Source organism: Hesperophylax consimilis, chromosome 12 (genome assembly GCF_061612785.1).
Source record: "Hesperophylax consimilis isolate HC1 chromosome 12, BYU_Hcon_1.0, whole genome shotgun sequence".
NCBI classification, from domain to species: Eukaryota; Metazoa; Arthropoda; class Insecta; order Trichoptera; family Limnephilidae; genus Hesperophylax; species Hesperophylax consimilis.
In genome coordinates, this window is record NC_142847.1 from 3,132,017 (window position 1) to 3,708,732 (window position 576,716).

A 576,716-nucleotide genomic window follows, 5' to 3' on the forward strand; every position below is an offset into this window, starting at 1 on the left:
TGCAGTGAATTATTATGTCTACAATATGCTGCAAGTAAAACAAACATGGCCACATGGTGGGTTGAATCAAAGCTTCGCCTTGGAATGGGGTAATAATTCAAATTTCGTATCGGTAATTTCATTATTAAATTAATTGATGTACATCGGTGGTGATGAACAAGTCTGCAAATTTTCAACAATCTCGTATTGAAGTTTTTAAAGCTGGAAAAACTTGAAAAAAACTTAAACCTCGGAACAAACTTTATTTATTTTATAAGTTATGGATAAATGTATTTATTTACCGTTAACAAGTCATAATTAAGATATTTAAATACAAAATAACACCTGTGGTTATATGAATCACATAGATAGCCTTAACAGTTATTTAATTAAAGTTACTTAATATTTATGAAATAACTATTAAAAATGATTTTTATCTGAAAAAAAATAAGCAAATATCTATTTTGAGGAGAGTGAAAAAAAAATTGTTATCGAGTTCCAATATATAGGTACATAGCATATTAATAGCACTTGGAATCATTAGAGCACAGGCGTCTGGTAGGTATCTAAGTGTACTTGTTCTACCGCTATTAAAATGGAAGATGTTCCGAGATGATCCCTTCGCAACACGCCAAACGCGCACTTAACATACGTGCACGGTTGATATTTGTCACATGAGAACGGGTCACTTTTACGACTCGTTCTTGAGTTCAACAGCTCGATTGTGGAACGTTTTACCAGAGTCTCTTCAAAAGTCTCTTCAAGGCCCATGTTTACTCCTTTCTCTCCTTCAAAGACCCCCACATAGCATCCCCAAAGATGACATATGCCCTGAAGGTAATTATTTTCCTTTAGGCCTCCTGTTTAGAGTTAATGTTAAAATATATGTAGTATGCGTTCATACACGTTGCCCCAAAAAAATATATAGGCTCTGAAGGAACAGTCAGAGTTTCCTTAGTGCGGAATTAATGTAGAAAAATTAAATAAAATAGTGTAAGTTCAAAAATATACTGATGTTCGTACTGAAATACATACGAATAGAATGAATATTATTTGTTGTATAGGTTCTGATGATGTGCAGAACAAATAGGTTCAATCAGTCTTCTGGACTCAGTTTTCAATCAACAGTACGAGTTATTGGTATCCCTGGAGTAAAACCCTTGAATTATTTCTATGCGATATATTATTTATCTCTGCCCAGCGGCGTGGATATAAACTGTCTGAACCCCCACGCAAATGTCTTCCGAAATACGAATATAACTGAAAATGAGTACCTACTTCATTATATTCAATGACACTTAACACTCAATTATATAAAATTGCATACTCTGCTGTCATGTTTTACATTAGGAACATTTTTGAATTACTCGCACTTATATATTTACCTCGAAACTGTTTATATTAGTAGAGAAAAACAGTAAAAAATACACGCTAATTTCGACGAAGGTAGTTACCCATAAATGGAAATGATTCATAATGAAAATGTCATAATGGGGTATTTTCACTTAACTATGAAAACCGTTAAAATGTGGAAGATTTTTGAGTTTATTATTCTGATTATGATTATATACAAAACTGAAAAGATATTTTAAATTGGGTATTTGAATTTTTAAGAAAGATCCGGGATAGAAACTTTTAATTGTCACTATGCCGTTATGTATAAATATCGAAAACTCATAACTACCGTATTTGATAAAGGAAAGATGTTTAAATTTACTATATTATTACGCAAATAATAAAAATTGTACAAATAATGCTTATAACGGAAGACTAGAATACATCTTAAGGTATTAAACAATTGTAGATAAAAGGCATAAACTGTATGTTTAAATAATAAAAAATATGTCATTACAACTTGGACGTTGGACGTTTGCCCAGGCAGTCTCGCACTCGCTAAGCCACTGACTCAACCCGTAGAGTGCGTAAGGCAGACTCCGCCAGTAAATCAATAAAGTGATATCCTTTTATTCTTCCAATATCCTCCCGAAGTATGGGATAATTTCCTGGAACGGCGTGCGACCTACAGACTTGTAATTATTATTTATCATTTAGGGAAAGATAAAACTTTTCCGTAGCTCAACAGTATTATGTAACTAAACGAAATATTAGTCATTAGTCATCGTTCGAATACAACCCTAACATGTCAGTCTATATTAAATATTATTGAAATAAAATAATATAAATACATGTACCTAGCACGGACGATCGATCGATATGATATTGACGATATGTCAATACGAAATTGACGATATATCAATAAGACATTGAAGATATGTCAATACGATATTGACGAAATCCGTCATCCATGGTTAATTAGGGATATTTGCGAGCACGGCCGGAATATGAATCCGACAGTCGGTAGACAAAAACCACAAGGTGTCGGATAAACTGTCAATATACCTACACAACATTTTTGATAGTATATCGTCATGTAAAATAACTGACTTATTAATGAATGGAGGTGAATTAACTAAGATCTTAGAGTTGAAATAAATCGTATACACGATCCATAGACTTAGTTAAATAATATTTTTTTATATTAACCCCATACAGGAGGCCCTGAGGAAAATAATTTCCCTCGGGGCATATGTCATCTTTGGTGATTCTGTGTGGAGAGTTTTTTTTAAGGAAATGAATGAGAGGAAGTTCTGGAAAGGAAAAAGGGATGAGGTGTGGGTAAGAATTTAGGGATCTATCCCTCCCACCGCAGTGAGACCTGTGTCTTCCGGGATGCTGTGTGGAGGGTATTTTTTAAGTAAAGGAAGGAAAGAAAGTTCTGCGAAGGTAAAAAGTATGAGGGTTGGGTATGAATCTAGAATGAGATGAATTTATCACGTCAAAACGAGTGCAAATCACTTAACATAGAACAGAATATGTAACCCTTTTAACTACCCTCAATCAATTGTATCTCTTTACAATGCCTTAATTAGAAGTAAACTTGAATATTGAAAAACTATTTGGATTCCTCATTAATTCAATTAAATTAAAACATTGTTGCATCATTCAAATGTGGTCTACATAACCATCTTTGATCATATGACTACATCATGAATACTTCAAGATTAATACACTTAAAATTAGAAGACAACTGACTGATATTCATACACAAAATAATTCACGGCCATCTTGAAAATGCATTATGTCTTAGCAATATTTAAATAAATGTTCCCAATTCCCATTGTTTAAGACGCCATTGCATGTTTCACCTGAATAAATTCAAAAATAATATCTTTCGAAAAATAATATGTGTCGAATATATAATCAGAAAGAGTGTGCTGAAGTAGACATTTTCGTCGATATTTTATATGGATATGTTTGTATATTAACTGAGTTTTTTTTATAACTGAGATCGTCTGTAAAACCCAGTATAAATAAATAAATAAAACGCTGATGAACAGTAAAAAAACTAAACATTAATCACCATGGTACGTAATTGTTTCAATTCAAAATGTCAAGCTCTGGAACAAATTTCGTGGGGGTTAGCTTATGTCATATTTTACATAAAGATGTTCACTCCTCAAAACTAGCAAATATACCCGTAAAAAACGTACCCTGGTATTGTTGGTATTTAAGAATGATTTTGTGTTACTAAAAAGTTTAATCCATAAATAGGAAATCTTCCGAGCTTGACATTTTTGGTGAACATAGTTTGTGATTTTATTTGAATTCTACGAAGCTAGATTATATTCAACGACCATAAATAGGGGATAACCCAAATCAAACTTCGGTTCAACCATTTAAGGATTGATTATTTATTGATACATTGAGAAAGGTATAGGATTTAAGGTGAAGCATGACATACAAAGAAATCTGAAATTTTGACATATACCTAAAAAGGAACAAAAAACACAGGTAATAAAAAAGTTACTGTTTTCTAAAAAAAAAACAGTATTTTACGTGGTAGATTCGGCAAAACACGACTGGAACTCGGGATACGAAAAAAATCATCCACTTTATCAGAGAACTGCCGAAAACAATTTTCGGGAATAGCATCATAGAAGTTTCACTGAAATATCGACTGTTTGTGATATTTTCGGATAACCCATCTGTTTTTGACGTGCGGAATCCAAACAGTACGCGTTTTGTATTGAACACACTAAACACACGCTATTTATTAGGTGAGCAGAGATAAGAGGCGGTATCTACTAAAGTACCTATAGAGAATATCAATTTGTAATAATATAACCCCAATAAAGAGAAATGATTATAATGCAACATGGGTGTATGGGACGGGGATGTTTTTTGGTGTTTGAAAAGACCAAATAAAAATTAAATACAATTTTTTGAAAAGTACTGCTAATTGGGCAACTTCAGTATTTGAAAAGATAATCCCGAATGACCAACTTTCGGAAAATGGAAACCCAACAGATAATTACCACAAAATAATAATTATATTCCATATTATGTAAATGGGTAAAATTTATTATATCAAAAAGGAAATGGTTGTGTCTAAATTTCCTTTTCGGAATTAGTTTATTTTGAGTGACGTACTTGCATATTTGGTTCACTTTCTAATTGGGTAGAGCCTTTAAGGTTAAATAAAAGTTGTAATTTTAATATATCTCTCGTACATCTATTTATATATAAAAATTACTGACGACGAAATATTTTTTTTCTCCTAGGTTAAAAAATAATGACGTGATACGCAGCAAATTAAAAAGATATCTTATAAAATAGTGTCATGAAAAACACGTACGCGGGACGAGAATTGCAATCAAGGAATGTTTAGGGCGTGGTCTTGAGTGAACTTGGGCCCAGCGTTGACTCAGGAGTGGCGCTTGGTGCTGGTAGGTTGCGGTCACCGCCGTGTTGGTGGAGGCCATTAGCCTCATCCTGGCTCCAGTGACCCGGTGTCTCAAAGGACGGAAAATCCATTTAGTCCTAATACCGTGAACATTGTCGATGTATCTTCTTTATCCAAATATGTTTCTACAGGCGTCATGTCTCACACGGATGCAGTCATTGATTAGACACTATGCTTAGGCTTCTCCTTTGTCGTTCGATATCGCCATCGTCCGATAGGTCTTGATTAATAATGTGACCAAGTATTTTACGTTCATACATATATTTATTATTGACTCTTTAAGGTGTACGGGGAGCATCTTACGTGTATCTGGATTTTTCCATAGTGGAGCGCAATCATTTTCGTCTTCTTCGGGTTGTACATTATATTGTGCTGTTTTTCATATTCTTCACAAATCTTTAGCAGTAATCTCAATCCCTTGATCGACGGGACTAGGAGGATCATGTCGTCCGCGTAGCTTATGTGGTTTATGCATACATTGTTAATACGACAGCCCTCTCCGATGTCCAGGTAATTTGACAACTCGTCCATGTATACATTAAACAGGATGGGGGACATACATCCTCCTTGCCTTACTCCTGACCGCAAGTATATTGGCTGGGAGTATGTATTTGCCCACCGTACAACATTTTCCTGCTGGGAGTGCCATCTGGATGGTGTATTTATATATTTGTGGTAGGTATATTCCTAGCTTTTAATTTATCCCATAATGTTCTATGACAGATCCTGTCGAAGGCTTTACTTAGGTCTAAGAAGCACCCATGTACGGTAGTTTTTCGTTTCTTGTAGAATTCTATTATTAGTGATAAAATCACTTATAAAATACGAAGCTTTGTAACGGACCATGAAATTAGTTTGACCGATTAAAAATGTAAATAAGTGTATGGTTGAAGAAGAACATAATACTAATAAACCTAAACGAAACATCAAAAACGACAAGTCACAGAAAAATAAAAAGGTAACGATCTCAATTGGGAATCGAATCTGGGAGCTAATTAGTATACGTCATTTTTGTTGATCTTCTATTTCAAAATCAGAATAAACATTATTATCTTCTTTCCCATATTTTTGGCTTTTTAATGTTTATAAAGTTCTAATGTGTTTGTAACCTTGATAGTGTCTCGGATAAGCATATAAAATTTTTATTGTATCGGACATCTATTAACTTTTTCTAAAAGCCCAAATAAATACTTATTAATTTTTAAAAGCATAATAATTAGCTCACTATGGCCGAGTGGTAAGAGGCGTTGTCCCGGTAAGACAGAGATCTTTGCTTCGATACCCAGCTGAAACCTTTAGCTTATTTATTTTTCTGTGTCTTATTCTGTTTCATGTTTTGTTTACATTTATTTCGTTTGTGTTATCTTTTTCTTCAATGATATATTACATCGATGGGTAAAACCTTTAAACCTTTTCCAATAAAAAATAAAAAGAGTGTTTATGAGAAATCGTAAAATTATGTACGAAAGAGTCGAATATTTAAGCACAAATGCGATTTAAGATTTACAGATAAATTTAACACAACTTTTTATCAGACCATCAAAGAAAAAATATATACACACTTATAAGATACATGTTATATTTAGAGATTATGCATGTGATGCGTATGACGTCACGTGACCGCTTCAAACGGGTAGTTTGAAAACATATTGGAATTCTGATCTGCCTTGGGGCAATTAACAAAGGGCCCCGTTACACTAATTACAGGACTGTATCATAGGACTAACGTACATTAACTAACATTCTATCCCACTATGGGCACTAGAACCCATTTACGTACCATTTTCCCGTCAAGGACTTTTCATAATAGGTGCTTAAACAAACGTAATGTAATAACCAGAGCTTTTATTCAGAGTGTGTCATTTTGTACCCTTTAACGTAAAAAATTGTCATATATTATTTACATTTTCATTACAAACAGACATAATCTAGTGAGGTGAGGAACGTTGATATATTTCGTATGTTTAAAAGAATGAATACTTGAATACGTGAATGATGAACATTTGAAGCAGGTGGACGAGTTTGTGTATTTGGGAAGTATGATTACGAGAGATGGAAAGCCTGACGTAAATATCGAAATAAGGGTATTTGCAGGAAACTGAAGGAGGTTGGCGCTAGCAAAAAATGATCCAAAAAGCGAAGCTAACAGTCCACCATGGACGTTGAATGGTTTCGCTTAGATTATTTGTATTACCGTCTTCTTCAGTGACTTAATATTACATTGATGGGTGTAACCTTTCTACAATATGTAAGTATGAAAAAACCAAATGATTATGTATTATGTTTATTAAATTAAAGAAGTGAGTTTTTATTGAAAAAGCGACTGAAAATTTATTTTGCCAATCGGGCATTAAATTAATTTTTAATCTAAACATTAATTGCTTAATCTTAGTAAGCTCGTAATAATATCGTAACACGTGTTCATGCACTTGTGTTTGTATGAATTTCACTTTTGTTTTCAAAAGTTATTCCAATAAGAGTTAGTAATAAATGTTCACACACTTATTATTTTTTTTAAACCTATATGTTATTTGAAAACTCTTTCTAAATTATATTTATTGATCTATTTAACAACATAAATAACGTACAATCTATTTACATACTATCTACTTACTAAAATTTAACAATATTATAAATCTATTTACTCAAAGTTGTTAACAAAAATATTGTTATATAAATGTTTTATTATCTTCCTTTTTTGTCACAAATAGAGATAATTTTATCCTCTCTGAGATCTCATTTAGGTACTTATAGTTCATTTACTTTTATTAAAATTTATAAGTATCAATAAAATGAAGTAATTATAAATATATTCAAATACAGTGTTTTTTTATGAAATATTTGTGTATTTAGCACAGTTTGATAGTTTCAGTGACATAATTTTTATTTGAGAATTAAATTTTATAATATTTTTGTAATATACATAAATTTTTTAAATATTTTTTTTCTAATATTCCCGGTTACTAATAACCTGACAATATTTGAAAATCTCCCACTACCACAGTAAGCGGAAAATGTTGCTTGTATTGTGATGAAGGACTGAGGAATTGAGCACACGACGCCTGGGTGGGACCCAAACGCGATGCCAACTCAGCCACAAAATAAAGGCTATGACCTGACAACCTCTTTCATTCGTCTCATTGCCATATCCCCAAATAATTTTATTTTGTTATAATATGGTGACTTTTAAATAAGAGTGGGATTTTGCTGTACAGCTTAACACCATAGTATAACAAGATTTTTTGCCAATTTGTTGCATTTATTTTGTTTTTGACCGTGAGATCTAATGTTTCTAATATACGCGTTAGTTGTTATTTCTTGTGTTTTGTATTTATTAATATAAAGGAGAATTGTTTAAAAATAGAGTTGTTAAATTAACATGGTGCTAAAATTGTTGAAGATTTCGTCCGTGCTAGTTCTAGCGAGAACCTTCAGTATAAATTTATTTATGACTACTAGGGTTTCGCATTTTCATTGACACGCAAATTAATGTTTTTAGCAGTGAATAAATACCAGATTTATTATGTTCACCGGCTCAGTTATGATCTTATTTGCCAAATAAACAATTTCCAATATTGTTCAGCTACTCGCTCAGAGACCGGCGGAATGCGGTAATCTGCGTTCAGCTCCAGCGGCGCATTGTGTCTAAATATAACGCACCGCGCACATATAATGGTAAAGCAAACAGACTGCTTCCCGCAGACCGGATTCTGGAAACTTTTAAATAGTAGTGCGCGGAAATATCCAACCGGGCTGCAGTTTGCAGGTTAAAGAATGCCATGTTTAATTGCTAGCCATTGATTATGGGAATACCCGAACAAGAATTAGTTTAATTGATTTTTATCAGGTCCTCAATGTTCTCAAATATCATCTCAAAACGCAGAGATTATCAGTGAATAAAATATGCAATATGAAAATACGACAACAACTTAATAAATCATTGAAAAAACGATGTGCAATGCTTATTGCTTCAATTTCCAATTGCTTATTCAATTTGTTTTTAAATTAATTCCGCACAAGAGCTCCAACTGCTCCCAAACGTCTGGAGCCAGTGAGACTATGGTATCCCCAATTGGAGTATATTGTGAGGCTGAACCTAGTGGAGAACGGAAGGAGATGATGAAGAGGAACGTTGGGGAGTACCTGGCTATACACCAATCACGGCTAAAGCAATTTCAAGCAATGTTTATATTCTGATTGGTGGTCTTACCCCAGGGCGATAATGAAAGTATCTACCACTGTACATGACGCAAGTACTATGAGAGTGCTACTGTAATATTGATTAAATAAGTGACTTTAAAGCCGCGTTCTCGTGGGAGTAAGAATTCTCAGTCCCAAGTTTTTTCGAACTGGAAGTCGGAGCTCGATCATTCACACGAGCGTATAGTGGTTTTTTTACTTCAATCGGACTGTCAGTTTGACGTTAACGTTTTCACGAACGCCAACTTTTCAAAGAGACGAGCAACTGAAAGGCCAAATAATCAAATTTCGTTTCACACTTGAGTGTGAAAATACTATTGATAGTATGTTTTTACAAACAATCGTTGATTAGATATAAATAACACCATTCATTGGTTTCATACTCGTTCTTTTGAACTTCAGTAGCTAGTGTTTAAATTAGAGTAAAAATTCGGTCAAACAACGACCGTACAAAATCAATTCCATTCAAAAAGTTGATAACACTAAATGATTTCATTCGTAAGATGCTTTTCAAGGATTGAACTTTGAAATGTAAGGTCAAATATTTTATGATTCTTTCTTATAACAGAGAATATCAATAATGTTTCATATTTGTAATAATAACTCCGTTCAGATGTATAACAAAACCGTTAAACATTTTTAGACTATCTCATGGTCCGGTACATACGGTGAAAATGTGTTGTGCGGAAGCACCAAGCAAAATCAATCTATTAAATACAAATAAAAAATCTGGTTTACTTTTTCAAGCTGTTACTCTATGATCCTAATTGTGATTGGACACACAGGGCCCTCGGGAAAAATAATTTCCCTTGTGGCCAATATTAACTGTGGGGATGCTGTGTTGAAAGTCTTTTTAAAGAAATAAATAATAGAATGTTCCAAAACGAATGAGGCGTGAACTATGAACTCATCCCTCCCACTGCAGTGAAAGGCGATAGGTCGAGAAATTACAGCTGTAGAAGTCAAAGGGTCTACCTCATCAAGCCACTCACGATCCGGTCCGCCATGCAGTTGGCGCCGCACCCGACACCAAGGCCTGGACAAAAATCACCCGGGCACCCTTGCTAAGTTACCAAACTTAGTCAAACACTTGAGGTGACCTACAGCAGAGGTGTTGGTTATCCATTGTTTCAAATGGTTACAAAATACTGTTTTTTACACAAACGGGTGATATAAAATCAAAAGTTCTTTATCATTGCTGCTTATCCATACGTAATTGAAACCTGCGTGTATTGTGTTCATATATTTATAAACCCCTTTCTAACAAAATATATTTTTTATTGCAAAACGCCACATTTTTCCATTATCTGGAATCTTTTTGTAATGCTTTGAACTCTATCTACTGACTTGTCAAAAAAATTGAAAAGAACAAAGATAAACAGTAAAATAACAGGCGATTTCTCAGAACTAGATTTTCGTGGTTTGACGATGAGTATTAAGAGCTCTGCGTGAGAGAGAAAACTATTAAATAGATTGTTGAGGTTAAGAGAAGAATGTTGCAAAATGTGTGCATAAAGAATTGGTCAGACACCATGAAGCTATAAATAATGCAATATTTCATAACTTCCTGCCAGATGATTCTGCATTATTTGAAACACAACATATCCCTTCATATATTCGATTGAGGCAAATACTTTTACCAGCGTTCAAAGTAGAGAAAATGTATAATTGTATTGCCTTGTAATATTGTTGGTTTCCTATAAAAATTATAATTTATTCGAGAGTTTGTGCAAGAGTAGTGCAATGCAATACATTCCATGTAGCTAAATAATAATAAAATAAATTAGACACATACATGGAATGCAAAACAGAAAAGTAATAATATTAAATAAAAAAATTTACTCAAAATATTTCAATTGTTCCTAATATATACCTTTTGCATAATGTTATTCTATATTCCTTATAATTAGTGTAACTCGCTCACCAAGCGCGAGAAACAGTTTATTCTTTGGTGAGTTTGCGATTATAAATATATTTTTATCGATATGTTATTTATATGGCACACTGTACACACTTATATCTATATTAAATAATAAGAAATATAAATTTTAAAAAAATAAAAAAATTGTTTACATGGGATATTTGATCTTCTCTCGTCTCCAGAAGTCCATCAGGAGGGACTCAATAATGATATTTAAAAAATATGTGTGACACGTATACAGATATGCAATTAAATAAATATTCTTTCAATGCCTATCCTTTTCATAAACAGCGCTACACTTTTTGTTCGATTTATATGAATATAAAGTGTTTTGTATTATTATAATGTCATTGGATATATTTATTTTTCCTCCCACTATCGCCCTACCACCATTCAGAATTGAGACGTTGCTTGAAATATCTTTAGCCTATTTGGTGACCAGATCTGAATAGGCAGGTACTCCCTTACCTTCCCTTTCCCCATCTGCGGGCGCAACTGGAGCAATCCGAGTGCCGAATGTCAAGGCGCTGATAATCAACACCTAGCAGTCCTAACACATCGCCCTTGAGATTATTTTTCACAAAAACAACGCTACCCAAAAATACAAATCATCCTAATATGATTAATTATAGTAATTAATTAATGCAATGACGGGTTAATAGTTCCGAAATTTAATAACAAGTACGGACAAAGAACGTTTGAATACAACATACTGAAGATATTTAATTTATTACCTGACACTATTTAGCAATGTAAGTCTATGAATAAGGTTAAATACATGGTGAAACATCAGCTATCGGAAAAAAAATATTTATTTTAATGTTGTATGAAAAAATGTTGAATCTGTAGATATAAGATGTAAATTATAACTTCTAAAATGTATATGTAACTAAACTTTAAGCACCTGTTGACAAGCCAATTCAATTGGCTTGGCAGGACTTGTTTTATGATATGTATTAACGGTTCCATGAAAATTCAACACAGTGACAATTCAACACACTTTTCAAAAGTGATATAAAGTCTTTAGAAACGATGAAAATTTTTTTTTTAACCTAACCTAACCTACATAACCCAGTTAGTAAAGTTTTTGTTTCATCACTTTCCATAACTTTATATTACTTGATTTATCCGGTTACCGTATTAACTATTCATTCAATAAAAAATAAAAAAAAATCACCTACTTAGGATTCCATTGGTTTTGACAAGGGGCGTCAAAATTTTACTCGCACCACGCGCCGCGTTGTCTCAGGACCGGCCCTGTCTTTACGAACTTCCCAGCTACCTTCAGCTTTGCAACATACCCCAAATGGAGATACCATAGTCTCACTGGCTCCAAACGTTTGGGAGCAGTTGGGACTCTTGTGCGGTATTCACATTTAAAAAAAATCCTAATTCAAACGTTGTTCATGTGTGACAAAGAAATAAATTCAAAGAATATTTTTTATAAACATAATAAACAATAGCTGTTGGCAATATCGTATTTGCGTCAAATACTTTATTCTTCGTCACGGGTGTGACTGAAATAACAAGATACGCTTACTCGCTTACACTATAAGACGAACACGGCATACTGTATAAGAGAACATACTGCTATTAAGTTGCCCATCTTATACTCATGTGTAGCTACGATCGCTATCTCACTTTCTTTAATAGCGCTGAAAATCTTCGGAAAACAATTGTAGTATTCAAAATAATAAAATGATTTGTCTATATTTACGTATGCAATCGTATTTCTTGGCTATTACTAGTTTTTGCGGAGTAATGAAAATATTTTCTCATCACTGTTCTGTTCTGTTGAAAACCAAATTTCTTATTAAATTCATCAGAAGATAGACGTAAAATAAACGACTTATCCTTTTTATTTAAAAAAAAACTAAACTTTAATTTCGAAGTTTGCGAACTCCTGCAACTCACAAATCCAACATACAAACCCACTTATAACCCACTTCTGTTTCTAATATACATTAACTCGTTATGCAATTTGGATACTGGTGGCACTATAATATCTTTTGCCGATGATACGGTTATCATATTTGCAGATGAAAATTTGAATTCAACATTTGAAAAAGCAAATCATGGTATAAATGAAATAAAACACTGGTTAGATTCCAACCTCCTCACTCTAAATATTGAGAAAACTAAATACTTACTTTTTTCCATACGCAAACCTAATCTCCCTCAAAACTATCATAAACTTACCATACATTCATGTTCACAGAACTTCAACATGGCTACATCACCTCACAAAAATTGTTCATGCGATAACCTTATAATATCAAACGAAATTAAGTACTTGGGGGTCATTATAGACAATCAACTGCGATGGGAGGCCCATATAAATTCTACAACAAAAAGGCTTCGCAAATTATGCTACATTTTCTACTCTCTCAGATCTATCCTTAACCTACAAACACTAAGATGTGTATACTTTGCACTTTTTCAATCAATTACTACATATTGTATAGTGGGATGGGGAGGTTGTGCAAAAACGATTCTTCATCCCATGGTTTTAATTCAAAAACTGTTACTAAGGATAATATTCAAATGTAAGCCAACAAACCCATCAGAACCACTTTTTAGAAAACTCAGAATATTAGATATTCGACAATTATATGTTAAGACCATTCTCATATACATACGGAAAAATGACTTGGTGAATAAAACACAACAAAAAATTAACACCCGTTACTCGTCACACCTAAAATGTAAAATTCCCCAAACGAAAACAGCTTTCGCCCAGCGGCAGTTTTCTTATATTGCTCCCAAAATATTCAACTCGCTGAGTATTGATATCAGAAAATCAAAAACTCACAATTTGTTTGTCATAAGTGTTCAAAATTGGTTATTTATAAAGGGAAGGAACTTTTTCAAGGAATGCCTGCCATCATTAAATTAAGCTCATTTTCTTTATTAGTCATTTTTGTTTTTCATTCAATTCTGTAAAGAAAAAAGTTTAATAATTAATTAATTAATCTTTATTTTCATTATTTCAACAAGTTCATTTTCATAATTTCTACTTTATTTTCATTATTTTAACAAGTAAAGTAACCTATTTATTTGCTGATTGTGTTCATTTTATCTCATTAATATCAACAGTTTAAAATACGGTTGATGTACACTTGAGCAATCTACTGAACTGGGAACCAGTAAAAATGTCACCTATTATACACATACATTGCATGTAAGAAAAAAAATACTTAGATTAACAAGTTATCAAATATTACATTTATATAATTATATAAACCTATGTATATAAATTTCGACTACCATAATACGGGCGTGTGTCTAGTGTGGTAGTCTAAAAGCATGTAAAAACTGTACACATTAATATTTCATGAATAAAGAAAAAAAAAAAAAAAAAAAAAAAAAAAATAACAACAACACGACAAAATACACTATTCTATTGCAGCCAAACGTAAACTATATTGCCCATTCCCCTATAGAGCGGCTTCACACTATAGGAAACCAATACTTAGGTGATACTGACACATATTATTTAAAATAAGTTAACTTGGCAAATTGTGTGGATTACATAAAATATGTGTTCCAACAATACTCCATTTATTAGATACTAACAAATACAATTACAGACTGCCTAACTGGGAAGGTTTCTCGTTTCAGGATAATCAAATAGATAGGTTAAGTTCATATGCAGTAGGTTATGTAACATAACTACAAATTGTGGAAATTACTTTCATGTTTACAATATAAGAGATATACCAGTAATGTTGGCCTCACTGGGTGGCTTACCCGTGCTGAGGTCTCCATTTAATGCATGTTTGGTAAGCATCTTAATTTTTTTTCATTGTTTCTATGATGTGTAATAATATATGTGTAAGAATTATTATTTTAACTGATTTAAGACGAGATTAAAGTACATATTATTTGATTTTGTGAAATGTGGTGGGAATTCTAGTTATAGAGGCCAAAAACTTTATTATGTGAACATACTAAACATTTGTTGTTTATCCTCTATTAAGTCCAGAAGTAAATGATATATGAACACTGTATTTTTATTTATGATTGTTGTATTTTTTATCTATTGTAATTTTATTTTTATTATGTCTTCTTATGCTTCAAAATTATCTGTCATTTTAAATTTATACTCCCAACATGTAAAATACTTCTGGGTGTTAAATAAATAAATCAAACACAATCGGGGGCATTTTGGCACTTTTTAATGCAATTTACTCAGAGATAGCACAGGACCTCTGCTACCTCTGTTAGTTACATCTGGCGTGCCACAGCTATAATCTTGGGTCCGCTGTTATTTATACTTTTTATTAATACCATTACTAAATGTTTCATACACTGTTACTTTCTCTTTTTGTTTTCAACTTGAATACCTTCTCCCTATGGAATCATCTTTACGGTATTTATAATGACAAAATTGAAAGCATCCAAAAGAAATTTCTGCATTGTCTCAATTTTAGAATGAGCGCACCTAGACGGGGATACATAACACGCTATTGAATATAACGTCTCCACTCTCTCTAACCGGTGAACATACCTTGATCTCATGATCCTGTATAAAGTCTGCAATAATGCTTGACTGGCCTGACATACTCAAAGTACTACACATTAAAATACCACCCAGAACAACTAGGTTTAACGACTTATTCCACATTAGCCGGTCGCTCACAAATACTGGGGACAGGGATCCAATCAGAAGAATGTGTGAATTTTTTAATCAAAATAAAAAAAAGCCTCAAGGATTCCAACATATTTTTTGGTATATGCAGTACCTTTAATAAAAAAATCGAAAGCTGTTTTTCTATAAAAAAAAAAAAAAACAACAACTTTGACATATAACGTCATTGCTTGTAGTAATGTGACGAGCCCCAGTATAAATAAACGGCCATAAAAGAAATTGAATCTTCTGAAAGAACCATGCTATAGGATATAGGTTGCCACGCTTCAGTTCGACATTATGCACTGACTTCGAAGTGAATTACACCGCAAACGCGCTTGCTCAGCGTTTTCGAAATCATGGTTTCCATCGCTGCTAGGGGAGACATAAAATGTGTCAGTAAAGATCTGATCTGAGATAACTGAATATGGATTATTGGGTAAATCTGTGGAAAGAAGAAAACACGAGGAATTTTCGATTTATTCGAATAGTCACATTGTATGAACTGCTTGGAATAAATAATTTAAAATTTCTTTTTTAAGCCATTAAAATTATTATACTACCTTGCAAGCATATTATGTAGATCATGTTTAATTTTATTTTGTATTTCACCTCACGAGACCGCCCCTGTCTGCACAGTGGAAACCCAAATTTAATGAAGGAAAAACAGATGATGGTCGCTCGTGCCACATGCGAGTCGACGAAAAAATCGAGTCGGAGATATAACCCGTCCAAAGCCAACATCAACTTCTGCGAACGGGTGTACGAGTCACTCGAGTTACCCGTACGTGCACCGATACACAGGGGATCAATGCTGCTAGCTCTTTTAACAGGCTGCATTGAAATACCTGAATAACACACTCAGAATGCCAACATTGTATATGTGTATTAGAGACGGAAATCGGTATGTTAACAACAGATCGTCAATCGGACAAACCGCCATCCTTTGCACAGAATCAAGCTGTTTTGTCGGGTATTTTTGGGCTCTAGTCTCGAGCTGGCTCCAAAATTCAAAGTAGTCGTAAGTGGATTTTGTCATACTGTTAATTTCATTTCTTTTCGAATAATTGGTTTACTTTTTAGATATAAATTTGTTCTTAACGATGGTTTAAGGAACTGGTGACCTATTAGAAATAATATGAAATAATTTGTACTAGATTCATCCATAAATTACCTACATTATTGTAAAACCATCATGACATTTTATAACCAAATAACACATCGTAAGTGTTAGTGATGCCTATAGATTGTTTTTTTTTTTAATTATGAGTGTATCGTAATGTCGGAGGAGTTATACGTTTGCTAAGTATGTAAAGAACGAAAGTAGAAGAAAGTAAGATTGTTACACTAACAAACCCTTATACCTTTTACCTTCCCAGCACTTCCTCTCCATCCTTTCCAAAGATGACAAAGATCCTGTGAGAAATTGTTATCCTCAGGGTCTCCTATGTGGGGTAAATGTAAAAAAATCTCGGATTTAGTTAATTTAAAAATAAGCAGGTTTATAGGAATTATTCTGGGCATCGACCTTAATGTAGCAATCGTATTTATTAAAGTCTTGATAGCTGCAGTATTGTTACCAGAGCCGTCTACAAGTACCTAATCTGTAGGATATCACACCCTCAATAACGATAATACGGGGAATCAAGCTGAATGAAAATAATTTATTCATCGATAGAACTGTCGCCTAGCATTCATCTTTTGTTTCATTCAAAATACGTTTGAAGTCGCATTATAAATATAAAAGTACAGAAGTTATTGTATTCCCTGTATTAAAAATAGAAGTAAAGAGCAATAAATGATAAAAGTGAGAGATAAAAGCTTTTTTCAGCATCGTGCATAATAATCATATCGGTAGCGTAATCCTGCCTCATTAAAGTTATCTGTACTTAAACAACACGCTGAATAATAATAAAAAAAAACATTTTGTATCGGGCTGTGACGAACCTGCTTATCTGAGCATCGATGACGTCAGCACAAAAGAGTTCAAGTTTTTTCAGAGGCTAAAAAGCTCATGCAAATCGATTTCATTAACATTTTGATGTCCCGTTGTCGCCTATGCAAAGCTTAAAGCTTGTTTGGAATCTCGTAAAAATTTAACACCTTGACGAGAGCTTGAAAGTTAAAAGCAGGTTAGTCAGAATTAAGTAATACTGTTTTTTACTGCATTGTAATAGCAACGGTTTATTAACAAGCTTTCATATATATATTTGTAGTGGTACGCCACTACTTCATTTGAACGGAATTCCAGAAGTTTCGATTTTTTCCAAACAAGATTCTTGGATGTTCTTTTATTATTTTTCATTTTTGTTTGGCAAATTCTACATAGTAACCAAATTGTTCTAGAATCTTCTTTAACTTATAAAAGCGGCAGCGTGAAGGAACTCACCAGTCTCAGTCAGTGTCGAGCGTGAAGGAACTAACGAGCCACAGTCGAACTTCAGTGTAAAAAAAAAAACCAGCAAACCAGAACTCAGGCCAGCCGAGTCAGTCGGAGTCATGAACCTGACACAAAACCTCGAGTCGCTACTGAATGACCTCCGCACCAAAAACCCACCTCTGGCAGTCATTCAAGCTTTTATTACCACTCTCCCACCAGCCACCACAGCCACGACCTCGCTTTCGACCACCACACCACCACCCAGGCTCCCGACTACAAACTACACTCCTCAGCTCCTGTCTCCCATAGTGTCGCCCGTAAAGGCCCCCGCCCCGCCGCAAACCAAGCTTGCTCCCAAGACCCAGCTAAACCTCACCACCATACTCCAACCGACCACCACCGCACAAATCCACGCCCCCCAGCCTACGGAAGATTTCCCCCCGCTGAACGGTGAATGGAGTGCCCCTGCCCGGAAGAAAAGGAGGGCCCCCGCCTCTTCCCCCCGCCCCTCTTCACCGATACCGACCCATAACAGCTTCACCATCCTGACCACCCCGGACTCCGACCCAACTGAAACCATCATCACCGACGTACCCGCTACCGCTGGCCCCTTCACCACCCCCACCGCACACTCTCACCGCACGGCCAAAATTCCGCCCATTTTAATCAAATCTGCAACAAACTGGAACGCCCTCCGTACAAAACTGATGGCGGCGGGGGTAAACATCGCCCACGCAAAGGTCATCCCCCACGGCATCGCACTCACCACCTCCAACTCTTCCAGTTTCCGTCTTGCGACAAAGATGCTTGATGAGCAGCTGACCCCCTTCCACACTTTCGAGTTGTCCGAAGACAAAACGACAAAGGCAGTTCTCCGTGGCATCCCTACATCAATAACCACCGAAGAAATCAGAGTGGAGCTGGAAAACCAACAACTCCCGGTGATTTCAGTGACAAGAATGCGAGCTGGACCCGACCGCACCGACGTACCAATGGTGCTCGTCCAGCTCACCCACGGAGAAACAGGGAGGCAGATCTTCCAACTTACCTCCATATTCCACCTTATCATAAAGGTGGAATTCCTTGATCAGAAATCTGCCCCCTCCCAATGCCACCGATGCCAGTTCTTCGGACACTCCTCGAAGGGCTGCCACCTCCCCCCCCGCTGCGTCAAATGCGCGGGGCCTCACTTCACCGCTGAATGCCTGAAGCAGAGGGAAGACGGCCCCGGCAAATGCGCAAACTGCTCTGGACCCCACACCGCCAACTACTCTCTCTGCCCAAAGAGACCAGCACCATCCGCCCTCCGAACAAACTTACGTGCGCAGGTACCCTCCCAAACCACCTTCTCCTCCCGCCCATCTGACCCAACCATCTCCTACGCCAGGGCCTCAAACCCGAGCGCCCCCCCAACCCTTACCGCCCCCCTTAACATTAACGCCCCCCATACCGCCCCCCTCACAACCACCGCCCCCCTTATCGCCCCCCTTTATACCGCCCCCCTATCTACCGCCCCCCTCTCTACCGCCCCCCCCTTCAGTTTTTTCGATTTTATCGCCAAAATAAATTTCTCCAAGATCGGAGAACTCTTCTTCGATCTCCTCCCAAAGTTCATGTCGGCGGGCTCACCGTCCGACTACGTCACCATCCTTCTAGCAGCAGTCCCCCAAATCTTTGGTCTTTTCTCCAACTAAAATGGCTAGCTCGACTACCCTGCCCTCCGCGCTACGCATTGCATTCTGGAATTCAAACGGTATCGGAAACAAACTCCCAGAGCTCCGTCTGTTCACCAACACTCACAAATTGGACATCTTATTAATCAACGAAACTCACCTCACCCCCGCTCACACACCAAAAATCGCAAATTACACGATGTACCGGAATGACCGCACACACTCTCGCGGAGGCGGCACCGCCATCTACGTGAGAACTAAACTCGCACACTTACACAACCCCACACCCACATTAACAACGCTCGAATGCACCACCATAACCATATACACGAAACACTCCGGCCCGCTGAGACTTAGCTCGATTTACAACCCCCCCCAGCAGCGGCTACGGGAGTCGGATCTCGAGCTACTTCTTGGCGGCGACGTACCTACTATCCTAGCGGGAGACTTTAACGCAAAGCACCCCGCCTGGAATAGTAGAGTCACCAACCCCAACGGCATCTTTTTACACAAATTTCTCGATACCCATCCAGACACCATAGCCGTCGCCCCCGTGGACCCCACCCATTTCTCCGACCTGGGCTACACCCCCGACGTACTCGACATAGCTCTATTCTACAAATCATCCTGGAATTACTGTATTGAATCCATCACCGACCTCAGCTCTGACCACAACCCCGTGTTGTTAACCCTCCAACGTTTCGCCACCACGCCACCACCTACAATGAAAACCAAAACTGATTGGACATACTTTTCGCACAGAGTCGGCGAAAAAACCCAAATAAATTCATCCATCCAAAACACCGCGGACCTGGACCTCGCGGTTGACGAACTCACCGAAACCATCTCCTCAGCAATATCCGAAGCCTCAAAATCTCACCTCATGAAAAGCCCCCCCCCACTCCAAGATTCTCTCCCCTCTCCAATAAAATCACTCATCCAAACAAAAAACTCCCTTCGTCGCCAATGGCACAAATATCAAAACCCCAGAATCAAAACGGTCATCAACCGCCTTCAAGCCCAAATTAAAAAAGCACTAACAGAGCACTCCAATTCAACCTGGAACGACAAGCTACAAAGCATCAACCTACAAGATGGCTCCTTATGGAAACTTGCAAAAGCCCTTCAAACCACCTCCACACCAAACCACCCCATCCAAACCTCATCCGGGCTCGTCTTCGACGACCCGGACAAAGCTGAGGCGTTCGCAGACAGCCTAGAAAAACAATTTAGCCCCAGCCTCAAACACGCCGACCCCATACACATTACTAACGTCAACCGCAAAGTAAACTCAATCTTCAACAACCTCCCCTCCACCAACATTCATTTCACCACACCCGCAGAAGTTCGCCGAACTATAAAAAGTCGGAAGAACAAAAAAGCTCCAGGTCCCGACGGCATCACAAATTTCGCACTAAAAGCCCTCCCCCGCAAAACAATTCTGGCCCTAGTAAACCTCTTCAACACCGCCCTTCGACTGCGCCACTTCCCCAAAAGCTGGAAGCACGCCCACGTCATCGTTTTAGCCAAACCTGGCAAAGACCGGCTCCAGTGCGAAAACCACCGACCAATCAGCCTCCTCTCCAACATTGGAAAAATCTTCGAACAAATCCTCCTCACCAGGCTCCTCAAGCATTTACACGAAGTCTCTACACTTCCCGACGAGCAACACGGCTTCAGAGCTGAACATTCTACCCTTCATCAACTCCTAAGAGTCACCGAACTCATTCTCGGCGGCTTCAACTCCCAGCGGTCAACTGGCACCATATTCCTGGACATAGCCAAAGCTTTCGACAAAGTATGGCTCAACGGCCTACTTTTCAAACTCCACGACACAGGGATCGATCCCCAGCTACTCGGGACCCTAAAATCTTTCCTACATCGCCGCACCTTCCAAGTGAAGTACGGCAGTGCCCTCTCCACCACTCGCTTCATGACAGCAGGCGTCCCCCAAGGATCCCTGCTGTCCCCCACCCTCTTCAATATCTACACACACGATATTCCCCTTCCAGAAAATTCAACCCCCCACTCCAAAAAAGCAATTTACGCCGACGACACGGCCCTTCTGGCGCAATACAGTTCTCCCAGGATGATAACTTACCGACTCCAACAAGACATCAACAAACTCCAAGACTGGTATGACAAGTGGCGCATCGATGTGAACCCCTCCAAAAGTGTAGCGGTTTTCTTCTCCCATAGAAAGAACCGTTGCACCCCTTGGAGGGCTGTAACTCTTCACGGCGAAGTCATACCATGGCACAACACCGCCAAATATCTTGGAGTGACCCTTGACAAAAAACTTTCCTGGACCGCCCACATTTCAGAAACGCTTAACAAGGCCAGGAAAACCTCTAGTGCCCTCTACCCCCTCCTTCATGCAAACTCAAAAACCTCTCTTTACAATAAACTCACCATCTACCGCGCTAAAATCAGACCTATCATTACCTACGCCTCCCCCATCTGGGCCACGGGGAACACCAAACGTCTGGAACAATTCCAAAATGCAACGCTCAGACGATACACCAAAAGTCCATGGTTTGTCAGAAACTCGATAATAAATTCAGGCACGAAAATCCCCCCACTTAGGAAACACATAGTCGATCTGGCCAAAACTTTCTTCAGCAACCTAGCATCAAACCCCAACCCCAGCATCTCTAGCCTGGGTAAACCCAATCCAAGCGACACCCTCTCCAAATACCCATACCCCATCTCCATTCTACTCCCCCCCTAATGTGTGGGCTTAAAACAATATATTTTTAAAAATAAATAAATAAATCACACATACCAAAATAAAAAAAAACAATCTCACATCACTCAGTCGCCTAAAGGCAGCCCGCACATAGGGCACAAAACCCCCCCTTCAGGTACCTGCGCACTTCAGACCACGAGAAAAAAAGCTCCTAACAAGAGACTTTGCACCTCGGAAAAAAAAAAATCCATTAGATATCAACTCACCAGTATTCCGTCTCCAAACCGACAGCCAAGTTGACCTAAATATCGCCAGCATTTTATTGTGAATAATAAACGAGATTTTTATTTGTACACTAAGATAACTACATATTTATGCATATTTTTGTGTAAATTTTTATAATGTATATTCAAAAACATTTCGTTGAACATTGACAGAAAATATTTTACAATGCACAGTACCCATTTCACATAATGTTGTATTTAACAGGTTATCCGTGGGTAAAGTGAACAAGCTTCGGGAGGTGATTCTATATATGGTAAAAGCAAAAAAGATAAAGGACTTTTATCGAAATTTCAACGTTTTAAGGTAATTTAAGTTTAAAAAGTTTATTTTTTTGTATGGCAAAATAAATATTCTTCTATGAAAAAACATGTTTTTTCGAAAAATTTAAATTTTTTACTTCTAACAACATGTAGAATCACCTCACGAAGTTTGTCCATTTTACCCTCGGACGGCCTGCATACGATGTATCACCATAATACAGCTAGGCTTGTGTGTATGGGGGATGTGTTATTATGTTCTTAATTTCTTTATTTATACGTTTAAGTATTCACTTGATGTTTTATATCACAATAAATCATCCTTAAAAGGCGATAACGGATCATTTTAAAAGAAAATTAGGCCGCAGGCATTCTCTTAGTCGTGAATAAACAGTGATGATGATATCTTTGAGTGTTCGTTTAATGATGTTGATCCACTCGTTTAACATATCATTTAATTACTACCATTCCTCAAAATATTAACATGGAAATAAATTAAACTGCTTTTTGCGGTTAAAAGCCAATAAATCCACCGATATTTCACCGTTTATCCCATATTTTTAGGTTCTAAAAATTTGGCACATTATGGCAAGTTATCGCTCAAAACGTTTTCGCAAACTTGGTACATTATGGTAAGTTATCGCTCAAAACGTTTTCGCAAACTTGGCATAATATGCCAAAAATCGCTTTAGTGGTAAATGGAATGAAATGACTGAAATCTTTAAAAGATAGGTGGCTATATGGGTCAATAATGGGTCTAATGGGTATAATGGGTCAACAATATGAGATGTAATTGATAACGTCCAAGACTTTTGAAAGCTGTGGTCCATTATTTCAAAGCGTTTGGGGAGTTTGGAAGGCTATTGGTTATAGTTAAGCGATGAATAGACAATATTGAGGATTGTTCTATTCTAGTTGTAAGTTTTATCGGGTCAGTTAATCTCGGTTCTATTCAATTAGATGGGATAGTTAATGTTACTTCAAAGATAGTGATGTAATTCTCAGTAGTTTATATTAGTATAAGTTGGTATTTTATGTTCTTTTTGTAGTTTGCAGGTTTTCGTACCATAAAATTTTTTCAGAATTTGTTACAGTGAAGCTAATTTCAAACATTGATGAGAACCTACGGTGATGTGGTCTAACTCAAGATAATAAATTAAAACTAATAAAAAACTTATTAGTCGTATTCAAAAAAAAAAAAAAAATTGTTTATCCAAAATGGTGGTGAATTTGAATTTTTTTATTTAATTTAAAATGTATCAAAATAATGCGACTTTTCAAAATTGCAAAAATAATGGTTTCCTTTTGTCCAGACGAAATTCACTTCGTTTGTCGTTAGTAATAGTTCTACAATGCTTACATGATATCAACAATTGTATATATTTGTGTTGTCCTATTTTTTAAAAGATGTTTAGTGATACATAATTATTTGTCTACACACTTTAAAATGTTTTATTTTTAAAGAGAGCAAATTAAAGATTGTATTTCTTCTAATGTATACATGATCATGCATTATAAACTGTACGTGAAACAAATATTTAAAAAAAAAATCATTTAAGTAAATTTTTATTAATCAATCAAGTTAAAGAAAGAACTTCAGAACATTTTAAGTTGAAGAAATTGCACGTTGTGCAAAATAGTCACCAATAATTATTATTGCGTTTCACATTGTCTCTGATGATGGACAGTGAAAAACTGCGTGAAACTCTGGTTCAAGGATAAGGAGGAACCTACAGAATAAATTTGGCTTAGCGCCCTCAAAATTAGCTTACACAATTAATCATGCATTACGAGAAAAATCTTTGAAAGTTAATTAATTGGAAGTTTTGCTATAAATTATCAAACTTAGCCAATTAACCATGAAGGCTGAAGTTTTTTAAACTGATTATAAATCTAAAATATTCTTTACGTTCCAAGGCTTAAATACCATTAAAAAAAATTTACTCATATCCAAAACATAACTCAAGCAATATCCATTATTAAACATTTAAATAAATTATAAGCTTTGCTTACGTTCTTAAATTAATCTTTAATATAGGAGTTAAACGGAATTGGTGACGAAAGTTGGTGCTCATGACTCCAAATTACTTTACACATTGTAATATCGTGTAAGAGGTGCTCATGGCCCCGAATTACTTTACACATTGTAAAATGGTGTAAAGCTGCTCATGGCCCCTAATTACTTTTCGCATTGTAATATCGTGTAAGAGGTGCTCATGGTTCCGAATTACTTTACACATTGTAATATCGTGTAAGAGGTGCTCACTGCTCATGGCCCCGAATTACTTTTCACATTGTAATATCGTGTAAGAGGTGCTCTTGGCCCCGAATTACTTTACACATTGTAATATCGTGTAAGAGGTGCTCTTGGCCCCGCATTACTTTACGCATTGTAATATGGTGTAAAACATAATAATACAATGTGTAAAACATGATAACACAATATGTAAAACATGATAATACAATGGGGAAAACATGATAGTATGGAGTTCTTGACAAAAATTAGATAACTAAGGAGAATGTGTTACAAATGTCTAATACAAATATCTAATACATTGAAAATAAATTATTTATAGGAATACGAATGAATTCGGATGAATGAATGAATTCACACAAATTCCAACTGCTCCCATCCGTCTGGGGCCTGTGAAACTAAGGCATCCTTAATTGGAGTATTTTGTGAGGCTATAGGTAGTAGGGAAGGGGATGAGATGGTAAAGAGGAAGGTCGGGGAGTACCTGGCTTTTAAGATCTGGTGAGCAAACACGACTAAAGCCATTTGAAGCAACGTTTTAATTCTGAATGGCGGTGTTACACTCTTTGGAACGTGTCACATATACCTTGTGTTATTTTAATTTAATTAATTGTGAAATAACACAAATCAATCGAATACAATTTATTTTCGGACTCCGGGATTTGAAACCGCTACCTCCAAATTGCTAGTCGAGAGCCTTACCCCTCGACCACGGGGCCGTCGTCTATCTATTTTTGGTTGTATATCTTTCCAGCGATATGCCAGTGGTTCCAAATTATTTTGTTATATTTTTATAGTAAATCGTAGTCGATTTTTTCACACGATTCGTCGTTCTATACATTTAGAGCACAACCTACTCGCATGTAACCTTCCAAGTATCCCAGCTAAAGTTGACTTAAGCTCTACAATATTAAGCTCAGCAGGGCGTGCTTAATGGAATTAGCTTTATTTAACTTAGCTCCGGTGTGAGCTGCGAACTTAATTGAAAAATTGTTCAACAATAATAATTAACGCCGGGCGCCCTCCGAAGCCTTGAACCGGAAGGGACCCTTAGGATACCATTTCTCAATGCGTTAAATATAAATGGCTTTCAAATATTATAAAATTACAAAGCCTTAATACGTCAAACAGATGGGAATGGACAATAAGTGAAAGAAATAAATATTTTTTTTATATGAATTGATTTAACAATTTGAGGAAAATATTTTCAAAATTTTCACGATCGAATGAAAATCATGTATTATAAAATCACGTGTCGGCAATTCATTGAGTCGTCAAGAAAAACCTTCAGACCCGCTGCGTCTCTGATCTTCAAATGTACGTAGGTACCTACATACTAGCTGGTTAAGCACCATAATTTATTTTCATTTCGGTTAGTTTATAATTTTCTAGTCTTTTAAGTAAGTACCTCAAAGATTCTGGTTGATGCCTCTATGTATTTACAATGTGCACTAATCTGGTAGGTGCTTACCCGAATGCATAACAATGGCTTAGTCTATTTTGATAAAATATTTCAAAAATAGAACTAGTTGTCATCGTGCTTTTCTGTGTTCTATTGTCTCTTACTACTCTTATTTGGAAAATTTGGCATCTGCAAGAGTGAATAATTTTCGTATCTTCAGCACCGTGTGACAAATTGATTGATATGCGAACTGATAAGGTAATAATAATAAACGGTAAATATTCGGAATCGCTGGACAAGGATTATATGAAATATTTTTAAATAAAACCTTCTGATTTACCTTAATTACTATAATAAACATAGCCTTACTATTGCAGGAAGGAAGATGGAGATCTCATCAGATTAGTGCACGTTTTTATTATACGTTTAGGCAATTGAATAATAATAATAATAGAAAATATTAATAAGTTCAAAAATGAATTAAGAAAATATGTCTATCTCAATTATTAATGTTTCTTTTTTTGTGACTTTATTGAAATATTTAAAGAAAGATTATGTTTGCCAAACAATGTACATGTTTATATGTTTATAAAACTATTAGCACACACGAAGATGTGAGCTAACTTAAGATTAATAAATAAATAAATAAATAAATTCTTTACCATAATCTTCAGAGGTGAGAACGCTACGTAATAATTTCTCAGTTATACTTTCTAGGGTTTAAAGCCCGCCTTTGTTGGGACTATTTACACGCTCCAACACTCGCAATATTATATTTCGTATTTTATTTAATGCTACCCGAAGAAAAATGATCCTGTTAAAAAGATGGATAATTATTTACCTACAACTACCGTTTTTATACGCATTTCAAAAAAAACAATCATTTGATCAACTTAATGACAATAAACAACAACTTTTTGCATTTACGGTGTTGAAAAATATTGATATTTAATATTATTTACGTAAATAATAATTTACGAGAAAATTTGCCATACGTCACACCATTTTGACAGAACACCGAGATGAACATCGCGCATAATTCGCGTTTATTTGTAGGCAGTGTAGAAAACATGAATCACATAATCGGCATAATAGACAATTATTTGAGATCGCTGGTCACGCACCCGTTAATTACTAGGCGACCAAATTTGGTCCCAAACATCATATGAATTTAGTTTCTTAATATTTAAAGGATTATTACGATTTTTTTTAAATAAAACGTTTTGATTTTAGGTTAAATTGAGTTACTATAGGTTAGGTTATTATGGGTTATTACAGGTTAGGTTAGTTTAGGTTGCGTTATTATAGGTTAGGTTAGGTTAGGTTGGATTATTATAGATTAGATTAGGATAGGTTAGGTTAGGTTGGGTTATTATAGGTTAGGTTAGGTTGGGTTATTGCCAATAAAATAATAGTAATTCGAAAAGTATCGAAAAACGTGTTCTTTCCTAGTCAATATTATGACGGAATGCGAGAGCATCACTATGTGTGTATTATTGTACGAACACGTGATCCGCCGTCCTCATAAGACATTTGCTTTTAACTGATGCTTTATAAGAAACTCACAGTCCTGTTCTTAACAAGAAAATGAATAATTCGACCATATTTTTAATAAATTAACAGTATTTTATATCGGTAAGTTTTCTACTTGTATTAATTTTGTACTTTTTGAATAAATCTATAATTATTATCTCACAGTGTCATTTCTCAAAATATCAAGTCATTTTTTTATCATTGCAGTGGCTTAGTATAAAAATTGTAATGAGATACAAATATAGTACCCATACATAAAAATCTCTCGCAGATGATTCAGAGCGAAGCCTCAAAGCTGAAAAACGATTCTATATTTGTTTCTTAAATTCCAGGTATAAAAAAGAATACTCGGATGGCGAGAAAAATTTAAGGGGTCCTGAAGTTAAAGTGTTTATGTACCTAAATAAGTTTGTAAAAAAAACTTTAAAAAGCTTTCCGTGGAGAAAACGCAGTAGAAATTTCAGAACATGAGAGCTCGGCTTTATTGCTTCATATAGTAAAGAAAAAACTGCTTTTCATACAAATATGGAAACAAATGTGCCTCTGACTTAGTAGCTTTTGGTTCCAGATAATTTAGCACGCGGTATGTCTCTCATAAGCTTGCCCGAAAATGTTTGCCCATTTGAATTTCGTAATCATGGTAAAACACATTATATATGGATGGTTTCACATAAAACTAAAATATATTTTTTTAAACGCGTCTACTTCAAGCAAACTATTTTTTCAATATTTTCGATTCTGATTTTTGTTTTTTCCACAACGAGATACTCTGACTCGGGTGTAAATTTATTACAAGTTTTAAAACGCAATTTATATTATTTTTCATAACAGTTGTACCAAAAAATACATCACCACTCTTTCCATTCTATAGCATACAAATGTGTAGAACTAGCATATAACTTTGTGATATCTAATTATTAAAGAACAAGGTAATTTAGGTAATATTAGTAAATATAAACGAAACACGAAACAGAACAAGACACGTAAAATGAAAAGGTAACGGTCGCGGAATTAGTTGATTATTTGATATTGGTAATACTTAAATTGAGATAACATCAGTTCAACAAAAATGACGGATAATAATTAGGTCTCCATGAATAGGTGGTCAAAACTGATTTCCTGGTAAGACAGAGATTCTGACTTCGATTATTAGTTAAGACCCTATTTTTTTAAAACTTTCTGTCTCTTCTTCTGTTTCATGTTTAGTTTTGATTTATTAGTATAACCTACAAAAGCTATTCAAATAAATTGAATATGTACCTTGTTTACGATTTTCGACAGCTTAAATAGTTTTTGTCTTTTTTTTAAATCCAATTAAAAATATATATATTGCCAACATGGTTTTTTTAAAGTATTTTATGGAATTTTTTTGAATATCTGTACGACCTGGTCCATTCATGTTAATATTATTATTTGCTCTGTGTGAGAGTATATTGAGAATACCTTGGAACTAATTCACAAAAGCGCCCTTGGCTTGATTTTCTCACGAAACGGCGCTACAGAAATGATCCAAACATTAGTATAATTATCTAAGATTATGTTGTAATGACGCATCACATTGGAGAATAATACTATTAGAACTAGCATTAAAAACACGCTAGAAATCTTGCCACAAACTTTACATTCAAAAGAGGTTTAGCATGCAGCGCGGCGTCAGAGATCTACATGAAGTTTCAACATTAAAATATGTATGGCAATAAAAGCTTTAAATAATAGAGGGCGCCACTTCCGTTAACAACAATCCAAACTCTACAGTCATTAATATAATAAATACTATATTAGATATTAACCTAAACCAATTGCCGTAACTAAAATGGCCGCCAGCCAGTGCTGTTTACGAACCGAATATTTACATAATTAGGTTTAATGCGTATTCCTTTCACATGACTGTGTAAACCATTAAAACAATAATAATGTCACAATGCATGAAATGACATTACATTACATCAACCTAACTGCGCCAACGTCATAAAATTATGAAATATTGCAACAATAGATTTGTTTGATAGGCTATTTGGTCGATTATTGAACATCCAAAAGTATGATGGATTATTTAATAAATGGATAGTGAAGATGGTTTCAGTTTGACCGGTCAGTGGTTGAGTGGGCATAGCGCTTGGGTCTCACCCGAGCGTCGCGTGTTCGATTCCTCGGCTGGCTAAGTCCTCCATCACAACACAAGCAACATTTTCGGCTTTCTGTGGTGGTAGTAGGAGATTTTCAAACATTGTTGGGTTATTCGTAACCCGGGAATGTTTGTCTTTCTTTAAAAAAAAAAAAAAAAAATGTTTATTATATGAACGGGTTGGTTATCAGATTAATTTTGTTTGATATAGAATAATAAAGTAGGAAAAAATAGAAAAAAAACAAGCTAAGCTAAGCAGCATCACTCTGAAACGGTTAGCTCTGGTGTCTAAAATTTTCAGCTCAAAGGTAATTTATTTTTTGATTTTATAGAGCCATTAAAAGTGCATTTTACTTTCAAAAGAATTACACCTGATTCCATGTTGTCTGTTTCATTTTTTCATTACCCAACTTCACCAAATTGTGGTGGACTCGTTCCAGTTTGTAATACTTTAGTGTGGTACTTCTGGTAGAGATTTAGTGGCTTATCTTAGGATGAGTTGTTCCACAGAATTTGAACAATGCATCAAATTTAAACGTTCATTTTAGAGGTGAGGCGAGTTTATCGTATCCAGTAAAAATACCGGGTATTTGCATGCGATAGTACTTGAGACAAATCTCCAAAATACCTGGTTCCAAAATACTCACAAGTATTTTATACTGGGACTAAATATTTTTAATAGGTACTTTTACCAGGTATTTTTTATTTTATTTTTATTTTTTTATTTCTATATAATATTTACAGTGTTGTGATGGACTCGCCCTGGGATAAATTTTTTTATTGTTGATTTATTATGGTGGGAAAGAAATTTTCAGTTGGTCTCACGACATAGGAAATTACCAGATGTTGGACAACTGATTTTAAAACAAGTGTTTAGATTTATTATGGTACTAGAGAAAAAAATAGGAACATGCACTGTATCGCCAGAGACCTCCGTGTTGGTAATTGTAAGCCGAGCTAAAATGCTGGTGGGCCAACACGCCACTGGACTGAGGGGAGTCGTGTTTCACCCTTTGAACAAAGAATTGGACATTTTACTTGAGAAGTAACAATTTATTGGTTTTGAAACGATTTAAATTAATGTGACGGGTCCTAGGGCCGATAATTGATGTGTTCCTTTAGTGCATTTCTGTCTTTTGAATACAAAAAGCATTCAGAATTCAAAAGAACATAAATTAGAAATCGAATATGGCGATTTGGGGGGTTGGTTTGGGGAGGGGGAGTCTGGATTCGAAAGCGCGGGGAGACGGTCGGGACAGTCAGCATTGAAGAACGGAAGAAGAAAGTCGATAGTCGAGGGTGAAAAAAGCGGTTCAAGAGAGTCAGGTTTTGAAAACGTTGGGAGGCGGGAAATAGAGTCAAGGGGGTCAGAGTTTCAAGGTCTGGGAGACGGTCAGGAATAATCAGGATCGGTCAGCGTTTTAGGATAGTCGAGTCGGTAAAAACTAGGAAGCGCGTCAACAAGAGTTAATCGTCGGGACGCGAACGCAGCTAAAGTCATTTAGTGTAGAAGGTGTGGTTTTCTAACAGCATGAGTATTTTACTGCATGTGACTGTGTTTGTTCTTTATAATTATTTGGATTGTTGACACTAAGATGTATCGGTAAGTCTATTATAATCTAATTATTAACACTTATTTCCCTAATGTAAACCAAATAATTCAATTGTATTTTGAAGTAGGGGTATTTAACTTGAGTACTATAGGTAATTATGTTGAAGTCTTGAACGGAAGAACTTGGGACAATAGTCCGGACCTGTTAGCAAGGGAGGCCATAAATCACCTATTGCATTGAAGCAACCGGGTCTTGGCGATTAAAAAAAGGACGAAGAACGGTTACCCTGAAACCGCTTTAGATCATCCAATAATAGACATTGTTTATGAGTTAGACTATTTTATGCAATTTAAAATGATTTAATAATTTTCCAGTAGTTATATTTAGCGCCAAAATTTATAGAACACAAACCATTGTATTTATGCAGTGTTTTTATAGTCCGGCGAACGGTTATTAGTCGAAACAATCAGATACCTATGGGCGGAATAGTAACGGATAGAACGGTTATTAGTCGAAACAATCAGATACCTATGGGCGGAATAGTAACGGATAGAATGGTTAATTAAATGCTTCAATGCCTGTTATTTGACAATGAGTTGTCATCAATGAGAATTCATCTGTCTGGCATTCCTATTCTATCAAGTGAGACTTTCATTTTTCATAAGTTTGGCGGGGACGGAGTGTACGAATTTTCCGTAGGCTGTCCTATCTTACCAAAGCGACAAAAGCGAAGGGGACGAAATTTGTAATTGGCTTGCCTAATAGGGACTTTTGTGTTAGCAATGTCGATAACCCTGGATACCGAGATAAAGTCTATTTTCAGTAGAGTAGCGCCGGTTTTTACCCTGCTCAGGTGTGGTTGAGTTATTCCCGTAAAAAGCACCGGTTTCTGTCGAAGGTGTTGGCGGACCAGCCTTAGATAGTCACCCTGAATAGACCCCTGTTTCGAGTATTTTCAGCTGGTGAGAGGACGCTTTCACGGAGTTCAAATCGAAGGGAACGAAAATTGCTAATGGGCTTTCCTACTTGAGTTAGCTGGTAGACGAAGGAACGAAGCGGGTAATGGCTATGCTATTCTTGTCTGGCGTATGGGGAGGATTTTCTCGCTGACAGAACGAAGGGATCGTGACGAATATGAAGTTGTTTCGGCGCTTTCTGACGTCCTTCCTGTCAAATTCAATAAGTACTTACCCCACTATAGGAGGAGAAGTCATCCAGAATTAGGTTGGAAATTGACTCCGACTGAAACCGTTTGAGCTGACGGAGATCGGATGATTTCAGATTCACGACCTGATGATTCCAGTATCCCTGATCCTTAGCGCCGGAAGTCGAGGATATCAATTTCTACCATTCTTTGATATTTGAAACAAACGGAGGGTAACAAACGATAGAGCGAATGACCATGACTTTGAAGTGGGGTAAAATCTCCCGTCTAGGAAACATTCGTTATGTCGGATGGACGCCCTCATCCAAATTAAATATTGACATGACTATTTTGAGTGTGGACGAAAGACTTGAAGTATGTTCTGTATTGTACATATGATAAATATGTGTCATTACCTCTACTGGAACGAGAAGCTGTATAGACTGGAGCCAGGAGCTATTTGGAGTAGCGTGACTGCAGAGGCGAAGTCGAACAAACTGAAGCTGAATTCATCATTATCCTTACGAGCGTAAACCAGAGGGGTGTTCACGGGACTCCCGAACTCCTGACGTTGCTGATGCAAACCACTTCAGTATATGTTTATGTTTGAGGTTAGTAGAGTGGACTCCTAATTTTCGGCATACTGGCGAAGCTTAACTCATCATTGATTTGGGGGAGGTTGACGCGACCTAGACCTCGCGCTACCCACGTGACCCAAATGGTTCCCGACACCAGGCTATCATGCCACCGGACCGGAGCAGCCCCTTGTACCTAACGGTATAAGATGAATCTTCATCATTCATCATCAACATCAACATCAACAGTTACCACCAAGGACCCACATTCCACCTTCACCACCCTCCGGCAGGAGGCAAAACATGTCATTATTTCATCTGTCGCTGAGCGATATTCAATTCATTTCTGGAGGTGTTGGGATTGGACCATCAACTTGGCTGCTCTCGAGCTGGTCACGTTGATGGATGGGATTTGGACGGAGACCAATCGAAAGCAACACATGTTTTGTCTCTAGCTATTCCCAAAAATACCTATTCATAGAAATAACTCACAAAACTAACAATCCATAGTCAAATCATTAACTTAGAATTTTGTGCATCTTGAATTGAATTGTCTATAGCGAATTTCATGTACTTGTAATTAATTGTCTCATTATATTAGCACATTATCGACTGCAGCAACCGCAAACGTTTGGGCGAGCAAACAAGGTAGGAAAAGGTAGTTAAAATCAGGGTAGTCGGTCATTGTCTTATTTTCAAACCATACAGAATGTAACACGCCTCATCTAAAAAGAACCAAAGTTACCACAACCAATTAAAATCACTATTACCACCTTCCGATTACCCAACGGATCGATTATTTGAAGAATTTCAAGTGCCTTCATTTAAAGATCTTTATATTAAAAATGCACTAATTCAAATCATAAAAGAAAAAGACAAGTATCAATTTCTAACTGAAAACCGTACTAGACTTAAATATATTTTTCCATGCCCAAAATTAAACACTTCCTTTGCACAAAATTATTACACTTACCGGGCAAGAATTTTTTTCAATCGACTACCTGAAGAAATTAGAAACATTAATGATAACATCAAAATAATAAACACTGTAAAAAAATATTTTAAAGACAAACTCACAAAAAATAAAAATGTTTCCAATTGAATTAATCTTTAGAATAACTCACTTCATGAAAAATAACTCACTTCATTTAAATAAGTTTAAAATCATTTAATTTTTAATTACTTACTTATTGCAATAAAACAATGTACACTCCTCTTCCAGCCACAAGCTAATGCTTCTATGGAAGAGGGGTCCTGAAATATTTTATCTTATATTGTAACAAACAAACAAAAATGTACTTATATAATAAATGTAATAAATAAAAAAAATAAAAAAATAAAAAAAAGGATCCTTCAATGAATTAATCCCTGTCGAAACAAAAAATTGACACAACGTGACATATTAATTCGTTAAGATTGAAGGGTTGATAAACCGCGAGAAGTTGCAAATCAAACCTAACAAAATATTAATTCGTTAACAAGGAGATAGGGGAGGCGGGAAAAACATTACAGTGTTCACATAATTATTTATATTTGTACATGATATATTTCAAACATAACTATAATATGTTGTGTGTAAGGTAGGTTTGAGAAGGTGAAACTGTATGTGAGTAATATTGTATGTTTCGTGAACACCTCACTAGGAGAACCTGTGCTGAGGTGTTTACGTGGTTATGTATAGGTGTGACAAGTTTTTATGTGTTATAGAAGAAAGTTTTTATTTTTTATAAGTTTTGATTTAATTTTGGTTTGTTTTTTTTTGGTTTTTGTAAATTGAATATTCATAATAAATATGTAAAACAATAAATTAATATATATTATATATATTTTTTTTTACATATTTATTATGAATATTCAATATTTGTTAATATATATTATTAATATATCGCACCTTCGGTGCTAAACTGTCACTTATGCAAATAATGTAATTTTTCAGGAGAAGCGTTTGAAAATTCAACATCCTATTATAATGTATAGTTCTTCTTGTCTAAAAAATGAACTGGTAATTATTTAAACTACAACTTTAAACTTCATATCAAAGTAAAAGCAAACGTCTCACAACTTTGTAATAAAAAAATATAAACATTTTAAATTTACAACCCTCCCAGAAGTGACATTATAGCACTAGAAAACAATTTACCAGGCAATTATGTCATAACAATCAAAACACGATATCATACTTTTCTAAAGTTTTATTAATTAAAATATCAAAGCAGTATAACAAACTTTCTTAATTCTACATATATAGAACTTTACTATTGATCAGACTTTTTAATCTCAGTCTTCTTACCATTTTACGAACGGTTTTCAGCGACGTTTCATATTAAATCAGTCATTGGTCACGTATGGTTCCTATTTAAATACTATAATTACGCAATTAACAACAGTATCAAACAAATACAATTTCTTTTACTTATTATTATTATTTTAATTAGCATTAATTTTGTACTAATTGGGTACTCTTAAAAAATCAAAAAACCTTAAATTTATTTTCACATTCACAGGAAAATCAGGGAGTCTTTAACGATGTGGTTTCAATAAACTTGTTTTCCCTGCAAGTGGAAATGTGACTTTATAGAATGTTAGAAGCACAAAAAATTAAATGAGATCATTATAGAAACTTTCATAGTATCTTGGTATGATATTTGCCTCCACTAATTGCAATAAATCACGCTTTTTGCATTCTGCAATTGGTATTTTTGTAGTGTATGCTTGCTTGAAGGGAATGTCATCTATTCTTTGGGCGTTGCCTCTACTTCCGCATAATTTTTTTCCTCTTGGTTGAATTAAAGCTTTTGCTTCCTCCCAGTTTTCAGTTTTGTAAGTTGTTCGATATTGGTAATTTTCACAATTCTTTGTGAATTTAATGCATTTAATATCACCAGTTTTGATTACATCTCCGTTTAAATTTTTGCTATATTGAACTTCATGTTTTCCTCAAGTGACTTCAAATCAAAGAAATCATCGTAATTCTTTTCTTTTACCACAAATGGTTTACCAGTCTTCTTCGTCCCACGAATCAGGAACATTGTCACAATTGTTAATCGAACGAAAACTTTACACCATAAAACATAAGGGTTGGGGAAACAATGTCACTACGTACATAAGTATCTTTATTATTTCATGTCACAACCAACTTAAGTGTTGTTATTGCTCCAAAATCATAAAAATGAATTGTCACAATTACCTTAGTGGCGTTGTAGCTCCAGGAGACTGCTATTCGTGCGGGGTGCCGCGCACAACTAACCAATCAAACGTTGTTTCTCCCAGTGGAGGTTAGATTTGCACCAAAACCATAACGACATAACTACCCTCACGCGGAAATTATACGCACTACAAAAACGACGATGACACACCAAGTAAAGAGGTACATTAGTTATTTTTTCTCATACTTAGATTAATTTTGACAAAACTTGCATAAGTGACAGTTTAGCACCGGAGGTGCGATATATTAACATATATGTAAGTGCATATATTTGTATTGTAAGTGTGAGAATAGTTGGTAAAATCTCGAAAAACGTGTTTATTTACTATACACTTTTTATGGTTTAGTTATGTTTGGTTTGGAGTTATTATGTTTTGAAAAAATAAAATATCTTGATTTTTGATCCAGGCTGTGATATGTTTTTTGTGAATGTAAATTTTAAATAGGTACTTTTGATGGGTATTTTCTTGGTACTTCAATAGGTATTTTGAATTTGTATTTTTGACAAGTATTTTGACGGGTATTTTTACCAGATATTTTCACCAGGCATATTTGAAAGGTATTTGTAGTAGGTACTTTTTATTGGGTACTTGTGGGGATTTTTTTGACAGGGAATTTTGTAGCCACCCCCTTATGGATTTGAAAAATAACTGTGGGAAATCACAATTTTGAATTATTGATTTTTTTTATGGGAATAACCTTTCACTTGGGAATTATACACTTGAATTATACACAAAACCTCAGGTCGGTAAAAAATACTTTTGAGTATTTTGTATTTTTTCCGGTATTTTTTTTTGTACCTGAACTCATTGTACCCAGTAACGAAAAGTACTCATAGGACCCACCTCTAATTAATTTTCGGTTTCTGTGAAAGTCCTACTTAAGTTCTGTTTTTATATCATTATAGGTTAGTTGCTTGACAGAACTGAAATAATAACAGACCTTGAAAAAATCTTAATTAACTTTGAAAGAGTTCGAGTAATATTCAAGATGGGTACTTAATAATAACAGAGTGTGGATACACTATTTACACTATTTTATTGTTGCACTAATTGTTCAAGTTACATGAAGGAAGCTTACTGGTAAAAATACACAATACGAAAACAGACTTACCCATTTATACGTCAGCAAAATCATGCTATCTTTTTCATACAAGAATGTCTCTTTCATACATTTAGACATACGTTCATTACATTTTAACGGTAATAGTTTGGTTCCCTTCAGTAAATTGTTTATATAGATGTTTGTGACCAATTTTGTGAATCATATTAGTTTTACATCATTTTGTCAAAATACTTTAAAATTTCTTGTATTAATACTGCAACTAAAGCTTTCCTACTAAAGTTTTATCTTCCTGTTAAAAGTAATAACGGTATTTATGGGCCAAAGTTCTGGATTATCATACAATGTTGAAGCTTTCAGATTCTTTGGAAACTTACATATTGATCGCTGCGATGTAAATGGACTGCAAAAGACGCAAGCTTGCGATGTCAGTAAGAAAATGGATTTATATTAAAAGCGTTATCCTCTTTGCTCTAGAGAAAGGTGATTTAGGTGACATTTAACCAAAAAGGCACTTTTAAAATGATTAAAATGTTATTAATATCATAATGTCACCAAAACATATTCAATACCAACTTGGCAAGTTTTGTGGATCATTTAAAACATTTATTTCAGCAGTACTCCTAAACACACCATGTAAACCTACAAATAGCTGTAATTTTCTGTTTTTGTTTCCTGTGTATGACTTGTTGCATAGCTTTTATCAAGTGTAATTTTATTCTTATTTTTTATGTTTCAAAGTATCTGTCAAATTAAAATTATACTACCAACCATGTAAAAGCCCTCTGGGCGTTAAATGAATAAAAAAAAAATAAAAACAAATCTAAGATCTCATGGTAAGTAATAAAATGTGTGTTTTCAGAAACCACTCGAAAAATCGAAGAAATTAATAGTTTAAGACATTCAAAATTGTTGTAGTAAAAAATAATCTTTTACGCTTGTTTGTTATCAAACGTGTAACGTATTTACTCTTCTTTATGGCAGATTTCTTTATTTCAAGAATCCCTTTTTAAAATTTATCTTTATTAATTACATTTACATTTGTGATTTGCTGTCTCACTGGGAGCTCTTGTGTTGAAAGAGGGTGCAGATTATAACATGAATATACATTTAAAATAAAAGATAAGCAGCATTTAACCATAGAAATATAAACTTACAAATAGGTTTTAATACAATCGTTGAAGTTTGATCTGTCTTGGCCATCCAAAACATGATGTCTGATTTTTATTTCAAATAATTTGTGTCCTGTGTAATAGCCAGTGGGAGTGCACTTAATAACATTGTTGCAAAGTACTTTTAGCGAAAGGGACGGCCTCTTTGGTCGAGGGGTAAGGCTTTCGACTAGCAAGCCGAAGGTCACCGGTTCAAATATTATTTAACTAATTTGTGTTATTTCACAATTTATTCAAATAAATAATACATAGTATAATTCGACACGTTGCAGAGTAGAAGATACTCTCAGTATCGCCCAGGTATAAAACCACGATTCTGAATTGAATCATTCCTTAAAATGGCTTTAGCCGTGTTTGGCGACCAGATTTGAACAGCCAAGTACTCCCCATTTTCCTCTTCCCATCACCTTCCCTTCCTCACTACATTCAGCCCCACAATATAGCCCAATTGGGGATGTCATATTCTCATTCGCTCCAGACGGTTGGGAGTAGTTGGAAAAAAAGATAAGAAAGTGTATTCTTTGGTCTAGTATCACGATCAGTTTGGGTATTGTCGCAAATATTGAAGAGGTATGATAGTATATTTTTGGAATAAAATTGCCTAATGTCCAAAATACAGATTCTTCTAAAGATTTCATCCAAAATGCTGGTGATCTGTAATTATAGAATAATCTTAACAATTAGTTTTTGAGTTTTAAACATTGGATCAATTGCAATTTTTAGTCACCCTGGTGAAAGGACCGCCTTTCAGAATCGAAACCAGATCTGAATCGCAGCTTTTCCCTTACTCTTCCCGCACCCTTCTACACCATCATCACACTACGTTTAGAGATGCCATAGTCCCATTAAATTCGGGTAGTTGTGACTCTTTCACGGGTCGCGCTTTAAAAAACAAAGATTTGCGTCTATTTTAAACGCCTTACTAAATGAAAGAAATATAGTGTGTTGGAAAGGGTTACCGATAAATCATCAAAATAACAATTCAATACACCTTTAAAAAGTGATATGATATTAGTCATGAAAAGTGATGAAACAAAAACTAGGTTAAATAGGTTTCGTAGGTTAGGTTTATAAGTTAGTATTTTTCATCACTTCACGACTTTAATCACTTTTTAAAGGTGTGTTGAATTTAAATTGAGTTATCGCGGAACCCTTGGAAAGGCAAAGTTAAGATTCTGGGTTCATTTCCTAGATGCGACCGCATATTTTTCTATTTCAAATGTTTCGTTTGAGAATCGCTAATATTGTTTTCAATGCTTAAAAGCTTTAAATATTGTTTATATTATTTTTAGTTTGCCATCTTCATAAATAAGGTGGTAAATACGGGAAAAACCATTTAGAAAAAAAAAATCTTAGAACATTTGCAAGACGTCTGAGGGTTGGTTGCTAGCAACAAAAAAACGTTGTTTTTTTTAAGAACGTTCGTTTTATACCACCGTCAATAAAAGAAGATTGAAAAGAAACGAAGATTAGAAAGATGTGATCAGTATGTTAATAATATTAAAACTGAATTTTACTGTACGTTATATTTTTATACACAAAAACGATAAAGCTTTCAATATTCTTTCAAACCCTACATTCTAAAGCGTTGAAAGCTTTCGATTGGGTCAATCAATTAAATCCACGCGTTTATATTATGTTAAGCATAGTATCGACGGTATTGGAAGGTTAAAGGTATTTTAAAAATGCTTGTAGTTTTTTTGCAACTTTTTACAATTTCTGTATGAAAACGTTATTACCTTCCTCCAAAGTTATTTATATCTTCGTAGCATGGTTTTATTTCAGTTGAACAAATTATTGTAAAATTTACAGATAGCAAATATTGACATATTTTTTTAACAAATATGTTTGAAAATATAACATTATTTGTATCTGCGAGCAAATTTCGTTAGCTGTTATTTTGTGTTATTAACAGTTATGTATTTTAGTTTATAGCAATAGACTGTCTCCGTGGTTGAGGGGCAGAGCTCTCGAAGAGCGAGCCAGAAGTCGCGTGTTCAAATCCCGGCGTGCGCAGGTAAATTTGATAAACTTAATTTAATAAATAGTCTATATATATATATGCTGCACATTTCAAAGAGAAAGATACTATCAGTATCGCCGTGGTGTAAAAACGCCGTTCATAATTAAAACGATGCTTGAAATTACTTTGGCCGTGTTTGGTGACCAGATCTGAACAACCTCACAACATACCTCAATTGGGGATGCAATAGCCTCATTGGCTCCAGACGGTTGGGAGCAGTTGGGACTCCTGTGCGGTTTCAGAACCCTCTTTTCTTTTCAGGCACTTCATTTTGACCCTTGAAACTAAGTATTTACATTAAAAAATCCTTTTAAATTCCCAACGCTAAAATAATAAGCGGCAGGGTATTTTTTACATTGTTTTGTATTGAATTTCTCGTCATTCTGTTTGAAACGTTGTATAAATATTAGGTGTTTTTGCGTACCTAGTGTACGTTACATCCCAGTTCACTGGAATCTCTCGTTATTCCACAGATAATAATACGAAAACATCTGCGCGTGGGCCGCCGAAGTGTGGAACGTTCGCCATTTGCATCGCAGCTCGATTCATTCCGTATCGTTCGATTGTTTAACTCTTTCAACAGAAATAGACGGCCTCACCGGACCTAACTACACAAACCGAGCTTTTATATATTTCACGGCAACCTCATCCAAAAGCTCGATGAATCTAACCTCGATTCGAATGAACCAGGTCATATTCTTTGACCTTTTTGGCGATTCTTTCAATGAAATAGACAGCCTAACCCACCGAATATAACTACATAAACCGAACTTTTATACAAACCACAGGCAACCTCACCCAAAAGCTTAACCATCATTACGTCGATCAGAAGTAATCAAATGATATTCTTTTACCCTTTTGATGGTGTTTTCAATGCTTTTCTGATTTCTTGTGTGACAAGGGATGGAATATTATAGCCAGTTCAGATGGAGAGATTTACTAACTACGGGGAGGGTGCACAGAACGCTGACGGTGAACTCGTTGGATGTACAAAGCATAAATAAATTTAAAAACTTTTGTAAATAGTCGAATTCCAACTTGACTGATGATGAGTTATTGGTGTTATTATTAAATAGTTGCAAATCTGTGCGAAATGCTGAGAAAATAAAGCGAAGCTAATCCTGCAATGTTTGTTTATATCTTCCAGGTTATGTACTTATTTCATTAACTGATGTTTTATTTTTTGTTGTATTTTGCAAAAACAGTTGGGATATACAATGCAAAAGCGAAAATACATGGCAAAAGATTTGAAAAAAATGTGCATTGTTGTTTTCCTCACAGTGAAGAGTGGTATAAGTACACGTTGAAAAATGAGTATTGCGAATTCATTAAGAATCTCTTCAAATTATTTATAATATGGTTAATAACGGGATTGGAGGCCCTAAACAAATAAATGGGTTGATTTCCTGATAAGCTTTTAGTAAATTCCTAATATATTGGAACACGTGTTTATGCACCTTCATTTGGCTTGATAATATTGTAATGACGAAAATATTACATTATACATATAATATTACATATATATTTTTATGAACATGTGTTCCGACATCGTGATAATACATTCGTATTTTACTAAAATTTTTTCAGGAAATCTACTAATTTATACGAATAATAAACGGGTTTGGAGGCCCTTAACGATAAGGGCCTCCAAACCCGTATTAATCGGATTACAAATAATTTGAAGAGATTCTTAATTAATTAGCAATACTCGTTTTTCTCTGAGTGGATTAATATTATAAAATCTACTATGATGAAAAAATTTTATAATGGATAGTCTTGCATCATGAAATTTGTGATGCGTGAAACAATGAATCTAGTTTCAGCTTGCGAATTCATTTACACTACGGTATGAACCATTAACCTGAAAAAAAATCAACATTTTAAATTCATTTATTAATTTTTCAATTAGGATTTTTTTAATTTTTCAATAAGTCCGGAAGTAGCTACAGCTATAATGTATCTATCATCCATCCAAAAATTATGAGTGCATTTTTTTGTATTTTACTCGAAATTTCGAGACCAAAAATCCATGCAGAGAAAATGTCTAGATTCGCATTTTTCTCTGAGAAGAAAAAATCAATTACAAACAAAGAATCACTTGTGTTTAACGTTTATTGTCCATTAAGAGATGTTATTCGGAAAAAGTACTCATTATTTTGTTTGCATTTATAAAAAGTCCGATTTACAAAAAAAAACAATATTCTCCATGAAATGTTAACTGTCTATCAAGAGATTTAAGTCGAAAAAAGTATTCAGTACTTTGTAGATATCTGAAAATATCTGAAATACAAAATGGCAATCACCTGTATGAAGTGTTTATTGTCCATCAGGAGATGTTTATTCAGAAAATAACACTTAAATTGCAATAATTTCAACTCAATTTCAAGTGAAGTTATTTAATTCGTGTTTTCAGAAAGAAACAACAAATTTTATAAAATATTTATTGTGAGTGTCGTAATTCATAATATTTATGACATATTTTTTTTATTTACATAAATCTATACAGGAGGACTAGAGGAAAATATTTTCGCTTAGGGACTATGCATCTTTGGGGATGCTGTGTCTTTTGGGAGGGTTTTTTGAGGAGAGGAAGGAGTGAACATGGGTCTAGAATATTATAATATTGTGAAGCACAACTTGAAAAACGCGTAAATTAACAAAATAATAACACCATCATTTATTCACAATATAATTAATTACATATTTTTTTCTAAATGTTCCCAATCGTCTAGAGCCAGTGACACTATGGCATCCCCAATTTAGCCCTAATCGACGATCGTCCCTTTCCTTCTGACACGTCTTGTATGAAAACGAAAAAGACAGATGATACTAAAACGATTATTTCACATACGACCTCTCTCTGGGTCTACTTGTACAAAATGTATATTTTCTCGTATCTAAGCAGAGGTTTTGGGACAATGTATTTCCCGACTCTGAAAGTGTGTGGAAATTTTTCTTTTTTTGTTAAAATATTTCAATTCAGTTTACGTTCGACATGAGAATGTTAAAAGGAGCTGAAATGTATGAAAAATGCTGCGTTGGCGGAAAGCCATGAATAAAAAATAACAATCTCTCTGTACTTCATGACCTTATGTATCTCGTGGCGAACATGCTGAACTCGACGGATTTTGGGATCATAAAACTGTTGAGAATTGGGAAAAATTAACCAGATTTTTTAATTATTATTTTTAGAAAGCGTGGAAAGACTAGTCGGCGCTCGTACACGGAAAGATTCTTCACTCGGCCAGCTTCGTGACTCGTCGGCCCTTTCCGTCCGGCCGCCAAAACTCTGTGCGATATTTTGCTTATATTCCCACTAAAATTGGAAATGGATCTATTCTAACTCAACTGACGATGAATTTTTAAATTATAATATATTTCTTTGTGTATATTTTAATAATAAAAAAATTTCTTTATTATATAAAATATAAAAACTAGTTTATTTACATTTTCATTTCCTTCAATAAAAATCATTTTCGATGCCCCCTCTTCTCGTGATGGTTGTTTAAAAAATATTAATTTTCGATACAAACAGTACCTACATAAATAAAATAAGTGTAACAATTTACAAGGTTTTATAAATTATTAGGATTGGTACCTTGGACCTGTACTAATGGCATGTAAATTATTTTTATGTTGAAATAAAAAAAATCAAAACTATTATTGCCTGCTTACTACATCTTTCTACTCCGTAACGTGTGTAAATGAAATAATTCAGTTATATTGTTATCATTACAAAAGTAAGAATAACAGCCTACAACTAAGTTATGGTGCCAATTTCAATATGCGGTAGTGAGCGGTGGTGGCTCGTGATTTTTGGGTGTGCTAGAGTGCTAATATTACAAAAATGGTATTATTAATGTTGATGTAGCTAAAAACCTTTTTTTAAATTCGGTTTTTGGTATTAAGATTTTCACGAAATTTGTGTGTCCAAACTGAAGTTTAAAAAGAATAAAAAAAGAAGTGACGAGTCTCACTGGTAGTGAGATGTTAACATAACCAAGTAATAATGTGAGCAGACTAAATGCAGTTAGTTCAGATCCTTGAAGCGGGACGATAAAACCACATTTACAAATAAAATGTAAAATGATATTAACGATGTAAATGTTCAGGAAGATGTCAAAAATACAAAGTAAATGTTTCAAAAATTCAGAGTAAATGTTCGGGAAGATATCAAAAATACAGATTAAATGTTCAGGAAGATATCAAAAAATGATTGAGTGATTCAATTGTAGAGTCGGATTATGTCAAGAGTTGGAAAAAACATAAGAATTCAAATAAAACAAGTGGCGTGTGCTAATACAGATGTGTAAAGTGTTTCAACCTCTCTGCATATCCCTGAAGATTTAAAAAAATATGTTTATACCTCATAATTATTCCAACTTCTCCACACACGAAGAAAAATGTGTATTGCTGATTTAGTAAAAATCTCTTCAAATTATTCGTCATCCGGTTAAAAACGGGATTGCAGGTCGTTTCCTAAAATAATTTTAGTAAATTCCCATTGTAAAATGACAAAATGCGAAAATATTACGATTTTTATGAACACGTATTCCGACATTGCGATAATACATTCCTCTTTTACTAATAACAGGAAAACTTTTGATTATTCGTTAAGGGCCTTCAATACCATTTTTTAACGCATCACTAATTTACTAATTAGAAATACTAATTTAGTCAGTGAGACTATTATTGAAGTCCTAATTGGGGTTTTTTGTGAGGCTGAAGAAGAGAGATTAAGAAATGGGAGATCGGGAAGTAAATATCTATTCAGATCTGGTCAGTAAACACGGCTCAATCCATTTCGCATCGTTTGGGTTCTTTGGTCTTTCTCAACGGCGATATTAAGAATGTCTACCAATCTGTAAACGGCGAAAAATGGTTAAGAAATTGTGAGTCAGATTTTATTCAATTTTTTTAGGGATAACTTATAGAAGCTTATAAATCTCAGAATGATATTGAATCATTAAATGAAATCATATTATATAAAGATGGCCTACGTGGTCGAGTGGTGAAGCTCTCTACTTGCAAGGCGCAGGTCACGGATTCAAATCCCGGCGTGCGCAAGTAAATTTTATTTGATTAAAGTGTGTTATTTCACAAATCATTTTAAAATAATATAAAGAGTATTTTTGGCTCGTTTTATAGTGGATGATACTCTTAGTATCTCCCTGATGGAAGACCACAATTCAGAATTGCTTGTAATGGCTTTGGCAGTGTTTGGTGACCAGATCTGAAAAGCCAGGTACTTCCCACTTTCCTTTTCCCCATCTCCTTCCTTTCCCCACTACCTTCAGCCACACAGCACACCCCAATTAGGGATGCCATAGCCTTGCTGGCTCCAGACGGTCGGTAGTAGTTGGGACTTTTGTGCGGTACTCACACAAATAAACATTTATATTCTTCAATGATTAAGTAGTCAGATTTTACTCATATTACCCAAAGACTCAAGAAAACGTCGTTAAAATCTAACTTCGTAAACTTTTTGCATAAAATTGAACAAATCCTCCATAACTCTTCCACATTTAAATATGTTGAACTTAAGACTATGTAATACAACTCGCTTAATTATGTAGATACATGCCTTTCTGATTCTGTGCGGTGTGCCCTGCGCATGCGTCGCATTTACAAATTTAACACTGATACTAACCCGTTGACTAGCGCCACTTTCCGTTAAAATTAACACGTTTAATTCAAATGAAGTCACAGTGAGAACATTTCAAAGTAATGAGATTTTAAAACCAGAAGCTGTTTTCAGGCAAATCAGCAGATTCGTGCGGAAATGTCGCAACTGATTTTTGAATTATGAAGAATCGCCGTCTGACGTGCAGGACTAGTGATGGGTATAGTCGAAATGATTTTTAATCGATACTTTGACAATTGATGGTCGAAGATTTTTTGAAGCGTTTTTGATAATAAGTTGAGATATTTTGATAGTTGTTGGGAAGTAAGAGCTTTATAGACGCACGCACAGATGGCAGTGCATAGAGCTTGCGTGGAAGTTCGCAAGATGGAGCCAGTGGCCAGTTGTCGCCAGGGCCAGTGCAAAGGTTCTCAGAGAAACTCACTGTTTCAGATTCCAATTAGCAAGCTTCTAGTTAGGTTGACTATCAAGTCACCATTATAATACGTGGAGTATTAAAAAATCCCTGATTAATAATATATAAAAGAACCATTTTATTATTAAACTCCTTCCAAGACGAGTTGGAGACCTGTGTTGTACGAACAAAACAATAGTGAAAACATTTTTTTAACATGCCAATATTTATGTTTTTTTAATACACACTTAAACAACTTCAACACATTTTTAAGAAAACTTTGTTCCAATTGAAGAATTTAAAAAATGGAACAGGAATATTTCAATCTTCCAATTTGTAACCATGGATTTTGTCATTTTTTGGATTATTTTCTTTGAATCGGGTATAAATATTTCAAAGGCAATAACGAACATAATTTTGTTTTCTTTCAGACATAAAAAAATCACAAATTTTCGCATGAGAGGAAGAGAGATATCTAAGTTTTAATAATGTATGGTCGCTCTGGTACAATATTGGTTACCTGCATTCATAATGGCGTATGATGTTTGGGACCATATATGGTTTCCTAATAATTAACGGATTAGTGAATATGTCAAGCTCCATGTCTCAGGGTAAATATACAGTTAAAAGCTGAAAAATAAAGCAGAAATTGCTTAGTGATTTGACCTGAATAACCAAAGGTTTCACTTGCCGACCTTTCTTTTACCCACAGCTCAGCCTTACAATAATATACCGGAATTGATGATTCCATAGTCTCACTGGCTCCAGATGTTTGGGAGCGGTTGGGACTCTTGTGCCGTACTCGTGACGCCAGAGTTTATATGTAGAGCTTAGAATAGTTACTGCAGGTTGACAGTGTGGTGAACCGCATTCTTAGACGTCAGAAATTAGAAGTTGACAGCAGCAGTAGACCAGCAAGATTGGTTAAGTTTCACGCCTTTGACGAAAATAAATAAAAAGTACAAACATACTTAAATGGTACCAAGTTTTCTCACACACATCGTATCTTAGTATTGATATTCGTTAGATTAGTATTCCTAATAATTCGTTGATATCAATGAATAAAATGTTTTCTTTACTTCACCTGAAAATTGCTCTTTAAAATCTCATTAAGTTCATTATAGACCTAGCTTGTAGCACATGACATGTGTAAATATAACTTGTACGGGTTTAGCATATTTGAATTGAACTATTGAACTAGATTAACCCTTTTTGCGAGCATTGAAATATATAATTACACTTACTTACTTCTACATTACTTCAAACAAATTAAAATTATTACGAAATCGATATTTAATTATAAAAGAAGATTGGTTGTGTGTTTGACAAAATTTGTGATAAATGACTGCCGGGAGAGATATATTGACATTTACAGCCTTGTACATTGATTGATTGATTTCTTCCATCTTAATTGATTAATGTTATTAAAAACAGAGCTTAAGTTCCCGGCACTGAATTGGATCACGGGTTTTTTTATTCAACTTCATTAATGAAAAATCTTATGTAGAAAGATACCTTTAATATTTAAGGATTTTTTATTTATTTCATAAGCTACGCTTGTGGCACTTTCAATAGTGGAAGATATTCTCAATATCGCCAGTATAAAACTAACATTCAGAATTGAAACGTTGTAATTATAAAGCTGCTTTTAAATGGCTTTTAGCTGTGTTTGGTGACCAGATCTGTATACCCAGGTACTCATCCAACTTCCTCTTCCCCGTCTCTTTCCACTCCTCAATTCCTTCGGCCTCCCAACAAATCTCAATTGGGGATGCTATAGTTTCACTGACTTCAGACGGTTGGGAACAGTCGGGACTTTTGTGCGGTATTCACATGAAGAAATAAGAAGACTGTGAATAAATTTCTATACGTAGTATGTATTTAAAAAATTTTGATAATAAATTTTATTTTATTTAATAAGTCTTCTAAAGAAAAACCTGCGAAACAATATTAAAAATCATTTCTTTGAAATTTAATGACAGCAGTTAATATACGTAATGAATGTCGGTCCTACCAGATCGGCATTTGGCGAAGTTGGTAGAGTTGTAATTCCTGGGCAGGAAGGTTCAATCATCAGTCAAACTATTTTTCTTTAGTTTTAAAAGACATTTGAAAATAGATGTATTACAGCAAAAAAGTTTTTTTTACTAGTTGATTTTTGATTTTTATCCCCCAATCGACAAATAAGACTCCAAGTTGTTCGTTGTAACAATAATTCTCATTCAAAATCTCGGATGAAGCCGGGTATATTATGCACGTTATTTCCAGACCGACATTGTAAGTGAATAGCGCGCAAAATGCATCCGGCAAATTTGTGCAGAGCTACTACGTACTACAAGTATGCATCGTGTACTGTGAATGCAATGCAATGTGCAACGCAACTATTCTTCTTTTTGTAACCATAAAGATTCTATTCTGGACCTCCACTCGACTGCGTTTATCGACAGACAGCGCTCAGGAGGGAACGATATCGCTGCTGGCGCCTGCAGAACATTTTGATAACGATGCAGACGAAGTTCTGGAATTCTGTGGAGTATTTGGGTTGTGGAATAAATTGACAGAATGATTTTTATATTATACTATCGCAGACCCTTGCAAAATCACTGGATGTCATAATTAGGGGATTTTTAAAGCTGAAAGTATTTATAAAATATTTGCCACGCGATCATTGCTGATATAATATTGTTAATTTTCGTTATATATTTTTGAAGACAAATCATTAGGCATCTGTTTTTACTCCATCACATAATTTGGGCCGTAAATTAATAACTCCCTTCCTAGAGCCCCTACCTTAACCCACCTCACAACGCTGCCAAACCGGTTATGACATAGATCCCCTGCCTTTAAACTGTACAAACAGGGGCGCTCTTGTGAGGTGTCACATAAAAAAATAAAAAAACAGATATACGAACAAAATTACTTTTCTTATGAACACCTTCAGAACACTTTTGTGATTCAGTTATATGTCAATTTTTGACAGATTATTAGATAAGTCTTTAAAAAATTTGAAAACCTTAAATTTTCAAAAAAATTAAAACATAAGAAATATACATTTCAAAAATACAGAATCAATACTAAAATATTATAATTTTGGTACCTACTTCATTGCTTATCTGAATTGATCGTTCCAGTTTTGAATATACAGGAATATTTCACAGCACGCACGAAACCAGTAAATTTTTTTTATTTTTGAAATGCAGATTTGTTGAATACGCTGAAAATAAATGTTAATTTTTGATGTTTGCTACTTGTAATCCGCTCATTATTTTATTGTTTCGTATATCCTTTTACAAATTACTTTAGTAAACATATTTTAGTTGTTGTAATTTTTCTGTAATAATAATTAGAATATCATTTGAGATTTTCACAAACCAAAAGTATTATCGTGCTTGACATTTAGGTTATTATACCGGTTGTCCTGCTTCCTTATTTAAGTGCAAACGTTTACACACTTCACCACAATCTACACATATGCTCTGATGATGGACAGTGTAACGCTATCCAAAGCTGGATGAATAAAAATAATTCAAGTAGGTTTTTTGTCACACCCATTGTGAATATTTTAGAGAAACGTAAGAAAATGAGGCAAACGTAATGTTTAAAAATTCATTTTAAAGTGTAACCGCTACTTATGCTTAGTAAATTCTTTGGAATATTTGGAAATATCATACTAATTTTGAGATATTATTATGATATATCATAAATCATTGAGAAGTTATTAATAATGAATTATTTTGTGAAAAAAAAACATTTTTTTGCTATAGTAAATCTATTTAAAATATTTTTTAAAACTTAAAAAAATGGTTTGATGAGGATGTAACGTTCTGTATTCTGTTCTATGTAATCTTACCAAATGACGATCTGGCAGGACCGACAAAATTTAAAAAAAAATTCTTTCAAAATTAAAACGGATAATGTTCTTGTACAAATCAAAAAAACAATCTTGAAAAGTTCACATAAAAACTTGGGTACTTATTTAAGCAGTTTTCCGCAATCTCAACTTTTTACTAACAAGTTTTCGGAATCTCTCACCCCGGTTGTAAAATATTTTCAGTTTTCCGTTTAAGGATTTGAAAATTTCCACATATTGAAAAAGTTAGGGTAAACAACAAGGAGTTCTACACGCTTAACTGAGATTACCATCTCACCTTGGATTTAATGCGTGTAGAAACAGAATAGAACCTATTTCTTGGTACGTCTTCACTTAAGCCTTTCTCTCATGAGATTTTTTGTTCTAAAACTGTGAATATACAGTTCCACTGAAATAATGACTTCTGTCATGCTAGGATCCCGTAAATATGGGTATTTTAATGGAAAACGGAATTCATTCCACTGTTTCGTAACATAAAAAGCCTTTTTAGGGAAATAATGATCACATTGGGGACAGTAATTTATCTTTCTGGTTTCATTTACATACGAGGGCTGAGTATGTAAGAAAACTACGTTTTAAATAAGGTTAATAATAATTCAAATTATTTTCTTATATAGGGTTTTCCAATAAGAGGTGTTATTTTGATATTCAAAGTAACTTTTCCCGTAAAAAGATCAATGGTTTCGTTGCTTGTATGGCACGTAGCGCCGTCTTGTTGAAAGTAAACGTTGTCCAAATCAATATCATCCAATTCCGGCCATAAAAAATCATTAATCATCTCTCGATAGCGCAATCCATTCACCGTAACTGTTTCTCCAGCCTCATTTTCGAAAAATTTTTCGAAGTAAGGTCCCATGACTCCGCCGGACCATAAACCGCACCAAACAGTCACACGTTGAGGATAGAGAGGCTTTTCAACAATAACTTTTGGGTTTTCCGAGCCCCATATGCTTGATGAAGCCACCGAGGTGGAAATGGGCCTCATCACTCAGGATGATTTTTCGATGGAATTCTAATAATTAATAATAGTAAATTTTAATAATTTGAATGCGTTGTCGAAGCGTGTATCGTTCCATTTTTATTAATAGCGTAGTTTTTACTTGTCAAATGTCAAAAAATGACAGCTTCAAAAGTAACATCTACCGAAATAGCGGGCTATTCAAAATAGCACTTCTTATAGGAAAACCCTATATAATAAACTTTCAGAATTATAATAACTAATATTTTAAAATTCATAAAATTATTCCTTTTTTCAATTTCTTGAAGTATAAAAATACCCTTTTAAAGATTTTTTAAGTATTACAAACATGGGCGAAGCCGGGAAGTAGCTGCCAGTATTGCATAAAGCCTAAGACACACTACGCTATACGCATCAACATTTATTTGGGAGTGGCCTATGCAGATTATTTATTTATTTATACACGCACACGCGCACACTTCAACACACCATCTGTCATGTGTGTACGGCGATTTTATGGCAAGGGATATGGTATTATATAAATCGCTTTGATGCGTATAGTGCAATGTGTCGCCACCGTTATAAATAGTATAAAAAACACTCACACTCAACGTCATCGATCAACGGAAGTTCGAATAGAGATTTCAGTGAAAAATAATGATTCACATATTAAAATGTAGCAAAACTAGTTATATGTCACAGCGAAAACAATGTAACGACGCCCCCGACTGCAAAGATCATTTTGTAGGTCTGAATACTAAATTTCCAACAATCCATAAAACAGAATATACTGCTCAAAGTCATTGGATCTACGATACAGGATTCCCAGCTAGGGTATTTTGAAAATATGAATGGATATGGTGTAAAGGAATATTGGAAACCTGGCTACATATATAGATTTGATCACCAAATACGGCTAAAGCCATTTCAAGTAAAGTTTAGATTCTGAACGGTATTCTTTCACCAAGACGATATTGTTAGTTTCTACTATTATGGAACGAAAAGTTAACATTTATATTGTTTGACGAAATAACAGAGAAAAATGTATAAGACGATGTGTGTCAAGACCGAGTTATTTGGGATTCGTCCTCTCTGCCTACCCCTGCGGAGATACGGCGTGATGGTTAGTGCGATATCCTTGATATTAACGTAAGAGCTCACCCATGTATGGCATTCATAGTAGTATATTAGGTTACCCATAAATGGCGTTACTTTCGAGAATAATAGGATAATATATAAAGCGACAACCTCAAGGTTGGGGTCCTGATTATTCCAACCGCCTGCTAGTTAAGATCCCAACATATCTCAATGTGTTTTGTTCATAACAGTTACATAGTTAGTTTTATTTTTATCAATAAATCATTACGTGAAACGATCTGTGAGAATTCGCTCTAATTTAATCGTCTGTGTTTCGAACCCGCAGCATCTGGGCTCAGAGCCTAGAAGTTTACCGCTTTGCCGCAAAAGTCGTCAATGATGTGACAAGTAATCAGCTAACATTGGAGGTTAATTAAGCTTTTAAGTCACAAGACAAAGTTCACCAAATCGTGAGCATCTCCTGCGAGCTAAAGTCAGGGAGTTTCACGCGCAAATCTACTGAACAGGAAAACCGTTTGATCACCGGTTTAAAAGCCGAGGTCCGTGGCTTTAAGCTTAAGCGATGGTTCGCAAAACTTACGGAACTGAGACGAGTCAAGCTTAAAGTTGTTGCTACGAATCAATTATTTGGAGAGGACAACTCAATTATTAGGACAACTTTAAGGCAATACAAGACTCTAATAACAGGCTCATATTTTAATTAATTCCGACGAATATGTAACGATAATATGTTTATATTTTAGGAGCGATCCACGCGGATATAAGTTATTTATTTTGAGGATTAATAAAATAGTACCGTATCATTAAAATATTTTGTGTAAAACGGCCTGAAAATTTTAGAAAACATTTTACAACTATAAAATTAACGGTGAGCACCAGATTTAATTTTTCTAGACGATGAATTAGTAACTTTTCGAGGGATTCCTCTAGAAACATCTGAGATTTTAGTAATACGTTCATCGCGCGTTGAATATTGTGTTCACACTACTTCATTACTAAAGTCGTTAAGCCCCCGCATATCCAATTTCTACCGATTTATAAGTTTTTAAGTACCAAAAAAAGTTATTTTTTAAGATACCATACCTTTGTTATGCCGAAACGTTAATTATGTGAAATTCCCTCGATAGAAAAAAAATCGCAAAGTAAGCTACAAAAATAATAAAAAAAACGTTATGTTCTGTTCTTCAATATGTTATAGGCATGAAAAATTTACTGTGTATCTTTAAATGCAAATAAAGCATTTGTCGAGAGATTTTTGCTCTATTTCAAACGAGTCGTGTTTTATTAAATATTTTCACCATTTTTGCTTAATTATTATAGTTTTTTTAATATTAGCTCGCTCCCTCTAACATTCGTATTTACATATCTCCCTTTCAACCATCTTTGAACGCTTACTACGGGGCCTTGAGGTTGTCATTTTATTTTAAAAATTTACTATGTAAAATTCAACCATAGTTCTGTCCAATACAACAGAGCCACGCGTCACATTTTTTTTGCATGGTTTCTTCACTTACGTCGTTGTGATTCTGACTTTATTTTAGGGAATTGTCTCGTCTTAAGCTAATTTATCTGGTCTTGGGAAAACATCCATTACAGGTTGAGTTAATTTTTTCGTTTTTGAGAACAGCATATGGTCTCCCATATTATCCTACTGAAAAGTATGATTTAAACGACGTTAGAAAGAAAAAAAACACATTAAGTTTTGAGTTTTAACCTCAAAAGGATTTAAATGTACACCAAGGGTTTGATCAATTTAAGAAAAAATTACAAAACTTTATGAATTTTTATATATAAAGCAACAAAAAAGTGACAATACACTTGTCTAAAAAGATATGTGTTTTTTGTTTATTGTTATCAGTAATTTTGGTTTACAATTATTTTATAAGCAATAATTATTAGCCTGAAATACTCATCCACATTGAAAAATATCCTGATAAAAGATACATGACGCCAACGGGACATGAACTCGTGTCCTTTCAATTTCCGGTCGACAGCTCTGACCACTGAGCTATGGCGGCTTATCTCTTATCCGCGAAATAATTCAATATATACTAGTGTTTCATTCAACAATTACTGCTTGTTACATTTTTTCACCTGAAAACAACCAACTTTATTTTATATGAGAAAGGCATTGTAAGAGTTAACTCTCTCACTAGATGGCGTCGAGACAAATTGTCTACATTTTTTGGTGAAGATACTAGAACTTTAACGTTACCCTTTGTGCTATGCATAAAAAATCTTGTCTTAAACCTTAGTTTACCAAAAAAAAAAAAATATTATTTTGGTTTAGTTTACATTTTCCGACCATTCGACAGCGCTTTTAAGAAATATGACGGTCAATATGCCAGAGGCATGAGGAGTTAATATATTTTTGTAAAATAAAGTGGTAACAAATGAAAAGAAGTTTTAATTAACGTATTATGAACAATGCGATTTACATATTTGTTAGAAGTATCTTCTTAAATACCTACCTACTTAATTATAATCCATATAATATTTTACGTAGCATGTTTTTTTTTTCAAATTTTAATTCAAGTATGGAATTATACAATTTTTTAAAAGAAACATCAACATCTTAGAGTCAATTCTTTTTCAAACTTTTTTCAGTTACCATCATATTGAAAAGCTTAGTTTATGTCAGAAATCTAGGTAAAGAAAGGCTTGCTTGAACAATAAAGAAAATACAGCAGATTTCAGAAACCGACAACATACAAACAAATATACAGACTAATTAACTGATAACGGTCGAGTTTAAACAGGACTACGTTAGTCAATAATTTTCAGGGAGTAGGAGTATACTCAGATGAAACTAATGGGGTTTTAATTTTAAAAGTTTTATCAAAAAGTTATGTAGTAACTACTCTCAAAGGAAAATGTGAATTTCTAATATTGAAACTGTTAATTTATGCTGATATTTCAATTTAACACTAATTTATAACTACATTGAAGAAACCCTTTGAAACGTGAAACCCGTCCGGTCAAAAATAAACAGGTTAAAAATAGATGAAGACGTTTTTTTTTAATTAAAAAAAAATCATATTAAAACAACAACAAAAAATTTTGTTTGCTCCAGCAGGATTCTTTGTAATACAAGCATTTCTACAAAGACAATTATTATGTGTGAAAACATAAAAAACAGAGAAAGAATCGAAGGACCAACAACGTAAAGAAGTGTAAAAACAACAACAAAATGCTCCAGTTTAACAACGGCACAATACACGGGGCATAATGTAGAGAATCCATTACTTTCTTTTTACAGCGCTCTAATGAAACTTCATACGGAAAGTTTTTCATCCGCCCTTGCGATGGGCGGATATGAGAAATCTAGCGGTGGGCGGATCTAGGATCATAGAGAAGTAGGACAAGTATAAAACTAATATTAAATTAAATTAATAACTAAAACAATAAATTTGTTTATAAACAAGAAATTTGTTACCGTTATATTCCTTTGTTAAGTTTTAATATAATAAAAAAATTACGTATATATAAATAAAGTTGTTGTTTTATTTCATTATGTATTAAACCACTTTTGTTTCAAATACATTAAATCAATTCGCGTCTGGATTTTTCGATGGACAGTAGAAATATCTACAGACTAAGCTCGTGGGATTTAATTTTTTAGTCTGATACGTTTTTTTGTTAAACCTAAAATGGTGACCACCTTAGTCTAATAACTACGTTAACCTATTTAGTATTGTTTTATTTGCCGTTTTATGAGTTAATCTTTCAGTGACAAATATTATCCACTGCTTATATCGTTCGCTCTCTGCTCATCTGCACTACAACTTCCCGGTTGTAGCAGGAATCAACATCAAAATTGTATGCACATCGGTATCATTTTTCGATTTCGCGTGCAACCAAATTAAGTTTTTTTCCAATCCCATAATCCCACAAATCCCGCGAGTCCCTCAAACCTATGCAAACCTCGCAAATCCAAAGGAAAATTATGCTGTAATCCCGCGGGATTGGGGGTGCGGGATTGGGGGTGCGGGATTGGGGGTGCGGGATTGGGGGTGCGGGATTGGGGGTGCGGGATTGGGGGTGCGGGATTGGGGGTGCGGGATTGGGGGTGCGGGATTGGGGGTGCGGGATTGGGGGTGCGGGATTGGGGTATGCGGGATTTCAAACCATAATTGTAATATTCCTCGAGCGTACCCTGGCTTCTTTTTCCATTCACTTGAGCGGCAAATATATTATCCTGGCGTTCCTTCCTGGAGCACACCGTCTACAGGTCTATGCGTTCTTCATGTGAAGAACGCATAGACCAGAAGTAGGAACACCAGGAAAAAAATTGAAGAAGAAGATGCGCACATCCCAAGCTTTTTCAGTTATTATATCTTGGGTGGAAATTCTCGGAGGAGAAGAAATGCGCTAAGTTTCTTTATCACTGAATCACGGGAAATCAAAATGAATATTTTATGGCTTTTCTGGCTCAGAATGAGGCGAAAGCTATTAGAATTCATGAGTTTGGCTGCTTTTACATGATTCATATTTCATATGGTAAACATTCGGCTCCCTAATCTGCTTTTCCTCAATCTAATCGCTGCTCTGATTATTTTTAAGAACTGCTAGTCGTAAATCATAGTTTTTTTGCTTTTTTAAAGCGAAGATTTATTTATAATGGTAAACCAAAATATTCGTGGGTGTAGCAGCGCAGTTATGACTGGATTTGCGTTTACCTGATTTTTTTTAAATGTTCATACTGCACAAGTGTTCGGTAGTGTTTGTAAATGAATATGTAATTTCAATGCCGCTCAACAGATTTCGTTAGAGTGTGTAGTTTCATGTTGGAAAATACAGTATAATATGTAGTTTTAAGGTGCTCCATAGGTGTCAGAAGAAGAACCGCATGATACAGACAAATTTCGGACTATTGCAATGGTGCGCTGCAGAAATATCTAAAATTTTCACGAAGCTATTTAAAATGTCCTTTAAGTCTAGCTCTGTACCCTTTGGTTGGAAAAACAAGCGGTCATTCACTTTATTCCAAAGAAGGATGATTTCTCCAACCCGGCCAATTACGGCCCCATAGCGATCACATCTATTCTATCCAAGGTTATGGAACTTGTGACCAACGACAAACTGCTTAGAGTCACGTGGGGTAACCGTACGCGGAGTGTAAGTGTTCGCAGTGATGTTTCCGACAAGATTGTGCCTGTTAAGCGCCCGCGCGTTCCTTAATTCAGTAGTCTTCTGGATCGCACCGAAGCAGGACATGTGTACAGTGGATGCTGATTTGTCAATAAAAACTGGTAGGTAAATTACTTTTTTTCGTGCTTTTCTTAAATTTTTCATCTCTGTTACCAATGTGTGCTATTGTGTAACCAGCTGTGTCAGAGCGACGTGGTCTATGATAATTTTTAGTGAAATATTGTTGGTTAGATGGGTGCAACGTGATAATTCTAATAAAGATAACCACTAATCTGATCTTTAAAGTTTATTGAATTTTGGTGTGATGGGGTAAGTGTGATGGGGTAAGTGTGCTGGGGTAAGCGTTCGCAATTGGACGAGTGCGAACACTTATCCCGATAGATAAAATTGATTTTATAGCATAATATTTCAACTCTCGTTATTTTTTTTACAGTGAAATATGCCACGTGTGTACGTGAGAAAGTACCCGGAGAGGTCAGTTTGCACTCAAGAGCAAAAAGAAACTGCAAAAAGGCTTATGAAAGAGGTGAAGAGTCAGTGGGCTGCTGCAGATATTGTTGGGATCAGTGAAGCCACTCTGCGTAAACGCCTAAAACTAAAATTAATTGCAACTTCAATGGGGAGATATCGTCCGACATTTACACCAGATAAAGCGGTAGATTTTTAGATAAATAGATACTCAATTTATCGTGCATTATCGTTGATTATTGTAAAAAAACTGACGAAATGTTCTACGGCCTGACTATGCAGACAATGAGAAAAAATGTTTACGAGTATGCAGAAATCAACAAGATCGAGAACAGATTTGACAACATTACAAAAACGGCTGGCAAGGATTGGGTGTATGGATTTCTAAAACGTAACCCTGTTTTAGCTTTAAGACAGACTACTCCCACAAGTTTCAGGTAATCTTACTCCAAGTAAGCTTACCTGAAACAAACCGCTATAGATTCCCCTCTCTTAACAAACGGATTGCAGAGCACAGGCATCAGATAGGTATGCTGTCCCTGTTCTACCGGTATTAAAATGATGGAGGATGCTCCAAAAAAACCCTCTCGAGGTAACGGTGCATTCTCTGTTTCAAAACCTTCCGAGCTGTTGAAGTTTGTGTATCCTTTGGGGGCCTGTCAAACAAAAAACTATTATGGACTGTATTGTCATTCGCGTAACAATGAATTTGTACACATGCACATGACAAAATTCTGCACATGACAAAAAGTCACTAAAGTACAACAAAAACAAAAAAGTCGGAGACAGAACCGATCCTTGTGAGGCGTCAGCATTTATTGAATGTGAGAAAGAGGTGAAACCATCAAATCAAGACGGTTCTTAATCGACTTTTCATTTAAAAAGTCGCAAATCCACGCACACAAGTATGCAGGAAGTCCGTAAGTAGGCAGTTTGTTAACAAGCTGTTGGTGCCGAACCCGGTCAAAGGCCTTGGAAATGTCCCGTGCAACCTTTTGGGTCTCACTGTCTCACTTTGGGTCCTTTTGGGATAAATTAAATAATAATTCGTGCTTAAATTTGTTGTAAGAAATATAGAAAAATCCACATCTCCCGCAAGGCAGTTAAGTTAGCATGATAGATATATATAATCTGAGAAAAGCAGAAATACGTAATATTCACTTTTCTCTTGACCCACGTTTTTGATTTATTCCATCAATTTCTGCGTAAGATTCAATAATGTAGCCTCGAAGTTGAAAAAACCCGTTAATGATGATTTAGATTTACTTTTGGCAAATCCACCGTCTATCTGTGCAAATAAAGTTTACCAAGTCAAATAATTCGAAAAAGCATTTTTGGATAAATCGAACTGAGCTATGCCAGATACGAGTTTCAAATCCGTTACTTGCTAATTAAGCTGATTAATTATTTATATTGATTAATTAGCTGATTTTTTCTCTAGCAGATAACACAGTAATAATTATAGATTTAATTCACCGTACGTGTTAGCTTTTTGCGGCAGGTCTAAATGTTTTCTCGATAGTTAATTTCTTCAAATCAAATACTTGTAATTATTTATCTAACAGCCGTACTTTAAGTCAAAATTGTGAAAAAATAACACATAATTTCAACAATTACTTTTTTATGTGAATACCGCACGAGAGTCCCAACTGCTCGCAACCGTATGGAGCCAGTTATGGCATCCCGAAATGAAAGTACCTGGCTATTCAGACCTGGTCACCAAACATGGCTAATGCTATTTAAAGCAACGTTTCAATTCTGAATGGTGGTCTTACACCAGGGCGATTCTGAGAATATCTTTCATGATTTTAAATGAATAAATTGTGAAAAAAGAAAAATCATCAAATAAAATTTACTTGCGCACGCCAGGATTTTAACACGCGACCTTCGGATTGCTAGTCGAGAGCCTTACCCCTCGACCACGGAGGCCGTGGTTCTACAAAAAACAACTATGTATATGAACAAAATTTGTTTGTTTGGGTCAAATAAGTAATAAACGCGTTTTTGGTTGAAACGAAACTTTCACAAACGTTAATGCATATTTAAAAAAATTCAAATGATAAGAATAAGGGAAATTTTTAACTTTGATTAAATAAAAATCGAATTTTAATGCATCTTTTTCCATCTCTCCCAACGTAAATAGTTGTTTCTTGTAGTAATTAATTTGAAACAAAATAAAAATAATCTGTACCTATTGATTGTACACGGAGAAAAAAAATCTCGTTAAATAGTGATAGCATGCCAATTGTCTGATGAAATATTATTCATTCATAATATAATCCTATTCATAGTGCAAAAAATACATTTGCTATCAACTATTTTTAAATACAAACATATAGATAAACATTTGAAAAAAATATAAATTAAAATAAGTATTCTTAAACAAATATGTTATATCATTTACAAAAAAAAAATTACAATAATTTAAATTGAAATTAAATGGCAAAAATATTTTTTAAAGATGAATAAGCAATAAATTAGCTTATAATAGTATAGTAGCATCTCATTTAATTTATTTTTTTTAAAGAAAGTTGAACATTACCGGGTTACGAATAACCTGACAATATTTGAAAATCTCCTACTACCACCACAGTTAGCTGAAAATGTTGCTTGTGTTGTGATGGAGGACTTAGCCAGCCAAGGAATTGAATACACTACGCCTGGGTGGGACCCAAACGCGATGTCAACTCGGCCACCGACCGGTCAATTACTGCTTTAATATCCTTTTCTCGTGCAATCAAACAAAAATAAAGAAATTGCAAATAATTCAAAATAGAGGCATTCAAGTGGTATTGAATTCAGCAGTAGGTATTCTAAAATAATGAATATGCAGAAAAAAACTAGGTATGTTAAGACAGCGTAGAATTTACAATACCTTAAAATTAATATTTAAGCTAAAAAATAAGATGTTTCCGAAATACATGTTTAAGAATGTAAATTTTAATTTCGAAATACATGGCTTTCCGACGAGAAACTATGAAGATTTTAAACTATGTCGTAACAAATTTGTCGGGAGCCCAAAATAATCTCTATTTTAAAGGATTTAAGATTGTCAGTGAACTACCGACAGATGTTAAAGAAGCTAAAATCCTTGCTGCTTTTTGTGGGTTATGCCCGAATGCTACAAATAATACATTTTAGATGTAGTGTAAAGTGTACCTTAATGTCATAGAAATAATTTATTGAAATAAATACACACAAAAAAAAATAGTTATACGTTTTTTTTTTTTTTTTTTTTTTTAAATTTTTATTGAAACATATAAACAAGATTACAATTTTTTAACAATATAAACACCAATATTTTAAACCCCTCTCCTAATAAAGCAGCTGCTTGTGTTTAGGAGAGGACAACAAAAATATTTTTACATTTGTTAAATTAAACAAAAAATATTAGAAATAAAACAAAAAATAACAATAAAAGTAATAAAAATATAGGTTAGTTAATAAATGATTCAAAGAATTGAAAAGGCAAAAACATATTTCTTACCAATAAGTAAAGTTATGAGGTGGTACAAGAGTATTTTAATTTATTTATTTTTTTATATTTTTCGTTGTTTTCTTCCGATCGTATATCAAGGGGTAATTTATTAAATAATTTTACACCCTTGAATATATAGTGATGTTGTGCTGTTGTGGTTTGTGCTAGTGGCACGGTTAGTCCTCCAATATAGTAGTAGTAGTAATATTAGTAATGTAACGAACTAGCCATCACGCCGTTCTACAGGGGTAGGCAGAGAGGACGGACCGCTAAACAATACCATCTTGGCACACCTCCTTGACTCATTTACAATCATACATTGTCTCATATATACCCTTCTATTATTCTACATGGCCAGGCTCAAATATCTGATTTACTTGACCGTGCCATGTCTTCCTCAGGCGATCCCTACTTCTTCTACTGTTCACATTTGCGTCATATATTCTCCTTAGACTCCTTTCTACGTTCCTTCTCTCTTCATTCCCAAACCATTTGAGCGTCCCTTTCTTACTAATAAAGTTATAATTATATATCTTTACAACAAATGTGCAGAGCTTGTGTCGGCAACTTATATTTAAATTAACAATTCCAATGTGCAAACTGTGTATCTTCTTTATAAATAAAAATATTATTATAAGCAATAATTTGTCGAATCATTTGGTGGGTTGGAAATAAGCCAACATAGCTCAGTGGATACAGAGCACCTGACCGGACATCAGAAGGCACGGGTTCAATTCCCGTTGGCGGCATTTATTTTTACTCGGGAGATATTTTCAATTTGTATTAGTATTTCGGATGGCTAATTATTGCTTATAATTATTTTTATCCTTTATGCTATGCATAAAAAAAACCTTGTCTTATAAACGTTAGTTTATCATTAAAAAATAAAAATATAATTGCTTTGAAATTTTGACGCAACGTTGCATTCAAATACGCGTGTTTTTTTATATACCTGTATTAAATAGATGTCACCTGTGATAGGTGAAGTATGCTTTAAAAAAACAGCTCCATCTGTTGGACGTACAAGCAATTGGCACTATTATTTATTTATATACACAGACATACTGAACAGCAGCAAAGCATTGCGGGGTACAGCGAATTCAAAATAAATTAGCAATTACAAAGTTGATACTCTAATCAAAATTGCAAAAATATCATCCCCTTTATCTATTCTTAACAATGTTTTTATCCAAGACCTCTCCTTGAAAAATCTACCTTTATGAAACTAAAAATAATAACATGCATATCAAATAAAAATAAGAATAACGACAAAGGCATTTCTTGTAATAAATCAATAGGCAATTTTATATGACCTTGACTTACAAACTCGTTAATTTAGAGGTGAACGATTTTCATAGTGGTTGTATCATTTTTTTCAATTTTCTATGCGTGTTGGGTAACAGTCTGGTTAGTCATGTTTTAGTGAAAAATTACTATTATTAGTAAGCCTAATTAAATAATTCTACCCCAGCACTTTAGTGCCCTTACCTAAGATAAGTAATCTAATCATTTCATATTTCTAATTCAATTCGTTACTGTTCATATTTACATTTTTAATGCCTGGTTATGTTTTGGTGGAGAAAATTTGTCTCTTTTTATAGGCATTTGGAATTATTAGCGAGTACGTATATATTATTTATAGGTATTTGGAACTAGTGATGAGTACGTTTATATTATTTATAGGTATTTGGAATTAGTAGTGAGTACGTATATATTATTTATAGGCATTTGGAATTATAAGTGAGTTCGTATATATTATTGATAGGTATTTGGAACTAGTGGTGAGTACGTTTATATTATTTATTAATAGGCAATTGGAATTTGTAGTCAGTGCGTATAGATTATTCACTCTCGTCGGAAGGCATTTAGAGATATTAATTTATTTCATATTGTAATGTAACAGAAGGTTTTTGACGTGATTTTTTGAAACCTTAAAAACTATGGTATGCTAACACAAACAAAAGGTAAAATCATTATACATTGTGTTCCACGCTAATACCTAGAAAACTTTGGGGGGGGGAGATTATTCATGAAAAGAGAATAATATTTACTAAACCAATTCAAATTAGAAAAAAAAATCGTAGTAAAAATTGTCTAGTGTAATGTCTAGTAACAGCGGTTATCATTTGGAAAGATGTTTCAATTATCGTTTTATTGTTATAATAAAACAGTTTAAATTCAAAACCAATGTTATTTATGAAACAGCTGACCGAGCGCGGAGAAATAATATTCATAAAGCTGATTATACGAACGCTTTGTAAAAAGCAAAAAAAAAAGAATTTTTCAACAATTTTTATTTGGGCACCAATTAATAATTTTTCATGAATTCACCCTCCAAAGTTTAGGGGTGTATATATTTTATGAATCTGGAACCACACAAGAGTCCCAGCTACTTCCAACCATCTGGATGCAACGATACTATGGCATCCCCAATTGGGGTTTCTCTTACCCAAATAGGTAAGTTTGGCGTTCATGAAAAAAAATCAGAAATCAAATTGCTATGTTAGAATAAAATTATTCGTTTTGTTTACTTATTTAATAAATTGATGTAATATGTAAAATGGTTGATTTTTAAATAATAATATTTTGAGTGTTGTGTAGCATTAAAAGCTGCGGTACTTGTAAATATACCAAAACCACTTTCCTTTGCTTTAATAACTTGTTGTTAAGTGTTTTTAATGATCTACGGTATAATATAATATATATAATATAAACATACGCCACGTGAGCGATTGGTGTCATGGATTAGTTGAAAACATTCTAAAAATATTAATATCAAAACATATGAAACTGCTAACTGCGGTAGTCAATGAATCCACCTAGATTTCACCGTCTATCCAGGTTCATGTAGGTTCTATAAACAAGGCACATTATTGCAAGCGATCGCTAAAAACTTTTTGCAAACTTAGCATAATATACCAAAAAACACTGGAGTGGTTAATTAAATATAGCCAAGAATGCGTATTATCAAAATTAATTTCATAAATGGAATGATCACAACGTCATCGATTTCCAACGATACATGTGCGATTAAACCTATACACCACTGGGACCGTCCTATTCAAATACTCGATTGGTTCATGGTTAGTTAATTTGGTATTGTTGTCGCTAAGTAGCAAATATCATGCCGATATCAAAACCCAATTGCATACAAAATTTGGATTAAAAGCGATGTGATAAAATTGAATTGCAAATGATAATAATTTTGAATTATTAGACCTATCAGCAACTCATTTCAAAAGGTGGCCTTTTAGCATTTTGATAATAACATTTAATAAAAAAAACTATTTTCTTTGGAAACAACACATTTAAATTCATATTTCCATTCCTACTTGGATAACCTCACAATTATACCGTATCGTCAGATAGTTTCATGAAGATATTCAGATTTATAATTGAAACATAAAATGACAAGTCTTTATTTTTTCCACAAAATGGAAAAAAAAACTGTTCTCTTCTCTTTAGTATTTATACTTGATGTGATAAAAATCTGTCGCGTTTATATTTGTATTATTTTGGGCATACCGAGCACATGAAGATTAGTCCCAACTGCCCCCATCCGTCTGTAGTCAGTGACACTATGGCATCCCTAATTGGGATGTCATATGTTGTGAGGCTGAAGGTAGTTGGCAGGAGATGGAGATGGAGATGAGGAATGTAGGGAAGTACCTGGCTATTCACATCTATTCACCAAACACGGCTAAAGCCATCTTAAGTAACGTTTCAATTCTGAATGGTGGTCTTACACTGGTTCGATACTGAGAGTATCTTCCACTCGCCGAATGCCGAAAATATACCTTATATTATTTTGCGTGATTAAATTGTGAAGTAACACAAATAAATCAAATAAAATTTACTATGTATAATAATGGCGACAATCTTTTTTTATTTAAGAAAGTAATAACATCAGTAAGTGTTCATCAGACAAAGGGTTAATACTAAGAAAGTTTCAAAGTAGTAACAAAGTGTGGGACTACTTTAACTCATCCCACATACAATAACACTAAAATAATTACTCCGCCGCCTGAAGCCCCGGAGGAGCTAGGCGCGGACGGGAAGACGACTCTCCGTCATTCTAGTTTCAACTTTCGGCCAGACCACCACTCTCCGCTACCACCGTCTCTGCGTTCGCATAACTTGTAAATTCATTCTCGCAAATAAATTCAACTAAGATCGCAGACCTTCATATTTCAATCATCCAAATTCCTTGAACACAGATTTACGGTACCGGCAGCCACCGTAAATTACACTCCACACATCGCTATCATACTGGCGACCCCACGCTGCCATATATATAGCAACCAATGTCGAATGACGGTGAACAACGGTATGTTATTTCAAATGATCTGCATATTATTATTATTATATATTGGATAATTTGTATGGCACCGCTTTTGTGAGATATCACCTTAGGGACGCTTTACAGTTGATGCAGGTATTACAAAAAATATAAATATTACAAAAATAAAGTGAAGTTAAGTTAAGTAAAATGAAGTATAGGAACAGGTGACACGAAGATAGAAGATGGAGACTCTGCAACAAGAATCCTAAGTGGTGAAGAAACTGGACCAGCTGCTGCAGCGAAAGAGTCCACCGCGTCCATCAACAATGCCAGAACGAGGTTCATCATCCGTCCAGGTATGTGTCTGCTGCTAATAAAGCGCTGACATAATATCCCCTCACAGATACCAGACCTTGGAAGCACCGCTGTGACTTTCGACGAAGATGGAAGATGGAGACTCTGCAGCAAGAATCCTAGGTGGTGAAGAAACTGAACCAGCTGCTGCAGCGAAAGAGTCCACCGCGTCCATCAACAATGCCAGCACGAGGTTCGTCATCCGTCCAGGTATGTGTATGCTGCTAATAAAGCGCTGACACAATACTCTCTCACGGATATCAGACCTTGGCAGCACCGCTGTGACTTTCGACGAAGATAGAAGATGGAGACTCTGCAGCAAGAATCCTAGGTGGTGAAGAAACTGGACCAGCTGCTGCAGCGAAAGAGTCCACCGCGTCCATCAAAGATGCCAGCACGAGGTTCGTCATCCGTCCAGGTATATGTCTGCTGCTAATAAAGCGCTGACACAAAATCCTCTCACAGATACCAGACCTTGGCAGCACCGCTGTGACTTTCGACGAAGATAGAAGATGGAGACTCTGCAGCAAGAATCCTAGGTGGTGAAGAAACTGGTAAATATATAGTATATATTCCAAGCTGTTAATTAATACCTTCCTATTTAAGGATAAATCATGTTTAGAGAGGGATCATTTATTCTATTCCGATGGAAACAACGTTTCCACCAATAGTTATAATTTAGACCAAAAATAACGCGACTGCCTACCTGCAGTACAATTTCGGAGAGAAATGCACTCTCCAATGGATTAAATTTTAATATTGAATTATTATTTTGACTTCACTGACTATGTCTGTTTGTGCCTTGAAACCGTTGCTAAAGCCACAACCATCATAATTTAACAAATGTATTTTAGGCAGCAGAATTTGCCATTTGAGTATTTATAATAACAAAAATCATTGAAAGTTTTACACCATCATCGTTAAATTTACTCAAAAATATATAAATAACATTAAACAATCATAATGTAAAATATTCAGATATCATTACGTAATATAACTACATCCAGATTTTAAATACGTATAAACACATATTTAACGTAAAACCAAAATAAACTGAGTAAATAAAATAAGGCGTTGTAACGTAAATACAGTTCAGAAAAAAGCTTTCCGTGCGAGACCATTTGATTTGAGGCCAAAATACCCAACCAAACTGAATAATTATTTTCGATTTCAAAAGATATAGCAAATTTCTAGTACGAATGTGTGCTACTTTATTTATGTGTTGTTTAAAATATAAAATAGTAGTGAATCCCGCAATGCTTCGCTATTGCTAATGTCTTTCTCGGTCGTCTCTGACTTCTTCCATCATTCACTACTGTATACCACAATGTTACAGTTAAAAAACTACATTACATCGACTTTAATACTACTCTGTATCTCATTCCAGTGCAGAGATATTGCGTTAAGTATTCCTCGGGCGTCCCAGACTTCTTTTACCATTCAAACAACTCTTTAAACATCATATCGGTCGACTAATTTTCGAGTTTCGCAAGCACAAACACAAGCAAGCTGATTTTTTATACATACTAGCTGACGTGTACCCGGCATTTTCTCTGGTTGGTATTCCTGATACGAGTAGCAAGAATTTGAATCATTTCAGAATGCAAATTCTAGTTAGGTACTGTTTTGGCCAAACTCGAAAAATAAAATATTTTTATGTTACTTAAAAAACTTTAATTATTTATATTTCGGGATTATTATAATTATTGTTTTATTTAACCTAAACTTTAGTAACCTAACCTATAATAATCAAACCTAAACTAACCTAACCTAAATCCTAACCTAACCTAAATCCTAACCTAACCCATAATGATCCAACCTAACCTTACCTATCCTATATCCTAACCTAAACCAACACACCTAACTCAACCGATAATAATCCAACCTAACCTAACCTATAATAATCCAACCATACCTAACCTACATCCTAATAATAATCGAACCTAACCTATAATAATCGAACCTAACCTACAATAATCCAACGTAACCTAACCTAACCTGAATCCTAATAATAAACCAACCTAACCTATAATAATCCAACCTTACCTAACCTAACCTATATCCTAATAATAATCCTACCTAACCTATAATAATCCAACCTAACCTAACCTAACCTATATCCTAATAACAATCCTACCTAACCTATAATAATCCAACCTAACCTAACCTAACCTATAATAATCCAACCTAACCTAACCTAACCTATAATAATCCAACCTAACCTATATCCTAATAATAATCCAACCTAACCTATATCCTTATAATAATCCAACCTAACCTAACCTCACCTATATCCTAATAATAATCCAACCTAACCTTACCTCACCTATATCCTAATAATAATCCAACCTAACCTATAATAATCGAACCTAACCTACAATAATCCAACCTAACCTAACCTAACCTATAATAATCCAACCTAACCTAACCTAACCTATATCCTAATAATAATCCTACCTAACCTATAATAATCGAACCTAACCTATAATAATCCAACCTAACCTATAATAACCTCACCTTTATTAATTTTTCTATTTTATAAAACATACCTGAATATCTTTATTTTATTTTTCGAGTTTGGTAAAATAGTACCTACCTAGTATTTGCACATGGTAAAAAATATAGCCACTCGTATCAGAAATACCAACAAAAGAAAATTTTATCAACAGAAACCATTCCAGCTGTCATCCCATACAACGAGAGTGAATTTTCGATTTACGTAATTAAAAATTAAAATGCTAAAATTAAAAATATCCCAAATGCAGTCAGATTCCTTTTATAGTAATTAAGGTAAATCAGAAGGTTTTATTTAAAAATATTTCATATAATCCTTGTCCAGCGATTCCGAATAATTACCGAATTAAAATTTGCATCATATTAGAGGCAACTTTGACAGTAATTTTTTAATGATGAATATTTAAAAAAAAAATAATTTTGCTCTGTTTACTTTAAAAATATGATGAAATATAAAATTAAAGACGATTGAAAAAAGAATTTCGATGGACGTAAATTCATATTACATTCGACCGATTTAGGCTGGGACCCAAATTTCTCATACATAAATTAAAATTTCTACTTGAAAAAAGCCTTTTTGACAGTGTTTTATTGTATTTTTTGTTATATCAACACAGTAGGCTGGGCAAGATTATTTATTAATAATTGCAATAAACTCACAAAAAATTCCAAAGTCCAAAGATTTTTATAGGCCTATATTTTATAAATTATTACATAAATAATTGAAACAGCACTTGTTATTGATAATCCTTTTGAAAAAACAAAATAATTATTCAGTTCGGTTGGGTATTTTGGCTTCAAATCCAAAAAAAGGTCACGCTACAGTTCTTTCAGTGTCGGTATGAGATTTTGGTACTTCTAAGCTAAAGATGAATAAAGTCTTACTATTTATTCTGTCGCAGCCGGAAAATTTATTGTTTTCGATCAAAACTCTTGACTCATGCAGAGAAACGGACGTTTCGATTGATACAACTTCTACGACTTGTTCTTGAGTTCAACAGCTCGGCTGTGAAATGATTTGCCAGCCTTTGTGTTTCCTCCCTCCTACAACATAGGCCTCTTCAAGACCCCTGTTCACTACTTCCTCTCCTGAAAAAAAATACGCCACACACCATCCCCAAAGATGACATAAACCCTGAGGAAAATCATTTTCCTCAGAGCCTCCTTTATGTAGTCAATGTAAAAAATATATCTGAAGGACGCATTTAAATTCGAAAAATAAAAAATAATAATTTCAAACCTTTTTTCAGTTAAATAGCAAGCTGCCACAAAAGTACAGGACTACATACCATTCAGGACACGTATTCACATTACTGTTTGTGCTTTTAGAAATATTTCAACTTAAAGAAAAAGCTTTTAGGCCATTAACAAACACTAAATTGGTCGCATTTAGCTTTCTGTAATGGCGCAACCAACTTGAGCGATATAGCTTTATAATCAGTTTGGAAGTACAATTTCTTTAAAGCTTTAAACGATACTAAGCACATTTGGAATTCGTCAACTGTGGTAAAACAACCTTTATCGTTGAACAATATTCTTTTGAATCAAGCAAAATTATATTTTAAATAATTCATATTATTATTGAAAAAAAAAGAAATTATTTACTAAAAAAAGATAACGGTATCAACTGGGAATCAAACCCAGGATTACTGTCTTATTGAGACAACGTCTTTAACCTGGCGACCATTGGCTTTTTGTCGATCTCATATTTTAAATTAAGGCGATGCCATACGTTGTAATGCAAAATCATGTGTTTTTGGTTTGAAAATTTGGTCGCCTAGAAATGCATCAGATGCTTTAATTAAATACTGCGTGTAGAATACATCTTGGCCTTTTAAATAATCGAGGATTTTTTAGATAAGTCTTTTTATAAGCCCAGAAAAAATATAATGTATAAGGCCTATGAAGACTGCTTTTAAGTTCAAAATCTTCTACTTACAAACCCATTTTCGGTTATGATTTTATTGTATAATGTGGCAAATTAAGTTATTTATAAAATGATCGAAAAAAAATTAAATATTTATGCCTGAACATCCATAAAATAAAATAAAAGGCACTTTTTGGCCATGTTTTTTTCTTGAATAAATCAAAACAGGCGGATGGTGTTAAGCGGGAATTTAAACCTTATCGCCTTCTACGTAAGGGTGGTTATTGATAGCGGCTCAATTTAAAATACTACACAATGTAGTGCATCGCCTTAAGAATTAACAATATTTTCTTGCAACTATTTTTTTCTAATATTTTGGCATGTTTATCTTTTTGAGTGTTATCCAGTTGAGACCGTCATCAATTTATTTTTCTGTATTTTGTTCTGTTTAATTTTTTTTTTAGATTTATTTGTATTATCTTATTTTTCAATGACCGGTTAGTGGCTGAGTTGACATCGCGTTTGGGTCCCACCCAGGCGTAGCGTGTTCAATTCCTCGGCTGGCTAAGTCCTCCATCACAACACAAGCAACATTTTCCGCTTATTGTGGTGGTAGTAGGATATTTTTGGTCAGGTTTTCTTAATACGGGAATGTTTATCTTACATAAAAAAATATCTATTGCATTGCATTGGTGGGTATTACCTTCAAATAGAATTAAAGAAACTTTTCTAATTCCAATAAAAATTAATATTCTTGTGATAATTTGAAAAAAAAATTCTAAATTACTGATAAGTTCTTATTACGCGCGAGTGACAGTTATTCCGTCTTTCGAAGGCATTGTGAATTTGACAGTTTATCAATGTCTTCAAAAGGCGAAAAAGCTCTAATAACTACCAGCAAAGGAACCGGTTCCTTGTAATCGGGACAGAAATATCAGAATGACTAAAACCACGTTTAAAGAAGCTAAAAAATATTGATTAATTATTTTTAAAGTCATAAAAATTACAATGTTCATTTCAAAGTTAAGTTTATATATCAAACTGTTAGAGATCTTAACCAAACCTTTTTAATTTAATTAAGTTATTCACCATTTTGAACTTTCTTAATACCTTATCGAATTAGCTTCTTGAGAGGAGTCAAAAGTTTTCCTTGGGATAATAATATCATGGGTAAACTAATTATCAAGAGGTGTCCGCGGGGTATTGCGAGATCAATGGGAATTTACCTAAAAGGAATTGACTGGTTTTGGAGAATTGGGAAATTCCTTTAGTTCGGCCCATACTCACCGAAATGATAAACCGATAGTCATGTATTTTGGGCATGTGCCTAAATTAAGATCAAATTTGCTGAATTCGGGTGAAATTATATTATCAAAATTATTTAATGAATTTTGTAAATTATTGAAGAAGAAGATAATACTAATAAATCTAAGCGAAACATGAAACAGAGCAAGTCTAAACTGGGAATCGAACCCAGGATCTGTCTTACAGGGACAACATCTTTAACCACTCAACCATTGAAATCTAAACATAATACGTTATATTTGTCGTTCTCATATTTCAAATTCAGAATTATAAAATTGCAACTATTCTTTTTCCCATGTTTTTGGCATCTTTTTTAATGATTACAAAGTTTTTAGGAATTGATTTGTAACATAGATAGTGACTCGTGTAAACATATCCGATATTTTGTTTATATGGGATACGTATTGACTTTTTCTAAAACTCTAAATGAATATTTACATCATCGAAAAATATAAAAATTGTCTAATTTTCTTTAAATCGGTTTACTTCTATTCTTTCAAATGCTTTACTTCTTCTCTCTGTTCAATCCTTTTTTTATTTTAACATTATATATTTTTACAAAAGGATTAAACGAGTATTCTTGTAAAATAAGTATTTATTTATAAATAATAAAGTAACTTGGATTACAGCCCAACTGTACATCCCGGTAGCCAGAAGCCATGAACCTGAAACAAGCCTTTCTGCACAATATACATAATGACTATTTCATAATGATAAAGGCCCCCGGGGCAGAGTCTGCCTTGCGCCCTGGGCCCTGCGCTACCCGCGTCACATAAGTCTTGTTGTATATTTATATTAGAATGGATCAATTCCCCCGGGAGAGCTGGGATTCTATACAGGTAACTCCTCTGTAGGCAATAACCAAAGCGGAGATAATCCAGGATGAAGTAATACAACATGTGTTTTGGTTTTAGGGTTGTGTGATTGTTTCGAAAGCGGGTAAAAGTTTCGAATCGAATCTAAAAAAAACATGTTTTAACATTTACCCACGCAAAAATACGTTTTTTTTATCTTGTACGATAATATTACTATTCAAAGCGTTTTGATGCAAAAACCTTTTTTTCAATATTTCAAGTTTTTATACTGACAATTTGGGATGAAATTCCATTATTATGATATATTACAACAATTTTAAACATTTTTCCACTAATTTTATTATGATCGTTACGGGTTTCAGCCTATTGTGGTCATCTTCAGACTGCAAAAAATTTGTGAGGGGCTTCACATTTTCAACAGTGATTTTATTAAAATTGTATGGATTTTCCCATCTCCGTGTTTTACAGCTGAATTTCCAATTATTTATTTATTATCAGCAACCATAATTCTATTAGTGTATATAAACCACATTTTAAGTAATAATTATACCAGCCTGAAGATGGCCATAAAAGGCTTAAAACGGTAACGGTCAAAAACAAAAAAAAGGAAAAAAGTTTTATATTGTTTCAATATACGATTTTTTTCAAGTTTTAAAATATTCCTTCGTAACTTTAAGACGAATCTTTAAACATACTCATAATATCGTCACGCCATATTATTACACACATGAATTTTGATGTTATGAATTTTGATTTTGATTAGCTTGCATTCTTACCAAATTTCTTCATCATATTCAAATGAGATTACTTTTATCAGTGTGTGCCATAACTTTTTTTAGATTTTAAATGTTATATTTTTAAGCATACAACACAGTATTTTTTAGCTTTCAGCCAAATTATCTTGAACGTATTTATATACATACTGTAATAAAAATAGTATGATTCTTAAATTGACTTAAATCATTCAAATATACATCACTGAATGCATTAAAAAGAACTAAATACCTACCAAAAAACTAACTCTAATAACTTGCTCCACAAGATATGATTGCGTGTTTTGTTTCTGTGGATGAATTATAGCTTTTACAATGCAGTTTGAAAAGTGAATGCAAACCGTTCAATATAATGCCAATTTGCATGCTGTATTCGTTAAAATATTGATTTATCGTAACCTTTCATGTTTGTCGACGAACAAACACGATATTTTGTTACGTGCCGCGAGTCGTCATAGATTAACAATTCGAACGCAAACCATGGTTTATTGAATTTAATCTGTTTTGTTTGAAATTGAGTTAAAACATAAAACATCTGATACAACAAAGACTACCTACAGTTGTAAGATGTGGTGCCTAACCAAAAATAACCATGCTAAATGAACAGTCTTTGAACGCCTGATAATAAAATGGATCATTTAGATATAAAAAGGGAAAATGAAATCGACTAACTAGATAAACGTAAAAACATCGTTAGATTCGGTTTGTTTCAAATTATGCGATGGGCTAGCCATGTGAAAAGTCGTAAATGACAGGACATCGAAATTATGATCAAGTGAGCGAACTTACGAAGGAGGTGGACTGACTGTGTGCTAGAAGATTCTAGAAGTGTTCAAGAATGAGGAGTATGAACTTCAATTGAGCAAGAGCCCAAATCACATCCTGGAATTGTTTTGATTTTAACCGTTTTTGATAATTACCCAAAAAATAACTTCGTTTTTGTTTTAAACTATGAAAGATAAGATTCATCATACAAGGATGGAAAAAGTTGATGTAACATAAAGATATTTAAACAACGATTGAACAAGTTGATGTAACGTAAAGAGATTCAAACAACGATTGAACAAGTTGATGAAACATAAAGACATTCAAACAACGATAGATAAATTTGATAAAATATAAAGAGATTTAAACAACAATAGAACCAGTTGATGTAACATAAAGAGATTTAAATAACGATAAAACAAGTTGACGTAAAATAAACGGTTTCAAACAACGATAGAATAAGTTAATATAACATAAAGCGATTAAGGATATTCTTTGAGTTGAAAATAATACAACGTGTTTTTTTTTGGTTTGCGATTCGAATCCAAATTAAAGACTTGCAGCAAGTTGTTTCGAAACCTTTTTGGCATGACCCTGTACTAAACCTTCCTCTAAATTATACATTTGGCTGCATGAGTTAAAGTGGACGAATTGCTGTAGGGATATGAATAAATATTCACGAAAATATATTTTTGTTATTTATTGAATGGTGGATATTCGCCCGGAGGTATAATGGCAGTTATTTAGGAACATTACCAATATGTCTTGTATAATGGACGACCATACATTGTGGAAGAAATACAAGTAAGAAATACATCATATTTAATTGCGGTATCAACAAAAGTGAGACAGATTAGAATAATGTCTTAAAAAATTATCAAATTACAGAAATCGTAAGTAACAACAAAAAAAATCATTATAAAGAGTCATTAGCTAAAATAAAATACAAAATGATAAAAATATTATTATTTCTTTATGTCACGTTGTGGTGTGACAAAAAAAAATTATTGGTTATATAGCACAACTTAGAATTAGGTATTAAAAAATAATACCTGTCTACTGCCGCAGATGATGTTGATTTGTTTTCTTCAATTAGTTCCAGAATCGTTGAAGCACACACATAGTTTAAACTGCTTTTAAATATTCTACAATATTAATTTTGAAAGTTTATTTATGTAACTATGAACTATACATTATTCATAAACAAATAAGTTTTTTTTTAATGTTTAACACAACAAAAATTAACTGTTTTTAAATAACTTTTTTAAAAATTTTAACGTAGTTTTTTTATTGATTGTTTGGAATAAAATAAATTCGGAGTTCTGATCGATTTGAATTTGGAATTCGCAAAAAAGAATGTGGCGCGCGCTCTCTCGCGGCGCCGATTGCGGGATGAGGGTCGCCCGGCCGCAGCGCAGTTCGGCGGTCGACTGACGGGGCTGTCCTCGGGGGGGGCGGGGGGGCGGGGGGAGTAAAGGGGGACCGTTGGGCCTGTGGGGGGAAGCGGCAAGAACGGGGGGATGGGAGGCGAGCAACAGCCGGGAACAGGTGCCGGGCGGTTGAAAATGGAACGAGATCGATCGCGGAGCCACCTGTAAGGACGTCGATCCGATTGTGCAGAGATCGCGCGGGAAGGCGCGTCGGTATAGATGGAAACTGTACTTATTACCTGGGAAAATTGATATCGTGCTAATGGGACGATCGATCGAGCGATCTAGCGAGAAAACAGACGGTGATACAGGAAACTGCGCTACCTCCAGAGAATGTGTAGAAATCCAACAGATGTGTTTTCTTGAACAATGATAAGGAACTTACAATGTATTTTGCAGAACTATTGTAAAATTAAACGTGGTTTAGTAAATCAGGTATAAGTGTTTAAAACAAATTGTTTAAGTTATCATATATTTCTTTCCCAATATCCTGAAACAGATTAAGTTTAATGACCAAAATCAAATAGTATTTATATCAGAATTTGTAACTTAGGTGGTAAACTGTGATATTAAGACATTTTTAGTGTGTTCGTAAGTTAAGAAAGTGAAACGTGTATATTTCTTTTAACTCAATAAAGAAAAATATGTAAGTATAACGACTTCCGTGGCCGAGCAGTAAGATTCTTGACTCCAAAATTTGATTATTTAATTTATTTTAGGTACACTTGCAATTTCGCATTTCGGGGGGTAACTGCCAAAAGTAACTACATTATTTGATTTTTGAATTAGCAATGATTTTAATATTTAAGTGTTATAATCTATATCTGGAATAAGTTTGGGTCTCCTCTTTTTTGTGATAATAACACTTTTCTTATTAGATTTACATTATTCGAAATCTGTCTTATACCGAAGGACGAATCCCGTTTAGGGAGAGGAATTCTGATCAAAACCTTGTACTATAGTAGGAAACACGCAAAAATAAATATTAATAAAATAAATACCGGAAAGTCCAATTATGTCCTGTGCTTGCAAACCGTATCTAAATTTCTCTAATTAACAAAAAACAGTCTTAATCTTAGGTGACCTACCAGGTGAGTATGGTAGGTACTGTATATTATCTGCTTATACAAAATATATATAAATAAGAATAATAACATATTTACATTTGTAGAAATGTATTATATATTTGTACAACGCCTTTGAGGTGATTTTGAACAAAACCGGCGCTATACAAATCATCCAAATATTATTATTTTTATATTTCAATAAAGTAGGCACTTCCCAACCTTCCTTGCTCCCATCTCTTTCCCTTTCCCACTCCCTCCAGCTTCACAGCACCATTTATTAGCTCCGAGCAGATAGGCTTTCGCGTTATTAACATTATTCATTTATATGGTCCGCTTTATTCTCTCTATCTGTTGCATGCGGCTAAACGAAAAAGAGGCAGAGGTTACAGTGGAGCTATCAACGGCATGCCTCAAGCCATATAAACCTGAATTTTCGAACATAACTGAAACTTTTTAATGAGCCGGCAATTCGTGGGTATGAAATATAATATATACTTATTAATATTATAACGAAAAAGCTTCAAACCATAGTTAAAACTTTATTCTTATAAGGTGATAAAGAAACTTTACTTATTGCAGTAAAATGTTGGAGCTGTCGCTCGAGTACCTTACTAGAAAGATTCAGCGGGAAAACCAACGTCGGTATTACAGGAAACTGCTTTATCGATGTTGGGAAATCAAACGGATGGATAATCCAGTAAATAGATACCAAAGCAAGTCTAGTCGCAAAATTGGTATTTAAACCCTTAAATGCATGATTTATTTATTTTTCTGGAAAAAAATATATTTTGTAGATATTTACATGCATATGCAAGGAAATATAAAGAATTTTTTTTTTTTTGTAATTTTTTAATGATATTTGAGTAAAAAAAAATTGTTGCAGATTTACAACACCGTGTATTTAATAAAAATTAATATGAACAATTTACGTATGAAAAAAAAATAAAAAACCTAAAAAAATTTCTCAAAACTAATAAGTGTACCGGAAAAATACGAGTTATTATTTTTTTTTTTAACTTCCGATTTAGTTGTCCGGGTTAAATCTTCCCCAAAGGAAAAACTTAACCCTTCCACTCACTTTTCCACAAATGATCATCTAGTCAATCAACATTATGTAAGTGCATTATATAAGCAAAATAAATACAAAACAATACAAGAACAACAACACGTCAACTCACCAGAGATCAAATGGGAAAAAAAAATTCACCGTCTCCAGATATTTTCATATCAGAGGGTTTGGCTCGGTAGTACTTCTAACAGGGCCTATAAATCCTACTGATCCCTCAACATAAATATTTAAAAAATCTTTCGTTATCCTACATGTATTCAAAATGACCGACTTTTGCATCTTTATATATAAATTTTTTGATAGATCTAATACGCCTAAATTTTTAATGAGAGAGCTAGGTATAATGCCAGTAGCCGAAATAACCAATGGTAATATTTTTATAGTCTGAGAATGCCAAATTCTTTTTATTTCGTTTCCTAAATCTGTGTATTTTCTAATTTTTTCATTAACAGATTTTTGAATGTTACAGGAATTTGGAATAGCGACATCAATGATATAAGTTATTTTTTTAATTTTGTCATGTAAAACTATATCGGGTCTATTATGACTAATCGCTCGGTCTGTTAGTATAGTTTTATCATAATATATTTTATAAAATTCGTTTTCTAAAAATGAATTTGGTTCGTATTCATAGTATGGTACTATATTACGGCAGTCAATCAAGTTATGTTTAATTACCAAATTTTGGTGAATTATTTTTAAAACTTGATTGTGCATAAATGTATACTCGGACGGTGCTAATATAGAACATCCAGATATAATATGTTCTATAGTTTCCGGAAAAGCCAAACATTTTCTACACAAATCATCAATTTGATTTGTATCTTTGATTATATGCTTTCTATAATTTTTAGTATTAATGACTCTATCCTGAATGGCAAGCATAAATCCTTCTATTTCTGCGCTCAACTCTCCAATACTCAACCATTTGTTTGACGAAATTTTGTCAACATACGTTTGGTTGAGATAATTGAAGTGTTTTGCGTGTAAAATTTTATTTGACCAGGAATCTAATAATTCCTGGTTGGGATTTATAAAAATGTTGGCATTCTCATCGTATAAATTTAAAGGTGTAATATTTCTATCTGCCTTGCAAATTATTTTGTGCATTTCTGAGCTATGAGCTTTCCTATGGAAAAAAGTTCTTAGCATTTCTACCTGATTATGTTTCAAAGAAGTTATTTTGACTATACCTCTACCTCCTAAATTTCTAGGTAAATTAACTCGTTCTATAGCTGAATTTGGATGATGGCAATTAAACTTTGTTAGCGTAGTTCTAATTAATCTTTCTAAGTTATCTAAATCTGTATCAGACCATTTAATTATGCCAAATGAGTACGTTAATAGAGGTATTGCCCAAGTATTTATTGCTTTTACTAAATTTTTAGCAGATAGATTGCATTTTAAAATTTTCCTGATCCTATTGTGAAATTTAATCCTAATATCATTTTTAATCCTACTATGGTCTAATCTATTTGATTGTGGGTATCCTAAATACTTATAAACCTCATCCCTTTTCATACTAGTAATTTGGAAATTTCTAAATATACTCTCGTCCCCATCTACAATTTTGCCTTTCTCTATATGGATCGTTCTACATTTATCTAAACCAAAAGTCATTTTGATATCATCTGAAAAGTTTTTAACTACCTCGATCATTTTCTCTAAATTTTGTTCAGAATTCGAAAATAATTTTATGTCATCCATATATAATAAATGCGAAATTGTACTACTCTCCCTTGTATTACCCTTAACTTTTATTCCAAACTTGCTTTTAATTAACATTTTAGATAGAGGATTCAATGCTAAACAAAACCAAAGAGGACTCAATGAGTCTCCTTGAAAAATTCCTCTTTTAATTGAAATGCCCGGTATTACTATTTTCTTACCTTTTAAATTGATAAGTAAATTGGTATTCCAAAAGGACATAATATTTTCCAAAAAGCTAATAATAATGGGGTTAATTTTATATATATTTAATACTTTGATCAGCCACGAGTGCGGGACACTATCGAAAGTATTGATTATTATTGACACTATTCATATAAGTATTGTATTATTGTATCTACTTACCTAAGAAAATCAAAATAATAACAGCAAAACAAAACAGTAATTCTAATCTCTAACCAATTTTCACTTTGTTAAAGAAAAAGTGACATTTGACATTCGCGAAAGAAAAAAAGGTGACGCCACTCGATAAAATATATTACCGTGAACTTGATAATTCTAAAACGGCATGCATTAAGTATACACCAAAGAGTTAAAGGTGGTTTGAACGGTATGTTGCAGTTTTGCAACAGTATGCATTTAAGGGTTAAATTTAAATTTCTACCTTGAATTTTTTGAGTTTTGAAAATGCATATTTAAAACATTAATATTAAGTAGAATATTAGTACAAGTAATAATATAGGAGTAAAACTTAGGGCGGGTTGTTTCACAGAATTTGAACAATTCTTCAAATTTCAAAGTTGATTTTCAAGTTTCTAATTTTCTGCCGTGATTTCGCGGAGATGGTCCTCCGTGGTGTCTCTACCAATCACCCATTTTTAAGACGAGGCTACCGGTGGGTCGGGGTTAGACATGGCTGCAGGGCTGAAGATACGTCGGGCTGCAGATCACGTCGGGCTGCAGATCTTATCAGGGTCACCACTTTCGGGATTTGGTAGTGAGACAATGAAAGACGAGGGTTGTGAGGTCACAGCGTTTATTTTAGTCAGTTTAGTTGTGAGATGACTCCGGACCGATGACGATGACACCAGTTGTGAGCGGCGATTATTATGATTGCTATATAGGGATGTAGTGTGATATAAATATGATTGGAGATGTAGGGAGGAGGTAGGGATGTAGGTGGATAGGTATATAGGGATGTAGGGATGTAGGGAAGTAGAGATGTAGGGATGTAGGGATGTAGGGATGTAAAGATGTAGGGATGTAGACATGGGGATGTAGGGATGCAGGAATGAAGGGATGTAGTGATGTAGGGAGGTAGGGATGTAGGTGTATAAGTATATAGGGATGTAGGGATGTAGGGAAGTAGAGATGTAGGGATGTAGGGATGTAGGGATGTAGACATGAGGATGTAGGGATGCAGGAATGAAGGGATGTAGTGATGTAGGGAGGTAGGGATGTAGGGATGTAGGGATGTAGGGATGTAGGGATGTAGGGATGTAAACATGGGGATGTAGGGATGCAGGAATGAAGGGATGTAGTGATGTAGGGAGGTAGGGATGTAGGTGGATAGGTATATAGGGATGTAGGGATGTAGGGAAGTAGAGATGTAGGGATGTAGGGATTTAGGGATGTAGGGATGTAGGGATGTAGGGATGTAGGGATGTAGGGATGTAGACATGGGGATGAAGGGATGCAGGAATGAAGGGACGTAGTGATGTAGGGAGGTAGGGATGTAGGTGGATAGGTATATAGGGATGTAGGGATGTAGGGAAGTAGAGATGTAGAGATGTAGGGATGTAGGGATGTAGGGATGTAGGGATGTAGGGATGGAGATGTAGGGATGCAGGAATGAAGGGATGTAGTGATGTAGGGAGGTAGGGATGTAGGTGGATAGGTATATAGGGATATAGGAAAGTAGAGATGTAGGGATGTAGGGATGTAGGGATGTAGACATGGGGATGTAGGGATGCAGGAATGAAGGGATTTAGTGATGTAGGGAGGTAGGGATGTAGGTGGATAGGTATATAGGGATGTAGGGATGTAGGGAAGTAGAGATGTAGGGATGTAGAGATGTAGGGATGTAGGGATGTAGGGATGTAAACATGGGGATGTAGGGATGCAGGAATGAAGGGATGTAGTGATGTAGGGAGGTAGGGATGTAGGTGGATAGGTATATAGGGATGTAGGGATGTAGGGAAGTAGAGATGTAGGGATGTAGGGATGTAGGGATGTAAACATGGGGATGTAGGGATGCAGGAATGAAGGGATGTAGTGATGTAGGGAGGTAGAGATGTAGGTGGATAGGTATATAGGGATGTAGGGATGTTGGGAAGTAGAGATGTAGGGATATAGGGATGTAGGGATGTAGACATGGGGATGCAGGAATGAAGGGATGTAGGGATGTAGGGATGTAGGGATGTAGGGATGTAGGGATGCAGGAATGAAGGGATGTAGTGATGTAGGGATGTAGGGATGTAGGGATGTAAACATGGGGATGTAGGGATGCAGGAATGAAGGGATGTAGGGAGGTAGGGATGTAGGTGGATAGGTATATAGGGATGTAGGGAAGTAGAGATGTAGGGATGTAGGTATGTAGGGATGTAGGGATGTAGGGATGTAGGGATGTAGGGATGTAGGGATGTAGGGATGTAGGGATGTAGAAATGTAAGGATGTAGGGATGTAGGGAAGTTGAGATGTAGGGATGTAGGCATGTGGGGATGTAGGAATGAAGGGATGTAGGGATGTAGGGATGTAGAGATGCAGGGATGTAGGGATGTAGGGATGTAGGGATGTAAGGAAGTAGAGACACATGGATGTAGGGATGCAGGAATGAAGGGATGTAGTGATGTAGGGATGTAGTGATGTAGGGAGGTAGGGATGTAGGTGGGTAGGTATATAGGGATGTAGGGATGTAGGGAAGTTGAGATGTAGGGATGTAGGCATGTGGGGATGTAGGAATGAAGGGATGTAGGGATGTAGGGATGTAGAGATGCAGGGATGTAGGGATGTAGGGATGTAGGGATGTAGGGATGTAGGGATGTAGGGATGTAGGGATGTAGGGATGTAAGGAAGTAGAGACACATGGATGTAGGGATGCAGGAATGAAGGGATGTAGTGATGTAGGGAGGTAGGGATGTAGGTGGGTAGGTATATAGGGATGTAGGGATGTAGAGAAGTAGAGATGTAGGGATGTAGGGATGTAGGGATGCAGGAATGAAGGGATGTAGTGATGTAGGGAGGTAGGTATGTAGGTGGATAGGTATATAGGGATGTAGGGATGTAGGGAAGTAGAGATGTAGGGATGTAGGGATGTAGGGATGTAGGGATGTAGGGATGTAGGGATGTAGACATGGGGATGTAGGGATGCAGGAATGAAGGGATGTAGTGATGTAGGGAGGTAGGGATATAGGTGGATAGGTATATAGGGATGTAGGGATGTAGGGATGTAGGGATGTAGGGATGTAGGGATGTAGGGATGTAGGGAAGTAGAGATGTAGGGATGTAGGGATGTGGGGATGTAGGGATGTAGGGATGTAGGGATGTAGGGATGTAGGGAAGTAGAGATGTAGGGATGTAGGGATGTGGGGATGTAGGGATGTAGGGATGTAGAGATGCAGGGATGTAGGGATGTAGAGATGTAGGGATGTAGGGATGTGGGGATGTAGGGATGTAGGGATGTAGGGATGTAGAGATGCAGGGATGTAGGGATGTAGGGATGTAGGGATGTAGGGATGTAGGGATGTAGGGATGTAAGGAAGTAGAGACACATGGATGTTGGGATGTACGGATCTAGGGATCTGCGGATCTAGGGATCTGCCTCTATGTTATGGCATGTGAAGTTTTCAGATTGAAGATTTTCATAATTTGCATAATAATAGTTATTAAATTGTACAATTACGATTTAGTTCATATTTTATATGACAAATAATAAGTTAATAAATAATTAAACATTGATAAGTATAATTAGGGAATTAAATAGATTTGGGTACGGAGATTAGGAGGTTAGAGTGTAGAATGTGTATGTGTTGTGATGGAAATGTTTTGCAGATGTAATGATCCATAGACTTATATCTGTTTTGAAAGTGTGGAGTTGGGTTTCAGTTTTTAGGATATCAGGGAGAAGGTTAAAGGTGTTGGGAGTTAAGTTGGTGAATTTTATTTGTCCTCATGTAGCACGATGTTAAGGTACATTGTAGTTTCTTTTGGTTATATTTCTGGGTGTATTATAATTGTTAGAATATTTAATAAGATCTTTTGTGCTTGTTGTAGTAGAATATCAATAATAGTTGTAGCTCAGTCACCCCAAATGATGATGCAGTATGATTGACAGAGAGCATAGCATACCGATTTAAGTGTTGCAGGAGTAAGGATATGTCAAAGAGTTCGAAACACATACGAAAGCTTGTGAATGTGGGGAGTTATGCTGACTATGTTCTGATCCTAACGTAGATGTTGATCAAGCAAGACCCCAGATATTTTATTTTGGTGACTTGTACCAAGTTTACAGAGTACAGTACCAATTACAGGAAGGATCAGGTCTTGGACAGGAGTGAATTATCATTTTTTTAGTGTTAGTGGGTTGGGTAGCAAAGGACAGACTGAAGGTTAAATAATTAGTTTTTTCTGCATTGAGAGTAAGGAGATTATCATTTAACCTATTCTTTTCAAGGCCTGTGTCATTTTGATCTGTGTCAATTGTTGCTTTCCAATTTTTATGTCGAGCATTAGTACCGTGTCATCTGCAAAAGATATTAGTTTTCCGATTATGGGTAGGTTACAGATATTATTAGTATTTGAAGAATATAATAGGGCCTAAGACACTTCCTTGCGGGACTCTTGATTTGGAAGAGTGTTGCTTACATCTCTATTGTTAATTTTCATGGTTTACGATCTGCCAGTAAGAACCAGCCATGAGATAGCCTTTCGAGAAGTATAGACTGGGAAACCGTGTCGAATGCTTTGACTAAGTCTAGGAATATGGCTAGGCAGGAGTCACCTCCGTCCAAGTTGTTAGTGATATTCTCCGTCAGATCTAAGATATCCGATTCTGCGTTAATTGTTTTTTCGAAGCAAAACTGACTAAGCGAAAGAGTCTTCTCTGTTTCCAGATGGGAGACGAGTCTACTTTTAACCATTTTTTCAATTATTTTCGACAAGACACTTAGCAATGAAATGGGCCTTTAATTTCAAATATTTCTTTTAGCGACACTCTTATAAATTAGAATAACCGTTGCATGTTTTAGTTGGTTTGAGAAGGATCCGCCATTGAAGCCAAGATTAACAATATGCTTTAATGGTGCGGTAATAAAGTATTAGAAAGACTGTGTGTTTTAATATTTAACGTGAAATTTTATCATTAGAGTTGTCTTTTATTTTTCTTACTCTACACACTTTATCAGAAGATCCATATTAATAATGTTACGGGGAGACTTGCTGGGCTTAGAGGAAGAGGAATTTGAGTCGTGCCATTCTAAGATGGTTGAGTAATAATCTGTGACAGTGGATTCGAACACTATAGATTAAGCAGCTCACTTTGATCTAACCATGATGTGATCTATGCATGTCTTAGTAGTGAGGTGACTCGGGTAGGTACGTTAATGTATGGTATAAGGCCATTAGCTTTAGGTAGTCTGTAGTGTGAGGGTTGGTTTCGTTATTAGTATGTCTATGTTATTATCACGGATTATAATTAGATTTTTAGTTATATCATGAAGTCTTTTAGTATTTATATATTTCTTACATTTTTGAAAATGTGTATTGTTTTGATGAGTTTATTTGTGATTTATTTGATATGATGTGTCCGTCTGGGGTTATGGTCAAATATGATTCCTTTGTATTTTATTCGGTCTGTTTATTTTAAGTTAGGGTAAGATCTACATATAAAATAATAATATATCATTCCATGTGAGTTGTAAGTATTCGTATGTAAGTCATAGGAATAAGTTGAGAAAGTGCTGTTATGAGGTAGAATAAATATGTGGAAATCAAAAAAAGTTACATTTGCATAATCTAAACGTGAAAAAATAATGTTTAACAAATAACCTTCTCTGGAACAGGTGGAATACCGATGTTCAATAAAAATATTTAACATACTGTATCTGCCAACAGCGTCCAGAGGACTCTCTGGGATACGTTATAAGACAATTTACAAACAAAAAAATATTAAAGCCAAAAGAAGCGGAATCCGTGAAAGTTCCTAGCACGCCCTTTATAGCATGTAAAACGTGATACCCTGAATATAAAAATCTCAAAATATTCGTCCAATTGATAACGCCGAGCGGAATATTTTCATAATAACACTTTCAGCCCGGAATATGGTAAAGATTCCCAGGTCTAATAGCTCCCAGAGGAGTACTTTGGTTATTCAGTAAAGATCTGGCGCAGTCAGTTCAGTTCACCTATCCAACCCTTCATCAATCACCCCCCCCCTCCCCCTCCCCCTCCCCCTCCCCCTCCCCCTCCCCCGACAGTAGCCTTACTACTGATAAACCTGCAAACGGATAAAATTTAATTCCAGCAAACAGCTGTTTATTTAAGCAATGAAATGTTTAGAAAATGTTCTCCAGACAGAGACAAGGTGGCGTTTAAAACCCAAATTTAAACAGTTGAAACAAACATTGGATCCATATTTCAAAATAAATTAAATGGATCTCGCTTTAAGGTTGTAAATTATCTACAAAATATTTGTAGAATATTTATTCTGATTCATTAAATATAAATTTTCAATGAGAGAAGCATTACTTACAGAAAACCAAATCTTATTTACATCAATCAAGGAGATTTAAATTATCTTGAAGAAGGCCTCAAACAATTCAATTTTCAAATGATTAATTAAAAATGCATTTTATTCTCATGATTTTTAAAGTGACTTTTATTAGAAAACGTTACCGCGAGATGAATTTTAGTGAAATCCGTACAAAAACTATTGTGGAGCCCTGATATCTGAAGCTTTGTAAGTTATGTATGTCATAACAATACGATGATCAGTTCGCAATAATACTACATTAAAAGAATAAAAACACCTCAGCACAGCATTTTATAGTCAGGTGTTCACGACAAAACAATAATAAACCAGTGGTTCTGTAAAAATTAGACTTCGCATAATATTGATTACTCCATTAATCATTTTCGGCGAAGAGCCCCAAAGGAACTCATGCACCGTTTAATAAAGGTGAAAAAAATGGTCGATAAGTTTGCAAATAATTTACTGTTTTAATTTTTAACTTGAATATTTAACACATCAACTGCTTTCTGAAAGTAAAAAAAAACTAAACTTTATTTGGCATAATATTTAATTAAAAATATATATTGGTTTCCAAAAGAGTGGTGTTTGAGCCCATTTGTCATATAGAAAAATGAAAAAAATATGCCTCTGAATACTTTTTTTGTTTGCTTTAAGCTTCTGTGGCATTAACATTTATAAACTCAGATTATTTTTTTTAATTAATATTTTTTTGGATAACAATAAAAAAATATTTGGTATAAACAAATTTTATTATGCTAAATAAAACCAAGAAATCGTCAAATTTGTTGTAATTGTTACATGAGTTTGCTTAGCATAAAATTTTCCTGTTAAATGGTGGCATAAATAGAGTTTACATAAATGCCATAGAAGCCTGACTGTCACAAAATATTCATGCCAAACATGATTTTTTTTTTTAATTATAATTTTTCATAGTATTATGTCTATGGCAACAAAGAAACCATTGGTTTCGAAACATGCTGATTATTTTTTGGTTAAATAGTGGTGTGTACGAATTATTTATTTTAAAATCTATATAAACAAAAATGTTAAAGTTCGTTTGTTCAAAATCTTAAATCTCCAAAAGGTCTGCACCGATTGCTTTTAAAATTTTGACACTCCGTTGCATTCGAATACGCGTGTATTATATACCTATATTACATAGATGTAAACTGTGACTGGTAAAAATATTTTTTTTTTTATAACACAGCGCCATCCGTTTTTTTAAACAGTGCCATCTGAACGTAAAAGAAACACGCGCTATATTTTCTCTGTCTACACAGACATAGTGAGCCATAGAAACCTGTGGTGGGGTACAGTTGGTAAGAAATAAAAATTATATAAATCTATGAATATTCGCATAAAATGAAACACAAAAAAATATTTTCTTCTTGCCAAAATAACGTTTATCTTTTATGTATTCTTTTAATAATTTTTAGCGTACCTAGTTCCTCCATTATTGAAAAGCTTTGAAAGGTACAAACCAAGAGTATTTTTTCTAAATCTTCTTTATTAAGGTAACGATCCTATCTTTCTTCTTCCTTCGTACTTCGTGTTTCAGGCAGTTTTCACATTCTTACATCCTAGAACTTTTCTTATTAAAAGCGACAGGTAATTTTTGTGCTAGCTAAATAATTCAGTAGCTTTCCCGGGAAACTTACGTTGAAATGTACGAATTGTACGAAAATAAATATAACATAGTTTCTGTTTTCGTCATATTTAGGTACTGACAAAACTGTGAATACATATTTAGGTACTGACAGAATTTTGAATGTATATTTTTAACTCGCAGCCATCCAGGATGTTTTTGTTACGATTTTTTATTGCCATTGTTTTGAATATTATAACTTATTGATAAACTGGAAATTTTTCGTAAATCAGTTAACTGTATTAGTTCACCCGCAAGCAAAGTAATAACAAATTATTATAAGCAATAAAGCTCTCAGCCTTCTGCCAGCTGCTCTAAACCACTAAACCACTAAGGCTTATTCCAAACCCTTCTAATAATTCAATGTTTACTAGTATTTCCTTCAACAATAATTCCTTATAACAATTTTTTTCACCTGTAAGCAACCAACTTTAAAAAAATCTCGTCTTGTAAAGATAGTAATATATTTAATAATAATAAAAGTATTATTTGTTCATTACGTGTTTTAAAATACAGGGTATTTTTACTGTCTCAATTTTTTATGTATTTTTCAATTAACATGCAGAAATAAAAAAGATTTCTAAGCCAAAAAATGCGTTGGTTCGAATATTTGCAAATTGACTAAGCAACAAAGAAAATATTATATTACTAGCGCCATTTATTCATTGAATAAGTAGCGTAGACCCGTGAAAAATCACAAATTGAATAATAATTGAAGGATTTGTAAAGCCGAATAAATTTATAAAATATTTGCCTCAGGAACGTTGACTATCAAAAAATTAATTAGAGATGATTATAAATTTACCTTTCGAATGAACACCGTTGGAAAACTTTTAAACAAAAAATAGACATTTCAAATATAGAATTATTAAAAAAAACAGTATCTACTTTATCGCTTGTGTTTCCACAATCAGATCAAAATTTGAAAAAAAAAAGTTTATCGAACGTGAATAATTTTACGCATTACGCAGACATTTTCACATCACGCACATCATCACAGACAAGCGAAATTATTTTGTTTGATTATACTACTAATGCAGACTCGTGAAAAATCACGGCTTAGTCTACATTCTCGACACATGAGTCCCGAATTTAAAAATGGTAATTAAAATAATTTTCTAGTAAAATAACATAGAGGTAGGTACTTTATCGCTTCTCTGAATTTTTCGCACAATCAGTTCCAATTTTTAAAATGACATTTAAATTGTAAGCAAATATGAGTTCATTGAATCAGAGTTACAATTACAAATATAGACAACCGGTATTAGTATATTTCTAAAGGTGAGGATTTTTCCGATAGTAATAGCAATTTCCTCAATGAAAGTCTGAGGCATTACTGAGATATTATACTGCTCCGGTTTGTAACGGCAACAAACAGTATTTTCAGAATTAGATTTTATTACAAATCGTGTTGATTCCATTCACTACATTCCCGGCCAAATCCCCTTTACCATTCTGTGATGCGTGCGCAGGTATTTCTCAAAACCTCTCACTTCTCTACACTTAACAAAGCCAAATAACAACTTACATCGAAAGATACTCATTTATGATTACCTCCTTAGGCTAATTTGTGTATCTGTCAAAACCTCTCACTTTTCTACACTTAACAAAGCCAAATTATCACTTAAATCGAAAGATTATCATTTATGATTACCTCCTTAGGCTAATTTGTGCATCTGTCAAAACCTCTCACTTTTCTACACTTAACAAAGCCAAATAATCACTTTAATCAAAAGATTATCATTTATGATTACCTCCTTAAGCTTATTTGTGTATCTGTCAAAACCTCTAACTTTTATACACTTAACAAAGCCAAATAATCACTTAAATCGAAAGATACTCATTTATTATTAACTCCTCAGGCTAATTTGTTCGGTTTTGGGAACAAACAGCTATTACTCGTAGAGTCAATTTGTTCGCTTTTCGGAACAGCTCATATGGTCTCATATAAATCGTTGTGTCTCCATTAACGTCATAGTTAAAAACATGATCTAAATGGGTGTTAGAAAGAAAAAAAATAGCAAGCTTTATTATCAAATTTAGAAGATAACAGCATAATATTTAAAACGTCCGTATAAAACGCGAAATTCGCTAAAAAAAAAAAAAAAAATTAAGAATTTTTTAACAAATTATTTTTGTATCATAACACCAAAAAGTAAAAAGGAAATATCTTTATAATGTATTAATCTAATTAAATGTGTAGTTTTTTGTTATACGGTTATTTTACTTTAGTGTTTAGAAGAAAAAATTTAAAGTTTATTAAAGGTTATTCAACAAATTTTATGTTTCTAAATATAACATATTTATTTAAAATAATAAAATTTGAAATAATATTTTAACACCTTTCAAAAACGGTTTTTAGTTTTCGAATATGTCCAGAAATAATTAATTTATTTGGATTTTATTGAGGAGCATAAAAGCACACAAATTCTTCGACTTTCTGACAGCATATTTAAGAAATATAGCTGTCATTATGCCAGAGGCCTAAAGGATTAAAGAAAAAATATAATACCTCACAACATGTAAAATTTTAAATTTATTTTAATATCGTTTTTAATCCTATTTTCAGGAGTTCAAAATTTAATATAGGTTAAGAGGTATACCTAAGAGGTATTCTTGCTTTGCTATTTACTTACATACTTAATTTTATCTTTGATATTTTAAAAGTCATATTTTACACTAAGCACATCTAAAGCCACTTTTGTCAAAATATACTGCTTAAAAATTAAGAGATAATGCAAAGCTATTGCCCAAACTTGGGTCAGCAGCTGAGATCTCTGTTTCACGTCGAACGAGAGTCGGTAATTTCAAATTAACCAAATTATTATGTACGAATTCTGGAAATTTCGTTACTAGACGATCTGTCTCCCTTGGCTATTGCAATTGCTACTCTAAGATACTGTTATAAAATTCAGTACAAACATAATTCCTTACTCACGGAATTATCTAAATCGAGTGTATTTTCTGGGAAAACCTACAATATACATGTTTTTAATTTTTTCAGTAGCACTCTATGACGCAAAGAAAAAGGTCGAAAACAATCATACTGTATTTATTAACAGTAAATAACCTCACATTAAAAAATATTTATATTTCCAGATAGCTGTTAGGTGGGAAAGGTCCTTATCTTCACGTGTATCAACAGGTAAAATGGCCCCCGAATCCTTGTCCGGATATCCGGTTCATGGTGGACTTCCGGCAGTAGCAGGATGCGCCGCCATCTTGGGTAAAGCTGGAATGTGAAGATTATTCTCAATAAACAAAAACTGGTTTAGTTTATTTACGAATACAGATCTGAAGACGGTGTTTGAGTCTGTTGGTACATGCTATGTGTTGAATAATTGTAGTTTTCATATTATTATTTAAAATTTTACAAGTTTCAAATCGGAAGTTTATTATAAGGCTGGCCGCATACATACGTTTTCCGTATTCGATTTCCGAATTCGTTTTCCGTATTCGGAAATGCACGGAATCAGTAGAAAATACATTAACTGCCGCACACGTTCGTTTTAGTTCCGAACGGAACAAATTCCTTACGCACGTTCCGAATGCAAGCCGGCGCGTTCGGAGAAACCTAATGGAAAAAACTTAATGACGTCATGTGGAACGCAGCTATTGCATACATTTTGTTTGTGCCGACGCAAACGTTCGGAAATTTCCGTTCAGTAATTCAGTGTTGCCAACGGATCTTGACCTAATATCGCCGTTTCTCATACATAAGGTAGCGTAAAGTAGCCGAATTTGCTGTTAGGTGGGACATGTTTAAAATTGATGTTTTTACGTGAAAAATTTCGTGGGGGGGGGGGGTGGCTAGAGAATTTCAAAAAAATAAAATTTGTCCCCAGAAAAATAAATTTCATGGGGGTGGGGCTAGAAAATTTCGGGACATGTTTAAAATTGATGTTTTTGAAGTAGCTTAATTGGCGACCAGTCGCCTTTTAGATTTTTTCGGCACCGATTCTCGCTCTGAGAAGCCTAAATGAGTCAATTGGTATCAAAACTGGTCAACTCCACTTTAGGTGAATTTTCAGGAAACACCAAAACAAGTGCTGGATTTGACTATTTTTCATACCACAGCCGCTTTTTAAACCGGTTTCTCTTACAAAATATGCGGATATGACTGCTTTTGAAAAATAAGAACTGTTCTTTTGTTAATAATGAACACAGTTCAATACTTAGTTTATTTTTTTTAAATTTTGGATCTGACCAGTTTTGATACCAAACAACTCAAATGGCGATATATCACCCTCGTTGGCAACACTGGTTCTGACGTTTATACATTCCGAATGAAGAAAAACGAACGTTTGCGCTAGTCTCACGGAATTCCGAATACGGAAAACGAATTCGGAAATCGAATACGGAAAACGTATGTATGCTGTCAGCCTTATTAGGGAAATTACAATTTGAGAGGCGGAAATGGGTACCGCCACCCCGGGAACAATTATTTGATAACCATCACCCCTGTCATCTGTCACCCCAAGTGGTTAGCTACGTTTGGTCACTTAGCAGGGGTGCCCGGCTTTATGGGGTGAGGTTTTCCTAGGTCTTGGCAGCAGATGCGTTTGCCCACCTACTGCGTGGCAGGTCAGATCGGTAGAGATTGGTTAAAGGAAACCTTTTGACTTCTCCATCCGCACTAAAATTTCAGGGTGAAGCAACTCGTGTATAAGTCACATGTATCTTATTTCTACTAAATTCCATAAACGTTCTTCCTTTCTCAGCCAACTACAAGTCTCACTGCCTTTCATCAGAGTTGGATTCAGAACTCTTTTGCAAACTACTCATCTCGCTTAATCTCTCAACTCTTTTTTACTAACGAAAAGTTAGTACGGTGAGTCTTTATTTATATCTCCATTAATTAAATTTACTGCATTCACTCCTTGGTCAATGTCCTTATCAGCGTTCCGGTCTATCTCAAACACACTTCCAAAAACTCAAACTCGTAAACCTCTTTCATTTCAGTAAACTATTGTCATTCTTTCCCTATCAGTTCTATTACTCCAAATACTCGCACATAAAGATCTCCGTAACAACATATATTCAGAAATAAACAGCAGCAGACCAATATTTTGGTATAACGTATTTAATTATTCATTGATCTTCCTATAGAACAGAGATAAACTACGAAATATTTGAAAATATTTTAACTCCTAGCCGACTTCGTTGCTAGGAGTTCAAATGCATAATGTACTAGGTATGAGTGTAGTGCTATTTTTAGCTTGTATTTAACTAAACTATGCACGTATGATTTCTTTAAAGATTTTTTTAAATCTTATTTTAACCATTTATCCTGATATTATTTTGAGTAAAAAATGTGGACTAAATTTTAGTCTCCGGAACTTTTCAATATTTATATTTTTAAATTTTTCAAAAAGATTTTTTTTAAACTTACACATGTGACTGGTCACCCAGCCGGGAAACCGCCCATCCCCTCATGTCGACCCTAGGTGTCCGATTCCTACTGATTTTCTATGTTTTTGTTGAAAAAAAATCAATCAATTTTTTTTTTATTCTTAGTACCTTCCTTAGTTGATACATTTATTTGTTTTCACTTTACATTTTTAAAAAAATATTAACATTAACGAGCACTTCTTACCTTAGCACAAGCCCCAGCTTACATTAGAAAAGAAAATAATATTACGTAAAATTGTGTAAAAAATATTTTAAAAAATTACCTAATAAAATATATATAAATTGATACTTTACATTAGGATTGGTATTAGAACTCCTTTGTAGACTGATAGCCTCTTAATTGATTACAATTCCTGCATTCACCTTTCTATCAATGTCTTCATCACTATCATCAGCCTTCTAGTTTCGCAAATATACGCTTACCAATTTTCAAAACACATCCGTTCACTACAAGAATTCACGCATTAACAACAATAAATATTACTCAGTATTTTCATATCAGAACTCTAATAAATTATTTTATGAAAATTTAATCATTTTCTGTTCAGTAGATGTCTTTTTTCAAGTATTTTATTTTTCAGGCTAAATAAATAATGTTTTAGATCCTGAATAAATGAGTGAACACGTTCTCACTGAATGAAACGGCAAGTTGGGTATAGCTGAAGGAAGCGGCTCAATGAACCATCGATCGATTCTCCGACAGAGGGGTCTTTGAGCGATTTATAATTCATGCAGTCATAATACCGTCAGCAAGTCTATTGTTGCTTTCCTTCGCACGCCCATTGGGTTATATAACCAAAGGACTCAGGAAGATAGTTCATAATATTATGCAATTTTTTAAAATGTGAAACCGCACAAGAGTCCCTACTGCTCCCAGCCGTCTGGAGCCGGTTAGATAATGACATCCCTAATTGGGATTGTGAGGCTGAAGGTAGTAGGGATGGAAATAAGATGAATAAGAGGAAGGTGTGAAAGTACCTAGCTTTTCAGATCTGGTCATCAAATACGGCCAAAGCCATTTCAAGCAACGTTTTAATTGTAAATGGTGGTCTTACACCAAGGCTATACTGAGAGTATCTTCTATTGAAATTACACAATTTTTTTCTTGTGAAATAACACAATTTCATCAAATAAAATTTTCTTGGACACGCCGGGATTTGAACCGACGACCTCCAGTTTGCTAATCGAGAGCCTTATTCCTCGACCACGGAGGCCGGCATGCGTATTAAATATACTAAAAAACAATTGAAAAAACAATTTAGTAGAACGTTTATGAAATTTTAAAATCCTTTTTTTCTGAGAATTCCACACAGGACACCATGAAGGATACCAATTACATTATTGGGGATTCTGTATAAAGGATAAATTTATGGGAGGCAGATTATAGGATAGAGTAAACCATAAAACCCGAAAGTCATTCCACAGTGCGAGCGATTGAGCAGAAGAATAATAAGCAAGAATCTCTTATCTATCGGGTCAAGCACAGATAAAAGCGATATTTGACTAGTAAAATGTGCCTCAAATAAGTTATTAGTCAGTATTATAATTACTTATGCACAAAGATAACGTTGTTTTAATCTAACTGATCATTTCAAGTAAGCGTCTTAGCTGATAAATAATAATTTGTTTCTCAAAACAATATCAGTTTCAACAAGTCATTTCAGTAAATCAATCACGTCCATTTTAAAACATCAAAAAGGAATAAGAACTCATAATAACTGTTCCATCATAACAACAATTTCTTCGTGTTGGTAAAGCTCTTAAAAATCCTAATTTTATTATGATATATACGAAGTGAAAAAAAAAACAATACGATCTGATACTAGCCCAGAAAATTTCCAGCTTTTGACAAGAGTCCAAAAAGCATCATCTTGTTTTTTTATAAGAGATGCAGTTTTGCGATATTTCGGTTTCCATTATTGATTATAATATACAATTTCTATAGTAACGATTTCATCATAGATACAGAGATACCACGAGTACTTAAGTGGGGTCGCCGTAACTGTTCTTTGAGCATAGTATTAAGTTTTAAAGTTTGATTGATTGAAGTAGTGCCCGATTATTGTTTTGTTGAAAGTTTTTCGAGTGGCTGCCCTGCGATAGGTTGTACGGAGCGGGCGAGATAACGCGGGTAGAAAGGACCGGTGACAATACGGTGGGAAAACGAACGGACGCGCGGTTTTTTTTGGAGGACGATTGGCTTGACTATTTTATTAATTAAAATGTAGACTAGTTGAGACGAGTTCCAAACGCGCCATTGGGGCGATTGAGTGTGTACGTTGCGTTTTGCCAGACAAATTTATATTAAAAAATGAAAAAGAGCACGCGGATACCATCAACCGATCCTTCGGAGAATGAAGGATACAGACTTTTCGTGTAAACTAACTAAACATAAAACAAACGTTTTGACTCCTGCGCGAGATGTGCCTGTTCTTTGTTCGAGTGTTGTTGTTTGGTGAGATTAAAATATACAATCAGTTATTTGGATTATAAAAGAGTTTTATTTGTGAGTGTTTTTGAAGTATAATTCCTTGGAGACTACACTGGATTACCAAGCATGCTGTCGGGGTGACACAAAGATGAATCCTCATTGTCCCCGCGTAGCCTGCCAAACGTTCAATGGATGCTGGTTATTTGAGGATGGCCTCGCGCACTCCTTGCCACGAATCTCTACCTGGAGCTAACTCATTCGGATTTCGCGGGGACCTGTCGTCCTGCTCACCGCTGGCGGACTCTCCAGACACCCTCAGACAGGACAACATGATCAAGGTTCTTCAATGCTCTCATACATTCGGCCCTCCTTGCCTTAACCCCATCATAGCCCTGGTGATTGAAAAAGGTCCATGCTCTTCAGACATGACAATATTTACGAAGAAAAATACATATTTTATTTTTTATAAGTTTCTTAAAGCGGTCTGAATTCTAGTTTAATACATACATATTATAAAGGGTTTTCCAATAAGAGGTGTTATTTTGAATAGCTCGCTATTTCGGTAGATGTTACTTTTGAAGCTGTCATTTTTTGACATTTGACAAGTAGAAACTACGCCATTAATAAAAATGGAACGATACACGCTTCAAAAACGCATTAAAGTTATTAAAATTCACTATAAAAATGGTGAAAATTTGGCAGAGACGGTTCGTAAAACTCGAACATTTTTTGGTCGTCGTGAAGCACCTTGTCGGACCGCAATACAGAAATTGGTGGAAAAATTCGAGCTGTTGGGACAACTTAATGATGTGAAGAATAAAACTCGTGCACGTCGCTCAAGAACAGCCGAGAATATTGCTGCTGTAGCCGAAAGTGTTGAAGAAAACCCAGGGGTGTCCATTCCTCGTCGTTCTTTGGAATTAGGCATTCCACAAACGCCATTACACCGTATTTTGCATAAAGATTTGTGTCTTAAGGCTTATAAAGTTCAGTTAACACAAGAACGCAAGGCGGCCGATCATCAACAACGTCGTGTCTTTGCTGATTGGGTCCTTGAAATGCGTGAAAATGATCCGGGATTCCATCAAAAAATCATCTTGAGTGATGAGGCCCATTTCCACCTCGGTGGTTTCGTCAACAAGCAAAATTGTCGCATCTGGGGCTCGGAAAACCCAAGAGTTACTGTCGAAAAGCCTCTCTATCTTCAACGTGTGACTGTTTGGTGCGGTTTATGGTCCGGTGGAGTCATTGGACCTTACTTTTTGAAAATGAGGCTGGAGCAACAGTTACAGTAAATGGATTGCGCTATCGAGAGATTATTCATGATTTTTTATGGCCGGAATTAGATGGTATTGATCTGGACAACGTTTACTTTCAACAAGCCGACGCTACGTGCCACACAAACAACGAAACCATTGATCTTTTACGGTAAAAGTTTCCGGACCGTGTTATCTCTCGAAGAGGTGATTGGCCACCGAGATCTTGTGATTTAACACCTTGCAATTTCTTCCTTTGAGGCCACGTGAAAGAGAAGGTCTACGCCAACAGCCCAACGTCGATTAAAGACCTCGTAGATGGAGTTCGTGAGGCTATCGAAGACATAAGGCAGCCACTTTACGATTTAGTTATGGAAAATTTCATGAAAAGGATATTGTCCTGTAGGCGTGGTCCTGGTGGTCATTTGAATGATGTTATTTTTCACTATTAACGGCATACCTTCCTCTTTATAATGAAATAAACATTTGATAATTTATATTAAAAAATTGCATTTTTCTTTGAATATCAAAATAACACCTCTTATTGGAAAACTCTGTATTAGTTTAATCCAGTCTTTCTCAAAGTAGACGATATATGGGCTGGAGGCTTTCAGGGGGCAGTAGAATGTTCAAAGAGGGGCGTTAAGTAAATCTAGAGGGGCGATGGCAGACAAATTCTGTGTATAGAAACCTTATAGCTGAAATAAAAAAATAATTGTTTGTTTTACTTCCTTATTACAAAACATTTTTTTATAACAAAAGTTAGTTTTTTAAATTAAGTAAAACACTAATAATGGAATAATATCTTTTCTATCACCGTCATTGGTTCCTCAAAGTTTGTATGGAAAATTGTATCGGACTATCCACCTTCAGTTCGTGCCGTGCTTGTGGCAATCGAGTTCTAATAGGTTTTCGTTAAACAACGCGGTTTTTAAAACCGTGCATGAATTGAAATTATTATTTTACTTGTTCTAACTTGCTCAATCCAAATTCGGTTAGGTACTCTTATGAGGTAAATAAGTGGTTACAAGTTTACCTCGGTGCTGTCGGTGAAATGTAACTCCAATCTATATAAAGGCAGTGATTGTTTATTTTATTTTCATTTCTATTTTAGCGCATTAAATATATAGGGGGCACTAGATTTTTTTTTAAATCTCAAAGTGGGTGGTAGTCAAAATAATTTTGAGAACCTGTAGTTTAATCTTACAACATATTTCATTGAAAAATACTGATGGAATGCAAAAAGAATGAGCGAGTCGAAGTCATTTCGGTCTTAGAATAATCAGCATTATTTTGATTGTTTTCTGCCTCCGGTTCGAGAGTGAGGTTCTCGACTAGCAAGCTGGAGGTAGTGGGTTCAAGTTGTAAGTAAATTTTATTTGATTAAATTACTATATTTCACAATTTACATAGTATATTTGGGGCACGTTCAAGAGAGCAAGATACTCTAAATATCGCCCCGGTGTGAGACTACCATTCAAATTTGAAACGATGCTTGAAATAGCTATGTCCGTATTTGGTGACTAAATCTGAATAGCCGGGTACTTCTCCACCTTTCTCACTCCATCGCCTTACCCTCTCAACTGCCTTCAGCTTCACAACATACCCCAATTGGAGATGCCGCAGTCTCACCGACTCCAGACGGTTGAGAGCAGAAAGGACTTTTGTGAAATATTAACAATGTTTTAAAAATTGGGGATTTTGAAATTAGATAAGCTCGTCCGTTAAAATTGCTCACCGTCAGAGAATTTTTGCAGCGTCGGAATACAGAGTCTGCTTTATAGTTAGGAAAATAAATGACATGAGTGTGAGGGTTTGAAGACCTCGTGACATGCACTCTATGTAACTAGCCAAATAAAGTTGTATAATATCCGTTGTTTTATCGGGTCTCAAGTCTCAACTTTTCCCTTTACGAGACCTTGTCATGAAAGTTTCACGTTAGCATTCCCCTTACGTGGTCTGAACCATCTTATTTCGTAAACTCTACACGTTAACTATTTTTTACGTTACTTTAACGTTAAACAAAATAATTTTCTTCAAGGCCTATGTCATATGTAGGGATGCTGTGTGGGAGGTATTTTTGAGTAAATTAAGTATTGGAAGTTTTGGGAAAAAAAATATCAAAAGGGATGGGTGAGAATCTAGGCAGTTGGTGTGTCCAGGAGTGACATATGTATCCATACCTGCTACCATGGTGCAAGGCGTTGGGTCAAAAAGGCTGGAGATGTAGGCTAATCTCACCCCCATGACCCTGGCAACGCTACAAAGTCACCAAACGTAGCGAACCACTTGAGGTGATCTGTGGCAGAGATGTCGGTTATCTTATGAATGGATCTCGGGCGGCGGTACCCATACCCGCCTCCATAATTGCTTGCCTTGGTATATCAGAGCTTAGGGTTTATAATGGCATAGATTATGCATAAATACTATGTCAAATTAATCAGGTGAAATAGCTTAATAATTAATCCTACATAATGCTTCAGAGATTCAAAGACATATTTACAAGTTCAAAACAAACCCGATGTTTGGAATCGAGTTATGTGTTCTTGCACTGTTTTGCATACTTCGTGCTTTTAAATTATTTTCATTGTAAGCGTACAAAAGGGGTGTGTTGTCAGGAAAAGGTTAGTGCGGAGGTGAGGACTGTAGGAATGGGGAAAATGTGGGAAGTACTTGGCTATTCAATCTGATCACTAAACACGACTAAAACCATGTAAAATGTGATGTTTTATCACGAATTCATTGTTTCAGCAAAACCTCATGGGGTTTAAAAAAATCTTGCCAAAAGTATTATTGTAATTTATTTTTGGGTATTTGTGCTTCTTTCTTCTTTAGACAACGTTTCGGACGGTGTTACCGTGTCCATCTTCGGGGCAGATATTTTATTCCTAGATAGCTGAAATTTTACACAATTGACCTTCAGAAGAACTCTATCCACATGAATTTTCAAAAAAACTACCCCCACTTACTTTGCATATCCTTTAAAGTGGAATTTAGGTACTTCTTGATAAAATTTTGCACTCTAGAATTTAAAAATAAGATGAAAATATACTGTATCTCTGTGTAAATCCCGGGCAACGACGGAAACTTCAGCTATATCCAATATAATAGAAGTTCATATTTCCATGTTTCACATATCACAAGTAACTTGATGATTGAAAAGTTGTCTTATTTGGAAAGTTTTGCAGTAGAACAGGGGGAATAAGGAAGTATAACAATATGCGAAAGTTATCCCTCAGAATACTGTACTAGCAGTGGCGGGTTATGAACTTTTTCCACGATCAAACCAGAAGAAACCTTTCAAAAATTCTATTATTTTTTTTATACAGATATTTATTATTATAATTTTACAAGGAATAAAAAAAAATATATGATACAAAACCTAGTGTCATTATATTTACTCTGATTTATCAGCCATTACTTGCTAGGTCAAAGTTCCCATTTTCAAAATATATTAAAATTTTATTCTGCATTTAATAATCATCTGAAAAACTTGGTATATTAATTATCAATAAATTGCAACTCAATTTTAAACTATTAGATTTTATAAAACCAAAACCCGATACCACTCGAGCGTTTTTTGGCATGTTTTTCCTTGTTTGCAAAAACGTTTTAAGCGATCGCTTGCCATAATGTGCCAAATTTATAGAACCTAAAAATGTGGAATAAGTGGTGAAGTCTAGGTGGAATCATTGACTTTACCGCAGTACGCAGTTTCATATGTTTCCATATTCATATTTGGAGGAATGATATTAATTAAATAATATGGTAAACGTACACAGGATGTCCGGGAGCAAAGTGCGTTAATTTCGGTCGGTGACTATATGATCGTGCAAGTAAAAAATTCTAACGTTTCTAGGTAATTATTAGTCAAAAAATTGAATTTTTTATTTTCCCATACAAAAATATTTTTCCATAGAAGAAGAATAGATAAACATTGGAATTTCGTAAAAAGTTATTTATCTTTTTTACTTCCTCCATCATGTAGGTCAACTTCCGAAGTTAGCGCACTTTACCGCCGGATACCCTGTATATTTGACACCAATCGCTCGAGTGGATATATCAAGACTCCAATTCATTTCACTCAATGAAATAAATGATTTGTTGATAGTCTTTAATTAATAATTAAATTTTTTGTCACATATAAATTTTGGTACGAACAAATTAATGGACCTGCTCGGTTTCATAATAATAATTGCCAAAGATTTTCTTAACACATCTACTATAAAATTTTGTATATTTCATTAGTCCGGAGCCAAATACAGTATATCTCACCTATTTGGTCACCACATTATAAGTTTCACTCAGATTACAATTTTTTAAGACATATTATAAATTATAAACTTCATTCTTATGTTACAAATATAATTAATTAATGATTGGGTTATTTGTATAGCGCCGTTTTCGTGAGAAAATCACCTTATCAAAATTTAATTTATTCCTATCGCTTAGACTTATATCTTATCACATAGACTTATAAGTTATTACTTTTGGCTTATAACTAGGTTTCATAGCTGGAGACTATAACTGTCTAATAAAAATCCAACATTGATAAAGCGCTCTGTCAGAAGATTAGTATCTGATATCATTTTTCTTTTCTAAATCATAAATTCCCTTATAAATAGCCTTTCATTATTGCTATTGATTTTATTACACGATCTAAAAACATCTTTTACTGCAACAAAAATGTCAATTTCAATTCGTTTATAAACTCTCTTATACCAAGCATACACAGCACCAAAAGATCTTACAACAGAAGCAATCCACATATTTCTTGTAAATGGCCTGATTAAATAGGTATTTAGTCCATTAGTGTGTAGCTCGCTTATCAGGCCCACGAACTCCTCCCATGGCCCTCTGATAAGGTACCCATGTATGACCAAAATTCCCAGAAAAGAAATATTTTGAAATAACAAATAAATAAAATGGGACAATGTACAGAGACAAATAAGTAATGCTAATGCATTATAAAACCCTTTAAATTATTGGTATTCTATTGAAAACAGGACTGCAAGCCGCTTCCTGATAAAGTGTTCATAATAATATCGTAATAAGTAAATTCATAATAATATTGGAACACGTGTTCATTCACCTGCGAGTTAATCATATATCATGTCGAAATGCAAAAATGTTTTGCTACTTATGCACACGTGTTCAGACTTTATGGCAAAACATTGGTATTTATCAGGATACCTACCAATTCATTCGTTAATGGCCTACAATTCCGTTTTTAACAGGAATACGAATAATTTTAAGAGATTCTTAATAAATCAGTAAAAAAAATTATCAGGAAGTTTTCTTCTTGTAGCATTCGCAATAATATCGAGTGATTCCGAGTAGTGGAATATCACTAGGACAATGTTGAAAGTATCCATCGATTGAAGTCAAAACAGTAACTAAACAAAACAAAAGAAAACCATCCACGAGCCACCACTGCTTTTTAAGCATAAGAGAGCAAGTGGTACGTATAACCCCTCGTCTGTTTGTATAATGAGGGACCTTTTTGATAGGATAGGAGCATAGACCAAATACTACATCAATAGATAGGAGGCTTTGTTTGTAACCTCCGCGTGGAGGATCGCCTCAAAGGACTCTGCTTACGTTAAGGATGTTAAATTTCTATTGCTTCTTTGAAAAATATTGATATAGAGTATGAAAATTTATTTTACTAACCAGTACATTGAGTGCAAGCCTTCATACGTCTGTTTTTTAAAGTTCGAATGTATGTATTTTATTCGATAGCATTTTGAAAAGGACTGACTCCGTGTATTTCCAATTCAACCAATGAAACTCGAATAACATAATATAAATAATGGATAGTGGAAAGATATAAAATTGTACTGCTCTGACCCATAGACATTCAAATTAATAGACATGCCCTCCATCATTTCGACGAACTGGATGCAAACCACGTGACCATATTTTTCGCACCAGGATTACATTGACCACCAAAGGACGTACATCGATGTTCCGATACTCGGTAGGGAACCCGCTTGCACAGCGAGGGTGTAAACTGTGCACCCTTAATTTTAATTTGAGACAAACGGAATTCAATACTTGGTTTGTTTGAAAGCACTCATTTCAATGGTGAAAACCAGAGATTGAAATAACCGGACCATGCACAGAAAAGTAAATTTCGTTAAATTGAGGCAAAGGTTTGCAGCGCTGTCCATTGTGGAACTTTTCTGCGAAGGATCTGAATGTTCATTCTTAAACGAATTGCCTGGCGTAGCAACTTTTGTTTTCCCAATTTTGGATATGTAGTTAAGGACTAGATTTTATTTTCGAAGATCGAACAGTGATGTTACAATGCGAGTTGACTGTATACCGTCAGAATAATTTATTAACAAATCACCGAAAGTGGTACGCCGCCCCCCACGCTCATCGCATTTGGTTTGTTTCCCTTTTCCTGATTTGCCAGTCTATTAAATCGGATGTCTATGTTCTCATCAGTTCTATCAAGATTTTTTTAATTATCGTCATTTTTTAGTGAAGGGATCGAAAGCCAAAAAATGTCAGGCTGTTGTGCAAAGGAGCTAAGGCATTAAAACTAAAACAAATATCTCGTTCCTGGTGTATTAAATATTGTATAATAATAACCTGCTTTGCTTTAGCTCAGTGCGTAGCATTTTTGAGAGTGGATCTCAGTTATGGGAGCCTGAGGACATCGTCTCTTTAACAATGATCGAGATAATTCAAAAGAAATTTTTACGATACGTCTACCCAAAACTGTTCGGTTTTCAATCCTAAGAAATGTTAAGTAACTGCAGCCTTAGTTCTATGGGGATGTCACATGATGGCTTTTAAGCTTCTGAATAGTTTATAATCTATACCATACTTTATGGCCAAAATTATGTCGTGGATAATTTCACGCTAGGCCTTCAACATAGGCTTCTGAATACGAAGTATTATTTAATCGTGTATTCTTTTTTGTTTTTCTTGTAACTTTATTCTAATGCTAACTATATTTTGTGTAATTTGCTTTACCTTTTTTGTAATGTATTGGTTGTTACGCTGTTTTTTTTTCAAAATAAGTAGATAATTTATGCTCAAATATACCTTTTATATGTAATATAATGGGCTTAGGGGAGAATGTGAGAAGTCCATTTTGGTGTTTACGAAGGTAATTAGGAACACAAATAACCCACTTTAAGAGGCAAATTTAAGTAAGTTACTTTTATTTTTACACAAACAATAGCTTTAAATTTATTATCTTGATCATACAGAGTCGTGATAACATAAGAAAAGATTACTTGCGTTCGTACCCGGCCTCGACCAACATTCGGGATAAATAATAAGGAACAGTAAGGGGTGCAACCTTTTAAGCAGTCAAATGGTTATTTCAAAACTTCGTAACTCTTGATTGAAATGACGTTACAAGCTGAAAATATGCTTGATGACTAGCGTCATTGATCTCTTGGGCACCGATGCGTAGTCGGGATACACGCCAAACGCGCGCCCGACATTTGTACACAGTTGACATTTGTCACATGAGGACGGGTCGCTTCTACGATTCGTTCTTAAGTTCAACAGCTCGGCTGTGGAACGAACTGCCGGCCTCTGTGTTTCCTCCCACCTACAACATGGGACTCTTCAAGACCCATGTTCACTCCTTCCTCTCCACAAAAAGACTCTCCACACAGCATCCCCAAAGATCACATAGGCCCTGAGGGAAATTATTTTCTTCAGGTCCTCCTGTGTGGAGTTAATATAAAAAAAAAAATTAAAAAAAAAAATTCAGTCTCAAAAACTGTGCAAAACTCTGACGCCAAGTTCACTGTGATTGTTGTAAACAAGTTTAAAGTTTTTCTTTTATAATAGACTCAATAATTTTGTTACTCAATTTATAAAAGCTAATTTATAAGCAAGTTCTGCTGTGTTATTAATACTACTTGTGATTTTCGCCTTCTGAAAGGATCATCAAACCTTTTTTTCTGTGAAATTCAAGATCAACGGAACTATTTACATGTAATTTCCATCATAAGCTATGGAGTTTTTAAGTATCCATCTAAATGTCAAAAAAACAAGAAGAGACGCCATTTTGTTTGTTTCATATTCTTCGTAATGTTCAATAACTAAAAATGTGTTAAAAACCGGAATAATATAATCGGCTTCTCGACAATGTGCAATCACATGAACATATTCCAGGCTTTGTATTCAGACTACGTTCTCGCGGCAGAGCCTCCTTTATTCTTTTCACGCAGATGAAAGGCTACGGTACTAGAGACTAGAACCTTGAGTCCCGCAGTCCACACCCACAGTAAAAGAATACTGCTAGGGTCGCCTGTTGCATTCCGCGTTCCTTGTTCCCGGTTCCGTTCCTACTTTGTACGTGCCACACAGCTTTTTACAGAGATGCTCGGGATATGGATAACAAAGGAAATGTGGGGTCTCTCTTAGAATAAACCATTACTTTTGTGAACAGTAGACCTTGCGTCCAAAAAGTATGTTTCTAATTTTATCACAATAAATAAATCAATACCAAAATTTCCTCTAAAATCATAAAATTTTGAAGTAGGTACCTACCTACAATACCTACCTACTTCATTATAAGCAAAACGTTTTTTTTAAATTTTCAAATTTAGAATTGTGCAATTTGTTCAAAGAAACAGCAATATTGATAAACTTTTTTCAGGCAAGTAGATACCATGATATTTAAAAAATTCGAATAAAAGAGTCCAAATAAACACTATTTACCAAATAAGACTATTTCAAATTTGAAAATAGAATCTTTTCTGAACTAACACAACCAACCACCATCTTGAAACTGACAGTTAAAACTGGACTTTATGTCTAAAAATATAATATATAAATTATGCAATTATGAAGTACATGGCTAGCAGAGGATTAAACCTGAGACGCTGGTCAAAAAAATGCTTTAGTGATTACATGAAAGCTCGTTTGATTCAGCAAATATTTGTTTTGAATATAATATACTCAAAACCTATTATGCATAACGATGGTAAGTTGAATTTTTAAAACTGTAACGGCTCTATACGTGACCAACTAATGAAGTTGATTCCATTTAACCCCTCGGGCTAATCTGTTCGCTTTTAGGAATAGCTCATTTAGGTATTATAGAAATCGTTATCTCCCTTACTGTCATGGTGAGAAAGGTGATCTAAACAGTGATAAAAAGAGAAAATATCACGCTTTATAGTTAAATCAACTATAATTTATCCACATAATAATTAAAATGTGCACTTCTATGAAACCAACGTTTCCGGCTGCAATCTGAAAAAATTTTATGAAACTTTGTGAACTTTTTTATCAATTATTTGTGTATGAAACGACAAAAAAGTAAGATGATTATAATGTGCTTAATGTTTATAATACATTTGTCTAATAAAAAGTGTATGTTTTTTTTAACGTTATCAGTAATTGAAGATTATGTTTGCATTCAAAATTTTAATAATTAAAAATATTATATGTTTGTGTAAATGTATTTCGGATACATTCAGACATATTCGGTTTATTTGGATTTTATTGCAAAGCGGAAATATTCTGACCATCTGACAGATTATGCCAGAGGCCTTAGCGATTAATAAATCTGTAGACATGGAGGCCTACCCTCGGGTGGCTGGGTGGCATTGCGGCAAACAAGGTAGCCTTATTAATAAGGAACTGAAGGCAGGCAGCAAGAAAAGTGGAGAACAGAAATGAGTGGAGATGTTTGTAAAGACGGCAAAGGCTCTCCAAAAGTCGTAATGCTGATTGGCTGCATGTATGATCTAATACATTTTAAAGAAAGCATGTGTAAAATTGTGTGTGTTTTGGTTTGAACATTTCATAACCTATAAATATTAAGCTTTACTAAATATTGTGAGTACATAAAACACATCTTGGTCTTTGCTTTAGCCGGGTATTTTTTGTGACTCTTTTCATGAGCCTATAAAAAATGTTTTGAAGGGAATATCGAAACAGGTGACAAGCGTTTAGCGGGAATTCCAACTTTATCGGCACCTGCATAAGTATTATTTTCCTTTAGGGTGAGTTTTTGAAGTCCGCTACCACTTTAAATTAGGTATGAGATTACTTTTTGAATCTCACGGTTAATAGCGGAGAACAGATTGGTGTAAAGATTCACAACATTTGAATCTCGGGTAACGGCACATAACGGTATTGAATCAAATATTATAAAACTTCCAGAAGTTATTCAGTATGGTCACGAACGCCTAATTATTTTGCTAATCAAACATCTGTTCAAGTTTTAAAGATGGCCTAGTATTCAGTTGGATAAAGAAAGTATGGGCTTTTTCGCTGAAAATTATATTTTTTTAACATAAGACTAATTTTTATTTAAATTATGATGAACAATTACTCTTCATTTGGGGAACATTTTAAATTTTTTTCAAATAGTCTACTACCCTGAATTTGTATCTGTCACATCAACTTTAAATTTGTTGACAGAATAGCAAATAGTTTATTAAGATTATGAACAAAACATTTTACTTTGCTATCATAAAGATAAGCTTATGAAAAGTAATCAAAAAACCTGAGTTAACTAGTTTAGGTATATAAGTAAACTTCCTCACTTATTCAAATGAGAATTGGACGTTGTTCCGTTCCCTTTCACCTTTGTAAAAATCACGTGCTTGACTCCCCAGATTGTACTTTCTGTGGTCTAGAAGTGGGAACTTTAGATGACATATTTTTTGGTTGATCTGCTCTAAATAAACATCCTCTCTTCTATCAAGCTTTATCTAAAGTTTCTCCCCCTCCGTTCAAGATCTTATCACTTCTAAGTCACTCTACTTGAATCTTCCTGAAAATTATGAAAATTTGCCTATATAAATAAAATTAAAAATTACATTCGCCTTCTCTATTTCCATAATTCAAAAGGATGGCCTTACTAGACCATAGTTTTTGGGTTAGTTTCGTCATCACTGTCAACAAAACACACATCCCATGTGTGTTGTTTGGTCACGTCTAATTATTGTGGGACTTATAAATATGGATATGCAGAGAACGTTTTAAAAACATCATGTAAAAAGGAGGAAAGAAATGAAAAAAGAGAGAAGCTTACATTGTCTCCATTATTACATGAACGTATTAAATAATAAAAAAGTAAATGAATCCTTGACAACACTTTTGGTTTAGGATTTTATAAAATATCATATGAAAATCTTTCTCTTCTACCAAGTTTCCAAAAGATTCTGATATTAAAAGTCAGGAAAATAATATCACAATATCTTACAGACATCACCCACATCTGGCGGAAAATGAAATAAGAAATACTCTCGCAGCCCACGAATTCATATACAACTACTATACTTATAGAATACTGATTTTTTTATTGTCATATCTGGTAGCGGATTGTTGTGATTGCTTTGATTAATATATCATTAACACAATTCTAAAACATAGTGATAACTATCGAGGGACTTACAATCTTATTATTGATTGCCTCCGTTAACGATACTCAACTACGAATCCGGAGGTGGCGGGTTCTAATCGGAGGGAAGTTTAATTTATATATTAATTTTATTTAAATTGGGAAATTTCAGAATTTGATGGAAGATTGGAGTCAACTTCAGACAAGATGAAATGTTTAATGGAGGGGAGGAACATTTAGATAAAGTTTGATAAGAAAAGAGGATATTTTTTAGAGAAGGACAGCCAAGAAACATGTGATCTAAAATACCCACTTCTAGACCACAGATCACAGTCAAGCATGTGACTTTTAAAAACGTGAGAAGGAAGAATCATGTCCAATCCGCATTCAAATAAGTGAGAAAAATTATTTTTTTGGAGTAATGGGGGAATTGTTGAAACCATACTTTTTATGTGATAGTCCTTTGTATTTTATAATAATTATATTTTTTATAATTATATTTAATGGTTTTATTTAAAACATTGTATATTATTGGCGCGTTCCGAAGAGATTGTGGAATCGTTTTTGAAAGCTGTATTATTTGTAGAAAAAGTATCTTAGGTATAAAAAAAGATTTGCTTCAAAGTTCAAGTTCTGTGTTTGGATAATACTAAAAAGAAGAGGAAGAGAAAAGGTCAAATCATTATTTTTATCAAAAGAAATTAGTTCTTTAAACACGCAACCAAATAAGTAAGGCTCGTCGGGTCCTCTGAAATTCTAGTAAATAATCTAATTATATCGAAATATATCTACGTTGAATCAACAAAAACTTTTCAATTTTCGTAAATGACCAAAACGCGGACTTTTTGAATTAACATTAGATTGAATGGGGCATGTAAGAGAAATTTTCGTCGTTAAAAAACTTGCAGACGTGGAAACTTTTAATTTAAGATATGATGAAAGTTTTAATTCATAATGTGAAACATTTGAGAACGTAGCTGTAGAAAATGTATAAAATCTTAATTTTAAGGAAAGTTTCAAATAAAAAGTTTTTTTTATGTCCCCTGAAAGGTTTAAGGGTGCAATAAATAAAGAAAAAAAACGGTTTATGATTGTAATTGAAAATATTTTCTTATTATTTTCTATCACTTTTTAAACACGTACACTTTTTTTTGTTGGAGCAGAGACGACAATTTCATAGTATTAAGCGAAGCATTTACAGATGGGTTTGTTCGGCGGATTGGCTCGATTATCTAAAAACTAGTTGATCCCGCAATGCTTCGCTATTGCTAATGTCTTTCTCAGGCGTCTCCGACTTCTTCCACCATTCACTACTGTATATCAATAATGTATAGTTACTGTTAGACTACATTACATCCACTTTAATTCGACTCCGTATCTCATTACAATGCAGAGATATAGCGTATTCGACGGACGTTCTGGACTTCATTTACCATTAAAACCACTATCTAAACACTTCTGGCACTAAAAAAAAACAAGCTTTGAAATTTTCAAAGATATCGCTCGACTATTTTTTGTTTTTTACGACCGCAAACATACGCCGGCTAAATTTTTATACATAAATGAGATAATGGAGCTTAAAAAGGTTAGATCCGCCGGCTACATACGCCGGCTGAATTTTTATACATAAATGAGATAATGGAGCTTAAAAAGGTTAGATCCGCCGGCTACATACGCCGGCTGAATTTTTATACATAAATGAGATAATGGAGCTTAAAAAGGTTAGATCCGGGTTGGACTCCGAGGATCTTAACTGATCTTTCACGGAGGTAGTCAAATAATATTTTTTTATTTGAAGGAGAGGTGTCTGTGGCGGGCGGAAGGATTTTTTTGATTTTTTAAAATTAAATTTATAGTTTTATTCCGAGATTGATGTAATTCACACTTGACATTTAAAACATGAAGAAGGTCACTGTTGACATGAATTTTGGGAAAACTCGGGCAAAGCCGGGCACTTTTAAATATAAAATTACAATTTAATATTTAGGAACAACAGCTGTTAAAAACTTATTTTTTGAAACAATATTCGATAAATTTTGTCTCATCAAATCGTGAAAGCAGTTTTTACACACACCTTTAAGCCATTTTTACAAGTCGTCATGAAAAGACTTCACTTAAAGTAATCAAGTAAGAAAAAACTACCCTTATCGCCAGAAAGGGCAGACTTTATGAAGGTTGTTGTTTTTCAGTTCTGTAAAAAGATAATCTGGTTAGATCTTGTACCTAATGAGGGTATTAAAAATACTGCGTCAAAAAACTGCTGAATAAAACATGTGATGTGATTTTACTGGATGATTTCATTTATATTTTAAGCCAAGAACAAGGCGCCATCACTTTGTAACTAGGTAGGATTAGGTACAGATAAATATACCATCAGAAAAGGAATACATGGTCATGTATTTTTTTTACATTGATAATTCAAAGCTTGTGGTATCTTGACTCCCTTTCTAAATAAAATGAGTCATAACCCATATCTACAGCTGACAGCCGCATGATCACGGTAGTTCCCTAAATTGATCTGACCCCATATGATGATATGATGATATGGCGATGGCCCCATCCACGTTTATAGCACACATCTATCAGTGTTACAGGTCTGTACGGGATTGCATAGCGAGCGATTTGGTGACAGAGATTATAGTTAGAATGAGAACGATTGTGGAAGGAGTGCGCCTAGTTTATAGGCAATCTTACTAGCATCGAGAGATTTTATTAAATTTGTTGAAACTTAACAAATCTATGCGTGATCACTTTGTAGAGTACTTTGTGTTAGGATAATAAATAAAAGCAAGTTTCATGTTAAGTTAAGATGTCTTTAATTTTCATTCCCAAATAAAATTACAGTAAATTATTATTCTCAAGTAAACATATATTTGAGTTATTTAAATTACAAACATGCACCTAACTTGTTTTAATATAAGCATTTCATATTAATATTTACCTACTCATTGTGCTTATACTAATTATGCCAATGCTGCCGTCATATGCATAAACGCAGCTATGAATTTGCAGAAGTCACATTCTGATGTACTTCTATAAATAGTGTAAAACAAAGTCTCTATCCGCGACTGTCTGTATGTACGCTTAGTTCTTCTAAACTAGGCAACATATTCTGATAGAGTTTTCATTATCATTTAGAAAATTTCTTCCGAAAGGTTTGCAAATATAATACATAAATTTTATATTTGTAGAAAGTAGAGAAAAGTCTTCGAGCAACGCCGGATACCACGTCAACCAGTTTTATCATAAAAGGTGAAAGTTCTTTTATATCAGAATGTTACTTTTTCTAATTCCTAGCTGCCTTTTTGCATATGTCTTTAGAATACCTATTGAAATTCATCTACATATTTGGTAGAAGCGTGCATAAACAAATGAACATTAATTATTCATAAAAGTTTATAGAATTAATTTCGAACACATAAATACAAATATTAAAAATATAATTAATTAAAATAAAATTCATAAAACATTTTGCCTACAATTTTATATAAAACTAGTTTCATCGAAGTATACTAAACCTGACTGAGAACTTTTTATAATATATTTGATGTGTTCTATTAAAATACAATTTGATTCCTGTGGCCATTTTTTATAAAATAATACCAATGCCAAAACAAGACCTAATAACCTAATGTTAAAGAGAACATTTGAAAAATCTGTCATCATTACGAGTTTAAATGACTACTGCCTTGTTAAAGAAAGCTACGCAAGTTTTATCAGAGAGTCACACTAACAATTGTGTGAACATAACAGAAATGTATTAATTTATTAATTTAAAAAGTGTAAGGCTACGCGTACTACCCTGATTTTATTTTATTTAAAGTGACATTTTAAGTAAAAACGTATACTAGTTCTAAAGACTGTATCAGGACATACCCGAATATAATATAAACACAGATTCTGGAGCATATTTGAAGACCACAGGGGAAAAACAAGGAATGTCAGTAAAAATTCCGAATTGAAGTAACAGTGTCATTTAGTGGCATTATTGTGCATCATAGGCAAGAATCATGAACGTCTACGCACAAGCAGACAAAAAAGCATTAACCATGAATGTCAGTGACAAAAATATATTTTGACATTCAATTAGGATTTATACATTTTTTTCTTGACTTGTCATCCCATTTTTTTTCCCTGTGGTCTTCATTCGAAATAAAAAAAATGTAAATAGCGTATTTTGGTCTCCGATCATTCTTTTCAATTAAAATCTGACAATAACCTAATGTCAGCACGGTACAGTCTATCGGGAATGTCCTGATACACCATGTGTGCCAATATAGGTGTTATGGGACAAACCCATAATCTTAACTTTAACAAGCGATTCCAGACCATATTTGGAGTAAAAATGAATGATATTTTGGTCCAAGTAACATTTCTTTTTCAAATCCAAAAAACATCAAACTAATCACAAAACCCCTCACCCCATTTCTAACTGACCAATAAGTGCTATTTTTTAATGTTTTAGGTGAGTAAACAAATACACACGAAAAACCAAATTCATTCCATTTACATTTTCCATTCCAAATAAGCTCATGGGGTCTGGCACGATCAAATTGATAGCGTAACAATTTTGAATCGGCGATTTAATATCGATATCTTGAGCAAGGTTGTTCTATCGATATCCAAGCCGATATTGACACGAAATAAATAAGAAATCGTTTTAATATGGCAACACTATCGTTGGATTGACATTCCTTAACGTCAAATGTTAAACGGTTACGTAAAAAATAAATTGACAAAACCGAATTGAAATACTAACTTTATTATACATTGGCAGTCTACATTATACTTTTCACACAAAAGAGAGTTAATTAGTTATTGAGGTCTTTGGCCACAAATAGCAGTATTTGAAGAATTTTCGTTTCTCCAAGCCATAACCAATGTATCTTCATTGATCCAAAAGGATTCAATTGACTGCGTATACGACTTCTTTCAATTCTAAGAGCTTCGTTAGTTCACCTCCATCCATTGATGAGCCAATAATTTTGCATAACAAACGACATTATTATAAAATATGTGTATATTTATAGTTAACCGAAGCTTATCTTTGGAGGCAGCGCTAAAATTTGTCTATTGTCGGAACTTTTCGTATCAATTGTTGTCTCAAATCTATTATTTCAAATTGTGCTCTCAAATATCGCTAACTAACCATAGATACTAGATACTCAAGAATCGCTGGTTAAAATTAGTCAGGTACGTCTCTCAACGCCGTGTATAATGGATTCACACACATAATTGTTTGTTTTAACTTGATAACAAATCATTTCTATGAAGTTATAAATAATAACCATCCAATCTATTATTTCGTAAAGATTTATAAGTATTGTTTAAAAATATGGTTAAATAATATCAGATATTGGAAAAAGAGGTTAACCCCTCAAGCTGATTTATTCCGAATAATATATTTGTTCGCTTTTGGGAAAAGCTCATATGGTCTCAGAAATCGTTGAATATTCCTTACTGTCCACATTGAAAAATATGAACTAAACGAAGTTAGAGAGAGAAAGCACTACGCTTTGTATTCAAATCTCTAAGTTAGGCACAGTAGAAAATTAAATTAAAATGTCCGACCGCAAGTGGAGAAAAAAGTTAGAAGTTTTATGATTTTTTTATAAATTACTTTTATTTATATCATAAAAAAATTATGTAAGGTAATAATGTTTATAATACATTTGTCTAGTGAAATATGTATTTTTTCACTATGCATAATTTTAGTTAACTGTTTAGATGAAAAATCCTTAGATGAGCCATTTTTAAAACTTTTTTATGTTTGATCTTAAAATATTAATATATTAAAAGTTATATGTTCATTTCTAATGATAAAATTTTAAAGTTCATTACCTTTCAAAACCCGTTTTTAGTTTTGGGATACGTTCAGAAATATTCCGTTAATTTAGATTTTATTACGAAGCGGAAATACACACGAATCTCCAACTTTCTTTAAGAAATATAAAAGTCAATATGCCAGAGACCCGATGGGTTATTAATTAACAACAAGATATCAATAATATAATTTGTTGCTTTAGAGATGAAAACCAATGTTATCTTGCTAAACGAAATCTAGTATAGCTTGTAAAAATGGATAAATAACGCTTGTTAGAAATTTATCAGTGTCCATTAATAGCCGGACAAAGCGAAAAACAATAAAATAACGGTCGATATAAACCGTACATATGATTTACGACGGTTCCGGGAAATTAATTTTCCTTGTAAATACAATTGTTAGAGTTGGCTCGCATTTCCAAGCAGACGTTATTTACGAAAAAATACCTGAAAACTTTCAATAAAAATATTAATTACTGAATGTTAAATATTAATAGGCTGAAAGGGTAGGCTCGTGAATGGTTTCTCTATTAAAATAGAAAATTAACAATTTACACGAGAGTGAAGCAGATATTATGGGTCATCGTCGAGAAGTGATTAGACGATAGTTGACTGAGACATTGATTTATTCAAAAAGGCAAAAAGGGGGATGCTTTTTGCTTCATAAAAATTATAAGGATTATTTTTTTAATTATTATACTTTTTTATGTGAATACCGCACAAGAGTCCCAACTGCTCCCGAACCGTCTGAGACTATGGCATCTCCAATCGGGGTATGTTGTGAGACTAAAGGTAGTGGAGATGGGAAGGAGGAAGGTGGTGTAGTATCTGGCTATTCGGGTCTGGTCACCAAACACGGTTAAAGCCATTTCAAGCAACTTTTAAATTCTGAATGGTGGTTTTACACTAGGACGATGATGAGAGTATCTTCCGCTCTGGAACATGCTCACGATGAGATTTGAACCCGCGACCTTTGGATTGATAGTCGAGAGCCTTACCCCTTGAACACAGAGGACGTCACGGATAAGTAAAGTGTATGTATGTACAAGTGAATGCACGCAAACGTGAGAGAGGTTTATATGTTATAAAACGGTACGCTGGAAAAAACCTAAAAAACTTAAAATAAAAAAACTATTAATCATAGTATATTTGCGACGCATTTCATAGTGGCAGATACTTCCAGTATTGCCCTGGTGTAATACCACCATCCAGAATAGTGGCATGGCTGGATATGTCTAGCCATGTTTGATGACCAAATTCGAAACTCTAGGTAGATTCTCCCCAACCTTCCTTTTCCCCTTCTCCTTCCCCTCCCCACTACACCAGCCTCAGTACTTACCACAATTGGGGATGCCATAGTATCACTGGTTCTAGAAGGTTAGGACTAAAAAAAATTAAAAATATATGAAATTATTATGGATTGTGAATAGTAATAAAGGTCCATAAATAAAATAATAATATAAAATGGTAAAATTCATTTATTAAATCAAAAATCTGTTAGGAAAAAAGCAGTAGTGCTCTTTCAACAAATAAAAAGTCAGTGTTGTTCATTTAAATTTGCACTTATTTTATAAACAACTTTAAAAAACTATAAACATTTCAAAAGGATAGATTTAATTGCAAACATCTTTAACAGGTTACGATATTTTTAAATGGTTTTTATAATTGATTATTTGTGTTAAATTCTATTTATTTGATAAAAAAAATATTATAAATAAATAATTAAAATATTAGTTCAGAGATTTGTGACATTCCGTGTTGAATCCACTCAACAGATTGTAAATACATTTATCCCGGTTAATCCGGTAATATGTAGATTGCTGGTCATGCCTCATTTGGTTTGGAAAGTGATGTCCCACAAACTGTCCTACGCCCGCACACTGTATACTCAGTGATGAACCGTTAATGGTCTGTCAATATTGCAAACGTGACGAAGTGTGAATATTCGGGGATAATTATTCAAAGAGTGGTGTGATTCAAAGAATTTAAATTAATTTACAAAGTATTAAAAAATGTGATGTATATTTTTTGATTCAAACAGCTATGACGACGTATTTTTCAAAATAAGTTCAATAAAACTGTGTTTAAGTTACTGACAATTTTACGATAAACGCAGAATTGGCAATTCGTGACTACTTTAACAGTTGGTCAACTCGTCTTCATGAGTGCAAGAAGTACTTAGTTATTTATTAACTTTGTGATAAAAGATTTGTATTGAATACCAATAACTTTGTGAACATCACTTTCGATGTGATGAAAAAATTTAATAAATTTTAATTTTACAATTAATGCCATAACATGTATTTATTTTACATTTTTAAGATTAGAATAGAAGGGAATAATTTATTGACATTTAGAACGATACATTCAAAATAAATATGACTGACTCCATACAAAAATAACTACATTATATTTTACTACTTAAACAATTATTAATGGTTTTTCACTTTTCACGATCCTCATTTATCAGATACTTGACTTTTGCCTTGTAAATATAACCCATATACATAGTTAACCCAGTAGCCCAAAGTACTTAACAAACTCTAGCATGTGGCCCCAAAAGCTCATTATTTCAAACTGACAAGTTAAAAAAATATGTTTTTTCGTCAATTTTTGTTTTAGCAAAAACCAATATTTATCAATTATTTAATTTCAACCAAGAATTTAATAATAAGAATGTTAAGAGAAAATCAAGTGCAAAGTTCGCAAGTTATTTAAAATTATATGAGTTCAAAATAAAAGCATTTTTGGGTTCAAGGTAAAAAATGTACCAGTACATACGTAATATGAATTTGAATGAATGGTTTTTTCCATATAAAAACTATTTTTTTCTTCAAGAAAGGCATACAAATACAAGATTGGATTAAATCACCGACACAATATTGTATTTGTATACCTTTCTTGGAAGAATCGAGTTTTTATGTGGACAAAACCATTTATTTATTGCGCATGTACATTGTACGGGCGCAAACAAACAATTTGTCTTAATATTTAAAGTAAATTGCAAAAGGTGTAGGTATATTAATAAAATAATTAAAAGAATGAACGCTTAGATTATAATGTACTTTACGTTTAACCTAAATGTGGTGAGATTTGTGAGTTAAAACCAACCAATAAAAATAAATAATAAAATGCTATTCCTATATCAATTAATAAAACAATGAAAGCCTTGGAAACTAAAAAAATTAAACATACCATTTGAAAGAGAGAGTAAAACTTTGGCACATGTTTATTAAAATATTCACTGAAAGCTTTAAAAAAACTTCTCAGTGGTTAGTCCGTGCGAAGGCTTATAAAATTCATTTAAAAATCGTGAAACGGTTGGGAAAAACTTTCATGGCAAGAGCTTTGCATTTCATTAGATACGTTTTATTTAACTTCGAGAATAGCGTGTAAAATTAAAATTTTATATGAACAAAATAAAATAAACGTATACTTTCATAAGAATAATATTAATAATAAATCGTATACCTTCAGATACATTAAACACAGCAAATTTTTAATTAAAGCTAATATTATGTATTTAGTCCTCGTAAATTTAATTGCACTTATTTATTATATTTCCATTGACAATCTAATTATTGTATATTCTTTCACAAATTACTAAAACACACTATACTCACAAATTATTAGTTGAGACATTTAAATTGTAGAAGATGATTTATTTATTTGATAAAATTTATTTTCACGAGTATGTATAAAAGAAATATGAATATCTACTATAAAAATATATGATTAAGTAAAATCAGATAACTGTAATGTTAGATTCTTTATGTTTTAAAACTATAATAATGGTAACTAAAATATTTCAAACACAAAAAAATAATGATAAAATTTGATGACCTCATTAAAATTAATCTACCTCTTGTTTCGTCAAACTCACAATAAATTAATAAGAACAAAACAGTTTAAACATCTTACACATCTCCCTGCAATCGGGGGCGATTTAGGAAGAGTGGTGATGTGGGTAAAATTAGCTTCTTCTCTACACACCCGCCCCTGCCGCAGTGTGCGACTGATCGTGCAGCAAAGCGCTCGTCGAACGAGATGGCGTTAACTCTTTCCAAACACCAGAAAATATGAATGGCTTTGGCGCTATCTAGCCAACTTGATATCGTGGGGTCCCCAATCCAAATTTCGGAGTTAGGGCCGATTTGTCTCTTCACGCGGTGATCTATGGTGCTCCCTACCACTTCCCCGATATTGCCTCCGATTGCAGGGAGGCATGTAAGGCCTTTGAGAAAATTTAAAATAAAAGAGATATCTTCGTTGCCAGAAAAAGAGAAGTTAACTTTCACCAATCAACTGAGTCAAAATCGTGCTCAAACTTCACTGTACCTAACGCTTATAATTTTCGTTATAAGCGTTAGGTACACTTAAGTCTGTTTATCCACATGAACATACCTTTGCTGAGCGATAAGTATACTGTAAAAGTGACGTCAGTGTAGGAGTTAACGAGTCGACCTCACAGACAACTTAAAATGAACAGTAAAAAATATTGTTTTTTTTGCTTTCCTAGATCAAAATTCCAAATAATCAAAATAAGTAATATTCAAAATTTGACCGTTGGTTTAATATTTAGAACTATTATCATTGAGCAAACGCTCTGTGAAAAAAAATCGCTCGGTTATGATTTGTTAGAGCTGTAGTTCATTTCAAGTTCCAGAAAGCAGAAAATATATTCCATTGAAAAAAAACTTTTCTGGATAAAAAAAAAATCGTTCCAATTGAAAGATCTTTTTTTTTCAATGCTTAAAAAGTGTCAAATTCGATTTCATAACAAAGAAAAATTAATCATATTTGTTTCCGGAAAATGTTCTCCTACGGTTCCAGCTTACATCTTTCCGTCCAGTAAAGCCTCAAGCAAAAAAAGGTTTGTTCCAATTGTAAGGATCACTTTTTTGTATAACCTAATAAAGTCGATTCGATTTCACAATAAAGAAAAATGAATCATCTCCGGTTCCATTTAACGGTCTTCTCCGGTTCCAGAAAGTGGTCTTCAACGGTTCCAGCTTACATCTTTCCGTCCAGCAGAGCCTCCAGCTTCGAAGCATCCGTGACGGGCAGTGCGCATGTGTAGTGGCGGCACACGTAGGCTGCTGGGGCGCCCCCTAGCGGCCGGATGCGGGACAGAACTAGGGGATGAAAAAATAAATAAAATAAGTAAAAGTGGTGAGAAATTTACAATATACATACAACATCAAATATACACAGATATTGCCCAACTTTATTATACATTTTGACTCCTAGGCACAAACAAGGCCAATCATCGTTCCCCTGGAACAATAAGTTTCTCTCTGCCATTGTACAAAACTGAGATTTTAGATTTTCTTGGTCAAAAGTATTGTCGTGATTCCTCCTTCTTTAGCTAACGTTTCTCACGGCGTTATCCGCCCCGATAATGGACACTGTAACGTTGTCTGAAAAATTTCCTAAGGAAGGAGGAAGCGGAAATCGGCATAATAGTTCAAAAATAAATCAAAATATAAAATCATTAATGAGAAATTGAAATTCAAATATTGAATCCCAAATAAAATATTGCAAATAAACACTTGAAATTTATGAAAATGTTAATGTGCAGAACGTATTGTAACTGAATAATATTGATGTAAACAAGCGGTTTGACTATACGCTTAAAATACGCGATAAAAAAGAGTCACCGTTCAATTAAGCAGTGGTACGGTTTATCGGGAGTCGTATGAACATAGCTCATAAAAATGAGCTATCTCAATTGTACGGCTCGTTCATAATCTACCATAGAACCTACGTAGATTTATCTCTCCTCTGTGTGGAAGACATAGGTAGTATTAACATTTATCTCCCACATTAACAATATAACTACCACTAAAGCGATGCAAATGTTGGGTTTCATAAAGAACTTCAAAAGATTTCAAAAATTTAAAAATTTTAAAAATATTGTATTCATCCATTGTCAAAAGCCATTTAGAATTCAACTCAACCATTGGGAATCCATTTTACAATATTCATAAAAAATCTATAGAGCGAATCCAACATAAATTTTTACGAAACATAAATTATTATAGATTACGAATTCCTATTGAAATCATTAACACTGTTGAAAGTCATGGGCCTTGCCACATTAAAAGAAAGAAGAATATGTTCTGATCTATTTTTTCTTTATAAAATTGTTAATAACATGTTTTGACTCCCCTGAACTCCTTAGGCTGATTGACTTTCATGTGCCTAGTAGAACGGTTCGTCAGAAGGTACCTTACCATTGTAACATTGCAGATACCTAAGCAGAAATAAATTCAGTGATGAACCGACTGCACAGTGCAGGGAATAAATATCACATGAACACCAACGGTACTGAATATCTATTAGCCTATAAAAACATTGTTATTAAATCTCTATGTCTTTCTTGATAGCTTTTTAATGTTTTTAAAATTTTCAATGTATCTAAATTTATAGGAATTTGCATCCTATAGTTTACTCTGTTTGTTGCTTTTAAATTAATATTTCATACTTGGTACATATTTTAATTGCTATATCTCTTTTACTCTCTGATTAAATTAAATGTATTTTTAATTATATCATATGTAAAAGCCCTAACTGGGCGTGTACAAATAGATAAAAATGTATGTTGCTCTTAAACGCAACTGTTAAAAAAAGTTTTGATATGTTGAGACATATACAAAAAAAATTACAATGGATCTTAAAAGAGACATAAAATTTGAAGTATGCAGAGAAATAAATAAAATGAATTTTGATGATAAAATAGTTTTGTCTGTGACCCAATTCGATCCCGCGTAGGGCGGGCGCTAATTTGGCCGGCATTGTTTGAGATGCAATTAAACCAAGCTGATCCATGAATGCACACTGTACACATGTAACGAACGTATTATGGGATGAAATATATGTCGCTACAACCATGGTCGCGACACATACATATACATACATAGTATAGATTTGTTTACAAGGAATTATATAAATTATCCAAAGAAATGTCACTATCTCAAGGACAATTATTTTTTCTTCGGGCCGGTAGGTACCATAATATTCCGATTTGTTAGCACGTAGTAGTAACCACGTTCACGCGAACTTTGGTGGTATAAAAATGTAGTATCCAATACTGCAACCATCTTAAAACGGAACCGAAACGTTATTATTGTATATTGTTTATGCCGTAGGGGTCAAAGCATGATTAATATCAAAGCAGACTGTACACAGAACGTGCACAAGTCACGACTGAGAAGATTGTTATGGTCCCAAAAACATTTCTCCAACTCGTCGTGGAGGGAGATTATAAAAAAATTGTTCTTTGTGATAAATCAGGGATATATTATTACTTCGCGTATAACAATGGTGATTCGATAGTCGACACCTAACTAGAAGCTGACTAATTGAGATCTGGGAACAGTAAGTTTGTCTGGGAGCATTCTCACTGGCCCTGGCGGCTACTGGCTACTAGCTGCCATCTTACGGACTTCCAAGCAAGCTCTTTGCACTGCCCTCTATGAGTGCACCTATGAAGCTCTTAACTAACTCACTTCTCAAATTGATTACCCTTGCGCTGGGTAAGAGGTTGTACTGCAGGATGTCTCCCGTAGAGGCGACCGATGAAGGCTTATTATGCAATAAAATAATAATGAAATCACAAAGAGGAGTTGCATGTAAGTTATCTATGGCGATCACAATAATTACTGCCGAAAGGAGATTCTGCTGCAACTAGAACAAGGGAAACTTCCTTATGTCATAAACATTAAACATAATAATTTCGGCTGTCGGTGCATGCTTGTTTTTAAATTATATTCCAGCGTAATGCGCAATGTGGGTGGTAGGTATGGGTACCGCCAACCCGGTAACCATTTTTTAAATAACCTACACTTCTGCCATAGGTCACCTCGAGTGTTTTAATACGTTTGGTAATTTAGCAGGGGTCCCCAAGGGGTGATGTTTTTCCGGGTCTTTGAGGCAAAATTCTCTGCCCACCAGCTGAGTGGAAGGCCAGATTACGATAGACTGATTGACAGAGACCCTTTGACCTCACCCGCAGGACTCTCTCGGAATAACGCCTCGCACCCCAGTGGGAGGTATGGACTCACAGGTCCGTCACTCCTGGACACACTGACCCACAGATTTCTACTCAACACTTGTACCTTTTTCTTACCAGAACTTCCCATCCACATTTTTCTTAAAAATACCCTCCATAGAGCATCCCCAAAGAGTACACAGGCCCTGGGGGGAAATATTTTTCGTACGGCCTCCTAATGTAAAACCCTAGCTAAAATGCCAAAAATTATTGAATTTCAACGAATTTTTAATTTTTGAAATTGGAATTGATAAGTATAAATCACATCAGATAAGCGATGAAGTAGATTATAAATATAATAAAAATTTTATTATAAATATTTTGATAAAACCAAAATGATTTTATCAATAGGTAATTCTGTATTTTAAATGTGCATTTCTTTTGTTTAAATGTTTGAAAGACGCTGATAGATGTCGTGATTTTTCACGGATCCGCGCTAGTACCTACACACATAATTTGAAATTCCCTATATCAGTGATGCCAGACCACGCAAGTGGATCGAAGAACACACTCGCCCAAATCTATTTATATAAAGAAGGTTATTTGATTTTTATACAAATCTATTGTTTTATTCCGAGATTGACGAAATTTGGCGCAATTGACCTTCAAAACAAAAGGAAGGTCACTGTCTAAGATGTGATTTGAGATTTTCACGGCAAAAATTATTGTAGTGGTTTATTTATAGGGTATTATGCCGTGTTACGTTAGCCAACGATACCTACAGCATTACAGTGACCATCATAAGGGCAGATGTGAAAACATTGGCTAAAGAAAGTGGTAGCGTAACACGGCATAATACCCGAAAAAAATACTATAATGTCATAGTCTAAGTCTGTTTTCGAAAAACTAGTTTCGTGAAAAGCCCTAGCAACGCCGGGAACTTCCGCAATTCCCTAGATAAATTTTAAGACAAAAATTTTTTATTGTTATAAAAAAGGGATTTATTGTTATTTTTCAAATAAATGTTAACATATTTTTAAATCTATCTTTTATTAACTAATCTAAAGGTGGGTATCATACATAAATTACAACACAAATTGCAGTGAGTTTGTTGGACTTCGTCAACCCATCCCGGTTGCAGTAAGTTATGGGTTAAAGGACATTTTATGGGAGGGAAAAAAACTGAAAAGTTGGAAATTAGGTGACTCTTTAGATCTGACCACTTCACAAACCATAACACCTAGATACTGAAAGCGATATTCAGAGTGTGTGATCGACCGTGGAAAAATGTATAAATAAATTAATATTCATTAGGATAAATTAATATGTCGCTCTTTTTTAACACTGAATGACATTTTTCACAGTTTTTCACCATAAAGTTTGTCCAGTAAACACTTTACGTAAATCACCAAATTTAAAAAAAATTAAGCTTGTAGCTAAACATACAATTCAATATTCGGTGAGTACTTTCTGACAATGATCATTTAATTAGATTCTGGGAAACAATCTAACATTTTAATCATTAATATTCTGCTTTCACGCAAAATTTATAAAACAATATCGATTTTATCATTACGATGCAAAGAGGTCTTTCTTCATCTTCCCGCACAAAAATAAATTGGCGCGATCAAATAATATTACGGTCGAACACTTTTAATTTAAAACGTGCTCAATTTAATGGAAAAATAATATTTTTTACGACACAAAAAACAAACGGGGACATGCGAAAACTTTGGACAGGTTGTTTCGGAGAATTTGAACAATTCATCAAATTTCAACTTTCATTTACGGGTTCTGTGAAAGTCCTATTCAAATTCTGTTACTATATCATTATAGCAGTGGTTCTTAACCTGGGTTCGATCGAACCCCAGGGGTTCGGTGAGTCAGTCTCGGGGGTTCGGTGGAGGCCAAGACCCCCGACTTATATTTGATGAAATCATTAAAATTCAGCAGAGCCAGGTTCAACAGCAACTCTTCAGAACAACATCGCTCTCAACGTTTTGGTGCCAACAAATGGAAAGATACCCTGTTACTGCTAAGAAAGCTCTGGAGTTTTTTATACCGTTCGTTACAACATATCTTTGCGAGCAATCCTTTTCGAAGATGCTGGATATAAAAACGAAGAAGAGGAATAGACTTTGTTGTGAAAATGACATGAGAGTGGCACTTGCCAAGGTAAAGCCGCGAATTTCTGAATTGGTTTCTGAAAGGCAACAGCAGAAGTCACACTGATTTAAAGTAAATAATAATTAATATGTTTCATGTTTTGATTTAACCATTAAAATTTAAGGTTTTGATCTTTGTTTTTTATTTTGTACACCTATATATAAATATATACCATGTTTTGAATTTGTAAGAATCTAATTTTATTTTTCAAATTAGGAGGGGTTCGGTGAATGCGCACATGTAACTGGTGGGGTTCGGTACCTCCAAAAAGGTCAAGAACCACTGCATTATAGGCTAGTTGCTTGACCGAACTGAAATAAAACAGAACTTAAAAATATCTTTCACAGAACTTGAAAATTAACTTTGAAATTTGAAGAATTGTTCAAGTTCTCTGAAACAACCCGTCCTAAGTATTTATTTATGTGGTAGCCATCGGTATATTAAGTTGGTCAATGGTGATAGCGCATCACAGTCCCAACATTCAACAGTCCGCAACGTTGCAATCAAATAAGCGTGTGTTTTTTTAATACATCATATACATCTTTTTTTTAAGTCAGCGACATATTTTGAACATAATAGCAACATGCGCTATTGTTTCTCTATCTGCACAGATAGACTAAGCCACAGCAGAGCGTGGCGGGGTATAGCTAGTATAGGATAATTGAATTGAGGATTTAGGTAATCTTTTGAGGCTGAATATAGAGGTGGAAGGGAAAAGTATTTCTATTTCTATCTTGTAACCGATGGTGGACGTTCAATGTCACGATATAGAGAGTATCTTCGACACTGGAACGAGATTACACACTTATTCAAATTTAGTTCACGTCTCAAAATACTTTCTCTCTGTGGGTTTGGAACCCACGACAGATTCAAAGAGCTTAACGGAGTCATAGAAATCTATACCTATATCGTCTGGTTTTAGATATGTTATATTTTGAATAGGTGATAAATAAAGCTATTAAATGAAAAGAAAGGTACCAACGCAAATCATCAGAAAAAATCAAATCAGATTTTTAAGAATCTGTACATTTACCTGCAACATGTGTAATAGAAAATGATACATTAAAAGTGAAATAACTAGGTAGGTGTATGTCATGCAAAATAGTCATTATCTTATTTCAATGTACACGAGAAGGTCCCCAGTTACACGAAAAATAACTTTCATTATATTCTTATGGCTATTCCTTGTCAAAAATTTTGCTTTTTTTTTTCGAAAGTTTTAAAGTAAATCTTTAAAATAATTTACACATATTATCAACGGTACATAGGTGCTTTATTTATAAAATATTTTTTAGAATTTTTTGGTGGAAATAGATACTTTGAAAGATGAAGCAAACATATTTTTTTGTTTTTATAAAAAACAATAAAATTATAGTAGACCTAAAATGTATTATTATTGGGCTTTGCGACGATTTTTTTTTTCAAATACGCAAATTATTACTAGATAAAGGTGACTTTTCACAAATGTGTTGTGTTTTCTTATCATTATTCATGTTCAACAGTTAATTGAATTTGCATTTAAAAATTATCATAATATATTAACCCTGAGGGACTATTCAATTAAAGTTGTTGATATTTCTGTTTATGAAAGCTTTCCTCCATTAAGGATTTAATAGATTTTTTTGGTCATGATAAGAAAAATATAATTTTTTAGATTTCAATTTATTGCTGAAGCGTTCATTAAAAACACGGCATAGATGGCAATATTAAAAAAAAAGTTTTTACATTATATTACATAAAAGGAAGAAAGTGGTATGAAAAAACTATACAATACAAATAATAATTTGTGCCTTAAAAGGCACAAATCTACAAATACAATTTCAGGGTGACCTTAGCACGCAACATTCTACGCATAGAATAAATAACGAGGTGACTCAAAAAGAAAAAAAATATATTATACAAAGATTGTTGAAAAGCCGTCGACACACAGAACGTTTTAAATTACCTGACAGAAAGCTGCCGCGACATTCATAGTGAAAGCAAACTCGATTACAATAAAACCGAAGTAAACTTTCGCACTTGGTAGTAATAGGGAATTCTCGTGCATTTTGTAAATAATTTATTTCAATAAAGATAATTATTTTATTATGTGCCTCTTTTTTTTCTTTTTTTTTAAATGCATTTTCAATTTTTTGTAGTTGTTTTAAAAATTGCGTGCTATTTCGGCTCTGAAAACGGTCATGCGCCATTTTGACCGCTACGTCACAAGTGCTACGTCACACCTTTGCCGCCGCCGCCGCCATCGGTTTGCAGGATCTACTCGGGCCGGTCAACAGTGACGTCATCGTTCACCCTTGAACGCTTGATCAATCACCGGGCGTTTTTAGCTGCATTGAAATATTTCGTTCGCGCCTGTTTTTAAAGTCATTATAACTTTAATAAATGATTTTTGAAAATTATAAAAACTATGTATTCTTGTGTCTGAAGTGTTTCTACATGTGAATAATTAATAATAAGTGATTTTTTGGTGTGAAGAGAATTCCCTATTGACATCAGTGCTGGCTAGAAACCGGAAACTACACGGGTGAAGTACAGGATGCAACAAAATAGACAAAAAAAACGGCCTAACTTAGAGAAGTAAGGTTTATTTTATTTTATTCGCTGCATCATGCCGTTTTATGCATCAAGTCTTGGAGATGACATCAGGAAGATGGTGACCTCTAGCAGCGAAGCATTGATGTAAACGATTTCTGTAGTTTTCGGCCGCTTTTTACGACACATATCTACGGGTATAGCGGCGATTTCTTCCCGAATTAGATCCTTGAGTTCTTCCAGGTAGCTTCAAAGGAATTAATCGTAAATGACTAAATCAAATGAGCCCGCAATATTGAAGTGAGGCTGTAAGGCCCACTGGGTGGCGACGAAAGAACGGCCATTTTCAAGAGACGTGTAAACGGCAAAGCCCCGTTGTTGTACGGACCAAACTATGGTAATGACTGAAAACGGCACGACCCTCCCGACACAAAGCACCCTCCCTACCCCCATCACACGGGATGTATTGACCCTTCAAAACTGCACGGTCTGTTTTGTTGCACCCTGTATAGTTATCAAAATTGCCTGAAGGCTTTGTAGGTTAATTAAAAGAAGTAATATCATGGGAAATTGGCATTAATGACCGGTTTCTAGGACAAAGGGAGAAATTATAAGATGCATGCATTCAGTGGAAAATAACGGTTTAGAAAGAGAAAACACCAAGCTTTATATTCTTCATATCTAGAAGTTAACTTCAGAAGATTTCAAATGTACACATATATAAAAAAAAAACTAAAGGTCCCGACCGCAATTTGAAAAAAAAATTAAATTAAAAAATTAGCGATTTTTTTAAATACTTATTTTTAAATGAAACGACAAAAAGGTGAGGTGACAATAACGTCACCGTCATACATTTGTCTAATAAAGCATGTTTTTTTTCGTTATCAGTAGTTTTCGTTACAAAAAACGTAAAATCACTTTGTATTACAAACTAGACGAATAAAAAAAGAACAGTAAAAATAACTGAAACAACTTATGCAGAATCGAGTAAGTTCGAACAATAGACATAACGTGGCTTGTAAGGAAAACTCCTGGGCGTGGTGTAAGAGATTGTATGCACTTCCGCGGCAAATCTCCGGGGAAAATCTCCGCTCATACCTCGCTGTAATGCCACTTGCTTCATTAGCCGCGACAGAAATAACGACTCCAGCACCCCCCTGCAATTACAACTGCTTCGTGTTATAAGGTCTACGAATGTCTATCTCAACTAGCAGCTATTAAATGTAGAGGCGATTAGATTGGATACTCACGTAACTAAATCGCTAAGGATCGCTGTCGCTTCGTCTAACATCTCAATTCGCACGGAAAAAATGTTACTGTTATTAAGAATCTCTTCAAATCATTCGTAATCCGGTTAAAAACGGGATTGCAGGCCATTAAAGAATGAATCGATTGGTTTCCTTATTAACTTTTCGTAAAATACGAATGCATTATCACGATGTCGGAACACGTGTTCATAAAAATCCTAATATTTCCACATTTCGTCATTGAATATTATCAAGGCATATGCAGGTTCATGAACACGTGTTCCGATATAGAATTTACTAAAAGTTCAGCATCAGGACTGACTAACTAATTAACTAACTAACCATCACGCCGTTTCCCCGCAGGGGTAGGCAGAGAGAACGGATCTCCAAACAACTCGGTCTTGGCATACACTCCTTGCCTCATTCACATTCATACATCGTCTCATACATACTCTTCTATTGTTCTGACTCTTGACATGGCCCGACTCAAGTTTCTGATTCACTTGGTCGTGCCAAGTCTTCCTCGGGCGTCCCCGACTTCTGCTACCATTCACATTTGCATCGTAAATTCTCCTTACACTCCTTTCTTCGCTCATTCGCTCTACATTCCCAAACCATCTAAGCGTCCCTTTCTTGATCTTACTCATTACGCTTACATCAGCCTTGCACTCTTTGCGGATCTCCACATTCCTCACACGATCATACATGGTTTTACCACACATATTCAGCATCAGGAAATAGTCTGCAATCCCATTTTTAACCGGATTACCGAAAATTCGAAGAGAATTGTAATAAATTAGCAATACTCATTTTTCTCCGTCCGCTAGTCGCTCTCTCAAGTTGTTACCAGTGTAGACAGTAGGGCATTTCACTCGCTATTACGTACTCACAGTTCCAATAGCACTCGCCGCGGCAACGTAGCAGCGCAAACATTGCTCCGTGTGAGACCTTATTCTAAACTGCTAGGTACGGCCGCAAATAATACCTGACTGACTCGGTTACTCGGTTCTCTGAGCGCAAAGATGTTAATAAATATGTAGATGTTATCATTTAGCTTTAACTACAGGTATTCCTATCCAAACTATGTGCATATTATCATTGATATTTTCACATTCGTAATCATGTTCTCATTATGTCTACATCGTAAGATAAGTAAAAAAAACGGGATTGCACCGGTCTAGGGAACTATCTTACGCTGTTCCACGTAGGTAACCAACTGTAGGCGGGTTTTTTTTTATTAAATCTTCGATCCCCTTATTTATAAAACTGATAATAGAAAATACGTATAATGGTTACATAAATTATAGATGTTATACTTTTGAAAGTAGTTATATAAATAAATCAAAATATAACTTATTTTATTTAAATATGTTATGTTTATGTTAGCTATTTATTAGTTATATACAGAAGTAATCGAAGTTACCAACTACAGTATATAACTTAACAAATTATAAAAATTAAATCACTTCACATATTTTGCTACCCCTTTCTTAAATTTAAACACATTTTCTTGGAAGATCTTCACTAAGTATACCTGACATGGTGGCAATTTTTTTGTTTACTATTTATTGAGCAACGAACTAGCATTTAAAAATATAAATTAATAATGAGATTTTCACTGTTGTTATCAAAATACTCAACATTATAGATTTACAAAGATAATGTTCTAAATAATACTGCACCATTTAAAAATAATAGAAAACACGGAGAAACACTAATTCTCCCAACGACAAAATAATAAACTGAATTGATTTAAATTGGATACCTACAACATATTTATACAATTTATTTATTTAAGGAATAAATAGTCTTAATAATATAATGTATAGAAGAGGGTAACAAAAATACAGACTAATTATTAATATTTTTTTAAGAAATATAAAACTAAGTACTTAATTAACGTAAACTAAAATATGATACTAGGCTAAGTGTAAAAAATTAAAGCGATATCATAGGAGGCTGTGCAAGCAGACTTCAATGGACCAAGGTCACTGAAGTTACCTAGACGAATCAATAATGGCGACCACATTTACCAAATAAGACCATTTGAATAGGCATAATTTCTAATATAAGCCCTGCGATATATGGCTTAAGCCGGGTCTCTTGCGACAAAATGTCTCAGTTAATTTTTAGCGCAAACATTGAAACATGATACTCACTTGTTTTTTGTTTCCATCGGCCTCGGAAAGCAAATTTTTACTATGTATGTTCTATATACATGTTCAAAGTTTTAAGAGGAAGCTACAAGCCAAAAATGTGTATATTTTTGGTATACCTTATATTGTAGGTAATAGGCATTAAAATCGCTTGACAAACGAAGTCTAGAAACGTTCGATTCCTAGCACAAAACTGTTTTTTATTAATTTTGAAAATAATTTTATAAGAAAGCAAAAAAGTTAATCAAGTGAAACTGTCACATATAATCTTAGCTAACTGTATTTTTTAAAAGTTGTTAACTTTAAGCGTTCATACATTTCAATTAAAAAAATATATTTTTTAGTAGTTTACATTTATATCTTTTATTGGGTAATTTATTTTTTTATTTCAATTCTACTCAAGAGAAACTATAGGAAAACCTTCGATTTATCTAAAGTAATTTTTTTGGTATTAATAATGTACATCGATTCGTTATAAAGATTAACCAAAATAGGGATTTAGCACTAAGCTTCGCTTTAAAAATATTATGTCGCATAGGAGACCCGGCTTTATAGAAGCCTGCCTGTATGAAAGTTGGCCCACCATTGAGCCACGTCTTGATGTCGAGATCCTGCTCTGATAGCAAACTTCTCGCAAGTTGGGTAATGTTTGAACGGAATTACCGTACGGAATTCATAAACAGATTTGACGCGATGAGAGACAGTGATCAAAGGGAACTCTAGTTTTACTTTGGAGTTAATTCGGGAAGGTACTGTATACCCTCGCCCATTAGCCAGTAGCCAGGTAACTATATTATTTACTAAGCACGTACATACATAAACACCAGCGATGAAAGATTTTTATTTGATGGGTTTGCTGGTAAACACGTAACTTCGAAAAAAGAAAAAAAAACTATTACGTGAATATGAAAATAATTTATTTTACATGCGACTACATCGCCCCAGAAATGGTGAATAAATAATAATAATAATAATAATAGGTGATTTATTAAGTCCCTTTTCTGTAACAAATAGAGATAATGATATCTTCACTGGGATCTCGTGAGCAATAGAATAATGAATGCAAGAATAATGTAACCTTCCCTTGACATGACAATATGAGAACTCTCTGCAAAGTACGTGGAACGACGGCTAAGTAATAGGAGATCTTTTATTAACTTCAATGCCAATGCTTGAAATGTTCATAATTTTTAATTAATTTAGTAGCCGGGGGTTTTGAATTTGGGTTGAGAATTTCAGTCATGCAATACTTATTCATAAAATTACATTTACAACCATTTTTGCTTGTTTTTATTATCAACAAGGGCCCGAACGCATGAAAAATCACGGGGTATCATAATTCTAATTTATTTGATATCTATTGACTTTTTGAATTGTCAATTGTTCAATAATTTTTAGGTTATTTCAGGTTTTACGCATTAAGTTATATCAAAAATAAAACTTTTTTTTTTAAATTTAGCAAATAAAATAAACGTCATAAAAAATTTATATTTATTCCTACTTTATTTTTCGCGAGCCGAACTGCCCAACTGAACCTCAACTTATGGGAAAGAAACGAAGCAACCGAAAACGGCGCGAAACGCCGTAATAGCGTAATTCGTGGTACGATTCGCGTTTCGGTTCGCAAATGTATACGTACCCTTATGGAAATTATGAAAAAAATAGTCAATTCACACACCTAAAGGGTTAAAAAAAGTTCTTAATCTGATATCCTCGTGCTATTTGTATTTTTAGGCCTCCAAATCTAAACCACTTGTAACATTTATTGTTCTAGAATATGGTTTTTGTAGTTATTCAATTATGAACATTTATTGACTGTTTAATATGTTGCGTAATTCTTGAGAGTTTCAGAGGAGGAATTGTGTTTCTTCTCACTCCAAATATTTGAATTGTCTTCAGAGAGATCCGGAAGAGGTTACCCAAAATGATGCGACTGGTAAAATCATTTCTCTATTCTACTGCTAACTGATGTTTGTTAACTTTTAACCTGTACAAGCAGCTGTCACACATATGTGATCCATCGCCGGCTATCCCCATACCTGTATTTCGTTTTCGTATATGATAAATGAAGTTTCACTAATACACATGCATTGCCTCTAAACGCGAAAAGGTTACAATCTTATCAAGAGTGTAGTTTACTTTACATCACAAACACCAAATAAATAAGGCATCACACAGCTAACGCCTAGTTCACACAAGGACAGGACAGTATTGTACTGTCCCAGCTTCGGACCCATTATCCTAGTGTGAAGGAGGACAGGACAATAAACCAAAACATTTTCCTAGAAATTCTAAAGATTGTCAAAGACAATTAAAATAATTCTCTGTTCAAATAGTACATTACAGGTAGTTAATTTTATCGATTTATTAAAATCAGTTCCAATTTTGAAAACGAAACTTAATATCAAAGAAAATCCGAGTTGTAGAGTTTATTTAACCAGAGATACAAACAGACACGAAAATAAATAAAAGGCCAAAGTTCGTTGATGATTATCGATTAACGATAAATTCAACATTTTGGCCTTAGGTGCAACTGGGATTTTCAGAAATAAAATAGACATTTACTCGAAAATTTAAAAACACCGAACCGTTGCAAGTTTCCGTAAGAACGGAATACTATCGTGGACTGGCAATGCGTAGTGTGTCAGATGATAAGGTTGATTGATCAGCGTGAAAAATCAGTATAAAATCAGTTACGCCTATCAATCTCATATTGTACCCCTCGAAGATCGAATTCGAAGAATGAAACATTTGTGGAGGCCACATCCACTCTGGGATTTAGAATCGTGAAGATTGTTAATGAATATTAGGACATTAAGAAAAGAAATTTTAATTCATAAATAATGGCAGTTACGTAACTTACCAGTTAAGTTAATAATTCATGCAAATTGATGGAACAAAAAAAAATCATTAACTTGTATATTGACAAACAAATTCTATTATAAAATGCAAAGGTTCGTAAAAATATGAAATGATGGAATATCTATGTGGTGAAATAACTCGAATAACAAACTTTGTATCCGTAATTCGATTTCGATGTTCCATATTCCGAAATAAAGTTCGATGGCTGACGCAAATTAAACTTAAAGGAATCTTTCTCAGATTTTCTTGTGGTTTTACAGACAAATTCAGCGCCACAAAGGATTCGTCAAAATTCACTGAAGCAAACTAAAACAAGAAATACTTTGCAAACACGTAGATTTTCAATAAAAAGTATTTTAAGCGTCGAAAATTTGAATTCATAAAAGTGATAAACTGATTATAATTCAGTGAAAAGCAATTTTTCGGGGAATCTAAGCATTTCGTTCATAAAATCTAGGATTTTATATTAGGCATATTCTTTGATCAAACTTTTGATTATTAATAAACATTTCCGAGAATAAATTCTCATTTAGTCCCTATTTAGTTTATAATTTTCATCTATAATGGAAGTTTAATTGATTTAATAAATTTGAAGTAAAATCCATGGAATTCTTTTTTTTGTATATTTTATTTAGCTTTAAAATTATCTAGAACATAACTATTTTAAAACTACCATAATAATATTATATTACCTACGTAATAATATATATACTTTACAACATTGAGGCATAACAAACGAAAAGTTGCTGCTTTTTGCTTCTTTAACATTTATAGGGAGTTCCTTTAACGGTTTAAAACTTTTATAATCAATATTGTTTTGAGTCGCCGATAAATTTGTGTTAGGAAGCCTAAAATCATTGCAGATTCTCGTATGATAGCCATGAACTATTAATACTATAACTTTTCATCATATAATCTGGTAACATTTTAGTTTTTAACTTATATATTAATACTAGGGTAATATAGACTAGACGTTGCCACACACTTAGAAGATAGAAGTTTGCAAGATATTGTTTTTATCCTAGTAATAGCTGTACACTGTTGCTGTGACTCAGTCTGTCTGTGCAGATAGAGAAACGATAGCGCGTGTTGCTTTTACGTCCAACAGATGGCGCAGTCAATTACAAAAAAAATGTTTGTCCAACAGATGGCGCTTTTTTTCATAAAAATGATGTTTTTACCCGTCACATGTGACATCCATATAATGTATGTATATAAAAACGCACACGTATTCGAATGAAAAGTTGTGCCAAAATATCAAAGCAATCGGTGACGGATTTTCGGAGATTTAAGATTTTGAACGAACGAACATTTAGATAAATAGATTTTTTTTTAAGAAAAACATTTCCTTGTTATAAATAACCTGACACTGTGAAAATACCGCAGTAAGCGGAAAATTATGCTTGGGTTATACGATGTCAACTTTGCCACCGAACTACATATCTGCTACAGCTCTATAACCTCATTCCTGTGTTCTGAGTGATTTCCATTCCTGTAATATGTATACCAATTTCCTTATTTTAATGTCTAATTTTACCTTTATCCTACTTAAAGAAGTTAACTTTATTGCAATTTTTTTAGTTAAGATTTCAAAGTTGCTATTAAGTTAAAATCTATTATAATGCCCAAGTATTTAATTTCTTCTACTTCTTCAACTGTCGTATGTTTAGAGTATTAAGTTTGTTTAGTTTTTTTTACATAACACCGTGAATTTGCTTTTAGTTACATTTAATTTCAAATTATTTATACTTAACCATTTAGATATTTCATAGAGTTCACTTTGTATTTTTGACATTTCATCTTCAATATTATTTGCTTTATTGTATAGAAGTTTGTCATCTGCAAAAAGATTGATTGAACAGTTCTTTAGACACATCACTATATTATTAATGTATATAATAAAATTGAGTAGTACCAAAACAGATCCTTGAGGAAACCCAAGGTTTACTTCAATCTTCAGAGATATCATCGCCAATTTTGGTTCTCTGTTTTCTGTTTTTTAGGTAATCAATAAACCACTTCAGTTCATTGCCGTGAATTCCTATGTCCTTCAATTTTACTATTAGTTTTTCTCTGTCTATCGTTTCAAAAGCACGTTTAAAATCCAAGAACACTGCTATTGTGCTTTTATTGTGATCCAAACCTGTTTTTCATTAATAAATCACATAATGTATTGCAGTTTCACAGGAATATTTATTTCTTAATCCAGATTGTTGTTTTACAAGAATGTTATTTTTTTCAATAAATTTACTCATCTGTTATTTAACTATGTATTCTAGTAGTTTTTCATATTTTGGTACTCCATTTATTGGTCTGAAGTCTTCGAAATGTTTTGTATGAACTATTTGGGGTACGGGTATAGAATTTTTCCATTAATGAGGAAAAATTCCCTTTAACAAGGATTCATTTATCAATAAAACTTATCTGTCCCCTATAGCTGGCATTATCTATGTTTATGCCTATCGTAATTCCATCCGACGATGATTTTGATTCATCAAATAAGCCGTAGGTACACCACTACAAGAATCGTGCATATGAACCGTTCAATTACAAAATTTAAAACATAAAAACTCCGACGGTAAACACTACCTTTGGACAAAGACACCATAAATACCACGCTATTAAAGCATTCAACAGTCTTCCACTTGAAACAAAATTGAGGAAAATAAAAATAAATTCAAACACAAAATAAAAAAAATGGATTAAAGAACAAAAAGACAATATTAACAAAATTCTATAACATAAAAGAATAAAACATATACACGCAACACAAAAAAATATATAAAACACGCAACACGCACAAACACATAAATCATTATAAATGCCGATTTACATTCTCTTTTAATATTTTTCTTTTAGTGTGATAATTATATTTTAATTTTTAATCTTTATTTTTAGTTAAAATTTATCTTTATTTTAATGTTGTTTTTCTTTTTTTTTTAAATGTATAAATTCTTATATTATAAAATGGGGGCCTCAGCACGGGTAAACAACCCAGTGAGGCCAACATTACTGAATTAGAATATGAAATATTGTAAAATAATGTATCAACAATAAAAAAAAATAAAAATAAAAAAATAAAAAAATTGTGATAAGGTATTACGATGGATTAATAGTATTTTTGTTATAATTGTTAAAAAAAACTTTTTTAATTTAGAAAGCAATATTTCAGGGTTATAAATTTTTTATAAACTTCACCCATCATTATTAATGGAAAATGTGGCTTATGCAATGGTAGAGGATCGAACCCGCAATGTTCGTGTATTTCAAAATATGATATTTACACTAAAAAAATAATTTTATATAATTATAATTCTCATCCAGCAATCCTATAATTAAAAAGAGGCTTCAAACATGTTAATGTCTTTAAATTGTAATAATGATAAGCCACAGAGTAAATGCTTTCTTCAAATACGATCCAAAAGAATCCATTTATCACAAAACTACCATTCCCACCCAATGTGTATTTCCTTTGCCCACAAAAGCGATCAGTTCTTGGAAATATCCATCAGCCTTCAGTGTTTTTATATAGGATTTACTGGCCCTACTTTCCTGATAGGGACAAGCCACTTTTCCCGCCGGAAGCTCGTCGGTAAATACAACGGCGACGAAGCCTTCACAGTTTCCGGAAAAACGGACGAGTCACGGATGGGTAAATACAAAGTAGAAAACAAGGTTTTCTCCTAATTTTATACGGCCACAAGTTGGAATAGATGGAAACATCGGAAATAGCAAAAGCTTCAATCCTTCAACAGAAAACATGTATCTTTACTGTAAGTTTTTAGATTCTCACGGCCAAAAGCATTTTTATTGTTTGTTTTTGGGGTGTTCTGCCATGTTGCGCTAACTCCTTCTTTAGCCGACGTTTCGGACAGCGTTGCAGTGTCCATCTCAGGGCAGATCCGGTAGATGATCCATGTATCTTTATTATTTATCGCGATTTATTTTTTCCTTTAGCCTAGTAAACCAAAATTCCTTCATTAGCCTAACAACGAGATATAATCATCCAAAAATAAATCGCGATAATACTTCTGCGTCAAGTGGCGGCTAGTGACTTTCGGGTGTTGTAGAGTGCTAATATTACAAAAATGGCATTATTGATGTTGTTGTAGCTAAAAACGATTTTTTATATTTTTTCGTAAATTTCATTTTCAGGAAATCGGTGCGGCCAAACTGAAATTTCCTGAAAATCTGCATACAAAAAATCACATTTACGAAAAAAAATAGTTTTCAGCTACAACAACATCAATAATGTCACTTTTGTAATATTAGCTATCTAGAACACCCGAAAGTCACGAGCCGCCACTGCTTCTGAACATGAAAATCCAAATCATCAAATCCCACATAATTTACTTAAGTTAAAAATTATAAACACTTTTATTGTTTAAATACAACCGACATGTATCGTGAGCTGTGCTTACCTAATAATGGTTTACTTAAAACTAAATTACAAAAATTTACTAAAAGATGTTTTTTGTTACGATAAAAATAGCAAACAGGAGCAAAAAAATTAAATATTCCGTTTTAAAGTGAATGTGTTGTTGAAATCTATTCTGATATTATGATCAGAAAACTTAGAATACAAGGAGAATACTTTATTGACAAGAAATCACAAATCTTCGAAAGTAAAAAAAAAAATCTGTCTGTGACGATAACTTTATTATAATGTCGCCGTTTCTCAAAACGTCATAAACCTGATAAAGGAACTCAAAAATGTTATTAAAACTACGAAAATTCAATTAAACGCTGCTAGCCATATATTTAATACATTAATTTTCATAAATTATGTAGACAGTGTTAACGGACCTACTTGACTTATGTTTTGAAATTTTCACAGTCAAAAGTATTATAGTGATTTATTTTTGGGATAGTAGGCCTTGTTGCGCTACCTGCTTCTTTAGACAACGTTTCGGACAGCATTACAATATCCATCATCAGGGCACATGTCTAATCGGTGTAATCAATTGCACATCTGTCCGAAAAGTTGGCTAAATAAGAAGGTAGTATAACACGGCTTAATATCCCAAAAATAAATCAGTAAAGTACTTGATCTACTTAAACCAGTGATTCTAGACATTTTTTAAGTAAAAAAAATAAATTTGCACCCCGACCCTAACAACCACAAAAAACATAAATATCACCAGAGACTTAAATATAATTTACATTTTCTACTCCAAATAATGTCTAAAGTCCCTTAACACCCTGTGTACAAGTACAATGACATAGAATCAAAGGGTTCTTCTCATGAATCAGATATTTACAAAGTCGTGTCAAAAATAACTAATGACAAATTTAAGTTTCAAATTAAAATACGTGCGATATAAACTACGGTATCATTTTTCCGACAAAATAATCCTGCAATAGATTGCTGAAATGTGTTGTTCACAAAAACACAATCGAGAAGTTTATAAATGAAAAAAAACAACAAGGTGCTGAAAGTTTCTTAGTTAAACTGAACCTGGATATCAAACCTTTTTTGCAGTACCAAATTACAAACACAATTTGACCGTCACCTAAGCGACACTTCGTAAAAAGGACCATTATTTGTTTCTGAATACAAACCCGATATAAAAATTCTTGTATATTTTTCAACAGAATGCCTCTGAAACTTTGGCTGTGACCTAGAGGCCAGTTAGCTTTCTTTCTTTAGATCTTAAAAGCTTATTAAAAAGACTGTCCGTGGTCTGAATACGTGAGGCGATAGCTTTAAGCTGTCCAGGGTAAGTTTTAGCACTAAAGATTCCATATTAAAAAAAGAATCGAGTAGATTTTCCGAAGCTTTATCAATTTACTTTTCCTTTGTTCTTTGTAAAGAAATAACTTGAATAGTTCTCAGTTTAAAGTTCGTTACAAAGTTTTAATTAAAATATTAGCTGTTTAATAGTTGGGAAAAAAGTCATTTTACTAAGTAAGACTAAGTTTACTGGTAATATCTGAACGTTTTATTTTATTCGGTAAAGGGGTGGATTTTAATAAAACAAATAGCAAATTTACCTTAATTTCGATAGCATTTGTGAGTTGATTGTTTCAATAATGTTCATAATTTTAATGGTCGTCTTAGTTAACTCCCGGGTGAATATCTCGAACCTTGATTAGGTGCTTTTTGGCATGACCCATCAGTCTGCCTAGGTTATTTTATTATATAAAAATAAATTTTACTTGCAAAATGAGCTTAATTTTGTTCTTCAGTGTGATTCAAAGCAAAAACCTTCGATTCGGCGGTCATACTGAATTTCAAAAAAACAACTTGAAACTACAGTAAATTACTTCCATGATCGATGTCAAAGGGATGCAGAAAGGGGCCAGCCTTTTGGGATGAACGATTAAAAACAACAAAATTAAAAAGAAAAAAATTAACATTTGCCAAAAACGGCAATAAGAAAAATAACTGAAAATATATACTTTTTTACATTAACTCCACACAGGCGGCCCTTAGGAAAATAATAAGACCTATGTCATCTTTGGGGATTCTGTGGGGAGGGTCTTTTTAAGTAAGGGAAGGAGAGGAAGTTCTGGAAAGGAAGAAGGTATGAGGGGTGGGTAGGAATCTAGCGATCAGTGTGTCCAGGAGTTACGGACGAATGATCTAACCCTCCCACTACGATGGGTCAAGAGAGATCAGTTGGAGAGTTCAAAGGGTCTCTCCAAACCAACCTCTCCCGATCCGGCACGCCACGCAGCTGGTGGGCAGGCGAATCCTCTACAGATCTCATCCAAAGAACCGGGGCACCTTTGCTAAAGCACCGAGCATACAGAATCAATTGGGGTGACCTATGTCAGAGGTGTTGGTTACCCAAACCCGCCTCCCAAATGTTTATTTATTTATTTGATGATATGATATATTATTATGTTTTTGGTAATCATTAACATGATGCTCTCTTTTAACCTGTAATACTGTAATATTTTGAAAAGCACATTTCCTCACAGAATTGTTTCCCAATAATATACGTTCCACGATGAGTGCTGAGACAACAAACGAATACAAAACGTCAGTTCATTACTTCAACATGTCAACCTTCGTCAGTTTCCATTGTCGCCGATGATCCCCGGATTCGAAAGGGCCCGTAAGAAATGGGGCCATCTGTCAGCGGGGACCTTTATCAAGGATTAATATCCTTCCAAAGGTCACTTCATCCCCCGGTAATCTGCATAGAGCTTTCGTACATTGCCGAAGACATTCATCATACCTCGAGTCGTATAAAGAGAAAGGTCATGTGGTAAGTTCAAGCAAGAAAATCTCATCTTAAAAATGTTATATAAGGTTATTAATCCACGATTTGCGGTGATATTTTTATTTATTATTTTTTATAGCTTTGGTCAGAGAAGGTTAGTCTCAGAAAAAGAATACTGATTTGACGACGAAATTGCAAAAAAACCACTTTAATTCCCGTCTTTTCCCGTTTTGATACAATTATTTAAGTTTATGAAAAATGAAATCGAGAGATCTCGTAAGAGCCCGGGTTGCAGGTTTAAAGGAGAGGAGAAACAACTCCAAAAATGTACTTATCGTAACTAACTGGAGAGAGTGGTCGGCTCCGTCAATCTAACATTTATTGCTTTAACGTGTTTTTTGTCGTATATATACGTATATATAATAATATAAAATTATTCCTTACTTGTACATTCTTACTTTTTACGTGTATGTATATTATTGCATATGCTATATGGGATGTGTGGGATGATGATCGTACAAACCTCCCCACGTTCCAGAATAAACATTTTATTATTATTATAAACATATTTGAAAAAACGACAAACATACATATGGATATATCTAAACTCTATAACTCATCATGGATATGACCTAGAAATTTCAGAGAAAAAAACTGAGCGAATTTCATTTCGTCAGAGCTTACCTTTCGAGTGTTTCGCTGCTTCGCACAGTCAGAATTCTGCTAATAGTTCAGATACGTGGTAGTAAATTCGTAACTCATTGCACAGTCTTTACAAATCTAACGATATAACATTAAATCTAGCCTTACACTAAATGGATTAACTCTACGAGTTCATGGGCCAAAACTTTTGAACTTCAGAACTAGTTAATCTAGTTCGGCCACGGTACAGTACCTAATCTATAGTTATTTTAGTGAATAGCTTGGACCTAAAAAAATGTTTTTCGCAAAATACTCATATAATCTTTATTCGTGGAGATTCCAGAAACAAATAAGGTGAATTTCGAAAAATAAATGTAATAATAAATTAAAATCTTGATAAGTAATAAGTCTTTTGAGATTAAACCCGACATCAAAAGCGTGGCCCAGAATTCGCGGGTTTAAGGCTCAAAAGTAAAAATATATCTTTAATTGATACGGGTTTTTCCACGTGAAGAATTAAAATACAGAATGTCCCAAAAATTTATACACACTTTACCTTACTCTTTCTAATATTTTTTTCCAGGTATATTTAAAATAATGGATGATATTAGACTAAAACGTAAATTCCAAACTGATGAATTGGGCGAAGAAGTGCCATCGAATGACCCCCGCGCTATCCAGACCAAACGCCACTGTAGTTTTTGTGGGGACTCATCAAAGATAAGGTTTATCTGTCAAATCCGGTAACCGTCGATCAATTGAAGGCGAAAATTAAAAGAGAATGCAACGAAATGATTTGACACGATTATGATTCCATTGCTTCGCGTTATTTATTTATTTCCCTTATGTACGCCTTTCTTAGGGGTTTTTACATATGAATAGTAAAAATTATATAATAATACAGTACTTATTTATTATACGTAACTAAACTGCCTCAGTAACAATATTTCGTATTTGTTAAAAGGAAGCTACAAGCCAAAAATGTGTATATTCATGGTATACCTTATTTTGTAGGTAATAAGCATTAAAATCGCTTGACAAACGGAGTCTAGAAACGTTCGTTTTCAAGCAAAAAACTGTTTTTTATTTATTTTGTAAATACTTTTATAAGAAAGCAAAAAAGTGAATCAAGTTAAACTGTTACAGATAATCTTAGCTATAATACTGTATTTTTTTAAGTTGTTTTTTTTATGCGTTCATATATTTCTATTGAAAAAATGTTTTTTTTAATACTTTACATTTATATTTTTTACTGAGTAATTTATTTTTTTATTTGTATTCTACTCGAATTGATAGTAAAACCTTCAATTTATCTAAAGCATATTTTTTGGTATTCATAATGTACACCAATTCGTTTTAAAGATTAAGCTTCGCCTTAAGTGATAAATTAAAGACATCCACTGACTCGGTATAATTATTTCCTTCCACAAGTATTCAACGAATCAGCAATGTTTAGAAAAAAATGGGAATCAATTTCAAAATTTGGGCAGACTAAAAAAATTCGACATCTGTCTTTATAATATTATAATAATACATCTAAATATTTTACTGTTTTTATAATCACTCAAAGGGTCTATACATTTTTTGGGACATCCTTTATAACTGTAACAAAATAACGTTCGTTAGTTTCATTCCAAACTGAGAGATTCTTTCAGTATCGCTATGTTGAAGAGTACAGGATACAAAAATGAAACGTCGCATTTTCTACAGACCTGAAAAGCCATGTTCTCTTGAACTTCAACAGTATTCCTCCATTACCTCGTCATCCCAACTCCTTCAACCTTACAAAAATTCCCTATATTGAGCACGCGATGACTCCCGGCAGTTCGGGACGAAAAGTTAGAATACTTGTATTTCATTAGGGCCACACTAACGACTTTCATAAAGCAAACAGATCGACCGCTAAGTAAAATCTAAGCTCAAAGCATTAACTGGGTATTACTAAAAATCGCTCGGCTCCACACTTAAAGTCAACCCATTTATTTACGTGAATTAACTTCGTTAAGTAACCTTGTGAATGACGTTTGTATATGCGACGTTTTTCTGGTCGGCAGCACTGACAACAATAAAAATAACTAGAAGAGCGGTAAGTAGATGAGTGGACAAACGAGTCGGGTTCCCACCCGCGATTCATGGGTTCAATTCCGATAATGATAGTAGTGAAAGTTTTTGTCAGGTTATTCATAACCGGGGAATGTTTGTCTTTAAAAGAGACACAAAAAGGCTTTCCACACGCCTTCCTGCAATCGGAGGCAATATCGGACAAATCGGCCAAAACCCAGAAATCTGACTGATGGGTTTCATGGATTCAATTCCGATAATGATAGTAGTGAAAGTTTTTGTCAGGTTATTCATAACCGGGGAATGTTTGTCTTTAAAAGAGACAAAAAAGGATTTAAACACACCTTCCTGCAATCGGAGGCAATATCGGACAAATCGGCCAAAACCCAGAAATCGGGACTGATAGTAGGTTGACTAGCGTTGAATCACCCCCAGTGTGCTATTGTACCCAGTAACGTCATATTGATTGAAAAACGCTTCTCTGCACGATCACTTTCACGCTGCGGCAGGGGCAAGTGTGTAGAGAAGACGCCAATTTTACACCCACCACAAATATCCCTATATCGCTTCCGATTTCAGGGAGATGTATAAGGCCTTTATTACGAATTGCACGATTCATTTTTTTTTTAAATATTCAAAAAAGTACCAGATAATATTAAAAATAATCATTTTTATTTATAATGTAATTTTTTGGCACTGAGCGAACGCGGAGTTCAAACTTTAAGAAAAAAATATTGTTCATTTTTTAAACTTATTTTATTTAGCGTGGAACCAATTTTTTTTTCCAAGAAAAGCTTTTCACGTTCACGAAAGTACACTAGGATGGGTTGTTTCACAGAATTTTAACGATTCATCAAATTTCAACGTTCATCTTCGGGTTCTGTGAAAGTCTTATTTGAGTTCTGTTATTATATCATTATGGTCCAGTTGCTTGACAGAACTTTATTTAGTTATGTGAAAATTTTTCACATAACAAAAAAATTAACTTTGAAATTTGAAGAATTGTTCAAATTCTCTGAAACAACCGGTCCTAAATAAAATGAACGTCCTTCATTTACCGCGAGAACCCCGCCAATTAAACCGATTCAATTTAGCATTGCTTTAGCCGAGTAACATTGAGACTTACGAGCTCAGAACTCGAAGCAAGTTGGCGCGGACCACTTAAACTCATCTTCAAACGCTCTGACTTCAATTTAAATGCATTGTGATGCAACTGGTGTCGTGACCGGATTAACTACAAATTGCATTGCTGTTATAAATCTGCATCTAGATGACAGAAGAAATGTTTATCTTTTAATAAAAAGCTCTGAGACAGTGGTTTCGTATTGTAGTAAACATTATAAGTAGACATCGGATTATATATTCGGGGGTTTACGATCACATTGGCCTATCTACAAAAACACATTTTTTAGATAAACGCAAATAAAGATGCTCAAACGCACAACTGACATGCATCCCTTGAACGGCTGTATGTACGTTTTACAGCTTCGTGACACTAATAAATATGATTACGACATTACCGAAACCAAGCTTAACTCAAAACACCAGATTTTGTTGCTAGGCCCCTGTGATCCTAAACCCCGTATTATGCATTTGTAGATTATCATTAGGCGACATAAGACTCTAATAACGGGGGTTTCCTCGACGCTCACATTTTAATTAATTCTTATTTATTTATTTATTCTTATTACCAAAATCGACATTTTTTTGAAGACGAGAAGATTCCCTTCGAATGTTAGGTTTTTATATTTAGGATTAAAAAATAGGGACTTTTCGACTATCTGCAAATTCGTGTGTACGTCCCGTTTCCGTTTCGCTAATTAAGTGGATAGGTATTTAAGTACTTTTACAAATCTTATAATTTCAGGGGAAATTTTTTTTGTTTTAATTTATTTATTAATATAAACGCCTTGTTGGGCTTTTACATGTATGTGTACTTAACATGATATACTGCATAATACAGAGACACGAGAGTTTTTTAAAATTTGGATAATTAAAATTAAATACAAATCTTTAACAAATTAACACATCACATGGCTATGACATTGTAACCATCAAAGAACTTAACCATTCGGGCTTTTGCTGTTTCCGTAGTTTGTGTGCCTTAAGAATTTGTCACTTTAAAAAGAAAAAGGTTTTATTTCCGCTTTGCAATGAAATGCGAATGCATTATCTATTTCTACGAACAACTTAAGATAGGGATGTGCAGCGTTGTCTGTTCTTTATAATATGCTTTTTATTTTAGGGTTGTCAGATGCACAAATCCGGATTTTTATTTTAGGGTTGTCAGATGCACAAATCCGGATTTTTATTTTAGGGTTGTCAGATGCACAAATCCGGATTTTTAACGAAATTTGTGAGAACCCACCGGTTGCTTGAAAACAAGCTAATTAGGCTTGACGGCTATTGTTTTATATCATTGTAAACATGCTTATGAAGCCTGAGTGGTTAAATGTATAAAATATATAAGATAAAAAGAAAAAGAAAAAATCGTGTACGAGTTTTAAAATTGCAGATGGCATACAAATAATATAAAATAATGATATAGGTTCACAACATATTATAATCTACAAGAAAACAAAAAGAGAAAAATATACGCAATCAATCTTTAAATTTGCTACATAAAAATATCATTCAAGTATCTCTTGAACACAGGCAAACTTATATTAAATATTTCGATACTTGAGGTGAATTTGTTTCCAAGTGTGTGAAAGCGCGAAATAGGTGCATGTATGTTGTAGTTTGTACTGAAGTTATTGTTGCAAAATAATATTTTTCCTGGTAGCTCGAGTAGGTACTCTGAAATCAATGAGTTGCAGAAGTTCACAAAAGTATAATTTGGAGTGAACAATTTTAAATAAAAAAGTTAGGCGATTTATTTTTCTTATATTTTCTAGGGAATGTATTTTAAGTGTATTTAGTAAGAATGTACAGTTTATGTGTTGAATAGGTATGTGTAATTTGAAGTTAATAAAGTGTAAAAGTTTGTGCTGCACACGTTCAATATTTTTTATATGAATTTGTTAGTATGGGGACCACACTATTGAATTGTATTCTAAAAAGCTGCGTACTAGCGACAAATACACGATTTTATAACCTCTAAGGAGTCGAAGTCTTTGATGGTTCTGATTATAAATCCCAGTGTCTTCATACCTTCGTTAGTTATTTGTCGTATGTGATTTTACAAAATTTAATTCAGTGTCAAACATAACTCCAAGGTCCCGAATTTCGTTGATTTTTTCTAAGATTTCGCTTGCTATTGTGTATATGACTAATAGTGGGGTCTTTGTTTGACAAAATGTTAATGTATTACATTTATCGATATTGAGGAATAAGTTGTTAGCTATACGCCAATTATGTTATTTGTCGATCTTTGACTGTAAGATTAGGCATTTGATGTCATTGGAAAAAAGCAGAACTTCTACATCGTCAAACCAATTTATGATATCATTTACAAATATAAGAAAGAGAATGGTGCCGTGGTGACTCCCTTGCGGTAAGCCACTAGTTGCAGGAAATAACTTAGATTTGGAATACTTAATTATGACAAATAAAATTCTGTTAGACAAGTAACTCAAGAACCAATCCAACAACTTGCCTCTCAGTCCCAATGCATACAGTTTACTAAACAATAATTTATGGGAATATTACAAAGTATTGTCGAAAGCTTTTGAAAAGTCTGTATACTGTCCACTTGTTTTTTGTTGGAAAAAGATTCCGTAATATAGTTGTGGTAGAGTAGCAGGTTAGTAGAAGTAGCGAATCCATGTTGGTTTTTATCAATTATTTTGAGTATTGATGGATAAATTAAATCGAGAAAAAGGGATTCAAAAATTTTTGGAAGAGTTGATTGTATACATATAGGACGGTAGTTTTTTTTATGTCTGTGTGATCACCTTTTTTGAAAATAGGGTTAATAAAACTATATTTCCAACGGGTTGGAAAATGTCCAGAAGAAAGAAAGTGGTTAAAAAGTGCGGCGAGTGGACCTGATATTGCATGTGCGCATTGTTTGAGAAATATTGGCGGTATGTTATCTGGGCCCGCAGATTTGTTAGAGTCGAGGGAAAAGATTTTGTTGACATGATTCCCGTGTAATGCGGCAGTTCGGTAATTGTATTGTATTTTGATATACATACGATGTTACGTTGTTATCTGATATTTCGTCTTCGTATACGCTTTGGAAATGATCAGCAAACAAATTTACAATATCATGGTGCTATTTGCTATTTTGCCATCGTAATGCACTGTGAGGGGGTAGTCGGTACCTTCATTGTTTAATTTTTTAACAAATTTCCACAGGTTTTTTGTTCCTAGGGTTTTTCTCTCAGTGGAGGTGATGTGTGCTTTATAGCACAGTTTGGATAGTGTTTTACATTTTACTCTCGTTTCTGAAAAGTTTAAGTAGTCATCGGTTTGGTGATCACGTTTAAAAAATTTTTGTGACTGTTTTTTTTTGTTTGAGTAAAAGTATAAGGTCTTTGGAGAACCAAATTGGATATGTTCTGTGTTTTGGTATATACGAGGAGACATGAGATTTTATATTTTCGGAAAATGTATGGTAAAGTTTTTCTAGGGTTTGTTCGATGTCATCATCAGTCAAAAAGGTCTAATCTGTATTAGTGAGTTGATAGTTAATAGAATCGTAATCGGCGTTTTTGAAGTTCAGAGTTGTTTGTTTCAATGGGGGTTTATTTGTGTACAAATTTACTACAATGTGTAAGTGAGGATGATGATTTTCTACCGGTACGAGCTGATCGTTTGACATTTCAACACATAGTTTAGAGCAGTTTGAAAGGGCTACATCTAGAAGGCGATCACATTCATTGTATACAAAATGATATTGGTGCAGATTTAAATAGTTGATCATATCTATCACTTCACGTGCTGGGTCGTTTATTTATTTATTTATTGATACATTACTCTACAGTACTTTACATTTCAATTCAGCAACGTTGGCCTCACTGGGTTGTTCACCCGTGCTGAGGCCCCCATTTTAAAATATACGAATTTATACATTTAAACAAAAAACAACATTAAAATAAAGATAAATTTATATCAAAAATAAAGATTAGAAATCAAAATCCAATTCTCACACCAAAATAAAAACATTAGAAGAGAATGGAAATCGGCATTTACAATGATCTATGTGCTTGTGCGTGCTGCTTGCCTAATACATTTTTTGTGTTGCGTGTATATGTTTTATTCTCTTATGTTATAGAATTTTGGAAATATTGTCTTTTTTGTTCTTTAATCCATTTTTTTTATTTTGTGTTTGAATTTATTTTTATTTTCCTCAATTTTTGTTTCAAGTGGAAGACTGTTGAATGCTTTAATTGCGTGGTATTTATGGTGTCTTTGTCCAAAGGTAGTGTTTACCGTCGGAGTTTTTATGTTTTTTATACGCTTTTCTGACCGGTCTATTAGTGATATTTTGTGTTTGTTGGGGATTGTTTTTTTGGTCGAAAATGTAGTTTAGTAGAATTTTAACATATAATTGGCGTATATCAAGTATGTCACAGCTTTTAAATATTTGGTCTGTGTCGGTTAGTTGTTTTTTGAGTATTATCTTTAATATCGTTTTCTGTGCGATTTCTATTTGAGCGATGGCTGCGTTTGTTGCTCCTCCCCAAGCAATTATTCCATATTCTATTATTGATTGGCATAGTGCATAATATATTGTTTTCAATTGTTTTATTTTATATATGTTTCTTATATTTAGGAAAATGTGTATTGTTCTGAGGAGTCTATTTGTGATTTGTTTGATGTGATGTGTCCATCTAAAATTAGAACCTTCATTAGTAATATAGCCACTGTCACTGGAGTTCCATTTCAAATTGGGAAGATTATAATCGCCGGCGATATAATTATTTACGACGAAGGATTTTTTTACATAAGAAATTCAATTCTTCGCAATGTTTCTTGTAATAGGACGAGAGCCCACGACCAAAACCATGTCTCATAGCAATACGGCAAAAACCCTATAAAATCGTTAGATTGTATGATTCTGAACCCGACTAGGTGTGTAGTAACGGTCGAAAGTGTAGCAACTGCGTGGGAGGCCATTTCTGCTGTGTCAAAAAAAAGACAGTCGGTATTATAGCAATACGTCTGATAGTGAAAATGTACATAGATTTTATAATTGTATTACGAAAAAGTTTGTTTTCAGACATTTTGCGCGTAGCATATAGCCTGAGCGCATTTTTGAAAATATCAACAAATTTAGCCGACCTGTATCATAGCAATACGTATAATTTTTTTTTTCAACTTTTCGTATTGCTGCCATGATTACCAAAAACCTGTTTTCAGACACTTTTAAGTGTAGCATATACTCCAAAAAACGAAAATAACGTTTCGGAGTCGCCTGGCCGACGCCTCTGTTAAATGTTTTTTTTAAATTTACAGCCTTCATAGATATTCAAGAATCTCCCTTGTCTATTATATGTACTTTGACAGATGACAGATGTCATTACTTATTTCTTTTGTAAAAGTTACTCAAGTGTGCTTTAAATGAAACCAAAACTATCAAATTAATCTGTATTTAATTTCGAATCTCAGGACCGCAACAAGTTCGACCTTCCGATTTCGCTAAAGAATTGAAAAACATCAAATCCAAAGATGCTCTGGTCAAATTTATTATCAACAATTGGTCAGAACAAGACATGGCGCACATAATCGCAAACAAAATCATCAACATCAATCACGACATGTGTTATGAATATTCGGTGAAAGGTGGTTTTGTTATCCAAACAATCAACGAAGATTTAACTTGCCAAGAACACGAAGAAGCAGATACGAAGATCGTTTACCATGTCTGCCAAATGAAACAACGGGGTAAAGTAACGATTCGATGTTCAGACACCGATATATTAATAATAATGCTCGGAAATATGGAATTTGTAGAAAGTGTCGTCCAAATTTCTATGGATGTTGGTGTTGGCGATTCCCGGCGTTACATTGATGTTTCACGTTTATACGAGACATTGGGATCCACTCTGGCAAAATCTTTACCTGCTTTCCATGCAATGACCGGCTGCGATTATAATCCCGCGTTATATCGCAAGGGTAAAAAAAGACCATTGACGATGCTGAAAAATTCGAAACGCTATCAAGAAGCTTTCGGTGATTTGGGCAGCTATACTTCTGATAGTGACAAGGTATTCCCCGTTTTGGAAGAATTCACGTGCAGATTGTACAACGAAAAAAAAATTAATAACGTCGATTTAGCTCGACTCAACATTTTTTCGAAGACATATAAAATTAAAAACGACGAGGCTTCGACAACTCTGAATCTCCAGTTATCCAATTACGACGCCTGCAATCTGCCACCATGCAAAACGGAATTGGAGAAACATTTATTACGAACAAAATATATTGCACAAGTCTGGAGCAACGCTCATACCAAAACGCCAACCGAACTGAACCCTGCAGATTGCGGATGGTATGAAGACGAGGGACGATTTCAGTTTTCGTGGTTCTCTGGCAACCAACTACCTGAGTTGAGCAACGTTATTTTGGACGACAAATCATCATCCACAACAGGTACAGTTTACATGGCTTTTGCTGTTAATTTCATAAATAAGTTCGTGATTTTCACTAACGATGTTTATTTTACAGAAGAGGACGTTGAAGATCTCCCGAGCGACGTCGAGAGTGATTTCGAAGACGACGATTCCGAATCCGACAGCGATTGAATACGAGAATATTTTGTAACTTTGAATAAACCGTTTTTTTTTTCAAGTTCATCCCAGTTTCCTTTTGTGCGATTTATTTCAGTCCTTCAACTTCAATGTTACGGTTTCGGGTAAATTCTTTGTTAATTATCATCTAATAAATTCAGGGTCGCAACGTATTCATTGGTTTGTAACAGAAAATTCAAGATGCCTCAATACGATTTTTAAATGATATCTGAGTATCGAAAAGTTGTCTGATAGAGAAGGTGCTACACTTAATTTGTCTGATATAAATTTTTTGCACATGTGGACAACTTATTTTATCATGTCCAACAATTTTCAGACATATTGCTATGATACCGATCGGTAAAATTTGTTAACATTTTCAAAACGGTCTCAAAATTTAATGCGTTCACATTTCCGTCTGAAAATTGTTTTGTTCGCATCAAATAACCAAAATTTACTAATAAAAAAGATTTTCAGACGTATTGCTATGAGACATTTTTTTTGTCTCATTTTTAATTTTTTTAAGTGATTTTACGGGTTTGCGCTACACCACTAACGTCTGAAAAATATGTTTCCAGTATCTCAGAACTATCATTCAACTACAGTCTGCAAATCAGACATATTGCTATGATGCAGTTCGGTAAAATTCTTTGACAATTTTGAAAATTCGGTCAGATCAAACGCTACGCGGAAAATGTCTGATATTGGTATTTTCGAGTTCAGGATAATCGTATCTATCGATTTGATGCGGTTTTGGCCGTATTGCTATGAGACAAAAATTTTGGTCGTGGGCTCTCGTACTATAAGTTTGAATGTCGGAGTATGGCGGTATGTATATAGTTCCAATGATGATTTTTCCATGGGGGTAACAATTTGTACAAATGATTGTCACAATGAAGTATTTTGCGTGTTTAGTTTTTTCGCTGATAAATTTTTCTTTATTGCTATCAGAACTCCACCTCCTCTGGATTTAGAACTAGATTTTAAATTTCTGCCGAAATATCTTGTGGTTTGTTAAACCAAGTTCTGGAGATTTTGTTTCTATGACGAGCCATCTTTCGGTAAGGATAAATATATCGTGTCCATATAAAGGTACTGTAATTTTTAGTTCGTACAGTTTTTTACAAAGTCCGTAGATTTTAGTAACGTCTGGGCATTTGGTCCGGCATTTTCGGCTACTTAGGTCTTTTTTTTTTGGGACAATTTTTACTATTGATAGCTTATTGTTAATACATTTTATGGTGAGTCCGACTTCGCCCTCCTGGGTACGGTTTGTCTGAGATCTTTAAGATATTGCCTTTGTAGAGGAGTTTTGTGGGAGTAAATTTTATACTCAGTGTTTGTCAGGGTTATATTTTTTTTACGCAATATATATTTAAAACTTTTAAGGGATCATTAAGAATGACATTCATTGGCCGGATTTCGTTAGATTTTACAACACCGATGCGGAAAACGTCAACAGAGTTTTCATCAATCGTTTTATCGATTCTGTTGAGAATTTTTATTATTTCCATCTTGTCCTGTTTAATTTGGTCAATGTGGTTCATATTGACAATTTCGGGCACATTTGTGACGATTAAGTTTTTTGCTCTCACCTTTCGTTCTTCCAACTCTTCGACTGCTTCGCACATTTGGGCTTTTTTGCCCTAGTAGGCAGGGACTGAGGCGGAGGCTGGAATGGCTGGTTCTCCGAGATGCGTTCATGCGTCTTAAGTTCTTCTTCTATAAAGACCGTTCTGGCAGCAACTAGACATGACTTATAGTCATTTGTAATTAATTTATGATATTATTTGCTACAGTAATAAAAAAGTAGGCATTGCAGTTGTCCATGTTACTTCAAAGAGAGAAAAGATTTTGCGGCCCTGCTTTGTGCAGGCGGTGATAAATGATTTAAATGTCCGTAAACAAGGTACACACACACAACACACACTGACAGAATTTGGACTAGTGATCGGTGAATTTAAATATGGTTTTGACATCAACTCAGGTTTTCAAATTTATATTTAAGTTAACACAGAGATTTTGGAATTACTTTAACTATTTTATTGCACTGTTATTGTAATTCCGTATGTATTTTTATTGAGCATTCAATTTTTATTTAAAATGTGTTGAGGATGTTTACTTATTAAGTTTTAAACTGGGGCAAATTTAATAGCGTGTTACTGTACTGCAGTATTATTGTCGTAAGTAATTTTGATTAATTAAATAAGATAAAATTGGAAACATATTTTTTCGGACGCGATGTCTACTATTCACATAACTACTAGTTAATTATATGTAACAATTTTTTTTATTTATTTTATTTTATTAATACAAGATTTAGAGGGTACATATGGTTTTTGTGATATTTCACCCTCCATGCTAGGGATGACCCTGTGTTATGGCGGGTGAATTAAAATTAAATTACAAATGAAATAAAACAGTTTAAACTCCTCTTAGATCGATTTCGCTACTCCTTTTAGATTCGATGTTTTTTTACAACCACGTATATTTCCAAAATCGAAAATGTCAAGCTATATTATTGTCCGCTCAGTTTGATCGGTGAAAAAGGCCTAATTGACGATCCCCATTAAAATGGTCCATTGTTTTTCTTCCCGTACACTTAACATGTCAGGTTTACCTCCACTGTCTTCACAGCAACTATTCAAAATTTCCTTTCATCCTTTATGACCCGCCCTGAGCGTCACGACCAACCAATGGATTGAATTAGCAGCCTTTGTTTGGACTTATCGCATTGTCATAGCCTCGTCGAGCGAGAGCTTGGAATAATTCATTTTTGAATGGGTTTTGTCTTGAGATTACATGACACGAAGTTATATGAAGAACTCACGGAATTCTCGCGGCGCCGACGCTGAAAGAATTTTCTTCATTATTCTACCTTTTCAAGTACTGTTGCCTTTTGAACTTACCTTGTTATTTAAACTTTAAGGTAGTGAAATACCTCATCAAAAATGCTATACATAAGTATACTATATGGGTACGTCTGGTTAGGAAAAACTTTCCTACTGTTTATTTATAAGGTACACTTGTAAGTCATTATGGTGGTATTTTATTTATAAGGTCAACCTGTAAGTCATTATGGTGCTATTTTATTTATAAGGTCCACCTGTAAGTCATTATGGTGCTATTTTATTTATAAGTACACCTGTAAGTCATGATGGTGCTATTTTATTTATAAGGTCAACCTGTAAGTCATTATGGTGCTATTTTATTTATAAGTACATCTGTAAGTCATTATGGTGCTATTTTATTTACAAGTTACATCTGTAAGTCATTATGGTGCTATTTTATTTATAAGTACATCTGTAAGTCATAATGGTGCTATTTTATTTATAAGGTCCACCTGTAAGTCATTATGATGCTATTTTATTTATAAGTACATCTACAAGTCATTATGGTGCTATTTTATTTACAAGTTACATCTGTAAGTCATTATGGTGCTATTTTATTTACAAGTTACACCTGTAAGTAATTATGGTGCTATTTAAGAACTTAGAAGTTAATATGCATTTCATACTAGTAGTTCTGTAAACGGTAGACTTCACGACCAAAAATTTACTATTTTATTTGCAACGGCACAAAGGTCCCAACTGCTACCAGCCGTCTGGAGCCAGTGAGAATATGGAATCCCCAATCAGGATACGAGGGTGTGAAACTGAAGGTAGTGGGGAAGGGATGGGGAAGAGAAAGGTGAGAAGAAACTTGGCTATTCATAACTGGTCATCAAACACGTCCAAAACCATTTCAAGCAACGTTTCAATTCTGAATTGTGGCTTAACACCGGGGCGCTACTGAGAATATATGCCTCTCTGAAACGTGAGGGAAATCTACAATTCATAATTTTAAAAAAAGTTAATTGTGAAATAAATTAAATGATTGAAATAAAATTTACTTGCGCACGCCGGTATTCGAAACGCGACCTCCAGCTCACTAGTCGAAAGCCTTAACCCTCGACCACGGAGGCCGTTTGTTCTAATTTTCTCTTATTTAATAAATCAAAGCCAAAATATCCTCTAAAGTTGTAACATTTGTAAGTAGGTACTTAAATTCCTACTTACTTAAAATATAAAATATATTTTTCGTAAAAAAAAATATTTTAAATGTCAAAAACTCAATGCATTTTCAAACATTCGTCAGGCAGGTAGGTACCATACAATTTTAAATAGTGTAAAGGTAGTCACCGAACCTCGGTAGTGTGCAGTCGTGTTTACCAGTGCTCTGTGTTTGACGGCTTACTTTGACGGCGGCGCGGCGTACAGATAAGATTTATTTATTGTTACCTTTTCGTATTCATTATTTTTGTTTGTGTTATTGGTTTGCGACGAAGTTGCGTGTATTATTTCTATCATTTATTATTTTTAAAATAATAATTATTGTTTAATTTTTTTTTTAATTTGTTGAAATGGAGGAAGATGAAAATCGACCTCCGGACCCTGATCCCATTTCTAATATTGTAGACGACTACGATACTGATGATACCCAGACTTCTGTAACCCTTCCTTCACGAAAACGACGTCCTCCGCTTTGCCTTGATGTACCTCCTAAAATTAAATCTCTTTCACAATCAAACGAATCCCCAATCTCTCATGGAAGTTATAATGATACAATTCCTCCAGAAGCAAAAGCCATTGAGCTTATGTATTCTATTTCATCTTCAGCTCCATTTATTGTCAATGTCCAAAGGACTGAACAGGGGAAAATAATTCATCCCCTGGATTTTGGTAAATTTATTTTTAGCTCAAAACTCAATAACCTCGGTATTATAAATGGATCAATAAAACCGGAAGGTCGATACAAACTATCCATAGAATTTAAATCAGCCACATTAGCTAATGATTTTGTTAAAAAAATAGGTTCTCTTTCAAATAATAAATTTAAATCTTTCATACCTACATTCAATTTAACCAGAATGGGCAGAGTAAGAGGTATCCCAACCGATCTATCAGAAACAGAAATAGTAGATGCTCTTAATGACTCTCAATTAACTCCAAAAGTTTTAAAAGCACGTCGTTTGAATTTCAAGGATACTTCCACCGGCACCACTATATGGAAACCTTCACAATCCGTTGTTATTACTTTCGAAGGTCAAACATTACCATCCCGTGTATTTATTTATTATAACGCTCTTCCCGTTGAAATATACAGATTCCCGACTATCCAATGTTTCAACTGTTGCCGTTTTGGCCATTCAAAACCTATTTGTCGTTCCCCTCCTCGTTGTTTCCATTGCGGAGAGGATCATCCCTTTGAACAGTGTCAAAATACAATGAATAACCCTATTTGTATTAATTGTAAGGGCAACCATACTGCTGTTAGTGTGGCCTGTCCAGAGTTATCTAGACAGAGAAATATCAAACAGTCAATGGCTGCAGACAATATTTCTTACTTTCAGGCCTCTAAATTATTCGCTCCTACAAAAAAAACTTTTGCAGAGATAACGTCTAACGCTTCTCTCTTTCATTTTTCTCCCCCTAAATCCCCTCTATCATCTTCCCACAAAGAAACAATTTTCAAACCGATAAAATCTAATCCAAAATTTATTCCTTCTTTCGATAAAAAACTACATAATGAACTTTTACTTAACCCGAATGGGAATAATAAATCCCAGGCTCCCAATGGGACTGCCTTAAAAAACTGTTCCACTTCCGATATCTTCCCTAAAGTCACGATTGAAAATTCTTCTTTTATTCAAACTTTAATTACCCTATTAATTACGATCCTTTCAAATAACAATAAAGTACCGTCCAACGCTGCCGATTATATGAAATCTTTACTCTCTAGCCTTCCCGATGTATCCGCAACTGAGCAAAATACTTCAATGGAATAGTAGAAGTCTATTCGCCAACAAAATTGATCTTGTACAGTTACTTGATGAACATAATATTTCAGTTGCTGCCATCTCCGAAACGTGGTTAAAACCCTCATACCAATTTAATATTCCTGGATATCATTGTCTAAGACATGATAGACTGGATGGCAAAGGTGGCACTGCTCTTATTATACATAATTCTATCCCTTTTAAACAAATTATTTTCCACACTCTCTCCAATAATTTTCAGATAGTAGCTGCTGTTATATCTGATATTACATTACTATCAATATATATCCCTCCCTCTACAATTTTTGTTGAAAACGAATGGTCAAAATTTATATCCCAGATTCGTCCCCCGTATATGATACTTGGGGACTTCAATGCTCATTCTCCTTCTTGGGGCAGTGAGTTAACAAACCGTTCTGGCCATAATCTATTAGATTTTATGGATACCTATAATTTATGTATACTAAATGATGGATCTCCAACTCGTTTCACTGCCCCTCAACATCGGAAAAGTGCAGTCGATTTATCTCTTTGCTCATCTTCGGTGATTCCCATATGTTCTTGGAACATTCTTAAAGATCCCCTTTCCAGTGACCATTTTCCTATAATAATTACCTTCCACCATCTATCTTCCACGCATTCCTTTTCGATAAACAATAGTTTTAAATTTAAAACGAAAGACGCGAATTGGAGAAATTTTTCTTCAGAATTAGACTCCATTGTTCAAGAATCTAAGTCTTCCCTTGTTAACACTAGTTTACAATGTGAATTATTTCCTAACATGATAATAAAAGCTGCAGAAAAAACACTTAAAAAACGTAATATTAACATTAAGATAAAACATTCCACCCCATGGTGGGATGAAGAATGCACTAGTGTCGTTAAATCCAGAAGAGAAGCAATTTCCATTTTCCGTAAATGTATGTCTTTCGAAAATTACCTTTCTGTGAAACGCGCCCAGGCAGAAGCGAAACGCGTTTTGAAAAACAAAAAGCGGTCTGGATGGCGAAAATTCTGTGAACGCTTGTCTCCTGAATCTCCCCAGTCATCCGTATGGTCCAATTTTAAAAAAATCGGTTCGTCATATACTCCGCAGCGTTCTAAACATATTCCAGAAGAAATTATTATAGGTTTTGCTGATAAGATAGCTCCTCCGTCAGTTGCCAGATGTGAGGAAATGCCTTCCTTTATTTCTTATCCATCTCACTCTAGCTGGCTGGACTCTCCTTTCTCAATAAGTGAATTAAATCGAGTAATCAATTCTCTTCCAGACTCTTCTCCTGGCCCTGATGGAATCTTATATAGTTTCATTAAAGCATTCTCAGACATGTCGGTTGAATATTTTCTATCCCTAATTAATTACATGTTCGAAACGGGATTTATTCCGGAAGTCTGGAAAGTTCAAAAAATCCTTCCGATTTTAAAACCTGGCAAAAATCCATCTGAAATCTCATCCTATCGTCCTATTGCTCTTTCGTCATGTTTAATGAAAGTAGCAGAACACTTGATAAAGAACAGATTGGAATGGTTTGTTGAAAATCACAGAATTATCTCTCCTAATCAATATGGCTTCCGGAAAAAGAAATCAACCATAGATAATTTAAGTGTGTTAACAACAGACATCCGTATATCTCAGTCCCTTAATTCTTGCACTCTGGCCACATTTCTTGATCTTTCGTCAGCTTACGACGATGTATTAATTAACATTTTGAAAGAAAAATTAATTAAAATAAAAATTCCCTTAAAACTAGTTCAATTTATTATTAATTTACTAACAGACAGATCCATTATTATCCACTTTTCTTCAAAAACTATAAATCGCAAACTATGGAAGGGGTTACCTCAGGGGTCCGTAATCAGTCCATTATTATTTAATATATATATAAGTGATTTAGACAGTGTAATTCCTTCATCTATCAAGCGACTTTATTTTGCTGATGATTTCCTTATATATTTATCACACAAAAATCTATCGCGCGCTGCGAAGGAATTGAATTTGGCTTTACATAATATTAAAGTTTGGTTGTTGACAAATGGGATGAATTTAGCTACGTCTAAAACCAAAGTAGTGGCTTTTACGCGCAAAAGAAAAATACCCCCCTTTTCTGTCTGCTTTGATAATGTCCCTCTTCAAATCGTTAAGCAAATTAAATTTCTTGGACTACTTTTGGATCATAAACTTTCCTGGCTCCCGCATATTCAGAACATTTCGGCTAAGTGTGAAAAGGGTCTAAATATTATGCGAGCTGTTTCCAGAGTGTGGTGGGGATCTCATCCTACTACTCTTAAATTAATGTATGGTGCTCTAGTGCGAAGCCATTTGGATTATGGAACATTTCTTTTTGATCCTCTTCCTAAATATTTGGACAAAAAACTTGAAAGAATTCAGTCCAAAGCGCTCAGAATAATTATTGGAGCGATGAAATCTTCTCCAATTAATTCTCTCCAGGTAGAATGTGTTGATCCCCCCTTAATTTTAAGGAGACAATTCCTAGCTGATAAATATATTTTTAAATCTTTTTCTATATCGCGTCACCCTTTAGAACAAAGCCTTGATTATTTGTTCAATTACTTAAATAACGAAAAAAGATCGACAGATAAAAATCGACTTCCTCTCCTTCTAAAAAGTTTTCTTTCATTCAAATCTCTGTCTTCTTCCCTCCAAAATCTACAAAAAGATCCTATCCTTCCTATTTTCACCATCCCATTTGATTCTATCAATTATATCCCCAACGTTATAACTTCAGACTTCCGAACTGATATTTTAACCTCATCTAATCAAAATGTTGAGGAAAAATTTAAAAACATTACATCTTCTAAGTTTCCAGAATTTTCTCTCATTTACACAGATGGTTCTAAGTCTGATAACAAAGATTGTGGAGCTGCGGTACACATTCCCGAATTCGATTTAGATTTGTCTTATAAATTGCCTAAAGAAATTTCCATATTTACTGCAGAATGCTTCGCAATTGAACAAGCTTTGAGCCAAATCCAGCTTTTCAATATTCGACGAGCCTTACTGTGCACTGACTCACTAAGCGCAGTGTTGAAAATTTCCTCAAATATCCATAAACCAGAAGACTATATTATTTATAATATCAGAAACACCCTTAAATCTTTAAATGAATTAAATTTCGAGACAATATTGGTTTGGGTCCCTGGCCATTTGGGAATTGAGGGTAACGAGAAAGCCGATTCTCTAGCTAAACTTGGAACAATTTCTGGCTCTAATCCTTTAGATTTTAGAATTCCTATCTCTGACGTCATCCCAATTCTTAAATCCAACATGATCCGCTCCTGGGAAGAAAATTGGACCAATACGAAAACCCGAACTGGTGCTTTTTATGCTGGAATACAAAATCATATTCCAAGTAAACCTTGGTTCCACGGCAAGAAAAAATCCAAAAGATTTATATCCTGTATCTCGAGAATGAGAATTGGTCATTGCTCCATTGCATCCCATTTGTTTAAAATCCGGGTCCTAGATATTCCACTCTGCCAGTGCGGCATGGAAAATGAGACTCTTGATCACGTTTTCTTTAATTGTAAAAATCATTCATCCTTCAAAGGCATTTATCGTTTACTTATAAAAATCACCCACCAATCTCCCCTTAGTATTCCTTATTTACTTTCTCTCAACAATTCTCGCATTTTCTCAGTTCTATACAAGTTCATAGACTTGAATGACTTCAATATTTGAGATTTCCTATTCCCGTATAGATTTCCCATAAAATTATAACCATCTCCCTTAACTTTAACGGCACATAGCACTCTCTTTAGGGTGAATTGCCTAATACAAAAAAAAAAAAAAAATAGTGTAAATAAAAAGTACAAATAATAATAACGACGATTTCATATTTTAGCAACGAATATTTACAAAACCATGAAATCATCAATTTGGGTGGCGGGTGAGGGTACCGCCGCCCGGGAACTATTTATTGGATAACCATGGATAGTTTTTCACGACTTCATAACAACTTTTTTCAACTTGTTGACTAATCAACAAATCAAAAAACTATACATGGCTCGAACAAAGCCGAAATATATTTGCTTAAAATCACATGCAGCAGGCTACAAATACCCTATTGTATGTTCCTTATTGGCATGGTTAACTTACTGGCGTAGAATTATTCTTGGAATTTGAATACTGGAAGAATAGAGTTAGTTGTCTATTCCATTCCGCCTTACAATCACAGCGCATTGACGACATTCATGACAATACAAATTCCTTCCAAGAATTTCGAATCGTTGCCTCCCATTCCATGATTAACATTCCATTAAAATAAACAAGCTTGAATCGTAGATAGCGATGAGTCGCACAATTGATCTGGCTCTTTTTGAAGAGCCGTATTCTTACGACTCCCAGGAAAACGGCTCAACGGCTTATTTGAACAACTACTCTATTTTATCCGGAGTTATTTTAGAAAAATAGCACTATTAAAAGTATCCCAATTGTTATTACATTTTCAGAGAAGTGAACGGCGTCCGAAAGTCCGAATTTTAATTTCATCTGGGCTTGGACATATGTACCTACACCTACTAACTACCTAGCATCATATTGTTTTCGTGGTACGAGGCGGCACATCGTTACCAAGAGTCATACGATCATTCATATGCTGGGAGGTAGGAGCCGCATCGGGGGAGACGTACCTACCGGGTGAGTCGTATCGGACGAGCACAATATTCTCATTGCTCATACGCTCTCAGCTCACGGCTCCCATTCAAATGAACGGGAGTCGACTCTTTGAGCCCTACGAAAATATTGAGCTGGTACCGTGGCTCCAGTTCTTAATAAAAATGAGTCATGATGTCTCCATGAGTCCATCGCTAGTAGGATTGTATTTGAATGCTATCTCGCAGCTTCATTTTTAAATACACAATAAATGCTTTCAAACAAGAAAATATTTTATGTATTTTCAACGAACAATAACAATACCGATAATTTTAACTCTAGGGTGAAATTCACTGCCGTAAAAAAACGTGAAGCTACCGATAATCAAATATTTCGAGAAATAAAAATAAAATATTATTTAATTTAAATTATTCTTTAAACAACAACAGCATTGCAACAGTCTCAGATATTCGTGATCTCGGAATAACCCTTGATAGTAAACTACAATATAACCTTCATATACATCAAATCACAAATAAAGCTGCTAAAATGTTAGGCTTCATCATAAGAAACACAAAACGTTTAAATAGCATCGATATCATTAAGCAACTCTACTTTGCCTATGTACGAAGTCATTTAGATTTTGCATCAGTTGTTTGGTCTCCATTTTACAAAATCCACATAAACAAAATCGAAGCAATTCAAAACAAATTCCTAAAATATCTTTGTTAAAAGTCATTTGTAAGATTTAGTAATTATGCAGAGGCAGCTACATACTTTAAAATTGATTCACTGAGTGTGCGGAGGCATCATAAGGATGCACTATTCCTGCAACTACAATAATATTCAATGCCCAGAGTTGCTAAACAAGATTCCATTCAATGTACCTGCGCGTTCAACACGCTCTTGTGTCCTGTTCTGGGTTGATCAAAGTAAAACGAACTCTAAGCAGAATTCTTGCCTGAACAGACTATGCAATAATTACAATAGCGTATTATCTAAGGTTGATATTTTCAGTTGCGAACTTATCAAATACAAGAGGTCCATAAAAGAATATTTCTCCTCTAGGATTTGCGAATAATTTTTATGTCTCCATTGTTTATATTGTTTGAATCTCTATTATGATTTGATTTATATCTACAACCTCTCTCCATGGCTATAAATGTATTGTTTTGTAAATTTTTCGTTTCATATAATCTTTTGTTTTGTACAATTTTTTTAAAATTAATATTCCTTTCTCACAAATTGAAATTATGCTGTCTCAGTTAAAGTCACAAGGAGGAAATCCATATTTTTTTTTATTTTACTAAATAACACTTATGTACAAACTGATTAAATGTAAACTGTCGATTTCCCAAAAAATGAATAAATAAATAATGTTAATTTTTTCCTCTTTAATCAAAGTTTCGGACAGCGTTGCAAATTTAATCATTATGTCAGATGTCACACGTCAAATATATATATTTTTTCTTTTTTAAGACACAAATAAATATAATACAGTTATTAATTACATAAAACATAATATTTGAAGTACCCCCATAAACAAGCAGGGCTTGTGTGTATGGGCGACATATATATCCCTATGATGGACACTGTAACGCTGTCCGAAAAGTTGTCTAAAGAAGGAGAAAGCGCAACATGGCGTAATAACAAAAAAAACACGATAGCTAAAAAGGTTGTTTTTAAAATATGAACACGAAATAAATTAGCGGTTATCTTTTGTACTGAACGTATGTCAAAAAGTATGAGAGAAAAAAATCGTTAATATGAAAGAGATGATTATGCCGACAGTACAAAAGGGTATGTCTGCTTTTTTATTACGTCTGTTTACCATTTAGATACTTTTAGTGACTTCTACAAAAGTGCGACAGTAAACAGTATAAACATTATACCGACACAATTATTATATTCTAAACATCATTAATAATTCACTTGATCATCCAGTAACTCACGAAAAGAAAAAGTACCACAATACTTTATGTAAGTCTCTACTAACCAGAGCCAGTGGGACTGCGGTATCCCCAATAAGATATGTTGTGAGGCTAAAGGAAGTGGGGAAGGGCAGGATGTGGGGAGGACGGAGTTGAGAAGTACCTAGATGTTCAGATCTGGTCATCAAACAAGGCTAAAGCCATTTACATGAAAGGATAGAGCGAAATAAACAATTATTTGGATAAAAGAGACTGTTCTTGGAAAAAAATCAGAGTGATTATTCGTACAAGGAAATGTCCGTGTTATCGTTAAAGAATTGAGTGATAGGTTTTCTTTTAAATACGATCTCAAATAACTAAATACAGTGAGATTTTGACCCCATGAAAATTATTTATTAATAATTTGCTTGATTTATGTTATTTTACAATTAAATCATTAATAACAATGTACGGTATATTTGAGGAACGTTCCAGAGTGGAATATACTCTTAGTATTGCCCTGGTGAAATAACACTACTCTGAATTGAAATGTTGCTTGAAATAGCTTTATCCATGTTTGGTGACCAGATGTGAATAATTAGGTATTTGCCCGCTATCCTATTCCCTATATCCTTCCCCCTGTTAGTACCTTTAGCCTCACAACTTACCCCAATTATGGAAGGATGCTATAGTCTCAATGGCTACAAGCGGTTGGTAGCATTTGGCATTCTTATGTAGCATTCACATTTTTAAAAAACCTAAAAACTGAACCACGTACCACTTTGTACATCCAGCATCAAACATAAAAACCTGTTAGTTTTACAATATTCATACATCTAAATCGCCGATATCCTAAAATAATTACTTCATCTCCTTTTAGCATGACAAAAACAGCCCAATAAACCCAAGAAACCTCACTCGTGTTAATTCCTTCCAAGCGACTTAACCGAGAGAGCATAAACACTGGGTGTTATAGCATCCCGGGTCTTAAAATAGTATCGGTAAACAATTTAGGGATCATGTCTCCCGACAAACAGGGTGGTTCTTCTAACCCGGTACCTGTATATATCCCGGACGATTCTCACTTCAGCGTCCGATGGGTAATAAGCATTGCTTTTAGATATCTTTTTAAAACTCAGAATACAGATTATTATATTGTTCGGTACTTGGAAAAAGTATGTTTACCGTACAGCATTTTTATAAAAATTAGGAGACGGATTATTATATTGTTCGGTACTTGGAAAAAGTATGTTTACCGTACAGCATTTTTATAAAAATTAGGAGACGGATTATTATATTGTTCGGTACTTGGAAAAAGTATGTTTACCGTACAGCATTTTTATAAAAATTAGGAGACGGATTATTATATTGTTCGGTACTTGGAAAAAGTATGTTTACCGTACAGCATTTTTATAAAAATTAGGAGACGGATTATTATATTGTTCGGTACTCGGAAAAAGTATGTTTACCGTACAGCATTTTTATAAAAATTAGGAGACAGATTATTATATTGTTCGGTACTTGGAAAAAATAGGTTTACCATACGGCATTTTTATAAAAATAAAGTGGGACAAACAATTTATAGCTATAAATAGTCTTCTGCTTGATTATTTTGTGTTAATTTACGATACAAGTTTTTGATGTATACAGAAATGCGTTTAAATGCGAAATGAGTTTATAAAAGTTTTACTGTACATAAATGTAATATTAAAATTTTTACATTGGAATACAGTGAGATTACAATTAGATATCTTTGAAATTTTTGAAATGTGTTTATAGTCAACTATATAATATTATTAATCAATTAACCATTTGAATTAACCAGCTTTTTAAATATGTTCGCTATGATAATAATTTTAATTTTGTATTTTTAATTTTAATTTTCGTTTTTTATATATCTTAGTTACTCCTGACCCCTGTGAATTTGTTTTATACTATTTAAAGATACCAATGTATTGTCAGGATGAATTTACTAAAAGTTTATCAGGAATATGGCATGTAATTCCGTTTTTGTGATCTGGAATGTTCCGGCATGTTCCCGAACGTTCCAGACTATCCCCGAATATTTCACAACATTCCAGAATGTTCCGGAATGTTCTGGAATGTTGTGGAATGCTCTCGAACGTTCTGGACTGTTCAAGAAATTTCTAGAGAGCGAAACTTCCAGCACTTATATCTTCAAAAGCACGCCCTTCAGGTAAAAACGGGAACCTTCTTCGTGGATGGGGGATAAAGGGCTACCACACCATAAAACTCCCTTGATCGTACCGGGCCTCGTTTCTGAGTTTAAAAGGCAAGCACATTGTACACTTTATAATATATATTAAGGCGATGCACTACGTCGTGTAATATTTTATATTAGGCCGATATCAATAACAACCCTTACGTAGATAAGGTGTGAATTCTCGCTTAACACCATCCGCCTGTTTTGATTTATGCAAGAAAAAAACATTGCCAAAACGTGCCTTTTATTTTATTTTGTGGATGTTCAGGCATAAATATTTTTTTTTTTTCGATCATTTTATAATTAACTTAATTTGCCACATTATACAATAAAATCATAACCGAAAATGGGTTCGTAAGTAGGACATTTTGAACTTTAAAGCAGTTTTCATAGGCCTTAACATTATTTTTTTTTCTGGGCTTATAAAAAGACTTATCTAAAAAATACGCGATTATTTCAAAGGCCAAAATGTATTCTACTCGCAGTATTTAATTAAAGCATCTGAAACATTTCTAGGCGACAAAATTTTCAAACCAAAAACACATGATTTTGCATTACTACGTATGGCATCGCCTTAATTATATTTTTTCGGATTATACGTTAAATTAAATTAACTATTCTTGATAATTTAATTTATTTTATATACTTTTATTTTATTTTTTTATAATAATAACTAATTAAAACATATACACGCAACACAAAAAAAAATATAAAACACGCAACACGCACAAACACATATATCATTATAAATGCCGATTTACATTCTCTTTTGATATTTTTCTTTTAGTGTTATAATTATATTTTAATTTTTAATCTTTATTTTTTATTTTAAATTTATCTTTATTTTAATGTTGTTTTTCTTTTATTTTTTTTTTAAATGTATAAATTCTTAAATTATAAAATGGGGGCCTCAGCACGGGTAAACAACCCAGTGAGGCCAACATTACTAAATTGAAATATGAAATATTGTAAAAAAAATGTATCAACAATAAAAAAAATAAAAAAAATCACATCTCATACAATTTTTTTTCTATATGTAGATTTTTAAAATCGTTAATTTTAGTATTCATTATCCTGACAAAGGAGCCATTGGCTTTGAAAAATGTAGATGATTATAAATTAAAAGTGGTGTATACAAAGTGTTTCATTTTCATATATTTTATGATAATTTAATTAATTTTTTAATAATAATAACAAATTAATCACCTCTCCTTATAATATTTTTGTCTAGTCTAGGTACTTTATTGTCTATTTTTAAATTTGTTCATTTTCATTATACTTTGTTTATCCCGACGAAGAAACCATTGGTTACGAGACATGTCGGACATTTTGATTAAATTTATACAAAGAATTTTATTTTCATAAAATTAAAATGTCCCCCCAAGTAATTTCACATTTATTGAAGAAGATATTAATAAATTGAAAAATAAAGGTACATGATGCAAGTAGCCCATCGAAAGACGGTTCGACTGACAAACACCTCAGTTCTTATTTTCCGGCTGCGGAGAACCTCCCGGGATGTATACCGGGCACTTTTCACCGCTTTCCCGGATTCCCGCAATCAATCTTTTTACGGGCCGGGATTAGCCGGGATCGGACGAGTCAAATAAAAGTATTAGCCACAACTTAATTGGCTTCCGTTAGTTAACGGATTGCGCCCGGGGGAGGGAGCGGTGAACGGGGGCAGGTAAGGGGTGAACGGTGGGACCGAACGGTGAAAGGAAAGGGGGGAACTTACGTGAAAAGAAGTTTAGGGCAAAGCAGGGCGAAAATCGGTTAGGTAATTTGAGAATTTCTGATTCAACCCGGCTTTGAGCGAATAGCGTTTCCAGTGGATGACGTGTTATGATTGGGAAATAAAATACTAGGAATAAGGTTTCGTTTAATGTTCATAATGAAGTGGTGCTAAAGAAATTATTCAAAGTAGAATAATATTCAACAATAATTAAAACCTTTTTTTATTTATTATCAGTAGGTAGGTAGGACAAATACTGCATTAATTTTTTGTGCAAAAGTGTATTCCAGTTTAGCGAACAAATTCTTGAAAAAGTATTAAGATTCAAAGGTTCAATTAAAGATCGAAGCTATACTTGGCAAAATGTGTAAGATATATGCCGAATATATATTTGAAATTAATTTATGGAATTATGAAAACCACCGCCTACGTGGTCTAGGGGTAACACTATCGATTATTACAGAGGTCATTGGTTCAAATTCCGGCTTGGACAAATAGCATTTAATTTGACTAATTAGTGTAATTTCAAAATGTCTTCATTAAAAATAATATATGGTATATTTGCGGCACGTTCCACAGTAAAAGGTACTCTCAGTATCGCCCTAGTGTACGACCATCATTTGGAATTGTAACTTTTTGCTTGAAATGGCTATGACCGTGTTTGGTGACCAGATCAAAATAGCAAGGTATTTCCCCACTTTCTTCTTCCCCGTCATCTGCTCTTCCCCGCTAACTTCAGCCTCATAGCATACCCCAATTGAGGATGTCATAGTCCAGCTGGTTTGAGATGGTTGGGAGTTGTTGCGACTCTTGTGTGGTATTCACACAAAAAAATTAAAAGGTAGATATGTAATTTTAGTACAGAATAGCTATTCTGTACTAAACTTCTGCTGTGTCGATAAGATCTCCGATTTGCATTTATTCGTAATTAGCGCTCATGCAAAAATTTGGTCGCTTGTGTGGTAGACCGTAGATTGAATCTTACTAATTCTTTTTACGAAGCCTTATGAATTGACTTCTGCATGAGTACGAGTTTCTTTTGTATCGCGTGAAGAAAAGCAAAGGTTGGCATATAATCCAAGCAAATAAAAAGGGTAAGGTAATATTTTCGTAAGAGTAAGTGCTTACGTAAGTGCTTTCGTATAAGTGCTTACGATATGATCAAGCATTTGAACCATTGTGTCTCGGTCGTAACGATTGCGACATTTGGTAGGAGATTTCAAAAAACGGGGAAAATTAAATAAGATAACAATACAATCTTACTGTGAAACTTATAATTATTAATGTTTGATGTGCGAACGAAAACTTAACGCATTGGTTTAAATCTAGCAGATAAAAACCCGCTGCTGCGGTTTGAAAACATGAACAGTTTTTAAAAATAACAGAGGGCGTCACATCCATTTACAACAATCCTAAACTGTACAGTCATTAAAATGATAATACTTTCAGATTAGGTAGTTGTTGGTGTAAGCTAAAACAATAATATTTTTTTTAATGATAAACTAATAATATATAAAATAATATTTTTTATGTTGTAAAAGAAAAAAAAAGAAGCTTGTATAAAAATGTATCTGTATTTTCTTTGTAAAAATGTATTCATATTCTTATAATATGCCATGTTATCTTTTGTAATCGTTTTAGGCCAAGATGAAGAAAAAAAAATAGAAATTATTAACTATTTAGGTAGGCAAGAAAATTGCAAAATATTAAACCAATGATATATTTCTTGTAGAGACTAGAAAGTGTTTTGCGTTTTGTGGCTACAAACTATAAAAAGCTTTAAATAAATAAAAAAATATTGGTGAATTTTTTTTTTTTGTATTAGGCAATTCACCCTAAAAAGAGTGCTATGTGAATATTGATGAATCATGTCTGAACTTTTGAAGGATATCGGAATAAGTATTGTAGTGCCAATTCCATCAACATGTGTCAAAACCTGAACTTATGTAAGAAAAATGTTAAAAATTGGATAAGAAATAATTTCGAAGCGAGTAACTTTTTTCTATAATTTAAGCAATCTGTTTCTAAATAACTAAAATACCACATGTCTTTCTGTAAATTAAAGATTAATTTCTGTAAATCAAAGAAATATACATGCTGTTATGTTTGCACAAAGCTTGCAAGAGCTAACTGCAAAGTTAAGTATATGCTCACGCGTTGCCGGAATTCGATCATACACCCAGAGCGTGTAAACACACTAGTATATACGCATCTCGGCATGTCTACAATCGGGTGAACACCAATACATACACGTACATCCGCGATGTCTCCGACCTGATATTGGTCACGTAGGCCTATAAGTACCTACAACCAATCATATGGCTAAGATGCAAAACGTGTCCTTATAAGGGCATGGGGCACGCGCCAAAGAGTGGGACAAGCCCCCCCCGCGAGCGACCAACGCAGGTCAAGTACTCGCGGCCAGCTACCCACGCTTCAGTTCCCTGGGAAGCGCGTGGATTGCAACATGCTGTGTTGGTTCCGAGTTAACTTTTGCCGCTCAAATCTGTGACGCCGTAAAAATGGACCGGCGGAATTGTTTCACCTTGCGTGTCGCCTCTCGAGTACCAGTTCTCCACTTCAAAGGGATCCCCAGAATCACCAGCACCATTACATTATAGAGCTGTGTCCTGTCTCCATCGGCCGCTGGCCACCAGCCCCATACGTTGTAGAGCTGTGTCATGTCTCCCTCTGCCTGAGGCCCACCAGCACGTAACATTATATAATTGGGTCATGTCTCCTCCGTCCGGGCCACATGCTGTCTACGGCCCAGACACCTCTGCTCACCACAGCCGGGTCGTGAAGTACCCCTTTGGCGAACCGACCCGTGCTCCAGCTCTTCCTCGCCTGTTGATGCCGGCCGCCCTTCCTACCGTCCACGCCAGGCTGAGAACAGTGAACTCATAGACCCCTGCCTCAGTCCTGGGCGTCTGCCGCTCCAGCCTGTTTGTGTGGAGCCCCTTGGCCCTCCAATCAGTGCCCCCGCCCTGCTCCATCGTCTCTGCGCCTCCAGCCGCCGCTCTGGCGTCCTTTGTCGTCCAGCGTGGCGTGCCCACGTGGCAACCCTTCGGCTTCCATCCAGCACCCTGCCATGGCACCAGCCCTGGCACCTGCTGACCGTCTCACCGCATCCACCGTAAAGTACACGTGAGCTAATATTATACCTTTGTCAATCAGAGCCCTTAGAGTCAATAGATTGCTAGAAACAAGTCAGGCCTTAAAGAGCTATGTACCTTTTGTAGAACTGTTTGATAACCTGTATTACCTGTACAATAAAAACTCATATCAAGAGACTTGTTTCATTTGGGAAATTGACTATATATAATCCACACCCTGGAGATTGGAGTACAAGCTCAGCTTGTGTACTCACTCATAGCATATTACTTGGCTGGAATGCTAATGTAACAACTTATAACTATAAGTTACGTTAATAAGCTCTAATGTAACACTGGCGCCACAACTGGATAGTCAATTACCCGATGGAATGTGTCTTTTCTTATAATGTGTTACTGTAATATTCTTGTCTATTAATGTTTTTATCCACAGCTGTGTGTAATAATTCATTTCTGATCCGGGAGTGTTTGTTCCGTCGACCGGTACACATACGTAGTAATACGCGCTTTGTCCGCCGGGTTACGCATGTACGTAATGCGCAGTTCCAATTTCTAAATACGCAATAAACAAATACGAGAAATTACGGCGTAATAAACATTAAATGTGGTTGTTTCCAAGAGATAGAGGTGTTATTTCAATTTTGAAATGCAATTTAATTGTTTCATATAGAAATGATTCTTTTTGTCAGGTTAAGCTTTGCTTATCTGTTTCATTATAATAAGTTGAAATAATTCAAATACTATAAAGAACTTCCAAGTGTCAATTTGCGATAGGATTAAATTCAGTTATTGTTTTAATTCACGTTCTTTAATAAATATCGTATTGGTTGTTTTTAAATTAAGATCCATAGACTTTACCGGTCGTTCCCATTATTAAACCATGGATCCTCACAATATTGGTAGAATTTTAAATTTTGAAAAAGCGACGGCGTCATCAATAAAAAAATGGTTAATAGAAAGAGGGATTGTTCCAAAAAGAGCCGTGTCATCTCTAAGAGAACAATGTGTGGCATATAATGCATCTCTTAATTTGAACACAGAAACTCCAATTATTTCCTTAAGTTCGCCAGAAGTTAGTACGACACCTAAAACAAGCAGTTCCGGTTCCCACGATGTGATAAACCCGATTGTGGTGCACCATAACGTTGACAGAACCAATTTAAGATACGTCGAGAAGAAAATCAGTAATTTAACGAACTGGAAAATTTCTTTTGATGGCAATACGGACGTTCGTGTTTTTTTGGATAGAGTTACTGAGTTACAATATGCCAGAGGCGTGGATTGGGAAGACCTAGCTAGAGGGTTCATTGACTTGCTGACCGGTTCCGCTTTATTATTTTACAGGAAAATTTTTAAGACTAACCTGAAATGGGAAGAAATTAAGATAGCTTTTTTAAAAAGATTTGAAAACCCGTCATTCCAAATAACTGAGAAGTCGAAGTTATTTAATTTAAGTCAGAAAGTTCATGAGAGGGCGTCAGACTACATTCTGGAGGCATTAGCGATAAATTCTAAACTAAATATACCTCTTCCGGAATCGGAACTTCTATCATTAATCACAAAAGGTCTCCTGCCGGTATATGCGCAATTAAAAATCGGTCGTGAAATCTCTAATGTTACGGAATTGCAGTCGTTATGTGACGAGATGGACAAGATTAAATTCAATTCCGTCTCGAGTTATGTTGAGACCGATACTGCCTCGGGCTCTAAAATTCTCGAAGGTGATTCCAGAATTAAATCTAAATTACACCATTACAAACAGTTATATAATGTATCTGTTAGACAATATGTAAATTTAATGTCGTCTTTGAATAATAAATTAACATCTCCATTGTCCGAGGAAGACTTGGCTTTAACAGTTAAAAATGGTTTATTACACAAATATAATAAACTTTTCTCGTACAATGCACCTAGCTCTTGTAACGATTTAGTTAAAAGTTGTGAGCTCATGGATGAAACTCATCATGATAATTCTCAACTACGTAACAAAAATAGATTGTTTGGCCAGAATAAAAACTCTCAGTTAGCAATGATTACACAAAGGTCGACTGACTTAGCTAACCGTGCTTGTTTCAGATGCAATCAAAATGGCCATTTTGCAAAATATTGTAATGCAGTTAGCAATAGTAGTGTCCCGCGCCGTAGCCCGCGATGGAAAAAGCCGGATGACAACAGAGCAAATGTTATGCCGGATTTGTCAAAACCACCCCCGTTTCAATGTAATAGGAATCAAAAAAACTGGTAGACGGTCATTCTAATTCAAAGCCATCTTTAAACACTAGGAAAAAAGAATGGAATGACTGGCTAAATTATGTAAAATTATTTTCGTATACTGATTCCCTAGAAGCGTGGAATGTAACTTGCAGCGGTGATGGTCGCCCGCATGTAACATTTTATGTCAATAATCGGGTGTTATCAGGTTTATTAGATTCGGGAGCATCATTGTCTTGTATTGGAGGCGATTTACACAAACATTTCTCTTCTTATACGTTGTCACCCTGCAACTTGTTAATTACAACGGCAGATAACAAGAGACAGGAAGTGTTGGGAAAAATATCACTTCCAATAACTTATAATGGTATATCACAAACTATAGAGTTCGTAATAATTCCCTCACTGGGTCAAAAAATCATTTTAGGTATCGATTTCTGGAAGAAATTTAACATTGCTCCGAATTTATTCACGTCGGAACAAAATATTTCGTACACTTCTATCTCAGAGGTTAATGTTGTAAAATCTAAAAACGATATTACACCGGAACAAATGAAATCACTTAGTGATGTAATGGAGGAATTTCAATCCATATCTTTTGCTAAACGCGGTTTGGGTAAAACGAATTTAATCGAACATGTTATTGAAACCGAAGGTTTACCAATTAAACAACGCTATTACCCCTTATCTCCTGTGAGGTTGAAGCAGCTAGAAAACGAAGTTGACAAAATGTTAGAATTAGGCGTGATCGTAAAAAGTAAATCTCCTTGGTCAAATCCAGTGATACTGGTACCCAAGAAGGATGGAACTGCAAGGTTTTGCCTTGATAGTAGACGACTTAATATGGCTACCAAAGCCCAGGTTTACCCACTTCCAAATGTGCATCGTATTTTGGACAATCTTCGTCATGCAAATTTCATAACATCGCTAGACTTACTTAAAGCCTTCTGGCAGATTCCATTACACATGTCGTCACGCGAAAAAACCAGTTTTGTAGTACCAGGTAGAGGTACATTTATGTTTGTAAGACTTCCTTTTGGTTTACGAAATGCTCCAAGTGAGTTACAACGTCTGGTAGACACTCTTTTCGGTCCAGAATTTGAACCAAACCTTTTTGCATATTTAGATGACTTAATTATTATTTCGCAAACTTTTGAAGAACACATTGAACTTCTTAAAAAAGTATGTGGTATACTTAAGAATGCGGGATTAACATTAAATATAGAGAAATCTGAATTTTGTAAATCAAGACTAAAATACTTAGGTTTTGTTATAGACAGGGAAGGTCTCCGCACAGACCCGGCGAAAATTGAAACTATTAAGAATTTTCCCCGTCCTCAGAATACAAAACAGGTGAAATCATTCTTAGGTTTATGTAGTTATTACAGACGTTTTATTGACAATTTTTCAAACATTGCCGCACCTTTAACTCATATAACTGGGGGTAAGAAGAACCTACCTAATTATACATGGAATGATGAAGTAGAAAAGTCATTTACCACTTTGAAGAATGCATTGATCTCGGCACCGGTATTAAGTTGTCCTGATTTTAAATTACCTTTTATAATACAATGCGATAGCTCAAATTTTGCAATCGGAGCATGTCTCTCTCAACAGTTCGAAGACGCAGAACACCCTGTAGCATATTACTCGAGAGTATTATCAAAAGCGGAAAAAAATTATAGCACCACAGAGCGCGAATTATTAGCCATTCTTGACGCCGTGTACAACTTTCGTTCATACGTCGAAGGGTCGAAGTTCACAGTAGTCACAGACCACTCGAGTTTAAGGTGGTTGATGTCACTAGAAAATCCTTCAGGAAGACTTGCCAGATGGGCAACTCGTTTGTCTCAATTCGATTTTAATATTATTCACCGTAAAGGTTCTCTGCATATAGTACCGGACGCACTTTCACGTATAGAAATTACTCAGCTAGACTCATTATTAAGCGCGCCTAATACTAAAGACAAATGGTACACAGAACTTTATAAAAAATGCGTTGATACCCCACAAAATTGTCCTAACTTCCTGATAAAAGAAAATAAGTTGTTTAAACATTGCAAAGCTGATTTTTCTTTACAAGAAAATTACGAATGGAAATTAGTGTCCCCTGTAGAAGATCGGCAAGCTATAATATCGGATTGTCATGATTCTTCCACGTCAATACATCCAGGCGTGTTTAAGACCTTTAAAAAATTATCATTAAGAAATTTTTGGCCCGGTATGTATAATGATGTGAAGAAGTTAGTGTCTCGTTGTAATACTTGTAAGGCTTATAAACATTCAACGAAACCAGCTTTAGGGTACATGTCGCATCCCAAGAACGTCGACCGACCAATGCAGAGTTTAAGCATAGATTTGATAGGTCCATACCCGAAGGGTTATGACGGTAACTTTCACATTCTAAGTGTGGTAGACGTTTTCACTAAATACTGTTGGTTATTCCCACTACGCCATGCTACGGCTAAAGCCATAATAGAAGTTTTAGAATATAATATTTTCTTACCAATCTCTGTCCCTAGAACACTGATAATGGACAACGGTCGACAGTTCATATCAAACACCTTTAAAGCCTTCTTATCTCAGTACGGCGTCCCAGATATTTATTACAACACATTCTATACGCCTATGAATAATGTAGTGGAACGCTATAACCAAACAATCGGTACTACATTGGCTATTCTAGTAGGCAATGATCACCGTCAGTGGTCAAAACACGTCAAAACGGTTCAAGCGGCGATAAACAATACTGTCAATCTTACGACTGGTTTCACCCCATTTTTTCTTATGCACGGGTTCGAGAAGACAGTACACGGAACTTCACATTGGCGTATCTCGTCTGGTAGTCGAAATGACGAACAACCAGATACAGTAGCAGAATACGCGGAAAAATTACAAGAACTAATAGCTATTTATGACAAAGTGAGTGATTCTATGGCGGAAGCATATAAACAGAGTGCCGCTCGGTACAATACAAGACACAAGTTGGCTTCTTACGGAATTGGTGACATCGTATGGAGACGTAACTTTGCACAATCGAAAGCTGGGACGTACTTCTCAAATAAACTAGCGCCTCGTTTTGTAGAAAATCGGGTGAAACAAAAAATCTCTAGCACGGTGTACCAGCTAGAAGATTTAAACGGAAAAACTGTAGGAAGGTTTCACATTAAAGACATAATAAAACTAGGTAACAATGTCACTTAATACGTGTCACTAATCGGGTTGAATTTGTTGTTATATTACAAAAAATAAAATCATTGAACAGAATAAAAACTCGCAACAAAAAATATTACACAGAAAATAAATGTTTGGTCAAAAATAAAACACGCTACGAGCAGTAACTTGATATATCTTAATAATTCACGACTATTAAAATACCGACAAAGGATCCATTCCCGCGTCGCAACAGACAATATTTACGCATAATAATAATAAATATGAATTCGTCAAAGGTCGCCGCTTTCATGTTGATACGTATATTTCATTCTCGCACCCAGTTTAATGCGATATATTATGTAAACTATAATACATATTTCGTGCATTTTTAATAATATTATTTGAATAAACAAGGGGCTATGTGTCATTCAATGTTTATAACTCAAAGACGTCATGAATCTTTGAGTACATTTATTTTGGCTGACATAGTAGCCACTCTGTTTATTCTATTATGTTTCTGTGAGATTCTGACTAGCTAGCAGACATCTTATAGAAATACAATATAAATTTTTTTTCTCTCTCTCTTTTCACCTATCTCTTCCATAACTATAACTCGTTTTAAAGTGATAATAACAATAAATCGAAACTCAGACACCTTTATCACAGTAAGTGAGTATTGTGTTATAGAAGATATAAGTTGTAGTTATGAAGTAACTACATAAGTTATATAAAATTATATTTAAAAATATACATTTTTGTATATATTTCGTTACGAAACACGACACGTTACATTGATTGAGGGTTAAATTCAAGAACCTTAAGTTTTAGTGGAATTTTTTTTATTATAGTAAGGAAAAAACCGCCTTAAGCATTCAATATCCTGCCCGGGACCGAAAAATAAACTTAATTTATATTTCGTGGAATTATTGTACTAAGAATATATACCAATTTTTAGTACAAATTAAGGTTATATTTGTATATATAATCTTCTTTTCGTTGACAGGAAACGGCGTAAGAAATGTCCTGTACTTTTGAAGTGATGATTTCGTTCTTCATCACTTAAAGTTATCAGTGGTAGATTAGGAACCCATTTTGTAAATATAACTCAAATATCTTGTGTTATAAATTGTATAGTTCAAATGAGAAACCCCGTATGTGGTTTTTGTTCAGACATTCTCTTATATAGAAAATTATGTCAAATGTTTTTGTATTTAATTGGTTACATACCAATTATTTGTTTTTTTTTTCTGGAATTTTTTTTCTTTTCTCCTTCTTGCGCAGTGAATACGTGTCGTTATTTTTAAGGAAGTCAATCTCTAGAAATCGGATTATGTAGTTCTCGATTTTTAAATTAAAAAGACTCGAATAAGTCTTATATAACAGAAATTGAATTATCACACACAGTAGTTGTTGAGTGGTATGTAATATGTTTGTAAATTAAAATTGTGTAATTGTTCCCTAACTAATTATTAATTAGTTATGGGTTGTGTATTGTAATTTCTTGTAAACACGTAATTGATTGCCTCGGTATCAATATGGTAAAAAACCAGCGTGTAAAGTCCTTCATAAAGTTGAGACAAAATAAAATTGTGTAATTGTATTATATGTTATGCCATGTCAATTATGGTGTAAATTTTTTTTAATTGTAAACACGTATTTGATTGCCTCGGTATCAATAAAAAAAAACCAGCGTGTAAAGTCCTTCATAAAGTTGAGACGAAATAAAATTGTGTAATTGTAATATGTGTTACGCCATGTCAAGTGCGGTGTGTATGTTCTCATAGGAAGATGAATTATAATATATACCCGGTAAGAAGAAATAGTTTTTGTAAAGATAACGTAATTATGTCTTAGATTTGGAAATCTAAAATTGTTGGTCATTAAGGACAAATGGTGGTTGCATATTTATGTCATTTTGGGACATTATTGAATCTTAACCAATGAATTGGGTTAATAATTGCACTTAAGGTCATTTTGGGTTTTGTCTGGTCATTTGGTGAGAACACTTTATGAGTGTTCTGAAAATTTTGTCGAACGTTTTCGTTACGACGTGCTGGTGTTTCTTGTTAACACCTGGTACAGCGCTGTACGGTTTATAGGAAATAAATCGTTAAATGTCATAGGATAATATTAGCCTTATAATTAATTACATGGTAGGTCTTGGTAGCGTTGACCTGTATAATCAATATGCGATACGAGAGGATTGGTCTATATGCCTAAGAATTATTAGCAACCAGACAAACCATGACTAAATGAGAATATATTGTTAAAATCTTGAGTAGAATTTTTGTTGTTTTCCGTTTTTCAAAATTATCAATGGATAATAAGAAATAACATAACATGTGTATTGATACTTGTGTTGTATAGTGTCAAGAATTTCGTTGTTAAAGACGCAAATATGGGTTGATTTCGATCAATCGCATGATATAATCAGCGTACACATTCCATAACAGGAATTTTGTGTATAAAAAAAAAACATGTCTAGTTTAAGAATTTCATTGTAAAAAACGCGAAATATGGGTTGATTTTGGTCAATCGCATAAGCGTATAATATTCTCTAACCAGAATATCATTTTGTATAACATTGTACAATTGTGAACATTGTTAATTGTTCTTCTTTTGTGGTTTGATGGAAAGTGTAGGCCTGGTGGTAAATTGTGTACATCCATTCGGTAATACCACATTGTATGCTACATTTGTTGTTTTGGTATTGTCTTTTTTTTAAGAAAAAAAAAAGGAAGCCAGGTGTATTCTTTTTGTTTGGAAAGAAGGTGATGTGTAGTCTTTTCTGTTTGGAAAAATCGTATGTATTCTTTTCTGTTTGGGAAGAAGGCCATGTGTTTTCTTTTGTTTGGAAAAAAGTTGTGTATGTAAATCATAGCGTGTTTTGTATCGCGCCTTGGAGATCATTTCTGCAATTATTTTTGAAAGAGGTTTGGCAACCCTTGTTCAGTGTACTTGTTAGGATTGTTCAACTTGGCTCTCAGGTAGTTAAATTTTTGTTTTGGCTCGTTAGGGAGTGTTTAAATCTTTGTGAAATGAGGTAGCTTTGTACCTCTCGTACGGCAAACAAGAGGACGTTGCCCTGCTTCAGCCACGTTGCCTGGGATCTTGTTTCATCGACAAGGAGGGTAGTGTTATGTTTGCACAAAGCTTGCAAGAGCTAACTGCAAAGTTAAGTATATGCTCACGCGTTGCCGGAATTCGATCATACACCCAGAGCGTGTAAACACACTAGTATATACGCATCTCGGCATGTCTACAATCGGGTGAACACCAATACATACACGTACATCCGCGATGTCTCCGACCTGATATTGGTCACGTAGGCCTATAAGTACCTACAACCAATCATATGGCTAAGATGCAAAACGTGTCCTTATAAGGGCATGGGGCACGCGCCAAAGAGTGGGACAAGCCCCCCCCGCGAGCGACCAACGCAGGTCAAGTACTCGCGGCCAGCTACCCACGCTTCAGTTCCCTGGGAAGCGCGTGGATTGCAACATGCTGTGTTGGTTCCGAGTTAACTTTTGCCGCTCAAATCTGTGACGCCGTAAAAATGGACCGGCGGAATTGTTTCACCTTGCGTGTCGCCTCTCGAGTACCAGTTCTCCACTTCAAAGGGATCCCCAGAATCACCAGCACCATTACATTATAGAGCTGTGTCCTGTCTCCATCGGCCGCTGGCCACCAGCCCCATACGTTGTAGAGCTGTGTCATGTCTCCCTCTGCCTGAGGCCCACCAGCACGTAACATTATATAATTGGGTCATGTCTCCTCCGTCCGGGCCACATGCTGTCTACGGCCCAGACACCTCTGCTCACCACAGCCGGGTCGTGAAGTACCCCTTTGGCGAACCGACCCGTGCTCCAGCTCTTCCTCGCCTGTTGATGCCGGCCGCCCTTCCTACCGTCCACGCCAGGCTGAGAACAGTGAACTCATAGACCCCTGCCTCAGTCCTGGGCGTCTGCCGCTCCAGCCTGTTTGTGTGGAGCCCCTTGGCCCTCCAATCAGTGCCCCCGCCCTGCTCCATCGTCTCTGCGCCTCCAGCCGCCGCTCTGGCGTCCTTTGTCGTCCAGCGTGGCGTGCCCACGTGGCAACCCTTCGGCTTCCATCCAGCACCCTGCCATGGCACCAGCCCTGGCACCTGCTGACCGTCTCACCGCATCCACCGTAAAGTACACGTGAGCTAATATTATACCTTTGTCAATCAGAGCCCTTAGAGTCAATAGATTGCTAGAAACAAGTCAGGCCTTAAAGAGCTATGTACCTTTTGTAAAACTGTTTGATAACCTGTATTACCTGTACAATAAAAACTCATATCAAGAGACTTGTTTCATTTGGGAAATTGACTATATATAATCCACACCCTGGAGATTGGAGTACAAGCTCAGCTTGTGTACTCACTCATAGCATATTACTTGGCTGGAATGCTAATGTAACAACTTATAACTATAAGTTACGTTAATAAGCTCTAATGTAACAATGCATCTATGTTTTATGTGTGTGTGTGTGTGTATATATTTGTAAATTTAAAAAAAAATAGAAACTTCTGTAAAAAAAAAAACCAATCACATTGATCTCTATAGATACTTTTTACATGTTTGAAAATATATATTTTAAACACCACTGTTTTATCCTTACACTATAATACCCACGCTCAGGCTTCGCCTTTGTGGGATTTATTTGTTACTCTTTCATTCTATATTACAATGTATGTAGGTACCTGAATTGTATATGTATCATAAACTTTGTTAATAAAAAAAATAAAAACTAATGTTTATGAGACACGGTTTTTATGCATAGCACAAAGGATAATAAATTATTATAAGCAATAATTAGTCGCCTGTAATATCAAAACAAATTGAAAATATTTCCCGAATAAAAATAAATGCCGCCGACGGGAATTGAACCCGCACCTTCTGATGTCCGGTCAGACGCTCTGAACCACTGAGCCACGTCTGCTTATTTCCAACCCGCCAAATAATTCAATATGTAGGTACTAGTACTTCAATCAAAAAGTATGTCTCGACGCCATCTAATGGGAAATTTAGCACTAACAAAGCCTTTCCTACAAAAATAAAGTTGGTTGTTTACAGGTGGAAAAAATATAACAAGCAGTAATAAGCCGACAAGGCTCAGTGGTCGCGAAGGCGTGGGTTCAATTCCCGTCGGCGGCATTTATTTTTATTCGGAGATATTTTCAAATTGTATTGATATTAATTACAGGGGACTAATTATTGCTTTTAATAATTTACGAAAAAAATTATTTGGGTTATATCCGAAAATCTATAGAAAATGGATTCAGTAACAAAAATGAACGATTACTTTTTAAAAAAGCGGCCTCCTTGATTTAATACAATTTGATTCTGTAATTTATTATGAATTTCACCGTAGTCCTCCTGCAGGCAAAATAGAGTAATTTGTAGCCGGTGTTATCGAGCGCAGATATTAATATCGTCGTACAGTGCGGGCAGCGCAAAACATAAAAGTTGGTCACAAACACATTGTGAGGTGCTCCATTTTAGAGCCATCCGCAGTCCGCACCCTCCATAATAGATAGACGTTACGCTGGCAATTTTCCGTGGTGCATTTGCGTACTTAATGCATGCCAGCTGCTGATGGTTATTTATTAATGAGATACCACAAAAGAGTTCAAACTGCTGGGGAGCAGAGGGTCTTTGGAATTTCAATTTCGGAGAAAGATTCAAGGTTGAACGAAGGGCGGGGAGGAAGGAAACGGGAAAGAGAAGAGTTAGGCTAGGTAAGGTTAGGTTACGATACTTAAACATGAAAAGTGCTAATAAAATAAACAAAAAAATATATAACGAAACATGCAAAAAACAGAGTTAGGAAAAGTTCATTGGCCTCTTCGTCGCAAGGATTTAAAGCGACCTCTGCATACACCTAGGGTAAAAGTAAAAGAAAAAAATAGACCGCAAAATGGCTTACTTAAAGACGTTAAAGTGTTGGCTCCGGTATCTGAATCCAGTAGAACCTATTTTATCTTTAGGAATGCTGTGAAGAGGGTCTTTTAGCGTCTCGAAGGAAAAGAAGGAGAGAAAGTTCTGAGAAGGTAAAGGGTCCATTTTTTTTTTTTTTTTTTTATAGTGAATACCTCACAAGAGTCCCAACTGCTCCCGTCTGGAGCCAGTGAGACTATGGCATCCCCAATTGGGGGATGTTGTGAGGCTGAAGGTAAGTGGGGAAGGGAAAGAGGAAGGTGGGGAAGTACCTGGCTATTCAGATCTAGTCACTAAACACGGCTAAAGCCATTTGGAGCAACGTTTCAATTCTGAATGGTGGTCTTACACCAGGGCGATACTGGTAGTATCTTCCACTCTGGAACGTGCCGCAAATATACTATATATTATTTTAATTAATTAATTGTGAAATAACACAAATTAATCAAATAAAATTTATTAGCGCACGCCGGGTTCGAACCCGCGACCTTCGGAATGGCAGTCCAATGCGTTACCACTGGACTATGCCGGCCGTCAAATATTATATATTTATATATAATAAAAAAATCTCCGTGTAAAATGAGTATTGAAAATTTATTAAGAATTTCTTCAAATTATTCGTAGTTTGGTTAAAAACGGGATTGCATGCCCTTAACGCATGAATTGATAGGTTTCCTGTTAAACTTTTAACTAAAGAGGAATGTATTATTACGATGTCGGAACACGTGTTTATAAAAATCATAATATTTTTTACTTTTCGTCTTTATATATTATCAAGGCAAATGCAGATGAATCCACATGTTTTCCGATATATTATGAATTCTTTAAAGTTTATCAGGAAATGGCCTGCAATATCGTTTTAACTGAATTGTGAATGAATTTAAGATTTTTTTATATAATTGTTTTTTATGTTTACAAGGTTTTTATGCAAATGACAATGGATAACAAATTAACTAACCGACCGGTCAGTGGTTGAGTGGGCATAGCGCTTGGGTCTCACCCGAGCGTCGCGTGTTCGATTCCTCGGCTGGCTAAGTCCTCCATCACAACACAAGCAACATTTTCGGCTTTCTGTGGTGGTAGTAGGAGATTTTCAAACATTGTTGGGTTATTCGTAACCCGGGAATGTTTGTCTTTCTTTTAAAAAATCTAAAAAAATCTAATCTAAAAATTATTATAAACAATAATTTTTTTTTAAATAATTGATTATTTTATTAATTAATTTAATTTATTTTTATCTTTAAGTCTATTATTGTAATTTGGCATTAAGTATAACCCTGGTGATTGCTTACGAAACATGTTGGTTTCCTAAACGGTAAAAAAGTGGTTAAAACCTAGTGATTATTAATTTTGAATAATTATTAGCGTAAAAACCCATATAAATTGATAAAATCTTCCGAGAAAAGATAAATACACCCGAAAAATATTAAATGAAGCCGAAGTAGCATAGTTACTAGTCAATCGACCGGCAATCGGAAGGTTGCGGGTTCAACTCCCGGTGGCAGAGTTTATTTTTTCTGTTCTATGGGTATTTCAGGCTGATAATTATTGTTCATAGTAATTTGTTAGATTTTTACAAAATTAGGAATACTCATTTCGAGAGTATTATATTTTTACAAAATTAGGAATCTCAACTTCGGGATGTGATTCTACATGATGGTAGAAGTAAAAAAGATAAATAACTTTTCTCGAATTTCCACTGCTTTTTGGCCCACACAAAAATATGTTTCAATATAAGAGTTTATTTTTTCTGTTCTATGGGTATATCAGGCTAATAATTATTTTTTATAGTAATTTGTTCCAAAATTAGGAATACTCATTTTCTGCAGTAACTTCGGGAGGTGATTCTACATGATGGTAGAAGTAAAAAAGATAAATAACTTTTCTCGAATTTCCTCTGCTTTTTGGCCCACACAAAAATATTCAATTTTTTACCTGAAATCTATCTTAAAACGTTGGAATTTCGAAAAACGTCATTCATATTTTTTTAGAATCACCTCCCGAAGTTAGTACACTTTACCCCTGGACATCCTGTATATTTACAGAATCTAAAAATGTGTTGTAAAACCTATGTTTCCAGATTAATATTTTGAGGAATGAGATTAATTAAATTACATTGTAAATGGAAACCAATTGGTCAAAATAGAGCCTTATATGTTGATGCTCCCCAATAATAATAACCACAACATGTATAAAAAAATGTAAATATTCAAAATATTAAATCTCAGAAAGCTCTTCACTGATTGCTTTGAAATTTTGACATAACGTTGCATTAAATACGCGTGTGACTTTATAATCTAAAATACCTATATTATGTATCCTATGAGAGGTAAAAACAGCGCCATCTGTTGGACGTAAAAGCAACGCGCGCTATTGTCTTTCTATCTGCATAAACAAACTGGGCCACAGCAACCCGTGGCGGGGTACAGCTAGTATTAAAATAAACACGAAAGAATTTGTAAATAATCTTCTGATCGACATACAATTTTATATTTAGCGAGCCAACTTCTGTTAAAATATGAATAATGTTTATTCATGGATTCGGGTTATGCAAATAACGCCGTTCCCCGCTTGTTAAACGGCAGCTTATAAACTGGAACAAGTTAACAAAATAGGGAATTTGTTCCACGTAGAATAATCTGCCGGTTTTGAAGCTTAATCCCAACTACAATTATTTTATTTAACCAGCGATAATGTCGGCCCTAATATCCGGAGTATGAAAATTTTAATGCCACATCGGCAAGAGCCCAATTACAAAGAGCTGGTGCTTGCATGGAGAGTGATCTTTATTTAAAACCTAGTTAGGAGACGACAAACGCGTGCCCAACATTTGCAAGGCATTTATGAAGATGAGTTTGATGCTATGACCTATAAAAATCGCCCACGTGGGGAGTATTCAGCTGCGCATTTTTATTTTGTAGAAGGGAATATTTATTTATTTTGCAAAAACAGATCATAAAAAACAAATAGATTGCCAAAAGAATGAAAATACAGTTAGCACAAAAAATATTTTAAGGTTGCATATAGGACAAAAAGGGTAACACGTAGGTTCACACAGTCAAAGAATACTTCGTGCTTAAACTTGTTGAACGGTTTGTGAAAAATATCCACATTTCATGTGAGGCAGTTAACCTTTTCAGACCTGAATTAAAACTGGCAGTGGTAGAACATATTTGATGATTGAAAAAATTTGTAGAGTTATTTTAAAATTTTCGGTATTTTTTAGCTGTTATTTTTTGTTCAATTGTTTATAAATTATTGCTACTTTCATTTGAAAGAATATTAGGTCTTAGGGGGCGTATATCACATAAAATGCATGCCCAAACATCGATGTGTTTAACACGAACCTAGCTAAATTCACAGCATCCGTAAAAAAGTGATACTGCATCTTATTTAACCAAAAAACTTAATTTTTCATTGATTTTTTTTTTAAATATTTCAATTGATTAACACATTTTTGATAATTGATGTACTTTATCAGAATTGTTTGTATTAGGTATGTTGTTATGTATTTTTCTGTTATGGTTTGTTTTGTCGTTATTTTATTGGTCAATGACATAACTACTCTGATCACTGTCATATATGTATGTATAAAGACTGTTTATAACGCTAATAAATAAAATAAAAAATAAAAAAATATATTTTTAAATATAAAAAAAATACGTTGAGCAAAAAAACCTTCAAAAGAGGTTAAACACAAAGATCACCTTACAAAATTTAAAAATGGCTACCACCAGAACTAGTAAGTGTGCAAAGTTATATCAGCAATTAGAAAACGAAAACTGCGGATTTTTATTTGCTCTAGATAGTGAAAAAAAACTTAAATCTTTGTATTTTTAAATATATTCACGATCTGAAAGGGTTAATTAACCTAAGTAAACTGCAAGGTTGATCAACTCTTTTTAATTGAGTATTTAAAAAATTTGTAAGATATTTTTATATGAGAACGCATGGTGAATACCCACGATTTATGCGTCACATAGATTTGCTCTCCGAAACGCACTACGAAAGTTTCCAATCTAGGAGAAATGGGACCCTTCAAGTAACAGCTTTTAAAAAAATGAACTATTACATTGATAGCCCATACCTCTTGGAATGCTTTAAATTGTTTGTACCGAACAACTACCGTCAGGGTCGACGCCACGACTTGCTCTGTATTCCACACGGAAGAACGGACGTTATGGCCCAGCATAGCATGACAAGAGGTATGGTGCTGCTAAATGATACCTCTAGGTCTCTTGAAATTTTCAACATTGGCCTTGAAGATTTCAAAAGTCATTTTAGGCAAGAACTCTAAAATATCAGTTATTGTAAAATATTTCATTTAAAGTTTTGTATATTTTTGTTATATTCTTGTTATAGGATTGCATCAATCGTAATGCACAAAAAACCCAACATCTTTGTGGCTTTTTAATATTTCTATTTTTGAGACCGATAATTCGTGGTGGAATTCCATTATAATATATTATAATAAAACAAATAAAAAACTTTATTCCACTTAATTTTATTTTGACCGTAACCGGTTTCAGCTCGTCAAAGCCATCTTCAGACTGGTACACAAAATTCTTAGTCTACGGTTTATATAAAAAACGAAATTTCTCAAATATCTCGTATTTATAAATAGAAATGCAATATTGTACACCAAAATTTATACAATCAAACAAACAAAACAAAACAAATAGCCACTCTCTTCTAAACTTCAAGATGTTTAATTAGCTTTACGAAATCAGAAAAAAACGTTTTTACCGTCTCCTAGTTTTCATTTGAAGGGTTTTTATACCAAAACACAGTCGACTTGTACGAATATCGTTCGATTTATCTGTTTTTGACTTAGCGTCCCCCTTAAGTTGGCGAATTATCTGCTTTTGACTTAGCGTGCTTTTAAAATGTTTTTATTAGCAATAAAATCTTACTTTGGGTACAGAAGCAATCGGGAGAAAATTGGAGAATTTAAACTATTTCAACAAATACACATGCAATGATCCTAAACAATATGAAAACCGATGTGGTCGTTTGAATAAATCACGTTTTCGGTGCTAGAATGTATTATTATTAAACCAAACATTCGCCATGGTGACAATCGTTGTGGCAGGAGTCGTGCGCAATTGGCTAACTACCTGACAGATAATAATTCTTCCCGACAACAACGCGTTAGCGGCCACGTGATGATATCAGAACGTTATAACGCGGCAGATTGTGATATTTATATGTTTTTTTCAACATCGATAACTTTATTTAGAGATTCAATTACCGACGCTTAAATAAATAAATAAGTAGGTACCCAATTCTAAAGTATATGTACAATGTGTCGAATATAAATTTAAAATGCCTGTTTATTTAATAAAATGGCGGGCAAAGTCTAAATCAGAAGACCTCATTTTTTAAAAAGAAAACCTTGCTTTTAGACTGAAAAGAAGTGAGTTTGACATCCTAATATACCTACTCAATCTGCTATTTTTGCATGTTTTAGTTCGCTAAAAGTGCCAAACCTCCGGTACGGGTGCCCTTATATAAAAGTGTAAGTCCCTTTCTACAGCCCGTACCTTAATCCGCCTCACAACGCTGTCCAACCGGGTGGCGACAAAGTTCCCTGCCTTTACAGCGTATAGCAAGGGCGCTCTTGTGATGTGTCGCATAAAAAAGAAAAGAAGGCGATTTTATCTGGAGAGTGAGAAAACCAAAATCACACATATCAACGGTCATTAGGGATATTTCAATATCAAAAACTTTATCTGGACATTTAAAATAGAATCCTATAAAAATAGACATAGGTGGGCACCTTCGTCAATGGCCATAGTAATAATTATTGTCTTTATATTGATATTAATATCACCTGTCTTCACAATTCTAAATCATATTATGGCGTTCGGCAAACCCTCTTTACTGTTCCATAAGCAGTTTCTAGCCGATATTTCTTCTTATTTATTATTTTATCACGTAATTGTACGTACTGAGTTTTATTGCCCAGATGCGAAATCCCTTCCCAGAGTGGTGCTGATTTTGCAAAACAATAACTACATAGTATCCAATTCAATTAAGATCGTAGGCAATTTCCGATAAGCAATCAAATACGACCTCCGATATTTCTTTAGGGCCGTATCGTAGCTACGACATAAGAGTAGAGTAATTAAATTAAACGAAAGAGGAAAAGAACCCGTACAAAAATGATTGCCTAAGAGTTAACGGTTTATGAAAACAAAGTGGCCAGCCGTAATTTTCTGAGGTAAAAACCTTTCAGCAAATACCGTTAGTTTTATTTTCCATAAAAATGGCAACTTTATCGGTGTTTAAATAAATAAATAAAAATATTTTCGAGTGCGAAGTAAGCGTGCAAATTCATATACTGTTTATTTATATTGTTCTGTTTCGTGAAAGCCTCACTGGGAGAACCTGTGATGAAGTTCTCCAATGATTGTTAAAATGTAAAAAATGAGTTTGTTTCAGAGAAACATTAGTATTGCTAATTAATTAAGAGTAAGCTACAAGCCAATATTGTGTATATTCTTGGTATACCTTATATCTTAGGTAATAGGCATTAAAATCGCTTGACAAACGGAGTCAAGCAACGTTTGATTTCAAGCAAAAAACTGTTTTTTATTTATTTTGTAAATAATTTGATAATAAAGAAAAAAAGTTAATCAAGTGAAATTGTCACAGATAATCTTAGCTATAATACTGTATTTTTTTAAGTTGTTTCCTTTATGCGTTCATACATTTCTATTGAAAAAATATTTTTTTTAGTAGTTTGCATTTATATTTTTATTGAGTAATTTATATATTTATTTGTATTCATAATGTACACCAATTCGTTATAAAGATTAATCAAAATAGTGATTTGGCATTAAGCTTCGTCTTAAGAATCTCTTCAAATTATTCGTTGGGCCCTTAACAAATGAAATGATATGTTTAGAGGAATGTGTTATCACGATGTCTGAGCACGTGTTCATAAAAATCATAATATTTTGGCAATTTTTCACTAAACATGAACACGTGTTCCGATATATGAGGAATTTACTAAAAGTTTATCAGGAAACGGCCTGCAATTTCGTTTTTAGCCGGATAACGAATAAGTTGTGAGATTTTTAATAAATCCAAAAAAAATGTGGATGAAACCATGTTTTCCGACACTTGTGTATTAAAAATCAAATGCAGGGGTCAAGGAGCAAGCATAGACGAAGTACAAAAGCCAAAAAAACACCTTAAGGCCAATTAAAATAGAAACTTGGTAAAAAGAAAGAAAAGGGCTCGAGAAAGCGCCTGCACTCACGTATTTCCGACACACCTGTGTTGCCGTTAGCCGGGCCCTCGCTGCAGCCGGGTTCAGCCACGGCCACGATGCGGCCCGGCAGTAGGCGCGCGCGCACCACGCTGAGCAGCGCGAGCGTGCGTGGGTCATCGCGGCAACCGGCGATAAACACCTGGAACAAGAGAACAGATTGGACGTTATAAGGTTTATAAGAAAAAACATTGCGCGGTAGTATTAGGGTGGACAAATGGCAATTTTTGCCAATTTACATAAAGGCACATTTTTATTTGAATGTACACAATTTAAATTTAGAGGGAAAAAATTCTTGCGTTTTTCGGATGGTGTGAGTGTATTAGTGAAGGCAATGATTGCAAATGCCTACATAATGTACAAATAAAACAATAATCTAAAAGTATTGAATTATTGCTTGAAATGGCTTTGGCCGTATTTGGTAACCAGACCTGAATAGCCAGTTACTTCTCCACCTTCGTCTTCCCTATCTTTTTCCCCTCCTCAATACCCTCAGTCTCCCAACATACCCCAATCGGGGATGCCATAGTCTCACTGGCTCCAGACGGTTGTGGAGCAGGTTCGTTTCAATTCTGGGGTACAATTTTTTTTATTAAAATTTAGGTAGTTAGTGTCTGAATTTCGAAAGCTCTTAAAAACATGCAAACACGGACCCAGCCGTATGAAGAAGTGCAAACACTTAGGGCGAGTTGTTTCGGAAAAGCTGAACAATTATTCAGATTCCCGAGTTCTATTCAAATGTAAAAAAATCTTCACGTCGATTTTATTCAAATACAAATTGGGTTGTTTCAACTCCGAAAAAGCTTCCGTTATATTTGAATAATCCGTTCCAGTGTTCCCCGCCGAATCGGGCAATTATTGCAGAGAATAATTTTTTTGCGAGACAGGAATTATTTTTACGCTGGCAACACCTCGTATTTTTATCAATCTGTCAAAACTTTTTCCCGCCGCGCCGTCACTTCGTTGGATTGCTTGTTTTGTGTGATTTTTTTGTTGTTCATTTAGGCATCTCAATTTTTGACAACTTATAATGGATCCCAACTTACTGTAAGTATTGTAAATTATACCTTATTGCCATAATAAATATGAACCTTATTAATAAATAATACACGTTTGGAACCGTATAGATACGTAAGTGAGCATTTTATTTTCGTAAAACCATTATGTAAAGCTTGATAATATTTTGTGGAATTTCGTCTTCTAAACGAGATAAACGATCATTATGAAAACATTTGCGATACGTGTATATACTTATCGTTAGTAAAATTACTTGAACTTTGTGAGAATGAACTTTCTAAAAGCATTGCGTTTTATTTTTTGAATGTTCTGCCATGCAATGGTGGCAAATCTTTTTGTTTATTTTTATATATTATTTTGAATTCTGCCACACTTTAATAATGCTTTACCGAGGAATATTATAGTGCTTTCATGTGTAATAAAATATCTATAAGAAACTATAAAATATCTATATATATTTTGAACCTAATAAATATAATATTTGCCGTGCATATTTAATTTTATATCAGCAATTCCTTGTACTATCTTGTTACTTATAAATATGAAATGTGTTTTCAGGAAACGATGCCATGTTGGTGAGGAAGTATAGCCATATTCTCACCAATAAAAAGACCGACGCAGTCATCTGCAAACAACGAGAGGCGACATGGCTTACTCTTATATCCGATTTCAATGGCGATGGATTCTGTCAAACAGCTCCGAGCTCGGTTTGAAAATATGAAGCGTCGGGCAAGGCAGGTTGGAATATATTTCTTAATTGGTATTAATCTTAACGCCATAATGCTGTTAAATGAACTGTTATATTTAGTAATTCGTTGCCCTGATGCTTTGTTTAATTCATGCAGGTATATATGTTTATTAATTGACTTTTAATAATGCTTCAAGGACGGTAGCAGAGAAATTCAGGAGAGGACTAGCGGTGGACACAAATTTTATGCAGAACATAGTGGCTACTTCGATTGACGGACTCCCTAGCGTGTTTGACGATGACATCAGCACTTTGGTGCTGCAGGAGCTATCTGGTGGTGGAAGAAGGTGGGAGTTTGGTTAGCGCCACAGCTGAGGTTTATTATGGTGTTGACGGCAGTTTACTAACTACTTGTAAGAACTTGTGTTTCAAACAATGTTTCCTAGTTTTATATCAGTTCTTCATTTAAGATAATCTGGTTAATGTATTCTAATGTTGTTAATGCATCCAAATCCAACCGTTTAGATAGCAGCGCCCCAGAAACCTCAATCCTAAAAGCAATTTCATCTCATTTAAATGTAAACGAATTTGTTGACTGACTTAATACAAGTTTTCAAACAAACTGTTAGTAGATTTGAGTACAAAATATTTGTATTTCACTATCGTTGCTTTACTTAAGATAATAATCTTATTAGTTAATGTATTCTCATGTTGTTGAAGCATCCAAATCCAACCCTTTTGACAGGAGTGCCCCCTACGATGTCCCCAGAGGATACATACAAAGTCACAACAAACAAAACAAATGATCAAACAAAAATAACAATTAATTTTAAGGATACCACAAAAGCACAAACCATGTTAGCATCCAAACACAATGACCCGATAAAAAAAATTCAACGGAGAAGGAGCCAAATATGTTTATCTTAATGCGGCATTAACCCAATATTACAAAAATCTGCACTGGAACACCAGAAAAAGAGCCCAAGAAAAAGACTACAAATATGTTTGGGTAAAATCAGGAAAAATTCTCGTCAGAAAATCCAAAGACTCAAAGGTTATGGAAATAAAACACCTAAACGATATATCTAATAAACTGACATAAACACGACTGTACATCTAACACAACCTCACATCACATACTTACACAAATACACACCAACATGGCAGATTACATGGAATATATAGATTCGGACAATCAACACTACTGTGAAAGTACAAATGATATTAACCTCTGGACCAAATTCACAAAAGAAAAACATAGAATCAATATATTACACCAAAACATTAGATCGATCAATAAAAATTTTGATGAATTTTTTATATACCTCCAACAGCTCGAAAATAATTTTGATGTCATTGTGCTGACAGAATGCTGGTTGAATGACAACTACATACCAAAAACAATCAAAAACTATAATACACACCATACAAAAATACACAAAAACCAAAATGATGGTATAGTTATATACGTCAGTGATAAAAATAACACAACCATTCAAGAAATAAACATAATCGACTCCAACTGCATACAAATTACATATGGAAAAGAAACATGTATCCTAGCTATGTACAGATCTCCATCCAAAAACAACATCACAAATTTCTTAACTGATCTTAACAATACATTAAATGATCTCAACAAATACAAAAATATCATCATCATAGGAGATCTTAATATAAACATTCTACAAAACGGACACCCACAAAACATAGAATACCTAGCAATACTAGCACAACACGGACTGGAGCCAATAATAAATGTCCCAACACGGGTCACACAAAACACTAAAAGCTGCATAGACCATATAATGATCAAGACAAAACTAAAAACCAAAACAGTAGTACTTGAAAGCACAATCACTGATCACTACATGAATATGATAGCAATAGACACCGAAAACACTACTTCGAAACAACATAAAATATTTACAAAAAAAATAATTGACTACTCAAACTTAAAAGAAAAACTCCAAAAAATAAACTGGAATACATTATACCAAATAGATAATGTCGATGAAGCCTGGAATACATTTACAAATACGCTTACGCAAGAAATAAATAATTACACTACAATAAAACATATAAAACTTACACACAAAGCAAAAAAAATTAAACTATGGATAACACAAGGAATATTAAACTGTATTCGTAAACGAGACAAAATTCACAAACAAATTAAACAAACACCGTATGACATGGAACAACTTAATTACTATAAAAGATATAGAAACATATGCACGAAAATTATTAGAGTAGCTAAGGAGATGTACTACAAAGAAAAACTTAAAAAAGCAAACAATTACCCAAAGGAAACATGGAAAATATTAAAGGAAGTTACATACACACAAAAATACAAACAAAAAAATACTATCGAACATCTAAATATTAACTCGAAAAAAATAGATGCCAAAACAAATATAGAAATGATGGCAAACCACGCAAATAACTTTTTTGCAACTATAGGGAAAGTTTTAGCGAATCGTAAAAAACACAGCACAAACACACTAACACAAACAAACAGATCAAACATCGATACCCAACCAACACAACACAGATTTATATTAAAAATAAGTTCGGAAATGGAAATTAACAAAATAATAAATACATTAAAAAACCAGATTGCTCCTGGATTAGATGAGATAACAACGGATTGCATTAAAATAATAAAAAATGAAATATTAAAACCTATAACACACCTAATCAACCTTAGCATAACACATGCCTGCTTTCCTAATACTCTTAAAAAAGGACTGGTAATCCCTATGTATAAATCCGGAGATAAAATGGAAATAACTAACTATAGACCAATCACTTTGTTAAACTCTCTATCAAAGATTTTCGAAAGACTATTAAAAAACCAAATAATAAAATACCTGGAAGAAAACAAATTAATCTCGGACAAACAATATGGATTTAGAGAAAAAAGAAGCACAAAAGAAGCTTTAGCTAGTACAATAGATTATATACATAGCAACTTAGATCAAGGGTTTAAATGCATAGCGATATATTTAGATTTGGCTAAAGCCTTTGATTCAATATGCCACAAAACACTTTTTAAAAAATTAGAAAATATGGGTATCAAAGACAAAGAACTACAACTATTAAAAAGTTACATGAGCGACAGAACACAACAAGTCAAAATTAATAACTATACTAGCAAACCACTACCGATTACACACGGAGTTCCACAAGGAAGCATACTAGGGCCAGTTCTTTTCATAATTTACATAAATGAACTTTGCAGCATGGAAATAGATGGAGAAATAATTAGTTACGCAGACGACACAGTTTTACTATTTAAATCTAAGAACTGGAATAAGGTTTATAACATAGCGAATCTAGGAATCACGCAAGTGAAAAAATGGTTGGACTCAAATACACTCACACTAAACATATCGAAAACAAAATTCACAACGTACAGCATAACTAAAACAGGACAGCCAAAAAACAATACAAACACCATAAAAATACACGAATGCATAAACACCAACATCTGCGATTGCCCCCCTCTAGAAAAAACAGAACAAATAAAGTATCTAGGAATCGTAATTGACCATAATCTTAGATGGACACATCACATCAAACAAATCACAAATAGACTCCTCAGAACAATACACATTTTCCTAAACATAAGAAACATATATAAAATAAAACAATTGAAAACAATATATTATGCACTATGCCAATCAATAATAGAATATGGAATAATTGCTTGGGGAGGAGCAACAAACGCAGCTATCGCTCAAATAGAAATCGCACAGAAAACGATATTAAAGGTAATACTCAAAAAACATAAACTAACCGACACAGACCAAATATTTAAAAGCTGTGACGTACTTGATATACGCCAATTATATGTTAAAACACTACTAAACTACATTTTCGACCAAAAAAACAAACCCCAACAAACACAAAATATCACTAATAGACCGGTCAGACAAGCGTACAAAGAAAACATAAAAACTCCGACGGTAAACACTACCTTTGGACAAAGACACCATAAATACCACGCTATTAAAGCATTCAACAGTCTTCCACTTGAAACAAAAATTGAGGAAAATAAAAATAAATTCAAACACAAAATAAAAAAAATGGATTAAAGAACAAAAAGACAATATTACCAAAATTCTATAACATAAAAGAATAAAACATATACACGCAACACACAAAAAGATATAAAACACGCAACACGCACAAACACATATATCATTATAAATACCGATTTACATTCTCTTTTGATATTTTTCTTTTAATTTTAATCTTTATTTTTATTTTAAATTTATCTTTATTTTAATGTTGTTTTTCTTTTATTTTTAAATGTATAAATTCTTAAATTATAAAATGGAGGCCTCAGCACGGGTAAACAACCCAGTGAGGCCAACATTACTAAATTGAAATATGAAATATTGTAAAAAAAAAAAAATGTATCAACAATAAAAAAATAAAATAAAAAAATTATACATACCGATTTCCGGTTTAAAAAAAATTGGATTATTGAGACAAGAACGAGTAATATCGGAGTCATGCTAAAACTAAACTGAGATGAAAGCAGTTTATTCCCCTCTGTTCACTATCTACTGGGTGAATTCTTTAATACACTAATATTAATTTTAATAATTTTTCTCTTTTTTATGTACACAATTCTTAAGAAGTATTTTCTGGCTTCACAATTACCTACATTATATTACATGATAATACTAACAAATGTACATTGTGTACTTACGACGGGGTACTCCAGTAAGACCGCATTTTTCTTTTCTTTCCTTTTAAAACTGTAAATTAAAAGAAATGCATTTTATGCAATATTATGCATGGCATGTCCAGGTTTTTATATTATGCATATTTTTAATGCGGTGTGACCTTTACTTTATGGGCCGTATAATCTTTTGTGTTCTTTCTAATGTTTGTCAATTATTGTTAGAACAAGATGAATGAATGCATTCGCACACAATTAACTAGTCCATTATACTATGTTCTTAAATGTTTCTTTCCCATTGTATAAGTATGTATTTTTGCTGTAAATTATTCTTTCTTCCGAGAGAGTATTCTGGTATAATTTTACTTTTTTCAGGGCATTAATAAAAAATAAATAATCACAATCGCTAATCAATCGCTAATCAAGTCGCTACAGCGACCTTGATGTGATTTACTATGTAATACATTTCTAGAATGATCTATGTTATTACTAACTATATATGGAGATAATATACAGTACCATACTTACCTGGTAGATAAGTATGGTACTGTAGACGGTATGGTACGGTACACTTAAGATTAATACTTAATTAACATTAACTAATTGTTAATACAGGATTTAGGACATAATTGGAAAATACCATAAACATTATTTTAAACCTTTATTTTCTTATTTTTAACTGAATTTATATAAACAAATTATTATAATCAATAAATATTAGTCTGAAACACCCATACATATTTAAAAATAAATAAACTCTGAGAAAAAATAAATGCCGCTGATGGAAATTGAAGCCGCAACCTTCCGATTTATTCATTTTTTTTCTATTTGTCCATTTATCTTTTTTTTTTCAATTTCTACAGTGTAGGTACCTAGATGCCTTACTTATTTTCTCTTTTATTTTAATTTGTTATATTATTTTGATATATTTTGTTCCTCACTTATGTAAAATACAAATAAAAGAATATACTACATCTTGGTACTCTATTTATTTTATGAAATTAGGTAGGAGTATGCAGTTACACTTAAGTTATTCACATTCAATAATGATCCAATGCATATTACATAATATATGTATATGTGAGATAGTTGTTCAAAACATTTCTAATAGTATGTATTCTCTATTATTAAACAAAGTAATTTACTAAGTTTATAAACATTAAAGTATAAAATAAATAGAAGATTTATCGTTACATTAATTATTTTGTACATGTTAACTATCTATCTCTGAATATATGTAAATGGTCGTTTGTTGAAAATCTCTGAAAGTTCTTCACTGATTGCTTTGAAATTTAGACACAATGTTGCATTCAAATATGTGTGTGTTTTTTATATACATACCTACATTATTTAGATGACACCTGTGACAGGTAAAACAGACTGAGCCACAGCAACACGTGGCGGGGTACAGCTATTTTTGAATAAAGACATTATTGTTTTGAAATTCAAAAGACTTTTATTATCTTCGCTCATGTACCAAGAGATTGTACACATGTGTTGGAGTCTCCAGGCGGAAGATGTTACAGAAAGTGTTGCCCCATGGGTTGGTAAAGAATCAATATAAACCGAGTTCTGCACAGAGAAATAAAGTAAGAAAACAGTTTATAAGGCGGTCTACTGTGGAACCTCTCTTGCAATGCAGGGTTTTACAGCACTCGGCTTATGTGGATTCCTTACCGACACGTGGGACGATAGGCCTAATGGTACAGAAGGAGGTAAGATAGGGCTTTTTGTGCTGGGTAGTATTTTACTAATTATTAGTCCATCAATCTGGCAAAATATGAGTTAATGAGGGTTTGACGAACGTGGTCATCTCCCCTGTTAAAGATTGGTGCTTGCACCAGTACATCGTTAACCTCGTCCAAGGGGTCTATGAATACAGGTGGTTGATCTTGTTACAATGATCCCTTGTACCTACCTGCATTTTAATTTATGAAGAAAGGACTGGAAGCCATCTTTTAACAACATTTCTGGTCCTGATCTGACTTTCTTTATATAAATGTTGTTCTCGAGAAACGGAATTCCTTAAGGGTGTTAGTAAATATGGCTTTATTCCATAACCACCATCTCCAACAATCACTTCATCTCCAAACTCACCGCATTCCAACCTTACTTTGATGCTGCTACTATTAAAAAGATGGGTATCTCCAGGCCACCTGGCTACTATGTTGGTCGACAAAAGAAACAAACCTGTAGTTTTTCAATATTTTTACCAGTTTTTTCGTCATTTTAAATCACGGAAACCAACGATATAAAAACGAATTTCGACAATGTTTTATGTAGAAAAGGTATCTAAACTTCTTCCCACAAAACCTTCAACTTCATAAATTTTAATCGTTGGGTTTTCTTTGCGTTATTTGCCAAAATAGTGAGGGTCGTTATCACCAGTAATTGGCACATACGATATGTCAGACCGCAATTGTGACGTTCGCGCATGCGTCAATCTTTTTCAAAATGGCGGATCGCGTTAACCGGCCGATTTCGGCTGATCACATTTTCATGAATATTTCGTTGAATTTTCTCTTGACGGACGATGAAACAACCCAATTTATGGAAAATTGAGTGGATTGACGTTGTGATGACTTTCTCACACGTGATTTTTTCCGAAACAACTCGCCCTTAGTACGAGACTTTCGAGACTTTCAGAGACAAGTCATAAGTGCCTAACTAGAAACAAGTTATTCCGGGTCACGCGACGGGTAGTGTCCGGAATTGCATTTTAGCGCCTGATCCTTAACCTTTACTCCACTGCGTCGATCCGGGAATGAGCTCAAATGTTAACGGATCGGTCCGGTGGGTAAACGGCAGGACCACGTAGTTAGCTCGGCAAATTTACAGGCTTACACGACAAACAGATCTGCAAGTATGAGGCATGTGCGCTAGGACCGTCGGCAAAACTGTGCCAGTATCACATGACCAACATTGATCATCTGTATCAAAGGAAAATTAAGACCAAACTTAGGTGTGACCACACTTGGAAATATGTTAGTGTTCGGCAACAATTTCAACTTGGCAACGTTTTAGCATGGTGTCTATCCTTTGATTTATTACCTGGGAATTGTTAAAAATGAATTCAATATCTTGGCAGGACCGGATTTGCAAATGATTACTATTTAGTTTGTCGTGTAATTCAAATTCGACAAATATACCATAATACGGAGTGAATCAGCACGTGCGGAACCGAAGGATTTTAACTAGCGATTTCTGGGCATATTTGGAGTACAATTTAGATTTTGCTGCCCGATGATATTTTCAATATTTAAAACAAAAGCAAAAATATTATTTAGCCTAGCGAGTGACGTGACATGCATTTCCTCTTGCCCCAGCAGCATCGTGCAGACGAGACAGAGCGCGTATCATATAATCCGTTGCGACGTGTGGCAGTGTGATCAGCGATGACGTGTGGTAGAATTTTTTTTAACTGAATAAAGTGTCATCGGCGAGAAAAGTAACATTAACATTTTTTATTCCAAATATGCTCAGGAATCGCTGGTTAAAATCCTTCGGGTATGTGCTGATACACCCTATATATTCTCTTTTCCTTAGTTTTATTTTATGTGAATACCGCACAAGAGACCCAACTGCCCCCAACCGTCTGGAGACAGTGAGACTATGGCATCCCTAATCGGGGTATTTGAGGCTCCCACCACTTTCCCACCCCGGTATAAGTAACAAATGGTTACTCCTTCAGGGTACACAACAGGACTCTAATTTTTTATATTGATAAAAGACTCTAGGTATATAACGATTCTAGAACTCAAACGTCCCTGCATTAGGGGTTAGTTAGCACTATGCAAGATGCTCAGATTAGTATAAATGTTAATAGTGTATATAGGACATTGTTAGTTTTTACACATCAGATAAATGCAAAATAAGTATGCACAAGTGGAATCAGATTCTCCGAGTCGGCAGTCCCTCACAGGTGCAATCAGACGTCGGTTGGTCCACAGGTGAGGTTCGACAACCGCTCAAGCTCGCAGTGACCGTCCGCTCGTAGTGATTTTGCCCCAAAGAAAGAGATAAGCTGATATAATGCTGTGAACAGCCGAAGACCCTAAAGAAGAAATCGAGCGTCAAACGGGAGAGGATTGCAAGGAAGGTGGTCTAGCTCATGCAGACCTCACGACAACCAAGAGCACCTTGTAAGGGGGAGGCGCGACTCGTGATCCATACACCATGTACAGAGGATAAAGGAGAAGCCAGTTTTTCTGCAGGGACGACGGTCTGTGATCCACGCCCTCGAAGGGCTGGGACAAAACATTACATAAAAAGTTCAGTTTCAACAATCTAAAAACTGCGTCGACCGTGATTTCTTGTAACCTGTAAGAATCTACATTAAAAACTACGAAATGGTAAACAGATGGGCAAAAATGAAATAAAAAAATAAATAGCATGGAAATAAGTTCATGGAAAAAAAGGTCATGGAAATAAGGTCATATCGTTGTCCGAGGAGAACAGGAGCAGTAAACATGGTACATAACTTTTAAATGTGATTTTATGCTATTCTCCGACTCTCAATTCAAGCCATCGTTCAACCCAAGTCCTTACAAATTTTCTCAGACATATCCTAATCGGGGTATGTTGTGAGCCTGAAAGAATTGGGGAGGGGAAGGAGATGGGAAAGTGCAAGGTGGGGGCTATTCAGATCTGGTCACCAAACCTAAAGCCATTTCAAACAACGTTTCAATTCTAAACAGGGCGATGCTGAGAGTATCTTCCACTCTGTGGTATATGTCTCTATATTTTCATATGCTTTAGGATTTTTTTAACTTGTTTAGTGCATACATTTAAAAATATAATTTAATTGGGGGATAGAGTTTACAACAAATCCGAGAGAATAACATGAAAAACTCATTCTCCTAGGATTATCATATTCATACGCTAACACAAAATTTGCCAATTTAGCAACTTGCTAGCAATCCCAGCAAAGCTTTAAGGCGAAATAGGTAGACTTGACCTGAAATTTGGCATTTTTGAGGCCAGTTTTAGACGTATGGACACTTTTCTAGAGAAAAACACAAATTGATTTCGAAAGATCGTTATTTTATCTATGATATTATATGATATTATTTTATTTAAAGTAAGATGTTAAATTTTGAAAAGTAATATTATTTTCATACCATAATAAAGTGTTACCGTTGGACGATGCGCAGATTTGTTGCATTTTCAAAGGCGAAGTTGTATTATACAACAAATATTTCAAATCATATAATAATTCAGTATAAACAATCAATAAATTATCTATCATATGTATGTATAAAAATTTTGTTTTTATTTCAAATAAAATTACTAATAAATAAATCCGAGGACGCGTTTTGTGACGAAAATCCCTCAATTTGACTATTTATTTATGACATTACAAATTGGTATAGTTGAGATTTTTTTACTAAAATAATTTACTATGATATTATTGAAACATTAAAAATAATTTATGACCAAGAAATATATTCTTAAAGTATATAATAGTAATTAATTTCGATTCGCGTTTATTGTTTGTTCGTTGTTTCTGATTACCTCGGCGCAAGCCGAAATTTTATCATTCCCCGCTGCGACAGGGCGGCGAGCGGACGTCTATTCTACGCCAGTCTACTTGATAACATTTTAACGAAATTCCTCGTTTAAAAATGGGGAGAAAAATACTATCGGACAAAAGTTTTATAAGAAAACAAAAATTTCGGCACCAAAAACGTACATGGGAGAAATATTTGCAGAAAAAAAAGGGTTAGTCATATTTAATTATCCTTGTACATTGTACGTACTCTATATGCTACAGGGTCGTTCAAACGAATCAGTCAGAATACGCATATATTTTTTATAACATTTAGCGATAATTTTGTGTTGTTTAATTTTCAGGGAAAATAATCACCTACCGACGAATGATTGTGATTCTGAAGCAAATATTGTCTCTAAAATTCCGTCGGTGTGTGTAATTTACATTAATATTATTATTTATTTATTATGTAAATAGGTAATACCTACAATATATTGTGAATCATGGATATTATGGTGACAGAAACCGTCAATATCGGGGTATTTATAAACTAGCAATTATTCCCGGCGTTACGCGAGTTACACGCACAAAACCATACCCTTGTATACATGGTGTCGGGAAACGCGTAGTATATTACTGTGACCGATTCAACTCTAATTACCGCGGTAATTATAAACAAGCATTTACTACCCGGTGTTGCGCGATTTACGCGCATGCAACATTACCACGTGTACACGGTGTCGGGAAACTCGTGGTGAAATTACGGTGACTGAAACCGTGAATATCGCGGTAATTATAAAATATCAATAATTCCCGGCATTGCGCGAGTTACACGCACAAAACCATACCCTTGTATACCAGCGCCCTTGAGGTGATTTCAGCGCCCTTGAGGTGATTTCGCACAAAAACGGCGCTATACAAGTCATCCAATTATTATTATTATTATGGTGTCGGGAAATGCATGGTATATTACAGTGACCGATTCAACTGTAATTACCGCGATAATCATAAACCATAATTTACTACCCGGCGTTGCGCGAGCAACACGTATGCAACAGTACCTTGTACACACGGTGTCGGGTAACTCGTGGTAAAATGTTTCCAGTCATGGATTCAACGTTGGGATAAGTATATCTCTAGTCAAGCACAGTACTTCGAAGGAGATTAATTCCATTTCCATGTAAACTTATTTGTAATAAAATTTTCTTAGTTACACATTAAGCTGTACAATTTCTGTTTCGAAATCTTCCTCATATAAATATATTTAACTGGCTACAAAAGAGCAGGCAATGTCGCATTTTAGTCTATGCGTATATGATTCCCGTGAAAATAACGGTTTTGATTCGTGATGTGCGATTCAAATCATGTTTTTGTTAATAATTTCTATTCTATTGTCCAATTCCCTATTACATTGGTATAATTCAACATATTTAGTATTTTTAGTGTTACTTTTTGTCAGTTTCATAATGTCATATTGTGAATTGAGCTTCTTGTTTTAGAAAAAAAACGAGGTTATTTTGATATACTTACTTTAAGTATTAGAAATAAAACTTACTGGTAATACCTATCTTACAAACGGATAAATATGTAAGACAAGAGATTTTTTACAATCAAACTTAATGTTAATCACTTTTGTAAAACCTATGTAAAATAAAATTTAAAAAAAAACAAGTGAATAAAAATATTTGAAAAATTTAAAAAAAATGTTTATTCAAATACCTACCTATTTTGTACCTACTATGTCAACGCACTGCATTTGTATTTATTTATGTTTACGCACTCCGACGTATAATTTACAAATATGTATGTATCTACTTATTAGGAAGAAAGCTACAACCGAAAATTCAAACACAATAATTGTTATTTCTTCGGAACCATGCTGTAGGTTTCGACCGCCGCGCGGAGTGTCCGGCTGGCAGTGGAATGAATATGGTATTTCTGTCTCGTTCTAAAAAACGTCCGATCGCGAGACTGTCTTTTGACGAAATTCGAATTCTCGGTCGCTGGTTAATACGCCTTAAACAAGCGCGTGCTAAAATTATTTAAAATACTTAGGCTAATACCACTATCACAATTAACGAGTTTTTGAATTCATACTCAAAAACCTAAATACGCAGGCTTACCGCCGATAGGACCGTTGTAACATCTCCATTTTCCTCATAAACGACAAATATAACAGAAAGAGAGATTACGGGGGCGGGAAAATTGCATTAGGTAATTAGGACCAAAGTTACACCGGCCCACCTTGAATATTAAAAGTGGAAATATACCCGGTTACGCCGAAAACATGACGTAGGACGTAGGTAGATACTGTATATACATGTACATGACTGAACAAGCCGCAGGTGCAATGCGCCAAATTTAATATTAAATTCGCCAACTTCAGCGAGCGACGAATATTATTATTCATATCATATTTATAAATCCGCAAACAAAGCCTTAAATATATTTTTTCATAACAGTGTCATCCGGCGACCTATTACTTACGTTCAACTACACCTGGCTCCTTTCTTATTCCTGTATTTTGAGAAAAATGGCTTCGACGATATTTACTTGAATAAATAATGCTTGTGGGGTCAGAGAACTTACACTCCAGGTCCGTAAAACTCGGCACGTGCAAGACACCATTGTCGGAAATTATAGTTTCCACATTTACTCTCCTGTACTTCGTGTAGTTTTATCGTGTATATGAACTATTATTATTATATTATCTTCAATGAAAAATATCTGAAACCAAACTCTTTCTCATTGGTGACAATAGTAAAATATTATTTATTTATTTTATTAATACATGATTTAGAGGGTACATGTGGTTTTTGTGATATTTCACCCTCCATGCTAGGAAACCTTTTTTTTTGATTTTTACATCCTAAAAGATGACGACGGTTTAATCTCAATATGTAAAAATCACTTGTCACTGTGTTCGTACATGCTAATCTCTAAAATCGCCCAACCGATTTCAATGAAATTTTGCGAATGTGTATGGTGTTTAACTTCCCTACACAGAAGGCGGTATATGGCAGGACAACTTCTTGTATTGTAAAATGAATTATAAATGGTCGAGTTAAATTCTAACTGGTTTCTAATCTTAAAACTAACTAACTAACTAACCATCACGCCGTTTCCCCGCAGGGGTAGGCAGAGAGGACGGACCGCCAAACAACTCGGTCTTGGCACACACTCCTTGCCTCATTCACATTCATACATCGTCTCATACATACTCTTCTATTGTTCTGACTCTTGACATGGCCCGATTCAAGTATCTGATTCACTTGGTCATGCCATGTCTTCCTCGGGCGTCCCCGACTTCTGCTACCATTCACATTTGCATCGTATATTCTCCTTACACTCCTTTCTTCGCTCATTCGCTCTACATGCCCAAACCATCTAAGCGTCCCTTTCTTGATCTTACTCATTACGCTTACATCAGCCTTGCACTCTTTGCGGATATCCACATTCCTCACACGATCATACATGGTTTTACCACACATACGCCTCAGGGATCTCATTTCAACAGCATTCAATCTACTTTCATCCTTTCTTTGCCAGTTCCATGCCTCACTTCCATACATCAGGGTAGGTACCAGCACTCCATTGTGGACTGCTAACTTCGCTTCTTTGGACAATTTTTTGTTAGCGCCAACTGCGTTCAGTCCTCCATTAATGGAGTTACCTGCATTTACTCTTCTTTCAATATCTCTGTCAGCCTTCCCATCTCTCGTAAACATGCTTCCTAAATACACAAATTCATCCACCTGCTCCAAGTATTCCTCATTCACAGCTATATTGCACACTGTTTTCGTACTTTCTCTTTCAAACACCATTACTTTAGACTTACTTACATTCATCATTAACTCATTCTTCACGCATACTTCGTTCATCCTAGACGCGAGAGACTGCAGATCATCCATACTATTAGCAATCAGCACCGCATCATCAGCATACAACAGGCAAAATACTTTCAGATTACTCAAATTCGCGCCCAATCCCACCTCTTTCAATTCTTGCATACAATTATCCATGTATAGATTGAATAACCACGGTGACATTACGCAGCCTTGTTTAACACCTTTTGTGATATCAAACCACCCCGTAAAACCACCGTTCATCCTAACACATGCAACGCTTCCCTCATATAGAGACGCAATTGCCTGAGTCAGATTTGCATTCACTCCATACTTGGACAACACCTTCCATAGCTTTTTCCTGTCGACTCGGTCGTATGCTTTTTGTAGATCTACAAAGGCACAGAAAAGTTTCTGGTTTTTTGCCAGAAACTTCTCAGTGAGCATACGCAAAGAGAAGATCTGGTCCATGCACCCCCTTCCACTCATAAAGGCACCTTGCACATCCCATATTTTATCCTTTGTTTCCTTTCTTACCCTTTCAATCAAAATTCTACCATAGAGCTTGCCAACTGAACTTAGCAATCTAATCTTAATATGTAAAAATTTCGCCTGCGTATATTGTGCTCACAAAACTTGAAAAGTAGTCGACCGATATCGCTGAAAATTTGTTGTTATTAGTGCCAGGAGTGTTAAAATGTTAGAAGAAGTCGGGGACGCCCGAGTAATACTTGTAGCAATATCTCTGCACCCTAATGAGATACGGAGTAGAATTAAAGTCGATGTAATGCAGATTTTTAACAGTAACATTGTGGTATACAGTAGTGAATGGTGGAAGAGGTCCGAAACGCCCGAAAAAGACATTAGCAATACCAGGGACCATTGCGGGGGATCCACTATTATTATATAATATAGTCTTTGAGATAAATGTAAAACTTAAAATTGGAAATTACAACAAGTCTTAGAAGTAAGTCACTAGTTATTATGAATCCTAATTGTAAGTCAGCTGTATTTATTATTTAATAAAGATATTTGTACAGCGCCCTGGAGGTGATTTTTCACTAAAACGGCGATACATAAATTAGCCAAATATTATTATTATTAAGGGTAAAGCAGATTCTGGATAGGACAGGTTAACATTTAGCTACTTTTAAAATGTAATATGTCGTCAGGTCCCCTGACGCCAACACATCGATTAGATGTCTTATAGATAATAGCCCAGTCAATGAAGGTTTTGTGTCGGAACTAATTCCCCGGAAGCTGAATTTTTCACAGATGTTAGAAGACCTTTAGACATGTATTTTTACAAAAGTCCCCGACTTTCCCCCTTGTGCTTCCTTCCCCACCCCCCCTTGAATATATTTTTCAAAGACTTTCGGAATACGCTAATATCTCCTTAATGGTTTTATAAAATGAGATTATTTTTTTTTTGTTTTTTATTAGTTATTATAAAAATTGTATTCTTTCATTTTTTCGAGAAAAGCTATACAATCACTACAATTTATTAGTAAAGGAAAAATATCAGTTTTTAAAATAGTATTTCAGAATATATTTGCACATAACTTTTTTCTGAGCATGTTAACGAAAAAAAAATAAATCAACAAAACTTGTAGACAATATTTTTAACTATAAAATAATGTATAATATAATGATGGGTTTTAATTTATAATAAGGCACGTAGGCTGTTAATATGGAGCACGGCGCAGCGAGAAATTACAAAAACCTAAGGAAAGTAATGATTAATTCATGTGTTTGCTTTTTTTTATAACAAATTCATTTAACGTTGAAGAGTTTTATTGTTATTTACCAGTTTTAGTTCGGAGGGGAGGGGGGTAATATAAATATTTTCCCCTGCCCAATGAAGCGCTTTCATTATCCACCAACCGCCGTACCCCTGTCTGGCTAAACAGTCATATTATGTTGTATGATTATTTGTTACTTATTATTTAAATAAAAGTATGTGGGAAATTTATGGGAATCAGTTTATGCGTCCTCAAAAGTAACCCACATGCTCCATGGACTTTCACAGCAGCGTCTCTTGTCCACGTAATGAGAGGAGAATACCGAGATATTGATGGGAAATTAAGACAAATAGAAAATATGTATCAAGATTTAGTTACGTGGAAAAAAGATATGGAGGAGGTTAATAATGATGACAATCTAAAAGATACGATTTCATATACTGAAGCAAGCGTAGACAGAATCAAGGAATCATTGTGTGGGACTGCCAGTTGTGGCTTTACCTTCTACGTTGTATCGACCTCATGATTAGATTTATATTTGCAGAGAATTCCGGGAATCGGAAAATGCACCTAAATACTATTGTTGATATGCTTCCATTTTTCCACCCGGCAGGACATTTACCATTTACCATATGCAAAATCAGCACATATGTACGTTCAAAGTATGTTGCAACTCGAATCAAGAATAACTAAAGAAGAATATAAACTATTCACTGAAAATGGGTACTTTACAATAAGAAGAAGCGACAGATATTGGTCCGGTACGTGGACAGACATGATCATCGAGCAGTATCTCATGCGACCAATGAAATCAGTAGGAGGTTTGACACATGAGCGCGAAATCACTGACAGCGCTTTGTCAAAGTGGAAACTTGGAACCACTTACTGCGTGAAAGTGCAAGAGAGCATTGAAGAATTCATCGGTATAGAATTTAATTTTACTGAACAGCATGTTGAGCTCCGTGAATCACGGAAGAAAAGGGATGAGCTAGATATAGGAAAATATACATCATGGCTCAGACAGCACAGCCCGTTCACCAAGTGTACGGGACGGCACTGTAGTCGCCGGCCGCACAGACGATATAGCGGGAGTGGCCGGCTGGCCGCTTCGACGCCTTGGAAGGGAAGGTCGGGAAAAAGTAGGGAGAATGTTGAAAAAATGGAAAAAATGGGGAAAAATATGGGGAAAATGAAAAGTGGGGAAAAATGCGAAAAAATATAGGGAAGGGAGAAATGGGGAAAATGTGGGAGAAAGGTATAAGGCAGGGGGGAGGAAGGTAGGGGGGAACCTGCGCCCTGACTAGGGACGCTTCGACTATTTTGACAGTTTCTTCTTGATGAACACCAGGGAGCCGGGAGAAAGAAGAAGGCCAGGTTGCAGTGAAGGTCCAGGGCAGAAGAGGCTTGAAGAAGGCAGTCAGGGCAGTCCAGGAGAGATGTTGATCGTTCGATGGTTGCTGGCTCTCAGCTGAATTGCACAAGTTGTCCGCCTTTTAAAGGACCAACGGGCCTAGCTCTCCCTTTGTTAGCGACAAATTCCGAGAATTATTTTTGGGTTCCCGGAATTTGTCACAGGAGAGAGCGCCGTTGTTGCGTAACTTGGAAGGGGATGATTTTGACTAGGTCCCTGACTGTTTCTCCAATCCACTTTGCCCGGGTCATTTTTATTCAGATATATTTTGTGAGTTTGCACATATTACAGAGAGAAAATATATTTTACAAGGCAGCTTTGCACAATATTTAATTTGTGCAAATTTACATATTAAAGAGAGAAAACATATATTTAAAGGGGAAGCTTTGCACAATATTCAATTTTGTGCAAACGGCAAGTTTTGTAAAGGAAACTGCGTTTGCACAATTTCAAATTTTCATGCAAATTTAATTAAAGGGAGTTGGTATTTAAAAGAGAAGATTTGCACAATATTCAATTTTGTGCAAACGGCAAGTTTTGTAAAGGTAACCGCGTCTGCACAATTTCAAATTTCATGCAAATCTTCCATGTTTTGTACAGATGATAGGTATTTAATTTATAAGAGGGTGTTGGGGGGTCAAGCCTTTGTTTTTTGTCTATAATGATGACTGCTTGACCCCGTGGTTTTATTTATTAATCAACAGATAAGATTACAGATTTTTTATACAGAGAATTTTGTTGCATAAATTCGAATATGCGCAGAGGTGAGTTTGTAAAGGAACTGCCTCTGCGTAAATTCAGATTTATGCAAATTAATCTAAGTCGGTGGAGGTACGTCCGGTACAATTCTCCCCCCGGTGCAGTCACGGCTGCGCCTAGCGGTCCGGACGTGCAGGTCGGCGGCGTCCTCGACGTCCGGTTCCCCTTGGCCGCTGGGGGTTGGGGCTCCCATGCGGCATCCGTGGTCCGGGTGCTGTAGAGGGCGGCGCTGGTGCTGGTGCCGGTGCGGGCGCTGGTGTTGGTGCGGGGAGGATGAGGGCGAGTTTTACAGCAGGGCGGGTGTACGTCCCTGTGGCTGTTTGGACCCGGGCTGTCCTCACTTGGCCGTCGGCAGCTGGGATGGCCTCAACGATACGTCCGCGCGGCCAGCTGTTGCGTGGCAGCGCGGGGTCTAAGATGACCACCAAGTCACCAGCTTTGAGGGGGTCAGTCGGGTGGTGCCACTTCTGTCGGGCGCCCAGGGTGGGGAGGTACTCACGGAGCCACCGCCTCGAGAACATATCGGCGAGCTGTTGGCTGATACGCCACTGGCGACGGAGACATACCTCCTCCTCCTTGCTGTCGTAGAGTGACAGATGTGGGCGGTTCCCGGCAGACCCCATGAGGAAATGATTCGGGGTGAGGGGCTCTTCGTCCCGCGGGTCGACAGAGACATGAGTTAGTGGCCGATTGTTGACCACAAACTCAGCCTCTGCCAATGCTGTGCGCAGGGTTTCCTCCCTTGGCGCCCTCTCCTTTAAGGTGGCGCTCAGGGCTCGTTTTACCGAGCGCACCAACCTTTCCCAGGCTCCCCCCATGTGGGGACTTAGGGGGGTGATGAAGCGTCACTCGATGCCCTTGGTAGCCATGGCGTCCGTCATCCTGTCATCCTGCTGCAGGGCTGCCGTGGCATCTCGAATTTCCGTGTCCGCACCACGGAAGTTTGTCCCGTTGTCTGAGTACAACACCTTGGGCTGACCTCTTCGGGCGGTCATCCGTTGTAGGGCCATAATGGCCGAGTCAGCAGACAGCGAGACCGCTAGCTCCAGATGGATGGCGCGGGTGGAGAGGCAGGTAAATAGGGCTCCATAGCGCTTCTCCCGATGTCTGCCGACGGTGACCTCCATTGGCCCGAAGTAGTCCAGTCCGCAGTGTGTAAAGGGGCGGACGTGGTGAGCCAGGCGGGTCGGCGGGAGAACCCCCATTAGTGGCGGAGAGGGCTTGCTCCGTCGTAAGCGGCAGGTGGGGCAGTCATGGCTGATTTTCCTGCTGATGGTACGGAGGCGCAGGATGAAGAAGCTGCACCGGATCTCGGCCACAGTTTTCTCCGTGCTTGGATGGTCCGCCTTTTCATGGTAGTGGCGGATCAGCAGTCGGGCGTACGGATCGGAGCCATCCAAGATCACGGGGGTCTTCGCCACGCTCGTGCTTCCAGTGAGCTCCCTCAGCCGTGAGCCCATCCGCAAAACGTCATCAGGTCCGAGGAAGGGGGCCAAACTGACGAGACGACTGGCGGCAGGTAGCGCCTGGCTGCGACGGATGGTGTGCAGGTCAGTGGAGAAGGCGTCTTCTTGTGACCTTCTCACCCATCTGCGCTCAGCCTCTGTCAGCTCGTCTGCTCGTAAAGAGCCTTCAGGGGGTCGGTTTGGGCCCGTCCGACAGCGCCTGATGAAGCGTAGCACCCATGCTGTAGCCCGGATCAGCCGGTGCCATGACGAGAACCTCTCGACCAGAGGTAGGGCCTCTCCGGCTGTGGTGATGTGCCCGACGTAGTGTCGGGGCCGGGTCTCGAGGGTCTGGTCGTCTGGCTTCGTGAGGGTGCGCTCCTTTGGCCAGTCGCTCTCCGGTGTGGTGAGGAAGGCGGGGCCGTTGAACCATCTTCCTTGGAGAGACAGGTCGGGCAGCTCCAAGTCCCGGGTGCCGATGTCGGCCGGGTTCTGCTTGGTGGGAACCCACCTCCAATTAGCTATGGAGGTGAGTTCATCTATTTCGCCCAACCTGTTGGACACGAACGCAGAGTACGTGCGCGGATCGGTGCGTAACCAGCACAGCACTGTGGTCGAGTCCGTCCAGAAGATGGCTGAAGCTATCCTCGCTTGGCTCTCCAACCGGATGGTTCTGGCCAATCTAGCCGCCATGAGTGCGGACTGCAGCTCAAGGCGGGGTATGGACAGCGGCTTGAGAGGTGCCACCTTACATTTGCTGGCGATGAAGGTGGCTTTTAGGGTGCCCTGCACTTCCTCCACGAAGTAGGCGACGGCACAGCAAGCTTGCTCCGAGGCGTCGCAGAAGAGGTGCAGGGTCACGCTGCTTGACCTCTGTCGGAGCGACCGTCGTGGGATGGAGACGCTGCTTTCCTGGAGCAGGCTCATCCAGTCCCTCCAGCGTTCAGCGTGCTCCGAGGTGATGTGGTCGTCCCATCCAACGCTCGAACGCCACACGGCTTGCAGTAGGATCTTCGACCGTATGGTGAGGCAGGAGACGAAGCCCACCGGGTCGAAGATCTTCATCACGATGGAGAGGAGCTGCCGCTTTGTAGGCCGTGTGGCTTCCTCTAGACTGGCCGCTTCCAGGAAAGTGTAGATGAAGCGGTCGGTAGATGGGTCCCACACCAGTCCCAGGACCCTCTCGGTCTCGCTGCTCCCACTGCTGATAGCTACCGTGGAGGTGGCGCGGTCTTCAGGGGGCACATCGGCGATGGCGTCCAGGCTGTTTGAGGCCCAGTTCGTAAGGTGGAACCCTCCCTTTGCAAGGAGGGCCCTTACGTCTCGGACTAGGGCAGCAGCTTCGTCAGGGTTGTCCACTGCGTCCAGGTAATCGTTCATGTAAAACCGTGAACGAATGGCTGCTGCGGCGGCCGGGTACTGGTGCTCGTACTGACCGGCCACCCTGTCCCGCACGTACTGGGCACTGCTGGGCGAGCAGGTAGCCCCAAACATCATGGACGCCAGCTGGTAGGTGTCCGGCTGTTGCCGGTCCGGCGACCTCCACAGGTAAAGTTGCGAAGACTGGTCCTCTTTCCTGATTTGGATCCTCAGGAACATCTCCTGGGTGTCGGCGGCGATGGCTATACCGCCTTCCCGGAATCGGAGGATGTTCCCCAGGAGAGAGGACAGCAGGTCAGGGCCAGTGAGCAGTTGGTCGTTAAGTGACGTCCCTCGGCATCGGCTGGCGGCGTCGAACACAATCCTTATCTTCCCTGGCTTGTTCGGGTTGGTGACGGCGAAGTGGGGAAGATACCACTTCCGTGGGGCAGGGAGCGACGCCTCATTGGGGGAGAGGCGTCTGGCGTAGCCTTTGGCGACAAGCTGCGTCATTTTGTCATTGTACGCCGCTGCCAGGGTTGCGTCCGCTGCGAGCTTTTTCTCGAGGGACTGGAGCCGCTTCAGCGCACACTGCCGGTTGTCGGGTAGTGTGGCGTCAGGGTATCTCCACAGGAGGCCAGTTTCCCACCGCCCAGAAGGTAGGGGGCGGGTGGTTTCTGCCATTAATGCCATGGCCTTTGTGTCCATGGCATTGACTCTCGCCACAGACGTGACGCCGAGGGAGTCGACGGCAAAGTTGGATGTTACCAACTCCCTCAGGCGGGCATCTGCAGCGGTCTCCGACTGGAGGGCCAGTGTGGTAGCTGGCCCGTCATTGCTGAGGCTCGAGCCTCCGTGGGCGATCCACCCCAAAGCGGTCCGTGACACTATTCGAGTAGTGCTATTCTCACGGACCTCTCTTGACACGATAAGGTGGGCATTATCCTGCCCGATCAAGAGTTTTGGGGTGACGCGTCTTCCAGGAACGCGCTGCTCCGGCAGGCTCAGGTCAGCTACTGTGTGGGCGGTGATGGTGAAGGTGGATTCCAATCCAGCGCCCCGGATCGTCAGCTTCACGCGTTGGGAGCGGGCGTCGGAGGTACATATCCCCTTCGCCCCGTGCAGCCGCAGACTGTGGACTGGGCCGCGTGCGCCGATCTGCGTTGCGGTGTCAGCGTCGATGAGGGTGATGGTGGATCCCTCATCCAGAAGAGCGAACGTTGACACTTCCCCGTCCGTGGGGCCCCGCAACACAACCGGCACTATTTTTAACAGCACGCGGCTGTCCACTGTCTGGCGTCAAAGGTTCACCTCCGCGACCGTCTCCCGGTGGAGCAGCCGATGATGCGGGTAGCGGCACTCACCCACACCACACCACACTGTCTCCTTGCAGTCCCTGGAGTGGTGCGCCTCCAGGCACTTGCGGCACAGATTGTTCGTACGTACTGTCTCCCACCGGAGGGAGAGCGATTTCGCAATGAATTCGCGACACTCCCGGGTTCTGTGTGGCTCACCGCACTGAGCGCACGCACTTTTCACTTTGTTTTTGTTTATTGTTCTCACTACGGGTGGTGGTGGGCGGTTGGCTTTCCCCTCTGGCGGTGTGGCCACAAATCTTCCAAATCTTCCATGTTTTGTACAGATGATAGGTATTTAATTTATAAGAGGGTGTTGGGGGGTCAAGCCTTTGTTTTTTGTCTATAATGATGACTGCTTGACCCCGTGGTTTTATTTATTAATCAACAGATAAGATTACAGATTTTTTATACAGAGAATTTTGTTGCATAAATTCGAATATGCGCAGAGGTGAGTTTGTAAAGGAACTGCCTCTGCGTAAATTCAGATTTATGCAAATTAATCTAAGTCGGTGGAGGTACGTCCGGTACACCAAGCTCTCGGGGGAGCTGGTGTCTTTATCTTCAGGGTTTATTTCAGATAATAGTGTCAATTGTGATAACGCTTTTGATATGGGCCTGGCAGCTATGCAAAAAATGAAAGGATGTAATTTTGGAGATATGCGACTGAAAAGGAAAGACATGGTGACTACCCAGCAAGATTCAAATCAGCAACTGTTAGGACGAGACAAGTTGCAGTAAACCCCCAGCAGCTATTTAACAGAATACTGTGCATTAGTGATAGTCCTGGAAAGCTTTAGACCTACCTAGGATATGAATTGGCTTCAGGCCACCTTCTATTTTTGATGAAGTCTCCCTTGGTAAAGGAACAAAATCATGTATGACTAAAGTATTTAGCGAGAGTATTAATGACGACGTTCTTTGGAAAATGCTGCAATAGTCATCGATGGGGGATACCTCCTACACTCTGTTGTTTGGCAAACTTAAACTACTTACGGAGACATCATTAAATCATACTCACGTTTCGTCCATACTAAATTTGGCAAACATTCTATTGTCGTTTTCGATGGATACCCTGAATAACCAACTGTAAAATATGAAGAGCAAAGACGAAGGTCGGCTAACAACTCATCGTGAGATATTGAACTTCACTACACGTTGTTTGACTAAGAAGGAAGCTTTCTTATCTAATAAGAAAAACAACAAAAATAATGATTCAAGCACTGTGTCATGAATTTAGTGAATCTGGTTTGAAAACAGTCACGGTCGCGGGTGATGCCGATATTGACATTGTACTAACCGGCATCGAACAACTCAACATCTTCTCAAAGGTTGTTGTTGTTGGCACGGATAGTGATCTTTTGGTATTACTTATAAATCTTGCTCCTGAAGGAAAATCTATTTTTTTCTGTAAAGATGTTGGCGGAAAGGCCTCTTCAAGAACTTTCTACATCATAGAGAAACCTATAATGTTAAATAAAGCTATTCGAAAACACATGCTATTTACCCATGCCATTACGGGCTGTGGTACGACCCCATCTTTATATGGGTTAGGAAAGATAAAAGCTGTTGACATGATGAAAAACAATCCCGAAGCAAAACGCGCAGCTGAGGCATTTCTGGGAAAAGATGCAACTGAAGAGAACTTGTTGCAAAATGGAGAAAAATTTGCTCTCGCCGTGTATGGTCTTGGTAGCTACTCTAATTGAAACGAAGATATAGATACTATAAGTTTACTAGACTAACGACAAAATCAGCTTTTAAATCTAAATTTGACTTGGCAATACTACCACCGACTTCAGAATCGTGTCATCAACATTTGTTGAGAGTTTATTTGCAAGCACGGTTTTGGTTAGGAAACAAAATAAACTCTATAAACTGGGGATGGAGGTATGAAAATGTAAATAAAAATGGTGGAAACAAGAAATTTTTGAAACCATTTGCTCCTGATGACCTTCTTTATCTGGTGTCCTGTTCCTGCAAGTCTGGATGTGGAAATTACTGTGGTTGCAGAAAATCTGGATTTACCTGCTCTGCCATGTGCTACAACCGTAGCGGATTATCATGTCTGAACACACCCCAGTATGACGAATAAATGGAAGACTCTCTTGACTAGAAAATTATTTGAATATTTGCTTAATTTTGTCATAGATAATATTGATAAGTATATAATATAATTTACGCACCGTTTTGTCATTATAATATTTTTTGAGGTATATTTTAAGAAGCTTGTTTGAAAGTAAACCATTTTAGATTTATTGACTATTTTAAGTGATTTGTTGTTTCGGTATTTTATTGTTGATAGGTGCACATAATAAAACAAGTGAGAATTTCTACAAAAGATTTTTTAGAACTTCGCCATAACATAAGTTCTGTAATATTTTAATGTTGTGAAAGGGTAGTCCCACGCTGTTGTAGGTATTTTTGGCTTATTTCACATAAATTTATTTAAATAATAAGTAACAAACAATCATACAACATAATCCATATATCACTGGTATACTTTATATGCTTATGTTTTATTTTCTTTATATGCTTATGTTTTTTAATCTCTTTAAGCTCATGTTTTATTTTCTCTTTATGCTTATATTTTATATTATTTATATGCTTATGTTATGTATTATTTATATGCTCATGTTATACATTCGCAACAGATATAAGTACACTTTATTCACTAATAGACACGATACCGATATAATTATAATAACGGAGCGTAATTCTTTTAATTTAATTCTTCATAGTTTTGGCAAGCTTATGGATGTATGTGCTATCAATTGCTCTAAATGAATTAAAATTAATTTTAAATGGATGATTTTATAGCTAGCCAAATAGAAAATTTCTACAAAATCCATGAATACGAATGTGCAAGCACAGAGACATGTAATGAATTTTTCCCACACAAATTTAACGGTCTATTCATATTACACCAAAATATTCGTAGTATGTTTCAAAATTTTGATGAATTTATTATTAAAATCAATAATCTAATATTACAACCAGACTGTATAATATTAACAGAGACATTTACAAATGATGAGTCACCAGCCTTTCAACTTCCTAACTATACATACATCCCAACTAAAATAAATATCAATAAAAATAGTGGAATCGCAATATTCGTTCACACCAAATTCAGTATTGTCACGACTTTAGAACACCCAATATTACTGACTAACTGTATTCAAATCGAAATTAAACTCGATAAATATATTTATCACATAATTGCCATTTACAGAACACACGAATCAAATATTTCACATTTTATAACTCAACTGAAAAATATATTACTACCGCTTAAAAATAAAACCTGTTTGATAAAACGATAGCGGGTGATTTTAATATTAACATTAACGAAAAATCAGAAAATATTTTCAAAAATGAGTTCCTAAATTGTATGACTGAATTAGATTTTAAATCATGCATAAACAAAAATACTAGAGAAATGCACGGACAAAAATCGTCTTGCTTAGATCATATTTGGATAAACATAAAATTACAAAACCTATATAAAATCAAAACAATGATTTGGCAAACGAATATTACTGACCACCACACTTGCTTATTATTGTATGATAATGAAATAAAATCACAAATTAAGGCTCCAATTACTATTAAAAAAACCACAAATATTGCCACTTTAGAGAAAAAATTGAAAGCAGAAACTTGGTGTACGATACTACAATCTAACGATGTCGAACAATGCTCAAATATGTTTGAAAAACAAATTATGGATCATATTGAAACCTCCACAACAGAGGTCTCATTATACACAAATTCAAAATTCAGACGTATAAAACCTTGGATCACTTGTGGCCTAATAAAATCTATCAGAGAAAAAGAAAGGCTATATAAAAATACAATTAAAAATCCACACGATGAAAATGCTAAGATAGTTCTCAAAAAATATAGAAATAAATTAACAGCTTTAATTAAAAAAAGTAAAGACGACTACTTTAAAAAAATAATCTCTACTTCAGAAAACAATCTAAAAGTTATTTGGAAAACGGTAAATTATGCAATTGAAAATAAGAAAAAAAATAATTCTATAAAATATTTAAAACATGAAAATAATATCATAGATGTATCCAAAGACCCAAAACTAACAGCAAACATTTTTAATTCTTACTTCTCTAAAGTAGGAAACAATCTCGCTGATAAAATCACTAAATCTGTACACACACCAAAAACTATAACAACTAATACCCAAAAACAAAATACACTATCCACTTTTAAAAAAACTACCGAAACTGAAATACAACTTGTAATAGAAAGCATGAAAGACGGATCCTCTCCAGGTTTTGACCACATTTCTGTGAAAATTCTTAAAGAAATGAAAATGTATCTACTGAAACCACTAAACCACCTTATCAATCTCAGTCTGACTAAAGGCATATTCCCAACAAATTATAAAAAATCTATAATATCCCCTATCTTTAAAACCGGCGACCCGCAAAATGTTTCAAATTATCGACCGATATCACTAATATCGAATATAGCAAAAATATTTGAAAAGATTGTGAAAAAAAGGGTTGTTGATTTTCTAGAAAACAATAAAATATTACATTCCAATCAATTCGGATTCTTAAAAACAAAAAGCACACAAGATGCAATAGCAAATGTAACATCATTTATATACTCTGCACTTGATGAAGGAAATAAATGCGCAGGAATATTCATAGACCTAAGAAAAGCATTCGATAGTATCTCACACGCAAAGCTTATCAAAAAACTGAAATTAAATAACATCAATGATAAAGCCGTCCAATGGATAGAAAGTTATTTGAACAATCGTGCACAATTTGTTAAAATAAATGACCAAACTAGCGACCAAGAAACCTCAAATTTTGGTATCCCACAGGGCACCGTGCTTGGACCAATATTGTTCATTTTGTATGTAAACGACATATTTATTCAACCATTGCATGGCCAAATTATCTCTTACGCTGATGATACAGTCCTTATAATAAAAGAAAAAACTTGGGAAAAAATTAATCTAAAAGCTACAGAAGACATAAATAATCTAAAAATATGGTTTGACAATAACCTCTTGTCGTTAAATAGTGATAAAACATATGTCATTCCTTTCGAAATTAACACTAACATTGTACCTCCAAATCTTCAAATATTCTTACATAATCATTCTCTCGCACAACACGATACTAATCACTGCCAACAAAAATGTTCACTTCTGAAAATAGCGGATAAAATTACATATCTTGGAATAATCATAGATAAAAACCTAAAATGGAAAGATCACATCGACCATACAATAAAAAGAGTTAGGAAGTTAATTCATATATTCTTACGGATACGAAACTTTTTATCAACGAAAAACCTATACTCAATATACTACGCATTAGTACAGTCTATTCTTCAGTATGCCATTATCAGTTGGGGAGCAGCTTACAAAACTAATCTGACCCCCATAGAAATTGTTCAAAAACTAATAATAAAAATTATACTAAAAAAACCTCCAGACTTCCCAACTGACAGCATATTCGAAGAATTCAAAGTTCCAACATTTAAAAACTTATTTATAAAAAATTCAATTATACAAATTATAAAAGAAAAAGATAAATACGCATTTATAACTGAAAATCGTACTAGACTTAAACATGTATTTGTGTGCCCCAAATTAAACACTTCTTTTGCACAACACCATTATACTCACCAAGGAAAATTCTTTTTCAATAACCTACCAATAGAAATCAGAAGCATTAGGAACAAAATTCAATTGTTGAACTCCATCAAAAAGTATTTTAGAGAATGTCACACTAAAAATCTTACTTGTTTTTCTTCTTACTGAATACATATATGTTTACATATTTTAGTTAACGGGTCTGATTGCCATGTGTCTATATTACCTACACATACATATATATTGAAATACATGATTATAGTAAATAGTAATTATAATTATATGAAATGTATTAACTGTATTAACTGCATTGTATTAACTGTACACGTGACTTTATTTGTACATAATATGTGAAATGTTAACTCTTCTTCCATCCACAAGCTAAGGCTTTTAATGGAAGACCAGTAAAATTATAATATAAAAAATGTAACTAACTAAAAAAAAAAATAAAAAAAAAATTAAAAAAAAATAATATGACTGTTTAGCCAGACCGGGGCACGGCGGTTGGTGGATAATGAAAGCGCTTCATTGGGCAGGGGAAAATATTTATATTACCCCCCTCCCCTCCGAACTGAAACTGGTAAATAACAATAAAACTCTTCAACGTTAGACGAATTTGTTATAAAAAAAGCAAACACATGAATTAATCATTACTTTCCTTAGGTTTTTGTAATTTCTCGCTGCGCCGCGAACCGCTGCGCGTTCGAGCCGCCGCGCGCCGTGCTCCATATTAACAGCCTACGTGCCTTATTATAAATTAAAACCATTATTATATACATTATTTTACAGTTAAAAATATTGTCTACAAGTTTTGTTGATTTATTTTTTTTCGTTAACATGCTCAGAAAAAAGTAATGTTCAAATATATTCTGAAATACTATTTTAAAAACAAATATTTTTCCTTTACTAATAAATTGTAGTGATTGTATAGCTTTTCTCGTAAAAATGAAAGAATACAATTTTTTAGAATAACTAATAAAAAACTAAACAAAAAATAAATAATCTCATTTTATAAAACCATTAAGGAGATATTAGCGTATTCCGAAAGGCTTTGAAAAATATATTCAAGAGGGGGTGGGGAAGGAAGCACAAGGGGAAAAGTCGGGGACTTTTGTAAAAATACATGTCTAAAAGTCTTCTAACATCTGTGAAAAATTCAGCTTCCGGGGAATTAGTTCCGACATTGGGTCTTTTTTCCCTTCATTGACTGGGCTATAATGGCGCTAACTTGCTAATGATTCCGAGCGCAATAAACGAACAAACGTTCATGTGTGGCTAAATATACTTAAGGTAGTCAACGTGAACTGTTGCTAGTTTATTTGCATTCTGTGTTCGAGAACGACGACAAGTTACCGTCATTATCAATAAAACCATTGCCGACGTATTTTTTCTAGGGGCAAGATCAAAAAAATTATTTTTATGAAAACATTATGTCATTTAACAAACTTAATGAGTAACAAACTGCCTTTAAATTTCAAAAATTTTAAATTTTAACTTTAAAAACATTTTATTTGAAAGGATTAATGTACAAAATGCTCACTTGATTCTAACCACAAAAAAAATTAAATAAATTATTCCGAATATAACCTCGACTTCCAAACTTCAATGATAAGGGAAACCAATTATACAGACAGAGTGTCTGTCACTAACTTAACCTATATAGTATTTCACTCCCTACGTTTAGTATGATTATGGAAGATTGTGATTGTGTCTCTTTGTTTTATGTGCTCCTGTTATTATATTGTAATTTTAAGATCTTGCTTACCGTAATTAATTTATTTGACGTTGTTGTTTTTGTCTTTTAAGGGTTTGATCGACGGCCTACGTGGTCGAAGAGTAAGGTTCTCTACTTGCAATCCAGAGGTCGCCGGTTCAAATCCCGGCATGCGCAAGTAAATTTTATTTGATCAATTTGTGTTATTTCACAATGTACTCATTTATAATAATATACAGTATATTTGCGGCACGTTCCATAGTGGAAGATAATCTCAGTATAATGACTGGCCGTGGTTGGTGATCAGATCTCACTAGCCAAGTACTTCCTCACCTCCCTCTTCCCCAACTCCTTCTCCTCCCCACTACCTTCAGCCTCACAATATACCCCAATTGGGGTTGCCATAGTCTCACTGGCTCCAGACGGAGAAGTGAAATCTTTTTAGTAAAAATATCTCTAAACATGAAAAAATATTACTAAAGTTAGCACTGTTTTTATTCCTTTCACTTTTGAGTTAGGCAAAAATTTATCTAAAGAGGTATTATTATTTTTATTCTACCCCGCAAGATTTGTATTATTAAAATTGTGTATGTTAGCTGAAATCAATAGAAATATCCCGTAAGCTGAACTCGTTGGAGAGGGTTAGCTATTTATGTGTAATAAATAAATATTTAAATGATTTCCAGCTAACAGGACTTTCTTTTCACAATAATAAATTGGTACATACTAAAATGTGCGTGCAACCAAAAACTTGTGTTAAAATGTGAACATAATATTAAGGGGTAGAGTAGTTAATGATACAATTTTTATGCATGAAGCTGCATTATTTTGGATTGCATTCATATCGCTGCTTTTTTAATTTAAAAAATAATGTAAGCTCAAACAAGTTTTCCCTGCGTCGCGTCGCATGTAGAGTATAGAGCGCTCTTTTGTAACGAAAATCAAGTGAAATTATTCAAACTAAAATAAACCATGAAAAATAAAATTCGGAGCACTGCGAAAAACCGACGTGGCGCACACAGAGGTACCAAAGCCGAAAGGTGGTCAAAAAATTAAATTAAAACAAATCTTGCCGATATAAATTTAACATCACTTATAACAGGCCCTTGTAAATAAATCAATAATAATTAAAATACGCTTAAAATTCTCTTGAAGTGGACCGTCGTTCAAAGTTAGGAACGTGGAACTAGAATGAAACTGATCTGCAGAATAACCTCCATCATAGTAGGAAATTTATGTACTTTTTTTAAACGCAGTTATGACTAGGCCCCATATTTGATACAAACTTATAGTATTAGTAGACATGATGATAATGAAAATGCTTGTAGTTGTGAGAAGAAGAAAATCAATCTCAATTTGGGAGGCGGTTTGGGTACCGCCTCCCTGGGAACCATTTATGGGATAAGCGAAACCTCCACCATAAGTTACCCCAGATGGTTAGCTACTGTTTATTCCAGAATGAATGTGACAATACATATTGTAAATAATTTAGACATAAAAATCATTTGCCCACCATTTTTAACATTATCATAGCATAATATTTTGTTCCCCACATCTGCAAGCAAGTAAAATCCCAAATAAAATTTATCTAACAGCCTGGTATTTCATAAACATAATGTCCTTCGACGATGTCACGAATTCTAGGATTAAAAATTATACCTCATTGTAAAATGTATGTTTAAGTGTTGGTTCGTTTGCATTGACCAATACTCTTAAGTATCTACTCATACCTTTTTACTCTACAGAACTTCCTCTCTTATTTTTCCTTAAAAAGACTCTCCACACAGCATTCCCAAAATGACATAAGACCTGAGGGAAATTATTTACCTCAAGGCCTCCCGTGTGGGGTTAATGTAAAAAATATATATTATTATAAAGGTACTTCAGCTTAAGCAGACTTTTGTGAGAAAAATACCCAGTGTGCGGCGATGCAATATTAAACCGTGTTTACTGAAAAGCTCGGCTATTTGTCTGGTTCAAAGCTGCGTCCGAGCCAGGAAGCGCCGGGCGTTGGAACGCCGAAACTGGAATACTGCATAAAGAAGTTTCGCGGCTGGGAGAGAGGGCGCCGCGACGTCTGGCGTCTAGACGACGACGTCTTTGCACCTGAAGACGGCAAACATCCGCCAACATGAAATATGTCGCATTACGGAAGGAATCAGCCCTTGATGGAGTCTAAGCAAATACGAGTTCTATCAAAGCCTTACATAAATCTCTGTCTGGAACGAACTACGTCGTGAAATAGTAAAAAGTACGTACAATAGCTGGTGTGTGTGATCTGGGCACTATTTTATAAAAAGAATAAGTCGATGCGCTACCAATAATTGTATAAACGGGGTCCGGATACTCGTAGTACAAATAACTGACAAATCTACATACATGGAACATATAATAAAATATTTTAGATATTTTATTTTACTTTTCCATATTTTTCGGCAATTAAAGGGTTAAAAACGCATTTCAAAATACATGAAGCATCTGATACTAACTCCATAGCAATCGGTTATTTTTTAAATTTTACCTAAAATATTCCAACTTCGGACTCGATTTACTCGAAAACGAAAGCTTAAATCAAAAAATATAACCTTCAGTTATAAATTACACAATTTTAGTTTTAAATTTCAAATTGAATAAAATATATTTTTCAGACAAGTCTTTTAACAGGGCAAACACTCTTTGCTACATCCCCAATTCATACAATCGACTCGTAAACACACTGTATTCTCCAGAATTTAAATCAATCAACCATGCCATGTCTTCATATTTCACAATTAATGTCAAATAACTGAGCTATTCACGCAATGAAAAGCAAATTAACATTGTTAAAACCAGCAAACATAAATACTCGTACTAAACGCCGTGAACTTTTAAGAAATTATTTGCTTTTTGAATGTACGATGAATTAAAGTTTTCCCTAACATCAAGCACATTCAGCCCTTCAAATTAATAATGTGTCGCAACAGACATTAGCTAAGTTGCAGGAGGCAGACTAAAACTTCAAATTAACTCTAGCAGGAAACTTCAGCGTAGTCTGGTAATGATTTTAGCACAAGTGAATAATAATAATTATTTTGATTTAATTAAAGGTCCTACCTCTGATTTAATCAAACTAAATAATAGTATTGAATGCGTTGAATGATATTTTGTAACAAAGAAAATTACATTTTAATTAAACAGCAGTTACAGAATAATAATTATCACATGCACACTATGTACTATAAAACTTTATTAAACGAATAACTTCGTTATTGTGTTTCCGATTTTAATTAAATTCAGACAACATGGCTCACTTTGAAATTCTGACACTGGAAACATTAATCAAAAGTGAACATTCCTTTCAAATATTTAAAAAAATTTCATTATAATTAAAGAAAGAACTTCTTTCATTGCTGCGAATGCGAATCGAACTAGGCTGACCATTACCAACCAAAACGACGAACGTAAACGTAAGAACGACGGCATAAATTATATTTTATATCTACTGAAACTATAAGAATTATGTAATTTTGAATTTGGAATTATTACGTACAAATTTTCGAAAATATGTTGTATTCTAGCGCAGACCCGTGAGAAATTAAAAGACATTAATTTGAAAAGACCATTAAAATAATTTTCTGTAAAAATATTCCGATATTTTTCCCATTTTAAAAATAATTCATTGAATTCGAAGCAAATCCGAGTTCTATATATACCTATGTTTATTTTTTCATTAGTGCACAAATAAAAAGATATGATAAATTTCTTAATTTTGAGTGGTTTCCAAAGCGGTCGTAAAAACACACCTTTATAATTATTATTTCTTCCCACTCGGTCAGCTTTTCTATTTAAGATTTGAATGTGAGGTTGGCAATTTTGTTATTCGAACACGTGCATTACTGGCAAAAGTAAGGCTACGAATACACTGGAAATTTTTATCACAAAATGATATTTTTATTGGTAATTACAATTGATTAGTTTAAAAAACTATACTAGGTTTTTTTTCTTAGATTATCATGAGTGACCGACCACCCCAAAGATTATTTCTTAGATTATCATGAATAACCACCCCCAAAATTTCGCAGTGGAAAGCGGTGTAAAATGAATTTTTAAAAAATCACTAAACCAATTTAGACAATGAACGAAAATGAATAAAAAAACGGCCTTCTAAAGATGTAAGCGATCAATAGACATTTCTACGGTAAATAAAATGTGCCGAATAATATATTGTTTTTGGAACAGTTGATCGTATCAATTCCCTTCGGTTTCAGTCTGAGGTCCGAATGAGTAAATCCGCTACAGTTTTTGGGGGAGTCAGTGAAAGGCGAGCCACCCACAAATAATAATATTAATGGGGAAACTTTCCGTGGAGGGCAGCGTTGTTTTGTGCGGGTGAAGGTGTTTTGGGAATCGGTTTACGGGATATTATTGTGAAGGTGTTTTTTCAGGGGTGTATTTAATTATAAAAATAATAATTTCGGTGGTGTAACTCCTTCTAAATAAAGTCTATACCTGGAATTTGATTTTCGAAATTGGAACTCATTGCGGGAACGATTCGGACAAGCGAAAAAGTACCAAAATTAATTCATAATTCTGCATTTGAAGCATGAATTTCTTTTGATAAATTTTTCGACAGATGTCGAAATTTCCTCATGGTTTCATAAAAAAATGTTAACAGCATAACATAAATTGAGATTTTCACGACCAAAAGTATTAAAGTGGTTTGTTTTTGGGATATTATGCCATGTTGCACTACCTCCCTCTTTAGCCAACGTTTCGGACAACATTGCGGTGTTTACACATCTGACCTGATGATCTACGCTTTGTGGCTTGACATTACACAAAATGAAAAGTTTATTTGTTTTAAACCACTTTTTTATTATATATGTCGACCGGTTTCGGTTGATCTCAACCTTCTTCAGAACAATAGATATATAAACAGTTTAATATTTTTCCATTACATGTCTGCCCTGATTATAGACACTGTAACGCTGTTCGAAACGTCGGCTAAAGAAGGATATAGCGAAACACGGCATAATACACCAAAAATAAATCAAGATAATCCTTTTAGCGGTGAAAATCTCAAATCATATCCAAAAATTAGTTGTGTTTAATTCGTAGAACTCATTTTTTTTTTAAATGTAATTCAAATTTAACAATGTTATTAAGTTCTGAAAGTATTTTAGTTTTTTTTATCATTTTGACAGCTGTTTCGGCGTTCAAAGCCATTATCAAACTGTCTTTGGACCACGTTGAGACGACTTATTTAAATGATTATACGATACGTATTTACCGCCGCCAGCAAAAAAAAAATATTTATTCCGTAAAATTTGAAACTGTCTTCGATATGGGTCTTTTCAAACAATCGACCACATCGACAACCTCTATAGTTTAAGATCTCAGCATTTGACTCCCGAGCCTGGAAATTACGGGTTCCGTCACTCCATAAGTAGAAAAAAAACTCAAAACGTATCAACAAAAGTTAAATGAATGATCTTAGCATAAATTTCAGTTCCAAATTTAATTTTCTTTCTCACATCGATACAGTAACAAAGAAAGAATTTTTTTTTTTTTTTTAACTTTATTTATTTTCATTTCTTTATACATATTAATAGATAATATAAAATAACATAATATATAATACCAAATAGTTTACAAAAGAAATGAAAACCCACTAAGGCACTGACTGCCTGAGTGTGGGTAATATAAAACGATTACTATATTTCAAGTACCTAAAGTATAATATACATTAGTAGAAAAAGTTTTTTTTGTTTATAGTTATTATAAAAAGTAAAGAGAAAAACATTATGTACAATAATTTATAAAGTTTCAGCAAGTGAGTTGTAGAAAGGATAAATAAATTTATAGTAAAAGCGTTTCAATATACCCGTAAATTAAAAGTGCTTTGCTTCATTCTCCGTAATGGCAGAGACTTTAAAAACCTATCAACATTAAAAATCTTATATTCTTCTTTAGTTCGAAGTCAAGTCGAATATAATTCTTCAAATCAGTTCTGATTCCGTGGAAAAAAATTAGGATAAATTTCTAAGATATTTTAACTATAAACTCGGTGTACCTATAGGTACTACAAATTACAACCACCTGACAAAATAATTCAAATTATTAAAACTCTCAGAAAAAAGACTCTTGTTATCGACTTATTTAAAAAATATTAACATAATTATAGACAGCCCTGATTTACAGAGCCTTATCACAACTTGAACAACAATATCAAGACTGAGTCATTTAAATACTCGCTTGTACCTAGATTGCATGCAGTCGGCAATACTTTTCCAGAAATAGTAGATATGTTCAATTGCACGGAAAATAGTTACAAGAAGGCTATAATTACATAGCTAAAAAAAATAATAATAATTTAGTTTATTGTAATACTAATCTTCTGAATGGATTATATATAATTTTAATGGCAAATTTTACTTCATGATTACTGTTTCACTAAATTTGTATGTGTGTCACAAGTTTGTGAAAGTCCGTATGGGCGTATAATATAAAGAAACACTTAAACACCATTTTTAAAAAATTTTTTTTTAAAGAATTTAATTTAGAATCGGAGTGAGAAACTTGAGTTTTATTATAATCAACAGGTCTGCAGATTTGCGGGTTTCTATGTAATTGCTACTAAATCCGCTTCTGCCCCGCCCTCCTAATAAAATGAATCGACGATATCAATTAAGTGAGAAAATTAATTAAAATGCCTCTCCGTGAGAAATTATTATCGGCGGTTAGCGCTGGACTTGGGGTGGATAAACGTAGATAGTGGCGGACTGTTGGGAAATAAATATCAGGTATATTAATTTCATCAGAAACTAAGAATTCTTGTTGAAGATACCGAGAAAAATGCTTAGGAATTAATGATGAAATAGATTAAATATTGCTTTCAATCAATGCCCAATCTTTAACCAGACAAACTGCACATCGTTGCTCCAGTTCGTTTTTGTCTAATATACCAAAACATTAATATAGAGATATAGACCGTTAATAATAATAAATAAGATTTGTTTACCGAAAAGTGAATATACAATTAAATTACCTCAATTGAAATGATGGAAATAGATTGAAACTTTTATTTTTAAATACAAGTAGAATATGTTCCTAATAGTTAAAATAACACAGAAAACACGTTTGATTTTGGACAGAGTAAACAATTCTTGTTGGAATTTTGGATATCGGACAAAGAAAATGGATGTTGGACAAAAAAGCGCACTCTCACGTGACTGCGGAATATGGAAGCAGCTAACATACATCATGAAAGGTAAGAACGTGTTCTTTGGACACAAAGATAAAATAATTTCCAGATCTCTGAAGAAGAGCACCAGAAGACAATGGATAAAATACAGAGGACAAAACCAGTAATCCAGCATGAATGAAGACTAAATCTTATTTTCAAAATTGGAACTGATGTGTTAACAATTCAAACAAGTGAAATAGTATATACCCAAATCAATTTAATCTACTTACATTGTCCCTGTTCTGATGTGTTCTTCGTATAAAGTTTGATTTTTCGTTAGGAATTGAATACGACATTTGCTTGACAAAGCTTGTTATTATTGTAGCTGTCGAAATTAAAGAGGCCAAGGAATCTACACTTGTTCGATGTTCCCATTTCGCCCCATTACTGAGGCGATTAGGGCTGAAATGCACTGTAATAAATAAAGGGATTAAAGATTCAATCTCCCCTCCCTGAAGTGTGTATATCGTTTCTGGCACGGAAGGGCGGAATACTAGCCTATTTTGATTGACCTCCGAGGGAACGGTGAAAGCGGCAAGGTTCAAAATGCAACATCAGTCAATAAAACTGGCACCCCAAATAGGGAATGTTGAGAGGTCGTTGGAAACATGGTAGGAAAATAAGGATTATCACCTGGCTATAAAAATATATTACCTATCATCAGGAAAGCCAGTGAGAACGTGGTATCCCCAATTGGGGTATATTGTAACGCTGAAGGTAGTGGGGAGTGAAAGGAGATGGGGAGGGGTAGGTGGGCTATTCAGATCTGGTCACCAAACACGGCTAAAGCCATTTCAAGCAACGTTTCAATTCTGAATGGTGGTCTTACACTAAGGCGATACTGAGAGTATATTCCACAGTAGAAGGTGCCGAAAGTATACTATATATTATTTTAAATAAATAAATTGTGAAATTGGGCGATGAAGCCGGGCATCCGTGCTAAGTCACAAAACGTAATTTTCCACTTAGGGTGACCTACAGCAGAGGTGACGGTTATCCAACAAATGGTTCCCGGGACGACGATACCCATACTCGCCTCCCAAATTGAATTAATGTAATTTAACGCCATGGATAATTTTAAATTACCTAAGTACTTTAATTTATAAGAAGTAATTAGCGAATAATTCCGATAGGGACAAAAACGCGCACACAAGTTTAAAAGCGAAAAAAATTGCTGGATTAATAACACAAATCTGTTTTCAGAAAACTTGCAAGCTTGCGCAACAGCAAGCTGAAGTGAAATTGCGTATCCATTAAAAGTTATGCGGATTTTGAGTGGTGTGTTAAATAAAAGCTTGTTAATAGCGGTGAATTGGAAAACGCTGCGAAATGAAAATCCGTTCGGCTCTGGCTGCGAACTTTGACATCTGTTGGAAATAAATCACGGAATAATTATTACAATTTCAAGAAGATTGTGACGCCATGTTTAAAAATTTATATTTATCTATTGTTTTTTGGAACATTTACAGAATACTAAAAATTATAAAGTTATAAGATCAACATTGTGAAGAGTATAAATGTTAATAATCCACTTTAAATGTTTACATAATGTACAATTTACGATCAGTTACGATACATAGTAAATAATAACCGTCCACATTTACATTATAATATACTTAGTCTCCATGATGTGTCATGTTAGTAGATTGCTTATTTGCTTTTTAAAATATCTGAGACTGTATAGTAAATAATAACCATCCACATTCACATTAAAATATACTTAGTCTCCATAATGTGTCATGTTAGTAGATTGCTAATTTGCTTTTTAAAATATCCGAGACTGTATAGTAAATAATAACCATCCACATTCACAATAAAATATACTTAGTCTCCATAATGTGTCATGTTAGTAGATTGCTAATTTGCTTTTTAAAATATCCGAGACTGTATAGTAAATAATAACCATCCACATTCACATTAAAATATACTTAGTCTCCATGATGTGTCATGTTAGTAGATTGCTAATTTGCTTTTTAAAATATCCGAGACTGTATAGTAAATAATAACCATCCACATTCACATTAAAATATACTTAGTCTCCATAATGTGTCATGTTAGTAGATTGCTAATTTGCTTTTTAAAATATCTGAGACTGTTTGAACAGATTTCGATACAGTCACATTCAATAGTATTATACAGACGACACATTAGAAACAGTGGATTGAAGTATGCAATATTTTTACGATTCGTTAAATAACGTGTATTAGGAAATTTTATATAATTATTAAGTCAATGGGTGGTTTCGAGCTTGTTGTAAATAATTCTGTGTAAACATATTAAGTCTGTAGATTCTCTTTTTTATAATGTAAGAAAATTACAGTATTGTAGTAGTTCCTCATATGATTAGATGATATATACGATTAAAAATATTTGCACAAACCCCACGTAAATCATGGTATTTAATACATACTCGTACAATAAAACATACTCAATGAACCCAAGCGTAATTTTTCGTATTTGATGAATACGATATTTGTCATAATTTTTTGTCATAAGTACAAAGTAGTATGTTAGGAATATAGACATAGCATCAATTGACAAAAAAATAATACACACAATGAAAATATTGTCTTAAATCGGTTAATATTTGGATTTGTAGCGATCAAAATAAACTTTAATCTGCTCTCCTCTACAATCGGGATATTTAAGATACGATATTTTACATAAGAGAGGTCCATTTGAAAAATAATATGGATTTTTTGTACAGATTCAATAGAATTAACATATTTCGTGTTATGTGGGTTCCATAAAATAAATACTCCAATATTCTAATTTACTTCTGACTGATGAATTGTATAAGGTTACAAATAATTTGGGTTTTTTTATGGCTTGGATATTTTGTGAATGAATCCCGAATGAATCGTTAATGTGTACATCAAACATTTATTTCGAATCAAGAGCAATGGAAAGTTATGGTAATAACTACTTTCAACATGTTAATTATTAAAGGAATATGCATAATCCTATCTACATCTGTTTCGATATAATTTAACGTCTGTTTATAATATAACATTTATCAACATTTAAAAATAGATCATTTTGACTACACCAGTTGGCGTATCAAGATCATATATATCATATAATTGTTACCCTTTGTGCTATGCAAATAAAATCTTGTCTTAAACATTAGTTTACAAAAAAAAAATTTAAGCATATCAGGATCAGAGGCAGTAGAAATTTTATGGTGAATCTTTAGATCATCATCAAATAAGACATAATCGAAAGGTAAAGATAAGATAAGATAAAAGGAAGTTATATTTTTGATTTTAAAAATTTAAGACAAAACAATACGTTTCATATCAATATGCGTCAGTATTTCAACAAGCAAAGAGAAAATCCAAACTTTTGTATTTAATACTAGCTGTACCCCGCCACCCGTTGCTGTGTCTCAGTCGCTCTGTGCAGATAGATAAACAATAGCGCATGTTGATTTTGCGTCCAAAAGATGGTGCTATTTAAAAAAAATCATGTTTGTCCAACAGATTGCGCTGTTTTTCAAAAACTATATTTTTACCTGTCTCAAGTAATATCTATGTAATATAGATATATAAAAAAAACACGCGGTTATGGTTATGTTAAAATTTCAAAACAATCGAGAACTTTCGAAAATTTAAGATTTTGAACAAATGAACATTAACCTTTTTATTTATATAGATAACGTTAAAAAATAAACGAACAGCTAAAGGTCACAACGAAAAATCACATTAGTAAATCTCAACACAATATACTGAAAATGAAAAACAAAATCTCAACTTTAACCTTATATCTATCTGCCTCATATGAAGTGTTGCCATTACAAAAAATGATTTAGTTTTCTTTTCTGAAACGTGACAAAACCGCAAAATCAAGAAACGATTGGCGAGAAAATATTTTCAAAGTTGATTGAACAGAATAAATATTTTTTTATAGAAAATACGCATCCTACAGATAAACCTTACATAGCTTTCGTTATTTTTTCTGGTTCGGAGGAGAAAATATGTTATTTAAGGTTTTTTTTTGATTTACTAGATTTTTATTTGCCATGAAGTGGTGAATCATTTAAATTTATTGAATTTAAAGTTAATTTCCTTTATACAAATAGAACAGCGTCATTGCACCTTAAAATTTTTACTTCATATGCGTGTTTCAAATGGTACCTAGCTATTATAGACTTAAGAGGCCTTGTGTTTTCTCGGTAGAGAAATTTTTTTTACCTACAAACCCTACGAAAGTTGCATGTTTTCAGCTTCGGCATCATCAGCAGCCAACCGTGGCCATATTCTACAAACGTGTCTGTTTGTGTTATGTTGGGAACGGGAGAGAAATTCAGCTGCGCCTTATTTTTGGGAATTCCTCCGCATTCGCCTGTGGAAATATGGGAAATCGCAGAAAACCATATTCAGGAGGAAACAACCGTCTGTCAACTTGTAACAGAGGCGGCCTTCCGTAACATCGGTATATGATGTCCTGCATTTTGAAGTGTGTGTCGTCATTTAAGGAGTCCACTAGGAGATTGAAAACGGATGTGGAATAACCTTACAACAGATTTCCTACAAAGCCGTTTATAATGTTAGCATTCCGGTGACATTCTCCCCAAAAAAGGCGTAAATGGTTAAAGCTACCCCGAAGCCCTAACCCCTAGATTGAACTTAAGAAAAAATACGATGTCGGAAAAGATTTTGAAGTAGGTACTAACTTAACACTCAATTTTCTTAAGATAATAACTAACAAAACGCAATGAAAATCAAACAACATTGACAGGTCTCAAAAAAATTGCAAAGCATTACATACTGTATTTAAAAAACAAAAAAAAATTATGTAGCAATCCAGAATTAACCAAGGCTTAAAAATAGTACGACGCAACGCACGTCGCGTACGTCGGTCCACTTACAGTAATATGAAGGTGAATGAATGAAGAGGTGTAGTGCCACGCGATTAGTTACGCGCTACCTACGAGGGCCATCGGTACAGCTCGTCAGCGCTACATCGTTATAACCAACTAGTAATATCAAATATGTTTTAATTTAATGGGTCCACAATAAAAAAGTTAATTTCATTCATACGCCTCACGAGGAATGTAAACAAATAAAATAAGTATATATTTTTTTTCCCTCAAAAGCAAAAGAAAATCAGTAAGCGACAAAAATTTTAGCAGCAAAAAAAATTTAACGAGAAGGGATTTTTCCTTTCTTTTTATAGGGCAACATTTTCCATTCTGCGCGATTTACTAGTAAAATTAACCCAAAATGGAAAAACAAAAAACAGAAGGGTAGAATAACAAAATATTTACGAATAAAAATGTGGTTTTATGTGCGACGCATATCGGGAAAGAGTGCTGTTTTTGTTTCATTACGAAATATTTACGAGAACGTATCGGGAAAGTTTCACTGACCAAATGTAAGGTAGGAGTATCCGCCGCACAAATGATAAACTTGACCAAAAATCCCTTTAATGTAAGGTTGAAATGAAATAATAATAAGATTATTATTCCAGAATTATATTTTGGCTGCAGGTATTTTGTGAATTTCAATTAGAAATGAAAACATAGAAAGTATAGTAATAATGAATTTGTGTTAGGGTAAGAGAGTTGCATTTTCGATATTTTTAGAAGATTTATGGCTTAGTATGGCTTAGCTTATATGCTAGATTTATTTTAACTCTCTCTTTTTAAATCTTGGCAGGGCCGGCCCTGTGTGGGCGCAATTGGAGCAGTTCGCTCCGGGACTAACAAGGCGCCAAGGCGCTTACAATTCACATCACCTAACACAGAGCCATAGAGATTATCTTTCATAAAAACGGTGCTACACAAAAATACAAATCATACTATTATTATTGATTATAGTAATCACATCATTAGCGGCATCTACTTGTTTTGAAAAGGGGCGTCTAAATTTTATTCGCGCCAGGCGCCGTTCCTCTATAAAACTTTTATGAATGCATTCAAAATAAATTTTTCAAAAATTATATGTTTATTTTTAATAGTGAAAATTGAAAGCGTATTTCACGCCTTTCAAAAACCGTTTTTTTACGTTACAAATTTCACAAATAACTAACGCACAAACAACCGAAATTAGTATTTTTTATAAACACTACTGTTTGAGCACCAAAACAGAGAATACCCTTATTGTTCTATTCGAGTATAATGTTACACAACACAGAAGTTGATATTTATAAAAATCGATAAATCAATATTTATGAAAATAAAACATGTTGAAAATGAACTCACTCATTCGTGAATTGTCATTTCCTTGAAGCTGTGTTGCAGTTCTACTGACAGAGTTATCCTGTAACTGCTCTCACCCGTACATCTTCGAGACTCTTTCCTCCCTAAGTTACAGGAGATACTGGAGAATATCTATTGAATTTGTAAACAGAGTGGCAGCATTGATCCCTAAGGCAACGGCTCACAGTTCGTAGGTAAGGTAAATACGTGACCAGCATCCGTACACAGATGACACTTTATGCATGAGAACGGGGCGCTTTTACAATACGTTCGTAAGCTTAAGAGCTGGAGTCTAAAATAAACATTATGCTTTGTATTTCTCCATACAAATATATTATAGTAGATTATTATACTAATACGCAATATTATTATAGACAAGGGTCCTGGGTTCGAGTCCTAGATGTGACCGTATCCTTTTCTGATTTTTCTGTTTCAAATTTTCGTTTAGAAATCGCTAATATTGTCTTCAATAATCAAATATTACAATTTGAGGTTTTACTCAATAAAGTTATTCCGAAACATAAACATTAAATTTAATAAACATAAACATTAAACATTGAATACAATCGAATTGAATTCAATTGAATTGAATCGAAACATAAACATTAAACATTGAACTTAAATTTAAAATTAAATTTAAGTTCATTAAAGTTCAGCACTTTTAAGAAGATGTAAATAACGAGTGATCATAATTTATGTACCTACATTTTTTTATTTATTTTTTTATTTAATATTTGAAAAAAATATTTTTTTACATAGATAAGTATACAGGATATAAACACGATATAAAACAATATAAATTAAAGTAGCCTTTCCTCACCATAAAGAGACAATGCTCTTGTGTTTGGTGAGGGAATTCTAGTACAATTATATTTATGTTAGTATTAAGGTAAATAAATTATTAGGAAACAACACAAGATTTAAACAATATTACTCCTAGATGTAAGTAGTGAACGTATTTTGGACTTATAATAGTTTAAGGTAATTTTTTAATTTAAGGTGAAATTCCTGAATATTTTCGATATTTTTTAAATTTAATGTAAGGTTATTAAAATAAATTATGCCTAGATAAAGATAGGAATTTTGAATGAGCTTAGTGTTAAATTTTGGGATTTTAATAGTTTTCTGGTATCTTGCTGATGTATTGAATTGCAAGTTATGAGTATTTGACTGTATTTCTTTGTAAATTTGAAGTATTGAATATTGTTGCTACATTTTGTCTACTGTAGGTACTTTGAAAATTGAAAAAAAAATTTCAGTAGAAAATTTTGACGGTATTTTCAAAATTACTTGAAAAAAACAAAGTACTGGAATCATCATTAGCTCTTCAAAAATATCTCGACCTTTTTAAATTAGAATTGCTTTATGTGTGCCAGAGTCAATATTACATTCTATGAATTTGGGTGTTCTGCGAGGCTGAATGAAGCGGGGAGGGAAAGGAGATGGGAAAGAGGAAGGATGGATGACCTGTCTATTAAGATCTGGTCACTAAACACAGTTAAAGCTATTTCAAGTAACGTATTGAAACGTCTTTGTCTATGTAATGTCCTTTTTTTATGTGTAACTGCACAAGAGTCCCAACTGCTCCCAACCTCCTGGAGCTACTGAAACTATGGGATCTTCAATTAGAGTATGTTGTGACACTGAAGGTAATGGAGAGGGGCAGTAGATGGGAAAGAGGAAAATGGGGAAGTACCTGGCCATTCAGATCTGGTCACTAAATACGACCAAAGGCATTTTAAGCAACGTTTCAATTCTAAATGGTGGTCTTATACCAGGGCGATACTGAGAGTATCTTCCACTCTGGAAGGTGAAGCACGTATTCTATATATTGATTTAATTTGTGAAACAACACAAATTCATCAAATAAAATTGGTGCACGCAGGGATTTGAACCCGCGACCTTCGGATTGCTAGTTGAGAGTCTTAACCCTAGACAACGGAGGCCTTCGAATTATCGAATATCTGGTCACCAAAAAAGGCTAAAGCTATTTCAAGCAATGTTTCAGTGATTAATGGCGGTCACGCACCAGGGAGATACTGCGAGTATTTACTACTCACTATACGAGAAATAGCCTAAACGGGTTTCGAACCACGGCCCAAACAGGGTCGCCAAATTATCACAAATTTCGTCATGCAGAACCTATCGGGGAGTTGATAATTAATTAACAAAAACATTAAGTAATATTATTATAATAAATGTATTTAATTTTCAAAGAATTATTGGCAGTTTCGATAAAAACAAAAATAACGTTTATACAACATTTATTAAAAATATTAATTGTGTAACGTTGACTGAAACTCTGTAGTCGGAATACTTGACACAAGGCATCATTTTTTACCAGAAACTCTGCTGTGTATCTCATATAATTTCTATTGACAGAATGAAATTAATTGAAATGAAAAAAAATAGTGTTTTATAGCTAGGATTTCCAACAATTTAAAAAATATTCACACTTTCAAAATTCTGTTCCCATCTCTCATTAAAAATATTCAAGAATATTAATTTACAATTTGGTCACCTGTCTACACTTATTACATCAATATCATTGAAAGACCAACGCAATTTTCTATATGTATTAATTTAAATTTTAAATTCCTTTAGAATGAAATTCCTTATACGTACCGAACAACTACAGCCAGGAACGGCACCATGATCTGCTATGTATCCCACGTGGCAGAACGGACGTACTGGCTCGGCATAGCATGACACGAGGTATGGCGCTGTTAAACAACGCCTCCAAGACTATCGATATTTTTAATAGTAGCCTTGAAGAATTCAAGAGGCATATGAATGCAAAAAATCACTATTTATAACTTGTTATTTCTATTCTTTTTCTTTCATTGTTTCGTATCATTTATTTATTATTCTTTACATTGTGTAGTTAATCTAACATGTGTATTGTAAATGGACACACAGTCTGTAATACACAAATTAAAAAAAATTAAAAATTTAAAAAAAAATTAAAAAAATGAATAGATTATGAAGTTATTATATACAAGAAAAAAATGACCTTATAATATCATTTGGATAGCTCTGATATTGTTTCTTTACATTGTATATTTTTTGCGTTAGAATTTTTAACCTCACTAGGACAAGTCTGTGTAGAGGTTAATAACTTTACAAAATAATAAAAATAATACAAAGATTCTATTTTGAGAGAACAATGCAACATCATGTCATGGTAGCTATTAGCTAATTCCAGCCAATTCATTACAGTATATATACTCATATTGATTCACTTTCCAAGGTGTATGTATTATTGTGACAATTATAGTACGGTTTCAGGTTATAATTCTGTTATGAATAGACTACACGCCATTGGTAACTCTTATGATTTGTTAGCTGATGTTTATAATGGTGACCGGATAAATAAATCATCACAATGATAATTCATCACATCTTTAAAAAGTTATATAAAGTCATGGAAAGTGATGAAACAAAAACTTTACTAACTGGGTTAATAGTCCAGTCAGTGGGGAGTTTTACCTTGCAAAAGGTTAGGTAGTAGCGATTTTGATATATGTTGTTAAGATTGGGACTCTAAGGAAAAAAAAAGTTTTCGACCTTGGGAGGGTCGAGCTCGACCCGCCATCTTGGATTGAAGGTGCCAAAATTTGTTGTTTTCAAAATAATTGTGAAGTGGTCGTTTTTACAACCAAATTGTTGAAAGCAAACTTAAAGACAACTAAATTACCTACATTTTTTGTAGAGAGTTTTTTTTTGTAAGTCTAATAGGTAACGAGTTACAGTGGCGGAAATGTGAATATTTTTCTAAAAAATGATGAAATTCCAAACTTTGTAATTTTTTCGGGTTATTCATTACATAATTACAATAATTTTGTTAACTCATTTCCACACCACCATGAGGTAGAGAACATGGCGCATTTTTTTATTGTGGTATCCCCAGTAGGTCTACTCACAGATATACCAGCGATGGTAGATTTCGAAATTATGTTACAATACTATGAATTATGTTACTATAAATTATGTTACTTAATAACAGTCTTCGTCATCAATGTCATCATCTAACTCATTGCCTGTGATACTGAGATTCTGGGCTTCCATTGACAAAATCTCTTCTTCTTCGTCCTCGACATCGATGTGAACCTCTGGCGAATTTCGGCATGTTTCACCATTACAGCACCCACATACAATAGAACACTTTAATCCAGCTTTCCTGCAGCTACATGCAACGCCGCATCCTTTTTTACAATTGCATGAAATAAATTTTAATAAAGTCTCGGGTGCTGGTTTCTTTATCATTCTTACTGGAACAAGCCCGTTGGTATCACGTTTCCAGCCCCAGTTTTCTGGATTTTTTTGGATTCCATACCATTTTTGGACTTGATGGTACGTTCTAAATGCATGGTACCGTGCAGCGTCATTCGTTGGTGGCAAAGAGGCAAGATTGAATTTGCTTTTTGTTGTCGACTTTGCGAAACGTTTGTAGCGGACTTCTTCCAAGGTTTCCTTATCCATGTCACCCCCGTACAAAGCAACAAGAAAGCGTGTTCCTGCAACTGCTATGTCTTCTGGTGTTGCATCATGTTGTTTGAAGATTCCTATCATGGCATTGAGTCTTGTGTCGTTTTGCACAAGCGAACAAAATTTGGTTTTCCTTGGTTGAAGAAGGACGATGTTATATCGCAGCCGCTAAAGGCATGAAGAAACAGAATATTCTCAGCCGCCTCTTTGTATTTCACACTATTCGCGGAATACAGTCTTTCAAAAGTTTTGCCTCTCCCGGGTTTGCGAAGATATATACTACTTTTGGGTGGTGCTAATGCTGTCATCAGAACTAGGAGATCAACGTCTTCGCCAATAATGAAAACAGCGTCATATTATGAACACAAGGAAATGGCAGTATTGACAATCAACTCATCAGCATCTTCTTCAGCCTGCTTAACTGTAAAATCATCCTGTATAAATTGCTTTGTAAGCATCGAAATCAGACGGACTTTGTTATTTTCATTGGCTAAAAATCGTTCTTGTGAAACTTGAACTGGCATTGTTTCATCGAAAAGAACATCTGCAGACATGTGCTTCTTCGATCGGCGAAGTTTTTCTGCGGTTCTCGTATTTTTTTCACCATCATCAAGCGGATATCCATCGAAAACAATGACTGCATGTGATCCATAGTGATTTCTTACATAGTGAACGTACTTCTCGCAAATTGACCCAAAATAATCATTCCGATTCCATACAACTTTATGTAAAAGATATCCTCCATCCACAACATTAATTTTGCTACTTTCAAGTTGCACGCCTTCTGGAAGTTGTTCGAAAACACCATAAAATGATGATTTCGTACCTTTGCGCATTCCTTTTTCAGTGAAAAGCGACACAGGAAATGAGGCGAGTTCGAATTTAAGGAAATCCTTCAATTCTTCGTCGGATTTCTTCACAATATACATTCTCTGGAACAACATTAGCGGGTTGATCGAAATAGTTGTTTCGCCGACCTTGATGCTTCTGTTGACTGTTACTAATTGAATAACTTTGTCCTTACGTTTAAATTTTATAGATTCTAAATTTTCAGACGTGGTAACCATGTTCGACATCCTCTCGGTACCTATTTCTCTGGATAAATGACAATTAATCTTTTCATCCCCGACAATTCCAGTACTGATAGAAAGAAGTGAATTGATTTCGGGGAAGGGACAATGCTGAGAAAACCAATCCAACAGCTTTTTCAAGTCTTGATCGTCTCGAGTGATACGGGAAGTTCTCACATCGACATGTTGCTCGGATGTATCTAGATTAACGTTACTATATTCCTCAATGGCGTCACAAACGTTATGCAAAGATATCATTCCTAAAGTCCACAGGGCGAGTACGCTGTCACTAATTCCACGGCCACGAGTAAGACCTCCACAGCTATGCATCATCCGCATCAAATTTCGTTCGATAGTCATGTCAGACCATATCCCTGACCAAAATTTGTCCGAGCGCCTAATCGCGAAATAGCCTTCCGTCGTAAATTTTTGGTATTCAATAGGATCCATTTTTCATTTCAAATCTAGCATGTCTTGTAAATATAGATGAGCAGACTTCAAGTGTTCAATCAGTGTTGCCAAGTCAGCTGTAGATTAGGATCCCACTATAACAAATCAACGTTATCGAGCACACGGATGATGCTATATAAGTATATTGTAACGTAGAAATACGTTAAAATGATATTGTGTAATATTTTCGTACAAAATTTATCAAGAAAACTGGAGTTTTACAATTTTTTGTCAAAATTTTCATCTTTCAACCGCTGTAACTCGTTACCTATTAAACTTACAAAAAAAAAACTTTCTACAAAAAATGTAGGTAATTTAGCTGTCTTTAAGTTTGCCTTCAACAATTTGGTTGTAAAATCAACCAATTCATAATTATTTTGAAAAAACCAAATTTTGGCACCTTCAATCTAAGATGGCGGGTCGAGCTCGACCCCCCCAAGGTCGAAAACTTTTTTTTTTCTTGAGAGTCTCAATCTTAACAACATATGTGAAAATCGCTACTACCTAACCTTTTGCAAGGTGGAGCCCTTTTTTATCCCCCACTGACTGGACTATAAGTAGATTAGGTTAGGTTTAATTTTTTTTTTCATATTTTCTAATGACTTTATATCACTTTTTAAAAGTGTGTTGAATTGTCACTGTTGAGTTATCATGGAACCGTTTATAATATCCCTCTATTGAATTATATAATGGCTGTACTAACAAACCATTTTAGCGATGCATAATTTAACGATATCACTCCATGGCAGGTTTTTTTGTTATTGTTTTTTCTTAATTTCTTTCACTAACTTGTACTCATATATATTCTTTTTTCTTTTGTCTTGTTTACTCACATAATATTAATATTAGTGCAATGACTATCTATAACTATCATGAATGTAAATAGAGCTTCTGCCGTTAATTCATAATAAATAAATAAATTGATTGTTCAATTAATTAGCTAATTAGCTTATCGGAGGGATAAGAGAAAAGCACGTGCACGTAATCTGACAACAAATTACTAACTTGACTAAATGCCAGTTATTAATAAAATAATTTATTACATCTCTACCATTTTAGGGTTGTAAAAGTTCGTATCGGCAAAGCTTGTATTTTTGCTTCATTGCGAGATATTTTTACGTGAACGTTTTGTGAAAAGGAAAAGTTTCATTGACCGACCGTGGGGGAGTTTCCACCGCGAAAATGACAAACTTTACAACAAAACCTTTTTGTTTAATGTAGAATAATAAGGCTTTGTTTCTATTCTGCTGAAAATAATTTGACAGCCTAGAGAGTAGTTTAAAAATTTACTCACAGATAGCACTAAATATTAGTAGTTTAAGAGGTTACCCATAGACGGCACATAGCTGTCGATAGCATGCAGGTATCGTAATAAATACTTTTGCAACTTCAAGGTCAAGGCGAAGAAAAAATCTTGTCGCCTGCTAAATAAGCCGTCAGAGCTAAATGTCTGAAGTGTTTTGTTGACCCCGGAGTTTCATGTAAAGAGTTTCGAGATTAACCCAGTTGTACAACTTTGAGTTGAAACATTTTAAAAATATAAAGCACTACCTAAAAGAATATATTACATACATATATTAGATTATATCAGTTGCGTGATTCGTTGGTATTCTCATTAGTAAACTGAGAGTCTGAGTGAGGAAGTGGGGTAAAGCAAAGAAAAGACGAAGGTTACCTGGCCGTTGAAATTTAGGTACTAAAAATATCTAAATTTACTTAATGCAACATTTCTAAAAATATTATATAATGACTGGACATTACGTTAAATAATGTACCTGCTTAGATTTGAAAAATTAACCTTAAAAATATTTTGTTCAACAAGCACAGACCTGGGAAATATCATGGGATATTATAATTGTAGAATATGTGAAGCCGAATGTATTTAAAAAAAACTATTTACCTCAGGATCACTGCCCTTTAAAAACAAAATATACAATGTCAAATTTAAAGACGATAAGAGTTTAGCTTTCGATTGAACACCGTTAGAAAACTTTAAACAATACGACATGCGTCAAAAATTTAAACAAATTAAATGAATTATTAATTAATTCAGGAACATTAAATTCTTTTTAACTTATTTTGAAGGTTATACCCATCAAAGTAATATATCATTGAAGAAGATAATACTAATACATCTAAACGAAACATGAAACAGTACACGGGAAAAATAAAAAAAGTAATGGTCGCGACTAGGAAATATGGGAAAAATAGTTGGAAGATGATATTGTTAATTCTGAATTTGAAATATGAGATCGACAAATATGACGTTTAATAAATAGTTTCCAATAAATAGGTTAAGAAGCCTGTCCCGGTAATACAAGAGATCCCTGAGTTCGGTTCCTAGTTGTGAGTTGTGACCGTTATCTTTTTATTTTTCTGTGTCTTGTTCTGTTTCATGTTTCGTTTATGTTTATCAGTATTATCTTCTTCTTCAATAATATTAATTAATTGATTTTGGTAGCTACCTTATTGCTTATCCGATTTTTCCACAAAAAATGGATTCCAATTTTGAAAACAACACATTAAATTCAAAGCGAATTCAATTTATGGAATTCATTGAACTGGAGTTACAGACTAGCCGACGGAGTTACGAGATAAGTATTTTTATAAGTGATAAATTTCTGATAAATAAATATTTTTTTTATAAAATCGATTAAGCAATCTACGATGAGTTTACAATATAATAAATTGAATGATTAATGAAAAGCAACCTTTTGAGAGTTTATTTACCAAAACCAGAACATACGTGGGTATCAAAAATAGAATTACGCCATTCCTGTAACCTCTCCTACCACGTTTGTATCGGAGCATAATGCAATCGGGTCGATGAGGCTTATCAAATCTGGCCGTAAGTAGATTACCTATAAGCATCGGTAGATAGATTGACAGATACTTGGTAACTCGCCTTTGAAATGTGATCATAGATGGTTCAACGAAGCCATTAGCCACGTCGAGGTGTATAGCAGTTATAGGGATGATCGTGCTTTGATATTAGCGGGAATAGATAAGGATGAAAAGCCGTTTCAACCCTTCGTCGTTGAAGTTATTAATAGCAGGTATTTCTGAGATTTTAGAAGTAGTAGTTCTGCGGACAGTTATAAACAAAAAGGCAGATGGAAATTCGAAATGCTCACATGCTGATACTTTTCTGATTCTGTTACTTTTTATTACAATACAACATGAAAGGTCTCGTATGTCAGAATGTGACCATTGAACATTTCCAGTTGCCTTTTTGCTGATGACGGCATAGTAGACATCGCGTTCAAAAATTATGTTAAAAATTTATCTAATTTAATAAATCAAAAAACCAACACTAAAATACCAAGAGCTCTGAAAGATCTACCATACGAAAATAGACTCAAGGAACTAAGATTACCAACCTTACAAGAAAGAAGAGAAAGGGGTGACTTGATCGAGACTTTCAAAATTTTATCTGGACATTACAGTTGCCCTAGCATCCAAGAAATCTTCACTACTAATAAAAATATAAATCTCCGTGGACACTCAAAAAAAATTACCAAAACGCCTTTTGCATCTAATCCTAGAAAACACTTCCTTGCAAATAGAGTAGTGGATGCTTGGAACAAACTCCCACAACATGTCATCGATGCAACAAATATAAATCAATTCAAAGCTCTATTGGATTCACATTTGGAGAGAAGAAAGGACTTAATTCAAACTTAAAACAACTTAATTACTGTCAAACTTGTTGTGAAATCAGATATGAGCGCATCAGCAGAATGCTGCCTGCTCATTACATAGTAATAATAATAAAACCCAAATTTCTTGTGAAATCTTAAGATTTGTAAATAGGTACTCAAATACCTACCAATTTAAATATTTTGCGTAACAACTAGTCCAAAGAAATGTCACCATCTTTTCCAAACTTTCTTCGGGTCGGTAGGTACCATAATATTGATTATTCAGATTTGACAACTCGCAGTAGTAATCACGATAGTGAGAACTCTGGTGGGATAAATAGGTAGTAATACCGCCACCAAATGGTCTAGTGAAAACATGATCCAATTCCATTAGTTTTAATTCGTCTTCCAACTAAATTAGATTTTTTTGGAGTTCTGACATTGATTTTGTGTTTGATAGACATGTGCCAATGACAATATCTTATCATTTATACGGTAAGGAATATAGATAAATGTAATTTAGTCATTTGGTGCCGTTATTAATTTCTAGTCCAGGTAGTTTTGAGAGTTATTCATAGGTGGCGGTGCTTGCACTGTTGGGTCCCGAATGGTTCCGACTGCACCCGAGGGTAGCCGAACGTAGGTCGGGAGCTAATTTGTATTTCTATGCTCCGGCCATAGACATATGAATATTAGTAGACCTGCCCTAAGTGATAAAAGCGTATTATTCCCCACTCCCCATACCGGTTCCATTGGAGCCGGCTGGGCTCGCGTATGGCCTCCCGTGAATTTAGAAAATGTGACGTCATCATTCTTGTGCGAACTAGCGTCGAGCTATGGTCGAGCTCCATAGGTTCATTTTACGAAATAACACTGCAAAATGGTGGCTCGGACTATGAAAACTTGTAAAAATAGATGTGAAAAAGAGAATAAACCCAATTTTCGTATTACATTCCATAGGTAAGCATTATTTTAAGCTAATTCACATCGTATAATATGGATCAGTTTTAGAAACACATACTATCACATCACAATGTAGCGATTTTCAGGTGTGCTTATCGTTGCTTACTGGGGTGAGTAAATTATTGAACATTTGTAAAAGTGTCTTACTAAATACTCTGAAACTAACTACGACTCTGAAAATAGAAGAAATTTACTTTGCCGCATTTGGACTTCGCAAATTTGTTCATAACGTGGCGAGTAATTTGCGCTCCCATGTAAAAATGTCTATTCATTCAAAAGAAGTGAACTAAATGGTGATATTATAATGCGAGATGCCTATATACTGTCAGATTGACTTATTGACGAATCACAGTCAGCTTTCCCCTCTGCGTCCCGCAACTGTTGGTTTGACCCCTCGCCTTTAAGTTCTCGTCTATTAATATTCATATGTCTATGGCTCCGGCACAATAACTCATAGACTAATATACAAAATAACGTAAGACTTTTATTGTAATTATCTACTATGATAAACTTATTGTATGTAATCTTGAATGAATCAAGCAATAATTGAAGACTTCCGTCTTCGTTATATTTTACACCAAGTGGTAATACACTCATTAGTAATCACAGACATTACAATAAATAAAAATAAATAAACAGAAAGATCTTTTTTAAGGAATGCAGTTCACAGGGACTACAAAGTTGTGCAATACAGATGAATTTTCCCTAAGAAGCGAAGAAGTAAGAACAATCTTATTAATCATCCATAAATAAAAATATTCTTGGGGCATTCACAGCTTTACAGCTTCTATGAAAAACTCATAAAAATGGTAAAAGCCATTTCGAGAAGAAACCAATAACCGAAATTGAAATATAAATTACGACTTTCAAACTCCGAGAAATAATCTTGAATAAAAGCTCTAAAATATTTTAAAGTAAAATTTTATTGATGGGGTGTTTTAATAAGTTTTGTGTGCTCAACGGGGCCATATATTTAATCATCTTCTTGCCGTTTTCCGATTTTTTGTAAGTTTTCAAGTTGGCGGAAAATACGGCGGGTTATTTTCAATTTACATCCCACGCATAAAATGTCTAAGGAAGTTAAGAAAATCGGGTTGAACGCGAAATAAATTGGAGGAAAAATCTAACAGACGTCTACTGCGTGCGTACTGACTGAAGCTGATAAAGTAGAAGAAGGAACATTAAATACCAGACATAAACAACTATATAATACAGCCTATATGTATAGCCTTTACGCTAGCGATGGGCAAAATTGGAATATTCAGTACTATAAGATGATCGATTATTTCAATAAGAAACAATAAAAACATATTTAGATCTAGAGAAAAATCGAAAACATATTAGAAAGGTTTTGATGTATCAAAACTTATTACGGTTCGAATATATTGAATGATATATCAATGAATCGCCGGCATAAAATATGATGTCGGTTTATTTCGACTAAATGTCTGCATCGTTTTTTGAAAGAAATGTTTCATGGAAGCAGTGGCGGCTCGTGACGAAAAATGGCGTTTTTGATGTTGTTGTGGCTGAAAACGATTTTTTATTTTTTTTCGAAAATTCGATTTTTGTATAAAGATTTTCAAGAAATCCATGCGGCGCACGGCCAAACTGAAATTTCCTGAAAATCTTCATATAAAAAAAAATCGAATTTACCAAAAAAATAAATAATTGTTTTCAGCTACAAAAACATCAGTAATGCCATTTTTGTAATATTAGCACTCTAGAACACCCAAAAGTCACGAGCCGCCACTGCATGGAAAGCTGATTGTAATACTGGTTTTAGGAAGAGGTTTGTGCTAAATGAAAAGATAGCAAAAAAATAGAATATTATTACCATATTAATTTTGATACTGTTTGAAAATAAATAAAATTTACGAGAACCTACAATTATGATTCATATTCATATTAAGTGAAGAACTTGCTATTGGAAAATATATTTATTTATTCACACCTTGAAGGCATTTACATGTATGCATTGTTATAGGTAAGTTGTTTGGGAATACAATAATAAGCATGTAGTAAATAACATAATAAACTGAGTATGACCGATATAACCAAGTACAATACAAGTTGTCTCAGAGAGTTCTGTTGTACAAAGGAGTTAAACATGAGCAGTTTGTTGTAAAGCGTGTTTGTACAAAGGAGTTTGATAATTACATTATTGTAATATAATAACGTAGTTAAAGTAAGTATAATTATTATGTTGTTGATTTGAATACCTATAGCTTTATTTAGTGTCAGACTGAATAATAACTTCAATTACAAAAACAAGTAAGATCTTGAATTAAAATATAATCTAAATATTCATAATTGATCCTTCATTTCTCAAACGAAAAAAAAATAGGAACCTCGTGCAATCCATTAAAATGCACGAGAGTAAACGAAGCCGCACAACTTGCGCCGCTGGGAGGCGTTAGTGTAACATACTGCCATTCAGAATTGGGAAATGTCAAAAGTTAGAGGTATTAACTAATCTAGAGTATTTGATATAACGAATCATTCCAAAACAAGCAAAAACTTTTGATTTAAGAGTCCAGTATAATAATAATTTACCTTATTTCTGTATAATACTCCATAATAATCTGCCTACCTTAATACAAGCAACTACTCAACCGCAAACGAATTAAAATAATATTTATTTAAAGCAAGCACGTAAATCGCCCACGCTGACAATATTGGATATAATCCCAAAAGCCCATTCATATTATTGCCCCTGGTACGCTTCATTCGAAACTCCTGCCGAGAACAACTACTATCTCCTCGTATTGAATTTGTGATGCCTGTACCAACAACTTGAGTATCTACTTGAAGTTAAGACAAATGGAGCAATGAATAGTGGAGATGTGATCTACGTTCAACGAGAGCGGAACACAATATACGTAGAGATGTATGGCGTAGAGAGAAATATTAATACCCCTGGACAAGTGCTCCGAGAATATTTAATGATACGTAACAAATGTTTATTTTCATCTCCTTATTGTTTTATACACTAACTCCACACTCCCAGAAGAAAATCTATGTAATCTTTGGGGTGTAATTTTTTAAGAAAGGAAGGATTGGTAGTTCTGGGATGATTAAAGTTATGAGGGGTGAATAGGAATCTAGGGGTCAGTGTCCATACAGGGCCTCCTGTATGAAGTTAAAGCTTAAAAAGTTATGAAGGGTGAGTAGGAATCCACGAGTCGGTGTTCATACAGGGCCTCCTTTGTGAAGTAAAAGTTTAAAAAGTTATGAGGGGTGAGTAGGAATCTAGGGGTCAGTGTTTGTACAGGGCCTCCTGTGTGAAGTTAAAGTTTAAAAAGTTATGAAGGGTGAGTAGGAATCCACGAGTCAGTGTTCATACAGGGCCTCCTTTGTGAAGTAAAAGTTTAAAAAGTTATGAGGGGTGCGTAGGAATCTAGGAATCAGCGTTCATACATGGCCTCCTGTGTGAAGTTAAAGTTTGAAAAAACATACTCAATACTCCCAACTCCGAAATGTAAAAAGAAACAATTGGGCAATTCAACTATTATCTTGGAGTAAATTTTTTTATTCATTACCAGAAAGTATCCGAAATATAAATAACAACAAAGATTTTTAAATTCACGTTAAAAACGCACTGAAAATATTAACTGAATACTAATATAATAACCAACAAAATGGAAAAATCCCCCATTCACATAAGTCTAGCTTTATTATGGTGGTACATCTTATGTAGAAAATGAAATGAAATAATTGCTATATTTTCTGTAAGTCAAGTAACATAAATTTAGTAAAAAAAAGATTAAATATACTAATAATGTATTTAACACCCCCCATATCAATATGAAATTATGCGAACACAAGGTAGTTTTATTGGTCCTCGTACATGTAATATTTTAACACACAAAAATACAAAAGACTAATAAATTAAATATTTTGCTAGGTATGTAAAAGAATTTAAATTACGGGTGAATGATTTAAGATTTAGATGTTGAAACACTATTCCTATAAATTCGTTGCAAACTTTTATTTTTCACCACAGTATTACCAAAACTTCGAAATTTACAATATATGCTTACGTATTTTTTAAAGCATGTTGTAACTAACTAACCAATCATCAACCCGTTTCCGTGGGGGTGGGTAGAGAGGACGGGCCGCCAAACAACTCCATCTTGGCACACACTCCTTGCCTCTTTCACACATTGTGTCATACATACTCTTTTATTATTCTGGTTCTTGACATTACATTCAAGTATTTGGTTCACTTAATCTCTTGTGCTCTTAACTCGTGTGTCCCCGACTTATTCTACCATTCACATTCACATTAATATTCTCTTTACACTCCTTTCTTAGTTTAATTGCTCTACATGTCCAAACTATCTAAGCACCCTATCTTACTTATTAAAAAAAACAAAAATGAGATAAACTAGGATGAAACAGAGAAGCAACGGTACAACCACAGAGAGATTGCTAACTTCGAAAATAATTCTGTAAAAAAAATTATATATTTATATAAAAGATATAAAACTAGGGCAAAACCAAGTAACAAAGGTAGTTTAAATATAAAATAGGCACAAGTCCCCGTGCGCCTACCCTGGATACCGCTCAGCGTTCCAGTCTTCCTAAACACGTACAAACAAGATATACGTCGGATAATTGTTCTCCTGTGAGATCTCATTGTGTTGGTTAAATAATATAGATTGCTTTTCCCTACTTTACAGATAATATATTAGTTTGATGTTCGACCACAAGAACTGCGTCAATTGAATTACGCTTTTAAATTCTCATCGACCAACTAAACTTTTAAATATTTAAATTATGTCAACCGTCACTAAAACTTTGAGAATGGATGGTCATGTAAAAAACAGATATAAGATAAAACGAAAAAATACGTAGATACTTAAATTTTATTAAGGTACTATTTTTATTCAATTTAAATCAAATTTAATAATGTTATTATCAAGTTATGTGAGTATTCTATTATTTTTATTATTGTGACAGCTGTTTCGGAGTCCAAAGCCATTTTAAAACTATGGTTAGGCCACGACTTATTAATATTATTCTATCTACCCCCGCCCAATTTCAATGTTTAAGGTACTATTACAATAAATAGGCTCGTATTATTATATCTTCGCACTTGCTTGTATAATCTTCTATTTTCTATCATTTCACTTTTTTCTATACATAGTTTTATTTATTTATTATAATCGGTTATTTCTCACTCACGTGCAAACAATCAGTAAATAAAAATATACACCTATAAAACACTATATCAAACTATCATAAGACATAAATTTAAAAAAAATACTATTTTGTTTATATGAGAAAATAGACATGAATAATTTGGTTTGATTGAGCCATTAAAGGGAATATTTTTTATCTGAATAGGGGACTAAAATAAATTATAACACAGTACCTTCCATACAAATATTAATGAAAACAAATGTTCCATTTAGCACAATAGCCCAACGCTCCTTCTCACTTACACTCGCCTGACATGGCAGATTTCCGTTGCATTGGAATTTCGTAAACAGTTTTATATTGGCAATTGAAGCCTTGATTAGGAAAAATTTGGATCATGAAACACGCAAACCAGACACTTTTTGTGTTACTATTTATACTATGGACCTAACATTGGAGGAAATAAAAGGTCTAACATAGTAAACATAAAAACTCAAAACCAGACGTAAATCCAAATTTTGACCGCTATTTGTTACTAGAACTTTTAGGAAAACCTTCAAAGCTTCAGTAAAAATTAAAAAAATTATAACAAATCAAATCAGCTACAGTTATATACTTACTTGAAAAAGTACGTTTCTCTATTCCCACAAGCAATATTTAAATATAAAAATTTACCCGCTATTCAAGTCCGACATTAAGCCACTGGGAGATTTTCAATTTTCAGTCGAACGCCTGAAAAAAAACATGAAAAACTGCGAAGCGATAACCGAAGCGCTGACCGTAAATTGAACAGATAAAACGTACAAGTCATATAAGGCGTGATCAATCAAACCGACTACTGCAGGCCGCGACGGGGTACTTTACACTGTTTTTTAGTACACCTGGAATGAAAAGGGGGCGTCAATAAATACTGCGGCCAGGTGTATCACGAGTGTAATATTTTTTACAACTGCTCGTTTTTGTTGTTTTACAAAATCACTTTTTCATTTTTAATGTGATCATAATCGTTTTTTGACAGAACCATATTGACTTTCTCTTAGGAAAGAAAAAACTTAAAAGATTAAATCACGCAATTACTTAAAGTAATCGACAATACTATTTAAATATTTTAAGCGGCAAAATATGTGGGTAATGGTCTCGGTATTTAACGTGCGTTGAACGCTATAGATTTAGGACGGGTTGCTTCGGATAATTTGAACAATTCATCAAATTTCAACGTTCATTTTCGGGTTCTGTGAAAGTTCTATTCAAGTTCTGTTATTGTATAATTATAGGCTAGTTGCTTGACAGAACTGAAATAAAAACAGAACTTCAAAAAATCTTTCACAGAACTTGAAAATGAACGTTGAAATTTGATGAATTGTTCAAATTCTCCGAAACAACCCGTCCTTAGACCCCGATTATGTACCTATTGATGATTTGAGATTTACACGGCCAAAAGAATCATACTGATTTATTTTTGGGGTATTTTGCCGTGCGAACTATCTAGAAACATGCATTTTTAAACAAAAAAAATTATTTTTATTTTTGTTATTTTGATTGTCTCGGCACAGGTATATCCTAGTGAGACAGACATCGAAAAATACCTGTAAAAATACTTTATATTGATAATAAAATAAATAAAAAAAACTCAGCTGTTCCGGATGTGACAAGGTTTATGTGGGCCAGACAGAACGGACGATCTCCAAAATGATATCAAAACACTTTCAAGCATGTAAACTCGACCATCCTGACAAATCGGCAATTTCAGAGCATTTCATTGAAATCATTGGCATAAAACCATTTCTTTGGATTTGTTCCTGAAGTCCTGGGAAGATTCAAAACGCATCGAGCAAGCCTAATTAGGAAGGCAATGCAAATTCACAAAAATCCCACTAATATTAATAAAGACGACGGGGCTGCTCAGTAGTTCTTGATATCCGGAAATAAGGAAGTTCAGTCCATTTTTTAATTTTTTTTTTATCAATGTTCGCATTCAAACTTAAATACTGATATATTTTTTTTTTTAAAGTCTGTTTTCATAATTAAATTAATTCTCAAAGTTTAAATTTTATTAAGCCCGCCAAAACGAGCGGAATCCGAGTGGTAAGAGGCGGGGTGTGGGTGTGACGTCATTCAAACTGTGAGAACCACGTCGCTTAAACATTTTGTATGGAAAAAAAATAATTCTTCAATAAGGAATTCCAGTAATTTTTTACCAATGTTAACCGTCTATTAGAATTGATTTTATTTAAAAAAATAGAAAATTGATTAAGATTTCATAATTAAATTAATATTTTAAGTTAGAATATTTGCTTCTCCCGCCGGGCACGGTATTGAAGACGCTATTTGTTGACCGCCGCGAAGAAAAGTAAGACCAAAAGTAAAATAACGGTTTACAGCCCAGTGAGACTTTTCTGCGCGGAGGCCTGAAGTGTAATCACATGTAATGTGACATGTATAATAATAAAAACTTCTAAGCGATGCAATAAACAACATATTATTATAAAGCACTATACGAATATGTATCTTTAGAAATCCATTTCATATAATAATAACAACAAATACCTACATAAATATTTGACAATAGATGGGAGCTATTTTTTTCACATAGATCCTATTGACAAAGGGGTTTCTCCGGGAATGCAGCTGGTTTTCAGCAGTGCCTTATTATATGGTAAATAAAAGATGAAATATTTAAAAGCCATCACCACATTATAATATATATTATAATGAGTAGAGAATAATTATCATGCCATGCGAAATCAATAAATATACCTGCACAAAACTAGTGGTTATGGCGAAATGTCAGATGGGTAGATACGCAATGATTATTATACTGTAAAAATGTATTATATTTATCGTAACGTACAAATGAACACAATTAATAATTTGATATACTTACTTGGAAGCTTTAACTCCACGACCGGCTGTGATTTGGCCCAAATAAACGTTTGGCCTATACACCTCTCTCATCTAAACCGACCATCTCTCATGTAATAGAAAGAGATGCACCATAGGTGATCCGTTTTACGTACAAGTCACGACACATGTGACGTCAGAATTCTTTCGACCAATCGTGGAGCGTATTCAGTTTATTGCTATTTAATGCTTTTTCAAGAACGTTTAACTAATTCTAAGAATAATAATATAGAAATATATTTAGAATCGATATTTTTTGATCTACATGAACATATTTTTTAAAAGTCAAAATATTTTTCACTCAACTTCCTTATTTGCAGGTAAACGAAAAATTTAGGCAGAAAACCATTTGAAAGTATATTGCAATACCAGCGCACGGATCGGAGCTGGAAATACGGTATCGCATCTACATAACACATCCCTAGAATATTAGTTTAACATAATACCCCAAAAATAAATCACCCAAGTATGTAATTCATTCGGGCAGTGTTGTATTCAACCGTGTTAGTAGGACCAGTTTTTGTGAGTTACTAAGACTATTATTCTGGGAAGACTTCTCCAGCGTTCTCAGCTTTTAGTTATTGTTTTACCCAAGGAGAGAAGTCCAATAGAATGGCCACCAATCGATATAATCAGTTACCTAGATTACTACAATTATAATTATGTTTATATCATCATGAATAGTATTGTATTTCAATTTTATTCCGTAGTGTATTTAAATCGGTAGGCACTGTGAGTTCTAATTTACGCTAAGAAGTAGATCTCTTTAAAATGTATTGTATAGTTATTAGTAAGTTCTCAAAACCATTTTCTTTCTTTAATAACATTTTAACCGTATTTTATCTAGCGTCTCATTGATGAAACGTATAAACATTATTTACTACAGTCAGATAAATAAGAGCGGCCACGCTGACGTCACGCTACAAAAGGTAGAGCAAAATATAAAGCTTGATAGCGGTCATCCGACGGAAACGCAATGACCACACTATAAACAACACAACTCTGTACGAAGCTTTACTCCATTTTTATGCTGTTCGAAGTTTAAGTCGAGATGTGACCACAGAATAAGTAAACTAAAATAATGGAATGTTAATTAATCCCAGTAAGCCAATAAATAATAATATAAATTAAAAACCGGAGCCATGAATCTATTGCTAGTGTAATCAATAATCGTCGTTAACCCCGTTTTTGCAAAGAATAAACACATGAAAAAACACGTATCCTTACATTCCATAGTGATTCATAATATAAATCACATTAAAAATTATTAAAAATGAAAATAAACCACACCTTTCTGCAAATTCGTTCACCACAATTATTAAACGTTACGAAGTCGCAATATTGTATGCGAATCAGTTTTTGGTGTAATTGTGAAATGTAATCAATATTTGACACAACTATTGGCGTAGCTGTGGTTAACAATTAGAATTGGAAAGGATTCTTACTTACCCTTGATTTTTGCGATCGATATTATAGACTCGAGGGACACTGCGTGGCCATCACTGCAAAAGTTTCCGTAATTGACTCGAATTAAACGAACTGAAGGAACTTGTTCACTGTACCGGTTTTCTTAACAGACTGGTCATGCATAAATAATTTCACTGATGTACACTGACAGGAACATATTTTAGAGGGAGGTGCATATAGTTGCGTCAACACGTAAAATAATAAATAAATTGTGCTACTTTTATAGTGCCGTTTTCGTGAAAGTAGTCCCCTCAAGGGCGAAGAGCCTTATTCTCAGCTTGTTCCCGGTAAATTCTGGTGTACCCATTGACGAACTAAGTCAACACCTCAATATGAGCTACATAATGTAAATATCTACGCGAATCATTTGTGGATTTGTGTTTGGTAAATATTGAAACGCTAAAAATAACGTAAAAATCATACGTAGGTACATTTCGATTAAAAAATAATGGATAAAAAGCGTTGATTGAAATTTATATAATCGATTTGATATGAAAAATTAATTTTCGAGATAGTTTTATGCCAAAAATAACGGCGGTGCGGAGTAGAATGTTAGAGTATTTACCTAATCAGGAATTAATTCTATGTTAGTGTTTCATAATAGAATGTTTCGATTATGTTAATAGCTACGTCATGGTATCGTATGATACTTAAACACGCCTTAAAAACGATTAAACTATAAAATATATCAGCCAAAATGTTATATTTTATAATAGTATGTCTCGTAAGCATTATTTCTATTTCATCTTTATATGGATGCCATATACGGGGCTGTCTTCTGCAACGAGATGAAAATGGACATTAAGCTCCGGAAGGAATGATCCCGTATCAACGTAACAGGAAAGAGAATTTCGATCGAATATGTCGAAACGAGAACGTTAATGATAGAACGTCCAGCGTCCTGCCAGCAGGACTTTACGTACTACCGGTAGGACGTAAGTTTTTTGTTTATATGCGGCTTTGTAGGCCTGCTAGCAGGATGCCGTTAACTGCATTGCATAGTGCGTCTCTTTCTGATTCAGCGAGTTTTTGAATCGTATTTCTGCGATCAGTCTGGCCAAAATGGCGGCGAGTATAAGACGTGGGGTCCGCGTTCGCGTCAAAGCCACGTATTTCGACGAAAATGATGGCCTAAACACATGGAGTCGCAAACATTTTGGTGATAATTACGACATTAGTTATTGTTGGGGCACTGTAAAAAAGTTAGAAAACAATTATGCAAGGGTATATTGGGAAATTGACAAAAAAATATCAACCGTGCCCGTTGGAGTTCTAATTGCTGAAACCGAAAATGACAATTTAGTGGAAGCAAATACAAATGAAGAACATTGTAAGTACAAACTTTCTTATTTTATTCATAGGCTTACGTTTATAGTAAGCCTAGTATATTCCCATAGAAAAAATAGTACTTGGAGGTTGCTTGTTCGTTTCCATTATTTACGTGATTGACAATTTTTTTTTGACAGGCACAACATAAATTAACTTTGCTAAGTTTGACTTGTATGGGTATGTATGCGTATGTATTTGCGTGTCTGTGTGTGTGGGCGCGTGCTTGCCTGTGTGTCTGTGCCTGGGTGTGTGTGTATTAAAAATATTTTTATTATTTTTTAACTGATAAACTTTATTAATGTTTATAAGACAAGGTTTTTATGCATATCACAAAGGATTACAAATTATTATAAGCAATAATTATTAGCCAGAAACACCCATACAAATTGAAAAAATCTTCCGAGAAGATATAATAACTGCCGACGACGAAAAATAATAATATTTGACAATTCTAAGTATTCACCAATAAAATGTAGACATAATTTGTCGCGACGCTATCTAGTGGGGAATTTAGCAAGTAAAATTGCCTTCCCTACTATAATAAAGTATGTTGTTCTTAGGTGAAATAATAAAATAAGCAATAGTTGTTGAACGAAATATTTCTAATACATATTGAATAATTTGACGGGACAGGAGATAGGCCGGCGTAGCTCAATGGATCGATCACCTGACCGGAAATCAGGAGGGTGTGAGTACCGTCGCGACGCGTCGGCGGTTATTATTTCTTCTCGGAAGATTTTTTCAATTTGTATGGGTGTTTCTGGCTAATAATTATTGCTTATATTTATTTGGAAAATAATTTTAAGTTTAAATATATTGAGTACCTACACCCCTTTGCGTCTGTTGATCACTAATAATGGATTTTTTTTCAGCATCGTCTGAATCGGGTTCTTCTTCTTCGAGCGAAGATGACGAGACAAGTATTTCAGTACATCCGAATTCAAGTACAAGCAACGTAAATTCTGCTCGAAATACAACAGTTGCAAAGGGTGTTACCTGGACTTTTCATGAAGCAATACGTGTCGATCAACGACAACAAGGCTATTTCAAAGCTACCTTGCTAGTACCATTGGGGCCCGCACGAAGTATCAAGGATGCATTTTTCATGATATTTCCGAGAGAGAAGCTTAGTTACATAGTCCATTGCACCAACTATTCGTTTCCAGCAAGACAAAAACTGTTGAACGAGAAGGAATTATTAACTGTTTTTGGCATATTATATGCTATGACTCTTCAAGAACTTCCAGATCGACGATCCTATTGGAATACCACCTCTGATGGAATATATCCCCCTGCAAATTTTGGACAAAGATTTGGTATGAGCCGCCAAAGATTTGAGATCATTCTCATGGCATTGCGCTTCACACAATCCTCAGACCTTGATTTTTCTGATAAATGGCGTAACACTAGAACATTAGTAACGATGGTGAATGATAAACTAAAAGATACCATCCATCCTGGGTCAAAAATAACTGTAGATGAATCCATGTTCGCCTGGTATGGAAGGGGTGCGTACTTCAAAAACGGAATGCCAGCAGTTATGAAGATTAAAAGAAAACCAAAAGGAGTCGGTTGTGAAGTAAAAACAGCGTGTGATAGTGACACAAACATTATGATCAGAATGGAAATTAATGAGGGCAAAGAAGCAATGAGTACGAAGAAATGGCAAAGAGAATTTGGCGCAGGAACTGCAACTACTTTGAGATTGACAGAGCCATGGTATGGTTCTGGCAGAGTTATAGTTGGTGACTCTTGGTTTGCTTCAGTCAAAACAGCTGTGGAGTTATTCAAAGTTGGATTGTATTTTATTGGACTGGTAAAGACAGCACATAGTTTCTATCCTGTGTCTGAGATGGCAGCTCAGTGTCCTACGCATAAGGGGGCATCTGTTGTGAGTACAGCAGAAAAAGACTCTGTGCAGCTCACTGCCTGTGCCTGGAGAGACAAAAAGATTCATACATTTGTAGCCACTTGCGAAACGACACTGCCTGGCCTGCCATCACGCAAAAGAAGGTGGGACGATGAAGGAAATTTATTTTACCGAGAAGTCGATCGGCCTAAATTAGTCCAGCAATATTTTGACGGGGCTGCGGCTATCGATATTCACAATCACATTAGGCAGGATGGATTGGCATTGGAGAAAGCTTGGGGCACACAAAAATGGGAACATAGAATATATGCCTCAGTTCTGGGCATTATAGAAACGAATGCGTATTTGGTTTTTAATAATTTCTTTCGCTCCGAACATGATCAGGTGTCTCACAGGTGGTTTACTACCAACCTGGTATTAGCTCTAACTATTAATGACGATGATAACCTACAAGAGAATGAGCCGCCACCACACGAGAACATCGCTCACAGCGGAGAACACATTCTTGAGGCCCTGTCAAAATCAGATGACAGAAAGAGAGTTCAACGCAAATGTATAGTTTGCTCCAGAGTCAACAAAAAACAGCAGAAGGCGAGCTTTTTTTGCAAGACATGTGGTCCGCGATGTGTTTTATGCTCTCCACAGACAGGAAGAAACTGCTTCACCTACCATATCGCGAATGGAATTCCAGCATAATCCTTTTTTTAATTTTCTCAAAGTAAATACAATTTTCACTTACGTTTTTTTTTCTTCATTTTCTTGTTTATTTTCTACCCTGTTATATTAATAAGCGCCCATGTCTTATTTTATTATACCTTTTTTTAATTTTCTCAAAATAAATACAATTTTCACTTTCGTTTTTTTTTTCATTTTCTTGTTTATTTTCTACCCTGTTATGTTAATAAGCGCCCATATCTAATTTTATTAAATAAAATACAGAAAGTTTGTCACCTCTGCCTATTTTTAACATGCATAAAAGTCGAGTACTGCTAGAAGGACAGCCTCTTATATTCATACAAAAACCGCAAAAAATTGCGTACTGCTGGCAGGACGCACACTCGTCGAATTGTCCTTCCGGAAGCTCCTTCCGGCAGGACAAGGGTTTGGACGTTCTATCATTAACTTGTTAACGTATTGCAAAATTGTTGAAAACGAAAATTTCTGCTCCATTTTCCACGAATTCGTGGATGGAATCAAAAGATAAATTGAAATACTCTTTCAAATTAGATGAAACACAAGACTGACGGAACAATGTTAGGAATGTTGCAAAAATACTATATTTCTCACACAAAACCGCATTAATAAAGATTTCACAGCACATACTCTTTACTTGTATAGTTATTAGTAATTATATCACACATATTAGTTATTTTATTTTTTGGAATAACTTAATGATTAAAACCTCAAATTGTAATATTTAATTATTGAAGACAATATTAGCGATGCCTTAATGAAAATTTGAAACAGAAAAATCAGAAAAAGATACTGTCACAACTAGTACTTGATCCCAAGACCCTTTCCTTTCCGGGGCTTGGTAGATTTGTGCCCCGGCCACAACCCAGGACACAACCGTTGTGTCCTGGGTTAGAGTCCTAGATATGACCATATCCTTTTCTGATTTTTCTGTTTCAAATTTTCGTTTAGGAATCGCTAATATTGTCTTCAATAATTAATTACATATAAGTTAACTAAAAATAGATTATTAGAACCGCATTAGACAAGAGTAAATGTAATAAATAGTATTTAAGTAGATGTGTGATAGTATTAATTAGTCTTTTGTAAACTTAAATGTACAAATAACTAAAATGGAACGAATAAATAAACAAATATTTCATTACCTTGATCGTACAGTGTCTTCCAAGGGTGACCTGGATAGTTCTCACATTACTCTCGAGATTCCTACTCTCCGTTGGCTCATTTTTTCGTTCATCCCTTCGTCCAATCCAACTTAGAGCCCCTTTCTTATTTGTTTCCTTTATTTGTACATCCGTAATACAATTGCTCAAGTTTTTCAGACATAAGCCCCAAGGATTGCATTTCTACCACGTCCACTTTTGCCCATCCTGCGTCAGGGTCCAAGCCTCGCCGTAATATCCTATTATTGTGTCAGTTGCAGACGCGGCCCGTGACTGTAATTACCAGCAGTGCATTTCACTTTTAAAATTTACCTAGTCTGTAATTTAGGTGGAGCAAATTAATGAATGGGAACACCTACTGCATTCATTCTATCTTCTAAGTTATGTTTGTAAAATAATTGATTAAATAATACAAAATTATCTTGAAAATAAAGGACACTCAATTCATCGTTGAAAATATACCGAAACCGTTTGATTTTACCGCGAACGAGTTCCAATCTGTTAATGTTGTTGCGTTAACATTGAACATTAGTATTTCTAAGCGAATCCATTCCAAACGCATTGGATTACGCATGATCAAAGTGATGCAAAATTCACTCGCCGTCAAAGCACTTCGATAATGCACGGATGGGTTATGTATCTGAACTGCTCTAACACATAATTTGACGTTAAGAGTGTAATCTGTCTCGCTCATGTCACCGTTTCGGCTACTTCGGGCTGACTCGATACCGCCCGACGCTGTTTTAGTAGTATGGTAAAAGTTGGTTCTGTGCATATCGGGGTATGCACGACTGCTTGCTCTTGCGCGGGATATTTTACTAGAAGATAGCTCAAATAATGACCTGACGGGAATTACGAATTTCTTACATCGATCACTGGGGTACAGATGTCGTTGTAATTTGTATGTGGAGATTGAAGACAAGCAGTGCAATGCACAAATGCACGTACCAAGGAACCGCCTCTGGTCAGTTGTTATATCAGCCTTTACTTATGCAGACTTCGGGCGTTGGGAACTCTTTAAAACAGTAAATGGTTCTTAATAAAATTGCGTTTATTTAAGTTACAATAACCTGTCTGGCTAAACTACACTGTTTGACGCTTGCACTGTCCGATAATATCTCTCGCAAGTACCTGCTATACTAACGTCATCTGGCCGAGTCCTGGCTTAAGCTTTATGTCTTCCGCCATCTATCGATTAACTAATCAACCTAATTACCATACATCACAATAGTGAATAGATCTGGATAATAAATACTTCGTAAAAAACACTACGTCTTTATTTAGACTAAAAACTCTTGTGATCGGAAACAAGTGTGTAGACGGTCTGGAGGCCAACGTCTTCTCTATTGTGCTCTTAAACTCTCTCTTTCTCAAAACCGCACTCTTCCCAACTTTCGTACCCGCCAAAGAGGAGCGACCAGATAATATACTACCGACATCTGTTGGATAAGTCTACAACCTCTGAGATATATCTACCCTAGAGCCATATGTGTCTTGTAGCTCGAACTATCACACTATCAAGGTTGGTATAAGAAAAATACCAACTGCATTCAGTCCTTCGGTAATTGAATTTCTTACATCCACTCCTTTGTCAACGTTTTTATATAAGCTTCATCTCTCGCGAACATACTTCACAAGTGCACAAATTTACTCAATTGCTTCCAACATTCACCGTTCACATCTTGAATAATATTGTGGCTAAAACAAGGATTTAATATCCTTTCTTTAAAAAAAAAAACATGACTTTTGACTAACTTGCATCCATTATCATTCTGTATTATAGAATGGTAATGAGGATGCAAGACAATAAATACAAAATGATGCAGACAACCATACATAATATTACGCATCGGTTGCGGAAATCAGCTTTTGAAATCCGTGTTTTTCCGTGTTTTACAAAAAAAAAGTTATTGATATGTAAGACGTTTCCTTTATGTGTGTGTTTTTTTTTTAATTTTGAACATCGTACAACAGTCTGAAGGCAAATATTTAAAAAAATATATCACAAAGCCATTCCCTCTTGTCCTGGAATATTTCCATCGTGAAATAGCATTCAAATGGGGTTCGCGCAATTAAAACGACAAAGGAAATATCTTTGTCTTTATGCAATGTCTGGGAACGTACCTACCCAAAAACAAAACATCTGCCTACAGTGCCTACGTGCCAAAATTAAATAAGGGTATATTTCTTTTCGTCCAATTTTTTTGACATTCTAATTTTTACAAGCATTTGATTTTGTATCAAGCAATAAAATAACGTTATCCTTGTACCTATGCGCTCCTGTAACTATCTTCACTATAAAAATCTAGACTTAGCACTGCAATTTGCTAAAATCTTATTATTATACTACGTATTTCTTACTAGTAGACGATGTATGAATGTGAATGAGGCAAGGAGTGTGTGCCAAGACCAAGTTGTTTGGCGGTCCGTCCTCTCTGCCTACCCCTGCGGGGAAACGGCGTGATGGTTATTTAGTTAGTTAGTTAGTATTTCTTTATATTTCAGTAACGGCTACTTTTAATTTATAAAAATAAATACAGTCGCGTTATTTATGCTGGCCTATTTATTAATTATTATAAGGACAAATTGTCGATTAACAATATAACATCAAACGAATCAAAAAAAACAGAGATGACATGACAGCAAAAGGAGGGTGTATATCAGTGAATGAATGATTAATATGTACGACAAAAATGGAAATCAATCGTAATCAAGAAACAACTTGGGTTCAACTAGAACTTCTTAACAGAATAGGCCGTGCCGATGCTCACAGTTCTTGAGGTTTTGCTGCTTTAGCAAAAGCATTATTTGCGAAAAAATAAAAATATTATTTTTTTGAAACCTGCGGATATTTCTATGTCGTCGGGGACTTAAAAAATATTGTTTTCATAAATATCAGAAATAAGGTTTATAGGCAATGTGGTATGTAGATAGCTGTAGCTTTGGCGTTCGAAGTATGGGCCACGCATATCGGATCATTGTCCGATGTGAAATATCACGGACATCAGTCGGTTACTCCAACGATAACTTCAAAATCCCGACGTACACGCGGAGATATTGTACAAGCCGTACTGGTGAATGTAGGGAAAGCAATGGAACAACCTTTCATCGGTAAGTCGGGTTTTGTTATAATCAGTAGTCGTTTAAATTGACTTATTAATGTTAAAAACTCGTGGAGCATTTGCCCAGCGGCGCGCGGGCGCCGGTCACCTTCGACTTATTCACTGAGTTCGTACGCGGTCGGAAGTATTCGGGCGACACCAACAACCGCCACACCCCCTTCCTACTTCCCGTACGGGAACAATATTTCACACTGATATTGAAAGAAATGTAGACTCTATTTATATATAACTCAATGTTTAAAGTTCTTGTAATGATTTTCCACGAAACTTTTCGTTTTCGGTAAATTCAATAAGCTAGAAGAAAACGCTGAAAATGTTTGGTATCGGTGAGACAGTCAGAAAGATGTCTGTGTTATTGACAGTAAAATGACAGTTAAACCTGCTGCACTTTCCCATTTCCGAGTGTTATTGCATCATATAACTTCAGTTTTAGATGCAATGAAGCGTTTGTAGCCTGCAATGTGGCGTCATAAGAGTTATTGGTCTCGTTAATCAAACGACCTAATTGGTTTTTACTTCAAGACGGAAGCGTCATCACTTTATATAATATTATGTAATGTGTACCCATTGGTTGTACAAGTTTATAGCCTTCTTATTTTTAAAATTACAATATCCAAAATAATTATTGACGCAAATATATTCATCTCCCTCTAATACATATACCTCCATTCAACCTGTTACCCAATTAATTACCTGTCCCTTTCCGACAGTGTGGAGTACCTACATCAGTGAAAATTGAAACAATTTATGGATACCTCGGCACTCTGTTAAGAAAATCTGTGCAGTGAACACGTTAAAAGACTCTGCGTTATAATATCGAATCTATTACGGAAAGCTTGTGTAGTGATACACCCGCGGTATTCCCCAGGGCCATAATATCGATTCGCATCAAGACGTTTTTAGAAGACAAGGCAGACTCCTTTCCGAATTCTAACTAACTGTTAAGTAGCTATCCCAAGTAGTCAATTTCTACCATAAAATGATTCGGATACAATAATGCGAATTGCGACCACAATAAATGTCTGTAATAAAAGATTCTGTTGTATTTTTCACGATTTATTCTCAACGTTAAGCAGGTTTCGGTTCCACGCCAAAAGAAATCCGGGGGTGATTTGAAGGCGAAGAAGTCGTCAAGTCAATGTTAAAGAAGATTTCTCGGAAATTGTTGATAGCGGAAATAGGTGACCGGATAAATCATCAAAATGATAATTCGTCACATCTTTTAAAAGTTATATAAAGTCCTGGAAAGTGATGAAACAAAAACTTTATTAACTGGGTTAAGTAGGTTAGGTTAGGTTAGGTTAGATTAGGTTTAATTTTTTTTTCATCGTTTCTAGTGACTTTATATCACTTTTTAAAGGTGTTTTGAATTGTCACTGTGTTGAGTTATCATGGAACCCGGAAATATGATTTGGAGGAGAAAACTTACCGATATGAACTATTGTAAATTCATTAAAACCTGGTCAAATTATTCGTTTTCCTGGTAATAACGGGACTGGATGCCTATAACAAATGAATTGACAAATTACATAACAAAATACCGGTACAGCACGAATGTTTTATGAGGAAGTCGGAACACGTGTTCTTTAAAATAATAATAATTTAGCATCACGTTCTCCAATAAAAACAACTAAAATAAGCACATTAAAATAATCATTATTATTATTAGTATTGTACATTTTTATCATACGTCAATGCAGATTATGAAAAAAATCACTTACTGATAAAAGCCCTGGAAACCGAAATCGTAAATTACTTATTCATAAACTCATTATAACCATGAATATAACACGTTTATTCAAGGTATAAACAACACAGGAGTCGTGTTTACTGTGTATTACAAAATTATATAAAATGAATAAATCATCAGCCTGATATCCCGTTTAACCTTCCGAATTTAAAATGCAAAGATCAGCCTTTCGAGCGTAGGAATAACCTGTAAACGCTTAGCCCCCATTAATAGTCATTTGAGAGTTGAATTCCCACCCCCACAATAACATTTTGTCATACTAGTAGGATCATCAAATATTTAATTCCTTAGTTTCACGTAACAAGTGAAAATTCTACACCGTAATAGAAGGTGGGTAGGCAGCAGTTAAGGTTGCCATTTAATAGAAGGCGAGTAGGCAGCAGTTAGGGTTGCCATTTAATATAAGGCGAGTAGGCAGCAGTTAGGGTTGCCATTTAATATAAGGCGAGTAGGCAGCAGTTAGGGTTGCCATTTAATATAAGGTGAGTAATCAGTAGTTAAGGTTGATATTTAATATAAGGTGCGTAGGCAGCAGTTAGGGTTGCCATTTAATATAAGGTGAGGAGTCAGCAGTTAGGGTTGATATTTAATATAAGGTGAGTGAGCAGCAGTTAGGGTTGCCATTTAACTGCTTGATGACGTCGTTTTCTATTTATTTTTTCTAATTTTATCACATTTAAAGAGTCATTAAGACAGGAAAATTAGTTTTTCGATATCTCAAATAGCCTTTAAAATGAACTTCGATAAATCGTATAAAATGATGTCTCGTAAAATCATGCATCGTTTTACATTGATCACTTCAAATAATGGTCATGATAACCACCGATTCTCGGCCCGTCGGGGTTTGATCAAATTTGATTATCAAATAAAAACAAATGTCACTGGTTGATGTAAATGAATTTAAAAAATATATACCTATTTTCGGTATCGACGGCCTCCGTGGTCGAGGGGTAAGGCTCTGGACTGGCAAGCTGGAGGTCACGGGTTCAAATACAGGCGTGCGCAAGTAAATTTAATTCTATTAATTTGTGTTATTTCACAAATTGCTCTTTTAAAATAATATATAGTATATTTGCGGCACGTTCCAGAGTGGAAGATATTCAGAATTGAAACGTTGCTTTAAATGGATTTGACTGTGTTTGGTGACCAGATCTGAATAGCTAGGTACTCCTCAACCATCCCCTTCCCATCTCCTTCTCCTCCCCACTACCTTCAGCCGCAAAACATACCTCAATTGGGGATGCCATAGTCTTACTGGCTCCAGGCGGTTGGGAGCATCTGGGACTCTTGTGCGATTACACATACAATTTTTTTTTTAAATGTAAAATAAGCCGAAACGGGAAAGCAGATTTCGGCTTGAACCGGTTTGCAAGCCCTAGCGACGGTGCCAGGGAACGCTTCTACAAAGGTGATGTAAGGGATTACGTAGAGATTAGCGTTCAAGCCCGTTCCGTGTCACACAACACGTGAATTGTATCGTACATTAACGCGAAATTACTCCGCCTTTTATCGCGCTCAGTGGCAAATCGCTTTGGCGTATCTTAAAAGATACACCATAATATTCTCGGCAAAATATGCCTTTTTTCCCAGGGTGGTTTATGCCCGTTTTAAAAAGTAAGCGTCTATAATATTTTTCCACACTAATATCGAGAAACTCGGCAACGAGGGGTGTTTTTTTTTTACTTCTGTGAGCAATTTTCTCTAATGTTTGCAATAAAAAACAAAGGAATATTAAATTTGTTGAACTTGGCGGTACTCCACTCATATCTCGTTGACTACGAAATGGTTCACTTGGAAAGCTTTTGATATTGCACTATTTAGTAAGAACTGGAATAGAAAGCAACCCATCACTAAATACGGATAGGGGCGTATGCCAGATTAAAATCAAGTGAAATTATCGCAAGTATCAGGACGATATAAAGAACCCCTAATTTAGTCATTTAAGGCTAGGCTAAAGTCCTAAGTCTATTTTTTTCGCTTTTGGGAACCAACAGCCAATATCCGAAGAGAATTTGTTCGCTTTTCGCAACATCATAATATTGTAGCGGTAGCTACTAGAAGGTTCGGGAACGTTCATAGGTGCAACCCGCATCGCCTTTGAACCTACTAGTGAAACATCTTATGTATGGCGCATCTGCCTACCAGCGAATTCAAATTCAAAAAAATATTTATTGCACAAAAAGAGTACAAAGGGTATAACTTATAGGTTACATCCTATTTCTTCCAGCTAACCCAACAAATACACATTATATCCAGAGATGTGCTTTATTTCAAATAAATCCATTTCAAATGGAAATGCAAAATGCAAAATGGGTATTTTCCATTTTGCATTTTAAATGCTTTTCTAAAAACCTTTTTGCATTTTCCATTTTAAATGCTTTTTGCAACATTCTTCCTACTATCTCCACTCATCAGCCCCAAATATCAGTCGGTCCTCAACCTCGCTATGAGAGATAATTTATATTTGTCAAGTTGCTCCCTGGTAGGAGCCCTGGTAATTGAGTGATACCATTACAAAAAATACTGATTCAAATACTGAACATGGCCATGACGCTGTAGTATTAAATGTTAGATAGCAGTTTCTATGTTTTTATGTTGGCAACATTAGTCCCGCGCAAATTTTTTGTGGTTTCATAATCTGTAGTCGTGGTGTTTTTGGATTTACCATCATGTAATATGTTCTACATTGATGTCCATTGTTAAATGACAAAATTGTTTAAAAATTCTATAATTATTTTAATTTATAATTGTTTAAAATCGGGATCGCAGGCCCTTAACGAATGAATTGATAGGTTTCCTGATAAACTTTTAGTAAAATACCTATATATTGTCACGATTTTTTCCGAACACAAGTTCATAGAAATCTCAATATTTTCGCATTTCTTCATTATATAATATAGAGAAAAACGCAGTTGCATGAACACGTGTTCCGAAATTATTACGAATTTACTAAAAGTTTATCAGTAAACGTCCTGAAATCCCGATTGTAACCGGATTACTAATAATTTGAGGAGATTCTTCATAAATTAGCAATACTCATTTTTCTCCATGCACGCTATGGGTAGCAAACCAAGCTTAAAGCCGGCTTTCCAATGCAAACGCTGAACCAGCGCGTAAAAATAAGTGACGGAAAATGTCATAAATATCTTACCTGGGTCGGAGAGTCCGAGTGGAACATCAGAGCGGAGACCATCTCGGGCAGGGCGGTGGGTGCCTCGACCATGCGCGGCCCGAAAGCCAGCAGAGTGTGCTCGGCGCGCTCGCGACGCTCCTTGGCCGTACCTCCGCAGTGGGCCGCCAGGCGAAGGAGGTTATGTACTGCCACGCTGTTACCGGAGGGCTCAGCTCCGTCCACATCTGAAGAAAAAAAAAATATATATATTTTTATTGCACATACTACATAAAAAAAACATTGTATTTTTTTTCAATTGTTAAAAATTGTAAGAAAACTTTCACTTTTATCACGAGAGTAACAGTGCGCGAGGACCTGATTTAGTTTCCGTTCGTTCGGCGTTAGAGCATTAGGCGTCAAATTGAACTAATTGAATTTTGTATTTGCGTGACGGTTTCAGAGTGGAAGATACTCTCAGTATCGCCCTGGTGTAAGACCACCAATCAAAATTGAAACGTTGTTTGAAATGGCTTTGGCCGTGTTTTGTGACCAGATCTGAATAGCCAGGTACTTCCCCACCTTGCTCTTTCCCATCTCCTTCCCATCCCCACTAGCTTTAGCCTAACAACATACCCCAACTGTGGATGCCATAGTCCTACTGGCTCCAGACGGGAGCGGTTGGGACTCTTGGGCGGTTTTACTTTTATTTAAAATGTAAAAAAGTGGAATCAATTTTTTCGCTTCTTGTCCCATCTAAATTTAATTGAATACATTTTTTTTTTTTTATTTATTAAGTTAAAAGAAATTTTACATTTCACTTTCTTAACTTAAATAAGTACATATAACATTAAATAAGTAGTTCTAATAACAAGATTAAAAAGTTTTTTTTTAAATACATTTATTCTCTCCGTTTTAAGGTTATCTGGAAGGATATTGTATATTCGTAACTGGATAATACGAGGGTGTACATAACTGTATATACGGTGTATACTGTACATAACTGGGGATAACCTGAATTCTCGATAAATCAGTTCCACTTTTTAAAATGGTAATTTAAATAATTATCTGTTAAAAATATTACTTAAAAGCTTGTCTGAATCCTCCAACGCTACCTATTTTGAAAAAATTGTAACTGTTAAATTCAAAGCAAAAGTTCTCGAGTTCATTGAAACGAATTTACAGACAGACGGAGTCACATCCGAAATTAATATTTTAATTATAACAAGTTTTTTTTTTTACAGTAAATTTATTGAAAAAAAACTGCCTGTATATATCAAAATCGGGGTAACGATTACAACAGCTTTAGTGAACTCTCGACTTGCTGACTGTTAATTATTTTTTAAAGCGCGAACTAAGCTACGTGGTAAGCACATAACATAATAGGTTTATACAACTTCGCCGAGTGCTGAATTCACACCACGGGACACTCAACTAACTGCACTGGTCTTTCAAGCTCAGCGTCAAACAATCTGTACGACCACATCCAACAACTCGTTTATCTTTAAAATATCCACCTCCAAATGAGACAAAGGATAGTTTATTCAACTCGACCGACACGACTTCAAATGACCGGCACACAATGGTGCAGAAAACACAAAAGTTGACCACAATTCTAGTTAGGGAGTACGACTATAATGAATATGGATAGGTACATGTGACGTCATCCTGAGGAATAAGCTTCAGAGAGATTGATGACCGCGCCAATAAGTGAAACGACTATGTACTATGTCTAGTGTACGACTATATTGAATATGGGTACGTACACGTGACGTCATCCTGGGGAATAAACTTCAGAGAGATTGATGACCGCGCCAATAAGTGAAACGACGCTGTACTTATCAGTCGACAGTGGGTTGTGGGGGAGTTGATTTATTTTGGTGACTTATAGTAGAAAACATAACAATGTATTTACGTAAGCAAAAGCATAGGAAAATCGATATGATTTCTTACACCATCGTGGGACTTCAACACGCTACAAATAAAAGAGCCACTATTAAAATGAGACTTCTACGAAATAATTTAGCGAAATCTTGAGCTTAGAAATGTGCAAAATATGTGTAGGAAAATCTATTTCGTTTATTCTTTTTTTTGGGCATGCACTGTAACGGACTGCACCTCTACGGACAGCACACCCCTGTGATATTTACATAGACGAAACCACCGGGACTTATTGTACAGACGAAGTGATTTTTATTACCACAGCATTTTTCCATTCCAAAAAAATATTTATTAGAAACTACTTTTTAAAAATTAAAAAAAAACATATCTCAGTACTCAGCTGCCAGCATAAACACCAGGGAAATAAGCCACACTGGTTATACCCAGTTTGAATACATCTTTTGGCCAGAGAAAAAAAAAAAATATATATAAAATAAACTATATAATGCTCTACAAAGTCAAACAAAATAAATAACAGAAATTAATATTTATTTTTTGGAATAACTTAAAGAGTAAAACCTAAAATTGTAATATTTGTGGTTATCGTGGTGTATAAATGAAAGATCTCTCACTCAGGTATAGCGTTTATTGATTAGTTGAAAGCTGATTTACAATCACAATATTTCACGTTTATTTATGCACAAATACTATGAATGCTCGCGAAATTAGGTCGTAGTACTCGTAGGTAGGTGCAGCCGACGGTAGTAAATACTGAACACTAATAATATGCTCGCTGCGTCGGGCTTATTTATATTGTTAGGTCGGTGGCAACAGCAGGTAGTTAAATGGCAACTAAATCGAGACCACTCGCTCGGACTGGCCCTTTCCCGAAGTTTCGACGGCGTGGCAATTATGCCTAGGCCGTAGACTCGAACCTTCTGGCGAGTTCTCGTAATGTGTAAGACCGACTTGCGATATTATTGTTGTCGTTAGACAAGTAGGTCTTGTAGTACGTAGATTACTTTGTTTACGATGCGATTTGGACTGCAGGTACATAATTCGGGAGTAGGTACTAAGTAGGTCGAGCGGTTTATTATTAATTAGTTAATCTAGATTTTTCTCGACGCTATATATTTAATTATTAAAGATGATATTAGCGATTATGGCATATTATATTATAGCGATGTTAGTACGAACAATATTGATTAAATATATTCATATACATTAAAAAAACGATATTGTTGCTGCACGTCATCTCCTCTAGTGTATTCCATATCGTTGTTATTGCTGATGCGCTGCGCTGTACCGAATCCTACAACGCAGTGGCGGTGTTGAAAACGTCTCACGTTTTGTATTGCCAGACCGTTGTGCAAACTCCTGCAGTATTCGCCACTGTGCGGGATGACGTCTGGCGTCGCGTATGACAATGGTCCACAGCACAATGTAGATGAATAAAGTCCCAGAGAAGCAATTTCTCCAACGGCCATGCTGGGAGCGAAGAGCTCTAATACCAGTGTTTTCGTGTGCGTAACGAATTAATGCAAATGGTAACATAAAATCTAACAACCATTAACATAACAATGAAACTAATGCACAATCAAACTCATGGCTAACTTTGTAAATTCGTAGACGTTTTCAGGCATAGTATTGTGTCCAAACATAAATTCTAAACTACTTCTCTGGTAGCAAATTGTATAAAGGCATTAATCTGAAACGCTAGAATCAGCCGTTGCGCTGGTGCAGTTGATATCATATCAGCTATTATTCCTTTGCAATGGCGAAAGTTTTTGTTACAATAGTTTAATAATAATAGTAATTAACATGTCTCAATATTGTATTATGCCTTTAATCTTCTCAAGAGCGTCTGGACAAGGGTTCGTAAGAACGGGTTGTTTCACAGAATTTGAACAATTCATCAAATTTCAATAATAATAATAATAATAATAATTGGATAATTTGTAGAGCGCCGTTTTTGTGAAAAATCACCTCAAGGGCGCTGTACAATTTATTTCCTAGGATCTACATTTGTTATTTAGAAATGATACCAAAACATACTTACCTGGCAAGTCACTTCCAACAAACACACTTATATTAAAAAGTTTATGCTTATAAAAGATAGAACTGCACGCAGAGGACACTATATCAAAAAACACTGGTCGTCGCATGATCTTAAGTCTGCTATAGTTTTTATTTTAATTTAAATGTATTTTAACTGTCTTAAAAGCCTACAAATTGTTAGTTGTTATCATTTTTATTTATTTATTTTTAATTATTATTTTTATTTATTTTATTTTATTTTTAGTATTTTTTACATTTTGTTAATTTAAATTTAAATTGCCGTCAACTGTGAAAGTGAAGGTTTCTGAAATTATGGATACGACTGTCTGAAAAGGTGCGTTTTAAGTTTAGACCTAAATTCTGTCGAGTCTGCGATCATTCTCAAATCATGTGGCAGTCCATTCCAGGCTTTAGGTCCTGACACGGCAAAAGCACGCTCACCGAACTTAGTATCTGGTGTGCGCTTTGGTTCCTTCAACCTTCCGATAGCTGATGACGTTGCTGACCTAAGGGTTGACTGTCGGGAGTTGGAATCTTCTGGAATACACAATTCTGATAAATAAGCCGGAGCCATTCCGTTAAGTGACTTAAATACCATCCAGCATACCTTGAACTGGATTCTTTCAGGACATTTGAGCCAGTGCAGATTTTTGAGATGCTCTGAAATGTGGGAGTATTTAGATACTCCGGTGATAAGCCTTGCCGCGGCGTTGAAAACGGATTGTAATTTGTTGATTTGACATTTAGGGAGACTTGCATATATTCCGTTGCAATAATCTAGACGTGAAACAACATAGGAATTGACTAGCAATTTAGTCGCCTCTGTTGGCAGGTTTCTCCGCACTGCTTTAATTTGCCTTAATTGAAAGAACCCCGTGCTTACAGTTCTGTTCACCTGAGTTTTAAGGGAAAAATTAGCATCCAGATTGACACCCAGTAATTTGATGCACGTTTTTGGAGTGATGTCACTTCCGGAAATGGTTATTGGGGAGTTTTCAATGTTATGCTGACGTCTGCTTGTAGCAGTCCACAGAAACTCAGTCTTTGTGGGATTCAGTTTCAATCTATTTGAGGTCATCCAGCGAGTAATTGCTTCTATACACTCAGTTATACGAATTTTTAGACTGTTTATTTCTTCTGGTAAGCAGTAAAAATAAACTTGCTGGTCATCAGCGTAGCAGTGAGATAGAAGGCCGAATGATTCTATTATTTTAGCGACATCATTTGTGAAGAGGATGAAGAGTAGTGGGCCCAGAACGGACCCTTGGGGTACTCCAGATGAAAGGGTTGCATAATTTGATTGGTTTTTTCCTACTTTTACGGCTTGTAAACGGTTGGCCAGGTACGATGTCAGCCAGGTCTTAACATCACAGTTTAAACCAAATGATTCATCTAATCGTTTAATAAGAAAGTCATGGTCAATCGTGTCAAATGCAGCACTCATGTCCAAGACTGAAAGAAGTGCCAGTTTACCCGACTCAATGGCAGTAGTTATGTCCGACAAAACACGTAGTAACCCGGTTTCTGTGGAGTGGAACCGTCTGTATGCAGATTGGTATTTAGTTAATAATTCATTTGAATTTAAGTGACATATGACCTGTGAGGCAGCGATTTTTTCTAATATTTTTGATATAAAAGGCAGATTTGAAACGGGTCGGTAATTTGAAAGATCTTCAGCGTCCAGTTGTGGTTTTTTTAATAATGGAGTTACGATAGCTGATTTAAGGGATTTTGGAAAGTCACCCGTGCTAAGTGACTTATTGAAAAGATGAACTAAAAAGGGAGCAATTTCATTGCAACACTTTTTCAGTAGCCACGTTGGAATAGGGTCGAGCGAACACTGCTTGTTCGGTGAAGTAAGAATTAATTTTCTTACTTCTTCTAGGGATGTAGGTTTGAAGGCAGAAAGGTTGTTCAATGAAAATCAATGTTGATTTTCAAGTTCTATGAAGGTTATATTCAAGTTATATTATTATATCATTATTGGCCAGGGGTTCACAAAACTGAAATAATAACAGAACTTGAATAGAACCTTCACAGAACTTGAAAATCAACTTTATGAATTGTTCAAATTCCGTGACACAACGTATCCTAAGTCCTAACAATTAATAAAAAAGTGGATTGTAAAATAAATAAATTTAAATCATTTTGATTTATCAGACTATGTGATGCCTCTTGAATCTTTTATAATCGTGAGTATAGTCTAATTTGAACAAAAGCTGTGTCTTATTTCAAAGTAAAATTATTGTATTTTTTTATTTAAATAACTTATAACGTCACCAGAAGATGGTTCTCTTTCTATTAAAAAATGTAAGACTTGTAAAAAAAAGTCGATTTATTATCAACGATACTATAAAAACTTCGTTAAAACGAAACGGGATCCACTTGTATATTTTAGACATAATTGAATAAAAAAATGTCTGTCAATTTCGATAAAACGTACCATTTCGTTGCTTCTCCGTCGAAACGGACTAAATTTTGTTTTTTTGAACGAAGTGGAAAATCATAACAGAAAATCTCATTTGCATATTCAAATGCGAAGGAAATGCAAAAGCACTAAGAATAAAAAGCGATAATTTTTCACTTGAACGGAACCAGCATTAATTTCACACGTCAACTGTCAAAGGAAAATAATTATTTTACATTGGCCTATCTGCCCAGCGATATTTATAGGTCCTACCCCTCACACCGAAGTGACTTTGACCTTTTAAAGGGTGGTTAGCTTTTAGTTAAGTCAAGCGAACATAATACAGGGTGGGTTTTATGTTCTAGGTAGATGTTTTTTTAAATAAATTTTAAAGGAAATACAATTTTATAAATCATATTTTACTGACTGATTATTTGGTGTTTAACATTAGGTATGGAATGTGATGTCGATCAAGTGGCAGCCTCTCGCCGTGGCGCAAAGGCGAGCTCATTTAAGCACACTTTTGCAAACCGCAGGACTCGTCTGTTGTCCTTAAGCATCAAAAGTTGTATATGGTTTATTGGTGTACAAGTGTACACCTTTTCCTACCTAAGTACCTCCATAGGAACAAATCGGGAGGGGTTAAATTAGGAAATCGTAAGTGCCAGTTTAATAATTTCAACACGTTGTTGCGGCATTAGATGCCCCATAAAAAATTATTATCGACCACTCCCTACGACGGTCAAATGCCAACTGACAAATGTCATCCAAATTAAAATGGCGGCTAAACAAAATCGAGCTGGAACATAAAAATCACCCTGTATAACTCTAACAATTTTTCAATATTCTGGCGTCAGTCTACGCATTTAGATAACTATCTTTTCATTATTCGATAACATATATTATGTATAAAAATGTATAACATGGCGACACTTTCAGATCCACTCAAAACAGAAATAAAACATTTTATTTGTCAAGTGAACAAATATACGTAAAATAATTTTCAACATTTTTTTACAATTTTCGGGCGTCCGTCTACTTTGATTACTATCTCTTCCTTATCCGGGTGTTTATTATGTATAAAAATATGGAACATGGCTAAAGTTTCGGGTCCGATCGAATAAAGAAATAAAACATTGGTTTTACGAGTGAGAATTTCTGCGTGCGTAATAACTTAATCATTTTATGTTTGTCAACAATATAACGCTGACATCTAATGTTATAATCAATAGTTTTTCTTTGCGAGCCTTATCCTGTGGAAGGGTTTTCAAAATAGATTTATCTTACAAACTTTTCTAAATAAAATCTCCTTGAACGTTGATGTTTTCAACATAAGGTGAGAATCTAAGCGGGCGGGATAAACTTTTAATGCATACTATGTTCAGTTCTTCGATGGTCATAATAGGATTATATTAATTTTATATTGTTTCTCTTTTCAACTGTAAGCAGTTCTTAAAGAAAAAAGGTATTGTTTTCGGTGCTAGAATTACAAGCTAAAATTTTAATTTAGTTAAAAACACCTCAATATCTCAAGATACAGAGATGAACTTAACAATCCAACTTGTGTGATGCAAACTGGTCGTTCAAGCTTATAAAAACGTACGAGGAACCAGCGAAGATCATTAATTTTGTGGCAAAAGTGTTGTCATAATTTGTTGTGAGACGTAGTTGTTTTACAAGTATTTATATATATTTTTTAATATTCATATAGCTAATTAAATTGTCAATTATAAAATTCGGGATAATTCCTACCAAAAATGTTGCTAACTGCCACTAATTCGGGTTTGAAAAAAAATAATTTTGTGGAAAAAGTGTTGTTATAATTTGTTGCGGGACGTAGTTGTTTTACAAAGTATATATATTTTTTTAAATATTCATATGGCTAATTAAATTGTTAATGATAAAATCCGCGAGAATTCCTATCAAAAATGTTGCTAAAGGCCACTAATTCGGGTTTGAATAATGATCTTCATAACACTCATGGGACGAACTTGCCGGACGGAACTTCAAACCGTGCAGACCAACAAAATGTAAAAAGCAATGCTTCATACGATCTTTCGACTGCGAGATAATGCGCTATATTTTCATGAATATTTTCTTGAATCAATATTTTTGATTTCGGTGTTAATTGTAATTGGTTCACTTTCCCCGCCTAGCTGATACTTGGTAGGTGGCTAACAACGATCCGAAGCTATGCCTTACCACGTGGCTACTTCGACGATCAATCGATCCGGGCTTGTCGCTTACAGGTGATCAATCACTCTCCTAGTCGGCGGCGAGTCTCACCAATAAAACAGCGGTGAATCTGTCCGGAAATCGCTCAATTCAGGACCCGTGAGAATTGATAACCGCAGTTATACCATTTTATTTCACCTTCGATAATGTTCCATTCAATGATGTCACGATCAGAAGAGTCAGGAAAATTTTGATTGATTTAAAAGGAAATTTGCAAATCGCGTTATTTCCGTGTTTTCATAAAATGTGGCGAGACAATAAGGAATTGAGTGAAAAATATTATCGATTAAAAAACATAAATTCATAATATAGATCAGGGGTGGAGAAACTGCGGCCCGCTAGGTTTATCGGTGCGGCCGCGAGCACTTTTGATGCGCGACGGGCAGAAAGAACCGCATAAAAAAATTACATTTAGAGAGCGAGAAGATTGGTCCATCACAGTGTTTATTTTTAAAATGGTTAAATAAATTTAAGGAAAATTATAATTTATTCTGGTGGCCTGGTACATTAGTAGCCAGATTCAATCGTAAGTTAAAACCAGTTTTGCGAAACCCAACTGAATTTGTTTTTCGTGCTTTCTGGTGAGCTGACGAATTTTGCAGGAAACCATTATCTTCTAGTTAGGAGATAATGGTTTCCTGCCAGGAGGCCTTCAGATAAATAATTTCTCTCGTGGCCTATGTCATCTATGGGTATGCTGTTTGGAAGGTCTTTTAGGGAAATAAAGGAGAGGAAGTTCTGGGTAGGAATCTGGAGGTCAGTGTTTACAGGGGTGAAAGAATCTCCCTCAATCAGTAGGTATCTTCCGATCCAACCCGCCATGCAGTAGGTAGTAAGACAAACCTCACCTCATGACCCAGGCACCATTGCTAAGTCATCAAACGTAGCGACCCACTTTGGGTGACCTATGGCAGGTGTTGGTTAAGTTAGGTTAGGTTTAATAATATACAATGAAACATGCAGCTGCCTAATATGATGCTCTGATGGATCTGAATGGAACGAATGGATGAATGGAACATTTACCGCAAGAGATGTTGCTTATTATATTATTTTTTACTCATCCTGGCAGATGTTTAAGCCACTATTGAACAAAAAGACACAGAAATCATCGTCGAAAAATCTCAATACAAAAGAATATCAATTTGATCACCATCGTCAAGCAAGCATGGAAAAAATAATAAAGACGAAAACAAAAAGAAAAATATTACTCATTTAAAAATAATATGATTCCGTTATCTACGCAGAATAATGTTTAGGCATAACAAAATGTTATTGATATTCACGATAAATAAAGAAGTCCCAAGATAAATATCCTGTGGCACTTTCCATCCCCACGGTAACATTTTGAAAACCCGGTTAGAATTTTGGGGCCCGCTCTGACGGGGAAAACTCAGGCTATTTGTCAATTTTATTTTTAAACCCATCTCGACCGAAAAAAGTACGCGGAAAAAGGAACAATTCATCCAGGTAATTTTGAAAGAAAAATCACGAACACTTCTCAATATTACTTGTTCACTTACTCAAAGGTGAGAAAAGAAAATTGCGACTAGTAAAAAGGAAGGTAGGGGATATTTATCATAATAGATTTTTTATACGGAAAATCATCTGACTTTCAAATATGACGAAGAAAATATATTCATGTGCCGTAATAGGTTATGTTTAGGACTAAAAATGGTATACAAATAATGTATGCAACAAATAACTAAAAATCAAGAAAAAAACGACCTCCGTAGTAGAGGGGTGAGCCTCTCTACTAGCAAGTCGCGGGTTAAAATCCTTTATAATTTCCTCATCTTCATGTTTGTGGACCTAATCTTCAACATAACTTTTTTTTTTAAATAATCATCTTTCAACCATTATCTAAAGTAGATTATTATAATAAAAATGGAATTTACCTTGTCTATGTTCGTTTTAGAATAAAATGATATCATTCAAATGCACTCTCGGGTAAATCCATCAAATCTTCGCATCAAAAAAGGTTGGGTGGTTTTTGCCCACTATTCCGGTGGTTGATCATAAACTTTTTAGAAAAATGTAAAATACGTTCGACATTGTGTGTTATTTCGGGTCAAAAACTGGAAGAAAGATATTCAGTTGCATCAAATCGTATGAAAACTAGGAGCAAGTTATTGGGGAAAATTTAAAAAGCAAAAGAGTCTGGAAATAGTAACAGCATTAGTAGCGATGAATAAAAATAATATATTTAAAAACATGTATTTGACAACGGATTTTTACGTATTTACATTTCTTATTTTCTTTTATTATATTGATTCTATTCACAAAATGATATACTGCCCAGCTGCACATTCCGGGTCTGGATAGAACTAAATCGCGAAAAGACGGTGACGTTTAATTAATCGCTTAGGCGGGAATCGAAATATTTACAAATGTTGAAAACAACATTTCTAAACAGATATCCGAATAATCCAAACCCCAATAGAACAGGCATCATCTCTGGCGAGTTAAAGTCAAGTTATTGTAAACATGCTTCTTAGCGATGAGTCAATAATGAACGAGCCGCACAAGTGAGCTAGCTCTTTTTGACGAGCCGTAATCGTACGACTCCCGGTAAACCGTACCACGGCTCAATTGAAAGGTTACCCTTTTTATGAAGAGATATTTTAGAAAAATAGCGGCATTCAAATTATCCAACTATTAATTGTTTTTACATACTCAGAGACGTGAACAGCGTCTGACAGTTCGACTTGGACATATGTACATGCACCTACTAACTACCAAGCATCTTATTTTTCTTGTGGTACGAAACGGCGTACCGGTACCAAGAGTCGTACGATCATTCATACGCTTACGCTTGGAGCCGAGAGCTGGGGGCCGTATCGAGAGAGACGTATCGGGGGATCCGTAACGGAGGAACCGTATCGAGTGAGTCGTATCGAGTGAGTCATATCGGTATCACAGTATTCTCATTGCTCATGCGCTGAGCTCACGGCTCCCGTTCAATTGAGCCGTAATTCTATTAAATCGACTATTTGAATCGAACGAAAAATATTGAGCAGGTACAGTGGCTCATATTACGATGCTTGACGAACGTAATATAACATAAAAAGTAAGAGCAGAACACTAAAAAATGTGAATATAAGAAAATTATTATTTAAGACAGAGAAAGAATTCATATACCCCATTGGAAAATACAAAAAATGGTGTAATATCGATTTCATAACATAATCGAATTAATTACGAAGTCGGATAAAAATAAGACAATCAGACTGGCCGTCACGTAAGTCGATCAGGTCTTCCGGAAGAGCTACGGGGCTCTTACCGGGACCGAACGCACGCGCGTCGTTTGCACCAGTTACGTAGCGGGTACCGGATTACGGATAACGGATAACGAATAACGGACCGGGCGCGCAAGTGACGCCGTCGGCAACGGGAGCTTTTTACACAATGTTGTACAATGTACGGTGGATATTCAATTTAACGATACGCGCGCGAGGTAATGGGTACGCCGACTTAATCAGCATTAGCACCCTTTTAATGTGGTGTAAGCTTTGAGATAGAACTAACGACATTGGCTTTGGCTAATATTTAAAATTTTATAATTTTTTTAAAGGTTCGTTTCTATTTATCAAAGCTTTGAAGGCTGTAAAATATATACATTATTGTAGGTAAGTTTTACAAAGGGTTACAATAATAACTGTACAGTACCTACATAACAAAATTTTGGAAGATACTCTCAGTATCGCCCTGGTGTAAGACCACCATTCAGAATTGAAACGTTGCTTGAAATGGCTTTGGCCGCGTTTGGTGACCAGATCTGAATAGCCAGGTACTTCCTCACCTTTGTCTTCCCTGTCTCCTTCATCCTCAAAAAATACCCCGATTGGGGATGCTATATCTCTCTAGCTCCAGACGGTTGGGAGTAATTGGGACTTTCGTGCGGTTTCACATAAAAATAAAATGCAAAAAAATGAGCACGAAAGATATTAGTATGTACAATACCAAGAACATAGTTTCATTTTTCATTATCATTGTAAATTGTACAAAGAAGTTCATAAAGTGTGTATAGGTAATAACAAAAGTACGAATGAAGTAAGAAGGTTCTTTGAAAGTACAGCGCAATGTGTAGTAAGTTTTTTTATTTAATTATTTGAATATTTCATTTAATTACGATAGTGACGTATTGCCCATCTCACTAGGTGTGTAACTCCTGTGTTGAGATGGCAATTTACAGAGTGGTTGTCAACTAGCTTTTTGTTGCACAATATTATGGAAATGCCAGATAAAATAAAATCAGTATTAAAAAATTATACAATTAAAGAATTAATGTAGAAGATGAAGACGAAGCGAGAATAATTTTAAGTAATTAATTAATAAAATTTCAGTTTTACCAGAAGGCATAGTATACATATATATACACAGCAGGCACAATTTTAAATATGTTATGAAATACTTCTAATGTATATGTTTATTGGAGGTAATCCATGATTTTACTTTTAAAGGAAGTTTTGGTTTATGTGTTTCTAATGTCAGTAGGTAGAGAATTGAATAGCTTTATAGCATTGTATTTAAAACTTTTTTGTCCATAGGAGGTTTGACAAACTGGGATATTAAAAGATTTTATGTGTGACTGTCTCAAGGCTCTGCTGGTGCTTTTTCGTTCTTCATACATTAGGGTATTTTTAAATTGCGACGCAGGATATGTTTTTAATATATTTTTTCAGGTTAAGAACATTTAGTGTCTTTTAAATAAAATCAGTACTCGTTTTTAACGGGATTTTTAGAATAACTTTCAAAATTATTTTTTGAATCTTTGCTAAAGGCTCCAGGCAAGTATGTGTGGCACTACCCCAACTGATAATACCATATTCAAGAGACGATTGTACAAGAGCACAGTAAACTTTTTTCAGTTATTTTCTATTTAAAATATCCCTAATATTTTTAAAGAAATAGTTTCCTCAGTTTTGTCGTTACGTTTGTAACATGTACATTCCATTTAAGAAGATTGTCTATTTGAATACCAAGATATTTAATAGTATCAACTCTACTTATAGAAGGACAAGTACATGGGGTTATTACGGGGTTGCAGCTGTGTAGTTTGAGGCTTTATTGTTATTATAAAAATAAACACGAACAGACGTCCCTAGCTGAAAGCTCCTGTTGATGGGTTCCATCTTGGATGATTCCCCAGGCATTCAAATATTATCTTGAAGGAGCAGTGTTTGTTTTAAAGTAAATAATTAGTCTATAACCAAAAAGTGTATAAAATCCTTTCTAAGTCATAACCAGCCAAAGAGATAGACTTGCTACATAAAAGTATAAAAATAAAGTTTAGTACTCTGAACTCCTTTGGCCTCTAGCGTATTCTGTCAAAAGTTCGAAGTACTTCTACTTTGCAATAAAATCCAAATAAAGGGATAATTTCTGAACGTATCCGAAACTAAAAACTGTTTTTGATAGGTGATAAAATACACTTTCAAATTTGAAATAAACATATTTAGTTAGAAACATTAAAATTCTGGATGCGAACATAAAAAGAACTAAATGTGGCTCACTTTTTATTACTAAAATTATGGCTCACTTTACATTTTTTGTAACAAAAAATACATGAAAAAACACAAACGTTTTTGTCACCGTACTTTTTATCGTTTTAAATGAAAGTAATATATTGAAACTGCGTTCGGAACCTTTGGTTTCAAAAAGGTGCATATTTTAATTCGTCTGTGGTTATCTTATAGATTTGTATATAATGCTTGGTGTTTACTCTTTCTTTCTGTTTACCATTTAGACCATTTATCTCCGAGACCATATGAGTTGTTCCCAAAAGCGAAGAAATTGTGGAGTTAATAAAAAAAACGTGGAATAAAAAAGAAGTTGAAAAAATACGAGACCAAATGGAGTATGTTGTGAGGCTGAAGGGAATGGAGATGGAAGGAGTTAGGAAAGAGGAAGAAATGGAAGTATCTGGCTGTTCAAATCTGGTCACCAAACACGGTGGTCTCCGAATGGTTTCGCTATAGCACATCTCAGGTAACTAATATGTTTTTTATCAATCTTTGATAAAATGAATGACAAAAGTGAGCCAAGTTAATATAAACGCATTAACATAGCAAAAACATTCATGGGTGGGATCAATTTCAGTCAAAAGTGGAGGACTTACCTAGTACATTATTTTTCAATGGATAAAAACATTAAGTATCCCGCATCGGACATCTCGATGGGTTATATGATTGTTACAAAACCAGGTCACGTAAGAATTACGTAAGGTGCACAAGGTTAATTGAATACTGCACCACATAATTCAGCTGGAAAACTTCCCACATTTAACAATTTATTAACCAAATTAAACTTTTTCAAGAGAGTCATTATTTTGATGGTTACGCTTAGTGGAACAATAAAACTTTCTTCATTCAGAAAAGTCGTAAGGAAGAGTTGTTAGTGTAAAACAAATGTATTATTATAACTTCCGTGAGTTTAGAAAACCCACTGTGAATATAATCTTAGAGATTCCATGAGTTATTTGTGAAATAATGGTAAGGTTAGGTACCCACTTGTTATTGCTCTTGGACGAAAACCATTTCGGTGTATTTTTATACCCGAGACACGATCTCGACTGTGCCGAATGAATTCGTTCATCGCACGGAAAAAGATGAATAAATACGGTAGAAAAATGAGAAAGTTTTTGTGAAAAAAAAAAACAATTTTCTTTCATACAGAGCATAATGTCGGCGAATATTGATCGCAGGTCTCCAGTTTTAAGGGATGGGGTCTATGTTCAAGTTCTAGGGAATGTACTAACAAAATTAAAATTATAAAAATTATTGTATATTAAGTAGGTATACCTCAGGGCCTATGCTCCCTTTGGGGATTGCTGTGTGGAGGGTATTTTTAAGGGGAGGAAGAAGTGAGACCGTGTCTAGAAAAGACATAATAAATATTTATTTATTTGGCAACGCCCTATTTGGCTTTTACAATAAGATTATAAATTCAATTGTAAACAACAGTACAATATACACAGGGTTTCCGGGGGTAAGGTGCACTAACTTCGGGAGGTGATTCTACATGATAGTACAAGTAAAAAATATAAATACCAACTTTTAAGGCTTTTCATGTAAAAAGGTGTTCAACGTGTGTGCCAGGCATTATTATTTTGCGTCGTTGCCAAACTAGGGTCCCGCGCCTACTGCCGGGTCCCGCGCCTACTGCCGGTTCCCTCAATCAGTCTTGAATTCAATGAATACCGTACGTTGTGTTAATAACTTGTATTTCATTCATAAAGTTATCCGATAATTTGATGTACCTAGCAGTGTTTGACTTTGAAAACTTGATTGTTATAATTAAAACTTGTTGATGTAGTAGTGTGTATTTATTAAGAATTACTTAAAAAACATCTATATTTGGTGCGTGTTTTCTCCAGACTTACTTTATTTTTAAGATTGTGTTTATTTAGTTGTGGACTACCTAATTGTTCAAATTGTGATTTTTTTAGCGTAATTTAGTTATTTAATTAATGCGACAATGCCTGGATTTACCAACGAAGAAAGGGCAGACATTCATTATGTGTACGAGCTTAATGATGAAAACGCAAACGCCGCTCGACAAGAAAATTCACGTCGTTTTCCAAATCAAAATTTGCATAGCACTCGTGTTTTTGTTCAAACGCATGCACTTATTCGCGAACAAGGCATAGGCCGAAGACCTCGAAAAAACTTTGCTGCTAATTTACCACTGGCGAACGAAAACTACTAGGCCACTTGGTAGAATTTCTGCAATGACTGATGTTCCGAAAAGTACTATCTGGGATTTATTCAAGAAATACCACATGCACCCGTTCCATTATCGGAACGTGACGTGTATGGCCTTCTGGAACATGAACCCATATCAAGGATTAGTGGCGACTCCGTATGCAACTCTAGAACCCGAACTTCATTGGGAGCATCTTTTGGACGGACGAGGCCCAGTTAAACAGAACTGGTGTGTTAAAGGTGCATTACTTGCATGAATGGGCAGAAGAAAACCCACGCTCCATAAGGCAGGTGCACCAACAGCTTCAGTTCTCTGTGAACGTTTGGGCAGGAATCAATAACAATCAAATAATAGTACCATATGTGATGCCGCCTAGTCTTAATTCAAGACATTACCTGCAATTCTTAATGAACGACCTTCCCGTACTTTTGAAAGAAGTTGATTTACGTAGAAGACGTGAAATGTGATTTCAAAACGAAGGAGTTCCACTACAATTCAGACTTGCCGTTCGTCGATACATAAACGAGCTGATGTTGGATTGGACGTGGTCGTAATAATTCTCCACGGCCGGCGCGATCTCCAGACTTGACGCCGTAAGATTATTTCTTTTGGTGTGTGATGAAGGACAAAGTTTCCGTCAAAAAAGTTAATGCAGTCGAAGAACTTCAGTTACGTATTCACGAAGCCGCATATACAATACGCCATAACGTACAAATTGTAAATAGTATTACTTTACGTTTTCATGCTCGCCTACAAGCCGAAGGTGGACATTTTGAAAATTTGTTATATTCCAATTATGTTCTACGATGGAGCTTTAAGAGAAAAATAGATTTAGCTTGAGAAGGGGTCCCTCCTGTGCGTGATAGTTAAAATTCAAAGTTTGAACGCCTTTATACATTTTTTTAGGATTCCAGTAAGGTGGAATAGTTCCAATTCCATTGACAATAATCTTCATTAACCTCGCGGAATCTGGCAACGACTTGCCGTAATGTTCGGCCCTGTTTTACCGGGAGAGAGCTGGCACGGAGCGCCAAACAATAATATAGCCAACAATGGCGAGTGTTACGAGCAATAAAAAAATAATGCTACGAAATTAGAACACGGTAGGTACTCGTTAGTTATAATAATAATGATTGGATTATTTGTATAGCACCGTTTTTTGTGAGAAATCACCTAAAGGGCGCTTAAAAAATCAGTTCATACATTTAATGTATTCCTATGACTCGTACTTATAACTTATTACTTGTTGCTTATAAATAAGTTTGATAGCTAGTGACTTACAATTAGCGGCTTATTATATACCTTCTGATCTGAAACTGACTAGGCAGATAAGTAATTCATATCCAAAATAAAAGTGTTGAAATACACAGTGAATAATGCATCGGAAAAACAATTATTATTTTAATTCGCAAATCATCGAACACAATAACTGTATGAAAATGAAAAGGCTGGGGTCACCTGGAAATAAGTTTTCTTTTGAGGTACCTATAAAATATAATATAACGAGCTATGTGTTTTTGTTTATATTTGAATGTTTCACTTAAAACATATAGGAAAAATTCGGAAAAAAATAACTCAATATTGCACGTGCGTTTTTTCTATAAACATACATACACTCAAAATCACCAATCAGGAACGTCTAATTCCCTACCATTTTACTTTCGTCGAACTTATAATACATCAGTATTACCAAAATTATATACCTACACCTAAGTACCTACAACTAGCATCAGAAAGTCAGGACTCCTTTTTATGTGTACCGAGCGATACACACTTGAAGAACGCGGAATTATTGTTACAGCTTATTTGACCAATTTCCGGTCTGTTATTTTAACGTAGCGCGAATTTCTTCGTCGTTTTCTCCTTCGTCAATGTGCATTAACTCAGGAGGTGGTTATTTGATCGGCATCATTTTTTCAAGTTAATGTCATCAATTTTACACAACTAAACTTTCCGTGAAAACAGAGAATTCTAACAAAATGGCAGCCAATTTAAATTATGAAATTACTTTTGCCCCACCTGGTACACAACCAAGGTTATCCACCAAACAATAAATAAATTATGACAAGCGATTCACTAGTAAAGTTTTCGGTTTGCACGGATCATTATCGACACACCGTACGGCCTCCCGTAGTTGATGACGCGTCACAATCAACCGGGGATTATATCAGCGGAGTCCGGGCCAACATTGATTGGAAGATTAAAAATAATGCCCGAATTTGAATAGGAAATTCAACCGCGGCGAAAATAAACATGGTTGGCATATTGCGCCGTACATAATTTTTGGTTGCCTTTTTCGACGTTGTGACGACTTTATTTTTTTTTCGATAAAATATTTCGTCCTTTATCCGTGAGCCGCAGCCGGTGTAATACTATTTTTCAATCGCGAGTTTAAAACAATACTTTTTACCACATTCAATTTTAAGAGGAAGCTACTAGGCAAACATATGTATATTATTGGTATAACCTGTATCGTAGGTAATAGGCATTAAAATCGCTTGACAAACGTAGTCTAGAAACGTTCGATTTCAAGCACAAAACTGGTTTTTATTTATTTGGTAAATAATTTCATAAGAAAGCAAAAAATTAATCAAGTGAAACTGTTACAGATAATCTTAGCTATAATACTGCATTTTTTTAAAGTTGTTTCCTTTATGCGTTCATACATTTCTATTGAAAAAAAATATTTTTAAGTAGTACATTTATATTTTTATTGAGTAATTTATTTTTTATTTGTATTCTACTCAAGCGAAACGATAGGAAAACCTTCAATTTATCTGAAGCTTATTTTTGGTATTCATAATGTACACCAATTCGTTATAAAAATTAATCAAAACAGTGATTTGGGATTAAGCTTCGCCTTAAAATGGTGTTGATGTTATTTTAATAACACATATTTTTTTGTTCGACTACTTTGATAAATAACTCTCAAACTGCTCAACTTTATCTTGTCTGCAATCTCTCATCGTATTTTTCGTCATGGGCTATGGAACTATGAAATATCCATTTAACTGTCAAAAAGTAACCTGTAAAAAAGGTGAATAAAATAATGTGAATAAATACAATATATCATTGAAGAAGATAAATAGTTCGTAATAAATCCAAACGAGACAATCGGAATTAACGATATAGTTTTGAATAAAAAGGTCGTAATAAATCCAAACGAGACAATCGAAATTAACGATATAGTTTTGAATAAATAGTTCGTAATAAATCCAAACGAGACAATCGGAATTAACGATATAGTTTTGAATAAATAGTTCGTAATAAATCCAAACGAGACAATCGGAATTAACAATATGGTTTTGAATATTATTGAGTTTTGAATTGTGAACCTAGATAGTGTATCGGATAAACATATCCGATTTTGATTTAGGAGATCGACAAAAAATACGTTTAATAATAATCTCCCAATGGCTGAGTAGTTAGAGGCGTTGTCCCGGAAAAACAGAAATCCTGGGTTCGATTCTCAGTTGGGACCGTTGCCTTTTTATTTTCTCGTGTCTGGTTCTGTTTTATTTTTCGTTGAGATTTATTATTATATACAAATTAAATATATGTTATAACTTTATAATTCGATTTGGTAACAAAAACTATCAATTGAAATAAAAAGAATGAATAATCATTTAATGTCCCTTGATATTAAATATTGAAACAATATTAACTATCGATTCATGTGTATTTGGAAATAACAAAAAGACAAATAATGTTTAATGCCGCAACGGTTATTTATTTGAACTGAATGATTGACCGTTAACTGGGCGACTGCTCTAAACCACCGAACTACTGAGGCAGCTTTCGAACTACCGTGACTGCAAATCTTAAATTATTAAATCTTTTCTTATTATTTTCATTGGTTTTCTAAATTTGTAAACACCATTAAAATGTTTTTTTTAATAATTTATTCGTATTTACTTAAAAACCTAATTAACATCAAAATATGCGAATCGTCTACATTTGGATGTTCGCTCCATTTCTAAGCAAAAACATTAGGTTTCAAGGATTTCTACAAACGAAAAATAAAAATAAAAAAATAAGTCGCTCATGTAATTCTAAACGAACGTATCTCTGCAATTCCCATGTTTTGAGAAAACGAGGTCTGAAGTATATTTGACATATTATCAAATATTTGTAAAAAAATCAACAAACTATATTGAATTACTATACTAAACATACACATGTTCTTTTCTGTATAAAAGACCTTTTTATAAAATATAAGTTTTACGTTAAAAATTAATTAAATTATAAACAAACATTATTTGTAACATGCAAATGTGGTCTTTTTACAAAATAAAGTTACTCAATTTCGCATATGTGGTTCTTTTGAATCCCATGAGCGAAATGTTAGTATTATTAGGTTTGTAAAATAACTGTAGAATGTAATGTAACTAATAATAATAAAAAAAATCATTAATGATATTTGTTTTTTTTCATCCGTTTTTTTTACTGCCGAGAAAAGTACTGAAACAAGAATTTCCTGATGTTTTCAAAGCTTTCATATTTCGCGAGAGCTTTGAAGCCCTTTCTGAAACAAACAACTGTTGAAAAAACAAAATCAATACGCTTTGATCTCGATTTCCAAAGAATCCATGACATTATGATGTATAAAGCAAAAAAGATGAGAATAATAACTTCTGTCCCGATTATAATCGTTTTTCATCTAAGGGTTTAGAAAAAAATATATAAAGCGAGGAGGGTTGATAGACACGAATATTGAAAGAGAAATAAAATAAATCAAAATCAGACTGAAAACCTCCGGAAGGCACAATGGCTGTCACTCTTGAAGGGAATAAACTTATCAAAACTTATTGAAGAAGAATAAAATCAGAAAAATCTAAACGAAAAATGAAACAGAACAGGGTACACAGAAAAATAAAGAAATAACGTTCCCAATCGGGAATCGATCCCAGGATCTCTGACTGGGATGACGCCACTCACCAATCGGCAATTGGGACCTATCAAAAATTACTTGATTTCTTTGATTTGATCATTAGTTGGAAGAGTTGAAGGTTGATGAGACTTATTTTTTATGTGATACACCCTACATGATTCCTGGTTGCCTGAAGCATCATCACCTGACATCCGCATTCTTGGGTATGTTCTGAAACTAAAGGTGTGGGGTGAAGGAGATGGAGTAGAGAAAAGCTGGCAAGTATTCAGATCTAGTCACATAACACACCTGAAACCAATTCAAGCAATTCATTTGGCACTGTTTTACAGACCATTAAGAAATTTTAAACTTAAGGGGTCTGGTTTCTTAAAATACAAGCAATATAAAGTACAAGATTTAAGGACTGGAGGGCCAATAATCGGATCGGCACGCCTCGTTACACGGGATAACGAACATTTCCACGGTTCGATTCCCAGGATTGGCAAGGTTACTGCTAAAATATACTCTACCCGCATTGCTACGGTTAGCATGAACGGTTTTATTATTGTATAAATCAATGAATAATCTCTTTCCCGTAGAAACACGTACTTGGTACGGAATTTATTAAAGGGCTGAACCATTAAACGTCGGATATTTTCATAATTTACAAATTTAAGATAGTTTAAGGAAACAATCAGTTTTATTAAACGATGCAAGAAGTTATCTAAGATTAATTATTATTTAGTAAAAAAGGATCGCACGAGGAATGAGTTTCAGGCATTTTTCTTACCTCCTTTATCAAATTACGCACTTTTGTCTATTTCTCAAACCGTCTCATTCGCTAAATAGTTAAGGAATATAGTTACCCAATCTCTACAACGGTTAAGCCAAAAGTTATCTTGTAAAGAGACAGAAAAAATACATGGTACGGATATCATGCATCGACTTCATTTCAATTAAAGTAAAATAAATTAAGACACCGCTTAACAGACTCTTGTAAGCCAATCCAAATAATCCGTATGTAAACATTTTCTCAAAGGTCAACCTTGTACTATACATAAGTTCCAACAAAAGATATCGATAAATTAATAATGTAACTATTGAAATACCCGTGTGCTATTGGAGCATTATTTATGTATCAGAGATATCGCTTCATGATACGGTAAACTTGAATCTAGCTTTCATAAAAGGCACGGTAAGGGGACACAGATCCGAATGACTAAAGTATTGAAGAGGCATCAAGTAGAATTCCTATCAACGATAGGCCAAAGCACCAAAACAAGTAATATACTGGTACATCGAAAAGCGGTATTCAGTATTAAACTGATACTTTGGCCAATACGGTAATCAGAATGAAGGACATCATTAATGAATCCATTGGCCAATGCATAATATATTATGAGCTTGCATTAAACCTTGCGCATACTAGAATATCGCAGTAAAGGCTATTAACCAGTTCAAATTACCTAGTATGGTTTGTTCAATTGATAATAATGGCGACTAACACCGAGGTAAAACCTGTGACACACAAAGATACCTACCAAGAGTAGGGAACCAGTTAAAATATTAAAATTGTATTTTATAGCGAGTGAGCCTCACTGGCAGTGGAACTATGGCACGTCTAATTGGGAAACTTGAGAGGTTAAAGGACAAGGGGGAGTGGAAGGTGGAGAAGTATCTAAATATTCATCAATTAACGTGTTATCAACATCTTACATGGAGAAAAATGAGTATTTCTAATTTACTAAGAATGTCTTCAAATTATTCGTAATCCAATGAAAAAGGGAATTGAAGGCCCTTAACAAATTGATAGGTTTCCTGAAAAACTTTTAGTAAAATACGAATGTATTATCACGATGTCGGAACACGTGTTCATAAAAATTCTTATATTTTATAATTTCGTCATTATATGGTATCAAGACAAATGCAGGTGTATATACATACTAGGAATATACTAAAAGGTTATCAGGAAACAGCCTGCAATCCCGTTTTTAACAGGATTACAAATAATATGGAGAGGCTCTTAATAAATTAGTAATACTCATTTTTCTTCGTGTAGCTGTAACCGCTTCTTGAAGAGCCCTCAATTACAAGATTCATAAAACTGGGACGTTTCCGCTGGGTAGGACATACGTAGAAAGGACTGAAAATGGCCAACTACCTATTACGCTCCTTTATAATAAACTAACAGGATGAAGTAACGTTGGGAGACCTAAAATCAAATGTTAAAAATTAAATGTACTCCTTAGTACTAGTACTAGTTGGTACCTTGAAATAATGAATAATCGAAAATTGTGCTAAAAACATTCTAAATTCGCTGAAGTTGAAGTTGAACTTGGGACGAGAATCGGTAACTGTTGTACGCCAGATGTTTTCAATGTTATTCTTGGTAACAGTGAAAGCCCTAACAAGTGCCCAAGGTGATTTATTATTCCGTCCGCCGCCTTTTATTTCGGAACAATGCACCACTAACATAATCACCAGAAACAAGTGTACAAGGAGATGGACTTTCCGAGCGTCACAAGGTTTGTTATCTATGTGAGGATACTGTGTCAGCGCTTAATTAGCAGCAGACACATACCTGGACGGATGACGAACCTCGTGCTGGCACTATTGGTGGCGCGGTGCACTCTTTCGCTGCAGTAGCTGGTCCAGTTTCCTCACCACCTGGGATTCTTGCTGCAGAGTCTCCATCCTCTACCTTCGTCGAATGTCACAGCGGTGCTGCCAAGGTCTGGAATCCATGAGAGGACATTGTGTCAGCGCTCTATTAGCAGCAGACACATACCTGGAAGGATGACGAACCTCGTGCTGGCACTGTTGGTGGACGCGGTGGACTCTCTCGCTGCAGCAGCCGGTCCAGTTTCCTCACCACCTAGGATTCTTGCAGCAGACTCTCCATCTCCGTGTCACCTGTTTCTGTACTTCATTTTATTTAACTTAATTTCAATTTGTAATATTTATATTATTTTTTTTTTTGTAATATCTGCATTAACTGTACAGCGCCCCTGAGGTGATATTTCGCAAAAGCGGCGCTATAAAAATCATCCAATAAATAAATAAATAAAATAAATAAGTGAGACTGCATGATATCAGGCGGGCAGGCGGCGATAGGAGTTGAGACTTTTCAACTCTTTTTTAAGTCGCCAGGAGTCCAAAGCCAAAGATACAATTACAATTCTGCCTAAGATGTCGTAAAAAGAATGCATGTATATTGTTACGAGTCAATGCCACCCCTCAGTCTGTCTCAACCTACGTTCCAAATCTCAATTCCCAATACGTCACAAATATGAAAATTTAATCCCTAAATTGCAAGAACATCAAACACAGTTTCTTCGAGAAAACGGTAGATCGATCACCATTTGTTCGGCGACAAGCTTCAGCGGGAGCGGGGAGCAGGGTGACATAATACGCGCGAGGGTAAATCTGTTTGTCAAGGGGAATACATCACCGGGGTTAGTCGCCCGCCCCGCCACTAGAAGCTAGTTGCTAGAGTCGGCGAATTCGGGCTGACAGGGCCATCGGCTAATAGTGTGGAAGATTTACAAGCAGCGGAGAAGTGACAAGTATGAACGGGAACTTTACACTACCGACAGAGGAATAGATTGATGAAAATAAATATTTTTGAATTCAGTAACAAAGTAGGAAGATCCATGCTGCCTTCGTGTGAATAACATCAACAAGAAATTGAGCATCTTTATCCATTTAAAAACAACATAAATCAAAAGTACCAAAGAAGTTTGTAATTCAATCAAACAAAAATTTAAGTGTGCAACAATGCACAATTCTTACGCACAGAACAAATAAAAAAAATATTTTTCCGAATAACTTTATTGAGTAAAACCTCAAATTGTAATATTTAATTATTGAAGACAATATTAGAAATCGCTAATAATTATATATTACAATTTGAGGTTTTACTCAATAAAGTTATTCCGAAAAATAAATATTCATCCTAGACTTGCAGAAAAAAAGTCAATGGATGTCGCACATAAAAAAAAATAATAAAAATAAGATAGGTTTATCTAAAAAGACGCTGTCTAGATTGCATTTAGTTCGGGTTGAATCTTGCGATCATACATAAAGATAGTTGCCAATAAAAATGTGCGGTGAAAAAATGAAGACAATGTTGGTAGTTCTTATTCGAAGTATGATACAGTTAAAAGTGACCGAGGGGGATAGGGTCCCATTAGCTCAATGGTAGAGCGGTGCCCCGGCAAGGCAAGGGTCCTGGGTTCGTGTCCTAGATGTGACCGTATCCTTTTCTGTTTCAGATTTTCGTTTAGAAATCGCTAATATTGTCTTCAATAATTAAATAAAATTTTAATAAAAACAAACTTAATGTCGTTTTTCAAAATTGCACTAAAATTATATTAAAAACTTTTTAACTTGATGAAGATTAAGGACGGGTTGTTTCACAGAATTTGAACAATTCATCAAATTTCAAAGTTGATTTTCAAGTTCTGTAAAGGTTCTATCCGAGTTCTGTTACTATTTTAGTTTTGTAAAGCAACTGGTCAATAAATGTCAAGGCTGCTTCACTTACGTCGTTAAGATTCTAGCTTTATTTTATCGTATTGCCTCGTCTTAACAGATGGCATGTGACAGAGCTCACATTTGAATACAGAATGTTTAAAATTACACAATAATGCAAAAATGCTATATCTAGTTATTCTCTATTATGGTTATGTACTTCTGAAGAGACGAGATTTTATTTTTCCCTGATTCTGTTTAATTTTGTATTCGACTTATAAACTTCATGTGGCGGTTTATTCCCAAGCTTTGAGTCCTGATTATATGAAAGCGCGATCTTTTAACACAGTAACTGGACTGCGCTTTAGTATCTTTCTACTTGCCGACGAGATATTTATTTTAATTTAAGTAAATAAAACACTTATCACACGCCTTACTTAACACGCCTCACTAAAAAAAGTATTTTAAATATTGCAGAACTGATAAACACCATTAATGTAAGGTAAATGGTTGTTAAACAGTTTAAAATTTTAAGGTAAATGGTTGTTTATTAATAACGGGATTTGTGTTCACCACTATTTACATATTTATGTATTCTTTTAAAATTGTACATGGATACATACCTGGTCTTACAGACGACTCAATTTGGTTGAGCGGTTTTTGAGGTGAACGTAACGAGATAATGATATATCAAGGTAAACACTCAACGGTTGACAGTCTGGATTAGGTTTATGACCTAGTCTAAGATCTTGTTGTCAGTTCTGTTTAACCTGCTGCAATCTAACCTTAAGGAGGAAGATCTATTAGTAATTACTAATTAAAAAACGCATTACTGACATATTCTACATTCGAGCCGACTTACACAAAAATGAGTCAAAGAAAAGACCAGTTTTCACGAATCGAACATCAATTGTGAACGGGTGTTCCACACGTGTCCTTCGAGTTTCGCGCACGTGCACCGGTGCACAGGGATCAATGCTGCTAGCACCTTAGAGCAGGCTACATTGAAATTCCAGTAAAACAGATTCAGCATGCCTGCATTACGTCTGTTCATTAGAGATAGCAATCGGTCTATTAAATTTTACTAACGGAATGTAAATCTGACGTTAAAATTAATAAATTAATTAAAAATACATAAGAACTAAACCATATTCGTATACATAAATTTATATAATTATGTTAGTTTTCATACATTAACAAAATAATAATGTATATAACCGAATTACAACAGCGGTTACGATTTCCACGTGAAAGCCATTTTCCGCATTCGCATTTCGAGATCGTAAAGTAGAAATCTGTCTCGACTGAAGCTTTTATAGCTAATGTGTCACAGGCGAGGACGGGCCCGAGAGATGTATGTAGCGAGTTGGATACAATAACACATCGCGCTGATGCGACAGCGGTACAAGGGATTTGGTTTAGTCACGACAATTGTGGCCATATCGGGCTAGATTAAACAACTGTCACAGCAAAAATAATCTCAGCAAAATGTATTTTTGGCTGGAATATGATTGATGGTAGGGATTTACATTTAAATTTTTATGCTGGAGGTGAACATGCAAAAAAATTTCGTCTCGTATTAGATTATTCGATAAGGCATTAGAAGTGCCTTTTTATATAGAAGGGGTTTAGTGGCGATGTCGATATCTGACCATCGATTATGAAGGTAGAGTCAAGTAAAAATGGCTTAGACTGATATTAAATGTGAATGAGGATTGCATGCCAAATATTTTTTGATATCTGGTTTTGAGATTTGACATGTTCTGTCTTTGGCAACTTCAACCATTGAAATATTAACAATTGAACAGCGTGTTAAAATTATTGAAGCCTGTTGCTGTCGGAATCATTGGACCGTTTTTCTTCGAAAATTATGCCGGGACGATTCTGTTACGGTGAATGGTGAGCGTTACCGTGCAATAATAACCAACTTTTTAAAGGATATTCATATCAGGTATTTAGGAAAAGACCGATGAACATCCCAAAATAACTGCTTATGAAAATTCTAATCTCAAAATAAGTTAAGAGGATATTACCTCGGTAATAAGACAATATGACAGAAGAAGACCCAAAAAAATTCTCTTAAAAATTAGAAACCTAGAAACACGAGTAAAATTATTAGCAAACAAGAAGGTGATTTCAAACCGTGAGAAAATGATATTCCTAGGAGAATCATTAACTTTTTATTTCAATAAACTAATTTGGAAAGCCAAAATAAAGGAAAAGAATTAAAAAATAATTATAAGCAATAATTAGTCTCCTGAAATACAAATACAAATTGAAAATATCTCCTGAGTAAAAATAAATGCCGCCAACGGGAATTGAAAACGTGCTTTCTAATGTCCGGTCAGGTACTCTGTAACCACTGAGCTATGTCGGCTTATTTCCAACCCGCCAAATGATTCAATATGTACTAGTACCTTTTTTTACGACAAACAAGCCGAATTCCTCTTCAGACGGCAGTTTGGGGTGACCTACCCCACAAGGGAGGAATGGGACAAGGTTCCAGGTCCTACCTCCAAACAGGAACTAATCTGGTTCACAGATGGGTCCAAGATGGAGGAGGGAAGGAAGGAGGGAGGCCGGAGTCTGTCTGCAGAGATCCAAGAGGGAACTCAGTATACCTCTAGGAACACACTGTACTGTGTTTCAAGCTGAGATGAAAGCCATCTTGGCCTGCGCACAAGAGAATATACGTATTGGGTAAAGGAATAAAAACATAAGCATAATATGTTCCGATAGCCAGGCAGCCCTAATGGCACTGGGAAGTAACCGATGCGACTCCAGACTGGTGATGGAATGCAGGACTGTTCTTACAGAACTCGCTACCATCAATAAAATAACCCTAATCTGGGTACCAGGACACAGAGGTATTGAGGGCAACGAGCGGGCTGATGAACTAGCAAGGAAAGGGGCGAAAGCACCACTTGTAGGATCCGAGCCGGCCGTAGGAGTAGCAGCTTGCCACACAAAATTACATATTGATAGGTGGGTCGAATCCCAACACCGCAAATAATGGGAGAGGGCACCTGGAATGAGACAATCCAAAGTACTCATAAAAGATTGATCCCTTCGGCACCGGTGCGTAGTCGGGATACACGCCAAACGCGCGCCCAACATTTGTACACGGTTGACATTTGTCACATGAGGACGGGTCGCTTCTACGATTCGTTCTTAAGTTCAACAGCTCGGCTGTGGAATGAACTGCCGGCCTCTGTGTTTCCTCCCTCCTACAACATGGGACTCTTCAAGACCCATGTTCACTCTTTCCTCTCCACAAAAAGACCCTCCACACAGCATCCCCAAAGATGACATAGGCCCTGAGGGAAATTATTTTCTTCAGGGCCTCCTGTGTGGAGTTAATATTAAAAAAAAGGACCAAACCCTAAACAAACCAAGAAACTACTCGATATGGACAGAAACTCACTGAGGGAACTGGTAGGACTACTAACGGAACACTGCCATCTCAGGAGACACATGCAGATATTGGGAGTACAAAACACCAATAGATGCAGGAAATGTGAATGTCCTGCCCTGGTGGGAACTAGACTCAGATACCTGGGGAGACATACAGTAGAACCAGTAAACATAGCCACATACCCAATGACAACCCTGGTGAACTTTATTAAAGGGACCGGGTTGTTGTTAGAGGATTGAGGTAAAATGGGAGATAGCACAATGGGCCTATGGCCTAAGTGCTTACGGGAACTACGTGTAAACAAAAAAATCCATATTTGCCGAATTTCGAACATCTAAGCTCTGGGAAAAGATCTTACCGTTATGTCACAGGAATGAAATAATGGTGAATTGCAAGCAGAATAATCACGAAAACATTACTCATGGTGTGCATAGAAATCGTATGTTTGGAAAATATTCGAGAGCTCACCTCATTTCTTATAAAAACAGTTTTCCGTATTCGCAACTATTATGATTGGCGCTTTGGAAGGGGGACGCTGACTACTTGCAAAATCCGCAGTAAAAGCGCCGATGTAGACGTCGCGACGCCAAGTCTCCTAGGTTTGCTTAGACTAACCCTACGCAGACCACCGTAGAGACAAATAGAAGTTACAAAATAGTTACATAATATTACATGGATGTGAACAAATAATCACAGCATCGCTGTGTGGCTACCAGCAACTCCCAAACGTAGAAAACGAACATTATTTCACTGGAATATAATTCCATTCTATGCTTCACGGAATGAATGGGATTAGACTGCCCATTGCGGAATAAACTATTATCATAAAAGGGAGGAAAAAAATATGGGGAATGGAAAGGGTTCCGAGAATAGTAAATTCAAGAGCGCAGAGTAAAAAATTTACTAACAATATTTATTTTTATAAATTTTCGATTTATGGTAATTCAACAATATATGGGCGCAAATAAAGGTCGATATGTAATTAATAATGTAATAACCTTGTAGCACAGTGCCTATTACAGATCTCATTTTAATATCAAAATTTACGTGTTTATCCAAACGAAATTATTAATGACTATCTAACCCCTCAAGCTAATTTGTTCAGTTTTGCGAACAAACAGCTATTACCGGTAGAGTAATTTTTGTTGCTTTTGGAAACAGCTCTTAGAAATATCTATAGGTCCAATAGAAATCGATCTATAAAACTATCTATGAAGTGAATTTTCTATAAATTATTTTCATATGAAAAGACAAAAAGGTGAGGTGACAGTAATGTTGATTTTTTATTATTTTTTAGAGCAATCAACAGATCAATACGGTTGATTTAAACATGCGCAATTTACTTAACTGAAAAAAAAACAATAGTATATTTTCTCATTAAACTTGTGTATTAAACAATTAAATAGTATATTTATAAAATTAACAGATATTACATATTATACTATTTTAACAAGAAATACTCCATAATATATGTTATTACATAATATATCATTACATTTTATGTAGTTTGGATTAATTGGTGTACAAGTGAATACATTTTTAATCAAGATTTTATATTTATTTTCGTTGCAATCATCAGTGAGAATTTGGTTATGTTGAACACTGTCTCTTAACCCTTTCAGACCCAAGCTTCATTGGCAAACAGAATTTATTTTTTATTATAATAATATGAATAGGGGTTACAAAATAACAAAAAATATAATTTTTATTAATATTTTCACTGGGAAAAGCAATACTCACAATTGTGAGTACTAGACTCGACAGTGCCAACACAAGGTATCGGTAGAGCAAAATATTCATAGGTAAGTTAGCAAAACATTGATTATTTGCGATGAAATTTTAAGAAACAGTTGACATCTTTTGATATACATAAGTAGACATCACATTTTGTGTGAAATAGATTTGAACATCCCTCTAATCATATAATATGTAATTTACCCAGCTAAATAATATTTTTCAACTAGCTAGCCATGCTCACAATCGATCGAGTCCGGTCCTAAACTCCGAAACATTCGAAATTAACTATTGATCTTACACTAACAATTGTGAGTGCAGGGTACAAAAGGGTTAAGGCAAGCATTTTGGTTTGAATTAGTTTTTCATTGCGCGTGACGTGTAGGTATTTTCAAATCTATTCTGTTTAAAAAATCAGTAACGCATTTGTCTAATAAAATGTGTTTCTTTTTCGTTATCCGTAGTTTTCGTTCAGTGTTTAGACAAAAAAAACCTAAGGTGAGCCATTTTTTAAACTTACGAGTATGTTTCCACTAAAAATTTTAATATTTCAAAAATGATATATTTATTTCTAACAATAAAATTCGAAAACTTATTACATCACCTTGCAAAACACTTATCTTTTTCGAATACGTTCAGAAATATTCATTGATTTGGATTTTATTGCAAAGCGGAAATACGCACGAATTCTCTGACGTTCTGACAGCGTCAAATATAATGGTCAATATGCCAGAGGCGTGAGGGGTTAAATGTGAAAATATGATTAAAAGTGGATGCACATATAATGTAAAGAGTGCCCTCAATCATAGGCTTCGAAGGAAACTTTGAGGGGGGTTATATTCAAAGCTGGATACCAGAGGTCTCTTGAACAACAATAAGAATCTGTCATACTGGATAATCAAATAATTATTATAGCAAAATGACTTATAATACCTTAAATTAACAAAAAATTTAATCATTCATTATATAGAGACAATGTTGTGTACCCCTGTCTAAGTTTGTATAAATTCCGTAGCATAAGAATTTCAACTACCCGTCTGAAAATGTCCGTAGTAGGATGAAACCGGTCCTGATGAAAATAAATAAGTGGAACAAATTGCAAAAGTTGTTTAAATTTCAAATCTAATTATCATAGCGTTTAAAACGGGAATTTTAAGCACCGTCGGTTCTTACTAAACAGAACTACATATTAAAATTGTCCGATAATCTGATAATATTATTACTCCAGCGTCTGGACGGTGTAGGCCCTGTGATTGGTCAAATTCAAATTGTGTTTAAATAAGACTTTAAAGATTAAGACACGATTTCATACTGAAATAGAATCGCCACATGTAATACGATATTTCTTAAAAAATATCGTTCCTGCTCATACAATTTTTGGATAATATCGAAGAAAATATGTCTTAGAAAGTTCATAATCCATTGGATTAATTACATTACAGTGAAAATTATCCACAATTACGTGATTACGTTTGACGTTTGACGAAAAAAGCACGCGTTAATTCAATATGGCCGATACCCGATACGCATCGCGGCTAGGTGGCCGACAGAGCGCCCCTCTGGCGGTGAAGAAACGAATCAAATGACTGGCGCGTATATTTAAATATGCAAAATTACTTGAACATCAAGCGTTTAATAATAAGATTTCTTCTGGAAGTTTAGTTCTACTTTGCAATGGCATTTTTCATTATTATTTATAATTTTTTTTTGCTTATTAATTACATCTGATTTTATATTGACATGTTTTCTAATTTCTAAAATTTCTAAATTATTTATTTGCGATGCTTTAATCCTGAGTGAAGTATTTTAAGACCTGAATTTTTATCGAAAGTGTGATTCAAAAGATGATTTGCAAACTCATATTCACTATTTCCATTTAGAACCCTGAGATGTTTTTTAGTTCTGACTTCAAAGTTTCTATTGGTTCTACCTTTGTAAAATAAATTACAATCCAGCCCAATTGAGTTTATAAACTCCTGATTTTTTTGTTTGATTTTCGCAATCTATATTATTAAGAATATATTTATTCATTCTGTTATTAGTGTAAAACGCCGGTTGAATAGTACCAGGAATGTTTATATATATAATTTTAGAAGTGTCGTTATCCACAAACAGAATTCTACGCCATTGTTTATTTATATCTTAAGAACTAGGGTAAAAATACCGTTTGAAGATAATATGTTTAATTATTTTATTTAGTATTTCAACTATCAATTTATTAGAATAACCGTTATTAAATGTTATTTGTCTTATGAATATATTGTTTTATGGTTATATGCAAAAAAAATTTTAGGTCTTAAAATACTTCACACAGGATATAAAGCATCACAAATAAATAATTTCGAAATTTTAGAAATAAGAGAACATGTTTATAAAAGTAGATGTAATTAACAAGAATTTTTTTTTATAAACTCTCTTTTAAATATTTTCCCACTTAACTGGTCTTTCATATTGTAATTCCTAATTCTTATAAACCCAGCCTACTCTTACCCCTCCCCCCTCCTTCCACTTCTTTTTTCCAATTGTAATCTATATTTAATTTTTGACTTCGGTGTATACTTCGTTCATGAAACATGTATTGGTTGTATATAATAAAGTGAAGTTAAAAAAGTTATTTGTTTTTTAATAAAATAAAGTTTAATCGGATAACATTATTTTATCTATTTCCATTGTATATCAATGCATACGTACATAATAAAATGTAAACATTATATTTATTTATTAATTGGACAGTTTGCATGGCGCCGCTTTTGTGAGATATCACCTCAGGGGCGCTATATTGTAATAATCTACCTTTATATATAGATTTTTACTCTCCTGATGAAGGTGTATATATAATCTAACTTTAAACTTTATTAGATACAGTAACAGTTTTAGGAAAAGAATTACCACCAGTTGGAGTAAAATTCACACCTTTTAATTAAACCGACTGCTTATCACATTGCACAATTACCCTCCTTTTATCCATAAACACGGGTACAATTAATCAATATGTAATAATGTATTATTTCAGTCAACTTTGTTGTAACTATCTTTAATTGTTGTGACAAACTATACGATATTGATTCAACTTATAGACATTGACGGTTGTAACACATATTTAAGCACTGCAAGTCTCCTATGAGCAAATTATATTAGGTACCATAACAGTTAATATCAGTTGTAGACATGTAGTCAATAATAGTGTTTCATTTGAAATAATCCATCACAAATACGTAAAATTTCATTTATTCAAACAACTGTCATTCTTATTATGCCTAAATTGAGCATGTTATTATTCATTAACTCCTTCCTGTTCCGTGTTTTAACAATATATACTCACCCTCTCTCTGTGAATGACCTAATATCTATCTATTAAATGTAACTGTTGTTAATATCACTTAAACTGGGCGCAGCCCAACCAAGTGCCGCCCGCAGGGCCCAGCAGCAAAAACCCGCGGAGCGGGTTTTTAACTGCTAGTAATAATTATTAGGTTTAAAGAGAACAAATAAATAACAGCAGGTATGAACTAAAACGAGTCTTGCACCTAATAAAATCCATTAAAAAAATTTCCCACTAACAATACTCAGATCAATATATTTTACATTGTGTCAATCCATTGCCACTTATGGAATAATAGGTTTTGTTGGGGAAGCGCTACAAACACAACAATTGACCCAATTCAAAAAGTTCAAAAGGCAATAATAAAAATCATACTACAAGTACACAGACTCAACCAAAATCTTCAAAACACTAGACGTCATGTCGATAAGACAACTTTACGCGAAAACTGTTCTCCTACACCTCATCGTCATCCATAATAATCTTCATATTACAAATCATCCAAAAGCCATAATAAAAACCAGGTCCTCAACAAATAAAACACTGAACATTCCGATGACACACACCACACACGGACAAAGACACTTTCAATACTACGCAACCAAACTTTTAAACAGTATGCCCATTACTTTGAAACAATTACTGACTGTAAATACACCTAAAAACTTTCTCAAAAAACATATCGTAGCCTGGATAAAAAATTGAGATATTCACTTTGTTCAAAAGATTATAATTCCAAACCAAACATAACCAAAAATAAAAGGTAAAATTAAATATTATACACGTTTTTTCAAGAATTATCCAAAAATGCATACACTCGCATAGAAATGTGTGTTTTCATGTTTAAATATATGTCATTGAAAAAAAAATAACTTTCTACTACAACACATAAATACTGTCACACTTAATCACAAACACGTTAACACCTCAGCACAGGTTTTCCTAGTGAAGTGTTCACGTAACATACAATATCACCCACACACAGTTTTACATATATCAACCTATTTTCTTTATTTTTTGTACCTCTTTCTGTACTACAAATATAAACCACTGTAATCATTTGTAAAATGTGTATTCAAGAATAGACATAAATAAATAAATTTACATAAATTCTATTATTTTTTTTTGTATTATCTTAATGAGTCAAACCTTAAATTGTAACATTTAATCATTGAAAAAATAAAAATAAAATGTAAAAGCCCTATGTGCGTAAAATGCATACATAAAAAATATGTTTTTTATGCTGAATACATATACCTAAATAATAATATTTTAACCATAAATGTGTTTATTTTTTAAATTTTAAACAAAATCACGAAACGGTATTCACGTAAATTTATATTTACTTGTCATTATCTTAGGAATGTATTTTGTTTATTCAAAAATTATACATAGTGTTAATGTGGAATTATTTGGCAACGTATTTATTACTAGTTTGCAATATTTTAACAAGTGCAGGTTATGTACTTAATAAGAAACAATGAAAATTATTGTTTTGTGTAGTAAAAAAAAAGGTATTATAATTGAAATAATTGATGACAATGTTAGCAGTTCTCTAACGATCAACATTATCTTCTATTTATTTACGCAATTTTTATTTGGCTGCTATCACAACCCCTATTGTGTTGCAAAATATTTAAACTGAGTCGTTTATCATTTTAGTTGTCGTTGCGTGATTACACCAAGAGAAATCGATTTATGCCCTCACGATAAATTAATTAATATGAATAAAACATTCATTTTAGAATTTTTTATCGATTTGCCTTGATAATAAATAAAAAAAAAATATTCGAATTTTCATGAACACGTATTTCTAAATCATGATAATATATTCGCGATTTACTAAAAGTTTAGAACATATTCTTTATAGCATTTAGGCATAAACCACGAAAAGCTGCAAGGCCTTTAGCTTCAATATCCGTCGATAGTTCATTGAATCGTTTCAAATAGACATTATTTTGGGTTCCCGACAAATTTGTTTTCGGAAGTCTAAAATCTCCACAGCTTCTCGTGGGGTAAATCAGCCATGTGTTTCGAAATTAAAATTTACATTCTTAAAAATGTATTTCGGGAGCATCTTATTTTAGAGCTTAAATATAAATATTAAGGTATTTTTAATTATACGCTATCTCACACTAAACATATCTAGTTTTTTTTTGCATATTAATTATCTTAAAATACCTACAATTCACTGATCCTTCTCCCGACTGATTATACGCAACTCTCTGTGCTCACATCAATTTGCATAATACAACAGAATTATGAGAACGATATGTGTTCACGGTAATTCTGAGGGATTAAAAACATTACTTCAACCCTTAAATCCCCGTCATTAGATGATCGAGCAGAGGCTTAGCGGGGTATAATACGTTCGCTTCAAGTAACAGAAGCATAGTCCGTCTTCTCGTATGGAGTCGAGGTCGTAATAACCCTTCAGCGATGCGAATCATCTCACAAAGGCTCTTTGAGACGGAATGAGTTTTTTCCCCAGCGTACATTTACACTGCCTTAGGTACACCACCTTTCCCTAGGTATATGTAATTAAACCCGGCATGCTGTTTGAATGAAGCTGTATTTTAAAGATAGTGCGGTATTAATGAACGGACTCGAAATGTTTTAGAGTTACCTGAGAGCCAGTGGCGTGCATTGTAATACAAACGGAGAAAAATGAGTACTGCTGATTTATTAAAAATCCTATTAAAAACGTGATTGCGCGCCATTTCCCAACAAAATATCAGTAAAATTCAAAATATATACGAACATGTGTTTTAGCAGCTTAGCTTATACTAATTAATACAACAGAGAAATGCGAAAAGATTGTAATTTTTATGAACACATGTTCCGACATCCTCATAGTACATTCATGTTTCAATTACAGTTTTTTTAGGAGATCTGTCAATTCATTCGTTACAGGTCTGCAGCCTCGTTTTCAACAGTTTAATGATTTGACCAGATTTTCTATAAATTTTCAATTATTTGTATCGGCCAGTTTTCGCCGTGCATATTTTTTTTATCGAAAGATTATTTCATGGAGTATTATTTCATAAGGGTACGTGAATTCAATTTAGTTCTGGTGCAGTTAGAGATAAAGACCAAATAACAAAAATGCATTACTCTGACCATGGGTAAACAATGGCTTTTCAGTATCTGATTGGTTATTTGGAGGTGAAAAATGAGGACAGTTTAATAATTGCGACATCGAGGAATGCAAAAAATTAAACATTTGTCACAGAATTTCCCATCCAAATTTGGTCAGAAATGCAATGAGCCGACCATTAAAAAGTTTTAAAAATTCCAAGATGGCGGTGAAAACTTAATTCTTAAAAGTATAATAAGTAACAATAAAAAAAATAGAGTCGTGTGTTATGTTTTAACCATAAAGGTAGTGACAGAGTACGCTATATGCATCAAAGGTTTTTTAGGTGTAGCCTATACAGATTATATGTTGAGGTGTTACCCTACTCTATCTTCTTCAGGAGAGGGGAACTGGGGAAATGCCGCGGAATATCATTTCTTTATATGGGATCTGTCACATTGACAGATGACTGCCGCGTGATCACGGTACTCCGTAAATTGAAATTCGGGGTCGCATCATTTTCAAATATAGCCTGGCTAGAAGATCACGGCGCATCTTTGTCGCCACGCCCACACTTATAACACATATTCTGTCGGATGTGACAGGTCTGTATGGGATTGTATGGCGAGCGATATGGAGTTGTATAAAACGCTTTGATGCGTTTAGCATAATCTCTCGCTCCCATTAAAAAGGTATTCCGTAGCCCATAATTTTTCCTTTTGCAACGAGTAGAAAAAAATTGAGATTTACCAGAAGGAGTAGGTATCTTGGAGTTTTACCAGAATTTAAATTGCTATAAAAGGATCATATAAAGGCCTATAAACAAATGGGATTTAAATTTTACACGTAGCAAACACTTTGTGGTTTATTTGGGATTTATTTTATATATATTTTAGCCCTTTGCCATACCGTACACACTTATTTTTTCCAATGTATGATATATATAAGATCTCATCTTGATTTTTCCTCAGTCATTTGGAATCCCCAATAACAAACTTATATACATCGTATTGAAAACATTAAAAAAATATATAAAACATAATATATCGCTTTAGTCATATTGATTAATCGTATTGCTTTATTAATCAACAATTTAATCCCATTGCTATCTATGAAAGTGGAAAAATCACTGATGCGTTATTCTTATACAAAATTAATGACAAAATTTTAAATTTATCATCTATGGTTGCTAGCAACTTGTTTTGACAGCTCCCGCTTTAAATATTAAAAAGTTTAGGACGGGTTGTTTCGGAGAATTTGAACAATTCATCAAATTTCAACGTTCATTTTCAAGTTCTGTGAAAGATTTTTTTGAGTTCTGTTTTTATTTCAGTTTTGTCAAGCAACTAGCCAACATTGATAACTAGCTAACAGAACTAGAATAGGACTTTCACAGAACCCGAAAATGAACGTTGAAATTTGATGAATTGTTCAAATTCTCCGAAACAACCCGTCCTTAGTTTTTACAAAAAAATCCCCGTTAACGGTTCCTTGTGTATTCATGTGAATTGAGTCTCGAGACGAGTTAATTGTTTTTGTTAAAGGGTAATCAATAATTACCACAAAATCGATCAATCCAACTATTCATAATTCGTAACAAAAGTGTTGTTTTTAATCTCGAAATGTAATGTAAAAAAGTTCACCATACGTTTAAAGTGTCTTCAAAACGTAGACAAGTAAATATAATCACTTCAGTAGTCTCAATCAAGAATAAATAGCTCAACCTGAGTTGTTTACATCGAGCTTGCACGCCATAAACAATAATATTTATATTACGATTTTTGAAATTTTTATGGGGGCATTATTGAACACAAAATAATGCAACTAGAAATCACCCGCTCCAAATCAAAATTGGCGCGCATAGGGAGGTAAAACGGACTCTTGCGTAGCAAGCGTGACAAGACGGGACGACGCTCTTACACGGAAATGGGACGACGCTCTTGCACGGAACGACGCTCCATTCGGCCAGTCTTGTGATTCGTCGGCTCTTTCCGCCTGGCCGCCAAAACTCCGTGCGGTATATTTGCTTATATTCTAACTGAAACTGGCAATGGATCCATTCTAAATGGTGCTGAATTTTTAATTAATTGTTTGTTTATTTAGATAATTAATGGAACTTAATTGCCGTGTCACCGTTCGAGAGTAATTAGTGGTATTGGTTTGTTATCTATGTGAGGATACTGTGTCAGCGCTTAATTAGCAGCAGACACATACCTGGACGGATGACGAACCTCGTGCTGGCACTATTGGTGGCGCGGTGCACTCTTTCGCTGCAGTAGCTGGTCCAGTTTCCTCACCACCTGGGATTCTTGCTGCAGAGTCTCCATCCTCTACCTTCGTCGAATGTCACAGCGGTGCTGCCAAGGTCTGGAATCCATGAGAGGACATTGTGTCAGCGCTCTATTAGCAGCAGACACATACCTGGAAGGATGACGAACCTCGTGCTGGCACTGTTGGTGGACGCGGTGGACTCTCTCGCTGCAGCAGCCGGTCCAGTTTCCTCACCACCTAGGATTCTTGCAGCAGACTCTCCATCTCCGTGTCACCTGTTTCTGTACTTCATTTTATTTAACTTAATTTCAATTTGTAATATTTATATTTTTTTTTTTTTTGTAATATCTGCATTAACTGTACAGCGCCCCTGAGGTGATATTTCGCAAAAGCGGCGCTATAAAAATCATCCAATAAATAAATAAATAAAATAAATAAGTGAGACTGCATGATATCAGGCGGGCAGGCGGCGATAGGAGTTGAGACTTTTCAACTCTTTTTTAAGTCGCCAGGAGTCCAAAGCCAAAGATACAATTACAATTCTGCCTAAGATGTCGTAAAAAGAATGCATGTATATTGTTACGAGTCAATGCCACCCCTCAGTCTGTCTCAACCTACGTTCCAAATCTCAATTCCCAATACGTCACAAATATGAAAATTTAATCCCTAAATTGCAAGAACATCAAACACAGTTTCTTCGAGAAAACGGTAGATCGATCACCATTTGTTCGGCGACAAGCTTCAGCGGGAGCGGGGAGCAGGGTGACATAATACGCGCGAGGGTAAATCTGTTTGTCAAGGGGAATACATCACCGGGGTTAGTCGCCCGCCCCGCCACTAGAAGCTAGTTGCTAGAGTCGGCGAATTCGGGCTGACAGGGCCATCGGCTAATAGTGTGGAAGATTTACAAGCAGCGGAGAAGTGACAAGTATGAACGGGAACTTTACACTACCGACAGAGGAATAGATTGATGAAAATAAATATTTTTGAATTCAGTAACAAAGTAGGAAGATCCATGCTGCCTTCGTGTGAATAACATCAACAAGAAATTGAGCATCTTTATCCATTTAAAAACAACATAAATCAAAAGTACCAAAGAAGTTTGTAATTCAATCAAACAAAAATTTAAGTGTGCAACAATGCACAATTCTTACGCACAGAACAAATAAAAAAAATATTTTTCCGAATAACTTTATTGAGTAAAACCTCAAATTGTAATATTTAATTATTGAAGACAATATTAGAAATCGCTAATAATTATATATTACAATTTGAGGTTTTACTCAATAAAGTTATTCCGAAAAATAAATATTCATCCTAGACTTGCAGAAAAAAAGTCAATGGATGTCGCACATAAAAAAAAATAATAAAAATAAGATAGGTTTATCTAAAAAGACGCTGTCTAGATTGCATTTAGTTCGGGTTGAATCTTGCGATCATACATAAAGATAGTTGCCAATAAAAATGTGCGGTGAAAAAATGAAGACAATGTTGGTAGTTCTTATTCGAAGTATGATACAGTTAAAAGTGACCGAGGGGGATAGGGTCCCATTAGCTCAATGGTAGAGCGGTGCCCCGGCAAGGCAAGGGTCCTGGGTTCGTGTCCTAGATGTGACCGTATCCTTTTCTGTTTCAGATTTTCGTTTAGAAATCGCTAATATTGTCTTCAATAATTAAATAAAATTTTAATAAAAACAAACTTAATGTCGTTTTTCAAAATTGCACTAAAATTATATTAAAAACTTTTTAACTTGATGAAGATTAAGGACGGGTTGTTTCACAGAATTTGAACAATTCATCAAATTTCAAAGTTGATTTTCAAGTTCTGTAAAGGTTCTATCCGAGTTCTGTTACTATTTTAGTTTTGTAAAGCAACTGGTCAATAAATGTCAAGGCTGCTTCACTTACGTCGTTAAGATTCTAGCTTTATTTTATCGTATTGCCTCGTCTTAACAGATGGCATGTGACAGAGCTCACATTTGAATACAGAATGTTTAAAATTACACAATAATGCAAAAATGCTATATCTAGTTATTCTCTATTATGGTTATGTACTTCTGAAGAGACGAGATTTTATTTTTCCCTGATTCTGTTTAATTTTGTATTCGACTTATAAACTTCATGTGGCGGTTTATTCCCAAGCTTTGAGTCCTGATTATATGAAAGCGCGATCTTTTAACACAGTAACTGGACTGCGCTTTAGTATCTTTCTACTTGCCGACGAGATATTTATTTTAATTTAAGTAAATAAAACACTTATCACACGCCTTACTTAACACGCCTCACTAAAAAAAGTATTTTAAATATTGCAGAACTGATAAACACCATTAATGTAAGGTAAATGGTTGTTAAACAGTTTAAAATTTTAAGGTAAATGGTTGTTTATTAATAACGGGATTTGTGTTCACCACTATTTACATATTTATGTATTCTTTTAAAATTGTACATGGATACATACCTGGTCTTACAGACGACTCAATTTGGTTGAGCGGTTTTTGAGGTGAACGTAACGAGATAATGATATATCAAGGTAAACACTCAACGGTTGACAGTCTGGATTAGGTTTATGACCTAGTCTAAGATCTTGTTGTCAGTTCTGTTTAACCTGCTGCAATCTAACCTTAAGGAGGAAGATCTATTAGTAATTACTAATTAAAAAACGCATTACTGACATATTCTACATTCGAGCCGACTTACACAAAAATGAGTCAAAGAAAAGACCAGTTTTCACGAATCGAACATCAATTGTGAACGGGTGTTCCACACGTGTCCTTCGAGTTTCGCGCACGTGCACCGGTGCACAGGGATCAATGCTGCTAGCACCTTAGAGCAGGCTACATTGAAATTCCAGTAAAACAGATTCAGCATGCCTGCATTACGTCTGTTCATTAGAGATAGCAATCGGTCTATTAAATTTTACTAACGGAATGTAAATCTGACGTTAAAATTAATAAATTAATTAAAAATACATAAGAACTAAACCATATTCGTATACATAAATTTATATAATTATGTTAGTTTTCATACATTAACAAAATAATAATGTATATAACCGAATTACAACAGCGGTTACGATTTCCACGTGAAAGCCATTTTCCGCATTCGCATTTCGAGATCGTAAAGTAGAAATCTGTCTCGACTGAAGCTTTTATAGCTAATGTGTCACAGGCGAGGACGGGCCCGAGAGATGTATGTAGCGAGTTGGATACAATAACACATCGCGCTGATGCGACAGCGGTACAAGGGATTTGGTTTAGTCACGACAATTGTGGCCATATCGGGCTAGATTAAACAACTGTCACAGCAAAAATAATCTCAGCAAAATGTATTTTTGGCTGGAATATGATTGATGGTAGGGATTTACATTTAAATTTTTATGCTGGAGGTGAACATGCAAAAAAATTTCGTCTCGTATTAGATTATTCGATAAGGCATTAGAAGTGCCTTTTTATATAGAAGGGGTTTAGTGGCGATGTCGATATCTGACCATCGATTATGAAGGTAGAGTCAAGTAAAAATGGCTTAGACTGATATTAAATGTGAATGAGGATTGCATGCCAAATATTTTTTGATATCTGGTTTTGAGATTTGACATGTTCTGTCTTTGGCAACTTCAACCATTGAAATATTAACAATTGAACAGCGTGTTAAAATTATTGAAGCCTGTTGCTGTCGGAATCATTGGACCGTTTTTCTTCGAAAATTATGCCGGGACGATTCTGTTACGGTGAATGGTGAGCGTTACCGTGCAATAATAACCAACTTTTTAAAGGATATTCATATCAGGTATTTAGGAAAAGACCGATGAACATCCCAAAATAACTGCTTATGAAAATTCTAATCTCAAAATAAGTTAAGAGGATATTACCTCGGTAATAAGACAATATGACAGAAGAAGACCCAAAAAAATTCTCTTAAAAATTAGAAACCTAGAAACACGAGTAAAATTATTAGCAAACAAGAAGGTGATTTCAAACCGTGAGAAAATGATATTCCTAGGAGAATCATTAACTTTTTATTTCAATAAACTAATTTGGAAAGCCAAAATAAAGGAAAAGAATTAAAAAATAATTATAAGCAATAATTAGTCTCCTGAAATACAAATACAAATTGAAAATATCTCCTGAGTAAAAATAAATGCCGCCAACGGGAATTGAAAACGTGCTTTCTAATGTCCGGTCAGGTACTCTGTAACCACTGAGCTATGTCGGCTTATTTCCAACCCGCCAAATGATTCAATATGTACTAGTACCTTTTTTTACGACAAACAAGCCGAATTCCTCTTCAGACGGCAGTTTGGGGTGACCTACCCCACAAGGGAGGAATGGGACAAGGTTCCAGGTCCTACCTCCAAACAGGAACTAATCTGGTTCACAGATGGGTCCAAGATGGAGGAGGGAAGGAAGGAGGGAGGCCGGAGTCTGTCTGCAGAGATCCAAGAGGGAACTCAGTATACCTCTAGGAACACACTGTACTGTGTTTCAAGCTGAGATGAAAGCCATCTTGGCCTGCGCACAAGAGAATATACGTATTGGGTAAAGGAATAAAAACATAAGCATAATATGTTCCGATAGCCAGGCAGCCCTAATGGCACTGGGAAGTAACCGATGCGACTCCAGACTGGTGATGGAATGCAGGACTGTTCTTACAGAACTCGCTACCATCAATAAAATAACCCTAATCTGGGTACCAGGACACAGAGGTATTGAGGGCAACGAGCGGGCTGATGAACTAGCAAGGAAAGGGGCGAAAGCACCACTTGTAGGATCCGAGCCGGCCGTAGGAGTAGCAGCTTGCCACACAAAATTACATATTGATAGGTGGGTCGAATCCCAACACCGCAAATAATGGGAGAGGGCACCTGGAATGAGACAATCCAAAGTACTCATAAAAGATTGATCCCTTCGGCACCGGTGCGTAGTCGGGATACACGCCAAACGCGCGCCCAACATTTGTACACGGTTGACATTTGTCACATGAGGACGGGTCGCTTCTACGATTCGTTCTTAAGTTCAACAGCTCGGCTGTGGAATGAACTGCCGGCCTCTGTGTTTCCTCCCTCCTACAACATGGGACTCTTCAAGACCCATGTTCACTCTTTCCTCTCCACAAAAAGACCCTCCACACAGCATCCCCAAAGATGACATAGGCCCTGAGGGAAATTATTTTCTTCAGGGCCTCCTGTGTGGAGTTAATATTAAAAAAAAGGACCAAACCCTAAACAAACCAAGAAACTACTCGATATGGACAGAAACTCACTGAGGGAACTGGTAGGACTACTAACGGAACACTGCCATCTCAGGAGACACATGCAGATATTGGGAGTACAAAACACCAATAGATGCAGGAAATGTGAATGTCCTGCCCTGGTGGGAACTAGACTCAGATACCTGGGGAGACATACAGTAGAACCAGTAAACATAGCCACATACCCAATGACAACCCTGGTGAACTTTATTAAAGGGACCGGGTTGTTGTTAGAGGATTGAGGTAAAATGGGAGATAGCACAATGGGCCTATGGCCTAAGTGCTTACGGGAACTACGTGTAAACAAAAAAATCCATATTTGCCGAATTTCGAACATCTAAGCTCTGGGAAAAGATCTTACCGTTATGTCACAGGAATGAAATAATGGTGAATTGCAAGCAGAATAATCACGAAAACATTACTCATGGTGTGCATAGAAATCGTATGTTTGGAAAATATTCGAGAGCTCACCTCATTTCTTATAAAAACAGTTTTCCGTATTCGCAACTATTATGATTGGCGCTTTGGAAGGGGGACGCTGACTACTTGCAAAATCCGCAGTAAAAGCGCCGATGTAGACGTCGCGACGCCAAGTCTCCTAGGTTTGCTTAGACTAACCCTACGCAGACCACCGTAGAGACAAATAGAAGTTACAAAATAGTTACATAATATTACATGGATGTGAACAAATAATCACAGCATCGCTGTGTGGCTACCAGCAACTCCCAAACGTAGAAAACGAACATTATTTCACTGGAATATAATTCCATTCTATGCTTCACGGAATGAATGGGATTAGACTGCCCATTGCGGAATAAACTATTATCATAAAAGGGAGGAAAAAAATATGGGGAATGGAAAGGGTTCCGAGAATAGTAAATTCAAGAGCGCAGAGTAAAAAATTTACTAACAATATTTATTTTTATAAATTTTCGATTTATGGTAATTCAACAATATATGGGCGCAAATAAAGGTCGATATGTAATTAATAATGTAATAACCTTGTAGCACAGTGCCTATTACAGATCTCATTTTAATATCAAAATTTACGTGTTTATCCAAACGAAATTATTAATGACTATCTAACCCCTCAAGCTAATTTGTTCAGTTTTGCGAACAAACAGCTATTACCGGTAGAGTAATTTTTGTTGCTTTTGGAAACAGCTCTTAGAAATATCTATAGGTCCAATAGAAATCGATCTATAAAACTATCTATGAAGTGAATTTTCTATAAATTATTTTCATATGAAAAGACAAAAAGGTGAGGTGACAGTAATGTTGATTTTTTATTATTTTTTAGAGCAATCAACAGATCAATACGGTTGATTTAAACATGCGCAATTTACTTAACTGAAAAAAAAACAATAGTATATTTTCTCATTAAACTTGTGTATTAAACAATTAAATAGTATATTTATAAAATTAACAGATATTACATATTATACTATTTTAACAAGAAATACTCCATAATATATGTTATTACATAATATATCATTACATTTTATGTAGTTTGGATTAATTGGTGTACAAGTGAATACATTTTTAATCAAGATTTTATATTTATTTTCGTTGCAATCATCAGTGAGAATTTGGTTATGTTGAACACTGTCTCTTAACCCTTTCAGACCCAAGCTTCATTGGCAAACAGAATTTATTTTTTATTATAATAATATGAATAGGGGTTACAAAATAACAAAAAATATAATTTTTATTAATATTTTCACTGGGAAAAGCAATACTCACAATTGTGAGTACTAGACTCGACAGTGCCAACACAAGGTATCGGTAGAGCAAAATATTCATAGGTAAGTTAGCAAAACATTGATTATTTGCGATGAAATTTTAAGAAACAGTTGACATCTTTTGATATACATAAGTAGACATCACATTTTGTGTGAAATAGATTTGAACATCCCTCTAATCATATAATATGTAATTTACCCAGCTAAATAATATTTTTCAACTAGCTAGCCATGCTCACAATCGATCGAGTCCGGTCCTAAACTCCGAAACATTCGAAATTAACTATTGATCTTACACTAACAATTGTGAGTGCAGGGTACAAAAGGGTTAAGGCAAGCATTTTGGTTTGAATTAGTTTTTCATTGCGCGTGACGTGTAGGTATTTTCAAATCTATTCTGTTTAAAAAATCAGTAACGCATTTGTCTAATAAAATGTGTTTCTTTTTCGTTATCCGTAGTTTTCGTTCAGTGTTTAGACAAAAAAAACCTAAGGTGAGCCATTTTTTAAACTTACGAGTATGTTTCCACTAAAAATTTTAATATTTCAAAAATGATATATTTATTTCTAACAATAAAATTCGAAAACTTATTACATCACCTTGCAAAACACTTATCTTTTTCGAATACGTTCAGAAATATTCATTGATTTGGATTTTATTGCAAAGCGGAAATACGCACGAATTCTCTGACGTTCTGACAGCGTCAAATATAATGGTCAATATGCCAGAGGCGTGAGGGGTTAAATGTGAAAATATGATTAAAAGTGGATGCACATATAATGTAAAGAGTGCCCTCAATCATAGGCTTCGAAGGAAACTTTGAGGGGGGTTATATTCAAAGCTGGATACCAGAGGTCTCTTGAACAACAATAAGAATCTGTCATACTGGATAATCAAATAATTATTATAGCAAAATGACTTATAATACCTTAAATTAACAAAAAATTTAATCATTCATTATATAGAGACAATGTTGTGTACCCCTGTCTAAGTTTGTATAAATTCCGTAGCATAAGAATTTCAACTACCCGTCTGAAAATGTCCGTAGTAGGATGAAACCGGTCCTGATGAAAATAAATAAGTGGAACAAATTGCAAAAGTTGTTTAAATTTCAAATCTAATTATCATAGCGTTTAAAACGGGAATTTTAAGCACCGTCGGTTCTTACTAAACAGAACTACATATTAAAATTGTCCGATAATCTGATAATATTATTACTCCAGCGTCTGGACGGTGTAGGCCCTGTGATTGGTCAAATTCAAATTGTGTTTAAATAAGACTTTAAAGATTAAGACACGATTTCATACTGAAATAGAATCGCCACATGTAATACGATATTTCTTAAAAAATATCGTTCCTGCTCATACAATTTTTGGATAATATCGAAGAAAATATGTCTTAGAAAGTTCATAATCCATTGGATTAATTACATTACAGTGAAAATTATCCACAATTACGTGATTACGTTTGACGTTTGACGAAAAAAGCACGCGTTAATTCAATATGGCCGATACCCGATACGCATCGCGGCTAGGTGGCCGACAGAGCGCCCCTCTGGCGGTGAAGAAACGAATCAAATGACTGGCGCGTATATTTAAATATGCAAAATTACTTGAACATCAAGCGTTTAATAATAAGATTTCTTCTGGAAGTTTAGTTCTACTTTGCAATGGCATTTTTCATTATTATTTATAATTTTTTTTTGCTTATTAATTACATCTGATTTTATATTGACATGTTTTCTAATTTCTAAAATTTCTAAATTATTTATTTGCGATGCTTTAATCCTGAGTGAAGTATTTTAAGACCTGAATTTTTATCGAAAGTGTGATTCAAAAGATGATTTGCAAACTCATATTCACTATTTCCATTTAGAACCCTGAGATGTTTTTTAGTTCTGACTTCAAAGTTTCTATTGGTTCTACCTTTGTAAAATAAATTACAATCCAGCCCAATTGAGTTTATAAACTCCTGATTTTTTTGTTTGATTTTCGCAATCTATATTATTAAGAATATATTTATTCATTCTGTTATTAGTGTAAAACGCCGGTTGAATAGTACCAGGAATGTTTATATATATAATTTTAGAAGTGTCGTTATCCACAAACAGAATTCTACGCCATTGTTTATTTATATCTTAAGAACTAGGGTAAAAATACCGTTTGAAGATAATATGTTTAATTATTTTATTTAGTATTTCAACTATCAATTTATTAGAATAACCGTTATTAAATGTTATTTGTCTTATGAATATATTGTTTTATGGTTATATGCAAAAAAAATTTTAGGTCTTAAAATACTTCACACAGGATATAAAGCATCACAAATAAATAATTTCGAAATTTTAGAAATAAGAGAACATGTTTATAAAAGTAGATGTAATTAACAAGAATTTTTTTTTATAAACTCTCTTTTAAATATTTTCCCACTTAACTGGTCTTTCATATTGTAATTCCTAATTCTTATAAACCCAGCCTACTCTTACCCCTCCCCCCTCCTTCCACTTCTTTTTTCCAATTGTAATCTATATTTAATTTTTGACTTCGGTGTATACTTCGTTCATGAAACATGTATTGGTTGTATATAATAAAGTGAAGTTAAAAAAGTTATTTGTTTTTTAATAAAATAAAGTTTAATCGGATAACATTATTTTATCTATTTCCATTGTATATCAATGCATACGTACATAATAAAATGTAAACATTATATTTATTTATTAATTGGACAGTTTGCATGGCGCCGCTTTTGTGAGATATCACCTCAGGGGCGCTATATTGTAATAATCTACCTTTATATATAGATTTTTACTCTCCTGATGAAGGTGTATATATAATCTAACTTTAAACTTTATTAGATACAGTAACAGTTTTAGGAAAAGAATTACCACCAGTTGGAGTAAAATTCACACCTTTTAATTAAACCGACTGCTTATCACATTGCACAATTACCCTCCTTTTATCCATAAACACGGGTACAATTAATCAATATGTAATAATGTATTATTTCAGTCAACTTTGTTGTAACTATCTTTAATTGTTGTGACAAACTATACGATATTGATTCAACTTATAGACATTGACGGTTGTAACACATATTTAAGCACTGCAAGTCTCCTATGAGCAAATTATATTAGGTACCATAACAGTTAATATCAGTTGTAGACATGTAGTCAATAATAGTGTTTCATTTGAAATAATCCATCACAAATACGTAAAATTTCATTTATTCAAACAACTGTCATTCTTATTATGCCTAAATTGAGCATGTTATTATTCATTAACTCCTTCCTGTTCCGTGTTTTAACAATATATACTCACCCTCTCTCTGTGAATGACCTAATATCTATCTATTAAATGTAACTGTTGTTAATATCACTTAAACTGGGCGCAGCCCAACCAAGTGCCGCCCGCAGGGCCCAGCAGCAAAAACCCGCGGAGCGGGTTTTTAACTGCTAGTAATAATTATTAGGTTTAAAGAGAACAAATAAATAACAGCAGGTATGAACTAAAACGAGTCTTGCACCTAATAAAATCCATTAAAAAAATTTCCCACTAACAATACTCAGATCAATATATTTTACATTGTGTCAATCCATTGCCACTTATGGAATAATAGGTTTTGTTGGGGAAGCGCTACAAACACAACAATTGACCCAATTCAAAAAGTTCAAAAGGCAATAATAAAAATCATACTACAAGTACACAGACTCAACCAAAATCTTCAAAACACTAGACGTCATGTCGATAAGACAACTTTACGCGAAAACTGTTCTCCTACACCTCATCGTCATCCATAATAATCTTCATATTACAAATCATCCAAAAGCCATAATAAAAACCAGGTCCTCAACAAATAAAACACTGAACATTCCGATGACACACACCACACACGGACAAAGACACTTTCAATACTACGCAACCAAACTTTTAAACAGTATGCCCATTACTTTGAAACAATTACTGACTGTAAATACACCTAAAAACTTTCTCAAAAAACATATCGTAGCCTGGATAAAAAATTGAGATATTCACTTTGTTCAAAAGATTATAATTCCAAACCAAACATAACCAAAAATAAAAGGTAAAATTAAATATTATACACGTTTTTTCAAGAATTATCCAAAAATGCATACACTCGCATAGAAATGTGTGTTTTCATGTTTAAATATATGTCATTGAAAAAAAAATAACTTTCTACTACAACACATAAATACTGTCACACTTAATCACAAACACGTTAACACCTCAGCACAGGTTTTCCTAGTGAAGTGTTCACGTAACATACAATATCACCCACACACAGTTTTACATATATCAACCTATTTTCTTTATTTTTTGTACCTCTTTCTGTACTACAAATATAAACCACTGTAATCATTTGTAAAATGTGTATTCAAGAATAGACATAAATAAATAAATTTACATAAATTCTATTATTTTTTTTTGTATTATCTTAATGAGTCAAACCTTAAATTGTAACATTTAATCATTGAAAAAATAAAAATAAAATGTAAAAGCCCTATGTGCGTAAAATGCATACATAAAAAATATGTTTTTTATGCTGAATACATATACCTAAATAATAATATTTTAACCATAAATGTGTTTATTTTTTAAATTTTAAACAAAATCACGAAACGGTATTCACGTAAATTTATATTTACTTGTCATTATCTTAGGAATGTATTTTGTTTATTCAAAAATTATACATAGTGTTAATGTGGAATTATTTGGCAACGTATTTATTACTAGTTTGCAATATTTTAACAAGTGCAGGTTATGTACTTAATAAGAAACAATGAAAATTATTGTTTTGTGTAGTAAAAAAAAAGGTATTATAATTGAAATAATTGATGACAATGTTAGCAGTTCTCTAACGATCAACATTATCTTCTATTTATTTACGCAATTTTTATTTGGCTGCTATCACAACCCCTATTGTGTTGCAAAATATTTAAACTGAGTCGTTTATCATTTTAGTTGTCGTTGCGTGATTACACCAAGAGAAATCGATTTATGCCCTCACGATAAATTAATTAATATGAATAAAACATTCATTTTAGAATTTTTTATCGATTTGCCTTGATAATAAATAAAAAAAAAATATTCGAATTTTCATGAACACGTATTTCTAAATCATGATAATATATTCGCGATTTACTAAAAGTTTAGAACATATTCTTTATAGCATTTAGGCATAAACCACGAAAAGCTGCAAGGCCTTTAGCTTCAATATCCGTCGATAGTTCATTGAATCGTTTCAAATAGACATTATTTTGGGTTCCCGACAAATTTGTTTTCGGAAGTCTAAAATCTCCACAGCTTCTCGTGGGGTAAATCAGCCATGTGTTTCGAAATTAAAATTTACATTCTTAAAAATGTATTTCGGGAGCATCTTATTTTAGAGCTTAAATATAAATATTAAGGTATTTTTAATTATACGCTATCTCACACTAAACATATCTAGTTTTTTTTTGCATATTAATTATCTTAAAATACCTACAATTCACTGATCCTTCTCCCGACTGATTATACGCAACTCTCTGTGCTCACATCAATTTGCATAATACAACAGAATTATGAGAACGATATGTGTTCACGGTAATTCTGAGGGATTAAAAACATTACTTCAACCCTTAAATCCCCGTCATTAGATGATCGAGCAGAGGCTTAGCGGGGTATAATACGTTCGCTTCAAGTAACAGAAGCATAGTCCGTCTTCTCGTATGGAGTCGAGGTCGTAATAACCCTTCAGCGATGCGAATCATCTCACAAAGGCTCTTTGAGACGGAATGAGTTTTTTCCCCAGCGTACATTTACACTGCCTTAGGTACACCACCTTTCCCTAGGTATATGTAATTAAACCCGGCATGCTGTTTGAATGAAGCTGTATTTTAAAGATAGTGCGGTATTAATGAACGGACTCGAAATGTTTTAGAGTTACCTGAGAGCCAGTGGCGTGCATTGTAATACAAACGGAGAAAAATGAGTACTGCTGATTTATTAAAAATCCTATTAAAAACGTGATTGCGCGCCATTTCCCAACAAAATATCAGTAAAATTCAAAATATATACGAACATGTGTTTTAGCAGCTTAGCTTATACTAATTAATACAACAGAGAAATGCGAAAAGATTGTAATTTTTATGAACACATGTTCCGACATCCTCATAGTACATTCATGTTTCAATTACAGTTTTTTTAGGAGATCTGTCAATTCATTCGTTACAGGTCTGCAGCCTCGTTTTCAACAGTTTAATGATTTGACCAGATTTTCTATAAATTTTCAATTATTTGTATCGGCCAGTTTTCGCCGTGCATATTTTTTTTATCGAAAGATTATTTCATGGAGTATTATTTCATAAGGGTACGTGAATTCAATTTAGTTCTGGTGCAGTTAGAGATAAAGACCAAATAACAAAAATGCATTACTCTGACCATGGGTAAACAATGGCTTTTCAGTATCTGATTGGTTATTTGGAGGTGAAAAATGAGGACAGTTTAATAATTGCGACATCGAGGAATGCAAAAAATTAAACATTTGTCACAGAATTTCCCATCCAAATTTGGTCAGAAATGCAATGAGCCGACCATTAAAAAGTTTTAAAAATTCCAAGATGGCGGTGAAAACTTAATTCTTAAAAGTATAATAAGTAACAATAAAAAAAATAGAGTCGTGTGTTATGTTTTAACCATAAAGGTAGTGACAGAGTACGCTATATGCATCAAAGGTTTTTTAGGTGTAGCCTATACAGATTATATGTTGAGGTGTTACCCTACTCTATCTTCTTCAGGAGAGGGGAACTGGGGAAATGCCGCGGAATATCATTTCTTTATATGGGATCTGTCACATTGACAGATGACTGCCGCGTGATCACGGTACTCCGTAAATTGAAATTCGGGGTCGCATCATTTTCAAATATAGCCTGGCTAGAAGATCACGGCGCATCTTTGTCGCCACGCCCACACTTATAACACATATTCTGTCGGATGTGACAGGTCTGTATGGGATTGTATGGCGAGCGATATGGAGTTGTATAAAACGCTTTGATGCGTTTAGCATAATCTCTCGCTCCCATTAAAAAGGTATTCCGTAGCCCATAATTTTTCCTTTTGCAACGAGTAGAAAAAAATTGAGATTTACCAGAAGGAGTAGGTATCTTGGAGTTTTACCAGAATTTAAATTGCTATAAAAGGATCATATAAAGGCCTATAAACAAATGGGATTTAAATTTTACACGTAGCAAACACTTTGTGGTTTATTTGGGATTTATTTTATATATATTTTAGCCCTTTGCCATACCGTACACACTTATTTTTTCCAATGTATGATATATATAAGATCTCATCTTGATTTTTCCTCAGTCATTTGGAATCCCCAATAACAAACTTATATACATCGTATTGAAAACATTAAAAAAATATATAAAACATAATATATCGCTTTAGTCATATTGATTAATCGTATTGCTTTATTAATCAACAATTTAATCCCATTGCTATCTATGAAAGTGGAAAAATCACTGATGCGTTATTCTTATACAAAATTAATGACAAAATTTTAAATTTATCATCTATGGTTGCTAGCAACTTGTTTTGACAGCTCCCGCTTTAAATATTAAAAAGTTTAGGACGGGTTGTTTCGGAGAATTTGAACAATTCATCAAATTTCAACGTTCATTTTCAAGTTCTGTGAAAGATTTTTTTGAGTTCTGTTTTTATTTCAGTTTTGTCAAGCAACTAGCCAACATTGATAACTAGCTAACAGAACTAGAATAGGACTTTCACAGAACCCGAAAATGAACGTTGAAATTTGATGAATTGTTCAAATTCTCCGAAACAACCCGTCCTTAGTTTTTACAAAAAAATCCCCGTTAACGGTTCCTTGTGTATTCATGTGAATTGAGTCTCGAGACGAGTTAATTGTTTTTGTTAAAGGGTAATCAATAATTACCACAAAATCGATCAATCCAACTATTCATAATTCGTAACAAAAGTGTTGTTTTTAATCTCGAAATGTAATGTAAAAAAGTTCACCATACGTTTAAAGTGTCTTCAAAACGTAGACAAGTAAATATAATCACTTCAGTAGTCTCAATCAAGAATAAATAGCTCAACCTGAGTTGTTTACATCGAGCTTGCACGCCATAAACAATAATATTTATATTACGATTTTTGAAATTTTTATGGGGGCATTATTGAACACAAAATAATGCAACTAGAAATCACCCGCTCCAAATCAAAATTGGCGCGCATAGGGAGGTAAAACGGACTCTTGCGTAGCAAGCGTGACAAGACGGGACGACGCTCTTACACGGAAATGGGACGACGCTCTTGCACGGAACGACGCTCCATTCGGCCAGTCTTGTGATTCGTCGGCTCTTTCCGCCTGGCCGCCAAAACTCCGTGCGGTATATTTGCTTATATTCTAACTGAAACTGGCAATGGATCCATTCTAAATGGTGCTGAATTTTTAATTAATTGTTTGTTTATTTAGATAATTAATGGAACTTAATTGCCGTGTCACCGTTCGAGAGTAATTAGTGGTATATACATATTTTATGCTATAGCTTTGTATAAAAGCTCGCAAATCTGAGACGTGCAAACCTAATAGTTTTGTGGACAGCACGCCACTGGTTGGTGGTACGTGGGTAGGGTACCACAGCACGGAGCGCAGAATTCCGAGGGGGTACTAAAAAAACAGTAAATTAAGAATAGTCGTACGGGATTTTGATGTTAAGGTTTGATGCAAATGTAACGAGGGCGTTGGGGGCGAGAAGGGGCTCTTATCAAATGTTATATTTTATAAATTCTATTTATAATATTTATGAATAAAAAAAAATTTAAATATGTTTGAGCAAATTATTTTTCATTGATGAAGAAGATAATATTAATAAATCTAATACTAATAAGACAAAATACACAGAAAAATAAAAAGATAACGGTCGCAACTAGGAATCGAACCCAGAACCTCTTGTTTTACCGGAACAGGCGTCTTAATCAACTTGACCACTGGGAAAATAAAGAAAGACGTCTGTCCCGGTAAGAGAAGACATCCTGGGTTCGATTCCTAGTTGTAACCGTTTTCTATTTGTCTGTGTCTTGTATTGTTTCGTGTTTCGTTTACATTCTTCTGTCTTTTCTGATAGAAGACCGATATTATATACGTGAATTTCAGAAAGACCCACTCGTTATCTAGCTTTTGACTAAAATCCAGCGAAAATGCTTATTATTTGTTTTTTTTCGAAACATTAATCGTTTTTCCTTGAAAAATATAGCGACGCTTTCAAAATAAAAAGAAACAGCACACAAACAAAATCTGCAATTTATTATTAATAATAATACTTTTATTAATAATTTTCTTACTATCTTCCTTTTTTGTAACAAATAGAGATAATGCCTCACAGGAATCTTATTTATTTACATATTATTAAAATTTTGTAGAATGGATATTATGAAGAAATTATAAATATATTATGTAGCATTTAATATAAATATATTAAATGCTGTTTTTTAGTGCAGTCGAGTGGTTTCAGTTTCAGTCTGTATTTGGTGTCAGTATATTTTCAATTTGTGATATCCCCATTTAAATCTTATAATATTGTTCTGAGTTTTGAATAAGAGTGGGATATTTTTGTAGAGTTTAGTACCATAGTATAGGAATTGATGAAATTAATTAATTCCAACTGTTCTACTTTACAAGATCTAGATTCTAGAACATCAGCAGAAAAAGATCGAGAGAAGCTTTCTTTAATTTAATCATTTCTGATGTTCTAGAAACAACATCTATAACATTGCAGCATTCCTGAAACTGAAAACAATAATACGCTGGTCAGCATCTCTGCAGGTATATAATACATAATCCCGACATTTGTCAAAATACGCTCCACTCGGAACCAAGCTATTTCTAACCACCATATCTGAGAGTTAGCGTCCAATTTCATAACAAAATACGTATTCACTTTTTTCAGAAACCTGCCATAGAGACAAACTCGAGTCTTCAGAATGCCACTACAACGAAAAACGTTTATGGAAAATTTATGAAATAACATCAATCTATTTTGATTTCGTCCTGGAAATGAGATTTATTTATCCCATTCAATCCTGTCTCGGAGTGTGCAGGGGGCTTAAGATTTCATCAATAGAGACATTCTTACCGAATGGGTTTGATCGATGTCTATTTATCCGATTTATTAGAGTTTGGTAAGCCATCTTGCAGGATTAAGTAGGTACTTTATTTCTAGAGTACGAATCGGATAGATTCAATAAGAAAATAACAAGTGTATTTACAATTCTTAATTTAAATCAATCATTGTGAAATTACATGGAAAAAAAATCAATGCTAATTTATTACGAATCTCTTAAAATTATTAGTTATCCGGTTAAAAACGGGATTGCAGGCTCTGAACAAATGGATTGATATGTTTACTGATGAACTTTTAGTAAATGACGAATATATTATCACGATGTCGGAACACGTGTTCATGAAAATCTTAATATTTCCGCATTTCGTCAATTATATTATGAAGGCAAAAATGCAGGTGCATGAACTCTTGTTCCGATTTATTAGGAATTGACAAAAAGTTATCAGGAAAGGGCCTGCTATCCCATTTTAAACCGATTTACCAATAATTTCAAGAGATCCTTAATAAATTAGCAATATCAATTGTTCACAGTAGTACCACTCTGGATTTGTTTCGTTTATTATTTTTGAATAATAGAAAAAACTGAACATACAATATGGCGAAATGTCTTATGGTATTTGTTGGTACGAGTAGTAGAATGGATATTTAAAAGCTCAAACAAACATGATCGAAATGAGAATATGTACGGAAAATAGTTATGTTGACCAAGAAATTATAAATAAATTTTTCGCTTAATAGTATATTTTATTACTTTCACTGAGACTAAATGAGGTGAAAATGGATCGTGGAAATCAGCACCCCCAAATATGGCATAGGCCCTGAATTTGTTTCCCTCGGGGCCTCCTGTGTGGACCAAATGTAAAAAATATATATTTAAAAACTGCCAAGAATCAATAAAACTGGAAACATTCGAGGGAGGCCTATATTCAAAGCTAGACAGCAGAAGGATGAAAATTAAGAATCAGATCTGAAATTTCCATTCAAGGAAATAAAATGTTTGGTATTTCATATTCTTCTATTTAATATTCTATTATTAATATATTATTCTTTAATTTTGACAACCCTTAAATCAACATCAAATGGTAAAGCGCACGTGGAGTCAATTAACCGAGACGTAGTGAGTCGTATAAATCTTAGAATGTGAGTAGTAAATCAGGTTGGTAAGTACTGGCTGAAAACTGTACTCAAACATTTAACGTCTTTTACATTTGATTCTCGGTGATTACCTTACCGCTTATTTAAGTAGCACTTCGGTATCTTGGGGAACCTACGCATACAAAATAAACTTAATAGAATTATGTTCATCTTGAAAGGAGGCATTCCATTTAAAAGCACGAAGCTAAGTATCACGAATTTCTTTTGTGTATCGGTATGTATTATACTTTACATATATAGATGTAGTGTTGATACATAATTGTAGTTTCAATACAGTTCAACAGATGTCATCAGAGTGTATATATTTAAGTTATTGGTATTTAGTTTATGTAGTTTTAAGATATTCTCATAGGTGGCAAGTAGTAACGCCGCATGACAGAGAAAACATGTCGGACATACCCGAATGGTTTCGAGTATTGCCGGTGCTAGCCGATCTCAGGCGAGCATTTCAGCACGAGTTTACTTCCGCAACAGAATAACTTACAGAAATGACAGTAAACTACAATATATATTATCTATCGAGAAAAGACTGCGGGTTAAAAGCCGGTGATATTGTCAATTTTTTTTAAAAAAAATGTGCAGTTTTACCCACATATTTTATAAATAAATAAAATATAAACTGAAAATCACACAATTTAACTTCGTTAAAGAGTGAAAGATCGGCAAACAAATTGAAATATAGTAATCATTGAAGATAATAATAATAATAATGATTTATTGTCTTATTTTCTTAGTAACAGATAATAAACTATATCCTCACTGGGATCTCCCGTGCTGAGGATGTCATTTACATATTATAATTTAATTATAAGAAATTAATATTACAACAAAGTAACATATGAATTTAATTATAAACATATATCATGTAGAATAATTTTTTTAAATAGTTTTAAAATAAGTAAGATAGTGTTTTTTTGTATGGTTCAGTTTAGTAGATTCGGTTTTAGTCTGTGTTTGATATCAGTATATTTTATACTTCAGATCTCCCTATATTAAGAATCCAGCATTTTATTTGAGATTTAAATGTTATAATGTTGAGGTTTTTGAGTGAGAGTGGTATATTATTGTAGAGTTTAATACTATGATATAAGAAGCTTTTTTGCCCAAAAGTTGTATTAGTAGTTATTTGTTGGATAAGTTTTTGACCATAAGATCTAGTGTTTCTATTGATACATTTAAGTAGGTCCTTACGCCTAGTGTGTCGAGTTGGTACTCTTATATTGACTAGACTCTGAATTTACACTTTCAACAAGAAGCATAGGTCGCCTATCCTTCTTAGTTACTGTAAGTTAAGTGTATGTATTAGAAAAATGTAGTTTATTTGTGCAAATGGATTATTTAACTAACATTAAAAAATGGTAAAACTTCACATTTTATTTAAATATTACAAATTTTTTAAATGAACGCGAAACCATTCCCCTGTGAACTTATAAAACAAAAATAAGAAGAATAACTGAAGTTGAATGCAAGAAGCAAATATAGCGATGCAGTAAGTGCAGTACCTAGGGGATTTCCCTCGGACCCGACGCCTTCCTCTGGGTAGGAGAAAATTGGACACGTGTCGGTAATATATTCATATCACTGCAGGTTGTAGCACTCCCAAAGGGGTCGCTGCTTCCAAACAAATTATTATTGTGAAACAAATTGAATACGAAAAAGTCAACTGTATTTTCTTTAAATTTGTTCCATTTCCTTTGGCTCTTGTGAATATTAAACAACAATTTTATTATGCTAGCCAAGTCAAGTTATCAAGTTAACAAATTGAGTGCGAAAAAGTCAACTGTATTTTTTTTTAATTTGTTCTATTTCCTTTGGCTCCTTGTGAATCTTAAACAACAATTTTATTATGCTAGCCAAGTTATCATTTTGACAAATTGAGTGCGAAAAAGTCTCCTGTATTTTTCTTTAAATTTGTTCTATTTCCTTTGGCTCCTCGTAAATATTAAACAAAAAAATTATTATGCTGGCCAAGTCAAGTAATCCGACACCAGGTTAAGAAAATCATGTTCAATTGAGCCGTCTTTCAATTGAGTTTTTGAGCCGTACCAAAATATTGGACAGGTATCGTGGCTCCCGCTCTTAATAAAAAGAGTCAGGACCCATCGTTAATGTGGTGACCATGTTTCGTGCCCATTAAGGCGATGCCATACGTCTTGTAATATTTTAAACCAAGCCGCTATCAATAACACCCCTTACGTATATGGCGATAAAGTATAAATTCCCGCTTAACACCATCCACCTATTTTGATTTATGCAAGAAAAAAAACATAGCCAAAAAGTGCCTTTTATTTTATTTTGTGGATGTTCAGGCATAAATATTTAATTTTTTTCCGATCATTTTATAAAAAACTTAATTTGCCACATTAAACAATAAAATCATAACCGAAAATGGGTTCGTAAGTAGAAGATTTTGAACTTTAAAGCAGTTTTCATAGGCTTTATACATTATTTTTTTCTGGGCTTATAAAAAGACTTATCTAAAAAATACTCGATTATTTCAAAGGTCAAGATGTATTCTACTCGCAGTATTTAATTAAAGCATCTGAAACATTTCTAGGCGACCAAATTTTCAAACCAAAAACACATGATTTTGCATTACTACGTAGCGCATCGCCTTAATAACGCGAGACGTTTTCTATGACCAGCGCATACAGTACGTCATACTCAAGGGGTATAAAGTGTCATACCAATATATCGACAATGCATCTAGTAGTCTAGCTTAATCTTTGATTGACGATCCCATGATCCCACACAAAATGACGATGGCAAAAATTACGTAGCGTTCAAAACACATTAATCTGAATGAGGCTTTGCTTGTGATGACATGCAGATATTTCACATATTACAATGAGAGTTTTTGTTTGCGAAGTCGCAAATTGTATCAACACGTTGTTAGCTCCCGCAATGTATGTTTTTCGCGTCGGTCGCCCGATGTTTAAATATGTATAGCGGGCTTAAAAGCGTGCCCGTCGATCAATACCTACCGCCTACATACCTTTCCGGGTTTGCCTGGGCACGTTTTGGCGATACGATACGATCCTCTACTCTAAACAGACATCGTCTCTTATCAAAAATATACTGACCAACATACTTGCAGCCTTACTAAAGAAAAACCACTTCACATTCGTTAAATGTTGTTTTTGTTAGATATTGTACAAAGACTTTTAAAGTTTAGATTCTAGTTGGTACTAACAAAAAAATATTTAACTGGGCGCCGAAAGAACTGTCAACGTTGGATTTTCCGCCTGATGACTATGATATATGAAATACCAGTTTTGACAAAGTTAGGTTATTTTGGACACATTATTGTTTAATTGATTGTTACCGCGTGAATTTCATAAAAATTCTATGAAAACGATTTTATTTAACAACACAAATGTTTTATGCATGTGAAGGTCAATATAGCACATTAAATAATGTCAGTAAGGTTAACTTTTCTTAGAAGCACATTAAACAATGTCAGTAAAGTTAACTTTTGTCAGTAACACATTAAACAATGCCAGTAAATTTTGGTTATTTGTTTTTGGGGTGTTATGCCGTGTTGCGCTAACTCCTTCTTTAGCCAACGTTTCGGACAGCATTGCAGTGTCCATCATCAGGACAGATGTGTTAAACCCAGAAAGGTTAAAATGTGAGCTTATGTATGAGGTTGTGATACCGTGTTGCCAGCTCCAACCCTCTGAGCTAACATTAACGTATCATTTTTTATTTAAAGTGGTTTTCTTCGTTTAGCTCTGGTGTATCCGTCAATTACCGGATACCAAGAACTATTGAGCTTAGCTCCATCGTCTCTATTAATGTTTACTGGATTTTTATGAATTTCAATGGCTTCCGTAATCAGCCGTGCTCTATAAGTTTTGGGTCTCCCCAGGATTTCAGGAACAAATCCAAAGTAATGCCCGGTGTCAATCAAATGCTCGGCAATTGCCGATTTGTCGGGGTGGCCGAGTTTACACGCTCTGAAGTGTTCTGAAATCCTTTTGGAGATAGTCCGCTCTGTCTGGCCTACATAGACCTTGTCACATCCGGAACAGCTGAGTTTATACACTCCATCTGTTTCTAGAGTGAAATTTACTGAATGCCAGTAAAGTTAACTTTTGTCAGTAACACATTAAATAATGTCAGTGATGTTAACTTTTGTTAGTACCACATTAACTAATGTCAGTAACGTTAATTTTTGTTACATTAAATAATGTCACCAAGGTTAACTTTTGTCAATAGTATATTAAAAATATTGTAACTAAGGTTAAACTTTGGTAGTAGCACATAAGTCAGTAGTCAGTAGGGTTAAATTTTGTTATTAACACATTTAAAAGTACGTTTCCCTTTATAATTATTCATCACTCAAAATTAAATAGCTTTGAACACCCAGACAACATCGCCCACAGATACCTTAAAAAACCAAAAATGTACGTCATAATATTTAAGAGGTAATTGAGCATTAACCTACTGAAACAAAGTCACAACGCAGGTCTGCAATGTCCTGAACATCCTGTCTAGTTCATCCTGTCATACAATAATGTGTAGATACTCTCAGCCTCATCCTGGTGAAAGACCAACATTGTTAATCGAAACATTGCTTAAAACGACTTTAGCCGTGTTTTGTAACAGGTATCTTCCCACGTTCATCTATCTCATCTCCTTCCGCATTCCACTCCCTTCATTTTCACAAAACACCCCGATTGGGGATGCCATAGTTGCATTTGTTCAAGTTTGTAAGCACTTGGAACTGTTGTGTAATATTCACAACAAGTAATAAAACACACAAGTAAAGTAACCAAAAAATAATCAATTTGTAGAAATTTTAACAACACACCTACACCATGTTACGTGAAATCACCTTTAAATTACAGTAAATTTATCGCTCTTTATTCACAACCGTGGGAGAGATTAGAGGGAATAAATTTTTTTAAACCCAGAAAGGGCAAAAAGATAAGAAATAATTTCGAAGCAGTAAATTACAGAGCAAAAAAAATGTCCAGAGTTTTATAAAGAAACAACATTTAGACAGTTATTACAGTGGTTACAGGGCGCAAAGCCAAGCATATATTTTTAAATAGATTTACTTATCTGAAATATGAAATCCTGTATCATAAGGTGATATTATAATAAACACCCGCTAAACATACACAGCAGTTTGTTAGCAGGTTAATTTTAACTATAGTACGAAAGTATAAACATAGCGAGAAGCTACAATATATATAATATAGAATGTTAATGAAGCGGGGTGAACTCGAGGGTTAAGGCTCTCAACTTGCGATTCGCAGTTCACGGGTTCAAATCCCGGAGCGAGCAACTAAATTTTATGTTGTAAATTTGTGTTGTTTCACAATTTATTCATTTAAAATAACACGTAGTATACTTGCGGCACGTTACAGAGTGGGAGATACTCTCAATATCGCCCTGGTTTAAAACCACTATTCAGCATTTAAACATTGCTTGAAATGGCTTTAGCCGTGATTGGTGAGCAGATCTGAATAGCCAGGTACTCCCAAACCTTCCTCTAGAATATTGCGAGGCTAGAAGAAGTGAGGAACGGAGGGGGAGGGGAAGGTTGGGAAGATTCAGATTTGGCCACCAAACATGGCTAAAGACATTTCAAACAACGTTTCGGCTCGATAGTGGTATTTGACCAGGACGATACTGAGAGCATCTACCGAATTGCGGCGGAAATTGAACCCGAAGCCCAGCATAAAAAAAATAACCACGAATGCTATTAAATTACCAGTCGATTGAAAGAAAACCACTAACCATGGAAAAAAGGTTTTTGTAAAATAATGCGGTGATATCGGAGCGAACCAATATTGTTACAAAACGATTTAAACCAGAACCCTCTGTTAATTTAGCTATAAATTCGCTAATCAAAGATAGCAGCGAAAGCACAAAATAAAAATATATACAACCGAATCGCTTTTAAATACGGACAATATCGGTAAAATCAGAGATATTCATTCAATCGGTAAAATTCAATAGTCGCAGAGTTTGTCCCCAAATTTGAGCATTTTTTTCGCTAATATTTTCCTGGGGTAAACATCACGGACCGGACTTTCATCACGGGGTTGGTAAAACGGAAAAAAACCAGGCGAATGGTTCGGATCTCCGCTTAATTTCTCTTATAGTTGAGGTGCAATCAATTTTCATTAGCGGGATGGGAATTAATATGTATGAAGCGTCGGTCGCGGGCGTGCTCGGAGCATCGTGAATACCCTAATTTGAGTAGGCCTCCATTGGATGATATAACTTTTTGGGATGCAGCAAAAAATGCAATTCGTTGGGATATGTAATTTTACTGTGCGAAAGTGTAAAATATAATATTTTTATTATTTATCGTTGAACAGGCAACATTTTGCTGATGCGCTCATATCTGATTTCAAAAAGAGTTCAACATTAATTGAGTTGTTGTAAATTTAAAATAAGTCAATGCTTTCTCCTCTCCAAATAAGAATCCAGTTTAGCTTTAAATTGGTTTGCATTAGTAGAATCGATGATAATTTTTTTGAGTGTCCACGCTGATTTATATTTTTGTTAGTGGTTAAAATTTCTTGGATGCCAGGGCAGCTATATCGTCCAGATTAATTTCTTGGATGCCAGGTCAGCTATAATGTCCAGATAAATTTCTTGGATGCCAGGGCAGCTATAACGTCCAGATAAATTTCTTGGATGCCAGGTCAGCTATAACGTCCAGATAAATTTCTTAGATGCCAGGCAGCTATAACGTCCAGATAAATTTCTTAGATGCTAGGGCAGCTATAACGTCCAGATAAATTTCTTAGATGCTAGGGCAGCTATAACGTCCAGATAAATTTCGTGGATGCCAGGGCAGCTATAACGTCCAGATAAATTTTATAAAGTCTCAATCAGGTTACCCCTTTTTCTTCTTTATTTTAAGGTCGGTAATCTTGGTTCCTTGAGTCTATCTTCATAGTGCAGGACTTTCAAAGCTCTTTCAAAGGTGTTTTTGTAAATCGTCTTCGTACTCTGTATTGCGGGAGACGTCGCACATACGTTTTATATATTTTCAAAGTCGGTGTTAGGTCAAGAAAGGCTTTCCTGATTGAATTTACGCTTTTGACAATCCCAGCGATATGGGTTTCCCATTTCAAGTCTGATATGATAACTCTTAAGTCTCTTTTTAACGTCACTGCTTTTAGAGGGTCTAGAAGGTTTTTTCCAAGGAAGGAAAGTGTTTTGCATAGCACCCAAGCGTTCGTAAATGTATGAGATAAAAGTTTGCTTTTATTTCATACATATTAATATTTATGAAATTTAATTAAAAGCAGAAAAATGTGTGCTGAAGCAGCCAAAACTCTGAAACAAAGTGTCCGAATTTCAGCGTGATTTCTATGAATGAAATTTTCATAAATTCGAAATATTATTTTAACTGTTAAAAAGTAAGAAAACATGCCATATCGTGTTCTCCATATAATAAAATTGTTTATTAAGTTAATAAGATTTCGAAAAGTAGTATGCAAATTTTGAACAAAGTCAAGTAGCAAGAAGTTTTACAATAATTTTTTATTTTTTTTAATTATAAACGCCTTGACGGGCTTTTCCATGGTTTATTTTTGACATGAATCAGTGACAAGAAGAGTTTTTGATTAAAGCTATCAACAATTAAAAACAACTAAATTTAAAAATATTTTTTTGGATATAAATGACCGCAAGGCAAAATAACAGTTGAATTCGTAGACTTATTAATCAGGGATCAAAGGGAGCAGGTATATATCTTCATGTTTGTAAATGTTTAATTTAACCCGAAAAAATATATTTACCTATTAAAATCTACCAGCAGTTCTGTAATGACCTATGGTCTGTAATGACAGCTATCTGGAAATGCTATCTTGAAATATTCTCTTAAAAACTGTTTCGCTAGTAATCAATCACGTCCTCTTAAATTCTTTCGTAGTTTTAATGAAGCCGACCGTCATCAGCTCAAATCAGCGACCAATCGCAAAATGTCACCGGTTTCATTAAACTCACACAAAAAAATGCAATGGCCAGTTTTGCAATTGCAACCAAAACATTATATAGTAACGAATCACACGAATTATTTAGGTTTTTTATAACATATATAAACAAAACATATTATGGTCTTTGGATCACAGGCGTCAGATGAGAATGTTTGTCTTGTTCTATCGGTATTTTAATGGAAGATGCTCCGAGAAACTTGCGGCATTGATCATTGAGTTCCAAAAGCACACGAATAACATTCATCACATGAAAATGAGTCACTTCTACGACTCGTTATTGTGTTTTACAAATCGGCTATGAGATGATTTTCCGACCTGTGTTTCCTCTCTCCTACAATATGTCTCTTCAAGAATCAGATTTTCTTCTTTCTCTTCTCAAAAATAGCCTCCACACAGCATGCACGGAGATAAACCCCCGAAAGAAATGTTACAAACATCCTCATGTGTGGATTTAATATTTTATTTTTTTGTTGTAAGTACAAAATACACAAAAAATCGCTTGAATCAGAAACAAATCCCTAATTGTCAGTGATATATTAAGAAATAATATCATAAAAAAAGTTTTTTTTTATTGCACTGTGATAAACTTTTGACCTACCACATAATAAAATAACAGGCGATGAGATTAAATCTACATTGTTGATATCCGTTTATAATAAAAATAATAACGTGTACTCGATATGAAAAACCAATATTCGTTTTAATTCAGCTGATAAAGCGTTATTAAATTGAAAGCTTATCACGTTACAATGAGCTTCAATTTTATGCTGTGTTTGCTTATCTGGTTTGGTAAATATGATTGTTTCGAATGGGCTTGTTTGCTCAAACCCATTGTGTTAAGGTAATAGAATTGTCATATAAACACTATTTTCCATGTTGTATGTCCGGATATCGTTAAAAAATAATAGCCTCCATAATAACACTGAACTAATTGGATTCATCAGTTAATGCTATTTTTTCGCAAAAGTGTTCGATGAGGCCATAGACATTGCAAAACAGTAGACTGGCCCTGGCATAAAATCCGACCAGCTGGAGGCAAACCATGTGACCATCTTTTCGGCACTAGTGGGGTTCGAGAATGCTTTGAATAAACTTCGACATCGGTTTTATGTTGACCGCCGAAGAGCGCACATTAAAATTTAAAAGTTCGCTAAAGTAAGTTTTAAATTAGCATTTTTAACCGAACCGTCTACAAATTAATTTGAGACGAAAATGAGTGAGGTGAGTAAATTGAATTATGTAGTAAAATATTAGATTTTGGAAACAAGCCCGACCTTTTGTTAACGCAGCCAGAAATTTGTGCGCCATTGAAAAATCTACTTATTCGTCAGCAGATTTTATTTTCAAAGACTAGAGATACTGATAGGACAATGAGAGTTGCCTGTATACTGTGAAATTCATTTATTGACAAATCTATAAAAAAAGGAGACGGTCACGCCACCTCGACGCTCACATGGTTTGTTCCTCTTTCCCTCACGAGCAGGTCTATTGTTTTGTAAGTATATGCATGGATGTATAGGTCAAAAATGTCGGAACAATGAAGTACTATTCTATAAACCTGTGTCATTTCAGGTCACCTGCTTTGAAACAACCTGCTGATAATTCACATTGGTGAATCTAGCCTGTGATCTGTTTTATTCAGTTTGTGAATGGACGCAAACTAAAAAACAGATCATAGACTGAACGTAAATTAAAGGTACACATTTTTTTCCAAAACCTATTCACCCCAAACCAAACATAACTCAATTTAACTGGTACGTAAATTATATAATTGGATCTACCAAAAAAATATTATTATTGCATAATTGTTTGGTAATGTTTTTAAATACATGCAGCAATTTTATCATCTACTTTTTTGATTTGTTTTATTCTCTTTTCGTCCTCATGCTTCACTTCATGTAGTATCATTTTCTTTTCTTTTCTTTGTGTATATGTAATATTATGATGTTCTTTAACTGCTACTAATATACAATATTGCCGCCATAAGTGGAAACAACAGTATCCTCCTTTAACTGATACTGTAATACTGCTACTAATATACAATACTGCCGCCATAGGTGGAACAACAGTGTCCTGTAATACTGCTACTAATATACAATACTGCCGCCATTGGTGGAACCACAGTATCCTCCTTGAGAAACTCGAGGGAGATGCTGTGTTTTTACTTATGAAGGCAGAATAACATTTTATCTAAAACGTGCGAACACCTCAGCACAGATGATCCTAGTGAGGTGTTCACAAAACACTACTACTAACCCATTTACATACAGTTACTGAAAAAATTGTATTACTGGGACTTATTCTTATTATCCATGTAAACTGTAAACATCTGTAAAAGGCATGGAGAAAACTTACTGATAAAAAATATTGCTAGTTTGTCACGAATCTCTTCAAATTATTTGTTATCGGGTTAAAAGCGGGATTGCAGGCCGTTAACGAATTAATTGATAGGTTTCCTGATAAACTTTTAGTAAAAATACTAATGAATTGTCACAATGCGGAACACGTCTTCATAAAAACCTTACATTTTCCCATATCGTCATTATATATTATGACGAATGCAGGTGCATGAACTCGTTTTCCGATATTATTACGAATTTACTGAAAGTTTATCTGAAAGTGGTCTGCAGTCTCATTTTTAACCGGATTACAAATAATTTGAAAATATTTTTCAGAAATACAATTTTTTTTTCACAATGTTCCGAGGCGGAAGGAAGTTAAGGAAGGACAAGGTGAAAGACAAGGGAAATAGGAAAGCTAGCCTACACCTTCAAGACTCTAAGAAATATATTTTACATGTTACATTAAACACTGTATACTATGCGCTTGTTCAATCAATGCTTTCATATAATGTTGTATGTTGAGGTTCTTGTCACAAGACTACCGTAGAGCCTATAAATATTGTACAAAAATTAATTAAAAAAATAATGTCTGATAAAAGTTTTTTTGTATTCGTCACAGTCATTATATAGTGAAAGTAGAATTATGTCAATAAGGCAGTTTTACATAAACAGGCTCTCTGTAAATTTTTCAACAAAATTGATACTGCCAAAACATCAAAACAATTGCGCAACATAGATTATGTTCTTCTTTAATTTATCAGCCGGTGAATACCAGAACATCCTTTGGACAAAGGAGTTATTCTTATAAAGATCCTTTGCTTTATAACATGCTCGGTGAAAATATAAAACTATAGGTTCGTTGAATCTATTTACGAAAATGGTAAAAAAATTCCATACTGGTGATGGATGATTGTTGGTTTGCCAATGTCGTGGCTTCCGTCATAAATCACCTTAGGAGCCCCATACTCGATGTGATCCATCTGTGTATGTGTTATGTGATGTACATATTTGATTGAATATAATTGTAAAGCTGTTCATCTCGACACAGGAATTCCCTAGTGACATAAGCAGCGGAAGAATAAATAAAGAAAATTAAAAAGGTTAGAAAGGAACGGCGTAGAAGGAAGGTTGAGAAGGTATATGACTATTTAGATCTGGCCTTTACAAACAGCAAAGATGATCCCTTATCGAGTGATACTGAATCTTTTACTTCGGAGAGAAACGTGAAGAAATCCACTTCATTTTAATATTATTTTAGACCCATGATCCGAGTCGAGGGCTGGAACCGTTCTCCCACAAAACATTAAACCGATTAAAAAAAAACTTTTTTACTTCGGTAAGATCGGGTTTAAAAAAAGGCTTCTCCTGAAAACATAGTTGTTAGAGGAAGGAAAAAATATTTTTCAAAAGAGTTGGTTGACTTGTTGAGGGGTTAAGCTGATCCTACGACAGATTGTCGTCTCCAAGAAGCGGTCAAGTGAGGCGATCTGAATCTAAAAAACTTCTCAAGAGAGGTCCGGTGAAGAACAATGAACGAGTGAACTCTTTTATTCGGAGATAAGTAAGACTGGGAAATTCTAAGGAAATGTATACTTTGGGGTTTTGTTTAATGGTCAATATAGGACATGTTTTTTTTGTAACAGAATGAAAAAATGTTAAGTTATTCCTTTGATTGTATAATTTTTTAATATTTTGTAACTGTCATCTAAAATAATTAAGACCACAAACGGTTTGTGATTTTGAATAGTTTGTGTCGTATTATATTTGGACACTAAATTAAACATCAATAAACAACAACACGGAAAATGAAAGTATGGGTATAAATATTCTATTGTAGATTTCTTCTTTGAAAGGTTGGCTAGGCATTAAGAAACTGTATGAGGAACAAAAATAATAAAATAAAAAATAAAATCTTGTAGCACTTCGTGAAAGGCATCAAATGAGATAACCCAACTAATTACAGGGAATAAGACCAACGCAAGACGAAGCAGGGGGAGAATTTTTTTTCCTAGAGAATTTTTTTGAAGGATTATAAAATTTTTATCAAAATTGTAATTTGAAACAAACAAAGTATTCAAATGATGAAATAAGACTTGAAAAAATCGCTATAATTCGATTATCAAGATATTCTATTAGACTACTCCCGATTGATTTGCAAAAATGTTATCTACGTATGTAAAAGCCCAATAGGCGTTTAACTAAATAAATAAAATAATAAAAAATACAGTGTGTGGCAAGCCTACGCACGACGGAAGTGAAACTTTTAGTATTCTTCTCTCTCTCTTTTCATTTCATTATTCTTGTGCCACGAATGTTTTTCTCACTTCTATCTCGTCACTACTCATTTTTGACACTAAAACTCTGTTCCAAATCGAATAAACCACAATCAATTACGTATTTCACTCGTATTACACTCACCGCGCAGTACACGAAGCAAGCAGCTGATGCCTGGCGTGGCGTCGTTGGCTAGAGAGAGAGGAAAAGAGAGAAGAGAGAGAGAGAGAGAACGTTCGTCAGTGGCTCCCTCACCTCAGTAAGCGACTACGGTGAGAGAGCGACAGTGAACTGTGAGCGGTGTTGGGGGTCCCGTACCCCCACCACCAAATGATCACTGTTTTTCGTGACGGTCATGAGTCGGTTTTACTCCGGTCCTCGAAAATGCATGACGCGCGTAAAGAAGTTTCAGTTCGAAATAGTATTTTATGTGAATACAGCGCAAGAGTCCCAAATGCTCCCAACCGTCTGGATCGCCCGAGACTATGGCGTCCACAGTTGGGGTATATTGTGAAGTTGAAGGGGAGGAAAAGGAGATGGGGAATATGAAGGTTTCACTAAACACGGCTAAAGCCATTTTAAGCAATATTTCAACTCTGAATGATGGTCTCACACTAGGGCGATACTAAGAGTATCTTCTACTGGAAAGTGCCGCAAGTATACTATATATTATTTTTAATTAATAAATTGTGAAATATAACACATTAATCAAATAAATTTTACTTGCCAGTCATTTTTTTTCCTCCGCTACTCATTTTACTGGGGAATTATTGTGTTGAGATGAGCAGTAGTGAGCAGCAGATTAAAACATTATCCTAATAAAAGTTATTTCGATTACCAATGGGTTTCGATTATTTCCATCAATACTCGAGACAGGACCCATTCCACAACTGAAAGAAATCTGATATTTAATTTTATTATTATTGTTGATTTGTTTATTTTACGGTAAAATGTGACTTCACCTTATGAAAGAGTTCCGCATGTTTTATGTTACATATTATGCAGAGAAGTGCCTTGTAGTTTGAATGAAAACATAATGGAGCAGGCAATTCCATGAATAACTCAATGTGCTTTCAGAAAACTTTCGAGATCCCAAAAATTCCGCTCAACATCAACAATTGAAGAGATTCGCTAATGGATTCGTTCCCACCTTCAAGACATCATAGAAACTTCACGGAAACTCTGTAAACTTCTACCGAGATAAGGAAAAGGTCGTGACAGAAGACGCTAAACGAAGAATTTCAATACAAACTTTCAAAAGAACCAAATGTTGGTATCAACTTTAATGTCGAGTATTTCTAGCGCTTTTAAATTTAATCCTCGTTTGAACTCTTTTCTAAGACCGTTACTTGATTTAAAAAGAAAATCAGACGGACGAAAAATCGGCAATCGGGAAATTCGTGTTTGTCGAATTTTTTCACAAAAAACGAGGAGGCAGGATCAATTTCTTGTTCAAACACTGATTTGGACTTTAATAAAAAGGAAATAAATAATATAACGAGGTTAAAAGCTACGACTTGATTTACAAAGGAACGGGGTTAACGAAATTAGATCAATTATGTGTGAAAAGAAAACCAAAATATACAACAGCAAAAAATATTATGAAATTCACAGACGTGGTAAGACCGCCTAGATCTTGCAGTACCCACCATTCCTGTCAAAATATGTACAGTATGTAATTTCATAATGCAACGTTTATTAAAACTCTTAAATCGAAGAATTATATCCGGCTATTTAATTAACCTCGTCGAATTTCATATGCCTACGACAGCTACTCGTTCCGAAATTCTGTTTAAATGTAACAATACCAGGACTGAGCATTTCAAACACTCGCTTGTACCTAGATAACATGAAGTAAGTAATGGATACGCAGATGTGGCGGATCTATTAACTGCACGGAAGGTAGGTACAAGAAGGCTATAATATCGTATATTGCAATCAATATTAATATAAACTAAGTCTACTTATACTTGTATATTATATTTTTAATTTTATTGTAACTTCTACTTTTATATCCTTCTAGAGCTTGTATTAATTTTATACCTTCTGTCGTCGTTTTACGATCAAATGCTACAATTAATTGTATTTTTTTCCCAGTATTTTCCTAAATATATATGTATACTGTGAAAAGCAATTATTGTTTATATATATCGTGGATATTAAATAAATAAATACACATAGTTTTATTCGCTAACGCAAAGGTAAAAAGAAACATGGTTTCGATAAGGTAATATATTTATTGCATTCCACTTAAATATTGTGAGAGATCAATAATGCTAGCGCAGATCCGTGAAAAATCAAGGTAGTCTGATTTCTAGACAAACCAGTCACAATTTTGAAAACGACGATTAAAATAATTTTCTGTTAAAATATGATACTACCTTTATTCTCTGCTTCACACAATATTTTCCAATTTTGTAAATGACACTTAAATTAAAAGAAAAATCGAGTTCATTGAACCAGAGTTAGGCAGGACGCACTGCAACCGAAATTAGTACTTTTGATGATTTACGATAAAGCATAGAAAGAAGATTATAAAAACCCATGGCATCACAGACATAGGAATTAATAGACGAGAAGATAAAGGCGAGGGGTAAAATCAACTGTTGAAGAACGAAGGGAGTGAAGATGACTGTGATTCGTCAATAAATCAATCTGACAGTAAATAGGCATCTCGCATTATAATATCACCATTTACTTCTTAAAAGTAAAATCTGCTTTGAATGAATAGACATTTTTATATGGGAGCGCAAATTACTCGCCACGTTATGAACAAATTTGCGAAGTCCAAATTCGGCAAAGTAAGGCAGCTTCTATATTCAGAATCGTAGTTAGTTTCAGAGTATTTAGTTAAGACACTTTTATAAATGTTCATAATTTACTTCCCAGCAACCAACCAGCTTTGTGTTCAGATGTATCTCGATGTGATAATATATGTTTCTACAACTGATCCATATTATACGATGTGAATATGCTTAAAATAAAATAAAATAATGCTTATATATGGAATGTAATACGACAATTGGGTTTATTCTCTTTTTTCGCATCTATTTTTACCAGTTTTCATAGTACAAGTAAACATTTTGCCGTGTTATTTCGTAAAATGAACCGATGATGCCTTGACCATAGTTCGCACAAGAATGATGACGTCACGTTTTCAAATATCACTTGAGGCCGTACGCGAGCCCAGCCGGCTCAATGGAACCGGTATGGGGAGTGGGGATAATACGCTTTTAATCACTTAGGGCAGGTCTACTAATATTCATATGTCTATGCATGGCATAGATTTTTTATTATTCTAAAGTTCTATTTTAAAATGTGTTTATCTGAAAACACAACTACTTACAAAGCCATAATATAATGCACCAATTTTATAACTTTAAGCCGAACACTCAACTCCAAGAAAACTTAATGGGGTACGCGCAGTAAACCTGCATATTTAGGTACTCTCCGGTTGCCGGTAGTAAACGGAATCAAGCTTACACACGGAGTTCTAATGGCTTGTTCCAGACTTCTGCGGTCAAAACAACACGAAGGATAAAACTGAGATTGAATAAAACACGGAAAGAGTTCTTCACGGAAGCCTTTTTATACACCACTGAGTTCTCATTTAAAAACTTTCAGACTGACGGAACTTTCGATGGGATGGGGACTTTAAATTGGCATTAGAATTCGTACATAAGATACATAATATATTATTCTATTACTGGATCAAGGTCTACCAAAACCGCTTCTAATCTTTACAGTAAAATCTTCTTTAGGATTAGGATTATCTTTAGTAAGGTAGACTTTTATGGCACCGCCAATGTGTTTTTGTCGAATTATTCGTCTGAACGTTCCAATGGCTATCAATCAGAAAAAAACATGGACATTAAAAAAACTGTATTAAGAAATCGAACGGTTAGATGGTTAGGCATGTAGAACCGATTCACAATATATTTTTGAATATATTTGCGGCACGTTCCAAAATTAAAGATACTCTCAGTATTGCCCTGGTGTAAGGCCACCATTAAGAATCGGAAAGTTGCTTGAAATGGCTTCAAACGCGTTTGGTGATGAGATCTGAATAGCCAGGTAGATACTTCCCCACCTTCCTCTTACCCATTGATTTCCCTTCCCACTACCTTCAGCCTCACAACATACCCATATAGTCTCACTGGCTCCCGACGGTTGGAACTCTTTTGCGGTACTCAAATAAATAAAGTAAAAACCATACAAAGGAATATCAGGAGAAATATTTTTACTTCATACCGACGCGTCATGTTCAGCAAATTGAACTGTGGAATAAACATTTGAGAGTAATAAAATTGAAAGAGACGGAAGATCCCAATTAGCACATTGGCACCAAGATAAGTATCTCAATAGGTAGTGATTTAAAACAACAAGAAAAATAAGATACTAACACACTAGATTTACATAAAGGTATTTATTCAATTATTTCTGTGGATACGATTTAAAAGAGATGAGATATTGTTTCACTCTAAATTCTGTTGAGCTTTTTGTCCATTTTCATCCATATGGGAGTTCATTCGAAGCTATATGGCTTGACACTACGAAACCGCAGTGTCTCCGAACTTTGCAGAATCTAGACTGCACTTAAACCGAGAGCCGATGGGACTAAGCATCGATTGTGTTTAAAAGTGTACACGCTACGGTATTGTATAAATTAAAAAGTGCAAAGGCGAGTCTACTATATAATTGTCTCCGGGGACCCATTCCGATAAATGAGACACCATAAAAGACTTCCGCTGCCCGGAACCCGTGAAACTATGGAATTTCAGAACGAATTGTAGAACGTTTTAAGGTGGGAAGAACAGGTGGAAGAGGAGGGAAAGTTAGGTTGGGATGAAGCTGGCTATTCCAGATCAAATTACTAAAAATATCTTGCGAAAAACCATACATTATATAAATTCTGTACATGGTGACCGGACACTAGTGGTACAAGCAATGAGCTGGTGAATCTACAACTCATTTAAAGTCGTTTTAGTGGGATATAATTTTTGGATTTGGGCTTTCGTTTTCGAGTAAATCGATTTCTTATTTGTTTTTTTTTTAGATTAATTTTTAGTTGTTTTTTAATATCGCTGTTTAATGTCTATAAAAATGCGTAAAAGCATGGACCCGGTTCCAAAAGTTTTTCAAAACTTAAGTTGCCGAAAAAAATTGAAAATTGTTTTTTTTGTTTTTTAAATCGAAATATTCATATCGAAAACAAAAAACATTTTGTCCTCTATGTGATGTAGATTAACCAGTTTTCCGGTTACGCCGCTAGTTTCCGCACACCGTGTATAATATGCGAAAAGCGAACAATTAATATTTTCGTGTACAAAGCACTCTTTTCAGGGTGAAATGCCTAAAACCAAAAAAAATATATATTTTCGTGTGCCGAACGCGTTTTTGAACCAGCGATTTCTGAACCTATTTCCAAAGATCTAGCAGCACCACCACGTAGTTAATATTTTACAAAATTTGCTCATTTTGCCCAATCTAGGGGTTGTTTTTTCCTACCTCCATTAAATTCAGTAAACCAATTATTCCAATACGATACTACTGCCTAGCGAATGGCTCTAGAGCTTTCAGGTAAGAAAAATGTGTACCTATCACATAATTAAAACCTTGAGCTAACAACATATGATTAATGTAACAATAATGCGACTAATAACAGTCTTAAAGCAAACTGCAAAGCCACATTAATTATCGTATGATTATCCTATCTGCTAAATTAAGAGGACGAGCAAACGCCCACACGTCTACACTACACTACAGCAATAACGGCATATATTACTTCATACAGCACAGAGCAAAAATCCCAAAAACTAAATCATCAATCATCCCCCACCGCACCGTCAGGCTGAGTGAGCAGCCAGTTTTTTGACGTTTTATCCTGATAAGCTACCCTTTTTGGCGCAGGTGTGCCAACAACCTTATTATTATATTCGAACACTTAATGCAAACTGCCAAGCGCGAGTACTTTGTAAAATAATGGAAGGCGAATTTATAAGGATTTCTAATTTAAACGTGTTCGAGCAGATGGTATATAAAATCCACAAATTGTTCGGTTTCTGTATAATTTTACTAGCTACTTTGGTTACAGGTAAACAAACCATTACTTGTGTAGTGGATGTAATCAATTTATGTATTTACGCCCGTCGGTCTTTTACATAAAACAAGTATAAATTAATTACATTACGTGGTGCATTCAAATTAACATAATAAGAATAATAATGTTTTACTCCACGTATTTATTTGACGGTTTTGCATGGCATCAATATAATATAAAAAATAAGAAACTAACTAACAAAATGAATCAACGTAATTCACGTAGGTACAAAAAAAATACAAAAAAGAGAAAAGGGTATTGATACCTGCCTGGATTAAATAACAAAAATTAACATTAAAACAAAAATTAAATTATAAGGCAAATATGAACATAAAAAAGTATGTTACAGATTATATAATATAATATTGTTAACGAAACAAAATATTAGAAATTTAAACTGATAAACAAATTTGCTTTTGTAAAGGCTAGTCCCCAGCGACAATTTCCACAAACATTACCAAAAACATCGAAGCAAACATTATTTGTTTTCGTCCACATTCCATTTCCTCCGATGGGCGTGGCCACAAACATTTTGGGTGGTGGTCTGTGTACAGTAGCCTGGGTGTAGTCGCACCCTTTGACGTCTAGTTAAATAATTACATAGACGTCAAAAAAGTTCATATGAGTTCCGATAAGGAAGATGTGCTTATAGTTTTGCGATAAGATTGTAGATACTGCATCAGCTTGACGGCCTCCGTGGTCGAAGGGTAAGGCTCTCGACTAGCAATCCGAAGGTCGCGGGTTATTCTCTTCCTCATTTCCTTTCCCTCGCCACTACCTTCAGCCTGATAGTTGAGAGCGGTTGGGACTCTTTTGCGGTATTCACATTAAAAATTGAAGACCGGTTTGAATTTTCAATTTCATCCGTGTCTCTGAAAACGATTTTGAAGAACTAGTTTTAATTATACGACATGTGAATCAGACAGAAAGTGGGTCATGCAACCCCTCCAATTTCTATGGGTATAAAGAAATAATAATGTCGGATAGGGGCTGCATTTGCACTATATAACTAGAAATAAATGTAATCATTCTATTGCAGACAATCATCATTAAAAAGCTTTTAAACAATGCAAAGCAACCGTCATGGCCTGAAAACGGCATTGATTTAACTACCCCGCATAGCCTGGATTCATACAAAACACCCACGGCACAATACGCCACCAAACATCGTGTATTATGAACATAGTACATACATGTACTTACATGTACAACGAACGTTCGCACCTCCTGTACGATATCTGTAAGCAAACGTGCTAGTACATATATAGTACTGTATAGATAACATTGCATTGCCCATTGTCCAGGATGTTAATTGAAATTGTTGTCTTGGCTGTGAGAAAATCTCCTTAGAAAATTGAAAATAAAATATGAGTAAAATAATTGTATTCTTCAAATTAATACTTTGAATGATTGATTTAATTTAAGCAAAAGATGTTTGCCGGTACAGTCACCACAAATGTTAACTTTAAAGATAAAATCTGTTTGATTTGAAGTAGAAAAAGCTCTTAAACGATGAGTGGCTATTTCCGAAAAAAAATTCTAGGTTAACTTTATTCGATTGTCCACGTCATATGTAGTAATTTAATATTAAAAAAGAAAGACAAAAATTCTCGGTCATATGAGAAAATCTATTATTAACATCGATATAAGCAGAAAAATGACGACTTGGCTAACAGTGGAATTGAACCTATGAAGCCTGCTCCCAAACTCGGGTACTAGCAGCTGTAGAGCTAGAAAATTTGCAGTAAAAAAACAGACTGGACCCATATTACATACGTTCACAATAAGAAAACAAATTTAGAAAGAGTTTTTAAAAAATCTCACTCGGTTACATTTTTCTTGGAAATCCAGACATACTACTTTCATTGATTGAAGGTAGTAAAGTCTTGTTTTAGCTCGACCATTTGGCATTTTATCTGTATGTAAATTTGTTTGTTACGTTCCGGTTCCGGTTCAAGATGGTGGTCTTGTTGGATAATACATTTATATCCCGCCTGATTGCTTGATAGTATTTCTTATTAAGAGCTTCCAAACGGGAATAATCAATAACCGGTCTGAATAAAGTTTGTAAAAAGAATTTCCATTATGATGGTGACATTTGATTGGACAAATTATATAATTCCTTGTTTGAAATAAAAAAAAGTGGGAGGGTATTTAGGTACTAACTTACAAATGTTGTAAGTAAGTTGGTTTTGATAAAAAGAGAACATTATAAACATACTTTTTTGGATGTGAGGTCTACCTGTTCACGTGTAAGTACCTAGAGGAGTTGTTTATTTTTAAATTATTCTTATGTTTTCTATGTTCTTCTATACGAAAATACAATAACATATTTCAATGTAATTTGTAAATGGCTAGCTTTTATGTGAAATAAATAAAAAGTTTCAGAAATTGCAAATGGTTATGAAACAGTAACTTTTAAATTGGTAAAAAAATAAGTTATAAAATTAAAACACTAAATATAAGTCACATGAAAACACCTTCTCGGGTAGGTAATAATTGTTTTAAAGTCAGAAAAATAATCTCATCTTATCCCAGAAAGCCAGCCGAATCAGATATGTATAATATTAAAAAAAACACTACATGAAGCTCCCGATAAACCAAAGGAAAACCCAATTAAGAGACGCCGGTTGACAAAATGCTTTGGACACACGAGACGTAAACTGCGCAATAATTTCAATATAGATTGAAACAGCCGTAAATAAACCCTTGGAATAGGGTGATTGGTAATTGAGGCGAAAATGTAGAAAAATAAACGACCAGCCAATTTATTGATCTGTAAACAGAAAATATTTTTATCGAAAATAAAAATAGGTAACAAATTATTATAAGCATTAATTAGTCGCCCGAAATATTCATACAAATTGAAAATATCTCCCAAGTAAAAATAAACTTCGGGCGAGTAATTAATGCTTATACTTAATTTGTTATCCTTTGTGCTATGCATAAAAACCTTGTCTTATAAATATTAGTTTATCATTAAAGAAATAAAAATAAGATAGGTTTGGTGGGGGCTAGTTAAACCAAGAGGATTGTTGGGCCATGCAAACGTTCTAAGCAAGCTAAGGGGGCTAAAACATTATGGGCCTTATTAAAAAACGTGCTTTAAATTTTACACAACTGATTAACAACTTTTTAACATAAAAAATGGTTGTTTATCAATTGTGTTAAATTTAAAACAAGCTTATTAGTACGGGCCAGTCGCCGCCTTGCATTCATAGTGTGTTTGCTTCATGAGAACAGGTCGTTTCTTTGACTCTCTTATGTGTAAGTCGGCTCGGGTGTGGAACGAGCTACTAGCATTTGGTTTTCCTTCTTCGTGTAATGCGGGCCTCTTAAAGGCCCGCATTAATAAATCACTTCGACAGCTCCTGCCTCAACCCGCCTCGCAACGTTGCCCAACCAGGTAGCAATGCAGTTCCCCTGTCTTTACATTGTACAATGTGTCGAATATAAATTTTAAATGCCTAATACTACCGCCATCTTTTACTAATACAGGGTTTTCCAATAAGAGGTGTTATTTTGAATAGCCCGCTATTTCGGTAGATGTTACTTTTGGAGCTGTCATTTTTTGACATTTGACAAGTAGAAACTACGCCATTAATAAAAATGGAACGATACACGCTTCAACAACGCATTGAAATTATTAAAAATCACTTGAGTGAATCGAATGCGAATCATCTTGAGTGATGAGGCCCATTTCCACTTGGTGGCTTCGTCAATAAGCAAAATTGTCGCATCTGGGGCTCGGAAAACCCAAGAGTCATTGTTGAAAAGCCTCTCTATCCTCAACGTGTGACTGTGCGGTTTATGGTCCGGCGGAGTCATTGGACCTTACCTTTTCGAAAATGAGGCTGGAGCAACAGTTACGGTGAATGGATTGCGCTATTGAGAGATGATTAATGATTTTTATGGCCGGAATTGGATGGTATTGATCTGGACAACGTTTACTTTCAACAAGACGGCGCTACGTGCCACACAAGCAACGAAACCATTGATCTTTTACTATTGAATATCAAAATAACACCTCTTATTGGAAAACCCTGTACATGCCGTGCTATAGAAAATATAGTTAGAGAGACCTGTTTTCAGACTTTTGCACTGGGTTTATACATATACTCGTAGTAGAATAGTTAGTATAGGTTAGTAGCAGGGATTAGTAACAAACCCTGCTAGACCAAAACCTCATTGATCACAAGGCCGGGACACTAATTCAAAGCAGCCTCCTAACTTGTATGCGATTTATTCATATATTAAAACATCTTAAGATGTTTTAATTAATTAAAAATACATTTTTTAAGGTTCCCATACAAATTAGGAAGCAGATTTGATTCAGGCCTTGTGATCTAGGAGGTTTTGGCTAGACCAAGTGGAAGTCCAAAAAAAGGTCTATTTACTTGTCAGGTTATTTTCTACAGCACGGCCTGTATCAATAAAGATGGCGGTGCTAATACCAGTTTATTTAACTCTTGACAGGACAAGATGCCAAGCGAAGCGTCTGTAACCAAGTGGGTCTTCCGACAACCCCGTAAAAATAGGTCTCTCTACTTGTCAGTTCATTTTCTACAGCACGGCCTGTATCAATAAAGATGCCGGTGCTAATACCAGTTTATTCAACTCTTGACAGATCAAGTGGGTCTTTCGACGACCCCATGAATTTTTTCTCTCGTATGGGCTTTTAAACTATAGAAATCCCAATTATTAATGGTAACTTGTGTTTGCGCAGAAATACGTAAAATACTAAAATTATATAAAATTATTTATTTATAATAATTTATAAAATTAATCCATACAAATGATACTCCTAAAAATTTTAACATTGTCATACATAATAATACTAAAATTCACAGCCAAAACTATTGCAAATCAAACTGTACAGTACTAAAAACAACAAATAAAATTAAATATCTAGGAGTAATTATTGATAAAAATCTGAAATGGAAGGAACAAATATGTCAAGTAGTAAACAAAATTAGAAAATTAATATATATATTTTTAAGAATTAGAAACTTTCTGTCGATAAAAAATCTATATATAATTTACTATGCCTTAGTTCAATCCACTTTACAATACGCTATTATTAGTTGGGGATCCGCGTATAAATGTAACCTTCTTCCAATTGAAATTATACAAAGAACGATTATTAAAATTATATTAAAAAAACCCTTTGACTACCCAACAGAACGCCTGTTTGAAGAATTTCAAGTACCTACATTTAAAGACCTATATATTAAAAACTCACTAATCCAAATTATAAAAGAAAAAGATAAATATCAATTTTTAAATGAAAACAGAACGCGACTTAGACATGTTTTTCTATGCCCAAAACTAAATACGTCTTTTGCACAACATCATTATACTTACCAGGGAAGAACCTTTTTCAATCGTCTACCAGAAGAAATCAGAAGCATTAATGATAAAACCCAAATACTGCTCTCTGTCAAGAGACACTTTAAAAATATTCTGAAAAAAAAACTACTGTCACTTAATTAAGCTCACAAATATCCTTAGTTTTCCATAACTTTCTTTCTTTTTTAAAATTTATTATATTAATATATTATCCTTCACTACTATAAAAAAAAAATACTACAGCAAACATACATTTATGTACAATGAATTATTTAAGTACTAACTAACAACAACATTTATGTACACTCCCCTTCCATACACAAGCAAATGCTTTCAATGGAAGAGTAGTAAAAAGAACCAAGATGTAAAATGAATTATGTACCATGTAAACATATTATTAAAAATAAAAAATAATTACAAAAAAAAAAAAAAAAAAATATGTCAAGTATTTAAGCTTATAATAAGGAGGATAGTAATTTTGGGTACTACTTACTCCCCCACTTGGCTCCGGGATAGTAATGATAATAATAAAAAGTTAGATAATAACATGGCTGGCAAAGACCAGATAACCGCTTGTTTTAAAAATAAACCCTTTCCTCTCTGGTTGTAACAGAGCAATTATTTTTGGAGTAAAAAAAAGTCGGTTTGAAATGGTTTTAAATCCCGAAATACTCCATATTTTAGTATGTTTTATTTGGCAACAAGTGCCAACCCCCCTGTACAAGTGCCGCGCCATCTCCGAGGCCCCATAAAACCATTGATGGGGCGGAAATGAGGTTATTTTTTCATCATAACTCATCACAGAATTATGATTGGCCGTGCCCAGGGAAAGTGGGGTGTTTGAAGGTTGTCTCTTTGGCCATATTTGGATTGGAGATTGAAACAGGTTGGAAGGGTAATAAAACGGGTCAAACAAATACAATCAAGAAAAATACAAAAAAAAATAGTTTATATCGTTATCTTTTGAAACATTATGCAATTTTATCGTATTTAGGCCATATTCAAAAATTATTTAAGCCTAAAAATCATATAATTCGTTTAAGGGGAGATTGATAACGCACCTTTTGCATTAAAAATTCTATTCCTTATCTCGTTTAGTAAGATTTTTCATATTTTCTTCTCTATCCAACGATTTCCTCAAAATATCCTTTAACGCATTCACAGACACAACATCTACTGACGTCGTTTTGAGGAGATATAGTACGACACATATACGTATATAATGCGCAAAATTCACACACGGATCTGCTCGACGAACAAATCCGCCTGTGTATTACTGCGACGGACAGATCGGATCGGTCCATCAGTCCGTCCGTCACGAGCCGATTCGTGTGTGAATGCACGCAACGGATTGGCTCGCCAAGCACGACTTGAGATTTTGACTACAATTTTTTTTTAATTTCACTAGATTCTGTGCTTTTTATATTGCCCTAAGATATACCATATATTTCCCTAGATATACCATAACTGTAATATGAGATGCTCGCATTACAGTCTGCTGTCTGAATGTCCGGATGTTCGTATATGTGTGACCGCATCATCCCAAAAGATGACATAGATCGTGATGGAAATTATTTTCCTCAAATTAAAAAACTAATGATTCCAGTTTTACAATGAGGTTGTCTCGTTCAACAAAATCATATTATTTAGAGAATGCTGAGAAAACACCTTATTCAGACCGAAAAGCATTTGACGTAACGGGAAATGGGCGGCGGGACTGCACACTGCCTTGCGAATTATTAATTGTACTGCTTAGACGTCACGGGACATGGGCGGCGGGACTGCACACTGTCATGCGAATTATGAATTGTACTGCTTAGACGTCACGGGACATGGGCGGCGGGACTGCACACTGCCATGCGAATTATGAATCGTACTGCTTAGACGTCACGGGACATGGGCGGCGGGACTGCACACTGCCATGCGAATTATGAATCGTAATGCTTAGACGTCACGGGACATGGGCGGCGGGACTGCACACTGCCTTGCGAATTATTAATTTTACTGCTTAGACGTCACGGGACATGGGTGGCGGGACTGCACACTGCCATGCGAATTATGAATCGTAATGCTTAGACGTCACAGGACATTGAATGTTCACTATAAAAGTCGATAATTTATTTATATATCGAAAACTAATTTTACTGTGGTTATTAACTCTTTTAATATAACATATGCTCATCAAAACAAAAATAAAAATAGGAGACAACTTCATTTCGATATAAATAAAAATTGTTAAGTTTAATTCGTAGATTTAATTTAATTTAAATCAAATTTAATAAAATTATTATTAAGTTCTGCATTATTGATACTAAGTGTTTTTTTTATGTGAAACCTCACAAGAGTTCCAACTGCTCCCAACCGTCTGGAGCCAGTGTGACTGAAAATTGGGGTATGTTCTGAGGCTGAAGGTAGTGAAGAGGAAGGTAGAGAATTACCTGGCTATTCAGATCTAGTCAGAAAACACGGCCAAAGCCATTTCAAGCAACGTTTCAATTCTGAATGGTGGTCTTGCACAAGGGCGATACTGAGAGTATCTTTCACTCTGGAACGTACCGAAAACATACTACCTATATATTATTTTATAATTTTTTGTATTTCTTTGGCATTCACTATGTAACAATTTCTAGACATTTTTTGTTTTTAATGAGTTTTTATTATTCACAATGTACATAATGTACACAACGCATTGGACTGCCATTCCGAAGGTCGCGGGTTCGAACCCGGCGTGCGCAAATAAATTTTATTTGATTAATTAGTGTTATTTCACAATTAATTAATTAAAATAATATATAGTATATTTGCGGCACGTTCCAGAGTGGAAGATACTACCAGTATCGCCCTGGTGTAAGACCACCATTCAGAATTGAAACGTTGCTCCAAATGGCTTTAGCCGTGTTTAGTGACTAGATCTGAATAGCCAGGGGATGCCATAGTCTCACTGGCTCCAGATGGGAGCAGTTGGGACTCTTGTGAGGTATTCACTATAAAAAAAAAAAAAAAAAAAAAAATTGTTACGTATAAATTTTTTTATAAAATTAGCGACCGGTTTCGACACGTCCGTGTCATTAACTAGCTATTTTAAAAGTTTTAAAAGTTTTAAAATAGCTAGTTAATGACACGGACGTGTCGAAACCGGTCGCTAATTTTATAAAAAAATTTATACGTAACAAATGTACATTGTGAATAATAAAAACTCATTAAAAACAAAAAATATTATTTTATATGTTGAGACGACTTATTTATATGATTCTATTTACCCCCGCATACAAATTATTAACTAACAAGCTGCTTGTACCAAGGAGTAAATTTTAAACTTTCATTGTCCATTCAAAATTTCCACCAACTACCGCTGTCTATTGACATTCAGAGTCAAATGTCGACAGTTCTCTCTCTGGGCGGAACTCTTCAAAGTGACCGGAGGTCCACAAAGAGATGCGGCAGCATCTGTTCTCTCGGTCGGAAAACTAGGTAAGTTGCGCGGCTGAGCATTGTTAACTGTTTCAAAGACGCTACTTGTGCTACTTGAGATATTATTATTTCGTTGGGACTGTGATCTGTGTGCACTGGTCTTTACAGGAAGCTAGTTTTAGACAAAGTTAATAATAGTAGAAAAAATATATTTTTTAAATCTTTATTTTAAACCAAACATATCTGAAGAACATTTAACCTAACCTAACCCTTAAATGCCCTGGAAAGAATCTCAGACTTGTGATGTCCCGAAAGAAAACAATCATCTATTCTGAATGCAATTACTAATGTTATCCAAATTGACCCTGGTAATAAATTACATCTTTGCGATTCTTTCAAGGATAAAGAAACCATCCTGTCATTTCGAATGCAATCAACAATGTTCTCAAAATTTGTTTTGACAGCATCGCCATTCCATTTTAAGAATATTATGTACTAAATACACAATTTGGCTGTCCTGAAACGGGAATCCTTCCCAGTTGGACAGACAAAGGTTCATTTTGTTTTGTATTGTTTGTAATTTATATATATAAAATAAATAAATACATTTACGCAAACTACAGAAGTAAATCGAGAGTTAATTTTTAAAACATGTTTTTTTGTACAGTAGATACATTTTTCAGTATTATTACACCTGCCATGATTGGGATCCCTGTTGTATGGCAGGTGATGTTTACATATTGAAAATTTGTATAATATGAATTTAATAATTATTATTTAATTACACAATTCAGATTTTGTTTTAAATATTTGATGTGATAATTAAGAAAATTGGATAAGGAATGTGGTATGAAGGATGGTTACCTAATCATTATTGTAGCGCCCTTCGTGGCAGCAGGACGCGTCCTAACGCTTCCTCCAACCGCTTTGTGTTTTTTTAGTATTTTCAAGGGAAATGAGGCAACATTCCTTTGAAATTATTTTTAAAATCAATCAATCAACATTTGAACTTAAATAAAAATAAACTTAATAATTATTAGAACTTTATAATATGTGATTTGAGTGCAGTGTTTTAAAGTGAATATTCTGAAATTTGCTCAAAAATATTGGACTTTCGAAACGAACGGCGACCGGTAAATTGGACACTGGCAAGTTTTTTACTAAGCCCAGGGTAATTTATTACCCAACCGTCGCTTTTTATTGCGGACAGAATGCACCACTTCAACAATTACCAGGAACAGGATTACATGGAGATAAATGATGGACTTGCCAAACGTCACAGCGGTGCTGCCAGGGTCTCTTATCTATGTGAGGTGTCAGCGCTTTATTAGCAGCAGATACATACCTGGACGCTGTTGTTGGACGCGGTGGACTCTCTTACTGCAGCAGCTGGTCCAGTTCCTTCACCACTTAGGATTCTTGCTGCAGAGTCTCCATCTTCTATCTTCGTAGAACGTCACAGCGGTGCTGCCAAGGTCTGGTATCTGTGAAAGGATAGTGTGTCAGCGCTTTATTAGCAGCAGACACATACCTGGACGGATGACGAACCTCGGCAGCAGCTGGACCAGTTTCTTCACCACCTGGGATTCTTGCTGCAGAGTCTCCATCTTCTATCTTCGTGTCACCTGTTCCTTTACTTCATTTTACTTAACTTAACTTCACTCTATTTTTGTAATATTTATATTTTCTGTAATACCTGCATCGACTGTAAAGCGCCCCTGAGGTGATATCTCACAAAACCGGCGCTATACAAATTATCCAATAATAAATAAATAAATAAATATTAGATTGTAGAATGAATGGGTATTATAATTGAAATGTATGGCACTTGTAAGGATCCGTAGCATTATTTGTGTTTTTAAAGTATGGAGCTGGGTTTCGGTTTTTAAGTTATCAGGGAGAAATTATTTTTATTTTTAACATTTATATTTATAGAACATTTACTCCCCAACCTTCCTCTTCACCATCTCCTTCCCCTCCCCACCACTATCAGCCTCACAACATACCCCAAGTTGGGAGCAAAGTTTTAGAAAAGACACCAATAGTTTTTATGGCAAAAAAGATGTAAAAATAGTTTGTCTACGCCAGGCGTGTTCAATCTGCGGTCTTGGACTTCAAGATAAGAAGTAAAAGGGCACGCAAAGTCGTTAAGCTTATGACTTAAGCATTTCACATTATAATGTGTTATATTTTATGACCGATTCTGATCAAGTTATACTTAAGAAGATCTTTAAACACTACATAGTCAAAATGATATGTTTCTAAATATTGATAAATGTTACATCGTAACCTTCACTCGTAACAGAAGACGAAAGGATCCTGCATATTTCTTTAATAATGTTCGATTGAATGCAGTCACAACTATTAGGACGGGTTGTTTCGGAGTATTTGAACAATTTCATCAAATTTCAACATTCATTTCTGGGATCTGTGAAAGTCCAATTCAAGTTCTGTTATTATATCATTATAGGCTAGTTGCCTGACAAAACTGAAATAAAAACAGAACTTGAAAAAATCTTTCACGGAACTTGAAAATGAACGTTGAAATTTGATGAATTGTTCAAATACTCCGAAACAACCCGTCCTTATTAGAGATCTAAGAATCATTCGAATTCTCTTGATTCAAAATTAAAGTTTGATGTACATATATTTTTTTTTATATTAACTCAACACAGGAGGCCCTGAAGAAAATAATTTCCCTCAGGGCCTATGTCATCTTTGGGGATGCTGTGTGGAGGGTCTTTTTGTAGAGAGGAAGGAGTGAACATGGGTCTTGAAGAGTCCCATGTTGTAGGAGGGAGGAAACACAGAGGCCGGCAGTTCGTTCCACAGCCGAGCTGTTGAACTTAAGAAAGAATCGTAGAAGCGACCCGTTCTCATGTGACAAGTGTCAACTGTGTACAAATGTTGGGCGCGCGTTTGGCGTGTATCCCGACTACGCACCGGTGCCGAAGGGATCAATGACGCTAGTTCCTCAGAGCATCTTCCATTGTAATACCGATAGAACAAGGACAGCATACCTACCTGACGCCTGTGCTCTAAAGATATCACATATACAGTGATATCACGAGTAAATCCTTGAAAATGATGGGATTTATACATATAACATCGAAACCATTCAAAAATCCCCAATCCATTGTAACCTTGTACCACTCATTGGTCAGAAGCAAATTGGAATATGGTAGTGTTATCTGGAACCCACACTACTTGAAATATTCTAAAACTATTGAATCTGTACAAAAAAAAGTCTAAGATTGCTATCATTTAAACTCGGACTAAATGCCGTACTCCAGTCTTACGAGGAACGACTCCAATACTTTAACTCTACGACCCTGGATAAAAGAAGACAATTTGCTGACTTAATATGTCACAAAATTATTCATGACAAGCTTGAAACAACTCATTGTTTGAGCAATATTCTTATTAAATTTCCTAATAGACTTAATCTAAGGAGTCAGAATATATTCCATCTAGAATTATTTAAGAACAATATTGCGTAATTCAATCCATTGACTCAAATGCGTCGTCTGTACCATTCTATTGAATTTAACTACATAGATATATGTGCAAATAGTCTAGCATATTTTAAAAAGCAAATTAACACCTCATAACATTAAAAAAATCATCTAATAGCACCAACCAGCAGCAACACTTAACAAGTCAGAGGTTACATATCTGAAAAAAAACCAGGGTGGCATTAATTTGCGGAAAACTATCCTTTATTTTCTTCCATCAGGCGTCATTTATTTCATGGGACAAGTTTACAAAAGTGAAAGCGCCATCCATTTACTGCGATAGTCACGGCGTTTCGCAGAGTTATTTTCACCTGAAAAATAACAATAAAAACTTGTGCAATAAACAAGCCACGAAGCTTTCAGGAAAGTGGCGATAAAATGTCTCCTAATTTCAAAAAGCATCTTGGGCCAGCGATTTTAACCCTTTCATATCTGAATTAAAACTGGCAGTGTTAAAAAGTATTATTTCATATTTGATAACACCTCGTAGAACTATTCATAAGTTATTGCTTCCTTCATTTGAAAGATCTTTAGGTCTCAAAGGATATGTTTCAATATATTAAATCATACATAGCATTGGTATAAAAAATACGACATTTTAATAATTAAAAAAATTACATAAAAATAAAAAATAAAAATAATTTCGTTTATATGTCTGCAACTCCGGTTCAATAAAATTCATAACTCAGATTTGCTTTGAATTTAAGTATATTTTTTTTACAAATTCAAATAAGCGAAAAGGTACCTATATATAATTTAATATCTTAACCGAAATATTTTAATGTTTGTCTTTTTCAAAATTGGAAATATAATATCCCGTGATTTATCATGGGTGTCCGCTAGTTACACAATAAAAACTTTTAAAAATACACACAAAAAAAATATGTTTGCGGAAATCGAGGTTAATCACGAATGTCACCATATATCATATTATAAATAAGACAACCGCATGAACGAGTTGCTAGAATACAGTGAAAAAATAGCAATCAAAGTCAGTATTGCAATTAGAGGAAATAATTCGGAAAATCTTTTTTTTTCTTCAAATATTGTACGCAGGTTACGAAAGGGTTAAATGAAGATATCACAGAAATGTTAATTAGCTCGTCGGAGGGGAATGTTTTTTTGTCATTTAAGCAAGTTTAAGATGAACGTTAAGGAGAAATTAACTTTAAATGGGTTTGTGAAAAAAGTTTACGCGAAATCTCAGCAGTCTAAATAAAGAAAAGCTCTCCTTCTGGGAAAAAAAATATTCAGGTTTATTTGATTTCGTTAAGTTATATCAAGACAAATCTGGGAAAGATTGAATCCACTTTAACAGGGTAAAAGTTATCTAGTTACTGGTTGTCTGTTTATCTCGGGCGTATCTAACCCGCGGTAACATGGAAAGTAAAATCGTTAAGTTTACGACAAAAACTTTTGATTTTATCTTGTGATTTTTATCGATTTTCTTTGTGACTCGATTCACATCAAAAAGAAAAAAATAATCACTTTTTTTGTACTTTGACAATGTTTTATATGATATTTAACTTAAAATAGTATTTTATATTTACAATGGTAACATATGGGCTAGTTATGTTAATATACACATTATATTCTGATAAATCATTTAAAGTTACAAACTTCAAAATTTAAGGGTAAACTTAACTTACGATATAATTCACGCGTTCATAGATGGAAAAGAAAAGAAAAGAAAATAAATTTTTTAAAACAAAACTATTGCATTTAAGTACACATTATTTGTGCACATTAACTAAATAGGTTTTATATATATATATATATATATATATATATTTATTTATACTGGGTTTTTACAGACGATCTCACTTACGTGAGAACAATCCAGTTATAAAAACTCAGTTAACATACAAAGACACATTAATTCTCATATACCTAAATAAAGATTAAAATAGAAAATAAATAAAAATAAAAATTCTAAATTAAAATTAAATATGAAATACAAATATTACAGAAAAGTAAGAGACGCAAGTTATACATAATATAATCAGTGCAACATATTATTTAACAATAGCAGAATTTTTTTTCTGAATCCATGCAAATTTTCGTCAAAAATATCTACTTCAGCACACTCAATCTTATTATACAGTCTACACATTTGGGTCAGAGGGCTATATTAGGCATATTTTGACGGGCGGACCAAATTAGTTAATCCTCACTCAATACGTTTTAGAGATAACAAAGGTTGGACACTCATGGTTTAAAATTTGACCCCATTACTAATAAACGTGTTTTAAATTTTACACAACAACTGATAAACGACCGTTTACCCTACATTAATGTTTTTTTATCAGTTGTGTAAAATTACACCATGTAAGGCCGTAAATGTTTAACTCGTGATCTATTTTACTGTTTTACCCAATGAACTGATAATTCCTGGAAATTTAATGAATTCCTTCATTTTGGGAGACGGGTTTGAGTACCGCCGCCCGGGGAACCATTCATGGGATAGCCAACACCTCTTCCATATGTCACAACAAGTAGCTCGCTAAGTTTGGTGACTTAGCAGGGGTGCCCAGATTCATGGGGTGAGGATTGTCTAGGTCTTGGTGGCGGATGCCGGATTTGGAGACTGGTTGAGGGAGACCTTTTGACCTCTTCAGCAGGACTTTCTCAACCCATCGCCCTACACCGCAGTGGGAGAGATGAATTCAAACATTTGTCACTCCTGAACACACTGACCCTAAGATTTCTATCCAACCTTTTTTCTTCCCAGATCCCCAAATATGACACAGGCCCTCAGGGCCTCCTGTATGGAGGTAATTTCAAAACAAAACAAAAAATAACAATACCGATTTGAAAGAAAATTTACATAAGACATTTCGACTTCTAGGCTAGTAAAATCGATTTTCCGCTCAAGAAAGAAATTCGATAATAATAGTCGGTAAAGTCGATAAAATTCGCCAGATAATAAACGAATATTATTATTAAACACAATATAATGATGACAAGGCGCCGTTCGTGCAGTAAAATGGCGCTAGTAATGACGATACTAAAATAAAGGTTATTATTAGCCGACCAGCGTGTTACCAATAATTATTAGTTCCGCATGAAGCTTCGGTGGAGGCGGGATACCAATCATTGTCAGCAGAACTAATGCATTTCACAATAATGATTTTGTTATTTTCAATACGCTCAGTTGGTAAATAGTGCCTTACATAAATTTAAAAAAAAAATGTTTTTTCAAAACGGTATATGAATTTGGTCAAGCAAATCTTAACCTTATTTAATTATATGAAATCGTATAAGAGTCCCAACTGTCAGGAGCCAGTGAGGTTACGGCATCTCTAATTGGGGTACGTTGTGGGACTGAAGATAGTAGAAGGTAAGGAAGGAGATGGGGTAAAGGAAGATGGGGATGTACATTACAATTCAGATTTGGTCACCAAACACGGCAAAAGCCATTTAAAGCAACGTTTCGTTGCTGAATAGTGGTCTTACACCTAATAGATGCTGCGTGTATTCCACTCTGGAACGTGCCGCAAACATACTATATATTATTTTATACGAGTAATTTGTAAAATAACATAAATTAATCAAAATAATTTACTTGCGCACGTCGGGATTTGAACCCGCGACCTCCAGCTTGCTAGTCGAGAGCCTTACCGCTCGACAACGGAGGCCGTCTGGTAAACAAAGAAGGACATGAAAAAAGTTTAAAAATGTACATACATAACCAGAATACAATTCAAAAAGGAATAAAGATCATACTGAAAGTACCTATAAGCAGTGGCGACTCGTGACGTTTGGGTGTACTAGAGTGCTAATACTATAAAAAATGGTAGTATTCGAAAATATGAAAAAAACCGTTTTGGATTAAACAACAACTTAGCATTCTACGATACTCAAGAGTCACGAGCCGCCACTGTTCATAAGAACGCCTTCGATTGAAATTTTCAATAGTTTTGATATACCAATTGCACAACAAATGCCAGAAATATATTATTGAAACCATTCAAAAATACGGAATCCTCCACTCAAACGCGTATTCATCACACTAGATTGTATCATAATAACATATAGTCTTTTAAGAAAACCGGTGCAGAGAGCAAGTCCCTTCAGTGCGTTTAATTCGAGTCTATTACGGAAGCACAGTGATGACTAAGCATTGTCCCTTGAGTCGAATATCGATCGAAAAGACCGATAACTTAGAATCATCTCCAATTCTAACTGTTAACCACAGCTACCCAAATAGTTGTGCCAAATATTGATTACAGTCGACTGATTCGCTTTCGATATTGCGACTCCAGTTACCTACACGTTTAATTTGCGGTCGGGCTTCGTAAGAACCTAACTCCATTTATTTTCATCTTGCAGCTGGTAAAATAAATAACTTCTGTAATGGAAAAGTTTCCTTTATATGTTTTGCAATAAAATAACCAAAAAAGTGTTCAAAATGCCTCTCTGAAGTTTTAATCATAAGATAAGTTTATCAAAAAAAAAATGAGAATGAAAATGACGTTTCACTTACACGAAAATCAAAACGAATGGTTTATATTAAAATTACAAACCGTACGAAAAAACGTGCACCCGTTCTTAGATATCGGGGGTGCCATAGTCCCACTAACACTGGTACCCGGACAGTAAGATTTGCATAAAATAACTGTTATTTACTATAATTTATCTAGATCGATGTGTAAAATGCAATAATTTAATTCAATTAAGCCAACAGGGACTTCCTCAGCTTTCGTGTTAGTGTTCTTGTAACTTCTGAAAACTCTAGAGAAAGTTATATATACCGAAGTAGTTAGATGTTGTTGATCGAGCAACTAAAGGGTCCACCAATTAGCAGTGAATTAATTTATTGTTTAAGTACACAGTTTTGAAGTGCAAAGACAGATAGGTACTTATTAAACACTTAAGATTAGCAGTAAGCGGTTTCCAGTAGTGATGGGCATGATATAAATAAATGCCGATCAAAAATCGAAAACGCTTCGAATTATTCGCTTGACGTGACATTATTTATTAATTCATTTAAATGAACACGAAACGAAATATTTCGATTATCAAAATAAGACGAGTATATATCGAGAGTGTAGCCTACTTTTGTATCAAAAAGGGGTTATTGTGCTCTTGTTTTAAGAGAAAAATATGTAAAAACGAAGTTTTTTTAATTCTAATCAGTGCAAAATATCCGCACAACTGTAACTTTCCATTACATAACTGTCCGTTATGTAATGGAAATCATTATAATGAGATTTTCAAAAAAATAACGTCAGTTCCACAAATAAAACAACAGGAAAACGGTTCAGTGTTTTTTGTTAATTACGTTAACCAATTAGTGGTGGGTCCTACGAGTACTTTTCGTTACTGGGTAAAAATACCCATCAAAAATACCCATTAAAAATACCTATTAAAATACCCATCAAAAATACCCATCAAAATACCTATCAAAAATACCTGGTAAAAGTACCTATTAAAAATATTTAGTCGCGGTATAAAATACTTGTGAGTATTTTGGAACCAGGTATTTTGGAGATTTGTCACAAGTACAAAGTATCGCATGAAAATACCCGGTATTTTTTCCTGGGTACGATAAATACGCCTCACCTCTAACCAATAACACAATAACCTTGGCACCTATATAACAGTTTCCACAGCATGTTGACATTTAATTACTGAGTTTTCAGATCGATAAATTTAAAAAAAATAATTGAAAGGTGAATTGAGGAGAGGAGTACACGAAGAAATAAATTTGTTTGATAAATTTGTAATAATATATATCGGAACAAGTGTTCATGTACCTGCGTTTGTCTTAATAATATATAATGGAGAAATGCGAAAATGTTAGGATTTTTATGAACACGTGTTCCATCTATATGTATGGTAATTTAATAAAAGTTTATTAGGAAACCTATCAATTCATTCGTTGACCGCCTGCAATCACGTTTTTAACCGGATTACGAATTATTTTGAAGAGTCTTAATAATTTAGAAATCATTTTTATCGGTAAGTTTTTTCCGTGTAGAATTCGAGAATATAACCATTTTATAAATAAATAGTAGTGATATCATATCAAAACTAGCTATTTGCAGTGTGCACCCAGTCAAAGTAAAATTAAATAACACGTAGCTTTATGCTACAACGTCAAATTTCGCAAATGTATAACTAAAATTAACGATTTAACAATTTGCTTTGATCATTTTCGGGAACCGATTTAAATAATTCCCCCTAAATGTCAGATGTAAAAAGTACGGTTAGGTTAGCATCGGTGATGACATGCAAGCTTTAGATATAATTAGCAGCGATATATTCAACATAATAACCGCACACCATTGCTTCCGTGCACCATCGATAATTTCACAGAAATAGCGCACGATATGCAAAACAATAATAATGTACACTGGACCGTTGGACTCTCACTAACGCGATTCTAACAACAGGGTTGTAGGTAAAATGATCATTTACAAAACGATCTTATACAAAATAATCGTAAAAAAAAAGTGTCTCATGTTAACCCTTTCATCAGCGCACTTTTATTTCCATATATAGACCATATTTTATGCTTGACCTTAAACAATTATATGAAAACTTTTGGTGTGAAATGTTTTATTTTGCTTTATATTTAGATTTTTTTATTATTTTTAGGCAACAAATGGTTATTTTTGTATTATCAAGGAGAAAAAAAACATGTTGCACGAACAATTGTTTAATTTTTTTAAAATATTAGTTAAAATTTAACACGAATAAATAAAGATAACCTAAAAATAATACTGGACGGCCAAGCAAAACAGCCATTATATTTACAGTATTTTTTGCTGGAATAAAGGTTGCAACCTAGCACAAAAAATAGACGATATGAGGAATATCCTTCACAGGCGATAAGCAAAATACGGGGGATTTCTTTGACATAATCAAGAGATATTAATTTTTTTGTTCATGTTCTTCAGAAAGAACTCAGGTTTAAAAGGGTTAATAAAAAGATTTGATGTAATTTACGTGTGATCATTTACTTTATGGCGCTATATAAATGATATGTTGTTTTTATAATTATTATGTACAAAACACTGCATACTAAGCAATACGTTTTAATCAATGACCGGTCAGTGGCTAAGTTGACATCGCGTTTGGGTCCCACCCAGGCGTCGTGCAATCAATTTCTCGGCTGGCTAAGTCCTTCATCAGCTTACTTTGGTGGTAGTAAGAGATTTTCAAATATTGTCAGGTTTTTCGTAACCCGGGAAGGTTTCTGTCTTTTAAAAAATATTTAAAATATGTATTAAATACTTGTCGTTAATATTAAATGTTATTTACAGACTTTATGTTACGCAAATCTAAATAACAGTTAATAATAAATATATCCAGGTAATGTAATTTGTAAATAAAATAATGCACGTAACGTATATAAACAGCATTTTCAATTTTTTTTAATAAAATAAAGATTGGAGTGGTTCTCTTTAGTACTAAATATACTTCATTACTATTATGTATTTTAAATTTACGATCAAATGATAGATAATAAGAAATTTGAGTAAAAAATATTTAGACTTTTAAAAAACATATTCATGTAGATCAAAAAAACACGGATTCTGAATATAATTACAAATTACTATATTTTACTCTCAGAATTAATAACTTGCAAAATGATTTAAAAGCTTTACAATGTATACTCTCCATGATTGATGGAACGAAATCTGTCAAATGTACTCTGTATTAAGTCTGTACAAAGTAATAAAACGTCTCTTTCTGTTGCATGCGTGCTTTGATTATAAGAGGGAGAGGTCGCAATACAGTTTTAGTTTTTTTATTATTTTTTTTTAATGATAAATTAATGTTTATAAGACAAGGTTTTATGCGTAGTATAAAGGATAACCAATAATTATAAGCAATAATTAGTCGCCTGAAATATCAATACAAATTGAAAATATTTCCCGAGTAAAAAAAAAGATCCCGTTGGCGACATTTATTTTTACTCGGGAGATATTTTCAATTTGTATTGATATTTCAGATGACAAATTATTGCTTATAATTATTTGAAATTTTAGTTAAATTTAAGTTTATCTTTTTAGTTTTATCGATTTTTTTTTACTTTCATCGTAGTATCTGCTGACATTTTAAAAAGTTTTGTTAAATTCAAAGCAGTAAAATTGAAGCTGTTCCATAATATAATGCAACTCAAACAACTAGCGCGACCGCGACTAAAATCACCCCTTTGCTAATTTAACGTGTTTGTAAAAATGAGTAAGTAGGTACTCATTTCAAATTTACGTAAAAGCAATGACAATAACCCCGCTGGCGAGAACCCGCCGTACTGCCGCGGCGTGAGCTACTTAGGTATATCAATGATACCGTGTAGACTTCAGTGTACGGGCTTTGTCTAGCGATGCTTTGGCGAGAATAACAAATTCTAACGTTCAATATTAATTTCTGAGTAAAGTACCTACCTTCAATTAGATTTAATTTCACGGCGAAATATTATTTGGAAACGAATTGGTGAAAAAAATAAGGTAACAACGGAAATACAATTTGTCTCGTAAATTTTATTCATGGAAAACACATTACGCTCCTTGTTCCGTCCCAGTTATGGTATAATATCACGATATAAGAAAATTATCCTTGAATGTTGAAAGCATTTCCGTAAAATACGTAACAAAAGACATTTATTTATATCATTCGGGAGATTTTGAAGAGAGTCGATGAAATTACCTTCCGAAATACGAGGTACAATAATAAATGTCAAATAAGGTGTATCGGCAAGTACTTTGGCGCTTTGCTGTCCGGTAACATTTTTTTTCCATTAAAAACAAAAAATAAATAAAAAATCCACACTCCGGCACTGTCATTTGCATTGTTTCTCGTGTTCAACAGCTTAGAAAGTGTGTCAAAAAGTGTCCTCGCTCTTTCGTACACACTAAATAATAATAGTTAAAAATGAGACGAATGGTGCCGTGCCATTTCGTTGTGATTGTAAAAGCGCGCCAACGTAGGTACGTACGTACATTATTCAACGAAACTCGAACAAAATATTGCCCGACGGGTTTTCAAACTTTGACAAAGGATAAAACATTGGTGACATGTGGTGAAAATATGAAGTTATTTATTAAAAAAAAAATGTTACTGGACAGTAAAGTGCCCATAACATTTTTTACTCCAAATGTGCTAAGGAATAGCTGGTTAAAGTTTGTCGGGTACGTGCCGATACACCCTGTATAGAGAGAGAGTAGTTTAAATTGTGAAAGCAGTTGGGAACGCCTGAGGAAGATTTTACGCACTATCTATGCACGGGAATGAGATACGGATTCGAATCAAAGTCGACATAATGTAGATTTTAGTAACAATGTGGTATATAGGTAGTTAATGGTGGAAGAAGTCAGATACGCTCGAGGAAGACTTAACTCTTATTTCAGCACCAGAATGATTTAATTTAGTTTTTCAACAGAAAAAATGTGGATTCAATGATATTACATGAAGGGAATGGTAGAAAAGACATAAAATCAAATAAAAAAATTCAAAAGAAGCATTGAGACGTAACATTTTAAATAAATTAAATGAAAAAAAATGAGTTTTGGGTCACTCTATTGATAATTTTATTAAATTATTATTAAAAATAATAATAATATTATACCTAGCTCTCTCATTAAAAATTTAGGCGTATTAGATCTATCAAAAAAATTATATAAAAATTCAAAAATCAGTCATTTTAAATAAATGTAGGATTACGAAAGATTTTTTTAAATATTTATGTTGAGGGATCAGTAGGATTTATAGGCCCTGTTAGGAGTTCTACTGAGCCGAACTCTCTGATATGAAAATATCTGGAGTCGGTGAATTATTTTCCCATTTGATCTCTGGTGAATTGCTCGTGTTGTTCTTGTATTGTTTTGTATTTATTTTGCTTATATAATGCACTTGCATAGTGTTGATTGACTAGATGATCATTTGTGGAAAAGTGTGTGGAAGGGTTTTGTTTTTCCTATGGGGAAGATTTAACCCGGACATAAAATCGGAAGTTTAAAATAAAAATATAAAATAAATAAAATAAAATTTATCAATAAGTGACCTAAAACCAAGTATTTTCATTTAATTTATTTAATCAAATAATTATTCGCCGTAAAATGAGGCTTACGTGATGAATGAAGAAATAGGTGTGAGGACAATGTACGACTTAGAAGTGAATGGTTAAATAAGTCGAGAATGCTCGAGGAAAATATGACACGATCAAGTGAAACACATTTTATTATAAAACAATAAAAGTATTTACACTTTTAAAATGTACCTACTCCTGTTGATAGGTGTACTAGAATCCACAACTTCAAAACTCATAAGTCCCCTAGCAACGCCGGATACACGTCAGCAAGTAGATAATAATAATTAGTAATTAGTTTGAAGCTCCAATCTGGAAAATCCATGTTAAGATTATTACGAATGTTTCTCCAGGAACAAAATATCCTTAATATTTAATTGATAAATCTATTATAATAACAGCGAATTCGACTGGCTAATCAATGATTTCATGTTTTCGCACTAACAATTAATGTCTCGTATTATTATTTCACATCAATAAATCAAATCAAACCCGTTTTCCGTTCGGTCGAGAAATTACGTTAGCGAAATTACGTAATAATTAGAATCCCAATAACTACATTTCTAATCGAAATTAATGTTCGAAAACGTCACGTTATCCCTATTTTCCATCCAAACTTTTCAAATTTGATAATATTTGTGACAATAGCTCGTATCAGACGTAAATAATTACAGTACTGAAAGGGGATCACAGAACACACGAAGGTAGAGAAGAGTTTTTTTACAAAAACAAACTACACGTTTAGATGAATTAAAAGAAAAGATAGGTTACTGAGACAACACGCGTGGTTTCACTGAACTAGGTCCAGTGGACATATTGAGATTTCCTGCGTTTAGTATCGCACATAAGGTCGTTGGCCAAACAACCCGTCACCAGCTGCCAAAAACACGTCGCTCTAGGCTTTTTTTGTGAAAAAATGCCTTCATGTGCTTTTGAGAGGTGCATAAATCATTCTCGAGTCTGACGGAGTTTCCTTTCATTCGTGTGTGCTCAAAAAACATTTATTATTTCAATAAATACAATTATTCACGAGGCTTTTGCTACATGCTCGCCCGTCAGTGCCTCGTTTCAGCTCGCGGCTGTCGAAATGCTCGCATATAGAAACGACGAGCGTTCATTAGCTGTTTCATCCGTACGCACATATTCTTTGAATGGCTATCACTTTCTAATGCGTTCCGTTCCATGATAGGCCGTCTATTATACAGCTACCTCATCTATTCATCCATCGTTATTGGCTAGTCTTTTCTTCTGAGATTCGTTATTCGCTTTGCATCTAGAAACTGAAACGTGCTATTTTTTTGTTCCATTAATATGAACATAACGCGACTTTGTATTTATGTCAACGTACATGTGCACAAAACGAGCTTTCAGAGAATCACATCAAATTTCATTCTAAAGGGTTCATTTCAGTAACAAATTGTTAGGTAATATGAGTTTAAGAAAAGACACAAAGAGCCGGCTTTAGATTTCGGGTTACAGGTTTATACAGTTTTCATCTGACAATGGCTTGGCAGATTAACTGTCTAAATGATGACTTGACAGATTAACTTCAGTCTAGAAAGTTATATTTTCCTAGTTTTCTACGTTTTAATGTTTCAACATAGAATCTTACTCATTTCTTTCGCGTAAAAAAATTACAATTTATAGGTACTTTGAATTTTAAATATAATTGTCATTGGTGCAGAAGAAAATGAAAGTTTAAATGGAGATGGATATAGGCGTATTAATAATGTCTTCACACAATTACAAAGACTGATGTCGATCTCTTCAGGGAGCAATTTTCCAGGAGTAAAATATTATAAATTCAGATTTCAGATGACCTTCAAGGTCATATTATCCGCCGCAGACATTTATTATCGAAGGCTACCGAAAATGAAAAGTTTGTAAGGTCACAAAGAGAGTACCATTAAAGAGATTAATGCTTAACGTAAATATTTTATTCGAAATATTTTTAAACTTACTCGAAAGAACAAGGAATTGCGAGCACTAGTGCGTTTATTCAGCGCTCCTGAACTTTTATACTATAGCAAGGAATAATTGTACCAGTCTGAAGATGGCCGTGATAGGCTGAAACCGGTAACGGTAAGAAATAAAAAATAAAAAGGGAAAAAGTAAAAAATTATTTCAATATAACATTATATTAAGTCCTGTTTTAACTCTACGTTTGGTATTTCGTTTCTCTGTAAATTTGTTTGTGTGTTACTTTTCCGGTTCAAGATGGTGGCCATGATGGATACTACGTTATGGATATTACATTTCCCTGCATGAGAGTGGATTCTACTAGGAGTTGTCAAATAGAAATGATTCGGAGGAAACTTTGGTTTTTGTTTATGAGAAAACTAGAAACATACATGTTTAGAGAGATATGAGTATTTTGTCAAATCATAGATTTAAAACATTAAAAAACGAAAACATGTGGGAACAAAAACGAGTATTGCTAATTTATTAAGAATCTTGAAAATTATATGTAATCCGGCTAAAAACGGGATTGCAGGCCGCTTCCTGATAAACGATTAGTAAATTCCTGATATATCGGAACACGTGTTCATGCAACTGCATTTGCCCTGATAATATATAGTGTCGAAATGCGAAAATATTAGGATTTCTATGAACATCGTGACAATATATTCGTATTTTACTAAAAGTTTGTCATGAAATCTATTAAATCATTAGTTAAGGGCCGGCGATTTCGTTTATAACCGGATCATGACTTTTCTCAGTGTAGCCAATATCAGAACTCAAAAAATTACCATGAATTTAAGGTTTGTTTTATTTTCAGGAGTTGCGTTCAACTTCTTTTTAGCTGTATTAAAACATTTCTAGAACTTCTCTTTTCTATGACTTGGATCATTCGTGAATCCAGTCCCGAAATACAATCGATTTTACGGCTAAGGGCAATATATCAAATTTAATTAAAGGTCGGAAAGGGATTACTGTAGTATGGGAAGCTTGGAAACTTTGCCGACGTACTAATGTATTTATAATTACGAATAAGTTTCGCTATTGGAGTTAGTTGGAAAAGTATCTGATACATTTAAATCCCTTTGCGACGTGATATGTTTGATGAAAGATTCCCTAAAAATTGATTGGAATTAAATAGAAGTACGATAGTTTCTGATGATTTTGAGGCAATCTTCCACTAAAGTAGAAACTACGTGGGTAAAACTGGGTAAAACGTTAAGACGAGACAATACCCAAAAATAAATCCAGAATGTTGACGACGTAAGTGAAGCAGCCGTGCACAAAAATATGCGACACGCAGCCATGGTGTGTTAGACAGATCTGGGGTTGAATTTGCCCTATCAAATCTCTAAAATAAAGTGTGGAACTTAATTTAATTTTAATTTTAAATACATAAACGGCTATACTGCCTTTTGTAAATAAACATATAATAGAGTAAAAGTAAGAAAAATAATATCATTACATAATAGTAGTTTTAAACTTAAAAATAACATACAATTATTTTGTGTATCACAACCAAAAATAACAAAAAAAGAACAAAGAGAAATATCATCATTTCATTTCAACATGTCCATATTGCGTATATAAAGTTACATTACGGAAAAATAATTTTTGAGTTCATGTTTATATTGCGCTAATTTTAAGAAATAAATGTCGCCGATGTTGGCATGTTCATTTCCCAAAATGTGTAATCGACTGATTGGTGAGTAATAATGTGATAATGTATGTGTGTTATTATAGTAGAACGGTAGAGTCAGTCTATTGTTAGCGCGACCAGGGCAATGAAATCGTATTAGTTCTATTAAATCAGGGGTATCCAGGACCGAGTGAATCACAGATTTTTTCTGCGATCTGATAAATTTACGAGATTAGTCCAGTTTAATAACAAATTATAATAGTCCACGGATTCTCTTGGAATACCTAATTTAAAATTAATATACCTAAGGAATCTATGCTGGACTTTTTCAATCGCTTGAATATGGATATTGTAATGTGGAGCCCAAATCGTAGAGTTATATTCCAAAATGCTTCTCACTAGCGTTATGTATAAAATGCGAATAGTATCAATGTTACAAAATTGTTTGGTTATTCTAATAATAAATCCTAAAATCTTCATTGCTCTATTAATAATATTAGTTATGTGACTAATAAATGTAAGTTTTGAGTTAAAAATAATACCTAGATCATTTATTGTTTCTACTGAGTTTAATATAATAACGATAATTCATATCGTTATATATTTTTATATATAACGATATGAAGTCATGTGTAAACAATATTCGGCGCGCGGTCCGGCATAATGTACGGACCTACGGACAACTGTGCCCTAGCAGGATTAGAAAATCGATATTTCCGAAAGGTTTATTTTAATTTTTTTTGATGAACGTATTACTAAAATCTCAAATGTTTCTAGAGGGATCACTCGGGAAGTTACTAACTCATCGTCTAGAAAAATAAAATCTGGTGCTTACTGGTAATTTTATTGACAAACTGATTATAAAAATTTTAAATCGTTTTACATAAAATATTTAAATGGTAAGGTCCTGCTTTTATTAATCTTAACTATAAATAACTTACACTTGTAGAGATCTCTCTAGAAACATTTGAAATTTTTGCAATACGTTCATCAGAAATAGTTAAAAAGTGAGCGTCGAGAAAACTCCCGTTATTAGAGTCTTATGTCGCCTTAAACGTTTCTAGGCATCACGATGTTTTCGAGCGGTAAGACAGTTAAAAATGTCGGTCTCTCGTGTAGTGGAAATTTTCTAAATATTACACCAATTATTTAGCCGCTTTTTTCACAAGAATTATTTCGGAAAAAAAGATTATTACTGTGCATACCGCGCTGTCCGAAGCCAGTGGGAATATCCTCAAATATGGTATGTTATGAGGTTGAGGGAAGTAGAAATGGGAATGAGATGGAGAAAGATTAATGTTGGGAAGTCAACGGCTATGTAGATATGGTCAACAAACGCGGTCCATTATTTCAAGTAACCTTTAGATTCTGAACGGTGGTCTCTCACAGGGGCGATACTGAGAGAATCTACCACTAGTAGAGTTTGTTTAGTCACAGTACTAATCAAGTCTAAAAACAAACTTCGAGTTTCAATGCTTTTAAAACCACCAGTGTGATAGATTACAAGATAATTTTGACAATCAATCAAATTACTACGAAACATTATGCCCGTAATAACACATCCATCAGAATAAACTTCAAGAAAAGTTACATCTAAAAATAAAAATCCGGATCTAAAATCATGTTCCATATAAAAAGAAAAAATAATTTAGTTCTGAATGTACATCACAGCCTGTGGGATGAAGGTGTTTTTCAAAAACTCTCTTAAAGATCAGGGATTTCGAGTTCAGAATTCTCAAATACTCAAATGAATGCTTTTAAAAAGGCGAATTTAAAAAAACCTTGTTTCGCCTGTATGAATTATTACGATCTACACAAATGTCCCAGACCGAAGGAGAATGAGACGTATAGGAGTAGGGTTTGATAATATTGCCGAGAAACCAAGAATGCAGCACAGTAAAACTTTGACTTACAAAAAAAACAAATTGCACTCAATATAAGCGCATTCAACTAAAACCTCCTAGATCACAAGGCGGGGACACTCATTCAAATCAGCCTCCTAACTTGTATGGGATTTTACAAAAAAAATCGTTTTAATTTTTTTTTCAATTTATTCTTATTTATTAAAACATCTTGTTTATTGTATTTTATGTATTGTGTATTTTATTTTTATTTTTTGATGTTTTTGTTTTCTAATTGTATGTATCTGTATTTAATTGTATGTATCTGTATTTAATTGTATGTATCTGTATTTAATTTTTTTTATCTTTATTTAATTGTAGATTTTTGTAATTGTACAATAACTGAGTTTTTATAAGTGGATTGTTCTCACGTAAGTGTGATCATCTGTAAAACCCAGTATAAATAAATAAATCTTAAAATTTATGAGTTAATTTTCAAAAATAAATAAAAATACATATTTTAGAGGTTCCCATACAACTTAGGAGGCTGAGATGATTCAGTATCCCGGCCTTGTGATCTAGGAGGTTTTGATTCAACCCGTTTGATCCCTTCAAATTCAAATTAAAAAAAATACTTACTGCACAAAAAGAGTACAAAAGGTATAGCTTATAGGTTACATCCTATTTCTTCCAGCTAACCCAACAAATACACATCATATTACATAACCCAACAATCCTACATGTTAACAAATAAATAAAAATAAATAACAGTAAATAAAAAATAAAAATAAAAACAGAGGTATTTAATTCATTTCAGGTGTAGTGACATTTGTTTAAAAGAAATGTTTTTAGGGTTGATTTAAATTTAAGTATGTCAGTTATGTGTTTGATGTTACGTGGAAGGTTGTTATATACTTTAATGGCCATGTAGTGTGGTCCTTTTTGAAAATAGTTTTGTTTGCTTTTGGGATTAATAGGTGAATACTGCACAACCGACAAAACAACACACCAAACGCCCTCCCAATATTTGTACACGGTTGACACGAGAACGAGACACTTCTAAAATTTCGTTGTTTAAAGCTCGGCTGTGGAATGTCACATCACTATTGTTATGTGTGTCACATCACTAGTGAAGGTGGCCATGATCATATTATTAGTATCTGTAGTCTATCTCTGAAACAAGTCTAATGTTGTCTGAATTAATTAAGTCAGATAAACGGTCAATCAGTATTTCTCATAAATCATCCACAATAAATAATAGATATCAGAATATAAAAACAGAATCCACAACTATAACTCCTTTCAAACACGATGTTTAATTTTTGATCAAATCCTTTCATTTAAAATTCTGAATAATGAATGGCCTGACTGAGCTTACCAATTTTATTAAACTTCACATACCGTGCAGAACAAACCGTTAAACCATTTTTTTTCATTTTCCAGGATGTACAACTAACCTAATAACAAAAACCCCAATTTCCCGTACAAGTGCGCAGTATAGTACACAATTTCATAATAAGAAATGTCGAACAGAAGTAATGCGTAAGTAATGTGTAAGGCTCGATCGAAAACATCTCCTATCTTTATCCTATATTCCCCTTCCATTCATATTCGTATTAATTTTAAGGCAAATAAAACTCTTATCTCTAACCAACATTAGCATGAAACTTTTCTCATTAACATGAAGCTTTACATTCAAATATAGAAGTTAACCACAGAATAAAAATCTACACCTTTAAGAAACCAAAGGTTCCGACCTCAATTTGAGAAAAAATTATGAAACTTTGTGTATTTTTTTATTAATTATTTTTATATCAAACGACAAAAAAGTCAGGTGGCAGTAATGTTTATAATACATTTGGCTAATAATTTTTTTTTGTTATCAGTAAGTTTAGTTCAGTGTTTAGACGAGAAAACATAAGGTGAGCCATTTTTAAAACTTTTTATATTTGATTTTAAAAAAATTATATTTAATAAATTATATGATCATTTCTAATAATACACATAAATTCTCAGACTTTCTGACAGCATTTTAAGAAATATAACGGTTAATTTGCCAGAGGCCTGAAGGGTCAAACTTGTTTAACCTCGTATATATTTATCTTTGTATTATAAATAAAAGCCGTTTCTATTTAAAAACACGGGTCTTTTCAAGACATGCACTTCTTCATTTCCTCATAAGTCCAGGGGGTTGGTGCAATATATTCGGGACTCTAGAATGCGACAGAGCAAAATTTGTAATAGATGGCATTGAATATAATACAAATTTATATCGGGGGGAGGAAATGGAGGGTGGACAGTGGGGGGGTTTTCAAGGGGTGGGTGGACTATGCTACCATTGGTTTTCCAAGGGAGGTTGGTGGGTAGGGAGAGGAGTGGGATGACCAGGGCTGCCTACGTTTTGACTAGTCAAAAGTAATCTTGCAGTATTTGGTATAGAATTTTGTAAGATCGTATATAAAACACCGATTACGTAAACAGATATGTATTGCGCAGGCTCGAACATACATAGAATAGATTAATTTCCGAAATGAAATCTGTAAGAATATGGAACTAATAAGGAAGTTGAGTGAAAAATATTTTGACTTATAAAAAATATGTTCATGTAGATCAAAAAATATCGATTCTAAATATATAAATATATTTCTATATTATTATTCTTAGAATTAGTTAAACGTTCTTGAAAAAGCATTCAATAGCAATAGACTGTATACGCTCCACGATTGGTCGAAAGAATTCTGACGTCACATGTGTCGTGACTTGTACGTACAACGGATCACCTATGGTGCATCTCTTTCTATTACATGAGAGATGGTCGGTTTAGATGAGAGAGGTGTATAGGCCAAAGGTTTATTTGGGTTTGTCAAATACATGTACGTATTTGTTGTTATTATTATATGAAATGGATTTCTAAAGATACATATTCGTATAGTGCTTTATAATTATATGTTGTTTATTGCATAACTTAGAAGTTCTTATTATTATACATGTCACATAGCATGTGATACACTTCAGGCCGCCGGCCGCCCAGAAAAGTCTCACAGTGAACTGGGCTGTAAACCGTTATTTTACTTTTGGTCTTTACTTTTCTGCGCGGTGGTCCTGAATTCGCGCGGGGAACGTCAACAAGTAGCGACGGCAATACCGTACAAGTACCGTACCGGGCGGATAAGCAAATATTCTAACTTAAAATATTAATTTAACTATGAAATCTTAACCAATTTTCTTTTTTTTTTAATAACATCAATTCTAATAGACGGTTAACATTGGTAAAAAAATTACTGGAATTCCTTGTTGAAGAATTAAAAATTTTTCCATACAAAATGCTCAAGCGACGTGGTTTTCACAGTTCGAATGACGTCACACCACACTCCGCCTCTTACCGCTCGGATTCCGCTCGTTTTGGCGGGCTTAATAAAATTTAAACTTTGAGAATTAATTTAATTATGAAAACAAACTTTAAAAAAAAAAAATACCAGTATTTAAGTTTGAATGCGAACATTGATAAAAAAAAATTTAAAAAATGGACTCAACTTCATTATTGCCACATTACAAGACCAGTAATGGCAGCTAAGCGTAGAAATGTTTAAAAATCACCTCACGTAAAACCCTTCCTCATTGGCTTGCAAGGTCGCAAGACCTCACTGCTCCGAACTTTTATGTAGATATCTCATGTAAGAGATGTACATAAATCTACACGAAAAGGATGAGCTAAAAGAATCCTTAATTTCTATACTGGTTGTTATTCAATCTATACTCCGGAAAATCATAACGGTTCAGTTGAGTAACGTTTTAGTCAGGCTTGTATTTCGTAAGGGGTAGGATATTTAAAATTATTTGTGTCGAAATTTTGCACGATTAGACAGACAATCAGATATAATAAATATTTTATTTAAAAAAATGCATATTTTCGCCATTTTATGTCTCACCCTTCACATATAATCTATATTTATGAGACATAGAAATGTAAATTTAAAATTATTTTATCCGTTTAAAGTTACGAAAGCACTCTAAAAATAACAAACAAAAGAGTATATATAACCCTGAAGAATTCCAAAATTTAATTTATGGAAAATTATTTGAAAACGCAAAACAAAGTTCCACGTGGAAATGGTAATAATTGGCTCAGCATCCAGCCGCAATGTTTTATACAAGTCTGCTGCCCACCTCGCTGACCACAATAGAGGAATATAGGCTTCAACCGAAACCGGAGCAGGGATTATCCGACGAAGGCTCTAGAGAACAGGGGTAGGCAGAGGATAAGGGTGAAGGTTCTACCAGAGGCACTGAGGCACCGCTCATGCCACGCCTGGGTAACAATTTGCCCATTTCGCCATAAATCTCCCGCGGAAGAAATGCTATAAAACACGCAGTAATTTCCCACAGTCCATATATCTTCTTCCCTGGACTTACGGGAGAAATCGGACAGGTACAGGATTCATGAACGGATATGAACGAAGCAAGAAAAATTCAGAGAAAACTGGCCACTGAATAGAAAAATAATTATAAAAAATACATATTTACATAATATGCATTTATGTCTTATTTTTTAATATGGTATCTTGTCTTAATACGACATCATCAATTACCATCATAATAAGCTACGTAAAATAAATGTTTTTCTTATTTGTCATAAACAATTTTTTGTTTTGCAAATTTTCTTATAAATATCGTCTTTTTAATATTTTTTATATGTTGTCTTATTAATTAAAGTCAATCAGTGAGAAATAGTTAACATACAGGTGAGTTATTGTTTTATAAAAATATCTTTTAATTACTGTCTGTATCTGTGTTTTCTCCTTACATAAAAAAACGAAAAAAAAAACAAAAAAATCGAGATAGTCACAAAAGGGAAAATCTATAATTGATTTTATTTCTGCTATAAAGTACACAACACTGATAAAATGTAAGCAATCGATTTCCAGAAAATGAATAAATAAATAATATTGAACAATTCAAATAAAAAATACCCCCAGTTTTCTTTAAAATTTTCCTCAGTACCTACCTATCTTTGGAGATGCTGGGTGGAAGATCTGTTTAAGGTTGGGGATGATAGGAAGTTCTAGGAATCAAAAAGGTTTCAGGGATGAGTAGGAATCTAGGGGTCAGTATGCCAGGAGTGACGGACGTATTAATCCGTCCTCCCACTGCGGTGCAAGGCGATGGGCCGAGAGAGTCCAGCTGAAGAGGTCAAAGTTGAATTAAACTCATTCCGAGAAGGACAGAATATCGATTAAGCATTAAAAATTCAATTAACAGATATTTATAGATGTTAAAAAGGAACAAAAACAGCGAGAATATTTAAAAGAGCCCAATTTTAAGGCGTATTTAGTATCGTACATTTATTCATGTTTGAATTTTTCACTAGGAATTATTCTTTAAAATCGTGTACATCTTTGTTATTACTTGTTCCTGGAAGTCCTACTTCCAGGAACAAGTAATAAGTAGGTGCACTTGAAGTGAAATAACCATCGATTAGAAATAACGCAAAACTGTGCCACACAAATGTTACGTTACTAATAGTTTTCAGTACCTACGTCATACAAGGTACACTACAACAAATGCACTACACAAAAAGTTACCCGCTGCCTCATAAAAATATATTTTTCCTCAAAAATAACTATTTTCCTTACACAATGTTTGTTATTAATAACCATAGAGATATAATACATTGTTGACGAAACTATAAGCTTCCTCCGCTAACATATGTTGATGCATTCTCCCACCCAACCAATTACCTGTGCCTGTCTGACAGTGTGGATTTCCTACATCAGTTAATTTATTTTACACTTTCACTATTTACTCTTAACAGGCCAAGATGCCAGAAAAACGTCTGTAATCAAGTGGGTCTTCCGACGACCTCATGCATTTTTCTGTCTTATGGGCTTTTAAACTATAGAAATCCCAATTATTCGGTCCATCATTAATGGTAACTTATATATTTGCGCAGAAATATGTCAAGTATTAAAGCTAATATAAGATGGATAGTAATTTTGGGTACCTACTCCCCCAATTGGCTGCGGGATAGTTAATGTCACTTCACACATTCAATCTTACTATCCAAATCACAATTTGATACACGCGCAGCACACTGTCATTAAATTCGACAGTTGGCCATTTTGGTATTGTCTTCCAGAAATATTCACCAAAATCCCCCAAATTCGTGTTATTAACATTGATGTTAATCAGTTTGTGGTGGACTCTGTAATCAATATTTTTTAACTTATTCAAGTTCTCATAACTACTTGGGTTCGCTTGTTAACAGTTATTTGGAATGGGGAAAGTATTCCGACTTACCCCTAGTCTTTTGAAACACATCTTGTTGCGAATCGATATTCAGTTTTATTAACAAAAGCATGGGGTCGTGGGAAGACCCACTTGGTTACAGACGTTTTGTTTGGCATCTTGGCCTGTCAAGAGTTAATAAAAGCAGTTACAATGGATGTTGCTACAAGTAGCTCGTCCCCGCAAGAAATGATTGTAGGTTAGATTATTATTGTGTTTCAGTTTGTTCATTATATTTTTTTGCTTATATACTGTTGAACCGAACTTGGGGCGGTTCACAATTTTTTTTCTTAATTCTATGGACAAAAAGAAACAGGTTGACTATGTCTATACTAATTTATTTAGGCTTTCGCCAAGGTGAACCATGATACTCATAAATAAACTATAAGGTATAAGTGTAAATCTTCTTAGATGGTTCTCATCTTAATTAAGAATAGAAAGTCAAGCTGTCGCCCTAAAAGGTTACATGTCATACATAAAACCACTTCTTCGGGGTTACCTTAAGGTCCCCGTTTAGGGCCCCTACTCTTTACTTAGTATTTCAACTACATGAAACATGTTATCAGTCATTGTGATTTTATTCTTTATATATATATATATAGATAGATTGTTCAATGCCTGTCTGATTCTCGGGTCGAGACAGAATTAGGAGAAACGTAAATATAATAAGGTTAATACAGTAATACATAAATATTTTCTTTAAGGATAACAGAAGATTCAAAAGAGAAATAAAATACGTAAGTTTAATCTTACAAATAATAATAGTAATAAAAATGATTAATGAACCATCTCCAATGTATCTACAAGTATGATTGGGATGGTGTCCAGCTTCCGCTCCGGTAGGACATGCACGAAAAGAATAAAAAGCAAAATTCGCGACATAACGGAACATTATTTATTGCCACCGAAAAGAGAGTGGAAGAAATAGAAGTTTAACCATCATCGAAAGTATGAATAAATTATATTATGTCGACTGTCACTCCAAACTCCGCTCCGAAGTGTTCCAATGAATTTATTCATTTATCAACGATACTTCAGCTTTAGAGTGTTCTGTGTATGACTTTCGCGAAGTAAATATATTTTTAAAAAAAACACCTGAATCAACATTGAAATTAAAAAGAAGTGAATTTTAAAAATATAACGAGCCTCGATTAACAGACAGATGAACAAAAAAATAGGAACATCGGAAAAAACTTGTTCTACCACCCGGCTTTGCTCGTGATTTAGATAACATATTATAATAATATTTCACTGTAATCAAAGTCAAAAAATTATTCTGCCTCTTCGACACGACATTACTAAATCTTTTTTTCTGATTCAAACATACATTATAAACATAATTGCGTTGACCTAGAAATCGTCGACAAAAAAGCTGTGCAAATTATATACGCTTTATAGATAAAAAAAATAAATACACTACTGTTATATTATCTAAACACACAAGGAAGGCAACATCGAATAGAAAATGTTCCAAGGTGAACACACCAGTTAGATCATGTAAAAGAATGCTAAGTGACACTGTAAAACTATCCGAAAATTAACCATTCAGCCATTTAGGGGTAACTCTCAGGCGATTGTGTAACTCCCGCCCCGGCAGTATTTCGGAGTTTCGCGGGTCTTTTCGGGGTTCTCCCGCAATTAGGGGTGGCGCAACAGTTTCGGGGCAGATAGAGGGGACTGGGGGAGGGCGGGGGGGAATTGAAGATTTCGGCGCGGCCGGGAGAGGCCTGCGCGCCTATATTCGGGTCAACCTGTTACTCGCTACCCGCAAACCGCCAGCGCAAGGCGGATTTACAAGAGCGCGTTAGAAACACTTTACATTGATAGAATAACAGAAATTCGGTGGTTTAGCAAGGGAAATAAATAAAACCCCATACCAGTTTATAGTAAGTGTTTTCAAGTAAATACGTGTGGGGTTCAGCAAGGATTCAATTTGTATATATATTTTCTTTTTATTCAACTGATGTGACCACGACACATGCAATAATAATGCTTCAGAAATCAAAGATCGCAACCTTGGGCACAGGGAACTAGGGGGAGTCTAAAAGAGACTTGAAGCTGGGGAGGCTTTTCTGGAGGTGACCAGAACTTGAATATTTGTATCGCTAAAGATAACCATGTCGGGATGCGTATTTCTTTTTCTGTGTTCAATACAAGGCAGTACCAGAGTTTAGAAAAAGAATTAGTGTAACAAACCCGTGCGTGGTTGGCAGTACATTGAACACGGAAAAGGAAATGACGCTGTCGGGATACAAAAAATACTATCATAGAATATTGGGGTGTTTATCCACGGTATCCACGTGTTTTGATTAGGTATTCCACAGGGTTCATATGAAGGTCCTATTGAATCATAAATTAATATCAAACCAAGAAACGTCTAGAATGGCTTTCATGTAGTTTGGTTTTGAATCCCACAACTAAACTAAGTAAAGTAATACAGGCCAAACTAAAGTAGAATTAGGCAGTGAAGTAGCGCGACATAGGGACGCCTGAAGGCACCTGGTTGGGCATTGAGTCTCTGACCCGACTAGGGGTGAATTAGAGATGAATAGAATTGTACCTACTTTTCATCGTGTCTATTCTTTATTTTTTCCTTGCGTCACTTCTTTAACCTTTAAAATAAAACCCCAATTTAATACAGTTACGTTCACACACATTTACTGATTCTTTTACACTCTACTACCATGTTTTATCTAAATCATACAACCAAATCCCACTCTCATTCAAATATTAGAATAATATTATAACATTTAAATCTCACATAAAAGCTGGATACAAAACATAGGATGATCAGCAATAGAAAATATACTGACACTTAATACAGACTGAAACCGAAACCACCCAACTGCACTAAGAAAACACCATGTAATATATTTACAATTATTTCAGAATAAAACACTACATAAAATATGTATAATTATTTCATATAATTCATACGACTTAATTTGATTATTATGTAAATGAAATTCTCAGCACAGGAGATCCCTGTGATGATATCATTGTCTCTATTTGTTACAAAAAATGTCTATCTACTGACTGAGCAAGAGAACAAATGCATCGCGAAATTAAATGATTATATGGTTATCTATAGATGTCATCTACATTTTCAACGTTGATACTTGAAGTTACACTTTCAACATTGAAGTGACAAAAGGCTTTAATTTATCATTTAGATTCCTTAAAACAATATCATTATCACCACGATGAAGTGTCTGTCAATTGAAGCCGTCATTTGTCACATTGCCTTTGCGAGAGGCACGACGATTTAAGTCAAAATTTCGAGAGGATAATACATAATTTTCAGCATTTTCTGACAGTCGAGACACTGAAATGTTTCGACAGCGAGCTAACATAATTGAACGTCTGGGGTTTTGGAATAGATCAATAGATAAAGTATGAATATTTTGTAGATTTCCCTGGTAAGCCATTTTTTTCTTTTACTGAGAGGTATCGATCGATCCCCAAAACCCATACCCAATATGCTGATTTAAACGTATAATAATAGTAAATAACTAACAAGCTACCACGTCGTCAATTCCTTGCAAGATTATTCAACTGAGAGATTATTCGATCCACGCATACACACTATCCGAATTTTCACGTATAATAAGAATATATAACTAACTAGCTAATAACTTCGTCAATTCCTTGCAAGAGTATTCGACTAAGAGTTATCGATCCACGCATACCCAATATGCTAATTTTCATCTATAATAAGAGTATATGACTAACTAGCTAAAAACTTCGTCAATTCCTTGCAAGAGTATTCGACTGAGAGTTATCGATCCACGAATGCCCAATATGCTAATTTTCACGTATAATAAGAGTAAATAACTAACTAGTTATTAGTCAGCTAGTCATCAATAAAATAATTTATTAGGGTTATTCAAAATAATCAACACTAATCCAGTAAAAAATAATCACACCAACTTCTTTTGTTGGTTCTAAAGCATTGTGAGTTATAACATTAAAATGTAAAGCTCATGTAAAAAAGCACTGACAAAAAAACACAATAAGAAAACATGCACATATTATATGTACAACACCAATATAAAACCAGTGACGAAAGTAAAAATAGAAGCGATACAAAAAGACACGACAGAAACAAATGACCATCAGGACGGGTTACATTAGGGCCAGTTCACTTAGGCGAGAACGAGGATTTTTTTACCGAAACCAAAGCGGGTTGACGTAATTTGTGAGAAAATTCACGTAGGTTATATATAATACGTTCATGTGCCCACCATGATAAGTGATTTTCAAAAGAAAAAAAATCTCCACGGGATAGTTAGATACACAAATGAATATATTTAATAATATAAAAGTATTGAATAGTTAGAAGGGTTTAACTTTTATGACCAGAGATTATATATTGTACCAGCAAGTAAAAAAGGCGGTCGCAGGTCTTTCTGCTAGGCCCTGCAAGAGGCTTTTTTTGGCTCGATTTAAATAAAGGTGCTTGTGGAAAGACTTTTTTTGTACAACTCCATTGAGAATGTACGCAAAAATTTACTTATCCTATGCAAAAAACCATCAAATTAGTCCATTTAAATAATTCCAATAGAATAATACAAAAGTGCTAAATTTCTTGAAAAGAATTTGTTCATTAGAACAAATATGTCATGCAAAATTCTGTAAGATTTTTGTCAATTTGGACAATTTGTTGTCAAATCGGACAATCCAATGTGCAAAAATAGTCATATTCGTCGTTTTGGACAAATATTTGTCCAATAGAATAATATTCCGATGTGCTAAATACCTAAAAATTTGTTCATTATAGCAATTATGCAAAATTTTCTAAAACTGGTCCATTTGGACAAGTAATTTTTTCAAATCGGATGATTGCGATGAGCAATATTTCGTTACGTACAATAATGTCTCTAATTATAGCTCTACAGCGCCCTTGAGATGATTTTGCACCAAAACGGCGCTATACAAATCATTCAAATATTATTTATTATTATTACGGCTCCAAAAAGTTTAATGCCTTGGTATTTGTGCGAAAAAAATAGTAAAATTAGCATGATTACCATCACCAAGCTCAGTTAGGTTTTACAATGTACTCAATAGCAAAATATCCACTTTACTTTTTACCGGTAATTTGTCTTGATTGCCAATAATTCAATAAATTACATAATATGCAATCAATTTGAAAATGGCATTGTTCTAAGACCAAAGGTAGGCTGTGTGTAATTTGTCAAGTTCGTGTAAGAATATTGTACTAGCGTAGTGGTCATTAATATCCTGTCCGATATAGGTTAATTAATTATTTTTTAAGTTAACTGATCAGGAAAATAAGGTTACGAGAGGGGTTAATACGATTAAAAAATATATTTACGTCAACTCAATTTTTATTTCATATATAAAAGCATGAATGAGAAAATTCGGTGAAAATAAGGATTTTAACAATTTTGGCAGCATGTTTTTTGATCCATCAAAGAATTCACAGTCAACAAGATTAGGTTTCATAATGATAAAAAATATTCCTAAAGCCACGTAATTCGAAATTGGGTACTGGAGGACTTGAAAGATAAACTAATCTTTCCGAGAAACGTAATAATTTTAATATCGTAATTCAAAAGGATGTTCTGAAAAGAAACCAAAAAAATTTTAAAGGAGATATTTTTTCTTTCACTCCTTTCATACTTAGTCTCGCTCCGGCGTCTGAAGTGAGTGCACGTCTTCACATGACTGCATTCGCGCTCCCGAGATTCTTAAGAGTTTTGTTGCAAACTGGATTTTTTTAATACTTGGATGAAAATATTACTAGTATAAGGAGCTACCGTTGCCATTAGCGTTATGCAATATTTTAATACAAGAGTCCCAACTGCTCCCAACCTTCTGGATCCAGTGAGACTATGGCATCCCCAATTGGGGTATGGTGTGAGGTTTAAGGTATTGGAGAGGGGAAGGAGATTGGGTAGAGGAGGGTGGGGAAGTACATGGCTATTCAGATATAGTCTCCAAACTCGGCCAAAGCCATTTCAAGCAACGTTTCAATTCTGAATTTTGGTCTTACACCAGGCCGATGCTGAGAGTATCTTCCACTCTGGAACGCAATTATACTATATATTAATTTTAAATTAATAAATTGTGAAAAAACACAAATTAATCAAATAGAATTTACTTGCGCACGCCGAGATTTGAATCCTCGACCTGTAGCTTGCTAGTCGAGAGCCTTACCGCTCGACTCTTCCATGAATCAGAAAATATATAAGTCACATAAAAAGCTAAAACAATGAAATTAGACATTATGAAAAATGCACAATTTTTAATGCAACTATTTTGAGTTTGCAAGGTATTCTCCGTCGTTAACTATAAAAAATAAGATAAATCGCCATATTTTTCTATTATTCGATAAGAAAACAGATTTTGAAAAATATAGTTTACATCTATTATATCCTTAATAACACTTAAATTTCCTTTCAACGTTTATCAGTTTTAATTTGTGTGTTATATACCTATGTATGTAACGTAGGTCACGTCCAATCACATCACGGATTATTATCACCAAATGTTGGACTGAAGATAGAAAACTTAACCCCTCAGGCGTCATATAGGAAATATAGGTATATTGACCATTGTATTTCTTAAAGATGCTGCCAGAATGTCGGAGAATTTGTGTGTATTTCCGCTTCTCAATAATATCCAAATAAATTGATATTTCTGAAACAAAAACAGCTTAGAAAGCTGATAAAATACGCATTAACATTTTATTATCAGAAATAAACATATAATTTTTTTAATTTTAAAATATTAAATCAAGCAGTAAAAGTTTTAAAAATGGCTCACCTTACGTTTTTTTGTCTAAACGCTGTACTAAAATTACTGATAACGAATAAAAACACATATTTTATTAGACAAATTTATGATAAACACTAAAGCCATTTTTGTCTAAACGCGTACTAAAATTACTGATAACGAAAAAAACACATATTTTATTAGAGAAATTTATAATAAACACTAAAGCCATTTTTGTCTAAACGCTGTACTAAAATTACTGATAGCGAATAAAAACACATATTTTATTAGAGAAATTTATAACTAACACTAAAGCCATTTTTGTCTAAACGCTGTACTAAAATTACTGATAACGAAAAAAGCACATATTTTATTAGACAAATGTATTATAAACACTATGGCCATCTCACTTTTTTGTCGTTTCATATAAAAATTATTCATAAAAAATCACAAAGTTTCATAATTTTTTCTCAAATTGTGATCGGAAAACCTTTGGTTTCAAAGAGGTACACATTTTAATTATTCTGTTGTTAACTTCTATATTTAAATTTAAACGGAGGTCATTTTTTTTCATTCTAACACTGTTGTTTCATATTTGTAACTACGACGGTTTCTATGAGACATCTGTTCCGAAAAGCGAACAAATTGAATCTATGGGTAATAGCTGTTTGTTCCCGAAACCGAACAAATTAGCCCGAGGAGTTACAGTATTTCCATTGTACAACAGAAAAAGTCGAAACTTCTTCCACATGCATGAATCACTATTGGAAAATGTAATACAAATAAATGTTTGGGCAACCCCACGCGATGTGTATTAAAAGCAAACACTGCCATATTTCCACCGTTTCGTAAACAAAAAAAAACATTTTTACATCGTATGTTGCTCACCCATAGGGATTAAAAAAATATTGGCTTGTATTAAAGCCCGAGAAAAGGGTAGCACACACAGATGTTCAATTCAAGCCACATACACAATACAGGTTGTAGCACTATCAAATACTAATAGATATAATTTTATCTAAGTATTTATTATTTTAGTTCGCGGTTAGGTTGATTCTTTAAAAATAGTAATTGTAGCCAAGCACCGTTATAATAATGAATATTTAAACATTTTTACGATGGTAACTTATAAGTTGGCATCATTGAGACAACAACGGAATCAAAGTACGAATAACATATAAAGCCCTTGGTCGCATTATCCTAGAATATAGCTCCATTATTTCGGCCTCTTCTGCACAAAACCACATCCTAGAAATAGAAAAAGTACAAAAGAGGTTTATGCATTATATGAGAGAATATACGTACAATCCTAACTTTTATCCATCTTTGCTCTCAAAAGGAATGCTCGATTTCAACACCTTTTAGAAGCACGACGAAAAATATTTTTAGGCAAACTTTTTTTTTAAACTAATCACTGGAACTGAACTGAACTACACTTATATTAAAAGAGGTTAACTTATATGTAAATAACAAGTATACCTACTCGTAGAAGATCTCGTGCACTTTTTCATACTCAGAAAGCGAGGACTTCCTATTAGAACGCGCCAATCAACAGAGCGACTCAACTGCTTAATGATTCTGCATTCAACGTCACTTACAGACAGTTATTACAACTATCTTCTGACATATTATGTCACCCATAAATTTTTATACTTACATTTACCTAAAATGTGTGATCTTTTTCGTAATATATTGTTGCATAACCGTTTTATGGAGAACATGAATACATCTAGCGTCATTGATCCCTTCGGCACCGGAACTAACGCCATTGATCCCTTCGGCACCGGTGCGTAGTCGGGATACACGCCAAACGCGCGCCCAACATTTGTACACAGTTGACACTTGTCACATGAGAACGGGTCGCTTCTACGATTCGTTCTTAAGTTCAACAGCTCGGCTGTGGAATGAACTGCCGGCCTCAGTGTTTCCTCCCTCCTACAACATGGGACTCTTCAAGACCCATGTTCACTCCTTCCTCTCCACAAAAAGACCCTCCACACAGCATCCCCAAAGATGACATAGGCCCTGAGGGAAATTATTTTCTTCAGGGCCTCCTGTGTGGAGTTAATATAAAAATAAAAAAAATCTATATAAATAAAAATGAATGTTCGTTTGTTCAAAATCTTAAATCTCCGACAGTTCTTCTCCGATTGTTTTGAAATTTTTACACAACTTTGCATTCGAATACGCGTGTTTTTTTATATACCTATATTATATAGATGCCACCTGTAACAGATAAAAACATTCTGCTGAGCTTGGTCTACCCCACCATCATATTTACCGGTCTGACAGAAGTCAACAAACCAGCGCTAAATCTAGAGGCGGTGGCGTCATGATAGCTGTCAACAAGATACATCCTTCAAACTTCTGAAAACCAAAAATTCTAATGTGGAGCAAGTTTACATTTTACTAAACGGCAAAAATCAAAAAAATATCATAGGCAGTGTTTATATTCCGCCATCAGATATAAGTGTATACAAAAGTCATTTCGAGGATATTGAACAACTGTCGTTTAAATTTCCAAATAGTAAAATCACTATCATCGGTGATTACAATTTACCAAAAATCAACTGGGGTACCCGCGACAATTCTACATTATCTCAAAACTCTAGCTTAACTGACACAGAAAAAGAAATAGTTGAATTATGTGATTTCCTTAACCTAGTTCAATTAAACAATGTAAAAAATGACAATAATAGATTACTAGATATTGTTCTTTGCACCGACTTGTCAACTGCGGTTGAAAAGTCACTCGATTCAGTTCTTCCCCCTGATTCTCATCACCCACCTTTAGATATTACTGTATTATGTAACCCTATAAAATGCCAAATTAAAAACCAGACACAATATCCTAACTTTAATAAAGCCAATTATGTTGCAATACGCGATTATCTATACAACACTGACTGGTCTATACTAGAAGGAGGTAATCTCGATGAGAATATTAAAGCCTTTTACGATCATCTATATAAAACCATAGAAAACTTTGTCCCAATTAGTTATAAACTATCTTCAAATTTCCCTCGCTGGTTTAGCAAGGACCTCATTAACATAGTAATTGAGAAGAAAAAAGCGCATAAAATTTACAAAGAAACAACAAATCTTTCTGATTTTATAATTTTCAGCAAGCTGCGAAAATATTGTAATAAATTATCAAACATTTGTTATAATAATTACATTAAGAATGTGGAATTTTCGATTGGTAACAATGTAAAACATTTTTTCAACTATTGTAAAGCTCAAAATAACAACAACCTTGGCATACCTGAAACTATGCACTATAAACTGAAAATTTCCTGTAAAATCAAAGATATTGTCAATTTGTTTGCAGATTTTTTTAAGGATGTATATGAAACAGATATCCCTGATGAAGACATTCCAAACTTTGAGTCCGATATAAATTTACAACTATCTCAGATACATATTGAGATTAAAGAAATTGCAGCATGTATCAAACTACTGGAACCTAAATCGTGCTCAGGGCCAGATAAAATTCCCCCCGTATTTCTAAAAAACTGTGGGAGTAGTGTCTCTTACCCTCTGTACCTACTATTTAATCAATCACTTTTAACAGGCAAGTTCCCACAAATATGGAAAAATAGCTTTCTCACTCCAATATTTAAAAGCGGAGACAAGTCTTTAGTTGAAAATTACAGACCAATATGCATACAATCGTCAATACCAAAAATTTTTGAAAAATTAATTCTTCAAAAAATATGTTCTTGCATAAAATTTAATATCTCATCATTTCAACATGGTTTTATCTCTGGACGATCTACCTTAACTAACCTTACACTGTATGAACATTTTATCTCTGGTGCTCTTGCTAATAGAGAACAAGTTGATTCAATTTACACGGATTTTAGTAAAGCCTTTGATAAGGTTTGCATTAAAATTCTTATAAATAAATTGTCTAAATTAGGAATAAGTGGTAATTTATTATGTTGGATTAAGAATTATTTATCAAAACGTGTACTAACTGTCTGTATTAAAGAACACCTGTCTTACGAATTTGAAGCCACTAGTGGTGTGCCTCAGGGTTCGCACCTTGGTCCAATATTGTTTATACTATTCATAAACGATGTCACTTCCATATTCACTGATGTTAACATATTATTATTTGCTGATGACATGAAAATATATAAAATCATAAAAAATATATACGACTGCCTGTCCCTCCAATCCAATTTTATAAAATTCGTAGAATGGTGTACCATTAACAAACTTACACTTAACATAAAAAAATGTCAAATCATGAGTTTCTATAGAATTAAAAACCCTATCAAATATAGTTACTCTTTTAACAATCACAGTTTATTGTCAGTACCTGTAATAAGGGACCTTGGAATAACCTTCGACTCCAAACTACTATTTACAAATCACATTGATATAATCACATTGTTATTAAACTGGTAAAGCAATGAAAATTCTGGGCTTCATTGTAAGAATTTGTAAAGATTTTAAAAATATCCAAACATTTAAAATACTATATACAACTCTGGTTAGGAGTCATTTAGAATACAATTCCCCCATATGGAACCCTTTCTACAAAAGCCATGCAAACTCCATTGAAAGAATCCAACGCAAATTTCTCAGATCAATTAATTTCAAATTAGGTATTCCCGCGGTTGACATAAACTATGAATCTTTATTACAAAAAATGAGGCTCTTATCGTTAAAAGATAGAAGAATACTCAATGATCTTATTTTTTTATTTAAAATAAACAATAACTGGTTTGACTCCCCTGAATTGGTCTCATTAATAAATTACCATGTACCTAGTAGACCGACTCGACTCAAAACACCTTTCCACTGTGACAATACTATGACGAACGCAGAACAAAACTCAACCATAAATCGCTTGCATATTTTAGGCAATGAATATGCTAATATTGATCACGCTGCCGGTAATCTGTCTTCATACAAAAGATGCGTTAAACTAAATTTGTTTGCTAGTACCACGTAAATACATCATGTAAACATAATATGCCTACCAGTACTTCTAAAACCATTAATGCACTAGAAATCATAAGTACTTGTAAAATTTATCATATCGGTTAACATAATCCAGGATTTATTACTTTTTATATTTAAATCTTTGTCGGTACCTTGAGATAGGTATCTTATTGGTACATTTTATTGTTTTATTTCAATCTTTAAATTTTTATTTTTACTTTTTCCTAATAATTTATGGTTTGTACTTTAATACTTTATATTTTAAACTTTTCACTTTACAATTTACTTTTATACATTATAGTTTTTATACACTACTTATTACCTTACTTTTTACCTATTTTCTTAAATTTTACTAACATTTATACTGTTATTCTTCATGTTGTTGTACTATTATAAGTATGTCAATTTATGTTAATGGCACGTGTTGTGCCGTATGTGTGTAAATAAATAAATAAATAAATTACTTTAAAAAAACATCGCCATCTGTTGGACGTAAAAGCAACATGCGCTATTGTTTCTCTATCTGCACAGTAACGCGTGGTGGGGGTACAGCTAGTAAATAAATAAATATGAATAGTGACAGGCCGTTGTTCCTATGCGATTTTTTTCGCAGCGTCTACACTCTCGCGTTTTAACTTCAAATAATATAAGTAGTCTGTATTAGTTATCTTCAATAAATTTCAGTTATTAAATTTAGTTCGACGGCCGGCATAGTCCAGTGGTAACGCATTGGACTGCCATTCCGAAGGTCGCGGGTTCGAACCCGGCGTGCGCAAATAAATTTTATTTGATTAATTTGTATTTCACAATTAATTAATTAAAATAATATATAGTATATTTGCGGCACGTTCCAGAGTGGAAGATACTACCAGTATCGCCCTAGTGTAAGACCACCATTCAGAATTGAAACGTTGCTCCAAATGGCTTTAGCCGTGTTTAGTGACTAGATCTGAATAGCCAGGTACTTCCCCACCTTCCTCTTTCCCTTCCCCACTTACCTTCAGCCTCACAACATCCCCCAATTGGGGATGCCATAGTCTCACTGGTAGTCTCATAGTCTCTCCAGACGGGAGCAGTTGGGACTCTTGTGAGGTATTCACTATAAAAAAAAAAAAGTTATATTTAAAGTGGAGCATTTTATTTAACACGCATCCTTCCATTTCACTAAAAGTAACCGAACACACCACAGAAATATTAAGTGCTGGACGTCCTAGAGGCTTACTAACTAGTTACTAAATTTATGAATATTCAAGTGGTTCCAATAATCAATTAGGTTCCATATTTGTAAGTATTAAAGTGGTTCCAATAATCAATTAGGTTCCATATTTATATTCAAGTGGTTCCAATAATCAATTAGGTACCATGTTTATAAGTATTCAAATGGTTCCAATAATCAATTAGGTTCCATATTTATAAGTATTCAAATGGTTCCAATAATCAATTAGGTTCCATATTTATAAGTATTCAAATGATTCCAATAATCAATTAGGTTCCATATTTATAAGTATTCAAATGGTTCCAATAATCAATTTGGTTCCATATTTATAAGTATTCAAATGGTTCCAATAATCAATTAGGTACCATATTTATAAAAATGAATCCCGTACGCGTTCCTATACCATTCATCCGATTTCGCAGAAAATTTCAAAATATGTTCTTATTAGTGCCAGGAGTGTTTAGATAGTGGTTTGAATTGTAGAAGAAGTCGGGGACGCTCGAGAAAGACTTAACGCAATATCTCTGCAGTGGAATGAGATACGGAGTCGAATTAAAGTCGATATAATGTAGTTTTTTAACTGTAACAATTTTGATTTAATAATACTACACGAAGTGAATGGTAGAAAAGTCGGGGATGCCTGAAGAAGACTTGAATCAAATAATCATTTGTGGCAAAATTATACGTAATAATGAACGAAGAAAGAAGTGTAAGGAGCATTTATGACTCGGAAGTGAATGGTTGAAGAGGTCAAGGACGCCCAAGTGGCACGATCAAGTAAAACAAATTGTTATTCCAAAAATGCACCCAATTGTAAGGTACTCTTGAATTAATTAACACCTAGTACACGTCAGCTCGTAGGTTAAAACTTGAAAAATATTCTACTTTTTATCATTAAAATACATTATTTTCTTCACCCTGTATATTCGCACACGCCACATAATGCGGACTACAGACGTTGTATTTTTTGCAAGTTTTAACAAAACAAAGCACACACAAAACATTGGAAAATAATGGTGTTCGTCAGCGGGGAGAGTGTGAGGCGCGGAATACAAACGAAGAGATTTTTACCCAAACAGTCATTAGCAAAAGTATTGGGTTTCGTCTGGGGAGTCTGTGTTCGCAGCGGTAATCGACGGACAACCAAATATACCTGGAATGGATATAGAGTATGTGAAATTATTAAATATGTATATTGTATACACTAGCGAATATTAAATAACAATGCAACGACGTGACGGTTTGGTAAGCAAAATAAATAAGTATATCACAGCTGTACTGCCAAGGTCTGGTATCTGTGAGAGGATAGTATGTCAGCGCTTTATTAGCAGCAGACACATACCTGGACGGATGACGAACCTCGTGCTGACACTGTTGGTGGACGCGGTGGACTCTTTCGCTTCAGCAGCTGGTCCAGTTTCTTCACCAACTAGGATTCTTGCTGCAGAGTCTCCATCTTCTATCTTCGTGTCACCTGTTCCTATACTTCATTTTACTTAACTTTATTTTTGTAATATTTAATTTTTTTGTAATACCTGCATCAACTGTAAAGCGCCCCTGAGGCGATATCTCACAAAAGCGGCGCTATACAAATTATCCAATAAATAATAATAATACAAAATATGTACTTTAATCAAATTTAATAATGGATCTACTGTAACAATTAATTTCTCGAGAAATCGGTTTAACCGGTAATAAATCATTTAAGACATCATGAAAATTGAAATTGGGCGGGTGCAAATAGAATCATATAAATAATTAACGTGGCCTAACCAAAAACTAAAAAACTTAATAACATTATTAAATTTCATTTAAATTATTCTTTAAATATATTCGTAAAATACCACTTGAAGGGCTACTATCATTTTTTTTAGTTAATTCGTTAGAATTTTCAGGGTGTTTTATCGGTGACCGGATAAATCATCACAATGATAATTCATCACATATTTAAAAAGTTATATAAAGTCATGGAAAGTGAAGAAACAAAAACTTTATTAACTGGGTTAAGTAGGTTAGGTCAGGTTAGGTTAGGTTAAGTTCAAAAAAAATTTCATCGTCCCTAATGACTTCATATCACTTTTTAAAAGTGTGTTGAATTGTCACTGTGTTGAGTTATCATGGAACCGTTTTATCACATCATTAAATTATTGTATTTATTTTTGCTATATTGAAATAAACCCCTTTAAAAAGATTTACTTTTCAAAACATGAAGATTTAATATCTCATGTTAGAAAATTGTTTTTTTCAGGAGAATTGTGTTTCGTACTCTTTATGGATAACTATTTCTAACATGAGATATCTTGTTAAAAAAACTGAATAGAGAAATATAACATAAAAAAGTAGAGAAACAAACTTTATAATAATAATTATTTTTTGAGTAATTCCTAGTTAAATTAAGTTGTAGATTATGTTTAGTTTAAAGATGTTTAATGTATCACATTTTAACGCTCATCTTTCAATGGACCAACTTTTTTCATCGCTCATTCTCTCAGGCATCTATATATATTACCTACTAATCTATGTGATTATTCAATTTGTACAATGGTTTATAACATTTTTACATCTAGAGCATAAATCGTTATGATTGTACCGTTTATACAATATATATCCAACGCTAAAAACATTGTAAATGTGTTGTAAGACAAGAAAAACATATCGATCTTTCGATCCGCCAATTTAGGAAGTGCGTGATTCTCTACATGGGAGAGTTCATAAATAAATTGGTGCGGCTCGCTCTACAGTACATGAGATTATGGTGACATCCTCAAGAGTCTCATTGTTAGAGATATTATAACACTTAATATCTTATTATGCAGGATAATGTCAATACGCATATGACCGTTTATTTCACTAGACAGAGACAGAGTACACTAGATATAAAATGTTATATTTTATAACTAAATAAAATATACTTAATTAAAAAATACCTAATTCTGTTTAGATTTCATTATTAGATTTTTAATTGATACAATTAAATTCATAAAATTTTTGAGCAATTACGAGTCCGCATTCGAATTTCTAACGAAATATTAAGTTTCATGCTCTTAAAAAATACATGTTATTTTTAAAGAAAATCTCTGTATATTTTACGAGTTGAAAATGTAATTATATTAAATTACATCTACACAAAAAACGTATGAATTTATATTATAAAAAACACTTTTTTATGTGAATACCGCGCAAGAATCCCTACTGCTCACAATTGTCTAGAGCCAGTGAGACTATGGCATCCCGGGTAATTGAGGTATGTTGTGAGGGTGACGGTGGAGAAGAGGAGAAGGATCTGGGAAGAGGAAGGTTGGGAATTACATGGCTATTCAGATCTGGTCACCAAATACGGCTAAAGCGATTCCAAGCAACGTTTCAATTCTGAATGGTGGTCTTACACCAAAGCGATACTGATAGTATTTTCCACTCTGGAACGTGTCACAAATAGACATTATATTATTTTAAATACTATGAAATAAAGCAAATCTTTCAAACAAAATTTACTTGCGCACGCCGGGTTTTTAACCAGCGACACCTCGACCACGGAGGTTGTCGAAATGATTTAATTCTGTTCATGTTATGGGTAAGAAAAAAATCCCGATTTGTTTTTTTAAATGCTAATTAAAGCTACATTTTTTCAACGATTTTCGTCATATTTTAATTAAGTCATAATTTATTTAATATTTTCGCTAACGCCTATTAATTATAACATTTTTTATATTAGCGCTCTCCCTCTAACATTCATATTTATCACTTCTTTATGTTTTTGAACGCTTTCTACGGAGCCTTAAACGCGGTTCTGTCGAAAGAACGAGATATTTTTTGAATAAACACCACCAAACAAAATATAAATTCTATTTACATTAGTAGTTCCCACACGAAGGGAATATTTACATACAAAAACCATAACATATTGAGATTTAAAAGTTTTTCGTTTAACCTTCCCTCTTTCAACGATCGCATTCGCATAAAGCCCGTGCGCAAAAAGTTTATTTTGCTTTTTTAAACAATGCCCGATGCCTTTATGTTGCGCAAAGCATTTGTAATCGAGAAATTTTCAACTTTTTTAACATTCAGTATTTTACGCAGCTCCAAAACAAAATGAAAAAATAATTTCGAAAAAAACATTACAACCTACGTAGTAGCGACGAATCGTTTATAAACGAGCCGTACAATTTATCTAGCCCTTTTTGATGAGCCGTATTTGTACGACTCCCGGTAAACCGTACCAAGGCTCAATTGAATGGTTACTTTTTTAATCAGGAGATATTTTAGCAAAATAGCGCCATAAAAATTAACTATCAATTGTTATTACATACGTATGAACAAGCTATTGAGAGAATGCAAAATAAATAAGTTTTAAAATAGGTAATCCAGCATTTTTTTAAACTATAACACTTATTTGAATATGCTTAATTTGTCTGACAGAGAACGATTTTCACTGTTTCTATATAAAATTCTAAATGTCCATAATACCGTGTCCATACCTTGCCAACTGGTATCTCGACCCATCGCCTTGCGCCGCAGTGGGAGGCAAACTGATCCCTAGATTCACACCCAACCTTTATACCTTTTACCTCGCCAACTGGTCTCTCGACCATATCGATAGTCCATAATTAGTTGCATTAATAAGCTTTAGGATTGCACTACGTAATACTAGAAGTCGAGGTTTATTTCAGTGCAGAAATTCTGGGGCTAACTACCTTATGGATTCCTCACTGCCCAGAATACTTATGGAGGGAAATAATTATATGGATATCTTTAATTTATCACTTAACAAATACAAAAGATTGATACTCAGGCAGGTTAGTTATATATGATAAATATGTACTGTATTAATATGTATATTTTACAATTCATATTTAAAAGCCCCTAAATATGTAGTTGATAAAGTAATAAATAAATACTCAGAGAATTTAACGGCGTCTGACAATCCGACATCTGGACTTGGGAGCCGTATCGGGGGAGCCGTATCGGGGGAGTCGTATCGGGGGAGCCGTATCGGGGGAGCCGTATCGGGGGAGTCGTACCAGAGGAGCCGTATCGGGTGAGCGCAGTATTTTCATTGCTCATACGGTCTGAGCTCACGGCTACCGTTCAATTGAGCCGTCGTTCAATTGAGTCTACTCTTTGAGCCGTACAAAAATATAAACCCAACTAAGTCCATGACTTAGTTGGGTCATGCCCATCGCTACTACGTAGGTATAAAAATAAGACGGATTTAAGGTGCTTGTGATAAAGTAGTAAAATGGTTTTTGTTTTAGAAATGTATTTCCCATATTTGGTTTTAGTGAGAAAAGTTTTACTTACAAAATGTTAGATTGGTTGGGGATTTTTTTATCTACCAAAATATGAAAACACCTCTTGTTTTATTTTCGAACTAGTTTTACTTTGTCCGTGAGTTAGATTCTTGTATAATATTATGATATTCCATTAGAAATTACTGAAAACCGCTGAAATACAAGTGGGAGTTTCCGAGATAGAAAAAAGCCGAAAGAAATCACGTGATATTAGTAAATGTTTTAAATGTTTTTTCTATGCGAGAACTAAACAAGGGCACCAACTGCTCCCAACCGTCTGCAGCCAATGAGACTTTGCCATTCCCAACAGAGGTATGTTATGAGGCTGAAGGTTGTAGGGAGAGAAAGATGGGGAAGAGGAAGGTGGGTGAGTACCTGGATATTCAGATCTGGTCACCAAACATGGCTAAAGCCATTTCAAGAAACTGTTCGATTCTGTTGGTGGTATTTCACTAGGCGGATACTGAAAGTATGTACCACTCGTGCCGCAATATACTTTAAATATACATTTTTTTTATGAACAAATTGTGTGGTCATACAAATTAATAAAACTAAATTTACTTGCGCACGCCGGGGTTTGAACCGCGACCTTCGGATTCGTAGATAAGGATCGTAACCACTCAACCACGGCGGGCGTCACAATTATTGCTTATCGAAAATTTGAAAAATATTACATCTTGTCGTAATTTTTTAACGTTGAAAGGATTCTAAACTCCGGAAGCGGCATATCATAATAACTGTTTTTTTTTGTGACCGGATAAATCATCACAATGATAATTCAACACATCTTTAAAAAGTTATAAAGTATATATAAGTCATGGAAAGTAATGAAACAAAAACTTTATTAACTGGGTTAAGTAGGTTAGGTTAGGTTAAAAAAAAATTTCATCGTTTCTAATGACTTTATAACATTTTTTTAAAGTGTGTTGAATTTTCACTGTGTTTTCACTGTGAACCGTTTTTTTATACAAAAAAAAAATTAATGCGATAAGGGAATGAATCGGAAGTTCCTGCTGGGTGAACCCAAATCGGAAACGAAACGAGAATACACGAGAGGTCGCTAACTCCTTGATAAGGATCCCGTGGTTTTCTTCATCGCTGGGCAATAAATATGGAAAATTCAAACAAAGGACATGAAACGAAAACATACATTTTTAAATATCACAACATATTTTACGACCAGATTACATAAAAGTTTTTTGGCGTAAATAGCCAATACCGTAATATTGTTTTAATTAATATGTTTTCATATCGTATAATTCTGTTACAAGGGATGAGAAAAGGGGGTGGGGTCGTTTTTTTAAAGATCATATAAACAGCAACCTTTCTCTTGGTTTGAATGTCGAGTGTGTAAAATTTCAACAATCTCGGAATATCTCTGTAAATTTGTAAAAAAAATTAAGGCACGCCAGGATTATTCTTCACATATACTTCGATATAACAGATATAGACAGTAATTTTCGTCTTATGTTGAACGTCAAGCGTGCAAAATTTTACAAAAAAATATGAAAATACTGTTTAAGGGATGGGAAATGATTTTGCAATACCACCCCCATCCTCTAGGGGGTGGTATTGCAAAATGTCAAGTACTTAGTAACCTTCACCTTGTTTTGGAAATCAAATCAACGCCGGTCGCCACATACAATCAACTTTATGTTTTAGGAGAAGATTACATATATATTTAAACTATTTGAGCATAAAAACCATTTTAATATTATGCACCTATGTCCTGTTGACTGCGATGCGCTGGATATGTGGACATATTGCTAACTATTTCCAGATCTGATGACAGGACAGAAAAATCATGAAAAAATAAGCGCCCCGGTGGAAGTGACCCTCAGGCAAACAGAGGAAGTGAACTGACTGCATGGAAAAATATTGAATCACGGTGGGAAGACCTGGGAATGGAGTGACGAAAGACCAGAATCGATAAAGAACGTGTGATGAAAGGCTTTAAATCACAGTGAGAGAAAAACAGATAAACCATAGCTGCAAGAAAATATGCAAATTATTTATGAAAACGGACATGCTAACGACATCTGGCGGAGAAAGAATTGATCCAGCTTGCTTGCGGTAGGCTCCTGTAATAGTTGAAATTATATCGAGGTTCTAAGACGAAAGCAGAGAGGTCGTAAAATCGTCTAGGACTAGACAGGGCTTCCCCTTTTCTAGGCCTAAAAATAAACAATGAAGGTTGTCAACCAATAGATCTAAACAAAGAGCTATAAAAATTTTGAGTAACCAATCAGTGAACGAAGGGGGGTGTGTCTACGAAAGACAAAGGATTGAACCTTGGACCCGACATTAAAAAAGATAATTAATTGCATTTCCGTTCCCACAAAAATTAGAGGTGAACGCACTATGGCATAAACACTGACGTTCAAGGCGACAAACTCTAGGAAATGTTTACAATAACCGAGACATTTAGGTGATGGCGAACCGTTGAAATCGAGTGCTTTGAAGATTTTACAAATTGAAAAACACACGCACGAAAATGCAATGGAAAATTTATAAACGTGATAGTATAAAAAAGGGACGGGAAAAGCGAAGGAAAGTTACTGGCGGAATTTCAACTGTAGTGCAATTATTTATGATAGAAGGAGGGTGTCATGTTCGATAAAAATCGTACTAAAGAGAGGAGTGAGTGTTGGAAACAATGGAAATTAATCGTTATCAATTTAAGATGAAACGGACATATTGGTAAATCAATTTTGAATGAAAATCTCGCAAAAAAAATAGACATTTTAGAAAATTGCGGCGACCGAATGGAAGGATAATACAGAGATTTTAGCTGCTACGAAGGTTCTAGGAAAATGAAAATTGAGTATTAGAAGAAGACAGTAAAATTAAACATATATCGATAGATTAGATTCAGGAAAAGTAGACATTTTCATGATTATTAGGTTAGATATATATTAGAGTTACCCAATATTACGGAGGGATCGAACCAAGATAAAAGGTTGGCGGTCTCATGTATATTTTGAAGAATAAACAATCGAAATCCGAACATGATTTTTATTTACGTTAAAAGGTAATAAACGATTGGAAAAGCGATTAACTTTAACGTTGGTCTTATGAAGTATTTAGATTAGTCAAAAGAGATAAAAATTAATAGGTTTGAAATTAAACTAAATTTACGAGTCTGGTACCAAAATTTTAAACGTAAACAGGTGTCCAGACATATAATTTATGTGAAATCTTGTAAGTGAGGGATGGAGGATGGGGCGGAGATTGGGTCAGGCAATAAAAATGACAGATATCCCAGAGTCTAATTAGGTATATCTCCCATAGAAGTGTGGAAAATTATATATTAATTAATAATAGATGAAGTATGAAATTTTCCTGGAGACCACACACATCGGGAAAAGTGGAGAAAAGATGAAAGAAAGGGTAAAGAACGGAGATAAAGAATAATCCAAGTGGAGAAAAGTGATACAATTCAAATTTATCCGTGAAATAAATAAATACGACTTGGAAAATAACTAGTTAAAGAGTTATGAGAAATGACATAAGAATAAAGAAGAAAATTGTGCAAGAAAACGTCGCGGATAAAAGAAAATCCAAAAGATAAGGAAAAATTCAAATCTGCGGCATTAAGAGAGAAAGTACTGGTGAAAATGGAAAAGCTCATATAGGTGACAATAAAATTGAGTAGAATTTAGATAAATCGAAATTCTAAACTGCATAGTAGGGATTTCAACATGGATTTAGGTATTTTTCACACGAGATGCGTAAAATTGAGATGTATATATATATTATTGAGGACGGACCTATCGCAAATTGAGAAAAAAAAGGAACACAAAATCATGAGAATTTAACTACATTTTGTATGAACACAGGACAAAGGAAGCTTGGGCGATTAACACAGACTTACCCGATTCGGACCCTATCGACTTAGATTTGTGAGATAAAAACTAACTACCGCCCAGAGCCGGAAAGCAGAACATCTTATGGGAGCACATTCGATATTGATGGAAGGGGTGTTTGGATTTACGAGTTGATAGGAGATAGAATTAAGCATCAAGAGACATTCAGATACGTCTTTTGGAACCTGAGAGGGGTATAAAAGATGGAACTCATCAGTCAGGAGGGCAGTCGCGCCGAGGGTTTGAAAAGTCGTTACATGGCAGTACTACGTCTATTGGTAAAATTCTAGTGAAATAATCTAAGTGTTAAATTCTGAACAAGTCCCTAGACTTAGAAAGTTTTTGTAAAAAGTCTTAAATTCAGTTTCTAAATTCTGAAAACCCCACCAGTGAAGTTTTGTTAAATCAGTTTAATTTGGTTAAACAGTGAAAATAAATATAATTTAAACTCAGTGCTTAAAAGTGTTAAGTGAAGTGCAAAAAGTGAATTGTGAATTAATTAAAAATTTAAAAATAATTATTTCATTCAAAGTGAAAACATTCAAATTAAATTTAAGAGTTTGTTATCGTTAATCTAAAGTGAACGTGATCGCGTATTGATATTTAAAAATAGATTATAATTTAACGTCAATTTGGTTAAAAAATAATAATAATAGTAATAAATACTTCATCTTAGGTTAAAAGAAACACAAAAACAAAAAAAAAGGATTCGATAATAATAAACGTTTAAATCTTTGTTCTAAAATTAACAGTTAGAAAAAATTTAATTTATTAATAGTCGAGTAAATTAAAAGTTTGCACAATTTGGAATAAATTTTCTTATCAATTTAGATAAAAAGAAATTTAGAATTAATAAATTGTTCAATTAAAATCCATCGTGCGTATAGCGACAGAGTTAAAAGTGTTTGTCGTTTTAACCGGAATTTTAATCATCAGTCTATCATTTCGAAAAAGAATTTGAAACAGCTATCATTCAAAAGCCTAAACTAGAAAGGTGTTATTAAATCAACGGGTTTTCTGAATTAGAAATTCGTTCGGAAGAAAAATTAAATATCAGCTAATTTATACGATTCAAGCGAGAATAAAATATTAAATAGGAATAAATAGTCGAAAAGATTTATTTTGAAATTAGTTGAAAAATACAATTAATTAGGTAGGATTTCTTCATCAAGGTTGTTGTGTACTACCCGACCGGAAATACCTTGACGTGGGTGAGTTTTCCTTTTATAAATAATTTTCAGGTCCCAGGAGACACAGAAGGGCTGTGAAGTGGAAGTATATCAATTGAATATTAAATTAAAACAACAAAACAAAGAATTACACATTAATATATGTATATTGTATATTTGTATATATATTTATAAATATAAAATAAAATATTGTATATAAAGAATATATATATGAGTAATGTAATTATATATACGTATTTTATTTATTAATCGAAACATCGAAATGGTAGCGATTTTTAATACCTACCCGAGGACATATCTATATTATTGAAAAAGAAAATATGTATTTATTAATATTCAAGACCATGTAGAATCATGTACCTTATATTTATTTATTAATATATGTAATCTTATTTAACGTATTTTGACAATCGAGATATGTGTACATATATATATATTTATATTATTTTCACTTAACTTCTAGTAAATTTACTAAATTCGGAAAATGAAATATATAGTTTAACTTCAATAAAGGATTTAAAAATATTTTAATTAATAGTGCACAATAAAAGTTAAGAGGCACAAATGACTTCTAAGGAATTTTAAAATAAACAAATCTCACATTTAGGTTAGTGTGTCAGGAGATGTTTATATTATTTGTTTACAAAACAAAGGATCACTGGAGAATTGGGTCAACCGCATAGTTTGAAAACGACCTTGGCCATAATTAGTTAGTCACAAAGGATTTTATTAATTACCCGAAACAGCTGGAAGATGCGTGTTCTCAAATACTTATCAATCACAAACGACAATTGAAAAATCACGGGTTAGCCAGATTTATATCAAAAAATTACATGAAACATTTGAATACCATTGATTAGATAATCGCACAGTTTTTATTGGTTACCTGAAACAGCTGGAAGCTGCGTGCTTACAAATACTTATCATTCACAATCGACAATTGAAAAATCACGGGTTAGCCAGATTTATATCGAATAATTATACGAAACATTTGAATTTTATTGATTGGGTGCTCATAAAAAACCCCATCAGTTGCCTGAGATATTTGAGGGTCGAGTACTCTCTAATGTGGCAATCAACCACTTGAAACAATTGGAAAATCACGGGATAGGATGAACAAAAATTAATGTTGAACCCTGGAGGTAAAATTTAAAACAAATACAGTTCATCAATAGGAGGCAGTGGTCGCTCCTACAACAAGACCATTAACCAAACCAAATAGAGATGACGATTCTCTTAAATAAAAACGTCAAAACCAAACAAACAAAAGCCTGGAGTTCGATAGCTCTCCAAAACAAACTATCAAATAATTTCTTATTCTACTAGTATTTATTAGTATCACCTTATTAGTACGTATATATTCGGTTACCAAGCTAAGAATTGTGCAGAATTCTTTGTGCGAGATCCGAGCTTGGGATGCGAGGTAAATAGCCTTGTATTGCAAGTTATAAACCTTTCCCAAACTGTATGTATACATATATTTATTCGTATGTACTGTCTATTGGAGGATGCGGACCTGCATACAGCTTGCATTTAGGTCGGTAGACCACTCTCGCATCTTCTCTTAGACGTGGAATGAGGATTCACAACCCGTAAGTCCACACCAACCGTGAGTATATGATTGTATATAGGACGAAACCGGTTCGCCCTAAGTAAATTGTAGTCCAAGGAGGGGTCGGAATTTGGGGGTATCGAGACCCGAGGGGAAACTTGAAGGCTGCACATGATGACGTGGAAGGCTTTTTGGGACGAGATAACTTAGGTATCAATCAAAGAGCCGTGTCAAAGGATTGTGCAAATTTCTTGTTGACTCACGATCATCTCGTTTACTTGCAGGAGGATTTGGAGCCAAATTATGCCAGCAAATGGGCTATTCCGAGTTCGTCAAATATGCAATTAATTAATTACATTAACCTACTAAATCAATCTTTACATGTACCTTATAGCAGCAGAATCATAAAGGAGTGGCGCCAGACAGACACAAGAGTTTACCAAAATCAAATTTACTAACAATTAACCATTTGAGTTATATTTAATTACTTGTCCAAATAAACATGTATAATATCTTTTATCAGCGTTCAACTACGATTTTGTTAGGGTGCAGGGAATCAGAAAATTACAATAGGAAAGTTAGCTCATTCAGAAAATTCATTTAAGTCTAGGTTTGCAATAGAAAGACTAATTCAACTTTGAACTCAACACCTCGATCAGAACCAAGAGGGTTACCACAAAAATGAAAGTAATTAAAATCCTATATCATAAATCAAAAAAATTACACAACGTTTGATGGAATTTAATTACAATATAAATACGGGTATATTTGCGTTCAAGATCGTAAATAACGTATTAATTAGTTAAGTACATATGTCTATAAAGATATATAGTACAAGAGAGCTTTAAGTAGCTTCCTGTAGATATCAAAGAAGAGGGTCCAATTTTCATGGAGGCTTATGTGTTGTAGGGGAGGAATTTTCCATCCCTGCGAACACATATGCAAAGCCTTAGAAAAAAAGAAAAAAATTTTAAATATCGGTCATAGCCAAGAGAGAAGAAAATTTTATATTGTTTTAAACAAACAAAAAGGAATTATATAAAATTACTCTCACACCCAAAAAGGTGAAACATTACAACTGAATAGCCGTGTCCAGGAGGTTCAGGTTTTATAAGTCTTTGAGAGAAAAAAAAAACAAAGTTATTGGTCAACCTATTGCAAAAACGGAGAAAATAATAATAATAAATAGAACGAAATTAATTAAAGAGTTAACAAAACAAAAAAAAAAAAAAAAATTATCAGAAAAGTGCGACATTACATAAATATACAGTGAAATTTAAAAATAAATAGATTAACGTAAACAAACAATAAATCCAAAAAGAAAGTGTTAACGAATAAATCTTATAATACAAAAAGTGTCCTTATAAATAAAAATGTGTTAATTCAAATGACCGTGAACTTTAGAGTCAATAAAAATACCTTTCATACGATAGTATAAACAATATGAAAGAAGTAGGTTAATGATGTCATTCACTCGAGAGGAATGCGTTCCGTAAACAAAAACATTGTTTATGTTTTGGGTTCATCGAACAAATCGGAATGTTGATATAAAGCAAGTTTAATAAACAGACAAACCCGAAAAACATCGAACTTATTGGGACATCAAAGAACATCTAAAAATTGATAAGATAAACATCGAGATTTTAAAAAGTCGGAAACATCGTTGAATAATACGTATCACTCCGAGGAACAAAAAATTAAATAACAAACGTCGAGATTAAATAAACAATGACACAAAACGAGATAGCTGGAACAAATATAACATAAACATTGCATTTGGATATCGTGAAGTATTAACGTAAACAATTATTGTTTATCTTATATCCGACCAGCGGCGGGCCGTGGTACTTAACAAATTATTCACAAAGTCAGGAAAAGAAATTATTATTTCATCGCTAGACATTCGACAGAATTATGAGGAGGATAGAAAGGTTTAGAGAAATTAAATTGATTAATGTTTTACAACACCCAATGTACCTTACTAGATATCATTGGTTTTGCAAAAATAATGATTACGGAAAATATAAAATTGATTAATATCAATTGATTAACAAAAAAAAATATATATATATTTTTTTTGATTAACATCAATATCATTATAAAACAAAAGAAAAACAATTATTTTGATATGTTGGGGTGTAATCTATTATGATCATGTTGTAACATAATAAATAGCGGAAATATTACACCCATATCATGTGATAGATAGATCTATAATAACAATAATATCAAAATAGAAAAGTGTAATTGTATTACATCATAGTTAATCATTAGGACCACGTGTTAGATTCAAATGGTCGCGCTACGTGCCGCCAATGTAGATACTTGTTGTCAGGATCACAAATCTCGATAATCGGCAGAGACATTAATGAGGGTGAAACATTTGATGTTTTGTTTTGTGAGGTAAGATTAATCTTACATAATATAATTTACCATCTAAACGGGTAAGTTGAAATAACGTAAGATTTACTCATGATAATTTTGTTGACATTCGGATCAGGTTGTTGACTATTAAAACATATTTTAAGACACAGAGAACTCAGTCAATGGATTCGATAAAGAATTCAAGTATAGGCCAAATAAATAAACGTTGTTTTGAAAAGACAAAGTGTTAGTTGAGAATTCGAGTTTCAATTTCAAAGAAAAAAAAAACAATTCAGAGTTGGCTCGAGATTTTAATGTCGTTGACGAATGTTTATGATGAGATATATATATGTGTATATATATACCTATTTAGAGGAAACATCTGAAATAGGTATTATAAAAATCATGTTAGGTATTTAAAAAAAAATCATAATAGAATTTGCAAATTTTGCAAATTGAATATAGATTTGAACTCAACAATAAATAAATATGGCAGAGAAAAGAAAAATCGATGACGCGAAGGTAAGCACCGAAACAGTTCCTTTAGGTGATGAACTGAGAGAAATATTCAAACGATCGCGAAAAAGTTCGTTACAAGTTGAAAATCTTAAGGCACCTGAAAATATGAGGCAGTCAGAGGGGGAGGCTAGAACATATTCGGATATCAAACAAGACGAGGGTATACAAGAGAGTGATGTGAAAATCATAAACGAACTTGAAATTTTACAGGAACAGCCAGGTGACAAAACACAGAAAAAAGTCTAGAAAAACAAAAAAAAACAAAAAAAATAAGAAAAACGAGAAAATTTGAAAAAAAATATAGAATAAGAAAGGCAACATATATATAAATAATTAAGAAAATTAAAATAGGAATATTAAGGTTGTCGCTTAGTAAGAAAAAAATATAGATACATAAGCCGGTAACACTCGGAAGAGCTAAGAAAATGGTGGGAAAACGTGGAATGGGGAGGCAAACAGAAGCTTTAGTGACGGCAATCGAGGAAAATGCTACAGCTGGGACGTCAGCAGTGAACATCGGAGATATTACTACAATAATTCAAGCAGCTTTAGCACCGCTTGTTGATAAAATGCAGGAACTTGAGAAACAATTAGGAAGACCAACAACAGTGGCGGTGACAGGAGAGGATAGTGCGCCGAAAAACGTTCTCCAAGTAGTGGAAATGCTACCGCAGCAAGAACGACCTTCATTTTCCGGTGGAAATCAAAACCCCATAAGTTTCTTAGAAGATATAAAAGAATACACTAGAAAAGTGAAACGTACAGATCCATTAATTGTCGTGCGGGAGAATTTGAAAGGGGAAGCAAAAACGTGGGCCAAACTATACAACAAGCGATGGGAAACAATGTTGGATTTCGAAAGAGATTTTTTAGCTACCTATTGGGGAGACATAAAGAAGAATGAGGTTCGCCGTCGTCTTGCAGAAGGGGTATATGATGCCAAGAGAGATATATCCATGCTCACTCATTTCGCGAATTATTGGGATTTAGCGAAAGCATTAAAAATCACAGAGGCACCGTTAAGCGTAGTTGACGAAATTATGAGACATTACCCTAAAGAAGTTCAATCGCTATGGTTTTCAGGGCAGTCAGGAGATGAGATTGTCGCTGCTGAGTTTCTTCGAAAACTAGATACAATGGTTTGCACACCGGAAGAACGGAATACAAAGAAAAGGAGTGGGGAGGAGTTCGCCAAGAAGGACAAATACCGTGACCGTTACCACGCTATAAAGAAGAGAATTCACGCAATAGAGAGTGTGGAAGGAGGCGCTAGCTGCAGCAAGTGTGCCGAAACTACGACATCTTCAAAGGGAGGTTCTACAATAACTACAAGCGGCAAGGAGCTAGTCATCGCAAACAATTCGGGAAACGGCCGAGGGTTGATTCATTAGCCCTCATGAATACGACTCACACAGGGAGAGGGACGCCGGCACCAAAACACAACACTGCATTGAAGATTATGATGAAATGGGGGTGGAATCCAATGAAAGGACTGGGAAGAAATGAACAAGGGATGACTGTTCCAATAAAAGCAGAAAGGAATGTGAGAAGACGAAAGGATGGAGCGGAAGAAACGAGAACGGAAGCGGAAATAGATGTGGAAGTATGTGTCAATTCTTTACAACAAATAACGGATGAATGGAATCAATTGAAAATGAACGAAGAGAAAACAAGAAGGGAAATTAGTGGGTTCAACAACATTTTCGAAGACAGAGATTATGAGGAAGTAGAAAAGGGTAGCACTTTACCGTTATTACCGGAAGCCAAAGCACAGATAGATAACACGGAAGTTCACTGTTTAATAGATACCGGAAGTCAAATCACGTGCGTTTCTCAAGAGTTTTATGAAAATTATTTAAATGATCAAACAATTTATCCTATTATGCCTGTAACGACTATACAGATTAAAGTAGCGATAGGACACAAAAGTCAGAGAATATCTAGGTTGGTTCTAGTACCGTTGCGATTTGGAGATGTTATAATAAATACGCCGTGTTTAATAATACCAAAGTTAATTAGGCCAATTATATTGGGTATCAACTGGTTAGACGAATATACAGCTGAATTTAAATGTGGAGAGAACAGAAAGTTAAAAATAAAAACAGGAAATGGGAAGAAGGAAATAGAGTTAGTAAATTCATCCGTAATTCATAGGAAACCTAAACAGGAGGTTAGAAATCAAAATTTCACAAGTGGAAAAATAATTAGTATTGAATTAAACCCTGAAATAAATAATACGGCGTGCCTCGAGCGTAGAATAACGACCTTTGTGTCCGAGTTAAATTTAGATTCAAAAGGAAAAGAAGGGTTAGAAAAGATTTTAATTAAACATAAGAATGTATTTATAGACAAACCGGGTCTAACTACTTTGTACACTCACGAAATAAGAATGACGGACGAGACGCCTTTCGTTAAGCGATCCTACCCAGTACCATTTGCTTACAGAGATAAGATTGATGAAAAAATTAGAGAATTGGAGTCATTAGGAATCATCAGTAGAGAGGCCACGCAGTTTTCTAGTCCTCTAACATTTACCTTGAAAAAAGATGGGACGGTTAGGATACTCTTAGATGCTAGATTCTTAAACACCAGAATGCAGGCGGAAGTAGAAAAACCACCATTAACTTCAGAAATTATACAGCGTTTTCATGGTGTAAAATTCATAACCACAATAGATCTAAATTCAGCTTACTTTCAAATACCTATCAGTCCAGAAAGTCGCAAGTATACTGGGTTTGTATACAATGGAAAATCTTACGTATACAAGGTATTACCGCAGGGGTTAAAAACATCAGTAGGGAGTTTTTCAAGAGGAATGGACAAAATTCTAGGACCAGGGGTGAGGGAATTCTGCGCTAATTACTTAGATGATTTAATAATATATACGTGTGGTAGTCAAGAAGATCATTTTGAACATGTAAACGCAGTGCTTGAGAGGTTAAAGGAAGCAAACATGACTTGTAAACTCGAAAAATGTCAATTTTTATTCACAGAAGTACGTATGTTAGGACATATTATAACGCCTTTGGGAGTTCAAATGGATCCGGAAAAGATTGACGCCATAAAAAATTTTCCGGTACCCAAGAAAATAAAACAAGTTAGAGCCTTTCTTGGACTTTGTAATTATTACCGTAGATTCGCGAATAAATATGGGGAAACAACACGGGTTTTGTGCGATTTACTTCAGAAAAATAGAACCTGGCGATGGGGTGACTCAGAACAGCGCGCATTTGAGAGAGTGAAAACATTATTTTTAGAGACAGTTATTCTACATCATCATGACCCAAATAGTACTTATTATTTACAGACAGATAGTTCGGGGTTCGCCATAGGAGGAGAATTATATCAGTTGGATGAGGAAGGGAATCACCACGTTATTGGATTTATTAGCAAAGCTTTAAGAGGACCGGAGTTGAAATGGACCACGTCAGAACAAGAGTTATGGGCGATAATATATGCTTTACATAAATTTGAGACATATTTAAGAGGAGTACACTTAATAATTAGGACGGATCATCAAGCATTGACATTTTTAAAGAGCTGGAAGATGTACAGTGGCCGACTAACACGGTGGATTTTGTATTTAAATCAATTTAACTTCACTGTAGAGTACGTCAAAGGGAAGGAAAATATAGGGCCTGATATTTTATCTCGTTATTCTTGTGATGCAAAAAATGTACAGGAGGAGAAAAACACGTGCCCAGAGATAGCAGCTTTTGCAGTGAAAGGTAGACAACAGATTCGAAAACACTTAGAAAATATAACTGAACTACAAAAACAAGACACATTTTTGGGAGAAATTTCCGGATATTTGCGCAAGGGAAAATTTGGGCCGCCGACAAAAGATGTTAATAGGTATTTGAAAAATTACAAAAAAATAGGCAAGACTTTATATTACACAACAGGACTAAACAAAACGGTGTTAGCAGTACCTCAAGAGTTGACTGAAGAACTAATAAAAATGATACATTTAGAAATTGGACACGGAGGAGTTTTTAAAACAGGGACAGCTTTGGGAGATAGGTATTATTGGCCAGGCATGCACCGAGATATAAAACGCATAGTGAGAGGGTGTCACCTATGTCAGCTGGCGAAGCGCGAAATTCGACCAACTGTAGGGCCGAGTAAATCCATAATTACCAAAGAAGTAGGACAATTAGCTATGGCAGATTTATACGGACCTTTACCGAGAGGAATAGGAGGGGTTAAATTCATTTTCGTGATCCAAGATTCATTCAGTAGATTTGTAAAATTATATAAATTGAGGATAGCAAGTACTAAGACCGTGTTAAATTGTGTAGAGGATTTTAATAAAACAATACAAATAGATGCTTTGTTAACTGACAACGGATCTCAATTTACATCGAAGAAATGGGAAAACAACTTAAATAGGATGGGCATACGAATCGTACATACTTCAATACGAAATCCCGGACCGAACATAACAGAGCGCGTGAATAAAGAATTAGGTAGAATTTTCCGTATTTATTGTCACGAAAAACATACCAAGTGGGCGGCTTTCCTTAAAGAAATAGAACAAACCTACAATAATTCGATACACTGTTCAACAGGATTCTCACCTAATGAAATAGCTTTTGGGAAATCACCAACTTATAGTTTAGACAGGTATACTCAAGGCTGCGGAAAATCTACGAAAACAATAAATGAAATAAGATTAGCAGCACGGAAAAATTTAGAGAAAAGCGCTGCAAATCGACAGAAATACTATAATCTCAACAAAAGATTAATAACTTATGAGATTGGGACCCTGGTCAAGTTGAAAAAATTTACACAATCAAACCTACTCAAAAAAGAAATAAAAAAAATTCAATCTGCTTTACGATGGACCTTATGTAATTGGGTCAGAAGTTTATAGTAACACGTATACGCTAATTGATCCGGTAACTCGGGAAATAAAAGGAGATTATAGCGCAATTCATCTAGCGAAATATTATACATGTAATAAGGAACGAAAACCGAGTTTAGAGATAGTGGAAATCAACGAATAAAATGCGAAATTTACAAATATTTGAAACTTTAAATAAACAAACGATTGAGAAATACAAATAAGAGTATGTTAGAATACGATATAATTTAAGGAGGGAGGGAGAAAGAAAATTACTAAAATATTAGACTATCAGTTTGTTTGCGAGGGGCGGGTCGTCCTTAAGTCTTTAAGGTTGAGTGAACAAATTTCTTAATAAGCGACAATCATATTCTAATTTACTAATAGAGTAAGAGAAAAATTTTTCGATAATATTGATTTTCTAGTTTAGAAAAAAAAAAATTGTGTGTTAGTGCGTAGAAAAATTTTGTTAGATAAGTAAGAACACAGAAGGAAAGCGTATGGGAGTTATATACCCACAAAAGGAACAAAAAAAAAAAATATATATATTATAAATAGGATAGGGTACGTTTTATAAAACAAGATTTTAAATTGACAATGCATAGAGTTAGAACTTTTTTGAAAACTTGAAATAAGGTTATCTATAGATTTAGAGTAGACATTAGGTAAAGATAGAAAGGGAACATTAGAAATTACGATATCGATAGGTTAAATTTTCAAAAAAAAAAAAAAAAAAAATTTTAAAGGGAAACAGGAACGATGAGAAAATTGGAGGTTAGTTAAGAACAGTTATGAAATTAAAAAATTATGATGGGTAACACCTAGGCTAGGACAACTTGTTTGAATGATCTATGAAAAGACAATTAGAAATTACACAAAAAAAAATTTTAGCGAATAAGAGAAAAAAAGAGAAAAAAAAAAACAAAATGCTGGAAAAGTTTAAATGAAACATGTATACCACTGATTGTCGGATTGGGTGAGGTCGTGCAAAGATATACATTTCACAAAAATATAATACTTACAAAACCAAAACAAACGATTATTTGCACACCAAGAGACCACCCGCCCTTCAGTTGGTCAATAGACCGCGAGATTGCAAACAATCTTTATATGAATCATTGTGAGGGAGGTCTTAGTCCAACCAGGTTGAGGACCACCTAAACACGCGAGTCGAGGGGCGTGTTTTTTTCCCAGAAAAAAAGAGATTAATTTTGAGTTTATCAAAATTAGAGAAAATTCCATAAAATAAAATCTACGCGAAAAGAAAATAGAAAATACAATGTGATTCAAAGTCAAGGTTGTTAACAATCCAAACAGAATGGAAAGAGAGATAGGGAATAACAGAATGAGGGGGGGGGAGAAAGGAAATAACAGGATGGAAAGAGAGATAGGGAATAGCAGAATGAGGGGGGGGGAGAAAGGAAATAACAGGATGGAAAGAGAGATAGGGAATAACAGAATGAGGGGGGGGGAGAAAGGAAATAACAGAATGGAGAGAGAGATAGGGAATGATAGAGTGAGGTAGAGAAAGGAAATAACAGGAAGTGATGTAGGAAAAGGAATAACTGAACGAGGGGGGGAGAAAAGCTAGACTACATTTTGAACACAATTTCGATGTCTAAAGTAGTATACAACGTTAGCCACAGCAAATTGAGTTCAGAGGGGGGAACTGTGATGAAAGGCTTTAAATCACAGTGAGAGAAAAACAGATAAACCATAGCTGCAAGAAAATATGCAAATTATTTATGAAAACGGACATGCTAACGACATCTGGCGGAGAAAGAATTGATCCAGCTTGCTTGCGGTAGGCTCCTGTAATAGTTGAAATTATATCGAGGTTCTAAGACGAAAGCAGAGAGGTCGTAAAATCGTCTAGGACTAGACAGGGCTTCCCCTTTTCTAGGCCTAAAAATAAACAATGAAGGTTGTCAACCAATAGATCTAAACAAAGAGCTATAAAAATTTTGAGTAACCAATCAGTGAACGAAGGGGGGTGTGTCTACGAAAGACAAAGGATTGAACCTTGGACCCGACATTAAAAAAGATAATTAATTGCATTTCCGTTCCCACAAAAATTAGAGGTGAACGCACTATGGCATAAACACTGACGTTCAAGGCGACAAACTCTAGGAAATGTTTACAATAACCGAGACATTTAGGTGATGGCGAACCGTTGAAATCGAGTGCTTTGAAGATTTTACAAATTGAAAAACACACGCACGAAAATGCAATGGAAAATTTATAAACGTGATAGTATAAAAAAGGGACGGGAAAAGCGAAGGAAAGTTACTGGCGGAATTTCAACTGTAGTGCAATTATTTATGATAGAAGGAGGGTGTCATGTTCGATAAAAATCGTACTAAAGAGAGGAGTGAGTGTTGGAAACAATGGAAATTAATCGTTATCAATTTAAGATGAAACGGACATATTGGTAAATCAATTTTGAATGAAAATCTCGCAAAAAAAATAGACATTTTAGAAAATTGCGGCGACCGAATGGAAGGATAATACAGAGATTTTAGCTGCTACGAAGGTTCTAGGAAAATGAAAATTGAGTATTAGAAGAAGACAGTAAAATTAAACATATATCGATAGATTAGATTCAGGAAAAGTAGACATTTTCATGATTATTAGGTTAGATATATATTAGAGTTACCCAATATTACGGAGGGATCGAACCAAGATAAAAGGTTGGCGGTCTCATGTATATTTTGAAGAATAAACAATCGAAATCCGAACATGATTTTTATTTACGTTAAAAGGTAATAAACGATTGGAAAAGCGATTAACTTTAACGTTGGTCTTATGAAGTATTTAGATTAGTCAAAAGAGATAAAAATTAATAGGTTTGAAATTAAACTAAATTTACGAGTCTGGTACCAAAATTTTAAACGTAAACAGGTGTCCAGACATATAATTTATGTGAAATCTTGTAAGTGAGGGATGGAGGATGGGGCGGAGATTGGGTCAGGCAATAAAAATGACAGATATCCCAGAGTCTAATTAGGTATATCTCCCATAGAAGTGTGGAAAATTATATATTAATTAATAATAGATGAAGTATGAAATTTTCCTGGAGACCACACACATCGGGAAAAGTGGAGAAAAGATGAAAGAAAGGGTAAAGAACGGAGATAAAGAATAATCCAAGTGGAGAAAAGTGATACAATTCAAATTTATCCGTGAAATAAATAAATACGACTTGGAAAATAACTAGTTAAAGAGTTATGAGAAATGACATAAGAATAAAGAAGAAAATTGTGCAAGAAAACGTCGCGGATAAAAGAAAATCCAAAAGATAAGGAAAAATTCAAATCTGCGGCATTAAGAGAGAAAGTACTGGTGAAAATGGAAAAGCTCATATAGGTGACAATAAAATTGAGTAGAATTTAGATAAATCGAAATTCTAAACTGCATAGTAGGGATTTCAACATGGATTTAGGTATTTTTCACACGAGATGCGTAAAATTGAGATGTATATATATATTATTGAGGACGGACCTATCGCAAATTGAGAAAAAAAAGGAACACAAAATCATGAGAATTTAACTACATTTTGTATGAACACAGGACAAAGGAAGCTTGGGCGATTAACACAGACTTACCCGATTCGGACCCTATCGACTTAGATTTGTGAGATAAAAACTAACTACCGCCCAGAGCCGGAAAGCAGAACATCTTATGGGAGCACATTCGATATTGATGGAAGGGGTGTTTGGATTTACGAGTTGATAGGAGATAGAATTAAGCATCAAGAGACATTCAGATACGTCTTTTGGAACCTGAGAGGGGTATAAAAGATGGAACTCATCAGTCAGGAGGGCAGTCGCGCCGAGGGTTTGAAAAGTCGTTACATGGCAGTACTACGTCTATTGGTAAAATTCTAGTGAAATAATCTAAGTGTTAAATTCTGAACAAGTCCCTAGACTTAGAAAGTTTTTGTAAAAAGTCTTAAATTCAGTTTCTAAATTCTGAAAACCCCACCAGTGAAGTTTTGTTAAATCAGTTTAATTTGGTTAAACAGTGAAAATAAATATAATTTAAACTCAGTGCTTAAAAGTGTTAAGTGAAGTGCAAAAAGTGAATTGTGAATTAATTAAAAATTTAAAAATAATTATTTCATTCAAAGTGAAAACATTCAAATTAAATTTAAGAGTTTGTTATCGTTAATCTAAAGTGAACGTGATCGCGTATTGATATTTAAAAATAGATTATAATTTAACGTCAATTTGGTTAAAAAATAATAATAATAGTAATAAATACTTCATCTTAGGTTAAAAGAAACACAAAAACAAAAAAAAAGGATTCGATAATAATAAACGTTTAAATCTTTGTTCTAAAATTAACAGTTAGAAAAAATTTAATTTATTAATAGTCGAGTAAATTAAAAGTTTGCACAATTTGGAATAAATTTTCTTATCAATTTAGATAAAAAGAAATTTAGAATTAATAAATTGTTCAATTAAAATCCATCGTGCGTATAGCGACAGAGTTAAAAGTGTTTGTCGTTTTAACCGGAATTTTAATCATCAGTCTATCATTTCGAAAAAGAATTTGAAACAGCTATCATTCAAAAGCCTAAACTAGAAAGGTGTTATTAAATCAACGGGTTTTCTGAATTAGAAATTCGTTCGGAAGAAAAATTAAATATCAGCTAATTTATACGATTCAAGCGAGAATAAAATATTAAATAGGAATAAATAGTCGAAAAGATTTATTTTGAAATTAGTTGAAAAATACAATTAATTAGGTAGGATTTCTTCATCAAGGTTGTTGTGTACTACCCGACCGGAAATACCTTGACGTGGGTGAGTTTTCCTTTTATAAATAATTTTCAGGTCCCAGGAGACACAGAAGGGCTGTGAAGTGGAAGTATATCAATTGAATATTAAATTAAAACAACAAAACAAAGAATTACACATTAATATATGTATATTGTATATTTGTATATATATTTATAAATATAAAATAAAATATTGTATATAAAGAATATATATATGAGTAATGTAATTATATATACGTATTTTATTTATTAATCGAAACATCGAAATGGTAGCGATTTTTAATACCTACCCGAGGACATATCTATATTATTGAAAAAGAAAATATGTATTTATTAATATTCAAGACCATGTAGAATCATGTACCTTATATTTATTTATTAATATATGTAATCTTATTTAACGTATTTTGACAATCGAGATATGTGTACATATATATATATTTATATTATTTTCACTTAACTTCTAGTAAATTTACTAAATTCGGAAAATGAAATATATAGTTTAACTTCAATAAAGGATTTAAAAATATTTTAATTAATAGTGCACAATAAAAGTTAAGAGGCACAAATGACTTCTAAGGAATTTTAAAATAAACAAATCTCACATTTAGGTTAGTGTGTCAGGAGATGTTTATATTATTTGTTTACAAAACAAAGGATCACTGGAGAATTGGGTCAACCGCATAGTTTGAAAACGACCTTGGCCATAATTAGTTAGTCACAAAGGATTTTATTAATTACCCGAAACAGCTGGAAGATGCGTGTTCTCAAATACTTATCAATCACAAACGACAATTGAAAAATCACGGGTTAGCCAGATTTATATCAAAAAATTACATGAAACATTTGAATACCATTGATTAGATAATCGCACAGTTTTTATTGGTTACCTGAAACAGCTGGAAGCTGCGTGCTTACAAATACTTATCATTCACAATCGACAATTGAAAAATCACGGGTTAGCCAGATTTATATCGAATAATTATACGAAACATTTGAATTTTATTGATTGGGTGCTCATAAAAAACCCCATCAGTTGCCTGAGATATTTGAGGGTCGAGTACTCTCTAATGTGGCAATCAACCACTTGAAACAATTGGAAAATCACGGGATAGGATGAACAAAAATTAATGTTGAACCCTGGAGGTAAAATTTAAAACAAATACAGTTCATCAATAGGAGGCAGTGGTCGCTCCTACAACAAGACCATTAACCAAACCAAATAGAGATGACGATTCTCTTAAATAAAAACGTCAAAACCAAACAAACAAAAGCCTGGAGTTCGATAGCTCTCCAAAACAAACTATCAAATAATTTCTTATTCTACTAGTATTTATTAGTATCACCTTATTAGTACGTATATATTCGGTTACCAAGCTAAGAATTGTGCAGAATTCTTTGTGCGAGATCCGAGCTTGGGATGCGAGGTAAATAGCCTTGTATTGCAAGTTATAAACCTTTCCCAAACTGTATGTATACATATATTTATTCGTATGTACTGTCTATTGGAGGATGCGGACCTGCATACAGCTTGCATTTAGGTCGGTAGACCACTCTCGCATCTTCTCTTAGACGTGGAATGAGGATTCACAACCCGTAAGTCCACACCAACCGTGAGTATATGATTGTATATAGGACGAAACCGGTTCGCCCTAAGTAAATTGTAGTCCAAGGAGGGGTCGGAATTTGGGGGTATCGAGACCCGAGGGGAAACTTGAAGGCTGCACATGATGACGTGGAAGGCTTTTTGGGACGAGATAACTTAGGTATCAATCAAAGAGCCGTGTCAAAGGATTGTGCAAATTTCTTGTTGACTCACGATCATCTCGTTTACTTGCAGGAGGATTTGGAGCCAAATTATGCCAGCAAATGGGCTATTCCGAGTTCGTCAAATATGCAATTAATTAATTACATTAACCTACTAAATCAATCTTTACATGTACCTTATAGCAGCAGAATCATAAAGGAGTGGCGCCAGACAGACACAAGAGTTTACCAAAATCAAATTTACTAACAATTAACCATTTGAGTTATATTTAATTACTTGTCCAAATAAACATGTATAATATCTTTTATCAGCGTTCAACTACGATTTTGTTAGGGTGCAGGGAATCAGAAAATTACAATAGGAAAGTTAGCTCATTCAGAAAATTCATTTAAGTCTAGGTTTGCAATAGAAAGACTAATTCAACTTTGAACTCAACACCTCGATCAGAACCAAGAGGGTTACCACAAAAATGAAAGTAATTAAAATCCTATATCATAAATCAAAAAAATTACACAACGTTTGATGGAATTTAATTACAATATAAATACGGGTATATTTGCGTTCAAGATCGTAAATAACGTATTAATTAGTTAAGTACATATGTCTATAAAGATATATAGTACAAGAGAGCTTTAAGTAGCTTCCTGTAGATATCAAAGAAGAGGGTCCAATTTTCATGGAGGCTTATGTGTTGTAGGGGAGGAATTTTCCATCCCTGCGAACACATATGCAAAGCCTTAGAAAAAAAGAAAAAAATTTTAAATATCGGTCATAGCCAAGAGAGAAGAAAATTTTATATTGTTTTAAACAAACAAAAAGGAATTATATAAAATTACTCTCACACCCAAAAAGGTGAAACATTACAAACGTTAAATTTGTCCGAATTCCAAATTCAACCGTGGAATGTAGCGCCGTGTAAATATAGTATGTAAATACTAGGTACCTATTATTAAATAGAATTATTCAATAAATGTTTCATATACACGGTGTCCGAAACTCGCAGTACAAGCGGAAACCTGGTGAATTTACATTGCACAGAGATCGCAAAAATCCTCTTTTTCCATCTGAGCATTTCAATTCTTTTTTTCTTTTCTTTTTCGCTAAATTATTTTAAAAAATTGAGCAGGATCTACCCTTGACGCAAAAGACATCAAACAGCTTTTATCAAGGCGATGCCATACGTAGTAATGCAAAATCATGTGTTTTTGGTTTGAAAATTTGGTCGCCTAGAAATGTTTCAGATGCTTTAATTAAATACTGCGAGTAGAATACATCTTGGCCTTTGAAATAATCGAGTATTTATAAGCCCAGAAAAAAATAATGTATAGGCCTATGAAAACTGCTTTAAAGTTCAAAATCTCCTACTTTTTTTTATTATTTTAATATAGATCATAGTTACATTAATACATACATATTTTGCAAAATATAATATTTAGGTACATAATTGGTCATGTATACCTTATCAGAAAAGAGGAGCTCTTGTGCCTTACTTACGAACCCATTTTTGGTTATGATTTTATTGTATAATGTGGAAAATTAAGTTATTTATAAAATGATCGGAAAAATTAAATATTTATACCAGATCATCCAAAAAATAAAATAAAAGGCACTTTTTGGCCATGTTTTTTTCTTGCATAAATCAAAACAGGCGGATGGTGTTAAGCGGGAATTTAAACCTTATCGCCATCTACGTAAGGGTTGTTATTGATAGCGGCTCAATTTAAAATATTATACGACGTAGTGCATCGCCTGAAACCCTCTAGGATCGATTTTTTTTTAAATTCAAATTCAGACTCGGTTTACTCTAAAAATCCCAAATCTAAAAAAAATCACGAGTTTCCCATTTATACTGCGAGTTTCCAGACACAGTATGTTTCAGTGTCAATAAAAAAACTATAAATTTAATAATAAATACAAATAAAAAAAGTTTATCTTTGAACAGGTAATATTTATAAAATATATTTTCAACGTCACGTCACGCGTCGCTTAGAAATTGGGAATCGGCAAACAATACGGCAATAAAGGATATCTAATCTGTAGGGAGACAAGGGATAAGGGATATAAGATACAAGGCGGTTCCCCTCGAGACGGGACTCATCCCGGATAAATGGAGGAAGCACGGAATACGGGATAAGGGACGCGATCAGGGAATTCTAGACACCACGACATAATGTATCACGCGCCTATTCTAACCAACCGTTATATTTCCTAAAAAAACTACAATTTGTACACCACATAAATCACATTAAAAACATAAGTTAAACCATTATGTTTTGTCTTTGTTAAAAGTCAACTTGAATACAATTCTCCCGTCTGGAACCCACATTACAATATTCATGTACAAGCTATTGAAAGAATACAAAATAAATTCTTACATTTTCTAAGTTTAAAAATGGGTATTCCAGCAATTTTGTTGAACTACAACACTCTTTTAAATTAAATGAATATGCTTAAATTATCTGACAGAAGGATTTTCACTACTCCACTTGGTAATTCTATATAAAATTCTAAATTATGCATGTTATAGTCCAGAATCGCTTGCATTGATAACCTTTCGGATTCCACTGCGTAATACTAGAAGTCGGGATTTATTTCAGTGCAGAAATTCTGGGACTAACTACCATATGAATTCCTTATTGCCTAGAATACTTATGGAGGGAAATAATGTATCTTTAATTTAGCACTTAACACACATAAAACATTGTTACTGGGGCAGATTAATATTTTTTTACTATTCATATGTATTGCTAAGAACCATTAAAAACTTTAATCCACTTCGTATCATGAAATTTTATTTGTTTCGTGGTCAATTAGACGCACAAAAATGATCCCGTTAAAAAGTCATAGCATGACAATTTCTTGATAAAATATTCGTCATTCAGATATATCGAGAACACGTGTTCTTTTCCTAATAGATATCATGATATCATGACGTAATGCGACAAAATCAGTATGTCATTATTAATATCAATATTTTTTATGAACACGTGTTCCGCCGTCCTCATAAATCATTTTAACTGATATTTAGTTTTCTAGGTGCATTTCAACTTTTCATCAAAATGTAATGATCCGACAAGCTTGACAACACGCCAGTTGTCCTCTTCTTCTGATCACAATTTGTTAAAAATCTGAAACGGACTTTAACGTTACGTAAACATTTGCGAACCGAAACACGAGCCGAGCCACGAATTACGAGAAAGCAACCACGAAGCAATTGCAAGCGGCGTTTCACGCCATTTGCTGTTCCCATAAGTCGAGGTTCAGCTCGGCAGTCCGGCTCGAGTATTTATATATATTTATCACAGCGGGAATCATTCAACTGTCAAGAAACAAAACAGCGCTGGATGACCATTTGATGACTTTATCACAACTTTGTGAAACAACTGGGCCAAATGATTAAAACGATGCTACTTATATTATGTATTATAATAAAAAATAGATTATTATTGTAGAAAGCAATCACTTTGTGGTTTGACATATTTAATAAAATAAAATCTTTTTTGTTTTAAAACCACGGGTTTTTAATATTTTTTAGAACCGACCGGTTTTGCTTTACTCAAGCATCTTCAGGATACAAATTATTACTAGACAAGAAGTACAATGTTTGAGCTTATATATAAAAAAAATTTTGAGGGAGACAACATGATATTTATTTATTTATTTATCGTTTCTTTACATTGTATCTTTTTTTTAAAGTTATAATTTTTAACCTCACTAGGACAAGCCTGTGTTGAGGTTAATAATTTTACAAAATATAAAAAAAAAAATAGTACAAAGATTATATGAGAGAGATATAAATATAACAAACACAGAGAAATCATACAATACATTCACACAAGTACAAAAGACATGGAAAAACCGAAAGATAATTATGTAGACTAATGGACACGGTGATAAGGAGAACTTGGACATTTTTAATGGTTTATTGGAAACAAACTTAATATTGGACTACTTCATATATCTAATTGATTATTAAGAATAGGACTTTTGGTTTTTACAGCCGTTTTTATAGTCCGTAGTAATAATTTGTACCCTGAAGATGCTTGAGTAAAGCGAAACCGGTTGGTTCTAAAAATTATTAAAAACTCGTGGTTTTAAAATAAAAGTATTTTATTTTATTAAAAATTAGATTCTTCATTGTTCATTAATAAAAAATTTATAGCTAATCAATACAGTGGGAATATAAATATAACATTTTGATTAATTTTCCGGTAGAATGATAGCAATTTTAATATCATTTATTGATTATTTCTATCTGTCTCAAATCGGAAGCGAAAAGTCGATTACATCAATTTAACGAGAGAGATCCGATTAGGTTGTCCCGAACAACGTCTGTGTTATTTTAGCCCGATGTTGCGAATAAGATCGCGGGGGGAATAATTTGATTAGTGTGTTTCCGATACGATCCGAGAGTGTCACTAATAGAATGTTCGCATTTACGATTCTGCCATTACACTGAGATTGAAAGTGTGTTGTTGTTGACGTAAATTTTGTACGAATTTCGGGAGCACATGTTTTTATTGGAAATTAAAATGCGTCGCAGGAAGAAAAAACGGAAAAAATTCATTTTAAAAATTTAAACTACTTCACTGTAAGTGGATAGTGAGAGATCCATTCCATCTGCCTACGCTTAAGGTGACTTTTTATGTGAATCACACAAGATTTCCAACTGTTCTCAACTCTACGGAGTCAATATATGTTCAATTGGACAGGCGGGTTTGGGTACCGCCGCCCTAGGAATTATTTATTTTATTTTATTATTTAACACCCCTGCCATAGGTCACCACAAGTAGTTTGCTACTTTGGTGGCATAACAGGGGTGTCCGGATTCGTGAGGTGAGGTTTGTCTAGGTCAGTGTTCCGCAAAGCGTGTGCCGCGGCACACTGGTGTAGATACCGTGGTCATCGGTTGGTGTGCCGCGGAAAAAATTAAGGTATTGTGAAGATAATAATAGAATATGGAATTATTGCTTGGGGAAGAGCAACAAACTCGGCTATCAATTACATAGAAACCGCACAGAAAACGATCTTAAAGGTAATACTAAAAAAACATAGACTGACTGATACAGACCAATTATTCAACAGCTGTGACGTACTAGATATACGCCAATTATACGTTAAAACACTACTAAACTAAATTTTTGACAAAAAAAATTTCAACTTACACAAAATAACACTAACAGGAACACATAAAAACTCCGACAGTAAATTCAAGCTTTGGACAAAGACACTACCAATACCATGCTATAAAAGCTTTCAGCAGTTTAAAATTTGAAATTAAAATTGAGGAAAATAAAAATAAATTCACAAAAAAAATTAGAAAATGGATTAAAGAACAAAAAAGACAACATTACCAAAATGTCATAGCATAAAATAAAAACAAAACCTACACGTAACACACAAAACCAATATAAACACACATCACTCAAAAATACACAAGATTATTTTCAAAGTATTATTTTTTAATTTTAAATATATTATTATGTATTTTTAATTTTAAATGTATTATTTTCTCTTTAAATGTATTATGTAGATTATATTTTCATATTATAAAATGAAGGCCTCAGCACGGGCAAGCCACCCAGTGAGGCCTACATTACTGGAAAAGTTGAAATGTAAAAAATATTGTACCAAATAAAAAAATAAAATAAGAAAGCAAATGGGAGCAGATCATCAGTCACTTCTTTTCATACAGGAGTACGATGGCTTTCTCGCGGAAAAGTGCTATTTCGGATTTACGAGCTAAAAAATGAGTCCCAGACGTTTTTAGAGGCCCAGGGTTCAGATTTTGCTACTGAGTTTAAAAAAGAAGAATGGGTAGTAAAACTTGCATATATAATGAGCTCAACAGAAAAATGCAATCCAAGAATTCTTATATTTTAACGTCTTCGGTCAAAATTGAAAGCTTTGGCGCTAAGTTGGTATTATGGATCAGCCACGCTGTCAATGGTAGTAATGAATTGTTTCCAAATGTCATGGCTGCCGATTCAGAAAAAATTGCAGGCTTTGATAGTGAAACATTTGGAGCTATTAGCAGAAAAAATTAACTGTTATTTTCCTAAGTGTGACCTACAACCTATGGACTGCGTACGAAATCCACTCTCGGATAACATTTCCCTTGGACACTTGCCGATAGAGCAAGGAGAAGTGAGAACTGATCGGACATTAAAACTAAAATTTTCCAAAGTAGAACTAGCACATTTTTGGCTGCATATAAAAAACGAGTATCTACTGTTTTCAAAGCGTGCTGTTGAAAATATGTAACCATTTGCAACAGCCTACTTATGCGAATTGGGATTTTCAATTTTCACCACTATTAAATCGAAAAAAAGAGAACGCCTGAGGACGATCAATGAAGAGATGAGAGCAGCCTTATCAACGATTGCTCCAAATTTTCATCGCCTGTGCTCAGAAACAGTCTCAAATTTCTCACTAAACATCTTTTAATATTAGTAATAAATAAATATTGATTTTTTCTTTGGTGTACCTCTAAAATTTCTTGATTTGATAGGTGTACCTTGAACACAAAAAGTTTGCGGAACACTGGTCTAGGTCATGGCCGCGAATGCGTTTGCCTACCCGCTGCGTGGTGGTCCGGATCGGGAGAGACTGGTTGAGGGAGACCCTTTGACCTCTCCAGCCGAACTACATCGACCCAACGCCTTGCACCGCAGTGGGAGAGATGAATTCATATGTCAATTCTGGACACACTAACCCCAGGTTTCCTACCAATCAATACTATAAATTTTTCCTTCCCAGAACTTCCTCTCTTTCTTTCTCCTAAATAACCCTCCACACAGCATCCCCAAAGATGACATAGGCTGTGGGGAAGCTAATTAAAAAACCAAAACAAAATCAGTGGTACAATCTCAACAATTGGGATATGTTATGAAGATGAAAGGAGATGGTGAAAGTAAGGTGAAGTTTGGGAAGTGACTGGCTATTCAGATCTGATCATCAAACACGGTATTTCACCGGGGAAATACTGGGAATCTACAAATTTAACATTATTTTTTTAAATTGTGAATACTGAAGGCCACTTTCGCTTCTGCCGACAAAACTGAGCATGTTTTCTTTTTTACCTTCATAAGATATGTCAATAAATTTTATTAAGTAGCCACATATCAATTATATAATATAGTCATTCAGAAATAATTAATGAAAAAATCTTGTATTCCCAATAATTTAAAAAATAATAATTTTACTAGAATTTCTACGGGTATATTCTTTTGTTCGGCTATGAAAATTTGATAATCAGAAAAAAATTACAAAAATTATTTTCAGATTAATTTCGTTTTGTACCTAGTCTCTTTTATAAAAATGAAAATCCGAACAAATTCTACCTAGGTACAATTAAAATTTAAAAAACGCTTCACCAAAAAAGAAAAATTTCACAGAATGTCAGAAGTCGTCACTACAAAACGTTCAATATTTTCTAATTTCAAAAAAATGTGACAGCCAGGAGCCAGGTGTCAAAACATCCCGGGTACCGATTCCTAAACAAGGGTTGTGATATGAAAAATAATAGAAAATTCAGAATTTATTTTTGGCTTCCAATTTTAGTTTGACATGTATTACTAATAACACTATCCCCTTTGCTTATAAACGCAGTGTAAATATTACGCGGCGCATAAGGTTAGAACAGTGAAAAACTTGACTAATGCCGGGATCACACAAGGACAATACATAAGACAATACAGTATTTCCTGTCTGCTCCGTAAACTGCCTTGACAGGGCAGAACAATAGGACAACACAACAATTCAAACGTAGTTCAAACGCGGAACGATGCGAAAATTGATACACGACCATACGGTTACGAGGGATTTCACGAATAATATTAAATCTTTTATACCGTTTGTATTGTATTATCAAAGATGTATTGTAGTGTTAAGCGCCGAAAGTGCTAAGAACCGAGATACATATACGCGGAGCAACTGGCTATTGTACTACATATTGTCTTGTCAAAACGCATTTACACACGGACAACGTGGCCGAGCACAGTGATGGAGGTAAGACCCTGCGGATATAGCTTGCCCGTCTACCTCTGGGACAATATCTCGGTTCATTGTCCTATCCTCTTAACTACTGTTCATACTAGGACAATGGGACTGGAGCTCTGACAATACACTATGGTACCGGTATTGTAATGGCGTTTGTATGGTTAAAACGGTCTTAAATAAGGTTCAAGGCCGGCTTTACCACACCAACCGGCGTGTAAGTATCTCATTTGTAATACCCTAATTATGTACACTAAATAACTTCATTTATTTTAAATTAAAAGTTATGCATTATTTTCAACTCCCCGAGTACCCAGATTTTTTTTTAAATTTGAAAACTAATGAAATATTACCATCGCGACTTAGGCTTTAAAATATTTTTCGAAAAATAATAATGAATAAAAATATAGTAGGCAGTTTCTGAAACATGCCACCGAAATATTAAAAGAATCATGCTACTGGCGACATCTATTAGAGACTAGAAAAATAATAACATTACTTATGTTTCGAACCTTTTAGAACAGTTTTACGGAGTTGCAACACGTTACATTTAAATACAACAGATGTCACTAATCACCAAATACATTATTGAAGCTTTGAACCTTCTAAAACAGATTCTTAAAGTGAGAGTAAGTATGTTCAGTCGATTCAATAGATGACGCTAATTACACAAGCTAGAAGAATAAAAATAAACTATTTTTCAAAAGACTGGTGTAAAAATAAAGTTCTTTCAGACAATGATGAGAAAAATTGGCAATCATTACATACACAAATTATAAATACAGAATAGAAACGAATAATATAATGTCTGCAGTAGGAACGGAAAAAAATATGTACCAATGATAAACATTACAAAATGCATTCTATGTCAAAATACGTACCTAGTGTGATAATTCTTAATAGCCCTAGAGTTAGACGTAGTTCAGAGAGACCTTATAAAGATTCACTAGACCTATAAACGCCCACGAAACCCTGTAAAGATCCAAAAGACCCTGAAAAGGTTTACGAGACCTGTAAAGACACTCTAAAAGTTCACGACAGCCAGAAAAGGTCTAAGAGACCCTACAAAGGTCCTCAACACCCAGAAAAGGTCTATGAGACCCTAAAGGTCCATGAGACCCATAAAGATTCACAAGACCTATAAAGGTCGACAAGACCCTTAAAGAGACATTCACAAAACCTTGAAAAGGTCCACAAGACTAAACAAATATATGTATTTCAGTCCCTACCTTCTTTTAGCCTCAGCACCACGGAAGCATCTCCCAGCGGACTGGTGAAGTAACCATAGTTATCCGGGTCCCAGAACAGTTCATCCTGCTTATCCTGCAGCTTGTTGGCCCAAGAGAGCCAATCGCGATTCAGGGAGGCCTCATACAGGTCCAACAGACCCTGGACCAGGAAGGCGTAGTCGTCAAGGAAACCGGATATCGGAGTCTCTCTGAAATAAATGATGTATAAGATTATGATGAATAATTAAACAAACGGCGAAACATGGAACTCCTCTGTTAGATGCTTCTTCTATTTTGATCAATAGCTGACAATATTATACTGTGTCGAATCTACAGTCATTTCTAAACAAGGTGCTTTGATGACCAAGATTCATTAATTGTGTATTATATACAGCAGAATGAAGCATATCATACAAAATTATATAATTTACTTCTGTTCTGATGGTTCGCAGTGTCTGGACAATACGGAACTTGAGTGAAAAATATTACAGCTTAAAAACATATATTCATATAACGGCCCACCGAGCTTTTTTGTCCAGCCCTGATTCATCTCGGCGAAGTAATAGAGAAAGAAATTAATATTTCCAAGGAGAGATTAAGTAATGGATATGACACAGGACGTGCTAAAAATATATAAGAAGTAGCAACGTGTTTTATTTAATTTAATATAACTTTATTATGTTTAGTAATTTGGTCCGGTCCTTGACTCCGAGACAGAATGATAATTTGGCCCCAGACCTAGGAAAGGTTGCCCATGTCTGATATAGATCAACAAACGCCAGTTCTGAATATATTAATTTTATTAAATAGACTTAGAACTAACAATTCGTCATATAAAAACCGTAATGACACTCAAAACTCCCTGGGATTGGTCTGCAGGTTCTGACAGCACTTAAAACTGCTACCACACGGGTTGGCCGGTTGCATGCATTACAAATGCGGACAATTTAGCGCTGCATATATTCGCACATGGGTCACTACTGCACTTTACAAATTATTTCAAAAGAATTCATGTTTTTTTGGAAATCTTTCTAAATATTTACATTGGGTCTTTTTGTTTTCATACCGACCTTAGTGGGACTGACTTTACTGTTAACCGACCGGACCGAGGTACGTATGATGTCACCAGAGATGTGCTTTATTTCAAATAAATCCATTTCAAATGGAAATGCAAAATGCAAAATGGGTATTTTCCATTTTGCATTTTAAATGCTTTTCTAAAAACCATTTTGCATTTTAAATGCTTTTCTCAATGCATTTTCCATTTTAAATGCTTTTTGCAACATTCTTCCTACTATCTCCACTCATCTGTTTTTCATAAGCCCCAAATATCAGTCGGTCCTCAACCTCGCTATGAGAGATAATTTACATTTGTCAATTGGCAATTGAGTGATACAATTACAAAAAATACTGATTCAAATACTGAACATGGGGCCATGACGCTGTAATATTGAATGTTAGATAGCAGTTTCTATGTTTTTACGTTGGCAACATTAGTCCCGCGCAATTTTTTGTGGTTTCATAATCTAGTCGTGGTGTTTTTGGATTTACCATCATGTAATATGTTTGTTCTACATTGATGTCCATTATTAAATGACAAAATTGTTTAAAAATTCTATAATTATTTTGATTGTTTGACCTGAGAAACCATTTTGCATTTTCAATGCATTTTGAAAATAGGTATTTTGCATTTATCATTTGAAATGCTTTTCTAAAAACCATTTTGCATTTTGCATTTTCAAATGGAAAAGTTTTGACCCATTTCCATTTAGCATTTCAAATGGTTTTGGGTACCCATTTTGCACATCTCTGAATGTCACGCGTATACCCGACAGATTTCAATCGTTTCAGCGGGCTTTGAAAATTATTTTACTATGAAATCGACATTTGTAAAAAAAAATAAAAAATACTGATATTTAAGTTCGAAGGTGAACATTCATTATAAAAAATAAAAAATTATTTCTAGAATTCCTTATAATGTGTATACCACACAAGAGTCCCAACTGCACCCAACAGTCTGGAGCCAGTGCTACTATGACATCCCCAATTGGGGTATATTTTGAGGCTGAAGGGAGGGGGCAACAGAAGGAGATAGCGAAGAGGATGGTTGAAAAGTATCTGGTTATTCAGACCTGATCACCACACAAGACTAAAGCCATTTCAAGCAATGTTTCGATTCTGATTGGTGGTCTTTCACCAGGGCGATATTGAGAGTAGTATCTCTACTCTCTACCACTCTGAAATGGGCAACAAATATACTCTATTTTATTTTTGTGTCAATTATATGCAAAATGACACTAATTGAATTAAATTTACATACAAACAGCGGGATTTCAACCCACAAACTCTGGAACAAAGCCAAGTATCTTAACACTAAGGACACTGAGGTCGTTAGGATTTATAGACCAGCAAGAGTAGAGGGATTTCCTAGAGATGATCAAAACTCCAAGGGATGGCGACTTGTTTAAATTTATTTTATATTGAGTTGCATCTAAAAGCTTCAAACCTGTTATTTACTCTTCCTGTAGTTGAAAACTGTCTTCTGAAATATCAGAATGAGGAGAGAAATTAAAGAGAAAAAATTTCATTGATTAAATGTCTAAGACAGCGGTCCACTAACTTTTTGGAGCTGTGACACCAAAATCAATTAATTTTTTCAGCAATCCTATTCAAGTAGATATTAAGATAAAAGCTGCTTCTAGCTGTTTTTCATTATTTCATAAACACAATTTTTCTAAAATAATGTGAGAGTGGATAGGGAAAGATACATTTTATATAGTTTAAGCAAATAATTAGTACAAAATCTTGTAGGCTTTTTCGGTGACCACATTTTGATGATTAGTGACTCCATTTGGGGTGGCGACATATCCTGGGGTTATGGGCCCCTGGTCTAAGAGATGCCAAAACTAACACCAATCAACTGCAAATTTGTCAAAGCTTGGCATAATTATGACTAAAGGTTTAATTATTCTAATTATTTAAGGTGCAACAATGCATTAAAACGATTTATTTCAATTTATATTCCTGTGGAATTTCTCTACATAAAGCGATGATTTCATTTACATATTCCCTGAAATAATCATTATACTCATAAAGAAAGACAGCTTGCCAACAAATAGCCAGACAGCTGTGTTTATTTTGGTCTATAGAATACTTCAATCAACTTGTTGCACTTGAAATCAATGTACAAGCTTATTCAGTCATAAAAATAATCTTGGATAATAATAAAAGGTACTGTAAACAAGTAACATAAACAAAATTAGCGCCCCAAACTGGCTGCACTGTTTATTCAATTTATTGCTTTATATTGAGATCCCATATACCTACTTATAATATTATATGTACTCGATATAATATGCCGTATTATATTTTAAATGTTTTCCAGAAAGGATAATGTCAGTATCCTCTAGAGTCTAGATCAGGGATGGCCAACAGGTCGACCGCGGTCTACCGGTCGACCGCGAAGCTGATTTAGGTAGCCCGCGAGAGTAAAATATGACAAAATAATATTATTTTGAGATGTATTCGCGCGAAGGACTGAATAAGGTATCTACTCACACGCTTTGGTCGCAATGGCAGTATCGTTGCGTGCGTGTGCGTGAGTCAGTCAACTAAATGCGGCTCGCCTCGCTCCGCGCGTAGGTAAAGTATATCACTGTCTCTTTTCTTTTTATTTTGCATTGTTTTCTCGTGGGTTTGTATAAAAACATGGAAGAAGAATGTATGCACAATTCAAATCGAGATTTTAAAACTTTCGCTGAACAGTTGGAAAATTTGCACCAGGAGTTTGAAAGAAGGTTTGCGGATTTTGCCGCTCTCGAAGAAATACTAAGGTTCATGGTATTCCCATTAAATGAAAATATTGATATTGACAGCTTAACCGTTAAAATCCGTAACTTAACCAATACTGAATCTGTTGTGGTCGAAGAAGAAATAATTAAAATAAGAAGCAACATATTTTTGAAAGGTAGGGCATCTGGTAGGGCAGATTTTTGGAAACTGATTTGCAAAGAAAAGTTTCCATGCCTAAGAAAGGTAGCTTTATATTTGACGTTGTTTTTCGGTTCTACCTATCTTTGCGAATCAACATTTTCAACGATGAATGCAATAAAAACCAAACATTGTTTCCGCTTAACAGATGCCCACTTAACTTCGTGTTTGCGAATCGCAGTTACTTCGTACACTCCCCAATATGATAAGCTTGTGGAGAATATGCAGTGTCAAACATCCACCCTAAAACGTAAAGCTGAATGAATAAATTTTATATGTTACATTGCATTAATAAATTCTTACAAATTTATCACAAAATAGTTTTATTTTGTCACTTTTAAACTCTACCTTGCAGTCGACCGCAAGAAATAATTTTTAACGCAATAGACGGAACAGGTCAAAAGTTTGGCCACCCCTGGTATAGGTGAAATACGCCATCATAAGGAATATTTTAATTGTTACTTGAAATAGCTTCAGACATGATGGTAACTAGAAATTAATAGAAATTAATAACCCCTGGTATAGGTGAAATACGCCATCATAAGGAATATTTTAATTGTTACTTGAAATAGCTTCAGACATGATGGTAACTAGAACTTAATAATAATATTATCAAATTTAATCTAAATTAAATTTATAAAAAATAAAAAAAAATAAAAAATAAATAAAAAAAAATTAAAAAAAATAGAAATTAATATCCTGATACTTCCCAACAATCAATCACCTTCTGCCTTCTACCTCACCTCCCCATTTCCCTTGTGGCGCATTCTCACCTATTTATTCTATGATGTATTCCATAGAATCTATGCTATAGAACACCCGATAGAAATAGAAATACAATGCTGAATCAACTTCAACATTCATTCTATTCTACATATATAGAATCAGCTGTAGAACAGAGCAAGTGTAAAGTGATGCGGTTGCTTGCGTCCCTCATGGCTCAAAGGAAAGGAAATGGTTCCTCTATCTGCCGAATGAAAGCCCGTGATCCCTGATACAGATTTGTAAGGCCTACACCAAACACAGAGTATCACACAATATCGTGCTAACCAGCAGTTTTGGTTATCTTGATGTGTTCATTTAAGTTGGGGCCCGCACTATGCTAATTTTAAAAAAGATTTGAGATCACAAGGTTTAAACACTAATCATGGCAATATATACACATGTCAATCAACACTTGCGATGATTATGTTTCTCCACAGCAGTTACGTCGAATTATATCAGTAGTTACCAATACAGATCAATCAATATGTATATTGAACGTTTTACGTCGATCACATCGGGCTATCACGTCATCAGAGATGTGCAAAATGGGTACCCAAAACCATTTGAAATGCAAAATGGAAATGGGTCAAAACTTTTCCATTTGAAAATGCAAAATGGTTTTTAGAAAAGCATTTCAAATGCAAAATGCAAAATACCTATTTTCTAAATGCATTGAAAATGCAAAATGGTTTCTCAATTTTTAAACAATTTTGTCATTTAACAATGGACATCAATGAACATATTACATGATGGTAAATCCGAAAACACCACGACTACAGATTATGAAACCACAAAAAATTTGCACGGGACTAATGTTGCCAACGTAAAAACATAGAAACTGCTATCTAACATTTAATATTACAGCGTCATGGCCCCATGTTCAGTATTGCCAGGGCTCCTACCAGGGAGCAACTTGACAAATGTAAATTATCTCTCATAGCGAGGTTGAGGACCGACTGATATTTGGAGCTTATGAAAAAAAGATGAGTGGAGAAAGTAGGAAGAATGTTGCAAAAAGCATTTAAAATGGAAAATTCATTGAGAAAAGCATTTAAAATGCAAAGTGCAAAATGGTTTTTAGAAAAGCATTTAAAATGCAAAATGGAAAATACCCATTTTGCATTTTGCATTTCCATTTGAAATGGATTTATTTGAAATAAAGCACATCTCTGCACGTCATGATATATCAGGGAGTACTTGAAGACTTATCACTGGCGGCGTTTAAACAATAATTGCGCAGATTCAGAAGTAATGTTTGAATCCTGGCTCTGCGATTGGCGGGAACAGAACAAAACTACTGGGAACCAATGGCATCATGAAACAGGAAGTGTTAACGAAATAGATTACAGCAAGTTTGAACGTGCAAAAATTCCTTTCCATTTTCAAACGGTTCGTTTTATGAAATAGATCAGATGGGATCCCAGCTTTAGGCAGCCCCCGCATGGGCCGCTAAGGATCGACATAAACCAAGTGCAGTATGACCCTGTGCAGAAAAGTAAAGTTCGCTAAAGTAAGGTAAAAGTCTGCAGCGCAGTCCATTGTGGAACGTTTCTGTGTAGGGTCTTACAGCGCTCGCTTTCTGTTGATTCTTTACCGGCCCGTGAGGGAGCCTAATACCTGAAAGGCCTGAGACCAGAATGGGTATGTGACCTGAAACAGCATATTACCTTAAAGAGTATGTGACCTGGAAGACCCCAGATGCAGAATGATGAAATTTTCAAATAAAAATATACGTTTTTCAATAAAATTGTATATAAACTCAATGGACATTGCACATTGAACTTTTTTTAAGTAAGTAAATAGGTTTTCGTTTTTTCGTCAACAATAAAAATGTATCGATTTCATTATATGCAATCGTAAGATGCGAAGCACAAAGGTTCGAAGTACAGCAGACCTTGGACGAAAAGCATAACAAATTTACTTACTACAAAATAACACATGTTCATTTCATGTGGCGTTAAACGTGATAACACTTTTCATTAAAAACTTTCTTAGTGCTTCGATTATATTTTTCAATAACTTATTTATAGTAGAGATGCAATGAATATTCAGCCACTATTCGGTATTCGGCTATTTTTTTCGGCCAATGCACTATTAGTTGAATCTCTAGTTTACAGCTACATGTTGAAACATGGCAAAAACCACGTAGAACTGATAAAATCAACATGCAAACAGAAAATAAATGTTAAATTAATTTCATTTTTGCCTTTCCTTATGCAAATAATAATTTCAAAGTAGAAATGTAGAAAACATTATCCAGATGAAATAAATAATAAATTACATTGAACAGAAGGTGATTACAATATAATAATGGTCACTAAATGGGTCATTTGATTTTGTAATTAAAACAGATTAAATAGCGCATAAATCATTTTCGGAGCCTTTGAATTCAAAAGAGTTATTATTAGTTCATGATTAATAATCACCAGTTATTACTGCTTGAAGAACCATTCTTATCAGTTATTATAGTGATTTTAAGGAAACTAACTAACCACTACACCGTTTCCCGCATTACGGGATAGGCATACAGGACGGACCGTCAAACAACTTGGTCTTGGCACACATTCCTTGCCTAATTGACATTCATACATCGACTCATACATGCAATTCTGTTATTCTGACTCTTGACATGGCCCGACTCAAGTATTTGGTTCACTTGATTGTGCCACGTCGTTCGCGTCATATATTCTCCTCACACTTTTTTCTTCGTTCATTCGCTCTACATACCCAAACAATGTAAGCGTCCCTTTCGTATCATGCTCTCTACGCTTTAATTAGTATTTCATTATTTGCGAATCTTACACGGTTTTACCACACATCACACGCCTCAGGGATCTCATTTCTACAGCATTCAGTCTACTTTTACCCAGTTCGTCTGCCAGTTCCATGCCTCACTGCTACTCTTGTGTCTCTTTTTTCTCTATTTGTGTCTCTTTTGTCTCTATTTGTGTCTCTTTTGTTTCTATTTGTCTTTTGTACTATTTGTCATTTGAGTGAGCTGTTATATAATTTAATTTAATGGGGCTCAAAGTTTGGTAGGGTCACGGAGACGCATTTTTTGCTGGGAAAAATGTGTCACTCATCAAATACCGTGTAACGCCACTGTTGCACTCCATTAGCAACACTACCAATAGTCCTACTCCTAGCGTCCACGAGTGGTCTCTTAAGCCCCGCGAGCCCTGGGCAATGTGGCCAATGGCAATACCATCAGCCATAGCAGATAGGAGAGGATGAATGGCGAATCTCCGGCGCCATAAAACCGGAACCCCCCAGCTAAGGGATGGAAACCCCTACAGAAAAACCCTGGCCCTCCTGGTAGGGGGTTGGGCGAGAGGCTAATAACCTCTCCCTGTAAAAGCAACGCTATTACGAATCCTAACACAGAGCCTCGGACAACAACTGAACTTAGGAAAAGACCCAGCAAACGAAATAAGGACTTGAAAATAGCTACCTGGAACGCAAGGACGCTGTATAGAAGTGGAGCCCTAGGAGAGATCACTAGGGAGATGACGAAATATAAAATTGACATAATGGCGGTGCAAGAAACCAGATGGATAGGATCTGAGCCATTTGACACAAGAACGCATACGATACTGCATAGTGGAAATGAAAGACATCATAAATTCGGAGTGGCCTTCATTGTGGACCGGAAAATGGGAAAATGCATATTAGACTTTAAACCCATTAATGAAAGAATGTGCAGCTTACGCATAAAAACGAAGTTTTTCAACGTAACATTGATCAACGTACATGCTGAAACGGATGATAAAGAGGACATAATGAAAGATACATACTATCAGAAACTCGAAGAGGTCTACGACACATTACCATCGAACGACATTAAGATGGTAATTGGAGACTTTAACGCCAAGATAGGACAGGATCCTCTGCTCCAACACATTGCAGGAATGAACAGTCTACACAAGCACGCTAACAATAATGGAACCCGAGTGATTGATTTCGCAGAATCAAGAAACCTAATCGTGGCCTCGACTCAATTTCCAAGAAAAGACATACACAAACGGACCTGGACGTCGCCAGATGGTAGACACCATAACCAAATTGATCATGTCCTGATAGAAAGAAGGGGGGCAACGAGCATCACAAACGTAAGGACGTATAGGGGTGCCAACTGTGATTCAGACCACTACATGGTGGTGGCCACCTATAGGAGCCGAATTGCAAACAACAGGACACAAAAATCACCAACTATTCCAAAAATCAATACGGAAGCTCTAAAAACACCAGAAGGCAAAGAGCAGTATCACAACGCCCTTGTAAATAGACTACCAGATCAGATCACTGAGCAGAACTCCCAAGAATCACTCGAAAAAGATTGGAATGATATAAAAGAAGCAATCGTAAGAGCAGTGGAATCAAGTGTCGGAAACATGCCCAGACAGCCCAGGAACCCGTGGCTTGATGAAGAGTGTGAAAGAAAGATAGCTGAAAAGAATATACTCAGAAAAAAGTACTTGGAAACGTCAACAAGAAACAAAAAACAGGCGTACGAACAAGCGAGAAAAGAAACGAATAAGCTGATACGGGGAAAGAAAAGAAAATTCTTGAATGATATACTGCTAAAAATGGAACAGGACTTTGTCAATAATAATCCTAGAGAAGCATATAGGGGAGTAAACTTCTTCAAGAAGGGTTTCAAACCGAATACAACACTATGCAAAGACGCTGATGGATCAATTATATCAGATAAGGAACAAATAAAAACAGTGTGGAAAAACTACTTCTATAAACTTCTCAACCCTAATAGCGACCTGAGAAGTCACCCTACCAACATCCCCACTGAATCAAGTAATGAAGAATCAGCGAATCCACCAACAATGCAAGAAATAAATGCTGCACTAAAGAAACTTAAAAACAACAAATCACCTGGGAAAGACAACCTCCCGGCAGAGTTGTTCAAATATGGAAATGAGCATCTGAGAAATCTGCTACTCAATTTAATAACTAAAATATGGACACTGGAAAAAATCCCAGAGGAATGGCAAATAAGCATAATATGCCCAATTCACAAGAAAGGTGATAAATTAAAATGCGAAAATCATAGAGGCATATCACTCCTATGCACAGCATATAAAATCTACACCATGATACTGAAACAAAGAATTGATAAATATGCAGAAAACCTACTGGGAGAGTATCAGGCAGGCTTCCGCACCGGTAGATCCACAACAGACCAACTGTTCACCGTCAGACAGATCTTGGCAAAGTGCTGGGAATTTGACATAGACATACACCAACTATTCATTGATTTCAAGCAAGCATATGATAGCATAGATCGGGAGTGTCTATATGACATACTACTACAATTCCAGATTCCACCTAAATTGGTTAGGCTCATAAAAGCCACAATGTCAGACTCAAGATGTCAGGTCAAAATAGACGGAGAATTGTCGGAAGAATTTACAGTATCACAGGGACTTAAACAGGGGGACAGTCTGGCTCCCACTCTCTTCAACATTGTGCTCGAACATGTAATACGAAAAACACTAATAGACACTGGCTCCAATATTTGTTTCAAGAGCAGTCAAGTTGTCGGATATGCGGATGACATCAACATTGTCGGAAGATCAATTTCAGCCATTAAGGAGGTCTTCGACCCTTTAGAAATAGCGGCGCGGGAAGTAGGACTGCGAGTTAATGTTGACAAAACAAAAATGATGGTACAGAGCAGGAACCCTTCGCACAGAAGAAGAAGTAGTGCACTATTTAAAGACAACTACTCATACGAAGTGGTCGATCAATTCACCTACCTGGGCTCCAGCCTGACAGAGAACAATGAGGATCCAGCAGAAATCAGAAGAAGAATCACAGCAGCCAACAAAACATACTTCTCTTTGGTGCCAGTGTTTAAGTCACGTAGTGTCCACAGAAAAACCAAAATAACCATATATAAGACCATTGTAAGAACTGTATTGGCATATGGATGTGAGGCGCTGACACTGACAGTAAAGATGGCTGAAATGCTGGATACTTTTGAAAGAAAGGTGCTGAGAAGAATATGTGGACCGGTGAAAGAGGACGAACAGTGGCGTATCCGGCACAATAGAGAATTGTACGATATATATAAGGCCCCTAGCATCTCTGCACACATGAGACTCCTCAGGCTGAGATGGGCTGGTCATGTACAGAGAATGCCGGATACACGCGTCCCAAAAAGAATTCTGACTGGTCACCCAGGTGGAAAGAGAAAAGTGGGAAGACCCAGACTGAGGTGGGAAGATGAGGTAAGAGGGGATGCAGCACAGCTTCTCCAGGTGACAAACTGGAAGTCAGCCGCTGAGGACAGGAGGAGTTGGAGGCGACTGTTGCAGGAGGCCAAAGCTCGATATGGGCTGTAGCGCCATCGAAGAAGAAGAAGAAGTTATATAATTTAATATTTTTATTTGTTTTCTTATAGTGTATTATAAAATTAATGTATCCTAGTCTGAGAAGATTTCTGTAATTGTTGTACCTATTTATGAATTAACTGAGTGTTTATAACTGGATTGTTCTCGCATAGGTGACATTTCTGTAAAAAAACAGTATAAATAAATAAATGGTAGTTTTTTTTTCATCACTTTTACTGACTTATATCACTTTTCAAAGGTGAGTTGAATTGTCAATGTGTCAAGTTTTCATGGAACCTATATATATACATATAAACCTTTCGGAAGAAATTCTCTAAATGATAATGAAAACCTTATCAAAATCCGTTGCTTAGTTTAGAAGAACTAAGAGCACAAACAGACAGACGCAAATAGCAACTTTATTTTATACTATTAATAGATTGGAGATTCATTTATATATGGAGTTTAGTGTCAATTTTATTTATTTATTTATTTTACAATTTAAACCTGCTAAACTGCTGTTGCTGTTTGTCAGCAGGTACATACAGACAACACTTCATACAATGACACTGTTAAGTTAATATAACGGAATAGAAAAAGTAAAAATATAGTTGCAGTATAAGCGTTATATATCAGACGAGTACAATTGAAACAGTCACATCGAAAGAAAATCCATATTTAGCATACATAGGTAGGTACAATTTACTATATATTTTTAAGTTCCATTGTGAATTCCAATTAGCTATACAAGGGCCTCAGTAGGGCATCAGTACATATCATCTGTGTCCAACAGCCATTTTCTTAGATTATATTTGACTTTAGTGGTACATAAGTTATTATTTTTGATTGACATTTGTAGATTATTAGATACCTTGGGCACAATGAAGTTTAGAGTTCCTTCTCCGTCCTTATTGGTACATTTCGGAACCACCAATCCATCATTTTGAGTGAATCTCGTGTTATGTTTATGGTAGACTCTTTCCTTACACAAGGAATCCGATGATATAATTTTTTGACTTATGATATTATACAACAATAATCCTCTAACAGGTGAAACATTCAAAGACTTGTGCATTATTTTGATGTTACTTCTCTGAAATACAAATTAATTTGATTTGTAACCTTTTGCTTCTAACAATTTTTAGGACAATGAAACATAAACAGCATCAAAAATCAAATCTATTCACTAACATCTAACATTTTTTAAAAGTACCATAATTTAAATTTATTTAAACATTATGCTTTTTTATTGAAGTAGAAGATAAAACTAATAAATCTAAACAAACATGAAAAGAACAAGATATAGAAAAATAAAAAGGTAACAGTCTCAATTTAAATAAAAATTGGATATGTTTATCCGAGACACTATCTAGGTGACAAATAAATTCTTTAAAACTTTAGAATTTTAAAAAAAAAGATGGCAGCCAAAAATATGGGAAAAATGAGTAGTCTCAATTTAAATAAAAATTGGATATGTTTATCCGAGACACTATCTAGGTGACAAATAAATTCTTTAAAACTTTAGAATTAAAAAAAAAAAGATGGCAGCCAAAAATATGGGAAAAATGAGTTGAAGATAATAATGTTGATTCTGAATTTGAAATATGAGATTGACAATAATGATGTAAAATAATTAGGTCCCAATGGCCGAGTAGTTAAAAGCGTTGTCCCGGTAAGACAGAGATCCTGGGGATTCCCAGTTGAGACCATAACCTTTTTATTTTTCTATGTCTTGTTCTGTTTCATGTTTCATTTAGATTTATTAGTATGTATTATCTTCTTCTTCTATGATATATTACATTGATGGGTATAACCTTCAAAAGATATTGAAATAAGTTATCCCAATAAAATTGACTATGTTATTTATTTATTTCTATATAATTGCATATCATCAACGACATAAACTGATGACTACATTATTACCCTTGACTTATTTTTATTGTTGTATAAATAGGCACAAAATGGCGTGCAAGGTGAATACTGTAATATATTACAAGACAAATGAATAACACGATTCAGCTATGCAATATTCCAATAGTCACCGAAGATTTTAACTGATAGAATTATGTTGTGGGCGTGTAGGCTTAAGTTTTCCTCGCTTTCGTTGAAATTTATGGAACTTTTCAAATATCAACATTCTTTCTCGATCAGATAATCAATTTCTTTGGCTGTTTGAAGCTTTAAAGTCGAAAGGTGTTATGTAAATTGAGAACATCAGTTTTCTTTCAAATCAGTACAGATCACATTTCTAGGGATTGTCCGTTCGGTGTATAAAGCAGTACTAAATTATGGCATTAATAATAACACACATTCTGCAAGTTTGAATCATGTTCTTGGTTGAAAATTGACTTGGAGATATATTAAGGGCATGAGAATTAATTTTATAAGTATAATGTATGTTCCCCTGACGTCAGAAGAGATAGACTTGTCCTATCATGAAATCCGGGTATCATTTCGACGAGCTGGAGACAAACCACATGACCATATTTTTGGCACCAGGAGCCTTCGAGAATAATCTACGACATCAGTCGTATGTTGAACACTGAAGACCACACATCAAAAAAAAGTTAAGTTCGTTAAAGTAAGGCAACGGTTTGCAGCGCAGTCCACTGTGGGACTTTTCATTGCAGGATATGAATCTTTGTTCATGAACGAGGCGACTGGCATAGCGAAGCTAAAATTGAGTGCGGCGGGTAAAATATAACACATTTACTAAAGTGTGTAAAACTAAATGGTGTAATGAAATATTAAATTTTGGAAACATTCCTGAACTTTTGTTTCCCGATTTGAGATATGTAGTTAAGTTTTTTACGCAGCCAGCAATCGACGAGCTATTACAAAAAGAACTAGTAATTTTATTTTCACCCACAAAAAGGTGATATTACAAAGCGAGGTGCCCATCCCCGCTACTCCCCCTGCTCCACGCCACTCGGTTTTTTCCCCTCGCCTTTATGGGCAACTCCGTCTATTCTTTACACTGTGGTATGTTCCAATTTATGAGATCGTCACTAACATTCTTACACAGCCCCTTGTCTGTATATCTAAATGATAAGAGTGTATTTTTGTTTTATCGATCGTATCGGGTGTGTATGCAAAGTAAATGTATGGCAAAAATAATTATCGTTGTAAAGTGGACGGTATAACATTTACTTGACGTGCATGACCTAAAATTAATAATGATGAAGGTATTGTACCTACAAATAAAATATTAGGACCTAACGAGGAATACTAACAGGACATTGCCACTTCGAGAGACATATCGCGTCCTGACATGTCAGGGTTCTAACCGTTGTTAGAACCAAATTATTGTTAACAGAAGTCCCAGAGAGAGAGGTCGTATGTGACGTCATCGTTCTAGTATCTTCTGTCCTTTTCATTTTCACACAAGACATATGAGAAGGATGGAGACATTCGTCGACGATGCAAGTACTACCTCTCTCTGGGACTACTTTAATAGTTTCTGAACCCTAAGGTTTCAGAAAAAATAAAAAAATAAATTTTAAAATCACAATGAATTTTTTTATTGTTTTTTTGGTTGTCTATGTGATGTAGATTCCCCAAACCACTAGTTTCCGGATACCATGTACAAAAATTAAAAACCATTTTTAAATACTCTACGTCTGCACAGCAACAAACTTTTAATGTGATAAAAGTTTTAAAATAAATCACCAACAAGATAATAAAACAAATAAAATACATAGTATACTAGGCGAACCTACCGAGAATACCATTGTGGCACTTAAAAATGTCAACAGCTGATTGGTATGAGAATGGCAGAATTGCAAAAATGTCAATAGCTGATCGGTATGAGAATGGCAGAATTGCAAAAATGTCAATAGCTGATCGGTATGAGAATGGCAGAATTGCAAAAATGTCAATAGCCGATCGGTATGAGAATGGCAGAATTGCAAAAATGTCAATAGCTGATCGGTATGAGAATGGCAGAATTGCAAAAATGTTAATAGCTGATCGGTATGAGAATGGCAGAATTGCAAAAATGTCAATAGCTGATCGGTATGAGAATGGCAGAATTGCAAAAATGTCAATAGCTGATCGGTATGAGAATGGCAGAATTGCAAAAATGTCAATAGCTGATCGGTATGAGAATGGCAGAATTGCAAAAATGTCAATAGCTGATCGGTATGAGAATGGCAGAATTGCAAAAATGTCAATAGCTGATCGGTATGAGAATGGCAGAATTGCAAAAAAGCAATGAAAAATCTAGATGATGAATTTTTAATAATTTTTCTGAATTATTTATCATTTGCTCCATTTGCAAAGCATCAGAAAATGGTTGTATATATATTTTCTCTTCAAATACATATATTTGTATCAATTTTCCACATTTAAAAGGTATTAATTTTGTGGGTAAACAAATTTATTTATAATACTACATAGTACCTGGCGTTGCTCGGAGACTTTTTCTCTACTTTCTATCAATATGCATGTATTATTTATGTAAACCTTCCGGAAGAAATTCTCTAAATGATAGTAAAAACCCTTTCAAAATTTGTTACATAGTTTAGAAGAACTAAGCGCACAAACAGACAGACGCGGATAGCGACTTTATTTTATACTATTTATTCCGAGATTATTTTTATATAAAAGAAAGTGTCTGTGGCGGGCCGGAGGCGTGATTTGATTTTTATACAAATCTACAGTGTTATTCCGAGTTTGATGACATTTGACACACTTGGCCATCAAAACTCAAGAGGACACGAGATCTACATTAGATTTCGAAAAACTTTGTATTAATCCCGGGCACGGACTTCAGCTAGTTATACTATAAATTAGTTTCGGATTATGAATTGCGTAACAGTTTTTTTTTTTGTGTTATTTTGCACTAGAGTGTCATTATTGATTACGACATATCAAATATTTGAGAATGTTGTGAGATAGAAGGTAATCAAAAAGGGTAAAGGAGAAGAGGAAGAGTAAGGTTGTGAAGTACCTGACTATTCACAAGCAAATCTTTGACTCTGAATGGTGGTCTTCTAACAGGGCGATACTGAAGGTTTAATAAATTATTAATGTTGAGAAAATTCTTTAGTTATAATAAAACCATTTGTAATATGTATATATATGTTATTGTACAATCAACTAGTTTCAATTTAATTCAAATTTCGACAGGTAATCAAAATTATTCCTTTTATTTTTTTATTAACAAAGACAAACATTCCCGGGTTACAAATAACCTGATATTTGAAAATCACCTACTACCGCCACATCAAGCGGAAAATGTTGCTTGTGTTGTGATGGAGGACTTAGCCAGCCAAGGAATTGAACACAGTATACCTGTGCACAGCCTCCGACCGGTCAATTATTATTGTTGCAAAATTAACATAAAAAAATTGTAGGGATGTCTACAATTTTTTATAATAAATAAATGTTTATTATTGGACATAATTATTGGCAATGACAGAAGAGGGATTGTAGCGTAATTGGACAATGATTATGTAGAAAATTTAATTCATAGTTATAGTATTTTAAGTACATAAAATATAACTTCATACTAATTAGCTGTTATTTTATTACGAAATATGTAATTGAGTAGTTAAACTTTATTTCAAATCTTTTTGATGTTATGGAAAAACATTGATTATGGAAAAACATTGATTATGGAAAACATTGATTATGGAAAAACATTGATTATGGAAAAACATTGATTATGCGAAAACGTGTAAACTAGGTTAGCATCATCTGCAATGGATAGTGAGTGAATGGCCTTAACCCAGAGAGAAGTCTAGCCTGGCGAGGCCAACTTATTGAATAACGCAGGCATTCTACATTAAATACAATATTAAAACATTCAACTAAAGCTAAATTCAAATTAATAAAAAATTATATATTCATTGGATGAATAAATTAGTTTTTTTTTATAGGCTAGGCATCTTTTACAACACCTTTTAAAGCAACTCACTAACTAACTAATTGTCATTCCGCAGAGAGAATGGACTGACATACAACTCTGTCTTGGCAAACAACCCTTGCTTCATTCACTTTAATACAACGTTTGATACAACTCTTCTGTTGAATCGAATCTTCACATGGCCCTAATTAATTATTTGATTCTGTTTGATCGTGCCGTGGCTTCCCGACTTCTCCTTCCGTTCGCTTTTGGACATTCTCCTGACACTCCCTTCTCTGTACAACCACTTTTCGTGTCCAAACCATCGAAGCATCACTAGCTGACCTTTGCCCGGCATTGCTCAGGGTTACGGAGTAAAGTTTTAATGTTGTTAATTCTAGTGTACCTGAAAACTGGGTGTATTTTTAAGGTGGAAATAATATTATTTTAAAGAATTGAAAATTTACATTTTAAAAATTTGTTTCACTTGATAATGCCATGACTTCCTCGGGCATCCTCGACTTCTTCTTCCATTCACTTCCATGTCATTCATTCTCCTTACATCCTTTTCTTCGTTCATCACATCACAAACTCCAACGGCTCGGAGGGCTTTGAAGCAGAGAATGGACGGTTATCTCGAGAGTATTTCCTCCTGGGGTAAAAATAATCTCGTCGAATTTAATGTTTCAAAGACCCAATCCTGTCTGATTACGTCTAAAAGGGATCCAAATGATAATCTAGTCTCCTTCAACGGAAGCAATCTTCTGAACAGGCCTTCCATTGATATGCTTGGTGTAACTATAAGTGACCAGCTCAGGTACGGGGGCTCCATCGAAGCCAGAGTAAAGTTGGCCTCTCAGAAGCTGGGCGTACTGTACAGGGCCCGCAGATACTTTAATAGTACACAACTGCTCACCCTGTACAAATCGCAAGTGCGCCCTACTGTCGAATTTGGCAGCCATCTCTGGTCTGGAGCCCCAAAATACCTGAAAAAAACCCTTGACTCTGTGCAGAAACGGGCGGTCCGTTTGATAGATTCCCCAATCTTAACAAACGGACTGTAATCTTTAGAGCACAGGCGTCAGGTAGGTATGCTGTCCTTGTTCTATCGGTATTACAATGGAAGATGCTCTGAGGAACTAGCGTTATTGATCCCTTCGGCACCGGTGCGTAGTCGGGATACACGCCAAACGCGCGCCCAACATTTGTACACAGTTGACACTTGTCACATGAGAACGGGTCGCTTCTACGATTCGTTCTTAAGTTCAACAGCTCGGCTGTGGAACGAACTGCCGGCCTCTGTGTTTCCTCCCTCCTACAACATGGGACTCTTCAAGACCCATGTTCACTCCTTCCTCTCCAAAAAAAGACCCTCCACACAGCATCCCCAAAGATGACATAGGCCCCGAGGGAAATTAATTTCTTCAGTGCCTCCTGTGTGGAGTAAATATAAAAAAAAAAAAAAAAAAAAAAAAAATCACATACGCCACATAAGTAATTAATTTATTTGATCGTGCCATGTCTTCCTCAGTCATCCCCAACTTTTTCTACCATTCACTACTGTATACTGTATACCATATATTATTACCGTTAAAAAAACTACATTATACTGACTAATTATCTCGACTAGATATCTCATTCCAATTCAGAGACAATGTGTTAAGTTCTTTCTCGTAGGTCCCCGACTTCTTCTTCCATTCATGCCACTCTCTCTTAACAATTCTGGCACTAATGAGAACAAACTTTGAAATTTTCAACAAAATCTACAGGGCATACGCAAATTGACGTTGACTTTTAATAATGCAGAGAAAGCAGATTTATCATATTATCTTCAAAAGGGGGAAAATTAAATAGAGAAATAAATTATGTATGAATAATACTTTTGTATAGATTTAGCATCAACCAACAAAATAAGAAAAGTTAATCATCTAGTAAAAAAATGTAGTAACTTAAGAAACGAGGCCACATATTTCCGTCATGGCGATGGCATTCACCTTTGATTTGTGAAAGAGCAAGTGGATTAGTTTCAATTAGAAACGCTGGATAAAATGTGCATAAATATTTACAATTGCATTGAACGCTCAATGCCACTAATAATATGTAACTGCAATAAAGGCCATAGTATCATGATTATGAATACATTAACTTAACATTGCAAATACAGCACAATAAATTAACTACACGAGTTGTAAATTTGTCCAGTAATAAATCAAGAGAAGTTATGAGTAATGAAATATGTACATACATATTAGTAACTAACTACAAATACCTTAGACAAGAAATAGGGATGGGCTGAAATTTGAAATTATGCTACATTCAGAATGCATTTACAAAAAGTAAAATAATAATATTACAAGTTGCTAGAGGCGTGGAAACACCATAAGATTAACAAATGGTTAAGAGATGCGTGAAAGTTTCAAGATGCCCAATTTAAATTATTGGAAGTAAATATTTTAATAGCTTTCTGATAGAAATCGAATAAAAATTTTAGCCAATATTGTAAGATGGCGTTGAAGTCATTATAAGAATGGTCAGTTATCAATAAACCTGTTTAATTAACATAATACAAATGCCTACAAGTTTTTTTTTTGTAATGATGACTTGCACAAAAATAAAAAAAACTTATTTGCTAAGCAATTGTTCCCATTTAGCTTATATGGAAATGCATTAAAAGTTTAATATGTTACCTATTTCGAAAGCAATAATTTTATTTACCAAGGTAACCGAAGATTAAATAATGATTAATAAAAAACTTACATTTGTGCAACGTTTCCATCCTCTCCTCGATAGCAAGATCTGTACAAAGTTCCAGTTTCTTCATTGTAGAGATTCTGCTTTACAAAGGTGGCTGCTTGAATAGCCCTGTCAACATAGTCTTTATCGGACAAGGCTTGACCAGCTCTGGCGTATGCAGCAATCATTAGTCCATTCCACGAGCACAGCATCTTGGAATCCAAATGTGGACGAGGCCTCTTCTGACGCTCCTCATATAAAATCTTTTTACATTCGTCCAAAACTTCGTTCAGCTTCTCGATTGTGATTCCGAACTTTTGCGCTGTTTCCGCAGGACTTCCCAATATTATCAACACACTCTTGTACATTAATTCTCCGTGGGGATCATTAGCGTGGTCAACGTTACCACCCTTCTCAATGTTGAAATGATGACTGAATATATAGATGTATGGGATTGCTGTTTCAGTTGTACTGTCTTTTGCAGCCACCTCTTTGCCTACTAAAAGAGATTTTACTTCATCGTATTCCCAAACACAGAATGCTCCTTCCTTTTTGTGTTGAGCATCGAATGATGGAAAAGAATCTGCATCTTCAGCGCTGTAAAATCCACCCGATTTGTGACTCAAGTCTCGACCTACGTATGTGAGAATATCCTTGACGATGTCTGCAAAGAATTGATCTTTCGTTGCTAGATATGCATCGGTGTAGGAAATGGCTAGTTGAGCTTGATCATAGAGCATCTTTTCAAAATGAGGAACGTGCCATCTGTCATCTACGGAATACCGGGCAAATCCATTTGATATATGATCGTGAATACCTCCATCAGCCATCTTTCTCAGCGTGTGGAGACACATTTCTAAACACTGTTTCCCGACGGCAGACTCTTTATCACGAGCGTAAGCGTGGAACAAGAAATTCAGATTTGATGGTTGAGGAAACTTCGGAGCTAATCCAAACCCACCAAACTCTTTTTCAAATGTTTTAATATATCTGGATATGCAAGATCTCCAGCACGTCTCCCCCGGGAGTTGGGCTGCGCCCTCACTCTTATCGAGGGTCATTTCCGACACTTTTTTTAGAACTTCTAGAATATGCGCACCACTCGTCATAAAGTCATGGCTCTGCTTGGCCCACTTGCTGGCCAAATCGGAAAGGATCGATTTGAATCCAGGCCGCCCCCACTTGTCTTCTTTAGGAAAATATGTTCCTCCAGTTACAGGATGCAACTCCGGTGTTAGAAACACAGACATGGGCCACCCACCTCTACCCGAAGTCGCTTGCACAAAAGTCATATAGATTTTATCAATATCCGGCCTTTCCTCGCGGTCAACTTTAATATTCACATAGAACTCGTTCATTATTTTAGCCACTTCTTCATCTTCAAAGGATTCGTGTTCCATCACATGACACCAGTGGCAAGTAGAATATCCAACGGAGAGGAAAATCAGCTTGTTTTCCTTCTTGGCCTTTTCAAAGGCCTCGTCTCCCCAAGGGAACCAGTCGACAGGGTTGTGCGCATGCTGCAGCAGGTATGGAGATCTCTCCTTCGCTAACCGGTTGGAAAACTTTGGAGTTTCCGGGGTGGAAGCTGCATCAGAAGCTGATGTGGAAGCCATTGACTTGGATATGTAGTTCCGAGAAGTCAAAAAAGACACACACTTATGTTCAACCGCGAATGGATTCGTCGAAGACCTAAACCTGAAACATGAAGAAAAACAACCAGTCACAGAAAAATCGTAACAAAAACATCGACACAAATAAAATTATTTGATTGATAATTTGCAAATTAATAACACACCGGTAAAATTGCTTTGCGTGACCGAAATCATTGTTTCTATTTGACAGAACACTGTGACAATCCTTGGTTATGTTATGATTCAAATTTAGATTGCCTTTGAGACGAGAATCTCCGGTCGACAACCTCCTAACCAAATGCGCAACTCTACCAGACTGCATAATACGGCTGCATGAGCCAAGATGCAATTCTTTTGCAAAATATTATTGCAAACGGCTAAAACACAACACTACACCGCGACGGATTTTTCCTTATGTAATAAACTATGTTTTCGAGTGAAAGCTAGGTTGCTTCGATGACCCAAAAGACAGGAGTTCGACCTTGCTACGATTAAAATTGAATCGAAAGTAAACTGTTTTATTAATTTTATAATAAGAAAGGTTAGATAGATGCTGGGTCGTCAAACTTCGTGTTAGAAATGAATAATTCTCACCTACCCAGCACAAATAGTTCAAAATACGACAATAATTTCTTCAAGCAAAACTTCGATATTTTCGTCGATGTTGAATTTTGGACAAGGTGAAATTCCCTCCAAAATTGAATATTTTTCTCGCGCCTGCATACAAACTACGAACAGTGACGTTATGAATTTTCTTTACGGCACTTTTCCGTGCCTACTTACCAAAATATAATTACTTGTTATATTAAAATTACGTTGTCGTATTCATTTTGTACAACTTACGATTTTATTTAATAACGTCTTTGATAATTTTATCACTAGATATTGAACTTTGCTATGTAATATTATAGTATTATTTTTAATTAGTCCCTGATAAGTGCAATATAAGATATATTATTTATATTGCATGAAAGTAGTTTGAAATTAAGTCCCGGCATGTTTATTATTATATTGTATAGGTTATATTAATTTATTTACTTGTTTTCAACAATTTAAACGGGACCGTAATTTTAATTACTTCTATAAAAACACAATATATTTTTTAAATTGTTTTTATTTGGTTTTAAAAGTGATAAATACATCGCAGGTACCTAGTACATACATGTCGTAGTTAGATATTTGAGATACACGTCGATTGTGGGTATATCAATTTGGGAGGCGGGTTTGGGAACCATTTATTGGATAACCGACAACTCTGTCATAGGTTACCCCAAGTGGTTCTGTACGTTGGTGACTTAGCAGGATTTCCCGGGTTCATCTGGTGAGGTGTGTTCAGGGTGCACCTACCCACTAGTTGCGTGGTGTGCCAAATTGGGAGAGGCTGGTTTGGGGAGACCCTTTGACCTTTCTAACTGGTCTCTCGACCCATCACTCTCGACCCAGTGGGGGGATATAATCATACGTCCGTCACTCCTGGACACACTAATCCCTTGATTCCTACCTAACCCTCATACCTTTTACCTTCCCAGAACTTTCTCTCCTTCCTTTACTTAAATAAGGCCCTCCACACAGCTTCCCAAAAGACGACATAGGACCTGGGAGAAATTATTTTCCTCGTGCAAAGGAAAAAAAGTGTGGGGTTAATTTAAAAAATAAAACATACGAGTATGTGATTAAAATATTGCTTTGTGCTTTTTTGTTAATATTTTGTTTGCGTTTCAAATAATTAAAAGTAGAAATAAATTGCACTAAATGTATATTATCATATTCAGAGATGTGCTTTATTTCAAATAAATCCATTTCAAATGGAAATGCAAAATGCAAAATGGGTATTTTCCATTTTGCATTTTAAATGCTTTTCTAAAAACCATTTTGCATTTTAAATGCTTTCCTCAATGCATTTTCCATTTTAAATGCTTTTTTGCAACATTCTTCCTACTATTTCCACTCATCTTTTTTTCATAAGCCCCAAATGTCAGTCGCATAAATAAACCACTCTCGGTCACTCTTGGTCAGTCGGTCCCATAAATATACCACTCTCTAGATCGATATCTTCCGGCTTTTTGTATCCAACAGAATTATACAGTACTTAACCACAGATATACAAGCAGTACCTACCGTGCGGAGCAGAGCAGTAGACAAGGTAGAGGAAACTCAAGGCCATTTAAAAAAGATGCGACCATAGACAACATAATTGCTCTCAGCCTACTTTATTCACTCACTAGCCCAAAAAAACTATTATAAAAATAAAAATGTCCTTGAAGCAGAAAAATGTCGAAATGTTTTCCAAGGGCAAGGTTCATCTGACTAAGAAAATAAACTTTTACAGTGCATTTCCTTAAGATGAAACTTGTTAATCTGAGAAGAAGACACCCAAAATGACAAGAAATTTGCAAAAACACTGAAGAAAATTTCCAAAACATGATTGTCCGACAGTACGACGAAAAATTCCGACATTTTTCAGCCTCATGAACTCATGGTTACATATGTTTAAAAATCTTTAATTTCACCAAAACAATAAGATAATACAGGATAACACTAATCAATAACATGAATAAGTTTATCGATATAATAAATAACATTTATACGTTGTGGAGGAAGACATATGTCAAGTATCAAGCATTGTTCAAAAAACCGAACGAATAACCTAAAACTGTTAATTCACTTTAAACTTGAACTTACGTAGGTAGGTTGAATATAATATGTTTATAACTCGCTAACACTATACTGGCTTATATTGTATTTTTATCACGAACAACTTTAACACGCAATATTTTCGACGGAAATGAGAAATGATAGTATTTCGGCAGCAAATGACAACCCGCGTGTATAAATAAACCACTGTCATTTTGTTTGAATGATTTGAAAACTGTCAAACGGCATAATTCCGTCATCTCTTTCTGTTACACGAGTCATTATGGTAGAGAGCGAGAGATCAAACCAATCCTTCTGTTCTCACCAATGAGATCTGAGCTTTTAGCCATATTATTCGTTTTCTATAAGAATTTTGAGGTGGGCGTGGCGGTTTCAAATGAGTTTCATGGCCAAAGCTTAGTTAAATGCCCCTGGTCGGTCCTCAACCTCGCTATGAGAGATAATTTACATTTTTCAAGTTGCTCCCTGGTAGAAGCCCTGGCAATCGAGTGATACCATTACAAAAAATACTGATTCAAATACTGAACATGGGGCCATGACGCTGTAATATTAAATGTTAGATAGCAGTTTCTATGTTTTTACGCTGGCAACATTTGTCCCGCGCAAATTTTTTGTGGTTATAATCTGTAGTCGTGGCATTTTTTGATTTACCATCATATAATATGTTTGTTCTACATTGAATGACATATTAAATGACAAAACTGTTTAAAAATTCTATAATTATTTTAATTGTTTGACCTGAGAAACCATTTTGCATTTTCAATGCATTTTGAAAATAGGTATTTTGCATTTTGCATTTTAAATGCTTTTCTAAAAACCATTTTGCATTTTGCATTTTCAAATGGAAAAGTTTTGACCCATTTCCATTTTGCATTTCAAATGGTTTTGGGTACCCATTTTGCACATCTCTGATCATATTATAACACATCATTCATCTGCCCTTCTTTTATCTCATTCATGTGGGTATTGGGCACTTGGGTTAGCTTTATATACATATTTGCGTTATACAATGCGTATAATATTACAAAATATATATTTTTACAATAATGTAATGGTACATGTTCACAATGAATCTTTAAAACTGATTCCGGAAAAGCATATTTTTAGATGTGTTCATACAAATAAAGAATTTTTTTTTAAAGTACATACATTTTAGATGCATATTTACACAATCAGTTAATCTAATATTTCTTGTATAGTTTAATAGTGACATATTTATAAGGGTAAACAAAAATAATAATTAGACTCCATTTGTTGATTGCAAGTTACAAAAAAAAGATTTATTTATTGATGAACTTATGTCAATTATTCTTTTGTAGGAAAACTACCAAACCGACTACAAATAATAAATAGTTACCCATGTTTTTTAATAAAACAAAAACACAGTAATATAAAGTTTTTTTACCATGTGTCAATGATTTTTTTTAATAAATATTTACAAAATTATAAATATTATCTCACTTTTATCCACAAAATTTCAGGGTATTTTATTACGCAAAATAATTAGTGTTGTTTGTGTTGATTTTACAGTTTTTTAATAGATAATAAAAACATAAACATTTATGGAACGTTATGGAATGGTTGTCCTAGAAAACAGGTACCGAACCAAAAAGGCCTTAAATATCTATTCGGGAATATTATATTTTGTATATGGTATCATTATTTTATCATCAAAAGTACTGCGCGCGTTTCCTCTTCCTTCATTAAATTTCTACGGCTGGCGGCGGTTGTTCGGCGTGTGAGGTGCGTTACTTATTCAATATCTAACCTATTGTAGTTTTATTTCCAATATGTATCATATAATAATATTGCCTGTTATTTGACTGTACGTTTTACAAAGTTTTGACCGCGGTATTAGTGGAGATTGCTGTGATTTTTGCCGATTGCAGCTCGACTGTCAAATTATGACAACGTGAGCATTCCGGCTATTTCACGTGTTCACCTCATTCGTTGAGCGTATAATGTCCAACACGAGTTAGTTTGAGTTCAATACTGAGTGCTAATTTGTCGTTATTTTTTGCAGATTAAAACACACGCTTCAAAATGGTGAACGGCAGAGTCCCCTCTGTCTTTTCAAAAACTTATGTCACCCCTCGTCGTCCTTACGAGAAGTCTCGTCTTGACCAGGAGTTGAAAATTATCGGCGAGTTCGGTCTTCGCAACAAGCGCGAAGTATGGAGGGTTAAGTACACCCTTGCAAAGATCCGTAAGGCTGCCCGAGAGCTCCTGACCCTCGACGAAAAGGAACCTAAGAGGTTGTTCGAAGGTATGTACCAATTGAAAAATTGCTTACCAATAAATTTTAGGTTACGTCTATTGCACATTATCTGTAACAACCTAAAGTGATGATCAAACTTACTTTTCTGGTACCTCTAGTCTGAAGGCCTACCATGCTGTTAACCCATTATCTGAAGTTATTTCTCCCCATATTCGATTCGTCTGCTCATCTCCTTTTACTAATTTGAGGTTATTATTTAAGGTAACGCACTTCTCCGTCGTCTGGTACGCATCGGAGTGTTGGATGAGACTCGCATGAAGCTCGATTACGTGCTCGGTCTGAAGATTGAGGATTTCTTGGAAAGGAGGCTGCAGACCCAGGTCTTCAAGCTAGGACTTGCCAAGTCTATCCATCATGCCCGCGTTCTCATCAGGCAAAGACATATCCGGTAAGCATTCTATCCTCTGTTATTCTCAATTTGATGTAGATGTCATTTGACTCACAATAGTCCATGTAGTGTTCATAAGGATGAACAGCATGGGATCATGAAAGTATCCACACAAAGAACTTTAATGTGCTGTTGGGACTAAATGACTAAATCATTTGTAGCGATGTGCACTTTGTTTGTGAAGTTCTTCGTTGAAAGTGATTAGATGTTAATAGGAAGTCACATGGCTACAAATAATGATAATTTTGTCTTCTCAGCATGTTTTTGGGCATTATGCATACCTTCAACCCACTTAGATTTTACCATAGAATCTATTAAAATTAAGTTTCCAAGCCTTATTTTTTGGGCAAGGGTCGTTTCTTTTTATGGGAATGTACTCTAATCTTTAAGGCAAGATCAAATATACATCCTTGATTAATCACAGGAGGAATTTATTAATAATTCCTTCTGTTTCAGACATGGATACATAACCTGTATTTATAACTAAATTGTAGTTAGATTGTTATTTGCTTTTCTCATGTTATATTATTTTCACAACAGATCGGAGATAAAATGAAGAATTATTCTGGAATTTCTACCTGAATTTCCAAACCCAACGGTGAAAATGGCCACTTGAATCAACTACATATTTCATACTGACCACTTGGTGTTCGTTTACGACATTCAATGTCTTGAAATTAATCATGTAAAATTGATTAGTGGCAAAAGGTACATTTGTGTTCTACACCTGAAATGCTAATTTCTACTTTAATTTAAGCTGCAAAGTGTTGATTTAGCAACAATATACCTAGTCCCAGGAGAGACATTGTTTATGACTTTGTCGTTCTAACGCCTTCTTTCTTTGTTTTCAAATAAGATGCGTGAGGCGGAAGAGGCCAGATGTCGATGTCCGTACAAGCTTTCGCTGGGACCAGTTTATTCATCTTTGTGTACCCTTTTATATTTAGATATGTGCATTAATTCATCTTTGAAAGAAGTATTCATCTAATTACTGGAAATTGACAATTAAACAAACCCTAGTGGTTTTGATGCAAGATACAAACTCGCTTCATGAGACATAAAGTATATCAATTCTTCACACGATGGAGGTCAAAGATGGATTTTGAGGTTTTCAGTCAGTTGACGGCATCTGAACAATGCTGGAGACATTCTTATATCAATATTCACATGCTGTGGTCCATTGTAGTGTCCAATTTATTAAGTGGTTAAACTAGGTCATCAGTAGTATATCTATATTTTATTATTGTTTTTGATTTCTATTTCCAATCTCATTTTAAAACTTGAAGGCTCATACTAATAATCTTTTATTTTGTTCAGTGTCCGCAAGCAGGTTGTGAACATCCCCTCGTTCCTGGTGCGCCTGGATTCCCAGAAGCACATTGACTTCTCCCTGAAGTCACCCTTCGGAGGCGGTCGCCCTGGCCGCGTGAAGAGGAAGAACATGAAGAAGGGAACCGCAGGAGCTGGCGCAGCTGCTGAGGAGGATGAGGATTGAGCTCTGAATTCTTAGTCGTTGATTTTGACAATAAATGATCTAAGAACCCAAATTATTCTTTTCTATTTTGTCCTACCACCACCTACCTATCCCACTATTGGTTCCATGATAACTCAACAGTGACAATTCAACACACTTTTAAAAAGTGATACAAAGTCATTAGAAACAATGAAAAAAAAAGTTTTTTTAACTTAACCTACTTAAAACTCGGTTAATAAAGTTTTTGTTTCATCACTTTCCATGACTATAACTTTTAAAGATGTGATGATTTATCTGGTCACCCCCACTCTTGCATCGCTTTTGCATGAGACGCATTTATTTACATCCGTCCTGTGGTTTCATTCCTCGTATTCCTGGCAAATCCGGGTTTCCTGAAAGATGAAATTATGGCCTAAGTGGTGATAGAAGAGTAATTTATTCTGAAACTGTTAGAATGAATGTGTGCCAAGACCCAGTTGCTTGGCGGTCCGTCCTTTCTGCCTACCCCTGCGGAAACTGCGTGTTGGTTAGTTAGAATTTACAACCACATTGCCACGTAATACAAGTGTAAATTTACTGTAACCTGTAGAACGAGGCTGGTGGAACAGCCGTTCACAATTCAGGCGTTTGATTCGCCATATCCTGTTGCGCCATATTCAATGACTAGATCTGAATGATTGGGGTTTTCCTTGCCTTTATTCCACATAAATCTGAAAATTTACTCCAGTAAATTATCAGGTTTTCCTCATTTCAAGTTTAAGGTCTTTCGAGAATTAGGCTTATCTGTCCAGTCGGGGGCGCCGCTTCTAAAAAAAACCAAATATTTTGACAATTTCATTTTTTTAATAGGTATCTACATAGCGCCCTTGAGGTGATTTTTCACAAAAACGGCGCTCTACAAATCATCCTATTATTATTATTATTATTACATGGTCGGCCAAAGTGCTAAAATTACATTTAGTTGAAGGTTATATAAAGAAAACCTAGATGGCAGTATAAAAATAATTTCATGGATAACTTAACTTAAAACTTATAACTATCCTTCATAGATGGCACTATTCACCATTGAAATATTTTTTTGGAAGTTTCTGATTTTACAAATATATCGTATAATATTATTTTTGAAGTGAAACTTCTTTACGCGCGTCATGCAATTTCGAGGAGTAAAACCAACTCATGACCGAAACGAAAATGCGGGACCGATTAAAGTTCATTTGATGTAGTAAAAGTTTTGAAGTAAAATATAAATGCTTCTTAGCTCATCTCGACAACTGGCGTTGGTGGTGTAATGGTCAGCATAGTTGCTTTCGAAGCAGTTGATCCGAGTTCGATTCTCGGCCATGGAATATTATTTTTTTGTTTTTAAGGAATTTTTTTTTTTTAATGGTTGACCATAATATCAATCCACTAAGTAATATTTTAGGCCTGTAGCATAATTGAAAAGTTAAAGAATGATATAAAATTTTTTATGATGTTAACGATAAAAAAATGAAAAAAAACATAAAATTAAAATAAAAAATGGGCCAACGGCACGCGGTGTTCCCAAGCGGTCACCCATCCAAGTACTGACCGCGCCCAATGTTGCTTAACTTCGGTGATCGGACGAGAACCGGTGTGTTCAAAATGGTATGGTCGTTGGCAAAAGTTAAACAATATTAATTTCTATTCTACCTGCCAATAAATATATGAAAATTAGTATAAAAAAGCCCTAATAATATTGAAAAAATTAGCAAGGTGTGTGCGAGGTTGATAAAAATAATCATTACATACGCGCTTGAAAAAGATCGTAATTACATTAATAAGTTTGTAGGAATTTTTTTTTTCAATGGTTGACCATAATATCAATCCACTAAGTAATATTTTAGGCCTGTAGCATACTTGAAAAGTTAAAGAATTTTATGATATTATTAATTATAGTAATGATAAAAAAATAAAAAAAACATGAAATTAAAATAAAAAATAGGCCAACGGCACGCGGTGTTCCCAAGCGGTCACCCATCCAAGTACTGACCGCGCCCAATGTTGCTTAACTTCGGTGATCGGACGAGAACCGGTGTGTTCAACATGGTATGGTCGTTGGCAAACGCTAAACAATATTAATTTCTACTCTACCTGCCAATAAATATATGAAAATTAGTATAAAAAAGCCCTAATAATACTGAAAACATTAGCAAGGTGTAAATATTATATACCTAGTTTAACTCACTCTCCTAACTCATCTTCGCTGTCTACAGGCAGAGCGCACGACTGTGGTCGTGAAGAACCGAGGTTCGATCCCCGCTTTAACTAATTTTTTTTTCTTTTTTTATAACTTTTAATTTTTTTTATCACATGCTACTTATAAATATGTCAATAGACAGAAAAAAAGAGAGAATGAAATGAAAAGAGAGAGAGAGAAGAATACTAGAAGTTTCACTTCTGTCTTGCGTAGGCTTGACACACCCATTTTTTTATTTTATTATTATAGCTTGTGAGTGAATAAGTGTATTTTCACAGTATTTTCAACTTCCACCGACGTAAATGGTTGCATTTTGTTTAGTAATTTTAATCGGGGTGTTATTTGAAAAAAAATGCATATCCAGCGATTCAGAATTTTTACCCAATTTTGTAAAATGGTCACCGTTGTCGAGGGGTAAGGCTCTCAAATAGCAAGCTAGAGGTCTCCAGTCGTATTTTAATATTTTTTCTTACGGTAATTAAGTTGAAACGAAGTATTGTTTTTGGTTGTTAAGCGGAATAGTAAATATTTACCGATAAACCTACCGATTTTACCAAAAATACAGTAGAAATGTTTCTATTCATTTTTGAAAACATTATTTTTATTTCATCTTTCAAAAAGATTCATTCTTTTTTCTTATTGACTGATCAATTTATTTTTAATTAGCGAAGACGTGTACACATAAAGCATGGCAGCCAATAAAAACGGCGTGATGAATTGGTACCTACCCACCCCTACAATTTTTTTCTCTGTACCTCGAACTAAATTTAGTGGTGCACTTTCTACGCGCGCCGTCTGCATACTAAATCTCGCATTAATAAAATATGGCGAATGTTTCTTCTAATCGAAGTGATAAAGCACTCCCCCTACCCCTAAACTAGAGAGAAGACTAAACATGACTCACCCAAAACCGAGGGAGGGTTTTGTGTTGTAACAGAGAAGGGGCATTCCTCCCGTCAAAGGAACAGTCAGAGGGAAAGAGAAAACGCTTTTCAAAGATTGTTCAACTTTTCAACCCTTATTTAAAAATTTCCATTGATGGTTTATAAAAGGTGTCCGGAAACTCATAGTACTAGCGGGAAGCTGGTGGATATACATCACATAGAGAATTCAAAAAACTTTTTGTTTCGTTCTGAGCATTTCGATTTCTTAAAAACTTTTTCATTTTTCGGCAGCCGAAGTGTTAAAAAACTGGAGGACTGACCGCGGTTGGCGGTAACAAAACATGTCCAAAGAAGCGAAGCTAGCAGTCCACAATGGAGTGTTGATACCTACCCTGATGTATGGCAGTGAGGCGTAGGACTGGCAGAGGAAGGATGAAAGTTGACTGAATACTGTATAAATGAGATCCCTGAGGCCTATTGATGTAAAAACATGTATGATCGTGTGAGAAATGTGGAGATTAGAAAATAATGCAAGGCTGGTGTGAGTGTGATGAGTAAGATTAAGAAAGGGATGCTTAGATGGTTTGGGCGTGTGTAGAGCTAATGAAAGGAGTGTGAGGAGAATATATTAAGATAATGTGAATGGTAGAAGATATCGGGGACGCCCGAGGAAGACAGTTAACGATCAAGTGAACCAGATACTTGAATCGGGCCATGTCAAGAGTCAGAATAACAGAAGAGTATATTTGAGACGATGTATGAATGTGAATGAGGCAAGGAGTGTGTGCCAAGACCGAGTTGTTTGACGGTCCGTCTTCTCTCTGTGGAAATGCGGGGAAACGTAAATTAGTCTATTTTGAATTTGATTTTATACAAAAAAAAAATTACATTAGAGGAAAAATTACGCTTTTATTATGTTGAATTATGGAGTGAAAATATATTTATATTGCATATATAAGGAAAGGTCAAATAAGTATTAAATTAAATTACCTATAGAGACATAAAAAGGTAAACTTCCTAATACCGCACATTAGTATCAGTTCCACAATAAACTCGGAGCCTGACTGTAATGCTACATGCAATCATTCTGACAAAGTCAAGTAGAGTCGATCCGTATCGTTGGAAAGTGAGCAGTATACCACCTACCATATTTTATTAATGTCGCTTACTTTAATATTGATCGCACCCTATAAGCCCACCTTTCCACAGGGTTATGCGAAATCAACTAAACCTAAACTACGAATGTTGTTTTATTCTTATTTTTTATTAGTAAGTACTTTTGATAAGTTACCCCGCCTACCCCTATTTTTTCGATTTTATGTCCGGGTTTAATCTTCCCCATAGGAAAAACTAAACCCTTCCACACAATTTTCCACAAATGATCATCTAGTCAATCAACATTATGCAAGTGCATTATATAAGCAAAATAAATACAAAACAATACAAGAACAACACGTCAAATCACCAGAGATCAAATGGGAAAATAATTCACCGACTCCAGATAATTTCATATCAGAGGGTTCGGCTCGGTAGAACTCCTAACAGGGCCTATAAATCCTACTGATCCCTCAACATAAATATTTAAAAAAATCTTTCGTTATCATACATGTATTTAAAATGACTGATTTTTGCATTTTTACATATAAATTTTTTGATAGATCTGATACGCCTAAATTTTTAATGAGAATAGTATAATAGTACTTAATATTATAATGAAATTATCATTATATGGTTAGGCCAAGATAGACACGCGGGGGAAGTATCATAAAATAAAAGCTGTGCACATATGGTTTTAAGAGAAAATAAATAACTTAATTTTTGCCTCAGAGAAAGGGGTGGGTTTTCAGAAGCACTGGTTTTCCTCTGTAATGGCGGCCGGACGCATGCGCCCTCTCCTAAAAGGGAAATGCACCCAACTTTCACTTTACTATCCATTCGGATACATAACCTCAAAAGTGAAATAATATGTGCATCCCTCTCGTTCGTCGGAGGTGCCGTGTTTTGGCGGGCGGCCATTGAAGTTCAACGTCGCGTTTTTTGCCTATTTACACCGAAATCTCACAATCTCGTTCGGTTATTTTATCAAAAGGCGATCGAGGAATTAATTAAGTGTTTGATTGTTGTTCTGCGTAAAGATTTTCGTTTGTATAAAAGTCAGTATTGTGAGTAAACATGTGCTAGTGACGGAATGAGTGCTGGACTCAGTTTGTTTATAAGGGGGATTTGATAACAAGGGAACGGGATTGTATGTAAGTACTTTCCTCTGAAGACATCAGCTGCTTTCTTTGATTTGTATATAGGTATATATTTCCGGTCTCATTATATTATGCTTGAATTTGATTTCTTATTGCAATTCAAGGATTTTTTTATTGGTGCTAACATTATTATGAATGAGATTTTAGTAGAATGAAATTATTGCGTCCCCTTCTAAAATATAAATAGACCCGATAGAGTAGAAATGGAATTTTGTTAACAAATACCCTTTTAATTTCTCGAGGTCTCCTGTAATTTTTCACAGAAAAATTAAATAGGTGTTGGCAGGTTTGCGTACGTAGGTACCTATTACCCGTTTTGAGTGTATAGTATATTATCATCAAATATACTAATTTCGTTTGTGTGTCTGTAATTCCGGTTCAATGAAATCCATAACTAGGATTTGCTTTGAATTTAAGGGTAATTTTCGAAATTGGAAATATTTGCTTGGACAATTCAGGCAAGCGATAAAGTACGTAAATAATTTTTCTGGACAAATTGGAACTGCACGGAGAAAAATGAGAATTGCTAATTTATTAAAAATCTTTTCAAATTATTGGTAATTCTTTAATAAGAACTTTGAATAAATTCCTAAAATATCGGAGCACGTGTTCATGCATCAGTCGCCTTGATAATATATAATGACAAACGAACACGTGTTGCAACATCGTGATGAAACATTTGAATTTTACTAACAGTTTATTAGGAAACCTATCAAATCATTAGTTAAGGGCCTGCAATCCCGTTTTTAACCGGATTACAATAATTTGAAGAGAGTCTTTAAAAATTAGCAATATTTTATGTGAGTAAGTTTTCACCGTGTTGGAACTGATTTATCTATAATTCAAACTATCCCATGATTTTTACGGGTTTGGGCTAGAATTAATTAATATTTTTCGTTTTATTCACCTGTGATTCCAATTGGTTTCTTTTTCACGAAGATGTGAAAATTTCATTTTTTTCGGAAATAGGATATTTTACAAATTGAAATCTTATACATTTCAATTCCATCGCAGTTTCTACGGTACCCCCAGTATCGCCATTCTTATCAAACTATTGGAATGGAACTACAGGAAATGGCTCTAATTATCTTTAGTGTTTAGTGACCTAATCTGAATATCCAGGTACGTCCAATCTCTTGTTCCTTCTTCCCCCCCTATATTCAATCAGTCTCACAAGAATCAGGGTCGGCCCAATGCGGGCGCAATTGGAGCATTCCGTTCCGGGTGCCGAATTGCCCAGGCGCTGATAATACATTACTTAGCAATATTTTTCATAAAAACGGTGATACATGAAAACACGAATTATCTAAATGTTGTTGATTACAACAATCTCCTACTTAGGCGTCTAAGGGTTTTGACAAGGGGCGCCAAAATGTTACTTGCGCCAGGCGGCGTTTAGCGCAGGGCCGGGCCTGACAACAATTCACGAAATTGGGATTCCATCTACTTCTTAACGGAATCTTAATCGGTTGCCTCACTGCCAACCTTATAGTTGTTTAAAAAAAATCAATCGCCTTTTCAATTCATTCAAAAGCCTAGACGTAAAATTAAGTACTAGAAAGTAGGAACTTATTTGTCCTAGTGAAATATATAGGGGTTATAAATAAAAAAAACAAAAGGGGTCCATTATTTATTTGGCATTATTGTCATGCCTTTGTTTTTCACTTTGAAGGAACCCTACCAAACCGTTAATAGGTTAATAACTCTATTCATGCTATACATGTAATGATTTAATAAAGATCTACACTTTATATATGATATATTTAAAGTATGGCTTTACGAATTATATGTAGGTAGTGGCGGCTTGGGACTTTGGAGTGTAGTTTAGACAGGGTCGGCTCAGCAAAACCGCGTCTGGCGCAATTAAATTTTGGCGCCCACTGTCGAATCCAGTAGATGCCTAGGTAGGTGTAAACAATAATATTTCGATGGTCTGTATTTTTGTGTAGAGTGGTTTTTATGAAAGAATTAGCTACACACATGAGGCTCTGAGTAAAAAATCCCTCAGGGCCTATGTCGTCTTAGGGATGCTGTGTGGCCATTGGTGACCGGATAACTCATCAAACTGACAATTCGAATCGCTAGCAGTATACCTACTTACTAGCGATTTTTTTGTTCTAAGTATTTGATAAGATAATAAATGGGACATGTAAAGATAAAATTAAGAAGCTAAAGCCATTTTTCAAACATCTTCCCCTTCACACCGTGGCTTCAAATTGTTGATCGTCAACAAAATGTGGTCATGACAACAGGAAGCAAAGAAAACCGAATTGTCGTTTTGCGGTAAACTGCAGGCAAGACAAGGGAATTTAAAAAATCCAAAATCAACAAATATTATTCTGAGCGCCCGCGGAAAATGTTTCAGATTTTTTTCTGTAGATGAATAGACGCAGTGACAATTTGGCTTGAAGAGAAAGTAGGAGCTAGGAAAAAAGACAGAAAATGAAACGATTTGCTGTTCATCCGATGGACAAAAGACGAAAAAAATGAGGGAATTTTTTACATAGTATTATAAAGAACGCCGAGAAGATGGAGAAAGATTTTTCAAATATTTAAGAATGGGTCAATATGGGTAAATATAAACAGCTCGGAGGGCTTTGAAGCAGAGAATGGACGGTTATCTCGAGAGGTTTTCATCTCGGGGAATGTATAACCTAGTCGAATTTAATGTTTCAAAGACTCAATCACGTTTGATTACTTCTAAAAGAGATCGAAATGACAATCGAGACTCCTTGAATAGAAGCAATCATCCCAACATGCCTTCCATCGATAAACTGGATGCCAGAGTAAAGTTAGCCTCTCAGAAGCAGGGCGTAGGTACTGTATCTACAGGGCCCACAGATACTTTAATAGTAACTTCTAACCTTGCACAAATCACAAGTGCGCCCCACGGTTGAATTTATCAGCCACCTTAGGTCTGACCCCAAAATATCTGAAAAAACCCTCAAAGGAAAAACAGGCGGTCCGTTTGATGGATTCCCCTATCTTAAAAAACGGATTGCAATATTTAGAGCATAGGTGTCGGGTGGGAATGATGTCCTTGTTCTGCCGGTATTTCAATGGAAGATGCTCCAGGAACTAGCGTCATTGATCCCTTCGGAACCGGTGCATCGGGAAACACGCCAGCGCGCGCCCAACATTTGCAGTTGACAAGAGAATGTGTCGTTTCTACCACTTGAGTTCAACAACTCGGCTGTGGAATGATTTTTCGGTTTTTGTGTTTCCCCCTCTTACAATTTAGCCACCTTCAAGACCCAGGTTCGCTCCTCCATTTCCACAAAAAGACCCCACACACAAAATCCCCAAAGATGATATGTTTTAATTTAAAAATGTGTTACAGTTCTTGCCTAATATGATTTGAAACCTTCAAGGCCAGGTTGAAAATGTCAAGAGACCTAAAGTCATCTTGGTCAAACTTGGCCAGCAAGTCCGTTCTGCCACGTTGAATACGTGGTGTCGACTCTGGCTGATTTATAGCGGGTGTCATTAAAATATATATTTTTATGCCATTCGTGAAAGGACCCCATTCCTCCTAGATTGGAAACAATCGTAATGCGTCTCAGATAGCCAATCCATGTGACGATTGAATATCGGGAACTTTTAGTTACTTAACGGGTAGTTTAGATAGTGTAGGTAATGCAATCGAACCCGAGAAGTTTATAACACGACGATGATAACTGATCTAATATGATTAGAAAAGTTTGGGTTCAAATGTGACCCCCAGGTCCCTTATGGATTTCACTGAAGGCAATTTTTATTATTTTTTATTTCTATTCTCGTACATGCATTCTACAGATGATTACAGTGTGACTTTTTAAATTTTTCTTTATTCCGTGCATTGTTTATTAATCATTGTGAATTTTTCGACTACCATGCTCTGCACATGCCCGTGTTGTGGTGGTCGATTATATTTAAGTACATTTAAAATAATTAAACATAGATGATAAGTACCAATAATGTATTATCATTTAAAATATTTCACCATTTAGCATAGTTTAATCGAATTTAATATACAACAGACATACAAAATATTCTAGCGAAGATTGTCCGTCGGTACTGGCCGGTGCCGGCCCGTGTCTATACGGAAACGCTACGCCGTCTTCATACACAATGTATGAAACTAATAAAAAAAAAAAAAAAAAAATAAAAAATAAAAAAAATAAATAAATAAAAAACAATAAGATAGGTTTATCTAAAAGACGCTGTCTAGGATTGCATTTAGTTCAGGTTGAATCTTGCGATCATACATAAAGATAGTTGCCAATAAAAATGTGCGGCGAAAAAATGAAGACAATGTTGGTAGTTCTTATTCGAAGTATGATACAGTTAAAAGTGACCGAGGAGGATAGGGTCCCATTAGCGCAGTTGGTAGAGCATTGTCCCGGAAAGACAAGGGTCCTGGGTTCGTGTCCCAGATGTGACCGTTTCCTTTTCTGATTTTTCTGTTTCAGATTTTCGTTTAAAAATCACTAATATTGTCTTCAATATTTAAATATTACAATTTGAGGTTTTACTCAATAAGTTATTCCGAAAAATAATAATTCATTTCTAGACTTGCAGAAAAAGTCAATAGATGTCGCACATTAAAAAAAAAAAAAAAAAAACAAAAAAACAAAAAAAAACAATAAGATAGGTTTATCTAAAAGACGCTGTCTAGGATTGCATTTAGTTCAGGTTGAATCTTGCGATCATACATAAAGATAGTTGCCAATAAAAATGTGCGGCGAAAAAATGAAGACAATGTTGGTAGTTCTTATTCGAAGTATGATACAGTTAAAAGTGACCGAGGAGGATAGGGTCCCATTAGCGCAGTTGGTAGAGCATTGTCCCGGAAAGACAAGGGTCCTGGGTTCGTGTCCCAGATGTGACCGTTTCCTTTTCTGATTTTTCTGTTTCAGATTTTCGTTTAAAAATCACTAATATTGTCTTCAATATTTAAATATTACAATTTGAGGTTTTACTCAATAAGTTATTCCGAAAAATAATGAAACTAATTGAGCCATGTCTGGTACGCTACGTGTCTGTCACGTTACGTGCCGGTAGATGTGAATAGACCTTTATACATATTCCGGACAAGACATTATGAACCTAGTTACTAATAAATCATTCCCTGTATTTTATGATGTATCTTCCCCATCTAACTAAATTATTTGAAAGGTAGTATCGATCGCGGCCGTATTCTACTAGATATTCAAATATTTAAAATGCATATGAATACAATAAATACAATATGTAGGAAGAAGATCTATAAATACTAAAACTTGAACTATACATTATTCTTCCAAATTTTTTTCCTCGAAATATGTGTATCCAAACAACGGTATGTGCTGTCAAATGAAAACCAGAAATCTAAAATATGAGACAAGCAGGGATGCATTCAGAGATATGCAAAATGGGTACCCAAAACCATTTGAAATGCAAAATGGAAATGGGTCAAAATTTTTCCATTTGAAAATGCAAAATGGAAAATGGTTTTTAGAAAAGCATTTCAAATGCAAAATGCAAAATACCCTTTTTCAAAATGCATTGAAAATGCAAAATGGTTTCTCAGGTCAAACAATAAAATAATTATAGAATTTTTAAACAATTTTGTCATTTAATAATGGATATTAATGTAGAACAAACATATTACATGATGGTAAATCCATAAACACCATGACTACAGATTATGAAACCACAAAAAATTTGCGCAGGACTAATGTTGCCAACGTAAAAACATAGAAACTTAGCAGTTAATATTACAGCGTCATGGCCCCATTTGAATCAGTATTTTTTGTAATGGTATCACTCAATTGCCAGGGCTCCTACCAGGGAGCAACTTGACAAATGTAAATTATCTCTCATAGCGAGGTTGAGGACCGACTGATATTTGGGGCTTATGAAAAAAAGATGAGTGGAGATAGTAGGAAGAATGTTGCAAAAAAGCATTTCGAATGGAAAATGCACTGAGAAAAGCATTTAAAATGCAAAATGCAAAGTGGTTTTTAGAAAAGTATTTAAAATGCAAAATGGAAAATACGAATTTTGCATTTCCATTTGAAATGGATTTATTTGGAATAAAGCACATCTCTGGAAGCATTCATATTATAGGTTCGTCACTCCTGGACACATTTACCCCCACATTCCTACCCACCCTCATACATTTTCCTTTCTTTGAACTTCATTAAAAATACCACCCACACAGCTTCCTCTAAGATGTCTTGCACCACAGATGGATGCATTCATATTATGCGTTTGTCACTCCTGGACACACTTACCCTTACATTCCTATCGACCCCTCATACTTTTTCCTTCTCTGAACTTTCTTATTTTTTTCTCTTCTTTCTTGATTTTTTTAGGTCAACGCAACTATTTTCTTTTTGCAACATTGTTTTCAATATTAGATATGGAGCTTACAAGCAGTTTTCATTGTTCTAATCAAAAATGGAGTGATAAAACTATTTTGAAACCAGTAGTAAAATATAAAACAAGAATCATGTTATGTTACATCTAGTGAGTTTGTAGGTAGTGTGGTGTGGAGTTAGTGTGGACACCAAATTACTTTCTTACCTTACCCTTTTATTTTCGGTCACTATACATCTACTCCCCTTACATTCCGTAGAATCAGCCCCGTCCACCCCATTTCACTTCAGTGAAAAGGATAGAGTACAGTGGGGTGTGCAGTCTTTCACTATTTTCAATGGGGCATGTTATGGTGTATGGAGATTTAGTTCACTGGAACATTGCCAAGTGGCTTGGGCAGAATTGCAAAACGGAATCTTACACATACTTATAGATATATACATAGAATAAAAAAGAAAACTAGAAGTACCTTTCCATATAAATTTGAATGGAAACAAATGTTCCATTAACTAAGTAATTTTTAGTTCTACACGGAGAAAAATGAGTATTGCTATTTTATTAAGAATCTCTTTAAATTATTGGTAATCCGGTTTAAAACGGGTTTTCAGGCCCTTAACGAATGAATTTATAGGTTTCCTGATAAACTTTTATAAAATACGAATCTGCTGAAAAACGATGTTGGAAAACATGTTCATTCAAATCCTAATATTCTCGCATTTCGGCAAATGCAGGTGCGTGAACAAATGTTCCGATATATTCCTGTAATGTAACATTTCTCCTTGTATTAACTTCGTGCAATATGTAATGTGTTGTAATTGGACATGGTACGTTAGTAAATAAATAAATATTAGGAATTTATCAAAAGTTTATCAGGAAACGGTCTGCAGTCCCGCATTTAACATTTTTTCCGTGTAGACCATTTAGCACACGGTCTGTCTTTCTCGCACTTGTCTGAAATTGAATATCGTCATTTCAATTGAATTTCGGAAACCTAATGAAAGATAGTTTTGTATGGATATAGGCTCCTTTAGGCCTATAATCACTTCTCGTGTTTTTCTTTATTCTAGGGATGTATATTAGAGTAAAATCTCTTATTAGTTTCTATACAGATTCTCTTATTTTGAAATGCTTGTTCTTATTTAAATGGCTATTAAAATGAGATTTTAACAACCAAGCTCCACAGACCATGATGAAAATATCAACGCGGACTCTAAATATTTTTTGAAAATTCCATAAAACGGGTTTTGTTAAATTTCTGCTTTAGAATTAATTGAACGTTTTTTTTTTTTTTTTTTTTTTTTTATTAAATATCAAAAATAATATACAAAAATCAAAAAGTCCCAATAAACTACTTTAAAGTAGTTTGTCATTGGGTGCTTTTAACTTAAACAGATTATATCAAATGTATACATTCATATCATGAGAGGTGTAATACAATAAAAATAAAATCAAAAAACAATTAAAGCGTATGCAGTTAGAAATAGTTTGTATTAGAGTCTAGTACAAACTATTTCTTTCAGCTAGCCAATTTTTCAACAAAAAATTTCTTTTTATATTTGTACATTTTTTTATTTCTGCAGGTAACATATTTAAACAATTTGGTATCATGTAGTCTAGCGTTCTTTTTCCATATTTGTTTACATGCTTTGGTACGATTAGTCCTTCATTTAATGTAAATCGAGTATTGTAAGTGTGTTCCAGTCTATTTATGTACATAGGGCTATTTATGTGCTGAAAAATTATTTTATACCACATAATTGCTCTTACCGAGAGGATTTTCAGATTTTGATAAAGGTGTGGAACATTATGCCTTTGTTCATATAAACTTTTATGAGCTAATAATTTAACAAGAGAATTTTGAACTGCTTGAACATGATTTATATTTGTTTTAGAGGAAAATCCCCAAGCTGTAATTCCATACCTTATGATAGATTCAGCTAGTGATAAATAAATTATTCGAAGTGTGCATATTGGAACATAAAATTTTAATTTATATAATCTACTAATAATAGATCTCAGTCGTTCACAGACTTTATTTATCTGTAAATCCCATTTGAAAAAACAATCAATAATAACACCTAAATAAACATATTTTTTAACCAGTTCAATATTTTCACATGTACACAACGCAGGGATACCAACATGTAGGCAATCTGAATTGTGTGTTTTAATTTCGGGTATAATAGTATTTACCTTGGCATTGGGTGATCTAATGTGTATCAATTTAGTTTTTTTTGCATTTATGATTAGGCCAGAGTCGTGAGACCATTTTAAAAGTTCAATGTAATCTTTTTGTAAAAGTTCAATACATAATTGCAAATCACTGCAAGAAATTGTTGGTATATATATACATGGTGTCCGGATACTAGTGGTACCTACATGTGGAATACTGGTGAATTTAAAACACACGGAGAACCTAAAAAAATTTTTAAATCGATCTGAGCAATTCGATTATTTTTGAATACTTATTTTTTTTAGCAACTAGCAGTTAAAATATAGGGTTTTCCAATAAGAGGTGTTATTTTGAATAGCCCGCTATTTCGGTAGAATAGATGTTACTTTTGAAGCTGTCATTTTTTGACATTTGACAAGTAGAAACTACGCCACTAATAAAACTGGAACGATACACGCTTAAATTATTAAAATTCACTTGAGTGAATCAAATGCAAATCATCTTGAGTGATGAGGCCCATTTCCACCTCGGTGGCTTCGTCAACAAGCAAAATTGTCGCATCTGGGGCTCGGAAAACCTAAGAGTTATTGTTGAAAAGACTGCCTATCCTCAACGTGTGACTGTTTGGTGCGGTTTATGGTCCGACGGAGTCATTGGACCTTACTTTTTCGAAAATGAGGCTGGAGCAACAGTTACGGTGAATAGATTGCGCTATCGAGAGATGATTAATGATTTTTTATGGCCGGAATTGGATGGTATTGATGTGGAAAACGTTTACTTTCAACAAAACGGCGCTACGTGCCACACAAGCAACGAAACCATTGATCTTTTACCGGAAAAATATCCAAATAACACCTCTTTATTTTTAACATTTTTAAAGATACTAGACAGCTGATTGACGATCGATTTTTATTTTCAAATTTGATCTAAAAAATTCCAGCTTAAAACGTAATCGACTCTAAATGTCATAAAATAAATGATTAAAATTATTTCCCACATGTAATTTATTTCACCACTAGTTTCCCGGCACCTTGTATATCGTATCAAATTATACTAATTTATCGCATCAACTAAAATTTTCTATTTGATTCTTTCATCTAGTCAGTGACTTATTATATTCTCGAATTATTGTCTTGAAAAAAATCTAGACATTTATTCCAATCGTGTAAATTTAATCTTACGCCAGGAAAAGAGGTATATATTTTTCGTGTATATAAATATTTCAGATCCACGTAATCCATCGTTAATTTAAATTTTCAATACATAATGGGTCTCAATTAATATTCCAATACGAAATGGGTTTCACCACTTTCATAATAGTATTGACAGTTAGATAGAACGATAGGCATTTTGCAAATATTATTTTTAAGGTTAAACGCAACGCTCGTTGTATTCTACGTGTTCACAGATGGCGTTAATTAATTAATTTGGTTAAAATACGCTTTTGCAAGGTATTGCTTTACAGTATTAAGACAAATTATTTGTTTGCGCCCTCATATCCGCAATATGAATATGAATAAATAGTTTTGTCCATATAAAAACTCAATTCTATCGAGAAAGGCATACAAATACAATATTGGATTGAATCATCGGTAAAATATTGTATTTGTGTGCCTTTCTCGAAAGAATTTAGTCTTTAAACGAACAAAACTATTGATTCATATTCATATTGCGTATATACGGGCGCAAACAAATGATTTGTCTTAATATTGTAAAGCAATACCTTGCAAAAGCGTATTTAAACAAAATTAATTAATTAACGCCATCTGTGAACACGTAGAATACAACGAGCGTTGCGTTTAACCTTAATTAATTTATTTTATATTTATTGTTTCAGAATAAACACGCAAGATGTCACTAGTGGTCTCGCTTCACAACGATATGAAGCACCGGTGACGGTTGTACAAGACAGCCGGCAGGGCGCGCTGGTTCATAGGCAGTGTGGAACCAAACCAAAATGAAAATTAAATTATTATAAAATAATATTATTTTAAAACCTAACCCAATAAAAATCCACAATGGAAAGAAAAAAATTATAAGATATTTTCCACCTTATTACTTATTTATGTGTTCAATAAAAATATCATGGTCGATAATGTTGTTAAAACATGTAGTTGTTTACATAGATCAATTAATAATATCAGGCTTACCAAAAAACGCTTCATCTTTGAGGACAACATGTTGACATCATCTGAGGGCTATTATTTTCAAAAATACTGAAATTACGACTGGCTTCTAATCTAATTTGAAATCTAATTGCAATTCAACTGAACAAACTCAATCAACACAATTCAAACACAAAAAAATGTTTCTAACAGCCTCATGAAGTTCCATCTAACTAACTAAAATCCAATCCAAGTCCATAAAATCAGATCCAAACAAGCCACTAAAAAAACCAATTCAACCCCATGAAAGCCAACAATAAATTGCAAAACTCCAATCCAATCCCAGAAGTATCAACATAAATTCAATAATACCTCCATAAAGTTCAAACCTACCCCTTGAAATCATTTCAAACCCATAAAGTCCAAGCCAACTCTAAAAATTTTATCCAACCCAAGCAAGCAAATCCAAGCCCGTCATAAACATAAACTCCTGGTGAATTCAAGTGTAATCCAACTAAATAAACCCTAATTCATCCAAAGTAACATGTCCCTATGGCTGTCCGGGCTCGGCCGCGTGCCCGATTTGGCCACCACGACCGCCGCGGCCGTGTCCACCAACACGTCTATGGAGTCGGGCATCGAGGCGGGGCCCATCCCGACCATCACGGGCTCGCTGGGATCAGGCACGCGAGGATCGCTGGGCACCATCTCGCGGGTCGGCATGGACAACGAGCCCATGTATGACACGGATCACACGGACCTCGGGTCGGATGTGGATGAGGCGGAGATCAGAAGGGAGCTACTTAATGATGTGAGTATAATAAAGACCTTCTAACCTCCCTCTAAAACCCTTTAACTAGTATGTCAGTAGGCTTGTGGTATGCATGACCGGCCTGGCCATGTTCACTAACACGTCTATGGAGTCAGGCTTCGAGACGGGGCCATACCGACCATTATCGAGCGAGTTGACGTGAATCCCTGAGGTAAAGGATTTCCCTCGTGGCCTATGTCATCTAGGCAGCGGTACCCATACCGCCTCCCAAATGTGAGTTGATGTGAGATGATGTGAGTTAATGTGAGTTGATGTGAGTTAATGTTAGTTGATGTGAGTTGATGTGAGTTGATGTGAGTTGATATGAGTTGGTGTGGTTTTTATTGATTGATTAGCCAGTTAGGTTATCAGAGGAAACATTGGTGGCGCAACTATGGCAACCGAAGATGTAAAAACCAAACATGTAACAATCTTATAACAGGTATGATTAGAGATTTTGACGGCCAAAAGTATTATAGTGATTTATTTACAATATTATTATTATTTACAATTTACATTAGGTAAAATGTGTAATTACACATCTGCCCTGATTACACATCTGCCTTGATGATGCACAGAGCAAAATAAGAATAGCTGTTTTATTAAAATATCTTCAAATTATTCGTAATCCGGTTAAGGCCGTTTCCCGATAAACTTTTAGTACATTCCTAATATATCGGAACACTTGTTCATGCACCTGCACCTTGCCTTGATAATATAAAATGACGAAATGCGAAATTATTGAGATTTTTATTTTATACTATTGTGATAAAAAATCCTCTTTTACTAAAATTTTAACAGGAAATCTATCAATTCATTAGGTAAGGGCCTGCAACCCAGTTTTTAACCGGATTATGTATAATTTTAAGATATTCTAAATAAATTATCAATATTTTATATCAGTAAGTTTTCTCCATGTGTACACTGTAATGCTGTCCGAAACGTTGGCTGAAGAAGGAGCTAGCGAAACACGGCATAATACCCCAAAAATAAATCACTTTAATGGAACAATCATTTTTGATGATTGAACCCTACACGGAATGATAATACAAATAGTATTATCATATTATTTTATAATTATACAATTTTTCCCGGGAAGCATTTATTGGATAACCAATACGGTTGAGCGAGACCTTTTGACCTCTCCAGCCAGACTCTCTCGATCCATCGCCTTGCACCGCAGTGAGAGGGATGGATTCTTACGTGTGTCACTCCTGGACACATTGAACCCAGATTCCTCCCCACCCTTCAAACATTTTTCATTTCCAGAACATCCTCACCTTACTTTCCTAAAAATACCCTTCACACAGCATCCCCAAAGATGATATATACCTTTTTTTCTTCAGGCTTCCTGAATGGAGCTAATCATAATGGATAGAGGGAATAAAATAATGGAGATAACTTTCTAAAAATTTAATTTTTTTCTTTTTCTTGTTTCAGAAATGGCGTGTTTTATTCGATAAGGTGAGTTGCACTTTGCGAAAATATTATCAAAGTTTATATTTAATCGAAGTTGCTCTAAAATTATTATTTATATATTTATAAAAAATAATATTGTATTCTAGTACGACCCAGAAGGATTTGGGGAAATTCCTTGGGTGGACTTCCTGAAAGCGCTGAAAACCCCTGAACTACAGGCTCACATTCCCAGCAATAAAAGAGATGTAAGTTAAAAGTTTATCAAATCCGTTAAAATTCACAAATTTAATTAAATTAATTTCATGAAATAATTATTTTTATATCTTTCAAGGTGTTACTGGAGAAAGCGAGACAGTCTAAAGCCTCCGCGATCACATTTCAAGATTTTGTGAACACGGTGAGTCATTATTATTATTTTTTAAATAGTTAAGGTTAAACGCAACGCTCGTTGTATTCTACGTGTTCACAGATGGCGTTAATTAATTAATTTTGTTTAAATACGCTTTTGCAAGGTATTGCTTTACAATATTAAGACAAATTATTTGTTTGCGCCCTCATATACGCAATATGAATATGAATAAATAGTTTTGTCCATATAAAAACTCAATTCTATCGAGAAAGGCATACAAATACAATATTTTACCGATGATTCAATCCAATATTGTATTTGTATGCCTTTCTCGATAGAATTGAGTTTTTATATGGACAAAACTATTTATTCATATTCATATTGCGTATATGAGGGCGCAAACAAATAATTTGTCTTAATATTGTAAAGCAATACCTTGCAAAAACGTATTTAAACGAAATTAATTAATTAACGCCATCTGTGAACACGTAGAATACAACGAGCGTTGCGTTTAACCTTAATGAGTAAAACCTTAAATTGTAATATTTAATTACTGAACACAATTTTAGCGATCCTTAAAGGAATATTTGAAACAGAAATATCAGAAAAATATAAAGTCACATCTAGGACATGAAGCCAGGAAGACGAAGGTCCTGGGTCCTAGATGTGACCGTATCTTTTTCTAATTTTTCTGTTTCAAATATTCCGTCAAGGATCGCTAATATTGTTTCAAATATTCTACATTTGAAAAAATAATCAATTACTTTCGGTTATAACTAACCTTCTTCAGGACCGTAAAAATGTCAACTAAATTAAGTATGGACATTAACAGATTTATTCAGGACATTTATATATATACAGGGTGTCCGGGGATAAAGTGGGCTAACTTCGGGGGGTGATTCTACATGAAAGTGCAAGTAAAAAAGATGAATAACTTTGAAGGTGTTTTTAGGCAAGACAGTTGATTTTTTTGTGTGGGAAAATAATTATACTTTAAAGGAAAATATTTTTGTTTGGGAAAATATACACCCTGTGTATATATATGCATAAAGAGTTAAGAATAAGAAGGGAGAGAAAAAATATTAGAGGGGGACAGGACATCAGAGCGTGGTTGGTATCTAAGTGGGAGGGGAGTAGGTGAGTAGGGAGAAAGGGAACAGCTTTAAAATTGAACTTTTGGATAATTCCTCGCTCGACCTAGTTTGTAATTGTATTTTTTTTTAAATTACCCCCCTTCCTCTCTCCCTAAAGGGGTGCTCCACCAATTTCATTTATACTGCCAAGCTAAATATACGACCAAAATTTCGTGACTGCACGAATTTTGTCATTTATCAAACCATATTTTACTTGTATTAATGAAAATACCAACCTCTGATTGGGCGATTTTATAATTCCTACGGCTACGGCATGGCGACGGCACGGCGACGGCACGGCTACTGCACGGCGACGGCACGGCGACGGCACGGCGACTTCACCGGCAATGGCGTTTCACCTATTAAATTCGTGTTAGGTAGATGCACAAACAATGATTACATTTTTCTTTTAGGGGAAGCAGAATGCTTACACCGTTTGTCTCATTTTCAACAGCTCTTTGCAAAGAACTGAAGCATTATTGTGAAAAAGAACGTATGATTTTGTTTTCTATGTGTCGTTGCCGTGCAGTATGCAGTATCCACAAGAAGTATAAAGTCCCCATTGGGTCAATTCCATTTCAAAAACTCAGCTCAATCAAATAATGTAGAATTTAACAAAATATGTAGTCTTACCGTTTCACATTTAACGGAAACTAAGCATATGAAGTTGCTGTCTTTATCAGCAAACATATATTATTTCCAGCAGTAATGATAGGTATCAGTAATTATTTTAGTTACCAGTAATTGAGTAGTCCTGCACGAAACTTCATCCGAGTTCCCCCGTTATGCTAATGAGTACCTACTCACGAGTATGTGGCTTTATGATATATGTTGACTGTCTACAGGAGCTAACATCAACAGATGATAAATGAAAAGAATGCAGACAGACGTTGATGCAAAAACTACATTTTGCATTTCATTCTTCTTTCAGAGCCGGAGCTGTGAGAATTTAAATTAGTAATTTTTTGTTTTCTAAAGCAAACCAAAATCCAACAATTATTTTAAGACGATAGGCGATGCAATGGGATAGCAATGCAAAATCACCTCTTTGTAAATTTAATCGCTTAGAAATTTTATAGAGGCTTTGATTGATACAGAGACTACAGCACGTCTTGCCATTTACTATAAACCAGCATTTAAGTCCAGAAAAAGACAAAAAAAATGCTCTGAAGTGCAAAATCTTCTACTTGCGAACCCTCTTTCGGATACGGTTTTATTGTATATTGTTGCAAATTAAGTTCTTTTAGTTATGTCAGAATGTTTTTGAAATATTTGTTGCTGAACTTCACAGAAAAATATAACATGCATTTTGGCGATTTTTTTACTTAATAAAAGTAAGGCGGACGACATTAAGCGGGAATTTCAACCTTATCTCCACCTGCATAAGAATTAATTAATTTCGCTCTATTACTAATGTTATACCTCAAGGTGGATCGTCTTTTAAGCAACACCTAACCTCTTGACAACGCTTTTTTGTTACCAAACACAATGTTTTGTTTATAACTTTTTTTGTTACCAAACACAATTTTTTGTTTATAACTTTTTTGTTACCAAACACAATGTTTTGTTTATTCTGATAAGAAAACATAATATCAGCTTGTCCAGCAAAAAAATGATAGATGAAGACAAGATTAGCCATAATTCGAGTTAATTCATTACTGAAGATGGATTGTTTCACAGAATTCGAACAATTCATGAAATTTAAAATTCAAGTTTCGACAAAATTCTTTTTAGTTCTGTTATTATTTCATTGTGGGCCTGTTGTTTCACAAAATTTGAATGGGACTTTCACAGAACTTAGATATTAACTTTGAAATTTGATAAAATTGTTCGAATTCTGTGACATTACCCGTTTCAAACATTTGTAAGGTTTAGTAATTAAAATATGATATTGATTTCGAATACACACCTGATATTTTTTAAATAACGTTACCGATTATTGCATTATGAAGTGCAGACCATGACTGCATCGCTAAAATGCACCGATGGGTGTAAAAACTGGGACACCCTGTCCTATGCTCTCGGTACCTACTGCGCCGAGTGCAATATGTCCCCATTGTTGCGTGGACTCTTGGCACACCTGTTTCTTGGGAAAGCAGTTGTTTAATGTAAGGTGAAACAAGGAGTTAAACAAGTTTACATTTTTGAAGCTTTTCCTACCCTTTTTGTAACGATTTTAATTAAACTTATTTATTTTAACCTTCCACGTGCCAAGGTGCAAAACTAAACTGGTGTTACCACGAGGTTTCACTGAGATACCCTACGCATTTTATCACTATATCATTATCATTTTATCATTTTATCGTCCCTATCCGACCACAATTGGAGCAGTGCGCTCCGGGCCAAGGCGCTGATATTACCTAACACCAAATGGTCCTAACACATCAACCCTTAAGATTATTTTTCATAATAACGGCGCTACATCCGAATATTACTGATTACAAGGGGCGCCAAAATTTTACTCGCGCCAGGCGCCGATTGGCTCAGGACCGGCCCTGACTATGTTTATAGGTTTTGTAGAAATATATATAATGCCAATCTATAGCTATATATCTAGATTACATAAATAAAAATTTAAATGTTCGTTTGTTCAAAATCTTAAATTTCCAAAAGTTCTTCACCGATTGCTTTGAAATTTTGACACAACTTGGCATTCGAATACGCGTCTGTTTTTATATATACCTATATATAGATAGATATAGATGTCACCTGTGACTGGTAAAAACATGATTATTATTAAAAAACAGCGCCATCTGTTTGACTAACATATATATTTTTTAAACAGCACCATCCGTTAGACGTTAATTGTTTCTCTATCTGCACGGACAGACGGAGCCACAGCAATACGTGAAAGAGAGTAATTTCAGAGGTTTTAAGATTTAAAAAAGTCAATTATTCGCGAATGGTATTTTCCTAGATACTAAAAACATTTTTTCAGTACGTTAATCATTCCCACTTTGATCCATCACTTAAAATTTGGGTGCTTTTAAACTTTTTTCGTTAGTATATCATTCTAGAAAGCACAGAATCTCCGTAAGGACCAGATCCCTCAATTAAAAGAAACGGCTGCGCGACATTTTTCATACAAAACCTATTAAAAGAAACGGCTGCGCGACATTTTTCATACAAAAATTACTAAAAGAAACGGCTACGCGACATTTTCCATACAAAACTTATTAAAAGAAACGGCTGCGCGACGTTTTTTATACAAAACTTATTTTTAGATTTCAAGCTAATATTAATAGCCAACCAAACTGAATATATTTTTTAAATCAAAAAGTATAGAAAATATCTAATACGGATGTGAATTTTTTATTTATTTGTGTTCCCAATTTTATGAAATACAGTTCATTGAAGATTCCGATTTTTCATGATTTCTTACATATAAAACAATTTCACAAATGCTACAGAACAGAAAACAGTAAGAATTACATAAAATGAAAGTTAGAGTTACACAAATGCTTAAATAGTATATCAGAGAGTAATAAATAAATAAAATAATTAATAACTTTTTATTACCATTTTCACCAATTTATGTTATTAACCAATACATTATTAAAAATTTTTAACTATTATTAATAATATAACATAAATTGGCTAAAACATTATTAATAATAGTTAATTTTACTAATACATTATTAATAAAAATTTACTATTATTAAGTATTTTAAAATGCGATTAACTATTACATTATTAACTATTATTTATTAATAATGTAATAGTTAATAATATAAATACGATTAACTATTGTTAACTACTGTTAAATATTGTAAAGTGTTATTAGATACTATACTATTATGAAATATTATTGACCATAATTAACTGTTGTATTAACTTTAGTAACTATTATTAACCAGTATCGACTGGTACTAACTATTATCCACTATTATTAACTCTGGTAACTATTATTAACTAGTATCGAGTGTAATTAATTCTTATCAACTCTTATTAACTATTAACAATTTCAACGTTTATTATTAATTATCAAAGTTATTATCAATAGTAGTACCTACTAGGAACGTAAGATATTATTCCCACGAGGAAAATCATTTCTCCTGTCATAAATATTTACGATAATTAATGAAGAGATAAACAAACATGGAATAATTCACTGTCTACTTTCGGGAATAAAGGATTTTAATGTTTCGCCGCCAAAAGATGTTCCATATTCAAATATGGACCTCCGACCTCTTCCAAATTTGAATTTAATAACGAGGGTCGATTAAAGGCTGACTCCTGAGATATTTCATCTTCCTACCAAACGTAGGCGCCCCTGGACGCGAACATCGCATTCAATTAACGACTTTCAATTCATCCAATATAATAACGAAGTACGTCTATTTTCGGGTGAATATAAGTTTTGGACAGGACAGTGGCGCCAAATAAAGAAAGTTAACATCAATAAACATTTTTATTAGAAATAAGTCTGCTAAAAAGGGAATCAAAATAGCAACTTTAGGTTAAGTTTCGTTTTAAAAATGATTCCAGATAGTGCACCCGTACCACCCAATTATAACATATTATTAAAAATACAGTGTGTGGCAAGCCTACGCACGACGGAAGTGAAACTTTTACTATTCTTCTCTCTCTCTTTTCATTTCATTCTCTCTTTTTTTCTGTCTATTGATATATTTATAAGTAGCATGTGATAAAAAAAAAAAGTTATAAAAATATGGGATTCGAACCAGGGTCCTGCATAACGAGTGTCGAACGTTCTGCCTCTAGACCGCGATGAGAAGTATCTCGCGCGACGAGAACCGCGTATACAAAGTGTACTCCTCAATTGACTTGACAAATTTTCGTTTTTAAACACGGAAAATGAATAATATCACATAACGTCTCGTTAACGCTTTATATAGGGTCAAATCGAAGATTTATTGGCAGTGTGAAGTCATATCTGTCGTTTTTCAAAATATTTCCGTATATTTGTCCGTTTTGGAAAAGATCTATCGTGTTTTAACAGTCTCATACCCGTATGGAGTCTGAATTTGAAAAACATTTCTAAATTTTGAATGCCTCACTTACGGCTGTGTTTTTTACTAAAAAAACTTGTTACGCACGTCTGCGAGGGTAATTAGTCGCGTTATCGGCCTTGATTAGTAATTTTAATGATTCAAAATAAAAATAATTAATCAAAATACCGAGCAACTCTACCGGCTCGATTTGTAAGCTATATTTCGACCAAAATATCTAAAAGTCGCAGCACGAGAGCATTTTATCACTTTTCCTCGTATTAAAAAAATCACAAAAAGAAAAAAAAATGTTAAAGCGGGGATCGAACCTCGGTTCTTCACTACGATAGTCGGGCGCTCTGCCTCTAGACCGCGAAGCTGAGTTTGGAGAGTGACCTAAACTAGGTATATAATATTAGCTAGGCTCCTATAGCGAAATGATCACGGTTTTTCGTGACGGTCATGAGTCGGTTTTACTCCGGTCCTCGAAAATGCATAACGCGCGTAAAGAAGTTTCTATCAATAAAAAAAAAATTAAATGCATCTCAACAAATCATGAAATAAAACAAGACATCGAAAAATAAAAAGATAACGGTCTCAACTGGGAATCGAACCCACGATCTTTGTCTTACCAGAAGAACGTCTTTAACCACTCGACCACTGGAACCTAATTACTATACGAACATTTTTTTCTGTCTCATATCTCAAATAGGTATCTCATATAAATTAAAATCGAATGTGTTTATCTGAGACACTATCTAGGTTACAAACCCTATCAGACCCTACATTTCGGAGGCAATGTTCGTAACACTGTTCGTGACACTGTTCGTGATACTGTTCGTGACACTGTTAGTGACACTGTTCATGACACTGTTCGTGACACTGTTCGTGACACTGTTACCCAACGTCATTCTGCCAGAGCGCGCAAGCTCACATTTTGGCTTGGGATGACTATTGCAGGTAATTTTCCACTCCCTGAACGATGGGTTCACCATACTTACAGGGAGAAAAAATTTCCTGTTATAAAAGTGATACCATGCCAATTTCCTGAAAAACTATTAGTCATTCAGATTATATCGAGAAAACGTGTTCTTTTCTTAATAAATGTCTTGACGGAATGTGACAATATCAGTATTTCAATATTAATATCAGTATATGTATGAACACATGTTCCGCCGCCCTCATAAAACATTCGCTTTTAACTAATACTTTGTTAGGAACTTTATCAATTAATTTTTTAAAGTCCTATAGTCCTATTTTTAACAGGAAGACGAATAATAATACCAGATTTTTTTTATAAATTAACAGAATTTTATATCAGTAAGTTTTATATCTCCGTGTCCGCTTGAACTGGCAGGTAAATTAGGTGCAAAGGTTTTAATGATGAATTAAGATGATATCTGCTGAACTATCTATCTTTGAAATAGCCCATTGTAATGCTCCAAATGTAAATATCTAACTACGAGTATAAACAATCAGGAAGATAGCGTTAATCGGTTGTTTAACGACCGTTTTAAATGCAGATTATTGTTATTTTTTACAATTAAGCGAGTGGCATCTTTCTAGTTTTCAGACAACCGGTTTAATAGGCATTACCAGGTAAGTTGTAGGGAAGTATAATATAATAGTATAAACGTATCAAAAATTATTTATGCGCCATACTTTTTTATACCTACACTTTTCGTGAAATAAATGCAAGTCATTTCAGGTTTTTAATAAAGTTTTTTTATTAATTTTTTTCATTGTTATCTATTAAGGAATTTTAATATTTGGTTCAACTAACTTTCTTGAGAATCAGAGAATCACGAGCACAGCAATTTCTGAAACCTTGCGCGGATAGTGGGAGCATTTTGGCGCTAAAATTTTAAAAAAGTTATTTTTACGCAGTACTAAAAAAAACTTTGGTACATAATAAATAAAACTAGTATTATTAATTTTCTTTGTGTTTAATTCGTAGGACTCCATGTTTTTATAAAAAAAGTTATTAAGTTTAGCAACTATTTAATTTTTTTTTATTGTGAAAGCTATTTCGGCATTCAAGACCATTTTCAAACTGTCACGAACTGTTTCAAACGAATCACAGTATTAAAATGGCCTTGAACGTCGTAAAAGCTGTCACAATAATAGAAACTTAATAATGAAAATATTTAATTTTATTTACATTAAATTTTTGTTTAGCAAAAATGTTTTTTTGTTTTTATTTTTTATGTGAAACCGCATAAGAGTCCCAACGTTTCCCAACCGTCTGGAGAATGAGACTATGATATGTTCCACTCTGGTATTTGCCGCAAATATCTTATATATTATTTTAAATGAATAATTTGTGAAAAAGCACAAAATAATCAAATTAAATTTACTTGCGCACACCGGGATTTGAACCCGCGACCTTCACTTGCTAGTCGAGAGCCTTACCCCTCGACCATGGAGGCCGTCAATTGTTTATTGTTTTTATTTTATATGTTTAATAATATCATTATTTAATTTACAAAGACAGTTTATTTATAAAATAGTTCTACTCTGTAATTATTATTATTGTGACAATTATTTCGCTTTCTGAAGTCATTATAAAACCTAAGTGAGACCACTTACAGACAATAATTTTATATTATTTCCATATAGATAAATTAAGGAAAACCAAATTGATTTAAGTTTTATAACCGATGCCATTATTGATTTCCGATTAGAATGTCGTAAATTATTCATAATTAGCATTAGAGCTCCCCCAATTACTGTAAGCAAATAGAAGTCTTTGAACAAATTCGCAACAGGATATTGATACAAAAAATTTCAAAAAAACCAAAATAGATAATATAGAAACAAAATCACCTTCCTTTCCCATCTTGAGAATATAGGTACCTACATATTTTAGCTTGAATTAATAATAACCCAAATATGAATGACAATCATCTGTAATAAAACTTTTTTAGGTATCTTTAAATAAGATGATAGTACTAATAAATCTAAACGAAACATGAAACAGAACAAGACACAGAAAAATAAAAAGAAAACGGTCTTACTGGTAATCGAACCCAGGATCTCTGTCTTACCGGGACAACATCTTTAACCACTCGATCATTTTTGTCAATCTCATTTTTCAAATTCAGAATTAACAATACCTATTGTAACTAATTTTCCCATGTTTTTGGCAGTTATCTTTTTGAATGGAATTAACTTCTTACAATACATTGCCCATAAGCAATATAACGCATTACCTAGTAATCTAAAACTTCCGGCAACGGACAAAAAAACATTGGCAAAAGCTCTTAAAAGCTATTTCCTCAGCAGTTTTATTAATGACTGACACATTCTTTCTTTGGAACTCCAAAATAACTTCTGCGTTTATTTATTTTAATGTATCAATGATGTCTTTCCCGAAATGACTTTTGTAAACACACTGGGAATAATACATTATAACTTATTATTTTGTAATGTATTATTTTGTAATAAATAAAAATAATTTTTACAAAGTTCTGAAGAATTGGTTTGGAACCAAAATAGTCTCTCGGATAAATATATAGTATAAGGCTACATCAAATGAACATACCTACATCAAATGGGCTTTATAAATGTTTGCATATCTAATGCAATATTGTGTTTATAAAAAGATGAGATACAAATTTGGGCACGGGTCTTTTAAATCGCCACCCCCAATACTCCATGAAGGTTTTCAATTCAAATGTTCATCTTGTTATAATTTATCGATTTGAAATCGTGTCGCTTTATGCAAATCCTTCATTGTATCTTTGTCCTTAAAATAAGAGCTCATAAATAATCAAAGCCCGTGTAGATTTTCATACCTTTAAAAAATATATAAAAAGGACTGTCTTCATTCATTACTGCGGACCGTAATTTTAGGATGGCCTAAGATTTGCATTAAATAAACTGAGATAGATTGGTAAAAAAACAAACACCAACATCAATCCTTTTTGCGTGCGATATAGAATCCAGGTAGAAGTGTTTGTATTGTAATGCTACGTATACATACGCGAGCCGAACTGCCGAACTGAACCTCAACTTATTGGAAAGAACCGAAGAAACTGCAAATGGCGCGAATCGCCGCTTCCAGTTGTTTCGAACCTTTCCTGTAAATCTTTGCTCGGTTCGCGTTTCGGTTCGCAAATCTATACGTACCATTATATTAACAAAAACAAGAAATTTAAATAATCACCCAGTGGCGTGCTGTTCCTATTTTTATGGCTATTATTGACAATAAAAAATTACATTTTAAACAAAAAACTTTATTACATAATTGTATTACCTTGAATAAGATTGCTTAAATATGACAACTACATCAATCATTGAAGAATATTTTCGAACAACTTTTAAAAAACTTTTTTGAAGGTTATTTCAATGCAATATATCATTGAAGTGGGATATAATACTAATAAAGTCCTAGAGGTGATTTTATCACGAAAACGGAGATTTACAAATAATCCAATCATTATTATTAAATCTAAATGAAACATGAAACAAAAATTATGAAATTATTAAAACTCTCAGATCGAAGAATTATCATCATCATCACTTTTGGCTCTACAACCCCTGGTGGGTCTTGGCCTCCTCAAGAGTCTTCCTCCACTCATCTCGGTCCCGCGCCAGCTCTCTTCAGTTTCGAAGCTCCAAGGCAGACAAATCTTTGAGGACGTTGTCGCTCCATCTTAACCTTGGCCTTCCCAGGCTCCTTCTCCCTATCGGTCTTGAGCTCAGCAGGGACTTTGGTTCTTGATGCTCGGTCATTCTCTCCACATGACCTAGCCACCGAAGTCTTCCCAGTTTTATGAACTTTGTGACGTTTAGCTCCTTAAACAGAGTATATAGCTCATTGTTATAACGTCTGCGCCAAAATCCATTTTCTAGAACCGGTCTGAAGATGCGCCTCAAAATTTTCCTTTCAAAAACATCCAGTGCTCGCTCATTCTTCTTAGTTAGAACCCACGTCTCGGCTGCGTACGTAAGCACTGGTATAATTAGTGTTTTGTACACTAATCCCTTGGTGGTTCTGGAAAGCAGTCTGGATTTTATTTGATATACATAATTCTGGATCGAAGAATTATATCCGACTTAATTAAATTTGTAAATGGTAGTGTAGACTGCCTTGATTTAATTAACCACATTTATTTTCTTGTACCCAAAGAGCTACTCGTTCTAAAACCCTGTTTAATTGTAACAATTCCAAGACTGAGCATTTTAAACACTCGCTTGTACCTATATTACATGAAGTTAGTAATAGGTACGCAGATGTAGCGGATCTGTTTAACTGCCCAGAAGCTAGGTACAAGAAGGCTACATTAGCACATCTTCTAAAACATTACTATTATAACGTAAGTCTATATACATACTTGTTGATAATATTTTGAATGTACTTGTATCTCCTTCTAGTATTAATTTTATACTTTCTGTCGTCATTTTATGATCAAGTTAATTTTTTTTCTGTGACATGAATTATGGTGTATGGTTTTCATATTTTTTATTTATTTTATTAATAACAAAAGATACACGAATTACATAAAACAATATAATACAGTTATTAATTACATAATACATGTATTTGATGTACCCCCATAAATAAGCAGGGCGTGTGTGTATGGGGCTATGGTATATTAATACCGTTGATATTCAATAAATAAATAAAACAAGACACATAAAATAATAGCGGTCACAACTAGGAATCGAAAATAGGATCTCTTGTCTTAACGGGACAGCGTCTTAACCCTAAACTGGACCACCGGGACCTAGTTATTAAACGTCATAGTCTATCTCATGTTTCAAATTTAGATTTAACAATATCATCTTGCAACTAATTTATACCATATTTTCGGCAGCTACATTTTTTAAACAATTACAAAATTTCAAATAAAATTGGTTTGTAACCTAGATAGTGTCTCGGATGAATATATCAGATTTTTATTTATATGGGATACCTATTGCCTTTTTCTCAAAGTCTAAATGTATGGTACAACTTTTTCTTGAACTTTTTTGAAGGTTATAAATCCAATAATGTAGAATTATTTGCAAGATGATATTGTTAATTCTGAATTGAGGTCGACGAATATTTTCAAAAAAATAACTAACATTTGCAATGAGGATGTAGAAAAAAAATGTAAACTAATAACTGTTTTCAATAAATAAGTGAAATTGCTTTTTTGTAAATTCTTTCGGTGCTTTAACTATTACTTAAACTGTGTTCTTATTTATGCGCGGTGTAAGACAGTATAAACTTATAAACGATTAGGCATTGACTTTATTGCTTCAGTGAAAGAAAGAAATTTCATTATATATTAAAAATTCGCACGTCCCAGCTTCTGGATCTTGTATTAAAGCGATGCCATACGTAGTAATGCAAAATCATGTGTTTTTGATTTCAAAATTTGGTCGCCTAGAAATGTTTCAGATGCTTTAATTAAATACTGCGAGTAGAATACATTTTGGCCTTTGAAATAATCGAGTTTTTTTAGATAAGTCTTTTTATAAGCCCAGAAAAAAATAATGTATAAGGCCTATGAAAACTGCTATAAAATTCAAAATCTCCTACTTACGAACCCATTTTTGGTTATTATTTTATTTATAATGTGGCAAATTAAGTTCTTTATAAATTGATCGAAAAAAAATATTTATGCTTGAATATCCACAAAATAAAATAAAAGGCACTGTTTGGTCATGTTTTTTTCTTGCATAAATCAAAACAGGCGGATGGTGTTAAGCGGGAATTTAAACCTTATCGCCATCTACGTAAGGGTTGTTATTGATAGCGGCTCAATTTAAAATATTACACGACGTAGTGCATCGCCTTAAATCTCTTCACTTGACATATTATTTGTGTAGCTTTTAACGCTAGCACCATTCCTAACGTTAGTGTAGCGTTTATAAATTGTTTATTTTCCCATAATGCTGCATTAATTAATTCATTAATTAATTTATTGATTACATCTCAATATGCAAAAATAATCTTTTTTTTCATAAAAATCAACCTCACTAGCTAAGCCTGTTTTGAGGTAAAAAAATTACCTTTTAGTGAAGCAAACATAAATTAATTATTGAAAATTGAGATATTTTCCATAATGTCGTACGTGGTCCGTCAGAGAGTAGGGAGTATACTTTATATGTACATGCTAACAATTCATATAACGTCATATTATATTAATTGCAGGTGTATTAGGCATATAGTCAGGTAAAGCCTAAATTACGATTGAAGTCTTGAAGCCCAGTGAATTCCGACTTATTATTGAATCTTTCGAGGAATTACACTAAAGTTGTAGCAAAGTAATTTTCTCAGACGATTTAGTAACGAACGTAAGGGTTGAAATGAAAAAATAGTTAACGTTTTTGGTGAAATACATATAATACACTTGATAAAACACTTCATTCAATCGTCTTAGCCCCCAATTCGTCCCAAATATTACTACTACACTCGAAAATCTATGACATATGATCGCCGATGTTTAGACGATGCACCACGTCGTATAACATTTTGAATCGGCCAGCTAACAATAACACTCCTTATGTAGATGGCGATAAGGTTTAAATTTTCCGCTTAGCACCAGCCGCCTGTTTTGATCTATGCAAAAAAAAACATCGCCAAGTGTCACTTTCACGCACAAATCTTTTGTTTTCAAAGAACTTAATTTTACAATAAAACCATAATCGAAAAGAGTTTTGTAAGTGGGGGATTTTGAACTTTAACGCAGTTTTTATAGGCCTGATACTTTTTTTCTAGGCTCATAAAACTGTCGAATATTTCGTAGGCGATTATGTGTTCTAGTAGCAACATTTAATTAAGATCAAATTTTTGAACCAAAACACATGATTTTGCCTTACTACATAGTGCTTCGCCTTAAACTAAAATTTATTTACGCGCTTATAGTGAAATTGGATGGTTAAGCGTCATCTCCCACGCCACAAAAGTACCTTCACCGAACATTTCAGTCTATTGTGAATAAGGCTTTTAATGTTTGAGTCACTCTTCAGGTATTACCTCCCAGGAGGTCAGCGGCAACCGTCGTTGTTCTATTTAACCTAGTCGGAGGTGGAGGCACCGGTAGAATGTAGGGAGGAGCAGAGGCTGTGGAACTGTGGACTGTGGGCTGTAGGATCTCTGGGCCGTTTCTCACGATCCTGTGTGGTGTGTTGGATTGAGTCATTAAACCCGTTGGGTATCACGCGAGATCATAAACAAATACTGTCCCGTGTGGGCGGAGTTAGACTCTACAAGTGTGGAGAATGCAGTTAGTAAAATATTGATCCAGGTTGACTGCAGTTGAACGCAATTTTCTTCAATGGTTTTGTGTACCTACATATAAATTTAGGAAACAAACATGGCAGTTTTCTCGAATTTGATTATATAATTTAATAAATAATCTCACATAGAAAAAAACCATCATCATATGTACTAATTTCGACTGTGGGTCTGTCATTCTCTGAGTGATTGTAAATTGTAACTCTGGTTCAATGCACTTTGATTTGTTTTGATTAATTATTTATTTATTTTTTAAAATTTAATAAAATAGGTAGACCAACAAAGCTGTCATATGCCAGCTTGTCTGTATGATCCACCGAATCAAAATATTTTAAGTCTATGTCTATAACATTGTATGATTATGTGTACATGAGTAAGTCTTATTTCTAAGTAGGTACATTTCACAGATTTTATTTTACTGTAGACATTCTTATGCAAAATATATTTCTAACGAGTAATTGTAAATACATAATATATCTAATGCACCTCACTAAAAACAAAGAGTTTGGGAATTTACATTAAGGTGTTCAAAGATACATGGATTGATCATTTATTAACAACAGCTTTATGATTTTAGGGCAGGGTCTCTCATTAATCACAATTTGTAAGTTTTTATTTAGTTTGTTGAAGATCACAGGTACCAAGTATTCAAGAGTACGGCCTCCAAACTTATTTAAAATTCGAGGAGTTTTTAGCCCGTTTCCTTCTGTAAATCTTTTGTTGTGACCTTGATTGTGTCAAGAATTTAGACAAGCGATGAAGTACCTACCTGTAATAAGTATAATATTTTAACTGAATGTTATTTTAACTATCATTTTCGAAATCGGAACTGAATTCCGAATTAAGAATTAATTCATCAAGAATTCAGACAAGCGATAAAATACCTACCCATATCCATTATAATATATATTTTAACCGAAAAAATATTTCACAAGTAAGAACAGATAGTACTTTTTGTAATAAAGCTGCGGTAAATATGTTGTTTTTGTAAGAATTTTCTTCGGATTCGGATTTCGGATTTGTGCTCCACAAGTTAGTGTTCTAAACAAAATAAAAGCAATCGTTTTGATTTTTTTGATGGATATTAAAATTTGGGAGAAATACGTTGGAACAACGGTGTTTATTTTTGTTCCATTTATAAACTCATATTCCAGTTTCCGTAATGTTCGATATCTGTTATATATTACTATCTTTACGCTTTATACCACTTTGGCTTACTGCATATCACTGATCGATCTGTAGTAACCTTTCTTTCTGTTTCATACATTGTGAGAAAGATGTAGTGGCCGGACAATATCCTGTACTTCCTTCATCAATAGGGCGGTGCTTGGGAAACCTTTTCGTCTCCACTCCCACTTTTCAATTGTCTGACAAAACTTAGTTAAAGGATTAACATCGCATCTTCACAACATCTTGTCGTCCTTGTAGTAAATGCACCTAATGCGTTATCTCAGATACCTCATGCAATCTCACATGTGATTTTAATTGGTGTAATTATTGGATAACGGTAATTCCCGGTGACTCTATTTAGCAATAGCAGTTGCTTTCACTAAGAGATTGCTGAGTTTTAATTTGACTCAAACTAACAAATTTTAAGTCACCAACTCGACCAAGCGTATTAACACTTAAAATTAGTTAGTACGAATATAAGCCATACTCCGTATGCATTCATTAACCTTCTATCAGTTTTGAACTATCAACACATTGTTAGTTTACTAGAAAATGCGCTAAAAATTTCGGTATTGGAGTTGGCATTCCAGGATGTAAAATAAATTATAAAGATAAATATATATATATTTTTTTTTAACAAAGACAAACTTTCCAGGGTAACGGTAAACCTGATGATAATTTTAAAATCTCGAACTACCCCAATTGAACTCACGACGCCATATAATAATAATAATATAATATTTGATGTATAAATATAATAATTATAGCTTTATTTAAACAAAAAAACATACCTGAATACTCCATTACCTAAAATAAATTTTCAACCAGAGCAATAAGCCTAAATATACTGGTTACTCCCAGGCTGAATACGTCTTTTGGGTAGAGAAATATTCAATTCTCTGCTACGAAACTATACAATGCTCTACCAAAAAAAATAACGAAAATGAAAATCTTTAAAACAAAAGTAACAACATGGCTAACAGAACAAAGTGATGATCAACTTGCAAACATTATAAAGACAATTTAAAGACAACAAGAAACTAAATACAAAACATAAACAAGAAAACTACAGGCCGCCTCAGAACAGGAAACCCTAGTGAGGAGGACAGTGAACACTTTGAATTTATACTTATACTAGCTGACGTGTACCCGGCCTTGTTGGGAGTTATCCTTAGTAGATAGACATATACCTTTCGAGACTTTTCTGTAGGCCTTTTTAAGATATACAATTCCGTAATACATTATTTTGATGTATCTCATAAGATTTAGTCAGCGTTGGCAATGTAAGCGCCCGGAAATATTTTTTTACGACTTCATTTCAAAATATTGACCTTTCTCTACTTTTTATAAATGTAATGTGTATGTATTATATGTGTAATCCTTTCGGATAAAAATCTCTAAATGATAGTAAAAAATCCATCAAAATCCGTTGCGTAGTTTAGAAGAACTGAGCGCACAGACAGACGCGGAAAGCGACTTTATTAAAAATTATTTAGAGATAACGCTTTACAATATTTATATCACGAACAAACTTTGATATAGAAAATAATTTAAATAATAAATAAAAAAAAGTATATATATGAATCAGACTTCGTTAAATTTTTTCTTATCGTTTGCATTTTTTGATCGTTGGAGGAATTTCCATGGATGGAGACAATTTTCTTGGAGGGTTTTTTAAAACTTTAAATAATTGTTGATATGTGCTAGAATCCGCATTACGTTGACAAATCAAAAATTAAAACGACAAACCTTCTTTGAATATTCTTAATTAAAAACAAAATATGGCTATGGACACGAGGGTTTAATGCTAACTCAACACAGTGACTATTCAACACACTTTTAAAAAGTGATATAAAGTCATTAAAAACGAAAAAAATATTTTTTTAACCTAACCTAACTTACTTAACCCAGTTAATAAAGTTTTTGTTTCATCACTTTCTATGACTTAATATAACTTTTTAAAGATGTGATGAATTATCATTTTGATGATTTATCCAGTTACCGGACACGAGTTATATATTACCTAATAATTTTAAAACACTGATAAGATTCCAAATTTTAAAAAAGTTCGTTCTTATTATATTGTTGTGGATGCAAAACCGAAGAGTAATAAACATATCTCGTAAACTTTGAAGCGTGACTATTTTTATTTTTATCCTATAACGATAAAAGCGTAATTAATTTAATTCAATTCTTCATCAAATAAATGTCATAATAAAAATAATATTCTTAACCCTTTTGTTTATTTTCGGACTAATTAAGCCATAGCGCCGCCTAAATTAATTGGTGCTCAAATGTCAGATAAGGATACGGTCTTTTTTGGAAGCGGTGGACCCAAGCCTTTGTGGAGATAGTTTTTTTGTCACATTTATTATAGTAGAGACTTGGGTCCCTAAATTATTGTTGCCGGTTATTTAATTATGGCTTGCTGTTAGCTGGATTTGATATTGTCATTAATTAATTTGTTCAATTAAATTATGATAGCGTTTAACGAGGGCACATTCTTGACTATTATATAAAATATTACGGTTGAAGTTTATGCTTTAGGTAAGTAAAAATATAGTAGGTGCCTAGCTTTCTTTCGAAAAAAATAATTCTTTCAAAAATATTCCTAACCAGCCTTGTTGTAATATTTTAAAGGTTCATGCATTTAGAATTCAACATAATCTAAATTTGAAGTGAGTTAATTTTATTTTGGAAATCAGTGGGGATCTAACTGACAATCAATTAATTAGTTGAGTAATTAACTAACTATCGTGTCGTAGAATAATTTAAATATATTTATTTCTACATCAACATTGTATTATGTAAAATATGCAACTTTTGTTACAAAAAGGTTACCTGATTAATTTCTTAATAAGGCCACTCTCTTTTTTATAAGGCCATTTTGTGAACTTCATGATTTGTATTCTAGAAGGGATCTGTCGTTGAATCAATGTGGGTAAATGCGAGATTTTAACTGTTTATTTATTAGTTTTTGTTACACACATAAGTACTCTTATCATTTAAAATAATATACAGTATATTTGTGGCTCGTTCCCGAGTGGAACCATTCAGAGTTGAAACGTTGCTCGAAATGGCTTTGGCCGTGTTTGGTGACCTGATCTGATTAGCCAATTACTCCCCCATCTTCTTCTCCATCTTCTTCTTCTCCTGACAACCTTCAACCTCACAACATTCCCCAATATAAGACACTTCGAATAATATACGAGGGCAGCATTTGCATTTCGAAGGAAAATGTGAAAATTGTAGAATGGTGGGTGGGAAATGGCATGAAAGGTAAAAATAGAGAGAGATCTCATTGATCCTTTTGAAATAAAACAAAAAATGATACATGTTGACAATAAATCCGAAAACCTAATGAACAATTTGCCATTTACGAGATTTTATAAAATGATTCGAACATCAAGCCCACATTCTGTCACCCTAGAAAGGAATTATGATATCATATCATTTTATACGACAACACAAATATTTTTTATGGAAAATCCCAAAATGACGTTCATTGTGCATCTTCCCAAAATACAATATAAAAAAAACTGAAATAGCCGATCAAAACAAACCGAAAAATATAAATAAAGCACGGCCCAGGGTACCAGGAGTACATACTTAGGAGGAGGTGTCGGGAATGCATTCTTCACACGCTAACAACAAACCCTCCATATAAGGCAATGAGGCTTGCCACCCAGCTCTTTGTTATCATTATCCGCCTAATTTTATTTGAATATCGTATAAAGAACCCGGCCGATGTTGTCTATGCGCGACCAGCCTGACACTTATGATGCCCTGGTACCCCTTTCAAAATGTCCTTTTATTATATGCCTTATAAAATAAATAAACAAAGTGCGGGAAGATTGGTTTTTAATACGACGTTATCTTGATATTTCACGAAAATATGTTTTGGATGGGTTAATTTAATTATTTTTATGCTGCCGGTTGAGGGGGATTTTTTTAGAGCTAATTAATGACGCGAGAAATTAAATTAAAATAAATATTGTTTTATTTGGGTTAGGATAATGAAAATACAATATTTTTATTTTTGTGATTTGAGTAACGAACACATAATATTAATATTTTTATTCGTTCGTCAAGATATGTTTAGGCTTTGTATAAATGCGTAACTCCGGTATCTTTTCGGTGAGTTGCTCTTTTTTAATATTTAAAATTAGTTAGTTAATTTTTTACCCAAAATATGAATACGTAATTAGACATGAAAATTGAACACAACATTGATTTACTAATAACATACAATGATTCTAGTAGGTAATTACGTACTTAACATAATCTCAAATAATATTTTATACCAGAAACCTACTTACATCAGTGTAAACGTAACGTAAGTTACATATAATCTACGCGGTAGTTTAATTATTTATGCAAAAAAACTTTTTGCTAGTTATAAAATATTAAGATTAAACGCGACGATCTTTATATTTCTACGTGTCCATAGATGGCGTTAGTTAATTAATTTAATTAAAATACGCTTTTTGCAAGGTATTGTTTTACAATATTATGACAAATTATTTGTTTGCGCTCGTACATGACCAATATGAATATAAATAAATAGTTTTGTTTGTAAAAAAAAACCAATTCTTTCAAGAAAGGCATGCAAATACAATATTGGATTGAATCTTCGATACAATATTGTATTTGTATGCCTTTCTCGAAAGAATTGAGTTTTTTAATGGAACAAAACTATTTAATCATAATTAGCTGTACCCCGCCACGCGTCGCTGTGATTCAATTTGTATGTGCCTCTTAGGTATTTTAGTTAGTCATTGTCTGTGCAGATAGAAAAACAATACCACGTGTTGCTTTTTCGTCTAACAGATGGCGCTGTTTTAAAAAAAAAAATGTTTTTACCTGTCACAGGTGACATCTATATAGTAAAACACACACACGTATTGTATGCAACGTTGTGTCATAATTTTAAAGCAATCTGTGAAGAGCTTTCGGAGAATTAAGATATTGAACAAGCGAACATTTACATTTTAATTTATATAGATTCATATTTCGTATGTACGGCGCAAATAAATAATTTGTCTCAACGCGACGCTCGTTATAATCTACGTGTTCATAGATGGCGTTAATTAATTTATTTTATTAAAATAAGCTACTAGCAAGGTATTGCTTTACTCGTTTGCGCCCGTACATACGCAATATGCACGAGTGTCGCGTTCAACCTTAATATCCTTCAATCCTCTGTCAAACAAAAAAAATGGTAACAGTTACTGTACTTAGATAGCGGGTTGCTCTTCCCATGGGTGAATTCTGATAGAGATTTGAACGACCCGCTCGACAATCAACAAGTTGGGCGACGTCCCCGAGTGTGAGATTCTGTAACCAAAATTGTCAGAACCTCATTCCATCAATATTTTAAATTTAATTTAATAATATTTAATTCCATAAAAATAACTAACTACCTATAATACTACTTGGAATCAAATTGTAAAATTTAAAATACAGGGTTTTCCAATAAGAGGTGTTATTTTTATATTCAATCGTAAAAGATCAATAGTTTCGTTGCTTGTGTGGCACGTAGCGCTGTTTTGTTGAAAACAAACGTTGTCCAAATTAATACCATCCAATTCCGGCCAAAAAATATTAATTAATCATCTCTCGATAGCGCAATCAATTCATCGTAACTGTTGCTCCAGCCTCATTTTCAAAAAAGTAAGGTCTAATGACTCCGCCGGACCATAAACCGCACCAAACAGTCACACGTTGAGGAAAGAGAGGCTTTTCAACAATAACTCTTGGGTTTTCCGAGCCCCAGATGCGGCAATTTTGCTTGTTGACGAAGCCACCGAGGTGGAAATGGGCCTCATGATTTGCATTTGATGCACTCAAGTGAATTTTAATAATTTCAATGCGTTGTTGAAGCGTTTATTGTTCCATTTTTATTAATGGCGTAGTTTTTACTTGTCAAATGTAAAAAAATGACAGCTTCAAAAGTAACATCTACCGAAATAGCGGGCCATTCAAAATAACACCTCTTATTGGAAAGCCCTGTACAATAGAATATTGTAATTAAGTACCTTCCTAATATCATTGTTACGCTCATTCTCAACCAGTTGTTATCTAGAAATAATCGTGGCAACATTTAAATCGATCAAACCCGATTTCATTGGTTTATTTTTCACGGAGCCACAATCTATCCGCATTATACTATTGGGTATTTAAAAGACTAATAATTCTCATTAATAGTTGACACTATCCCATTAAATTAAGGATTATCTCCGAGCAAGTCCATTATCTTGACATGCTCCGAGAACGAGGAGAAAAAAGGCTCGGAACAGAGCGCCTAAATTCCCGCAGAGGTCGAATACGTATTTGTTGTAACCTGTTAAGTTAAGGGTCCCGTCATTTGTTAAGGGGGACATAGCGAAACCAAGATAAGGCCTCAATCTCACGGGAGATAAAAACAATTCTTCGTCAGCTGTTAACATTCCAACCGTAAAATATATCGATTCGGGAGAGAGATAAAGGATATGAAATAACCTGGGGAGCCGATTCACCTACTTACATCATTCGATAAGACCTCGCATACCCAATTTCTACCGATTTATAACAAGTTTCTGGTTAAATCTTTAAGTTTTTAAGTTCCAAAATAAACACATTTATTTATTTATTAATTTAAACGCCCTGATGGGCTATTACATTTTACATAATTTACTGCATAATACAGTGACAACATAAGGTTTTTATTTTTAAAACATCAACACCAAAACAACATTTTTTTTTAAAGTTCACAACATATGTACAAGAAAAAAAAATATATGTAATCGCTCTTTAAATATGCTACATAAAAATGTCATTCAGGTATCTCTTGAACACAGGCACATGTTATGTATGAAGATAATATCTATCCATTTGTTATGCCGAAACGTTAATTATATGATATTCCCTCGATAGAAGAAAATCACAAAGTAAGCTCCGAAAATTATTAAAAACATGTTTAGTTCTGTTTTTTGATTTGTTATAGGCGTGGAAAAATTCACAGTGTTTCTTTAAAAGCAACTAAAGCATTTATCGATAGATTTGGCCTCTATTCAAATGAGTTAAGTTTTATTAAATATTTTCACCATTATAGCTTAATTATTATCGTTTTTTAATTAGTTATATTTAGTTAGTGCGCTCCCTCTAACATTCTTATTTAAAAATCTCCTTTTAAATCCAACTTTGAACGCTTACTACGTGGCCTAAAGAAACATTTTTTGTATTATTAGCGTGCGGCCGTGTAGGATACTCGCCGTACACAGGAATTGCTGCCGAAGTCTAAGAGAATCTTTTCACTCTGACCTGCATTATGAAATATGTTTCCCCGTTAAAAGTTGAATCTGGAGGCTTTTAAATCATTTTTAAGAAGCGGTAAATATTGTTAGATACGAAAAAGTGTAGAAAACGGAGTAGGTATAGTAATAATTTATAATAGGTATATTATATCATTGAAGAAGAAGACGATACTAATAAATCTAAATAAAACATGAAACCGAATAAGACATAGAATAATAAAAAAAGTAGCGGTCTAAACTGGGAATCGAACCAAGGTTATCTGTCTTACCGGGACAATGCTTCCAACCACTCGACCATTGTTAAAAGTTATTAAAATAAGTTATTTCAGTATATAATAATACAAATAGAGTAAAATTATTGTTTAGTGAAAAAACTCTTTGTAATTTTCCGGACAACTCCGGGGATTCCAGCTGATCTATTTATATAAAGACATGTGTCTTTATATAAATTTTGATTTTTTATGCAAATCTTCTGTTTTATTCCTAGGTTGATGAAACATTGCACACTTGACCTTCAAAACAAGCAAAAGATCACTGTCTATGTCTGATATAAAAAAAATCTGTGGTAAGCTTGGCATTAACATAAAAGAGGTATAATTCCGATCTACTATTTTTCAATAAAATAATATTTTCTCGATTTGCTTGCGTTTTTGAGGTACCTAACTACCAGCAAAATTAAGCTATAACACGTACAACATGTGTTTTTTAACTACATAATAAGTTAAAGTAAGAAAAAGTAAGTGTGGCGTTTGGTAACCTCCCACCAGATGTCAGTAGAATGTTTGGATCTAAGTTATTAATCAGTTAATGTAGTTTAGTATTTCCATAGATGGTGGTACTTAATCCACATGACAGAGATAGCATGTCGGTTGTACCCGAATATCTTACGATAGTAAAGTACTCGTAATCTTTGAAGAACCAAATGAATACTTCCGATTTTAAGTTTATTCCATTCTAAGAAGATAATTGAATAGAACACCAGTACATTACGGTTCGCAACATCGCGATGTTTCGGATTTATATCAAATAACAAATACAAATCTAAAGGTATATAAAATTGTATGAATTGTCCCCCAATAGTGACGTGGGTGTTAAGTCTGTGAAGGCAGTGCACCGGGCGCCGTGTAGAAGTGAGTGCTTTTCGTGCTTAGATCGCCGATACAGTTGATGTATTTCCTCTTTCCACTCGCCACAGACTCCTATTCCGATGACACACGATGGCCAAGACTGATGTTATTGTTATTATTCTATATATATTGTATCAGGCACACTAGGATTTTTCATATAGAAGCCAACAACAAAAATGCAGCAAATAACTCACCAATTACTCGCGCAATCATAACTTATATCCACCAGATACACATCGCCAATTCATATCCAACTAATTTTTTTTTGTCGTGATAAATCATTTTAAATCTACACTGAGAAAATTGACTATTACTATTTTATTAAAAATCTCTTCAAATTATTGATAATCCGGTTAAAAACTGGAATGCAGGCCGTTTCTTGATAAACTTTTAGTAAATTATTAATAATATCGAAACATGTGTCCATCCCCTTGAATTCCCGTTTTAACCGGATACCGAATAATTCGTAATAAATTAGAATTTGGATGTAAATGACTGTTCTTTAAACGACCTAAAACAATTATTGAAGAGTCACTTACCCAAATGCTGATATGATGTAAAATTATACTGTTTGTAAAATTGTATTGAATTTGTTTTAAATTATACTGTTTGTAAAATTGTACTGTAACTGGAACGAATGTTCTGTTGTACAATAATAAAAAAAAAAAAAAAAATATATATATTTTCTATCAGTAAGTTTTCTCCGTATTTTTGTACATAACTTTGCACTTTTATTAATACTCTATTACAATTTAAGAGTTTTTAAAAAATTTATCTTCATCTCTCCACACATTTTCATTATAATAATTAGAAAGGATTAAGAACTATAATTTTAATCCTACCCAAAAATATCAAACCATTTTAAGGACACATGTAATAGGTATTATAACTATGTATAATTTATCTATAGAAACAAATAAATATGCCTACCACTGCAAAGTTAAATACAGTGGATTGCTGATAATAAAAACAGGGGAGATGAGCCATGAACCATTATTAGAATGAAACTGCACGCACAAAACATCGTTCACTACTATTGGTGTATATACGCATAGCGTCACCCCGCCTTTAATTCTAACAGGTTACACACCAAACTCATAACATCCATTGGCTTACACGTTTTGATAGACCGTGCAGCGATAGTAAATCCATATCTACATCGACGAACTCATATCTGTATTATATTATCTATGGTTATTATAGTTGCTGTTCAGAAGCAGAGTTAGAATGAAAGATTTTTCAAGCAGAAAATATTTCTGTAGGATTTATCAAACTGAAAGTATTTCTGTAGGATTTGTCAAGCTGATAGTATTTCTGTAGGATTTATCAAGCTGAAAGTATTTCTGTATGATTTGTCAAGCTGAAAGTATTTCTGTAAGATTTGTCAAAATCAAAGTATTTCTGTTGGATTTGTCAAGCTGAAAGTATTTCTGTAGGATTTGTCAAGCTGAAAGTATTTCTGTAAGATTTGTCAAACAGAAAGAATATCTATAGGATTTGTCAAACTGAAAGCATTTCTGTAGGATTTGTCAAACAGAAAGTATATCTGTTGGATTTGTCAAACTGAAAGCATTTCTGTAGGATTTGTCAAACAGAAATTGTTTCTGTAGGATTTGTCAAGCTGAAAGTATGTCTGTAGGATTTTTCAAACTGAAAGTATTTCTGTAGGATTTGTCAAACTGAAAGTATTTCAGTGGGATTTGTCAAGCTGAAAGTGTTTTAAGTATCCATGCCTTTGAAATATTGTTAACTTTCATTTCAATATAGGTACTTACGGCTAATAGATTTTTACGAAGTATTATAGTGATTTATTTTTTGTGTATTATGCCGTGTTGCGCAACCTCATTCTTTGGCCAACGTTTCGGACAGCATTACAGTGTCCATCATCAGGGAAAATGTGTCACACGGCATAATACCCTAAAGATAAAATTATTAAGAAAATCATAAAAAACGCCTTTGGTCATCTAGTAAATAACATTTTCTTGAAAATGGAAAAAAAACTAATTAAAAGCAAGTTTGAGTTCATTGAACCACATTTCACGAAGGTCTGACGCATATACAACCAAAATGATAGTTGTTGTTGAAGCGGAATTATTTTGAAAGAGTTTATTGTTGTCCGGTCTCAGTTTTGGCTTTACTGCACATCATCAGAGTGAATGTTTAGAAACTATATGTTGTGTCTTTCACTAGGGTAATACGGAAAGCATCTTTCACTCCTACGCTGCACTGGGTTCTGAACCCGTGACCTTAGAACTAAGAATATACCGTTCACCGTTTTGTCACAAGTCTTCAGTTCAAATACTGTCATGACTCATGACTCATCTTATGCTACGTTTACACAGGAGGCGCGAATTATGGGATACACCGCTTCGTTCCTTTCGCATAATTCGTGACTCGGCTCGCGGAAATTTTGTCCTGTTTATACGCCCCCTTAAAGTACTGTTTCGGAGTGAGAGCTTTGCATTTGGGCCGATACTGTCGTATAGATTATCAGTAAAACATACCTATGTCAGTGAAACTTCAGTATCGCCCCAGTGTAAGACTTCCAGTCGGAATTGCAACGTTGCTTAAAATGGCTTTAGCCATATTTGGTGTCCAGATCTTAATAACCAGATACTTCCCAACCTTTCTCTCTCCCTATCTCCTTCCCCTCTCCACTACCTTCAGCCTCACAACATACCCCGATAGGGGATGCAATAGTCTCACTGGCTCCAGGTGGCTGGGAGCAGTAGGGACTCAAATGAAAACATGAAACAAAATATTCTGAAAAAGTTACTTTCGTATCTAGGAATTGAATTTAGACTTGCCAGGGCGCTGATCTATTACTGAGCTAATCCGACCACAATATCCTTAGGTCATATTTAAATGTATCATACTTCGACTAAGTACTAAACTACCAACATATCATCTTCACTATACTAACGCTTATTCTTTTATTGGCTGTGCTATCTTTTGTGTTTTTCCAACAGACTATCTAGATTGCATTTAGTTTAGCCAATAAAAAATGCGTTAAGGCGATGCACTATGTAGTAATTCAAAATCATGTGTTTTTGGTTTGAAAATTTGGTCGTCTAGAAATGTTTCAGATGCTTTAATTAAATACTGCGAGTAGAATACATCTTGGCCTTTAAAATAATCGAGTATTTTTTAGATAAGTTTTTTTATAAGCACAGAAAAAAATAATGTATAAGGCCTATAAAAAACCACTTTAAAGTTAAAAATCTCCTACTTACGAACTCATTTGCGGTTATGATTTTATTGTATAGTGTGGCAAATTAAGTTTTTTATAAAATGATCGGAAAAAAAATAATATTTATGGCTGAACATCCACAAAATAAAATAAAAGGCACTTTTTGGTCATGTTTTTTTCTTGCATAAATCAAAACAGGCGGATGGTGTTAAGCGGGAATTTAAACCTTATCGCCATCTACGTAAGGGGTGTTATTGATAGCGGCTCGATTAAAAATATTACACTACGTAGTGAATCGCCTTAAGAAAATGAAGAAAATGTTGGTGGTTCTTAGTCAAAGTATGATATACAGTTAAATATAACCGAAGGAATAGAGTCGGATTAGCTGAGTGGTAGAGTAACTTTTCTGTTTCAAATTTTCGTTTTAGAATCGCTAAATTGTCATCAATGATTAAATACACAAGAATACTCTGCTGCTATCAATGTCGACGTACACGACATACAGTGCTATTCCACACGATTAATTATAAAACAAATGCAACATCTAATTCGCCAATTAACCGAGCTCTTCATACTCTAAATAATATTTGTCTTAACTCTAACATTGATGTTTTTTCGGATTCACTGCCCAAATTCAAACGTGTTATCATGTCAATAATTTAAACTATTCAATGCGCATACATACAGACACACACAAACAAACACTCACACACACATTACACACCTCACACACACACACACCTATAAACTACACACGTCACCTGGTAATTAAGAAATAAATATACCACTTTGCAGACATTACAAGGAAACATATCATTATTACATTAAACGTATATTGCTTCATCTCTGTAAATCATGTTCTGTTTGTTTCTATAATATAAAATAAAATAAAAAAATGAAAATAATAAGTAGATTTTTAGAATTATTAATTTTACTCACATATAAGATTACAACTATGGAAACAATGATTAAATGAACTTAGATACTCGATGAAAAGTAAATAGTTTAACAGAGTTGGACGGATGAGTAGTTAGTTGTTCAGCATTCGATACAGCTGACTGTACCTTGGTGCTTGTAAATCTACGCGAGAATAAAATGATAATAAATATTATACAGTCTTGTTTACATCCAAACAACGCTATCAAAAATTGTCTGAAACTATGTTGAATAAATTGTAACTTTATTACTTTCTCGGTTTTAGAGGTAATTTATCAAAAGCGTTTTTTATCCCGCAACAGATGAACGTAACCCCGTTAAAATAATCTCTATAAATCTCTTCAGTTCGGAGCTATTGTGGTTGCACCAAATAAAATGATTAATTAAACATTAGGGTTTTTATTACATTGATTTTCGAATACAAACAAGTTTATCCCATAGAGATCTCCATAAATGTATTATTTATGACTTGTTACATGGGATTCTGTTGGGGGAGTCAGGGGCGTAATGACGGCGTGTTCAACTTGGGTGTGGACTTGTTCCCCGTGCAAATATAATACTCACTCATCTGACCATCTTCTCTCTACATTTTTTAATTTTTTTTGTCGTTAAATAAATATAAATTTTTTGGTATGCAACAGCAGAATTCAAAGCTATGTTTCATTATAACAAAAACAATTTTAAATAATATATAATATATATATATTACATAACTATAAAATTATTCAATATTATAATACATTATAACTTTGTTCATATATCTTAAGATATAACAGCTTAAAAAAAATATATTTATTCGATTCTCCGTTTTGAGACTATCGGGAAGGAGATTTTAAATATGTATAATGTATACCCTCATGGCCTATTTTTCTTTTACCACTTTCAGTATTTACTGAATTAGTGTATAATTGATTATGTTGTCTTGTACATTGTTCGTGTATATAAATGTTGACGTTTTTATAAATATTTTGTTTGTGTGTATAAGTCTATACACACAAACTCTCATCTAAATATCTCATTAACATTCTAAAATAATGAATTCATATATGTATTTTCCAACATAGAATATGCAATGATCCGTGAAAAATCAATCGTTAAATTTTGGACAAATGAGTTCCAATTTTTAAGATGGCTATAAAAATATTTTTTTGCTAAAAATATTTTATTATTTTATATTATCGCTTGTCTGAATAATATTATTCATACAATCATTTCCAATTTTGAAAATGGCTCTTAAATTCAAATCAAATTTGAGTTCATTAAACTAAATTTCATATAGGATTAACCGCAGATAACCGAAATTAGAATGTTTGATTTACCAGCGGCAGACCCGTTAAAAATCACGGGATATTATAATGACGGACATCACAGACAAATGAAATTAGTATTTTTTATGTGGTCTTGACATTTAGAGTTCCTTTATAACGTCCTTTTCCTCACGGTTTTAAAAAGAGGTTACAATGATGCTAATATTAACGAAACCAATGAATATGTATGGTGTACAATCAGCAACATTTTTTATATCTTACTTATTTAAACCCACGACTACTGGGGAACGAACCACGGAGCTTACCACTCTGACATGGAGATTTCATTGCCCAATAACGTTCATTTTATTAAAACTAAAAGTGATTCTATTTACAAGCTAATTGGGGGCGAGCAGTTCATGGAGGCTGTAAAACTGAACATCTTAACATTTTTAATTTTCTATTTTTTTTTTTAATTTCATGCAAAAATTTATATCGTAATAATTATTTATAAAGTATATCCCTTGGACGAAAAATAACTTACGCTGCCAAAGCACCAACACAAAGCCTTGGGTCTTACGGGCTTATCACCACGCCACTGCCGTGAGAACAGCTTTACTTCTGCGGTGGTCAGGGCGTAGGATGGAAATTATATCTCACTGTTTCTCATTGTTCATTATTCTGTGTAATTTCTCCGGAGATGACGGTGACTAAGGCAAGGCCCTGACAGGCGCCACATAACCCCTGTTTACTCCGGAATACAATATGTTTATGAGTCATGTTCGGTATGACTTGCTGTGTTTAAACGCTCTAACATTGTGTTAACGCAATTAAACATCGTAAACTAAACAGCCATGACAATGAACATGCTCCATGGGAAGAAAGGTCAGATACTCAATTTTAAAGCCTTCTTACTGTACAGACAATACTTAAATTACATATATTCTCATATTCAACAATAATTGGAACGCTTAGTTCCTTCATCTGGGATTTTTTTCGTTTTTTTTAAATATTATTACAAAACCCCAAGAAAAGAAATAATATAGTGGAAATATTCTGTACTATCGCTCAAAAAAAGTAAAAATAATTTAGGACACATTGCCAGATCATCAAGTCCCCGGCATTAACCGGACTTTATACAGAGATTTTATAATCGGTGTAATCGACAATTCAGCAAATGAAAATATTTCTAAATTTTATAGGGTTGGAAAATTATTAAATGACAAGCCTAGACCAATAAAAATAGAACTACAAAATTCAACACAATCCAGAAATATTCTAAGCAAACGAAGTCTTCTCAAGAACAATGTCAGAATTTACCCCGACTCAACACCGGCGCAACAAAAATTTCTGAGCGATCTGAGGGTTCAGCTGGAAAAAAGGAAAGAAAATGGTGAAGATGTCACCATAAAATACATTAACTCCACCCCCCGAATCGTGCCGAATCGACCAAAAAACTAGGAAGTTACAAAAATATTCAAGAAATCCCACCTAACCGAACCAGAACCATAAAAATCTATTATCAAAACATCCGCGGACTGCGATCAAAACTCGATGACCTACAAGCAGCTCTACCTTCTCATCATCATGACATCATTATACTTACGGAAACCTGGCTAAACTCGGAAATCAAATCGACTGAACTCGGTCTTACTAACTACAAAGTATTTCGTTGCGACAGAAACGTCAGATCAAGTTCCAAGTCAAGAGGTGGAGGAGTTTTAATTGCAATAAAACAGAAGTTGTCAGCAAGAAAATTAACCACGAAACACAATAACATCGAACATATTTTTGTGCAAATAACGACTCCTCTCGAGAAAATTATATTTGGAACGGCCTATCTACCACCACTTTCTGACCCTCAGTCATATAGAAACCACTGTCAAGACATCGAAACAATTTCATCAAAATATCCTGAATCGAAAATTGTTATTCTTGGGGATTATAACTTACCAAACTTAATATGGAAAGCAAATAACTGTGGTCTCATCATAAACGAAAGTGAAAACGATCGTGCACGTGAAATTTTGGACATGGTAAACTTTCTAAACTTTCATCAACATAATTTTATATATAACAGTAACAATCGCTTATTAGACTTAGCTTTATCAAACTATCCTAAAATGTCTGTTGAACTCTCAAATGATCCACTTCTACCTATAGATAATCATCATCCTCCCCTATACATTAAATTAAATATGACATGTGATAATGAAAGGAAACCTTCACAAAGCGTCCTAAACTTTAAACGAGCCGACTTCGACTCAATTAACTGCCATTTCTCAAATACAGACTGGTCTTTTTTATCCGATGAAAGCGTTGATGAATCGTTAGATAAACTTTATTTATATTTTTCTAATACTATTGAATCCTATGTACCTTTTTACACACCAAGAAGCTATACCTACCCGGTTTGGTTTTCATCAGAGCTTACAGCCTCTCTTCAGCAAAAAAAGAGTCAACACAAAAAATTCAAACAAAGTAAATCCATAAATGATTATATAATCTTTAGCGAAACTAGGAAAAAATGTAAAGATCTTTCCAAACAATGTTACAAAATGTACATAACCTCTGTCGAGGACACTGTCTTTAAATCCAAAAACCTTTGGAAATTTCTTAAAAAAATGAACAATGAAAACACAGACTACCCGCCAATAATGCATATGAATGGAATCAGTGCAAACAATACACAGGATATTGTAAACCTTTTTTCGGACTTCTTCAAAAATGCATATGATGAAGACACTCCAGATGATAAAATACCCGAATACAAATTTAATATGACCACAAACTTAACAAACTGCCAAATCACACAAAAGTGTTGCGAACAAAAATTACTTTCCTTAGACACTGACAAATCCGCTGGCCCAGACAACATTCCACCAATATTCCTCAAAACATGCTCTAATACATTATCTAAACCACTTACATTACTATTTAACCGTCTCTTGTCCCTTGGACATTTTCCAGACCGCTGGAAATCTAGCTTCATTACACCGATCTACAAAAAAGGAGACGATACTGACATAGCTAATTATTGCCCCATTTGTATACAGTCAGTACTGCCAAAGCTTTTTGAATCATTGGTCCTTGATGAAATCTATCCCAAATTAATAAAATTAATTAATCAAAAACAGCACGGTTTTATCAAAGGAAGATCCACCGCAACTAACTTAACGGTATTTCAAAACTTCATTATACAATCATTTGCAGAAAATAAACAAGTCGACTGTATATATACAGACTTTTCGAAGGCATTCGACAAAGTATCCCATAAACTACTAATCCAAAAACTATTTGCTCTAGGAATAAGGGATAACATGCTAAAGTGGTTTAGTAGCTATTTGTCAAATCGTAAACTGTTTGTTAAAATAAAATCTTGGATGTCGAAAGCTTTCCGGGCTACCAGTGGCCTACCGCAAGGTAGTCACCTTGGCCCGGTTTTGTTCCTCATTTTCATCAATGATATAACCAATTGCTTCAACGATGTCGAGGTATTGCTCTTTGCAGATGACGTCAAACTATACAAGAAAATAACTGATATAAATCATTGCCATATACTACACTCAAATATTAGTAAGTTTAGAGATTGGTGCGTTCAAAATAATTTATTTTTAAATGTAGTAAAGTGCAAAACCTTGACTTTCTTCAGAAACAAAAATCCTGTTTTATTCGAATATTCCATCAATAACATAGCTTTAGAAAGAGTCACGGAAATGAGAGATCTTGGAATTATTTTGGATGAAAAACTAAGTTTCACCAATCATATCCATCAAATTGTGAACAAAGGTATGAAAACACTAGGCTTCGTATTAAGAACAACTAAAAACTTTAATTCTTTGCAAGCCATTAAACTATTATACGTATCTCTAGTAAGAAGTCTAATTGAATATAACTCAGTAGTTTGGTCTCCATCTTATAAAATTCACATTAACAACATTGAGCGAATACAAAAAAAATTTCTACGTTTTATAAATTTTAAATTAAATATCCCTGTCGAAGACTTAAAATACAATTTCTTACTAAATACTCTAAAAATACATACATTAGAAGATAGACGTAAAATAAACGATTTAACGTTCTTATTCAAAATACTTAACTCTAAATTCGACTGTTGTGAACTCCTGCAACTTATAAACATACATACACCCACAGTAACAACACGACAAAATACAATATTCTACAGCAGCACACATAAGCGTAACTACATTGCCCACTCTCCGATACAACGACTTCACACCATGGGAAATCATTACTTGGGTGATGTTGACATATTCAATACCAACTTGGCAAGTTTTGTGGATCATTTAAAACATTTATTTCAACAATACTCCTAAACACATCATGTAAACCAACAAATAGCTGTAATTTTCTGTTTTTGTTTCTTGTGTTTGTATGACTTGTTGCATAGCTTTTATCAAATGTAATTTTATTCTTATTTTTTATGTTTGAAAGTATTTGTCAAATTAAAATTATACTACCAACCATGTAAAAGCCCTCTGGGCGTTAAATAAATAAATAAATAAAAAAAAAATCAGATATAATTGTATTTTTTTATGGACAGTAGTTTTCCTCTTATTTTGAATGTCAAATGTGCATAATTGCATCAAGAAGTATCAAATTTTTAAGGGGTGGGGAAAGGGGGTGGGGCTGGTTTTTAGAAAACTCACGAGTCTAGTGGAGGAAGATAACCTGATCGTTTTGAAGGTTAAGTGCGAAATTTCACCAATCTCCGAATAAAACTGTAAATTTTTATAAAAAAAACAATTCCACGCCACAACATGGCCCAGACACCCTTCTTTATGCATGTATAGACTGTATTCGTATTCATCAACTAATATATTTTCCGGAACGCTCAGTTCCTATCGGTGATTTTTCTATGTTAAAAAACAAACACTAATTACTAAGGATGATACGTTCATTGCGTTTTTATTTAAATAAAAATAATATACGCATAAACAAAATCAAAAATAATAATACATCTGCCTGCATTATTTACGATTGACTCTGAAAACATTTTATCAGCTTATCAATATTCCTGCTCGGTTCACGAACACAAGTTCAGAAAATGTGGAAATCTAATAGAGTAAGAAGAGAAGGATGCTGATATAGGTGTTGATAGTGGAATAAAATTCAAACTTAGGTCACAATAGTCGCTTTCGTAATGTTAACAGTCCGATTGTAGTCTGAGGAGGAAAGTCACTAGAATGATTGGAATCAATAAAACATTGGAAAATAATATTTTTAATTGATGCGTACGTGGAGAAAAATAAGTATTGCCAATTTATTAAGAATCTCTTCAAATTATTGGTTTTCCAGTTATAAACGGAATTCGGTGTTCATCAATTCGATATCAATTTACTAAAAATTAAACCTCTTAATTTATTCGCTAAAGACCTGCGATCCCGTTTGTAACTGGATTACCAATAATTTGAAGAGATTCTTAATAAATTAGCAATACTCATTTTTCTACGTGTTTGCATCAGCAAACAAAATATTTTCCAATGTATTATTGATTCCAATCATTATAGTGCCTCTTCTCTTCAGACTACAATCGCACTGCTAACATTACAAAAGCCACTATTATGACCTAAGTTTTCGTTTATTTGCTACTAACTTATGCAACAACCCAATAGGTATAAACAATACAGTGTATCTACTGTACATTTTTTCGAGTTTCAAAATATTTTTTTTATTCTCCATACAGAAACCATTTTTGTATAATGGTTGCATCCAAGTTTGTTCGTTATCTTCAAAAGTTTGGAAACGATCGAGCTTTACATGCATCGTTTTCATCCCAATCAGTTGCGCTCAGGATATTATTAAACAGATCAATTCCGAGAGCTTTCTTCCTACAAGTATTTCGATCTCATCAGTTCATACCAAAATGTTGATCATTTGATTACGTTCAGAGCCATGCGTATCACGGAGACATAAAGGACTATCGGTTCCTTTATGTAAATAAAAAAGATGGAAAATCTGCAGAGAATATGTTACAGGTAACTTTGTAAATTCGCAATATTTTAACAAGATATGCACACCAACTACAAATACCTAAAACAAACACATCCTTTGGACAATAATACCACTGATTACCAGACTGTAAAGCTATACAATTCACTCTTAACACTATATAAAACATTCAGACTTTAAGAATACAAAAAAACATAATTGGAACTGGCTGCAATCCTCATAAGTTATCATTTTGTTGTCTAGCTTATAAGATTAATGTATTTTGTTAAAACAATGTGGAAGTTGATTTAATATTAAAGTGTTTATTTTTCTCATTAACTATAATTAAGTCTTAGGTCCACTTTGTTGATATACTTTAACTAAGTCCATTGCTATTATTAACTCATTTACCATTGAAAAAATCCTTCACAACACAGGTAAACTTCAGCGTGGAGGACAATATATTTGTATTATTAATATTTATTTATTTGATATTATAGAAACAAACCGTACATGAGTTACAGTGATTTAACGAAATACAGGAATTAGATAATTCATGTTAGGTATGATATTTTTCCTTGTAATGTCTGTTAAATGGTATGTTTATTCATTAATTATCGGGTGAGGTGAATATGAATAGTATATACGTGAGTTTGTGTGTATATGTATGCCCAATCAACAGCTTATATTATTGACATAATGCCATGTTTGAATTTGGGCAGTGAATCCGAAAAAATGTCAATGTTTGAGTTTAGACAAATATCATTTAGAGTATGAAGAGCTCGGGTAATTGGCGAATTAGATGCTGCATTTTTTTATAACTAAGCGTGTAGAATAGCACTGTATGCCGTGTACGTCATGGCATACATAACATATACGTCATACCTTTATACGTCATAAAGGCATGTTAGAATTAATAAGCGAAATTATATAAATATTTAATTCAATAATTTCTAAATCGCTTTTAATTTTAAAAAAAATAACAATTTAATCAAAAGGGATCAACATGTTTCAAAACCAATGGCTTTTTCATAGTGAAAATAAATTATACGTTAATCCTGACAAAGAAATGTTTGGTTTTGAAACATGTCGATCCTTATGGTAAAATAGTGGTTTTTACAATGTTATTTATTTAATTTATATAATAACTGACTGCTTTCTATTTATAGACGAACCAAATCATTAGATTTTTTGAGTATTTGTTAAAAAAGATCTCCAGTTAATAATAATGGTTAAAGTTTTATTGAGCTATAAAATGGGCTTGAAGTGGCGCGAATTTCACGTAGGTACCACTGACAGAATTACACACGAACGGAATTACACAAATTAAATAAAAATTTAATGTTTTTTTTTTTTCTATTAAAGTTTATATTTGATGGTGTTTAAGTGTGCGCTAAATAAATTTCATGTTCATGTTTTCAGGTAGATTAGGGTTTTCAATGTTTGTACTTCCGGTAGGTGTAATTTAAGTAGGTGCGATTCTCGTTATGTGAAATTTCATGAGTGTATATGGAACGTGAAATTCACGCCTGTATAATTTCGTGATGTAACCAATGAAATTACCTATTTCAAGGTTTTTAACACAATACGTTTTCTGTAACTATGCATTTAAAATAAGTTACCTATTTATAGTCCGGTAGAAAGTCCGATTTTTTCTATCAGAAGAACCTTCTAGAACCATGTCTATAACTCCATAGTTAAAAGTGACTAGTAGGAGAAGTACAATTAAAAGCATATATTATTAGAAGTTATTCTAGATATCTAAATATATAAAATATTATTAAAAAATTAGAAGTTATAACATAATTTTATTATGGAAAATGTGAAATATTAAATACGTTTTCATACAACAAATTCAGTTACAATTAATGAATTAAAATTCGTTTATAATTATGGTTAGTGTATTTGATAAATACAGGATGTCCTGGGGTAAAGTGCACTAACTTCGGGAGGTGATTCTACATGAAGGTAGAAGTAAAAAAGATAAATACCTTTTTTCAAAACTCTATTGTTTTTTTTCCCACATAAAAGCATTTTTCTATTGAAGAATATTATTTTTTTTCCATAAAAACAATTCGATTTTTATACCTGAAACCACACAAGCGTTGAAATATCGAAAATGTGTGTCGTTTTTACATGTACTATCATCACCTCTCAAAGTTTTTGCACTTTACCCTAAGATACCTTGTACATGAACAATATCTTATGTATGTTTTTATGTTCTTGATGTGAAAGTAGAAAATTTAATTTAATAAATTCCCGTATCCGCGCATTAAAAATGAAAAAAAAATTCAACGAAGTTCTGCATTTACAGTTACAAAATCTTTGATAAATACCAATAGGGTGGTCTACCACTTCTAAAGATGTCTTCCCTTTTAGCTGACATCACTGCGGCCTGAAATTTGCGGACAACACCATTGAAAATCGAGGTAAATCGGAAATAACACGCTTAATTCTTTTCTGATTCAATGGCGGGACCCAATTTACCTCCCTCGTCTTTCTGGGAAAAGTCAAAAATTCACATAAGAAAAAAAAATACCTCATCTTTAGGGAAATAAATATTTGACAAAAAGATTGTACGGGAAAATTATATAACACATTAACTAGGCAAAGCGTGAGAGTATCTGCTACGGTGTTTTTTAGTTTTCTGAATGTATATTTGGTACGAATAGATGAACGGTTTTTTAATATCGAACTTGATACTCTGCTGACTAAATTTCCTTTGGTTAATTTCCTGACTCAGATAGACAAGAAATATTTTGTGTTGGAGAATTATGTAATATTAAATAAAACAAATTAGTACATTTGTCACATACCGATTCAACTTTACCTCAAAGCAGTGCACACACTGTAAGTAACCACACTACAGATTTTAACTTACAAAAATCATTTATAAGCTTTCAAGCATATTTGATCATGTCTCTCAACTAACATTCGAGACGCCATGCCACCTCGAGGTTTGTTATTTTAACTTACTTATATAATGTAAGTTACTTTTCAGTGAGCTAGAGTGGAAAGATTGAAAAATACGACACTAATGATATTGTTGTATCTGATTTTTTTTTCACAATTTCAACCTTTTTGTATGAAGATTGTAATGGCATGACATTTATAGTCAAGGCATACAGAACAAATGAGTATGGCTGATTTATTCCTGTTAAAAACGTCTTGCAATCCATTTTATGATAAAATATGAGTCAATATAGAATATATCACAACACGTGTTCATGCAGGTGTTCTATTTCTGATAAATATAATGACAAATGCGTCAATATTAGTATTTTATGAACATGTGTTCCGCCGTCCTCATAACATATTCGCATTTTACTGACACTTTTCAGGAAATCTGTCAATTCATTCGTTAAAGGCCTTATTCAGTCCCGTTTTGAACAGAAATACTGGAGTGATTGGATCAGATTTTCAATAAATTAGCAGTATTTTATATCAGTATGTTTTCTCCGTACAAAAATTGAGTTCTGACTTATTAAAGCGATGCACTACGTAGTAATTTAAAATCATGTGTTTTTGGTTTGAAAATTTGGTCGCCTAGAAATGTTTCAGATGCTTTAATTAAATACTGCGAGTAGAATACATCCTGGCCTTTGAAATAATCGAGTATTTTATAAGTCTTTTTATAAGCCCAGAAAAAAATAATGTATAGGCCTATGAAAACTGCTTTAAGTTCAAAATCTACTCTTTTCGGTTATGGTTTTATTGTATAATGTGGCAAATTAAGTTATTTATAAAATGATCGAATTTTTTTTAATATTTGTGCCTGAACATCCACAAAATAAAATAAAAGGCACTTTTTAGCCATGTTTTTTCTTGCATAAATCAAAACAGGTGTGTTATTGATAGCGGCGTGAAAATATTACACGACGTAGTTCATCGCCTTAAATTAAATTAGAGAAAAACGTTGGGAGGTAATCACTAAATTTCACTAATTAGTAGGCAGAGGTCCCTAAGCCTTTGAAAGCAGTGATCACACGAAGTCCTCGGTTTGTTTTGTGCGATTGAGATGGCATCCTCGGTTTTACTTAAAAGGTAAAAAGATTGCTTTTTGATTGATTCTCCCTTTCTTGATTCGACACACGACTTAAAAAGACCTTTAGGTCTTTCACAGCGATGCCGCAGCTTAATGTGAAAATCATTATTATCTCATGAAATCATGACGGCGCGCGGCGTGTTTGTGGGATCAGCATTCTGGATGCTGTGACTGGATGGCGAATGGTGGATGGTAGCGCGTTGTGCTGCAGGTATAAGGCACATAAATAACTTCATTTGCCCACCAACGAGACATGAATTTGAAGAATTTTAATTCAGAAATGCTTTATAGCAAATGGTAGGTAGTTAGGAAGATCTGCTTGGGTATGTGTGCCTAATCATTTGTAACATGTTTACAATCCCCCATCATTCTTCTAATTTTATTTTGTGTGTGCAGAAGTTATTTTAAATCTCATTTATGTATCGAAATTGAGCAAATTGCATTACGTATTTCTATGTAATGAGAAAAAGTGGCTGTTTTTACATTCCTAGGCATTCTTAGTGAGATTGAGCGAGTGAAAGGTACAGTTCTATAAACTCAATGCACGGTCGAGAACAAAACCCGAAAAATGGTTCATAAAAATATTGTCCTTATTTCTGATGCAATGCATTTTCCCCATTTTATTAATGATTTATTATTTTAATTAATTAATGGTCGCTACATATTTATTGTTCCAATTTACTAATTTAATTATTTTAATAATAATAAGTTTTTAAAAACTAGTATGTCTGTGAATAGTCGACCTCACGTCCAAAATAAATATGTTTCTAATTTTCTTATATTTATTAAATCAAAACCAAAATTACCTTTTAAAATCAGACGATTTAAAATAGGAAATTAATTTTAAACTACATATTTGATATTTTTTAAAATTTCAAATAAGTAATTGCACAATTTGTTAAAAGAAACGTGTGAAAGAATATCATTGATGATTCTTTTTCATGCTGGTAGGTGTAAAAATATTGAAAAAATGCGAATAAAAATGTCTAAATAAAGACGAAAATTTCACATTTGAAAAAATAATCTTTGCTGAGCCATTAAAAGCGCAACCATCTTAAAACGGACACGGAACGCACAACAAATTTTACAGGTAAACGAAATGCAAAATAGTCGAGTTGAAACAGAAATTAGTTACATTCATTGAACAATAAAAACACGGCATAAATTATTCATAAGAAAAATATGAAAAACTAGCTAACTTACTAACCATCACGCCGTTTCCCGTCAAGGGTAGGCAGAGAGGACGGACCGCCAACAACTCGGTCTTGGCAAACACTCCTTGCCTCATCCACATTCATAGGTACATCGTCTCATACATACTCTTCTATTATTCTGTCTCTTGACATGGCCTGACTAAAATAACGGATTCAGTCGATCGTGCTACGTCTTCCTAGGGCATCACCGACTTCTCCTATCATTCTCATTTGCGTCATCCATGTCTCCTTTCTCCATTCATTTGCTTGACATGCTTAAATATATGGGCGTCACTTTTTTACTTTTACTCATTAACTTACATCAACCTTGCATTCTTTGCTTTTCTCCACATTTCTCATACGATCATATGTTTCACACATAGGCCTCAAGGATCTCATTTATACAGCATTCAGTCTATTTTCATCCTCCTCTGCCAGTTCCACGCCTCACTGCCATACATCAATTAAATGTAAGTTAAGAAAATAAATAAGTAGGTACTAAAAGACTACAACCCTTAGCAGACCTTCATGACAGTTCCTACCTACCTACTGATATTATGACCACTTAAATCTTAAATTTGTCTACAACATAATCAATATGTTGGGTCCTTCGAGCGTTGACGCTGATTCTCAAGGATTTTATTGTCACGTTAAGTCGGGGACTCGATAAATCACCCCCTGCTGGGTTCCCTTCCCCTTTTCCTCTCCTCCTCGTATATCTCCATTTGTTTTAGAGGCGTCGCTATCTGCCGCCGGCGTCATTGATATCAAGATAAGAAATGATATAGGAAGATACACATTCTTACACTCAGCATCCAGGAAGATGAGGGAACAAAAGTAATGCCTTTTCACATCAAATAAATTTAGAAAACAAAAATAAAAATGCTTTGGTACGATTTCTTAAATTTTAAATGTAAACTGAGATAAATGATTATTGGTAATTTATTAAGAACATCTTCAAGTCATTTGCAGTTTCAATTAAAAACGGGATTGCAGGATTTACTAATGAATTAACATGTTTCCTGGAGGCAAAGATATAGGTAAAACGCACATATATAATATATATCTAAACTATCGATTTTCATGAACACATCCGACATCATAATACAGGGTTTCCCAATAAGAGGTGTTATTTTGAATAATCTGCTATTTCGGTAGATGTTACTTTTGAAGCTGTCATTTTTTGACATTACTTTTTCGAAAATGAGGCTGGAGCAACAGTTACGGTGAATGGATTGCGCTATCGAGAGAAGATTAATGATTTTTTATGGCCGAAATTGGATTGTATTGATCTGGACAACGTTTACTTTCCACAAGACGGCGCTCCGTGCCACACAAGCAACAAAACCATTGATCTTTTACGATTTAATATCAAAATAACACCTCTTATCCCGTTTTTAACCGGAGTTACCAGTAATTTGAAGAGATTCTTAATAAATTAGCAAACGTTATTTTTTTCCGTGTATCATAAATTTAACGACAGTGCTGACATGTTTTTTTTTTATATCTCAGCATCGCCCTTGTGAGAAACCATTCAACGTCAGAAGGTTGAGAATGACCAGGTCTGGTTTCCCTTCAGCAAAACACTTTTCCCAAATTTTGGCTGCCATAGTCATTCGAGCAATTAGCGGTCAGAATTCACAAACGGCCATTAAACTGGTGATGCTTTTCTGTTGTTCATGGTACCATCTGAAAAGAAAATAATAGACACGTTTGTTATATTTATTTATTTAAATAAGTATTTGATTATGGTGCCCATCTATCTATTCAAATAAATAAATAAAAAATAGTATCATTGGTGGCGTGGCTTTGTTATTTTATTCAAATTTTATTCCGAAATTGACATTCAAAAAAAGAGAAAGATCACTGTCTATATGATAATAATAATATTAGGCTAATTTATATACCGCCGTTTTCGTGAAAAATCACCTCAAGGGCGCTGTACAAATATATTTATTAAATCACTAATACTAGAACTACTGAATTAAAACTAGTGACTTACATTTAAGACTTATATTTAGTGAATTACGACTAAGGCCTATAACTAGTATCTTAATGACATATATATTTACAAATGGGGAAACATGCAACGAAAATTAACATTAACAATTTAATTTTACTAGCGCCAGAAGAAGAAAGAAGTTCTATGATGTTAGGGTGTTTTTATAATTAATTTTATAACACCGGTGTAAAATGCGCCTAATTGGTTAAATGGATTATTTTATTTTTATTTTCATTTATCTTGGGATAAATGAAATGATATTTTGAAAAACCACCCCCCACTACCCTTTCCCACCCCTTAAAGCAGAATGTTGAATATTTGCAAAATTGACATTCAAAATAAGAGAAAAATTACTGCCTGTGTCTGATAGCAACTGAATGTTAAGTCCAAGCAACGCTTGGAACTTCGCTCGTATTATATAAACATTAAAATATTCGGGCGAATACTTTTGTTCCACCCTGATTCAAAATCCTATAAGAGATCACACGGACACAGGTCTCCTCGTAAATCTCTAAACAAAATGGCTGCATAATGCGTCCAAATGGCGTGTCCTGATTGGTCGACCGATACCTCTCGGTGACAACTTGACAATATTATTTTCCGGACGATTAATTGGGCACGTCTCCTAGGGCCCTAACTTTTGACTAGTGCCTTAGACAGGGATGTCACAAATGAAAATAAATTGAGGTTTGTTGCATTTTTAAGGATATTAAGTAATATGAATATTAAGCTATTTACGGAGAAAAATTACTGATATAAAATGTTGTTAATTTATTAGGAAACTCCTCAAATTATTCGTAATCCGGTTAAAAACGAGATCGAAGGCCTTTAACGACTGAATTGATGTCCAAACGCGTGCTCTTAAAAATTTTTTTTTTCGCATTTCGTCATTCATATTATAAATATAAATGCATGTGCATGAACACGTTTTCTGATAAATTAACTTTGTGCTAAAATTCTAATAGGAAACGGCCTGCAATCCCGTTTTTAACCTGATTGAAAATAATCAACAATACTCATGTTTAGACAAAAAAAATATTTCATGAATTAACTTTGCACGTTCCAGAGTGGAAGATACTCTCAGTATCGCCATGGTGTAAGACTACCATTTAGAATTAAAAAGTTACTTGTAATGGCTTTGGCCGTGTTTAGGGACCAGATATGAATAGCCAGATACTTTCCCACCTTCCTCTTCTCCATCAAATACCTACCCGCTATATTTTGCCTCACAACATACACCAATTGGGGATGCCATAGTTTCACTGGCTCCAGATGTTAGGGAGCAATTGGGACTCTTGTACGGTTTCATATAAAAAAATACGCTCGTCATTTAGTCGTTTTTATTTTGCGTTTAAAAAGAAGGAATTTTAAAATGTACGCAATAGTTCCTACACCATGCTTGTAAACAAGGATAATATTATGTTAGGTAAAATATCATTTTGTCATTTTTTAAATACAGATAGACCTATATTAAATATGTCGAAATAAATTTTAACTACCAAAGTTTATCTCTGATAAACTTATAAGGAAAAGAAGTCGCACAGTTTTTTTGTTGTTTCTTATCAATCAGCACAAACCATTGGCACACCCCTGCCCACCTTGCATTGTTTTTTGTTTGGTTCTTTTGTTTTGACATGTCTGCACATCATCGCGGTGGTCGCAGACGGACGTGACGTCACGGGCGACACGGTAGTTCCAGAATGCAGCCCTGTTATTTATGACATCATTTTTTTGTAATTTTTGACTCTAGGGCAGAAATAGGCAACCCTACTACCATTCCCATCAATGGTCTAACAAAAATAATTGTTGATTTTCTCAGTAAAATATCTCCTAGTGAAAAGTAACCATTCAGAATCGAAATATTTACGTTTTCTATTCTCCTGCCCTTTCCCTACTCTCTCCAGCTCCACAGGATACTCCAAATAGGGGATGCCTTCGTCCCAATAGACCGGTTAGTAGCCGACTGAACATATGCTTGAGGGTTCAATCCGCAGCTAAATCCTCCATCATAGCACCTGCAACCATTTCCGATAGTAATGATAGAACTAGGATGAATTCAAATATTGTCAGATAATTCCTAATCCAGGAATGTTTTGAAACGAAAATGACACCGGAGAGTTGCGACTCTTTTGCAGTACCTAATACCAAATACCCTATATTAATATTATTGAAATAACTCCAACGACCAACTCCTCCAGAAACTCTCCGTGAAGTCCGCGCAACGCCGAGGATTTCACCCGGTCATTAAATAAAACATTATTTGAACATAGATTCCGATGTTCATAATGATCTTTGATTTTGAATTGTTTCCTATCTATGTTTTGGTCTTCCGCAATAATATTTATTGCTTTTTTGCTATTTCAAAGATATAATTTTTAAGTCATCTGATGGGCAGATATCCATATCTTAATTTTTCTAAGCTATTTGCGAGCCATTGTTTATGATTTTGCAGCTCGGTTTCGAGAGCTAACGCCAACGCATTGTTTGTATTGCTTATTTAAACATAAAGTAATTTTGCCCACACGTTTCGCCTAACTGGGTACGCGTGTCGAGTAATAAATTAGCAACATTAATTTAATTGTTACTACCTAAGAAGGTTTATCGTTAATTCAATTGATTAGTGTTTCTATATCCTTGGAAATGTATATTTTTTAAATACTTTAGTTGTGTTTACAAGACGTCTATATTTTATCGTGTGGCGGAAAGGCTGTGTTTATTTATTTGTTATAATTCATTTGATACAAAATAATATATAATATATTATAAGATATAAAATAATATAAATTGTAAAATGTGCGACGAGGATAAGCTGCAATTCAGGCGTGAATACATTAAGGACCAGTCAATATTATTTTTTGACCAGGCAGTGCCTGTTCAAAATCGACAGTTTACATTAAATCAGTTTGTACATAAGTATTATATAGTAAAATAAAAACAATTATTAATTTCCTCATTGTGACTTTACCTCTACTGAGACAGCATAATAAGGAATAAGTTATTTAAATATGTGAGAAAAGAATATGAATTAAAAAATTTATACAAAACAAAAGATTATATTTTATTTATTTTTTATTTTATTTATTTAATACATGTTACATTATTATGAAATTTACATAAAGTAGATATAATGAATCACCATACTAGGCGGCTGCCTGTTTCATGGTGACCAATTGAGTGTAATTAATTTGTATGAAATATGAAATCTAGTGTAAACATATGAAATTAGTAACTATAGATGAAGCTAAAATTTTGGAAAAATTGTAATAAAAAGTAGAAGATAGAAATTAGAAAGGAGAAAGAAGTAAATTAGCATTAGATTGTAAAAATGTACATAATTATATATATAATTTTTAATATGTGTGCATGCAAGCACACATGTGTATATAGCAGCAGACATACCTATATACATATAACAGCACATGTATACATACACCCATATGACGCATCCTCACGCATATAAACAATATATACACCTCTATCTGAGTACTTGGAATAGGCTACTAACACTATAATAATCACACATCAAAAAATCCCCGAGCGCTTTCCTGAAACTGTCGTATTTGGCTATTGATTTTATTTCTAACGTTAAATTATTGAATATTTTTGGAGCAAGAAAGTTAAATTGTCTTTGTGCCATTGAGGTTTTTATTGGGGAAATAGTATAATTCGATTTGTTGGAATATCTTGTATTATGGGTCGATTCAAAAATTTTTTTTTTCGTATGTTTGAATTTATAGTAGGAGGATATGTTTTTGACGTATAAGGATTTTATGTTGAGTACTTTGAAGTCGTTAAATAAGTCCTTCGTGGGGTGAATATAGTGTACTTTGTAAATAGTCCGCATTATCAATTTTTGAGCTTTAATTAATGGATCTAATATCGTGTTAGAGCATCCTCCCCAGACTATTATACCTACCATAAGATATAATTGATTGGCATAAAGAAAAGTATACCGTTTTTAGTGTATTTTTATTAAGAATATTTCGTAATGACCTGAAGATATATGCCAGTTTCCGTATACGGTTTGTAACATTTATTACGAAATAAAGAACGAAATAAATTAATACGAAAAAACGAAATAAATAAAACGAAAAATTTACAAAATAATACATTTATAGACATGGAGAGAGGTTGTAGGTATAAATCAAATCATAATAGAGATATAAACGATAGAGACATAAACATTATTCACAAACCATCAGATAAATATTCTTATGGACCTCTTATATTAGGTAAGTTTGCAACTGAAAATATCAACCTTGGATAGTACGCTATTGTAATTATTGCATAGTCTGTTCAGGCAAGAATTCTGCTTAGAGTTCGTTTTGCTTTGATTAACCCTTAATCATGGCGTAATGGTTAGAGTTTACTTGCATATTGTTATAATTTTTTTTGTTCGGTATTTAAAACCATATTTGCATTGATTTATTTACCCTCCTATTATTTATTTTTGAGGTTTCATTTCGTTTTATCTCTTTTGTAGTCTATAACACCTTTTGCTTCTTTCATAGTTGATGTTGGCAAATTTAATTTTATATTTTTTATTTCTTTAATCAAACTGTACAAAATACTGTTAATATACAAAAGTTTATCGGCACTGCCCGGTGGTGAATTCTAAGATAAACATCGAATTTTTTCTACTTTAAACAATTATAATACGCATGTTTTATATACATAAGCCTTTCGGAGGAAATTTTCAAAATTATGGTGAAAACTCTATCACAATCCATTGCGTAGTTTAGAAGAACTAAGCCCACAAACAGACAGACACGGAGAGCGACTTTATTTTATACTATTTACAGATTTCGACTAACATACTAACCGAGAGTGCGCGCATTGCGGTAAGCGAAGTTAGTTTGAGTTGTTTCTCCGACTAATTAGAAACGTGGTCGAGGGGTAAGACACAGGACTCGCGAGCCAGAGGTCGGGGGTTCAAATCCTTACGTGCGCGAGTCAATTTAATTTGAATAATCTGTTTTATTTCATTTGTTAAAAAAATGGTTTGTTTAAGAATACAAGGTTTTTTCTGCCCGTTTTAATAAACTACAGATAATATGGCTCTCGTCAAGTGTGACAAAAATAAAAATACATCACTAGGCGTCCTTTCCACTAGGCCTCAGTTCATTCCAGGTTGCATGCCTAGTGTCTTACCAACTTGTTTCTTTGACTCGTTTTTAAGTTCAATAGTTTTGTTTTGAAACGATTTACGAGCTTCTGCGTTTCTTCCCTCCTACAACATTAGTCTCTGTCTCTTCAAGTCCCATGTTCACCTTTTCTAAAAAAGACCCTCCACACAGCACTCCCTAAGATGACATAGGTCGTGAGGGAAAATATTTTCTTCGCAGCCTCTTATGTGAAGTTTATTTAAAAAAAACTCCACATCATTACTGTGAAATACTCTGAAATACTGATACAATTTTGCTGATAGTTTAGCCATATAATGCGAAATATTTATTATAATATAACAAAATATATTATATTAGGACTAAGTCATATTGATACTCGCTTGTACCTGGAATGCACGTTGGCAACACTTTCGCAGAAATTGTGGATGTGTTCAACTGCACTGAATATAGTTACAAGAAGGCTATAATATATATTTCAGTAATAATTACAATTAAAGTTAGCGTAATACTTTTCTTCGGAATGGGTTCAACGCAATTTAAAAAAAAAGAATTTACTCTTGATTTTTCTTCCACAGAATTATTATGTACATGTTTGTAAAAGCCCACATAGGCGTGTAAATAAATAAATCATTCATATTATTTCATTATTGTTCCACTTCCGTTTTAATAAAACTTTCAACTTTTTAACGTGGTTTGTTTTTCTTAGAAACACGTTTTTGCAACTTTTTTATATTTTAAGAACAGTACGGTATTTCAATGAACCGAATATATTATATCATAAGGACTTAAACTGATCTAGGTTAACCTAATTTTCAAAATCAACAATCCTATTTACTCAACTACCCGAAATAGCAAAAAATAGTTATGAAAATAAGCTGACATAACTCGAGATCAATGGAATACCCCTTATATCGCAATCTCTGAAACCGAAATACTACAGAAATATAAACTAAATAATAATATTTTCAACATAAAACATTATTGACAAAGCACGTCCTGCGCGCTGACATAATGTCCTCTCGACAATTGAGGGGACAGGAATTCAGAAATGTGGAAAGGATAATTGAATTATTTTCCAAACGGACATGTGGGACCTTAGTACGCTGAAAATGAATATAATATATAAATCTTGCAAATTATTTTTTCCCATATTTTTTACAGCTTTCTGAATAAATTCTGAAATTTTTTTAATGATTACAAAGTTCTAAAGAATATGTTTAGTGTATAGTGTCTCGGATAAATATATCCGATTTTTATTTATGCAGGATACCTATTGACTTTTTCTAAATAAATATTAATTTTTTTATGGTAACTACTTTTTTTAATAACTTTTGAAGGTTATTAAAGAAAAGTTGTTGGAAATAATGGTAACGGACATAATAATGTACCCGCATACAGTAGTAAGCATCTACGTAATACTAGTTTCAAAGCTTTAATGCAATTGTTACATACGTGAGTTTTTGAATTTTTAATGCAATGATTTGCTGGATTAAGTTATCTGAAAGGGTTATATAAAAATAATAATTATAAAGTGAAAACCTCAAATGAACTTTCAATTGTATGGAATGCAAAATATCGATTTGCTGAAAAGCTGGAAAGGTAATCTTCTTTATTTTTTACAATTTTATGATTTGCTATCAAACATAGAACAGGAATATATAGTAACATTAGATAGATTATTGCAATATATGTCATATTTAGTACTTCTTCAGCCAGTATCCATTTTTTTATTTAAGATAATAACAGCACTAGAAATAAATGTACAAGAGCACTATAATATACAATACAAGCTGCTTTGTAAATACAAAACTTTATGTTGACAAAGTTATACACCAATTTATTTGACTTTGGTCATACAAAGGTAACATTAAAAAAAAAGCTATATTTTGTTACACTTGAAGAGAACAAATAATTCAGTAAGTACTTTAGTTTATTCTCAGTAAGTTCTTATATAAAAAAATATATTAGTACAGATTTTTATTTTGTTTCAAACGTGACATCATTTATTTCACAACCCAAAACCGGAATAATAACTCAGATAATAAATTTATTAAGAAAAAACAAGCAGAAATCTAAATACTTAAATGCCTATAATGTTAACGTACTCGGGTACCAGGGCGGCAAAAGCGTACAGAGTAAAGCTGGGGTAGTTTGGTAGGTAGGCAGTAAGCAAGTAGGTAATAGGTACCTTCCCGCACACCCACGCAACGCGGTCCCTAATCGGGCGGATCTAGGGTCCAAATTGACCCTATACGTTATTATTGTGTGCACTAAGAATAGAATCCCGGCCCTTCGCCACCGACTTTATAAAGAACAGGCCCTTCGGACGCATACAAATGAAATACGCGATTCAATTGTACGTGAGTTTTTGCTACTGTATTGAGAGTTGCGAAATATAGGTCAGATTTTAGAATGATATGGAATGTGCATCCGCAAATAAACATAATTTGGGCCAATTGTAAGGATTTGTGATAAAGTTTTTCACTAGTTTCCTCAAAAACAGTAATTTCTTCAAAGAAGGGTGCGTCGCACGACGAAAAAAAAACTCTCGTAATGTGAAAATAATTTATTTACCTAATATTATAGAAAAAAACCGTACGTTGGTTAGTGATGAAACAATTTACAGATATTAAATTTTTCCTTGTAATGTCTTATGAGTGGTATGTACTCTCTTCCTTCCTCCGTGGGTATGTATATTTAGTTACCGGGTGACGGGTGTAGTATATTAGTGTGTTTATGAATGTGTGTATGTATGTGTGTGTGAGAGTGTGTGTGTGTTTATGTATGCGCATTGAACAGTTTATATTATTGACACTGTGCTACTTTTGAATTTGGGCAGTGAATCCGAAAAAATGTCGGTGTTAGAGTTCAGATAAATATTATTGAATGTGTGAAGAGCACGGTTAATTGGGGAGTTAGATTTTGCATTTGTTTTGTAATTAAGCGTAAAGAATAGCGCTGTATCGCGTAGTACGTCTATCCTACGTCTCAAAGTCATGTTAAAATTAATTAGAGGCAGATATTTTATATATACGTTCTATGCTATCGATGTATAGTTTATAAATCTTTTTGTTTGTTTTTATTTGCATTATTGTAATAATATATAGACCGGTCGGTGGCCGAGTTGACATCGCGCTTGGGTCCCACTCGGGCGTAGTGTGTTCAATTCCTCGGCTGGCTAAGTCCTCCATCACAACACAAGCAAAATTTTCAGCTTACTGTGGTGGTAGTAGGAGATTTTCAAATATTGTCAGGTTATTCGTAACCCGGGAATGTTTGTCTTTCTTTTTAAAAAAAAAAAAAAAATATATATATTAATATTTCTCTTTATTTATGAATAGAATGTATAATTATCTAAAAAACAAAATATGTTGAAAAATAAAAAAATAAAATTGTTTTCGACAACAGCGCCACCTATCGGGTCCAAAACTATCCCATGTTTCAAGCTGGAACCAACCAATGTACCTCATACGATTTGTTCGGTTACCACCTAATACATACATACACCGAGAATAGCTAATTTATTAAAAATCAAACAAATTATTATAAGCAATAATTACTAGCCTGAACCACTAAATATTAATTGAAAAAAAAAATCCGCTGGAATCGAACCCGAAGCCTTCTGATTGCCGCTCAGTTACACTAGGCACTATGCTACGTCGGCTTATTTTTAAACCGCCAAATATATCAATAAGTACTTGTATTTTATTCAACAATTATTGCTTATTACATTTTTTCGGGCTAACAATTATTGCTTATAATAATTTGTTATCCTTTGTGCTTTGCATAAAAATCCATATTAAAATATCTTTAAATTATCGGTTAAAAACGGGAATGCATGTCATTTCCTGATAAAATCTCTGTAAATTCTTAATATATCGGAACACGTGTTCATGCACTTGCATTTTGCTTGATAATAATATATAATGACGAAATGCGAAAATATTATGATTTAACCGGATTACGAATGATTTTAAGAGATTCTTAATTAATTAGAAATATTTTATAATACATAAATAATATTTACAATCTGAACCCATTGAGTTACCAAGTTATAAGTGATAATTTCACGGATATTGAATTTGATTCTGAAAAAAATCGCATTCATACGTCGTCTGTCCGGCAAGCCATAAATTATTCGGTGATTGCTGCGCTACTTACTAAGGGGTAGATAATACGCCTCCCTCCCTACCACCATTATCATAACTATTATTATTGTCCAACAGCTCGATTGTCCAACGGCCACCTGGTGGAATTTGTCAGATTAACGACGTGCCAATATTATTCTTCTATTCAATAATAAAACAAGTTAACACGTCGAAATCTTTGAAAATTCAAGGATTCTAAATTTTTTTATTTTACTGTCAACGATCGCTTAGTAACCTTAGTACAACAAAATTGGGATATTTTCACAAACTATGAATACCGTTAAACATGTGAGTAAGATTATTGACGGGTTGTTTCAGAGAATTTGAACAATTCTTCAAATTTTAAAGTTAATTTTCAAGTTCTGTGAAAGATTTTTTCAAGTTCTGTAATTATTTCAGTTCCGTCAAGCAACTAGCCTACTAAGTTTGGCTGTTTGGCTGTCCTGAAACGGGAATCCTTCCCAGTTGGACAGACAAAGATTCATTTTGTTTGTAATTTATATATATATAAAATTAAATAAAAATAAATAAAAAGTTTACGTTTTTTAATTGTGATTATCGCATTAAAATGTGTAATTTTAAGAATTTCATTGATGATTATTGATTTCAAAAACGTTCTAAAACCGCAAATTCCAAAACGCTTCCAAATGACCAGATAACTGACGTCATCATGACACAGAAAGCATCAATTTTTGGGATGGCTGTCACAATCGTCGCCCGGCGTGACGTCAACGCCGCCGAATTCACGAATGACAACGAATTGTCGTTTCGGCGGAAAATCGTTATAGAAATTTTATTCGTCAGTATAAAAATAAAATGGAAATACCTCCATTATCATAATTTTTTTTCGAATTTAAAAAAAAAAATAAAACGAAGAAAAAACCCTATTGTAATTATTAATACCTCTATCTAGGAAACCTCATTTGACGGAATTTCCCTATAAAGATATAAAATAAAAAAATTAAAAATTAATTATCAAATAATAAAACATCCATAATGAGTAATTTTATACTTTTCTTTGATTTTTTAATCTTTATTCAGATGTATAAAAATAAACGTATACTACTATGCCTGAGTAGATTTTGGTAATTTAATGAACCCATTTGTGTAATAACTGAGTTTTATATGTGATTGTTCTCACGTTAGTGAGATCTTCTGTAAAAAATCAGTACAAATTGATAAATACTTTCAGCTGCAAAAATCTTTTCGCCAGTAATAAATAAAATTAAATAGTTACAAATAATAGCTCATTTTTAGTACAACAGAGAATTTTGAAAACATTTCATACATTTCTTTCGAAGCTCTAAATCTAGATGCATTGTTACCATCTGAGTTTGATTGTTTTTTTTTTAAATTTTATGTTGTACAATGATCTAAAGGAAATTCTTAAGTGCCTGTACCCACGTAGGTAAGTTAGTTACCTTCTGCGAATTTATCGAATCATAATTTATTTTATAATCTCGATTTACAAAGTGCCATCATTTCCTCACTGTCCACCAGTAGCGGCAATTCAAAGTAAAATTTATAACAATCAAATGGGATACTGTAATGTCCCTTTCAATGTACCCAGATGCTCTGGGCTAAATATAAGCAGATCTGCAAACACATTGTTATTGTCACAAAGGGGGTGCCACTCACAAATACCCCAAACAGTCAATACAAATACACACTTACATCGCATGTATCCACCTACGAAACTAAGAGTAGGTATATTGCGTATAGCAGTGGCTTGCATTGGTCCACGACCAAAGTGTATGGTGTGTGTAGTTTTTAAGTTCAGGTTTGAATTGTGAATATTTCGGAATTGAAATTTTATTAAGCCCGCCTCAGTCCAGCCTACGGCATCGACGCGTACTTGAGAAAGATACTGGCCACTAACAATATAAATGTTACATCTTCCTAAAGGCTTTATTTTCATACATTTAGTACTTATTTTACATGTGTTTATGGCCTGGTGTATTAGTTGATTTTAAGCTCGGCGTGGTTCGAATGTTGAGCTTATCGCGGCTTGGAATCTAGTCTGTACATTGGTCGTAAGCCTAGATATTATAAATATTACACTTTTTGTAATATTGGAACTTTTCTGTTTTCTTTTTAAAACCAAACTACTATCTACGTGAGTGGTATATCTATTCTGTCTAATATCATCGCGATAACCCGGATCTTACAAAATGTCAAATGTTTTAGCAAAGATATTAGAAGAATGAGATGTGCTATGAGCAGTTAATACTGTGTGGAATTGTTTTGCCCAGTGTCGCCGGTTTTGTTCACCAATACTACTGCACACCTTCGCTTACGCTAAGGTATCCGCACTAATACAGAGAACAGATTTCTGTGCGTACACGTCCCGATAGTATTCAAAGTACCCTAATTAGGTAGTACTCCGCCTACGGTCCGGCGGCCAATATAGCATATCTCGTTCTTCTAATATCTTTGTGTTGTAGGTTGGTTTAATTTACAGGTTGATTTTTTGATAAAATTTCCCACATTAATCAACACGGTGATGCGAGGACTAACAAACGGTTGAAAAAAAACTGTCCTGACGTTGAAAAATCCCTTTTATAATTCCTTACAGACTATATGTATATTTTAGATTGATTATTAATTAATAACATCAGTTTTCCCCATCGCCCGATGAATAAAATAGTCTATACTGATAAAATTGGAAAAGTTACTTAAATTTTGAAGAGATGGAAGTATGTAATTCTTAAGTAAACGTCATATTTGACAGTTGTTACTATTAGCGCCTCGTAAGCTAGTTATTTTATAATCCAATGTACCCAAAATCTGTACGGAACTCGTCGGACTGCACATATATCCCCACATAGCGGAATAAATGTCACTTATTGTTATTATATACGCTTGTACCTAGATTACATGAAGTTAGTAATAGGTACGCAGATGTAGCAAATCTGTTTAACTGCACATAAGCTAGGTACAAGAAGAATATACTAGCATATCTTCTTCTTAATCATTACCAATATAACGTAAGTCTATACTCATACTTGTTGATCATATTTTGGATGTACTTGTATCTCTTTCTAGTATTAATTTTATACTTTCTCTCGTCATTTTATGATCAAATGCCACAGTTAATTATTATTCTGTGACATGTAATATGGTGTATGGTATATTTATACCGTTGATATTAAATAAATTATTATCATCTAACTAAAAAGTGTAAATTTGTTATACAGAAACAATTTATCCGTGTAGAACAATCGTGACATAAAAAATATTCACAAATAAAAAATGATTTAATTTTCTTTAATGGTTCGTTTTCCTTGGGGAAATCACAGCTTTTCATCATTTATGAAATGCACGCCACTGGTGTATAACATGTAGGTATTGGGGAAAATACTAATTGGATGAATTTATTTACGGTGGTGATGGTAATTTATCAATGTAATTCTATGGTATAATTTTCAAATAGGGTACTGAACTGAAATGTTTTATTATGCTTCTGTTCTGTTTTTTCTAGAAGTCAGATATTAGTAATTTGATTGAGATATCAGAAAAGTTTCTAAAATGTCCCTTATATTTTGATGCGATGAATACCTGTGTCAGGTGCTTAAAATTAATGGAATTGTGGCTTTATCTATCAAAACGGCTGTAAAAAATATTATTATTTTAACTATAGTTTTAAATTTGAATTTAGAATAAAGTTGTGTATAAATCTTTAATTATACATTTGATTTACTTATTTCCACCATTTGTTCTTGCGGCTACTTGCCGTCGCGTATGCCGTCAATTTCTGCGACAACACTCCGCATTTAACTACCGCTTATCTTCACCATTTGTTCTTGCGGCTACTTGCCGTCAATTTCTGCGACAACACTCCGCATTTAACCACCGCTTATCTCCACCATTTGTTCTTGCGGCTACTTGCCGTCGCGTATTACGTCAATTTCTGCGACAACACTCCGCATTTAACCACCGCTTATCTCCACCATCCACGGTATCGAAAATCGGCCTGGGTAATTTGCCACCCTTTATCTCCACCATCCATAGTATCGAGCATCGACTTGGAAGAATTCGTCATCCATTCATCTCCACTCTCCACAGTTTCGAGCATCTCACTGGAGGACCAGGACTATTTCTCTATTAATATACCTTTATATATTTTAAATCTGTAATCTTCTTTATAATACATTGGTGTTTTATGTTTTATAGAGACCATGAAAAAAAAATTATAAAATTCAATTTAAACAAGTCTGCAAAACGAAGAAAATCGGTGAATCATGAAACTGCACGGTGCAGTTTCACCATAAAATAATAAAAAAATCACATAGACTGGTAAAAGAAGATAAATTTATCTTTGATTATTAGTTATTACACACCGTAACAATTAAGTTACCGCAAATCGATATATAAAATCTTTTGATAGAGCTAGGAAATTGGCTGTGCAATTATCATTTCCTGTTCGTAATTTCGCTATCGGACATGAAAATACGAATTGTTTACATTTCTTAAATAATTACTCTTCCAGTGCATTTACCGGATAATTTTATACAACCAAAATACTATGTAGTGCAATACTGCAAATGGTCGCAAGTCGGGAGTATTATGTAATACGAGTACTGTTCTCTACGAATCTGAATATCGCAACTTTTTTAGTTTTTTAAATGATTTATTTTTTATGTGAAACCGTACAAGATGAGTTTTATGTTGTGAGGCTGAAGATAGTAAGGGGGGAAAAGGAGATGGGAAAGAGGAAGGTGGGAAAGTACCTGGCTATTCAGATCTAGTCAAGAGCCTTACCCCTCGACCACGGAGGCCGTCCTATCTTTACAGTTACATTTGATACAAAAATAATCTTTCACCATTATTTTTTTCCTAGAAATCTCCACACTTATATTTTATCGTCTATAATATATAAAGTTTATGTATCAAACGTACTTTTTTGGTTCTTTGAGCGTAATTGCTTGTCCCTGAAAAATCGTATATTAAAAAACTCAAATTCATTTTGAATTTAAGTGCCATTTTGAACCGGTTGTGTCAAGGATTCAGACAAGCAATAGAGTAGGTACCTAGCGATAATATAATAATTTAACTGAAAAATATTCTTGTTTTTTTTCGCATATTTAACTTTATTTTTCTAAATTGGAGTTTATTGTAATATGACGCGTCTGCGTTAGTACTAACCAAAGTGAAATTAAGAATGTCTTTACCTCTTAAATTTTATTGAGAATTTATCACACAACACAAAAAATTTTCAGTCAGTGACGTAAACTCTTTCAATTCATTCGTTTTAGGCCCGCAGTCCCATTTTTAACAAGAAACGAATAATTTGATCAGATGTTTATTAAATTAACAGTATTTCATATCAGTAAGTTTTCTCCGTGCGTCGATAAAGGTTTAATTATTTATTCAAAGAAAAGTGTAATACTATAAATTCACAAGCCGCTCACAATTGGCAACACTAAATTTCAACTATAAACTAAATACGTATTACAAAGTACCTGTTGTGGCTTATCTGCCACTCTCTAGGGTGACCATACTGACAATGAAAATAAGTGAATAATAAACTCAATAATTATTACCAAAGAATGGCTCTATCGATAATGTCGGTAATCCCTACCACGATTATATTTGTTGTTTTATAACCACGACTGCAGACCGTTAACAAACAAGCAATGGTTTTAACAAACAACTAAAATAAGGCGATGCCATACGTAGTAATGCAAATACATGTGTTTTTGGTTTGAAAATTTGGTCGCCTAGAAATGTTTCAGTTGCTTTATTTAAATACTGCGAGTAGAATACGTCTAGGCCTTTGAAATAATCGCGTATTTTAGATAAGTCTTTTTATAAGCCCAGGAAAAAATAGTGTAAAGGCCTATGAAAACTGCTTTAAAGTTCAAAATCTCCTACTTACGAACCCATTTTAGGTTATGATTTTATTGTATAATGTGGCAAATTAAGTTATTTATAAAATTATCGAAAGAAAATTAAATATTTATGCCTGAACATCCACAAAATAAAATAAAAGGGACTTTTTGGCCATGTTTTTTTCTTGCATAAATCAAAACAGGCGGATGGTGTTAAGCGGGAATTTAAAACTTATCGCCATCTACGTAAGGGTTGTTATTGATAGCGGCTCAATTTAAAATACTGCACGACGTAGTGCATCGCTTTAAGTTCAATTTGGCCGACGTAAACTGTTGTTTGTTATTGTGGGCCCAGAGGTGATATTATTATTAAAAGATTTCTGAATTGCAAATCTAGTGAGTATTGTTCCAAACTTTACTGATACATTTATTTATTTATTGCACATTTGATACGGATAATGTATAAGCAATATATTGGGCCAATAAATCTAATAGGATATTGGATATGTACTCAAAGATATGTGTTAAAATAAAAAGTACAACGTACGTCGAGGATAAGCTGCAATACAGGCGTGAATACATTATGGCCCAGTCAAAATTAGTTTCTAACTAGAGAGTGTTCTAAGAAACTAATCATGGCATTATTTTTTTTTGTTTTATAATTAATATCAAATCGTAAATTTAAAAGTAATACACCAAAGGCGATTAGAAGGCAAAAAATAGAGAAAATAATTTGAAAGAAAATAATTCAATTTTGACTGAAGATACAACTAAGCACTCCTAATAAATTATCAGATGAAATTTTTAATAATGTTTCCGAACCTGTCCTGGCTAAATCTAATAACCATTTTCCTATTTTTCCACCGAAAGATGTCAATTCACACATTTTCAGTTTTGAAGGAATTATATTATTCGAACCTATTTTTGGACCGAAGGATGACAATTCAGAGTTTCAGTTTTGAATGGATTTTACTGTATACGTATTTTTGGTCCGAGGTACGAGAATACTTTTTGATAAATCGCTGTGTTGCTTTTTGGAAAATTATTACAATTCATCTGCTAATTTTAACCACATTTATATAATTGAGGTATCTCCCATCTACATTCTCGTAAGTAGTAAAAAAATACAGTAGGAACACTTTCTTTTGTCAGGTACAATCTTACCGGGTTATTGTTAATGAGCATTGTCCACAAGGCTGTGAGAAGAGATGTCCTTTCTTCGGATCTGCATTCCTTTGTAACTAAGTCGGCAAGGATACGGGATACAAATCAACAAAGGATATTTACCCAGGGTAATCTACCAACAATACGCAATTTAAAAAAAAGAACTCACCCATGAAATTTGAAATTTCTCACAGATTTTTTTGAATAATTCTTCGAAGTGTTTGGTATATTCTTTCTTTCATTGGATTCGGATGTATTCAATTTTGGCTTGCCACAAAATTAGAAATATATGGATTAGGGTGTAATTTTGCGTGTCCTGTTTGGAAGTTTTATATTTTGCGTGTTTATTGTAACGCGTTTATGGATTTGTAACGCTAGTTGGGCTAATCTGTTAATAGAATTTCCTTAGGCGGATTATGGATTTTCTATTGCTTTTGATCCTTTAGGCCTGATTTGAATGCTAATATGAAACATTGGAAACCGTAGCTGTGCCCAAACAATGATTTTGACCATAAACTAGAAATGTGAATATCAGGTTAAAGTAGGGATTAAAGGTAATTTAACGCAATATTGGTTATCTGCTCTGCATATCAAATATTAATATTTATGTTATTGTTAGCTTCATTATGTATAAGCAAACATTTATCTGAAATATCATAAGGAACTTGTTAGAAGTTAACCCCTCAGATTAATTTGTTCGCTTTGGGGAACAGCTAAAATGTTCTCATAGAAATCATTATATTTCCCTTACTGTGATACCGAAAAATATGATCTAAACGGTGTTAAAAAGAAAAAAACCTTATGATTTATGTTCAAAAGAAGTTAACCATATAATTAAAATATACACATCTTTGAAACAAAAGGTTCCGATCACATTTTGAAAAAAAAAATGATGAAACTCACATTTTACAAATGTTTTCATTTTTTGTTTTAAATATTTGTGTCCATGATTTAGTTTTAATTTTTGTGGAGTCGGTTTTTAAAAGGGATCCATTTTATGCCTAAATAAACATCGACCAATTTTTCAAACATGCATTTCGAGGAACTTAGAAATGTTTTTGTAAGGGACTTTCGCGGATTTCATCGTCACCGATTGAATCAGCTATATGAAATATAAATATATAATAAACATATATACCTTGTAAATAGCTCCAAAGCGGCATATCAATCAAACTAACAATTAATACTAATCTGACATTTATTTCTAGCAAAACAACTACGTCACGCAACAAATTACGACAACACTTTTGTCACAAAATGAACGAACCTCGCTGGTTTCGCATTTGTCTTTAGAAGCATGTACAACAAGTTTACACGACGACGGGGAGATGTATCATGAAATTACTCTTAGGTGATGTTATCTTTAGATAGAAATTAGATATGAAAGGACTAATCTATTGTTAATATATACCGATGCCTACATAATATGTGGTAACTGCATAATAACGGCAAATTATAAAAAAAATGGCGCTGTTCAATTTATCCAATTTTATATTTTTTAACACGTTTCGTCTACAATCGTGCCTATCAAATATATTCCACCACGATAAAACCATCACAAAAAAAACATGCACGACGAGTACCTACCTAATCCCATACTACCCAAATAAAATCCAAACATTTACACCATTAAATCAAACCCTCCGTTGCCCGGACCATTTGACCCAGACAATGGACCGGGCAGGACCGGGTAGGACCGGGTAGACCGGGCTAAGAGAGCCGTCTCGCCACACACCTCGAGGGGTCATTTGTCACCCCAGCGGCGGGTGGTGTCAGAGGGGCGACAAACAATATATTAGCCTATTATTATAGGCTTCTTTCTAAGGCTTGCCTGGCTGGTGGGGAGGCGTCGCGCATCGGTGTAGTCAAACGCATGCTATGTTTAACTTGTGTCATGTCATGAAATTTGAAGGTAAATAAATAAATGTGTGTTTAGATGAATTTTAATAGTTATTTTGGTTATATAGCTATCGAATTAATTAAACGAAAACAATGGTTTATGATTCTTTTATAAAACCCTTTTTTATTTATTTTCTCTACCTACATACTAGTTGTCATGACTACTTTTTTTTCTGATTGTAACAAGTATAAATTGAATTTAATGCGAATTGTTTATTACCTATTATAATATATTCAATAATACATTCAATAATGTATCCAATAATATTTTAAATAATACATTCAATAATACATTCAATAATGTATTCAATAATTTACTCAATAATATATTCAATAATTTATTCAATAATATATTCAATAATATATTCAACAATATTCAATAATATTTTTTATAACATTTTCAATAATATATTCAATTATATATTCAAAAATAAAATTATTCAATTTACAAAAAAAAACAGTGAATATATTTATAAACAAGTTCTGATGTGTAATTATTATTACGCTGACAGCTGTTTTATCCTCCGATGGCATTATCAAACCTTGGTGTAGCCACTTACATAAAATATGCAAACAAATAGTTTTAATTTTTATTACCTGTGCCATTATTAATTTCCAAGTAAAAATTATTTTTAATTTGTTAGTTTAAAATTCGCTCGCCACTACTAGTTATGTTAATCCTAATACGAGTATATTTTTCGTTTTGAAGAAGGAAGTTTTTCATGAAAGCATTAAAATCATGCGTTTTTGGTTTGAAAATTTGGTTGCCTAGAAATGTTTCAGATGCTTTCATTAAATACTGCGAGTAGAATACATCTTGGCCTTTGAAATAATCGAGTACTTTTTAGATAAGTCTTTTTATAAGCACAGGAAAAAATAGTGTAAAGGCCTATGAAAACTGCTTTAAAGTTCAAAATCTCCTACTTACGAACCCATTTTTGGTTATGATTTTATTGTATAATGTGGAAAATTAAGTTATTTATAAAATGATCGCAAAAAAATTAATATTTATGCCTGAACATCCACAAAATAAAATAAAAGGCACTTTTTGGCCATGTTTTTTTCTTGCATAAATCAAAACAGGCGGATGGTGTTAAGCGGGAATTCAAACCTTATCGCCATCTACGTAAGGGTTGTTATTGATAAAAAAAAACATGGCCGAAAAGTGCCTTTTATTTTATTTGCTGTTCATGCATAAATATTTAAAGGTTTTCCGATCATTTTATAAATAAATTAATTTTCCACATTATACTATAAAACCATAAGCAAAAATGGGTTCGTAAGTCCGAGTTTTTGAACGTTAAAGCAGTTTTCATAGGCCTTATGCATCATTTGTTTAAGGGCTCATAAAAAGACTTATTTATTTCAAAGGCTAATATGTATTCTACTCGCAGTATTTAATTAAAGCATCTTAAACATTTCCAGGCGATCAAAATGTCTAACCAAAAACACATGCTCTTGCATTACTATGGTGCATCGCCTTAAGACGATCGTCGACGACGTCAGGTACGATCTCTCTCTGGGACATAAGTAGTTATATATATTGATATAATTACTTGATACAAAGTGTCAATTACGCCTACTTTGGATAGGTGTAAAAAATATTACGAAGATAGGAACGAAGATTAGGAACTTTTTAAAATACATAACACAATATTTAATATAATTTCTAGTCATTTAATGATGTAAATAATGGGTTATTGATTTGATTCATATTAAAACTGTTTAAATAAGTAAGTCTTAGCTAAATCACTCCCAATAAAAAAAACATCTTCAACATTTTTTTCTCAAATCCAAACATTTTGAAAAATCATCCTCACTAGTCACTCAGTAAACGACCGTGCGAGGATTAAAATCACATTACACATTCCTGCAAAAGAATGCTTTCTACAGGCCGACGTAAATTAACCGAAATTATTCTAAACGTCCAAAGTAAAAAAACGTCACAAAACCTAAAACGACAAAACAAAGAATAAACTACCGAAATAAAATAAACGTTAGCGCCTCGGAGAGTTCGAATCATTATTTAACTCGGGATTGGAGACCATTAGAACTCAGGACGACATTTATATCTCTATAAAATATTCCATTATAACATAAACATTACCGAGGCCTTATTCAATCCCGTACCCTAAATTTGAAATCATTAAGGCTAACTTGCCGAGATTTTGTAGATAAGATGATATCATGTCGTAAATTCTATGTTTAATTCGCGCTCCATACTGATGCCTTATACAATATTCAATATTAAATTACTTTGTTATGGATTTTATGTGGTTTGCTCTTAAATACACGTTGAAGCTGTTTTTGGCATCCTATAGCCAAAAATAACTTTTTTGTTTTGTCGAAGGAAGCAAATACTTTTTGATGTGACTTTATATAATATTAAATGTAAAAACAAATATTGTAATACACCACTTTTATTTAATTACTATATGACGGTCAACTAGGTCTCTTGCTTATCACAAGCTACATCAGGCTTATTAACTAATAAACTAATCATTATTACATACAAACACATTTATAGGTAGGCTGTCATTTATTAATTCAATAAAAGTGCACGGATAAAAATGACTATTACTAATTTATTTAGAATCTCTTAAAATGATTGGTAATTCCGGTTAAAAATGGGATTACAGGCCTTACAAATGAATTAACAGGTTACCTTTTAGTAAATTGCGAATATTCTATCACGATGTCGATGTCGGTGCCATGTTCCAAGGCCAATTCAAGCGCATTTGCCTTTGATATCATTTCAGATTTTCATGAACACGTGTTCTGACATCGCGATAATATATTCGTAATATTCGTAGGCCTGCTATCCCGTTTTTAACCGAAATTAACAGTAATTTGAAGAGATTATTAATAACATAGCAATTGTAATTTTTCTCCTCGTGGTGTATTACAAGTGTGTTTTTTAATATAATACCAAAAAAACCTTTTATTTTCAATCCAATCCACATTTTTCGTCATAAAATTTTGTTAATGGGCTACAGGGGTTCTTGTAGATTGCTGGAGTTTAAAAGCTTGAGCTTTGAACTATATCGTAAATCTGATTGCACCTTCTTCTTCTTTCGTATGATGGGGGGGTCAGAGGGGGACATATAGGTCTGCGAGCCATTTTAGAGCCTCAGGCGTCGCCATGTGAACCTCATTAATCCCGCCGGGGAATGAATGGAGCGGGCATTCGTTGACCACATGTTCGGTGGTCTGCACCGCACCACATTCACACATCGCAGACTCTTTAAGGCCCCATCTGTGCATCATGTGGGTACAGCGGCTATGGGAGCGCCTTAAACTATTGATGGCGGGCCAGGTTTTGCGAGGCAATGAGAACCCAGGCTGTCTCTCGGTGGGGTCCTGTATGAGGTGGGCATTTCCCACGTCGGCCGTTTGCCACTCAAGTTTCCACCTATCTTCTGGGGTGAGAGGTAATCGGAGGAGCCTCTCTCCTTCCGCCCAGAAGGGCTTTCTGATTGTAAAGTTTGTAAAGACAAATTTAAGACACCAATTTGTAAAGACAAATATAATAATTTATTACATTACATGCGCAGACGCGTGAAAAATCACGGGATTTTCTGATTTCTTGACAAATCCGTTCCATTTTTCAAAATGACAGATATAAAATAATTTTCTTTTAAAATATTAGGTATATCAATATAAAAGGTAGGTATATACTATACCGTTTGTCTGAATTCTTCACAAAATCGGTTACGATTTTGAAACTGATGCTTAAATGCAATTTAAATTTTGGTTAGTTAAATTGCATTTAATTAACCCAAATTAAATGGATATAATTTGGGTTAATTAAACCACACGTAACAGGGAACCGAAATTTGTATGGTTGATACTTTCTTTAATGGATTTATGCAAAATACTTTAAATTTTTTTAAAGAAAGACTAACATTTGCGAGTTACGAATAACCTGATAATCTCCTATTACCACCACAGTAAGCGGAAAATGTTGCTTGTGTTGTGATGGAGGACCTAGCCAGCCGAGGAATTGAATCCTTATTGACCCTAATGCGATGTCAACTCAGCCACCGACCGATCATATTCAAAAAGATGTTGTCTTCAGCAAGTAATAACAATTATTTTTAGCATAATTTTGTCACTTTAACTGTCAATTGCCATTGTCATTTAATCGTTATTTTTGTTGTTGATATTTTGCATAACCGTTCGATTTTTGATTTCGACATGACCAGTTTAATATGGAATTAAAAACGAATTTATATTATTAATTTATAAACAAAGAAATTAAAACAGAAAAATTCAAAGTGGGTGGTAGGGAGTTAGTTTCGTATTTTTATCACAAAAAACTCTGGTTTTGATGTTGTAGACTTCATAAATTGTTTCAAAATTGCAAATAAATTATTGTTAATATTGTAAATGTTGTTCAGGTAATTCGATACGTTTTTATTGGGCGGAGGACCAAAATTCTTACCGGGCATTCCGAATTCCTTTCAATAAAATATCCGGGCTATAAAAAATATCCATTTTGTATGACTCCCTTATTTCTTCGCCGCCTCCAAATATGGACCACCGGAATAAGTGGTTTCAACAGATCAACAAAACGTCCAGTAAAGATTTTACGTAAAAAGGATCAATCAGATACAATGACCTGTTTAAAAAAAGTTTGTAATAAATGGTAGCTTTCGGTGGGTAGGTGCGTTTTTTTTGTTGGATCTAAGCGTGTTGATGGAGGAAGTCGGGTAAACCTATGAAACGCGTGAAGCCAAACAAATCAAATATTTTGTCTTCACGCCATATTTGGTAACACGTCTGTATTATCTGGTTAATGCAGAGCTTTCAAAACATTTGTATTCGGTAAAAGTAAACAAAATAAAATATTTAAGATGATGATTGGGATGTATTGCAGATGAAGGATCCATGGTGTTATTTGTTTTTTAAAGGTTTTCAGTTAGGTTTCGATTTCAAGTATCGAGGTTATAATTTGAGAGGATTGTTTGGTTACTGCCGCCGCGGGAACCATTTATTGGATAACCTATACCTCTTCAAGTGGTTCGCTACGTTTGGTAATTTAGTAGAGGTGCCGGGGTTCATCGAGTGACGTGAGTTCAGGATGCACTTGCCCACCAACCGTGTGGCGTGCCACATTCCGGAGGGGCTGGTTTGGGGACCTCTGACCTCTGCAACCAGTCACTCTCGACTCATCGCCTTAAGGCGCAGTGGGAGGGATAGATTAATACGTCCGTCACTTCTGGACACACAGATCTATAGATTCCTACCCAGCCCTTATTAATTTATTCTTTCCAGAACTTCCTCTCCTTCCTTTCCTTAAACAAATAGCACCCCTAAAGATGACATACGCCGTAAGGAAAATTATTTTCCTCGGGGCCTCCTGTGTGGGGTAAATGTAAAAAAAGCAGATGGCTGAAGATTTTAGGAGCTAGGTAGTTGAATTGTTTTTGAGCTGACGCAGTCTGTGGTTAATGTACTTTATAGAGACGGTTGGTTACAATTCTGATGAGTAATCTTGTTGTAACTTATACAAGAAATTTATTTAAATATAAAAGTTTCAAACCTAGAAATTTAACAATTAAATTAATTTACATTACGTACACTTTGAGTACCACTTTTGGTGAGGTGCTTTTATACCCTACGGATACGGGTAAAATTACTATGAATTCCTTAATTCATACGCCTTGAAATTATTTATGCAATTTATTGCTTGCGTCCAGAACGCTTTAATTCTTCTCGACAAACCGATGAAATAATTTTAACGGTCCAGTATAGAATTATCACTTTTTATTCGAGACTGAATTCCATAGCTAAATAGGCTTGATTTTAATACCATTATAAAATGATGTTAGTGGTGAAAATAATAAAATGAAATCTTGTTGTTAATCTTAACACCAACGTTAATGAAGCGCAAAAAAGATACATCGTGTGAAATTACCTAGTTTATTTTGGAATGGAATCATATTTTTTTGTTTGTTTTTTATTTATTTATTTATTTATTATTTATTAACGCCCTATCGGGCTTTTACATAGTAAGTTGACAGTTTATGTATTTAAGTGTAACATGTACATGGATAAAATAGCTAAATATAATTTACTCATAAGGTATTTAGAAAATAATATGGTTTAGTAAATCAAAGTATGAAAACAAGATCTTTTTTAAAGCTAATAAATATTACACGTTAATAACTAGCAAAAAGGTCTAAAATTAGTTGCCTTTTGAAACTCTCAAAGTTATTAACACCAAATATGTCGATAAGTTTACAATATTTGTTTGCGCAGTGATGAATTCTTGGAATTGGTGAGTACAAAGAGTAGTTAGTATTGAGGTTATTGTTACATTTAAAAGTGTCTATGCTTCGAGTTTGTCTGGCAGGTACATTCATATAAATTAATTCCAATAATTCAGGGCTGTCAATGAGATATTTGATAATTTTGAATAAAAATAATATATCAGTTAGAACTCTTCTATCCGATAGTTTGAGAAGTCTGGTTTCGGTACGTAAGTTATTATAATTTATAAATTCGATGGGAATATTCATTTTAAAATTGATGTACCGAAGAAATTTATTTTGTACCTTTTCTAAGGCTTGAGAATGGACTTTGTAGAACGGTGACCATACTGTTGAATTATATTCTATTTTACTTCGTACTAATGAGCAATATAAATGTTTTAAAGTTAACACATTTTTAAACTTTGCCCCCATTCTCAAAATAAAACCGAGCATTCTCATTGCATCGCTAGTAGTTTCATCGATGTGTAAGTTAAACTGTAGACTTTCGTGGAATAAGATACCGAGATCTAGAATCTGTGAAACTCGAAGAAGATTAGCGCCATTAATGAAATAAGAAAAATGAAGAGGATTTTTACCTTTGTAAAAACTAATAATCTGGCATTTACTAATATTTAGTTGCAAATCATTTTCTGAACACCAAGCAAATAGTTTATTCAGATTCGACTGCAAAATAGCGCGATCATTATCATCTTTAATTATTCTGTAGATCTTCAAATCATCGGCAAATAACAGAACTTTGACTTTGCTAAAAATATTTACTATGTCATTGATGAACAAACAAAATAATATTGGGCCCAGATGAGATCCCTGCGGTACTCCACTTGATGCCGCAAATTTGTAAGAAGTGAATGAATCAACCTTAACCGCTAAGTACCTTCCCAACAGATAACTCTTAAACCATTCAAACATGCTCCCTCTCACTCCCAACAATTTTAATTTACGTATTAAGATTCTGTGGTTTACTTTATCAAATGCTTTACTGAAGTCAGTATATATGGAGTCAGTTTGATATGATGTGATAAAGCCATTAACGATATCATTAGTGTATAATATTAAATTGGAAAGCGTTGATCTTCCTTTAATAAATCCATGTTGAATTGGTGAGATTACTCGTTTAAATTGAGATATCAACTTGTCTAGTACTAGGCTTTCGAAAAGTTTTGGTAAAGAAGACATTATGCATATTGGCCTATAATTTGTTACTTCGCTCTTATTTCCTTTTTTGAAAATAGGCGTCAAATGACTAAACTTCCAAAGGTCAGGAAACACACCTGATGAGAGTGACTTCATAAATAACTTATGTATGGGATGTGACAATGAATGCATACAATTAACTAGGAATCTAGGTGGAACTTTATCGGGTCCTGAGGATTTGCGGGAATCGAGACTCTTCAGCTTAGACATAACGTCCTCTATAGTTACTGTACAGTCAGATATATCAAGATTTTCAACCAAATTAGAACAAGAGTACTTACTGTCTACACTATTACTAACATATACACCTCCAAAAAACTCAGCAAACAGATTAACAGTTTCCTGTAGATTTTGTGATTGTTTACAATCGAATGACATAGTACTAGGTATATGAGTTCCATTTTCTTTTTGGGATTTAACATATTTCCAAAAGAAATTTGAGTCCTCTATGAGAGAGCCTTCGACAACACACATGTAACTGTTATAACATTTAGTAGAGAGCTTATTACATTCTGCCCTCATTTTTTGAAAGGCAATATAATCGATAGCCAGGCGACTTTGTTTGAACCTCTTGTGCGATATTTTTTTGACGTAAATTAAGTCAATCAGTTCTTTTGAGAACCATTTCGGAAATTCAGTTTCCCTATAAACTGTCAAAGGTACTTTAGGATTTTTACTCACTTATGTGTTTTGGGTTAAAACAGATCCTAAAGGACTCTCAATATCAGAAGGTTGTTTTTAATAAAAGAATATTGAAATTCACTGAGTTTATTTGGACACATTGTAATACGCGACACTAAAATTTACATGGACGATTCTAGAATGTAGACGGTAATGTAGAAGGCACAACCAGTCGGGTCCAGCGGGAAATCAAGAATGATTCGGTCGGCTCACTGGCGGACCGTTGTGTTGAACACAGAATGTTGCCATAATCAGGAAATTAAATTAATAATTATTTTGTGCAGTTCGCTGTCAGGTCGCTGGTAGGTACCGTCTACAGTACAAAATTTTTGATTGCAGAATTAACAATGGAGTAAAATTTTACAAGCTGTACATTAATATCAGCATCAGTGTCTAAAAATGACCAGTCACTCTGTTTAAGAAAGTTAGAAATTTGAACATAGTCTGCTTTTTTGAAATTGCGAGTTTCTTCTATCTTTTTTACAGTGGGAATTGGTTTAAGATTAGACAAACATATTTCTAGTGGCGGATGGTAAACATCGACGGGCAAAAGTATTTCTGTACTTCTCACAACACATATATCAGACACATTAGACAAGACCAAGTCCAATGTACGGCCACCTATTTTATAAACACAATTACACTGAGTTAGTCCCAAGAACAGGGCCATATCTCTAACTTCCCGAATTTTAACATTGGAACAATAATTGTCAGTACTTATATTACACCAGTCGTAATGTGGCAGGTTGTAATCACCAACTAGAAGTAATTTTGTATGAGGGTATTGGGCGCAAATTGATTCAACCTCTTCACAGTGATTGCTGTAGCATTGAACGTCAGAATTTGGAGGTAGGTACGCACATCCCACTATTATTTTTCCGCCAGAAGTGTTCACTTTGACAAAAATTTGCTCGATGCTTGGGTTCTTCGTGGATATTTTTGAGGAACTGAGATTTTTTGAGATAGCAATGGCTACACCACCCCCTCGTGTTTTGGCACTTGTTTTAGAATTTCTGTCCGTGCGGTATATATTAAAATTAGGGAAGCCTAATTCAGCAGATTTAATTCCCGAGTCAAGCCATGTTTCGGATAAAAAGAAAATATCACTGCTGATGGTTGCTGCCGATGCTACCAAAATGGGAAGTTTGGTGCGGATCCCTCTCACATTTTGATAATAGCACTTTATTATTTGCTGTCGTAGTTTTTTGGTACACAGTTTATAATTTTAGGGACTGAGTTCACGTATTTGATTGTGATATTTGTTTCACCGTTTTTCTTCCTCGTGTCAAGTTCGTTTCGTAAATCCTGAAGTTGAGCCCTCTGCAAATTAGTTTGATCATTACTGGCCTTGATACCATTTTTGATTCTTGCACTTCTTGATAAAACCTCACGCGCCGATACAGATTCCTTAAATTCGATCTTAATTGGTCTTGTTTTGTTAGCTCTTTGTACACCCAGTCGATACATCTTAACGACATTTGGTATGATTTCGCTATTAATATCACTTATTACTGAAACTACTTTTTCTTTATCCATTGCGATAGTCGTTGCAGTAGATTTTGAGATGCTCTCCGGAACATTAAAGAGAATGATATTCTTCGATCGGATTTTTCTTTCTTCTGCCTCCGCGAGCAAATCATTTATTGGAGAGCAGTTTACTGGAATTTGTTGCTTATCAATTGTCCTTTCATTGTCCTTTGCATTTTTTGCTTGTAACCTCCACATTTCGTATTGTGCTTGAATAAAAATATTTTTTCAAATGTGTTCCAAATTAAATTCGGCTATGGTAATTAATATTTGAATCTAAAAAATAATATAATTTTAGTTATTCTATTGACTGTACTACTAGTAATAACTCCCTGAGTGTACCCCATCCCCACTTTATTGTCTAATAACTAGTTAGCTTTATTGTCTAATGTACCCGTCTTTGCTCGGGGTTAGGTTAGGTTAGGTTTGTAGTAAAGTTTTGAAGTTGTGCATTTTAGTGTAGGTACCTGAAATGTGGGCGCATTTTTAATGTGGAAATTTTAGTATACCTAAAAAGTGGACGCATTTTTAATGTGGAAATTTTAGTGTACCTACCTGAAAAGTGGGCGCATTTTTAATGTGGAAATTTTAGTGTAACTGAAAAGTGGGCGCATTTTTAATGTGGAAATTTTAGTGTAACTGAAAAGTGGGCGCATTTTTAATGTGGAATTTTAGTGTAACTGAAAAGTGGGTGTATTTTTAATGTGGAAATTTTAGTGTAACTGAAAAGTGGGCGCATTTTTAATGTGGAAATAATATTGTATTGTCAAAAAGTGTCATGTCTTTCTCGGGCGTCCCCAACATCTTCTACCATTTAAATCACTGTCTAAAAACTTCTGACACTAATAAGAACACACTTTTTGATGAAATCGGTCTTGTAGTTATGGAGTCTGTAAGGCACAAAATAAGAAACATTCATTTAAATATGTATATGGATATTCCACAATTAATATGGAGTCTTGTCTTAATTTTAACTGCTAAGGTTGTTCCGGAACATACGTTATAATCTATGCGTACATAGATGGCGCTAATTTAATTATTTTAGGACAAGTTTGCAAGATGAAGATGAATTATCTGTTTGCACCCGTACTTACTTAATATGAACATGAATAAATGGTTTTGTGGTCTAATAATATATTGGATTGATTAACCGATAGAATATATTCATTCTTTGTATGTACGGGCGCAAAAAAATAATTAATCTTTATATTTTAGAGCATAACTTGCATAAAGTGTTTTTTCCTAAAACAATTAAATTAGCGCCATCTATGATAAAGCTAAATGAATTCTTTTAGGAATAACCTTAAATGGTTATTATCATTACAATGAAAAAAAATTGATTCTTATACTTAGAAATTTTATAACCTTGAAGCTAACCGTCAGAGAACTTTTATGTGACACACGGTGAGAAATAAGAAATATTCTGTTTGAAATATTTTTAAGGCTCCGTAGTAAGCGTTTAAAAAGAAGAAGAAGATGGTTTGAAAGGGAGATAAGTAAATACGGATGTTAGAGCGAGCGCACTGATATTAAAAAAAATAGGAAAACAGTTTATCGAAAATTTTGCATATATTTAATAAAATACGACTCGTTTAAAACAGAGCAAAAATACTCTCGACAAATGCGTAAGTTGAATAGATACACTGTGATTTTTTTCACGTCTATAATATATTAAATAATAGAACAAAATTGGTTTTCATTAATTTTTGGAGGGTTCTTTGCGATTTTTTTCTATGGAGGGAATTTCATATAATCACCATTTCGGTTCTACAAATGTATAGATATATAAGTGTTCGAGAGAAATGCGTTTTAAATGTGTAAAAATTAGGAATGCGGGGGATTAAAAATGGCGAATAAACTCGGTTGCCCAAATAAATTCCACACTATTTTCATCAATCACGTGAAACTTCCCCATATTTCCGCCAACTGTGCATAGAGTATGATTTGAAAACAATATTAATGTAAAATAATTTATTTTCTTTGTTCATTTGCATTCCACAGAATTCAGATTCTTCGTATTCTCACGCCTTTGGATTCCCACGCTTCTATATTCTATATTATTTGTTTAAATAATCAGGCACTGCTTGCACAAGAGATGCTCCTGTTAAGCATTCTTCCAAACAGCATCTCTGCTGTATCTGTGCTGTTAGCTCTGCTGTTAGTTCTGCTGTTAGCTCTGCTCACTTACTTAGCCGACTCTCACGGCCGTGTTTGCGGATCACCTGTAGTAATAAGCAAACAGAATTATTATAATGCCTCCCTTGCCTTACAGAAGCGCCGCTTCTATTAAGAACCAAGACAAACGGCTAATGTGAAATGAGGCGGAATGCGCCGTGGGCGAAATTTATTGACGATTTTTATTTAACCCGATAGACGCCTCAGTATCTTCGTATGTGAAAATGTGTTATACTCAACATATATGCTTCTGTTGTAAATATGGTGTATCGGCATGCGGCGTATGTTAAATTTATTGTCAAATGCGATACACACACATGGTATCACGTTTCGCGTCTCATACACTGGTATGTGGTTGGAGTGGCTACGATCCTTGGCTACGAATCTGGAGGTCGCAGATTCAAATCCCGGCACCGGCGTGCGCAAGTAAATGTAATATGATTAATAGTTTGTGTTTTTTCACAATAATATTTTAATCATAATAATATAAAGTATATTGCGGCAGGTTCCTTTTAGTACCGCCCTTTTGAAAATCACCATTCAGAATCGAAATGTTGCTTGAAATGGCTTTAGCCGTGTTTTGTGACCTTATCTGAATAGCCCAGTGCTTCCCTGCCTTTTTTCCATCCATATCCATCCCCTCCCCGGTACCTTCAGCCTCACAACACACCCCAATTCGGGATTCCATTCATTCCATAAAAAATGTGATTTTGAAATAAGAAATGTTTTTTTTTTCAATTGACTGAAACTTGCATTGCTAATACGAATTCAATCGAAGGGCATCTGATAGTATTATTACGCTAGCGTCTGGACGATCTAAGCCCTCTGATTGGTCGAATTCAAATAGTATGTTTCGGGTAAATCCCGAAAAGGGGGTCTGCAGGTAAAATTCGACCACTCTGCCCCTCTGGCGGTATAAGAATGAACCAAATGACTGGCGCAAATATTTAAATATGCTGCTAACAATACGCATAATTACGCAAAATTACTTGACCATTAACAAGCGTTTAATAAGAAGATTTCTTCTGGAAGCTTATCACTTTGTCATGGCATTATTTATTTAATTAAAACATAAATAACTTTGTTTACATCACTTAATTACATACAACCTCTACATGTTTCATGAACGAAGTATACACTGAAGTAAAAAATTAAATATAGATTACAATAGGAAAGAAGAAGTGGAAGGGGGGGGAGGGGTAAGAGTGGGCGGAGTTTATCAGAATTAAGAATTACAATATCGTTAGACGGGAAAGACCAGTTGAGTGGGAAAATATTTAAAATAAATTAGTTATTAATAAACTAACCAAGCTCTTGAATTGATAGAAATCGTATACCCGAACCGTAGACTTAATTAATTCATCTAAGAGGCGATCAATTGAATCCGTTCCAATATGGAGAAACAAAAGTTGTTAGTCAAAACTAAAGACCTCATGAACTAATTAACTTCCCCTTTTAGATTCAAAAAGTACACGCGGACTGCCAATGTATATTAAAGTCATTGCTAAAATTCGACATTGTCGTTTTATTAGTATTTATAACTTTTGTGAAGCAGTCTTTTAGGAATGTCAATTCATAGACAGATGCGCCAGTGTTGCCAGCTTAAGTCGATTTGCATAATCAATATCGGTATGGGTATCAACAGCGCGACCGTGCTCGGAAAATTGGTACAAAATCGTAGGTAGTTACTTAATCCATCCGAATTTGTAAATTTATCAATTTCACTGTGCTAGACCCCTGATACCTATATATGGGTAGGCACCACTTTACCTTTATCCTGCCCCTCATTCCTGCCACCCTTTAAAATCCAAGGTCTACTCACACCATAAATAAATAATAAAAAAATAATGAAGAATATAATATTATCCTCTTTGAGATTGAGCGTATCACATCTTGAGAAAGGATTAAAATATAAACGTATTAATATGCCTTTCAATGCCTGACAAACAGAACAGGTTTAAATGAAATGATTGATTCTTGGTTTATCGTTTAACTATTTATACACCTTGTTAGTGCCTACTTAACTACTAAATGCATACCGCTGATAACACCGTTGTAACCTCTCCCACTTTCTCACAAACGTCGCAATGAAAAGGAAAGAGACGTTGCCTTGGACCTCTGGACGGCAGGAACACAGCTACCTGTTATAATAAAAGCGGTATCAAGTAATTTGATACAGCACACAGACTTATAATTAGTTAGCTGATAATTCCTGTCGCTTACTATTGTGCTCCCCTTACCGAGGCCAGAAAAACAGACGGCCTATTTATCAATGAAGTTATTATGTACACGTACAGTCCAACTAATGGATATAATCGGCTTGAAATACATTCTTATTAAGCAGGTACCTGAATACTTTATCACCCTTTAAAAAAAACATCCCTTACATTTTGAAAATCTCGTACAACAAAACTAATTATTTATGCGACTTTTACGAGGCTGAGAATTATTTCTCTTCAATTTAATATTTCTTTTTAACGTATTCACTCTACTAATTTTTGCTATTAATTTTGGATAACGTCCATACGTAAATCAATGTGTCTCAATCCGAGTGCAAATGAGTTATTATAATTTATTTTAATCGTTTTTCCCACGAGCCATTTTTTTCGTGCCACTGTTACACGTAATTGTATATAATATAATTTTAATAAACTTCCATGACAACATTATTTATAGTGTAACAAAAAATGTATGTATCCACGTAAAAAAACGCTACCCAACCGTTATACTTTTTTTTTAAATCCTACTAATAAACGTATTTTAGTTACTGTGCAGTTAAAAAAAGTTGTAGCCTGGCAACATAAACGACTATTATCAGTTGTGAAAATAACCCACTTCAATCCATAATGTATGAAAAGGAGCTTAAAAGTTAAGGAAACCCCAAATTTAAATCACGAAAAAATCTAATAAGGAATCGGTCCACATTCCCGCTTTACATATAAATGTTCCTGATGTTATACGCAAAATAAAAACACTCGACTTAAAGAAAAAAGCGGGTCCTGACAAAATTAGTCCTGCCTTTCTAATTAACTGTGCATCAATAATAGCCAATCCACTATGTCATATATTTAACCAATCATTAAATTCTGGCTGCTTCCCCGCCCTATGGAAAAATTGCTATCTAACACCTGTATTTAAAAAAGGCGATATTCATGATGTCACTAATTACCGACCCATCTGCATGCTCTCAACTATCCCCAAACTGTTTGAAAAACTTATCCTCGATAAAATCTCCATACATATTAACAACATCATTGTAACTAATCAACATGGATTTATGCCAGGCAGATCCACACTAACAAATCTCTCCTTATATGAAAATTTTATAGCATGTTCACTCGAAAACAAAACCCAAGTCGACTCAATATATACAGACTTTGTAAAAGCGTTTGACAAAGTTAACCATAAAATTCTTCTCAATAAACTTAGTCAAATCGGAATTGAGGGTAAACTATTGGAATGGATAAAAAGCTACTTAACAAATAGAAATCTACAAGTAAAAAATAATTCTAACCTTTCACACAAATTCATAGCTACTAGCGGTGTACCCAAAGCGTCACATTTAGGCCCAATACTGTTTCTCCTTTTCATAAACGATATTGTTACTGTATTTGATAAAAATGTTGAAGTGCTACTTTTTGCCGATGACATTAAACTATTTAAAATTATAAAAACAATAAATGACTGTATTCAAATTCAATTAAATTTAAATAAACTTCAAGATTGGTGCAAAACTAACAAACTTTATCTCAATATTAGTAAATGCCACATTATAAGATTTTTTAGAACAACACAACCCCTTAACTATCAATACAAAATTAATAATGTTTCTCTCGCCTCTGTAAGTGAAATTAACGATCTCGGCATTATTTTCGATTCAAAATTTAACTTTCATTCACATGTAGAAACAGTCACCAACAAAGGATTAAAAATGCTCGGCTTCATTCTCCGAAATGGCAGAGACTTTAAAAATATTTCAACACTAAAAATCTTATATTCCTCACTTGTTCGAAGTCAAATCGAATATAATTCTCCTATTTGGTGTCCTTACTTTAAAATCCACTCCGACTCTATTGAAAAAATTCAGCATAAATTCCTAAGATACATTAACTATAAACTCGGTCTACCTATAAAATCAATAAATTACAATCACTTGATGAAAGAATTAAACTTACTTAAACTCTCAGATAGAAGACTTATTTCCGATTTGACTTTTATTTTTAAAATTGTCAATGGTATTATAGACAACCCTGATATATTAAGCCTAATTACCTTCCATATACCCACTAGAACCACTCGATCCAAAATTCTTTTTAATTTCAATAACAATATCAGGACTGAGTCATTTAGAAACTCGCTTATACCTAGATTGCATGCAGTGGGCAATGCTTTCTCAGAAGTAGTAGATGTGTTCAACTGCACGGAATATAGTTATAAGAAGGCTATAATAACATACCTCTGTCGTAATTATCAATGTTATTAGGCATAATACCATTCTATTCATAAGTTATCACAGAACCTAAACTATGCACTTACATCAGATATCAGACAGAAGAGTGTTATCTAATAATTTTATATACTTAATCAAAACTATAATTTTTCCCAAAATTATTATGAGATGTCTTACTGACAGCCCTGTTTCAATAGAGCTAACTCTTAGTTCTCAGCAAATTCAACCAAATTCAATATTGAAGGTAACAATAACCTCAATACTAAACTACTGTACGGATTGAAAATAAAAATGCTATTGTACCTATGTATACCAGATGTTATTCTTGTTTAATTTTCAACATAATTTCTCAGTAATTATTCTGTTTAACATAATACTGTTTCGCTCCTGTGAACCACTGTAAACATAAATCATGTATATTGTAAAAGCCTTTTACGGCGTCTAAATAAATAAATAAAATAAAAAAATAAAATATCTTGTGAAAAAAATATCGAACAATTGCAATTTGAAATGTTTGAAGTATGCAAATTCGTTTGAAAATTGTTCATTAAATTGTTCACTTTTATTCACCAATAATAAAATTATTATTATTGGTTATACTTAACCCGTTATAATATATTATACCCCCTTACATGACGAATTATCGTGTTAGGTACCTACCTACAAATCTTGTATAATATGTTGAATTGGAAACACCATCGCTTCATCGACTCATTGAATGAATAGATCGGAATGTTGTTCTTCATTTATTTAAAATAATTATCTTCGAGGTAGGTACCATCTATAAACCATGGCGAATTCCCGCCAATTGCCGGTCGAGCAGGTTGCCGGCATTCCGATATGTAGCCTATTTCCGGAACGGGTGAAAAACTTTAGATGTTCGGCGCCAAATACCGATCTTTTGACACCTCATTGATTATTATATTATTATCTCTTAAGAATGTACCTGCTCACAAAGATGTATTTATTTATTCAAATATTATACGCCCATTCGGGCTTTTACAAACATTTGACATACATAATAGTTTAGTGGAACACTAATCTAGAAGTAAAAAGTCATAAAGAAATTCAATGCAGAAGAATGTTATTCTGCTTAATTATTAATATTATTGAAGGATGCTATTATAGCCTTCTTGTTACTATGTTTCGTGCAGTTGAACACATCTACTATTTCTGCAAAAGTATAGCCAACTGCATGTATTCTAGGTACAAGCGAGTATCTAAATGACTCGGTCCTGATATTGTTATTGCAACTAAAAATAATTTTCGATCGAGTAGTTCTAGTTTGTAGCTCAATAAATCAGGGCGGTCTATAATTCCATTAAAATTTTTCAAAATAAAATTCAAACGGAAACGAGTCTTCTATCTAAGAGTTTTAATAATTTTATTTCTTTCACTTGGTTATATTTTATAATTTTTATAGGCAGACCGAGTATAGACGGTGTCCGGAAACTCGTAGTACAAGCGGGAAACTGGAGAATCTACACCACATGGGGAACCCAAAAAAACATAAAGTTTTTTGATTTGAGCATTTTCAAAAAAAAAAAAAAAAAAACAAAAAAAATATTTTTCGGCTATTTTAGGGTTAAAGTTTTTTCTGGTGTTTAGGGTTGAATAACAGATGTTTTAACCCTGCAGAGCAGAAATATTTTATGATTACACCGGGTTAAATGAAGGGTGATTTCAAAATAATGCTTCAAATCCGAGTTTCTTCATTTGTTTTACTTTCAAACAGTTTTAATTAGTTGGGTACTTTGATCTTCAGTAATAATTTATAAGAATTTGATTAAAAAAAAAAAAAAAATCAACTTCAAACTCTTTTTTTGTTATTTGTTTTTGGGGTATTATGCCGTGTTGCGCTAACTCCTTCTTTAGCCAACGTTTCGGACAGCATTGCAGTGTCCATCATCAGGGCAGATGTACACATCTGCCCTGATGATGGACACTGCAATGCTGTCCGAAACGTTGGCTAAAGAAGGAGTTAGCGCAACACGGCATAATACCCCAAAAACAAATAACAAAAATACTTTTGGCCGTGAAAATCTTAAATCATATTTGAACTTCAAACTCGATTTACTCGATAACGAAAGCTCAAATAAAAAAAAATATATACTACAAAATCGACTCCAAATGTGATGTAGATTCACCAGTTTCCCGCTTGTACTACGAGTTTCCGGACACCCTGTATAGTTAATATATCTTAGAAATTTATCCTGTTTTTTTTGATGGAATCGGTGTGGAATTTTTGAAAAATATTGGTTTAATAACAGAAATCTGGCGGTTGTAATAAGATTAATTTAAATAATCATTTATCTGACGACGTCCTGCATGCAAAATTGGTTAAATTAGACATAATATGAATTTGTCTATAATGCGTTTGAATTTCCCCTGATTTGTTATTCGTTAGCGACCTCCTGTGGCGGGGAAGATTTACTCCAACTATCCTCATTATACTTCTCAGCCCATAAGCGTATTATGTCATTAGCGATGACAGGGTTGCCAGGTTTGAGATTATTCTCTCGATAATAATGATATTTGGGTACCTACTTTATTTTTCCACTACATTAAAAAAAACTTAGAACTGAAGGATTTTAAGAACATTATTTAAAATCAAAATTTTTAGAACATTGCTGTATATTTTCTAATAAATCAACATTGAATCATAGAATAAACTGACCTACCTATTTAAAATGTGGCAATTATAATATCTATCAATAAATTATGTATTCATGCAAATCGAGATGGTAAGTTAGAATTTCTGGGGCCTGTATTCTCATCTTAGGATAGACTAGGTAAGGTTATGTTATCGGTTTTCTTTTGGTTAGGACATCACGGTGATAGCAGGTCACCCCAAGTGGTTCGTCACGTTTGGTGATTTAGCAGTAGTGCACGGGTTCATAGGGTGAGGTATGTTTTGGATGCGCCTTCTAACCACCTGCGTGGCGTGCCAGATCGGGAGAGGCTGGTTTGGGGAAACCCTTTGACGCCTCCAACTGGTCTCTCGGCCCATCGTCTTGCACGTTAGATTCCTACCCACTCCTATAGCTTTTTCTATCCCAGAATTTCTTCTCCTTAAAAATAACCTCCACACAGCATCCCCAAAGTTGGCATAAACCCTGAGATAAATTATTTTCCTCGGGGCCCCCTGTGTTGGCTTAACGAAAAAAATAGTATCATATTGCAGATATCAAAGAGTAAGTGTAAATGTATTTACTGTATTTTATGTTTTAAAAAAATCTCTTTTATTCGCAATTCTTATTTATGGAATCTCATTTTGTCATTGGTATTATCAAACTAAATTCGCTTGTGATTTTAAAAATTGGCACTGACAATGTGAAGGATTCAGAAAAGCTCAAAAATAAAGATGAAGTCGATAGCTACGTATTTTATAATATTTCATTGGAAATTATTTTGATAGTCTTTTTCAATAAGAGAATTATAATATTCCGAGATTTTTCACGGCTCTGCGTTACTACAATTACATAACCATTGCTGCCATGTTATTTTTTATACTTGTCGCTCTATGTCGGATATAGAGCTATTGTATTATTATATTATATCGAGTGGTGTACAGATGTACGTTGTCCTATTCTTACTAACTCCATTATTGCTCCACATTTTAACTACTGCTTAACGATTTTTCTTTTGTAATGACATAGAAGAAAATAAGTTACGAAATCTCCGAAATAGAGCAATGAGAATAATACTTAGGCGAAGTAGATTTTCATAAATAACTAATATATTAAAGACGCTGAACTTCAACATGATGATAATTATGCATTAAATAATAAACAAACAAAATAATTTTCAATGAAAATTATATACATCATGGACATTCAAAAACATATTACAAGAGCGTGCAATAAAAAATAGGCCAGCAAAAATGGCCAAATACTTATACACAATATTCTAATGCGGTGCCGGAAACCATAGAGTCTGCACCAATTGATAGATTTGAACATTATTGTAGGAGCCATATTAATAAAAGGAAAAATGCAATCAATAATAAAAATGTAATAATGTATGTAAGAATATAATTAAAACTAAATTAAGCATTTGTAAACTTCGGTGTACAAATGGCTAAAATAAAATTAAAAAATAAATTACCAATGTTTGATGTGTAAAAAACACCTTGCTAAAAGTGTAGTGTAACCATGTCTAAATTATGATTAATAATAAATGAGTTTGGATTAATTAAATGATCGTGGCAACCCTGCACGCATCCTTATTAGCGTTTTCCTTTGTCGCCATCGGCAACCGTCCGGAACCCCGTCCCGTCCGAGGCGGCGAACAAACATCGTGTGATTACCCAATCTCACCTCGTTTGTATTACAACAAATATTATAATTGTTTTACGGGCGAAATTGCTTTTTTAATGCTACTCCACGCTTTGAAGTCGTGCCGCCGATCTGTTTTGATGTCGATAAAGCCTCGGTCACACGGGACGATTTTATCGCTGCTACTTCGTGTAGCCGCCAATAGACAGCCACGCGGAGCTACTGTAAACTGGAATTGAGGAACATCCATTGTTCTCAACTTTTCGGTCGATCAATTTAAGACTTCGATCAGCCAAGTGATTTGTAAAATAACGCACGATTCGGATGTTTTCAAACATTTTTATCGTTGATATGTTGAGTGTTCCCGCCCACTTTTATAGTCAATAAAATAACATTAAAATAAAAACTTTCAGTGTTACATTAATATTGTACCTATTATTATTACACAACCTTTGTTTTTAATACTGTAATATATAAACCGACATTTCGTTTTTTTTTTCAAACGTATGTAAATATTTATAAAAATAAAGCTTTAGCTAATGCAGCGAAAGTGCATAGCAGTACATTTTTGTTAATCCAGGTGTTTGGTTCCTCTAGCTTGATTGACGTTCGAACGAGATTTACGCTGGAAGATTGTAGTTGTGCATCTGAAGAGTGCTTAGACGAAATTTCGGCTCAACAGTTGATCAGTTGGATTGGTAATAACGGCCGCAAGTAGTAGCTAGAAATCTTCTACAATCAATACTGATAACAACTTGAGAAGGCGACTAGCGATTTAACAAGGTGACAAGGTCACGTTACCGCTAAATACGCGCTTTTCTGACGACTAGAATTTAACATCTTCGAATCTAGTCGACGCTAGGCAGTGTTGTCAAGTCAGCTCTTTTCGAGGTTTAGTTCATTTTTAGCTCGTTTTTTCAGAAATTTTAGATTTTTTTTATACAGAACTCATTCAGTTGACGGCCTCCGTGGTCAAGCGCTAAGCCTCTCGACTAGCAATCCAAAGGTCGCGGGTTCAATCCAGGCATGCACAGTACATTTTATTTGATGTATTTGTGTTGTTTAAAAATTTATTCATTTAAAATAATATATAGTTTACTTGCAGTACGTTCCAGAGTGGTGATACTCTCAGTATCTCCCTGGTCTAAGACCACCATTAAGAATTGAAACGTTGCTTGAAATGGCTTTAGCCGTATTTGGTGACAAGATCTGAACTTCATTTTCCTCTTCTTCTACCCCATCTCCTTCCCCTGCCCAATTTCTTCAGTCTCACAACATACCCCACTCGAGGATGGCATAGTCTCTTGTGCGGTATTCACATGTTTTATTACATGTTGCCGTAGCGCAACGCATACATAAATAAAATAAAATGTAATTGCCAAAAAATTGTAATGGAAAAAAAGAAGTTGAGAGTCGAACCCCGATCCACTGCTTAGGAAGCAACTAAGCTGATCATAACAATACTATAACTATCCAAGTAGCAGGGACAAAACATCCCGTGTGACACAGGCTTAAGGAGGTTTATAGTAGGACAAATCAGATCAAATTGGTGATTGTGATTGCTAAATGATGTGGTATGTGATCGTTCTAGTTGATCTTTTCGATGTTGACGGCGAGAAGAAAGAGCGATTACCGAATGATGATTCGTTTCTGGGAAAGTTGATCCGATTTTTATTGATACCGGGTGATCACCGGTGATTAGTTTTTATTGGTTTCCATATCTGTAACATAATGTTATAAAATGATTCAGTAGAAGGAAATCACTAAACTTTATGTTTAAAGATGCACACGAGTAAGTTGCCGAAACTCTCGTACGGCGAGCTATGGCATCCTGAAATTTGCACATATTTTTCTGCCTAGAATTTGTAGATAAACATAATAATTTCTGAACGTGAGCTATGGAGATTTATTCAATGGAACGCCCGGTAAATTTTATAAACTAGATTTATAATTTCATGAACGTTGAACTTTAATATCATATAATTTGAACACAATTTTTGGTTGGGAGTCATCGCAGTGTCAATGCCACCATAAACTGTGCATCTCTAAATATTATAAAATAAAGTCGCTATCCGCGTCTCTCTGTTTGTACGCTTAGTTCTTCTAAACTACGAAAAGGATTTTGATAGGGTTTTCACTATCATTTAGACAATTTCTTCCGAATGGTTTATATACTTATATATAATACACATTATATTTATAAAAAGTAAAGAGAAGTCGATGTTTTATAATCAAGTCGTAAAATTATATTTTTTGGCACTACGTTGTTATTGATGGCTAAAACTTATGAGGTACATTAAATAATGTATTCCGGAAAAGTTTAAAAACTAAATAAACAATATTACCTGAAATGATTTCACTAATTGTTAGCATCACATAAGTTTTCTTACACTATTATTTATTATATTTGTTTTTTTCTTTTCCTCTTTCACTTCACTTTATAAGTATAACTAATTAAAGTATAAGTTACACATAATTATATATAATTTCTGCACTGAAATAAATCCCGACTTATAATATTACGTAGTGAAATTCTAAAGCTTATCAATGCAAGATATTCTAGTCTATCAAATGCATCTTTTAGAGTTTTATATGGAAATACCAAGTCAGTGAAAATCTTTCTGTCAGACAATTTAAACATATTTCTTTAAAAGAGTGTTGTAGTTCAAGAAATTTGCTGGGACACCAGTTTTAAGAGCTGGGTTTTCTTTTAATTTTATAGATCAGATCCGGGACACTTTCCACCGTTACAAACGTCCTATTATGTATTGTGAATGTTAGTTATGAATTATTATTTATTTATTTCTTATTAACCCTGTATTGTCCACCTGTGATATCTTAATAGAGCCGGAATAGCCCCACCGCAGAAGCCGTGATCTACACCGACGTCACCCATCAACCTCTGCTCTTCTAGGTGGCCACCAGCGCGGTGATTCCACCGCCAATGCCGGTGGTACGGAAACAATGCCACTTTGCACCAGCCCGCCCTTAAATTAGCCAGAGCCGCGGGGCGGAGCGTTTCTTCGTCGTTTCTTCCCCATTTCACCTCGTTCCTACTGCAATACATTCGTATTTACACTGTGCAACCGTTGAGGATGCAGTATCAGGATGGTAATGTGTGATGGAGTTTTTCCACGGGTTTGCGCTATCGTAACATTATTTACGCATGACTCAAAATAATGTTTCCAACGGAACTCTCTGCGGTGTGACTCTTCATAAAACATGTGTGTGATCTCTCGTGCAATAAGCTTTCCAAATGTAGAGTCTATATTCTGCGAAAGCTAGATCTTATAGAGATAATACATAGAAAATTTACCAAAATACCAAGAGCTTTGAAAGACCGGTAATATGAAGATAGGACTCAAGAAACCAAGACTACCACCATTAAAATAAAAAAGAGAAAGAGGTGACCTGATTTTGACTTTAATTTTTTTCTGGAAATTATAGTTGCCCTGGCATCCAAAATTCTTCACCAACAAAAAAAATGTCCGTGGACACTAAAAAAAAACACCAATCCTATAAGCACTTCCTTGCAAATAGAGTAGTGGATGCATGGGAAAAACGTCCACAACATGTCATCTATTCTACTCAAGGGCGGATCCAGCTTTGGCGCCAGGGGGGGGTCACGTAGTCGTGGTCAAGTTTTTTTTTTTTTTTTTAAAGAAAGACAAACATTCCCGGGTTACGAATAACCCAACAATAACTCCTACCACCACCACAGAAAGCCGAAAATGCTTGCTTGTGTTGTGATGGAGGACTTAGGTCCGGTCAGTTACAGTTACAAGAAGTTATAATTTAATTTTGATAGTAATATATACAAGTAAAAAGTAGGTATTGTTGGATATGGTAACACTAGGTATATCATTAAGATTGTCTTTTGCTCCGCAAGCCCGGGCGGCGTAGGCTTGTGTAATGTCAATTGTCAACCAATACAGTACAGATTACAATTATTAATCGTGTTCTTATTTCACCACAATATAACATGGTGTCAGGTGTGTCTTCAACATAGTATTGTGTGTAGGAATCTTGCAACCTTTTGAATTTCCTTTTCCTCGTTGTAGTTATTCGCCATCATATATAAAAGAAATGATTGCTTAAAACGTTTCCACTCGCCAACCATATCCGTAGAATTCTGCATTTGCAGAATTTGACTCGACATTATTATTGTAACACTTTGCTTGTCACGACAAAATAGACAAATAATAACAGTTTGTTGACCGTTATTTCTTTGCTTCCTGGTAAAGAATTTGAATCGTTCCACTGTAATATTCACTGTAGGTATGAAGTGTCTATCCAGTCTATCGAAGAGTAGAATAATGCCTTCCAGCGTGCTCTTCTCAATAGTGAGGCCGAATGAATTAAAAATTTGAACTCCTTTAGGACCAATCGTGTGCAGCAAATGTTATTAATAAATGTAAGTACTGTACTTCCATATTTAAGAGGAATATAAACGCTGGAAATATTTCGATTCTTGTGCTTTATAAATTTTAAAACCGAGCGCCTTGCACCGTCATATTTTGGCCTGATTTGCACGAGGCAAGTAATTTGAAATAAATATTGTTGCCATGACGCGGTGCTTGCAATACGTAAGAAGCGCCCAGCGAGATCTCCGTTCGCCGATGCTTCCATACGCTTGTTACCTTGTTACCTGGTGGATGAACACCGTCCATTCTATTTTGCCAGCAGCGGTCGAGCCGGCAGCGTAGTCAATATTATCGACAATCCTCAAACTATGGGGAACGCTAATAAAAGTAAATATTTAAAAAATTGAATTGATTTTATTTATTTACAATCCAAACAAAAATATTCTGAAAGTGAATTATTAATAGGTACATATAAATATTAATAAAAAGAAACTTGATTAAGTTAAATATAATATGTATATACAGGGTGTCCGGAAACTCGTAGTACAAGCGGGAAACTGGTTAATCTACATCACATTTGGAGTCGATTTTGTAGTATTTTTTTTTTGATTTGAGCTTTCGTTATCGAGTAAATCGAGTTTGAAGTTGATTTTTTTTTTTTTTTTTTAATCAAATTCTTATAAATTATTACTGAAGATCAAAGTACCCAACTAATTAAAACTATTTGAAAGTAAAACAAATGAAGAAACTCGGATTTGAAGCATTATTTTGAAATCACCCTTCATTTAACCCGGTGTAATCATAAAATATTTCTGCTCTGCAGGGTTAAAACATCTGTTGTTCAACCCTAAACACCAGAAAAAACTTTAACCCTAAAATAGCCGAAAAATATTTTTTTTTGGTTTTTTTTTTTTTTTTGTGAAAATGCTCAAATCAAAAAACTTTATGTTTTTTTGGGTTCCCCATGTGGTGTAGATTCTCCAGTTTCCCGCTTGTACTACGAGTTTCCGGACACCGTGTATATTAACAAAATGTAACTAATACGTTCTTTTACAAAACTAGGTATATGTACTTTTATCAAATTTACATACACTTTATCAAATTTCCACATCTAAAATTTTTGTAAAATTTATTTACAAATAAATTTTTTGGAAACAAATCAACAAACCAATCTCAATATTAGAAATGATGATGGAACAACTCACAGCTAGGTTTAAATATATTCTACAATAGATGCATCAATTTATGGATACATACACTTAAAAAAAAGGTTAAAATAAATAACTTGCATCTAGCTATTCTGAATTTATCCTAAAAGAGCATAATTAAAACAAATACAATAGATATCGCGGGTTCGAACCCCGTATTAGAACCCCCGTTAAATTAATTAAATATTGAAAGTACTTAAATAAAATTTATATTGTGACAAAAAATATATAAAAACATTTTGTTTAACAATTTTAATTAGTGGTCCACCTAGGTCCTGGATGGGCCCAGGACCTAGGTAGTCATGACCCCCCCTGGGCTGGGGCCCAGGGGGGGGGTCATGACCACCGTGACCCCCCCCCTGGATCCGCCACTGATTCTACTAATATAAACCAATTTAAAGCTCTGTATGATTTTTATTTGGCGAGAAGAAATGATTAACTTATTTCAAATTTAAAACAACTCAATTACCGTTAAACTTATTTTGAAATCACATATAAGCCCACCAGTAGAATGCTGCCTGCTCATAATAATCGCTTAATAATAATAATCAAATCTTAATAACTGTCTTTATGATAATATTTTAGAAGTTTATTTCTCAGTTTTTTCAAAACGTTGGTCAAGTTATTCAACGTTTGAAGAATGATTGGAATAGTGAAACGTAATATCTCTTTTGAGTAGAATTTCCGCAATGGAGAATTTGAAGAAATTCTTCATATTATTTTTTTAATGATAAACTAATGTTTATAAGACAAGGTTTTATGGATAGCACAAAGAATAACTGAGCTACACAAAAATAATAAGCAGTAATTGTTGATTGAAGTACAAGTACATGTTGAATTATTTGGTGTGATGGAAATCAGCCGACGTGGCTCAGTGGTCCAGAGCATCTGACCGGACGTCATTCAATTCCCGTCGGCGGCATTTATTTTTACTCGGGAGATATTTTCAATTTGTATTGATATTTCAGGCGACTAATTATTAATTAATAATAATTTCAGATTCTTAACAAATAAGCAATAGTCCTTTTTTTCCATGCATGTGTACACTTCAGCCTGTACCTGTAGTTCTTTCATCATTTCAGCAAACACTATTCCTCTTATCCCTCCTGTGCATCTTTTTCTGTTTGCTCATGCCGCCATTAAAATGAACAAATGCCCCGAGCTTGAGGTTGATTGGGCTTTAGTGGGTGTTGCAACATTGATAAAACCCATGTAAGATTGGCTTCATTGAAAAAATCTTACCTCGTTTATTTTAATTGAGATTGAACTTTTTTAATTGAGGAATAAAATGATACTAACTAATCTTAGCGATACATGAAACAAAACACGACACAGAAAATAAAAGATAACGGTCTCAACTGGGAATCGAACCCATTATCTCTGTGTCTGTATTTTTCGATCTCAGATTTAAAATTCAGAATTAACAATATTAAATTGCAACTAATTTTTCCCATATTTTTGGCAGCTGTCTTTTTGAATGATCACAAAGATCTAAAGAATTGGTTTTTTAACCTAGATAGTGTCTCGGCTAAATGAACAATCTTATTTTTATTTTTATGGTTTACCTGTTGACATTTTCTAAAAGTCTAAATAAATCTATTTTTTTTTGGAACAACATTTTACTAACTTTTTAAGGTTATATCTGTATACTTTTGTAATGTATAATAATTTGGTCTCAATGGTCGATTGGATAAAGACGTTGTCCCGGAAGACCAAGATCCTTTATCTAAGATAGTTATCTTTTTTTATTTTCTATGACTTGTTCTGTTTTATGTTTTGTTTAGATTTATTAATATTATCTTATTTTACTGATAATATTATGTACCCCAAAAACCGATTAAATAAGTCATTCCAATTGAATTACACCACATTATTTTAAAATAAAACTAACCCAAGATGTTCACCTAATTCGAGTATAATATTTCTCCAACATATTTCATTTTGGTGACCGCGTAAATACTATGTATATGAATTTAACGTGAAATTGTTATTTAATCACGTTTAAGGGGAACGGCTGTGCGGCCCTTTTCATACACAATTTAAATTTGGATTTGAGGGCAAAATATTTGTCCAAAATGAAAAAAAAATATTACAAAAGGTACATTAAAAACCTGGGTCGCAACTGGGAGTTGATCCCAGGATCTGTCTTACGGTGACAACGACTCAATCCACTCGGCAATTGGGATCTAATTCATTAGGTCATAATGGCCGAGTGGTGTGAGGCGTTTTCCCGGTTGGACAGAGATCCTGGGTTCGATTCCCAGTTGAGTTACCTCTTTGTTTTTGCTTTCTGCTTCTGGTTCTGTTTCATGTTTAGTTTAGTTTCATTAATATTATCTTATTCTGCAATGGTTTTTTAATTCTTATGTAATTATAATTCTTAATTTATTTATATACGGTCCATGACCAATGACCATTTGTAAACATTATGATTCAAAGTGAATGCAGATAAGAACATAAGACAAAACTAAAGAAAACATATTAAAATTACAGATGCTTTAATTTTTGTTGTAAAACTATTGTTCTAAACTGTAATATGATGTTAATGGTATTTCTTTAAATAATCCTATCACCAGAAACGCATGATGACGGTAGCGATCTCACCTAGTATCTTCTATTTCAAGTGGTCGAGGTGATTGCTTTATTTGCCTGCCCCTTCATCGGATTACGATCCCGAAGGTCGTGGCTTGTGACCGATTATCATTTCATCCTTCTCGCAGGATCTGGTGGTTCTATTGCACGGCTTTCGTTGGAGAAGGGAAGAAGGACGCGTAGAGGAACTTAGAAATATCTGGATTTTAAAATCTGGTAATTGAACAATCTAAACACTCTAATAAATTGTCCAAAGCAGAAAAGATGGCAGTTCATAATGGAATGTTGGTACCGATCATGTTGTATGGCAGTAAGGAACTCTATGGAACTGGATAAGGCATAGGAATTATGAAAGTAGAATAAATGCTGTAGAAATGAGATCCCATGTAAAACCACATAGTATGATCGTGTGATAAATGTAGAGATTCGCAAAGAATGCAAGGCTGATGTAAGCGTAATGAATAAAGTAGGAAATTAACGCTTAGATGGTTTGGGCATATACAGAAAATATGTGACTAGAATGTGAAAGGTATAAGAAGTTGGGGCTCCCGAGGTAGACATGGCACGATCAACTGAACCAAAAAATAAAGTCCGGCCATGCCTAGTGCCAGAATAACGGAAGGGTATGTGTGATACGATGTATAAATGTGAATTAAGCAAGCGGTTAGTGCCAATACTGCCAAGACCGTGTTGTATGGTATATCCTCTCTGCCAACCCTTGCAGATAAACGGAGTAATGGTTTGTTAGTTAATTAGTCAAACATACAAAAAATTAAGCAAACTTTCATTTGTGAACGGTGATATACTTCACTAGAGATCTACTGAAAGTATTTTCCGCTTGGTATAACAAGATAAGTATATTTATTTTTCCTACAGTTGAACTTTCACTTCAGTTCAGAGTAGAACATAATTTCGTTTTTCCGTGTTGAGACGATGGGAGATTACTGGGAGTTACCTCAACTAACTTGAGTAACTAGATCTGAATAGCATGGCACTTTGCAACAATCCCATTTCTTTACGTTTCTCGGCCTTTCCTACCCTTATGCATACCTGAAAACTCCAACCGTAGTCGTCATCACGACTTGTTCAAGATGCCATACGGCAGAACGGATGTTCTAGCACAGTATAACATGACAAGAGTCATAACATAATCGTTAAAATACTGTGAAACAACTGGCACTAAGAGTAGCTTTTCCAACATGTGAATTTTTGACTAATATCAAAACGAACATAGTTAGGTGCGAATGGCTAGAGAATATAACTATGATACAGACGAACAAACTGATTTGTGCCATCGGGGGTGTCGCCAATGTAAATCTTAATGTGACAAATCCGTTAAACAGAATGTGCCAAAAAAGTTCCTTGGTTCTTTTTCAGCTCTTTTTAGGTCGCTTGCAGACATACTTTTGAATATGCGTTCATTAGATTATATTTACCCTGATCTAAGATTTGATGTTGACACAAACATAAAATCACTTCTTATTAATATATTTCTTAACCACAACACCTTGGAGGTCCTTACATATGAAATATATACTTTTTATTTTGTACAAAAGCATATTTTTCCTCATCGCTAAGTGCCGTGGATATATATAACATAGGCACGGACGCCACGAAGCATTAGCGTGGAAGCCTTAAGGCTACCTAGGGTGATCTAGAGCCTCGTTTGCCAAAAACAAATCTGCAATAAGTCAAATCCCACACCGATAGGAAGGTAATAATTGCCGACAAAGGAGGCAGGTAAGAATTTGTGAAAAAATTCATCGCCCATCCGACGCTTATTAACTTAATGTCAGGGGCAACTTTTTTACGTCCGTCACGGCTCATTTTGAAAATTGGAATTATGTATGTATTATTTATGTTGGTTTTTTTAACATGTTTATTTACCAATGTAAATAAGCATCATGGTCTGTGGTCAGTTAGGATAACAAAGAAGTTTATTTCTCTGAATAACGCGATGCCCCACGTCTTGGAATATTTGGAATCTGGTTGCTATTAACACTCCCGCTGAACACAGAAAAATGATCCTGTTAAAAAAGTGACAGCCTACTAAATTGCTGATAAAATTTTAGTCATTTAGAATATCTATATCGAAAAAACAGGTATCATGAGGGAATGCTTCAATAAAAAAAAAAAAAAATAATAAACAATAAACTGAATATTCCAATTCAAAATATTAACTATGTTCTTTTGATGAAACAACTTAACTTAATAACGCTATCAGATAGGTGGATCATCTCTGACCTTGTACTTTTAAATAAAATTATTAATAATTCCATTGACAACCATGAAATTCTCACCAAAATAAAATTTTACGTACCGACTAGAAATACGAGGCAAAGTGCTACATTTTTCTGTGACAATTTTAAAACCAACTATGAAACTCATACACCTATAAATAGACTACATCATTTTGGCAATAAATTTGGGAATATTGTAGACATGCTTAAAGATTCCGTATTAGTTATAAAACGATTTTTTTTAATCATTTTACTGAGATGTATGAATTCACAACTCCGTAGTGAATACACTTTTGTTTTTATATGTATACCTATGATCCTTAGTGCAATTTACCTTAATTTAATCAAAAATCATAATTTATTGTAAACTATGTAACACAACTGTATTACTTGTTAACTACTTTTGTAAAAGCCCATTAGGGCGTAAATAAATAAATAAATGTCAGTATCAATATCAGTATTTGTATGAACAAGTGTTCCGCCGTCCGCATACAACATTTTCCCTTACATACTTTATTATACTTTATTACAAACTTTTTCAATTCATTCGTTATGGGCCCGCAGTCCCATTTTTAACAGAAAAACGAATAATATGAACATCAGTTAGTTTTCTCCGTACACCATCCGCCTATTTTGATTAATGCAAGAAAAAATCATTTTATTTTGCGAAGTTCAGGCACAAATATTAAAATGATTTATGATAATTTTATAAATAACTTAATTTGCCACAGTATATAATAAAACCATAACCAAAAAGGGGTTCGTTATTAGGAGATTTTGAACTTTAAATCTGTTTTTATAGGCCTGATACTTTATTTTTTTCCGGGCTTATAAAAAGACTTATCCAAAAAACGCTCAATTATTTCAAAGGCCGAGATGTGTATTACTGGCATTATTTAATTGAAGCTTTTAAAATATTTCAAAGCTATTTTATTTTCAAACCAAAAACAAATGATTTAGCATTACTTTGTAGTGCTTCGCATTATCAAGAAGAAATCATATTAGTATATCACTGTTCAGTAGGTAGTATAGTTATTATCATGTATAGGTTCATGGTACTTTTACACAAACGAAGTATTGAATTCTTATTAAATTTAAACATAAAATTTAGGGCATACTGTTTACACCCGCGCTGAGTAAGCGGGTTCCCTACAGAACACCGGACAATCCCTATTATTAATTTTCGACATTAACATGAACGTTAACATTCCAATTATCGTATTAATTAATTTTTAATTAAAATGGGAGACAAAAATTTCTGGGTTACGCCTAACCTGACAATTTGAATTACTCCTGATATCATCATTTTAAGGGTAAAAAATTGCTTGCGCAATAATGGAGAACTTGGCTAGCAAAGGAATGAACCCGCGACACCTGTTTTAGAGTTTTAGCCCAACATATTTATCCACTCGGTTAGTATCTGGCTGTAGAAAAAAAATCGTGTAGAGTGTAGGCTTTTAATTCGTTTGAGACTGGATTCTCTGCTTTTAGATGCCATATTATTAATAACTTTGGCGACCAATCTTTCTTTCAATTTCTTGTAGTTGTTATAGTTACCTACCTTAGTTAGCACATTGAAATTATTAACGACTCCTCCGCCATTCTCTCTGAACATGCAATAGTAAGTGTTATTATAACTGTTAATATAATCATACTCGGTACTTTAGTTTATTATTTAACCGTGCCCAAAGATTACGGATTCGTGTTATCTAGTTGCGAGCTGGGATGTGAGAGAGAGATAAAGCTATTACATGGGCTTTTATACTACTTATATCTTTCTTGCTCTACACTGACGAAGTCAAGCACCTGACTTTCTTGTCTCACTGTAAGTACGATCCTTATCTGCCTAAGTCTGCCAACTACCCACCCTTTGAACCACCAAATTCTCATCCGCTCTCTCTCACATCCGTTTACGTGACTCCACTTTCCCAGAGCACTGTGAACTGCATCATTATGTATTTAGTTTTGAATCAACTACGATTATTCCATCATCATGATAAGTTCCCGGCGCAAGCAACTTCCACGTAGGCAGCCGCCCCTGACGTCGTTAACAATCACTAGCATTTATGTAATAATAATTACAATTACCGCACTTAAACTTTGTCTTTGTACTAGCAATAATAACCGACAACGAGATGCTTTGTTTGCTCAGAGTAAGTTTATAGGTTACACTTAAACTCCGGTTTAGTAGGTAAGTAACATTGGTTTACGTGACGGTTAGGTTTAAACTGTAAACATGAATCGAATTAAAGCTAAATGCATACCATTAAAATGTTACAGCAATTACATGGGTAATGTGTAGGTAGTTCTGCTATTGGTTCACGTATTCTAAACCATGGAAGAAAACATCAAAAATGATGCCTATCCGTTTACATTTTAATCCGAATGCCTAAGAAAGACTTTGGGTCTGAAATTGTTCGGCTTCATTTGGCACTGTAACGTATCGCAAATGCTTACTAACGTAAAAGCACTTGCTTCGACATGACCTAGCTATCAAAAGTAGTCCAAGATTACCTAGTACTATATACAGGGTGTATCGGCAAGTACCCGACAATATTTAACCAGCTATTCCTCAACACATTTGGAGTAAAAAATGTTATGGGCGCTTTGCTGTCCAGTAACATTTTTTGTCCATTAAAAACAAAAAATAAATAAAAAATCCACACTCCGTCGCTGTCATTTGCATTGTTTCTCGCGTTCAACAGCTGTTATTAGCTAGTGTGTCAAAAAGTGTTCTCCCTCTTTCGTACACACTAAATAATAATAGTTAAAAATGAGACGAATGGTGCCGTGCCATTTCGTTGTGATTGTAAAAGCGCGCCAACGTACGTACATTATTCAACGAAACTCGAACAAAATATTGCCAGATGGGTTTTCAAACATTGACAAAGGATAAAACATTGGTGACTTGTGGTGAAAATATGAATAGTAATTTTTTTATTAAAAAAAAAGTTACCGGACAGCAAAGTGCCCTATAACATTTTTTACTCCAAATGTGCTAAGGAATAGCTGGTTAAAGTTTGTCGGGTACGTGCCGATACACCCTGTATATACGCTCGTCTTGCAATCGAACAGATTTATAGGCTTTCTGATAAGCTTTTAATATAATACGAATATATTATCACGATGTCTGAACACGTGTTAGTAAAAATTCTAATATTTTCTCATTTCATCATTATATTATTATAAAGGCAAATGCAGGTGAATGAACACGTATTCCGGTATATCAGGAATATACTATAAGTTTATCAGCAAACGGCTTGCAATCCAGTTTTTAACCGGATTACCTATAAATTGAAGAGATTCTTAATAAATTATCAATACTCATTTTTCTCAGTGCAGGTAGGTACTTCATCGCTTGTCTGTATTCTTGGCACAATCCAATGTTGTAAACATACTTATATTCAAACCAAATCTGTATTCATTAAACCAGAGTTACAATCACTAACCGAAATTAGTTTATTTGATGAGAAGTAACCTTCTTACATAAGCTTAGGTAATTCAGAAATTATTTCACCGATTGTTTCAATTTACTCAACTTCACAAAACCTAAAGACAGAATTATAATAATTATAAAAAATAAAGTAATTTTGCATGAACACTTAGGTAAGTAGGTACTTGTGTTTCACATATAATATTGGCACCTAACTATGAAAATTCAACACAAATTAAAAAAAAACAACTTAGATACGTAAATACGTATTCACTTTGCACCTTTACTTGCTGCAGTTTTGGGTGACATGTCTTGTCTGGCGGTTCTTCAGACGCTAACTAATGAAAATATACACGCGAACCAAAATTGCCGAAATTGTTTCCAGGTGACAACCAGGTCATCACGAAGGTTAATCAAATGTACCCGTCTGAAACGGCGCGTTTCTCGTAATTTATTACTTTAAAAAATATATCAATCATTTTCAAAAATACTAGTTTCGGTGTGGGTCTGTCTGTGATTGTAACTCTAATTCAATGTACTCGAATTGTTTTGAATTTGGGTGTCATTATTATTACCTACCTTTAATATAACATGCACTGTCTTTTACAAAATTGGAACTGATCATGAGTGGAAGATACTTTCAGTATCGTTCTTATATCGAAATGGATTTTTGCCGTGTTTGGTGACCAAATCTGAATAGCCAGGTACTTCCCCACCTTCCTCTTCCACGTCTCCTTCCTCTCTCCATTACCGTCAGCCTCACAACATGGGGATGCCATAGTCTCACTGGCTCCAGACTGTCGAGAGCAGTTGGAACTCTTATGCGGTTTCACAGTTGAAAAAAATCGATATGTCAAGAATTCAGACAAGCTATAAAATACATAATTATATGAAATATAATTTTTTTACAAGAAAATTATTTTATTACTCTTTTTGAAATGTGCATTTATTTTTTAAATTTCTTAGGGTAAATCTTGATAAGTCATACAATTATAATTTCCCGTGATTTTCACGAGTCCACTAGTTTTAATTTAATACTAATATTCCTACCTATTTAACTATACTATTCGTTAAAAATAATTTATATAATTTTGTGATTGGACGTCAAGAAAATATCTGTAAAATTACATTTTCCCATTCCCTCACCCTGCATTCCCTTACCCAATTACCTGTCCTTATATGACAGTATGGTTTACTTACCTGCAAAATTTTATTAATACCTCGTGACTCTATTAAGACAACCTGTGCAGTGTACACGTACAGTGATCCTCGGTGTGTATCTGCTAAGATAACCAGGAAAGTATACATGTGATCTCAGTGTGTCAACCAGCTATCCCAAGAAATTGTGTCAATTTAAAAGGTTGAAAATATTGATTAGTGCACAAAAATTGATTAGCACATTATTCGGTCCTTCGAGCCGGATTAACTAGTCAAAATACAATAAATTCATTTCTGTAAAATTATTGTAATTTACATCGTGTTTATTTCTATCAAATACTGCAAATAATAAAATATTAACTACTCTTTTATCCAATACTTTCTGTACAGCATCCCCAGAGATGATTGAATCTACAATTTCTGTTAATAATTATGTAAATTAAATTATTTCAGTCATAGGCAAAAATTATTGTTATTCATATTTACACGTCGTCATGGGTGTTAAATTTTATCTTTTTACCTGAGGCCGCAAAAGGATGAGATAAAAGACATAAACAAAATAAAGGTGTTTTAGATTAAATAAACGTTGCTCTTAGAACTCGCCTAAAAACGGCAATAGAAGGATGGATAATCATAATATAACAAGGTCGAACTAATCCGCGAAATATTTGCTTATTAGGTGATCATTTTTTTTGTTCGTTTCACCTGATTTCCTTTGTCAGTGAGATTTATTTGTGAGGTTTTTTCCCATTGTATCAAGCGAGCAGGCTCTAATCACCGGACAAGAAGTTTTTTATTCGGATTTTTTACCTCAGAGGTGGTCCCAGACCTTTGTTGGTCCCGGTGCCGACGTTTTGAGGTGTCTCAACTGCGAATAATACGCTCACTATAGTAATAGTGGACTTGCGCTTGTATTTATAACGTGGGACTGGGCGAGAGAGGACTTATGCTAAACAGCGGCCTTCGGTAGGCTGGCAGGAGATTGGCAAGGGGAAGGGCAGGATGAAGGTGCCGGGAGCCGGGTGGTCTACAGAACACGGTGATCGCTGATCATCAACACGAACTCATTAGAATTGATTAATCATAAGGATTCGAGAGAACCGTTCGGAAGACATTCAGTTTATCATTGAAGAAAAAAATAATACTAATAAACATAAAACAGAACAAGACACAGAAAATAAAATAAGGTAACGGTCTCAACTGGGAATCGAACCCAGGATCTCTGTATTACCGGGACAACGCTTCTAACCACTCGGCCATTGGGACCTAATTATTAGAGTGTTTTTGTCAATCTAATACATATTTCAGATTCAAAATTAACGATCTTATCTTGCAACCAACATTTCCCGTAATGATTACAAAGTTCTAAAGAATTGGTTTGTAACCTGGATAGTGTCTCAAATAAAAATATTTATTTCTGTTTATATAATAATATCGATTGGTTTTAATTAAATAGAATAAAGGGTTTAAAACTAGGAGACTTAAAATTAGTAGGCTTCCAAAGGCGAGACAGCTATCACGCGTATGTTGTAATAAATAGCTTTGTCTGGAGGAACTTATATTACTATTTTTTTTTTTAATGAGCGTAACTGAGGACGGGTTGTTTCGGAGAATTTGAACAATACTTCAAATTTAAAAGTTAATTTTCAAGTTCTGTAACAGATTTTTTCAAGTTCTGCTATTTAAATTTGATAAATTGTTCAAATTCTCCGAAACAACCCGCCCTAAAGAAATTCAAAAATTATCAAACGTACTAATTTCGGTTGTCTGTCAGTATTTGAACCTTGGTTCAATGTACTCGGAATGTTTTGAATTTAATTGTCATTTCCAACTACTCTGTCAAGAATTCAGAGAAGTAATAAAGAACGTACCTAAGTGGGTACCTATAATATATTATTTTAACAGAATTATTTTAATTGTCATTTTCAAAATTGGAACTGATGTTTGAAGAATTCAGACTATCCCGTAAATATTTATGGGTGTGTGCTAGTTAAGTAAGTACCTTATAAATAAAATGACAAGCAAAACATTCAGATTAATAATTTCGGAATAATTTTAAGTTTTTCACAATTTCTTTTCCTTGCTTTCAATTAACAATAAATTAAAATTTTGAAATAATACGATTATAATTTGTGTTTAAATCAAAAAAAGAACCCAATTCACTTGTTAAAAAAAAACTATCATCGAGTTCCTTTGTTCTACATTTATGATTTTACGGTAGCGATTTTGCTCCAGGGGAGTGTTTTGTGAATCGGTCTCCTAATGCGACAGCCTTATTACTATAAAAAACTGTGGCGCTATGAAAACGAGCCAATTATTAATATTCTTGTCTCGGAATTTGATTTTTTTCTGACAAGGTCGTTTAGAAGTCTGGCAATCGTTTGATGGAAGAATAAGCAGGCATTTAGAATTGTTTCGAGTATCAGATAACGGTCATGTGATGTACAAAGATTACATAAACCTTTATTTTATTTTCCCTTGCGATAGTTCTACCATTTTTTTTCTTCTCATTTACATCGGAAGCATGCTTTTGAAATGACCGCCGCCAGCCTAAGCTAAGAGCTGTAACTGACTCAAGACTTTAAAAATAAGCTCTAATCAGAAAAACTAATAACAAACGTGATATAAATATAAGTTTTTCTACAATTAACTCCACACAGGAGACCCTGTGGAAAATATTTCCCGGAGGGCCTAGGTCATCTTTTGGGATATATTCTGAAAGGTCTTTTTGAGAAGAGGAAGGAGTGAAGATACCCATGTCGTAGGAGGGAGGAAACACAGAAGCCGAAAATCACACAGCCGAGCTATTGAACACAAGAACGAGTCGTTGAAATGACCCGTTCTCATGTGACTTATGTTGGACGTACGTTTGGAGTGTTTCCCGACTGTGCACCGGTGCCAAAGAGATCAATGCACAGTGAAAGTTGCACACCTCGAAGCATCTTCCATTGGAATACCGGTAGAACAATGACAGCATTCCCACCATGTCAAGATAAGTGAATCTATCAAACAGACCTGCCGATTCTGCAAAGAGTCAAGAGTTTTTTTTTAAGATATATTTGTTCGATCATTGTAAACAATATTAGCGGGTTATTAAAGTCTTTAGCGATTCTGATTTAGGCAGCTATCCCCGCACCACAACGTAGACAGATTAACGGTTAAAAAATAAAACCTTCGGTTTATAATTGGTGACCAAATTACAAAGAAATGAGTATCACGATTATGGCCAACATTTATCTATGAATGAGTAGGTACAAAACGGCGTGCATTTTATTCATAAACACTTTTATTGACCAATCTATCTAACAAACAACAGCAATACCACGTGTGATCACGTGCACCGCGCGCCAGTCACCGGGCGGAAGTGCGTCACCGAGAATCAGCAGTCTCCGGCGCCAAAGTCCATCCTGATTACTTCACCAGCTTACCGCAGGCGCAGGATGGATAATTTCGCGACAGGATGACAGGACTATTAGGCACCGTAATACGGTGCAACTTTTCAAACGGGGGGGCTACTTTGATCGTATTCAATCTTCCTTATAAGCACCCGCTAAACTGTCAAAGCAGCTATCGCAATTCTCGCTATCATTCAGAAATTATTCGTTTCTTTTTACTCCGTAGCGTTTTTTTTTCGAGTAACGTGGTTAAAACGACGCTTCGAAAATAAGTTTAAAATTAGTCGAATTCTAGTTTTATTCAAACAAATTGTCAATTGGATTGTGAAGTTGTATTTTGGACATTTTCAGGCATAGAAAAATATAAAAATAATTTATAAATTCCTCAACGATTATAATAGTTTCGTGTCATTTATATTGTAAAGTATTTCATTGCCTATCGATTTATGTTTGTAAATATATCTACATGAATATTAAAATAAGCTTTTTTATTGTTATCAAGTTTAATTTGTAGAACTCCATTTTTATTTTTTATATATTCAATAATATTGTTCTTAGATTTATAAAAACAGTTTATTTTTAAACAAGTTCTGTTGTGTAATTGTTATTACGCGTAACAGCTGTTTCGCCCTCTGAAGGCATTATCAAACTGTAATAACAATATTATTGAATATAAAAATAAAAAAAAATAAAAATTAAAAAAAAATTTAAAAAATGTTTTAGCTTATCATTGTAAAAAGAAGCTTATAAAAATTGCATATCAATGTCAACACGTTAATATTTTGATTAATATATACACGTTATGTACGGTAAATATGACGTAAAGTTTTCCGAAACAAAGGTTTAAAGGAAGTTATTTACTTACAAAGCAGAAAATTGGATTATGGTCTCCCCATGTTACGGTACCTACTTGTCAAAACTCATATTATGATAATTAGTGTTATGTTGGCGGTTGGCAGATGGACGCATGCTTTAGACACTTCTTCTCAGAAACTTGTTCTTTTTGGGTAATTTATGCACTCCTCAACATCGGATAATTGCGACATTAACGGGAGCTTCTAGTCATTATAATTTTTACGAATTTTAAACGACATAACTGAAAGATTAGTAGCCTTACTATAAACTTGGTGTAAATATTACCCGGCGTGTAAGGTCAAAATAGTGAAAAACTTAAGATTACACATCTGCCCTAATGGTGGATACTGCAATGCTGTCCGAAACGTTGGTCAAAGGAGAAAGTAGCGCAACACGGCATAATACCAAGCAAACAAATCAATATAATACTTTTGGCCGTAAATATCTCAAATCATACCAGTGAAAAACTTAACTTAATACCATGGCGTTTGTTTGATAAAAACGATCAAGGCTAAAGGCCAGCTTTACCACATCAAAGTTAAAAGTGCGTGTAAGAATCTAATTACTAACCGTCTTACTAATTGATTCTTATACGCCCGTTCAACTTTGGTGTGGTAAAGCCGGTTTCGATCCTGGTTTAACACCGTTTTAACCAAAGAAACGCCATGTTAATAATAGTCTTTCACTGTTCTGACGTTACGCGCCGCGTAATATTTACACCACGTTTTTTAGTCAGACTGTAAGACGGTTAATGTATTCTTATGTACGCCAGTTTGCAATAATCGTGGGTATAATCTTAATATCGAGTAAGAAATTATCAATTGTATCAAGCATCAATTAAAATTCAGCCGTAAAATTTCAATTGTACACTATTGCAGCATTTCAATTGAACACTATTGGAACATTTCGATTCAACACTAGCGGAACATTTTGATTGAACACTATTGGAACATTTCGATTGAACACTATCGGAACATTTCGATTGAACACTAATGGAACGTTTCGATTGAACAGTATTATAACATTTAAATTGTTAAAAATCTTTCCAAACATTTCGATTCTGAGACAATCGTATTTGTCACCGAAAAACGATTTACCTAAAGGGTGGAGGTTTGCAAAGAATGAGAGACTATAGATTAAAAAAAGAGACACTTAGATGGTTTGGGCATGTAGAGCGAATGAACGAAGGAGTGTAAGAAGGTAGAATATGTCGGCACGTCTGAGGTAGACATGGCAAGGCAAGATACCCAAATACTTGAGTCGGGCCACGTCAAGAGTCATAATAATAGAAATGTGTGTATAAGATGACGTTTAATTGTGACTAAAGCAAGGGCTGTGTGTTAAGACCTAGTTGTTTGGCTTAGTTATTAAAAATTATATAACTGTTATTTTTTTAGTTTATTCCCATGACAAGTTCGATTGTAAATTTATTCCCTTAGAGTCATGCTTAAACTATTCACGTTTTATATAATTAATCGTACTAATTTCGGCTGTCGGTGCATGTGTGCTTGGTTTGAAATTGTATTCTTGCGTAATGCTTTTAATGATTGATGCCCAATGAACTGTAAATTATCAAAATTGCAACTGATTGGCATAATTCATATGAGACAAGGGTTAAATTAAACACCAAAATGATTTTATTTATATTTATTTTGTTTAAATATGTGTGTCAGATGCAGACAGATGTTGTAAATAACATTCGATAGATAAATTTATTCTTCTGAAAGGCAATGATCAATTAAATTTTATGGGTCTACGCTAGTCTTTATAATGTCTTTGGCAGCTGAAAGCACTTGCTTTATCCTAATCTTTTGTACAAATTTCTTGAGCAAAACTTCTCTAGTGCTTACCATTCTAGAGATTTTGCTGCTTTACACAATTATAACCAGATTTTTGTTATGATAATTATCTGCTATTGAAGCTTCCCAGAATTTGAAACTTTTCTAAAATTATGTTTTGAATTAGTAAGTAGGTTCTAAAATCGGGTTACGAAAGAAATCAATTATCACGCATCACGAGCATCTACTGCATCTGCAAACAGGACGAGACATTAAACAGATCCTTGTGGTATCCTCTTTAAACGGAGAGTTTTATTACATGTAGGCGTTCTGAAATTACCCTTGTTTAGCTGCCGGAAATTACTCTCATTGCACTTGTTACCGGCGGTGTCCGCATTTATGAAATCCTAACTGCACTTTGTGATAATTTAGGTATTAATATATTCTACTTGTCATGCTTCTGGTGTGTTAATACTGCAGACGAGAGTTATGCGGGTTCTTATCTATATGTCTCATTGTATGTTATTTACGCATTTACAGAACATTTGTAGCTTTTAATGTACATAGAATGTGTTGTCTGAAAGAGTGACGGGGTCAGACCGGCGCGTGCGCAGATGTGATATTGTTGATGGTGATGTGTTTTGGATTGAAGTATTCCGACACATTCGTTTTTTGAATGAATTTACTTGTTTTCTTTATTAGTTCCAGTATATATGAGTACTAAAGCTTGGTATCCATTCGTTATAGATCACAGTCATTTTTGTTGTTCTTACTTAGTTGTTACTTTAAAGAGTCGTTGATTAGATAAATTCCGATAAAAACTTTATTCAAACAAAATACCTACGTAAAATGGCCGACGTTCTATTAAATAGACACTTTTAATATCTTCGAATGTAATAATTTCTGTTGTCGCTGCGTAACATATTCCTGCTTATCAAATTATTCTCGGTCAATGAACTCAAATTTGATATGAATTTAAGTGTCATTTTCAAAATTGGAAAACTGCTTGCGTGAGAATAATTCATAAGGCGATTAAGTACATACTTAGGACGGGTTGTTTCGGAGAATTTGAACAATTCATCAAATTTCAACGTTCATTTTCAAGTTCTGTGAAAGATTTTTTCAAGTTCCGTTTTTATTTCAGTTTTGTCAAACAACTAGCCTACAATGATATAATAACAGAACTTGGATAGGACTTTCACAGAATCTGAAAATGAACATTGAAATTTGATGAATTGTTCAAATTCTCCGAAACAACCCGTCCTTATTAATCGCTCGATATCAAATGTTAATTTATCATGACGAAATTCGAAAACTTTCGGATTTTCATAAACGCGTGTTCCGAAATCGTGATAATAGGTATATTCGTAATTTATTAAAATTTTATCAGAAAACCTGTCAATTCATTCGTTAAATTAATCAATTCCGTTTATAACCGGATTTCCAATAATTTTAAGTAATTCTTAATTAATTAGCAACTCATTTTTCTCCGTGCGCAGGGTTTAAAAAATTGCTAAAAGAATTACGGAATTATGTACAATGCATAGGAAATATAGAAGTGGGTAATCGAACATCAATTTTGATGGGGAGGCGTGGAGGAGGTGGGTAAAAGTGTGTATAGGGAAGGAACCTTTTTGCTCGACATACGAGTACCTTGTGCCACTGTCTGTGACCTGTGTACCCACTGTGAGAATCGAACTTGAACCGTATAATTGCTAGCCGAGCGTCCTACTCACACGGCTACCGAGCCCCCTTGAAGTTGAACATTAATATTGTCTTATTTGTATGGCAATTTAATTTTTAACCTTATAAGATTCATTAAGTCAACATATTAAGGTAATTGAAACCGCTGTCACTCAATTCTATTTTGTCTACGACGTAATATATTTTAACTGCCAAACTATGACAGCCAATTTGAGATCTCGGTGCTGTCGCTAAGTAAACTTCATTGATACGCTTTGGGTAAAACAACACACAAATCAACAACAATCGCTACTGTAAACTGTCGTTGCTCGATGACAGTGACGCGTAAAGTTGTTTCCTTTACGCGTTCATACATTTCTATTTAAAAAATATTTTTGTTTTGTAGTTGGCATTTATATTTTTTGAGTAATTTATTTTTTTAGTTGTATTCTACTCAAGCAAAACGATAGGAAAACCTTCAATTTATCTCAAGCATATTTTTTGGTATTCATAATGTACACCAATTCGTTATAAAGATTAATCAAAATAGTGATTTAGCATTAAGCTTCGCCTTAAGGC

At 34.3% G+C, this 576,716-nt stretch overlaps 3 protein-coding genes and 2 non-coding genes across 8 annotated transcripts; 2 read left to right on the top strand and 3 right to left on the bottom strand.

The window, feature by feature from the left end:
* Nucleotides 1–91,386: 91,386 nt before the first annotated feature.
* Nucleotides 91,387–447,580, bottom strand: LOC149419014 (spermatogenesis-associated protein 20). Of its 4 annotated transcripts, none has more exons than XM_089638035.1 (6): nucleotides 447,020–447,399; nucleotides 445,246–446,919; nucleotides 425,539–425,747; nucleotides 266,807–267,012; nucleotides 189,008–189,158; nucleotides 91,387–91,463 (listed from the first exon to the last, which is right to left on the bottom strand). In XM_089638035.1, the coding sequence occupies exons 1-6, from the start codon at nucleotides 447,175–447,177 to the stop codon at nucleotides 91,414–91,416; spliced, it is 2,448 nt and encodes an 815-aa protein (XP_089494161.1). In that variant the 5' UTR covers nucleotides 447,178–447,399; the 3' UTR covers nucleotides 91,387–91,413. The 4 variants fall into 4 exon arrangements, with proteins under 4 accessions (XP_089494161.1, XP_089494163.1, XP_089494164.1 ...); XM_089638037.1 differs by lacking the exons at nucleotides 91,387–91,463; nucleotides 447,020–447,399 and adding exons at nucleotides 118,108–119,623; nucleotides 447,454–447,580; XM_089638038.1 differs by lacking the exons at nucleotides 91,387–91,463; nucleotides 447,020–447,399 and adding exons at nucleotides 118,108–119,623; nucleotides 447,450–447,570.
* Nucleotides 447,581–451,120: 3,540 nt separating this feature from the next.
* On the top strand, nucleotides 451,121–453,723 carry RpS9 (ribosomal protein S9). Its single transcript, XM_089637647.1, has 4 exons — nucleotides 451,121–451,253; nucleotides 451,534–451,776; nucleotides 451,990–452,176; nucleotides 453,494–453,723. Exons 2-4 carry the CDS (start codon nucleotides 451,554–451,556, stop codon nucleotides 453,669–453,671), a joined length of 588 nt encoding a protein of 195 aa, XP_089493773.1. The 5' UTR covers nucleotides 451,121–451,253; nucleotides 451,534–451,553; the 3' UTR covers nucleotides 453,672–453,723.
* Nucleotides 453,724–455,171: 1,448 nt separating this feature from the next.
* LOC149419016 (5S ribosomal RNA) lies at nucleotides 455,172–455,290 on the bottom strand. Its single transcript, XR_016302919.1, has one exon. It is a non-coding gene; the product is annotated as a 5S ribosomal RNA (ribosomal RNA).
* Nucleotides 455,291–455,612: 322 nt separating this feature from the next.
* Nucleotides 455,613–455,731, bottom strand: LOC149419017 (5S ribosomal RNA). The gene has a single exon (XR_016302911.1). It is a non-coding gene; the product is annotated as a 5S ribosomal RNA (ribosomal RNA).
* Nucleotides 455,732–469,673: 13,942 nt separating this feature from the next.
* LOC149419018 (uncharacterized) lies at nucleotides 469,674–479,242 on the top strand. Its single transcript, XM_089637920.1, has 5 exons — nucleotides 469,674–470,438; nucleotides 471,879–471,902; nucleotides 472,004–472,102; nucleotides 472,189–472,254; nucleotides 479,054–479,242. Exons 1-5 carry the CDS (start codon nucleotides 470,172–470,174, stop codon nucleotides 479,240–479,242), a joined length of 645 nt encoding a protein of 214 aa, XP_089494046.1. The 5' UTR covers nucleotides 469,674–470,171.
* Nucleotides 479,243–576,716: the final 97,474 nt, after the last annotated feature.

Coding starts and splice junctions, on each gene's coding strand:
- RpS9 (XM_089637647.1), top strand. CDS start 451,554: ATGGTGAACGGCAGAGTCCCCTCTGTCTTTTCAAAAACTTATGTCACC. Junction 451,777..451,989: donor ACCTAAGAGGTTGTTCGAAG/GTATGTACCAAT, acceptor TTATTATTTAAG/GTAACGCACTTCTCCGTCGT. Junction 452,177..453,493: donor ATCAGGCAAAGACATATCCG/GTAAGCATTCTA, acceptor TATTTTGTTCAG/TGTCCGCAAGCAGGTTGTGA.
- LOC149419018 (XM_089637920.1), top strand. CDS start 470,172: ATGTCCCTATGGCTGTCCGGGCTCGGCCGCGTGCCCGATTTGGCCACC. Junction 470,439..471,878: donor GAAGGGAGCTACTTAATGAT/GTGAGTATAATA, acceptor TTCTTGTTTCAG/AAATGGCGTGTTTTATTCGA. Junction 472,103..472,188: donor TTCCCAGCAATAAAAGAGAT/GTAAGTTAAAAG, acceptor ATATCTTTCAAG/GTGTTACTGGAGAAAGCGAG.
- LOC149419014 (XM_089638034.1), bottom strand. CDS start 447,177: ATGCAGTCTGGTAGAGTTGCGCATTTGGTTAGGAGGTTGTCGACCGGA. Junction 267,013..425,538: donor GGTGCTGAGGCTAAAAGAAG/GTAGGGACTGAA, acceptor TTTTTTCTTCAG/ATGTGGACGGAGCTGAGCCC. Junction 189,159..266,806: donor ACTCGGACTCTCCGACCCAG/GTAAGATATTTA, acceptor CTCTTGTTCCAG/GTGTTTATCGCCGGTTGCCG.